Source organism: Diprion similis, chromosome 3 (assembly GCF_021155765.1).
Source record: "Diprion similis isolate iyDipSimi1 chromosome 3, iyDipSimi1.1, whole genome shotgun sequence".
Classification (NCBI taxonomy): Eukaryota; Metazoa; Arthropoda; class Insecta; order Hymenoptera; family Diprionidae; genus Diprion; species Diprion similis.
The window spans coordinates 5,535,501-6,018,964 of NC_060107.1; the positions used below are offsets into that span (position 1 = coordinate 5,535,501).

The 483,464-nt window shown below is 37.4% G+C and overlaps 34 protein-coding genes, 1 long non-coding RNA gene and 1 pseudogene across 75 annotated transcripts; 15 read left to right on the forward strand and 21 right to left on the reverse strand.

Annotated features, from left to right (window-relative positions):
* Positions 1 to 77,234: 77,234 nt before the first annotated feature.
* Positions 77,235 to 80,005, reverse strand: LOC124404259. The gene is made up of 2 exons (XR_006928992.1): positions 79,809 to 80,005; positions 77,235 to 79,499 (listed from the first exon to the last, which is right to left on the reverse strand). It is a non-coding gene; the product is annotated as an uncharacterized LOC124404259 (long non-coding RNA).
* A 32,846-nt stretch (positions 80,006 to 112,851) lies between these two features.
* On the reverse strand, positions 112,852 to 149,304 carry LOC124416734 (UDP-N-acetylglucosamine--peptide N-acetylglucosaminyltransferase 110 kDa subunit). Of its 4 annotated transcripts, none has more exons than XM_046897998.1 (12): positions 148,722 to 149,304; positions 144,984 to 145,134; positions 144,554 to 144,797; positions 144,249 to 144,317; positions 139,658 to 139,854; positions 118,898 to 118,987; positions 118,336 to 118,516; positions 116,403 to 117,005; positions 115,721 to 116,235; positions 115,090 to 115,540; positions 114,594 to 114,970; positions 112,852 to 114,031 (listed from the first exon to the last, which is right to left on the reverse strand). In XM_046897998.1, the coding sequence occupies exons 1-12, from the start codon at positions 148,813 to 148,815 to the stop codon at positions 113,845 to 113,847; spliced, it is 3,159 nt and encodes a 1,052-aa protein (XP_046753954.1). In that variant the 5' UTR covers positions 148,816 to 149,304; the 3' UTR covers positions 112,852 to 113,844. The 4 variants fall into 4 exon arrangements, with proteins under 4 accessions (XP_046753954.1, XP_046753951.1, XP_046753952.1 ...); XM_046897995.1 differs by lacking the exon at positions 148,722 to 149,304 and adding an exon at positions 145,655 to 145,970; XM_046897996.1 differs by lacking the exon at positions 148,722 to 149,304 and adding an exon at positions 145,718 to 145,969.
* Positions 149,305 to 149,802: 498 nt separating this feature from the next.
* On the forward strand, positions 149,803 to 151,462 carry LOC124404019 (nucleoside diphosphate kinase). The gene is made up of 3 exons (XM_046877823.1): positions 149,803 to 150,038; positions 150,818 to 150,919; positions 151,054 to 151,462. Exons 1-3 carry the CDS (start codon positions 149,910 to 149,912, stop codon positions 151,291 to 151,293), a joined length of 471 nt encoding a protein of 156 aa, XP_046733779.1. The 5' UTR covers positions 149,803 to 149,909; the 3' UTR covers positions 151,294 to 151,462.
* A 301-nt stretch (positions 151,463 to 151,763) lies between these two features.
* Positions 151,764 to 154,505, reverse strand: LOC124404018 (low specificity L-threonine aldolase). Its single transcript, XM_046877822.1, has 4 exons — positions 153,691 to 154,505; positions 153,501 to 153,618; positions 153,325 to 153,408; positions 151,764 to 153,068 (listed from the first exon to the last, which is right to left on the reverse strand). The coding sequence occupies exons 1-4, from the start codon at positions 153,748 to 153,750 to the stop codon at positions 152,191 to 152,193; spliced, it is 1,140 nt and encodes a 379-aa protein (XP_046733778.1). The 5' UTR covers positions 153,751 to 154,505; the 3' UTR covers positions 151,764 to 152,190.
* A 3,398-nt stretch (positions 154,506 to 157,903) lies between these two features.
* LOC124404599 (myosin heavy chain, non-muscle) lies at positions 157,904 to 196,281 on the forward strand. 3 transcript variants are annotated; one of them, XM_046878885.1, is made up of 11 exons: positions 157,904 to 158,492; positions 180,524 to 180,680; positions 181,031 to 181,149; positions 186,629 to 186,652; positions 187,091 to 187,123; positions 187,976 to 188,068; positions 188,167 to 188,329; positions 188,415 to 189,751; positions 189,869 to 192,788; positions 192,885 to 193,500; positions 194,946 to 196,281. In XM_046878885.1, the coding sequence occupies exons 1-11, from the start codon at positions 158,136 to 158,138 to the stop codon at positions 195,073 to 195,075; spliced, it is 5,949 nt and encodes a 1,982-aa protein (XP_046734841.1). In that variant the 5' UTR covers positions 157,904 to 158,135; the 3' UTR covers positions 195,076 to 196,281. The 3 variants fall into 3 exon arrangements, with proteins under 3 accessions (XP_046734841.1, XP_046734843.1, XP_046734842.1); XM_046878887.1 differs by lacking the exon at positions 194,946 to 196,281 and adding an exon at positions 193,627 to 194,159; XM_046878886.1 differs by lacking the exon at positions 187,091 to 187,123.
* A 1,068-nt stretch (positions 196,282 to 197,349) lies between these two features.
* On the reverse strand, positions 197,350 to 198,843 carry LOC124404602 (26S proteasome non-ATPase regulatory subunit 10-like). Of its 2 annotated transcripts, XM_046878890.1 has the most exons (4): positions 198,699 to 198,843; positions 198,511 to 198,609; positions 197,844 to 198,132; positions 197,350 to 197,765 (listed from the first exon to the last, which is right to left on the reverse strand). In XM_046878890.1, the coding sequence occupies exons 1-4, from the start codon at positions 198,804 to 198,806 to the stop codon at positions 197,569 to 197,571; spliced, it is 693 nt and encodes a 230-aa protein (XP_046734846.1). In that variant the 5' UTR covers positions 198,807 to 198,843; the 3' UTR covers positions 197,350 to 197,568. The 2 variants fall into 2 exon arrangements, with proteins under 2 accessions (XP_046734846.1, XP_046734847.1); XM_046878891.1 differs by lacking the exon at positions 198,511 to 198,609.
* Positions 198,844 to 200,099: 1,256 nt separating this feature from the next.
* Positions 200,100 to 205,189, reverse strand: LOC124404650 (cyclic GMP-AMP synthase-like). Its single transcript, XM_046878984.1, has 9 exons — positions 205,070 to 205,189; positions 202,617 to 202,787; positions 202,231 to 202,328; positions 201,759 to 201,912; positions 201,497 to 201,634; positions 201,294 to 201,431; positions 200,708 to 200,839; positions 200,384 to 200,570; positions 200,100 to 200,161 (listed from the first exon to the last, which is right to left on the reverse strand). The coding sequence occupies exons 1-9, from the start codon at positions 205,187 to 205,189 to the stop codon at positions 200,100 to 200,102; spliced, it is 1,200 nt and encodes a 399-aa protein (XP_046734940.1).
* An 18,841-nt stretch (positions 205,190 to 224,030) lies between these two features.
* On the forward strand, positions 224,031 to 225,670 carry LOC124404601 (three prime repair exonuclease 2). Its single transcript, XM_046878888.1, has 4 exons — positions 224,031 to 224,315; positions 224,413 to 224,579; positions 224,671 to 224,877; positions 224,975 to 225,670. The coding sequence occupies exons 1-4, from the start codon at positions 224,066 to 224,068 to the stop codon at positions 225,287 to 225,289; spliced, it is 939 nt and encodes a 312-aa protein (XP_046734844.1). The 5' UTR covers positions 224,031 to 224,065; the 3' UTR covers positions 225,290 to 225,670.
* A 325-nt stretch (positions 225,671 to 225,995) lies between these two features.
* Positions 225,996 to 229,243, reverse strand: LOC124404603 (annotated as a pseudogene).
* Positions 229,244 to 230,086: 843 nt separating this feature from the next.
* Positions 230,087 to 261,713, reverse strand: LOC124404748 (uncharacterized protein C1orf112 homolog). The gene is made up of 13 exons (XM_046879090.1): positions 261,525 to 261,713; positions 235,866 to 235,971; positions 235,006 to 235,152; positions 234,475 to 234,692; positions 234,165 to 234,322; positions 233,852 to 234,048; positions 233,482 to 233,627; positions 233,116 to 233,242; positions 232,811 to 232,976; positions 232,338 to 232,539; positions 231,377 to 231,704; positions 231,014 to 231,214; positions 230,087 to 230,845 (listed from the first exon to the last, which is right to left on the reverse strand). The coding sequence occupies exons 2-13, from the start codon at positions 235,959 to 235,961 to the stop codon at positions 230,228 to 230,230; spliced, it is 2,604 nt and encodes an 867-aa protein (XP_046735046.1). The 5' UTR covers positions 235,962 to 235,971; positions 261,525 to 261,713; the 3' UTR covers positions 230,087 to 230,227.
* LOC124404651 lies at positions 240,515 to 249,024 on the forward strand. Its single transcript, XM_046878985.1, has 5 exons — positions 240,515 to 242,348; positions 244,620 to 244,959; positions 247,598 to 247,739; positions 248,210 to 248,376; positions 248,955 to 249,024. The coding sequence occupies exons 1-5, from the start codon at positions 240,515 to 240,517 to the stop codon at positions 249,016 to 249,018; spliced, it is 2,547 nt and encodes an 848-aa protein (XP_046734941.1). The 3' UTR covers positions 249,019 to 249,024.
* LOC124404752 (E3 ubiquitin-protein ligase LRSAM1-like) lies at positions 250,534 to 256,872 on the forward strand. 2 transcript variants are annotated; one of them, XM_046879105.1, is made up of 13 exons: positions 250,534 to 250,774; positions 251,146 to 251,388; positions 252,121 to 252,534; positions 252,624 to 252,653; positions 253,083 to 253,184; positions 253,242 to 253,350; positions 253,437 to 253,598; positions 253,681 to 253,780; positions 253,860 to 254,103; positions 254,217 to 254,342; positions 254,465 to 254,659; positions 254,750 to 254,968; positions 255,054 to 256,872. In XM_046879105.1, exons 1-13 carry the CDS (start codon positions 250,667 to 250,669, stop codon positions 255,177 to 255,179), a joined length of 2,178 nt encoding a protein of 725 aa, XP_046735061.1. In that variant the 5' UTR covers positions 250,534 to 250,666; the 3' UTR covers positions 255,180 to 256,872. The 2 variants fall into 2 exon arrangements, with proteins under 2 accessions (XP_046735061.1, XP_046735062.1); XM_046879106.1 differs by lacking the exon at positions 252,624 to 252,653 and having other exon boundaries at positions 250,535 to 250,774.
* LOC124404768 (DNA polymerase epsilon subunit 3) lies at positions 257,147 to 258,066 on the reverse strand. Its single transcript, XM_046879142.1, has 2 exons — positions 257,858 to 258,066; positions 257,147 to 257,671 (listed from the first exon to the last, which is right to left on the reverse strand). Exon 2 carries the CDS (start codon positions 257,669 to 257,671, stop codon positions 257,294 to 257,296), a length of 378 nt encoding a protein of 125 aa, XP_046735098.1. The 5' UTR covers positions 257,858 to 258,066; the 3' UTR covers positions 257,147 to 257,293.
* On the forward strand, positions 258,200 to 261,367 carry LOC124404760 (gamma-soluble NSF attachment protein-like). 2 transcript variants are annotated; one of them, XM_046879129.1, is made up of 8 exons: positions 258,200 to 258,390; positions 258,512 to 258,579; positions 258,648 to 258,732; positions 258,941 to 258,958; positions 259,414 to 259,621; positions 259,712 to 259,960; positions 260,038 to 260,289; positions 260,415 to 261,367. In XM_046879129.1, the coding sequence occupies exons 1-8, from the start codon at positions 258,341 to 258,343 to the stop codon at positions 260,547 to 260,549; spliced, it is 1,065 nt and encodes a 354-aa protein (XP_046735085.1). In that variant the 5' UTR covers positions 258,200 to 258,340; the 3' UTR covers positions 260,550 to 261,367. The 2 variants fall into 2 exon arrangements, with proteins under 2 accessions (XP_046735085.1, XP_046735087.1); XM_046879131.1 differs by lacking the exons at positions 258,512 to 258,579; positions 258,648 to 258,732; positions 258,941 to 258,958.
* Positions 261,714 to 262,417: 704 nt separating the features above from the next.
* On the forward strand, positions 262,418 to 265,871 carry LOC124404758 (the record flags this gene model as incomplete). The annotated part of the gene is made up of 6 exons (XM_046879126.1): positions 262,418 to 262,502; positions 262,917 to 263,211; positions 263,706 to 264,348; positions 264,552 to 264,827; positions 265,003 to 265,756; positions 265,848 to 265,871. Coding segments are annotated over 5 exons (1,992 nt in total), but the record flags the coding sequence as incomplete, so codon positions are not given.
* A 226-nt stretch (positions 265,872 to 266,097) lies between these two features.
* Positions 266,098 to 272,323, reverse strand: LOC124404747 (protein CLEC16A homolog). Of its 7 annotated transcripts, none has more exons than XM_046879083.1 (15): positions 271,779 to 272,321; positions 271,558 to 271,707; positions 271,160 to 271,288; positions 270,957 to 271,090; positions 270,702 to 270,859; positions 270,241 to 270,503; positions 269,908 to 270,100; positions 269,140 to 269,778; positions 268,938 to 269,061; positions 268,700 to 268,854; positions 268,426 to 268,587; positions 268,142 to 268,280; positions 267,606 to 267,909; positions 267,315 to 267,445; positions 266,100 to 267,165 (listed from the first exon to the last, which is right to left on the reverse strand). In XM_046879083.1, exons 2-15 carry the CDS (start codon positions 271,629 to 271,631, stop codon positions 266,711 to 266,713), a joined length of 3,060 nt encoding a protein of 1,019 aa, XP_046735039.1. In that variant the 5' UTR covers positions 271,632 to 271,707; positions 271,779 to 272,321; the 3' UTR covers positions 266,100 to 266,710. The 7 variants fall into 7 exon arrangements, with proteins under 7 accessions (XP_046735044.1, XP_046735039.1, XP_046735043.1 ...); XM_046879087.1 differs by having other exon boundaries at positions 269,140 to 269,327; positions 269,421 to 269,778; positions 271,558 to 272,321; XM_046879088.1 differs by having other exon boundaries at positions 266,098 to 267,165; positions 267,606 to 267,807; positions 271,558 to 272,322.
* A 28-nt stretch (positions 272,324 to 272,351) lies between these two features.
* Positions 272,352 to 274,143, forward strand: LOC124404762 (tRNA (cytosine(38)-C(5))-methyltransferase). The gene is made up of 2 exons (XM_046879134.1): positions 272,352 to 272,415; positions 273,110 to 274,143. The coding sequence occupies exons 1-2, from the start codon at positions 272,361 to 272,363 to the stop codon at positions 274,081 to 274,083; spliced, it is 1,029 nt and encodes a 342-aa protein (XP_046735090.1). The 5' UTR covers positions 272,352 to 272,360; the 3' UTR covers positions 274,084 to 274,143.
* Positions 274,144 to 274,259: 116 nt separating this feature from the next.
* On the reverse strand, positions 274,260 to 275,824 carry LOC124404767 (transcription factor MafK-like). Its single transcript, XM_046879141.1, has 2 exons — positions 275,651 to 275,824; positions 274,260 to 275,029 (listed from the first exon to the last, which is right to left on the reverse strand). The coding sequence occupies exons 1-2, from the start codon at positions 275,681 to 275,683 to the stop codon at positions 274,664 to 274,666; spliced, it is 399 nt and encodes a 132-aa protein (XP_046735097.1). The 5' UTR covers positions 275,684 to 275,824; the 3' UTR covers positions 274,260 to 274,663.
* A 118-nt stretch (positions 275,825 to 275,942) lies between these two features.
* Positions 275,943 to 277,846, forward strand: LOC124404765 (NADH dehydrogenase [ubiquinone] iron-sulfur protein 3, mitochondrial). The gene is made up of 5 exons (XM_046879137.1): positions 275,943 to 276,153; positions 276,222 to 276,305; positions 276,530 to 276,777; positions 276,956 to 277,201; positions 277,331 to 277,846. The coding sequence occupies exons 1-5, from the start codon at positions 276,087 to 276,089 to the stop codon at positions 277,484 to 277,486; spliced, it is 801 nt and encodes a 266-aa protein (XP_046735093.1). The 5' UTR covers positions 275,943 to 276,086; the 3' UTR covers positions 277,487 to 277,846.
* Positions 277,847 to 278,822: 976 nt separating this feature from the next.
* Positions 278,823 to 292,165, reverse strand: LOC124404755 (longitudinals lacking protein, isoforms H/M/V). Of its 4 annotated transcripts, none has more exons than XM_046879114.1 (6): positions 291,964 to 292,165; positions 290,133 to 290,481; positions 289,168 to 289,521; positions 288,539 to 288,668; positions 280,634 to 281,211; positions 278,823 to 280,100 (listed from the first exon to the last, which is right to left on the reverse strand). In XM_046879114.1, exons 2-6 carry the CDS (start codon positions 290,442 to 290,444, stop codon positions 279,828 to 279,830), a joined length of 1,647 nt encoding a protein of 548 aa, XP_046735070.1. In that variant the 5' UTR covers positions 290,445 to 290,481; positions 291,964 to 292,165; the 3' UTR covers positions 278,823 to 279,827. The 4 variants fall into 4 exon arrangements, with proteins under 4 accessions (XP_046735070.1, XP_046735071.1, XP_046735073.1 ...); XM_046879115.1 differs by lacking the exon at positions 291,964 to 292,165 and adding an exon at positions 291,483 to 291,623; XM_046879117.1 differs by lacking the exons at positions 278,823 to 280,100; positions 280,634 to 281,211 and adding an exon at positions 283,986 to 284,850 and having other exon boundaries at positions 291,964 to 292,164.
* Positions 291,503 to 300,041, forward strand: LOC124404754. Of its 3 annotated transcripts, none has more exons than XM_046879112.1 (6): positions 291,503 to 291,595; positions 292,535 to 292,645; positions 295,652 to 295,731; positions 296,896 to 296,989; positions 297,818 to 297,884; positions 298,554 to 300,041. In XM_046879112.1, the coding sequence occupies exons 1-6, from the start codon at positions 291,548 to 291,550 to the stop codon at positions 299,837 to 299,839; spliced, it is 1,686 nt and encodes a 561-aa protein (XP_046735068.1). In that variant the 5' UTR covers positions 291,503 to 291,547; the 3' UTR covers positions 299,840 to 300,041. The 3 variants fall into 3 exon arrangements, with proteins under 3 accessions (XP_046735068.1, XP_046735066.1, XP_046735069.1); XM_046879110.1 differs by lacking the exon at positions 291,503 to 291,595 and adding an exon at positions 291,767 to 291,880; XM_046879113.1 differs by lacking the exons at positions 291,503 to 291,595; positions 292,535 to 292,645 and adding an exon at positions 294,375 to 294,655.
* Positions 300,042 to 300,089: 48 nt separating this feature from the next.
* Positions 300,090 to 302,664, reverse strand: LOC124404761. Of its 2 annotated transcripts, XM_046879133.1 has the most exons (7): positions 302,465 to 302,663; positions 302,127 to 302,253; positions 301,883 to 302,029; positions 301,642 to 301,766; positions 301,308 to 301,546; positions 300,923 to 301,121; positions 300,090 to 300,842 (listed from the first exon to the last, which is right to left on the reverse strand). In XM_046879133.1, the coding sequence occupies exons 1-7, from the start codon at positions 302,519 to 302,521 to the stop codon at positions 300,810 to 300,812; spliced, it is 927 nt and encodes a 308-aa protein (XP_046735089.1). In that variant the 5' UTR covers positions 302,522 to 302,663; the 3' UTR covers positions 300,090 to 300,809. The 2 variants fall into 2 exon arrangements, with proteins under 2 accessions (XP_046735089.1, XP_046735088.1); XM_046879132.1 differs by having other exon boundaries at positions 300,090 to 301,121; positions 302,465 to 302,664.
* A 493-nt stretch (positions 302,665 to 303,157) lies between these two features.
* On the reverse strand, positions 303,158 to 306,760 carry LOC124404751 (anaphase-promoting complex subunit 2). Its single transcript, XM_046879104.1, has 8 exons — positions 306,578 to 306,760; positions 305,826 to 306,264; positions 305,194 to 305,432; positions 304,919 to 305,099; positions 304,606 to 304,831; positions 304,335 to 304,519; positions 303,704 to 304,249; positions 303,158 to 303,627 (listed from the first exon to the last, which is right to left on the reverse strand). Exons 1-8 carry the CDS (start codon positions 306,653 to 306,655, stop codon positions 303,188 to 303,190), a joined length of 2,334 nt encoding a protein of 777 aa, XP_046735060.1. The 5' UTR covers positions 306,656 to 306,760; the 3' UTR covers positions 303,158 to 303,187.
* LOC124404753 lies at positions 306,731 to 334,409 on the forward strand. 3 transcript variants are annotated; one of them, XM_046879109.1, is made up of 10 exons: positions 306,731 to 306,855; positions 306,897 to 306,920; positions 307,426 to 307,655; positions 307,740 to 307,878; positions 308,137 to 308,372; positions 308,586 to 309,097; positions 309,270 to 309,514; positions 309,623 to 309,858; positions 309,963 to 310,220; positions 334,259 to 334,409. In XM_046879109.1, exons 2-9 carry the CDS (start codon positions 306,905 to 306,907, stop codon positions 310,206 to 310,208), a joined length of 1,860 nt encoding a protein of 619 aa, XP_046735065.1. In that variant the 5' UTR covers positions 306,731 to 306,855; positions 306,897 to 306,904; the 3' UTR covers positions 310,209 to 310,220; positions 334,259 to 334,409. The 3 variants fall into 3 exon arrangements, with proteins under 3 accessions (XP_046735065.1, XP_046735063.1, XP_046735064.1); XM_046879107.1 differs by lacking the exon at positions 306,731 to 306,855 and having other exon boundaries at positions 306,868 to 306,920; XM_046879108.1 differs by lacking the exons at positions 306,731 to 306,855; positions 334,259 to 334,409 and adding an exon at positions 311,105 to 311,237 and having other exon boundaries at positions 306,868 to 306,920.
* LOC124404759 (uncharacterized protein C1683.06c-like) lies at positions 310,231 to 313,899 on the reverse strand. 2 transcript variants are annotated; one of them, XM_046879127.1, is made up of 5 exons: positions 313,760 to 313,899; positions 312,826 to 313,042; positions 311,783 to 311,954; positions 311,151 to 311,407; positions 310,231 to 311,011 (listed from the first exon to the last, which is right to left on the reverse strand). In XM_046879127.1, the coding sequence occupies exons 1-5, from the start codon at positions 313,897 to 313,899 to the stop codon at positions 310,694 to 310,696; spliced, it is 1,104 nt and encodes a 367-aa protein (XP_046735083.1). In that variant the 3' UTR covers positions 310,231 to 310,693. The 2 variants fall into 2 exon arrangements, with proteins under 2 accessions (XP_046735083.1, XP_046735084.1); XM_046879128.1 differs by lacking the exon at positions 313,760 to 313,899 and adding an exon at positions 313,164 to 313,227 and having other exon boundaries at positions 312,826 to 313,061.
* LOC124404764 (uncharacterized protein C1683.06c-like) lies at positions 315,216 to 318,302 on the reverse strand. The gene is made up of 5 exons (XM_046879136.1): positions 318,169 to 318,302; positions 316,971 to 317,187; positions 316,435 to 316,606; positions 315,895 to 316,151; positions 315,216 to 315,623 (listed from the first exon to the last, which is right to left on the reverse strand). The coding sequence occupies exons 1-5, from the start codon at positions 318,225 to 318,227 to the stop codon at positions 315,306 to 315,308; spliced, it is 1,023 nt and encodes a 340-aa protein (XP_046735092.1). The 5' UTR covers positions 318,228 to 318,302; the 3' UTR covers positions 315,216 to 315,305.
* Positions 320,439 to 323,049, reverse strand: LOC124404763 (probable uridine nucleosidase 2). Its single transcript, XM_046879135.1, has 5 exons — positions 322,866 to 323,049; positions 322,297 to 322,516; positions 321,641 to 321,812; positions 321,100 to 321,356; positions 320,439 to 320,861 (listed from the first exon to the last, which is right to left on the reverse strand). Exons 1-5 carry the CDS (start codon positions 322,916 to 322,918, stop codon positions 320,538 to 320,540), a joined length of 1,026 nt encoding a protein of 341 aa, XP_046735091.1. The 5' UTR covers positions 322,919 to 323,049; the 3' UTR covers positions 320,439 to 320,537.
* On the reverse strand, positions 325,628 to 338,319 carry LOC124404756 (sensory neuron membrane protein 2). Of its 2 annotated transcripts, none has more exons than XM_046879118.1 (9): positions 337,745 to 337,950; positions 335,914 to 336,071; positions 335,066 to 335,207; positions 334,278 to 334,547; positions 332,647 to 332,861; positions 332,335 to 332,531; positions 326,589 to 326,707; positions 326,270 to 326,395; positions 325,628 to 326,142 (listed from the first exon to the last, which is right to left on the reverse strand). In XM_046879118.1, the coding sequence occupies exons 1-9, from the start codon at positions 337,856 to 337,858 to the stop codon at positions 325,954 to 325,956; spliced, it is 1,530 nt and encodes a 509-aa protein (XP_046735074.1). In that variant the 5' UTR covers positions 337,859 to 337,950; the 3' UTR covers positions 325,628 to 325,953. The 2 variants fall into 2 exon arrangements, with proteins under 2 accessions (XP_046735074.1, XP_046735075.1); XM_046879119.1 differs by lacking the exon at positions 337,745 to 337,950 and adding an exon at positions 337,988 to 338,319 and having other exon boundaries at positions 325,629 to 326,142.
* On the reverse strand, positions 327,638 to 328,443 carry LOC124404766 (lysozyme C-1-like). Its single transcript, XM_046879140.1, has one exon. The coding sequence runs from the start codon at positions 328,174 to 328,176 to the stop codon at positions 327,694 to 327,696; it is 483 nt and encodes a 160-aa protein (XP_046735096.1). The 5' UTR covers positions 328,177 to 328,443; the 3' UTR covers positions 327,638 to 327,693.
* Positions 338,320 to 340,811: 2,492 nt separating the features above from the next.
* On the forward strand, positions 340,812 to 360,379 carry LOC124404749 (H(+)/Cl(-) exchange transporter 3). 11 transcript variants are annotated; one of them, XM_046879094.1, is made up of 13 exons: positions 340,812 to 340,976; positions 341,587 to 341,635; positions 344,942 to 345,066; positions 347,977 to 348,175; positions 353,868 to 353,894; positions 355,424 to 355,773; positions 356,429 to 356,590; positions 356,680 to 356,967; positions 357,062 to 357,244; positions 357,353 to 357,567; positions 358,087 to 358,647; positions 358,731 to 359,108; positions 359,235 to 360,379. In XM_046879094.1, the coding sequence occupies exons 3-13, from the start codon at positions 344,956 to 344,958 to the stop codon at positions 359,323 to 359,325; spliced, it is 2,565 nt and encodes an 854-aa protein (XP_046735050.1). In that variant the 5' UTR covers positions 340,812 to 340,976; positions 341,587 to 341,635; positions 344,942 to 344,955; the 3' UTR covers positions 359,326 to 360,379. The 11 variants fall into 11 exon arrangements, with proteins under 11 accessions (XP_046735050.1, XP_046735055.1, XP_046735054.1 ...); XM_046879098.1 differs by lacking the exon at positions 344,942 to 345,066 and having other exon boundaries at positions 340,813 to 340,976; XM_046879092.1 differs by lacking the exon at positions 341,587 to 341,635 and having other exon boundaries at positions 340,813 to 340,976.
* A 15,733-nt stretch (positions 360,380 to 376,112) lies between these two features.
* Positions 376,113 to 402,154, forward strand: LOC124404757 (nocturnin). Of its 5 annotated transcripts, none has more exons than XM_046879120.1 (5): positions 376,113 to 376,398; positions 397,919 to 398,139; positions 398,709 to 398,774; positions 398,907 to 399,494; positions 400,359 to 402,154. In XM_046879120.1, exons 1-5 carry the CDS (start codon positions 376,175 to 376,177, stop codon positions 400,655 to 400,657), a joined length of 1,398 nt encoding a protein of 465 aa, XP_046735076.1. In that variant the 5' UTR covers positions 376,113 to 376,174; the 3' UTR covers positions 400,658 to 402,154. The 5 variants fall into 5 exon arrangements, with proteins under 5 accessions (XP_046735076.1, XP_046735079.1, XP_046735078.1 ...); XM_046879123.1 differs by lacking the exon at positions 376,113 to 376,398 and adding an exon at positions 382,915 to 383,051; XM_046879122.1 differs by lacking the exon at positions 376,113 to 376,398 and adding an exon at positions 390,792 to 390,940.
* A 10,442-nt stretch (positions 402,155 to 412,596) lies between these two features.
* Positions 412,597 to 419,570, reverse strand: LOC124404046 (proton-coupled amino acid transporter-like protein CG1139). The gene is made up of 9 exons (XM_046877857.1): positions 419,373 to 419,570; positions 416,912 to 416,983; positions 416,481 to 416,600; positions 416,097 to 416,369; positions 415,881 to 415,965; positions 415,500 to 415,772; positions 415,213 to 415,391; positions 414,948 to 415,117; positions 412,597 to 414,853 (listed from the first exon to the last, which is right to left on the reverse strand). The coding sequence occupies exons 2-9, from the start codon at positions 416,971 to 416,973 to the stop codon at positions 414,567 to 414,569; spliced, it is 1,449 nt and encodes a 482-aa protein (XP_046733813.1). The 5' UTR covers positions 416,974 to 416,983; positions 419,373 to 419,570; the 3' UTR covers positions 412,597 to 414,566.
* A 5,522-nt stretch (positions 419,571 to 425,092) lies between these two features.
* Positions 425,093 to 442,733, reverse strand: LOC124404045 (proton-coupled amino acid transporter-like protein CG1139). 2 transcript variants are annotated; one of them, XM_046877856.1, is made up of 9 exons: positions 442,274 to 442,733; positions 442,167 to 442,240; positions 432,655 to 432,737; positions 431,905 to 432,042; positions 429,481 to 429,753; positions 427,731 to 427,815; positions 426,749 to 427,021; positions 426,214 to 426,565; positions 425,093 to 425,766 (listed from the first exon to the last, which is right to left on the reverse strand). In XM_046877856.1, exons 2-9 carry the CDS (start codon positions 442,203 to 442,205, stop codon positions 425,504 to 425,506), a joined length of 1,506 nt encoding a protein of 501 aa, XP_046733812.1. In that variant the 5' UTR covers positions 442,206 to 442,240; positions 442,274 to 442,733; the 3' UTR covers positions 425,093 to 425,503. The 2 variants fall into 2 exon arrangements, with proteins under 2 accessions (XP_046733812.1, XP_046733811.1); XM_046877855.1 differs by having other exon boundaries at positions 442,167 to 442,733.
* Positions 442,734 to 469,809: 27,076 nt separating this feature from the next.
* Positions 469,810 to 470,301, forward strand: LOC124404310 (MIEF1 upstream open reading frame protein). The gene is made up of 2 exons (XM_046878343.1): positions 469,810 to 470,145; positions 470,229 to 470,301. Exons 1-2 carry the CDS (start codon positions 469,990 to 469,992, stop codon positions 470,265 to 470,267), a joined length of 195 nt encoding a protein of 64 aa, XP_046734299.1. The 5' UTR covers positions 469,810 to 469,989; the 3' UTR covers positions 470,268 to 470,301.
* On the forward strand, positions 470,294 to 470,958 carry LOC124404309 (mitochondrial translation release factor in rescue). The gene has a single exon (XM_046878342.1). The coding sequence runs from the start codon at positions 470,294 to 470,296 to the stop codon at positions 470,840 to 470,842; it is 549 nt and encodes a 182-aa protein (XP_046734298.1). The 3' UTR covers positions 470,843 to 470,958.
* A 1,079-nt stretch (positions 470,959 to 472,037) lies between these two features.
* Positions 472,038 to 482,391, reverse strand: LOC124404589. 2 transcript variants are annotated; one of them, XM_046878855.1, is made up of 7 exons: positions 482,054 to 482,391; positions 481,482 to 481,594; positions 479,283 to 479,522; positions 477,989 to 478,242; positions 477,625 to 477,796; positions 476,974 to 477,215; positions 472,038 to 476,558 (listed from the first exon to the last, which is right to left on the reverse strand). In XM_046878855.1, exons 1-7 carry the CDS (start codon positions 482,136 to 482,138, stop codon positions 472,808 to 472,810), a joined length of 4,857 nt encoding a protein of 1,618 aa, XP_046734811.1. In that variant the 5' UTR covers positions 482,139 to 482,391; the 3' UTR covers positions 472,038 to 472,807. The 2 variants fall into 2 exon arrangements, with proteins under 2 accessions (XP_046734811.1, XP_046734812.1); XM_046878856.1 differs by lacking the exons at positions 481,482 to 481,594; positions 482,054 to 482,391 and adding an exon at positions 480,292 to 481,062.
* Positions 482,392 to 483,464: the final 1,073 nt, after the last annotated feature.

The window sequence follows — 483,464 nt, forward strand, 5'->3', positions numbered from 1 at the left end:
AAGTAAGGCTAACCCCTTTGGATTTTTGGCGAAAATTTCGACGACTTTGAAAAGTGCTGCAATGATTTCTGTAAGGCACTATTCCGACGTAATTTTGCGAGAGAATTCGATTAATCGCAGTCCCAATACGCTGCGAGCAACGCCTGCAGAGATACAGCCAAAAAACTGCAGATTTTCGTCGTAATTTCTCTGCTGTTGGTTTCACGCTCTTTTTTATGTGTTTTTTAAGTTCCTGAGGGTCCAATTAGTCTAGAAAGGGTCATACGAATCGATTCTGAGACGAGAAATTTTCGGCCCAGAAATTGACCAAAAAGTAAGGCTAACCCCTTTGGATTTTTGGCGAAAATTTCGACGACTTTGAAAAGTGCTGCAATGATTTCTGTAAGGCACTATTCCGACGTAATTTTGCGAGAGAATTCGATTAATCGCAGTCCCAATACGCTGCGAGCAACGCCTGCAGAGATACAGCCAAAAAACTGCAGATTTTCGTCGTAATTTCTCTGCTGTTGGTTTCACGCTCTTTTTTATGTGTTTTTTAAGTTCCTGAGGGTCCAATTAGTCTAGAAAGGGTCATACGAATCGATTCTGAGACGAGAAATTTTCGGCCCAGAAATTGACCAAAAAGTAAGGCTAACCCCTTTGGATTTTTGGCGAAAATTTCGACGACTTTGGAAAGTGCTGCAATTAATTCTGTGAGGCACTATTCCGACGTAATTTTGCGAGAGAAATCGATTAATCGCAGTTCTAATACGCTGCGAGCAACGCCTGCAAAGTTACAGCCAAAAAACTGCAGATTTTCGTCGTAATTTCTCTGCTGTTGGTTCCACGCTCTTTTTTATGTGTTTTTTGAGTTCCTGGGGGTCCAATTAGTCTAAAAAGGGACATACGAATTGATTCTGAGACGAGAAATTTTCGGCTCAGAAATTGACCAAAAAGTAAGGCTAACCCCTTTGGATTTTTGGCGAAAATTTCGACGACTTTGAAAAGAGCTGCAATGATTTCTGTGAGGCACTATTCCGACGTAATTTTGCGAGAGAAATCGATTAATCGCAGTCCCAATACGCTGCGAGCAACGCCTGCAAAGTTACAGCCAAAAAACTGCAGATTTTCGTCGTAATTTTTCTGCTGTTGGTTTCACGCTCTTTTTCATGTGTTTTTTAAGTTCCTGAGGGTCCAATTAGTCTAGAAAGGGTCATACGAATCGATTCTGAGACGAGAAATTTCCGGCCCAGAAATTGACCAAAAAGTAAGGCTAACCCCTTTGGATTTTTGGCGAAAATTTCGACGACTTTGAAAAGTGCTGCAATTAATTCCGTGAGGCACTAATCCGACGTAATTTTGCGAGAGAAATCGATTAATCGCAGTCCGAATACGCTGCGAGCAACGCCTGCAAAGTTACAGCCAAAAAACTGCAGATTTTCGTTGTAATTTCTCTGCTGTTGGTTCCACGCTCTTTTTTATGTGTTTTTTGAGTTTTTAAGGGTCCAATAAGTCTAGAAAGGGTCATACGAATCGATTCTGAGACGAGAAATTTTCGGCTCAGAAATTGACCAAAAAGTAAGGCTAACCCCTTTGGATTTTTGGCGAAAATTTCGACGACTCTGAAAAGTGCTGCAATTAATTCTGTGAGGCACTAATCCGACGTAATTTTGCGAGAGAAATCGATTAATCGCAGTCCGAATACGCTGCGAGCAACGCCTGCAAAGTTACAGCCAAAAAACTGCAGATTTCCGTTGTAATTTCTCTGCTGTTGGTTCCACGCTCTTTTTTATGTGTTTTTTGAGTTTCTGAGGGTCCAATTAGTCCAGAAAGGGTCATACGAATCGATTCTGAGACGAGAAATTTTCGGCTCAGAAATTGACCAAAAAGTAAGGCTAACCCCTTTGGATTTTTGGCGAAAATTTCGACGACTCTGAAAAGTGCTGCAATTAATTCTGTGAGGCACTAATCCGACGTAATTTTGCGAGAGAAATCGATTAATCGCAGTCCGAATACGCTGCGTGCAACGCCTGCAAAGTTACAGCCAAAAAACTGCAGATTTTTGTCGTAATTTCTCTGCTGTTGGTTCCACGCTCTATTTTATGTGTTTTTTGAGTTCCTGGGGGTCCAATTAGTCCAGAAAGGGTCATACGAATCGATTCTGAGACGAGAAATTTTCGGCTCAGAAATTGACCAAAAAGTAAGGCTAACCCCTTTGGATTTTTGGCGAAAATTTCGACGACTTTGGAGAGTGCTGCAATTAATTCTGTGAGGCACTATTCCGACGTAATTTTGCGAGAGAAATAGATTAATCGCAGTTCTAATACGCTGCGAGCAACGCCTGCAAAGTTACAGCCAAAAAACTGCAGATTTTCGTCGTAATTTCTCTGCTGTTGGTTCCACGCTCTTTTTTATGTGTTTTTTGAGTTCCTGGGGGTCCAATTAGTCTAAAAAGGGACATACGAATTGATTCTGAGACGAGAAATTTTCGGCTCAGAAATTGACCAAAAAGTAAGGCTAACCCCTTTGGATTTTTGGCGAAAATTTCGACGACTTTGAAAAGTGCTGCAATGATTTCTGTAAGGCACTATTCCGACGTAATTTTGCGAGAGAATTCGATTAATCGCAGTCCCAATACGCTGCGAGCAACGCCTGCAGAGATACAGCCAAAAAACTGCAGATTTTCGTCGTAATTTCTCTGCTGTTGGTTTCACGCTCTTTTTTATGTGTTTTTTAAGTTCCTGAGGGTCCAATTAGTCTAGAAAGGGTCATACGAATCGATTCTGAGACGAGAAATTTTCGGCCCAGAAATTGACCAAAAAGTAAGGCTAACCCCTTTGGATTTTTGGCGAAAATTTCGACGACTTTGAAAAGTGCTGCAACTAATTCCGTGAGGCACTAATCCGACGTAATTTTGCGAGAGAAATCGATTAATCGCAGTCCGAATACGCTGCGAGCAACGCCTGCAAAGTTACAGCCAAAAAAATGCAGATTTTTGTCGTAATTTCTCTGCTGTTGGTTCCACGCTCTTTTTGATGTGTTTTTTGAGTTCCTGGGGGTCCAATTAGTCCAGAAAGGGTCATACGAATCGATTCTGAGACGAGAAATTTTCGGCTCAGAAATTGACCAAAAAGTAAGGCTAACCCCTTCGGATTTTTGGCGAAAATTTCGACGACTTTGAAAAGTGCTGCAATTAATTCTGTAAGGCACTAATCCGACGTAATTTTGCGAGAGAAATCGATTAATCGCAGTCCGAATACGCTGCGCGCAACGCCTGCAAAGTTACAGCCAAAAAACTGCAGATTTCTGTCGTAATTTCTCTGCTGTTGGTTCCACGCTCTATTTTATGTGTTTTTTAAGTTCCTGGGGGTCCAATTAGTCCAGAAAGGGTCATACGAATCGATTCTGAGACGAGAAATTTTTGGCTCAGAAATTGACCGAAAAGTAAGGCTAACCCCTTTGGATTTTTGGCGAAAATTTCGACGACTTTGGAAAGTGCTGCAATTAATTCTGTGAGGCACTATTCCGACGTAATTTTGCGAGAGAAATCGATTAATCGCAGTTCTAATACGCTGCGAGCAACGCCTGCAAAGTTACAGCCAAAAAACTGCAGATTTTCGTCGTAATTTCTCTGCTGTTGGTTCCACGCTCTTTTTTATGTGTTTTTTGAGTTCCTGAGGGTCCAATTAGTCTAGAAAGGGTCATACGAATCGATTCTGAGACGAGAAATTTTCGGCCCAGAAATTGACCAAAAAGTAAGGCTAACCCCTTTGGATTTTTGGCGAAAATTTCGACGACTTTGAAAAGTGCTGCAATGAATTCCGTGAGGCACTAATCCGACGTAATTTTGCGAGAGAAATCGATTAATCGCAGTCCGAATACGCTGCGAGCAACGCCTGCAAAGTTACAGCCAAAAAACTGCAGATTTTCGTTGTAATTTCTCTGCTGTTGGTTCCACGCTCTTTTTTATGTGTTTTTCGAGTTCCTGGGGGTCCAATTAGTCTAAAAAGGGACATACGAATTGATTCTGAGACGAGAAATTTTCGGCTCAGAAATTGACCAAAAAGTAAGGCTAACCCCTTTGGATTTTTGGCGAAAATTTCGACGACTTTGAAAAGAGCTGCAATGATTTCTGTGAGGCACTATTCCGACGTAATTTTGCGAGAGAAATCGATTAATCGCAGTCCCAATACGCTGCGAGCAACGCCTGCAAAGTTACAGCCAAAAAACTGCAGATTTTCGTCGTAATTTTTCTGCTGTTGGTTTCACGCTCTTTTTTATGTGTTTTTTAAGTTCCTGAGGGTCCAATTAGTCTAGAAAGGGTCATACGAATCGATTCTGAGACGAGAAATTTCCGGCCCAGAAATTGACCAAAAAGTAAGGCTAACCCCTTTGGATTTTTGGCGAAAATTTCGACGACTTTGAAAAGTGCTGCAATTAATTCCGTGAGGCACTAATCCGACGTAATTTTGCGAGAGAAATCGATTAATCGCAGTCCGAATACGCTGCGAGCAACGCCTGCAAAGTTACAGCCAAAAAACTGCAGATTTTCGTTGTAATTTCTCTGCTGTTGGTTCCACGCTCTTTTTTATGTGTTTTTTGAGTTTTTAAGGGTCCAATAAGTCTAGAAAGGGTCATACGAATCGATTCTGAGACGAGAAATTTTCGGCCCAGAAATTGACCAAAAAGTAAGGCTAACCCCTTTGGATTTTTGGCGAAAATTTCGACGACTTTGAAAAGTGCTGCAATGATTTCTGTAAGGCACTATTCCGACGTAATTTTGCGAGAGAATTCGATTAATCGCAGTCCCAATACGCTGCGAGCAACGCCTGCAGAGATACAGCCAAAAAACTGCAGATTTTCGTCGTAATTTCTCTGCTGTTGGTTTCACGCTCTTTTTTATGTGTTTTTTAAGTTCCTGAGGGTCCAATTAGTCTAGAAAGGGTCATACGAATCGATTCTGAGACGAGAAATTTTCGGCCCAGAAATTGACCAAAAAGTAAGGCTAACCCCTTTGGATTTTTGGCGAAAATTTCGACGACTTTGAAAAGTGCTGCAACTAATTCCGTGAGGCACTAATCCGACGTAATTTTGCGAGAGAAATCGATTAATCGCAGTCCGAATACGCTGCGAGCAACGCCTGCAAAGTTACAGCCAAAAAAATGCAGATTTTTGTCGTAATTTCTCTGCTGTTGGTTCCACGCTCTTTTTGATGTGTTTTTTGAGTTCCTGGGGGTCCAATTAGTCCAGAAAGGGTCATACGAATCGATTCTGAGACGAGAAATTTTCGGCTCAGAAATTGACCAAAAAGTAAGGCTAACCCCTTCGGATTTTTGGCGAAAATTTCGACGACTTTGAAAAGTGCTGCAATTAATTCTGTAAGGCACTAATCCGACGTAATTTTGCGAGAGAAATCGATTAATCGCAGTCCGAATACGCTGCGCGCAACGCCTGCAAAGTTACAGCCAAAAAACTGCAGATTTTTGTCGTAATTTCTCTGCTGTTGGTTCCACGCTCTATTTTATGTGTTTTTTAAGTTCCTGGGGGTCCAATTAGTCCAGAAAGGGTCATACGAATCGATTCTGAGACGAGAAATTTTTGGCTCAGAAATTGACCGAAAAGTAAGGCTAACCCCTTTGGATTTTTGGCGAAAATTTCGACGACTTTGGAAAGTGCTGCAATTAATTCTGTGAGGCACTATTCCGACGTAATTTTGCGAGAGAAATCGATTAATCGCAGTTCTAATACGCTGCGAGCAACGCCTGCAAAGTTACAGCCAAAAAACTGCAGATTTTCGTCGTAATTTCTCTGCTGTTGGTTCCACGCTCTTTTTTATGTGTTTTTTGAGTTCCTGAGGGTCCAATTAGTCTAGAAAGGGTCATACGAATCGATTCTGAGACGAGAAATTTTCGGCCCAGAAATTGACCAAAAAGTAAGGCTAACCCCTTTGGATTTTTGGCGAAAATTTCGACGACTTTGAAAAGTGCTGCAATGAATTCCGTGAGGCACTAATCCGACGTAATTTTGCGAGAGAAATCGATTAATCGCAGTCCGAATACGCTGCGAGCAACGCCTGCAAAGTTACAGCCAAAAAACTGCAGATTTTCGTTGTAATTTCTCTGCTGTTGGTTCCACGCTCTTTTTTATGTGTTTTTTGAGTTTCTGAGGGTCCAATTAGTCCAGAAAGGGTCATACGAATCGATTCTGAGACGAGAAATTTTCGGCTCAGAAATTGACCAAAAAGTAAGGCTAACCCCTTTGGATTTTTGGCGAAAATTTCGACGACTCTGAAAAGTGCTGCAATTAATTCTGTGAGGCACTAATCCGACGTAATTTTGCGAGAGAAATCGATTAATCGCAGTCCGAATACGCTGCGTGCAACGCCTGCAAAGTTACAGCCAAAAAACTGCAGATTTTTGTCGTAATTTCTCTGCTGTTGGTTCCACGCTCTATTTTATGTGTTTTTTGAGTTCCTGGGGGTCCAATTAGTCCAGAAAGGGTCATACGAATCGATTCTGAGACGAGAAATTTTCGGCTCAGAAATTGACCAAAAAGTAAGGCTAACCCCTTTGGATTTTTGGCGAAAATTTCGACGACTTTGGAGAGTGCTGCAATTAATTCTGTGAGGCACTATTCCGACGTAATTTTGCGAGAGAAATAGATTAATCGCAGTTCTAATACGCTGCGAGCAACGCCTGCAAAGTTACAGCCAAAAAACTGCAGATTTTCGTCGTAATTTCTCTGCTGTTGGTTCCACGCTCTTTTTTATGTGTTTTTTGAGTTCCTGGGGGTCCAATTAGTCTAAAAAGGGACATACGAATTGATTCTGAGACGAGAAATTTTCGGCTCAGAAATTGACCAAAAAGTAAGGCTAACCCCTTTGGATTTTTGGCGAAAATTTCGACGACTTTGAAAAGTGCTGCAATGATTTCTGTAAGGCACTATTCCGACGTAATTTTGCGAGAGAATTCGATTAATCGCAGTCCCAATACGCTGCGAGCAACGCCTGCAGAGATACAGCCAAAAAACTGCAGATTTTCGTCGTAATTTCTCTGCTGTTGGTTTCACGCTCTTTTTTATGTGTTTTTTAAGTTCCTGAGGGTCCAATTAGTCTAGAAAGGGTCATACGAATCGATTCTGAGACGAGAAATTTTCGGCCCAGAAATTGACCAAAAAGTAAGGCTAACCCCTTTGGATTTTTGGCGAAAATTTCGACGACTTTGAAAAGTGCTGCAACTAATTCCGTGAGGCACTAATCCGACGTAATTTTGCGAGAGAAATCGATTAATCGCAGTCCGAATACGCTGCGAGCAACGCCTGCAAAGTTACAGCCAAAAAAATGCAGATTTTTGTCGTAATTTCTCTGCTGTTGGTTCCACGCTCTTTTTGATGTGTTTTTTGAGTTCCTGGGGGTCCAATTAGTCCAGAAAGGGTCATACGAATCGATTCTGAGACGAGAAATTTTCGGCTCAGAAATTGACCAAAAAGTAAGGCTAACCCCTTCGGATTTTTGGCGAAAATTTCGACGACTTTGAAAAGTGCTGCAATTAATTCTGTAAGGCACTAATCCGACGTAATTTTGCGAGAGAAATCGATTAATCGCAGTCCGAATACGCTGCGCGCAACGCCTGCAAAGTTACAGCCAAAAAACTGCAGATTTTTGTCGTAATTTCTCTGCTGTTGGTTCCACGCTCTATTTTATGTGTTTTTTAAGTTCCTGGGGGTCCAATTAGTCCAGAAAGGGTCATACGAATCGATTCTGAGACGAGAAATTTTTGGCTCAGAAATTGACCGAAAAGTAAGGCTAACCCCTTTGGATTTTTGGCGAAAATTTCGACGACTTTGGAAAGTGCTGCAATTAATTCTGTGAGGCACTATTCCGACGTAATTTTGCGAGAGAAATCGATTAATCGCAGTTCTAATACGCTGCGAGCAACGCCTGCAAAGTTACAGCCAAAAAACTGCAGATTTTCGTCGTAATTTCTCTGCTGTTGGTTCCACGCTCTTTTTTATGTGTTTTTTGAGTTTTTAAGGGTCCAATAAGTCTAGAAAGGGTCATACGAATCGATTCTGAGACGAGAAATTTTCGGCCCAGAAATTGACCAAAAAGTAAGGCTAACCCCTTTGGATTTTTGGCGAAAATTTCGACGACTTTGAAAAGTGCTGCAATGATTTCTGTAAGGCACTATTCCGACGTAATTTTGCGAGAGAATTCGATTAATCGCAGTCCCAATACGCTGCGAGCAACGCCTGCAGAGATACAGCCAAAAAACTGCAGATTTTCGTCGTAATTTCTCTGCTGTTGGTTTCACGCTCTTTTTTATGTGTTTTTTAAGTTCCTGAGGGTCCAATTAGTCTAGAAAGGGTCATACGAATCGATTCTGAGACGAGAAATTTTCGGCCCAGAAATTGACCAAAAAGTAAGGCTAACCCCTTTGGATTTTTGGCGAAAATTTCGACGACTTTGAAAAGTGCTGCAACTAATTCCGTGAGGCACTAATCCGACGTAATTTTGCGAGAGAAATCGATTAATCGCAGTCCGAATACGCTGCGAGCAACGCCTGCAAAGTTACAGCCAAAAAAATGCAGATTTTTGTCGTAATTTCTCTGCTGTTGGTTCCACGCTCTTTTTGATGTGTTTTTTGAGTTCCTGGGGGTCCAATTAGTCCAGAAAGGGTCATACGAATCGATTCTGAGACGAGAAATTTTCGGCTCAGAAATTGACCAAAAAGTAAGGCTAACCCCTTCGGATTTTTGGCGAAAATTTCGACGACTTTGAAAAGTGCTGCAATTAATTCTGTAAGGCACTAATCCGACGTAATTTTGCGAGAGAAATCGATTAATCGCAGTCCGAATACGCTGCGCGCAACGCCTGCAAAGTTACAGCCAAAAAACTGCAGATTTTTGTCGTAATTTCTCTGCTGTTGGTTCCACGCTCTATTTTATGTGTTTTTTAAGTTCCTGGGGGTCCAATTAGTCCAGAAAGGGTCATACGAATCGATTCTGAGACGAGAAATTTTTGGCTCAGAAATTGACCGAAAAGTAAGGCTAACCCCTTTGGATTTTTGGCGAAAATTTCGACGACTTTGGAAAGTGCTGCAATTAATTCTGTGAGGCACTATTCCGACGTAATTTTGCGAGAGAAATCGATTAATCGCAGTTCTAATACGCTGCGAGCAACGCCTGCAAAGTTACAGCCAAAAAACTGCAGATTTTCGTCGTAATTTCTCTGCTGTTGGTTCCACGCTCTTTTTTATGTGTTTTTTGAGTTCCTGAGGGTCCAATTAGTCTAGAAAGGGTCATACGAATCGATTCTGAGACGAGAAATTTTCGGCCCAGAAATTGACCAAAAAGTAAGGCTAACCCCTTTGGATTTTTGGCGAAAATTTCGACGACTTTGAAAAGTGCTGCAATGAATTCCGTGAGGCACTAATCCGACGTAATTTTGCGAGAGAAATCGATTAATCGCAGTCCGAATACGCTGCGAGCAACGCCTGCAAAGTTACAGCCAAAAAACTGCAGATTTTCGTTGTAATTTCTCTGCTGTTGGTTCCACGCTCTTTTTTATGTGTTTTTTGAGTTTCTGAGGGTCCAATTAGTCCAGAAAGGGTCATACGAATCGATTCTGAGACGAGAAATTTTCGGCTCAGAAATTGACCAAAAAGTAAGGCTAACCCCTTTGGATTTTTGGCGAAAATTTCGACGACTCTGAAAAGTGCTGCAATTAATTCTGTGAGGCACTAATCCGACGTAATTTTGCGAGAGAAATCGATTAATCGCAGTCCGAATACGCTGCGTGCAACGCCTGCAAAGTTACAGCCAAAAAACTGCAGATTTTTGTCGTAATTTCTCTGCTGTTGGTTCCACGCTCTATTTTATGTGTTTTTTGAGTTCCTGGGGGTCCAATTAGTCCAGAAAGGGTCATACGAATCGATTCTGAGACGAGAAATTTTCGGCTCAGAAATTGACCAAAAAGTAAGGCTAACCCCTTTGGATTTTTGGCGAAAATTTCGACGACTTTGGAGAGTGCTGCAATTAATTCTGTGAGGCACTATTCCGACGTAATTTTGCGAGAGAAATAGATTAATCGCAGTTCTAATACGCTGCGAGCAACGCCTGCAAAGTTACAGCCAAAAAACTGCAGATTTTCGTCGTAATTTCTCTGCTGTTGGTTCCACGCTCTTTTTTATGTGTTTTTTGAGTTCCTGGGGGTCCAATTAGTCTAAAAAGGGACATACGAATTGATTCTGAGACGAGAAATTTTCGGCTCAGAAATTGACCAAAAAGTAAGGCTAACCCCTTTGGATTTTTGGCGAAAATTTCGACGACTTTGAAAAGTGCTGCAATGATTTCTGTAAGGCACTATTCCGACGTAATTTTGCGAGAGAATTCGATTAATCGCAGTCCCAATACGCTGCGAGCAACGCCTGCAGAGATACAGCCAAAAAACTGCAGATTTTCGTCGTAATTTCTCTGCTGTTGGTTTCACGCTCTTTTTTATGTGTTTTTTAAGTTCCTGAGGGTCCAATTAGTCTAGAAAGGGTCATACGAATCGATTCTGAGACGAGAAATTTTCGGCCCAGAAATTGACCAAAAAGTAAGGCTAACCCCTTTGGATTTTTGGCGAAAATTTCGACGACTTTGAAAAGTGCTGCAACTAATTCCGTGAGGCACTAATCCGACGTAATTTTGCGAGAGAAATCGATTAATCGCAGTCCGAATACGCTGCGAGCAACGCCTGCAAAGTTACAGCCAAAAAAATGCAGATTTTTGTCGTAATTTCTCTGCTGTTGGTTCCACGCTCTTTTTGATGTGTTTTTTGAGTTCCTGGGGGTCCAATTAGTCCAGAAAGGGTCATACGAATCGATTCTGAGACGAGAAATTTTCGGCTCAGAAATTGACCAAAAAGTAAGGCTAACCCCTTCGGATTTTTGGCGAAAATTTCGACGACTTTGAAAAGTGCTGCAATTAATTCTGTAAGGCACTAATCCGACGTAATTTTGCGAGAGAAATCGATTAATCGCAGTCCGAATACGCTGCGCGCAACGCCTGCAAAGTTACAGCCAAAAAACTGCAGATTTTTGTCGTAATTTCTCTGCTGTTGGTTCCACGCTCTATTTTATGTGTTTTTTAAGTTCCTGGGGGTCCAATTAGTCCAGAAAGGGTCATACGAATCGATTCTGAGACGAGAAATTTTTGGCTCAGAAATTGACCGAAAAGTAAGGCTAACCCCTTTGGATTTTTGGCGAAAATTTCGACGACTTTGGAAAGTGCTGCAATTAATTCTGTGAGGCACTATTCCGACGTAATTTTGCGAGAGAAATCGATTAATCGCAGTTCTAATACGCTGCGAGCAACGCCTGCAAAGTTACAGCCAAAAAACTGCAGATTTTCGTCGTAATTTCTCTGCTGTTGGTTCCACGCTCTTTTTTATGTGTTTTTTGAGTTCCTGAGGGTCCAATTAGTCTAGAAAGGGTCATACGAATCGATTCTGAGACGAGAAATTTTCGGCCCAGAAATTGACCAAAAAGTAAGGCTAACCCCTTTGGATTTTTGGCGAAAATTTCGACGACTTTGAAAAGTGCTGCAATGAATTCCGTGAGGCACTAATCCGACGTAATTTTGCGAGAGAAATCGATTAATCGCAGTCCGAATACGCTGCGAGCAACGCCTGCAAAGTTACAGCCAAAAAACTGCAGATTTTCGTTGTAATTTCTCTGCTGTTGGTTCCACGCTTTTTTTTATGTGTTTTTTGAGTTTCTGAGGGTCCAATTAGTCCAGAAAGGGTCATACGAATCGATTCTGAGACGAGAAATTTTCGGCTCAGAAATTGACCAAAAAGTAAGGCTAACCCCTTTGGATTTTTGGCGAAATTTTCGACGACTCTGAAAAGTGCTGCAATTAATTCTGTGAGGCACTAATCCGACGTAATTTTGCGAGAGAAATCGATAAATCGCAGTCCGAATACGCTGCGTGCAACGCCTGCAAAGTTACAGCCAAAAAACTGCAGATTTTCGTCGTAATTTCTCTGCTGTTGGTTCCACGCTCCATTTTATGTGTTTTTTGAGTTCCTGGGGGTCCAATTAGTCCAGAAAGGGTCATACGAATCGATTCTGAGACGAGAAATTTTCGGCTCAGAAATTGACCAAAAAGTAAGGCTAACCCCTTTGGATTTTTTGCGAAAATTTCGACGACTTTGGAAAGTGCTGCAATTAATTCTGTGAGGCACTATTCCGACGTAATTTTGCGAGAGAAATAGATTAATCGCAGTTCTAATACGCTGCGAGCAACGCCTGCAAAGTTACAGCCAAAAAACTGCAGATTTTCGTCGTAATTTCTCTGCTGTTGGTTCCACGCTCTTTTTTATGTGTTTTTTGAGTTCCTGGGGGTCCAATTAGTCTAAAAAGGGACATACGAATTGATTCTGAGACGAGAAATTTTCGGCTCAGAAATTGACCAAAAAGTAAGGCTAACCCCTTTGGATTTTTGGCGAAAATTTCGACGACTTTGAAAAGTGCTGCAATGATTTCTGTAAGGCACTATTCCGACGTAATTTTGCGAGAGAATTCGATTAATCGCAGTCCCAATACGCTGCGAGCAACGCCTGCAGAGATACAGCCAAAAAACTGCAGATTTTCGTCGTAATTTCTCTGCTGTTGGTTTCACGCTCTTTTTTATGTGTTTTTTAAGTTCCTGAGGGTCCAATTAGTCTAGAAAGGGTCATACGAATCGATTCTGAGACGAGAAATTTTCGGCCCAGAAATTGACCAAAAAGTAAGGCTAACCCCTTTGGATTTTTGGCGAAAATTTCGACGACTTTGAAAAGTGCTGCAACTAATTCCGTGAGGCACTAATCCGACGTAATTTTGCGAGAGAAATCGATTAATCGCAGTCCGAATACGCTGCGAGCAACGCCTGCAAAGTTACAGCCAAAAAACTGCAGATTTTTGTCGTAATTTCTCTGCTGTTGGTTCCACGCTCTTTTTGATGTGTTTTTTGAGTTCCTGGGGGTCCAATTAGTCCAGAAAGGGTCATACGAATCGATTCTGAGACGAGAAATTTTCGGCTCAGAAATTGACCAAAAAGTAAGGCTAACCCCTTCGGATTTTTGGCGAAAATTTCGACGACTTTGAAAAGTGCTGCAATTAATTCTGTAAGGCACTAATCCGACGTAATTTTGCGAGAGAAATCGATTAATCGCAGTCCGAATACGCTGCGCGCAACGCCTGCAAAGTTACAGCCAAAAAACTGCAGATTTTTGTCGTAATTTCTCTGCTGTTGGTTCCACGCTCTATTTTATGTGTTTTTTAAGTTCCTGGGGGTCCAATTAGTCCAGAAAGGGTCATACGAATCGATTCTGAGACGAGAAATTTTTGGCTCAGAAATTGACCGAAAAGTAAGGCTAACCCCTTTGGATTTTTGGCGAAAATTTCGACGACTTTGGAAAGTGCTGCAATTAATTCTGTGAGGCACTATTCCGACGTAATTTTGCGAGAGAAATCGATTAATCGCAGTTCTAATACGCTGCGAGCAACGCCTGCAAAGTTACAGCCAAAAAACTGCAGATTTTCGTCGTAATTTCTCTGCTGTTGGTTCCACGCTCTTTTTTATGTGTTTTTTGAGTTCCTGAGGGTCCAATTAGTCTAGAAAGGGTCATACGAATCGATTCTGAGACGAGAAATTTTCGGCCCAGAAATTGACCAAAAAGTAAGGCTAACCCCTTTGGATTTTTGGCGAAAATTTCGACGACTTTGAAAAGTGCTGCAATGAATTCCGTGAGGCACTAATCCGACGTAATTTTGCGAGAGAAATCGATTAATCGCAGTCCGAATACGCTGCGAGCAACGCCTGCAAAGTTACAGCCAAAAAACTGCAGATTTTCGTTGTAATTTCTCTGCTGTTGGTTCCACGCTCTTTTTTATGTGTTTTTTGAGTTTCTGAGGGTCCAATTAGTCCAGAAAGGGTCATACGAATCGATTCTGAGACGAGAAATTTTCGGCTCAGAAATTGACCAAAAAGTAAGGCTAACCCCTTTGGATTTTTGGCGAAATTTTCGACGACTCTGAAAAGTGCTGCAATTAATTCTGTGAGGCACTAATCCGACGTAATTTTGCGAGAGAAATCGATTAATCGCAGTCCGAATACGCTGCGTGCAACGCCTGCAAAGTTACAGCCAAAAAACTGCAGATTTTCGTCGTAATTTCTCTGCTGTTGGTTCCACGCTCCATTTTATGTGTTTTTTGAGTTCCTGGGGGTCCAATTAGTCCAGAAAGGGTCATACGAATCGATTTTGAGACGAGAAATTTTCGGCTCAGAAATTGACCAAAAAGTAAGGCTAACCCCTTTGGATTTTTTGCGAAAATTTCGACGACTTTGGAAAGTGCTGCAATTAATTCTGTGAGGCACTATTCCGACGTAATTTTGCGAGAGAAATAGATTAATCGCAGTTCTAATACGCTGCGAGCAACGCCTGCAAAGTTACAGCCAAAAAACTGCAGATTTTCGTCGTAATTTCTCTGCTGTTGGTTCCACGCTCTTTTTTATGTGTTTTTTGAGTTCCTGGGGGTCCAATTAGTCTAAAAAGGGACATACGAATTGATTCTGAGACGAGAAATTTTCGGCTCAGAAATTGACCAAAAAGTAAGGCTAACCCCTTTGGATTTTTGGCGAAAATTTCGACGACTTTGAAAAGTGCTGCAATGATTTCTGTAAGGCACTATTCCGACGTAATTTTGCGAGAGAATTCGATTAATCGCAGTCCCAATACGCTGCGAGCAACGCCTGCAGAGATACAGCCAAAAAACTGCAGATTTTCGTCGTAATTTCTCTGCTGTTGGTTTCACGGTCTTTTTTATGTGTTTTTTAAGTTCCTGAGGGTCCAATTAGTCTAGAAAGGGTCATACGAATCGATTCTGAGACGAGAAATTTTCGGCCCAGAAATTGACCAAAAAGTAAGGCCAACCCCTCTGGATTTTTGGCGAAAATTTCGACGACTTTGAAAAGTGCTGCAACTAATTCCGTGAGGCACTAATCCGACGTAATTTTGCGAGAGAAATCGATTAATCGCAGTCCGAATACGCTGCGAGCAACGCCTGCAAAGTTACAGCCAAAAAACTGCAGATTTTTGTCGTAATTTCTCTGCTGTTGGTTCCACGCTCTTTTTGATGTGTTTTTTGAGTTCCTGGGGGTCCAATTAGTCCAGAAAGGGTCATACGAATCGATTCTGAGACGAGAAATTTTCGGCTCAGAAATTGACCAAAAAGTAAGGCTAACCCCTTCGGATTTTTGGCGAAAATTTCGACGACTTTGAAAAGTGCTGCAATTAATTCTGTAAGGCACTAATCCGACGTAATTTTGCGAGAGAAATCGATTAATCGCAGTCCGAATACGCTGCGCGCAACGCCTGCAAAGTTACAGCCAAAAAACTGCAGATTTTTGTCGTAATTTCTCTGCTGTTGGTTCCACGCTCTATTTTATGTGTTTTTTAAGTTCCTGGGGGTCCAATTAGTCCAGAAAGGGTCATACGAATCGATTCTGAGACGAGAAATTTTTGGCTCAGAAATTGACCAAAAAGTAAGGCTAACCCCTTTGGATTTTTGGCGAAAATTTCGACGACTTTGGAAAGTGCTGCAATTAATTCTGTGAGGCACTATTCCGACGTAATTTTGCGAGAGAAATCGATTAATCGCAGTTCTAATACGCTGCGAGCAACGCCTGCAAAGTTACAGCCAAAAAACTGCAGATTTTCGTCGTAATTTCTCTGCTGTTGGTTCCACGCTCTTTTTTATGTGTTTTTTGAGTTCCTGAGGGTCCAATTAGTCTAGAAAGGGTCATACGAATCGATTCTAAGACGAGAAATTTTCGGCCCAGAAATTGACCAAAAAGTAAGGCTAACCCCTTTGGATTTTTGGCGAAAATTTCGACGACTTTGAAAAGTGCTGCAATGAATTCCGTGAGGCACTAATCCGACGTAATTTTGCGAGAGAAATCGATTAATCGCAGTCCGAATACGCTGCGAGCAACGCCTGCAAAGTTACAGCCAAAAAACTGCAGATTTTCGTTGTAATTTCTCTGCTGTTGGTTCCACGCTCTTTTTTATGTGTTTTTTGAGTTTCTGAGGGTCCAATTAGTCCAGAAAGGGTCATACGAATCGATTCTGAGACGAGAAATTTTCGGCTCAGAAATTGACCAAAAAGTAAGGCTAACCCCTTTGGATTTTTGGCGAAATTTTCGACGACTCTGAAAAGTGCTGCAATTAATTCTGTGAGGCACTAATCCGACGTAATTTTGCGAGAGAAATCGATTAATCGCAGTCCGAATACGCTGCGTGCAACGCCTGCAAAGTTACAGCCAAAAAACTGCAGATTTTCGTCGTAATTCCTCTGCTGTTGGTTCCACGCTCCATTTTATGTGTTTTTTGAGTTCCTGGGGGTCCAATTAGTCCAGAAAGGGTCATACGAATCGATTCTGAGACGAGAAATTTTCGGCTCAGAAATTGACCAAAAAGTAAGGCTAACCCCTTTGGATTTTTTGCGAAAATTTCGACGACTTTGGAAAGTGCTGCAATTAATTCTGTGAGGCACTATTCCGACGTAATTTTGCGAGAGAAATAGATTAATCGCAGTTCTAATACGCTGCGAGCAACGCCTGCAAAGTTACAGCCAAAAAACTGCAGATTTTCGTCGTAATTTCTCTGCTGTTGGTTCCACGCTCTTTTTTATGTGTTTTTTGAGTTCCTGGGGGTCCAATTAGTCTAAAAAGGGACATACGAATTGATTCTGAGACGAGAAATTTTCGGCTCAGAAATTGACCAAAAAGTAAGGCTAACCCCTTTGGATTTTTGGCGAAAATTTCGACGACTTTGAAAAGTGCTGCAATGATTTCTGTAAGGCACTATTCCGACGTAATTTTGCGAGAGAATTCGATTAATCGCAGTCCCAATACGCTGCGAGCAACGCCTGCAGAGATACAGCCAAAAAACTGCAGATTTTCGTCGTAATTTCTCTGCTGTTGGTTTCACGCTCTTTTTTATGTGTTTTTTAAGTTCCTGAGGGTCCAATTAGTCTAGAAAGGGTCATACGAATCGATTCTGAGACGAGAAATTTTCGGCCCAGAAATTGACCAAAAAGTAAGGCTAACCCCTTTGGATTTTTGGCGAAAATTTCGACGACTTTGAAAAGTGCTGCAATGATTTCTGTAAGGCACTATTCCGACGTAATTTTGCGAGAGAATTCGATTAATCGCAGTCCCAATACGCTGCGAGCAACGCCTGCAGAGATACAGCCAAAAAACTGCAGATTTTCGTCGTAATTTCTCTGCTGTTGGTTTCACGCTCTTTTTTATGTGTTTTTTAAGTTCCTGAGGGTCCAATTAGTCTAGAAAGGGTCATACGAATCGATTCTGAGACGAGAAATTTTCGGCCCAGAAATTGACCAAAAAGTAAGGCTAACCCCTTTGGATTTTTGGCGAAAATTTCGACGACTTTGAAAAGTGCTGCAACTAATTCCGTGAGGCACTAATCCGACGTAATTTTGCGAGAGAAATCGATTAATCGCAGTCCGAATACGCTGCGAGCAACGCCTGCAAAGTTACAGCCAAAAAACTGCAGATTTTTGTCGTAATTTCTCTGCTGTTGGTTCCACGCTCTTTTTGATGTGTTTTTTGAGTTCCTGGGGGTCCAATTAGTCCAGAAAGGGTCATACGAATCGATTCTGAGACGAGAAATTTTCGGCTCAGAAATTGACCAAAAAGTAAGGCTAACCCCTTCGGATTTTTGGCGAAAATTTCGACGACTTTGAAAAGTGCTGCAATTAATTCTGTAAGGCACTAATCCGACGTAATTTTGCGAGAGAAATCGATTAATCGCAGTCCGAATACGCTGCGCGCAACGCCTGCAAAGTTACAGCCAAAAAACTGCAGATTTTTGTCGTAATTTCTCTGCTGTTGGTTCCACGCTCTATTTTATGTGTTTTTTGAGTTCCTGGGGGTCCAATTAGTCCAGAAAGGGTCATACGAATCGATTCTGAGACGAGAAATTTTTGGCTCAGAAATTGACCAAAAAGTAAGGCTAACCCCTTTGGATTTTTGGCGAAAATTTCGACGACTTTGGAAAGTGCTGCAATTAATTCTGTGAGGCACTATTCCGACGTAATTTTGCGAGAGAAATCGATTAATCGCAGTTCTAATACGCTGCGAGCAACGCCTGCAAAGTTACAGCCAAAAAACTGCAGATTTTCGTCGTAATTTCTCTGCTGTTGGTTCCACGCTCTTTTTTATGTGTTTTTTGAGTTCCTGGGGGTCCAATTAGTCTAAAAAGGGACATACGAATTGATTCTGAGACGAGAAATTTTCGGCTCAGAAATTGACCAAAAAGTAAGGCTAACCCCTTTGGATTTTTGGCGAAAATTTCGACGACTTTGAAAAGAGCTGCAATGATTTCTGTGAGGCACTATTCCGACGTAATTTTGCGAGAGAAATCGATTAATCGCAGTCCCAATACGCTGCGAGCAACGCCTGCAAAGTTACAGCCAAAAAACTGCAGATTTTCGTCGTAATTTTTCTGCTGTTGGTTTCACGCTCTTTTTTATGTGTTTTTTAAGTTCCTGAGGGTCCAATTAGTCTAGAAAGGGTCATACGAATCGATTCTGAGACGAGAAATTTCCGGCCCAGAAATTGACCAAAAAGTAAGGCTAACCCCTTTGGATTTTTGGCGAAAATTTCGACGACTTTGAAAAGTGCTGCAATTAATTCCGTGAGGCACTAATCCGACGTAATTTTGCGAGAGAAATCGATTAATCGCAGTCCGAATACGCTGCGAGCAACGCCTGCAAAGTTACAGCCAAAAAACTGCAGATTTTCGTTGTAATTTCTCTGCTGTTGGTTCCACGCTCTTTTTTATGTGTTTTTTGAGTTTTTAAGGGTCCAATAAGTCTAGAAAGGGTCATACGAATCGATTCTGAGACGAGAAATTTTCGGCTCAGAAATTGACCAAAAAGTAAGGCTAACCCCTTTGGATTTTTGGCGAAAATTTCGACGACTCTGAAAAGTGCTGCAATTAATTCTGTGAGGCACTAATCCGACGTAATTTTGCGAGAGAAATCGATTAATCGCAGTCCGAATACGCTGCGAGCAACGCCTGCAAAGTTACAGCCAAAAAACTGCAGATTTTCGTTGTAATTTCTCTGCTGTTGGTTCCACGCTCTTTTTTATGTGTTTTTTGAGTTTCTGAGGGTCCAATTAGTCCAGAAAGGGTCATACGAATCAATTCTGAGACGAGAAATTTTCGGCTCAGAAATTGACCAAAAAGTAAGGCTAACCCCTTTGGATTTTTGGCGAAAATTTCGACGACTCTGAAAAGTGCTGCAATTAATTCTGTGAGGCACTAATCCGACGTAATTTTGCGAGAGAAATCGATTAATCGCAGTCCGAATACGCTGCGTGCAACGCCTGCAAAGTTACAGCCAAAAAACTGCAGATTTTTGTCGTAATTTCTCTGCTGTTGGTTCCACGCTCTATTTTATGTGTTTTTTGAGTTCCTGGGGGTCCAATTAGTCCAGAAAGGGTCATACGAATCGATTCTGAGACGAGAAATTTTCGGCTCAGAAATTGACCAAAAAGTAAGGCTAACCCCTTTGGATTTTTGGCGAAAATTTCGACGACTTTGGAGAGTGCTGCAATTAATTCTGTGAGGCACTATTTCGACGTAATTTTGCGAGAGAAATAGATTAATCGCAGTTCTAATACGCTGCGAGCAACGCCTGCAAAGTTACAGCCAAAAAACTGCAGATTTTCGTCGTAATTTCTCTGCTGTTGGTTCCACGCTCTTTTTTATGTGTTTTTTGAGTTCCTGGGGGTCCAATTAGTCTAAAAAGGGACATACGAATTGATTCTGAGACGAGAAATTTTCGGCTCAGAAATTGACCAAAAAGTAAGGCTAACCCCTTTGGATTTTTGGCGAAAATTTCGACGACTTTGAAAAGTGCTGCAATGATTTCTGTAAGGCACTATTCCGACGTAATTTTGCGAGAGAATTCGATTAATCGCAGTCCCAATACGCTGCGAGCAACGCCTGCAGAGATACAGCCAAAAAACTGCAGATTTTCGTCGTAATTTCTCTGCTGTTGGTTTCACGCTCTTTTTTATGTGTTTTTTAAGTTCCTGAGGGTCCAATTAGTCTAGAAAGGGTCATACGAATCGATTCTGAGACGAGAAATTTTCGGCCCAGAAATTGACCAAAAAGTAAGGCTAACCCCTTTGGATTTTTGGCGAAAATTTCGACGACTTTGAAAAGTGCTGCAACTAATTCCGTGAGGCACTAATCCGACGTAATTTTGCGAGAGAAATCGATTAATCGCAGTCCGAATACGCTGCGAGCAACGCCTGCAAAGTTACAGCCAAAAAACTGCAGATTTTTGTCGTAATTTCTCTGCTGTTGGTTCCACGCTCTTTTTTATGTGTTTTTTGAGTTCCTGGGGGTCCAATTAGTCCAGAAAGGGTCATACGAATCAATTCTGAGACGAGAAATTTTCGGCTCAGAAATTGACCAAAAAGTAAGGCTAACCCCTTTGGATTTTTGGCGAAAATTTCGACGACTCTGAAAAGTGCTGCAATTAATTCTGTGAGGCACTAATCCGACGTAATTTTGCGAGAGAAATCGATTAATCGCAGTCCGAATACGCTGCGTGCAACGCCTGCAAAGTTACAGCCAAAAAACTGCAGATTTTTGTCGTAATTTCTCTGCTGTTGGTTCCACGCTCTATTTTATGTGTTTTTTGAGTTCCTGGGGGTCCAATTAGTCCAGAAAGGGTCATACGAATCGATTCTGAGACGAGAAATTTTCGGCTCAGAAATTGACCAAAAAGTAAGGCTAACCCCTTTGGATTTTTGGCGAAAATTTCGACGACTTTGGAGAGTGCTGCAATTAATTCTGTGAGGCACTATTCCGACGTAATTTTGCGAGAGAAATAGATTAATCGCAGTTCTAATACGCTGCGAGCAACGCCTGCAAAGTTACAGCCAAAAAACTGCAGATTTTCGTCGTAATTTCTCTGCTGTTGGTTCCACGCTCTTTTTTATGTGTTTTTTGAGTTCCTGGGGGTCCAATTAGTCTAAAAAGGGACATACGAATTGATTCTGAGACGAGAAATTTTCGGCTCAGAAATTGACCAAAAAGTAAGGCTAACCCCTTTGGATTTTTGGCGAAAATTTCGACGACTTTGAAAAGTGCTGCAATGATTTCTGTAAGGCACTATTCCGACGTAATTTTGCGAGAGAATTCGATTAATCGCAGTCCCAATACGCTGCGAGCAACGCCTGCAGAGATACAGCCAAAAAACTGCAGATTTTCGTCGTAATTTCTCTGCTGTTGGTTTCACGCTCTTTTTTATGTGTTTTTTAAGTTCCTGAGGGTCCAATTAGTCTAGAAAGGGTCATACGAATCGATTCTGAGACGAGAAATTTTCGGCCCAGAAATTGACCAAAAAGTAAGGCTAACCCCTTTGGATTTTTGGCGAAAATTTCGACGACTTTGAAAAGTGCTGCAACTAATTCCGTGAGGCACTAATCCGACGTAATTTTGCGAGAGAAATCGATTAATCGCAGTCCGAATACGCTGCGAGCAACGCCTGCAAAGTTACAGCCAAAAAACTGCAGATTTTTGTCGTAATTTCTCTGCTGTTGGTTCCACGCTCTTTTTTATGTGTTTTTTGAGTTCCTGGGGGTCCAATTAGTCCAGAAAGGGTCATACGAATCGATTCTGAGACGAGAAATTTTCGGCTCAGAAATTGACCAAAAAGTAAGGCTAACCCCTTCGGATTTTTGGCGAAAATTTCGACGACTTTGAAAAGTGCTGCAATTAATTCTGTAAGGCACTAATCCGACGTAATTTTGCGAGAGAAATCGATTAATCGCAGTCCGAATACGCTGCGCGCAACGCCTGCAAAGTTACAGCCAAAAAACTGCAGATTTTTGTCGTAATTTCTCTGCTGTTGGTTCCACGCTCTATTTTATGTGTTTTTTGAGTTCCTGGGGGTCCAATTAGTCCAGAAAGGGTCATACGAATCGATTCTGAGACGAGAAATTTTTGGCTCAGAAATTGACCAAAAAGTAAGGCTAACCCCTTTGGATTTTTGGCGAAAATTTCGACGACTTTGGAAAGTGCTGCAATTAATTCTGTGAGGCACTATTCCGACGTAATTTTGCGAGAGAAATCGATTAATCGCAGTTCTAATACGCTGCGAGCAACGCCTGCAAAGTTACAGCCAAAAAACTGCAGATTTTCGTCGTAATTTCTCTGCTGTTGGTTCCACGCTCTTTTTTATGTGTTTTTTGAGTTCCTGGGGGTCCAATTAGTCTAAAAAGGGACATACGAATTGATTCTGAGACGAGAAATTTTCGGCTCAGAAATTGACCAAAAAGTAAGGCTAACCCCTTTGGATTTTTGGCGAAAATTTCGACGACTTTGAAAAGTGCTGCAATTAATTCCGTGAGGCACTAATCCGACGTAATTTTGCGAGAGAAATCGATTAATCGCAGTCCGAATACGCTGCGAGCAACGCCTGCAAAGTTACAGCCAAAAAACTGCAGATTTTCGTTGTAATTTCTCTGCTGTTGGTTCCACGCTCTTTTTTATGTGTTTTTTGAGTTTTTAAGGGTCCAATAAGTCTAGAAAGGGTCATACGAATCGATTCTGAGACGAGAAATTTTCGGCTCAGAAATTGACCAAAAAGTAAGGCTAACCCCTTTGGATTTTTGGCGAAAATTTCAACGACTCTGAAAAGTGCTGCAATTAATTCTGTGAGGCACTAATCCGACGTAATTTTGCGAGAGAAATCGATTAATCGCAGTCCGAATACGCTGCGAGCAACGCCTACAAAGTTACAGCCAAAAAACTGCAGATTTTTGTCGTAATTTCTCTGCTGTTGGATCCACGCTCTTTTTTATGTGTTTTTTGAGTTCCTGGGGGTCCAATTAGTCCAGATAGGGTCATACGAATCGATTCTGAGACGAGAAATTTTCGGCTCAGAAATTGACCAAAAAGTAAGGCTAACCCCTTTGGATTTTTGGCGAAAATTTCGACGACTTCGGAAAGTGCTGCAATTAATTCTGTGAGGCACTATTCCGACGTAATTTTGCGAGAGAAATCGATTAATCGCGGTTCTAATACGCTGCGAGCAACGCCTGCAAAGTTACAGCCAAAAAACTGCAGATTTTTGTCGTAATTTCTCTGCTGTTGGTTCCACGCTCTTTTTTATGTGTTTTTTGAGTTCCTGGGGGTCCAATTAGTCCAGAAAGGGTCATACGAATCGATTCTGAGACGAGAAATTTTCGGCTCAGAAATTGACCAAAAAGTAAGGCTTACCCCTTTGGATTTTTGGCGAAAATTTCGACGACTTTGGAAAGTGCTGCAATTAATTCTGTGAGGCACTATTCCGACGTAATTTTGCGAGAGAAATCGATTAATCGCAGTTCTAATACGCTGCGAGCAACGCCTGCAAAGTTACAGCCAAAAAACTGCAGATTTTCGTCGTAATTTCTCTGCTGTTGGTTCCACGCTCTTTTTGATGTGTTTTTTGAGTTCCTGGGGGTCCAATTAGTCCAGAAAGGGTCATACGAATCGATTCTGAGACGAGAAATTTTCGGCTCAGAAATTGACCAAAAAGTAAGGCTAACCCCTTTGGATTTTTGGCGAAAATTTCGACGACTTTGGAAAGTGCTGCAATTAATTCTGTGAGGCACTATTCCGACGTAATTTTGCGAGAGAAATCGATTAATCGCAGTTCTAATACGCTGCGAGCAACGCCTGCAAAGTTACAGCCAAAAAACTGCAGATTTTTGTCGTAATTCCTCTGCTGTTGGTTCCACGCTCTATTTTATGTGTTTTTTGAGTTCCTGGGGGTCCAATTAGTCCAGAAAGGGTCATACGAATCGATTCTGAGACGAGAAATTTCCGGCTCAGAAATTGACCAAAAAGTAAGGCTAACCCCTTTGGATTTTTTGCGAAAATTTTGACGACTTTGGAAAGTGCTGCAATTAATTCTGTGAGGCACTATTCCGACGTAATTTTGCGAGAGAAATCGATTAATCGCAGTCCCAATACGCTGCGAGCAACGCCTGCAAAGTTACAGCCAAAAAACTGCAGATTTTCGTCGTAATTTCTCTGCTGTTGGTTTCACGCTCTTTTTTATGTGTTTTTTAAGTTCCTGAGGGTCCAATTAGTCTAGAAAGGGTCATACGAATCGATTCTGAGACGAGAAATTTTCGGCCCAGAAATAGACCAAAAAGTAAGGCCAACCCCTTTGGATTTTTGGCGAAAATTTCGACGACTTTGAAAAGTGCTGCAATTAATTCCGTGAGGCACTAATCCGACGTAATTTTGCGAGAGAAATCGATTAATCGCAGTCCGAATACGCTGCGAGCAACGCCTGCAAAGATACAGCCAAAAAACTGCAGATTTTCGTTTTAATTTCTCTGCTGTTGGTTCCACGCTCTTTTTTATGTGTTTTTTGAGTTTCTGAGGGTCCAATTAGTCCAGAAAGGGTCATACGAATCGATTCTGAGACGAGAAATTTTCGGCTCAGAAATTGACCAAAAAGTAAGGCTAACCCCTTTGGATTTTTGGCGAAAATTTCGACGACTCTGAAAAGTGCTGCAATTAATTCTGTGAGGCACTAATCCGACGTAATTTTGCGAGAGAAATCGATTATTCGCAGTCCGGATACGCTGCGTGCAACGCCTGCAAAGTTACAGCCAAAAAACTGCAGATTTTTGTCGTAATTTCTCTGCTGTTGGTTCCACGCTCTATTTTATGTGTTTTTTGAGTTCCTGGGGGTCCAATTAGTCCAGAAAGGGTCATACGAATCGATTCTGAGACGAGAAATTTTCGGCTCAGAAATTGACCAAAAAGTAAGGCTAACCCCTTTGGATTTTTGGCGAAAATTTCGACGACTTTGGAAAGTGCTGCAATTAATTCTGTGAGGCACTATTCCGACGTAATTTTGCGAGAGAAATCGATTAATCGCAGTCCGAATACGCTGCGTGAAACGCCTGCAAAGTTACAGCCAAAAAACTGCAGATTTTCGTCGTAATTTTTCTGCTGTTGGTTTCACGCTCTTTTTTATCCGTTTTTTAAGTTCCTGAGGGTCCAATTAGTCTAGAAAGGGTCATACGAATCGATTCTCAGACAAGAAATTTTCGGCCCAGAAATTGACCAAAAAGTAAGGCTAACCCCTTTGGATTTTTGGCGAAAATTTCGACGACTTCGAAAAGTGCTGCAATTAATTCCGTGAGGCACTAATCCGACGTAATTTTGCGAGAGAAATCGATTAATCGCAGTCCGAATACGCTGCGAGCAACGCCTGCAAAGTTACAGCCAAAAAACTGCAGATTTTCGTTGTAATTTCTCTGCTGTTGGTTCCACGCTCTTTTTTATGTGTTTTTTGGGTTTCTGAGGGTCCAATTAGTCTAGAAAGGGTCATACGAATCGATTCTGAGACGAGAAATTTTCGGCTCAGAAATTGACCAAAAAGTAAGGCTAACCCCTTTGGATTTTTGGCGAAAATTTCGACGACTCTGAAAAGTGCTGCAATTAAATCTGTGAGGCACTAATCCGACGTAATTTTGCGAGAGAAATCGATTAATCGCAGTCCGAATACGCTGCGAGCAACGCCTGCAAAGTTACAGCCAAAAAACTGCAGATTTTTGTCGTAATTTCTCTGCTGTTGGTTCCACGCTCTTTTTTATGTGTTTTGTGAGTTCCTGGGGGTCCAATTAGTCTTAAAAGGGACATACGAATTGATTCTGAAACGAGAAATTTTCGGCTCAGAAATTGACCAAAAAGTAAGGCTAACCCCTTTGGATTTTTGGCGAAAATTTCGACGACTTTGGAAAGTGCTGCAATTAATTCTGTGAGGCACTATTCCGACGTAATTTTGCGAGAGAAATCGATTAATCGCAGTCCCAATACGCTGCGAGCAACGCCTGCAAAGTTACAGCCAAAAAACTGCAGATTCTCGTCGTAATTTCTCTGCTGTTGGTTTCACGCTCTTTTTTATGTGTTTTTTAAGTTCCTGCGGGTCCTATTAGTCTAGAAATGGTCATACGAATCGATTCTGAGACGAGAAATTTTCGGCCCAGAAATTGACCAAAAAGTAAGGCTAACCCCTTTGGATTTCTGGCGAAAATTTCGACGACTTTGAAAAGTGCTGCAATGAATTCCGTGAGGCACTAATCCGACGTAATTTTGCGAGAGAAATCGATTATTCGCAGTCCTAATACGCTGCGAGCAACGCCTGCAAAGTTACAGCCAAAAAACTGCAGATTTTCGTCGTAATTTCTCTGCTGTTGGTTCCACGCTCTTTTTGATGTGTTTTTCGAGTTCCTGGGGGTCCAATTAGTCCAGAAAGGGTCATACGAATCGATTCTGAGACGAGAAATTTTTGGCTCAGAAATTGACCAAAAAGTAAGGCTAACCCCTTTGGATTTTTGGCGAAAATTTCGACGACTCTGAAAAGTGCTGCAATTAATTCTGTGAGGCACTAATCCGACGTAATTTTGCGAGAGAAATCGATTATTCGCAGTCCGGATACGCTGCGTGCAACGCCTGCAAAGTTACAGCCAAAAAACTGCAGATTTTTGTCGTAATTTCTCTGCTGTTGGTTCCACGCTCTATTTTATGTGTTTTTTGAGTTCCTGGGGGTCCAATTAGTCCAGAAAGGGTCATACGAATCGATTCTGAGACGAGAAATTTTCGGCTCAGAAATTGACCAAAAAGTAAGGCTAACCCCTTTGGATTTTTGGCGAAAATTTCGACGACTTTGGAAAGTGCTGCAATTAATTCTGTGAGGCACTATTCCGACGTAATTTTGCGAGAGAAATCGATTAATCGCAGTCCGAATACGCTGCGTGAAACGCCTGCAAAGTTACAGCCAAAAAACTGCAGATTTTCGTCGTAATTTTTCTGCTGTTGGTTTCACGCTCTTTTTTATCCGTTTTTTAAGTTCCTGAGGGTCCAATTAGTCTAGAAAGGGTCATACGAATCGATTCTCAGACAAGAAATTTTCGGCCCAGAAATTGACCAAAAAGTAAGGCTAACCCCTTTGGATTTTTGGCGAAAATTTCGACGACTTCGAAAAGTGCTGCAATTAATTCCGTGAGGCACTAATCCGACGTAATTTTGCGAGAGAAATCGATTAATCGCAGTCCGAATACGCTGCGAGCAACGCCTGCAAAGTTACAGCCAAAAAACTGCAGATTTTCGTTGTAATTTCTCTGCTGTTGGTTCCACGCTCTTTTTTATGTGTTTTTTGGGTTTCTGAGGGTCCAATTAGTCTAGAAAGGGTCATACGAATCGATTCTGAGACGAGAAATTTTCGGCTCAGAAATTGACCAAAAAGTAAGGCTAACCCCTTTGGATTTTTGGCGAAAATTTCGACGACTCTGAAAAGTGCTGCAATTAAATCTGTGAGGCACTAATCCGACGTAATTTTGCGAGAGAAATCGATTAATCGCAGTCCGAATACGCTGCGAGCAACGCCTGCAAAGTTACAGCCAAAAAACTGCAGATTTTTGTCGTAATTTCTCTGCTGTTGGTTCCACGCTCTTTTTTATGTGTTTTGTGAGTTCCTGGGGGTCCAATTAGTCTTAAAAGGGACATACGAATTGATTCTGAAACGAGAAATTTTCGGCTCAGAAATTGACCAAAAAGTAAGGCTAACCCCTTTGGATTTTTGGCGAAAATTTCGACGACTTTGGAAAGTGCTGCAATTAATTCTGTGAGGCACTATTCCGACGTAATTTTGCGAGAGAAATCGATTAATCGCAGTCCCAATACGCTGCGAGCAACGCCTGCAAAGTTACAGCCAAAAAACTGCAGATTCTCGTCGTAATTTCTCTGCTGTTGGTTTCACGCTCTTTTTTATGTGTTTTTTAAGTTCCTGCGGGTCCTATTAGTCTAGAAATGGTCATACGAATCGATTCTGAGACGAGAAATTTTCGGCCCAGAAATTGACCAAAAAGTAAGGCTAACCCCTTTGGATTTCTGGCGAAAATTTCGACGACTTTGAAAAGTGCTGCAATGAATTCCGTGAGGCACTAATCCGACGTAATTTTGCGAGAGAAATCGATTATTCGCAGTCCTAATACGCTGCGAGCAACGCCCGCAAAGTTACAGCCAAAAAACTGCAGATTTTCGTCGTAATTTCTCTGCTGTTGGTTCCACGCTCTTTTTGATGTGTTTTTCGAGTTCCTGGGGGTCCAATTAGTCCAGAAAGGGTCATACGAATCGATTCTGAGACGAGAAATTTTTGGCTCAGAAATTGACCAAAAAGTAAGGCTAACCCCTTTGGATTTTTGGCGAAAATTTCGACGACTTTGAAAAGTGCTGCATTTAATTCTGTGAGGCACTATTCCGACGTAATTTTGCGAGAGAAATCGATTATTCGCAGTCCTAATACGCTGCGAGCAACGCCTGCAAAGTTACAGCCAAAAAACTGCAGATTTTCGTCGTAATTTCTCTGCTGTTGGTTCCACGCTCTTTTTGATGTGTTTTTTGAGTTCCTGGGGGTCCAATTAGTCTAAAAAGGGACATACAAATTGATTCTGAGACGAGAAATTTTCGGCTCAGAAATTGACCAAAAAGTAAGGCTAACCCCTTTGGATTTTTGGCGAAAATTTCGACGACTTTGAAAAGTGCTGCAATTAATTCTGTGAGGCACTATTCCGACGTAATTTTGCGAGAGAAATCGATTAATCGCAGTCCTAATACGCTGCGAGCAACGCCTGCAAAGTTACAGCCAAAAAACTGCAGATTTTCGTCGTAATTTCTCTGCTGTTGGTTCCACGCTCTTTTTTACGTGTTTTTTGAGTTCCTGGGGGTCCAATTAGTCTAGAAAGGGTCGTACGAATCGATTCCAAGACGAGAACTTCTCGGCTCAGAAATTGACCAAAAAGTAAGGCTAACCCCTTTGGATTTTTGGCGAAAATTCCGACGACTTTGAAAAGTGCTGCAATTAATTCTGTGAGGCACTAATCCGACGTAATTTTGCGAGAGAAATCGATTAATCGCAGTCCTAATACGCTGCGAGCAACGCCTGCAAAGTTACAGCCAAAAAACTGCAGATTTTCGTCGTAATTTCTCTGCTGTTGGTTCCACGCTCTTTTTTATGTGTTTTTTGAGTTCCTGGGGGTCCAATTAGTCCAGAAAGGGTCATACGAATCGATTCTGAGACGAGAAATTTTCGGCTCAGAAATTGACCAAAAAGTAAGGCTAACCCCTTTGGATTTTTGGCGAAAATTTCGACGACTTTGAGTAGTGCTGCAATTAATTCTGTGAGGCACTATTCCGACGTAATTTTGCGAGAGAAATCGATTATTCGCAGTTCTAATACGCTGCGAGCAACGCCTGCAAAGTTACAGCCAAAAAACTGCAGATTTTCGTCGTAATTTCTCTGCTGTTGGTTCCACGCTCTTTTTGATGTGTTTTTTGAGTTCCTGGGGGTCCAATTAGTCTAAAAAGGGACATACGAATTGATTCTGAGACGAGAAATTTTCGGCTCAGAAATTGACCAAAAAGTAAGGCTAACCCCTTTGGATTTTTGGCGAAAATTTCGACGACTTCGAAAAGTGCTGCAATTAATTCCGTGAGGCACTAATCCGACGTAATTTTGCGAGAGAAATCGATTAATCGCAGTCCGAATACGCTGCGAGCAACGCCTGCAAAGTTACAGCCAAAAAACTGCAGATTTTCGTTGTAATTTCTCTGCTGCTGGTTCCACGCTCTTTTTTATGTGTTTTTTGGGTTTCTGAGGGTCCAATTAGTCTAGAAAGGGTCATACGAATCGATTCTGAGACGAGAAATTTTCGGCTCAGAAATTGACCAAAAAGTAAGGCTAACCCCTTTGGATTTTTGGCGAAAATTTCGACGACTCTGAAAAGTGCTGCAATTAAATCTGTGAGGCACTAATCCGACGTAATTTTGCGAGAGAAATCGATTAATCGCAGTCCGAATACGCTGCGAGCAACGCCTGCAAAGTTACAGCCAAAAAACTGCAGATTTTTGTCGTAATTTCTCTGCTGTTGGTTCCACGCTCTTTTTTATGTGTTTTGTGAGTTCCTGGGGGTCCAATTAGTCTTAAAAGGGACATACGAATTGATTCTGAAACGAGAAATTTTCGGCTCAGAAATTGACCAAAAAGTAAGGCTAACCCCTTTGGATTTTTGGCGAAAATTTCGACGACTTTGGAAAGTGCTGCAATTAATTCTGTGAGGCACTATTCCGACGTAATTTTGCGAGAGAAATCGATTAATCGCAGTCCCAATACGCTGCGAGCAACGCCTGCAAAGTTACAGCCAAAAAACTGCAGATTCTCGTCGTAATTTCTCTGCTGTTGGTTTCACGCTCTTTTTTATGTGTTTTTTAAGTTCCTGCGGGTCCTATTAGTCTAGAAATGGTCATACGAATCGATTCTGAGACGAGAAATTTTCGGCCCAGAAATTGACCAAAAAGTAAGGCTAACCCCTTTGGATTTCTGGCGAAAATTTCGACGACTTTGAAAAGTGCTGCAATGAATTCCGTGAGGCACTAATCCGACGTAATTTTGCGAGAGAAATCGATTATTCGCAGTCCTAATACGCTGCGAGCAACGCCTGCAAAGTTACAGCCAAAAAACTGCAGATTTTCGTCGTAATTTCTCTGCTGTTGGTTCCACGCTCTTTTTGATGTGTTTTTCGAGTTCCTGGGGGTCCAATTAGTCCAGAAAGGGTCATACGAATCGATTCTGAGACGAGAAATTTTTGGCTCAGAAATTGACCAAAAAGTAAGGCTAACCCCTTTGGATTTTTGGCGAAAATTTCGACGACTTTGAAAAGTGCTGCAATTAATTCTGTGAGGCACTATTCCGACGTAATTTTGCGAGAGAAATCGATTATTCGCAGTCCTAATACGCTGCGAGCAACGCCTGCAAAGTTACAGCCAAAAAACTGCAGATTTTCGTCGTAATTTCTCTGCTGTTGGTTCCACGCTCTTTTTGATGTGTTTTTTGAGTTCCTGGGGGTCCAATTAGTCTAAAAAGGGACATACAAATTGATTCTGAGACGAGAAATTTTCGGCTCAGAAATTGACCAAAAAGTAAGGCTAACCCCTTTGGATTTTTGGCGAAAATTTCGACGACTTTGAAAAGTGCTGCAATTAATTCTGTGAGGCACTATTCCGACGTAATTTTGCGAGAGAAATCGATTAATCGCAGTCCTAATACGCTGCGAGCAACGCCTGCAAAGTTACAGCCAAAAAACTGCAGATTTTCGTCGTAATTTCTCTGCTGTTGGTTCCACGCTCTTTTTTACGTGTTTTTTGAGTTCCTGGGGGTCCAATTAGTCTAGAAAGGGTCGTACGAATCGATTCCAAGACGAGAACTTCTCGGCTCAGAAATTGACCAAAAAGTAAGGCTAACCCCTTTGGATTTTTGGCGAAAATTTCGACGACTTTGAAAAGTGCTGCAATTAATTCTGTGAGGCACTAATCCGACGTAATTTTGCGAGAGAAATCGATTAATCGCAGTCCTAATACGCTGCGAGCAACGCCTGCAAAGTTACAGCCAAAAAACTGCAGATTTTCGTCGTAATTTCTCTGCTGTTGGTTCCACGCTCTTTTTTATGTGTTTTTTGAGTTCCTGGGGGTCCAATTAGTCCAGAAAGGGTCATACGAATCGATTCTGAGACGAGAAATTTTCGGCTCAGAAATTGACCAAAAAGTAAGGCTAACCCCTTTGGATTTTTGGCGAAAATTTCGACGACTTTGAGTAGTGCTGCAATTAATTCTGTGAGGCACTATTCCGACGTAATTTTGCGAGAGAAATCGATTATTCGCAGTTCTAATACGCTGCGAGCAACGCCTGCAAAGTTACAGCCAAAAAACTGCAGATTTTCGTCGTAATTTCTCTGCTGTTGGTTCCACGCTCTTTTTGATGTGTTTTTTGAGTTCCTGGGGGTCCAATTAGTCTAAAAAGGGACATACGAATTGATTCTGAGACGAGAAATTTTCGGCTCAGAAATTGACCAAAAAGTAAGGCTAACCCCTTTGGATTTTTGGCGAAAATTTCGACGACTTCGAAAAGTGCTGCAATTAATTCTGTGAGGCACTATTCCGACGTAATTTTGCGAGAGAAATCGATTAATCGCAGTCCTAATACGCTGCGAGCAACGCCTGCAAAGTTACAGCCAAAAAACTGCAGATTTTCGTCGTAATTTCTCTGCTGTTGGTTCCACGCTCTTTTTTACGTGTTTTTTGAGTTCCTGGGGGTCCAATTAGTCTAGAAAGGGTCGTACGAATCGATTCCAAGACGAGAACTTTTCGGCTCAGAAATTGATCAAAAAGTAAGGCTAACCCCTTTGGATTTTTGGCGAAAATTTCGACGACTTTGAAAAGTGCTGCAATTAATTCTGTGAGGCACTAATCCGACGTAATTTTGCGAGAGAAATCGATTAATCGCAGTCCTAATACGCTGCGAGCAACGCCTGCAAAGTTACAGCCAAAAAACTGCAGATTTTCGTCGTAATTTCTCTGCTGTTGGTTCCACGCTCTTTTTTATGTGTTTTTTGAGTTCCTGGGGGTCCAATTAGTCCAGAAAGGGTCATACGAATCGATTCTGAGACGAGAAATTTTCGGCTCAGAAATTGACCAAAAAGTAAGGCTAACCCCTTTGGATTTTTGGCGAAAATTTCGACGACTTTGAGTAGTGCTGCAATTAATTCTGTGAGGCACTATTCCGACGTAATTTTGCGAGAGAAATCGATTATTCGCAGTTCTAATACGCTGCGAGCAACGCCTGCAAAGTTACAGCCAAAAAACTGCAGATTTTCGTCGTAATTTCTCTGCTGTTGGTTCCACGCTCTTTTTGATGTGTTTTTTGAGTTCCTGGGGGTCCAATTAGTCTAAAAAGGGACATACGAATTGATTCTGAGACGAGAAATTTTCGGCTCAGAAATTGACCAAAAAGTAAGGCTAACCCCTTTGGATTTTTGGCGAAAATTTCGACGACTTCGAAAAGTGCTGCAATTAATTCTGTGAGGCACTATTCCGACGTAATTTTGCGAGAGAAATCGATTAATCGCAGTCCTAATACGCTGCGAGCAACGCCTGCAAAGTTACAGCCAAAAAACTGCAGATTTTCGTCGTAATTTCTCTGCTGTTGGTTCCACGCTCTTTTTTACGTGTTTTTTGAGTTCCTGGGGGTCCAATTAGTCTAGAAAGGGTCGTACGAATCGATTCCAAGACGAGAACTTTTCGGCTCAGAAATTGATCAAAAAGTAAGGCTAACCCCTTTGGATTTTTGGCGAAAATTTCGACGACTTTGAAAAGTGCTGCAATTAATTCTGTGAGGCACTCATCCGACGTAATTTTGCGAGAGAAATCGATTAATCGCAGTCCTAATACGCTGCGAGCAACGCCTGCAAAGTTACAGCCAAAAAACTGCAGATTTTCGTCGTAATTTCTCTGCTGTTGGTTCCACGCTCTTTTTTATGTGTTTTTTGAGTTCCTGGGGGTCCAATTAGTCTAGAAAGGGTCATACGAATCGATTCTGAGACGAGAAATTTTTGGCTCAGAAATTGACCAAAAAGTAAGGCTAACCCCTTTGGATTTTTGGCGAAAATTTCGACGACTTTGGAAAGTGCTGCAATTAATTCTGTGAGGCACTATTCCGACGTAATTTTGGGAGAGAAATCGATTAATCGCAGTCCCAATACGCTGCGAGCAACGCCTGCAAAGTTACAGCCAAAAAACTGCAGATTTTCGTCGTAATTTCTCTGCTGTTGGTTCCACGCTCTTTTTCATGTGTTTTTTGAGTTCCTGGGGGTCCAATTAGTCTAGAAAGGGTCATACGAATCGATTCCGAGACGAGAAATTTTCGGCCCAGAAATTGACCAAAAAGTAAGGCTAATCCCTTCGGATTTCTGGCCCAATTTGGATGATATTGAAACACGCTGGACACAATTCTTTGACGCACTGTATCGGCGTAATTCCACAAGAGGATTTTATTCTGCACAGCCCACAGCAGCAGATCGAAATTTACGACCGAAAAACACCAAATTTGCACTGGGTTTTTAAGGAGGTGAAAACAAAATTAAAAAAATCACAAGTTCAAAGTAAATAGTTTCAGTTTTAGTTTACTTCATACATCTAGTATTGCTACAAGGATCCAGGGTTTATTTCACACCACTTTACAAAGTTTTGGAAGATTGTAATGCTTACATGTTATACCAGTACCTCATACGAATTATGATGCAATATTTTTATAGATTAGTTGGAGTTTAGGACAAAAAAAAAATGAAATGCATGCATGCATCGAACATCACACAAGCAGTCCACATACTAACACTTAAGTAAAAAATACATTGCAGCAACCAGAATACGACTAATATTGTAAGAGATAGATATTTTTCTAGTTAATTATAATCACAGTTTTAGTTTCAGCCTGAGCACAGGTGCGATGTACCTCATTACGATACAAGACGTACAATATTGTATTGGTACTATTTTACGTAATCTCGAACAAGATAAACAACACCTACATAAATTTCTATGCATTTTCTTCGTATCTTTTCACGTGTTGGTTCCACGGTCCCCTGGTGTGGCGCTACCGCGTCACGTTGACGTCGCCTCAATGTGACGCCCGTGAAAATCCAGCCTGAATCTTGTTACCTACCAAACAGCTACCGACCACCACATCTGTGTGGTTCGATCGGGTAACGCACGATTGTAGTCATATCACCTGCGCCACAGCAGCTTCAAAATTCTCAAATTATCTCTTAGATGGCAGCATGAGGCTATGCGACAACAAGATCTCCGAAGCGAAGTAGCGAGCGTAGCTCCCCGGTTGAAGAATTCTGCGCAACACAAAAAGACTCTGTGAAAGCCAATATAGGCATACACGTATATGATACATAGTAAAAATGCAATTTATGAAAGAATTAAAAAATGTCAATAATTCCATAGTGAATGAGACTGGTAAATATAGTCATCAATGCAAAGTTTTCATGCCATCAAGTTGTACGATCCGTAAATGAAACCAGCTATCTTAGAACATGCCTTGCTATGAAAATAACCACCTATCGCCAGGCTGTCATAGATCCACGCGGTTATTATTATTAAAGATTATTTTCACCATTTCAACGCGTGTTATGTAGCCCATGTAGACCCTGTTATGTAGCCGCAAATGTTCCCACTCTAAAAATTGAACGAGGGTAAAATTAATGATAATAACAACAATAACATGATGTTCTGTAGAAGCTGGTGGCAATGAACGTAACGGACGTTACGCATGATTAAATAGGCAGCTACAGAGTGATGGCAGGCATAGAGTTGTAGAAAGCACTTTTTGTGTTTAAAACAGGCTTTGACAATCACTTGAAAATATGATGGATCATAGCCGCAATGCAGAGATCTCTATGTATATAATTGGTGAACACTCGACGTTGTAAGCATTATTGTTGACTTAACGAAACTCGAGAACAAAAAGTAATATTTCTCAATGATGTACCGACTCGATGATCAATTGATGGTGAGGAATTTTTGCGCGGATTATCATCATAATAATCCGTGTAGACAATCGGTAGTGGCCGCGCAAATGCAGATTTCAGTGACATCAATAACGATAATTAGTTGACGGTACACATAAGGACACGGCTTATAATTTGTCGTATGGTTAGCCGTAGCATTGTAGTAGAATCTATGACATGGTACATCGAACAACGCGTTGTGCATCTAGATAGTCGTTAATCGACGAATATATACAATAAATTGAAGCTTTCCGATGCGTCGTCGTAACGCCGTAGAATCGATAACGCACGTCCGAAATCGCGGTGGCAGGTTGCGTCACGAATTACCCGGGAGTTTTATTTTAAACGTGAAAGATCGCCTTTCGAACCGCGCGCTGAAGCGTTCCAGTTCCAGTTCCTGTTCCTATTGTCGAGAGTAAGAGTAATTGAACGCGTTGACCTTGAAAACTGAAAGTGCACCAGGCGAGCGAGCACTGCACTCGCGTCGTCCCCTGTATCCCGTAGACTTTCAACCCGAGAGCTGTATGTACACATGTAAGCTCAAGGCATGGGGCTTCACGTAGCGTGTCTAGGCGCGATGAGGCATCCGTCGATTTTTATGATCTTTGTAATCGCAGTCATCAGCGATCACGCGGCGTGAGATTACACCTTATACCCAGCATTCCACGCGGTGACCTCGATGTTGTTACTCAATTGTTCGCAGCGCGTGCGTTTTGTTTTTCTACATTATTGGATGAATGATAGAACTAAAAAAGAGAGGCGTTGTACGATGCGATCATTGCACATCGCACATGCGCATGTCGCTGCAGCTGCGCTGTATCATATCGAGTAATAGAATATTCGGTTATTACGGAACATCGATGATTATTCTCGATATAGAATTAGTTGCTATATTGCTAATAATAACTCGCGTTGAAACAGCGCGATGAGTGTCACACGTGTAGAATCGCGTTGAAAAGATACAGCAACGATCGATTCTTATATCCTATACCAAGAAGCAGATTGTATATACATAGGCATAAACTACGTTGGTCTTCGGTGACACGTGGCGAGGCCTAAAACTGTGCGCCGATAATTTCGAGTGTCATAGATAAACCTATACAGCCAAGAGTTTTGATCGCAGGCCAACGGAGCACGAAATCGAATTTTCGTTTTAGTTTCGCGTCACGTGTTCCTCCTCGCCGGTTATACAAACTACGTATATGTATATGCCTCGGAAATTTTCCTTGCCACGCATGCTCGTACGTATATATATTCTCGTGAAACATACGCGAACGGGGGCTCCTCGGGCATATGCAGCACTCTCCGAATGTATGTATGTATGTATGTATGTATGTATGTATGTATGTATGTATGTATGTATGTATGTACATACATATAGCACATCACCACGTTCTCAATCTTCTACAAGAATTAGCCGTTCGTATCTATCGCGCGAAGTTTGAAAAAAGTTATTTCAACCGTTAGTCTGAATTATGGCGGAATGGCTAAATCGCTATTAAAAATAATTAGATGCCGAGCAATGAATACATCTCGTAATATTTTGAACGATGACACACTCTCTGTACAGTCAGTGTCTACACCATTGAAGTTTAATAAAAATAAAAATTCGGACGCATATCTGCATTACTTGCAATTCCTCCTTACTTGCGTAAAATGCAGAATATTAAATTCTTTCACATTAATTAATCTATCGAATAAACTATCAGTGCATAGACACAAATGAGCGTCTGAACGCTGAATGTTAAAAAAGTATACATATCTATACCATGTATGTATGCGACGAAGAATGCAGTTTGTATCTGAGGAACTCAAGGAGCTGGATTCCCTTCCGCGCATTTCTTGGTTGGATGGCAATGATTCTATCTAGTGGTGTACGCAAGCAATGACAAAGAATGGCTCCCGAGGTCCGTATAATAAAACGGCCTTCCCTGTTTACAAATGCAGCTCAAGATCCTATGTAGGGAGCTGCCCCAAATGGACCAGAGGCATTTAAATATCACAAAACTAAGCAGCTGCGGATCGGTGCTCTCTTCCGTTTCCGGGATGGAAAACAAAACGGTAATGCAGTGTGCACAGGCAGTGGACATGTAGTCTCGTTTCATGCGGGAAGACAACCAATACTTTTCTCTATTTTCTCTTTACTCCTTTATTCGTCGTCTAATCTCTACAGCAAATTAATTACCGCTTTAAAATATCTTCCAATTACGCATCGGTACTTGATTGCTAATATCAAGTTGAAGGTGTTATCTGGACGCCTATCTTGATTCCTCGAACGCAATGCAATGCAAGTGCAAGTAAGCACAATCTATGACAATTTTCCTGCTGTTATCTCCGTTTCATCGGCACGAAAGTGCGAGCTTGGATAATAATTCGTCCGCCCAACAATCTTCAGCAGTCTTTCTTACAACCAATGATCGTCTCATACGGTTGCGCAACATCTTCATGTGAATGTGAATGTATTTCACCGACTCCAATTACGGACAACCCTTTGTTACGAGCTATCGCCGGGATCAGGGAATTCATCATAATCATCAACAGGTTATAAGCAGATTAGAGTAGGTGAGAGCGAAGAAGTCTAGCCTAGCCCAGCTCGTCCACCTACTCTACTCTCGTCTGGTCGTCTCTCGGCACTTCGCGTGCATGGCATGGTGGTACCTCATGTAACGTATGTTCAAACGCGTCGCGGTGCGTATCGGGCCGACTCGGCGCTAGCGCTGCGCGCGCGGCATTGTGGGAACTGGTCGGCCATCTTGGTTTTGTGTGATGTCACGGCATGGCCTACTTTGCGCCGCTCCACGTGTGCGGGTCAACGACCTCTCCCCTCGCCTATGCTACGGGTGGCCTGTGCTAGTACAGCTATACACCACGCTGCCGTGCCACCTAGCTCGTGTTTCCAAGCTCCTCTGCCTTGCCTCGCCTTGCATACGATCACGACTGACTCGCAGACCGCGCTGCACTGGGAAAACTCACTCGATCGAAACCCTTAAGGAAGCGTGCACACTGGGACTTGGATGTACGACCTCGGGCTGCCGAGCCACCGTAACGATTGCGCTGCTCCGAAGGGGATCGAGTCGAGCGCCACCTCACCTCACCTTTCCTTTCCTTTCCTTTCCTTTCCTTTCCATTAAGCAGGACAATGCGACGACATAGTCGATTCTCCGAGTTTTTCTTACATCTCTCCCCCCTTTCGCTGCTTTCATTCGGTTTTCAATCTCCCCACTCGTTCCCATTGAGCCAAGGCTCCTATGCACATTCCGTGATGTCTCGTCTAATAAAAGTCTCGTCTTTGAGCTGTGTATTTCGGAAAGATGAATTCGTGTACCTTACATACCTGACTACGGGACGAGGGAGTCGAGCAATAACCATAGGGAATTACGCATATAAAAATATCCCAATGCCTGACGAATTGTATGTGTAATCCGATAGTTGGGGGAATGTCTGACCACTACAGGCCAAAAAATACCCCTCGTTACATCCAAGCCTTTTACAATCGGGTCCAGAAATTTGACAATGATCGGTATGTGGATGGATTAATGTATGTACGCCGGTGTTATTCAACGAATGTTGTCTTTATTTTCAAAAGTAATTTAATTTTACAGTCTCGGTATCATAGTAAAAAGCTTCATGATGGAAATTTTACTTTTCATTAAAAAAAAGAGTTCCGTATTCGTAATCTGCGATAAAAAAAAACAACACTTACTGCGAATTTTGCAGGCTGAACGGAAATAGCAGCGAGTCGAGAGGAAAGTGAAAAATTAGTCCTCTTGTCTTCGTAGTGCATATTTCTTCAAGTTCCAATTTCGGAAGTACATGACGAATCATATTATACCTATTTTAGGCCCATCACCTGAATTTTCCTGAAAAATAGAAAATAAGATAAAAATTAGGTGCTCACTCTCAAATTTTAGCGCATGCGCGTAGGCGAAAACCGGATAAGATGTGTAAAAGTACCAAACAGCACAAAAAAAGAGCAGAATCAAAAAAATTAACTTGCCAACTCGTCGCAACATTGTCGTGATTGCGAGAAGCGAAACAATATTATATATTGCAAAAGTTAGCATCATGCAAGACAGCTATTGGTCCTTTCTAATTAGAAACGTTACAGCTAAAATAAAAGTCACTACGTGCAAAAGATCTTGTTATTATGTTTTTGCGCAGAGAAGTTGTAAGGACAATTTTTATGCAAGTCCCAAACTAACGTCTTCGTTGAGAAAAAAAAACGAAAAAAAAGAAAAATACGTCTCCCTCTCTTGGGTTCTCACAATCGTTACTCTGTGACAAACTGTATATACATAGATGTATATTGTATATACACGAAATTGCGGATATTACTGGTATATGTATATACCTATAACTGGGTATAGAAGTTCGAGGTGGCCCCAGGAAATTGCGCCACTTCTGCTTCAGAGCTGTGAAACCCAACAGATAGAAGATATACGTAGATACGTGAAATAAAATAAGAATGAAAAGTCTGTAAGCAAATACGTACTTTACTACACGCGTGGCGCGCAAAAATTAGTTGCAAAACATCTCACGAAATGTGGCTGGAGTACAATTTACATTATACACATGTACATCAGTACATACATGACATCGTGCGGTTATCGTACAGATACTTGAGTCCCGCATATGACCTAAAGAATACGGCGAAAAAAAAATCTTATCAAGCTTACCAGTTGCGTTAATTTACGTTTGAATTTGCGTTACTTCGTACTCGTTCACTCGTTCGTTTGTTTGCTTGGAATACGATAATATTTCTAGATCCACAAGCCCAGCATCCCGCACCGCGTAGATATTCGGAGAATGGTTTGCGGCTTAACTGTCCAGTTGGTGTTATCAAAGCGATCATTTTAATCAGGACCAGACCTTTTTCGGGAGCGAAAAAAAAAAAAATAGAGAAATAAATAAGAGCCGCATTTTATCAGAGTTTTAATTACAATTGATATGAATTTTGGTTACGGTAAAATATATCGTGCAATAAATTTTTCCGACCGTGTATTGCAGTGAGCGAGGTTTCTTATCGCATAATCAACTTGGTCTATCATCGGTATGTGAAAAATATAAATAACAGACTATACGTTGCTTCCATTAGCTACAGAAGTGAAATAATCACGTTCGTGTACTTGGAGGTGGCCCTGATGAATCGGCTGCTAAGTGTGTATCACATGTTGACTCTGAGGCCTGTACTCACATATATATTCTTTCAACACTCTCCACCCACAATCGAGTGGTGAATGACTATATGTGCTAGCTTGCCATCCAAGCCTTGCAATGCTGCAGCTTGACTTATTCGATTAGTCCATACTTGATACGACGACGACGATAGGCATCAATAACCCTTTTATGTTTTGTAAATATCCTAGCGAGAAACATCCGGTTGCATCACGTAGCGCGGGGGTTGGACGTATGTATAAAATAAATATGCGTGATTTGTTATTACATGTCTTTCGCTTTTGACACCGTTATGTGCGCTTCTATGGCCTAATATGCACGGCATGACACGAACAGGGCTTACAAAGGATGAATGGACCGTATAGAGTCTGAATCAGAAGTTGACAGGAAAAGAGAATATACCGTTTCAAATATCTCCAGCAATGTTATATACGCCAACGGTAGTGAACGTTAATTAAATAAAATCCATGTCTATGTAATGGAAATGAATGTGATCAAATTCGAATGCTTGGTTAGTGACATAAATTGGCTTTCCTCCGTCTGAAGAGTTACGGCAAGAGCTAAACCATATCCGCACGGAAAATCCTGATTCGAAATTTATTTTTAGCGCTAATATTAAACGGTAATATTTAGAGTAAAACTAATTCGTGATCGTCGTACTGATTCTGTTCCTCCTTAAAATCCCGTTTTATATCAAATGAAAACCATTGGAGGATATAGCTATTGAAAATTGCAGTAGTAGGTTCTGGTGCCAAATACTGAAATAGAAATACTGTCCGGGAGCTGAGACCAGCCGAACATTTCCGGTGAATTAAATTCACTGATGTTACGCAGAGGAAGAATGAAATTTTCGTGCTTTTGACGACCACCTAATTTCAAGGACTAAAGATATGGTGACGATAAAAAAAAAGGAGAATTTCTGTAGATAGCGAAAGTCTCGGCAAAGGTAAAAGGAATTCTTTGAATTGGGCTTTATAAAAAAAATTCCACAACGATTTATAATGTTTGCTCTGTATTGTGAGAATACACTTGTGTATACAATGTCTGTGTATCCACGTACGTATCTGTTATACCTCGTCGAGTAAAATTTATACCCATATGGAAGTTGTCCAGGTGTTTCACACTGTCCTTTGCTGGTTTCACGTGATATTTATAGACGTTATGTATGTGTATGTCCAGCTGGTCCGTGATCGAGCAGCTTTTCAGGAAACCTTAGTATATTCGCTTCGATTATAACTAACTAAGTGAATAAGTATGAATAAATAAGAGCATGAAAGGCATCTGAGGAGGGGACTAAATACGAAAAAAGAGGCATCGCGAGTGGTCGAATAAACTTTTTGTACAAAAAACCTGAGTAAAGGTACGTCTCGCTTTTCAAACTTTCAAACATTATCACGGTGGCACAGTTTTCAATGCGCTATACATACTGCGGTACAAAAGGTGTAAAGCATACTTGAGATTTTGAAGAACAAAACATCGAGAAAGAGAAACGCTATGGATGCACTGTGTACCAAAAAGATATATCGCAAATTATACCCGACGGAATTCGTTTGGCATTGATGGAAATCCTCAAAGGAATTCCTTGACAATTGTTACTACATATAAGTATAATAAAGGACTAAGCAGTCATCACTGTAGATGAAATATTATAAACGTCTGCTTATACCACAGTTCGTCGTTACGATTGATTCGAGTACTTGGAGAAGTGGTGAGACGATCGGTCTAGGAACCGTCTCTCTCCCACGGGTTCTGAGAGAGTTTGAGCTAAGTATAAGAAGTTATTTCTAAAAATAACAAGCAGAATCTGAAGCGTTCGTGATTCGTATGCACGCACATGTGCAGCCTCGGTTATAGGTATTACGTAGGTACCTGACTGATCTCAAGACCCTGCAGTCAACGAATGTGTAACCGAATGTAAATATTAATATTGTGATTGTATAGATACGTTGCTTGCTCGACTTTTTCCACTTGACGTATATCATTCGTCTTTTCGACGGTTTTACAACCATTCACTCCGCGCTACTTAACTCCGACGAAATGCAACCCCTATAAGCAAAACATTCAATCGTCTTTCACATCGCCTCGCTAGACATGCAGATCATTCAATTTTTGTAAACAGAGAACGCAGCCATTTCATATTACTTTTACAAATTATGTTAATTTTTCAACGAATTTTATCTTCGGAACAACGGTGACTATAATAAGTCGATTTGGTTTATCGATTATCAGTAAGGAAGTTTTACAGATTAAGAAGAAAATCTTTTGCTTATTCAGAACTTTTCAGACGCTTCAGGAATTTAGACTTGTATTAGAGAAATTTTCACCTTGAGTGAGTGCTGCTCGATTTGCAGAGCGGTGTTGAATTACCTTGGCGCGTGTTAAGGGTAAAAGTAGCTATAATTTAGACATGAAAAAGAGGGTTGCGGTATTGTGCACAACGAGGAGTTCGCGTGGAGGGCTGGAAAAACAAGGGAAAATTGGCCGCCGAGGTTGGATCAATGAGAGAGACGACCTGGTGACCCATATATGACCCAGATTTGACCCAGATCCCGGGTCTCCGTAGCCTCGATAGATCCGCCCTGCACGACCTCGCCCCCAGGGCCCCACGTAACCCGGAAAATACGCTTGACTCCACCCCCAAAAAGTCTACTCTAATTTCGCTTTGATCGATTCAATTTCTTTTATCTTACCTCGGCATCGCGCCGAAGAATACCGGGGCTTACTGTAGGTATAAACTCTTCCGATACACCTAACCCTAACACACCAGTCGAAGAGGGGCGGGGTTGAAATTCCGAATTTTCAAAGTACCGGAAGCGTCAAATTCCGAAAGGAAGAAATGCCGGAAGGGCGTAACTCCGCCAAGTCAAAGTTCCGAGGGTGCAAAAGTGAGAAAATTTAAATTAGACGTCGAAATTCCGAATGATCGAAGATTTTCAGTTCCGTGAATTTCACAACTTTGATCTTTCTTTGTTTTTGATATTTGATATTTTTAGGCTCGAAATTACGCTGGTCATTCCGATTTTCGGTTTTTCTGATTTTTTACTCCCACTTGTCGAGTAAACTACGCTGTATGAGTATATTTTAATTTCCGGAATTAAACTATATCGGAACTTTATTTTCCGGAATTTCGCTTTATCGGAACTTGAATTTTTGAAATTTTGAATTTCAGAACCTTGAGCCGTTGGGATTCCGACTATTCGAAACTTTGCTGTTACATAAAAATTGAATTGCTTTTCTTCAAGTTTCGCCACCAAATAATTCGAAATTGTGCGCTTTTGCAACTTTTCAAATTCGGAACCACAACCCTTCTAATTCTTCTCGGTTAAATCATATAAAGTGTAAGAGGCATTTCCCATTTTTCAAGTTTACGAATTGTATAGATTGAAAATCATATTCCGTATAAAAATTACGTTCATTTTGAAATGTCTACCTTTACTTTTAATCCAATTTTATCTTAATAAACAAACCAGGTTTCACTTTTCAGATTCATATTTATAATTCAATTCAAATGAGATTCAGATGTAAATAAAACTAAGTATGTGTACAAAGATGTGTTACTACGGCACTATTCATCTTTCTAAGATTCTGGGTTAAAAAATTTTTGGCGTTGAAACTATCCAAAAATTAATGATTTCCACAACCCTTTAGAAAATTCAGCATATACGCTAAGTTTTCTGGCGTTAATTCACATATTTATAAATGTTTCGGAATTTCCCGTCTCAAAACTTGTATAACATTAAAACAACTTGACCCTTTTAGAAAAATTTCGAATTCGAAAACACAAGTGTCTAGGATAAACTCTTCGCAGTAATGCAAAGCTTTTGAAATACCTGACATAAAAATCTGTCGATCACCGTACAACCGGACAGTTGATCCCGCCGCTCATAGCATAAAGGAATGCCGATGCATGATGTATACCAGATTCATCTAGTTTTTCCGAAATTGGTTTAGGACGCGTGGCGGCCGCCCTGGGGAGCTAATTACCCAATTACGTCGGCGTCACGGCGCGTCGCGGCGACTCGATCAACGTACGTAAGATCGTAAACCCGACAGAGTGAATTATACACGTAGATAGACACGGTCAGAAGTCTATGGGGATTCCCCTTATTTTCCGTCAACCCGTTTGACTCGAGCGATATAACGAAACAAGTTTCTGCCGATTAGCTGCAGCGGGGCGTTTAAACTTTTATGGTTTTTATGCCGGTCGTACGCCATGTCCTGGACTGTTACAAACCGAATGGGTTGCTGCATTGCCGTGATATTATGCCCGTTGGACAGCTGTCGGAGAGTCTGGAAGAGCGATACGCCGGCTGGAAAACAAAAACGCACATGTGTATTCGTATTCCATGCCCATGAGCATGGCTCTGCGAGGCACTCTAAGAGCGATTTAAATTGAGGTGTAAAATTTTTTTTGCCGCTGTATATTTCATACGTACCTACGTATAACATATAGGTTTATCGCATAAACCACATATGATATATATAATAAAAATGATTCGTGTTCCCTTTTAATGGGCAACTGAGCTGCGCGTCGCTTTTGTCTCCTTGACAAAGATGCTGCGTGGATAGTCCACGCGCATTGCCAGCTATTCGAGAGAACCCTCGACGCCGCTTTGTAGAACCATCAGGTAAAAACGCCTGACGGTGAGAAAATGGTGAATTTTTATTTCCCTTTTTTCTATATGTTTTTTTAACCAAACTTTGGGTCAGAGAGAAAGAGAGGGGGTCGGATATAAAATATAAAATTTCAAGGGCCTCATGCACACTGTATATACGGGGGACCCGCCGGATATATAAAAGATACGAAACACGCACACGATTACGTCACGTTGCACACTATAACGACACTCCGGAACGAGGGAGCCGCATAAGGAGAAAGAGTGCTGCGAGAGTGGGACCCGGGGGTATACAGGGTGTCCGAATCCGTAAACGAACCCCCTCCCCCATGCAGATATATCACGCCATTAAATACAAAGTCGCAACCCTAATTATTTCTCTTCGCTAATTATCTTTCTTTTTCTATATCACTGAGAAAAATGTGGCGTGAAGTTAAGATAGATTTTCATGTTTCAAAGTTTAGCATTAGACGATTGATTCAGCTGATTCATCAGATTGTAAAAAAGCTTTTTTCCTCGATTTTATTTCATTCCAGAAGAAAGCTTACAGAAATTTCAAACACCGTTTGAATTTGGGATTAGCCTGAAGCTGACTTCCGATTTTTACGAGGCAGGGACAGCGAGTAAACCGCATCTCGATGTTTCTTCAATTTTTGTGTCATATGTACACGCTCATATGCATCGGAGAATAATTGTGGACGGAAAAGCGTGATTACCGAGTGAAACGAGCGTTGCATGCGATGGAATTGGAATAAAAACTTTTTACGAAGAACCGTCAGTTATATAGACGAACATCGCGAGAAGCATAAGTGGTATGTATATTATACCCAACAACTCCTCTCCTACGGTTATATATATGTAGTACAGTTCATGGATATTATTGTAGCGTTGTAGGGGGCACGTACATACACACGCATCCAACAAGGTGTTATACAGATACACTTCCTGTGTATACCTACAACCACTTTCTAATATTGCTTCATCGTTATTTTCCGTTCCCTACAACTAACTTTCTTCTGCACGCGGTATATTACAAAGCCAGGTATACACGTATATATACACACGTATTGGTACAACAGTATAATACTTTATGTATAGATAGATAGATACATAGATATATACATAAATGCATACATATACTCTTGTGAGCGAGCATGACAACCGATTTTTAAAAGCACAATGACCTCGTACTTTTATATGACCCCGTAGGTACAGTTTCAATCACCTATGGATGAACGCATGGATGAACATGTTTTTATATGAAGACGGAGATAAGTGCCGAGGACATGGAGTAACTTTTATCCCTTAAAATCTTATCTCTAAAGACCGGATCACTCGCGACCGCGCTTTATATTTGCCAGATATCTATAATCCCAGCTCAACCAAATCCAACTCCCAGTGCATCAAAGAATTTGTTATCCGCTAAGATATACAATAATTGGGTTTATAATGGATTTCATGTAGTACCTAAGAAATACACATTTTTTATACTAAATATCGTTTTAGTCTAAGCCGTAAGGCTGATGGTTCGATGAAGAACGCCGTGTTTTCTATCGACAAAAAGGGACCTATCAGGGTGCATTAAACCCGGAATGGACATAGCTCGTTCGATTCGATCGAACAATGATGGATCTTCGTCATTGTGTGGTGCAGATACGCACGATTTGTGGTTACCTTACCTCGTGCCTGTAATACACGCACCCTGTTAGCCCATTTATCTACACATCGATGTCCAATGCCCAAGGCTCTGTCGCTTTTCCTTACTCGAATTGTTACTTTACGTGGTAGACGGTACATGTACACTATAGGGTGTTTCGGAAAAAAATAATTTGCGATTGTCCTAAATTTGCTCAGGCTAAAAGAAAGTTTTTGTCAAAAGATGAGAGCGTTCTACGTTATGTGGAATTTAAATTTAATTAAAATTCTTTTTTTTTCACTGCTTACATCAATCGTAACATCAATTTATGTCACTAAGAAGGCGACCCACAATTGTAATTATCAAGGCTCCAGTTGATGTTTCAGAGGTCGATCTGACGAGTTTTTCATCGTTAATTCAATCTTATAAAGTATTTTTGTGTCTTTCTTTTGACCTAAAGAAACTTTTTAGGGAATGCCGGGGTTTAAAATCGCAAATAACTTTTTCTGAAACACCCTAATATATACCCACGCCTGCGTAATGTACACGTGCATTATAATTGTAAGCGAGATTGATTCTGAAACGGAAGTGATACTTGGACAAGTCATTTTGGTTGGAAGCATGCTGCAGGCAATGTTAAACGACTTGTCCAATTATTATTTCCGTTTCAGAATCAATCTTACTGATTGTGAGCGTACTCGACGACGAAACTTACATGTTATACCCAATAACTTACACGATTCCTTCAAATACAAGAACATTAAAACGGAACTACGGGTTTTCTTTCTCGAGTAAGTTGAGAACCTTTGATTCAATTTTACTAGGCCGGCAGGTTATATAAATGGTATTTTACCGTATATACATATATAACACTGGTAACAGGTATGCCCACAATACTTGTTGTAAATCAATATTTTGCCTCTCGGTTTCGATAGACTCTACCCATCGTATCATGGACTTCAACTAACAAGCCTTGACAAATTATGTAATATAAAAGATATCTTTCGTTGAAAAATTATCATCCACCAAATGATAAAACACATGTAGTACTAATATAACAATCTTTTGTACTACAGACGATATGTTTTTATCTTCTACCAAGGGAAGCGAAAATTTTTATATAACATTTTTACCATCCGCCCGCCGACCACACCACAGATAAGTTTCGCAGTTGAAAAAAAATCACAAAATAAAACAATGATGAAAAAAAAAAAAAAAAAAAAAATACGTACAAACGAATCGCGAGATCATGCAGAGTGCAAATCGCGCGGGTGGGTCCAAGGACTTCCAAGACTAACCAAACTTTCAGTTTCGATATACGAATGCCCTTGCCCGACGTAATGATAAGCAGACAAAGTGCAGACCGACGTTGAAGGTAACTGGACTAAACGTAGTCTGCGGCATTCGTGTCTCTGAATACGTTGGAAAATATTATAGGCAACCGTCTATATACGTGGATATGTATGTATATTAGGTACTGAATGTTCCACAACGTGCGCCGAGGAACACTGGAATAACTTATTACACGGTTACACGTACAAACGCTTCGGTTTATAATATGGCACATTGACTATAGGTGTCCATACGTAGGTGCTGTTGAATTTATAAAACGTTGGGTAAAACCGAATTCGGGATACAAGAAAACCCGATAATTTGTCATTGTATCAAGCTAATTATTTACGTCGCAAGGAAAATTTTCGCAACCTTTTTTCTTCTATTCGATAATTATGTAGTTGTAAATTGGGAAAAATGGGATTATGTATTTTCTATGTGTAACAGGATTTTGAATCGGTTATATAATTTTGAATACGATATACGTAATTAGTTGTAGAGTATTATGTGTGGTGCTAATTACGTTTGCGTTGCCGCTATGATTTCTGACGTTTTTCGATTTTCCGTTTTCTCCGGACAAGAAAGTGTCGTCTGATACGCGGAACACTGTTTCACATTCACTTATAATCCATAATTGAAGAATTTAATTAAGGATGGTTTGCTGGTAGTCAATGGCTGGAATAAATTTACGATTGGAACTCAATTGTGGCTATATTCGTATCGGTTATGTCTCATTTCAAGCTACTGTATCACTTTTTAGTTCCAGGCATTCATTGCGAGATTATAAACTCAATCATACAACGCCGATTGTAAAATTATATTCAATAGATTGGACAGGCTGATTACGAGATCGAATCTTGTCATTCTTGAGTTATCAATATATCATAAAGCTTTGGAAAAATTATTTAAACCACCTGGAAATTGAAGGAAAATGGCATTCAATATTATACTTATCTGGATATCGTGGAAACTATCATTAAAAGTAAACGGTCGGTAGATTTGTCGAGTGATGTATACCTAGATGTGCGTATGGTATACATATAATTAAGGTCACTGGCAGTCTACTACCAGCAAATATATAAATTACTTTCTAAAATGCGTGTACGTATATTTATCGCAATATAGTCTCTGCATGTGTCTCTGCACTAATCACTGTATTACACATCCTGTGATAAATTACATACCTGGTATGTATAATAACATTAACCCTGCAGCATGTAAGATATCCGCAATATTCTATACAGCTGCACGACGCGATTATACAACGATAAATTACATGGCATTATAAAGCTGAGGAAATGGAATTGAAAGAGGTCGTAGTTATCAAGCCAACGACGACCTTGGGCTAGTTTCATATCGCTCGATTAGACGATACAGGCAGACCGAACTCGTGCGAAAGTCCACTAGTCGCGTTACTTATATCTTTAAATGTATACATACATATATTGATTGAGAGTATATTTAAACAATTGATTAACGGCATTTAAGGTGCGTGGATTGCGTAGCCTCCATATCAGCTCTATGATAACCATACTTATATAGAAGGCTTTTCGCATATTTAATGTCTTCCAATCGACTGCAGCTGTGTAATTTTTATATTGAAATTCATAATAAATGTGTACATGAGCCTGCATCACGGTTGCGCAAGCTATTGGCGTAGATAATTATGAGTCTTTCCCAATTCTTGCAATCATGTCGAATGAGAAAGTGTGTATACAAAGAAAACGACGAATGTATCCACTCTCTATCCCGCATAAGAGCCCTTCAAATGTGCTTACAGAGTGGAATTGATTCTATCGTTAATCACTCGGCGAAAGATTTATAAGATGTCTCGATACTTGGGTAGGATCGATGTATTTTACCTTCAGAATGACGGTTAGAAGAACGTCTGCAAATTGCACAATGAATTGAGAATTACAAGCTGACGTAACGAAGGCGTTTTCTCTGGGAAAGAGCAAATACTGCAGCGAAGTATAATAATAATTTCATCATTTCTATTTCACATTGAAAACTGAATTCTTTCGGTTGAGATTAACGATAAATTTATTACGCGACTGATCTCCTACATTACAAATAAGTCCCAGTAAGAAGATGAGTAACGCATAAAAGGTCCCCAGGGAGATTCAACGAATCGTCGACGCATTGATGGTGTGAAAAAGATAATTTCGGTCGTTGGTATAATATTTAACGTGGTGGAATGTCAACCCTTGGACTGCAGTTTTTCGTGGGGTATCGTCTGCGGGTTGGGGGATGTTTCGAACCCCTGCAGCTTAGCTGGGATAATAGATTTGGGGTCAGGGAAAACTCGCGGAGTACGTCCGTGGTCCGGTTTGACCACTGCTACTACCCGGGGCGAGAGATGAGCTCTCTCTCTCTCTTGGGGTCGCAAGCTACAATGTTCCACCGAGTTGACCGCCTGCAGGGGGGTCGATCGATTCCATCATCCCCTGCTGCATGCCTCTGGACTATGGTGCCTCGCGTGAACGGGACACGTCAATTCGTTGCGGGGTAAGACCTGGGCAATAATTTTATCCGCGCCCTTCGGAGGTGCAGGAGCGCCTTCTTTCTAAACCCGTGAAAAAAGGAGAAGGAAACCTGAAGAGTAAGATACGGAAAATACGGAATGACGTGAGAGCGAGGAACGCACAAGTCCTTACTGTATTGGCTCGACACACAATCTGCAGCTCGCTGAGCTGAGCTGAGCTGAGCTGAGCTGCTTGACTAGCAGCCGTTGGGGTGGTTTGAGGGAGAGATTTTCGACACGTTGCTACAGTCATGCTCTGGCTACACCGGCATAGTTATGCTTTGTACATAATAAGTTACGTTGGGGTTGGTCGTGAACTGACCAGTACTGCAGAGCTTCGCTCTGAATACAGGGTGTGAATATATGATAGAGAATTAATGCGTATGTAACGTTAAAGCTGACCAGTTAAATCGGAATATTTACAACCATCAGCTGAGTCGCATCGGGTTTTTCAATCTCACTCAAGCCAACCATACGGTTCTGTGTAACGACCCATCGCGTGCTACATTATACTTATTGCAAGTTTTCTTATTTTTTCGTCTTTGTATATGTTGTATCGGAACATCTGGAATTCATAAGTTTTTACTAATGAATGTAGAAGAGATATTTGTTTGACGATTTTTAAAACTTTTAACGAAACTATACGTATAATTATAACATTTCTAATTGCTCATTAGCAATTGTTGGATCTGGACTCTTTAGATATATTTAATGCACGTACCGACAGTCAACCGAGGATATAACTATTTACATCAGAGTTGACATACTACCTCGTGCTTACAAGAGATTACGAGAGAAAATTCTTTGACCTATTTATGGAATCACTCTCTGCGGTTTTACGCAAGCTACAAATAAGGCTGCGGCGTGGCCGCGACTTCCGTGCAATGTGTTCACCGGAAGAAATGAATTAGGACTGCGAATGATTTGTCCAGCTGAAGAGGTACATTTGTTTTACAGGGCATGCAGCAGAAGAACAGTTGACATTCTGGAAAGGTACTCGTCATAGAATGAATTATACTGTCTGTGGATTTGACAGGGTAGAGAAGATGTCCACTTACTCACATTTGGCCGAAACGATATCGCATCGATTGTATTGACCTACAAGTTTATCCATCCAGTTATGAAGAACTCGGAAAGTAAAACGAGTGATAACAATCAACGTCCCTATCAATTTTTGATTAGCGAAAATGCTGGGCTTCATTTTGAACATGAGGTACACTAACGTGATTTTCCGTAAAAAATCAATTGCCCGTGGTCACGACTTGTAGAAACTTACAGCCAAAACGCTAAGAAACGTCGCATTCTTACTGCATGCTGTTAATCCTACAATGATACGGACGTCATTTTTTCATTTCTGCGGGTCGAATTAACGGCAAATTGGCTTCTGGCTTCAGCCAGTGTCCTGGTCCATTTCGAAATTGACGTATATATCTTCAAATATCCAAGTCCACGTACCTTAAATGTGAGAAATGGATTTAACAGCCCGATTCTATACACAATTCTGAAGGAAAATACTTCGATACATTTTTATTTGATGCAAAAATAAAAAAATCGCAGAATTCATAGCATTTCCTTGTTTCTGCATCAAATGTAAAGTCCAAAACGTGGCCTTCGACATTTGAAGGTGTATACGGCAACGTCGAAATCGACCAGGGCACCCCCTTAGAATCTCGCATCTACTTTTGTCACTAATAATCATTCCGATAGAATTGAGCTTTTCAACAAGTTATATTTAAAGACTGTAACAAATGTTGTGCGTCACTTTACAGAGTGCAATTTCGTCAGTTCTTCAGCGGGAAATAATATACTTATTCCTAATGTCGGAGGATTGGGTGTATTTAAATGTGACGAAACCCGTCGCCTTCGTTGTACGTAATACGTGTCTTCGTGTGGCGAAGCGAAGCGGTGATTTCGAAACAGTGTCAAATGGCAATGAGCGGTGTGGACTTTCTGCGTTACTACAGTTAAGACGATCCGAGGTACGAGTCTTCTTCCCTCGTCTCTCTAACACATACCGCAAACACCTCACACATATTATCTAGAGGTCTTTTCAATTTATTTCTATCCACCTCTTGACACGGCAACGCGACTCGCGCGGGAACGAAACGCGGCTGCGGCCTCTCGAGCGCGTGCGGAGCGGATTGGTAGCCTCGTTTCCAAGAGTCCGGTTCCTCTCCTCTCCTCTCCTCTCCTCTTCTCTCCTCTCCTCTCCTTTCCTCTCCTCGAGCCGCTAATGAACTGTGCATCAGAGTCATCCATCCAGGCATCCCTCTTATAGCCTCTTCACGTTACTAACTAGGGGTGCAACCTGTAATCCCGCGCCCTCACACCTCGTCGTATGCTGCTTCGTCCGAGTTTCTGCTCCATTTCTTCCTTCCGTCAGGCTTGTCTGACGTACCATCACCATCACCATCCAAGTTAGAAACTGGAGTAACCGCGCGCTTGCACCCTGCCGCTTGATTCCAGAAACTAGTCTCCGATTTATCTTCTGCACCCGTGAATCCAGCGAACAGGGTAAACAGGTCAATCTCCTCTAATCTAGGCTACCTTCCTGTGGACATAAAAACGGGATTTTTAGCGATGAGTATTTACGGACAACTGTTGTAACCTGAATTTAAAAATAGTTAGACTAAGATCCGATGGACAAGTTAGACATATAGGTATGTGTATGAGACATCCTCTCTGAATAACCAACTTTCTATGGCCGACGCCAACCGGCGTCAGTTCGTAAAGAAGTCGCGTAATGTAATGATATGTAAGAACTTGATATTCATGAATAAATATTACTTCTTGTAATACAAACTTCTGTGAATCTTTATTTGGGCCAGGCGGGCGATTAACCTCTTAAAAGATACCACACAACCATGTCTCCAAATTAAATTTTATTTTCAGTTTCAGTTCAGTGGAAATCGGTGTCGTAAGACATTAACGATTTTTATTCCGACATACTTCATGCCGTTGTCTGCTTTCTGTTTAACTTCAATCGAGCGTTTATACCAGGATTAAAATTAAAATCTAATAACGGATATTCTGATAATTAATTTTACGCGTTCGAATATAGAGTTGGCAGGAAATTTGAAACTTCAAAATAACTCCGGTTATTAATTCTCATCCCTCATAATACACCTGATGTGCCTCCGTAGCAACGCGGGATCAATGAGAGCTTTCAGCGTTCGCAGTTTCGTAATGCTGAAATAAACTTATAAACTGTTACAGGTTCGGGCTTGCAAGCCAGCAGTTTTTCCCCTTTGGTTCTCGTATAGCTCGTACACTCTCTCTTTCTCTCTCTCTCTCTTGCTCTTTTCCGCGCCCGCGCAATCGCTAGCTCTTTCAGAGTCCTGCACCCTCTTTATCCATCCACCAATCTCTCTCTCTCTCTCTCCCTCTCTCTCCCTCTCTCGCTGGGATGAGAGAGGGTGAGGAGGGGGCGCGAAAAAGCGCCCGGGGCTGCATAGTATTGATCCATACCCGTGGTTGACACATTTCCCGAAAGCTCGCTGCCTGCTCTACTTTCGAGTGAAACGGCGTAAAAACAAGCCCAGAGACTGGCGTCGCGGCGCCGTTTTCAGGTCGATCGCGCGCTGGACTTGCTTTCGCTCTCTTTGTTCCCTCCTCCTCGACGATATGTCAGCGAAGAATGATAAAAAAGATCGAACAAAAATCAGATATTTACGATATATACATATATATCGCGGGAAAACTCGTAAACATATTTTTCACCACACCTGCACGGAAAGTACAACTTTCGGCCCCTCTCATAAACGGGAAGTTTTACTTTCCGATGCAGGGGATGATGGAAAATAGTATACGTCACGAGGGAGTGAAAAAGGCTATCCCAAACTCCCTTCTTGCCACTCTCACCTTTCACTCGGGTGCCAATCTTTCACGCAGTTTGGAATAGCCTACTTTCCATACCTAGGTGCGTAATATACTATTCCAGCCCACACGATTTCTCAAATTGCATTGCTTTCGTTACATCTGTGTGATCTTTATTTCTGAAGCTACCAAAAAATAAATTTTCATTGTTTAATTCTCTAGCAATTGGTTTTAGTCATCGATATATTTACGATTTGTGCTGTAAATTTATAATTTTTGAAAATAAAAGGGTCTAAATGTGTGAACACACTAGTATACTTACCTTATAACCTGATCAATGCCTGCATACATAAATTGCTATGAATCACTTTGATTTTCAACATTCAAAGCGGTGATAAAATAGATTCTTGCGGTAAGTGAAGTCTGGACGAAACGAGGCTGCTTAATCTATTATACTATGTAGTCGTTCACAATTTTTTCAATGCTATGACAGCACCTAGAAAATATAGGGGAACAAAAAAACACAGGAAAAAAAGAATTGGGATGCAGGAGAAAAGGGAAAAACATGCTGTCAACGCTTCAGACACGTGAAAGTGACCATACGTCCACCTACGTGTGAGAAAAGTCCGTACAAAGATTCGAGATATCGAGTTCTTTGACTGGGAATCTAAAATTCCCTAACTTTCCCAGGTATTCCAGCCTAAAAATAGGATCTTTCCAGTAAACTTTCAAGAAATATGACGCTGAATAATGTCAATTTTTTTACACATCAATACTAATACCTTTAATATTACCTACCTACTACAAACTATCTTACTGTCTAACTATCAATTTGAAAACAACAGTCTGAGATTTTCCGTAAAAAAAAACGAAATCAGGTTTGGTATTAAGTAATATAGTAACATCGAATGTATGAAGTGGCGTGACGAAAAAAAATGTCAAGTGCCTTCTTTTTTTTCTCAATATCGATAGTACATACTTTGTATAAAAACCAGTTTATTTCTTCGACAGACTAAGAATTCCCGTCTTATTTTTTTAAATTCTCTAAATTTTCCTTGCTTTACAGAATTTCCCTGAGTTTCCCCGATTTTCCCTGCGCGTACGAACCCTGAATATGCAAAATTGAGCGATGATTGATGATATTTAGTTTAGCGCTAGATCCGAGTGTAAATAGTAAGGGTGTAAAAAAAATCCTCGAAGATGAGTTCGGGCGTCCCGGTAGCTGGCTGCGTGTAGGCACGCATAATGATCGGACGGTTCGACGCGACGCGACGCCGGAACTTCACCTCGAGCTTGGGAATGCTGCCAAATGGGTCAGAGCTTGCGTAGGGTTGGTTGCAGACCCGGGTCTGCGCGGATGTGAAGTAGGCAGGCACCGCGGGAGTCGGGTTTGATCAATACTGACGCCAGCGTCGCGACGCCGCCCGCGCCCTGCAACCTGCCGGGCGCAAACACCGCGACTCGGCATGGTAACAGAAAACCGAAGGACTGAAGACGCATCTTTCAGGCGGCGGGGAAATACGTCCACGTCTTGAGCAATCTTGCCGGCTCTGAGTCACCTTCCTTTCTTTCAACTATTCGCATTGATCGCGAAATCCTTGCAGTAATTTTTTTGAAGATTAGTATAGTTTCATAGGTTATGTTTGGTACGTGGTATGTACAGAGAATTGGCACGTCGTCAGCTTCGTGCAGAGATTAATGACCCAGATATGTACGAAAACATTATTATCTCTGACACTCGAGACAAAACTGTTTCTTATCGGTAGCTAAGATACAAAATGTTATGATCAATCGTTCGAAATTCGAAAGAACCGCGCTCAGGAATTTTTAACGTTAACCGTTACGCTTTCCGAGCCTATGGACAAAGGGAATTCGGGGAATGCTTAAGACGAAGAGTTGTTCCTGATAGATTCGAGATCAATAGACTTGCGTGAGGCACACCTGCTGAAGTTCTCGTGCTTTCGTCATTTATTTCAAATGTAGAATTCGGACTGGGCGTGGGAAGAGTCACGTGAAAACGTCTTAATGGAAGTACTCTGCACGTTCATATCTAGCTTCGATCCACCTGGTGCGCCTGCAGGTTACTCGGGGTGACGGTGCCTGTTCGTCCCAGTTGCAACTTTGCCAAGTAGTTTGTGCAAGTCTAGAAATAGCGCTAATAGTCTGCAGTTCTCAGAGAGAGAGAGAGAGAGAGAGAGAGAGAGAGAGAGAGAGAGAGAGAGAGAGAGTCTCTCGTAAGAAAGAATTATGATTTGCAGCGCAGCGTTGGTCAGGATTTAGAATCACGGGTTACATTTTCCTGCTTCACGATGGTATATCACGTTTGTGGAAACGAGAAAAGGCGTAATGCTTCGTGATGTGTATTTTTATACGGTAGCTGAATCGTCCGCGGATTTTTATTTTGACCGATCAAATGTTCGTGACTGATTACAGGAGAACGACTCTTTAGCCAGTTCGAATTTTATTCCACAAGGTGAAGATGTCTGAAAGTAGCACGTGTCCGTTCATCAGGATCCGGAATAAATAGGCCAGGTCTATTGATGAAGCCGTAATGAGACAGGTGAAGGAATTAAGAAACCAGTTAATTCGCGTTTGATGGTAGGCAGCTGCGCTAATCAGCGACACGCAGGTCTGATTTCCCAAATTACTTCTAAACTCTCATACATATATGAAAAATGATGATACCCGTAAAGCATATGAATAATGTGTCTATACTGTAAGCGAATGAGCAATTGCGTTTTATACGTTTGAAAGATGTTTCCTCATTTCTCAATAATGAAATAAAACGGCTTTTTTCCTGTTAACAACTCACGAAATACATGTGCGTAACGTGAAACGTTCGATATCGTACAACACGAACAACAAAAGACAGTTATCTTTGTCAACAACGAGTATAATCATAAAGTCAATATTGGACGTAAGCACTCAAAATTCGGTCCTACACACATGCCGATACCCGACGACGTATGGCGTGGACACCCACTCGTATTGTTTATTCTGACGTTTGAAGTGAGATTTCGCAAGTATTCTCACCTACCTACTTTCTGGCTGAACCTGTAAACTTCCGAATCAACGACCACGTCATTCCTGCCGGTAGATGCATCTTCGTCAGGTTGGGGGTAAAAACTTGGAAGGATGAATATTTGGAATGGCCGATATCTCGAAATTTCAAACTGTATGTGGAAATAAAATAACGAAAGATGAGTTCTAATCGGTGACATTTTCGAAAATGAACATCTCGAACAATTCATCTTCCGTTATTTTTTTTTGCATGTTTGAAGCTCTGATAAATAGACCATTCTAAATATTCAACCTTCCAAGTTTTGACCCCCACCCTTACAGTGCGCTGTAATCATGCAGAGGTATTTACTGATTTTTAATCGGCTCGTTACGTCACACGCCGGGTTGGAATGATAATGAAGAACCGGAATATGAGATAGCATCAGAGACGACTCGGAAGCCTGAACCTGCAGTCTCCAATCCCACGAGCGGAAATGAACACATTTCAAAACGGCCAAAACACTCGGTCTGACGGGTTGTTAACATTTGGTTAACCCGATAGTTGGGCGCGCAATTAGTAGCTCGTAAATTTGCTAATGGATATAATCGAATTTGGGCTTAACTTGGCTCGGCTAGAAGTAAATTATACCGATTAGTTATCACGTGGAGTAATACGGCGAGTAGTGATCAGCAGCCCATGGAACCCCATTAGACACTCCAAACTAGTTCGGCAGGCTCTGGCACCCGGCAATCACGTAAGCCCGATGCTTAGGCACTGCAAGTTTGTCTTGGATCGTTGAACCGTTACTTGTATTCCTACCCGACGAGGTCTTTCATCCTGGTTTCCGTGATCCGAAGGAGTTAGAATTTGAATTTTCTCCAATTCATACAAATCCAGCTTATTCCTTCTTATTTTCTTCCTCGCTTGACTCGTTCACTTTACTCCTTCTGTTCCTCGTTCTTTGCCAAGTTCCATCGTGCGCAGCCAAGTGTAATAATATATACTATACTCACCCTCGGTATGGCCGCATCCTTCCACACCATTTCGTACTGAATTCATACGGTTGGCGTTAACAATCGATACAAGTCCGAGTGCAGTTCGAACTCCCCCGGCTCCGGTTCTCCACGTGCCAGTTGTATCGATAACACTTTGGCATTTCATCGTCCGAGACACACCACGATTTTTCTTCTTCTTCTTCTTCGTCTCTTTCTGATATCTTTTTCCCGTCTTATTCTTCTTTCGCTCCCTTGAAATTCCATCCTGTACTCCAGATACCAATCTCACTCCGTGTAGCTCCTCGACGTTACCTCACGCCTCCGATACACCCGAGTGATTCAGCGTTGCTGCTGCTCTGCAAGTTTCTGTCTCTGTTCAACTTGCTTGTTGTTGTCAGTTACAATCGACTCTCGATGTTACCGGGGGAGTTTCTTTCACGGTTGTCTAAGTCCGGAATGATCTGTGATTCGGTTCGTGCACAGCTTGAAACGTCAGGTTTCCCTGTTCAGGAAAAGTTACTCGAGTATCGCACACCGAGTCTTTTGTTCAAAATTCATAACTTTATAATTATGTCGTAAAAAGACTTGTGCTATAACAGCATTTTGTAAATACCATGGAGATTGTGTGATTCAAGTTTCTTACACTTTTACTCCACGCAATCATCCATTTTTTGCACTTGGATTAAGGTTGGTGGAAAAGTTCCAATTTTCTATAAAAATTCTGAAACCCTTGAATTTTCAAGTGCAACCTTCATTCCGATGTATTTATCATTATGTCCCCAACTAAGCACGCATAATTTCTGGCCCGATTGTGTTACTCACCGTTTTAGCTGAGCATATTCTTGTTTCTCTATGAATTCTTCCAGCCTACTCAGTTGACCCAAAACCTTCGAGTTTTAGAACGCGAGGCTCGTTTTAGTTAAGAATTATGCCCCTGGGTCCAAAGCCAATGATTTCTCACGTAGTCTTGCTGGTCACCCATACAAAGATCCACCATTTTTCAAGGATCTTCGCGTTGTCCGTTTTTCCTTTCTTTACGTATGTATTTGATTTGCTACGGCCTAATCGGGTATTCCGAAACCCTTGACATTTAGAACGCTGTTCTCATTCCGATCAAGAATTATATCCGTGGATTGAAAATTGATGGGCTCTAGAAACAAAACAAAAAATACATTGCAAAATCACTTAAAAAATTAGGCTATAAGTACAAGAATCTAAAGATCCAAATATTCTCTCAAGGATCGACGATAGAAATGGAATTTCGGAATTGAACCCAACCAGCTGCTGTGTAGATACTCGTGATTGCCTGCGGGTTCGCTGGTCCAGATGAACCCAGAGAAATCCCCACGTTACACAATCAGTGCACATCCGTTGAACCGGCCTTCGGAACCGTTAACACCAACGTAGTACAATGTACATTGACCAAATATTGACTTTTAGTCGGTATAACAAGTCGAGGAGTTGGTAAGACGGCTGAAGGAAGAGGGGGAAGAAAGAGGAAAGAAAGAAAGAAAGGAATGAACCCTGTTCAGACGTGGGGTCAAGTGTCACGTGGGGCCTGATTGGGTCCTACGTGACTCCGTACGCTGAACATTACAGTGACTTGGCTTGCTTCTCTCCTTATCCTATCGTAGCCGGAAAACAAGACTGTGGTCTGAGCAGCACTCCACTCCAGCTGTAATTTACGCGAGAATGGACATCGTTGATCGGGGGCACGAATGAAGTACAACTGCAGGTGAAGCACGTGTACGAAGCACCCGATGATTAACGCGGCGAAAAAACAAGCTCGACAATTTCCTTGGAGTTAGAAAAGATACGGCGAATAGTATCCGGGGTGGCCAAGTCTCCTGCCGAAGTCCTGAAGGGCTGGCTGTCTTACACCCCACGTTCGTAAGAAGGAAAGAGGCGGTAGGGCGCAGCGCCTGCAGGATGGAACAGCTAGTGCAGCACGTGGCAACGCGCACGTGTCCAAAGGTCGTCGATCCCGAGTTGGATTAAATTTGATTTCCTTCCGAGCGTAACGCGCGGTGCAGGAGAGAATGCACGATGGGTTGCACTCTAGGAAGTGTTCACGAGGGTGCAGAGCGACTTCCTATAGATATACAAGGAACCTTCCTGCCCGGTGTTGGGGACCGAATGAAAAAAAGGCATTTTTTTTCACCCAGAAAATATTGGAAAAGGCAGAAAGTTAGATTCGGTACTGTAGTGCGAGTAATCGATGCTTCAAATACGTGGAACTTGTCGCGTGATCCGCTTAACGGCTTTACATGTACAGTAGCTCTGCATCGCTGGCAGAAAAGGGATCTCGACTCTTGATCATTATCATTCCGGACCGTTGAGGACTGAAAAACAAAGGACTATTCACCCCGAGAGCTTTTCACTTTCAAGCTTCACCTCAAACGGCTCATCTGGAGAGAAAAAAGGAGAAGAAGAAGACGCAGAAGAAGAAGAAGAAGAACTTGAAGGCCGTGCAGGGCCATGTTTTATTGAGGTGAAGTGGCTGTTGCATGAAAAATTCATTCCTGCAAAATCGATTCGCCACCAAGTTAGGTGAACTGAGCGCTTGGTATAGAAAGAAAGAAAGAAAGGAAAAGAAAAAACCAGCATCGAACGGCTATTAACCTCGATGACTTCCTTCTGCGATGAAATCTCTTCAGCTCCTGCATGGACTGGTTTTCCTTTTCTTTATTTCTTTCTTTCTCTTTCTTCCTCCTGGGGATAGGCTCGTCCGTTTTTTCGAGGCTTCGTGTTGACCGTGTTTGTTTCGGACACGTGCTTTGGAGGAGTGTTATTTGATTTGGGTTGGATAACGGTCTTAGGTCACGAGGCACTTCAGCGGCTGTTTGGGAGAGAGAGTTTTGACATATCGCTTCGCGCTGCTTTTATCCCCTTTCTATTTTTCCTCTTTCCTCTTCTTTACCCCTCTCAGGTACCTATAACGAAATAATGGTATTCAGGTAACATTTTGACGGACGATTAAAGATCGGCTGTTGCCGATCCTCGGCCCAGACCCGTGCGGCTTCAACGTGAACCGAAGGAACCCGAAGTAACGGGGGCAATAGAACCCGCCCGTTTCATAACCGGGGTTGCCAGGGTAACTGCATCGACCGATGCTATCCAACTCGGTAACGCAGCATCCCGGCTACTGTAAGGCACTACTCTCCTTCTTCTTCTCCTTCTTCTTCCCCTTCCCCTTCTCAAAATCCAAATCTACTACCCTGGTACCCCACGAATCGTATTCACTTTTATGAAAAAATGATACCCGGTTTATGCGTTTTACTGGATACGACAAGGGATGGTCTTATATTGAAACTCCTTGGAGATTTTGTGGAACCTTAGTAAAGACTGTGCCCTTCTACCAGCACGTTGTTTCTCAAAGTTGCAATTCGGAGATTTCCATCCATGGCACCATTCCATTCTAAATCCGATTCGCATGGGCTCTGACTGCGACGCGTTTATATGTATGTCCAAGACTGGCAAGACTGAAAGGTATTGCTGCTTCTTGCCTCCTTAACACACCTGCCTGATGGTCAAAAGGTTCGAGTTTATATTGGGCTGAGGAGGGCATGCATGGCAGGGTGCTGCGCACATGTCTGCTGAAGTCACGGAGAGTTCTGAAGATGAAACGACGCACGTATAACGTGCATACCCGTATGGGATAAAAGTCTATAAGCGGTAATGTTCACTTACTTACGACGTGAATGTATATCTGGTTAATAAAAATAAAATTATAGGGCAGCTAGTATCGTTTTATGCATACAGACTTCAAAGGCTGCACCCTAAGAGTGCCAGTGAGGTAATGAATTTTCTTTTTGTTCCTTCAGATTGGAGCATAGATTTGAATGAAAAAAAATTTCTTTATGAAAGTTTCCCATCATTTTTTTTTCCGGGTATAATTTGCGAACAATAACGCATAGAAGTTTCTGTAGTCACTACAAGCAAGTGTATTCTACATATAAAAAATCTATATTATAACATACGCTGGGTGGTAACGAACTATCTGCATCAGCCAACGATGACTTGCACAATTTTCCTGGGCTGCTGCAGCAGCGTGTCAGTCAAGCAGGTGAAGGTCTTTTTAAACAAAGTTGCTTCATTGACACGCCACACTTGGCACGATACGGAACTCGTCGTATATAAATCCGTGTCATAGCCGTACATTAGCATTTCACTGTGCCATGCGAGGGCGTCGCAGTGCTCGCTCTCGTCTCTTATCAAAACAAAAATTGAAAATCGTCCCGAGCATTCGTTTTCCACTTGACCCGTTAAAATACGTAAAAATTAAGAACCTATAAATTGGGTTTCAACAGACGACAACGTTATATATAAATATTGGGACTATTGGTGCAGTATAAAATAGAAAGATAGAAAATAGAATTTTCTCCAGAATGCCAAGATCTACAACATATAAAAAAAACCCAGACGGTTTTCACTGAAACCCAATTCCCATAAGATTATTGCGAGATTCTTTGGAGAGCTGCTATGTTGCAAAGACGTCTAAGCCTGGGGGGAAAATTAAATAGACGCGAAAAAACCAAAGGAGGGGAAACGTAGTAAATTGTACGTTTCAAACTTTACTGCGTATATCTATTAATAACGTATTCGAGGCAGCTAACGGCATATAGTCGTGGACCCCGCAAACGTATAGAGAGGAATACACGCGTGTATTCATGGCAGATTTGTGGCTCACGAGGGCCAACTGCCGCTAGATTGAGGCTAGATTACCCAATCGTTGTTCGCACACATGTAGACAGATATGGATATGTGGACACCCACGTTAGAAGGACGGATGCGTATTTACGCATACCCGCATGGCCATACATGAGATACAAGCCAAGGCACACACACCCGGCCCCAGCCTCAAACTGTTTGACTAGTTTAACCTAAAAACGGGTGGATTGCGTGCCGCCTCGCGTGGGACGAGGAAACTAGGGCAAAAAGAGGACAGAACCAACCCGAAACGAGGGCAAAACTTAACGATAGCAGAACTCGGGCCTCTGAGCTCGGCCCAACGACTAATTCCTGCGTCTCCCAAACGAATTCAGACGCCTTCCACTCGGTTTAAGATAGTTAGAAATATTCACTGTGTTTTTATACGTTATTGTGTCGGCCTAAATCGGACAGAAATTACGTTAGAGTACAGTAAGAAACACTCAATTACGCTTCAGTCTCGTAAAAGAGCAATTTTTTCTAATACACCCCGAAAATCTTCAGGATCCATTGTGTGTAGTATGGGGCTCGAGACTGTAACGAGTCTCTTGATTCGGTTTAAAAATCGCTTTGTTCTCCTTTCGAAGAAAGTTCGTAATACGGTATCATAAAGAAGATTTTTGACTCGGGTAATATTGCAAAAACTTTGGTTTACGTACGTCTAGGTGCACAAGCAGGACATGAATGAAAAAGATAAGGTTTTCATTTGTGCAACAAAAATCACGACATCCATGACGATAATGGAAAGAATCAATTACGATTATAGAGTTCCTAAAGTCTTTCTTGCAGAGCCGCTTGTTTATGGCGAGTTGTTCCCGCGATTAAGACGCGTGAAAAAGTAAGTCTATGTGACACTACATAAGCTCCTAGACTAGTGTTGAGCTAATATTTGGTCCTGGCAAAGAGAAAGGGCTGTATATAGCCGGTAATCATTGGCGTAAGAACTGCAGGGACAAGATTTTGTGAGAGCAAAGCGATCTGGTTGCATTTCACTTGGCGTATCCTATACGTGTTCAAAAATTCAATCTAGTTTTAACAATATTCAGAAAAAAATGGCAAATTTAACGTTCAGAAGTTGATTGAACTGATTGTAGGCATAAGTATTTTCATCGCGAAGCTTTATCGAATCAAATATATATAGACGTTTTTTTTTTTTTAAAGAAACATTTCCGATTAAAATAAATCTGTTATCTACACCGATAATTTTGTTCTAATTAAAACAAATTTAAATCAAGCATACTTGCTGTTAATTCGTAGGGTAAAAAAAAAAAAATTAATAAACATGGTGTCGGATAAAAAATCCTTAACAAATTTAAGGATATTTCCAGGATATTTTAATTAAGTTAATTATATAAATTAAAAATAGAATATTTCCAGGGCACAAGAGAAATTCAAGGATTGTTTCCGGGACTTTTGAAGGACAAGCAAAATTCAAGGACATATCCAGGACCACTGAACACCACGATAAAGAAATTTGCTAATTCACAAATTCTTAAGACTTTTCACTAAAGATAACAGGAAACTTTTGTTTACAGTGCATCTTATACGACATACGGTTACAGATACGCCACTGCAGGTACAAATTCCCTGTAAAACCTTTTCAAATATTAGTACAAACTTAGGAAAAGACTACGTACATATATAGCCTGTTTTATAATATTCTTTGAGTTGGGCAGCGTGGAACGTTACACGCTATACCTATCTATGATATAGCTATCGAGTGATATGATTGTTCTGAGTATATAATAACAAATATATACAACTTCTACATAAAAGTAAACGTCTAACGCACCAGACAGTAAAAAAAGAGAAAAATAAAGGAAAACCGGTGTTCATGATATTAGGTGTACAGTTTTTTTACGTACCGACATTTATATCACACGAGCCATGATTGTTCTGATTATTACCTTTCTTTTTTCTCAACTGCTGTGTAAGCATTGTAGTTGATTTTTGCGCAAGATTGTACGATTTTCGATTAATCTTGCACACGTCCGTTACATTATTACCGAACAAATATGATTTACGACTAAGGCTCCCTGCACCGTTCGACCGTAATTAATATAAATAGATTTCTTTGTTTCACACAGTTTTGCTTCCAACGAATTTTGTTTATTACCTAGAGCCGAAGTTCAGACACGGCTTGGCTTGCCCGCTCGCTTTATAACCCAAGAATTCTCATAACACTACACAAGCAACTGTGAAAAAACCGTTGGTATAAGTGAAGAAAGCTGCGCACTGTTCTTTCGAAACTTGTATATACGGTATAGATTATACGGTATACGCGACCAGCCTTAAGCGAGTAAGGATAGAAAGAAAGAATGGTATAAGGAAAGAAAGAAAGAACGAAAAGGGGAATAGAAAAAAAAAAATAAAAATTCTACTCAAATATGTGTTACTCCTATGTATACATATATACATATGCGCGTATAACGTGAGTGCCTGAAGACTCCACTGTACGCAGGCATTATATGTATACATATATAGGAGATCGAAAGTGAAATTTATTTTCTAGCGTAACCGAGTAGCAGTGACTCTTTTTTCGTCTTTTCGTCTTCTCGTCTTCGTCTCTTTTCTTTTCTTTTTTTTTCCTTTTTGTCTCTTCATCTAAACGTCCAAGCACGTATTTCCACGTCATTTGAACAACGCGCCCTGCATAACTACACCCACGTTTATGTAGCACTGTTCACGTGTATGCGTAATTGTGTATAATCTCAATTTGGTTGTAGAGAGACGATGGTTAGGTGCTTGAGGAAAGGTGAAGACACTGCAGGTGTAGTCTAAACCGTGTTCCTTCTTCCATAATTATTACCAAGAATTATTGCAAAAAGATATTTAAGGTTTTATGGGTGAATTTTAATTCCATACCTTAAAGATTATAATCTGTTAACACTTGATGCAGTAAAATTAGAAGCGCACAGTCACACGAAATTTTAATTATTATTAACCGAATGGTGGGAAAAAAAATTCTCTTGACAGTTGAGTAATATTTTTAATTGCGCAGAATATGATATGAGAGTAGAGTTTTTTTTTTTTATTAAAAAATCTGTAGGGATCGTTTATTATTGTAATATTACATGCGGCAGCATCGAGTATTGGGCATCTTTTCCTCGTCTATATTGGCCCATCGGCTCGTCACCTATCAGCATCTTCTATTTTTAGAAACTAGTACCTCGAGGCCGAGCCTCAATTGGGCAACCTCACTTTCATTTCATAGGATTCGAGTCGAGTAGAGTCGACTCGAGAGTTAACTCTCGTACCGTATACTATCCTTTTGATGTCTCCCCGCTAAGCTGCGAGATCCCTTCTCATTTTTCTCTTCTCTCATACGTCCAGGCTGCTTAAGAAATCCAGCCAAGAATAGTGAAGGTTAAAACGGTGTATTAGCGGCTCGTTATAATTGCAGTCCTATCTCAGGTGTAATACGTGTCTACCTATGTAAAGATGTAGCATCAAACTATCGGGTAATTACACCAAAGCTCATGATGCGTGAAAGGAACACCTTGTCAATAAATTCATGCAAATATCAAGATTGAAGAAGCTGGTGACCATGCTGTGGATATAAAATACTGAAAGAATCAAAAATACTCTGAATTTTCGAGATTTTTAGACATCAGAAATTACAACTACTATCCTCCAAAGCGTAAGTATAATATTACGCCGAATGATCACACGATAATCAATATTTAAAATGCAAATTTGATCGGACTCGAATCTAGAGAGAAAAGATAAGGAATGGTTTAATTCAGCCGGATTCAATTTAAAAAAAAGTCACAGATGGAATTGTTCGGGCATTTGGCTGCAGGTCACTGCAGGGTGAGAATGCAGGTTTTACATGGATATACAATCTGCTCCATGTAGCATATCTGCCCCAAAATGCAATTGTAGTGAAAAAAGAAAGATATCAATAAACTTTCAAAGCAAAAGATTAGACATCCTGCGCTTCTTTTTTCTCACCATCACTCACGTTTGAGGTCAATGATATGGCGGCAGCTTACAGGAACAAATGTACGGCATAATAAGGTCGAGGAAACTTCCGGTAAAGATGAAGTAGTGTTGAATTAATTGTGACCTGTATATATGCGACCATCGAGATGAATCTCGTCGGAATGAAATTATTTGTTGATTATTTTGAACTTTCCTCTTCGCTGTAAGCATGCTATAAGCGATACCCGTAACAGTTTGAGAATTTTACGACAATAAAATTTCTCCCATAATTTTGTACCATCCTTATCTCACCCGGATCCCGGCCACTAAACTATGCCCGTCGATCAGTTTTTGCTGCGGAATGTCCCATGACTCAACCCTTGGACTTGCCACATTTCTCCGTATCACGGATTTTCCGGCTCATCTTTGACCAACTTCCTCTATCATCTGACAAGTTCCTGTCGTACCGCAACTGCGGAGCATGTTGATTATTATACAGTAAAAACCACGTTTGTCATCACCGATAAAATCTAGTATTGTTAACATTGTGAAAAATGTCTGAGTGTGAAGAAATATATTGTAGAAAATTACCATATCAGAGGCCTCAAATTTCCTCCGATTTATCGTCAGTGCGCACCTTAATGGTTAGCCTGTGGGGTTCGGCGTGTAATGATGGACATTCGATACACCTCGTAACGAAACGCGTGGATGAATATATCTATCCCTAGATCGCGTATTTCATTGCAATGCAGAGAGTTCGGATGCAGGATCTTTGGATCGAAACACTCGCTTTGGCGGCGTACTTAGCATCGGCTTCTAATTGCATAATTAATTATCGACCTCGGTATAACCGCCCAACTGACTCCCCTCCGGTCTGTGTATAGTAACCAGGCCCAGTTAATTGAACGCATTCATGCAGCTACTCTGCAGCACCGACCACACACAAGCTCGCATTACGGTTCATTCAGTATCAATCGCGCCACGAGGGTGATAGAGAACCGTGCCGATCACCGATCGGTGATCGTACAGATCTTTGCGTTCCATCTGATCTATACGCAACATCAAAGGTGCCGACCTTGAATTACAAATTAAAATCTTTTACACCTCCTCCTGTCACTCCGCTCCAACGGTAGAGAGAATAGAGATAATAATGAGAGGAAGAATGGGGTTCGCGAACGAGGCAGAAGCTTGCGCCATGCGGATGAAGAAAGGCAGTTAAGGACGAACGCGATGCGACAGTGATTTCTTAATGGATTCCTGTAAGATTGGCAAATTCGTATAATTGGTGATACTGCATTTAGTATAAATGTGAGGGTTATCGGTACGTCTGGGTAAATGTTAGAGAATTAGTTACTGCGAGAGTGAAACTGAAAGTCGATTATGTACAAGGAAGTAACATTTTCATATCTATGATGATAATGATGATGATATGTAGCGCAGGTGTCTTGGAATTTCATTGTTTTCTCGTTTCCCCTCATGCATAACGAAACGAACGATTATCCCCGCAACCAATAATGAAATGGTCTCGTAACCGCGATGTTCCTGAATTTTTATCTTCTTTTTTAATTCTCGGCTCTTTCTCTAACCACAAATTTGATCATATTGCGTCTATTTCTACTCTCTGATTCGCAATAAAAATTCTATTCATGAACAATAAAATGTGTCTCAAAATGTTCAATTCCGGTTGCATATATTCATCTCATATGTCACATTGTAATAATGGAATCTAGCCCGTCGGAGCCGGTGCTAGACCCTATTGTAACCCTTTGTCGAAACAATGCATGAATATAATCGTGTTGTAGGGATGATGAGCATGAACTAAGGAGGTTATGAGATGTGTCATGTCTCGGGCGCGTCAAGCAACGTAAGGATGCGACTGCAAAGACCCCCACAATGGACCGACTAGCTCTTACACGCTCCGATGCAGCAGGACATGTGCGCAGATGATGTACGTGGGTCTTCGGTAAGAACTAAGGGCGCATGCATGACGTTGGTACTCCGTAAAACGGCGACAAGGTGGGGGCACCACGTGACCACCCTTCCTTCCAGAACTGTCAACCATCCCTGACGCGAAGCGCGAGCACGTGGCTCCCCACCATCTTGCGTGGAGCGAGGATTAGGCGCGAGGGCAGCGAGGGGCGGCTAGGGTCGATAGCTGCTGGTGTTGGTTGTGTAACAAAGGAACCTGCACCACCAGCTCTCATGTCCGTAATACTCGCAGGCAGGCCTCCTCCAGCGGTTTCTTCTTTTCATCCAGGATAAGGACGAGGTTCTGCTGGTGATGACGGTGCTGATCGTGGTGATGGTACTCCGTGTTACGTGCGTATTTTTCACCGCGTGACAAGGAGGTCGCGAAATTTTAGTCGGGTAATTCAACGTTCTGAATTAAACCTGCCTGCATGATGAACACTAGGTACTTCATGTACCTCTTCGACCTAGGTTTCTAGGTCAATAACTGTACGATCCTCTCTCCTCGACTGCGAAAATCTCTTTTAGTTTAGGAGCCGATTTCACCGAGCTTCACAGGCAGTCAGAAATTCCTGGCTCTTTGAAAAGCCGTCAAACTGATTCCAGTATTCCAGAATATTCACAATTACTGTATCGACTCTGTTAATATCCACTCTGTTTCCAACTAGAACAATCTCACGATACAGGTATATTGCCGTCAAGTATATTTCGCAAAGCATGATCAAAACGTCAGAGCTGGTTTGTGCAATAACTTATATAGTTTTACTTACACATATACGCTGTATTGAGTATAGTTGCATAGGTGTAACATGCGATTAATCATGAGCCTGAATTATCGCTTCACTGGACAAGGACGGTTGTGTCTATGTGTCAAATGTCCCTTCACGTGTATGAATAACCGCAGTCCGTCCGTGTCTGTGTCTATGTACCTAGATTCTATCCGATATAATGCATGATAAATTCTCTCCACAACGCACACGCGCGTACAGGCGTTACACGTACGTGCAGCCTGTATGGGGAGGGTGCAGGGTGTTTTGAGCCAAGCTAACCCTTCCTTCTGCACCCTGCTCACTGCATAATATGTTGTACAGAAACATTCAAGGAAGCGCACCTTGTACGTATCGTAGGTTACGGTATCATTATGTGTTTCAGTGTCGCTGATTATCATCTCATCATTTCCGGCTTGGTTGAGAGGTTCTCAAGATTTCGGTTTTAGTAATTTAATATCGTCGCTCGAGCGGAAGGTCTTAAAATTATACATCTTCCGAGAATAATACATTGTGTTACAAGTGTAGAAAGTGGGTGATTTCTGACGAGTGTGAAGTTTGCAGTTTGAGCCGAAACTGCGTGCTGAAATCGGTCGAGTACTAGTATAAAGGTAGCATGAGCCAATTAGGTGAGCGCTGCAGGACACACGAGTCAAACATCGCTCAGCCTCACGTGTACACACGCTATTTTTTGCAATACTTGTGAAGGGAAGTTTCATTTGAGATGCAATCGAATTTGATACAATGATTTAAAACAAGTAGATCGAGAACAATCAAGAGGTCCAGACGTTATGAACCTAACCTACACGCGAAAACTTCTAGTTAAACTCAGCCCAATGATGTCACTGGCGGTGCGTAAAGCTCGTGGGTTAAAATTAAGTTAGTGGAAAGTGCGCATGCACCAAGAACGCCCTAGTGCGTAAAATAGAGAATTTCATTTGAGCGCATGTGCCAGGTCGTTTTGCCACACTGTCCGGAAATGGGGAGCTTTACGCACGCTCCACAGGCTTCGAAAATCTAACTTTCCAACCACGTGTTGTGAGGAGCATTTTATAATCTCTGGATTCCACGACCCTGAACATCTTCTTACCTAACCGACCTGCTGGACTTCCCTGTAAGTTGGAAAAAAAAGAATAGAACAACAGAAAATTAAGAGGTACGAACGCATATCGTATTACGCTTTAGTATTATACATCATATACACGATAAAGGCGCGTGAGAAAAGTACAGCAGAATTTATAAGATGCAATTACAACCGCGTTAAAAGTAAGTCTCCACGGCAGTGAACTTGACATTGCGGCAGAGAGACAAACATGATTTGCAAATCCATGTTGCAGGTGGGTGTAGCGGACCTCGCTTTCATTCTCGCGGATCAAAGTTCGCGTTGTTTTTTCCGTATCATTCGATACCCGAGTAGTCGTATAACGTTTCTTTTGAGAAAGAGGGAGGTCAGCACTAAAAATCAGTAGATATAAAACAGGAAGAGCAAAAGGCAATGCTAGATGGGACTCAAAGACACTATGGACCTGCAGTGGTAATACATGATAGAGAGAGCTGGGGGTGAGGTAGGGAAATTAGTTTGCGGGTAAAATAAGCCGGTGAAAATTGTAGAGCTGACGTAGAGCAGCGTGGATATAGTGCGTGAACTAGACAAAGACTATAGTCCTCGACGAACTCCTTCTTCTCATCTGCTCCTCCTTTCTGCTTCTCGACACAAAGGCCCCTTTACACTTTGAAGAACCTCGTCGTCCCCGTCATTGCGGTACGCAGGCATGTATGTACGTGTGGAATCGACAAGGACCACCTGCTACCCGAGGCTCGGGCTTTCCGGGCATGGAGCGATCCAGGACTCTGGAATACAGGGGCGTTCGGGTCGAGTTGTGGTAGAGTGAAGGACGAGGAGGGGGGGAAGCTGCGCGAGGCGGCTGCGCGATGAGTGGAAACCGTTTTGCCGCGCGCGCCGTTAGCGCCAGTCGGTGGCAGAGTCTAAATTCCACGGGTTCGTTTTATGCGTGGCATGTCGCTTGCGAAGTAGATGGACAAACAGACGGTATCTACGCGAGAAATCTCGAAACTTCAAGACGACGTAGCTACGAGGGGGGCGTTGCATATCAAGGTATGAGAACCGATTTCTTTCAACGACTGCAACCACTCGGAAAAGACGGCCGCAAGAAATTTCAAAATTTACCCATTTGCGCCATTTTCGGGCACAGCCAATAACACGCAATCTTCAACTCACGTGATATCTCGTAGACTACGATCATCAAATTCAAATTCAAACGCAACGCGTCTACCAATCACTCCTAATTCGTACACCAACACGCATGCGTGTTTTGAAAGAAACTTTACATTGGGCTCAAAACGCATTACGGGACCAAGAGTGGGGGAAACTATACGGGAAAAAGTGAGGGATGAATTTGCGATCGAATTTAACCCGATCGCGGTAAAAAAAAAAAACCATCGTTATTGTCCAGCGATTTTTTCCACCCCTTCTAACAATTCGTGTTTTCAAATAACCGCTACATGGTGTCTACTGATTTCAAGTATTTTCAAACAGCTCAATTCCGTGAATTTTTCGATTTGTTTAGTATTTCTTGGCCGATCATCGAATCACTATTTCAGCACAGTATTCATTATACCCTTGGCGTTTCAGCTTGGATGTGATTGTTCCATAGGCACACGAGTTACATAACTAACAACCCCCCCCCCCCCCCCCCGGCCACGCTCTCTCGCTTTTTGTAGCAGATAAGACTCAAGCAGCAGCTTATCTAAAGCACGTGGCCATTAGGGCTATATCAGTGTAACGCATTGGTGTGTATGTACCTACTATTAACTATAGCAACACCACGCAGGTGATACAATACAAACATCACTGCATGCACTGTGAAAGGTTTAGTTTTAATTATTTTGTGCATAATTACGAAACCGATTGTACTCCGATATAAAGCTTATATATAAATTTCCGTTGCTGCGGGTTAATTTTCCGATACTTCTGATCATTCCTACACAAGGGAAAACAATGAATGGAATAAAATTATAAGTAGTATTTCACGAGTAAGATTACCGTGACATGAGCCTTCATGATTTTATCTCCAACAGCGTATACAATTAAATCGTATAATCGACTCGCTCGAGAGATTCGACATTTATCACACCGTTAATTTCCCCTGCAGCCCCCCTCAACTCTCGAGCCATTATATTGCATCTCTTTGGAGGTTTTATTCCTTTTTATTACTCTTCATTGATCTATGAAGGGTTTTTTTCTCGCTCATATTCATTTTTTATTCCATATTACAAGAAGTAGTGTTTCGGTCGTAGAAGTCCGTTAAGCTCAGTGGGTGGAGGAGGGTTGGCGGGGGAGCAAGCAAGGTAATTAGAAGTTGGCTATGTTCGTCGACGCTTATAGTGCTTGGACCACCGGAAGTAGGGAACCACAATTTGATTGCGTAGTTTCCTGCAGCACGCGTTACCAGCTTTACATACCGAGTTTTATACGTACTCCGTATGGTACATAAAATAGATATTTCATGTAATATATTAGCTGCATTCAAGATACTTCACAGACTTATGATAAAGTTGAGAATTCTAGTATAATTACCTATCTAGGTTACAGTTGAGAGGTGGTGCAAGCCGACTGGTACAGACTACTGCTTGCAGTCACTGTACCCTCTATTCCTAGAATTCACTCTCTCTTCAACTGTACAACTATCCGTGTACACGTCGCGACAGTATAATACGTAATCATTAAATTACCCGTTTCCCCCCCCCCCCCTCCCCCTCCCCCCCCTTCACTACCTCATCAGTTACATTTTCCGTCGTTTCTCTACGGTTTCATATATACATGATCCAGCTGCCTTCATATTTCGTAGAATTGTATGCATTCTTTTTTCTCTCTCCTCAGACGAAGAAAGAATAAATGTACGTCTTTTCCCGCGAGATGAATTCCATCCATCATGTATACACAATATATGTACACACAGACCTGTAATACCGTTATACGTAATAACTCATTTCCTTCATATATATATATATATATATATATATATATATATATATATCATATACATAGTATATTACATAGTATAGAAAGTCGCGGCTGTAGTACGCGATCGTGATGTAGCTGCAGTCATTTGATACATGAAGTTGATTAAATTTACTCTTTATTCAAATTTAGCTTACATATGTACCGTCTGCAGTAACGCGAGGAATCACCTATAGATACACAGATTGATTTTCGTGTTTGAGTATGCGGCTTTGTCCGAGAAAACAAAATTATAGGTATTGCATATTACAATACCCGATCTTCTATAAATTATCTTGTCTATGCATAATTGATGAAAAATAACCATAAGATGTAGGTATGCACTAAAAACTTGGGGAATATATTGTTATGTATTATAATAGAAATTGAGGCCATGCGAGAATGTAAGATTCAGTCTCTAAAAAGTTTTCAATATATTTTCGTCGTTTTGTACATACGTAGGTTTATTACATATGCATGTAGATATACTTCAACGTGTGTAGACGTGCTGAATTTTAGAAAGCAGATGAAAAAAATAACGCAACGCATCTTATATTTCCTTATGGTAATAATAATATGCGGCGGTAAATAACCTGTGGTATAATTTATATAATACATGAATTTGTACACACACTTAGCCTCTTTTTTTGTTTGTCGACTTTACTCATCTCATTTTTTTCCTCAATTCTATCCGGTGAAATCATATCCCCTCTTGGTCTACTTTATCGCATTAATATATATTGCGTTGTTTCACATCTTGTGAATAATTCGTTCTACGGCCCACACGACCGGGCGCACCTGTTTTCTCTACGTTCTTTCATGTATGTACAAGTAGAGGGGTAACCCTTTCGTGCGATGAAAATTCGTGCCTGATTAGATGACCAGAATACGAAAGATGCGGCATCTCGTTTTGGAAATCACACGACTTTACAACACGTAATTTGATTTTCTGCAAAGAATAGTCTAATCTTTGTATATAGGTTTTGTGGTATATGACGGAAATTTGGGGCCAGAAAGCTATCTAACTCCACGACCAACGTGCGGTTTAAAGGTGTAATTTGTCTTGGCGCGTGCAGGAGACGATAAATAAAAGTTAAGATAGATTGGCGGCATATTCTATTGAATATTTCAACGCCCCTCTTTCGTACTCCTGTAATATAAAACAGTAGGACCTTACCACCGAGTGACCCACTTTGTCTATTATGACGTATTTATAATAGTTGTCTTACTCTGTGTCGTGGCAGCAGCACTGCACTAGTCGCAGTAGCAACGTGACAGTAGCAACGGCAGTTCGTCACGGCGGCCGCAATGGGTAGGTATAGGTTATATAAAACAGAGAGAAGCGTTGCTCAACGAGCCTAGGCCTGACCCAATTGGCGCTTAAATAGCCCGCAGTGGCGGCCGTCACACGGTCTTCCGCCAGGCACGATCAATACTCGACGGTGTCTAAACCCGCGGCCTGCATCTTTTATGAGCCGACGAGAGATACACATGCATATACAGTAGGTACGGGTATACGCGTGCAGTCGTATACATGCCCATGGATTTCTTAACATGATTTCCTAAGGAGCGCGTAGATGGTGAAAATTTCTTCCCACCTCTGCGAAGAAATTCCGCGATTGACTGAACACGTTTGAACAGTCCAACGGTTTCGTTACGCTCTTAGACTCGATCTGGAATTACAGGAATGGAATTAAGATTATAACGTGGAAATTAATCGAACGTTGTTGGTTTACATTTTTTTCATTAAGTACAGTGGAAAGAATACGGAGATAAGATAATCAACCAAAGAGATAAGCTAATCAACAGAAGAGTTTCAGTGCTCTGCGGATAAAATTGAAATTCAGCGCGTGTAACGGGCAAGGGCGACAAGGAAATGACATCATGGTTGAGATCAGCGATAACCTTTAACTCTCGTTTCTACATATCTTGACGTATTTTTTCGTCGTACGTTCTTGTAACGAGTATCGTGTGGGGGCAACCCGTCGTTTGCGTTACATGTGCGTACATCTACTGTGATTATAAACGCTCCTCGTGGAGCGATACACTCGGCTCCGTGGCCTCCACTCTGTGTACATACAATATGGTACGTTACGTATAACGTAACAGTCGACACGTGCAGCAGAGGAGATATACTATATGCGTATTTAGATTGCTTATGTACACGCACAAACCGCGGATATAAAATACGTTTCTAAAGCATACGCAGAGCTCGTCCAGCGCGTTGAATTGTTACTCAGGCTTGTATACTGGATAATGTAGAATTCGGCTCCTACGCCGATGTATGTTATTCTGAACTACTGTACGGCGAGCTACACCGTTAACAAAGAGCACTGATGTACCGCGGCTGCTGCTGCGCGGTACACCTAGCTCTACTTACTCACAATGGGACGAGGTTTCGGGTGACCGTGTCGCGTGAGAAACATACCGAAACGCGTTCCGATTATTACACGTAATACAGTGTACCCCGTCTTCTTTCTCGAGGTCCAACACGAACATCGAATATCCTATAATTTTCGAATCGCATCACTCAATGATTCGAAGAAGAGGAGAAAAAAAAATACCGCCAAACCCCGGATGGCGAAAGAAATAACGAAACAACGAGGAGTAGCTGCGGAAGGATCCTTTCGAATCGTTCAAGTATAGATATCTACCTTTCATTATCCCAAGGTGCGTTTCACCGCAGGTCAGCAATTAGCACGCTAGGGATATCCTCGTGTAATGCTGTACCATGTACACGCTCAGTTATTGGTAGCCGTGTAGAGTTCGCCTTGCGTTGATCATTTATGCACAATACACACATTCGCGTGTAGCTTACATACAATGCGTGGAAACACATAGCGATATAGCATAGAAGCAGCCAGCTTTATATGTGCTGAAGAGAACCGGGGATTTTCGTTCTTTCGTTCGTTTGTCTCCTCTCTCTCTCTCTCTCTCTCTCTCTCTCTCTCTTGCACACACTCGAAGAAGAACAAAGAGCCGCGTCGCCGGCAATGCGGCAGCGCAACGCGCATGCGCGAGTCGCTATGTGAGTCAAGGACGACACGTGCGGCTCTGAGCGACCTACTTACAGCCTCGCTTCGTGCAGGATCGGACCGCTCTCGAGCATCACCGAACACGAAAATAGGACGCGCACTTGGTACCAGTGGCTCCTCCCTCGTCGGCACTACTTTTTTCCGCGACGCAACGATTTTGCTTTTTCTTCTTCTTCTTCTTCTTCTTCTTCTTCTTCTTACCGCGTTGTTATCCTTTTTCTGGTTATCTACTTCATCCACGGAAGCTTTGCGCATACCTTACAAGCGACGCGCTCGGCCGTTGGTATAAATTTGAAATTTCTCAAGCGTTACCTTGGCCCATGATTCGGTTTTGAAACAACGCCATGGCTTCATGAATATGGACTGAGAAAAGCGTATTGGACTATATTTTTATCGAGGCTCACACGTACCGTGATAATCATACTCGCATACTACTATGCTGCTTTATACTCATGGGAATAATATATTTTGTCAAACGGTATAAGTTTTCTCGATCGGAGAATGAACCTGGGCAGTTGCAGTGTGAGTGGCTAGCGTGCCTGAGCACCGTACAATATAACAAGCGAGAGGATTGCGTCGCGTCGTGGCATGGCATGCAGGGCTAGGCCTCGCTGTAGCAATCAGCAATCAACGAGCGAACGTGTCATGAGATACGGAGTAGTAGCCGTATAACCGCCTCGGTACACAGCCGAGTATTATAGAGCGCAAGATAGATTACGGAGTGGGATTCGTAGTAGTGGTGGTATATGGTGGCATGGGCGTTAATAGCGATTACGAAATCTCTCTCTCTCTCTCTTTCTCTCGGATAGGGAGTGGCGGAAATTACTACGACAGCGGCCATTTTACCGTCCCACTTTCCACGCGGGAAATCGATGGAAAAATAGGTCATAGGTGGCCGTGCGCGCGCGCGCGCTCTTCGGCTCTGTATAGGTGGCGTGGGAGGGCGAGCAAAATTTGTGCCAGCTCGAGGGGCGGAGGGAGTAGAGTCCGGGTCCGGGGTCAGTGGTGGAGGTGGAGTTGCTACGAGCTGGAATAAAGGAGGGCGGAGAGCGAGCGCAGTAGGGGAAGGAAAAGGCCGTATTGCGGTGGGGCGATGGGGCGGTGGTCTTTCTGCGCGTTCGACAATCCGCGGCACTTGCTTTTCGAAGTTCGAACGGTGAGCACCTATCGCATTTTACCGACCGTTGACCGAGCGCGCCGAGTGCCAGCGCGTCGCGCTCCTCACAGTCAGAGGGGTTTGCCCTTCCCGAAGAAAATCGGAAAAATAAAACCAACAACAGACGAAAATTATTATCCGAGCTATTTTCCCCCTCCGAGTCGCAGCCTGAACGTATAAGTAGAGCGTATTTGACGCGTGGTACGACCAGTTGCCGTTCGACCGCGCTTCGCGCCTGGCGCTCGCAACCCGCGCGCAGGGAGTCATGTGACTCTCTCTCTCTCTCGCTATCTCCGTCTCGCGCGCGCGCGCGTGAGCCAACCAGGAAGTGAAATAGAGTGGTGGTGGACCAATGAGAGTGCGATATTTGTGCGCGAATGCGCAGGGCTAGCATCTGGGTGTCCGGTGGTGGGAGATTGGCAGAGTGCGCCGATGGCTAAGCGGAATACAACATCCTCGTTCGCCGCTGCCCGTTGAGGGGGTCGGTTCTCCGCGACTTGCAGTCCTGCTCGCAGGATCTCTTTATCGTGCCCTCCTCGCAGGAATGCACGTAACCCGAATAAACTTCCGTTGACTTGTACGCGATACCGGTAATTCACACTGAAGAAAGGGAAGAAGTCGGTCAACTGCCAGCAGCGACTAGTTGTTGATAAAATATAATAAGTTAAATTACACAAATAATATAATATTTTCTATACCTTAAATAATCATTCATAAATAATTTTTAATAAGTTACATTATCGGATTTTACCAAAAAACCGTGTTAATATACCGTGGGATAAAAATACGGAAGACTACGTTGCGCGCAAGTGGTTCGGTTGTAACAGTAAATAATTATTTTTATATCTATTTTTCTGTTTTTCGTCCGATCTCACCTCTTCACCTACATCCAAGCTCTTTAATGTGCAGGCGACGTTCGTGATCCACGAAATTACTCGAATATCGAACTACGATCGAACCAACGTCGGTGTGCCGCGCGTGGAGAACACGTACGGAATTATCGGCAATCAACGGTACTTCCGCATTGTTCGCATCTCACAACTTTGCGAACGAGAGACGCCATCTTGAACCCATCAAGTGGGTCACCGCGATACTGACCACATCCTTCTTCTTTTATTTTCGCATCATTATTCTGTTCGGTTTCCGTCTTCTGCGTACACACCGAAACTCGTGAATTGTTGTTTTGTTTTTCTCTGTTTTGTTTCGAAAGACAGGTGATTACGGTAACTGTTCCATTCACAGTAACTGTGGTTCACATCCCCCCACCCGCTGCGCCCTCTCCTCACCGGCAAAACTGGAACCAGTAGCAGTGCAGTTTTAAATCTGTAATATTCGTGTGTTGTTGATGACCTAACGTGAAATTAATTTCGTGAAAACTGATTGTGCGCTGTTACATTTATAGAGTAAAACAACAAAAGATAAGAAAAAAAATTAAATAAAAAACTGCGTCCTGTCACGGAAGAATAAAAGAATATTGGGAATTTACTCTTGTGCATAGTAACTAGTAAGAAGAAAGAAAGAGAGAAAAATAAAAAAATATTTGTAACGTGTCACACACACATGACGTTTGCAAATGTGTATATATATATTTATCCACCTCTACCTATTGCCGTCCGCTGTTCTACTGGGTAAAGATGGCCGCCCGGTTCGCCGTAGCTGGTGGTGTGGGGCAACCAAGTAGAGTGACGCAATCATCACGTGACGAGACCGTGGCTAGTAGTCTCTAGCCAGGCTAGTGTGTGATCTAGCATTTTACCGATCGGACGTCGAAGGGGACGACGACGAACAGTTCTCACCCGCCGCAACTCAAGAACAAAGAAAACCATCGTCCGCTACATTTTTATATTCTGTCGCTGGGTCAGTGGGGGTGAGAAACTGGCTTGGCTCTGCTTTAGCAGTCAGTCTTTTTCTCTCTCCTATCGACACAATGACTTATCATCCGGCAGAGGTACGCCCTTTTTTTTTTAGTTTTTCTGTTCTTTTTATGCGTATGTATGTACATGGGTATATATATATATATATATATATATAATAACTGTATTGGACAGAAAAGATGGAGTTGTGCCCTGTCGATGCTTTGCGCCCAAATATTCGATTTACGTGTATTCACGCGTGATTAAAGGCCAGACTCAGCAGTGTAAACTGTGTTTCCTTTGCTGTCAGAATTGCAGAGGCTCTGGAATCATGGAATCCACTGCAGCGAGTTCTAGCCAAACATCAAATGAAAAAATAATAACATTTCAAGATAGACACTCGACACTTGGTTATTAGCTAAAAAAAAATTCTGCGACGTTTATTTGTTATGTATAAAACTGTGTGGGGGTGACGTTTTTTCTGTATTCTTATACGCAAAATCGAACTAACATTTCCAGTATGGAAACACAAACGGAGATAATTATAACAACGCTGATACCTGCGAAGGCTGGTTTTCGTCTATGCAGCAATGAACCATTCTCTCAAAGCACGCCCCGCCGACATTATTGTACCTACCGCGTACTTTCTAATCCGTCGAGTTGGTACATGCAACGTACCGTGTTGTATACTTTCGTAACAAAACGCAGGGCTGCATGACGATAGCGGAAGGTGATTCCACTGCTCGGTCTCTGCGTCGAGAGTAAAAGTCACGTAGTCACCAGTTGCCCCCCTCAAATCGGCGGGAAAATAAAACCGAGCATGCGTCGATTCAAGAAGCATTTGTTACACAATTGACATAACGCGCACTGTTTAGAAGATGTGATATACCTATGTCAATACGAAACAGCCACACAATGTGAGAGCTAAAAAGTGAAAAAGAGAAAGATGAAACGAACCGTTCAGAAAACGCATGCTGCACGTATATAATACACCTAGAGCGGCAACTCGCTCTCTCGAAACATGAATTATATACTGCACGTAGAGATAGCCCCGCAACACCGGCTTGCCTCGTAACCCTTCTTCCGATGCTTATTATACGAATGCCCTGCATCTCGTATATGCACAGGACTAATTCAAGAACAAAACGAGCAGCACGTGTTTGCGTTGATGTGGGGGGTGATGGCTGTGTAGAAATCAGGCGCTGGTTCTACTTCGTGTGCGAATAACGCTGCGAATGGGGTGGGGGGGAGGGATCTTTCGAGCATCTCTCTCGCACACGACTACGTAGATACCGCTTATGTGTGTGCAAGATGTGCTGCCCGGTACTCGGCGAGAGAGAAGCCAGAATTTTTTCGGCGAACGTATATTATATGCGTGTGCGGAGAACCGCCATTTTCTTCTTCTCCTCGAACCGGCCCGAACCGACTCGACCTGACGGCGACTGCGACGGCCATCTTTGCCACGCGGCACCTACGAAATCGAATATTTCCACGGCACCGATACACCCGTCTACCTAACCTCACCTAACCCTAACCCTAACCTTACCCCACCTACCATTCCACGAAATACACCATACGTCTATGGATACACGTTATGTGCATACACACACGTTCACTCTTCCAATGCCCGCGGAGAATTCGCATCGCAGATTAATTTCGTGTTTCTTTATTTCTTATTTGCCACGGATTGTAGGGGTGCGCATATATTTTTGTTCGTTTTTCGACTCGCGACTTTTGTAATTCGATTATTTATCTGCATCTCAGTATACTTTGGAATTTGTTTCCCTCGCACGTTGTGATCTAGTACAACATAGAATGTGACTTTCTTCCGCGCTACGCGAAAAAAAAAGAAAAATTGATACATTATTTACTACAATTTTAATTGGTTCGAGCTAACGTTATCGTACGACTCGATTTTAATGCTGCTAATTTACGATAATCTAATGGATGCAAATATTATCAACTCCAGAGTGCAAAGTAATATATTTTCAAAATATGAGTATGTTTTGTTTATCATGGATGACTATAAATTTCACATACGTTACTAACTTCATACTCATATTTTTCCATCCTCTCCGGATCAGTCAATTATCGCCAACAGAAAGTTCATAAGATTCAAGGTTATTGAAACGCGATTGTGAAAACGCTGCAGTTTCGCGGTAACTATGGCATAGCCACGTTTCACCTTTTTCCGACATGAATGTTCGTTTCTGTCTAATGGAAGTATCTATAACTACCCGAAATTCATATATGCAAGCATTTACTTACCATTGGATTTCTCCTATTATGTGCGTCGTTTTAGTGCTTCCGTTGTACCAATGTGCGACAATTTTTTGCCCATTGCACTTAGTCGACAGTAGTTTGCTTCTTTGAATCTAGTTGGTCGAATCATGTGCCTGGGGGTCATAGTTATACACGGTCCGGAGCATGGAACCGTCCATGGAACGCTCGGTACCAGAAAAATTGTGAACTCATAAACGTGAAAATTCGAAAAGTATCGATTACCCGTCAAATTCATAATGTAAGATCCATATCGTCGTAATTTCTTCATGGATTTTATAATCCGCTAGCGAAACACAAGCTGCGTGTATGTATATCTATAAGGTAGATATGTGTGCGATAACCAGCATCATCCAAGGCCTCCTCCTGCATATATACACCGAGGATAATGAATTTGACGTCCATCATGACACGTTCTATATATCTACAATATTACATAAGTAATACAATCGAGGCGTGTAAAAGACATTAAAAATTCTACAATCGCCCACGCGTATAATATATAAGCAGCGAGGTCGCAGGCACCGATGTCGTCGACATTCTGTAACACATGTTACATATAGTACATTGTGCCACAATATACTCAGAAAAATGCAACGATGATGATGATGATAATGATAGAAAATAATAATAATAATAATATCAACAACAGGAATTGTTATACGGAAGGGCAGTTTATTTACTGGCTAATTCCGACTGCCGGTTTTCGCCTCGGCGGTTATTTCTAGCAGAACTCCCGCACAAACTGATTCGAGTCGTCCACCTACGTCTCTGTATAATCGAAGCCTTATCAGGCAATGGGGAAGTGGCACCCCGGTCAGTAGCTTGTTATATCCGCAAAGGAGGTCCTTATCTCGGGCTTTTCTCCGTATAATACATACGTATAGGTATACGCGCGTATAGGTGTGTACAGAAATCTACATATATCGTGGAAATGTAAAGCCACACATCGAGACATTTTGCCGGCGCACAAAATCGTTGACCGTGAGAATATTCAACTCGACCGTTCTTGAGGCGAAGCGCGTGCGGCACGTGCAGGAATATATATATATACGCATGTGTTGCTTGTGCTGTTTTTTTTTGTTTTACATACACACATGTCTACATAATGGGCCACATTAGCGACGTATGCATATAATTTATGTATTATCCGTGCGATCTATAAGATTTCGACAGGCATTCGCAGTCCTCTAGTTTGCTACACTAATCAACTGTGCTCAGACGTTGTTTTTAAGTCCGTCGATGATAAAATTACGGTTAGACTGCGCAAGTTTTTAGGTATCAAAATGTGAGATTCAAGTCGAAAAAAAAAGTTTTTAAAATGTTCTCTTCTGCACAATGTATGACTGTGTACACTGTGTTTGATTGAAATAGTAAATGTCTTTTTCACCGTTCAAGATTGCACCGTGAATTTCAATATTATCAACTTTTATTTTATCCTGCTGAGATGTTAACACATCAACTCACGTATTTTTATAGATCTCATTTTATATGCTTTTCAAAGTTCATTCGTGTAACAATCTCGACCAATACTCGCCTCACCTCAAGCTATGCACTTTGGTCGTAATATTGTCAATGGAGTTGTTTTACAAGTTTACCTACAAGGAAAAGATCTATTTCACTATACTGAAATAAAATATCAATAAACTAGCAAGAATTATTGTCGTTTGAGATCCCGAATGTATTTTAGAACGAATACCGATCTCGTTCAACCTTCGAAATCCATAGAGCATCGCGGAATTCCCGGTACACGTAATCTATTTTTAGTTACTGTAATACTATATCTAAGTTGAGAGCAGAAATTTCTATGCATCTAAAATAGGCATTCGCATCGCTGCACATGCTGTTTGTTAATGAATAACTACAGGTACGTTGCATGCGTACTAAAAATAAGCCCTCGCGACATAAACTAGCAACTATACAGTTTAACTAAAATTCTCAATTCACAAGACTTTATAGTTCGGTGTAATACGTACAGGTATACATGTAGGTATGTATATTGATATGTTGCTCTGATTAGCGTTCTGTTTGCAGATCACAGCACTTTTAACTTCATGTATCCTGCAGTTATACGTATCATTTCCGCCGTTTTAGTCCAACGACCTGGAAGAGTGAACTGCAAGGAATGAATACACGTCTAGCAGACACGTAGAAATATATATATGTGTGCGAGAAGTTTACGTGCTGTGAATTCTCATTCTCAGTTCGTAGCCTTCCATCTGCAGAGGTGAAGTCATAGCTAAACGACTTTTGCCGTCATTTTGTTTTCCATAAAACATCGCTCGATAATTAGGCAGTGCCGGAAACAAGCGTGCAGTTAAAATGAAACGGCAAGTGTTTTAACGGCGCGCGGCTATCTTGATTTTGTATTAGCTAAGTTTTCAATTCGGCTTTCTCATATTTCTTCCTTATACAAATTTATAGCCTGGAACTGAACTATGAGACGTCTGATATGCGAAACGCATTTGCAACTGAATTAAAATCATTTCTAATAAATGTTTAAAAATATCATGTACAATTGATACAGGAGTGTCGCATTGCGTCAGCTTCCTGATCAAAGTGCAATAATCTCGCTAATGTATGTACCTATATTTGCAATGGTTCGTGCCAGTATCAACATTATGTATTTAGTTGGCTTATTATACCAACCGCGTCGCGGTAAACGAGCGACTTCCTCATTTCTAGAGAACGAAACACGAAACTGCACTTATATACATATACATATACCTACTCGAAGCTCGCTGCATATAATGTGATGCAAAAAAACTGAGTGGAATCATCGCGGCACATTATACAGCTGTCCACATTGTAGGCACGTCATGTTACATATAACAGTGCAAACTGCAGACGCCCTTTGCGATGATCCTAACCTAACTTAATCTCTAGATCAGCAACCGTAATTAGATATGCCTTTAAAAACGTTGTTCGCAGCGCGTTCGCAGATACGAACTAACAAAGCCTCGTTTTGCGATTAGCAAAACCTAAGCTGCTAATCTCGCCACTTGCATGGCCGGTTCGGAGTGAGAATTAATAAATTAAAAAATGTTCGTTTTTCATGTACCTACGCGTATATTATTCATAAAAATGTGGATGTGTGCCGCGACCTCCTGTATATACGGCACAGTATACCTATATGTCTAAATTATACGTGGTGGCAAAGTAATTTTCGTGGAAAAGGTGACTCAGCACCGTGAAGTTTATGATTCCAATTACTAACCCGCGCTAGCTGAACTTCTGCTGCACATACTAGTGTAGTCGCATAGTGAGCGCAGAAATGGGGGAATGAGGAAACAAAGGACAATATGAGCTTCAAATAAAAAGTTCTGCAGGCTTATTCACATCCCTGGGTCACTAATAGTGGTGACATGTGTAAATTAATTTGTCCGGTTTCGTCGCAAAATCTGGTGTATAATTATAGAATAATTCATAATTATATCTTACGCATATCGTCACAATGAACGACTTGTGCGCGAATTCATATTACGAATAATAATTATCTATTCTGTTTCTGCAACACCTTGGCAATCATTCATGAATTTCAGGCATATGTAGTATATATAATTCGCCTCGCCGCGTGGGTAAAAAGCTCAACGCTGCCCCGGGTGGCAACCGCGCCGACAACGTGGCGGACATTTTGAATTGGTCCTCGAGTTCGCGTCCCCCTTTCTCCCCCGTTTAGTATACCATATGTATGCTTACAACGTAGGTAGATATACATATAACGGCGTTTATATAAGCAATCCGACGGGTCTGCAATGGCAGCAAGAGGAGCAGCAGGAATAGCGACCCCAGATTGCGAATCGTGGAAAAAGAATTAGCCTGTACATACATGTTATACGAAGAAAATAAAGATAGATGAGAGAAGGAAAAAAACGGTGCGATTTAAACAAAATAAGGTGAAAAAATTGGCGACGGTTGGACGGCGAAGGGGGGGGGGGGCACAGCCTGAACTCGGCTGGACTGAATCCCTTTTCAACCGCGTGAACTTGGTTACCATAGCGGCGCGTCGACTCGTTTGCAAAAACTCCACGGAGATGACGTCATGCTGCGTTGCCTCGGCGTTATTCTCCAACGATGGTCGGAAGCAAGATGAGATGCTCCGTTGGAAAAGCAGGATCGTAACGTTTGTACGTCGCGCATCACACATGTACATTGTCTATGCCGTGCGCAGCTAGGAAGAACGGATCGGAATGGAGCGGAACGGAACGGAACGGAACGGAACGGAACGGAACGGAACGGAGCGGAGCGAAACGCGGTTTTAGCGAATTTCGAGTTGTCGGGGGAGGGGGGATGGCAAGTTGGTATAACGCCGACGGTTGGGTGAGTTAGCCTTGAACAGGTGGTGTGGACAAGAAATCATCCGTGTGCGTTTCTCGCGCGGCGTAGGTAGTTCCGAACGCGAAACTTGAATTTGCTGCTTTTATACGGATGATATACGCGTTGTATTTTTATTTGTACGCGCATATGCATTTGGAACCGTGCATAAACGACACTAATATATATATATGTGTAAAAATATACGCGAAACCACGTGCCTTTAGAGGGAAAAAAAGAATCGTGTATTTTCTTGTATACTGCATAGATGCGATGTATTATACACTGTTGAAGTAATTTACAGGCATGTCCGGACACTGATACCGAAATCGCAATCGGTTCAGACTGATTACCGAACCAGTGATCTGCTGTACTTGTCGATTTTACCTACCGTGCATATGTCCATGAATTTATAAAGTCATTTGTAACCCTCGCCATCATAAACGTAACAAATTATTTACATACTGTATATACATATAATGTATATAGCTATATGTAGTTCCTTCTCATGCGTAAAATTCTGACAGCAAATGCAATGATAAGGATTTTTCAAGTAATATAGATATAGGTATATAGAACCTGTAGCATAATAAAGCTGTAACCCTCCTTCGGAACTGATTTATTATTCAAGGATCAAGAAATTAGAGAAACTGATATTCACACAATGATCTAGCGATCTATTATTATACCCGTTATATTTATTGCCCGAAATATTCCCCACTTTTATTTATATCTTGAACCTCCAACGTTGAACGGACTTCCCAATATACATCATACGGAATAACGAGCGTCGAAAATGAACGAATCGGAGACACTGGGTGTTCGGGACAAAATTGCAGATGGATAGTCGAGCAAAAAACTTGCTGGTGATGTCCGTTCTAATCGTTTATATAAAGTAAGCGCGAAGCGCAGCATAGAAGCCAAGTGGGTTGGTGGATTCAGTAGGTATGTACACATGTCCATGAACATGTGTAATATCCGCGTGGTTCTGGATAAACCCGTAACTAACTGGGCGGCAGCGAAGAGGCGCGGCGTAACATCCGCGCGATGACGCAATTGCAGCAGCAGCGGCAGTAGCAGCAGATCGTCGAGGACACGCTGTTATACGCGAAAAGATCATTTTACAGGTGTATGGTTCTCCTGGCCCTGTGCAGTATGATAATGAATAGTACATAGTGTAACAAGAGGGGTAAACTCGGTCTTTTCCCGAGCGTATGTTTGCAATAGGTATGAGCCGTAGGTGAGTCGAAGACGAATATTGAAATCCATGAGGCGAAAAGACCGTCGCCTCCTTGTTGAACACGATTCGTTATATAACAAGAGTATGTTACGCGTTTTTTCACGAGACACGAAATAGAGGTGAGGGTTGCGCAATGTCATATTTGTTCGCGACAGCGCATGCGCGCAGTACAGAAAAGAACACTTTATACTCCTAGGACTTAAAAGTGGTCTTTTCCGTACTCCAGGCATGCGCATTCGCAGACTCACTCTACCGTCATAGAAACGGGTACTTTGTGTACAGACAACACGCATGGAAAAACGCGTAAAACATGCTTGTGTTGTATAAAAGCATATAATTCGAGACACGAATTCCCAGTGCAGGTAGGTATAATCGTCTCGAGGAAAAGTCTCCCGCAGACAATACACATTACACTTATTATACTCATCTTTTCGCAGCCAGTATACCGCATATATGCATGATGGAGTCTCCTTCGGGCTGCGAATATTATTATACCTTTGCTCTTTGGATTGCGATCACGTAATCCGTGGGGTACGTATGCTACCACGCGTCGACGATCATGTCGTTAGATATACACATACCTATGTACATCTCGCGATACCGGCGCCTCATGCATGGTCCCCCACAAGTTCGCCATGCAAACTCGAGTCTTGAAAATTTTCTGCGTTTTATAAATTAAATTAGATATTTGTTCGAAGTGCTTATTCTTCGAAAATTCCTACAGAAAATCGTATATTATAAAGCACGTCCAATTGATATTTTAGTTCGTAAATTATTTATTTGTTGTAATTATTATTCCTCGTTGCGTAAAGGCTAACCTACAAGGCAGCTTATGCTGCACGTTAGTACAAACAATGAAATAGTTGGTAAACGACATAAAGCGGAATGCAATATGATCGAAAATCGGAATTGTCAAAAAATCGAGGGGCGCCTATAGCTGGCGTCCCTATCCGTCAACTCCTAACCCCCAGAGAACTGTGAGCATCGCCCTCTGCACCCGGGTCAGATATTCAAGATGGCGTTAGGGATCCTGAAACGCGGGGGTGCGTAAGCCACGCCCTGGCCGGGTGCCCGCTTGGCTGTTTGGTTATATGGCCATCTCCCGATCGTGGGGGTGAACTCTAGTCCCGTCCCATCACGTCCCATCACCTCCCGTCCCACGCGGAGCACACGAAACCCTCAGTCGACTAATGCCTCCGCACCACGCCAAGGATACCCCAAGGACACGTGTAGAGGAATAGCTAGCGAGAGGGGCGAGGAGAAGAGAGAGGGAAGTGCGAGGAGAGGAGATGAAGGTGGGGGGCATGAGTACGCTGCGCGTACATACCTCCCGAGTCCCGCTTGCCCGCCGGGGACCGGAAGTCGCTGTAATCTGCCGACACACATAGGACGCGGCGAATATGCTGCAGTGTTACGAGAGAAGCTGGGTATAAGGCTTTCCGTGTGCATGAAGCGGTTTCTCTTTGAGAGGAGTAGGTTATAGACTAGGTATAAGGTTGGTAGGCATGTAATGGGCACCTACACATCCAGAGAGAGGACAACGAAGCGGGATTCGAAACGGGGATGGATGTGTTTGGTTTATGATTAGATATAGCCGACGCAACGCCCCCCGCGCGTCATTTCGAAGAAACCAGGCAGCGATACACGCGCGCATAACACGCATAGATACGCGTTTCAATTCTCTCCCCAATGTGTGCGCGGGCAGCACAATTCTGCCATGTGCCTCTGTAGGGCATTAACTCTAAGTAGGGCGCAACTGCAGGGCCGCAAGTAGGACGAAGTGGTGGGGCACCGACGGCCCAGTAGCCTTAATTCTGCAGCCTGACTAGCTTATAATACGACGGTTATACGGTAGCAAAATGGCGTCGTCCACGCCTAAACGCCGCGACTATTTTCAACTTAGGTATACAGGAATTAGTAGTCAGCTATTGTACGTTTGTATATTCGAAACCTGGCTGCTTTTTTATAGCTAGCTGGTGTCGTTTGCATTTTCGAACTGGCCAGAGTTGTAGTTTCTAATAATCGAGTTATTATTTGCGGTGTGGTTTTCAAGACGGCGGTTATTAATTGTTTGAATTACGATTCCACTCGGAAGTTGTCGTCTATAGCTCGATCTTCAGCTGGGCCATGAATCTTTTAATATCAAGAATAATTCTTATCATACGTTGAATGAATTGAGCATGGAACAGAAATTAATTTAAAACTGAATGAACAGTCACATTGATACACCATTCATATTCTGGTATAGAGAGAACAGCTCATTTTGCGTATACATTCGTTTGTATTTATAAGTAAATTAATTACATCGAAAATAAATTCCCATTTATGAGAACATTGAATTTTTTCGTAGCTACTTCTTTAACTTGACTATGTTAAAATCCAAGTTACGTTTTCAGTGCAATACGATATAGAAAACTTCAAATTATTACACCCAATAAAGCCATGCGAAGGATGGAGCGACTAAACAGAACATACAAACTCTAGCGATAATTGAATTCATGATGTGTACGCCAAGACTTCCGGATCACGAACGCGGGACGTGACGTAAGATATGAAATACGTGTCAGCGTAACTCACTGCGAAATAATTAAACGAGCCGTATATCGGCTTACCCATGCCGTAAGTTACTTGTATAAGCGAATCAGCCGTATATTGTGTATAGTGTAATATATAGCATAATTCGAACAGGTTCTATGTGATCCCCGTGATCTTTCAGTCGTTTCATCTCATTCTACGATACCGTGTAACTGTTGTAAAATTTAAATCCTGTAACCTGATATACAGACATACTAACAGAAGATTCGTCTATGTGACTGTATACCGTGTAATACCTAAAAAGATATGTAGGTACAAACCATCGGATTGATTCTGACACGTTCAAAGCCACCAACGGCCAGAATTAATCCAAAGTCTGTACATACGAGACGGAATACTCGGTATAAAATATGGCGTTATATAAATGTACAGTAAGTTCGGCGCAATCGCAAGGTCAACTACTTGACTGAAATTACTGTACTGCACAGTCAGTTTGGACGGATCACCGTAGTGGCGTAGCAATTTAAGGTACACTTGCAAAGAAAAGGAACAAGAAAGAGCTGAGAACCTCGACCGATCGGAAAGAAGAATGGAAAGAAAAAAATGGAATCAACGTCGCGTCGCCGTTCAAACTTCGTTCGCATAGTTAACCTGCAATATACATATATATAAAGGTAGCAAGTATAGGTACCACTATTGAGAAAAAAGAAAAACTCTAGATAATCAATGCGTATATTATAAGAACGCGAGAGAATGTCACGTGATGTATATTAAAAAACAACAGAATAACGTGAAAGACTGCAACGTTTGTATAATAAAACATTTTCAAGAATAATCTGCATTGTTACATACACCGAATAAAAGAATCTACATATAATGCAAATATATAAACTACACATAGAGAAGGATCCGTCTAATAAGTTATATGAATGACAAAATGGGAAATAAGTATAAAAGTTAGGTTAGGGTTTGTCGGTGATGTGTCTCGGTAAAGGCGTCGCCGAGGTTATGCGTGTAAACGGAGGCGAGCTCGCCCAGTGAGAATCGAGGGATAGCACGTAAGCCGAAATAATGGCGGACAGTGAGGGGCTAGAGCTACGGCAGCTACGGCAGCTACGGCAGCTACGGCTATGTTTAACCATGCCGCTGCGGGGGAGGCGAGGAGGGGTTGCCGCGATCCAAGGGGGAGGGGTTCTCGCCGCCTAAGCGTGTGTTCAGCCCCGCGTTCCTACGACACCGGTTTGCCTTGATCCTCCGAATAACCGGTCGTCTTGTTCTTACGTAAGCCGCACGCCTCACCTCTCTATTTTCCTCGCTTCACACATGCGAAGCATCCCGAGAAGTTATCGGTGCACGCCGTGCAGAGGAAGAGAGAGAGAGAGTGAGGGTTGGGGGGGGGAGGAAGATCGCGAGATACACACTCTCTTCTAGGAAGAATTCTTACTCCGCGGCGCATTATGGGAGGCCTGAAAACCAGCGTCGTCAGCTCAGACCCGACGCTATGCGACGCGCCAAGCAAGGGAGAAACCGGCGTCTCCGCATGTATCATCTCAGCTCAAAGAACTATTGTCCCACCTCCTCCCCGATGGATGCGGTGATGTCATCCGCTTTGCAGAATATAACTAGATATATGATATTATGCGAGGGATATTATTACATATATTCGCATATCTCGAGTTTTCCTCGAAGTCTAAGATTATTATTATTATTATTATCATTACTCCGCAGTTCTAGTTGAAGTTTCTAATAAATTTTCCACCGTATAATCTGCTTTCATATATGTATTATGTACTGGGTATTAACGAATCCCCCCCCCCCCCTCCCTGCCTCCCTCCAATTCGATTTCAAATAATTTAAGAACAATTTCCTAATTTTGTGAGATGGTTTTAGTGGGCATTGATCTTACTATCTGACATAAGCATACATTATTATTCTCACAATGAAATATAATAAAGTAAGTATACTGAGAATGTATCCGAAACAGGTGTATTTGAAATGGGCAAATCCACCCTCTTAAAAGCAGAGGTTAGAATTGAGATAAAAAGTTGAGAAATAAAATTAGGGAATTGTTTTGAAATTATTTGATTTGTCCTTATCCTTATGAATTTTATGTCGAAAAATCGTTATCTCGGTGAAGAATAAAAAATCGCCGAGTTTATATCTGATCGACTTTATGTTATGTAAGTATATAATATACTGCAAATTTTCTGTGATAAGCGGTCAGCAACTAATAATACGTAGGTATACAGTATTTTCTTGCAACAATTTCTATCAAGTTATTTTTAGATTAGAGAAGGCGAGTTTCCGTCGCTGACTGCACGATTACGGTTTTTATCGATTCTAAAATCATGTCCGTCAGGTAGGCTATATGTACTACGAACCTCCTGCCCACGACCTCACTGACACCAGCGTAGGTGTACGGCTGTTACACACCGTCCAAATCGATACACGGTTAATCTTCGATCTGCGGATCTAATTGCAAGTCAAAACATGCGGTGTTGTAACACGTGAAAGGGGTCAGGGAGGCTCTCAAGAATCTTTAAGGCATTCCTAAAAAAGCCTTGTAATTTCTTATAGCTACAATTGTATATACATAGATTATTGAATTTCAGTTAGCCCGTAAAGTTTTCTTCCTATAATCTCTGCCTTATTTTATTATCGAAAATAAACTAATAGTTTTCATTTAAAGTTATATTAAGAAAATTCTAAGAGTGTATATAAATATTGTAAGTATATTAATTATCCGGCTTTCACAGTATAGTCGTCAAAGTAATTACAAAGCCGTGCGAAATTTGTTTACCCTTTACATTTCAGCCCTTCTAAAATTTATAGATATGAAGTTTGACGTATGATTGGAGGCGAGGCACCCCCAGAGCGGATAACAAGTTCCGTAGACCGGAACCCGTTAATTGGAGAATTTTGTTCCTCCTGCGTACATCGCGCTTTACTATATACATGTATATATATACGGTCAGCGGTAATCAATAACGCGGCTTTCCCTTGGCCCGAAATCCCCATCTATAATGGATCTCGACGTAAGCACATTTCAGGATATAGATCGTGTCTTGTGTACGTGCCATGTACGCACATGTGTGTATGCCTATGTCGCGAATCAATCAACCCACGGACTTATCCAATATCGTAGATGTGTATTATATACCTATAATGTGTGTCTCCCCTCGAAGATATCTAGTAAATGTATATAAATATTTATTACATACACGCACGGTAAAATTGCAGGGCGATCGATTATTTTACATCATATAATTATGAAAAAGTTGGTTGATCACGTACGTGTATAAATTAAATATTAGAGAAATTTTCAAATTCTTATACTTTGTCGCAAAAACAGCAGCAGGTGTATGCGGTATAAAGTATACGTATATGGGGCATTCCATGCCAACTCAGTAAACGGTTGTCCATGAAACTTTTAACAGGTATGAAAATGAAAAAATTATTTAAAAAAAAATATATTTATCTACGTTTATATACGTGGTCGCAGCGATTGTATGTATATACAATTCCTCGTGCAAAGGGGAGTGTTAAACCGGATCACCAAACGCAGGTACGCATGGCAAGTACACATATTGGCTAATTGGCTTTGCTGTAAATCCGCATGTACTGGATGAACGTACGTACCGTCGTTAATTATACACAGTATAAGTGAATATGTACGTACGTCAATACATATGTCTGTAAACGTCTACCTAGATGGACATGCGGAAATTTATTGCGGACGTGCCTGACAATATCGAGTCTAATTGTAAACGTGTCGATCGTTATATGAATATGGACTATAATCCTATTAATTCGTTGTGCGTTTTTGGGCGGCTTTGCAATTTGTTATACACACGGTTGAAATTGCACAATCAGCTTACTGTAGTGCATCTATAACAGTGTTGATAACGTTTAAAAACTTGAGTCACACAGATTATTTTACTCAGTCAAATTTTATAACAAGATGATGGTGTTCTGCGGTTTTTGGGGTCGCTGATTACGAATCTGAAATCAGATTTCAAAAATTCATGATGGCGGAACTGATATGACGGACGAAAATTACATATTTGATCGAATGCGATCGATAAACTCTATGCAAGGATTTTCGGGGTTGACGATCGGATTCGCTATACTGATTTTTCAAAACTTCTGATTTCAGATTCGTAATCAGCGACCCAAAAAACCCCTGGACAAAGTTTTTTTTTTCCGGATTCGACGGAATTTTAAATTTTCGTCCGCCATACCGGATCAACCATTTTGAATTTTTAAAATCCGTTTTATAATCAGTGACCTGAAAAACTCATATTTTAAGTAAAACACGTATATGTATAAGGGAGTAACTTTTTCGAAAATGAATTACTGCTTCAACTTCCCCAATTTTTTCTATCAATCAGTTTCTAACAATAATAATTTATTCTGAGATTTTAAAAACTCAAACAACAGAGTAAAAAAATTGACCATATTTGCAGTATTTTATCTAACGATATACTTTAATTTAGATTTTTTATTTTTTGTGATCATAGATCACGCCACGAGTATATATCGATGAATCTATCAGCTTCTCAGAGCTTTACAAATCCGAGCATGTAAGACTACGTCTTCAATTTGAAAGGAAGCAGATGTTACAACGTGCGTAAAAACTTACTTTGTGTACAACATCATGTTTAATTATCGGCAAACGGCAAAATGATCGCTACTGTGGCTCGTGAGTATATTAGGTAGGTATATACACAAAATGTACGATGCTGGGTTGCAGTGGCTATAGTATGAGATCTACCTTGCCTTGAAACTACCGACTGTAACTAGTTATGCATGTGAAGACGCATACATACATGTGCCAATAAGAACTCATAAAAAATTGGCCTTTCTATATATTCGCTATGACGTACACATGTATAATAAGTTATTACACACTGTGCGTTTATACGTATCTATATATACATATATATGCATGCTTTTGACATTGCACATCTCGAAGATTAAGCAATCAGCTGTTCATTCCGCTGATCTCGCGTATATCGAGGAATTTTTGTTTTAAAACCAACCCGGAATGTATTGTAAATAATTCCGTTATTATTTACAGTTGAATTGAATAATATTCTTTGTATTTTAATTTCAATCTCACAATGAACCGCATTTTTCATTTCACCTTTAACGTTTTGAGTCTCTGTTGGAAATATTAGTTCTCGTGAAAAGTTAACCAGGCGGAAAAACGACGAAACCGCATTACAAGTGCGTTACCGGATTTATACATATATGTATATTATATATAATGTATAATACGAGTATATTAACATACTAGACAGTTGTTAATTATTTCCACGCGGTAATTACCAACCTCATGTCCGGTTTTACCGAAGCACGCTATATACATACGCGTATATTATACAATGTATAGTATAAGATAAGCGTTTAGGAAACCTTAATTAAATACTAATTTAGTAATTAACAATTTACGGTGCACGATATAAATGCTTCAAGTTACTTCAACCGCGCTTCTACCGTACCTACATGCAACTATATGTAATAATAAATTACACAAACGGAATCCGGAAAAACATCGGCGTCGCGATATAAACGTTACAACGGATTCAAGCAGCAAGTTTGCAATTATCGCAAAAATTTAAGAAGGAAAAAAATCTCTCGGCATGCGTGATAATTGCCATTTCGCATTGTGAGATTGCAGCTCTCGCTTGTGTAAAACTTTGTTTGTTTGTTTTTTTTTTATTTTTTTATTTTCTTTATCAACAACACTTACAAGAATTACACAAGCGTTTTTTCAATTAATTCTGTCAAAAGAATTATTCAGCAAACCGATAAAACCGTACGTTATTGTTATCACAATTTTCTGTACAATATGACCTTAGAACAAAAATTTTCTTCCATTTTATTTATCACTGATACCAATACGTGTATAAACATTTTGAATTTTTACCCAAGCATTAGGTATACATGATATTTGAATGTATGTGTGTATGTGTTATGTACATGAAAATGATTACGTGCATCCATACGCGTCTATAGGCTACCGCTTATACACGTAGATACAGCATATAACTGAACGAAGATGAAATACGTATCCCTGAGTACACAAACACACACACACACACACACACAGTCCCACACATATATTTATACGTTACGCAACAAAACGTTCGACGGTATTCGAAGTCTCTAGCCTTGAGATGGCGAGCCGCTTTGCTCGCTCGAATCGTTCACGCATGCGTTTAGCCTGCGTTTTGTGCGAGCTAGGGAGCAGAGTGGTCCAACCGTACGATATTGACTGCTGCTGTTCCTCCATCCACATGATTGATACCCGGTAATCGCGAGAACGCGGAAAGATACTTGTTACATGCGTTTTTTTCTTTTTCCTTTTTTTAGAAAATTTCTAATCAGCCGTACGATATGCGTGGATGTGATATAATCTACTTAAAAGTTTGATCATACATGACGTAGAAGATTAAGAGAAGTTATCTTGTTACACTTTTCATCGAACTATAGTCAATTGGATTTCTAAACGTTTTGTACTATACCCTATAGAACTGTACGCAATTTTTAATATGTATATATATATATATATACATCGATAATCGCTGTTCAGGCATTTTATTGTTATTATATATATATATACCGTGGTGAAAAATTTCCAGCAGATGGTATATTGATCGAAACAATTTTTCAGTTTAACAGCAAAATGCGGTTCTTTTCCATCCCACACAGAGAATAAGAATAAAAGTATTAAATCTAAGGGTCCGATTCGACCGGTTTAGCCGACTTGGTCCGCTTACGTAAACCGTATACTCCTGCAAGTAGGTATATAAAACCAAGGATATCTGTGCATCCGCATGTATATTTTAGCCAACAGGAATTCTCCGTTCTTCGTGTTTTCGGTGTTTTGTTCTCCTGTCTGGATAATCAAAAAGAAAAGAGTACGTTTAATAAAGAAACTTATAAGTAAGGTAGGTAGGTACAGCCGAGAATTTATCCGCTATAAAATTATCTGAAAGTTATTAAAACGACAGGGAAAAAAAATTTTATCATTTTAAAATCTCGATTGAAATTATTTGCAGACCATTTTTTTTTTTTTTTTTTTTTTTTTAAATTTATTTATTTATTTTTATCGCGATTCTTATTTCTTTGATTGTAAATGAACTTTTAGATCTATAATAAATAACAACGTACCTAATCACTTGAAATATCGAATATGTACATATATATATATATATATATAATATATAATTCTCATGCATATGAATTAAGCGTCCGGTTTTAAACGTTTCGCATCCCAATACATATTACATATCCATACATCCACATGACCGGCCATATAATGCGATATATTTAATTATTACAGATCTCTTGAGCCGCATAAGCTGGTATAAGTTTAGCATAATTCGAAGCCGCGCACAGATGCTCACGAATTATGCACGCCTTACACAATCGCGTTCGCGTCTTGGTCTTACACGCATGCCAACCTCCGTATAGGTTGAAAAATAGTAAGCTGTATATAGGTAAGTATTTATGCGCTGCTGGCGCGCAAACCGCAAACCGAGTGCCAGGTGCTGACGGTGCTTGTCGTGAAAGAAGGCACTTGGCCTTCGTTCGATTACCACACACACACACAAACACACGTGTATACAGCCTTGTGTCTATACATGTGCCACACGTATCTGCATACTATACTTAACCGACGTGAAGACGGTGTTTGCATAGGTGTGCCCCACGACGACGATATCCTGCATGCGCCAAATTTAAGTCCCGTACAGACGATTAAATACGTGAATTCGTGACTCGCGGAATTCACCGCGTATCTATTTATCACGCATGAATCGTGTGTCGTACAAAAATTTATTGTCTGTTTTTTTATTTTTATTTTTTTTTGCTGGAGAGTTTCAATCGTCTCTTACAGCTATTCTGGTATCGTGTTCTTCATGGGTTCTATATACAGTAGGTATAGCGGTTTCCTTCAATTTTTTGCAGAAACTAAGACGTTGCAACGATTTTACTTTTTTAAGACCTGCAGTTGCAACAGGTGTGAAGTTACATTTTTTTTTTTTTTTTTAATTTTCTTTTTTTTTCTTTCGCCGTTCGTGGATGTTTGCGCGGAAACTCCCGTTAGTACATATGTATTATAGACATGATTATTTACTGTATAGAAGAGCTGTAGGTAGATGCAATAAGTATTATTATATACCTACATAGGTATATACGAGTACGTAATGCGTGACGGAGATGTGCAATTCGTACGAGTATTCAGTAGAAATGAGTATTAAAACAGAAAAGAAAAAGTAAAGAAAAAAAGAGGAAGACTGAAAGTAAAGACAAAAGAAAAAGAAAAATAACGAAGACGATAAGTCGTATACCATGTATACTGTATACCTATATCTACAATCTACGTATGTACATCTATATGTATAGAAAAAAATTGAAGCTGCATTCCATCGTAGGGGAACAAGATATGAGCGAACAGGAAAGAAAAATCTGAGAATGATGAAAAAATGAAGAACATGGCAGACGGTAGGGGAGAGGGAAGAGGGGGGCAAGAATAGATATATGCATATTTTAGCTGCGTCGCGAGTGTAATAATCGGCATACTTGACGCCGCGGATTCCTTGACGAATCATAAAATACTGTTCATCGCATATAAATATATTACGCGTCCGCATAAATGTGTTATACAGTGATCATTCTAAATTACTCTATCTTAATCCGAGAAACTGCTCGGAGCATATATATTATACGATAATTAATTTCGGCTCGACGTTATAGGTATAGCTTAGTTAGAAAGCGTTATTTTATATCAATTTCTTTTAATAAATATATTGTTTTATACTTTGAAACTTACTTTGAAAAAATACTTTGAAAAGCGCGTAAACAAAATAGCTCGTCGAAACTTTTTATACCCATGAGAATTCGACGGGTGGACGATTCTACCTTCTCCCCTTGGAAAATAGCAAAAATCTAAAAATAAATATGGCGTATAAAAGATACAACGGAGAATCGTTCTTCATATGTACTGGGAAAAACGTACAATAATAACAGCGATCGTGATGAAGACAGGGTAAAATATAGCCAACTCTATACAGGTATAAGGTATATAATAAATGTGTATCGTGAAATTAACTTTCCTCCGGATGCATGGTTTCAGATTTGGCTCGCTTATAAACCGGATGGAGATTTAGAGTCGTCTTTTGTTTGAAAATAATTATCATCCTCGAGAGCCTCGAGAGCTAGATATTCCCGCTCTGCAGAGTGTATACGTACCTACCTACCTGTAAGAGAGGCGAAGTAATTTCGCGAGCCGAGTCCATCTCTTAGTTGATAAGTTATCGCTTGAGTGTGCTGCAGCTTCGCTCGTATTCTCGGAGTGCAGAGAAAGAGAGAGTGCCAAGCACGGCTACGTACAGAATAAGGAACAATGTTTTGCCGTTAAACGGGGCAGGATTGTGTTTATGTGCGCCGTAGGTAAAACAGGGTACATATGTTACCCACACACCCACATATGTATATATTTATAAGTATATAGAGTGAATTTCAATGCGCACGCGTCACAATCCGAGAACAACTGTTTGCCAGGGTCACCAACCGTCTCTAACCTCAAAAATTGGTGACAGTTGCGCACGACTCACACTTTCGTCTACGCCGCGGTTGGTCAGCCTGGAGAACAATCGCTCTCGGATTGTGTAAGCGCGTGCACTTTGAATTCTCGCAAAGGACGGGCCATGCAGTCGTTAGGAATTCACTCGGCATATATCGCGAGAAGTATAATAGTTACACTCGCTTCTGCAGTAATTACCAACCGCCCCGAGCATCTTCTCGGTTGGCTATAGCCGGTTCTCCGTGGGTCGTTGGGTCGAAGCCTGTTACGTAAAACCTTTGATGTATATTCGTCCCATAAATTGGAAGCTGCCGGGGCTTGTTTGCCCTCGCAGATTCTGCATCAGCCCACGCGCACAACTTATCGCCCATATCCGAGTAATTAGGATCAATATTGTATATTCGCGAACGCGGTAATAAACCCGGCTCCGACTGCAAACTCCGAGAATACTAAAGCGATGTAAAATTTGAATACAAATAGCACGTATAACTCTTGGTCTCGATGGGAAGCTTTGTTATTTTTTGAATTACTTCACTTTTGCTTCTCTTACTTTTCCATACTTTTCATTCCCGAAAATTCCAACGCCGCAGGCTTTCAACTTTGTAACGCGATCATCGTTTATTTAACTCTCAAAACTTGAATGAGTTTCGTTAAATTTCAACCCACGATCGCGGTTGGGATTCCTAATATTATGGGCGTGGCTGAACAACATGGCGCCGAAAAAAAGGTTATAATCAGTTTCAAATCGAATTAGGTATACGTGTAAACGCATAACCATAAAAAAAACCTCGTACTAACTGTTAGAATTTTGATCTCTGCCATATACGGTAAGTCAGTGTATAGAGCAAAAAATGTGAGGATAAAACTAGTTTTATCCTCATTTTTTTGTACACGAATTTATTCAAATTTCCCGCCATTTGTATAGGTATACAGCCGACATATGTTGTACCCCAATATATCGATAAGTATCTTATTTTCGTTGAACAATTCTTTGACTAACCTATAATACGTGACCCTTATCCATGACTTCGTAAACATGCCTTCAAATTAAGGAACATTTATCCTTGAAATTAATCATTCTTGCAACAATTATAACACGAATCGTTCCCAATTCCTCTCAATGATCATCCACATCGTCTGTACCGCTGTATAAAGAGGATAAATTTAAAACGAGTCTAATCGGGATTGGGCTGTAAGGTTAAGTTGGGTCAAGTGAAGTTAGGGTTGCGTTAGGGTTAAGTTACATTAGATTGGGTTAGGTTAGGTTGGTTGCCATGGGAACGAGAACGTGAACCCCTGGTCGTTATGCAGGTTAAAACGACGACGACGACGAGGGTTTGGTATTTTTGCGTCAAGGCTACCCGGACATGCCGACACGCGGATCAGCGTGCCTCGTGTGCGTGGGACTCCGAGGTGCTCCTAGATTAGCTCGAGCTCAAAGAAAACTCTTCTTCCTACGTGCAGAGCTAGGCTATTATACCTACACGAAAGGTAGGTATACCTCCAAGGTATATCCACACTCGTAAAACGATCGCCTGGCAAAACGAGTATCAGAGATTCTGCGGTAACCAGCTTCTCTCCAGAAAAAAGAACCGCAAAAGAGAGAAGTTGAATAAAAAAAAAAAAAAAAAAAAAAAAAAAAAAAAAAAAAAAAATGATGAGACACAGCTGCAGCAAAGCGTGTAATATATTTATTTAACTCTTTTCTACGATAGGGTGGTGGTGTGTTTTATATCTCTTTTTATCCAACTCTTTGCTGATAATAGTTGAAGGCAGCTAGAGGGTACAACGTGCTAATTGTTTTACTCTGGTAACATTCATTTTTTCCCCGAGAAACAGGGAAAATTCTAGAACAGCTATTACTCTATGGTGTTTCTAAAAGTGGGAATATTTTTCTGTATGCAGTCCGAACCGGTACCGGAATATCCAAACGCACCAGTCTTCGAATAGAAAAAAGAAGAATTCCGCTTTCGGGATTCCGACCGCCATTTTGCACATCGCGATGTACGCGGTAGAAATCAGTCTATAGAATAGATTGTTCATGGTTATTTTTGGTTCTATAATATGGCAGAATAGTGGAGATGGAATGCAGGGGGTTCTGGGTGGCCCAAAGTCTCTAGGATTTCGGCCGGCGTCCGTTCGACCTTCGGGCCTTCGATCGACGCCGAATTCTGAATGGCTCGTCGCGGTGGCGTCGTCGTCGTCGTCGTCGTCGTTGCCGCACGTTCATCCGATATCCATACCCTGACTAGCCTCGTAGAGGAAGACAACAGACGCCAGGGTAACGGTTATCCCTCGCGGCGCTGGCGTTTCGATCGCCTCGCCCCAGGGAAAGGAGCCGAGACTGAAGAGAAACTGCCAAAAAAGGGAACGCCCCCTCACTTTTCGAATACAGGAAGCACCGTCTATATGTATAAACGTCCACCTACAGTATATTCCTGCCCACCTTCTCCTCCCTCGTTCTCTTTATCACGGTGTAAAAAAGCCTGAATATGATGCAGCTTATTGCTTACGTATATGTACGTAAATTTATACCTGCACGTATGGACGTAGTCTGTATAATATTAATAATATCTATATAGTTAGGCGAGAAAAAACTTCACTCCGGCCTCTTCTCGTACCATTTCATTGCGTGAGGATCGAAATGACCAGAGATTAGGTATGTATATAATATATTCCTCGTCCCGACTAAAACGGCTACATTTACGCTACACATTTAAGAGACATTCTACTAAACCAGAACCTGTATAGGTGTAATTCCATCCGATTGCGTGATGGATATGCAGCGAGTAAGGAAAAGAACATAGAATTAGCTTGCGATCTTTCGCGGCGATGACGTCACGTAAACTCGTTCTAAAACCGTATTCCCAGTTAATTTTTTTATTCTTTCTACCACGTCGACCGCTTTATTTGCCAAATGCCACGCTAGAGTATAACCGACTTACATTATACACAGGCATGATTTAATCGTTCAATCCTGTCACAACATAGCCATTCAATTCGAAAATTCTACTACAAGCACGTAATCGTATTACGATTGCAAAATATGCATAATTGTTCGCCTCAAAGGTTCGACTATGTATTCGTCAAAATGACTGTATCGTATAGTCATGCTCATGGCTCTGCGTTATACTGTCATGCACGTGGCACCCGCTGACCATACGTGCATATCCGCTGATCAATTCGTAATGTATCAAGCTTCCGGCAAGGTTCAAATCGAATAAGGTTACTCCGGTTTATACCTACGGTATACACGTACCTGTAAGTAAGAAAAATTGAAAAATTATGGTATTATTGATCGATGGTTGAAACTGTTTTGGTAATAGGCCGAGAATATTGTTACACGTACAAATATTACATCAGGCAACATGGGAACGAAGAATACTGATATGCAACGTGCGAGGGGTGGAGTTCACCGTTCACCACGACCCACCTACCTATAGTAATACGGGGGGCTGGGGTGACACCAAAAGCTGGCGGGGTACAACCATAGGAAGACCCTTCGGACAAGGGGAGGAATTGGGGCGAGGCCGAGAGCGTGGCTTCTGGAGGTTGGGGCGGGGTACAGAATTGGGTTAGAAAATGTACCCCCTGTGCCAAAAAATCGTTTATAATAAATAAGAGCCACACACAATTATAGAAACTGCGTCATTGGTAGAAATCTAACAACCAAGACAAAAGTTACCAACGAAGTTAATTTTCAGGCATTATTACCTGAAGTTTGTTAAAAATTGTAGTACTTGCAAGCGGAGAATTTTTTGATTGTACTAAATTATCGATTTCAGATGAATTTTCCAGTTCCGAAAATCAATTCTAAAATGTACTTAATTCGTTGTAATATTATAATCTGCAGGCAAGGATGAAATCGTTTAATGGATGCAGAAAATAACTCCAATCCTTCAATATTATTCCCAGGAATAACACTGAAAGAGGGAAAAAACGAAGTTATTTTATCGGTACAAGAATGATCACGCAGTAAATTTCGTTTTTCTTTCTCTCACAAGTTTTGCAACGTCGAGGACGAGAGTCTATACATCGCGTGATTGGTTAATTGACTGTGAGATCTCTTTAATTGGCATGACGTAAATAACGGCTCTTTGCGTTCCTCTGCAGCTCGTGTTGTTCTACTACAGGGTGTATGACACAACGAATGATGGTTCAAAAATTTGACGTACACATATAAAATGGTAAAAATTTAGTCAAATAGCATGCAGGCAGAACGAGTGTCTTGTCTCGAAAAAATCACCAGTGTAATAGGGATCCGCGATTCTAGGGCGCCAGTTTGGGAAACTAGAACGCGACTACAGGAGCCGAGAGGCGGGTCTGCACAGCGTCGAAGAAGGCGTCTCGATCAATGGCGTCGTCATGGCTACGGGCGCCGCGATGCTCTACTCCTGATTATTTATGTCAAGGATCCCACGGCACCGCAACCACCACCACCACCACCACCACCACCAGAACCAGAACCAGAACCAAAACCAGCGTCGTTTGCAAGAAGCCTGCGACTATTCGATCACTGCGCGCTGCAGGGGTAGTCCAGGGTCTATAAACTATAGGTATACCTTCGAAAATATATATATATATATATAAATAATACATGGGGAAGCGATGGAGTTATAAGAGAGGGTATCATAGTTTCGACCTAGTTACCCCCTGCAGTAGTTCCGCACGAATCGATATCACCTTGAGTCCTTACAGCCCCCAACGCAAGATGCTGTTTAGAGTGCGTAAACTATATCCAGGATTTAATACAGATACGTTCAAGTAGACTTTCATAATAATTTAGCCGAGAAAAAATATAAAATTTGATTATTATTGAATGTGCATAATTTTAATTGGAAATCAAAATTTTGCACAACTTGCAACGTTTGCACTTTTATCGTAACAGAATATTTATAAACCTTGAAAATAATATAAATGGTGATAATTTTCCGTCTAATTCAAATGGCTTACAACGATGGTTATGTAAATTGTATAAAAAAAAAAAAAAAAAAAAAAAAAAAACGCATTGTATCAATAACTCAACGATAAATCTGAATTCCGTGTGAATAAATTTACAGATAAATATTCAAATTGAGTTTCGCGATGATTATTATTAATTGTGATTACTTTTCTGTACAATGTAACGTTTGTGTAACTGCACACGAATCTTGAGGTTAAAAACTGTGTAACAATTATTATCAGTATCAAGTTGTCAGTTAAATAACGTTCTTTCGTTCTAAACAACGATCGGCACGCACAGCATATCGTACGCCGTGTAAATAGCCGAAATTACGAGTCATGCATATATATATATAAGTGCACAACTATGTATAAATATATAGTACATACTGACATATATCAAAGTGTCAAATATTTCACTACCGTGTATATACACAATAAGTATAAGTAACTACATGCGCCTATACTTCATGAACATAAATACAATGCGATATAATAATAATTCTGCATACAAATAAGTACCGAATAATATGGCGGATGGATTCGACCGTTGACGATTTTTTTTTTTCGTTCTGTTTTCTGGGTAAAAAATTTCTGCAATGAAAAAAGTATGCGCGTGAGTTTTTTCAGCGACGCGAAACCGAGTCATGTGTACATGTATGTATGTATATATATATATATATATATATGTGTATATGTACTGTATACTATTAGAGGTCGATCCATAGGATAATATATAATGACTCCTTTATAACCGTTACCGTCAAACTACACCGCCTATGATGATTTCACATGAATTTAGCGCGGGCGATTGCTGCATAAAGCACGGTTCGTATAATTTTTAAAATTCCAACCGAACGGTCATATTATACTTAATTATACTTCGTCAAATTTTTTTTGTTTTCCCATCGCATCGCGTTCGGCTCCTTCATCTCATCCCTTCTCTTCATCTATTCCCCGCGCCTCTCGCGATCGACGTTAATAGGTATATACATGTGTGTGTATATATATATATATATGGTTTAATAGCATGTATAATTTTTCAGCGAAAACCAGCAGGACACGTATACAACAAATTTTTATACATCGGCGAGGAGGTGTGTGGGAATATTTTACCAGGAAATGGACACGCTGCACGCAGTTAAGTATGTATGTATAATACGCTATACATCTCTCCTCTCTTCCCCCTTCCCTTCCCTTCCCTTCTCATCGTCACTTCTCTACATTCTGTCTGTCTGTCTGTGCGTCCGTATGTCGTTTATAACTCTATAACCACCGAACCAACCGTTTTTGATACTTTTTTGTCGATGGACAGCTGCAACGTCTGGCCAGAATTTAGGCTACATTTCGATTCAACCAGATCAGTAGTTACAGAGATATAACGATATGAGTTAGCCAAAAAATTACGGAATCGCACACACACACCTTCGCAATCGCTGATTAATACTCTTACAGATAATAGACAAGAATAACGTCCAGGAGTTTCCAAGGCATCGATGAAGAGCGCTAAAAGAAAAGTCCGTGAATGTCTAACAATTTTAGCAAAAAAAAACACATATATTTGCAAATATTCACGAGTTGATCCGCAACGGATTGATACAGTATAATACACGTACAAACGTCATGTACATACATACACACATTTATCGTCACATGCAGGTACGTATAACTTATAAGATAGACGAAGAGGAGGGCGACTAGATAGGTAGATATACGTATCATGCCCACCCAACGACTCATCTTATTATACATACCTACCTGGCAAAGGTAGAAGGTACATACATAAACCTTATACCTATACGGAGACCTTTCTAATAGGTTGGCGAGCGTGTGGGGCAGGCGAACGCCGTAAGCGTCCCGGGTTAGTCCTTGGATTTTCGTCCGGGGCCCAATGGTTTCCCCGCTTTCCAGGTAAAGCCGCACGGGTCAGCGTTGATTTTCTCCTTTTATTTCGCTCTGCTTTGAAACCTAGGCGTGGAGGGTGGATCCTGGGCCCGGATACGGTCCGCCAGACCCGAAGAAGCGAACCGCCCCTGCGACCTTCGACGAGATTTATGATCCTTCGGGAGCGCTGCGCGGCCGAAACATTTTAAAGAATTGTTCTAGGAACGGGAAAAGAGGGAGAATCGACGCGGCGAACACGGAGTGGGGGAAAGCGAGAAAATTGTTTTTCTTTCGAGGCCATTTTTTCTATATCTACTTTTTTTCCCACACCGTTACCGGCGATACAAAATACACCAAATACGAATTCCTTAGCGCTAATTAGAGTCGTAATATTCTTATCACTATTTATTTTGTTATTATATACAGTAAAATCTGCAGCGATAAATTATTATTGAATGGTTTGCAATATCATTATATACGTATATATGTATGTATGATATATACATACTAGGTAAGATAATTGGACTCCAACCACCAACCATATATATACATATACATATACATATATAATATATTATATATCTCCCGCGGCTTTCCGGCCTGCAGATGTTAATGGAACCAGTTTTAACTTGAAACTAAGGAGAGGTCACCGAGGCCCGTTGACCCCTCAGTACGCTCCTGATGCATAACTCATTTTTCAATCATATTACTAAGTAATTCTCGCTCCCTCCGGTCGTGAACACGAATAGCGATGCGGCGGTTCCTGATGCATGTACGTGTATTCGTCACAGCTACAAAATCTGACAAAATTACAGAAATCGAGCTCTAAGAAATTCGTCATGCTATTATAAACAACGTTGGCGTCTTATGGTAAAGGTGGGTATAACATTATAGGTATATTATACATACTTTTTCAATAAAATGGCGATCGAAATACACGATGACGTGAATGCAAAACTTGTTATCTTCTATTTTGTTAATACGATTCATTTGTGTCTCTATAACATCGCGCTGATTATTGACTATAAATTTTATTCATAACACACAATACACTGCGGGATTCGATTTTTGAGTTTTAATTTGACTTCTCGAATCGTGCAGTCAGACGACAATAGCAAAACTATTTTAATTCCGACAATATTATATGGGATCTAACTACCGTCAATTACTCAATTTTTATATCAACCCCGGAAAGTGATAGAGTGTAAAAATTTCCTCCCAAAGTGATATATGTGTGTAGGTATGTATATATAAATATATACACGTATGGGAAACGGAGTCCGTTATACGTGTGATTAGCCATATGCCTATAGGTGCCATAAAATCCTGCGGTTCCCTCTTTTACCGAACTTTTGAAAGGCCGCAACATATGATACATGTATGTAGTATAAAACCGCCTCTGCATCCCGTTCGAAAGTTACAACTCTGTATAACGTATACAAGGCAACGTCTTAACGACACGTATTCTGTGAAATTATTCGAATTCCAAATGGGCACCAAGAAACGTACGAACTCACATTTAGCCAGACTAATTATTATTGGAAATAGCTTGACGTGAGATTTTGCACGCCTGTGGTAATTGCATTATATAGATTACACTTATATATCTCGCGCAAGTGTAATCTATACTTATTACTTATACTATATTCACACAGCTTTTGGTACATGAATTTTAGGTGAGTGTAATTGCATACCGACATACATGCTCGCAACAATCATTATTACAGAATCGCGCCTCTAATTACACAACTAGCCAATTAGCCAATTACCCTAATCCTTGAAACGATGTGCGATTTACATTGAAACGGTTACACATTATTACTCAGTGAAAACCGTCAAACTCGTCCATTACCTACACCAGCTGTAATGAGTTAAACGAAAATTGGCTTAACGAATGACATGCCTCGCAAAAATTAAGACGCTATAATTAACTCTGAATATTATACGTATTGTAGTACTAAATTTTATTCCAAGAAAATTCTATCGTGTAATAGTAAGTAATAAGCGAAGGAAAAATATATAATTTCCGGAGTATGGTATACAAGCTTTGGTGTACATACGTGTACGATAATACGTGTATATGAATAGAAAAAATATGCTCAGCTTCTCAACGGCACGCAATCTATTTTTACCTGGACACTGGATAACGGACGGATGATGAGAAAAACGAGTAACACTTGGAAGAATCCCCCGTTGCTTGGGATTTTATGATAACTACATTATAGAGATCATTGACAAATTTAAGACCGTATTAGGATGTAAAAAATCAAATCTCCAGATACGTTCTAAGAATCTAGAAATATTTTCGTGTTCCTTCTAATGCTCGACAACGATTAAGGATTGAGAAAAACTTGTGCAGTCTTATCACTGCCAATCTTGAGCAGATTATAAAAATTTCCGTTTCGCCGAGGCGTCTTGCTATACGTGTATACATATGTATAAACGCATACGGAGAACATAAATTGAGAGGCAAGTGTAAATGTTTAACAAAAGCTTGGCGCCTGTACATGCACGCGAAGGCGGGACTTTCCCACGCATTCTCGTCCCTGAAGGTCATCGGGACAGCGCACTCTCCTCGCTCTCTGAATCACGACAATAAAACTTCATGCCAATGATGCTCTGGTTAACACAAGCTTTTTGCCATAAAAGCACAAGTCACCTGAATCGCGGTGACATAAAAGACGAAGATAAGGGAAACCGATTAATCCGGATGGATGTTATGCAAGTTAGTGATGGTCTGCGCAATGGGTTCAAGACCCATAAATTCTTCTATGTTGGTTTGTATACACTACTTGATATTTCGTTTTCTTTAACCAGAATTCAAGTTTCTATTGGCCAGGTTACTTCAAATCTCTCCATTTATGATTCGGGTTCTGATTACAGGATTTCGGTATTAAAGTAAATTAAAAGCATTTATGCTGATGATTAATCAAACCATAATTTAACCGATCGAAACCTGAAATCTGGTTATAAAATCTGTTAATTATATAACTTTAGATTATTCGTTTTTCCACAAAACTGATTAACCGATTATTAGAAAAAACAATTAATTAAAGTCTACGATTAATAAAAGAAGCGGTTAACCGAAGTCTCCAATTAACAGAAAAAACAATTAATCGAAGTTAAAGATTGATCACAGAGGCCCTAACGTATGCTAAAACTTACTCCCATAATAACTTGATATATTCTATGAAACAAATAACCGTAGAACTAGGAGGATATATTCAAATACAAGTAATTGAACGAATTCGTCGATTTTGGTAATTATAGAAGTTTATCACAAGACAATATTTGCTAATAAAAATGTCTACAATGACCAAAATCGTCGAATTTTTCCTTCGTGTATCCTCCACGGTCGCTAACTTAAAATTGGTAAGTATTTTCGTTAGGAAAAGCGGATCGATGCACGCCGGTGCCGGTAATAATGTTTCGTCGACTGCAAGTAACCGAAAATACCGAGCACCCCTTTGTAGGTTCCCGGGAGGCGTAATGGGCAGCGATTTCGAGTATGTGGTAGGTGCGCTACGGATGTGACCCAGGCCACTGCGGCACCCGCAGTCTGCAGGTGTCGCTCAGCATAGCAGCCGCAGGTCATACACGTGGAAAGGCCAAGGCGCGACGCCGTTCGTGCCTGGCTCCCAGCGTCTCGCTTTCCGCCTCTAATCTCCGCGTCGTCGCGGCGCCCGTCGCTGGTCCGGCGCTTCCGTTAAACACTCGTATATGCTGTATATGCTGCAGCAGCGGCAGCAGCAGCAGCATCGCTATATTTCCTAGGAGAGAAGTGAAGAGAGGAGAGGAGAGGAGAGGAGAGGAGGCAGGAGGCTCCGCGGCTTGGATTCTATAGCCGGGGTACGACGCCTCGGGTCCCGTCTAGATTTGGATTAACGGGACGCCCGCCTCTCCGTTGGGTAAACGCGGACGACGTGAGGATGTATGCACATAATATAATCCACGATATGTACTTACGCACCTCGTTCAAAATCCTCGATTCTATGTACGACGTACCGCCGCTACCGCCGTCGCCGCAGAAAAAACCGTTCACCGTTGGTTTGCAGCCGGATATCATGTGCGAAGATTCATGAAATTTCATCTGCAGAGGGATGTGTGTGCGGTTTTTGGCTCGAAGGCGTCAGGTCCCGTGTGACTCGTGCCTGAGATCTGTGATAAAGAGAAGCAAAGTAATACATAAGTTAATACGAACAACTGGAAGTTGATAATTAGGAAAATCGAGTAAAAAGTTCCACTGCTTTTACATAGTAGAATTTTTTCTTCAACGTAAAACCCACCTAAAATGGCAATAGCGACGCCATCTTGTAAGAAGTAACCCTAGAGTTTTTCTATTATTTTTTGTTTTCAGAGTAGGTATATCACTGGTATTGTACGAGTGTGCTTTCATTGAAATTATTTTATCGTAAAAAACACGCTTAGTGCAAATCTAGCGACTTGCAAAATGTCCGTAGAATTTTTATTCACGCACAATTTATTACTTTCAACTATCCCCGATGAGGAGTTGCTAAATTTTGCCGCTAATCACGTATAAGCGCCTCTTGATCGGATTATGTACGTTTTTTTTCTAGCGTATCACCGCATAAAATTATCTAAGCGTGACACGAACAGAATATGTAACACGGAGCACTGTACAGCCCAGAAAATGTCTCTTACTCTGATCTTCTGTTTGCGTCTGACACACCTCAAATGAATAACTTTCTATCCTTCTCCATATATCATACTCATAATATTATGAATGTCGGTGTAAAACAGACGCGACATGTAACGATGCCAGGTTTAGCTATCCAGAACACGGTGCAATAATTCCAAACAATTGAAATTAATTAACCTGCACGTTGGTATTACTACACACATCGAGTATACGGTTGATTTCCAATGCTACATGAGTTCTATGTCTTAAATTCTGAACGGAGTTATTCTTTTTGGAATTTGAGTGAGTACCTACTTGTACAACAGCATTCGCCAACAGCGCATTCCTACAGGGACTTATGACAATCACGTTGATTTTCCCGTCCCGACACAGGAACTGGAAGGAATCCGTCGATAAAATGATTCCGCTTTTTTAACCGACTGAAGATACACTCGACTGCACGGTCGGTGACGATGTTTATCGTCTGAAGATACTATCGGAACTGAAAACATCCACGAGTTTGGAGGGCGTAGGATAAGCCACATACTAATCAACGCGTTATTTGCAAAAATTTTGTTGACAGAATGATCTCACGTAGATAGACGCACAATACGTGCGAATCTCTGTGGAACTTCTCTGCCAATTTGCTATCTGTGCGAACAATGCGCAGATAATACGACGTCTAACTATAGCCCCGTGGCGGCCATTTTGTATAGTACACAAAGGCACTACCAGGTCTCGCACAGAATGTTTTTATTCTTGGAATAAGATTGAAAGAAATGCCAATAGAAATACTTCAGAAAAATAGCACCAATGAAAAACAGCCTATAGATTGGAGGATAATTCTTGATTTCCTTCCTTCTCCGTTTTCATTGTGTTATGAGTATAAAAATCATAAGAAGTCAGTAAAACCATGTTCCGTAAATTAATATTGATATACTATCGTTTTTTAGTCAGATATAATCACGAGTTAACGGAATAAAGTTTGCGAATATTAGATATAAATACGGGTACGTCAGGTCCGTTTCAATCTATCGATGTTTGCGCTTCAAAATGCAAAACTCAGTTTCAAAAATTGAACAACACGGAGGCAATCCTTCGTCAAACAATTTTTTTTTGCACATTTTTTAAATTCATCAATACACCGCTAGTGAAATTGGAATTAAATTTTTTTCAATAATTGCAAAGGGTGCACATGACGTACTCTGAAGTTACAAAGTGACAAAGAAATTGGCAATCACCGAGTCGAAGAGGATATACGGGTTTGAAAGTACCATCCGCATATAAGATGGGTAAAATTATTTTACTGTTAAGAAAAAATAAATTTTACACATTTTATATATATATATTTTTTTTTTTTTCTTTTCTTTATCAACTCACATCAGAGTATAGTATGTATGGTGGTGTCAGTGTTACAATGTTTCCATACCTTTCAAACACACATTCGAACTTCCAATCGATTCTATAAACTATCAATTTAAAGTAATAATAATTAATAATTAATAATAATAATAATAATAATATATTTCAACTATGTACAAGTTTGGTATATCAATAATAACGTCGACCAAATATGATACAATCATAACAGTAAGTTTTGGATCGTTGGTGACGAATAGCGTTGAGACGATACTCATTCACATTGATTGAAAGTTTCGAGGGATAAGTTAACTTTTTTCTCGTCTCTATTACCTATATGTAGTCCTAGAAAGTCAATTTATATTTATATATATGTATGTGTGATATAGTAACTAATCATCAGCAAAACGAAAGTGTCACATAAAGCCCCGAGAGTTTCACGGTTCTAGGATAATAATAGAGGTCTGCTTGCGTACAATTACAATATTACTACATTCACTCTTGACGTGAAATTGTACAAAAATCAAAGTACCATATTGGCACTTAATCGTACCCGCGTCAGTATGGATATTAGAGGAAATCAGTTCCGGCGTAGACACGTTATAATAAATCATCGTTACCGATAACTAGCGCGTCGTCGCTCGCCGCTGGACGTACAACCGAAAACAGTTGAGAAACGATTAGAATACATAAATTAGGAATTACAAGTCTAATAATCTAAACTCGTCACGCTATTATACAACGAAAATTTCTCTGCTTCATCATCTTATCATTAAATTTTTTTCTTTCTTTTTCAACCGACGATCATCAGAACCAATGCGCGCGTTGAATAAAAGGCTAAGCTTTCGTAATAGGAGGTCGAGGCTAGGTTAGACTAGGCTAGGCTAGGTGCGCTCGAAAAGTAACTGTCGCTGTAAACAGATTACAAGAAATACTCTCCAGAGATTGAATACAACGGCTAAGAATCAACGGTCATCGACCGTATCCCAAACAGCCGATCTAGTCGGACATTTGGTTCTGGTTTTCTGACTTCTCGATAGCTGCTACATGGTCCGGCTTCTCTCCTCGCGCGAACCTCTCCCACATTCGATGATACAGCATTTCCATCCCATGTGCGTACATTTTGCAGTTGAACAGTGGACTCTCCGATCGCGCCTTCCAGACTTTGGCGCGAATCCCTTTCAAACTGTGGAGGTGGAAAACAACAAGAATGACTTACAAAAATCGAACCGTGAAATTCGATACTACAACCAGTGGCTTTTCATGCTGATTGTGGGCCAGCCCTCGAACATTCCGTTATTCACATTGCAGGTTCCAAGTTCACAAGAAGAAAATATCAACATCTAAATCGAATTTCGAAGTACAAATTTAGGTTCCTAGTTGACAATTGAAAATCCTTCAGGTACATCCTCTTTCCTCTTATTACAGAAAAATATGACGATTTTTGTTTTTTTGAACCACTATAGTGGATCAACCATTACAAAATTTGAAAGTCTGGGCTTGGATTCGTTATCGGTGACCCAAGAAACCTCCACCTACCGATTTCTATCGACGTTCCTTCGAAGAAATGGAAAGTTAAAAAACGATAGGTTATCATTTTTTTCTTCTCTACCAAGCAACTTGACTCGCAACAGAAAATTCTTCAACACTATCCTAGGATTATAATGTGCATGTCCTCGCAGCCGATAATTTCTAACATCAGCGTCAAACTAACCCCCAGTATAAGCGTAATTTTGTTGTCTACTTACAATTCACGATCAGTTCCAAGTCGCACCGCGATGTCCTGATACTCTTGGCGCGTTCTCGCCACAAGTTCGGGGACTCCGAGAGTGTTCAATTGGCTTGCAGCGACACGAGATGCCAAAGTTTCACCGGGCAGTGTAACGACCGGTGTTCCAGTCCACAGAACATCCATGCTAGTCGTGTGACCGTTGCAGAGAGGTGTGTCGAGACAGACATCGGCCAGTTGTCCACGTCTAACATGTTCCTCCTTAGCAGCGACGTTGCTGAACAGGATTCTACCGGGCGCAAGACCAAGTTGCTGGGCTGTAGCCTGTAGATTCGGTTCACCGACAGCCGGGAATCGGAGTAGCCAAAGAACAGAGTTCGGCACGTGTTTCAGAATCTGTGGATGAAAGAGTGTTTCAGGGGATTTCCTGTCTTCCGTATTCGCGTAGAGCGTAAAATCCAATTTGGAAAACTCAAGAAGAATAAAGAGAAAGAATGTAACACGTGCAAACTTACGTATGCCCACATGTGAAGAGTGAGAGGATCGATTTTGTAGAGTTGATTGAAGTTGCAGTAGACAACCGCGTCCTCCGGAAGTCCGTATTGCTGTCTTGTTGTGATGACGATATTTTGCGGCACCTCTTCACCCGTCGCAGTTTTGTTGTTAACCTGCGTAGTCGCCATTCCATTCTGAACGACTACCCCGTTCACGGACATTTGACATTGACCAGAAGCGATCATTGTTTCGATCGGTGTCGTGGTCGGTAGTTCGGCAACTTTAAGTGAAATTTCTAACGGTTTCTTAGAATCCGGCACGATTACCTCGCGGATTTCTTTAATCAATGTACTCTCCATCATCGGGGAAAGATCGGTGGCGTTTATCACCGCCACGTTGTCGGCAACTTTTCCTTTAGAATTCAGTTTATCCGTTAAAATTAGACGTTCCTTCAAATGGGGGAACATTTGTCTGGAAAATAAATTTTTCGCATTATTTATCAAGATTGGAATTCGCACATATATATGTATCACGAAATTTCTTAGTTTCCTTCGGTAACAAATGAACAAAAATTTAAATCCCAACACAACGTTGCAGGACTTATAGTCAAATTATTGAACAGATGATTACAACGAACAAGAATTTGCTTACCTGTGATCTCCGATAAAATATGTATGCGGCATGTAAGCGAGTTTTTCGCTATACTGATTGGCGAGTTCAAGCGGAGAAGTCACTTCATCGGTGATGAGATAGTCCATGAAGCTGGCACCGGAAGTTCCTGGATAACCGAGCCACATAACTTGAACAGGGGCGGGTCTGAGAGCAAAGATTTCATTCCTGGCACCTTTGGTATAGCCGTTCATATTGACGAGAATGTGAATTCCATCGGCGTTTATACGATCGGCGGCTTTCCCGTTGCACGGAATCTGCGAAAGATCTATGAAATGTTCTGCCTCCCTCGCTATCTTTGCACGAAACGCTGTGCCGTCGTCAACGCTCAAGGCATAACAGAATATCTCAACGTTATTCTTCTCGTGAAGCCCGGGAATCGATTGCATCAAGTGACTGGTCGGATGGTTTCCAAAGTCGGATGACACGTAGCCAATCTTCAGACGCGGTCCAATTTCCCGTGGGTATTTGTAGGGCTGTTTGTGCAATACGTGGATCTGAAATAAAAGTCATGTGGTTATCCGTGTATTCTAAAGTCTTTCGAAAAATCACAGAAACGACAAAAACTATGTACTACAACGAGCAAATCCGAGCATCTCTCGCAAGTTTTCAACCAAAAAGTGAACAACAATTTTGTAGCAAATAGACAAAAATATTCATCTACCTTCTCGATGCACAAGTTGGCGTGTCTGGCGGCGATGGCCTTCCTGAATTCGTGAGAAAGAGGATAGAGCATGGAATGATGAGGATGAACGCTGGGTAGCCTGTTCTTGTCCAGCTGTTCCGCGACAATGGATACGAGCTTCTTCATTCTGGCCTCGTAATCAGTCCAATCGCAAACGATTTGTAGACAATGAGCGAGGTTGCAATAAGCGTCAGGAAAATCTGGCTTCAATTTAAGAGCTGTTCTGTAAGATTGTATAGCCTCGGGAATATTTCCAGAGTCTTTGTGAATGGATGCCAAATTTGAATGGGCATCGGCAAATGCCGGATTGATCTGTATCGCTCTAGTATAACACTGAAGGGCTCCCTGAATGTCTTGCATCTCCTTGAGGGTGTTTCCCATATTTGAATACGCATCAGCAAAAGTTGGCTGAATGCGTATCGCCTCCTTGTAATGCATCAGTGCTTCGTTTAGTTTTCCTTGCTGCTGTAAAACTGAGGCTAAATTGCTGTGAGCCGCAGCGAATTCCGGAAAAACTTCTAACGCCTTCAAGTACAAACGTGTCGCTTCTTCAATGTATCCCTGTTCTCGTTTTATGTTGGCCTGTAAACGAGTAAAAACAAAACAAAAATCATTCACAAGCAGTGTCAAAATATTCAAGAAACCTGACTGCCAATTTTTTTCTTTCTACAGTAATTTGCATGCATTCCGTAAGTGGTTGTTTATTCGTGATTAGAATAAGTGAAATTGTATTAGCATCTTTTGAAATGTTTCAAGTTCATCAAGTTCGCCAAGTTTTTGCAATATTTCGTACTCGGGTCATTTGCGATTTCCAATCTCCAAACAACAACTGACGCAATTCAAATAGGATTGTTATTATCCATCTTCAAGCAAACAATAATTTCACTACAAAACATTATTCATACCATATGAGTCATGACATTGTAACCGTCCCATTTTGCATTGTGGTACATCCTCAACGATTTGATTACAAACTTTCGTTTTAAACCAGTATATTAAAACGGGATTTCAATCTTTTCGAAAAACTAAAAAACCGATCCTCAGCTAGTTACACGTAAAAAAAATATCGCCATTCGGTTATTATGGAATCGTTTTTTATTTTATTTTTTCTTTATTTCGGAATTTCTCATTAGGTACCACCTAAGTGCAAAAAAAAGGAGTTGTGACTAGGAGAAAAAAAAAATTGATTGGTAAGAATTGAATGTAAAAAAAAATATATACATATAGAACAGAAAAAAAAAACGTAACGAAGATTGTGGTATTATTATTATTTTTTTTTCCGAATAAATTAATTCAATTGTAATTGCATTTGCAGAGAATGAATCCTAACTTTGGTCTCACTATAAATAAAAATGAGAATAGAAAAGAAGGGAGATAAAAAAAATAAATAAATGGACGTATTCAATGCTAAGGTGACAACATGATAATCAGATTTCCGAAATAACGTGAACGTGACGATAAACGACGATGTCGGTACACAGTGCAGGGAAGCGAGTAGCTTACTGTCTAAACCGAAGTTCTGCTAATTGGGAAATTACAGAATTGAAATATACAGCAAAGCTGGGTGATGATGGTGGTGGTGGTACTGGATGCTGCGAAATATTCTGTGGCCGATCCGTGTTTAGTAGCGCAGACTCAGAGCATCGAAACCGTTATTGCATCATCACCCCTCTTCGTTTATCATAACTGTATTTTAGAAAGGCTTTGTCATATCCGTCAGCGTTGTTTTTTTTTTTTGTTTTTTGGTTGCTTCTCGTCACGGCGATTAAATTTTTCACGAGAGATTTCTAAACAATTGAGCTGTTAAATTTCTTCAGCAGCGCGTGAAGGCTGTGTTAAAACCTCAGCGAAACATCATATAAAACTATTGTAAATAAATAACTGGCTATTCAATTTCAATATAGTAACTAACCAGATTGTTAAGGGAGTCTGCGTGAGTAGGGCAAAGACGCAATGCCGTGTTGTAACATTCCTCAGCCTCGACGACTTGGCCCTTTTCTTTAAGCGCGTTCGCCAGGTTGCAATAAGCATCTGGGAAGTTTGGCTGAAGTTCAATAGCCCGGCGATAAGTGTCGATCGCAAGGTCGATGAGTCTGTAAAATATTTTCAACGTGACAAAAAAAAAAAAACGAACGTAGAAATTACACCATCGTCGAGAAAAAATTCTAAATCTGATTACTCCAAAGTCCTAAACTATGACAACAATTTACTTATTTTAATTTTCATTTTTAAAGAATCAAATAAATTGTGTATCGGAAACTAATAATCGCATTAAATAGTTAATTTTAAAAACGTTTTTTTTTTTTTTTTTTTTCTTGAAATATCAATAATGTGAAAAACCGTGTATTGTTAAGATATGTATATTATACTCGAATTTTATTGCAAATTATTTATCAAATATAACAAATGATATTTTTTTTCCAGTAATGTACTAGTCATTCCGTTTAAAAATATCTTAATATTAAACTTCTTACCCTTGCTCGTAGTAGACACAGGCCAAATTTCCATGTACCACTGCATTGTTGGGGCTGAGATTTAGGGCTCGTAGATAGGCAGCTACAGCTCTAAAACACAAACATATCGTTCGGAAAATTAGTTTCACTAGCGCATTACTGCCAGAAAATTGTACAGCGAAAAAAGAACAACAAAAATAAAAATAAAAATCATGATGATGATAGTAATAATAATAATAATAATAATGCCAGGGAGTAAAAATTAAAAACTATCCGTTCATCAGACCTATCGTCAACATTTGCCGGTGAGGAAAAAATACTGATAAGCTCTCGAATCACAGTGACGGTGTGAAATCAAAGATTTACGACAGGCGTGGTGTGACATCGAAAATTTGCGTCGCAGATTATCGATTTGGCACAATATTTTATGCCGAATTATTACACTATTCGGTTATGATTTTTGTACGACGAGATCTGTTGTAAAAAAAAAAAAAAAATACTTATAAACAAACGTAACGATAGATTAGTGATTGATTTCTGTATTTTTGTTAAAATTAAATCAATATAATGAGAAAGAAAAATTTTGTGGGAGATTGAAGATGAGGCGCGTATAATCCAAGCGATGAACCTCTTAATCCAGGCCTTGATCCAGGAAATGCATCCCGGAGGTGTTGGCCGAGATATGGTGCTTTCCAGCTGAAGGCGAAACGACGGTGCAACCGTGGTCGATGGTGAAATCACCGTATAAACTATGACACACTGGTAATCCATTCCTTATCCATTGCTACCACGCGATCATCACGCGATCATATGTATAAACTCAAGAATTATTTTCCTCCCTTTTTCAAACGTAACGAAAAATTTCACGTGTATATATATATATATACATATATATATGTATACACATATACAATATAATCATTTGTAAATACAATTTCACGCGATTATTACAATACGTACCAAATATATTTTATGTTTAATACCTTGTTTAGTGATTCATAACATATGTAAAAAACATCATTTTATCTCACAGCAATCGTTAGTTTAAATTTGTTTAATTTTTTATTCTTCAAAGGCTCTCGTCGTCTATTTTTGTTTTTGTTTTATCTTGTCTCACGTTTAACAATCGATGGGTATATAGTATATATTATACGATTATAAATATACAATATTTATCACCATTTCTAATTCACAATTTAATACGTTGAACTTGTTTTGTAATTTTTGTAATATACATATACATTATAAGATTCAGTCTCTTGGGTGTAATAGTTGTAATGTTGGGGTTTGGACAAAAAAAAAGAAAAAGAAAAAAAAACGTCAAAGACGAAATAAATAAAAATAAAAACACGCCACTAACGTGGGTTATATCAATTCCAATTAAGTTTTTATTATAATTCGTTAAAGCTCAAAAACTCGGTACAATCTTTCATCGTAATTGCGAAATTTTCTATCTGCACTTTCTGCGATCAGTCTTCGTCGAGTATTTAATATATGTGCTAAAACATTTAATCGCACTTTTATTTTCTTTTAGACAAGCTCGATACAACGATAAGATGTAAATACAAAGATTCTTTTCCTGATGCAGTTTAAAACCGTGTCGAAATTTCTTGAGTAATTATTGTTATCGATTATTGTTGTTTGTCGTTATTATTGTCATTGACAGAATGATGAAATTGATTTGTATGATTTTGGTTATTTTTCGCAATTTAAACGGGATTTTTTTTTTCTTTTTGTTTTTCTTATTTTTACTTTAAATTTTTCTATAACGAGTCCATGTGTAATATCAGTTGAACAAAATTACACAAGCATTAAATATACATAATTAAACTCTTCATCCTCGTTGGCGGCTGTAATCATTTTTATTACACAGCGTTACTTTTCGTGACAATGTATAACGTGATCATTTGTCCCTTAATTACGATCATTAAGCGCGTAAATTATAGCAGACATTACACAGAACAGCGAATGTTTCATTCATTTCATTTCATTTCGTTTCATTTCATTTTATTTTATTTTATCCGTTTCGTTCTTACGGTCTAACGACAATAATTATCGCGATTTTTATCCGACAATCATGCGAAATTACAACGTGTGACGTAAACACTTACGTTAATTAAATGACAGAAGGCGATGAAAAACTTTAGAAGTATGAAACAATTTCTTGTGCAAAAATAAAAAAAAAATTTCCATCACGCAAAAGAATTAATTCAATTCACAAACAGTAACGAGATAAAGAAAAATGTTGTTTCTAGATCGCGGTGAAAAAAAAATCATTTCAAACAAACAAACAAACAATCAATCAATCAATTACGTACGTATGTAAATAAAATAAACAATTCTATGAATCGCAGAGAGATCAGTACACCGATTCGTTTATATTTTATGCAACATCACATTCAAACACACGAGAGACACTCTCCATCGTTTTCTATACTCACGAGTAAATAAAATTACTACATATCACACGTATCTATACGTTATTCGATACATAAGACGGTAATTAATTTTTTTCCTGCTTTTTTAATACGACAAATATTACGTGACGACAAAACAGTCGCATTTGAATTACATGGTATAATGTAATATATATATATATATATATATATATATATATATATAATAACAAGCAACTAAAAATCGTCGTATTTTCGCGAGGTATAATCTTTTATATTAAAATACGATACTTGGATGCAATATTACGTATATAAATAATAAATTGTCGAAGCTTTCGAGAGTTAATTCATTTTCTTCTTCATTATTTTCTTCTTCTTCTTCTTCTTCTTCTTCTTCTTCTCAATCTTGAACTTACGATTAATAACAAAAAAAGGAGAAAAAGAAAGAAAAAAAAACCACAAAAACGAACGCGACGATTACAATCGAATTATCTGATCTTTTTTATTTTTATCTCTTTTCATCATTTATTTGTTTATTTATGAAAATAAGAGTGAAAGTGAGAAACGACGACGATTCCATCGAATGGAATTATTATTATATACTATATAGAGATAGAAGAGAGATACGGATAAGGAGACAGACGGCGTGTTGCGGAGGCTGCGAACTAAACTACTGGTAGGTTGGCCGACGGTGCGGCAGTGGCGTTGGTGCGTCGCGACGCTCAGCGTCGAAAAGCGACGAGGAACGTTGGAGGGGATGGAGAACGGTTGCTAGGCGATGAGTATTTTTTTCCTCCCTTTTCCTTCATCTCTCTCTCTCTCTCTCTCTCTCTACTTTTCTTCCCTTCCTTTTTCACTTTCGTTCCATTTGCTTCTTCTCCAACGTATAATATATTTATTAAAATTATAAATCAGAAGAGTAGGAAGAAGAAAAAAAAAAAAAAAAAACAACAACAACAACAATATTCCGTTTCATTATATCCTCCTACTTTTCGTCCATTGCAAACGTCCGATGCATTCCTTCTATATTAAACGCCCGAATAACCCCGCTAACATTGTACAATCGATTCATTCGTCCGTATATTTTCCGTGTTATATTTCAACCGTGATAAAAGGAAATTTTGAACATTATATGTGTATATACATACATATATAAATATATATGAATATATTATTCTACTTCGTCAAAGATCGATCATCCGTTAATCGAAATTTCATATAAAACCTGAAACCGTCAATGAAAATTTTTATCTGATTTTTCTTTATATTTTTCAAATCTACAATTAACGCGTTGCGGTTAGTGTTCCATTTTCACGGTAACAAATACGTATAAAAATATAATACATGTAGATTGTAGAAAAAGCTGTTCAAGTTTAAAGATGATTTGTTACACCGTCACCACCACGCGGTGTAGCCGAGAAGAAAAATTTTTCAATTTCGATATAAGGAAAGAAAGCAAAGAAGAAAAAACAGAAGAAAAATACTTTGTTAAAAAGACGAAAAAAAAAAAGAAAACCCCCACTAATAACAATTTCTCAAAGAATATTTATCGCTCTTTTTTCGGTATTAATATCTTAGTTTCGGGGATAAAGAAAAATCCGGTGATATCTCGTAGTTTCTCAAAAACTACGAGTGCGGGGGGGGGGGGGGAGGGGGGCAAAATGGATACCCTTAAATTATTATAAAAAAAATTTGTTTTTCACAATGTTGCTTAAATAGTGTTAAAATGACTTCTATAAACGTTACCGAGCAATATTGTGAATTTTAAAATATTTTGAAAAAATCATTTTTACTTTCTTTGGTTACGATGAAGAAAAAAAAAACCGATTAGGGTATTTGAGTCCTCAAAAACTAAGTATTTCTTTGAGTACCTCCTTTCGTTCGCCCCCCAAAGTAGAGATTATACGCAAAATTGAATAACGGCATTGACGAGCGAATAAGACGACGTTAATCCTTGTTGTTTTGAATTTCAATGAAACAAGCTTTTTCTCCCTCCGTTGTTTTATTTAAATTTTAATACGTACAAAAAAAAAAAAAAAAAAAAAAAAAAAAAAAAAAAAAAAAAAAAAAAAAAAAAAAAAAAAAAAAAAAAAAAACGAAATCCGGCTGAACAACGTAAATGTGTTTCCACGGTGAAACACAGAGTTGTGCGAACGTGAATAACGCGTTTATGTATAAAATATGTATACGCAGAAAGTCACTCGCGGATAGCGGAGAACTTTTTTTGCACATCTTTTTGCGACTCGACAAAAATCAGCAGGATTAGTAAAGTTAGCGTAGCGTACAATTAAAAGGGGATTACGAATGATATTAACGCAGTATTTACAGATGTATATGTATATATATATATATATATATATATACATATTCCACACAGATAAACGTAGAAAAGGGCGGCGAATCTCTTATTGTATACGTATTATAATATAAACGAGTTTCGGAAGAAAAAGTGAAGAAGTAGAAGAAGAAGAAGAAGATGAAAAACATATCGCGATGTAATTCAATGTGAAAAAAAAAAAAATAAAAAAATAAAAAAACATAATACAATTCATTTGTTATTAATTTGTCGATACAATAATTATTTTCGAACCTATCAATTTTCACTCGGATTTCGTTTTTCTCATCTTTTAACGATAGAAATTCTTCTTTACGGAATTTTGTTTTTTTTTCTGTTTTTTTTTTTTTTTTTTTTTCATCACCAAATTCGGAATTTGAAAATTTTTAATTCCACAATGCGGTGTGAAATAATCATTCGTTAAAAATTATTAACTACGTCTCAACAATATCCGGACAATATTCGATGACGAGGGAACAATTTAATTAACAGAAGAGAATATCTCGGAGCCTTGAGAGCTCGATAGTCGAATTGAATAATACTTCGGAAGGGTTCATTCAGCTTCAGCCTCAGCTTCAGCTCCAGCTTCCCTGGGCAAAGTGGCGCATAGCAGCGCTTTTCCTATAATCCTCCAATTTCCGACAGTAGCAACAACATGGCTCGCTGCATCCGTTGGAGGCGGTAAAGGATCGATATCTACTCTGGTAAAAGTTTGTTGCACAGTGAATGAAAATCGCTTTAAAAAAAAATATCATCGTCTTATCGAAATCGAAGCGTGACTAATTCAGAAATAAATTTCCAGTTTAGGACCAAAAATCTAGTTTTCCCCGGAAATTTTCCCAGTTTTAATAAATTACTAAAACCCAAATCGTTCAGCTTACTTATTCTCTATTCGGTTGAAATTCAATTCTAATTGAGGAAAAATATAAGATAAAAAAAAAAAAAGTCACTTTGAGCCTGAAATTTCTTTTCTCGATGAAAAGAAGTTAACTTATAACCTCAAAAAATTATTTCTAATTCCCATAATAGAAAAGTAACATTTTCAATTTTTTCCATCATCAAATCAAAATTCCGTAACATTTCCAGGTTTTTCACATTTTCCAGATAAGTGGCAACCCCGTAATGACGAGTATTTCAATGTACTTTTATATTTGGCTGTTAAAAAAAAAAAAAAAAAAAAAAAACATTTCTTTCTTTTTTCTTCTACGTTGTTTAGTGAATTACTGATAACGTTTAAGCAAACGAGAATCGAAAAACCGGAGTAAATTATATACATAAAGATATAAGTGATAAACTATATGCTGCGTCATCTATATCCGCAAATTACAAACTTTCAAGTGCATCAAGCACTGCTGGCAACTTCGCAGCTAGTGAAATTAAACCATTCATTTTCATACGGCCATCTGTGAAGTATACCTATAGGTATACATATATTATATATTATATATATGTGTGTATACAATGAATCTAGGCACATCCAAGTTATTCTCAGCAGCGTCTATACTAGTATAGATCGACGAAAAACTTTTCAGACTGATAATTTTTTTTCATACATATTATACCTACGCGTCAAAATAGTACGATAATCATGAAATACGACTTTGAAGTATAACAATAATAATAACAACAACGGGTCAAGTTTCTCTCCCTCATATTTTCGAGCTTTTCTTCTACTTTCTTTTTTCGCTTGTTTTTCTTCTCTCCTTTCACCTGTATCCCTTACTTTTCAAAGCGGTAAGAAAAAATTCACCCTCGAGTCGGATAAACTTGCCCCCCCCCCCCCCCCCCCCCCCCCCCCAACGACGTATTACATCTTGTATAGTTATGAAATATAATTTCAAATCTTCGTATCGTTTGTTATATTTTTCTATACATACATGAAGCTTTAGGTAATTATTTTTTACTTATTTATTTATTATTTTTTGTTTTTTTTCTAACGACTACCCGTGAGTGTAAATTTACGCGCGCACATTTCGGCAATTGCGTTGTAAATGAAAGATGAACGGTATCGATCCGATTAATTCGCGTGTAAAGAGAGAAGTTATGTACACGTAACAGATCTGTATGTGTTATATACATATCATCATGTACATGTAGGTAATGTATGTATGTACATCGACGTTTTTTTTAAACAGACGCAGATTTCAATCTACGCGTTTGCAAACAAAAAGAGAGGGAAAAAAAACAAAGAAAAAAAAATGAAAAGAAGGAATTACGTCGGTTAGATTTTCATTCGTCTAATCACGCAGTGTGCGGATCAATAAAGTTTTATATCCGCAGTTCCTCCTCCTTTTTCCGCCTCCCCGATTGGCTGAAAACTTCTTTCTCTCCATTTTCATCATTTCTCTTTCTGTAAATACCGAATACTTTCTCTCTTTATTACTCCGTTATGTGTTCGTCTTCCTTTTTCCAACTTTTTTTGTTTTCTCTTCCGAGGTATATTCTTGCCAGAAATTCAAAAGAAGCACGTGGGCAGGGGGGGGGGGGAGGGGCTCTCAGTCCGAGGTTCCCATAAAATTGCCAAAATCCATGAATGTACGACCGAGCCATGAAGATACGGAAATTTCCGTTGCTTCTACATACATATATATATACTGTCGGTTTTAAGCGGAGATATGACCTTGTAATAATCATTATAATGCTTGTAACTTTTTTGCACACAATTTTTTTTTCCTTCTTCTTCTCAATGTATACGTTACGCGGGATAATCAGGCGAGCGATGACGAAAGCCAGTTGATAAGTATAATAATCAAACTAATAATCAGGTGCTAATTTTTCTCTCTTTCTCTCTTCTTTTCATCAATTTTTTTTCTTGTTTCATATCGCAGGCTTCCGACGTTGTAACGTTTTTCTATCACAGCATCGCGGTTCAACCGAGGGTTGATTGAGGGTAAATTTGGGGGGGGGGGGGGGGGGGGGGGGCAGAAGCCAACGCCACGGGCTTTTTATCGACGAGAAAGGCGACAATAAAAGGAAAAAAAAGCAACAACAAAACATATCTTTCAAGAGTAACAGAAGAGAGACAAAAAGAAGAAACGAGAGGAAAAAAAAAAAAAAACATTTTCGGAGGAAATAATTTCTGAGTTTTCCGTAAAAATTTATTTGTATTGTTTTCCGGTCCTGTCGTACTGCACGAATAAATAAATTAATTATACATTTTGTACGCGATGGAGTAAAAAATAAAAGTGATGATGTGTAGGTAAAAAGCAGGAAAAAAATATCGTTACAACTTCGATGTGTTTTTAGTAATAGGAAACCAATTCTTATCGGAGCAAACAATAAACGATACGATACGAAACGAAACGATACGAAACGAAACGAAACAAACATACAGAGTAAAAATGAAACAAGAATAATTGAGGGTATACAAAAAAAAAAAAGAAGTTTCTAGAGCTTTCGCGGTATGGATATGAAAATGGAAAAGAACAGAAAAATCTGCTGATAATAATTAATTAATTACACTTTACGGCTGATAAAAAAAAAGTATAAATTATAATAAATTAAACCGATTTCGTGCGCCTAATAAGAAAAACAAAATTCCGAATTTTTCAAATAAAACGAAAAGAAAATAGAGAGGAGAAAAAAAAAAAAAAAAATCATGTACCCGATGAGAATAAAAGTTTGGAAATAATTTACGCTGAAATTTGTTCAAATCACTATACAGTAAAATATGATGATCTAATCGAAAAATTTAGTATACATAATATAATAATAAAAATAAAATTTCTTTTTTTTTTCAAACTGCAAGTATTCCTTGGGAATTTAGTCTCTTCCGATGTATATTATATAACCATTGTATCAAGATACACACAATATGTAAAACACCTATAGGATTACAGGAGGTGTACATAAACCGGAAATTATAGTTACGCCGCGCTTTTGTATATAGTGGAAAGTTTCGACTAATTGGACAAGTTTACTGTGACCAAGGCAACGGCTGGTTGCGAAACTAGCTAGAAATTTTCACCTCGACTTATCCCTCGGTGGTTAATTAATTCTATTTTCCCCGCGGAAAATTCACCCACCGAGGTCATTTTGTTAACGAACGAATATAACACCGGTATTATAATAATAATAATAATAATAATAGTAATATATAAATAACCGTATATGATATTACACTCTAGTCCTTTATAATCTCGCCGCAATGATACCAACCTCACAACGAAACATATTATACGATATAATCCTACTTTATTAGTATAATAATTTAACTAGTTATAATAGTATAAAAAAAAAAAAAAAGATATAATATTATGCAGTTTGATATAAGATTAAAAGAATTTTTATTCTGTTTTTTTCCCCCGTGATTTTTTTCTGCTTTCGAATTAAGAATTTACAATTAAAATCGTCATTACACTATGTATAATCAGAATTATCTTGTTAAAATTTTCAACATATTTACGATCAGCTCGCGGGTAAATCAATTTCACAATTTTTATTACCCGTAGCGTTTTTTTTTTCTTTTTCTTTTTTTTTTTTTTTTGTAATTTCTGTTATATGCCCGCGGCGAGAATTTCAAAGATAAATATTATTATACATACCGCGGCAAGGCAAGCGTTCGCATTTTCCATCATCTTGAATATTACTCGTGGCGGCTTTTGCTTACAGAGAGAGGAGAGAGAGAGAGAGAGAGAGAGAGAGAGAGAGACAGCAAAAAGAGAAGATAGAAGCTTTACTGAGATTCTGATTAGGAAATTTTTGGGAAGCTTGAGGTATAATTTTTTGGCAAAAACTTTAGGTATCGTCGCTCAAATTGAGAAAAAAGAAAAAATAATCAGATCCGATCAATTTTTACGTTTTTTTTTTTTTTTTTTCATTTCTGTTATAATTATTTTTTGTTTCGTCGACAAAATAGAAAAATAGAATCTAATTATTTTTCGTTTCTCATCAGTAGTGTCTTTGTACGCCGTGAAACCGGTGTATTGTTAATGAAAACATTTTGATTGTTGATGAATAATTATTTCTCGTCAATTTCTACCGACCGATATATCATTCATATCCAACAATACGTACTTAATTTTCCTTCCAATTTTCTTTTTTCTATTTATGTATAATATATAAACGAACGAATATGATCGTAGCGATTTTCCAAACTTCGAAAAGCCAGCTCTCAATTCCTACCGCCATTTTTATATGTATATAGAGAATAGAAGTTTCCTTAAGCCCCTCGGAGAGAAAAGCCGACGATGAAAAACGTCTCGCGGAAATATTTTTATTATAACGTGAGAGTAATTTATAAGTCTCGAGAAAAATTATAACAAATATCATCTCGCGCATAGCTTATACGATATATTCTTCGACAACGATCCAAATTTCTTATATATTTTGCCAAGGATTGAAAAGGAATAAAAGAAATAAAAAATCCAAGCAGATTCATCTAATTTTTAAAACATTAAAATTTTTTTTTTTTTCTGTTTCGTTAAGGAATATAAGAAAGGAAAATTTTCCTTCTGATAAATATTATACTATAAATGAAATAACAATTATTCTCATCCAGGGAATTTTTATATCCGCAAACGTACGTAAAATTCTAAGGATAAATATCGATAACGCAACGCGTCTGCTTTGAAAAAAAAAAAAAAAAAAAATGGAGAATGAGAAATAAGACTGAGGAAGATGAATCGTGCAATTTGAAATTTTTTCGACATTTCATCGAGCTGAGCATATATACTATATATATATATATATATATGTATGTGGAAGACAAACATCCGTTTTTATATAATATAAGAAATAAACATTTTCATCTCAGGATCGCATTAATCCTTGTACATAGTAATAAAACAAGCTGCGGAAACAGCAGCAGCAGGAGCAGCAAAAATTTAATTTTACGAATCGTAAAGTTGTAACGTCGTAATTCATTTTATCAACCCCCCTCCCTCAAATTAAATTACAAAACCGTCGTTCGTTATTCTTTTTTTCCTCGAGCTTAAGACGCCATTTAAAATCCCCAACCAACGTCTTAACTTTCGTACACGGATAATAAAAATACAATTTTTTTTTTTTTTTTCAAATATTATTTTCACTTTAAATTCTGGAATTATCGTGTTCCATTAATTTCATTGGATTACATTATACGATCGACAGAAGATTGAACAATTGCAAAAAGAAGAAGAAGAAGAAGGAAAAAAACAAAGCGTTGTTGTTGTTGTTGTTTGTTTGTTTGTTTTTTTTTTGTTTTTTTTTTTTCTTGCAAACCGCAGTAAACGAACTGTTTTTAAAATCGTGCATTAGATTATTATACGCAACGAATTGTAGGGCCGATATGAAAATCCCCCGGGATTGAAAATACAAATATCACGGAGGATGGCTGCGGCCGCTTCGCATCCGTGTATAATTTAGCACAGACTTTAAAATTGAAGCCCACATTTGACAGGGCATCAATTGATCAAACTGTGCGTTGACTAGACAGTTGAGAAATCTCCTTTCTTTACTCTCTTTTCACTCCCGAGTGACAATATTGTAAACCAATCCATTGTTTGTTCGTTAGTTTGTTTCTTTTTTTTTTTTTTTTCTTCTTTTCTTTATTTATTATTCGTTTACTTCTTTTTAATTTCACAGACGATTGTAAGAAATTATACGTTAGTTTGATGAATGATTTTTTTTACTCCACAAAGTGTTTCCACACATTATTTACTTTCAATTTGTATACATATATGTAGATGATGAAATATCCGAAAAGAAGTGCGTTGAGAGAGGGAAAAAAAAAAAAAAAAAAAAAAAAACGGAGAGAAAATTTTTCATTTGCGTAAAATCATAAATCATACGTAAGGGGAAGATAAAATTTCCGAGAGAAATGAAGATTTGATAATAAAGCATCGCCTACAGGCCGGAGCCGAAAACTGATGGAACAAATTTTCGCCTCTCTATTAATATTCATAATCGAAGAGTGCTCAGGTTAATAAAACAGAAAAATAAAAGAAAAAAAAACATACCAAACAGGCAAAGAATTCAAAATCCAAAATCAGAAAAATGGAAAATCGGAATAACCAGGATTCGGAAGGTAAAAATATGGAAAATTTCCAAAACAAAGAAAGATCAAAATGGTGAAATTTCACCGAGCGAGAAATTTGCGGGAGTGAAAATCATCGATCATTCAAAATTTCGATAATTCAGATTTAAAAATTCTCTAAAATATTCGCACTTCGGCATTTCCGTTCTTTCAGAATTTGGGGCTTTCGGAACTTTTCAAATTCGTAATTTCAATCCCCAACCTCGTACGAACGATGAAAACTACCTACGTATAAACGGTACTTGCCGATTAATTTCACGAACCTATCTATCTATCTATCTATCTATCTATATGTATACACAACTAACGCGAATGAAAGGAAATATTTACCGATAATATATATCGTGCAGCGAGGCGTAAAGCCGCTCCTTAAAGCCTCCGAAAACCGGAGAGTTAATTATTCCAAAGTAACTGGCTACACGGGGTAGTATATCTATATATTACATACATACATACATACATAAACAAACGTTACGTACAACAGTATAATATATATATATATATACCTACGTGTTTTCGTATAACGTATACCGAATCACTTTCCGCGTCGATATTCTCGCCTAGGGGTAAAAACACTTTGGTAAAAACACGAAAGCATAATTCTTTCGGTAACATGCTGTTGTGCGTGCAACAGCAGAAATCGCAGAATCGTAACTGTATAAATTATTGTATTTAAATCTGCTTCGGTAAACACGGGTAAAGAAATCGAGAAGACTCGAGATAAAAGAGCTCGAGATCAAAGAGAGAAAGAAAGAACAAGAAAAAAAAAAAAAAAAATGGGAACGATATATAGATTGATAGATAGAAAGGAGCAAAGAGTTCGATATTAATCTGTGACCCAGAAAAATTCCGATCGGCAACTGACAGATTTCCCACGCAAATACACTCGTATATACCCGCCAAAAAACAAATGATTAGTCATTCGCTAAGAGCTGTTCAATTCAGGATTTAGAAAATTTTATATCTAGAGCGATGAACTGAGTTGGTGTCGTATATATATATAAAAAAAAAAAAAAAAAACGAACGATTTGAAATCATTAGAAATTAAACGAACCATTCAATGTCTGATAAATATCATCCATCGGATTATGATTTTTTTGACTTGTAAATTTGATACTTGGAAAATTCCTTAAAACCGATTAACATTTCGGTTTGTTTATCCTTTTTTTTTTTTTCCTTTTCCTTTATTCTTTTGTATAAAGAGTATCGATTCTTCGCCAGAAAACCTCTTCAAACGGTCGTCAAGGTGCCCTGAGAACTGACTACGCGTTATAAAAAAAATTATACGCTTTGATTGTTTCAAGATGTGAGAAAAAAAAACAAGATAAAAAAAAAATCGTAATTTAATTAAATAATTACCATACCGGTATCATGTTGAAAAGTGGTTATCGGCATCATAATCTCATTAACCGAAGACCGTCGATTCCCCATTCTTTCGAAATACCGTAAACGTAATTCATTCATTAGCTATCCTATGACTTTAGTACAATACACAAGAGTCTGGATATCGTCGGGTGTTGAATTTCAAGCAACGCGGAAAAGAAAGAAAAAAAAAAAAAAAAAACGTGAAAGAATGAGGCGAAATAAAAGAGAAAAAAAAAAAACTCAATCAATCGAGTACATCCCTTAGAGAATTTCTACTCTGTCGGAAAATTCCCTGCAATCTTCAACTAGAGAGAGAGAGAGAGAGATACGATTTTTTCTTATAGTTGGTATAGTGAAAAAAAAAAAAAAAATTCTACTATAATTATGGTTATCTTTATACGAAAAGTTAGAAATATTGTTGGAATGAGCCCTGAAAAAAGAGGAAACGAAAAAAATTTTGGTACAAGTAAGTGTTAAATGTTTACTGTGATTACAGTTATCAATAAGTATGTATATTTTTTTCATTATCGTTAGTCGACTCGGATGTTTTCAGTTAAACAAGTCGTCAACGTAAATTAAAACGAAGATATTAGTACGAGTTAACGTAATGAAAAAAGAATAGTAACTGAAATCAGATTTTCTGATAACACCTGCTAAACTAATCTTCACTTTATACGTATAAGTATACTTTTCTTAGTTATGATAAAAATTGAATCAAAAGTTAGAAATTTCCTTCAGCGTATCTTCGCTTCGCTCATCACAAGCTTCTCAAAAGAGGAACTTTCATTACCGCATAATTTTGAAGGAAACGTGTACGATAAGGTTATTATATAACATCACAGAGAGAACGAGAACGATAGAGAGAGAAAGGGGGGGAGGGAGAGACATTTACGAGTTCGGTGAGACGATGACAAGCGTAGTAGATGAATAACCAACATGTCGACTGTCCCTTATTATACTTCAAGAGAACGATGATAATAGTGACAACAACAACAACAACAACAACAACAACAATAATAATAATAATAATAATAATAATAATAATAATAATAGTAGTAGTAGTAAGGTCTAGGGAAGAGGGAGATGGCGATGGTGGATATGCATATATCACCCCTTTATATAACCTCGCTTAGTTACAGCTGAGAGGATGTAATTTCCCACGGAAATATTAGCACTTCTGCAAGGATTTACGAGCGTTCTCAAAATTATACGATGATGAAGAAACTCTTCTCAGCGGACTAACATTCTTATTTTTATTCTTATTCTTACTCTCCTCTTAAGAGAGTTTGCCAAATATACCTATTATTTATATGACATGTGTAATAATGGTGTATTTTATAAGGATTCGTTTTAACATATATTTGGCAAGCATTTCACCTAATTCATTGGTCGTAAAGTCATAACATAGCGGAGGTTGTAAAAACTGAATTCATACCAATGCGACGGTAGGTATAATAAAGAGTATAAACACGATAATAATTCGATATTATAAAACCACCAATTTAAATAACTGTATCAGATAGTCTGTGAACTGCACCTCGCTTTACACATATATAATTCATCTTCGATGTCACCCTGTATATCAAAGAAGAACCAAAACTCCGATTCATCTATCCGTATAAATCCAACCTCAATACGGTTTTCTCTGAATAATGGAATTTTAGATTATGCAAAATCCGCAGAGAGAGAGAGAGAGAGAGAGAGAGAGAGAGAGAGAATAGGAGAAGATTTCGCAAGAGGAGCCAAGAAATTATTATCATTTCGGGAGTAGCGATTATGTAGACAAGAGATCTTCCGAGAGATAAGCGAGTCAACACTAATCTTCGTCTCACTTCCAGTAAGATCATTTTCTTGACTTGAAATGAAAATTATTTGTCCAACAAAATGTTGACATAAATTTCTTTCGTTCGGTGAATTACGATTTCGTCTAAGAAGTCGCTTCCACTACATCGAGGCTCGAAAATTTTCCGCCAAATAAATCAAATCTGAAACAAAGCTAGACTTCGGAAGATCAACGGTTCGAGGAAGCTGAGCACTGGATCTGGTTACGATCCGGCTGGTTAGACGTTCCAAGTTTCACATATGCAGAGCGCCATTATCCCAAGAATATCTCATCGTCTGACGGTATAAACCACGACTATACGACCAGAGTGCGTGCGAAAGGTTGACGGGCGTGGTTTTGAACCTGACAAAAGCCGACGGTATCGGTGCCAAAGAATATATTACACTTTCCCCTCTGGAAAATGGAGAAGATAGAGATAAAGATGAAGAGATTTGGATGAGTAAAAAGTTTTCTATTTCTCATGCATATATTTTTCGATGTCGATTTATCGGTTCAGTTTCTTTTTCACAAGTGAGGTAGTAAATTTATTAACTTTGTATTATTATTTTTCTTGTTGTTGTTGTTGTTGTTTGACACGAAAGTTTAAAGCCTTGAGTTTCTGTTACAGAAAACATAAATTCCCGTAAGAAATTTGCCAACTTTTACATCTGGCAAAAGGTTCTTGTCAAACTCGTTCCCTCCAATATTCGCTTGGTAGATTTGACGTGATACGTAATGCTTCGAAAACTGTTCGGTGTTCAGCCGTTTTTCTGCAGGAGACTAATTTTCTTTATACCTAGTATAGCGCGAGCATGTTTTACGCGTTTTCCGTACACAAAGTGACCGTTTCTATGACGGTCGAGTGAGTCTGCGAATACGCATGCGCGGAGTACCGAAAACACAACTTTTACGTCCTAGAAGTCAGAAGTGTCTTTTCTGTACTTCGCGCATGCGCTGTCGCGAATAAATCTGAAATTACGCGCGACCTTAACCTCAATTCCGTTCTCCGCGAAAAAACGCGCAACATACTCTTGTGATACAAACAATCTTTATACCTATCGTTGCAAAAATCCCTGAATAAAACTTAACCAAAATTGATTGTTTAGGAAAAATTTCGAGAGCGTTTTCTGCGATTCTTAAACAAGCAATGCCTAGATATTTTGTTTCAATTTTTATAACTCATTATAGAAGTAAGATATCACTTTCCACCCTGTGTGACCATTATGCGATTCTACTCAAGTTGACCTATTACGGTTTAAGGACACCATATAGATTGGAATCGTGGAAACCGAATGCGCATTTGAACAAGGTTTCAAAATCCTTCAACTGCACTCGTCTCGCATTGGATTGACTAAGCCATGGAGGAAAGGAATGTTGCTGGGTTTCCTGGCCTCCTATTACTCGCGGCCCGGAGATCGGCGTTATTGATTCGAGGAGAGTAGGTATCGCCCTTGCCGCCGCTCGGCTGCTGGGTCATAAGCTTCGAGGAGGGTAGGTATTGGCGAGCTGGCGACCGATGTCGCGACGCCGTCATCTCTCGCATTAGAGAGAAAGCGAGAAGTAGAGAGAGAGAGAGAGAGAGAAAGAGAGAAAGAAGACCGAAGACCATAGAATGAACAGAAGCCCTGAGGCTTTAGGCTACAATTTTCCTCCACCTCACTCGAGCTTTCGATAGAGACCCAAATCCAGTCTTTCAAAGGGTGTTTCGTTTTTCATTGGTTTGTAGACAAAGAAAAAATTCCAGTTGTAGATTATATGACGATGGACTCTATCAACTATTCTCATTTACTACACCATAAGTGAAGAACAAATTGTAGTTCTGGATAGAAGATGAATATTCTGTAACTTTTAGAAAATCTGGTATCCGTTACTTAGTAGTATAATATTTTTCAATATGGTTACTCGATACGAATATATATTGATAGAATTTTTCTCAGTCTATCTATCATACCTCAAAAACTAAATCTATTTCCTTAATAAAAGCAAATTTTACATCTTGGTTAGAATTTCGATAATAATCACAATAATATGTCGATATTGAGTATGAAGTAAACCTTGTTTCCAGACACCAGAGGTTTTTCCGGATCGAGAGATTTTTCGTACCGGTCCAATAACCGGATTTGTAAGTATTCCAAGCGATTGAATAAGAGACAGAGGGTTGCAGAATTGAATCAAAGCGGTTGATCCGATGCGAATAGAAGATAAGAGCATCCTTCGTTCTGTATCTTCACTACCCTGTATCTAAACGAAGTCTGAGATGGATATCATCCAGCGAACTTTTGCGCGATCTTATTACACATAAACCTAACTCGAGACATATACAAGCAAAAATTTAACGCTATACATCAAGATAAAAAGGTAAACGTCGATATATACGGAGATTCTAAACCCAAATGGCTATGTATTAAACATGACGGGTAAGGGTCGGTCCCTGGTAGGCAAAGAGAGCGATATAATCGCGGTTGTTGAATAGGCAAGTATAGAAGGAGGACATTCAATTACGTACAGGGAGAGAGTCCATCCCCAGCCGCAACTCTCAAATCGCTCAATCTCATCCCTGCAGAAACCTCGAGTGCTTTGCCAATAAGCCTTTAGACTCTAGAGACCAAATAGTCGATCGAGAAACCGTCCCCCGGCGGAAACACGGATCAACCCTTAACGTGCAATTCATTTGATGTATACAACTTGTCTGCTGAAGGTCTTACAATAGCTTTGTGGATGGTAAAAGGCGAACGTTGTTATATGGAAGTAGTTTGTTACATGGATACAGATTAACTGGTGGTTCTTCAAGATAACAAAAATAAAAATAAACACACAGAGTGTGTATTTCTAGCGGTAAATAACAGTTTCATTGGAGACTAGAGAGAGAGAGAGAGAGAGAAGCGACTCGAATCTCTATTAAGGATGAATGGCCTTCGTTATCTCAATTAAAAGTTGAGAGAAAAAACGAACATTTTAAATAAAATATCTCGAGGAATATTATTTGTGGCGATGATTGTGTTCACGCGAATCATTAATCAACATTCCTACGACGAGAGATAGAGAGAGAGAGAGAGAAATGAATCTGAACAAATTCGAACGAGAGAGAATTTAAAATGTCAACAATTTCTCGAAAAGGTTCTATACGTAATCAGAACATTGAAAATGTCTAAACTCAGGGATTTTTATCCGATTCTAATATTCTTCGACTCATTTTACTCACAGACTAGATGCCAAAATAAATTTCAAGAAACCTCATTTTCCCTAATTTTCCATTCAGACAATGAGATCCGTTCGCGCCGTAGAGTATAAAGTACTACCTCATCAGACGTTGGATGTGCTTTTTTTCCTCTCAACTCAATCAGACGGCGTTCGTAGGGCCTAAATCGATCGATCGACTCGTCGGATATGATAATAATCGACCTGACAAGTGCGAGACGGATCCAAAAACGATCTAAGGCCGGAAAAGAAAGAGTAAAAAAAAAGAAAAAACCGAATAATTGTCCGGAATTTGTTTTCTCAATAAATTTCATTCGACGTGAGTATCATCATCGTCGTGAATAATATACATCACCGAGCTTTCATTCGTATGAAAATAAGAAAATATATTCTATGAATTTATACATATCACCTGACTGAGCTCTCGACTTTGTCTAACCGTCCCGAGTCACGTGATATATCATAATATTTTTCCTTTTCTTTTCTAGCATGCGTCACGTATATGTATATAGCTTTACGAAAAGTTCGCGAAATACCTCTGTGGATTTAATATATAGTCGTACACACACAGATTCATGTATAAAACGTGAAATTCAAGCTGACGTAAGCATTCTTCAGAGTCAAGTTTCGACCCAGCCTCTCGGCGCTTCGATAAACCTGAAGTTAGTTAGGTTATCGTAATGAATTCAGCAAATTATAACGAGGAAAAGTAATTCATATTTTAAAAACTTAGCTACTTAGAAGACGTTACAAAATGGCAAAATATCCCCCCCCCCCCCTTCCTCCCCCCAAATGTTTCGTTACGTTAACGTTACTAACTTCAGCCTCGTTTCCCCATGAGGCTGAAGTTAGTAACGTAGAGTAAGGAAACGTTGTGTGGAAAAAAAAATGACTATTTTTAAAATTTGTAGTGACTTTGAAGTTGCTGAGTTTTGAAAACATAAATTACAACATGAAAATTATGAAATATGTATATTCAGGTCTTCCGAAACACGAATCGTTACAATATCGTTACTAACTTCGGCCTTATTTTTTTCTATCTATTGTTTAATTTGGTAAAAAATATCTTACAAGTCAGCTAACCATTGACTAAAATAACTCTTGAATCACCGCATTTTACTTTCGTTATTCCTTCTGCCCTGAATACTAGTTTCCATTTTTCATGAGGCAATATCCGACTCTCTATATTAACCGATAATCGCTGTTCCAGGCTGACATTTACAGAAGTTCGCTTTCATCCTCCGTCACGAATGGGTGATACATACATTGTCTTACACGTTTATTCACACCGTCCCCTTTATCGGAATAATAAAATTCTTTCGATTCCCATTTCTGCTAGCGTGTCTTTCCGTCTTATACAGCAAAACTTCTTCGGTTTCATGCCGCCTACAGTCACCTAAATAATTCATCAGGCAATCGTTCGCCTTTTTTTTTTCAGCTATTTCGGTATATCCTGAGAAGTATGTACCAAAAGAAATGAAATTAATACGTTATCTATACTATTTTCTCGAATAGAATATTAAACACGAAAAAATCATTTCAATATTGGTATTATAATTACAATTATAAGCATATAAATATAAGAGAAAGTAATTCATCGATTTAGAAAAAAAAAAGGATTGGACAAATAGTGTAACAAAAGAATTAAAAGTAGCCAGCGAAATGCAACATTTTTTTTTTTTTTTTTGTTTCTTGTTAAATCAAACGAGCGTCGTCGATTTAAAAATAAATCCTCGAATCACCAAATCTGCGATTTATTGTTAATATTTTTACTGCAGTGCCTATACAGGTCGCAAATGCGATTAGAGAGATTAGCTTGATTTAGTGAGTAGTAGCGGCTGAGGTAAAGAAATAAAATCCTGAAACGTGAGGTTTACTTTATACGTTATTATATTCAGAACGCGTACGAAACTAAGGAGAACGACGAACGCGGTGTTATAAAACCTGTAGAATAAAATATCTCGAGGGCATTTTTGTCGAGGATCGCAAGAAAATTTAGTAATATAGGGGATTTCGTGTCTTGAAGTTGTTAAAAAAATAAAATTATTCCCCGCACGATACGACAGTGCTTTTCTTTTTTTTTTTTTTCTTCTTCTTCTTCTTCATCTCTCTTTCTTTCATTTTATAAGGTCTGAAACCGCGCACGTTCCACCCATGTTTCAATTTTTTCTTTTTTTCCTTTTCTTCACCTCTGCTCGCCTTTTTATATTCTCTTTGCGGTACAAAACATTCCCCAACTTTTCTACCTTTTTCTTCATTCTGGATTCCGTTACCGTATTTTATACTCCAGTTTAATAATAAACCGTGATGAAAATTAGGAGAGTATAGAGAGCTATGAATTTCCACTTTAAAAACGAGAAAAGTTGAAATTGAAAATTCCTTCAATATATATATATGTATATAATTTCTCTTACCATCGCAGAAAATTGTTAATCTTTTGTAAAAAAAATCCTCGCGCTTATAATACTTTTAATTTTAAAATATTGCTAGTTTCGTGTTACTCGTCAATAACGCAAAGAAAATAAGTCAAGAGCACGGTAAAAAATTACGTCATAAGTAAAAATATCCGCACATCTAGTGCGATGAAAATTAGCTTGACACAAAGTTAAAAAAAATTGTCGATATTGTATAAAATGAAATATCATCTTACCTGTCGAAAATCCTTGCCTCCTTCAATACGTTGCCAAGATTGATGTAAGCGTCCAAAAAATTAGGATCCAAAGCGACAGCCTTCTCGAAATGATGTATTGCCAGCCATATTTCACCCTGAGCGTTAAAGACGCAGCCAAGATTGCTCCAGGCGACAGCAAAATCAGGTCTGGTTTCGATCGCCTTCAGGTAGCAAGCCTAGAGGTGAAAAAAAGAAAAAGGGGAAAATATATTAGTAAATAATATTCGCGATTTTGTTATTGATGCGCCGCGCCATTTGCCCAACCTCTCTCTTTTTCTCTTTCTCGCTTGCTTTATTTCTTTCTCTTTTCGCCCGCGCACAGCAGCTTCCTGCGTATCGAACTCGCCAAAATTATCGTACCGAGTAATAACTCTTAAGAACAAGTCGAGCGACAAGAGTAAAAAAGTCGAGCTAAATCCTTACACCATACAACCACTGCGCACCGCTTTATCATTATTTACATCATTATATATAACAGGGTCTGCAGTAATCCGGAATCAATTATTGTGTTGTGGCTCTATGATTTTTTAGATCCGCCCGACTCATTTTTAGCTTTAAGTTTTTCACCGCCCGACACTGAATGCTTATTTTACAAGAAGAAACTGGAATTCCAAGATAACGCGACAATTGCTCGCAGAGAAAAGAAAGAATTTCGTTTAATTGAGTTCAACCAAATTTTTCCAACAGATATATTCACACACACAGAATAAAAACGACGATATGATAGAATATGAAATAATACAGTGAGGAAGAATTGATGTTGAAAAATCGACGATTTTTGGCGAGCACAAGACAGTATCGAGAAGCTTTATAAATACTTAACAAGAAATGAAATAAAATAAAAAATAAAAATGAAAATAATGAAAAAATAAAAAAAATAAAAAAAAATATTTGGAAAAAAAAGAAAGAAAATAATTCATAAATCGCAATGATGAAACACAGTATTGCACATGTTTTGTGTACGTTCAACTCTACAATTAAAGGATTTGGTATCGTTGTCACACTCGGTGTTACGTGCTTAGAACTTTTATTACATACGGATCAGAAGTGAGAAGTTATATTTGGTTAATTAATTAAACCTGTCTGTATATGACACGTAAATTCCAAGTTGCGCTACGCGAGTGTGACGATAAAATAAGAACCGTTCATTGTTTATAGTTTCGAGTTGTGAGTCTACACAGGTTTAGACCATACCTAAAACAGAAATATTTATAGTTAGAAAAAGTCTGCGATTCTTTGATGAGGCGATAATTGTGGCGATGCGCGCAACAAGTATGGTGAAAAAAATATAACATTTGTATTTTTTTCACAACAATACAAGCTTCTTTCAGAGAATACGAGACATCTTCTTCCATACAGTAATATATATATAAATATATATATTTCCTTTTTTTCTTCACTAGAAACAATATCTACAGAAAATTAGCGAAGGGTATACGTAAACAAACAACGCGCCTGAAGCGTCATATAAATATGGTGCAAAAGATTCTCCGGAATGCGTCCGGCGGAATAGTTGGCACCAATCTACTAATCATTTAATTTTTCTATCATCGATCTGTGTTGCATTCAATACAATGGAGAAAAAACTGGCGCTGCGAACAGTGAATTTCACATTTAACTTCATTTCATTCTATACATTTTACAATGCGACTGATTTTATATTGGCTTTTTAGAGATTCGATAAAAAGTCTTCACGTAATACAAAATTTTGAATCTATCAATCACCAGACAAAAAAATGGAAATCGTCAGACTGTTAATTAAAAAACAGCCAACGCTTTGACATTGTTCGTTTAGTAGTAACGACAACTTGACTTGACATCAATGACCTGTTACTTGCTAGAGAATTTGATAGAATCATAAGTTTGGAAGAAAAAAGCAAACTTTCAGTCCTTGTATATAAATTAAAATATCCACTTTTCCCGCCAAAAAATAATTATATCATTTGATAAAACACAATGACGCTCCATTTAAAAAGCATGAGGTATGAGTCGCGCACGCAGAGAGGTGTGGGCAGCATTAAAAACATTATAATTCCGTGCCTATGAAATAAATTTTTTAAAAACAGGATTTTCAGTTGGCTCGGTCTCTAAACAGGCAGGACTTCCTGAACTGTGGACGTTTATGCGAAACGGAACGAGACAAGACAAGACAGTCGATACCCAAGTCTTAAAAGTATTCAATACATTAATAAGACAATGATTAATCTTTTATCGCCAAAGTTTTACAGTTGTAATAAAAATAAGCGATTGTAAATAACAACGTTCTTTCAGACCGTTAAGAACAAGTGCGGACATTGGTGACTTTTTGACTTGAGCACCGAGCTTTGTCGATGGAAAGTATTGGGATAGGATAGAGACCGGCCGCGGGAGCTACTTTACCTTCAGAGTACCCTTCGGTAGGTTGATGGTAGGTATGGGTCGAAATCTCTCATAATAAACATAGACTGAGAGTGTGTTACTGAATAACCAGATTCAGATTTTCACCCTTTGACGAAGTAACCAGCACGGATACCGACCATTTGCATAGCGCCGATCTCCCCTCCTAGAGCTGTTCATTCCATCCACAACAACAAGACAGCTGCGTTAATCTTTTTTCACTACTACATTACCTCAACTTTTTTTTTAGTTGCTTATAACTTGAGTTTTGCTTTTTTGTCTTTAATTTTCGTTATTCTTTTATACAGTAATCAGCCAACAAAGAGGAAATTCAATTAATAGTCTACTTTAATAATATTATTTAAACAATTTCTTGAGTAAAAATGAAAAAAAAAAAAAATATATATATATATATATATATAGAAGTAAAATAGATTTGAAACTGGCAACTGTGGCGAAGCAAAATGATTATGATGTTAAATTCCAGGCAATTTCAGGATATCGGTTCGACTGCTGAGTTGATGAGTCAATGTATTTTTTTCAAAATCAAATTATTAGGAAATTTTTTTCATATTCTGGCTCAATAAGTTGACGATAAGAAAAGAAAAATCTATCTTTCTGACTTGTTTGAAAATGTGGCTGATGGAAATGGAAGTTGGAAGAATGAGATGCTAGTGAGTTCTTGGGAATGGCGATAATAGTTGCAGAAAACTTCCCTCATTGCCGATATGCTCTGAATTGAAATTCTATGCTCAAAAGGTACGTCTGACATATTCATAAAATAATTTACTTAGCTTTGTTTAGCCATCGGTCAAGATACAACGTTGAATGTTTATTTTACGCAGTTTGAGGCATATTTTCTATTCAGTTCACAGATTTATCGAAGATCGCAAGCACCGCGCCGCAGCAGATTCGTTGACTAGGACAGCCGTTACTTGCGTCGCATTTTCACCCTTTAACTAGCAAGTTATATTTGTAAGATATACAACTGTTATTATGCGATGAGAGCATCTTTGCATTATATATTATTAAAAAATGAATTGAGCAAGAAATTCAGCAGAGTTTAAAATTATGATGCAATAATGGCCGTCGAAGAATCTAGTCAAGTAACCTCGCGCCAATACAAGCAGTTGAAATCAACCGTTGTATGGATATGAGGAAGCGCTGTACAAAAAAGAAAAAAAATAATTGTAGGAACAAACATTCAGGGAACACTTACATACTACACGCGCGCTGCTGATCCTGTTTCATGCTACACGTCGATTTGACTATTTTCAGATTGTAAATTACGTTACACATTGTAATAAGTTGCGTTCGGCAAGTGTTTGAAACAAAAAATCTTTTAGTGGCATGATGAATGTTGTCAGGATCAACAAAGAGATATTTGAAATCAATTGTTGTAGCACCATTTTGAATGATCGTAATTAATGGCGTTGCATCAATTCGCGCATTGTTGACGTTGTTTCCGCGCCTCCTCCAACAACTTCACAAACCTAAACCCATTAACCATGTCTGACACAAAGTTTACCACCGCTTTTTTCGGGACTTGCAAGTTTGAAACATTTGTAGTATATAATGGAAAGTTTAAAAAAGTTTCCGCCAACGAACAGGCGTCAAACATGGTAAACCCAAAATTCCCAAAAGCAAGAGTACACAACAATATTTCGTCTGCAATCAAAACGTTAAATGCTGAAACAAGAGAATGGAAAATGTAAACATGTTTTTATTTTGATGGCAGATCGCGCGCCGCGCAGCTTTTCTTTAAAATATCATTATTGTGGCAAAGAAAGACAGCTTTCTGCATGAGCTAAATATACACAAACATTCGCTCTACACATTCCTCAGAACTACACTAGCCAGGAGACACGAGACACCTATATGCCTTTGTACGAGTTTGAAATTTCGAAAATTGAAAAGAAACTCGCGTTTATTTCTGTATTCAACATCTTCCAGGTTTACAGGAATCTTACTTCGGAGTAGCGAATAGAAAACGCTCACTTCCGCTAGCCAGAAAACGATATCAAGTAATGTATTTTAAAATTACACGAATGAATTATTAGTATCGATACTTTGATCATCGTAAAACGACTTCAAGTGTAGTTTTACGCACTATTCAACAGTGGTACAAAAGCATATGAAATGTAACGTGTAGGATTAGTGTCTAAACTTACACAGGGTTTGAACGTCAACTTACCTTGGCCTCATCAAGCCTTGCTAATGCTTTCAAAAGATTACCAAGATCACTGCGCACACAGTAGAGATCCTGTAACAAATTATATAACATGTGTTAGAAAAAAGTGACCTTAAATACCGCAACATTTACGTTGTTCAAAAATTTCTTTTCAATGTATTCAAACACAGCAGCAAATATGCAATTGCTTTTTCTTTAGGCGTACATGAACGACTTATTGAATGATAAAAAACTGAGTTAAATCGAGCATAAAAGCTTGAACAAATGACGGAAAAAACATACAAATGAACCAACGATAATCCACTTACAGGATTGTATTGCAGAGCGGTAACGTAGGCCTGGACCGCTTGTTCCATATCACCGGCAGCAACCAATGCAGCTGCAAGATTGATGTAGCCATCGATGAAGTCGGGCTTCAGCCTAACAGCATGACGATAATTTTCCAAAGCCTCTTGTAGCTGGCCACGCTCCTTAAAGACATTCCCCAAGTTGCTGTACGCCTCCGCGAGTAATGGATTTTGCTTTATTGCCAATGAGCTGAAGTGTGCAGACCTTAAAAGAAAAGGTCTCAGGTTAGTAAAAAAAAAAAAAAGTAGTAGAATGAAAATATTTCGACGTTGGCATCGGTGGCAAAACAGATACGCAATTACAAATTCTCTGTCAGTAATGAATGTATAATTGATAAAATTTCTCAAAATATTTATTTGCACAAATTTAACAAGATAGCGTAAAACATACTTGTCGAGCCTTCGACACTGGAAATGAATGGAAGACAGGAGAAGGAGAACACCCGTGTTGTTGGTTTCTTGCCTCCACAACTGCATGCAATGTCTTTCCGCATTTTCGTAATCTCCTGCCTGATATTCTCTATGTGCCAATTCCAACAACCCTGTAACGAGAAAAGAAAAAACATGAATATGAATTAACCAGAATAAGAGTCGACCAAATTTCATTGTAGTTTGAAATACTGTAGTCGCTAACTTTCCATTAAGCTATCTAAAAACCTTGCCAATCTTTCATCGAATAAAGGAAGAAAAAGTTCGGCCGTATTTTTTGGCAAAGAAATTATTTTCGAGTTGTCTAGAAATTATTTTTACTCCTCCGAGCCGAACAATCTTAGAACTGAAATATCTGTGCAGAAACAATTCGTCAGATTAGACTTAGATCGAGTTACAAATATTTTTTTTTTTTTCTCCTTTTTTTTTCTTTGCTACAAGCGATCGGAGTGTGAAAAATTTCCATCGAGGAAAAATCTATTACTTAAAATCTTAGTACATTGAAGTATCGTTTGACGAATAAATTTCGATCCCTGATAAAATCAGAATCTATATCGACTAGAAAAAAAAAAAAAGACAGTATGAAAGCGGCGGAGAAAAGGATGAAAAACAAAAAGGATATGGAATACGAACAATATGAATCTAGGGTGAGGTTAACAATCGTTTGTTCGTCAGCGACGGCAAGAACCTCCTTGCCTTGTGCGTCCTGCGTAACGACCAGCATGTTCTGGCCGTTTTGAAGAGTGTGAATATTTTGTAGAGTACCGCTATCGGCGTTAATCACAAGGCTGTTAACGGCGGTAACACCCTTCGGATCGTTGTTTACGTTGCCACGATTCTGCACCTGGCTGCTCATCATATTTAACCGTACTCAAGGAGGATTCTCCTCTATCTTCTTGAATAGTATTTTATTATCTTTTTTAACGAAAATCCGGCACGCGAAAGAAAAACGACCGTAAAAACGTAAGAAGACGCGCGACGTAAAACAAGTTCGATGCCAATCTCGGAAATAAATTCACACACCGCGTATTAATTCCGAACTCGTCGTTCTTCGTCTGTAAGCCGTTTGACGCTAGCTGGCCTCTGTGCGATGGGGGCCAAAGCCCAAAGTAGGGGAGAACAAGGTGATGGGATGGGAAGAAGGGGAAGACGGGAGAAACAGGGCCGAACCTACACGCCGAGGCGATTGGCATTCGCCGGCAAACGCGGAAGGCAAACGAAAATTAAATCTCTTTGCAATAACGAGTATTCGTAACGATTTGAAGTCATTTTTTTTTCTATTATAAAGACGTTAAAGAAATTTATAGTCATACAGACTTGATGAGATCTTTTAGCAAGGCACAAAAAAAATTTAAAAAAAAAAAAAAAAAAAAAAAAAATTCACCTGCATTTATGCAATTCGGTGTACATCTTACCGAAATCCGCCATCTGCGTTTCGACAATTGAAAATACATTCGAACGATCGTCATTTGTCTCGTTGTTCAAATGTTTACCCGTAATATTGATCATGTTGAAGTTAGTAACGTTATCGCAACGACTCGTGATGAGGAAAAACCCTTCTTTCGCATTTTTTGAACGATTTAAAATTCAGTAAAACGTAATAAAACGAAATAAATTCATATTTTGCAGACCTAGTGCCTTCAAAATCATTGTAAGCATAAGAAAATAGTAATTTTTTCTCAACGTTTCGTTACTAACTAACGTTACTAACTGCAACCTCGAAAAAATTCCTGTTCCCACGTAACGGATGCAGATTTCGGGCAAACCACGATTATGCAATTTCGTGTGAGATGCATTGCAAGTCCGTAATATAAATTTCTAGCAAAAATCGTGCCGGCCTGTGGTGCTGGAAAACATGATACTTTGCTGGCAACGAAAAGCAGAGGAGGGTGGGGGGGTGGTTAACCCAACGAAGGGACCCCTCCCCCCCTTTCCCTCGCTGCCGGGGCCGGTGAGCAGATGGCATAGTCGGTGGAGTACCCAGTGGAATATTCCATCGGTTTTGACAGTGGCGACGGGCTACGAGCAGCGGGAGCAGCCAACCGTTTCGCTCGACCGAACGCCTGGGGAAGGGTGGGGGGGGGGGGGGGGGAGTCGTTTCACTGGCGAGGGGAATGGCGGAAAAAACCAAGAATCGAAAATAAAATGAAGAAAGAAAAGAAACCTCAACTTACGACAGGAACAAAGAGATTTCGGATCAAGGAAACTGCTAATGATAAGCGATAAATGAATGTTAGGTATTTGGAAGGATATTTTACGCTTGAAATGTTATTATGTAACGTTCATACAAGTGTTTGTGTATTTAAGAAACATAAAACTCGGAAATGTATTGATTGTAGAAATTCACGATTAGGTACCATTTGTATTTGTGAATTGCATGTATTACCATCACTTTTATTGATATTGTTGATTTTGAACGAGAATAAAGTTCCGGGGTTGTATGAAGAATCGTACACGATACATCTATCTATAGATGCTTCGACTGAGTACGCATGCTTTTTATACCTTTTCTTTGTCCCTCCGATTATTAGCGAAATTTTAACGCTTGGTAGCAGCGGGTCAACAAACTCAGTATGTGCAAAATTTCTACCATTTCTCCTACGAGCATCATGGCGATAACTATGTCAATATCGTGGGCAGGAGAGAGATAAACATACGCATCAATGACCATATTGCGAGTCCCAGAAAGGCATTTTTGTTTTTCTTATCAATACTTGCGTGCCGCCACACGTGTCCAAACCTGCAATGCCGCAGGCGAATTTTTTTTGCAAAACTAACGTAAGTTTCACAAGCGTGATTAATAGGCATATAGAAAATTTAATCTGAGCATTCGAACAACTCAATTGCGCAACTCAGATACCAATTTCCAAGTTCAATATTACGACCTCGCGTTGTTATCGCGCAGCAGAGCGAAGCTCGGACGATGAAGATGCAACTTATTGCCGCGGAATTACAAATACGAAATAATTTTCAAACTTCGAAAACAAATGCGATCACAAGCTATGACAAATGGAAAGGAAACAGATGGGTACATATTGGATATTCTACGTGTCGGTTACAACTCAAGGCTGACTGCATGATTGGCTCACGAAAATCTTGACCACTCAATTACTCTTCGCGTTGCGGCAACCACGTGGTGGCAATGTAAAAGAGTAAAATAAAGAAAAGAAAAGCGATCGATGAAAGGCCAGGTGCAGAGACTTTTCTTCCATCTACGAAATCTATAAAACTGCGCAGGTTTAAATCGTGCAAATAATTACACACCGAAGTAACAGCCAGATTATAGCAAGGAATAAGAGGAGGCCATTTTGTGTTCGATATACTCATACCTCGTCTACTTATATATATATTTAGTAAGCTGGTGGAAAACTTTTGCCTTTCCCAAAATACCCGAAAAATTATACCGTCAGAGTCACGTGGGCTCGAGCAATAGTCAGGACTTCTGAAATTATTCTCACTTTCATGAAAATTGGCAAATCGAGAGAACACTTCGGAGCCATTTTGACCCAATACTATGACCTGAAAAAATTTCCCTGCCTCGTATAGCAAGACTGTCTTTCGTTTTCTCGGCTTCCATATTTGTTTTCCGTTTTACATACGGAATTTAAACACTTCGAGTTTCCTGACACGACGTTGAAGGGATTTTGGAACATGGAGAGGCAGCGGAATCTGCATCGAAAAAAAGAGTAGTTCGACTCACCGACTGTTGACAACTGCTGAATTTCATTCATTTTAAGTATGACATTTGTTCCGGCAATTTGCTGGTGTCCTTGCTGTTGCTGCTGGGCCTGCATCGGAACTGGCGACGATGAAAATTTTCTTTATCCCGTAAATCGCGGGAAAAAATACAATCCAGGGCCGTCGTTTAGCCTTGATGCTGATGCTTCGCGGGCTGAATCTTCGTCCCCAAGGTCGCGTGCTGATTAAACTTTATCCACAGACGTACTCGACGTACGCAGCAAGTTCGCTAACAGGCCAATTGATAAAAGAAAACAATATCTATCGCGATATATGACTTCATCAGCCAGAACACGAACGCGATCGTTGTACAGCGGCCATTTTGAATTCGCTCGAGACACCGGGTAACAAAATTCGAAAAACTATCACTTTCATGGATTCTAATACGTGTACGAGCCCGTTAATTGCGTATTTTTACTTTAAGCTACTCGAAATTAACAACAACAAGCCTGTTATCGTTCTAAACCCGGTTATAACCACCGCAGTACGCCTGGGTTTGAGACTTTTGTGACGAACTAGCGACATGTAACGTCAGATCCGACAACCATGGAGTCAAGCCAACTTCCGACGGTGAATAGAAGGCCCGTATCCAGCCGCTCAGAGGCCCCTGGCCAAGTAATCCTCGGCCAATTTTTATGTTTTTAAAGGTTTTCAAACCCAATGTATGGGCGTGGTCAAGCAATGCCGTGTAAGAACAGAATGACAGTTCGTTATTTCGGGTTAATTATTTCAGAATATAAGAAGTCGTCGTGCAGGGTATTGGACTTGAATTAAGTCCTACATCAATTTGTGACTCGTAAAACAAAATACGAACTACTGATTAGATTCTTTTAGAATTCACGCCCAATGGAACTTTATTTCATAGCCTTTTCGCTCGACACATACTGAGAACATTCTCACGATTTCAATGCAGGTGAAAAAAACCGTTGCCAAACTCGACTCCTGGAAGAGTATCAAAGAACGATTCACCGGCAGTGTGGGGGGTGTGGGGGTATGCCTCGACTATACGCCCCTGATTGAAAACAAGCGTTCGACACGGTAACAGCCGTCATCCCGTTCTCACTCTCCTGTGGCCCGCCGGCGAAGTTTGATCTCGCCTCTCGTGCCCGTTGCATTGCCAATTTCCGCCGCTAAATAACCGACAATAACAATGGGCGACAACAAAGAGCAAACTTTCATCATGATCAAGCCCGACGGCGTGCAGCGTGGGCTTGTTGGAAAGATAATCCAACGGTTCGAGGAAAAAGGCTTCAAACTCGTCGCCCTCAAGATGACCTGGGTGAGTCTCGGAACTGTGTGATCTCTAGACATCGCGGCCATCATTTTCAGGCAACACGTGGTCACGGTGTCTCTTTATCGACCGAGGATGTTTGCCCCTAATTGCCTCGTTATTTCCTAACCAAATTACGGCATCTGTGTCGCTGATGAGCCAATTTTATGCGGTGACAATGTCCCTTAGACATCTGGCGATAATTGACAGAAAAAAGAACGCATCGCCTGAACCGAATGAGACCATTTTTGTTCGATCTCGATACCACCGTGGCCATCCATTCCAATTTGTCGCTGTTCGTTTAGATCATAGTTCTACCAATAAACCTCTGATCTAATCAAACGGAATCGGATTATCCAGGGCAATCGATACAGCACATAGGTATACATACTGGATGAAATAATCGACCTTCGTTATACAACCAAGGTCAATTAATAGTCGATTCATTTTATTGTTTTTTCAATCCAGATCAAGGATGTAGTACCGAGGAAAATGGAGTGGGGATAAATTATTTTGAATTGTGGGAAAATTTAAGAACTTTCAGTGAAAAACTTCACCTTGATATTTCACGATTTTTTTAGTCACTGTATCCGTTCCTGAAATGTTCACATTTGTTCAGTTTGTCGAAAATTTTTTCAATTTTGAGCTAAAAACTTATCGTGATGAATAAAAAAATAGAATCAACGACACCGGCAGTTACTTGAAATTTTATTTATATTTCTTGGGTTGATCAATCATCATCGTCAATTATTCTCGGATTAACCATCATCGTTGTATGTATTTTCCAGGCTTCAGAGGACCTTCTCAAGCAGCACTACGCTGACTTGTCCGCAAGGCCCTTCTTCCCAGGTCTTGTCAAGTACATGAGTTCCGGTCCAGTCGTACCAATGGTAATTATAGAAACAAACCTCCAGAAACCATTAAGCAGTTACTCAACTCACAAACGATGAAAAACAGAAAAATATTTTATTCTGTGCATTGAAATTTGAGCCACTTGTTGACCATGTATTTTTCTTTTAATCAGGTCTGGGAGGGTCTGAACGCAGTCAAAACTGGTCGCGTTATGCTGGGTGAAACTAACCCAAAGGATTCAGCACCAGGAACAATCCGTGGTGACTTCTGTATCCAGGTAGGACGTAACATAATCCATGGATCCGACTCTGTTGAATCTGCCAACAAGGAGATCAAGCTGTGGTTCGGAGAGAAGGAAAAGAAGGACGTTGTCGACTGGTCTTCTTGGGCTGAGAAATGGATCTACGAATAGATTACCGTTCAATAAAACAGTAACATTCTCACGCCTCTACGATATCATTTATACCCAGTTTCCTACTCCAGTTAACAGTATACTCATTTCCGGAGATATGTGGCTGTGACCATAACTGTACATACAAGAACAACCCGAAAAGTCCAAAAATAAAAACGTTAAACAAAAAGAGAAGAAACTGCCTCACCTGTATCAATTTTCTTGACTGAAAATTTGCACTTGCTTCCTCTTCCTCACCGTTTTTTCAATAGAACGAAAACAGAGACGTATCACTCGTTTTGAAAACAGGTATGAAGATATGATTGGAATTATTTGATTACAAAGATTGTATTCAATTTAATTGAAATTCGTTATTATTCTGACATAGTTGACGTGTACAAAGTTATGTTTCCAGTCCACACGACTATTTTTGAATTGTATTTGGCACTTTAACGAAAAAAAAGTATAAAATCCGGGAGATCTATTAGGAATTTATTAATACGTCGTTATTTTATCATACATAATATTTTCAACACTCGATCGCCTGGTATTTCTATTGTAATTTATATCGAAGATATAATATTTAGCATTTGTCTGGGACTGCTTTTGTGCTACGGCTGAGTACATACACTTTAATAAACGATGAACTGAGCAGGTGTGTGTGTGTATATGTGATAAGCAAAGAAAAAAAATTCAACGCATGCCTCGATAAATGCAACAACAATCACATCAATACATGATTATATTACCACGTTTTTATTATTTACTATAACTTTATTATCATTCAATATCAGCCAGACGTCGGAGAACGCGAGAGGACGTCTTTCACGGTCGAGATAGTTCGTTATTATTATCAATAATGCATCGCTCGAATTACCTGTTACAGGACAAGCTGGAAGGATTAAAAACGACGAGTCGTTAAACTTTGGCGTCGAGCTTCCTAATGACGTAACAAATTTTTCTTCGAGCTCTCTCTACCGCCTCATCATCAATCTCGTAGTAGAAGACGAACCTGACGAGTCTGGAGTTGATCGCCAAGCTTCGCACGATGGTTCGATCGTCCGGCACGTCGTCGAGGACCAATTCCAACCTGTCGACAAAATTCTGGGCGGTAATGTCCTCGGATTTGATATTGACCATGACCATGTTTGTCGCGGTGGTTTTCAGGTCGACTGCAAACATCTTGGAACCCAAACTGTTGATGGTTTCTCCAATGAAGAATGCTCGCCTGTGGTCCTCCTTCAGGAGCGAAACACCTTGTTCCAACGCTACCAGTCCGGCCGCGGCCAAAACGCCGACCTGCCGCATCCCGCCGCCCAGAACTTTCCTGATTCTCCGTGCCTTTTCGATGAAGGATCTGCTTCCACAGAGAAGGGAACCGGCAGGAGCACCAAGTCCCTTGCTCAGGCAAAACGTTACGGAATCGCAGCCGCGAATTATCTCTTTCGCCGGAAGGCCGGAGCCGACCGCTGCGTTCCAGATTCTGGCACCGTCCACGTGCAGCTTGAGGTTGTTCTCCTTCGCGAATATCGACACCTCGTCAATCCACGACTGCGGTAATATCTTGCCGTTGAACGTGTTCTCGATCAGGATGAGGCGCGAGATCGGCTCGTGGAGACGGTCCGATCGCAGCCGGCTTTTCAACGTCTTCAGGTCGAAGGTCCCATCCGCGTTGTTTGGCAACGTACAGAGCATCACTCCGGCCAATTGAGCCGCTCCACCCTGCTCGTGCAGAAATGTGTGAGATTCTTCGCCGCAGTAAGCCTCGCTTCCTCGCTCGTTGCAGTGGTTCATTACTTGAAAAATAAGAAACGTATGTAATGCAATTGGCGCATTCTGCCTTTAGGTTTGTTGCGAATTTGAATTGTGATCTGGAATCGAGGTGGTACAACAAACATGAAGCATGTATGTACCATGTAGAACTCCAGACTTGAACTTATGAAATTTGATATTTCAACGAACTTCGCAGGGTTTATGTCTTCGTTCATTGATCTAGAATTTTCGATCGCTATAGCAATGGGAACTTCTCTGATTAGTCGGTCGTATACTTACTTGCTATGAGATTCCCCATGGTACCGGAAACAACGAATAAGGCGGCCTCCTTGCCGAGGAGAGCAGCAGCTTTATCCTGAAGTTCTGTAAGAAACGAAACAGATATTTTCTTTCATTATCGGTCACGAATAATACAAAACGGCTTTAGCCCCACGAAGGTGAGCAAAAACACTTACCTATCACGGTAGGATCTTCCTCGTACACGTCATCGCCAACTTCAGCGTTGAACATGGCCTGCCGCATGGCGAGTGAAGGCCTCGAAAGGGTATCGCTTCGCAGATCGACGATGGTGGCCTGGATCACAGATCATCGTTGAAGTAAGATTGTACAGATCTAAAGAGTGTGAAAACCAAGGTGATAACTCACATTTTTCTCGTCCGCATACGAGTATATCTGATTTCCAGCGATACCTCCGTAAGACGACATATTTTCTTCGATTTCACGTCGTTAGTGACAACTCGTTTGCTCAGCGCTGCGCGGCTACCGTATTAAAATTTCAATAGCCACTATAGTCGCGGAGAACGCAACCGCGATAAGTAATCAAACCGTTACGAAAATACAACTGATAATCCCTACAACTAAGCGTGTAAACGTCGCATAGACAAATTGCTGCAGCCACAATCGGAGATAGATACGCTAAGCTTCAAAGAATAGCGTTGGACAAACAATATAGACTGGCTGCGGTCGGATGTACATGACATGCACACGTATTCGAAAAAGAACGTAAATCGCAACAGTACTACGTAGTAATATCATCCGAGCTCTACAACCGGGGATGCGCAATTGAATTTGTCGTTGAACATGATCCGGCAATGCGGGGAGGTGTGGCCAACGCTGTGTAGCGAACGAGATAAAGGTCGTCGCTACGCCTGGACCATATGGTATACTGCCTTATTGGTTAAGGTCCGGGACCAACCGTCTATATCTGCACAAGCCTCCGTAAAGTGCTCGTCTCGGCCAGATGCAGGCGATCCGAACAATCATTCGCGGATTTATAATCGAGTTGCGAAATTATCTCCTCGGGGGCTGAATCGTAAACGAGAGGTCAACGCATGACTCGAACTCGTAAATGAGGTTGAAGGAAGAGAAGAAAAAAAATTCTTATATTGCTATAATACCATTGTATGTATTTACGTGTACACACATATATATATTGTTTAGACTATGGGGTATCAATTATTGTACTGATCATCGCTACAGACATTCGCGGTATTTCATTTCCAAGAAAAACGATATTTATCAGTTTATGAAAATGTTGTATATGTTATGAAAAAATCTGTGTGGCTGGAAATGATACTCAAAATTTATGGGAAATAAAGGACCTGTTTTTGCGGTCTGCTAATTCTCGTAGGAGGCAACGAAAATCGCGCCGCTTCTGCACGGGAAAGGAAGTGAAAAAAAATTTGAATAATTGTATGTAGATATACCTACGTATGCATAGTTTTAGCATAAATTACGTCAGATTAGTCGTGGACACTTGAATGAGTTATCTTGGATTTAGGATAAAATGGTACGGGAGAGCGACTTGTTGGCGCGTTAATTTCGACGAGTATTTGAACGACGAGGCTGGTAATCGTGTTAACGGGTGAGTTTTACGTTGTAAAGAATTGAATTTAAATTTGAAAACCGACGAACCGCCATTACACCGATATCACGTGATTCAGTCGCCACCGCGTGATAACCGTCGTCAGCTGCCATAGAGGCCACAAGAAGCCCGCGAATAATTCAAATTGAGAAGTACGCCATAATAGTAAACGGTCATAATGACTGTTCTGAATGACGGACAATATAATCTTATCAATATCATTTATTCGAGCCACCGCTATATTCGCTCATTCTTTTGTGCGGCCCAAATAGGTATATAAATACTCCGTCGAATCTCTGAAATCAAACCACGGTTATTTTCGCAAACAATTCAACGCGTCCATACGTGAGCCGTGATCAATCCTAACAAATATGGAGCTAACGCATTTATATAGCCATCATTATAAGCAGTTTAGAGTTTAGACAGTTCAATTTATTTACCGCTTGCTGCCTGCTCGCCCTCCCGCCGCGTCTTGTAACCCCGACCGCAATTCGTTTCGTTCGGTATGTACGAGGTAAAAATATTGCTTCGTTGGTATAGTGCGATGAGAAATAAAACGAACTTAAATTCAAGATAAAAGGTAAATAATTTTTTTTATTTTTATTTCATTTCCGAAAGAGAAACACAGACAGCAATGGAATAAGAGATTGCTTTACCGTTCTCCTGATGTCATGTCTGGGCACTCATATACCGAGAAGACAGATACACACGCACTTGATACGGTAATGCGGATTCGCCACTTCTCCGACTGCTGGAAATGACCGCGGCGTCGAATTGTAGTAGGAGAATTGCATGCCGGGCACGACAAAGACATAACTTTCTCAGCTCGACTGCTGCAGATTTCACAATATTATACATATACATACATACATATACGTATTGCCGCCGTTGAGCTTAGCTTGCCCAAATATGGTCGCTTATTCGTAATATGTACGACGAAAAGCCATCGTGTATGATTAAGCGCTATAGTTGTGTACAATGTTATGTATCGGCGATATATGCATAATATATGAGAATACGAATGATGAATCCATGGCCTTAAATCGGACGAAAAATGAGCTCCGATTTGGCACATCCTATCCTATTATATGTATAACAGCTGCTTTCGATGTTTCGCCATTGAATAGACTGCCGCGCAAGGAGAAAACAGAAAAAAATCATACAAAATTCGTTACGCAAATGATCCGCGTTTCAAATTGCAGTGCGGTTATATATATATATATATATATATATATATATATATATATATATATATATATATGGTGTACGAACTTTGCGGGAGTCCAAAAAGGGTCTGAAGGATCGTGAAACTTGCGGAATTTGACGCGCGTGTGTATAGCGACTGTGAGTGTGTGTACATAGCTGTTAACGCACACGTTGTTACAATATATGTTGCGTCATAAAATAAAACCGACATATCTTCCATATTTGGAAACGAGACGTGAGTCACGAGTTTTAACCGCCTCTATACATACTAGAAACCAGGTTAAGACGATCGTATATATTAAATACATATATATTTTTTCCTCTGGTTGTAAGAAATTCTAATGTAATTCATCGCAGGTATTCGCACATGTAGTTGGCATAGTCCCACATATCCATTTTCGGAATTTCGCCAATTATAATTATACCTATATTGCGGCTCAAAGTCCAGAATATAAAATTCTATTTCTTTCTTGTCGCTACAATGCATGTCTTTCTTTTCAGAGAATTTTAAGAAAAGTATGTCAAATAGGATTGTAAGGAATTCGCTATCTTGTTTCCAATGAAAATACTCTGTACACAACAATACGAACTCATGTACGTATATACAATTGAACAATTCAAGATGTGATACTATACGTAACTCCCCGATGTTTCGTTTCGAATACCTACGAATACAGGTTTAGTTTGACACAGGCAAAAGTCCGTTGAACCATTTGAATTTCGAGTTTGCGTCAACGGATCGAACGTTCGAAACAATTGGCAGAGCGCGTTTGGCGTGGTAATTCCTAATTAGAATAAGCGTAGCATATAAGATTCACGCTATGAAATATCCGGCGTATGCGATAAAACATCATAATCGCGTTATTATTTAATTCAACGAATTCCTCAGGCACAAATTCGTTTAAATCGACTTCAGCGCGCTCTGAACCTAGATTCATGAAGTTTGAACTTCGGGAGTGGCAAGCGTGGCGAGTTTGACTGCTGCAACAGACGTTAACGAATACATATTCCGATGACCTGGCGTTAGGAGGGCCGAGAACATCCGCCGAAAATTCTCGCGGTATTCATCAGTTGAAATACTCTTAAATGAAAAGAAAAACAAGATAAGTAAGACTGCAGAGAGTCCTACACGCATTCGACGAAGTGTTTTGAGTACTTAAAAAATTCCGCGTAAATCGACGCTTCCCTGCCCACCTGTAAAGCTGAAACTATCGTTAGCAGTGTCTTAATAGTCGGTTTTTGGTGCGATGCGGTGCGGGGCGGGAGGAAAGAGAAGATCTTGAACCGTTCAATTAGCCAAACGATTAAGCGTCGCATTCGTGCGTGTATTGTGTACGCAATACGTGACGCACGAATCGACGCATGAATAACCGCACCCGGCGATTAATCGAAACGCGTGTTCTGCGGTGCAAGGGCCGATGATTTGTCCCATGAATATTATGCAACAAGAGGGTAAACTCGATCGATTAACCAACATCTGGGTAAACTAAGATCGATTTGCGAACGCGTGAACGCATAGGCGGATAAATCCGGGCCTCATTGTCCGCGGTAACGCCTTTTGACGCCGTTAGTTTTGCACATCTTTCACGAGGTAGATAATCGAGAGTCCGCTATCGAGAGTCGCCCGACGACACACGGACGAAAGCACGCACACAAACCTAAAGGAGCGGCGACAGTCGCGCGGTGGCTCGGCCGACGGGCAGAGCGACAGGCAGTGAGAAGCAAGGCGAGAGTCGGAGGACGGAGAGTGAGACTGAGACTTGGTGAGACCGAGACTGCTGGCGCAGAAGTAGAGTGGCAACGGTGGAGTCCGGTGGGTTTGAAGAGCGCGAAGTAAAAGAGCGAGAGTGTCTTGGTCCCGCGACAGCAAGCGGAGCTCGATATCGCAACGCGGTGTATTTGAGGTAGTGACCGACCGGTTGTCCAAAGCGTCGCGTAACCGGCGGGTAAAAATCGTTCGTACTTTAACGGGGAAAACGGTGCTCGTGCGGCTACTGGCGCATTGTCGCGCTAAACAAAAATGGCGGACGGCGACTCGAGGGTGGACCGGTCTGATCCCGAGCTGAAATACCTCTCCGTTGATAGGAACAGCTTCAACGATCCGGCCACGCAGGCGGAATGGACGCAGAAGAAACTTGTCTGGGTGCCGCACGAATCTCAGGGATTCGTTGCCGCCGGTATAAAGGGCGAACGCGGCGACGAAGTCGAGGTCGAGGTCGCCGAGACCGGGAAACGCATGCTCGTCGCCAAGGATGACATACAGAAGATGAATCCACCGAAATTTGACAAGGTCGAGGACATGGCGGAGTTGACCTGTCTCAACGAGGCGTCCGTGCTCCATAACCTCAAAGATCGCTACTACTCGGGACTGATTTACGTGAGTACTCGCTAGCTTCCTTCTTTCTTTCAGTTCCAGTTTCTCCTCGTCTACAGTACGCGGTCGGTTCAATATATCCTCCCGTTCCTCGCCTTCTCTCAGTTCTTTGATCCTCCAATTCTTGCCTCTCCCCACCTTCTTAGTCAGTCTTCTTTTCTCTCCTCGCTTCGCCTCGCCGTAACTCCTGTGTTTACGCGAATGTTTACTGTCGGCTCCACCTTCTCTCTCGTCTTGCTATTCCTCAAAGTACATACCTACGATGAGAGGGCAAGTCGGAGTCGAAATAAGAAAAGAGTACATACAAAGGGTGATACACAGTGTGTTCCTAAAACTGGTTTTTGTCGTTTGATAAGGTGACTAGTAACAGGCAAAGAGAGAGGGAGAAAGGGAGGGAAAAAAGAAACAGGTGATTGCGGCTTTCCCACGAATTCCAAGTCCCCCTATCCATCTGTGAAAAACCTCTTGCTTGAAGTTGAAGCATCGTACAGCGATGCGTCACGAGTTTCGGACAGAATATTTACAGTTGCTTTTTGTCATCCGTAGAGAAACAGAATGAGATATGTATAATTGTGTATAGGTAAAGTGGAAAAGGGATGTTCGAATTCTCCCGCCAGCTGGTAATTTTCCGTTACCATAATTCATTTGTCAATTTGCGGGACTATTCTACTACCTGTGGGAATCGGCAGGGGACACACTTTATCGTCTGCTGTCACCGGCGATACGTAATCAGTCGAGGCTCGGTGCCAGCCACCTTGCAACGAACTAATCGTCGTGAGTCATTGACGGCCTTTGCTTATACATACCTTTGCCGGTGAAATTACTGCGCCAGGTAAAACGTACTTCTTATCGCGATCGAACCCGAGTCCTCGATAGGGTGACGAGAAAAAAAAACTTGTTTATCCGAGCAAGAGTGATATGAGCTCTTTCAAGCAACGCCTCTGTCTCTCTCCTTCTCTCTCTCTCTCTCTATCGTTCTCTCCGATTTCGAGAGAGGAGAGAGACTCGTCTCGATGACGACCGTCTTTGTTCGGGGGCTCCGCCCATCCGTACTGCACCGATATTTCGTTCGTTACCCTCGTGCTTTATTTCTTCATCTTCTTCTTCCTTCTTCCTGACAAGAAAAGAAATCCAAGAAAGAGATGCACGTCGGCGAATTTATATCCACTGTACGAAAGAACTTAGCGTCTCGATCTTATCTGAATATCTGATTTCTCTTTCGCTGTTTTTCTTTCTTACATTTTGTCAGTATTGTTTCGTGTGAAAAATATATATAGTTCTGAAGTTAGTAACGTTATCGTAACGATTTATGCTGAGGAAAAACCGTTATTTTTTATGACGCTGAAGTTAGTAACGAACTAACGTAACTAAACGTTGAGGGGAAAAAAATCACTTACTTGCGTTATTATAATTTCCTGCATTTCAGGGATTTCTGAAATTACGAAATAACAGGTCTTCCGAAATACGGATCATTGCAATAACTTTACTAACTTGAGTCTCATTTGTTTCCCGATTTTCGAATTGTCTTAAATTCAGTAAACCGTATAATAACAACAATAATAATAATAATAAAAAACACTCGTATTTCGAAATCTTAGTTCCTTAAAAGTAATTGTAAAATTAAGAAAATTCTTGTAATTTTTTTCACCAATCTTTCGTTACGATAACGATAATAACTTCAACCGAGTCGAAAGATAACAGATTTTAAAGTCCATCAATTCAGCGTGAGGTTCTCGCTAATCGCTAAATCGTCATCCGAATTCTATTACGTGACTCAATCTTAGATCAACCTAGAGATTTCTCGTCCGGGAAATCGTTTAAAACCCATTTTCAGTCGTCATTCTCAAATATTTAGTTCCAATATCCCGAGACAGACGGACAGTCCGTCAGTCAGTCGATGACTTCAACCCAACTTCCCAGAACTCGCAGTCATTAGTCGTCCGATTTTGCTTCGCAATTGCGTCACAATTATTTCCGGGACTTGATTTTTCATCAAGGTTTTACCAAAATTCAAATATCCGCTGAATTCTTGGGATAAAGTCGGATGTTGTTGTTGTTTTTTTTTTTTTTTTTCATTATTATTACTATTTTTTCATCAACTATTCAACGTTCATTCTTTCGTTTTATTTATTCATTTATTATACATCGTTGCAGCAACGACGACTAAATACGCGCGCGATTTGAACGCGACTGTCAGCCTGACAGATGCTCTCGTCTCAGCTTCTGCTGGATGCTGCAAAGCATCTTGTAATACTGCACGTATCTCATCTCTCGAAACGACGTCGCGCCTCATTAATGTTTACACACACGCACGCACGCACGCACGCAAACACACGAGACTTTTCTTCGGTAATATATGTAGTTGATTCTGTTTGCACTTCGGTTATTATTAATAACGATGTATTGGTTTGTAACAAGTATAGCGTTGGATTTATAATACGTGACATCGAGGAGACATCTGGCTACAAATGAATCACGATGGAAAATAGAGGAGGGAAAATAAATAAATAAATAATAATAACTGTTATCTGAAAAAAGGCTCAGCTATAAGACTGTAGAAGCCTCGGTAGAAGCTGATCTAGAATGAGAGAATTTATTTGATAGGTGAAACGATTTTTCATCGACTTTAGAAAATCGTGAATTTTTTTAAATGAAGAATCCGGTTAATGATAATAATTTTATCGCATTATCAATATTATTCCTTGATGATAAATTATTCTATTATCTTTTGTACAATTATTTTCGTCGCTTGTATCATAAAATGATTTTTTTTCAATTAGCTTTTCAGATATTAGTCGTTCAAAATAATTGAGAAATGTGGATAAAAGACTTGGACAATTATTCGAAACTATTGATTCGTTTATCGAACAAATCCGCATACAAAATCAATTCGTCAAATAATGTTAGTTCGTTGAACGAACGGATAACGTGTCATTGTCAACATCCATTAGATAGAAGATAAAATAAAATCAACCACTATCTTTGTCCCGGAACAAGTTAGAAGATGAAAAACGATATGCGACCTACGATTGTACACACATATACATATATAGATACGTATATTTATTCCGCCTAAACATATGACGATTACGTATCGAATTTTAATACCGCGTGGTTAAAAAAGAGAGAAAAGGATACGAGATAAGATAAGGAATTCCTCATGTGTAAACAGCATCAGCATCAGCAGCTGTTTCCTGAAAATTCGCTTCTTTTCTCCTGTTCTATTTTTTTTTTTTTTTTTTTTTTGCTTCTTCTTTTTGTCTTTTCTTTTTTCTTCTTCGTTTCATTGATATTCTGTTATATATATATATATATCAACCAACCACCCACCCACAATGAAAACGCTACCGACTTGTACTTACTTTATCGCTATAAATAGATATAGGAACACAATTCACGTATGTATGTATGTATGTATGATACTATATGTACATCCGTGTACTATGGCTGTTCCATATGTTGTTGTTATTATTATTTTTATCATAATCATCGTTGTTAATAGTGTTGTTATTATTATTATTATGATTTTACTCGTCGTGCAAACTTGTATTTTACATGTATAATACAAGTACCATTAACAATTCAAACAAGTTCGTAATTCCGTTTATTACAAGTAAACGAAAAGTAGAAGAAGAGACAAATAAAACAATAGAATTTGCCATAAAGAAATGAAAAATTCTATTCCGAATGTGGATAAAATTGTTCGGTTTTTTTTTTTTAAATTTCACTTTTCAGGCTTCAGTGAATTTATTTAATTTCTTTGACGAATTTGAATACTTTTTTTTTTTTTTTTTTTATATGAGATATAAATTGTGTTTGTTACCATATGCAGAAATTTTGTGTTATAATACATTAATTTTGTACAAATCGTGCGATTTTGTCTCACGATTAACTGCTGCTGCTGCTGCTGCTGCTGTTCTGAATGGCTTATTTAAATTAAAAATAGCCAAGTAATGACGAGAAGAGCGAAAAAATGATGTGAACAGGAAAAAAAACCTCAAATATTTGCTCACACTATCTCCTCCAGATGAGTCCTCTGTCCCTAACGGCTGCTGCTTCTTCTGCTTCTCCTCCTCCTCCTCCTCCTCCTCCTTCTCCTCCTCACATGCTCGTGTTGACTGAATCACTCATCCATGACTCACGAATATCACCAAGAAGAACGCCCTGGTCGATACAGATTGCTTTAGCAGACCGCGTCTTGGTTATTCTCCTTTTTATTAGACCATTTTATTCATAGTCAATTCGTAACTCTTCAATCAGGCTGGCCACACACCTGGAAAATATGGAAAACCTGGAATTGTCCTGGGACTTTTAATTTGGTCGTAGAAAAAACTGAGATTATCAGTTTTCTATCATGGAATGTAAAAATGATTTTTTTTTTTTTTTTTTTCTTCTAGCTAACCAGTTTAATTTTTTTCTTGGAGAAAACAAATTGGATTAAAATGACTTTTTTTTTTACTAGAAAACGAATGTAGAGGGTTAATAAGCTGAACGATTTAAGTTTTAGTAACTTACTAGAACTGGGAAAATGTCAGGAAAAACTAGGTTTCAGATCTGAAAACTTGGGAATCTTGTGGATTTTTTTTTTTTTTTTTTTTTTTTTTTTCAAAAATTTGTCGCCATCCTGTTAATTTCATTTGCCAAATTCTGACGTATTTTTGTCGGTCTAAATGTTAGATTGAATTAGAAATTCAAGATGGCGGATCCAATACGACGGAGGAAAATTTCAAAATTGATCGAATCCGAAGAAAAAATTCTCCGCGTGAGTTTTTGGGGTCGCTGATTACGAATCTGAAATCAGATTTTGAAAATTGAGTTTTTTTTTTTTTTTTTTTTCTCTCCGTATTTGATAAAATTGGAAATTTTTGTCCACCATATTGGATTGACATCTTGAACTTTTCGAAATCTAAATTTTAGATTCACAATCAACAACACCAAAAACCATCTTATTAATAAAGTTGACTCGGGACAATAACGCGTGACTCATAATCAAAGGGTTAAGGTTCGACGTATCACGTTGGTAGTATCCTTAAAGTAAGGTCGGGCCGTCGAGACGAGACTCGTCGGCTATACTCGACGTCTGGTGCTTAGTTAGAAGGCTTGGGGTGGTTGCCAGGGGTTAACGCACCCTTGAATCATTCGTTCAGGCGTGGTTTCTCCCAGTCGTTGCGCTAGGTTAAGGATGAATGGAATCGACCACGGTCTGAATCAGAGGTTAGAGAAAAAGCGATGAAAATATCTAAAAATTTTCACAAATCTTTTAACGTGAGGAATAAAATTTCGTAGAAGAATATTCGAACGATACAAACTAAGATAAGATAATTTATCGAAATTTTTTAGAGAAAAAGCTTCCATGATTTTGGCTGGCGCAAAAAATCGACAATTTTTTTTTGTGTCTCGTGTGACAAAATGTTAGTTTTTGATGTTTTAAGATCCCACTCCAAAGGACAGTTGAAAAGAAATTTTTTAAGAGGTCGCTTCACATTTTTTAAAACGTCAGAAATCGTCAAAAATCGATTTTTTTTTATATTTTTTTTTTCATTACGGTATAATTTTATAGACAAAAAAAAAATAAGTTTCCGAAAGTTTCAGTTCAAAATTTGACTTTTGAAACGTCGCTCGTAATTTTTTTTCAATTTTTTGGTGCATTTCCGTAGATCTTTTCGAGCGACCTTTTAATATTCATATTAAAATTTCATTAATTTAGTAAGAAAGAATCGATAACAATACACCACGACATGAATTAAAAATCAAACAAAATACTGAATATATAATTTTTTGACGATTTTTGACATTTTTAAAAATTTGGAGCGACCACTTAAAATTTTTTGTTTTTGTTGTCCTTTGGAGTGGGACCTTTTAAAACATCAAAAACCAACATTTTGTCGCACGAGACTAAAAAAAAAAAAAGAAAAAAAAATGTCTCTTTTTTTTTGAAGCGAAAAAAAATTCTCAAGAATAAGAAATAATAATCTTTGAATTTCGTCAAATTCACGCAAGGGAGGATGAGAGGGGAAATAAAAATGAAAAAAAAAGAGAAGTAATAATAGGTGATGTACTACGACGTCTCGGATCTAATTTTGTTCATTACACTCTCTATTTATAATACATATATACACACTTTCTGTGTTGATGATGCGATGCTTTCGTTCCTTCGCACGTATAATATACCACGTGGTCTCTAACGGGAAGAAAATAGAACGTTTTATTTTTATAAATAGAAGTATGTACGGAGTATATTTACGAAGCGGTAAAGTTCGAAAATATCGAAATTCCCCCTCGCTCGATGCTGTTTTCTGTGTTGCTACTGCTGCTGTTGATGCTGTTGCCGCCGCCGCTGCACCAAATCAACTCGAACTCGTTTCTTTTGTCCCAAGATTATAAATAACGACATAAACAACCGGTTGCAATTATTTATATTGAGATATACGTATATGAGGGGTGAAATAACTTTCCCCTGAGTAAAACATTTCAGTTTCTCTCTCTCTCTCTCTCTATCTCTATTTTTCTTTCTTTCTGTTTTGTTCTTTCAATAAATCTCAAAATAACCACGAATTATTGTTGATATTATTGTTGTTATTTTTATTATTACGCATAATTAGATGGAATTTTATTGGATTATCTTTACTAATATTGTAGAATTCAAGGAAAGAAATCAGATTTTGATCATTACAATAATTGCAAATGCTTGATGATGATGATGATAAAATTTTTACGGATTTATAATTACAACGTTCGAATTGCATGCACTGCGACATATTATTCAAACTGTTGACATGATTGCAGGTTCGCTGTGATATGTTATTATTACCATTATTATTGATAATAATAATAACAATAATAAGAAAAATATTTAGAACAAGCCTTTGCTCATTCAGTATTATTATGTTTAAATGGACGCAGGCATATTACGTCAATTTAAACGTCGTGCTGAATGATCGTGCGCAGAGGATTTTAAACTGACCTATGATCACGTTTTCGACTTAATAATAAGCAACGAACGAACGGTGGGTAAAAAAAAAAAAGAAAAAAGGAAGAAAAAAAAATTGGGGACAACCTTACGTCAACCCTTCTCCTCTCTCCTTCTCATGTCATTGCCATTGATCGCTTTACTCTCTGCCGTACGTGCGGGGAATATTGCACACATTCGGTACGTACATGTGAGAAGGGGGGGGGGGGGGGGGGGGAGGGGAGATACGATTTAATTCGTTACCTTAAATGGCCCGAATTGATCTCTCGCCGTCAGTGAACAGCTTCTTTGAGATTTAATCAAGATCTGTGACTGCGATTCGCACCTCCTAATATGCCGTAAAAATTCAACGCTTACCATTATCTAGTGACCTATACTTGCAGTTGTTTATCTTGTGTGATTTAGTTATTTAGTTTTAACGACGACGGCGATAATGATGATAATGATGGTGGTGGTTGTGGTAGGTAATGGTAATGGTAATGATAATAATGATGATAATGAAGGTATGCGACGAGATTTAATTTGGGGAAATCGATTGGCGATAAATGATCGATAATTTTTATCGATATTATTGCGCGATGGTAGTCGGATTGATTGAATATTCATATTGTTGTTAGGTTTTGAGGTGGGGTTGAAATTCCGAATTTTAAAAGTTTCGAAAAATTTCATGTTTCGGTGGATTAAGATTCTGAAAATAAAAATATGGAATATCGTATTATTATTGTTATTATTGTCATTATTATTAATATCATTATCATCATCATCATCATCATCAACCAACTTTTCTCTACGATTCAATCGACTCGTCCCAATTGAATTACGTATATTTTATGGGGAAAAGTAACCCGCGATCAGCTCAATATTCAAAGTGCGTTGCACTCCGGTGACGTCTGACGTTTGTGATTCAACGGTTATTCCACTAATATTTAAGAATGGACTGTATAATCATCGATGACTGTAGAGTCCGCTTAATATGAGTCGACAAGACTTTCACGGATGAGGGGAGCACAAGAGAATAATTATTACTTTCTTTTCAACATTATACGTGTTACGTATGAAATTGATCGATGAAAAAAGAAACAATTTTCAACATTTGAAAACTCAGTTTATCAATTAGAATAATCATAATGAATGACTTAATCAAGTTGTCATTAAGAAAGAAAAAGAAAAGGAAAAAAAAAAAAACTTTACTTTCCTCTCCGGTACATTATACTAGACATTTTTCATTCGTATTATTATCTCTTTGGACAAATCAAATTTTTCTGATTAATTAATTAACACAAAATTATTATTGATAAGTTTTTTTCGTTCTTTCCCTACCTAACTTCGTTTACTTTTGGTTTTGCCAATTTTTTGTTACGTTTTCGTGGATTTTTATACTTTTTCACATCATCATCATCATCATCATCATCATCATCATCATCATCATCACCATCATCATCATCACCATCATCATCATCATCACCATTGCCATCACCTCTTATTGTCACATCCTCGGATCTATCCCCGCGTATACAATACACACACATATTATACAGGCTCGTGTGTAGGTATGTATATCGTCGACGCGTTTTTACCTGACGACGACGACGACGACGACGACGATATGGACAATATGAGTGGTGAGGACCCCGTGTGCGTTACGTGAATACCTACGTATAGATGTATGGATGGATTCCTATCCGACGGACGACGATGATGTCATTACCGGCATCGAACACGCTGTAAAAACATTTCACGTCTATATCATCATCATATTCTTCTATGTATTTCTTTCTTCTTCTCTTTTCCCCCTCATGCTTTCGTTTACTTTTTTCTTCGTTTGTTTTTTTTTTTTTTTTTTTTTTTTCCTTTCATCTGTTTTCCTACCAATTCCGTTTTTCGTCGATACCTTCGAAGAAGAAACGATATACTGTATATGTATATATACAATATATATATATATACATATATAATGTATAGAATTATATAATACAGCTAGATATTATATCGAAACTCGAATGCATACGTACGTACTGCACATTACATATATATATGTATGTATGTATGTATGTATGTACAGGTAGTTGCATTCTGGCTGTAAATTCTGTTGGTGTGTCTGACCGTCTGCATGCCTCTCTTTCTGTCTTTTATAGTACGTTGTACGTGTGTATATGTATATATATATATATATATATATCATACTTTGTATGCAAAAAGAAGAAAGAGGAAAAAAAGGAAGACATTGTTCGTTGTATCCAATTCTTGTCGGTTCGATATCTCTCTATGAGGTTTTTGCGTATATATATATATATATAACACACACACATATATGTATATATATATATATATATATATATATATATATATATATACATATATACGTATAATGCTTGTGTATATGTTTACGTATGTATAAAAGTATGTGGCAACATACATTATACTTACGTCCTTGCCATCCTTTTCATTATTACATATATATATATATATATATATATATGTATATATGTATATGTAGGATATTGTATACGTTGTACGTACCTTATCCTCATTATCGTCTGATATTTGTTTCTTTTGGTTTGGTTTGGTTTCTTTTATCTTTTCATTCATGCGCCATTCAAACAACGGACAAATTCTTTTCTATTTGGTATTTATTTTGATTTATTAAAAAAAAAAAAAAAAAAAAAAAAAAAAATTGTTTTTTTTTCTGTTCCTTTTTTACTCCTTACTTCTCGTACACAGTAACTTTCATTCTGTTTGTACGTGTGTATAATATACACGTAAATATGAATATAAAACGTATCAATATTGTGTCGCTAACGACCGGATGTCTGTGCAGACGAAATGATTTTGAAATTGAAAATACATATGTGCGAACAACGGAATCGTACAATCCTTTTTGTTGCAAATGTCACGATATTGTTGCAAGTTTAATCGATACAGTTTTACTGGTTGGAAGTAAATAGTTGGAAGCTTTTTTTTCTAATTTTATTTTATTTTTATTTTTTTTTGTCTTTTTTCTCTCTCTCAATCTTTTTCTCTTTCTTTAATCTAAATCGGTGTAACTTTCAATGTTGTTGTTGCTGTGATTATTGTAGTTTTTGCGACAATTAATGGGTTTTCTTTTTCTCATTTGCCCTCGTTCGAATTTTATACGTTTTTATTTTATATATTATATGGATATCCTTCATGATTTTACATCTTTATCAACAACACATGCATCACACATTAATAATAAATTTTCGTCTTCCCAGTGATTAATCATTCACCTTTAGTTAATTGCGAGTCCATTTTATCAGAGAGATAAGTGACAATGAATTAATTATCGGTGAAATCGTCAATGGCGCATGATGTGTAACCGAAACTTAGTAGGTATATATAATACACCTATGTAAGTACGTACGTATGCATGCAAGTTTCATACCTGCACGTTATATTATAGGTATATATATGTGATGATTCAACAATGTATACATATATATATATATATATTTTTTTTTATCTCAAATATACATTTATGCACACGTGTTGAGAATATACATAGATACATACGTGTCACGTGTAACATGTATATTGTTATTACAATGACGATAACGATTATTCATTGTTGTCTTGAATTGTTCATATTTTTGCAACAATCATTCCCGTGGCTTGCTCGAAATGTTGATGATAACGAACGTACGTGTATATGTGAAGAATGAAAACGAATGATGGGTGGGTTTTTGTTTTCGTTTTTACGTTTTTTTTTTTTTTTTTGTGTTTTGTGTTTAATAATAATCGATTAGTCAGCACAGCCTTTCACGAACGTCGCATTGTAATAATTTTAGTAAACGTACGCGAGAATCAAAAAAAGAAAGAAAGAAAAAAAAAACTACAACAATAATAATAATTATAAGAAACAAGACAAAACCAATCCAATTGACAGGGAATGCCCCATACATCATTATACTTGTATACTACACGCACTGTACATACCAAATAGTTGAAAAACAAAGGAATTGAAGTTGGTTTACGATGCCTCCTAGACCCCAGGTTGTGGGTGCGGTACGTTTTATACGAGTACATACCTATACACACATATTTATAAATATATTTATAAAAATTCTAATAGGAAAATCGTGTGTATTAAAGGTGGTAGGTACGCGCTACGCCTGTTAACCTACCGACGTTTATTAACAAGTACAAAAGCCTACATCGTGTGTGTGTGCGTGTGTGTGTGTGCGTATATATCTATATATATATGTATTGTTATGTATATATTATAGATAAAGGTACATATTATATATATATATATATATATATATATATAGTGCAGTGTATTTACCCACCTGCGTCGGACCTGCATGTGAGTATGTGTATATCACGTGCGTGTATGCATGTGTGTACACGTAAACGTAGAGTATAAAATATATAGCTATATTCTATTCCTATCTACCTACCTACCTGCGCATCGCTGCTTATATTATACATGGGATACCTTAACGAATATAAAACGGTTGGCCAACGCTCAACGAACCGCAAGTAAACGCATGCTGGCCGGTAAAAATCCTAAAACCATAAACGACTATATACCTAGTGTAGTAGGGAAGGGGAACGATGTGATTCGAGGTGTTTACACCTTTGAGAGTGTATAAGTGATGTAATGTATGTATGTGTGTATTTATGGATCGGGAATTATATACGAGGCAGGGTTTCGCAAACATCCCCTGGAACCTTTTTTTCTTTCTTTCTTTCTTTCTTTCTTCGTTCTCCGTTTCTCCTTTTTAATTTACAACCGCAAGGGAAAGCCTGAGAAATTATTAACGGTTACGTATATGTATATGTATATGTATATGTACAAGCAGTACCTGTGGGGAAGGTTTTTTTTTTTTTTTTTTTGTCGCTTTTTGATTTGATTTTTATTTTCTTCTCATTCGATGAAACTTTATAAGTTTTATTTGATCATTTTCCTTTCCCTTCTTTCTTTCGTTTGTTTCTTTTGTCAATTTTACACTTGGTCAGGGGAAAAGAGAGAGGGAGAGAGAGAGAGAGAGAGAAAAATTAATCAACAAAGATGGAAATGAAATTCGACAGGATGAAGAGAAAAGTTGATAACAAACCTTGAAAAAGTGAAAGTTTGAGAACATTTGTGTTTTTTTTTTTTCCCTTACTCCGAAGAATATTATAACGCGAATGATAATTATTTGAATTGCAATATTCAATTTTTTAATTTTCCTTTTCTCAAATTTCAATCCGTTATAATAATTAGCGACATGACGGAATTAAACTACAGTACAATAGACTTGATTCTATATAATATATATACAATACACGTATGTATATATGTATAAAAAATAGTTGAACCTTAAGACCTGCGATGATCTAGTTAAAAGTAATCGGGAAGAAAAGAAAAGAAAAGTTGAGGAAAAAAAAAGAAAGAAAGAAAGAAAGAAAGAAAGAAAGAAAGAAAGAAAGAAAGAAAAAGTCAAAAAGAAATTTATAAAAATTAGGTGTTTACGCTATAACGTGATCATATCGTTATACTTCTATGAAATAAGAATAATTGTCGCGAACAGTCGGTGTCAACGTGCAGCTGATCAGTTCAAGTTATTATCGTCGCGACTTGCGGGGTTCGTAAGTTCACAAGTTCAAAGTCCGTTGCTAATAACCATTATTACAGACAATACCTACGTACATACACTGTGCATAAATATGTTGACACGCACGCACACACGCACGGGAAAAGTTAATCCCTATTAGCTCGTTACTTTTAACGACGAAACTTGATCTTATATACCTACTTTACCCATAAAGAGGGTGCAAACTAGAAACAGAAGCTGTTAAACTTATCGTATACGTTATACCTATAACAATATGCGCAGGCATGACTTTACGTTCATAAAATGTAATTTCGAGTCTAGAAATGAATCTTTTTTATTTTGTTCAAAAAAAAAGAAAAAAAAAGAAAAGAAAAAAAAATTAATTTAATTTTTGTCAATTTTTTCAATCTTCTTTTTCTCCCTCTATTCTTTTTTCTTCCTTATATTTTTCGTCATATTTACTTTTACACGTCACGAGTGCAAAAGTTATTGAAAATTGTTTGTTGTAGATCAGTTTATCGTGTATCATTTACATATTTTTTCCTTGAGATAATGAGGGAAAAAAAAAAAAAAAAAAAAAATCAAAAATTGAAGATAAAAAATTAAGGAATAAACGAATGAATAAAATTTTTACCGAGTGAGTAGAAGATGAAACGAATGAAAAATAATAATTGACATCAAAATTTTTGCTTTTCTCACTTATTTATTTATTTATTTATTTATTTATTTATTTTTTTTATCATTATTTTTATTATTTCGTACAAACGCAAATTTACATAATAAATTTATGTGTATGTATATATATATATATATGTATGAAAATATAAATCGCGCGAGGTGTGTACAGTGGAAATTAATAATTACGCTCTGAAGTTTCATCATCATCATTATTTACTTGACAAGCCATTTAAAAATGTTAGGCTAGAAATCAGTACATTATGATATTAATGATGATGATTATAACAATAATAATAATAATAATAATAATAACAACAACAACAACAACAAGGTAGAGTTAAGCACGTATGTGGCATAAGTATAGCAGATTACTTGCACCTTTTCGTGGTGTTTAAGCTCCGCGGGCAAAGACGCCTCCTTATAAGGGAAAGCGTCCTTAACCCGATTCGGCGTCGCGTCGCGTCGCGTCGCGTTGCGTCGACCGATCGAAGGAAGAGAAAAGGATATTATATGTATGTATAAACGGTCCATGAAAGAAGTTTAACGAGTTGTTTACTTATCGAGTCGCCGCTGCGGCGAATCCGCGAAGATTACGAAGACGAAGAAGGACAAGAAGTAAAAGAAAAAGAAAGAGAAGAAGAAGAAGAAGAAGAAGAAGAAAATAATCCCGCTGCTGCCCCGCATGCATGGAACGTGGAGTTTTAAAGTCGAGAGAATGAGAGAATTACGCTGTTGCTGTTGCTGCTGCTGCTGCTGCTGCTGCTGCTGCTGCGGGCCCCCATCGGCAGCTGCCTTATATGGTCGCCCTATTTACTTACCTCCTCTGATTGCCGGAGTCTCTCACTCTCGTTCATCACTATCGCTCGCGTTACGAGATGTGAACCTTTCTGCGATGCTTATACGTATACAGATTATCGACGAACGGCTGTTGGATTTTTTTTTCTTTTTTTCTTTTTTTTTTTTTCTTTTTTTTGGTCGAAATATTATCTATGAATATTTGATTTGAATAATGAATAGCAATACATATTTTTGTTGGAAATTGAACGATATACGAAAAAGGTCTCCTGCGATTTTTTTTTCGTAAATCTACTGGTTCAAAAGTTGATGAAAAAAAAAAAAATATAAATTTTGTACAATACTTTGCGTTAAAAATTCGCTTCTTGATAAGTAATCGGATATTTTTGGAAAAAATTACGTATGTTTCAGTAACGATGGTAGCAATGAACTTTAAGAAATGTTATATATGTATTTATTTTTTTTTCATTATCCAACCGTTATTTCATTCGTGAAAATGGAAAAAAAATATCGTGAAATTTGACACAAGTAATTCTTTTAACCTTTGATAACTTTTGAACCAGTTGATTTACGAAAAAATCCCAAGAGACCTTTTTTTTTTTCTGTAGATCGTTCAATTTCCTGCAAAAATATGTATTACTCTTTACGATACGCTAATTCGTTGTTGATGAATAAAAATCCAAAATAATGATAATAATAATAATAAAAAAAAAAAAATTTCCTCCATTATGTAAACGGGAAATGGAAAATCGAATTATTAATATTAAGAGGTCAAACTTTTACAGAAGAATTTTTTTTCTCGTCATCGTGAACGATATTTTCACGGTGACTGTCGGAAAAAAAATATTACTTTTTTTTTTTTGCCCCACCCATATATATATTTATTTATATAAAATGCATGTACGTATGAAGTGTATAAAGTTACGGATGCATATATGTATACGTTTAACCGTGGTTATAACGTAAGCTAAAGAGGAATGTTGGACAGGTCGTCGACATTCGGGGCTTGGGGACCGGTTTCAGGGTCTTCGAAGCGACAGATCTCAAAATCCGACGACGAAGGAATACCAATTCAGGCGAAATTAGCTGAGATCGTTCGGCCCAGTGTCCGGTCTGGCTGCATAAATTCGCGTCGCGACGTTAAAAACAGAAACGAAAACATTAATCAGGTGTGAAAAAATAAAAACCAAACCCAACTAATGCAATCGAAAATAATGTTAATATCGATATAAAAATTATAATTATATAGACATGCGCTGATTCAATATCTATTCCTGTTTCTCTCTCTTTCACGTTTTCTATTTTTATACCGCTCTTTTTAAAACCTCGTTGAAATTGTTTTTTCTTTTTCTTTTTTTTCTTTTTCGCCACCGATTTTTTACCATTAAAACTTTTATTCTCTTTTACGAATCAATCGGTTCTTTGTTTTCTTTTTCTTTGTTTCTCTTTCTTTAGCTTATAGAATTATAAATTATACTATCGTAATAAAATGCTCGTGATTTTTCATTTCTCTGCGTCAAATAAAAATTTTGCCAATTATTATAACGAGATTCGTACGCGTGTGAGAAAGATTGTTTTGCAGTTGTATTAGATTGCGATTACAAATCTGCAATCTGCAATTGTTTTTCGATTTTTTCGTGCTTAAGTATTTCAATAAATTAATTATGTACACACGGACAAATTGTCGTTCAGTGATTTATTCTTTCTTTCTTTTTTTTTCTTCTTCTTTTTCTTCTTTCCATTCTTTTCTTTCTTCATCACGAGTCTGAAATATTTTCAAAGAGATATTGAATCCTTGTAGCTCAAATGCGCGAATCATGAACGAAAAATGAATTTTTTAAAGCCGTTTATTGAGAAAAAAATAACCCAAAAAAGTAATCAGAACAAAAAAAAATCTCTACCCTTGTCAAGTGTTATATATATATACACCAAACAATTGCCGTTTTTTTTTTTTTTTTTTTTTCACACTCCTTTCCTTCCTTCGAAGGACCAGAGTAAGAAGAAGGAAAAATAAAAAAACAAACAGACGACAACAAGAGACGGCGAATTTTTGATCTTGGAGAGAAGAACGAAAGAACGAAGAAAAGAAGAAATGTAATATAATAAAAGAAAGGAAAAAAATTGCAAAGTTTTGTGCGGGAAATTTGCCAGCCCCCCCCCCCCCCCCCCCCCCCCCCCCCCGCGCGCGCGACACCTACGTGCCGGGCAGGATCGTCATTGCGAGCGACACGCGGGCCGAGGAAGAAAATTGTAGTATGTAATGTAAACGTGCCCCAGAGTGAATTGTTCATGGCTACACGGTTAGCGGTATTTCTCTCTCTCTCTCTCTCTCTCTCTCTCTCTCTCTCTCTCTCTCTCTCTCTCTCTCCATTCGTCTCTGTTGCGTATGTGTGGATATACATATATATATATATATATATATATACACATGACGGTCAGCACGGATGACGAATAGAATCGATCGTTTGATTACAACTGCACACAGAGATATGCATATACTATACACACATGTATGTATAAATATTTTATGTATATGAATAGGCACACACACACACACACGCACACAAAGTTGATACTTTAATATTATTATTATCATCATCATCATCATCTTCTCTATTATTATTATTATTATTATTATTATTATTATTATTATTATTATTATTATCCTTGTACACATATGTATGGATGTATGTATGTATGTATAATCATGAGTGTTTGGTTATCTAAACACTGACGAATCTGCCTGCCTGCCTGCCTGCCTGCTTGCCTGCTTGCCTGTCTGTATCAGGGGAAAGTATTTAATGCGATGATTCACGTTGGGAGAAAAAAAGAGAAGAGAACAGAGAAGAGAGAAGAAGAAGAAGAAGAATTCCGGTGATACATAGCCCTGCAGTAATATTCAAGGTGAAATAGGGGGGGGGGGGGGGGGGGGGGGGGGCGATCGTCTCTATCTTACTCGTGACGCTTAAGTAGCGAAGAATGATCTTAAATACCTACCTGCCTACCTACTATTAATGCATTTTTTTTTTTCTAGCTAGAAATACTTGCGCACGTGCTCACGATTTCCATGAAAACAATCATCTCCTGAACCGTTTTTAACTAGTTTATCTAATTTTTTTTATATCGTGTAGGTATACCTTTTCTATTCCGTCTATTTATCAGAGTCTGATTTTTTAAGTCAATCTACAACGTGTCTTTGTAATGATTTTTTTTTTTTTTTCTTATCAGACGAATGAAAATTTTCTAACAAGAATTGGAGAGGATGTGAAGAGAATCATTTTGTTGTATTACTCTTTTCTTTTCGTTTCTTTGAACGACCGGCATATTTTAATCGTAATTAGTTGCGAGCTTTCCGCAGGATTCCGTGAAACACGGTGATTAGTTAGCGATTTCACGTCGAATGATTTTAGTCGAAAGAAATTGGATTTCAAAGAAATCGTTGAATGGTTGACCTGTTTCAACGTTTGTCTTTTTTTCGCGCGGTAAATCTGAAATCCATGAATTTCTTAAGTAAATTTTGTCGATAAATTATTTCACAATAAGCCGCGCTGACAAGACGGTGGTTTGTTAATTTTATTTTTTTATTTTTATATTTTGATTTATTTCCTCGGAAAGAAAATAAATATTTTTGTTCATTTCAAATTATCCAACGCACACGAAGAAAGAAAATTGCGGTAAACAAAATTCTCGTTCAATGACAATTCTGTATTAATTAATCAATCAATTAATCTGTGATAAGTTTAGTAATTATTTCGAGTACCTTTATTACGTGTGTGTGTGTGCATTTATATATATATATATATAAAAATTGATCGTGTATGTTGGTGATGATTGTCGAATTTATCGTAAATAGCTGTGACGAATATTTGGGTTTTTCCACAAACTTACGCGATACATTTTTTTTTTTTTTTTTTTTTTTTACACGACAATTAGTTACGTGTTCGTTTTACACACCTTATTATGAATGCGCTATTTATTCGACACCGTGTTTATATTATATCAGCGACTAGATAACTCGTGTTTCGAGGAAACGATGATTACACAGAGGTTGTATACCTACGCGATAATAGATATACATGTCTAGATAGATAGAAAGAATCAGCCTCGTTATTACAATAGTCCGATAAAACGGGCGAGGATTTTCGTTCACGGACTCGCTAAGAACAGCAGACTCTTCACGAATCTATAAGATGTGCTCGGATAATGTGAGGAAAAAAGACAAAAAAAAAAAGAAGAAGAAGAAAGAAAAAAAGAAAATAGCTCGTTGGTCAAAATAAATTTAACTTTCCTTTTAATTTTTTACAAAAGTAATTTTACAAAAAGTAAGAAAAAAAACAAAAACAAAACAACAAACAAATCATAATAATAATCGCGAAGTTGGAATGATTTTGAAAAAAAGCATTCTTTGTTTTTTTCGTTTCCATGGAAAAAAAAAGGTTATTTGTCAAATTTAATTACGTCACGTGGGAATTCAGTACCGCCAGTTCCTTTTTTCTCACCCCGAGGCGAAGGGGAACGAGACAAACAAGTGTAGTAAAATTCAATTTATGCAGTTTAAGCATCGAGTTTAACGCAATTGGTGAAAATTTTTTTTTTTCAATTTTTTTTTGTATATTTATTGTATAAATTGTAATTTATTGTTAATAATAATGATGATAATAATAATAATAACAATAATGCAGTGACTAGCATGTAAATTTATAATATTCCAAATGCACTCGCCAAGCGTATATTAATTATACGTATAATTTATATACTGTAATGGGATTTAGAGATTATAAATATATTATGTGACTGGCGGAATGTTGAATCAATTACGTCACTGCTTCTGCTTCTGCTTCTGCTTCTGCTTTTCATGGTTGTGCAGCAGCACTGAGGTATGCAATTGCAGTCAAGACGTCGTGACGTATATGGATCTACTTATGTAGTTTATAAATACGTACAATGTATGCATAAATAATTTTATGCCTATGCAGCATACCAGTTTTACTATATTAACCGTAACTCGACGATACGTTGCCGATAATGAATTTCTCTGATTACAATATAGTGTAATGTGTGCGTATATATATATAGGGAAATCTATGCATTTGTTATAAATACGAATTCTATAAATTTTTAGTTTTTAACTCTCTGAGTCACACGTTATTGGACTGAAACAACTTTTGCAACAAGATTGTATTTCATGGTTTTTCAGGCTCGTTGATTACGAAACTGGAATCGGATTCAAAAAATTCAAGATGGTGAATCCAATATGGTCGACAAAAATTTTAAACTTGATCCAGTATGGTCAAAAAACTCAGGTTCAGGGGATTTCGGGGTCGCTGATTAGATTCGCTATACTTGATTTCTAAAATCTGATTTCAGATTCGTAAACAACGACACCTAAAACCTCTTGACAGAGTTTATTCTCCGGATTCGATCGCATTTTGATACTTTCGTTCGCCATATTGGATCCGCCGTTTTGATTTTTTTTTAATCCGAATTCAAATTCGTCATTCGTCAAAATTGATACAAAATGGGTGGTAAGAATATTCATCCCTATGACTCAATGTATTTATTATTATTATTATTATCATCATCATCATCATCATCAAGATTACTTGTTTTTTTTATCAATACGTAAGAAATGTCAGTCTTGTGCCTATTTTTTTTATTTTTTTCCGTTGAGTGACATTTTAAACGTTACTTGCTTTTTTCGCTATATCAGCTTGTATGTATCTATAACGTACTTTTATATACGAATGAATATTTAGAAGCGAAATATATTAGCGCTCTTTGTTAGATATATATATACCTAAGGTATTAGAACTTTGCAATTCTTATCTTCTAGGCGTGGCAAGCAACAGGTGAATACCTCGATCGTTGTGTATTCAATTGATCGGGCGAGCGTTAATTCATGTTAACTAAACTTTTGTCTCAGCTATAGATATATACGTCGTCGTCGTTGTAGATGTACATAATATATGTAACTTGCATAAATACTTTACGTAGGTATGACATGATGTTTCGATTGCGTAAGAGAATTAATCTAAGGTGTGTTTAGAAAAAGAAAAAGAGAAAGAAAAAGGAAAAATATTTTGTCATCGTTTATCTTTTGAGATATTTATATTCTTAAATATCTTTCCGCAAGCTCGTATGTATTATATATATATTATAAAGTTTGAAAATAATTTAAATTCTCATAGGTACGATGAAAAAATAATTACTCGATCAATTTTCTGGAAACAAGGAACAAGTTCAGGCGATTTTGCAATAAATTTCACTTGTAAATTTATCGCCGCAACTGAATCACGTGCTTTTAAGAAGTAGGTATATATATATATATATATATATATAGACGATATACTTGTATGCGCGGGATAAATAAAATTGATTTCATATTTTACGCGGGTTATTTCGTTGCGGCGGAATTCCGAAACTCGTGCGAATTATATTTCCCTTTGGATAACAAACATGCTGCAGATTTTTAATTTCTGCAACGGGTTGCTGGTGGTCCTTGTGTGCGTGTGTTTTACGTACGTATCTACGTACCTACGTACGTACGTATAAATATAGATTAATTCCGTCAGGCGATGAGGGAGAGAATGAGAGAGAATGAGAACGAGAGAGAAACACAGAGAGAGAGAGAGACGAGATGTTCTTCTTGCAGGCAAATATCTGCAATGCATGCCTGCAGCCTGCAGAAAGGCTAATTTTGGTCTAATGCATGTTGATCGGCGAAACGCTTCGTGATTATCATCTTAACGGTCTTATTTTCAAACGGCCGTTTTATTGATTTATCGGTTATTCTTATCGCTATTTTATTGCCTGGTATATATATATATGTATAATCCCAATTAACGACCCGACACATTATTAACGTACATCAAGAACTATTAAAGAATTTTTCTCCGTATTGTTATACGTACAGAATAATAATAAACAATTGACCGACTCGCGATTCTTGCATTCTCTACGTTTATATTTATACATGAATGTTTTGAAACATCACATTTGCTTTTTCATGCTATTCGATGTAGATAAAACGTTCACCGTGTTTCTGCACGAAAAGAAAGAGAAAAAAGAGAGAGAGAGGAAAGAAGAGTTTTGACGAAAATTGATGAATTGGGTGGGAAAAAAGGACTTGATTTTTTTTTTCTGTTTCTTTTCCCGTTACATAATTTAAGATTCTGATTGTAATTTTTATGCTTGTTTATATATTGAAACTAGTAACGAAAATATGCAAATATGCATCTGTGCGTGTGTTTTGCACCGCCGTAATTATATCCGTTGCAAAACCGCTGAAACGTCGATTCGCGTTAGCAGTTTTAATCAAATAACAATAACCAGCACTGAGGTGGAAGAGAAAAAACGAGAAAGAAAGTTTTTTTCTTTTCTTTCTCATTCTCTTTTTCTTAAGAATTCTGCGAAATAATTTTCCTTCGTATCACTACGTGGTGAAAATGAAAAATGTTATTTTTTTTTTTGGTTCGACGAGTTTGTGAAAAATTTTTTTTTTATTTCAAATAGAACGTAAATTAACAGATCAAACTGTTCTTTTTTTATATGAAAAAAAGGGGCAATTATTATATCGTTTAGGGTTAACCGGACACCCGGTATATTGATTATACATTTGTTGATTAGGTACATAATGATATCATTTCAGGCCCATTAGTTATATCAATTAACGCATTTCTTATTGCCTCAGCTAATTATATACATTCGATGTTAGTTACGTATAGGTACATACATACATCGCAATTATTCGCTTTAAAAAATTTTATTCAATATAATCGTTGAAACGAATTACAGTCTTCTTTCTTATTTATTTGTGCATTTCTTTATTCATTTTTTGCGTCTTTTTCTTAAAATAAAAAAAAAATTGTTTTATTATTTTTATTAAAAAATTTGGGCTTAATAAATTTTGAAAATTCAATTACTCATTGTTATAATAACGATATTTAACGACAATTAAATATTAATACAGTGTTAACGATTACAATTATGATAACGACGGTGATGATTTATTTTTTTGATCTTCGATTTTTCAGACCTACTCCGGCCTCTTCTGCGTCGTCGTGAATCCCTACAAGAGATTGCCGATATATACAGAAAAAATAATGGAGAGGTATAAGGGTATAAAACGTCACGAAGTACCGCCACACGTTTTTGCCATAACCGACACGGCCTATCGTTCAATGCTGCAAGGTAAGCGTTTTTTTTTTGTTCGTTTTTTCTTCTTCTTTAAGATAAATATTAACAATAAGATGACACACTTTTATAATTTTATTTTATACTCTGCTTTTACGAAGAAAACGACAATTGCAACCGGAGGGGGCGGGGGGGGGGGGGGTAAATAAATTAATCTGCAGGGAATATTGACTGCTTAATCAGATTCGGAACTGATCGATAAAACTTGCAGATTCACGATCTCCGTTTAATTCAATTAATCCATTTTTACGATTAGAGAAATTTTACACTTTATTTAAATATGTGTAATTAATATTATATCGTTTGTTTTACCTTCTTTTCATTTTTGTTCCTGTTTGCTTTCGCAGATCGGGAGGATCAGGCGATTTTATGCACGGGTGAATCCGGTGCCGGTAAAACAGAGAACACGAAAAAGGTGATTCAGTATTTGGCGTACGTGGCTGCATCGAAGCCGAAATCAAATGCGGTAAGTTTCATCGATCGATTAAAATATACAACGTAAGATGTGAATCGATTTTGTATATCATAATTATAAATAGTTTATTTCTATAAAAATATGATAGATTCTTCGTAGTATCGGAGTTTGTTCTTTCAGTTTTTAATGAATAACGACGAACCTGCGATGATATCGTAACGTTTTACTAGTGCGAATTACTTTCTGATTCACCTTTATTATAACTGTATCATTATACAGTCAGCGTAATTCAATACACTTTGCAAAGGCTGCTGCCGCTGCCGCTGCCGCTACGAGAATATGACTAAACCGATCCTATCGCACATCCGAGAATAATAATAATAATAAAACTTAAAAACTCGCGGTTTGCCAATTCAAAGTACATGTGAAAATTCATTTAGATTTTTATAGATAGAAAATTCATTAGAAATTCGTTTAGAAAATGATACTGATTATCAGGGTGGCCAAAACGTCAGGGAAAAGTCAGGGAATTATGATGGAAATTTGGAAAAAATGTATGTTTTTTTTTTTTGCTTTTTTTCACATATATAAATCGTTTTCGAAATTTACCTATGATTCGTAAATTCGACTAAAGATTTTGTTTGATTTTCTAATTATTCGTGTGAAAATAAGCGATACTTTGTGTTTCTTTAGATACAAAATTTATGTATTCAAGATGCGCAAATTTTTGAACTTTTGGTCATGAAAAAACTGTCCAAAGTTATCTAAGTTTGGTGGGAAAATGCGAGGTAATTCTCAAGTTTTTTTTTTCGTCCTTTTTTTCTTTCTTTTCTGCCAAAATCGGGGAATTTTATTTGAACAAAATTGTCACCACCATGATTATGATATATATATATATATGTATATAGAAGAAAACTTGAAAAAAAAATTACATCATAAACTTTTTTTTCTTTACATATATATATATATATATATATATATATATATATTTAATTGAATAAAAATCGCTGCAATTTAAATGCGAATGAAATTGCGGAACGCGTCTCGAGTATCATTGAATAACGTAAATTGTAATAATGAAAGAAATGATAAAGGAGAAGTAGAAAAATATGCGAGATATAGTTGGCGCGTTAGTTGTTACACATGTAACGTCATGTTACATGAATTTAACCGCTTGAACCGCAATCCGGAAAAGGTCTCTCCACCATTGCAGGGCGGTATAATAATGAAACGTTCATAAATCTTATTAACAAACCTTACATGGTATGATCGTGAGATCATTTCACACTTAACACTCGAGACTCGACGTGTAAACGATCCTCTACAATAGCAGCTGCTCGTTGCGTAGCGATGATGAATATTTTTTATTTCTTTTTATTTTTGAAATACCTCGAAAGAGGCTTAAACATTGTTCTTTTTTTCTTTTTTTTTTCAATTCATTTTTATTAATTCTGTTTTCTTTTCGTTTCGTTTCGTTTTTTTTTTCTTTTTTTTTTTTTTTTTTGCGACGCGCTTACGCGAATTCACAATTTTATTTATAACAACGTTCGGATTTGATCGATCATTGATTGTTTGAAATTTTTTTTTTTACACGTGAATTATTTTCGACGATACGTTTTGTTCCACGCAGGCAAAAATGAAAAAAAAGGGGCGAGGGGGGAGAAGAAAGAAAGAAAAAAAAGGACATTACGACAATTCGATACTGAACAATAACGTAAATTAAATGTTTCCGGCTGACGGCGAAAAAAAAGAAAACGATCGGTATTTAAGAATGTTGTAATTATATATTGAATGATCCAACCTGTTTCAAACAAATATGTATACATGCTTTATCTTACACAGAATAACGTATTCTCGGAACCGATAAGATATTAGACATTGTGTCGATGTATATATATGACTACATATGCATCGACGTTATGAACAAAGTTTAGAATTATACCTTCGAGTTGAAAACTACGCAATACTTAACTATATATATATATATACTATATATATATATATATATATATTTTTTTTTTTATATTATATATATATATATATATTCCATTCCTTTCCTTATTTTCCGTGGAAAAATTATGTTTATAGAATCAATTGCACAATATTCTGGCATTTCTGTATACATATACACGTTTACGTATACTTTTTTATAATATGATGATAAATAAATAAATAAATATTTTTTTTTATCTATACCGCTATCGCGTGCATAATAACTTCTCCTTCGTTGCATATACGTACGTACACACACGTATGTATATTTGCAGAATATTTGCACAGGTGTTACATCATCAACCTGAAAGTTATATTTTATTTTATTCGTTCACATTGCTAAACGAAATTGAAGTTTTTACATGTATCTTTAATACGAAATTTAAGCATTTTTGTTATTAGTTTATTTTGTAACGTGTATAGTTTCGATGAAAGAAATTTTTTTAGTCTCCGTCATTACTTTGTGATTCAGTAACACTTTTACACCATCGCACTTGCAAATTTATATGTTATTCATGTATGTCGTATGCAGAGGTAATAATAAACTAAAGATTTGATGAAGCTACTCGACTTGAAAAGAAAATTTGCAATCGCCTATTGAATTAGTCTCTTCTAAATGGTTGGTGTTTCGTATAATATTATATATCTATATATAATATAGTTTAGATCGGAATTTCATGAATATTTATATCGCATTCTGTCTAGATGTTTTACAAATTAACAATTTTAGGGTGTGAGAAGTATCGTATCCTCCTGTTAAAGAATTCTCAGTAACGTGTGATGTACGAAATTTGCAAATTCAATGGCTTTGTCTAATTTTGAAATGATAGAATTCACGATATGTGGGTATATATACAGCCATGATATGCGATAATTAAAGACAAGCCTATTTTTATTGAATTATATACTCTAACGTTTGTTTACCGTTTCAATTTCATAGTACATGGTTTAAAGATCGCAAGCGAGATTCGGTTGAGTCGGGTTAGGATCATTAACTCTTTAATTTGCATAGATCTTGCACAGAAATGTACAATTCAATTTTTTTTTTTTTTTTTTTTTCACGCATCCTCGTGCAAAGAATTCAATAATGCTAACCGATTAGAAAATTGTACGAAACGAATGAAAATAAATCAATTTTTAGTGTACGTGCAATAATATTATGTTTGCAAAAAAATGTTTCGAGGACAATTGTGTAAAAAAAAAAAAAATTTTTTTCTTTCTGTTTTTACGCAAGAAAGAAAAATTTGCGTCGAAAACAGTAACTAGAATTATAATGCGGATCAGTTTTCCAGCGATTGTTGTACAAAACCCTCGGTATAATTTTTAAATTGTAATGATCGTAAAAGTGAATAGCCAAGATTTGACCTTTGACTTGACGTTCGGCGGAATTCGATTGTTCTTAAATGTATAGTATAACATACCTTTGAGATCATATGTATCTACACACTCGTTCTAATTTTTTTTTTTTTTTTTTTTTCGTTTTTAATAAAATAACTATTATCTTTTCAAGAAGATTGTATTTTTTTAAATTTATTTATTTATTTCTTTATTTTTCTATCTTAATATAACAATCATGAGTGACGTTTGCGGAATTCTTACGTATATTTATTATATACGGTATAGTCGCGTTACAATTTCACAATTTGCAGTTTTATGCTCATCAATTGGACGTTCTTGCGGACTGTTAATGTGTGTACTTATGTATATACACACATATACCATATATGTATACGTGTAATGGTATTTTTATAATATTGCAACCTCGACATACATCGAATGTATTGAGATCGCCTCGGGAATTGATTAAGGACAGTATATTATACATATACAGGTATACCACCTATACCTGTATATATGGTGCGTAAACCGCTTCAGGAGTATTCTCTTTCCTTCTTCCTTCTTTTTTTCACTCCGGCGATTATCAGCGTCTCTTCTTCTTTTTTTTCTTTAGTCTTTCTCTAAGAACCTGCCGTAAATTCGTTGATTTCAGCATCGGTTGTTGCAGCAGGGCAGGTTTTACGTACAGTTTTCTCCTCCCCCTCCCCCCTCCCCCCCCAACCGATTTTTTTCTCTCTTTCTCTTCACGTTCATTTCACACATCGCACTTTGAAAAGGTCTCAGACGTTGAGTCACTCGCTTCGACTTGTATATTAATATTATTATTATTATTATTATATACATAATATACTGAAATTCTGATTCTCTGCAGTCCTTGATAGTTGACGATAATGAAAAAGAAAATGGCGAGGAAGCAAAAAATATATATTATACACGAAACGGCATTATAGACAAAATTGTACACATATAATAATAGTAGTTGTGGTAGTAACAATAATACTAATAATAATTATATATATTATATATATATATATATATATTAGATTATACAAGTGCAGACAGGAATATTGCGGTGCATAAATTATAATCGTTAACTGGATAAATTATAAACAGTCTTTAACGACGATTAACTTACGACAGAAAACTGACCACAGAATGGGACTTTGACGTGGTCTGTCCAGCGTGTGACCGTTGAGGAATTTTTTTTTTTTTTTGCACTTTTCTTCTTTCTTCCTTTCATTCGTATACTCCTTATCTGCAATCGACAGGAAGTCGTGACACTGGTTTAGAAAATTTATCGTCTGTATATTAACAATTAGCATCTATCGTCGAGATGATATTAATATATAAACATATAATTATGTAATAATCAATTATCAGAATATCATTAATATAATCATGTTTACGATGATGCGTAATTATTATCTATACATGTATTTTATACACATGTTTGTTGTAAAGCGTTGAAGCAAATTGAGAAATCATATCGATCTATATTTATGTATGTAATTGAATTTGATCCATGATTTTTCTTTCTTTCTTTCTTTCTTTTGCTCTTGTTTTGTTTCATTTGTTTAACAACCTATACGGAATTTTGTAAAATAATTCTAAAAGTATTTACCGATTATTACTATTGTTTTTCTTATGATTTATTCCAATTATTATTATTATTATTATAATGATTATTCAACTGCGCGGTACTTGGTTCACATCGCGTGTCGTGCATTATGAAATTAGATTAAAAGCAACATCGTCAATCATTATTATACGAGATAGTTATCGTTAATTGCATTATGAATGCAGTTTACGCAATCAATCGCGCACACCTTCACGTGATCCCAATTTCTTTTCTTCTGCCCTTCGGTCCCCCTCTCCCACCATTTTTTTTACACGTTTAATAAACGTAAAAAAAAAACGTTAATAAATTATACACACGATTGATTTGTTGTACTTGTAAATTATTTTTTTTTGTACGAAGAAATATGAAATGTGAAAAGTTTTTTTTTTTTTTCCATCCAAACTTTCCAAGTTTAAATAATTACATGCATATAGTATGTAATATGTGTAATTTTTATGCTACTGATAATATGTTTTAGTCATGTATGTACATATAGTATATTGTGTGTGCAAAGAAACGATTGAATCTAATGTTTAAAATTTCTTTTATTCTCGGTGCTGACATTTCGGGATCCACCTACAGACTCCAAGTCCGGCGTTGATCATTGTAAGTTGAAATATTAAATTTGAACAGCCAAATCAGGTTTTACGTTTTATGATATGTATATAATGTTTACCCGATTGCTTACATCTGACGCTTTATTAATAAGGAGAAGAAACAAAATATTTTTTTACTAACTATTTAGGTTTTCAGAAATTATTATGTTATGTATATATGTACATAATTAACAAATATATGTGGCTGTGTTTTGTTTCAGTTTCCCCCGTTTTGTCCTAAGTATTAATATTAATAATACCATTGTTCCGTGTTTCTTTGTTTCACTTCAACATTCATTATTATTATTATTATTACAACTTGGTGAAAAAATTCATTTGTGAAATTAACAAAAATAATCACATCTAATTATGGGTTGTTGTTTCTTTTTTTTTCTTTTTTTTTTGTTTCCGTTTCATTCAAACGCTTTCCTGCTCCTCATAAATGAAGTCACCTACAGGGACGCTTACGGAAAAATTTTCGGTAATTAACACTGATCACATTACATACGAATACACGTGTAATTTGTTATGTATAATTGTTGTATCTGTAACGATGGTGGTGCGGCTTGCTTGATATTTTTAATGTGGCTATTTATATCCTGGACGATTCGTTTTTTTTTCTACCTTCTGGCTGCCTTCGTCAAACAGAATAGTTAAATAAAAAAAAAAGGTGAAATTAATGCTTGCTGTAATTTTAACTCGCTGTGTCTTCTGGTATATTTCATGTGGGGACTATAATAATCGTTGCGTGAGGATATATATTACCTCTGTTGCAACGTGGGCAGCTTTTTTTTATTCTTTTTTATTGCATTCCTTAAATTGTATATGTATATCTGCAGTGTTTGCAAAATTCACAAACATTCTGCATCGGTCGCTGTGCCGTATCATGTTATACATTTGAAATACTTTTTTCTATCTGTATTTAAAATTCTTTGTCATTGCCAATACCGATACGAAAAATACGAGACCGGTGTAAAATGTAGAAAAAACGTAGTATTGAAAAAAAAAAAAAATTTCCTCAATCATATTCTCGCATGTTTGTAAAACTTCAATATATACACCAAATAAGTAGATTTTCATTTATTGAGTAACAAGATAATTGCCAGCATAATGATTCTGTTAGTGAGTCGGCATTTTTTACTATTGGTAATGAAAACTTGATACGGTATAAGTGTCTATAAAGTCATGCAAGGTAGTCGCATGTGGAATTTTGAATTAATTTTCTTTGAAAAAGGAGAAAATTTTGGTAACATTTTGCACTTTGTAGTCTCGCATTATTTTCTGAACATTGTCATTCACACATTTTTAACTTTTGACTGAATCTGTTCCGCAGGGTGAACTGGAACAACAATTACTGCAAGCCAATCCCATCTTGGAGGCCTTTGGAAATGCAAAAACTGTCAAGAATGACAATTCCTCACGTTTTGTAAGGATAAACTCGCTACTTAAGATTAAAAAAATCGATTACTTTAGTTCACTCAATATTGCAGTGCAACTAATCTTATTCATTTTTTACGCTTCCAGGGAAAATTCATCAGAATCAACTTTGATGCGTCTGGTTACATCGCCGGAGCCAACATCGAAACTTACCTCCTTGAAAAATCCAGGGCTATCCGTCAGGCCAAGGATGAGAGAACCTTCCACATATTTTATCAACTTCTAGCTGGGGCCTCGCCTGAACAGAAAAGTAATTGTGCAATAATCTTCTTACCGAGCTGTTTAATATTGTGATAGAATTATAAAGCTCAAATTTTTCTCATTTTTATTTTCAGAGGAATTTATTCTGGAAGATCCCAAGAACTATCCGTTCTTGTCCAGCGGATCGCTGCCAGTGCCTGGGGTTGACGACTCTGCGGAGTTCCAGTCAACGGTAAAATCAATGAATATAATGGGCATGACGAGCGAAGATTTTTCATCGATATTCAGAATTGTGTCGGCGGTGATGTTGTTCGGGTCGATGCAGTTTAGACAGGAGAGAAATTCCGACCAAGCAACACTTCCTGACAATACCGTCGCCCAGAAAATTTCTCACTTGTTGGGTCTGAGCGTGACAGAAATGACGAAGGCATTCCTCAAACCGAGAATCAAAGTTGGCAGAGACTTCGTGACCAAAGCGCAGACAAAAGAACAGGTCGAATTCGCGGTCGAGGCCATTTCCAAGGCCTGCTACGAGAGAATGTTCAGATGGCTTGTCAACAGGATAAACAGATCCTTGGACAGGACGAAGCGACAGGGAGCAAGTTTCATCGGCATACTGGATATGGCTGGTTTCGAAATATTTGAACTAAACTCTTTCGAACAGTTGTGCATCAACTACACCAACGAGAAACTGCAGCAGCTCTTCAACCACACCATGTTCATCCTCGAACAGGAAGAATATCAGCGAGAAGGTATCGAGTGGAAGTTCATCGATTTTGGCCTCGATCTCCAGCCCACGATCGACCTTATCGACAAACCTATGGGCATAATGGCTCTGCTCGACGAAGAATGCTGGTTCCCGAAAGCCACAGACAAAACGTTCGTCGAAAAACTGGTCGGCGCTCACAGCGTTCATCCGAAATTCATGAAGACCGACTTCCGCGGTGTTGCAGATTTCGCGATAATTCATTACGCTGGTAAGGTCGATTATTCGGCCGCCAAATGGCTCATGAAGAACATGGATCCTCTGAATGAGAACGTCGTCAGTCTCCTGCAGCAGTCTCAGGATCAGTTCGTATGCCACATTTGGAAGGATGCCGAAATCGTTGGAATGGCGCAGCAAGCCCTCACCGACACCCAATTCGGGGCGAGAACTAGGAAAGGAATGTTTAGGACCGTTTCTCAGTTGTACAAAGAACAGCTGGCCAAGCTCATGGTCACTCTGCGTAACACAAATCCGAACTTCGTCAGATGCATTATACCGAATCACGAGAAACGGGCTGGAAAAATTGACGCTACTCTCGTACTTGATCAGCTGAGATGCAACGGTGTTCTTGAAGGAATTCGTATTTGCCGTCAAGGCTTCCCCAACAGAATACCGTTCCAGGAGTTCAGGCAACGCTACGAACTTCTCACTCCCAATGTCATTCCTAAAGGATTTATGGACGGCAAAAAGGCTTGTGAAAAAATGGTGAGTGTTGAGATTTTCGGGTTCGGTTTCGCTGTAGATTTTTACCGAAAATGATGTTTACAAGCTGTATACTCATGTGGAATATTTAATAAAACTTATTCATGTCGCGTTTTTCAGATTCAAGCCCTGGAATTGGATCCGAATCTTTACCGCGTTGGCCAGTCGAAGATATTTTTCCGTGCTGGAGTGCTGGCGCAGCTTGAGGAGGAAAGAGATTACAAGATCACTGATCTGATTGTAAATTTCCAGGCATTCTGTCGCGGTTTCTTAGCCCGCAGGAATTATCAAAAACGTTTACAACAATTAAACGCTATACGTATTATACAGAGGAACTGCGCGGCGTACTTGAAACTTCGCAATTGGCAATGGTGGAGATTGTATACGAAGGTCAAGCCTCTCCTCGAGGTAACCAAACAAGAGGAGAAGCTTACGCAAAAGGAAGACGAGCTGAAACAAGTCCGGGACAAGCTCGAGATGCAGCTTCATTCGGCTCAAGAGTACGAGCGAAAGTATCAGATGGCTATTGAGGAAAAAACAGTTCTAGCTGAACAGTTGCAGGCCGAAGTCGAGCTCTGCGCGGAAGCTGAGGAAATGAGGGCGAGACTGGCAGCGAGAAAACAGGAGCTGGAAGAAATATTACACGACCTGGAGGCACGGATAGAAGAGGAAGAGGAACGAAGCACGGCGCTTACACAGGAAAAGAAGAAGTTGCAGTTGAACATAAGCGACCTTGAAGAACAATTGGAGGAGGAAGAGGCTGCTAGACAAAAGTTACAGCTTGAGAAGGTTCAGTGTGATGCTAAAATCAAGAAGCTCGAAGAAGATCTTGCTCTGTCGGACGATACCAATCAAAAGTTGCTCAAAGAGAAGAAGATTCTTGAGGAGAGATCCAACGATTTGTCGCAAACTCTTGCCGAAGAAGAGGAGAAGGCTAAGCATCTTTCGAAATTGAAAGCAAAACACGAGGCGACAATCGCTGATCTTGAGGAAAGGTTGCTCAAGGATCATCAGCAGAGACAAGAGGTGGACAGGTCTAAACGTAAGGTAGAAACTGAAGTTTCAGACTTAAAAGAACAGCTCACTGAGCGCAAGACGCAGTTTGAGGAGCTTCAATTACAGCTGGGTAAACGAGAGGAAGAGTTGACTCAGGCTATGATGAGAATTGATGAGGAAGGTGCTGCCAAAGCACAGGCTCAGAAAGCTCTCAGAGAACTGGAATCGCAACTAGCAGAATTACAGGAAGACTTGGAGGCTGAAAAAATAGCTAGAAGCAAGGCAGAGAAATTGAAGCGAGACCTTAACGAGGAATTGGAGGCCTTGAAAAACGAGCTACTCGACTCATTGGACGTTACAGCGGCACAACAAGAACTTAGAGGTAAAAGGGAACAGGAACTGGCAACGTTGAAGAAAAATCTTGAAGAAGAGACATCCATGCATGAAGGTACTTTGGCCGATATGCGCCATAAACATTCTCACGAATTGACGGTAATTAACGAGCAGATGGACGCGCTGAAGAAGGCTAAAGTCGCTTTAGAAAAGGCAAAGTCTACCCTGGAAGCTGAGAATGCCGATCTAACCACGGAACTAAGATCTGTTGGTGCGAGTAGACAGGAATCTGACCGAAGGCGCAAACAAGCTGAACAACAGTTGGCAGAATTAAATGCTAAAGTTGCGGAAGTTGAGAGGGCCAAACAGGAACTGGCTGAAAGAGCTGCAAAATTGCAGCAGGAAGCAGAGAGTGTTTCTCAACAGCTAGAAGCTGCCGAATTGAAGGCGTCTGCTGCGTTGAAAGCGGCCACCACTTGCGAGTCGCAATTCACCGAGATTCAGCAGCAACTAGAAGAAGAGACGAGGCAAAAGCTTGCCCTGAGTTCCAAGCTGAGAGCACTCGAAGGCGAAAAGGAGAGTCTTCAAGAGCAGCTGGATGAAGAGGAGGAAGCCAAGCGAGCTTTGGACAAGCAGGTGCAAAGTCTGACCATTTTGTTAGCCGAGGCAAAGAAACGCGGCGATGAGGAGGCCGAGGCTGCGGTGGCTCTGGAAGAGGCAAGGAAACGTTGCTTGAAAGACATCGAAGCCCTTCAAAGGCAAGTTGAGGAACTACAAGCGGCAAACGACAAATTGGACAAGTCTAAGAAGAAGATTCAAGCTGAATTGGAAGACAGTAATATCGAGCTGGAAGTACAGCGGGCTAAGGTGATAGAGCTGGAAAAGAAACAGAAGAACTTTGACAAGGTACTTGCGGAAGAAAAGGCTATATCTGAACAGTACGCCGAACAACGTGACGCCGCCGAACGGGAAGCGCGAGAAAAGGAAACCAGGGTACTTTCGTTGACCCGTCAATTGGACGAGTTGAATGATAAGGTTGAAGAACTTGAGCGGGGCAGACGGGGACTTCAGGCCGAGCTGGACGAACTGGTGAATAACCAGGGTACCGCCGACAAGAACGTACATGAGCTCGAGAAAGCTAAACGGGCACTTGAGTCCCAGTTAGCTGAGCAAAGATCTCAAGTTGAGGAGATGGAGGATGAGCTTCAGTTTACCGAAGACGCAAAATTACGACTAGAGGTAAATATGCAGGCACTCAGGGCGCAATTCGAACGTGACCTCCAAGCCAAAGAGGAACAGGCTGAAGAAAAACGCAGAGGTTTAGTCAAGCAGTTGCGAGATCTCGAAGCCGAACTTGAGGATGAGAGGAAACAGCGTGCGGCAGCCATTGTACAGCGTAAAAAGATGGAAGCCGATTATAAGGACATCGAACAACAGCTGGAAATGCATAACAAGGTCAAGGAAGATGCTCTTAAACAGCTCAAGAAGCTTCAGGCACAGATCAAAGACTGTACAAGAGAAACTGAGGAAGCCAGAGCTGCGCGAGATGATTTGGCTGCCAATGCCAAGGAAACCGAAAGAAAAGTCAAGAGTTTAGAAGCTGAACTTCTGCAACTTACCGAAGATTTGGCAAGCAGCGAAAGAAATCGGCGTACCGCTGAGAGCGAGAGGGATGAATTTCAAGAAGAAATCAACAATAATGCTAATAAGGGTATAATGTGTTTTCTGTTTTACAATTTTGCAATTTGTTTAGTTTCTAATAGTATTTTAAGAATGTTCTTAATAAAGCAATTTTTAATTATTTAAGGAACCTTGCTACTGGACGAAAAACGTAGATTGGAAGCTAGAATTGCGACCTTAGAAGAAGAGCTGGAGGAGGAGCAGTCTAACAGTGAGATCCTGATGGACCGAGCCAGGAAAGGCCAGATCAATATTGAACAGCTTACGACAGATTTGGCTACAGAACGATCGACGACCCAAAAACTTGAAACTCACAGAATGTTACTGGAGAGGCAGAATAAAGAATTGAAGGCGAAATTGGCCGAGCTGGAAACTGCACAACGTACAAAAACCAAAGCAACGATTCAAGCTTTGGAATCTAAGATAAATAATCTTGATGAACAGCTTGAAGCTGAAGGCAAAGAACGGTTTGCACAGCAGAAAATCAACAGAAAGTTAGACAAGAAGTATAAGGAGGTGCTTATACAGCTCGAGGATGAGCGAAGAAACGCTGATCAATATAAGGAACAGGTTGAAAAGGTCAATGTAAGAATGAAGGCTTTGAAGAGACAGCTAGACGAAGCTGAGGAAGAAGTAACCAGAGAAAAGACTCAGAAACGAAAGGCACAACGGGACTTGGAGGACATGATGGAGTCTCACGAATCGCTGACTCGTGAGGTTGCCAACTTGAGGAATAAATGGAGGTAGTTATACTCCCTTTTCTACTCTCTTAAATTTTACCATTTGTGTATTAGAGGGTGGCTTGGTGATTACTATTCAATTTACTTGTTGATATCCATTTTACAATGTATATCGTCGATTGATTTTAGTTCCTACTGATCTTGGAATACAGGCAAAAGAGCAGTCGCTGCTTCGATAATACAATTGAAACCCAAGGTGCATTTCGTCGAATTGTAAATTAAGTTATCAATTTGTGATATATGTATATCTCCCCATATACTTAGGAATCAATGACGTAGGTGATTAATCAGGTGATCATCGTGAAAAAGAATAATTACTTATCGTTGAATGAGCTCACATCCCAATCCTGATAAAGAATATTTAGAGTAAGTTATCACGTTATCTCTTGAACAAGGTTAAACGGTTTTTCCAATTATTCAACCTGTAGGGACATATTACGATTCGTAATGTTAGAAATAAAAAATTTGATCCTGACTGAATTTTTATAAGCTTAACGAATCACGACTGAATTAATAACTGATTTTATATATGAATTTGCATAACTGATTAGCTGTAAGTTGGGAGACAATTTTTATCTATTGACAAGTTGATGATTGAACATTCGAATATTAATAATGCCCAGTTTATATTTGATTTATTTCAATGCTCGTCATTCATTTTCATTATTACATCGTAACTCTATAGGTCCGAAATGATTTGCTTCTCAACTGCAGGTAATATGTAGGAAAAAAATAATTCCACTGTCTTTTCTTTGAAAAGTAGGCTGATGGTTTTATGACTACCATCTATACCCTCTCATTCTGTTGCTGATATTTTCCTATTTTATGTGTCAAATCCTACCAGTATATAATAATGTACGAAATTGTAACAAATCAAATATATCGAACGTTATTGCATATTTTATTTCTCTCTCTTTTTCTTCTTTCTCTTATTCCTCAATATAAGAGAATGCTTATTATCAGCGAAATTTGTTTAAATGATATTTGTTTCAGCGTTTGAAAATATTGAAAGTATAGATGAATACGTAATACTTGAAAAAGCTCTACATTATATGATATCAGACATTTGTGATTTTCTATTCAATTTCTGTGTCGATTACAAGATTTATGATAAATTTACTTGCTTACATACTCTTTCCCTCTCTACCTTTGGGGTAAAAAAAGGAATGAGAAATGCAACAGGCGGAAGTCGCGTGACGCTGCAGATACAAAAAGCAGGCTATTTTTAGAATGAGGTTGATATACCATGTAGACATTACCAAGCGTAGATATCTTGGATATAGAAGCAGCGATGATATTAGATCCAGTACTTTGTCTCAAAATTGTTGAACAATGATTGTTTTTATTATTTTTTTTTTTATGTCCCAAGTATGGTGGGAAATTTTTAAATTTCTTACCCATAAAGAGTAAGACGTTTGACTAATTTGAATTTACATTTTTTTTTTAAGGCGAACACCAGGAATGAGTCTCAGCTCTACTACTCGTCTTACGAAACGAGGTTCCTCGCAGACCTGTGGCTCCGGTGACGATTCAACAACCCAGGATGAAAGTATGGATGGCGAAGAAGCTGCGAATTAAAGTGGCCAGTGATCTTCCTGTTTAACAATACAATACAATATACTGTTATTATGTCGTAACGCATAATACATACAGACCATCTGGAGATATGAAAATAATGGTCTTAAAAAGATATATGATGATACTAGAGTTAAGCGAACCATTTGATGATTCGTCGATTAGCCATTTTTCAACGATAGAAAAGATATACAATTAATAAAATGGTTTGCCATCTCCGAGCTAATGTTGAATTAATTTTTGTAATTTTTTTTTTCCACCGCGAATACAGTCATAGGTATGCGAAAGAGAGTAAAGAGGGTAGATACATAGGTAGAAATAGAGTTCAACAAAAGGCTTCAATCTGAGTTGCCATTGGAAAAAAATGCGAAAAAGTAATGAGAATAAACAAGTTCTTTGTTTTTCATGAAAGAAAATAGAGAATTGAAATAAAAAAATCTACAATATGTACATAACTTTACACCTTACTAATGAGATCACGAATTGAATAACGATAATAATTATAAACGAAGGAGTACGAATTTTGATGAATTGAAAACTGAACCATTTGATCCCCGACTCTTTAATAGTAGCAATTGCATATAGACTTCAAAATTTGTAAAACTTGAATTAAGTTTGATTTAAAAAATTTAATGAAGTAGGTAAAAAATACTGCATAATTAGAGGAAGAAACATGAATAACACATTTAGTGTAAATCGTTGATTACCGTAAATTATTTCGCATATATTATTATGATTATTAAATATTTTAATAATTGACCAATAATATACACGCGACGCATCATTCACGGGCTAGTAGTTTCATTTTAAAAGGTTTTAGGTCTTACGATTCTTTCAGTATTTTTCTTCTTCGTTAACAATTTTTTTTTTCCTGTTTTTTCGAAGACCATTTAGTATACATACCTACATACGCATTTATATATACATATATTATTATTATGATTATTATTATTTTTGGCATGATTATATAATATATTTCATAAAACCATAGAATAAGTCCTTTATATATTATTCCGAAAAAAAGCAAATAAAATACTTAAAAATTGTTATCATTATTTATATATTTTTAAAAACTGAATACAGTACTTAATCGACATTTAATTTTCCCATTTCTGGGATCATGTCATTTCCTAACCTTTTGAAATAAAGTTTCACCAGGTCAGGCATACAAACACATAACGTCATTCAAAAGCAATTGTGGCCAAATGAGAAAAGAATGAAAACGAAACAGGATTCGCAAGAAGTAAAGTAATTTGAGTGACAAAAAATTCAGATTAACTTGTACTATTGGACAAATAATAAGGATTATTACCCTTGAAAAGTGAAAGAATAACTTTTTATACAACAATTATATCGTAGTTTGTGTATTTTGAATAAGAATTAAACGTGCATTTTTATACAGTAAGCATTTTACAAGCTGACGTTTAGAATGTTTTACACTTAGAAAGGGGTGAAACATTTCATTACCTCTTAACGGATAATATATTTTTTAACGAAAAAGGCGAGACAGCGAGAAATATTAGTATTAATCAATGTGTAAAGACATTTAAGTAGTCATGGAAAGGATAAAAAATCGAAAAAATATAAATTGATAGAATAAACGAAACAAAATAAAACAGGAAGTATCCAAAATGGCATTCTCCAGGTTAAGAATTTAGATGGAGTAATTTTAGAACGTTGTAATGTTTGTTGGTTTTGAGGAGAACACAGAGTTATTGGATATAGAGGTGGAGTTAAGTTTTTATTAGTTTAACCAATGATGGATAATTGATGTCGTCACCCCACTCAACTAATGAATGATAATGGCAAGGAGATTTACTGAAACTCTAAATCCACTATCTCCCAAGTCTGAATAGTAGGATCTTTAAGAGTATAACGTGAAAGAGTACTGAATGAGTAAAAGACCAAGAAGAACATTTTGTGACTCCGTTTTCCTAATAATGTATAATATAAGATACAGCACTCTTTTCCTTTACTCTTCAATAAGCAAAAGAATTTTGTAAATATGTTTACGCAGGATATTTTATTCAGGGAAGCTAATTATATTAATTTTGTTCGAAAATATTGGGATCAGATGTATTTCTTTTTTTGTTTTTTCCTGTCTTCATTATTATGCGATATGTCATTGGTAAGGTGATTGAAAGTGGAATTGTTGAACAGAAAGGAAACTACGAAAAAAACCTTTCAATAACTTTTTATATTATATATACTAATTAAAATGAAAATCATGCAACTTTTACTTCAGCTGAATGTTAGGTTTAGAAAATAAAATGCTGATTAAAATTTGTAATGAAAAAAGAAAACGATGCTCTTATTTGTCACGAGTTACATACATATATGGACCAAGGTATGCATAGGTTGTAGCAAACTTATATCATGTAAAGCTTAATTACTATAAGTACAATCTTATGCGAATCTTGACACATCAATACTTTAAATTCAATTTTATCCATAAGTTATAGCACATCGCCGATCTTTACTTCATCTCCTCATTTTTCATACCGGTAAGGTTTTATCGTGAAGTTCTTTCAGCTGTCTGGCGAATACTACATTACACAAATCCAGGGGTGTTTTACGGTCGTTATTTGTCAGTTCAATAGAGGCACCGTTTGAAACCAATAATTTGGCTTCTTCTTGTCGGTCTTCTTCGCATGCCAAATGTAATGCGCTGTTGCCATATGCATCTCTCTGATCTGGATTTCAAAACAAAAAGTTACAGATCGATGTCGATTCCATAGTAAAAAGTAATATTCTTATGAAAATCAATTGACCAATTTTCAGCTGCTTTCCGTACTCTAGGAGAAGTTTCACGATCGCCAAATTTCCTTTCGTCGCGCTTCGGTGAAGAGGCGTTGATCCCCGCTTGTCGGCAATATTTATATCTGCGTTTTGTTCAAGCAGCGCGGCGCATATTGTTTTCCAATTTTTCGAAGCTGCATATTGAAGCGCCGAATGACCATCGTTCGTCTGAGCGTTTACATTAGCCCCTTGGTTTAACAGTAGGTTCACCACTTTATCACGACCTCCCGAAGCCGCCAGGATCAGGGGTGTCATTTCCATCTGTCAAAACAATAAGAGAAATTAGAAAAAATTATATTTTTCCTTCAATCATTCTCCAACAAACTACGATAATTCATAAGCATTTCGACCCTGCGTATGGATCTGCATTTCCACGTTGGTCACTTGACCAAATGTCGTGTACCCTTTAGGGTTATTCTACTGTAGCGACGGGCAAAATCAAGCCTTATCATTGGCTGCGGATGACTGAATCTTTTCACCGTACTGTATTCGTCGATTGTAACCAATGATATGATCCAATTTTCCAGTCGCTACAATTATTATCAGGCTTTAAGCAATGGCGGCGACGTATACAAAATTGCGGCGCATAACACGTATTGGCGACATACAAAGCGAATTTTTTTTTTCACGAATACTCACATCATCTTTTGGATCCGTTGGGAAACCTAGCGACAGAAGATAAGAGACCAGATCGTCGTGTCCCCCTAAAGCAGCCCAATGAATGAGCATCCTGCCATTCTATACGCCGAGTATCGGATGAGAGTGATTATGGTATTAAACATGTATCTTCGGTTTGGGTGAAAGAAACTGGTGGATGCAGTGCTTACCGCGTCCGTGTCTGTTTTGAGTTTTGGATTTTCATTGATTAGTATTTTTACGGCTTCTGTTTTGCCTCGATAAGCCAAATCGTAGACAGATGATACCGGCGGCGCCATTTTTTACTGGAATTTTATGACTGTCACGAATTCAAACCTATGATTCAAACTCGCAGAGCTGCGAGTGGCGACGACTTAACACACGTTGACAACACAGAACACTCTTCCACTTGTCTTTCTTCCCACGAGAGTCGGTTGTAATGCCTCTGGCGGTAAGGTCGGGCGTGATTCGATTTTTGATGATTGCATATAATTATAATTAGCAGTTGGGTATTTCTTTCCATTTTAAACAGATGCTACAACGATTAGATATTCCTGGCATCTCACGTAGATTATCAATATTCTTTGGAAAAAATCCTAGAGTTTAATTACACAATCAAAAATTAATCCTTGTATCTCAATTTTGCACACAAAATCGACTGTATTGTATTTTTGACTTCCAAACTCATACCTTTGAATTTTTTCGGCAAAGTTGTGGTTTTATTTTCACTCGATATTTTGACGATTTTGAATTCTGATAGAAGTAATTCTCTGATACACTATCTCGACGTAATTTTGCGCGAGAAATCAATTGCTTGCAATCTAAAGTCGCTGCAAACAGTAGCAGATCATGAGTAACAATAAAGAAACTGAGAACTTCCTGCATATTTCCTCAGGAGTTGGCCTACCCCAGTTCTGGATGTCTTTTTTGCGTTCTTGAGAGCCTAATTAGTAGAAAAAGTGTTCTGCAAATCGATTCTGAGATAAAATTTTTTGGCTGCAAAAATCGCCAAAAAGGATTGTTTGTTTTGGAATTTTTCGGAACAATCTTTTTTGAATTTGTGAGTTAAGAAATTGTGAGACCTAAGGATTGAAAAAAAAATATATTGTTGCAACTTTTTTTTTATCTTGTAAAAGACACTTAAGTGAATACCCAAAAAATATTTTTAATTCAAATATTAAATTGTTTCGTTACAGCAAGCCATTTTCGGTTGGGGTCTTCAACGATCCCAAAGTACCAGCAATTATATAGCAGACAATGGTGCCAGCTAAAGATTAAGTTCATACAAAAACATGGCCAAAAATTGATTGTAAGCCTAAGATTAGCTATTTGAATTATAGGACATCGCCATTGTAAATATTTGTATAATGTCTTTGCTGTGACGTACATTGATTAATTTTAGGAAAAGTAGAATGAAATATTTTTATAAAACAGTTACATGCATAAAAAGTACAAGAATCAATCAAGTTATTGATAATAATGTTTTTGTTGTTTACTGCACATTTGTCTTCATTCGATTCGACTGTTTTCGAGCAGTTTGAACTATCCCACAGATGGCAAGAATGCCATTAATTCAAGAAGATGGAGATGGTTTAGCGCGATACTCTTCCAATTGATGGAAGCGATTTCAAGCGCTTCACTTCATCATCGTTCACTGTAAAATGAAATATATCACATTAAGCGTAAGAGGCATCTGATTTAAGTAGCATGTAAACATCAATATATTATTATTCCTATATTTATATCGTATTTCTTTTCGGGTCGAACTGCTTTCCAATTTGCTCTGTGTAATAATTATTATGTGTTAACTACATTTTGCACATGAACAATGTCTGCATAATGTGCTTCATTCCATATTTACATTTAAAGAACTTACATACATATTCTGCAATGATATACTTGTTAGTTTCAATTTGTTCTTCGATCTGTTTTATAATGTCAATCAATTTGTAATTGATATGTGATAATTTTGTTTCGGCAATATTGCACAGTAGATTATTTTTTGGATACCAAAAATTGCGTATTTCTCGCTTCTCGCAGGCTTCTTGAAATCTTTTCAACATCTGAAATATTTATCAAGCAAGAGTGTATTGTGCTCACGTGAGTTATTAGTATCAGGTAAGTATTGGGAATCTCGAAATTATAACGATTTTGAATGTAAGAGTTATTGACAGTGAATAAGGTACATGGATTTACGTACATGGTAAAATAAAAATGTGGGTGGCAGTCTTTGTAACTGTTGGTTATAACTTTGTTCCTCTAATTCCCAAAGGAACAGAGTTGTAATATGGTAACTGGCAATGCTCTTGAATTCTTGTGTATCCCGAAATTTCTAAACAGAAAATTACCTTTTTTATGACATTTGATTTATTTGTAAGTCAGTCGCAAAAGACCATATTATATACCTTTCGAAGCATTGTATGAACAATAATAAAATCCATAAACGTAATAATGATAATAATACTGATAAAAGTCATCAATAATTTCAGACAACTCAGAAAACGATTCCACACATTTCATTTTGCAGAGACCTTTAAAAGGATCGAAACTTAGAACGACAGAAGGTCTCATTGCATGTATAACACTTTTTTAATTTATTAAGGAATGTTGAGAACTAAAACAGACGTGCACAATTCACAAGACAGAGTGCAATATCAGGTTTCTGATTCTGAGAATCTAAAGCGATAATGAGGTATGTACACGCTTATACGAGAAAACTTTTATAGTGTTTGATCATGAGCTCCCTGAGAATTAATTAGGAATTTTTTGTATTGTGTGTGGAGTACCTTCATTTGCCTTATGATTGGTTTCAATTGGCCGTTCCTCTTCAAAATTTTTCGTTCTCTTTCATAGTAACTTGGTCTCCACAGTATATTATCATTGGGGCACTCCAACGGTTTCGCTATGGCCAACCATCTCTGTTTCTATGAATTATAAAAAGCTATTGCACGTTGCATGTTCGGTAAAAAAAATAACAGATTCAAGGTACCGTATAAGTATGATCCCTAAACGGCGAAGGAAGTGCAGTTTGAAATTGAAGTACCGGAACGAGATCCACATCTATGCTGTACTGGTGAGATACATCTATCTTCAAAGTTAGCGCTGGCCCACTTTTCTTGTGACGCAGCTAAGAGTAATTACAAGCATGATAATTATCGACTTTCACGATATTTCAGTTTTAGATTGAAGGTATTATTTTTCAAGGTATATTAGTTGAAGGTATTGATACTGTAAGAAATCAGTTTATTCACCACGTATTTTTTTGTAACTGATATTGATGTGTAATCATCTTCATCAATGGGCTGAAATTCTTGAAAAGTCCTGACCACAAGTGATTCAAACCACTGACGGAACTTGTTTTGATCAAGACACATATTTGATTCGTCAAGCCATTTGAGCATGCGCCTGAAAACCCATAGATCATACATCAACTGATGAAGCTGAAGTGAGTTGGATGCGCAGTGTGTTATACGAACAAGGCTCAGAGGATTTAAATGATACGTTCAATACACAACTATCAAAAAAAAATGTTCTTCATAAAGATGCTACTTTCAGCGTGTTCTTAATATGGTTAATTTTACTACCTATTGCGAGAAAACAATTTTGAAATAAAATCCATTTATTTTCTTACAGTAGTAGAAATTAATTCAGGGACTTCAAACTCACATTATTATTTATATTTTTTAAATAAGTGTCTAAAGAACATTTCCACCAACTACTTACTTATACTCTGGCCATCTATCATGTTTTTGTAAATTTGGTAAAATATCAGACTTTGTTCCAATTTTTATGTATCCTGGCTTCTCGGAAGCAATTAAAATCTATCAAGAAATAATTAAACAAACATAATTAAATAAAAATTCAATCAAATATTTTTGATTAGAGTAGACTTTTGAAGTACATTGTTATCAAAACTCATAATGAAATATTGTTGTATACGGGGCTAATTCTTAGCAGTGAGAAATGCCCAATATAAAGGTTTCGAATATATCTGTTGCATAGGGAAAAAATAATTGTTTCATCGAACAACTTTTAGGCACTGGATACCAGATTCGAGCAACAACATGCTTCACAGTTCAATCTATAATGTGGCAAGAAGGGTAACTTACCGTCAAGTCTTCGTATGAAATCGGTAGTTTTAAAATGATATTCAAATCATATTCATCTGGTACGCCTACTTTGAGACCTTGATAGTAACTTCCTACATAGTCAGTCTGTCTATAACAGGCGTTGAATAAGGGATCAATTTCCATCGCTTTTCTTATGAATGCGTTCAAAACCTAGAATTATATAGGTGACACAAATTAATTTATTATTGGGATATTAAATCTGAATGCACGCAGCACATAATATGATAAAATATGTTCCTTGCAGAGTCACAATACCAGAAAAAGTCTTCGCAATAAATTTATGAAAAATGTTATTAACGAAAACAATCTGCAACACCAGAGGCCAAGCAGAATGAACACATGGTGAAAACAGTATTTATCGTGGGATTTTCCATCATGTTACGAACCAATTCAATTACTGGATGTATCAATGTCAAGTATGATCAAAAGATGTTATCGTTAATTCTTTCTTTCCTTTCCAGCACAGTTTCTTTCTTCGTCAACTGGATGTAAAGCAAGACGCATTGCAGATTTTTTTCACCATTTTTATGTGATCAAATTAGATTGATAAATTATGAAGATTGCTATGAAGAAAATTACAAAAATCGCAATGAAATATGATTTAAAAAAATTCGTAAATCACTGTAAAAATGATCACCATAATCATTATTTACAATGTATTTAATCGTTACTGTATTGTGTCCACTTACTGATGATACTGTAATTTAGTAATTATATTTTATCATAAATATGATACAATATCATTTTCTATCATTACTAATTTAGTAATTATATTTTATCATAAATATGATACAATATCATTTTCTATCATTACTAATTTAGTAATTATATTTTATCATAAATATGATACAATATCATTTTCTATCATGTAATGAGAGTTATTAATCTTTGGCACAAAGTCACTTTCATATAGTGATGGAAAATTACTGTTAACTTCAATGGTCTGTGCTCTAATTATCATACACTGCTTCAAAACCAGACATTGTCTGTTATGTTACTAAGTTATAGTATTTTATCTCAGTACGATAAGATACTGTAACTTAGTAACATATATATTAGGGTGATTTTTTTTGAACGACTATGTTTCTTTTTCAGTCCCCATCGAAAATTTTGTTCTATATGTCGAACAAATAATTTCCTAAAAGTTATAGCTCTTAATATTAATATTAAGTACTCGCCCAGGGCGTGAAAAGATTTCCCATATAAAATACACGTGAATCGAAGCGTTTTTTTTTCAAATCTCTACAACTCAGTGGAATTTCATGATATCACATTGGTCTTGGTCGCAATTTACGCAGAATTGAACGATCTTCAAAAGTGTCTGAAACGTCATGAGTCCAACTTGCACTGGTGAGATGGTACAGGTCACTAAAGTTGATTTTTACCCAAAATTCTCCATTTTTCGCTGTTATCTCCGAAATGATCAACTTTACCAAAAAAATGTGAAGAAAAATTTTGTTGGAGGTTCAATTTTCTACAAAAAAGGTCCAGTAGACCTGATTGCTCAGATTGATATTTCTTGAGATATCGAACTTTAACTTCTTGTCGTATAAAATTTTTATGGTTTATCGAATCAAACGTTTTAAATTATTAATATTGCATTGGAATTTGATTTTTTTCGATTCGATTCGATCCATTCGATCTATTCCATCGGAATATCAGTAATTCAAAACGTTTGATTTAATAAACCATAATGTTTATTGGTTATATTAGATTAAAACGTTTAATTCAATAGAACATACAAATTTTATACGTCAAGTAAGTTGAATTTCGATATCTCAAGAAATATCAATCTGAGCATTTTGGTCTAAAGAACGTTTCTGGTAGGAAATCAAATTTCCAACAAAGTTATTTTTGACATTCTTTTGGTACAGTTAATCATTTTGGAGATAACAGCGAAAAAAGGAGAATCTTAGGTAAAAATGAACTTTAGTGCCCTGTACCACCTCGCAAATGTAAGTTGCACTTACGCTGTTCTAAACACTTTTGAAGATCGTTCAATTCTGCGTAATTTGCGACCAAGACCAATGTGATATCATGAAATTCCGCTGAGTTGTAGAGATTTGAAAAAAAAACGCTTCGATTCACGTGTATTTTATAGGGGAAATCTTTTCACGCCATGAGCGTAATATGGGAATTATTTGTTCGACATGTAGAACAAAATTTTCGATGGGGACTGAAAAAAATAGTCTTTCAAAAAAAATCACCCTAATATATGTATAATTATAATTAAAATATATAATATGTTGACACAGCAATCATACATACGCGAACAAAAAATTAACCATTTAATGGTAACCGAATATCATTAGGGCATTAGTCTCAGCGGTGCAAGGGAGTATATGGAGTTCGAACACAACTATAATGTTTCGATAATAAGAGTTATCAAAAATGATCAGTTTTTGAGTTTTAGTTGTTTTGATGAAACATACCTTTTGTAGGTGCTTGTTGTACTGCCGTGCTTGTTTTTTTTCCAGTGAGACAAATTGCTTATTTGATTGATTAAAAACGCAACTCGATTTGAACCTTTTATCGTAATTTATTTTCTCCATGGCTGTAAAAATTTGAAATAAGATTACATGATGCAGTTGCATCAATGTAGATTGTCTATATCAATTGTGCATCAATGAATAAGTTGAGTACTGTAGTTTAGATATTATTGTGAAATGTTTTTAAATTTATATGGCGTTATAGCTCAACTCTAACAATAAGATTACGAGTTTGAACAAACACAGTTTCTAAGTATAAAGTGTTTATTGGTACAGTGTAGTCACCCAAAATCGACAACCAGGGTACATCTAGCATCAATGACTTATCAAATTCCCTACATTTCTCGGTTTTCCAGACGCAAAGAAACATTTTCCAAGATTTGTTTCAATTTAACTTTACTAAAAAAACTCACTTTTTCGTGCAAGTTAGTAGAAAAATTAGACATCAGATGTTTCCATCGCAGGTTGAAATAGTCCAATTTTGCTTTCAGTTCAATTTTGCTTAAACTCAATTACCGAATATATGAATAAACACTCTAACTTCAAGAAACTAACCGATGATGAGGATAATTTTGCTGCTTCATTAAAGCAATTCCATAATTCCATGTATTTAGAATAATAGAGTTTTGACAATAAGTTTACATTACAGTCTCATTTGACGAATGGTACAAACATTTTGTTTAAAAACTTGATTACGTACCGTCGTATAAGTGTTATGCTCGTGTGATCTCGGAGTTTGCCTTCCTAGTGAATTTGGAATTCCTTCCGACAAGGTTCTTAAACACTGAAGTCTATCCGGAACCTCCCTACCGTGGACTTCCCCGATTTCCGTGTGTAATAGCTTGCTATACCTGAGGCTTGGGGGGGGGGGGGGGGGGGGGGGGCTGCTGTATCCATAGACTTATAAGTTTAAGTTGTTTCTACCGGGATGCACGGACTTAAGGCCACTGAATTCTACGTTCCATTAGAGGCGCGGTTGACGAGGTAAATTTAAAGATTTAAGTGACTCAGTCAACAAGGCGGTGCTTCGCTCAACAGTTGCTGAAAGAGCCATGAAAAAGCACACTGCAAAGCGTATAAAAGGAGGGATACCTTCGGGCGTGTCTTAGGTTTGGAAGAAGTCAGCCGATTTTGGCTGATGGTGGCGCTTTAAACATAAGTTACCCACGGAGTCAGTGAAGTTTTGCCTAAGTGTACTCAGTCAACGTCTACGCACTCGCAGCAGCAGCGCTACGCTGTCGGCGGACAAAGTCGCTCACGGAAATGCATGAAAATGGGTACCGACGCAACGGCAAAATGCCACGCGGCGAAACTCACGTGGTTCGGTCAATTACATTCTTATTTGAAGAATTTGAATACTAGGATTGTTAATTAGATGTGTGAAAAAATGGAAAGTATGAAGAAGCGAGATGCATTATTCGAAATTGTCAAAATTTTGGGCAAAATACGAAAGGAGTTTTTCTTTATACTTACTTTTTTCGTGATTTTCTGAATAATAAATTTTTCATTTCATATTCGATTTGTAAGACCCTTTCGAGAGTAATTGGCCCCTCAGGAACGCAGAATATATATTAATATAAGCAAAGGACCAGCGGCAGAGAAATAACGAAGGTAACCTGTCGTTTTTCGGCTGTAAAGTGTCATTCACACCGACTTAGTGCAGTGGTAGTGTAGTGCACAAGTTTGAAAATACGAATACCATGCCAGCGTTCACAATCAGCGGCTTACCACTACGCTAATCGGATGTGAATGCTCGCGAGGTATTCGTATTTCAAACTTCCGCACTGCACTACCAGTGCACTAAGTCAATTGTGAACGATATTTAACTCTTGATCCGCTGCTTGCGGCGTATTCGAACTGCGACCAATCGATTTCTTTTGCTAAATTACATTGATATAGAGTACGATCAGATCGATTCCAGCATTTTTCAAATATCGCCAATATTGGAGTGAAAATATTCGAATGGGTTGACCTTCCTTTTTTTCTCTAGTAATCATATATCAGTCTCAGAATCGATGCAAACGACCCTTTCTAGACTAATTAGGACCCGAGTGTTGCAAAAAAAGGTATTTGAAGCATCGTGGGACCAACACCTGAGGAGATACGAAGAAAATACGGAGAAATTCATGTGGGTGTTATTCATTTTATTCAGGGTTATGTAAACTAGTGACAATAATATATAATACGTTTCGTATCCTGCAGAGGTGCATTGTGCTTGTATGTGGACCGGAGTTTAAATTATACCTAACTACAACAATGGCTGCCTGAGATAACATTTTTCTTATTCTACTTCATTGTAACATAAGGTGTGTTGCAATCCTGTTCGGTGTTATAATAATCAGAATTATTATGTAATGTACAGTCATAGTCTTGGAATTCTTCAAGTCTTCACTTTGACGCTATGTATAAGTAACATGTTTACTTACTACATACTGACACCTGAACACTTGTACTAGAATTAAGGCATATTGAATAAAGAGTTTAAACTTGTTATCTATAGAGTTGTGATTTGGCTTTCCCACCCTTTTAAGGACCCTATGGAAAGTTTGAGTGTTTAAGTCGTGACTTTTGATCCGTTGTTCAACGGGTTAGCATTGCGTTATGCGGCAATTTTAAATGCAGAAATTTTTCCGTCCAGAATCAATTTGTACGACTTTGATGAAACTAAATGGACCCAGCAAAACGCAGAGGAGACATCTGAAACACTGACCAAAAATCCAGAGGGATTACCTTGCTTTTTTTTGAGCAAGTAATTTTCATCGCAGATTCGTTTTGTTTGACTCTTTCTCGAATAATTGGATCGCCAAGGACTCAGATAACGCACCAAAAAGGGAGTGGAACCAGCAGCAGAGAAATGACGACAAAGATCTGCAGTTTTTTAGCTGTAAATTTGCAGGCCTTGCTTGCAGCGTATTGGGACGGCGCTCAGACGTTTTCTCTCGCAAAATTACGTCGAATTAGTACCTCACAGAATTACTTGCAGAACTTTTCGAAGTCATCGTAATTCTCGCCAAAAATCCAAAGACCCGGGTTAGCCTTACTTTTCGGATAAATTTCTGAGCCGAAGATTTTTCGTGTCAAAATCGATTCGGACAGCCGTTTCTAGACTAATTATATCCCCAGAAACCCAAAAAACACGTAAAAAACAGCTTGGGACCAACAGCAGAGAAATGAGGACGAAAATGAGCAGTTTTTTGGCTGTAACTTTGCAAGCGTTGCTCGCAGCATATTGGGACTGCGCTTAATCGATTCCTCTCGCAAAATTACGTCGGAATAGTGCCTGACAGAATTAATTGCAGCACTTTTCAAAGTCGTTGAAATTTTCGCCAAAAATCCAAAGGGGTTAGCCTTAGTTTTTTTCTCATTTCCGGAGCCGAAAATTTTTTGATTCGGAATCGATTTGTATGACCCTTTCCGGAGTAAACCGACCCCCAGGAACTCAAAAAACACATGTAAAAAAGCGTAGGACCAGCAGCAGAGAAATGAGGACGAAAATGAGCAGTTTTTTGGCTGTAACTTTGCAAGCGTTGCTCGCAGCGTATTGGGACTGCGCTTAATCGATTCCTCTCGCAAAATTACGTCGGAATAGTGCCTGACAGAAATAATTGCAGCACTTTTCAAAGCTGTTGCAATTTTCGCCAAAAATCCAAAGGGGTTAGCCTTAGTTTTTTTCTCATTTCCGGAGCCGAAAATTTTCCGATTCGGAATCGATTTGTATGACCCTCTCCGGAGTAAATCGACCCCCAGGAACTCAGAAAACACATGAAAAAGAGCGAAGGACCAACAGCAGAGAAATGAGGACGAAAATGAGCAGTTATTTGGCTGTAACTTTGCAAGCGCTGCTCGCAGCGTATTGGGACTGCGCTTAATCGATTCCTCTCGCAAAATTACGTCGGAATAGTGCCTGACAGAATGAATTGCAGCACTTTTCAAAGTCGTTGAAATTTTCGCCAAAAATCCAAAGGGGTTAGCCTTAGTTTTTTTCTCATTTCCGAAGCCGAAAATTTTTCGATTCGGAATCGATTTGTATGACCCTCTCCGGAGTAAATCGACCCCCAGGAACTCGAAAAACACATGAAAAAGACCGTAGGACCAACAGCAGAGAAATGAGGACGAAAATGAGCAGTTTTTTGGCTGTAACTTTGCAGGCGTTGCTCGCAGCGTATTGGGACTGCGCTTAATCGATTCCTCTCGCAAAATTACGTCGGAATAGTGCCTGACAGAATTAATTGCAGCACTTTTCAAAGTCGTTGAAATTTTGGCCAAAAATCCAAAGGGGTTAGCCTTAGTTTTTTTCTCATTTCCGAAGCCGAAAATTTTTCGATTCGGAATCGATTTGTATGACCCTTTCCGGAGTAAACCGACCCCCAGGAACTCAAAAAACACATGTAAAAAAGCGTAGGACCAACAGCAGAGAAATGAGGACGAAAATGAGCAGTTTTTTGGCTGTAACTTTGCAAGCACTGCTCGCAGCGTATTGGGACTGCGCTTAATCGATTCCTCTCGCAAAATTACGTCGGAATAGTGCCTGACAGAATTAATTGCAGCACTTTTCAAAGTCGTTGAAATTTTCGCCAAAAATCCAAAGGGGTTAGCCTTAGTTTTTTTCTCATTTCCGGAGCCGAAAATTTTTCGATTCGGAATCGATTTGTATGACCCTTTCCGGAGTGAACCGACCCCCAGGAACTCAAAAAACGCATGTAAAAAAGCGTAGGACCAACAGCAGAGAAATGAGGACGAAAATGAGCAGTTTTTTGGCTGTAACTTTGCAAGCGTTGCTCGCAGCGTATTGGGACTGCGCTTAATCGATTCCTCTCGCAAAGGTACGTCGGAATAGTGCCTGACAGAATTAATTGCAGCACTTTTCAAAGTCGTTAAAATTTTCGCCAAAAATCCAAAGGCGTTAGCCTTAGTTTTTTTCTCATTTCCGAAGCCGAAAATTTTTCGATTCGGAATCGATTTGTATGACCCTCTCCGGAGTAAATCGACCCCCAGGAACTCGAAAAACACATGAAAAAGAGCGTAGGACCAACAGCAGAGAAATGAGGACGAAAATGAGCAGTTTTTTGGCTGTAACTTTGCAGGCGTTGCTCGCAGCGTATTGGGACTGCGCTTAATCGATTCCTCTCGCAAAATTACGTCGGAATAGTGCCTGACAGAATTAATTGCAGCACTTTTCAAAGTCGTTGAAATTTTCGCCAAAAATCCAAAGGGGTTAGCCTTAGTTTTTTTCTTATTTCCGGAGCCGAAAATTTTTCGATTCGGAATCGATTTGTATGACCCTTTCCGGAGTAAACCGACCCCCAGGAACTCAGAAAACACATGAAAAAGAGCGTAGGACCAACAGCAGAGAAATGAGGACGAAAATGAGCAGTTTTTTGGCTGTAACTTTGCAAGCGCTGCTCGCAGCGTATTGGGACTGCGCTTAATCGATTCCTCTCGCAAAATTACGTCGGAATAGTGCCTGACAGAATTAATTGCAGCACTTTCCAAAGTCGTTGAAATTTTCGCCAAAAATCCAAAGGCGTTAGCCTTAGTTTTTTTCTCATTTCGAAAGCCGAAAATTTTTTGATTCGGAATCGATTTGTATGACCCTTTCCGGAGTAAACCGACCCCCAGGAACTCAAAAAACACATGTAAAAAAGCGTAGGACCAACAGCAGAGAAATGAGGACGAAAATGAGCAGTTTTTTGGCTGTAACTTTGCAAGCGTTGCTCGCAGCGTATTGGGACTGCGCTTAATCGATTCCTCTCGCAAAATTACGTCGGAATAGTGCCTGACAGAATTAATTGCAGCACTTTTCAAAGTCGTTGAAATTTTCGCCAAAAATCCAAAGGGGTTAGCCTTAGTTTTTTTCTCATTTCCGGAGCCGAAAATTTTTCGATTCGGAATCGATTTGTATGCCCCTCTCCGGAGTAAATCGACCCCCAGGAACTCGAAAAACACATGAAAAAGAGCGTAGGACCAACAGCAGAGAAATGAGGACGAAAATGAGCAGTTTTTTGGCTGTAACTTTGCAGGCGTTGCTCGCAGCGTATTGGGACTGCGCTTAATCGATTCCTCTCGCAAAATTACGTCGGAATAGTGCCTGACAGAATTAATTGCAGCACTTTTCAAAGTCGTTGAAATTTTCGCCAAAAATCCAAAGGGGTTAGCCTTAGTTTTTTTCTTATTTCCGGAGCCGAAAATTTTTCGATTCGGAATCGATTTGTATGACCCTTTCCGGAGTAAACCGACCCCCAGGAACTCAGAAAACACATGAAAAAGAGCGTAGGACCAACAGCAGAGAAATGAGGACGAAAATGAGCAGTTTTTTGGCTGTAACTTTGCAAGCGCTGCTCGCAGCGTATTGGGACTGCGCTTAATCGATTCCTCTCGCAAAATTACGTCGGAATAGTGCCTGACAGAATTAATTGCAGCACTATTCAAAGTCGTTGAAATTTTCGCCAAAAATCCAAAGGCGTTAGCCTTAGTTTTTTTCTCATTTCGAAAGCCGAAAATTTTTTGATTCGGAATCGATTTGTATGACCCTTTCCGGAGTAAACCGACCCCCAGGAACTCAAAAAACACATGTAAAAAAGCGTAGGACCAACAGCAGAGAAATGAGGACGAAAATGAGCAGTTTTTTGGCTGTAACTTTGCAAGCGTTGCTCGCAGCGTATTGGGACTGCGCTTAATCGATTCCTCTCGCAAAATTACGTCGGAATAGTGCCTGACAGAATTAATTGCAGCACTTTTCAAAGTCGTTGAAATTTTCGCCAAAAATCCAAAGGGGTTAGCCTTAGTTTTTTTCTCATTTCCGGAGCCGAAAATTTTTCGATTCGGAATCGATTTGTATGACCCTTTCCGGAGTAAACCGACCCCCAGGAACTCAAAAAACACATGTAAAAAAGCGTAGGACCAACAGCAGAGAAATGAGGACGAAAATGAGCAGTTTCTTGGCTGTAACTTTGCAAGCGTTGCTCGCAGCATATTGGGACTGCGCTTAATCGATTCCTCTCGCAAAATTACGTCGGAATAGTGCCTGACAGAAATAATTGCAGCACTTTTCAAAGTCGTTGCAATTTCCGCCAAAAATCCAAAGGGGTTAGCCTTAGTTTTTTTCTAATTTCTGGAGCCGAAAATTTTCCGATTCGGAATCGATTTGTATGACCCTCCCCGGAGTAAATCGACCCCCAGGAACTCAGAAAACACATGAAAAAGAGCGTAGGACCAACAGCAGAGAAATGAGGACGAAAATGAGCAGTTTTTTGGCTGTAACTTTGCAAGCGCTGCTCGCAGCGTATTGGGACTGCGCTTAATCGATTCCTCTCGCAAAATTACGTCGGAATAGTGCCTGACAGAATTAATTGCAGCACTTTCCAAAGTCGTTGAAATTTTCGCCAAAAATCCAAAGGCGTTAGCCTTAGTTTTTTTCTCATTTCGAAAGCCGAAAATTTTTTGATTCGGAATCGATTTGTATGACCCTTTCCGGAGTAAACCGACCCCCAGGAACTCAAAAAACACATGTAAAAAAGCGTAGGACCAACAGCAGAGAAATGAGGACGAAAATGAGCAGTTTTTTGGCTGTAACTTTGCAGGCGTTGCTCGCAGCGTATTGGGACTGCGCTTAATCGATTCCTCTCGCAAAATTACGTCGGAATAGTGCCTGACAGAATTAATTGCAGCACTTTTCAAAGTCGTTGAAATTTTCGCCAAAAATCCAAAGGCGTTAGCCTTAGTTTTTTTCTCATTTCGAAAGCCGAAAATTTTTTGATTCGGAATCGATTTGTATGACCCTTTCCGGAGTAAACCGACCCCCAGGAACTCAAAAAACACATGTAAAAAAGCGTAGGACCAACAGCAGAGAAATGAGGACGAAAATGAGCAGTTTTTTGGCTGTAACTTTGCAGGCGTTGCTCGCAGCGTATTGGGACTGCGCTTAATCGATTCCTCTCGCAAAATTACGTCGGAATAGTGCCTGACAGAAATAATTGCAGCACTTTTCAAAGTCGTTGCAATTTCCGCCAAAAATCCAAAGGGGTTAGCCTTAGTTTTTTTCTAATTTCTGGAGCCGAAAATTTTCCGATTCGGAATCGATTTGTATGACCCTCCCCGGAGTAAATCGACCCCCAGGAACTCAGAAAACACATGAAAAAGAGCGTAGGACCAACAGCAGAGAAATGAGGACGAAAATGAGCAGTTTTTTGGCTGTAACTTTGCAAGCGCTGCTCGCAGCGTATTGGGACTGCGCTTAATCGATTCCTCTCGCAAAATTACGTCGGAATAGTGCCTGACAGAATGAATTGCAGCACTTTTCAAAGTCGTTGAAATTTTCGCCAAAAATCCAAAGGGGTTAGCCTTAGTTTTTTTCTCATTTCCGAAGCCGAAAATTTTTCGATTCGGAATCGATTTGTATGACCCTCTCCGGAGTAAATCGACCCCCAGGAACTCGAAAAACACATGAAAAAGACCGTAGGACCAACAGCAGAGAAATGAGGACGAAAATGAGCAGTTTTTTGGCTGTAACTTTGCAGGCGTTGCTCGCAGCGTATTGGGACTGCGCTTAATCGATTCCTCTCGCAAAATTACGTCGGAATAGTGCCTGACAGAATTAATTGCAGCACTTTTCAAAGTCGTTGAAATTTTGGCCAAAAATCCAAAGGGGTTAGCCTTAGTTTTTTTCTCATTTCCGAAGCCGAAAATTTTTCGATTCGGAATCGATTTGTATGACCCTTTCCGGAGTAAACCGACCCCCAGGAACTCAAAAAACACATGTAAAAAAGCGTAGGACCAACAGCAGAGAAATGAGGACGAAAATGAGCAGTTTTTTGGCTGTAACTTTGCAAGCACTGCTCGCAGCGTATTGGGACTGCGCTTAATCGATTCCTCTCGCAAAATTACGTCGGAATAGTGCCTGACAGAATTAATTGCAGCACTTTTCAAAGTCGTTGAAATTTTCGCCAAAAATCCAAAGGGGTTAGCCTTAGTTTTTTTCTCATTTCCGGAGCCGAAAATTTTTCGATTCGGAATCGATTTGTATGACCCTTTCCGGAGTGAACCGACCCCCAGGAACTCAAAAAACGCATGTAAAAAAGCGTAGGACCAACAGCAGAGAAATGAGGACGAAAATGAGCAGTTTTTTGGCTGTAACTTTGCAAGCGTTGCTCGCAGCGTATTGGGACTGCGCTTAATCGATTCCTCTCGCAAAGGTACGTCGGAATAGTGCCTGACAGAATTAATTGCAGCACTTTTCAAAGTCGTTAAAATTTTCGCCAAAAATCCAAAGGCGTTAGCCTTAGTTTTTTTCTCATTTCCGAAGCCGAAAATTTTTCGATTCGGAATCGATTTGTATGACCCTCTCCGGAGTAAATCGACCCCCAGGAACTCGAAAAACACATGAAAAAGAGCGTAGGACCAACAGCAGAGAAATGAGGACGAAAATGAGCAGTTTTTTGGCTGTAACTTTGCAAGCGTTGCTCGCAGCGTATTGGGACTGCGCTTAATCGATTCCTCTCGCAAAATTACGTCGGAATAGTGCCTGACAGAATTAATTGCAGCACTTTTCAAAGTCGTTGAAATTTTCGCCAAAAATCCAAAGGGGTTAGCCTTAGTTTTTTTCTCATTTCCGGAGCCGAAAATTTTTCGATTCGGAATCGATTTGTATGACCCTTTCCGGAGTAAACCGACCCCCAGGAACTCAAAAAACACATGTAAAAAAGCGTAGGACCAACAGCAGAGAAATGAGGACGAAAATGAGCAGTTTCTTGGCTGTAACTTTGCAAGCGTTGCTCGCAGCATATTGGGACTGCGCTTAATCGATTCCTCTCGCAAAATTACGTCGGAATAGTGCCTGACAGAAATAATTGCAGCACTTTTCAAAGTCGTTGCAATTTCCGCCAAAAATCCAAAGGGGTTAGCCTTAGTTTTTTTCTAATTTCTGGAGCCGAAAATTTTCCGATTCGGAATCGATTTGTATGACCCTCCCCGGAGTAAATCGACCCCCAGGAACTCAGAAAACACATGAAAAAGAGCGTAGGACCAACAGCAGAGAAATGAGGACGAAAATGAGCAGTTTTTTGGCTGTAACTTTGCAAGCGCTGCTCGCAGCGTATTGGGACTGCGCTTAATCGATTCCTCTCGCAAAATTACGTCGGAATAGTGCCTGACAGAATTAATTGCAGCACTTTCCAAAGTCGTTGAAATTTTCGCCAAAAATCCAAAGGCGTTAGCCTTAGTTTTTTTCTCATTTCGAAAGCCGAAAATTTTTTGATTCGGAATCGATTTGTATGACCCTTTCCGGAGTAAACCGACCCCCAGGAACTCAAAAAACACATGTAAAAAAGCGTAGGACCAACAGCAGAGAAATGAGGACGAAAATGAGCAGTTTTTTGGCTGTAACTTTGCAGGCGTTGCTCGCAGCGTATTGGGACTGCGCTTAATCGATTCCTCTCGCAAAATTACGTCGGAATAGTGCCTGACAGAATTAATTGCAGCACTTTTCAAAGTCGTTGAAATTTTCGCCAAAAATCCAAAGGGGTTAGCCTTAGTTTTTTTCTCATTTCCGGAGCCGAAAATTTTTCGATTCGGAATCGATTTGTATGACCCTTTCCGGAGTAAACCGACCCCCAGGAACTCAAAAAACACATGTAAAAAAGCGTAGGACCAACAGCAGAGAAATGAGGACGAAAATGAGCAGTTTCTTGGCTGTAACTTTGCAAGCGTTGCTCGCAGCATATTGGGACTGCGCTTAATCGATTCCTCTCGCAAAATTACGTCGGAATAGTGCCTGACAGAAATAATTGCAGCACTTTTCAAAGTCGTTGCAATTTTCGCCAAAAATCCAAAGGGGTTAGCCTTAGTTTTTTTCTAATTTCTGGAGCCGAAAATTTTCCGATTCGGAATCGATTTGTATGACCCTCCCCGGAGTAAATCGACCCCCAGGAACTCAGAAAACACATGAAAAAGAGCGTAGGACCAACAGCAGAGAAATGAGGACGAAAATGAGCAGTTTTTTGGCTGTAACTTTGCAAGCGCTGCTCGCAGCGTATTGGGACTGCGCTTAATCGATTCCTCTCGCAAAATTACGTCGGAATAGTGCCTGACAGAATTAATTGCAGCACTTTCCAAAGTCGTTGAAATTTTCGCCAAAAATCCAAAGGCGTTAGCCTTAGTTTTTTTCTCATTTCGAAAGCCGAAAATTTTTTGATTCGGAATCGATTTGTATGACCCTTTTCGGAGTAAACCGACCCCCAGGAACTCAAAAAACACATGTAAAAAAGCGTAGGACCAACAGCAGAGAAATGAGGACGAAAATGAGCAGTTTTTTGGCTGTAACTTTGCAAGCGTTGCTCGCAGCGTATTGGGACTGCGCTTAATCGATTCCTCTCGCAAAATTACGTCGGAATAGTGCCTGACAGAATTAATTGCAGCACTTTCCAAAGTCGTTGAAATTTTCGCCAAAAATCCAAAGGCGTTAGCCTTAGTTTTTTTCTCATTTCGAAAGCCGAAAATTTTTTGATTCGGAATCGATTTGTATGACCCTTTCCGGAGTAAACCGACCCCCAGGAACTCAAAAAACACATGTAAAAAAGCGTAGGACCAACAGCAGAGAAATGAGGACGAAAATGAGCAGTTTTTTGGCTGTAACTTTGCAGGCGTTGCTCGCAGCGTATTGGGACTGCGCTTAATCGATTCCTCTCGCAAAATTACGTCGGAATAGTGCCTGACAGAAATAATTGCAGCACTTTTCAAAGTCGTTGCAATTTCCGCCAAAAATCCAAAGGGGTTAGCCTTAGTTTTTTTCTAATTTCTGGAGCCGAAAATTTTCCGATTCGGAATCGATTTGTATGACCCTCCCCGGAGTAAATCGACCCCCAGGAACTCAGAAAACACATGAAAAAGAGCGTAGGACCAACAGCAGAGAAATGAGGACGAAAATGAGCAGTTTTTTGGCTGTAACTTTGCAAGCGCTGCTCGCAGCGTATTGGGACTGCGCTTAATCGATTCCTCTCGCAAAATTACGTCGGAATAGTGCCTGACAGAATTAATTGCAGCACTTTCCAAAGTCGTTGAAATTTTCGCCAAAAATCCAAAGGCGTTAGCCTTAGTTTTTTTCTCATTTCGAAAGCCGAAAATTTTTTGATTCGGAATCGATTTGTATGACCCTTTCCGGAGTAAACCGACCCCCAGGAACTCAAAAAACACATGTAAAAAAGCGTAGGACCAACAGCAGAGAAATGAGGACGAAAATGAGCAGTTTTTTGGCTGTAACTTTGCAGGCGTTGCTCGCAGCGTATTGGGACTGCGCTTAATCGATTCCTCTCGCAAAATTACGTCGGAATAGTGCCTGACAGAATTAATTGCAGCACTTTTCAAAGTCGTTGAAATTTTCGCCAAAAATCCAAAGGGGTTAGCCTTAGTTTTTTTCTCATTTCCGGAGCCGAAAATTTTTCGATTCGGAATCGATTTGTATGACCCTTTCCGGAGTAAACCGACCCCCAGGAACTCAAAAAACACATGTAAAAAAGCGTAGGACCAACAGCAGAGAAATGAGGACGAAAATGAGCAGTTTCTTGGCTGTAACTTTGCAAGCGTTGCTCGCAGCATATTGGGACTGCGCTTAATCGATTCCTCTCGCAAAATTACGTCGGAATAGTGCCTGACAGAAATAATTGCAGCACTTTTCAAAGTCGTTGCAATTTTCGCCAAAAATCCAAAGGGGTTAGCCTTAGTTTTTTTCTAATTTCTGGAGCCGAAAATTTTCCGATTCGGAATCGATTTGTATGACCCTCCCCGGAGTAAATCGACCCCCAGGAACTCAGAAAACACATGAAAAAGAGCGTAGGACCAACAGCAGAGAAATGAGGACGAAAATGAGCAGTTTTTTGGCTGTAACTTTGCAAGCGCTGCTCGCAGCGTATTGGGACTGCGCTTAATCGATTCCTCTCGCAAAATTACGTCGGAATAGTGCCTGACAGAATTAATTGCAGCACTTTCCAAAGTCGTTGAAATTTTCGCCAAAAATCCAAAGGCGTTAGCCTTAGTTTTTTTCTCATTTCGAAAGCCGAAAATTTTTTGATTCGGAATCGATTTGTATGACCCTTTTCGGAGTAAACCGACCCCCAGGAACTCAAAAAACACATGTAAAAAAGCGTAGGACCAACAGCAGAGAAATGAGGACGAAAATGAGCAGTTTTTTGGCTGTAACTTTGCAAGCGTTGCTCGCAGCGTATTGGGACTGCGCTTAATCGATTCCTCTCGCAAAATTACGTCGGAATAGTGCCTGACAGAATTAATTGCAGCACTTTCCAAAGTCGTTGAAATTTTCGCCAAAAATCCAAAGGCGTTAGCCTTAGTTTTTTTCTCATTTCGAAAGCCGAAAATTTTTTGATTCGGAATCGATTTGTATGACCCTTTCCGGAGTAAACCGACCCCCAGGAACTCAAAAAACACATGTAAAAAAGCGTAGGACCAACAGCAGAGAAATGAGGACGAAAATGAGCAGTTTTTTGGCTGTAACTTTGCAGGCGTTGCTCGCAGCGTATTGGGACTGCGCTTAATCGATTCCTCTCGCAAAATTACGTCGGAATAGTGCCTGACAGAATTAATTGCAGCACTTTTCAAAGTCGTTGAAATTTTCGCCAAAAATCCAAAGGCGTTAGCCTTAGTTTTTTTCTCATTTCCGAAGCCGAAAATTTTTCGATTCGGAATCGATTTGTATGACCCTCTCCGGAGTAAATCGACCCCCAGGAACTCGAAAAACACATGAAAAAGAGCGTAGGACCAACAGTAGAGAAATGAGGACGAAAATGAGCAGTTTTTTGGCTGTAACTTTGCAGGCGTTGCTCGCAGCGTATTGGGACTGCGCTTAATCGATTCCTCTCGCAAAATTACGTCGGAATAGTGCCTGACAGAATTAATTGCAGCACTTTTCAAAGTCGTTGAAATTTTCGCCAAAAATCCAAAGGGGTTAGCCTTAGTTTTTTTCTTATCTCCGGAGCCGAAAATTTTTCGATTCGGAATCGATTTGTATGACCCTTTCCGGAGTAAACCGACCCCCAGGAACTCAGAAAACACATGAAAAAGAGCGTAGGACCAACAGCAGAGAAATGAGGACGAAAATGAGCAGTTTTTTGGCTGTAACTTTGCAAGCGCTGCTCGCAGCGTATTGGGACTGCGCTCAATCGATTCCTCTCGCAAAATTACGTCGGAATAGTGCCTGACAGAATGAATTGCAGCACTTTTCAAAGTCGTTGAAATTTTCGCCAAAAATCCAAAGGGGTTAGCCTTAGTTTTTTTCTCATTTCCGAAGCCGAAAATTTTTCGATTCGGAATCGATTTGTATGCCCCTCTCCGGAGTAAATCGACCCCCAGGAACTCGAAAAACACAGGAAAAAGAGCGTAGGACCAACAGCAGAGAAATGAGGACGAAAATGAGCAGTTTTTTGGCTGTAACTTTGCAGGCGTTGCTCGCAGCGTATTGGGACTGCGCTTAATCGATTCCTCTCGCAAAATTACGTCGGAATAGTGCCTGACAGAATTAATTGCAGCACTTTTCAAAGTCGTTGAAATTTTCGCCAAAAATCCAAAGGGGTTAGCCTTAGTTTTTTTCTTATTTCCGGAGCCGAAAATTTTTCGATTCGGAATCGATTTGTATGACCCTTTCCGGAGTAAACCGACCCCCAGGAACTCAGAAAACACATGAAAAAGAGCGTAGGACCAACAGCAGAGAAATGAGGACGAAAATGAGCAGTTTTTTGGCTGTAACTTTGCAAGCGCTGCTCGCAGCGTATTGGGACTGCGCTTAATCGATTCCTCTCGCAAAATTACGTCGGAATAGTGCCTGACAGAATGAATTGCAGCACTTTTCAAAGTCGTTGAAATTTTCGCCAAAAATCCAAAGGGGTTAGCCTTAGTTTTTTTCTCATTTCCGAAGCCGAAAATTTTTCGATTCGGAATCGATTTGTATGCCCCTCTCCGGAGTAAATCGACCCCCAGGAACTCGAAAAACACATGAAAAAGAGCGTAGGACCAACAGCAGAGAAATGAGGACGAAAATGAGCAGTTTTTTGGCTGTAACTTTGCAGGCGTTGCTCGCAGCGTATTGGGACTGCGCTTAATCGATTCCTCTCGCAAAATTACGTCGGAATAGTGCCTGACAGAATTAATTGCAGCACTTTTCAAAGTCGTTGAAATTTTCGCCAAAAATCCAAAGGGGTTAGCCTTAGTTTTTTTCTCATTTCCGGAGCCGAAAATTTTTCGATATGGAATCGATTTGTATGACCCTTTCCGGAGTAAACCGACCCCCAGGAACTCAAAAAACACATGTAAAAAAGCGTAGGACCAACAGCAGAGAAATGAGGACGAAAATGAGCAGTTTCTTGGCTGTAACTTTGCAAGCGTTGCTCGCAGCATATTGGGACTGCGCTTAATCGATTCCTCTCGCAAAATTACGTCGGAATAGTGCCTGACAGAAATAATTGCAGCACTTTTCAAAGTCGTTGCAATTTCCGCCAAAAATCCAAAGGGGTTAGCCTTAGTTTTTTTCTAATTTCTGGAGCCGAAAATTTTCCGATTCGGAATCGATTTGTATGACCCTCCCCGGAGTAAATCGACCCCCAGGAACTCAGAAAACACATGAAAAAGAGCGTAGGACCAACAGCAGAGAAATGAGGACGAAAATGAGCAGTTTTTTGGCTGTAACTTTGCAAGCGCTGCTCGCAGCGTATTGGGACTGCGCTTAATCGATTCCTCTCGCAAAATTACGTCGGAATAGTGCCTGACAGAATTAATTGCAGCACTTTTCAAAGTCGTTGAAATTTTCGCCAAAAATCCAAAGGGGTTAGCCTTAGTTTTTTTCTCATTTCCGAAGCCGAAAATTTTTCGATTCGGAATCGATTTGTATGACCCTCTCCGGAGTAAATCGACCCCCAGGAACTCGAAAAACACATGAAAAAGAGCGTAGGACCAACAGCAGAGAAATGAGGACGAAAATGAGCAGTTTTTTGGCTGTAACTTTGCAGGCGTTGCTCGCAGCGTATTGGGACTGCGCCTAATCGATTCCTCTCGCAAAATGACGTCGGAATAGTGCCTGACAGAATTAATTGCAGCACTTTTCAAAGTCGTTGAAATTTTCGCCAAAAATCCAAAGGGGTTAGCCTTAGTTTTTTTCTCATTTCCGGAGCCGAAAATTTTTCGATTCGGAATCGATTTGTATGACCCTTTCCGGAGTAAACCGACCCCCAGGAACTCAAAAAACACATGTAAAAAAGCGTAGGACCAACAGCAGAGAAATGAGGACGAAAATGAGCAGTTTTTTGGCTGTAACTTTGCAAGCGTTGCTCGCAGCGTATTGGGACTGCGCTTAATCGATTCCTCTCGCAAAATTACGTCGGATTAGTGCCTGACAGAAATAATTGCAGCACTTTTCAAAGTCGTTGCAATTTTCGCCAAAAATCCAAAGGGGTTAGCCTTAGTTTTTTTCTCATTTCCGAAGCTGAAAATTTTTCGATTCGGAATTGATTTGTATGACCCTTTCCGGAGTAAATCGACCCCCAGGAACTCGAAAAACACATGAAAAAGAGCGTAGGACCAACAGCAGAGAAATGAGGACGAAAATGAGCAGTTTTTTGGCTGTAACTTTGCAGGCGTTGCTCGCAGCGTATTGGGACTGCGCTTAATCGATTTCTCTCGCAAAATTACGTCGGAATAGTGCCTGACAGAATTAATTGCAGCACTTTTCAAAGTCGTTGAAATTTTCGCCAAAAAGCCAAAGGGGTTAGCCTTAGTTTTTTTCTCATTTCGAAAGCCGAAAATTTTTCGATTCGGAATCGATTTGTATGACCCTCTCCGGAGTAAATCGACCCCCAGGAACTCGAAAAACACATGAAAAAGAGCGTAGGACCAACAGCAGAGAAACGAGGACGAAAATGAGCAGTTTTTTGGCTGTAACTTTGCAGGCGTTGCACGCAGCGTATTGGGACTGCGCTCAACCGATTTTCCTTGCAGAATTACGCCGATATAGTTCACCACAGAATTGCTTGCCGCATTTTTTAAAATCGTCGAAAGATTGATAAAAAATTTCAAGGTTTTGGGTAGGCCTGAAGTCGATGAGCTAATAATCTTCGTCTTAGAGTAGATCCTACTGATCCTTACTAGACTCATCGGATCCTCAGGAGTGCGAAAAGAGAGCTAGAACAGCGACCGATTAACAGTTGAGGAAATAAAAAAAAAAAAATATGAAAACAATAAGTCTTTATTCATTCAATACAGGTTATCATAAATCGCATCCTGCAGACGCGCGTTGCACCTTTCCGCAGGTCGAAACTTAAGTTATATTCAAAAACTATCATAACAACTGTCTAATATAGTAATTTTCATATACTGTCCAGGCCAATGAATACTGTACACCTATTTCCACACGTAACAATCAGATTTTTTACTTAGTGGTTATTTAATCGAATTTTCGCAGTCCTCTTTGACCATCACTTTAATTTTATCTTTCAGCTTGGTAAATTACTGCACCCTGACACCCGTTCACTTGTACTACATTCAAGGCGTATTCAATAAACTCAAGTTTTGGGCTCAGAATATGTGAATTGTCTTCACCACCTTCTCGTGAACTCGTCGCAAACTTCATGTATTTCTGTATCTATTTCGGCCGTAACTTCCGATCAGTTGTTCATGGGGTAAACTTTGCTTCCTTTGCCATTTTCCAAGACCAAACGGACCTTTAGAAATGAAAAATAGACATGTAGAACGGCGAGGGACCAACAGCTATAAGGAATACTAAGAAATTTCCATGTTTTCCGACTGTCACTCTTGATACGTCGCTCTCCGCGTATTGGGTAGAGCATTGCTATAAGCTTAATGAGTAGCTGTTCCATGCAACGCATTGAAACGAGTTAAGTATTGATATGTTTGTTTATTATTGTTTATTGTTTAGATGAAAGGCCCTGACCACACCGCAATATTTTCAGTATGGACTATGCGGTAATAAACGTAGGAAAAGGCATCTTAATCCTCCGTGTGTACACGATATTTTTCGAGATGCGGTGTGTACATTGGCTCTTTTAGTGAATTTAACATACAGTCAGGTTTCCAAGAAATCTTTAAAAAATCCGAATTACTTTTCGAAGTGATTGCTATATGGCCCAGAAGTTGCCACAGTCAAAAGTCTAACACCATTCTGAATAATAATTAAATTTGAAAGCGGGAAATTTGAGTTTGAAATTTCAACTATGCCTTTGAAGACTCAGTGCAGACGCGGAGGGTTCATTATGCACGATCGCACGATTCTGGAATAATGAGAATGAATGAGATTATTTTTTTACTTCGAAAAACTGCTACCGTTTCATGCGATTTCCTTCTCGCTTCTACATTTTTCCGCTTGTTCACATTTTCAATTAACAATTTTATATTTCACATCTCTTAGCATAAACACGCAACTGAGAACCACTGATTCAACCACGTAGTTGACGTAGATATCAGACTAGTGGCATCTTGCCGTTACGTTGCTAACCCTGTTTCATTAGGGTCTTTTTACCGCCGACGATGTAGCGGTGCCGCGTCGATTTGACGCCCGTGAAAATCCAGCCTGACTGTTAAAAACTCGTTCAGTCGAGCGTGTAGATATCGTTTGCATCGACAAAGCCAAATGTTAGCGAGCGTAAATCTTAACCTCAAATTAATCCGTGAATTTTGCGCTGATGTTCACACCATTCGTGCAAATGTTACACATACGTTGCATGACGCCATGCATAACTGCATGTGAGATGTCATCGAAGAAACAGGATGGACAAAACAAAATTATTTTAACAAATGATTAATATATGTTTAATTTATTTATTTAATACTTATTATTGCACGGGTTCAGAATTGACACAGTAGTGGATTAATATTTTTTTAAACTTGTTAAACTCAGCACGTCGTATAATATTCATAATTTGCTGTATCAACATGAGTGAAACACAATCAAAAACTGACTTGGAATCTATTGTTAAGATTCAGACTTTTGTATTTTTTGATTTGGAGACAACAGGTCTCATTCACGGCTCTAGTATGCCCAAAATAACCGAAATATCATTAGTTGCAACGTCGAGAGATTCCTTATTCAGCAGGGACCACAGGTTGCCCAGAGTTTTGCACAAGCTCCTGATTCCAGTGCAACCGATGCGACTCATTCCATTGATAGTTTCTGAAAAAACAGGTGATTACACAGCACACACGTTTGTTATCATCTAACGTGACTCCCTTAAATTGTAATGAAAAATTACAGAAATACTAAATGATTCTCTTAACTCTAGGTCTCTACAACGATTTATTGGAACATGAGAAGCCGTTTGATCATCATACATTCGACTTATTGAACTCTTTTATCAGCAGACTGCATCCTCCGATGTGTTTTGTGGCTCACAATGGAAAGAGATTTGATTACCCGATTATTTTGTCTGAGTTGAATCGCATCGGAAGGGTAATTCACCATGATTAATTTTCATATTGATGAACGTTTTATGCACATCAACACCTCAGTATTCAATGACCTGTTGTTTTCATTTTCACAGACTTTACCCGAGAATATTTTATGCATTGATTCGTTAGATGCATTTAGACATTTCTTTAGGCATGGTCATTCTGACGAAAGTAAAAAACCTGTTGCTCTGTCAGTTATATCCAAGGATGAGAGCACGACATTCTTTGATGACGGAATCGACGCAAAACTTTCTGCAGCCCTTGATACATATACAGTCACTTCAACATCATTAGGAAACGTAAGAGATCTTAAAATAATCAAACTAATCATTTGATCAGATATTTAGGAAATATCTGATGTAAATAGCATTTTAACAAGTTTTTCTTTTCGTACAGTCAATGCAAAAATTAAATGAGACAACACCAACTCATCAGAAGAGCAGTCCAATGAATATCAAACCCCGTAAGCTATTCAAGAGAGAATATGGATCACCAGCTAAAAAACGATTAGAATTTACCTATGGTGCACCTGCTAATTTCAAATTGGAAACACTGTACAGGCACTTCATGGGTGCTGATCCACTCAATTCTCACTCCGCAGAGGATGATTGTTTATCGCTGCTTAGTTGCGTACTGAAAATCGGTGTTTCGTTCGTTTCTTGGGCAGACCGCAATGCTGGTCCATTAATTCGATGTGCAATAAAAAAGTAGTAAACTCCATCTTGTAGATGGAGTTTTATTGTGAGATCTCAGTACCAAAGAGATTTGTGAATGTTGCTATGAAAATAAATATAGCATGCTAGTTAGAGTTGTTGATGAATCACAGTTGTCCAGAGCAAGAATTAATCATATGCAGATACAATGCATAGCGATTTTGCTCTAATAAGTTAAGTTGGGTTAAAAGAAAAATTTACGGTTCTTGCGAAAATGAATATATTCTTCATAATCAATGTTCTGTGATATGCAGTCTCCCATCGATTACGCTAATTTTTCTTACATTTTACCTATTTAAAATTGATATATTTTTTAATCGAAACCATGTCATGTTTGGGTTTGCAAGAAAAAAAATCGCCAATCTATTTTGGCGTATATTACTTTACGCACATACAAAAACATCACATCTGATGAAACCAATATATATATATATATATAATGGAAAAAATATTTTACATATTCTAACTATAATGACAAATGATTAAAAGTACCTATTAAGTTACGATAGCTAAAACTTGTATTAAATATAAAATATTTATCAAATATGTGATTGGATAAAGGCTGAGCCCAATTTTAAAAAATTTGTCTTTTTATGGATAGAATTTTCTAAGTAGACTTAGTTTGTATAACTGTAAAAATTCATTTTAAAATAATATTATCACATGAATTCCTAATTTACAATTTTTTTCCGATAATGTAGAACATCTAAAACGTCTGCTGACATTTTTGCAACATCCGTACTTTTGTGTACAGCGACGAACATCTTTTTTTTAAGTTTACTGAACACTTGACCCTTCAGTCAAGCAAAGTCACCTATGCATAGACATCAAGAAAAATCCGCGGCATTATTTCATACTCCATGTTCATTGAACTGCTGGATTCGTGGTTGGAATTCTCCAGAAGGTATCCCATATAAATGTCAAAAACCCTCTATTTTGAGGAGCTGGCGCTGGTGCGGGATTTAATCTTATTTCTGCCATTGCACCAGAAAGCATTAATGTTTTCAACTTTATCACTTCGTCTCTGTTCACTGTAAAATCAGATACATCTCAAATTAGAAAGCGGAAGGTATTATTTATAGGCTGATATAAAAATATTCTTAGTATGATTTGTAATAATTCCCTTTCTAGTCGAAATTTCTGTATGTTAGTGATCAAAATTTTGTATCTGCTCTTTCGATACTAAGAAGTTTTTCGACAATTTCAAACTTACGTATGTATTCTGCAATAATGAACTCATTGATCTTAATTTTTTTGTCGATATCTTTGATGATATTATTCAATCTGTCTTTTATGTTTGACATTTCTTTCTGGCTAATGTTAACCAGCAGATTGTTTTTCGGATTCCAAAAATCGAGTATTTCACCTTTTTCAATTGCTTCTTGAAATTTTTTCAGCATCTGGAACATATATTAAGCTAAAGTAAATTTTTAATACATTTAAAATGGGCAGTCATAAGTAGGAATCACAAAATTACAACTGCAGGCATCACTAATTGTTGATACTGCAATAAACAAATTGATGTACTTACATAGTAAAACGTACATGTGCATGTTAATCTTTGAAAATCGAAGCTATAATTTCGTTGCTCCAATTCCCGAAGGAATAAAGTTTTTATGTAATAACTTGCAATGCTCTTAAAGTTCTGGGTATCCCTCAGTTTCTAAATATAGAAGGACAAATTTGAGGATTTGAAATTTAGGTGTATTGAAAAATCATGTCTCTTAAGATAAAAAAGGAAAAATAATAAAAAATAAAAATAAAGTAATTTTTATAGCAATATTCAATAATCAGTACCTTCATTTGTCTGATGACTTGTTTGATACTGCCTTTAAGCAATTCCTGTTCTCTTTCATAGAAACTTGGCCTCCACAGTATATGATTATTGTGACACTGTTGTAACGGTTTCGATACGGCAAACCAATTCTTCTTCTGTAAATGCAAGGCCTTATTGCATAGCCGGTTTGAGAAATGTTTAATTTTGTATTACCGAAGTGTGACTCCTGAACGGTGGAGGAGGTTCGATCATGAATTCAAGGACTGGAACGAGGTCCACATCTACGTTGTGTCCATTAGGTACGTCTATTTTCAGCGTCAGTGCTGGGCCACTTTTTTTTTGACGCAGCTAAAATAATTGACGTGTAATTATTTTCCATTTTTCTGATTTTGTAAAAGCAGTCATTTTACTTACTATATATTGTTTTTTATCCACTGATAAAATGTGCTCATTGTTACGACTGGATGAAAATGATTGAAACGCCCTACTCACAACCGATTCGAACCACTGACGGAATTTGTTTTGATCAAGACACATATTTGATTTGTCAAACCATTTGTCCATGACTCTGAAGAGAAAAAATAGTATATCAATAAAATTTGCGTGTAATGAAAACTGAATAAGTAAGCCAAAGTATATTATACAAGCAGTGATGGTTCTGTCGATGGTTTTCTTGGAAAATATCATGTACCTATTACTCAAAACCTAATAGAATATAGCTCGCAAAAGTTAGCTCAAACAGTGTTTGATTTCCTGAAAGCAAGGTAAGAAAGAAATTCCGAAAAACGCAAGTTAATAAAGTACAAGCACCAGAACTATGGTGTAAAAAATTTGTTTTACATTGCATAGGTCAAAAAATAAGAATCATAAGCATATCTGAGTTTCGACAACCATGATAACCCAGTATGAGCAAGATTATAAAACCCTATCGCAATATTGGCTGGGCTTTCAAGTAACCTGACTCACAACTTTCTATATCCTGCCTTAGGTAAACGGCTGCAAAATATCGTTTGAAAGAACTTTCATTCCAAATTTGATCAATCTTCAAACGTGTATCATAATTATTACTAGCATGTGTTTCTTCATAATAGCTATTCACAAATTGCATCACTGTACCTAGCTAATAGGATGAAACCCCAACTTCAACCTTAAACAAAGCGTTTTATTATTCAGTTCGCTTATAATCAGATCAGGAGGAATTTGACTGAATAACGATTTTGGATATATTGTGAGTCTAAATGCATTTCACGATTATGGCTTCAGGCGCATATTTTTTGGCATTAGACTTTAATATTAACTCAGAATGTGGATAAAACTTACTTATACTCGTTCCATCTAACGTGTTTTCTTAGGTTTGTTAGAACGTCTGACTTTGCTTGAATTTTCACATATCCTGGTTTTTCGGCAGCTATTAAAATCTATCAAGCAAAAGAAGAAAACTTGATTGAAACAAAATTTTCCTAAAATATTTACAGATTTATTTTTCCATCGTATCCAAAAATTATTTCTCAATGAATAATTTTAAAACACATTCGTACATGAGCGCGCGTCTATAAAAAGAGTGATCTTTTAATATACATCAACAAAAGCGTAATAAGAAACTTGATATCTGGGTTTCTTACATTCAAAGTCTTGTAGTCGATTGGTAGATTTATAACAATATTTAGATCGTACTCTTCCGGCTTGCCTACTTTAAGTCCTTCGTAGTAACTGCCCACATATGCAATCCTCCGATAACAGGCATTAAATAGTGGATCCTTTTCTTTCATAGTTTCAATGAACTTCTTCAAGACCTATATATCACAGTTAAAAATACTGATTTTCATTTTCATTCGTTTATTTATTCATTTTTACCAACTATTATTTTGTATGTTCAACAAAGATAATTTGCGGAAATTTTTGTAAAGAGCACAATATAATAATACATACGTTTTCTAAATGTATACTGTATTTTTTCATTTCGTCATCTTTCAAAGTGATAAATTCTCTATTTATTTCATTGAAAATACGGTCTGATTTGAACCTTGGATCAGCAAGTACAGACGTCATATTTGTAATCAGTTGAAATATACTACGTAACTCCTTCTGCTATCCTTTCAACACTTTCCTAAAATAAAATATTAACCATATATTCCTTAAAACATATTTACACAGAAGTCGCTTCTATCCAAGTTTGATAATATTATTTCAAATATGTCTGTAAATATGAAGAAAACAAAGTAATTTACCTATTAGCGGCGCCTAATTAAACTCAAATATAAAACAAGTTTTTTATAAAACTTGAAGTCAAATATTTGAACTATCACCAACTATTGATCAGATATCGATAATCATAAATTGTTTCATAAAGTTATTTGAAAGTTGTTAAAAATGGTAAAGCTTGATATTTGCAAACGCGCGGCTCAAGGATCAATAGAACATCGAAAATTTGTAGACAAGTTAATGAAAATTAATGAAAAATAACGTAAGAGATATGTACCTTTTGGTTGTTGGAGAAAATGTCTGTAAAAATCTGAGTGCGTATTGTTATACTTGAATTCTCCCGGCGTTATGTGACATATATCGAACACTCGTTAAACAATCCGTAGACCGAAGTGAACTTCCTTTAATTGACTTAATACGCGCCACTCGTCGACGTTGAACTGATATTAAATTTTTCGCTCGATTATCTTAAATACGAAGTTCTATGCCGATATAGGATTCCCCGCATTGTTAAAAATCAAAATAGGAACAAATCAATCTATCTGACGCCACGTAGACGGTTCTGGACCGAATGAACGTTCGACAGCATTGAAAGCCCAACGTCGAAGGGGATTCACGGAGTAACACGTAGCCGGCAGCTGGTTAGCCAATTGCAATGTGCCGTGAGGCGGTATAAAGGCGAGTTCACGCGACCAATTCAATTCGCAACTATACAAACAGGAAAGGCGCATTGTCAATTGTAATTTTTTTTCATACGTGAGTAATCAATTTTTTATTTTATTTTATTTTTTTACTTAAAAATATTTATTTTATCACTTCTTTTTTATCCCAAACTTTCAAGTTGTCATTTTCTCCGTGTTTTCTTCTTATAAATAAATATAGATTACAATATTGTAAAGCTTAGCAACTACGTCGAGAAATGTGTGTTATTATACCGGATGAATTTATAGTTTCAAATCATCCTTCATGCAAAGCAGAAATTATTTTATTAGCTATGACGTCGAGCCTATTTGAAAAAAATTCAGTCAGATCTTGCTTTCGTGATAATATGTGATCAATATCGTCAGATAATCTATCGATACGATATCGAATATCGTCTGGAGTCCCCGGCGTCGTTCCACGGGCAGCTTCAAGTTTCCGGCGTTTCTCTTCCCTGTGGGATTCATCACGATCCGTACAAACGTGATTCCCGGGCGTACTTCTTCTGTGGACTTGGAATAATTGTCTCAAGAACGATTCCGGCGATGTAAATCCCCTCAGACTGTCCAACGGAGTCTGAGATAGATAAAGCGAAACGCTATCGCGTACTTTTGGGACGCCAGCGACTGCATCCACGATTCCTAACGCTAGTTCCTTGTGCGATGCGCTCGTTACGTGTGCGAGACTTTCCAATGCTTCCTCTTTACTCCACGGATTTGAATCGTCCAACAGTGAACAGTAAAGATTCGACAATGCCTCTACCGTCTTAGAGCCGCTTTTTTCAAAATTCTCTGTTGATTCCTTCAGGTAATTCGACACACGAACTCGCAGGCATGGAGCTATTTGAGGGACCAGAGACGTCAATGTTGATAGTATCTATGGAAGAAAAATTAAAGGAAGATAAAACATTACTTAATTTTACAATTTTCATCTATTATTAACAAGTTTTTTTCATTCGTTTGAAATAGATTTTAGTACGTTATTTTTCTTAAAAAAAAAGTTTTCCAAACAGCAAAGTTAATTGAAAATATTCTTCTCACTTACAGTGCAATGATCTTTGTCGCGATCTTGGAGAGTTAGCGTCGCCTCAAAGAGAACAGCGATTAGCTGAGTGATAATATGCAAATGTATACCGTCAAACTCGTCCATAGATTTCCCCAGGCAGTTCCATATTTCAATTAGAGTTTTGACAATGTCCTCGTTTTGGTATTGACCGAAAGTTCCGACAATAGACAACTGGTTTATCTGTTTTTACAAAAAATAATTCAATCCAGAACGAAAAGAATTCATGCGAAATACGAATTTTTTTACAGTAGTTTACTACATTAGCAAATTTATAAAGGGATCGGTTTTTTTAAACTCAATATTACAGAGCGACTGAGAGCATACATTAAACTAAAAACTCACAAGACGAGACCAATTTTCAACGGAGGGTTGCTTGTGGAGGGTTTCCCAGGTCGTGGCAATACTTTCAACTTCCAGCAAAGTCAACTCGTACAAAAACATTTTATCGCTTTGTGAGATACAGCGCCTTAAAGGTGTCCAAAAACGGGCCTTATTTGTCTCGAATTTGTCGATCAGACGATTTTTCGTCTCACACGGCGATTGGATGTAAAGCCGAAATATCAGATTCTCTAACATCACAGCCTCAAGAGAGGTGTTTCGGTTTTTTAAATGTTCATATACAGACAACAAGTACTTAATGTGGTTGTAGCATAAATCTGAAGACGCGTACCTGAATGATATAAAATGAAGGAAACATGTTGAAAGCGGAAATGCCGTAATTTCCAAGCTGTAGTTGGAATTTAAAGACCTGACACCTTTTTGGATTCCGATGCAATTTTTATTATACATGAAAAAAAACCCATCCGTTCATTTTATACAGTGACCTCGTCAATTTACAAAAACTCCTAAAACTGAAGTATTTTTAACAACGAATTTTTATATCTTAGCACTCGTTGGGTGACCCCATTTAAAAAACCTGAAATCTAAAATTAATTTCAAGCTCAAAGTAAATTATTTACGTCTATTCGAGAAAACGGCTTCATCGTAATTATTGTACATTTTTCTTAGACCTGAATGTTTAAAAAATCAACGATACTTTTTCTCGTCGAAAATCGCTACTTTTTCAACACTGTTGGATATTGAAAATGATTTTGAAAGAAATTTTGTCTATGAAAATCTAGAATTTGACGAAAGCGGCTACTGTATTCAAATATGGATGAGTTTGAAGGACTAAAAAAGTTACTCGCGGTAAAATTCGAAGTATAACGTCGAATAATGAAGATACAAACAAATCCGTAACAAACAACGAGATCCAAAAAGATCTTTGACTCAAGAGAAGCAAACACCCTGTAGACATACTGACTTTCCAATGAAACACCAAACGTCAGCGGCCATTAGAGAACACCATAGATTTCCACCCAAAAGATTCTTCAAAAGGATAATTTCGAGGGATGGAAAATCCTCGTCTCTCGTCGATGCTACCAGTCCGCAGATCGCGATCAAAGTAGCATCGTAAAGCGGCAGATTTCCCAAATAAAGTTCCCCCGCGAAAAGTTCTTCTTGTACTGAAAAGTAAATAAGAAATGAAGCATGAATTTAGAGTTTTAAGTCATTGAATTCGACTCAAATCCAATAGAAAAATGGTGAAAAGGTAATAATATCGACGCATCTAATATTTAATTTAATTCTCATCTTTTTTCTTGTCTTTTTTTTGACACCGTCAAACATGCTGGATGTATTTGTGCCAAAAGTTTAACAACGCCAAAGATGACCAGTTTTGGCAATATAAAATATAACGTCGCTACATCCTTTGGGGCATAAATGTGATATACTTACGAAGGTTGACATTGGCAAAGGCTACTTCCAAAATATCGAATGGTGACTTCCGCCATAGGCGTTCTGATTCGTTGGATGTTGCAATCAGTTTATTGACTATGTTTACGGTTAAAAAATAATATCCAATATCATCCGCCGTGCCGTTCGATTTGTACGTGAAAAGAGCCTGCAAAGATTGATTACAGATACACGGATACGTATATATCTATATATGAAATACCTTACAACGTAGATAACATAAAAATTTCGTTAAAAATAGACACGATACGTCGATAAGTTTTACAAAATATAGATTGATCACAAACCTGTTTAAGTTCCGAGTCGGTGATAACGGCGTCTAATAATTGATCTATACTTGATGTAAAATTGGCCTCAATAGAGTCGACAATTTCAAGTTGAATGTTCAGCATTTTTAGACAGGACCGCGAATACCTGTTCGATAAGAGAGTGAAGAGAAAGAGAAAGGCAGCCTTAAAACACAAATAATGGAAATGTGTAACTGTTTATATGTGTAGCAAAAACGTTAATTCTTCTGAAAATATAACGAAAAAAGAACGACTTCCCGAATTCAAATATAATATAAGATATTTGAACGGTTTGCTTGTTTCAATGTTTATTCATATAATTTTTATATGTTTAGTAATTTAAGTAATAAGAATTATAATATCAACCTATGAAGTTGGACAAGCAGTCGAAGCACAGCTGAGGCAGCAACGTTTCCCAAATATCCAGAATATGAACCACACAGTTTGTGCAAGATTTTCAACAAGAGTTTATGCAACTTTATCGATCGCGCGACGTTTGCTTGGTCAGCTTCCTACGCAGGCATAAAGATTTGTGGTAATAAAAGTTTTCTCTAATTCGTTCGCAACTCTAGAAATGCAAAAACGGTGTTTCTACCAATATTCGTGAATTTTATATAATTTTTTAGTAGCCGTACAGATCGGTCGGCAAAAAATTTTTGTGACATACAAAATATAAATATATATGAAACCTTTCTACACCTTCTTAATTTTATACATAGTTTTTCAATTTACCTACTTCTACTATCGTTCGAACAGACGAAGAAACTGCATCTGCGAGTGAAGCCAAGTGCGGAGTGACACAAGGCGGTGAAAATGTCTTCAAGTCCTTGCAATAAATGACGGCGATTTTAGTAAAGCCTTTCCAACATTCTGCCATACTTTTCGTGTCCAATCCGTCGATCAGCAAGCAGATTTCTCCCGTTACGCTAACAGCTGCCCAAAATAATGATAAGAAATGTAAAATAAAGTACCAATGATACTGGAACCTCATTGAGCCTCATTGCAAAAAATGCAATTGTTGAAGAAAGCTACACGATAACAATGCTCACCTTTAGCCAGAGCGGATAATTCAGATTTTACATCGTTATTAAATACTATTACTCGTTCCAGAATATGACAGAATAATTTTTGCACCTCGTTCGTTTTTCGAAACAACGTTGTTAGCCTTTCGTTAACCTTTTCGAATAAAACGCCGTAAGCTTCTTCGCTGTTGGAAAATCGTCTCGTTAAACATATGAATTAGCAATAAAATATCTCTGTTCGAATCGTTTCCGACGAATAATTGATAAATTTCCGGTTCTAGATAAGAGAAAAACACTTGAATATAATATATATATATATAAATTGATGAACACTGACCTTGTTTTGCAATGTTCGAAGGACCGTTTTATTACTTCGACAACATTTTCCAAAACCGCTCGTACTTGTAAAGCAGGTAATTTTCCAAGCTTGCACAGTTGGACGAGACACTGAGTCCAACATTCCATCAAATCCTCACAGAATTCCAATCTCCCTCTGACATCATTTAGGACATCGAATGTCGCTGACGTTACCAGTCCTTCTACCCGGTCTACGGTCTGTAAATCGATCGTTAAATTTCTTTCCCTTGACAATAAATCACATTCAAGTATACATGTAGAACATAAAAATGCATTCCTGCAGTAGGAATTTCGCTAATTTTTATCGCACACAGTTATAGATAAATAATTATCAATAAAATATTTACATTGTATGTATAGTAAGAAAAATATTTAGTCACTAAGAAACGCTGTGTTATTAACTACTCTTCTGTATAGTTCAATTTCTCAACAAATACGTCAAAATAATTACATTGAAATTATCCCAAAAAACATCCACTTCAACTGATCGCTGGTATATCATATACATTACCTCGAAGAATAAACGTCGTGCGACAGGAGTTGCGTCGTCTAAAATTGTCTCGCCGAGTAAATTTGGCGAACAAATTGCCACACATGGACCCAACAACGTCCTGATGGCCGCCAGCTGTACTCGGCAATCAGTTTCTCTAAGAAAATCGTGGATCGTGCTTTAAGGATCAACATATCGTCAGACGCGTAGCTTTAACTGGAGCCGATACATCGATACAAACCATGATACATATTTAGCTTTGATATTAAAACACGCTAGCTATTTTTAAACTTTTTTTCCCTATGTTTTCTTAGAAGTGTAAGGACTCTCGTTGCGGTGCAGTGATTTAGAATCATCTTACAATCAGTAACTGTAAGATGATTCACGCGCTTTGTTATACCCTGAGATTTTTCCTGAGTGTAAAAAAAATTCACTTTTTCCTTTCTCAGAACTAATTGTAGATGGTAAACTTGTACGGTATAAAATTGACGAGTTTTAAAATTGAGTGAAACGACTGACTAATCCAGTGCGATTTTTGAAATTAGTAACGAATGTACCGGAAAATTAACGAACGGTAAAGTTCACTGTCATTTCTACGAACGACAAAGATTTATACATTTTCCTGGTTTCTTCAACCACAGTCTAACAATCTCTAGTATGATAAAATACAACACGAAATGGATGATGGTGATGACATTTGCCTAGTTTTCTGAGTTATCCTCATGACTGTGTACTAATTTGAGATAAGATATCTCGTACAGTCCCAGAATTGAATTGAAATATATATCAGACGTGTAATCAGAAGCGAGTACATACATCGGCACATGCTGGTATCTAACACAATTCCGAAATGTATTCGTGAGGAACATATCAAAGGATATTTTAAGCCTTGGTAGAAGTTCTTGGAAATTACTTGCATCGACGGAAAAGTAGCCGTCGGACGTCTGTGATAATGAGCCTGATCGTTGGCTGCCCATGGTCCTTTGTCTGAAAAAATATGCAAGCAATACATGTGGTATGGGTATGAGTATGGGTATACAGTAAAGACTGATATTATACCACACAAAAGAACATAGCAGATTACTTGTAATTATGTATTAACCAGGAAAACCACGTTTCCTTATTTGCAGTAAAAAAAAAAAAAAAAGAAAAAACAAAGAAACCATCTGCCAATTAATTACGGAGTGAGTTATTACACTGTGTAAATATCTCAATGATACGCGTATATTAGGGTGTCGCAAAAAAACCGACTAATTTTTTTTTTTTTTGAGTCTCGTGTGACAAAATGTTAGTTTTTGATGTTTTAAGAGTCCACTCCAAAGGATAGCTCATAAAAAAGTTTTTAAGAGGTCACTCCACATTTTTTAAAACGTCAGAAATCGTCAAAAATCGAATTTTTTTTTTCAATTTTTTTTTTCTCGTCACGGTATAATTTTATAGACCAAAAGAAAATAAGTTTCCGAAAGTTTCAGTTCAAAATTTGAATTTTCAAAGGTCGTTTATAATTTTTCTTCAATTTTTTGATACATTTCTTTAGATCTTTTCGAGCGACCTTTTAATATTCGTATTAAAATTGCATACATTTTTTTTCTTTAATTTAGTAAGAAAGAATTGATAACAATACACCACGACCTCAATTAAAAATCAAACAAAATACTGAAATTACAATTTTTTTAATTTAATATTTTGACGATTTTTGACATTTCAAAAAATTTGGAGTGACCTCTTAAATTTTTTTTTTTTTAAGCTGTCCTTTAGAGTGGGCTCTTAAAACATCAAAAAGTAACATTTTTTCACACGAGACTAGAAAAAAAAAAAAAAAAAAAAAAATAGTCGGTTTTTTTGCGCCACCCTAGCGTATACGTATATCGCATATTAACGGAAAACAATTATCTCTTGGACCAGAGAGTCTTGTTTTATCTATCGTAAGCGGATTGGTGATAGATCATTATTGCTTTTTAATGTTCCTGTGCTCATAGCGGCTGATGATAAATATCGACTTTGCCATCATGAACCTTAGTCGAATTTATTATGAAGGTGTAAGTGAAATTGGACTAAAAAATCTCTCTACAAAAGCGAGTTTTTCTAATAAGATATGAAATCGTTATCTCAAGCGGAAAAAAAAAGAAATATGTAATTACGAAGAGCTCTTTAAGCAGAGTTTGTACTGTAGTTGAATAGCATTCCCCATTTCTCTCTCGACCTTTACTCTTATACTCTAATTTTGCCAAAGTCGTTCACCTTTCCTCCCGTAGTTGTTACTTTTAGCACTGCAACACGAATGAACGAACACGCGAAATCAGGTTCCTCAGATTAACATGGACCCTGAGATCTAAAAAAATTTTCTTCATATATTATTTTACAGCGTTAGATCCAACGTTTTGTCACTGCAAGACCTTGAATTCTCGCTTATCGTTAGCGTACGACTGTATTTGTTTGAACTGAAAGATCAAAAATCGCCACACAACTTTTCCTATCAAGACTTCCTGCGATACTGCGATCAATTTAGTATTCTTTATAATATTATTGATTACAAAAAATATAAGATTGTTGTATTTTCGAATTGCCTATAATATATTATTCTCTTCTTTGGATTCTCAGTTTTCATGGATACTATCTAATATATTCTGTAATTTCTTTAGTAAGAGAAGAAATATAATGAGAGATATAATATCAGGTCAACTTAACTAATAGCTTATTGACTACTTAAATACAGAATCCATGAAAACTGAAGCTCACTGTTCTGAATGGATTCATTGAAAGAGTCCTAATGTGTGTTTTATCACTGGAATGAACGTGTTGGTATATAATCCCTACACATTATATATACAGTGCAACAGTGTAATATCGGCAGCATTTGCCTTGTCGAGTAAAACTGATAGAGATAGGTAAAAGGATCTACGAGCCGAATCAGCCGATTAATTCTTACAGTAAATGATAACAAAAGCAAAGAATGTACATACGATGAGACCAACGCGTCTGTAAAGTGAAATCGATGAATTTAATCTTGGGCATAAATTCCCGTAGATGAAAGATCGGGATCGAAGATACATGAGTTGTTTCACGGGTTAGCCTCTGTTTAATTAGAAGTGCCAGTTCACACTATACATACAGATGCGCTATACTTCGATGACTGTGAAAGCCGATAGAGATAGATATATGTACGTATAATGCGAATACGTGTGCAGATCGAGGAACGTCTCAGTTTCTGACAGTCAAGAAGTGTTCCGTAGATCATATATCCCACACGAGTCGTGGGTGTTTCAATTAAGTATATTATTTTTTAATAATTTCTCAAGCTATATAACGTCATATTTTATACATTTTTTAATCTTCGTTGAATTTCGAACCGTCGCTGTTTTCGATTGTATAAAAAAAAGATGTGTGAAAAAATTAGAGATTTTTTTTTTTTTTTTTTTTTTCAATTTAAAGCCTATCTACGACCATCCAACGTTGAGATTCCAAAAAAAAAAAAAGAACCATTCAACGACCACCCTAAATTAAGCGACCACGACGTTGAGCAGGTAAAAAAATTTCTTCCCTGCAGTTAATGATCGGTAAAGATTTGCAGAGAGATGTTGGTAAGATGAAGCCCCTTGCGCGAGTGAATCTAGATAAGCATTACCAATTAAAGTGAGTTTGTAATTGGCAGACTTGATTCCCATCGAGGAATCGAGGTGAAGGTATAAGTTTCCAGGCTTCCGCGCTCCGGGTTGTATTATATAAGGTAAAATTGTTCCTCCTCAAAGTTTTGGCGGAAGAGAGAAGGATGGAAGGGCAGAAAGGAGGGAGGGAGGGAGGGAGTGGCAAGGAGGGTACCTACGGAATAGCTGGAGCGATTTGAATGATCGGTGAGCGATGCCATGGTAACTATGGACAACAAGCTGTCAGATGATAGGTAAAGTTTTGATCAATAACAGGTGACTACTAGAGTTGAGTTGAGTCGAGTCGAGTCGACTCGAGTTCGGGTATTGTTGTTGCCGTAGTATAGTACTGGCACTCGTGTTCCTCCTTCGCCTAAATCATAGTATTGGCAAGCGATGTACAATATACTACATGCCGAGCACCACAATCCCTATGTGTTGTACTATAACAGGGCACAATACATCGGGCATATTAGTAGTGATGGTAACAGTAGTCCTTCTCGTCCTCCTCCTTCTCCTCCTCACCCTCCATCGCCACCTCCACCTTCTCCACGGCGATGGTGAGGTTTGAACCTAAGGAGGGCGGCAGAAAAGCGGGGTGGTTTACAGAAGGGTTGCTGGTCGCATTCAGTCAGTCGGCGTGTGCCAGCGGCCCAGGACGACTCCAGGTCGCCACCCGACCGGCCCGCCAAACAAACCGCGTGTTCCACCACCACCTGGAGGAGGTACGTGGACCGTGCGATTCGATGATTCATGAAACGCGAGGATAGCGAGGAGTCGGGAAATTGAGCGTTATATAATTACAGCCACGCGCTGCTCTGCAGAGGTAAAGTGGCCAAAGAGTTCCAGTCTTATTCTTCGTCTCGTATAACATGATTTCACCCCATGAAAAGCCACGATATTGCAGTTTGGTGGTGCCGTTTTTATCTTCACTATGATATTCACGTCACAAAATTAAATTGCAGCGTTGTTTTTTTTTATTTTATTAATTAAATGTCTTTATAATCATCATCATCATTATTATCATTATCGCGGTCACTTTAATGCAATATTTACACTGATTTTTTGGTAAACGTAGGGTGATTATCCACCTTGGTGTGTAAAATGTAGAAGAAAGGCGGGTAAAATGAGCCCCATGTACAATGAAATGGGATTGAAAAAAAACGTCGATAACGTTTGAAATGTATTTTTAGTTAAAAAAAAGTTGTCGAAATTGGTTTAACGTTATTCCACCCTTAAGGATCTCATTTTGCCCGCCTTTCCCCTATATAAGCACCGTAAAGGCCCTGATCAGTGAAAAAGCACAACATGATTCTTCCTAGCTGGTACCGCACGCGAAGTTCGAATAAAAAATCACAGACTGAACTACGACTGTTCTGTTTGGCAGGTAACGTCGGTCGGCGAATTTTTATAGCATAAAAATACAGGTATAGGTATAGGGTACAATACTATCCAGCGATTCGGGTATACAAATGAGGTAATAAATCACTAAAACCGTGTTAATTTTCGTCTGTGACAATATCGAGAGTTAAAGTCGTAACAACCACGCGCTAACCTATCCAAGTACAGTGCTTAACGCGTCACACAAGCTGCGCCCTTATATGAGTTCAATGAACTTGGTACGATATTCAGTAATGCATACACAAAAGATCCGGGGTAGGGTATAAAATCCAAGACCATAATAATTGGAAGTGAAGTGTCCCAACGAGAGTTCAAATAAGAGGCTCTAATCAAACAGCATTAAAACGTAGACATGCACAGAGTATTTTGTACGTAAGGATCGGGAGGGATTTAGTAAAATTTATAAAACGAGGGTGATTTTGCTTTCCCCATTTGGGCAGCAGTTTTTAGTTCATTGATAATGGCCATGTTATACCGATCCTAGAATGTCGAGTCTACGACGTCCTCCTGGTCCAGTGCGTCAGTTGTCGCTGCAGCAGCCTCCGCGACGTCAACAAGTACGACGTCAGCGATCGGCTGAGGACGACAACAAGCCACTGCAGGTGTTCGCGAATCCGATACGAAATCGGCTTCAGTGTCAAGATGGAAAGGTGGACCCGGGTCGTCCGAAGGTGCGGGTTGCGTGGGACGATGACAACCAGGAGTCGGTGGAGAACGGGGTGGCGGTTATCGCGAGGCAGATACCAGGGAAGCCGAGACCACCAACGGCGAGGACGAAGGTCACCACTCGTCCAGCGATAAGCGAAAAAGCCACGATTCTATACTCGAGACAAGAATTGGCCGAGAGGTTACGCCTCGCGTGGAAACAGCGAGAAGAGAACAGAGCCAACATCGATATATTCCTTGCCCAAAACGCCGTCGAATCAAACTGCGACTCAAGGCCATCGTCCTGCGCGACTTCCGCACCATCCTCGGGAATAAGAAGACGAGAACCGATCGCCGATCCGCGGACCAACAGGATAAGCTCTCGAGTGACGCCGAGCAGTGAAACAAGGATGTCATGCACATCCGTAACGATGACACCTGAGAAAGCGTCGCACCAAGAAGAAAACATCGTTGCAAGTTTAAAACCATCACCTAGTGTTCTGCAAGAATCGGAGAACGGATCAGTCATCACCGTGGCAAAAGTCCCGACGGATGCTCTTATGGAAAAGCTTGAAATATCCAAGGAAAGAGCATCTGATCAGGGTTCGATTCCTGTTCAGTCAACTTCCAATTCAGACACCATCGATGCAGTTGCGGTTTTTGTCGACGTCGAGGAGGGCAGGACCAGTCTTCCAGATGATGGCAAAATTTCAGCGAACCGAGAACTGCCGCAGAAGGATGGCGATGAGCATCAGGACGTGGTGGAGGGGGAGCTGAGAGACGATGGAGACGTGACGGTAGATGATGTGCCCTCTTCTTTTTGCGTTCCGAAGAAGACGGACCAAGACGCCGGTGGCGTCAAGGAGTCATTAACGTCATCGTCGACGATAAGCGCGAAGACTAAGCGAGCAAATTTTTCAAACAATACGCTTCACTTGCAAAGAATTTCGACGAACGGATCAGCAACAACAACAGCATCAATTACTCCTGGACAAAGTACAACAGAGCGGCGAGAAAGAAGTCAAGTCCCGACTCAGATCACTAGGGAGCATAATTACGGTGTTAGTGGTGTAATGTCAACGGTAGAAACGGGCCGAATGCGGCGAACAAATTCGGCACCACCGGTCCAGCATCGTCGACAATCATCTGGTGCCCAGAGCGCAGGACCAGGTGGTAGAACCCATGTCAGCATAGTAATCGACGCGCCGTCAATCGGGCCATCGTCTTCGTCATCGCAGGAAACGAAGGCAGAATTGGGGGCAGCGGCCGAAGCGCTGTTGAAAGGATCACCCTCAATTTCCAATCGGGCGATAAAATCAGCTCCGATAATAAAAAGGCGAGCGAAAAGCGGCAAGCGACGATCGGGCGGAAGTGGTGGAGGCAGGATAAGCGACGGGGGTGAAGAAGAGGCCCAGAATTCGGACGGTAAGTCCCGACGTTCTGGGGGACGAGGACGACCCTCGCTCCAGACGAAGGTCCCCGACGTTGTCACGATGGTGTCTCTCGTCAGTTCGGCCGACAGCGACAGCGACATCGACCAGAACTCACCGAGGGATGACAAGCTCATTCATGAGCTCAGAAGCAAGCTGCCAACCACACCCATCATTAAGACATCATCTACTGCAGGATGTCCGGCAATGGCTTCAACACTTCAAAGGAAACCCATCAAGTCAGGTGAAAAAAAATTGTAGAGTAAAAGTTTCGGGTATAAATTTCGAATCGTTAACCATTTGGAATTTTGACAATTGATCTATAACTGTCAATCTGCCCTTTGAAACTTCGAAACGTTGATCCGCGCCGAAAATCAACATTAGATAATTGAAATGTTGCTGAACTTTGGGTACCAAAATTGATCCTCGCGATCTATTGCTCCTTGCGATTTGGGGAGGTGTCGATTTAATAAGAAACACGCAAAGACGTTATTACATTGTTCACTTTCCATAATGGCACAGGGGTGTGGCAAAGTGCCGGCGGTAATAATTGGCCGGAGTTAATTAGACCCTAGATGACGACACGCAACCATCGCATTCCACCTTCTTCTTCGTTGACACACGACTTCGCGTAGTAATTATCATTCCTCTTGCGCCGCGTCCACATATATAATCCACGTGCACAAAAAATATTTGCAAATTTATACTTGTCACACTTATCTCACTAATCTTATCAGTTACAGTTCGTCATACACGCGCACAACTTAATCAGATCGTGTGATTTACTCAAAAGACTCGGGATGTATTCGAAAGAAATCTTCGACAGTATAACAAGCGGTGTACACGGAAAAGTTGTGGATCGAAAGAGCCGCGATAAATGTATTATATATATATATATATTATATATATATATATATATAATAGGTACAGTTATTAACAGATTCCATCAACCTGTCGTCCCTGACCCAATTTTTAACAAACGTTTTACAGAACCGTCAAACGCTAATAAACCGGTCACGAGATAAAAGTTTTCCGTACGTTATAACCGTCTATTGTATCCCTATAACAACTGCAGTTTGATGGGCACGACGTGACGGGCAGAGAGCTTTTCCTTTTCATAAGAGGAAGAAAGGAGAAGAAAATTATCGCGAATAATTTCATGAGTGACTATAGCGATGACTGAATCAAGGGGGGGAGGGGGCAAGAATTAACGATGGAACAAATTTCGCGCTACAGACTCGCAATCAGTACACTATCTGCGATTTAACTACATGTGTACACACGTACCTGTATGATATGTAACAGCTTCAAGTTAATATTAAAATCGATGCGCATAACAATTTTCACCGTGCGTCAATCAGGCACATCCATCAATGCCGCGGTGCAGTTCGTACAAGTGAAAGTTAGTTAGTTAAATAGTTTCGTTTCCAACCGAATCACGTATAAGGTTTGAAGCGGACCGAATAAGGCACCATACATAGATAAGGATATATGGAGGGGATGTAGAAAAGGATTCAATTCTTTTGTTGAAATCCTCGAAAGGATTGAAATCTTTTGTCGATATTGAAACTTTATCGCAACGTCGATTGCGGTTTAAAACCAGGAGAAAATGTAATCGTATCACGTTACGTAGCTCGAGATCTTACAGGATGTACTTAAAAATAAATTGCAGATCAACGCATCACGCGATACACATCAAGATTAAAGTTTTCAAGCCTTTGAGTCATAGTGCTAAGTATATTCTTACCACCTATTTTATATCCATTTTTTTTATATTCAGAGAACGTTTCAGAATATTTCTTTGCGGTTTTATTGCTATTATTGTTAGAAACAAGTTGATTGAAAAAAATCGTGAAAATTGATGGAATAATTCATTTAATTGGAGCAGGTTTGTCAAGCTGTTGCATCTTCTTCAAACAATAACTGCAACTAAGTTGCTCATCGATTTTTTAGTACATAAAAATGCTTGCTAGATTCTCTTTTTACCGGCAACGCAGTGCATACAGTAAGAAAATAGTAATAAGTATGAATTCATGGGTATTTCAGCTGTGATCGATCGGACGCGATAATTATATTTGAAAATAGATGACGCGTTTACACGGATACACGAATATTATCTTATATTGTTGAACGAATTGTCCGTTAATTTGATTTTATAGCAGAGGGTTCCCTGCTGCGAAATGATGTACAAGGAGTCCTCCTTTCAGCATTTGTAGTTGACGGGGATGCTCGACGTGCATGTTGCGTCGGATTTTGCCTGTCGATAAATCCGTGATACCATCGCAATTCAATTATGATATAACAATGAACGAATATCGATAAAACGCGAAACACTAGCAGTTTCATCGAAAGAATCTGAAGTACGATCGTCAAATTTTATAAGAGCAAATCCAAAAATTTATAAATAGCGGAATATTCCCGAAACGATTTCCAAGTTTGAAAATAAGAACAATCAAACCCAAGATCCAAAGCCCTGAATTGAAAGGTGTTTAATTGATATTTTCCCCGGATGCAGTGTCCTTTCAACAGGAATCGTTCGACTTTGAAAGGGACGAAAACCCGAAGGACGAACGGAAGTGGGGAGTGGTCGGAGTATTCGGACAGCAAAAATTTCCGGTCGTATGCCGAAGCGGAGGAAGTGCTCTTCCAACACCGGAAGAAGCGACGAGTTGGAAATCCGACGACACTCCGGCGCTCTCGACGACCGCGAGAAACGAATTCAATGATCCTGAGGACGCTTTCATCGCCCCGGTAACCGATCGGGAAAAAAGATGTCTGGCTGTTCCGATCGGAGATCCGATTCGCGACAAGAAACGGAGGCTTCTGCGGACGAAAAGCACGCCGCAGCATCCCTGGTGAGTTTTTATTTATATATCTAGAGAATATTGTTAAATTTACTAAATATGGCGACGAAAGAGGGGTGGGTTTCGAGTTGAAAATCCGAATTTGAGAAGTGTTTGAAAATTTTTAAAAGCGCGGAACTTGGGAGTAAAGAAAACAAACTTCGACGAAACAACAAAGTTTCTAATGATCGGATATCCGACGTCTCAAGTTTGATTTCTTGACTTTAAGTTTCGTCACCACAAAATTCGGAATTTGGCGCTTTCGCAGGATTTCAATTTCAGAATTTCAACCCCACGCGACCAAACATAGCGAAAGAAATGTTGTGTTCTTTCAAATAAATGTGTCTTCCCTTGATAACAAAAATTATTAATCTGTCCTCTACTTTGGTGGCGTGAAAAAATAATGTTTCTTTGTTTTGAAAAAATACTTATTTCGCAATATCGGATCGACATACATATTTGTTAACTTGAACAAATCCTTTCTCTGTGCCCAGTTCTAACACCGTAATTTTACTTTCCTTTTATCAAACCTTTTCCTGGGCTAAACTTCGGTCAATTTATACATATATATATATCTTAGAAAATATTTGCGAATCGGAGTACATTGAATACTCGACGATTAAGAAGAGCAGCAAAAAAACAAGAACAAGAAAAAATAGGGGATGGTGCTGGGTCGAAACTGGCTCCTGGAAATCGTATGCAAATAATTCGGCGCCGAGGATCGAGGTGGTACAAGCGTATAATAAATCTGCGAAATAGAATAAGAATAAGGGATAAGGATAATTCTGTGGCCTCGTTTATATTCATTCTATCGTTGTTTTAAAATCGCGAAGGTATCACGAAGTCCGCGATTCCCGGCCTTCTTATTATACATACTCAGATCTGCATGATAGGTTCGATTCGTTCTGATTTACGAGGACTGCGAGCCAAAAATGGAACGCTTCACCGACTCGTGTTACTCCTGCAGGTGGGTGTAAGTATACATGTAGTATATATATATATATATATATATATATATATATACCTCTACCATCCGCCAAGCAGAAGATAATATCTTTGGATTAAGTATAGCTGATATCTTTGTATAAGCTAACCGCTATGTTACACATCCTGCAGGAAAAGTAAGGATCTTTAATTCGGCTTGGAATCACAAATCTGCACGCCAGGTTTATGAGCGAAAATAATAATAGTAACATCGAAATATTAATATATTATTATCCGCATATTTGAAATCAACTTTCGGACAGATTTTCATTAAATTTTCTTTCTAAAAACCTGTGTAATAGTATATAAAGTTTAGTTTTTCAATGTGGAAATAACTATAATTTTTTCATCCCGCAACCTTTGAAAAAGAATCTATTTTCACGTGGACAAAAACTTCGATTACAGTTTTTTGTCTTTTTTTTTTTACACTCTTTTCTGACGCTTTCACCTTCTTTTTTTTCTTCCTTATTTTTCGCCCAATTTTTTGACGGACGTTTAACAAGTTACTTATGAATTGTTTGCTCTTTTCAATCCGATTATGACCCAAGTTTAGTCAATCATTAATCACTCTACATAGGTACATCGTTAATCTCTAAAAGATATGTATATGCAAGCACATATATATATATATATATATATATATATACATATGTGCGTGTTTATTTATGTATACGTATATGTGCCCATGTAGGCATAACTGCTTTATCATTTTTCGCAATTATTACTCATCGGCAACAGAAATAGATTACAAGCATATTACTGTGCGATCGAACATCCTTTACAAACTTATAAACGAAAGTTAGTTACAACTTACATCCTCCAAAGAGATACGGGAACAAATGTGAGCCAGTTGATAGCTTGTATTACATATACATATAATTACATAATGAATGACAGAGCTAGTGACCTGGCGTAAAACCTCTCACAAAACTTTATAACTCTGAGCAACTATATGTTTCTCCTTTCACTTCGCGTATTGCCATTCTCACAATTTAACAACAACAACAACCGTATTGATAACGATGATGATTATAAATTTTTAAAATCATTGGGTTAATCAATATCTTGATCTATATCTTTCAATGACACGTGATTTCTGTTAAACTGTAATTGATTCAACATTCAAGATAACACATTTTCGCAATGATAGTTTAATAAAATATAAAAAAAAAAAAAAAAAATCTACACTTTACAATCTGCAGCGGCGAAAGAGTGGATAAGAAATCGCTTTTATTTACTGTCAATCATATGTATTATATGTGTACCTATATAATGTACTTGGGGTGAAATGATCGACGTTAAGCGCTACGCAACACAAATAATAGATCTGTGTGTGTGTGTGTCTAACATGTATTGCAGATGTCTGAGACTGGAAAGATGGGACAGGTGTATACCTACAGGGATATTGTAAAAGAACGACAATGGTTATTCAGTTTCGTAAGTGGAACTGGGACAATCGATTAAATACATTCCGTAGCTCCGGTTGATCCCGATGTATTTAGTCTACTGTATACATAACTTATACATGTATACATAGAATTATGAGGAGCATGATAAGAGGAGAAAATAATTATTGTCTGCAGATTCGTCCCGGGAATGGGATAGTTATTTTTGACGATCATTGGTATTGGCAGCGATTTTCATCATTCTTATTTTTCGTTTTTAGTGCTCCTGACGAGAGACTTTTGAACTCTCCGGTTACACCTTCCACGGAGAATTCGACTTTGAGAACGATTAGAGATCACGAGGTTGCAATTGATAAGACGACCGCTTTTTCAGCCGCGAGTAACGAACTTCCGGTGTCTAAGGTGAGTTTCGATGGAAATTTATTTTCCTGAAAATGGTGTGTCTGTTTGATAAGACTGATATCGATGAAGAAAAAGAAAAACGAATATGAGTTCAAAAGTCGGCCGTTTCCGTTTTCAAATCATCATTGGATAATAATTTATCGAACAACTAAGACCCAAAATCTAAAAATCCTTGTTGTCAAAAATCACTTCGCTATTTTCTTTGTTCTTGAAAAATTAAACTGCCGTTAAAATCGTGGATATTTCTTCTTGCCAATCGTTTATGAGGTAAATTTAAGCGATACCTAATAAAGAGTGTTGAAGTATGCATAAAACATGCCGCTAATAAAATTCTGGCAGCTTTGTTTAAACATATAACAACACACACCGGTTATAAATATCTACATATTGCTTATCTGGTGGGTAATTCTTGAAATGTAATTGATTAACGGTATTCGTGTAATTTTTTTTCATCTCAATTACGATATCAGACCGAAACAAGGAGCGAAATACTGGGAACAGAAACAAATCCAGAGACTAAAGCGACGTCTTCTTTCTCTGAGCCGCAATTTCAAACGAGGAAAGAACGCGAATGCTGGCATTTGTATAGAAGGATGTGCGATAAAGGAGTTTACGTATCGTTCGACACTGTTCTCAGGTTGGTAGCAATCACACAATTACATGATTATCATGACCAAAAGCGCAAATTGCATTTCTAATCCGTTTGGAAAAAAAAAATTTCCTGCTCACTTCACTATGTTAACAGGATACAGTATAAAACTATAGATAAGATAAGTCTCGGCGGTTTGACGAGTGAGACATACTCGCAACTGTAATTTATTTGCCATTCAATATGCCGGTTGTCTCTGATGTATGTACATAGCCGTCAAATTGACAGGCTGGTCAAAATATTATCGAAAGTACAAAAATTATATCAAGCTGAGAAACGATCACCAAGTTACCGATGTGTAAATTGCTATCGAAATAGCTTCCCCTTCGTTTCGTTGGGCAGATTTTCAATATAACTTTCGATTATACACGTATTTTTCTACATGCATGTGGAGACTAAAACTGTTTTAGTCGAATTCAATTCGTCAAATTTCAGTTTCACCTTGTGAACTGAACGTTATATTTCATCAGTTTATTCTTTCTTTGGTTCGACAATTTTTCCAACAGACTGTACACTCGATACCGGCTACGCAGCTTGAGCCTGAACCCTTACTTTGTATGTTTCAGAGGCATGCTAACACCAACGGAATACCGGTTGCGGCAAAAGGAAGCATCGCCATCTGACTGCTGACGTGGCCAGAGTTAATTTGGCACGCGAAATTGGCAATGGGAAAAACAAAAGCGGTGTAAAAATTGCCGGAAAAAATCCATTGACAAAAATAATAAAAATAACACACGTACCAAAGTAGATACCGATACGTAAGATTTGCAATTTGTGTACGCCGCGACGCTCGTTATTACGCGCAGCGAGAGAATTTAAAAAAAAAAAAAAAAAAAAGACACACACACACACACAATATAACTGCAGTATTAAATCGTAAAGAATGATATTTTTTTTTCTTTCATAAATCAAAGAATAGAAACTTGATTTTTCAACGGTCAGGATAGAGGAAAGTAAGTATCTTTGTGCGCATGATGATGCAGTGGACTAATAATTTCACGATTTTTGTGTCGTACATACAACGTGTTTTAACAATGCGTATAATTATGAAAATTCACGTAGTAGAACCGTGCGATTTCACTTCTTAGATCATTTTTTTTTTTTTTTTTTTTTGTGGTATAATAAATCAAACGCTTCGTCATATATACATAAATTATATATTAACTTGAAATGTCGAAGCCTAAGAATTTTCGAGTGTGGTAAAACTCGTTGGGCGCGCTGAAAGTGGATAATTTGAAAATGAAAAGAGATTGAGGTAAAGAAAAAAAGCAATCCAATTGATAATTAGCGGTAACGAGCTTTTGTTAAAAACTGCCTATTTTTAGACCGTGCGTACGTAGGTATGTACATATATACATATATATACAACACTGTAGAAGTGTAGAGACTGTTGTTACTAATATATTATATTATTATATAATATAGATTATATATATGGTAGCTGTATAACAATTTGCCAAGAATTTTTTCATTCATTTAAAAGAAAGAAAGAAAAACTGAGAATTACATTCTATGATACCCGAACCTAGTATTATACTATATATTATACGTGTCTTCATTATTATTCTTATTATTATTATTATTTGTATAAAGGTTTTTACCACTCGACTCATTTTGTAATCGAACTATCGCCTTGCTCAATAAAACAGTTGACTCGTTGTTACCATACGATTTTTAATCCCTATCACGCATTACATCGGTATACTAATAGTTACAAATTTACCGGGATGTTATCTCGAAAATAAATATCAACCGAAAGACATTGGGTTCGTTACTTATTTGATTATATGTGGATTATATGAAATATCGAGCTCGATGTTGTCAGCATTCATACCAGTATTGCCCAATTATTTCGCGTGAATTTCTAATTAACGAATCATCACTTATGAAGATTTCAGGATGAAATGTGAGAGTTAGAAAAAGTTTCAATGCCAAACGATCTATTAGTACCCAAGTCTGAAAACTTATAAGGGAAAACTGTAATACCGGTAGTCGATAAGACTATGAAATCCTACATTATCAACAATCAAAGATGGGAAATTCAGAAGTTACCGACAGAGAACGGTTATTGTTTGGATATTTTCTACTCTAAATTTTAATGCAGTTTACGTTAGGTTTATGTATGTTGATAAACGCAGCGAATGGAAGGGCGGAGAAAGAAGAGGGGGGGTAATTGTAAGTGGTGGTTTAGTTTTAAGAAAAATGTAAATGTCACAATCCGAGAGATATTTTAAATTCATTGCAATGGCACGATGACACGTGCTGAAGTGTATTCGTCATGTTTTTTTGCTGCTTTCACATCGAATCAATCATGTCAAATTTGGGAAAATATGGAAATAAAGTTCAAGTCGACTACAAAGCTCGCCTCGAACACAAATTGTATCTGGTAAGTGTCGATTTTTCCTTTCATTAGCATTTCTACATTCATGCAATAGTATTTATACATTTCGAAATTGAAAACAACGATCAGCTAGCTATTATTTTCGAACAAAAGGCATCACGATTTTCGATATTGCGCGCTAATTTTTACCATTCCATAATAAAAGTATGTGAATAAATGTAACACAGAACATGTAGAAATTAATGACACATATCTCATCAACCGTCGACAACAAACCTATGACTCATGATGTAATTGATTTGTTTATTTAGATGTTGAAAAGAGTGAATGCAAGGAAAAAGGAGAGATTATGCAACTTACATTTAAAAAAAAAAATTACCGACTTGTGTAAGGTTTGTTTAATGTTCTTTTTTCAGGCCCGAGAAAATCCAGAGCCCGTATTTGATATATCGGAATGCGCGCTGAAGAGTGTTCCGTCTGGTATATATTCCCTGTGTAAAGTATTTAGAAAGAAAGTTCTATGGATGCAATGCAACAAGTTAAGTTCGCTCTCAGGAGGTGGTGCCTTAAGCGATCTATCGCTTCTCACAGTATTGGATCTACACGACAATTGCTTCACTTTTTTACCGGGTGATATAGCTTACCTTACATCGCTCAAGGTAATCTAAAACAATTCGCAAAATGCGCTTGCGACCTGCTTCACTGATTCATTGAAATGCAGATTCAGTTACATTGCGAACATTTTTTTTCTCAACTCGGATTATTTGATCGCTGCGCCTGAAATTGATTCGAGCAAGCTTGATCAAAAATTCCAGTTGCCAAAATAAAACCAAGTAAAATTAAGTTAGTTAAGAATTGCACTGATTGCTATTAGAATTTGTTTAGATCAAGCTTAGTCGCTCGAAGATTTCAGGTACATAAAAAAATTCAGCGATATGAATAGATGTTCAAGCTTTCTAAGAATCGTTTATTGCTAAAACTTTGATGATATTTTTTCCCAACACAGCGAATCCTAAAGAAAACGTGATTCTGCTCTGAGTAAAAAAATTTTTAAAAAATTAGAATTATAGTTTCTTCGTGAATAAAAAATATAAATTTAGATATAGGCTTCTTTTTACAATAATTATAAAGTCCATTTATTGAAGAAAAAACTACAACTCATTATGAATTTTATGAAAACAATGACAGAAATAACTTTCCCAAAAGCCTATATCTTTATGAGTGTCATAAACGATTTTTCATCATCTGAATAAATATCGTATGTATTCAATTTATCAAAATTAATTCCTAGTAGTCCTTTCAATGAGACATCAATAATATCACTATCAAATGTGGATACTCCATAACTATACCGGATGAATGTAAATTGATGATTATATTTTTGCTTGCAGGAACTGTACCTACAAAATAACGCGATCAGGAAGCTACCGATTGAAATACTCAATCTAACAAATTTATCAGTTCTTAATGTTGCCCAGAATAATTTGAAACAATTACCGGAATCAATGGGAGAGCTACGCCAGCTCACTGTGCTCGACATAAGCCATAACAAACACCTTGATAAGCTACCTAAATCATTAGGTTACTCGCAGTTGTTATCAGAGATAAAAATTGAAGGACTGAGACTTTCTTACCCACCACAGGACGTAATCTCTGGTGGCGTTGTTGTGATAGTTGCTTTTTTGGCTAGAGAATCCGGGGTTGAATACGCCCCAGAAAATAGTATCCAAACAACGGACACCACTCGAAATTCAAGCTCTGAAAATAGACAAATGAGTTATCAGAATATAGACAATGATATTCAGGTTCAACTTATTGATATTTTTCATCAATAGATCTATGTTGTAACCACTACATCACCATAGTTAATCATTTTATAATTTTCCATTTTTAGGCGACGTTAATGAAGTTAGAAAAAAACAAGGCATGTTTTTATGTTATTCGTAAGCTTCGTTTATTTTTCATTATCACGTTATCATCATAGCTTAACACACATTGTAGTTTCCAAATTATTGTTCAATGTTCATACATAGTCAGTTAATATTCACTCATAAGTAACTATGCCAATTTTTATATTTTTTTTATATTTAGAAACCCAAGCTGAATCTTTGAAAATAGTCGTGGAACAGATCTAAGAACGTTATCACTTGTGAAAATTTTAATTTACCAATTTCAACGATCAATTCATACGCTATTCATTCTGCGTTCGTTTCTTCATTACACACTTTTTGCTTCTGTTTGGATATAGTAATGCGATTAGCATTTCGTTTTCTGTGCAATCTCAATTTGGTTTCCAAAATTAGCTTGATTCAAAATATGGATTTACTCAACTAACGATATGTATTTAATTCAGGAACACCGACAAAACGCGCTTTTAGAAGTGGAGAAAAATATTCGCGAGCAACAAAAATATGAGCACAAATTGCAGTCCTCAATCAAAGCTCACAGAGAAAAGGTGAGAAAAACTTGTTGAAATTCAATTTTCATTTCATTTAATACTACGAATTCAAAGCTTCTGGAGGATTTGGCGTTGCAACAAACACAATTGGAACAAGAAATCGAAAAGGTTCAACAGGAAAGAGACCATGATCGGGCACGCTTGCTATCTTATATCTGTAATGGTAAAGTACTGGTTATTTACAACTGCGTATGAGAAACATAAAAAAACTAGAGAGAAGAAAACACTCATCGTCCAATGATATTTCAGCTGAAAAAGAAGCTGACAATGTGATCAAGGAATTTCTGCATCATAGCGAAGAAGAGAGACAAAGCCAGGCAGAGCTTTTGGATAAAGAAAAACTTGAAGAAGTTCAATTACTGGCAGCAAGTCATTCGGCACAATTCAATCTGCGTACAAAAGACACCCTCAGTAAGTTAAAAAAATTTTGTTACAACAGTACTGATACATTTTAACGTGAAATAAAATTCCTACATGTATATCGTTTTTACAGGCGCCATGGAAGAGTTGCTAGGACAGGAACTGCTAACTGAACAAAAACTTGAAGAGTATACCAAATTCCGTGATTATACCGCCCAATCTTTACTGAGCTTGTAAGCATTGAAAGAAAAAACCGAACATTTTTAGACTGTCTAATTTCATAGGACTATTAATTTCTAAATTTTATTGTAGAGAAGTAAGGAACAATGATCACCTAACGCGGATAGTACAAGATCAGGAAAGAACAAGGCAAGATTTAGTAATAAGTCTGAGAAAAGATGAAGCACTACAAAAGGCTGCTGTCACTGCGTTACTTGAACGTAGTGATACACGTTCCTGGAGTATAGTGCAACAAGTGAATCTGGTTCAAGCACAGCTTGCGAATCTCACCGCCATAGAGTTGGAGAAACGAAAATTGGAAACAAACCAGCAGATTGTAAGAAATTCAATTACTGCAATGATCTGTAAAAATTTATCTAGATTATTGCAACTACTGTGACATATAAAGGCAAATATCCAATTGATCATATTCGAAACTTTCGCTTTCAGAATGATATCGCTGACAAAAGGGTGACCCTAAGCATCATTCTCATGGACTTATTACAGCAGCAAGAAAAACGAAGAGAACAGCTAATAGAAACCATTAATCAAATAGCGCAACAACAACATACAGATGTGAGTAATATCTTTCATATCTTCTTCCAGATTTGAAGCGCTTCAAGTTTCAAGGATAGATTTGTACGGTCATTGTGGGATCGAGAAAAAGTAATTGAACATTTACGTTTTTACTATTAAAGAGTTCAAGAAGAGGTAGCCAATTCTGGCTAATGCAATATCAATCACTCATGGAAACCAGACCTCAAGGCTTACTGGAGACACTCGAGCCAATGTTAGTCAGACACTTAGCTATTGCGGGAGTGATGCATTGTCTGCCATTTTTGAGTACACTACAGTCACTTTTGCCACATATTACGCATGAGGTTCTAATAGAGGTAAAGACATAAAATTATCAAAGAAAATAGAAAATTATGAATCGAAATCAACTTCAAAAACTGAATCATTTGGTAATTATTCTTACACAGGTTGGAATCAAGAGCGCAAATGATCGAGCAGCAATCATATTAGCTACAGAGAATTATTTAGCTGAGAAAAAAATGAATGCGAGCGAGCATTTGCACGAGATTCCATCTGCTGTACCATCTGCGCCAGAAGACGAAGTTGGCACAAGTTCTAATGTGGTTAAAAACGAAGATTCACAGGGCATAAACACCACGGAATGTGTTATCTGCCTCGACATGGCTGTAAGTTTGATTATATTCAGTTTGAAAACCGGAAATTTAACATGTTCAGTTTTAATTTGACAATCTGTTTTACTGCATGTTTCAGTGTCAAGTAATTTTCTTGCCCTGCGGACATATGTGCTGTTGCACGGAATGTGCGAATAAAGTAGCAACGGAGTGTCCAATGTGTCGCAGTGTTGTTGAGCGTAGAATACGAGTTTTAACAACATGATCATTGCGGTATGTTCTAAAAAACTCGCACAGCATTTGAAGAATGTTTCAGATGGTTTAGTGTACTGCAAAGTTTGAAAGAAAAAAACAACCATGCCCCTGTTTTGTATAATGAAGACATAAGTATCGGTTAGTAAAAATATTCTATCTTTATTTTAGAATATTTAGTTTATGACTGTCCATTGTGTTATGGTTGATGCAAGTAGATCCTTGAACAAAATTTGTATACTTGCGTCACCGTACAGATTAGACTAATGTATGGAGCTCAAGAAAACACAATGTTTTCAAGAAAATCATTGCATTTTTGTCCAACATTTAACAATAGTATGAACTTCTGAAAAGCCAATGATAGGAATGCTTGAATAACATCTCGTTATTCTTACAGCTTCCTTTGTATACTGAAATAGCGACAGAATTGAATGTGCAAGACAAACAATTTTTATTATAAAAACCGTTGATAATTTTGATGGTGTTGTATATTTCTTTCTCAAGTTAAGTATCGAAAGATTGGACTAGTTTCACACAAAATCTATGATCCAAGTTCACGATCACTTATCGAAAATGCAAATCATAAATGTCTATGTATAATATTTATATACATTTGATATAGAATTTTTAATGTCTATTTGCTTGTAAAAAATTTTTATCAAAATTACATTTGTCGAAGAATGATATTAATGAATTTCAATGTCCTTAAAAGTTTTTAAATTACTGTTAAAATATTAATAGTAAAGCCAAGTATGTATACAATTACTAATGCAGGATATGAAAACGATCCGAAATCATTCTAAACTACGCGTAATAGTAAATTTTTGCTAAATAACATTAGGTGGTACTACTCTTTAAGAATGCCTAACTATTGGAAGGTGATGCTATATATATATATATATATACATCGCAGTTAACTTGGACGAAAAATTCTTTGATTACTAAAAATGATTAGAATTCGTTCATATTTAATGAACAGTGCTGATCAACGAAGGGCAGTTTGTGTAGTCAATAATTGTATGCTAGTCTTTCTTTGCCTGTTTTGTAAACATAAAGTGCCATATATACACACATACAATTAATTTTTACGTACAAGATATTATTGCGATGTGTTTACCTATGTACAGTAAGTAAACGGAACTGAGATATAAGCTAGGCATAAGATATAACTTTATAATAGAGTGAAGGGGAAAACACAAAGTAAACGAGTAATACAGAATGAAATATGAATTCGATAGGCATGTCTATAACTGATCACACTTGTTACTATTGTTAAAAAGAATATTAAACACTGTTCGTAGTGAAATGAAGAATTCCATTATTTTAACATATAATGTTTAAATTGTAGTAATTTTCTATATCGCACATTCTACGCTTGATTTAAAAATTCACAAAAAAAAAGAATAAGATTGCTAATCTTTCGTATTGTCATATGGAGCTTTAGAACGATTAGAGTATATGATGTTTTTTCCCTATAGCCTATACCTAAAATTACCGTAAGCTCGCAGGATTATTTAATTATCAATCTGATGATATTGAATAAAAAACAGTGACGTATAATATATATATATATATGTATATATATTACTATGTACTCATTAAGATACACACTTCTACGAACGATTTCTGCATAAATATGATGTAATCTATTTACTCTCACACCAATATTGTCTTATATACAATTAATAAAATTTTCTGAGACTGTTTGCATATTGTTTGTCATACAATTCAATAGCACAAACTATTATATTTGCGATACAGTTTAGAAAAGTAGATGTAGGGTGACTCGCTGAAGATTTCGTTAGAATATCATGCAGCACGTCCATCACGTGACACACTTTTACAAAACGTACTGCACAAATGATTTTGCAAAAGCGCAGGTGCTACATCATCGATTCAATATAATGTCAATTTGGAAAAAAAATCAAATAAATAAAAAAGAAAACCTGACCTACTCTAAGGGGAAAAAAAACGATCAAGATCTGAGTGAAAAAAAATAGATTCTTATATTATTCAATAGAAATAGTGATTTACACACAGTGATTTATACATATACTTAAGATAAAAATAGATGTATTAAATAGTGTGTGAATGTAAAAGATGCAAAAAAAAAAAAAAAACTAGAAACTAGTCGGCGTCTTCGCAAACGATTTCTTCCACTTCTTCGTCATCTTTTTTCTGTTGTTTTCTTTTCGTGGTAGCGTCCTTTTTTTCCTTCTGTGACTTTTTGAAATTTTCCAATGCTTCTTGGAGTGGTTCGAGGAACTGGTCAAACTCAATTTCTTCAATAGCTTGAATAACATCAGTACCACTGATAGTTTTTCTTTTTCCTTTTTTAGCTATTGTGTTGGCAGTCGATGTAATGTACAGTATAAAAATCGAAGCAGCTTTTGCTACCGCTGCACGTGCTTCTTTGCCAATATTGACTCCGTCCGGCAGAGATTCCTTAATTATTCTTGTTACGACTGCGTTGGGGAGATTTAAGTCTTCTAATCTCTCAGCCATCTATCGAGGTGAAGGGTTATTCGTTAATTCGTGAAGAAAGAATTCGCAAATTCTATTATCGTGAGATATTAAAACACATTTTACAACGGCGGAAAAGTTGTCGAAAAATCTGAGAGAAATTTCGAGGTTATAAAACTATGATGCCGAGGATTTAGACAACGCGGTGAACAAAAATTATGCACTTACCTTTAGCGTTTATGATTGAACAATTTTCAACGAAAGGAAAATAAAAAGTAGAATATCAATAAGTGATCGACGTTTCAATTGGGTCTCAATTTTCTTCGATATTTCAATCAGATTTTATAAGTAATTGTTTTATTACCGAGGGACGCGAGTGTGAATTTTAAAATTGAATATAAACATGTTCGTGTATTCGCTCTATAACTTTATAACCGGTAGAGTGGAGTTGTTTTTTTTTTTTTTTTTCAAGCTTGCAATCCTGAGACGCCATCTACAGAATTTTTCAGGAACCATAATTTTGTCCAATTTTCGTGACTCAAGAAATTTTCAAATTAGTTTAGGAACACACCCAGGGTTTCTGCTTCGCAGTACGGAATACGTCGTCTGCATTTCACGCAGTGAATTGATTTGACAGAAGCAAATTTGACAGTAATACTTTTGTGGAAAAACAAAGTGAATTTATAAACGTGAGCCAATATTTTGAGAAAAATGTCGAAAATGGAGGAAGGAATGGCCCACATTCGGCAGGCTGAAAAAAGGTGAGATGTTTTTCTTAGCACATCAATCCAAATCAGTAGAAATTTGATAATTTTCAACCCCTAACCAGTAAAAACGTACCGTTAATTTAGATCATAATAATTTATTCTTCTGTTTCCTTAGTTTAAAAACGTCTCTCCTAAAGTGGAGACCTGATTTTGAAATTGCTGCTGATGAATACTCTCATGCGGGTAAGTAGTGATATACTTGTGCGCTTCATTACTGTCAGTATTTTTAATACTCTCGTTCTATTCAACAGCCACCTGTTTTCGAAATGCAAAAGCTTTTCAACAGTGCAAGGAATGCCTGATGAAGGCTTCAGACTGTCACAAACAGAACAGATCGTATCCTTTTACACAATCATCAGTGTTATTCAAATATTCACGGTTTACTGTTTAATCAACGAATAATTTTTTACACAGTTTTCTCGTGTTGAAATAAAAAATTCTTGAATAAGTATAAATCATGCAGATGTTATGTCACAGTTTTCATCTCTTTCGATGAAATAATTTTTTCTTTGGTATATAGTTAAATCCTTAATTGGTTTCATAGATGGTTTCACGCTGCAAAGTAAGTATGGTTAATTGATTCGAAGATATAAGCGGACTTTAAAACTTGGAAAATGGTGCTTGGTTCGTAGAAACTGGGCACACGGTAGTTTTTCAAGTGGATGAAAAAAACCAAAACTAGAAATTTTCCCAAATACAGAATGATAAAAGCCATCGTATGAAAATCAGCAATTTTTCTCATTTCAAACAATTAGGTCAAATCTTATAATAATTTACTGAACATATTCGTGTTAATTTGATTGAGAACTAGATTAAATATCTTCGTATTCTCGGCCATGAATAATTTTATTCCCAAATTGTACCATATTGGTATAAAATAAATATTAATTTTCATAAATATGAAAGGCTGTACTTCTAAAAATCGAATGCATAAACATCTTCAAAATAGAAAAAGAAGTTCAGCATACAACTAGTGCTTTCATAACCCGAATAAAATGACTTAAAAACCCTGTGTAGGAGTATGGAACAGGCACTTCTGGTGTGCAAGGAATTAGGAAATTTAACCGAAGTACCAAAATTGGCACATTCCGCATGTTCGTTGTATCAACAACACGGCTCACCTGAATCAGGTGCTTCGGTACTGGATAAAGCAGCTAAATTATTGGAAGCTACTGAACCCGAACAGGCTCTAGAGCTGTACAAGCGCGCGGCTGATGTTGTCATGGTATGAAAAAAAGTTTCATAATGATAACTAGCCTGATAGTATTTTCCATCATTAAAGATTAAAAAATAATAATGCTGTAAAATGTTACAGAGTGAAGACAGTCCAAGACAAGCGGCTGAATACATGAGCAAAGTAGCTAGAATTCTAGTAAAACTAAAAATGTACGATCAAGCTGCAGACGCGGTCCGTAGGGAGATTGGAATGCATCAACAGATAGATCACACTCCGTCAGTAGGACGACTAGCGGTAGCACTAGTATTGGTTCAACTCGCCAGAGGCGATCAAGTCGCAGCCGAAAAGGCATTCAAAGAATGGGGAAACTATTGCGACGTGCCTGAGGCAAGTGGGCTATAGGAATTGTTAATTAAAGCGTGTAAAGGACGTACAATAATGAAACATGGGCTTGTTTTGCACAGGTACAAACTCTGGAAATGCTACTACAGGCCTACGACAATGAGGATGCAGATTCTGCTAGATCAGCGTTAAATAGTCCTTTCATCAAACATATGGATGTAGAATACGCCAAATTAGCACGAGGGCTTCCTCTGCCACAAGTAGAATACGCGGTTCCACCGGCTGGTGTGCGACCGAATGCAGCAGCTTCTTACATATCACCAAATGCTACCAAACTTACTAGCCAAGCGACGGTTGAGGCAGAAGTTAATCAGGTAATAGTCGCTGGACTTGAGTTACATTTTGCCAGTAGCTATTAAGAACAAATTTCAATGTTTTCATCTGAAGTAAGATTAATTACTATAAATTGCTAGTGACCACATATTCTTTTTTGCAACAGGAAGACAATGCTGCAGAAGCTGCTAGCGGACAAATTGGTCAAGGCGATCCAAAAGCAAATCCAGTTACACAACCAAAAGATAGTTCAACGAAGGAAGAAGAGCCGGAAGATGAATATGAAGGTGGACTTTGCTGATTTGTTAAATTTTGACTGACGCTGTTGTTTAGGTATCAGAATCCGTAGTAACATAAAGTAACTGTCGATAGGTGGTTATTGTTTGTTAATTATTAGCTACTCAATATCTTCCGCTTTACTCTGCATTTATATTTACGACTATCCAAATAGTGTATAAACTGTTGCAATCGCGTTTGCATCTATCACCTATCATTCAAATAGCATCAATGGTGCAATACTCATATACAGTGATAAATTTGTACAACGATATGTTGATTATTGTAGGTGCCTGGCAAAAATACAAATATTTCTGTCGCACATGTGATTTAAATAATATGCACATAAAAATTATGCAAATTATATTTCACAGCAAGTTTTTTCTCCACTATCCTTGAAATTTTCAAGCAAATGTTTCTCAATCAGCTGTAATAAATTTTTTTTATATTTATTTTGTTTAAATAGTTGTGATATATTGATAATGATGAATTGCAAACTTTCATCCATGATCAGCGAGATATTTAAATATTCGTATCACATGAGAATGAAAACATAGTTGAAGATTTTTACTATGCAAGATATTAAAAAATCTTGATATTTATCTATATTTATGCCAATCAAAGGATTTGATTAGGAACAGTTTTGCCTTAGTGACGAATTATTATAACCTTATGAAGATGAGAAGATTAATGAAACATAGTAATAATAGAGTGAAACTAGTATGTATCGCTTTAATTTATTTAAGTATACTGTATGATAAGTAATGTTTGATTTTTAATCGTAAAACAATCGATGTATGTCACATAACAATCTCTAATCAGGACAAAGTAAATAAAATCAAGCTATCGAGAATGGTGTAAATATATTTACCCAACTTTGCGTTAAATTCAAATTTTAATACTCTGTCAATAGGTTACGTTTCAGTCGTCACACGCGGTGTGACACAGTTGCACACACGTTATGCGGATGTAAACATGCTGAGATTTGAAAATTACTCACCCGTTGTTGCTGTGAAAAGTTTGATGACATTAGCTAGTCAAATTACACGTTCTTCAAGTTTTACTGCCGTATCACTTTATCACCGTTCTGTTCATTTATCCACAATTGCACAATCAGATGTCAGAAAATTGTTTAGAATTCATCACAAACCGCGGGAACCCGTAAGTACCAAACCTCGTCTTTGACCTCACTACTACTCACTACGTAGTCCTTGTCTGTCTGTCGCACTGCCGTGCTCTCGAGCTGAACTATCATCTCCGTGTACGGAAAGTGTCGGTAAAGTAGAGCGTTATGAAGTGTATATATCGTCAGACAACGTCTCTACTCAGTGCCTCTACCCATCCTCTACCTACCATAGATCGAACTGAACTGAAATCGAATGCGTTCCGAAATTACCTGGCAGCGCTGAAAGCTCGGCAGAGCCTCGGTGCTGCTTACATGAAGCATGAAGCTAGCTGCAGCCAAAATTTCGGTAAATAATAGTTCTTATTCTTACCGACGGCAACGCTGACGTAGATTGTTCTCGGATTTATAATTTAAAGTGATGTAAGATCCGACCCCCCGACTATAATTCTATCCATTTCTATTTTATAACCCAACCAACGACGCCTAACTTCAGTACGAGAACCTTGCCTACGAGAAATAGTGTTGAGTAACGCGACGTAGCGGCGAAAATCAGAGTTACTATTTTCTCGATCTTTGGCATCACGTGTGGCGCCGAGTTCGGCCTCCTTCACTTTATCCTCCATAGATGCCACCTTCATTTGAATAAGCTCGATGGTTAACAGTGGTGAATCGGAATCATGTGGGAATCCCTGTCCTGTCTCGTTTTTCGTGCAGGCGTGGTGCATCCGTCCATGATGCATACGACGGTTACGTTGATCTGACTGGGTCGAATGGAACATTATTTAGCTCCAGTGTTACAACAATTCCAGAAGCTTGGAATCACGAGTGCTATAGCTGTGAGTGAAGAAACAGGTATTTAATCAACATTTTTATTTATATTTAAGCGGCTCGGCGTTCAACAGTAGGCATTAGCTTTGTTTAGTCCCTGCACATTCATAACCACATACCGCGAGGATCACACGTTTTCAAATCAAACTGAGACTGGTTTTTCTTCAAGATCCAATGTACCAAAGTGACAATGAGTTTTATTTTTCAGTGGAAAAAGTCGTCCGCCGAAATTTTAACAATATTTCCTAACCTTGTTTTTAAACGTTGTACGATAATGATCAAGAACGTGGCTATTTTGTTCACATATTGCAGTCTAAAGTAACGAAATTTGGCAGAATAATTGTTATATTGATGTTTGAATAAAATCAACGTTCACCATATTCGTCAAGAAGACTCAGAATTATTAATAATGCTATCATTACTTTTTAAAGTGTGTACTAATTTCCTTTGCACCTCAGGAAAGTTTGGAAATCGATACGAATAGTCAATCCAGAATGGAACTCAGCTGTCCGTTCACTTGGGACATGGAGGATATTGTTAAAAATCGAATTAAATTGATGGACGAAAAAGAAAATCGGTTGGAAGCTGTTACTGATGTACAAGAAGATTTTCCAGAATTTTTAGTAATATATCATCTTTTACTAGCGTACGAAAATACATTAAGTGATGAGCTGTCGGCTGCCGCCCAGTGCATCGTGGATGCTGAAAAGTGTTTGACTGATATCAAAGAAAAGTTAGTAACCAAATTTCCGTTTATATGTACAATCTAATACCACTAACATAAGTTTATATGTTGTGGCTCATTGCACTTCAAAGTGCATCGACGTGAATCGCTTCAGATATTCGAAATGTTTGACTCGTCTATGGATTTTTTAAAACAGTTTACCATAACTGGTTATAAAACTAGTCATCTACCAATATAAATAATATGAGGATAAACTTAGTAACGTTAACGTAATGAAACATTAGGTGAAAAAATCATAAATGCGCAATTTTAAAATAACTTTCAGGGAGTTGGCTTTTCAAAATAAGAGTACCTATGTTTTGTTTATCATGATTTGCTAAATTTCATACATTACCAAAGGTACGAAGTAACGATTTTTCCCAAACATGCATCACTACAGTAACGTTCCTAACTTCATGCTCATTAAATAATGCATTATTGCATCAATGACACTATAGTGTGTATGCTTAATTTCATCCTGAAATTTTCTCTTACAATACCAGGAAAACACTTGTAAATGTGGAAAACGTTTTGCAACATATTTTAATTGGAACGAAATACAATGTACTCAAGAAGCTGGGACAGTTGACAGAGGCGAGTGACCTTTTGAAAGGGGTTTGTCATATGGATGGCATGAATAACACGGAATTGGCTATGTTGAATGGATGCACATGTTTAGCCTGGTCACTGTATCATGCAACCGACAATTTAAAAGCGATAACATATGCGCAAAAAGCTATTGAATACGAGAGTGACAATGGCAAATGGTATTTTTTGTTGGGAAAAAATTACAGAAGATTGAGAAGGAGGGATAATTCTTTAGCTGACCGGCCAAGTCAACAAGAAGTAGAAGCTTTCAAGACAGCTTACAGATATTCAAAAAGAGTTTTGTTTGGTGTATCTTTGGCTCAAATGTATCGAGAGTCTGGAAACTATAGTGAAGCTGATAAGATTTATGAGCAAGTATATGCTCTTAAACCGAATTGTTGCAAAGTGCAACTGCAATTGGCCCTTGGATTTATACGAACAAAGAAATGTCAATTGGCAAAAAATTGTTTGGATTTTGTAACTGGAAAGATGCCTCATTCCCTGATATATGCACACTACATGGGTATATATGAGGAAAAGTGCAACCGAAATTTTGAAGTAATGAGTTATAAATTATGTCCAGTGAATGGCAATCTGTCCCCATTTGTTTTATTAATATTTCTGATGGGTGTTTCCCCGCATTGATTTAAATCATAGTATCATTACAAATTATTAAAAATATAACATATAAAATATTACTCTTCATAGATACGTGAAAACCAGAAGACTCAACATTTAATAATTCTTGGTTGAATTTTCAGGCTGCTCTGCCATATTACTCAGCAGCAATACAGGGGGCAAATTTTGCGGCAGAATGCCATTACATGAAATGTAAGAAAATCGTTGAAGGTGTTTGGGATCCACTACCGTACATGTTGGAATTGTTGAATAAGTACGCGAAAGACTCCGATCAAACAAAACACCAGATAAACATTATAATTGGATCGTATTATCTCTTTGAGATGCAGGATGTTGTGAATGCATGTCAATATATTGCCAATGCTATAAAAATTAAACCAAATGCTAAGATACTAAGGGTATGTAATTAATGTACATACATACATTATTAGTGAATTTCAAATATGGACATATTATATAAATCATGTGAAAATGTGCACATTTAATATTAGTTATGTATTTCCTAGAAATTGAAACAAAATCACATGAATATTTGAAATATTTGGGTCAGAATTTTGATTTTTCGCATTTCAGGAGCATTTTGATCTATTCCGTGGATACAGAGTGAATATATACCAGGCATTGGCAAAAGAAATTACTTTCATAAAACAAACCAAGTCGATAATTTTCAGCGACGAGGAAATGGTAATATTGGAAGATACGTTGCGCCTCTGTAATAGGAACTGTAAAAATTTACCTTCAATCTGTACATCTGAAGTATGCACATCTAGTAAACCATCGTCAAAGAGCTTCCACGATTATCATCGAGGTTCTGTGAATACAAAAGGGAATAGCAGTAGTGAAAGAGGTTGTACACTGAATCGAGGCTCTGCACCCAATCATATTCCGAGAAGTATTTTTAGTACCAAAAATCTCGCCCAAGGATCTCATCGAGGTTCTGTGACTGTGGAAGGGATTACCCGAAGTGGAAGAGGTCGTGCATCAAATCGAGGCTCTGCATCAAATCATATTCCGAGAAGTACTGATAATATCCATGCCCAAGGATCCTGGAGAACAAGCCGTGAGTTGCAGAGTAACCGAGGCAGCCGTACAGAATCGCATTCGGTGAGTGCATCCAGAAATACAGGAGGGTCCAGAGTCACAAATCGTGGACAAGATATGCAAAAAATGAGATCTACAAGTCACAACATCTCATTGTCAGACGATGACGGTGAAGCGATGGCATCATGTTCCCTTGTGAGAACCGTTAAAAAACTAGATATTTGAAAGTGAGTTTATCTCACGGTAATCACTTGGAACATTTTGATTGAAATCATTATGTAAACCAATATTATTAACGATCATTTTATCACTGATCTTTGCAGTTGAACGTAATTGTTAATCCTACTAATTCCTGTTAGTATGACAGAATTTTAGTTTTATTACTCCTTGTGTGAAAATATTTCGTGTGTATAAAATATCGTGCTCAGCAAAGATCTGAATCTGAAAAAGTTTCATATTGTTGAATATTATATTTTGTTTGTAATATCTATTGTTACAGAAGTGTGTTCATTTTTTAAGATGAATATGCAGCTGTATCGTTAATGGTCATATATTATCCTATGAAGTTTTTTATTGATTAAGAGAAAAAAAAATAAAAAATTTATCTCAACAGTCAACAAATATGTTATACTGAATTCATCTTTTTAATACAAGTTTAGAATGAATGCTAAATCGAAGCTTCAGGTAATAAACAATTAGTAAATTTTATATACACATTTTAATTACATACGTAGTCAGTAACTTATTATTAGACAACAATGTGCCACCATTCTTTTTTACAAAGCTAAAAAGCAATGATCGAGTTTCGTTATCATACAAAATGATACACTATCACATACCCGTAAACATTCACAATAAATTGCCATATTTCAATTCACATATCGCCACCATGATTCTATTGAATTACAAGTCAGTGTAGTTTAATGCGTTATATTGATCGATGTAGAATATTTTACAATGTAGGGGATTCAAGTAAAGTACTTTTCAGCAAATGCAACGGTTTTTTTTCCCCCCAACAAAATTATTGAAGAAGACTTTTCTAACAATTCATATTTTGAGCATTGATATGTAGGGGCGTGTCGGTAACATGAGCTTGACTAATAACAAACGAACGTCTTGAATCTGTGTAATGTTACATTGATTACAGCCGAGATTCCTATGAAGCCCGAACCTTGAAATAATCCATTATGATTTCTCTTGAATTTGATAAATTCCCATGTTTTTACATGGTAGATCGAGATCAAACAGTTTCCACCTGACCCTTTCTACGTGTTTTTGGCTCTTCTTGATTTTGAGGTGACGTGAACGAGGTTTCTTCAGATTTTTTTAATACCGGAGATGTGTCAGATAGAGGAGTTGTACTAGTAATTGCAACATCTATTCTCTCCTGAATTGCTATGGGGAGGCAAGTGACATTTTTCCCTAAAGACGCTTTTCTACTGCGCATATCTTCAAGCGGAATCTCCTCGCTTCTTGGTCTTGGCAGTTTCGGCGAATGTTCGCGAGACTTGAGACCATTCTCGCGCATCTTGCCATTTGGGCTACTATCAGAAAGTTTACCATTCGCTGCAGATTGCCCAGCAACTGAACGTGATGAACTATCACGTCGCATTTGAGCTGCAAATCCTGGGACTTTATTTACTGTAAACATGGGCCTTGGATGGTCTTTTTGTTTTTGTCCTCTTCCTGTTGTACCTGCGGTAGATTGAACAAAGTCTTAATACACGTGCTACATACTCTCTTTTGTCAATCGGAAAACTACAAAATAAAATATCAGACGTAAGAGAAACAAAGAAGAGAATTAAAAATCCTATTACGAACTTTCTTAACAGACGGCAACTCACGTTCTTGTCGTACATTGAGCAATGTATAATTCGGAGGTGTGGGACAGTGCGGAATGCCAGTTGGAATATCTAGCAGTCTTGCTATCTGACTCATTTTCTTTTGTCTCGCCTTGATTCTTCCTTTTGTCAATCTGAAGTAATAGATCCACATTCAGTGATAAACAAGACATATAGCATTGGTTCGAAGGTACTAAATCAATCCTAGTGCAATGCTAATTTGTATACATATAAATTAGCCAATATTCCACATGATTTTTTTTTCCAAGTCGATTATTAAAATTTCATAATCACCTCTGTTTAGCTGCCATACATCTTATGTGATCATCGAGAATACATTTTGCCGAAAGTAAGGGTACCCTATTGGTAGCACTGCTGCTTAAAGGTCGGTGAATTGTCAAATGGAGGCATCTGGAATCATCTTTATCTCCTGTAACTTCTATGTCTTGTAGTAGGCCGACTAATTTCGCTACTCCCCATCCTAACTTCCTCGTGTCTGGTTCGACAAGAATTATTTGAATTAAGTCCATAACTAAGAACCGTCGAATTTTTTGCCCATCTTTCCCAACAATGGTGCAGGAAATGAGATCCGTATTGTCTGTAAAATTATTTAGAAAAGGGAGGAATTAACAAAGATGCCGAATACAAAGGGTGTAGTTTACATTCTGTGTCACATATTTCGATGTCACTTTCTAAATTGTACGTACATTTTTGTTATAGTTCATCAAATTTAATATTTACGGGATTTTATAAGAAAATTTTGTACCCAAAAGAAATCAACATCGTACGCGACAATTTTGAGTTGTAAAGAAAAAGAAAATGACTTGTACTTAGATCAAGGACGTTGTTAACCTGGACGCAGGTTGCCAAATTTGTTAAGGGTAGATGCGTCTCTGGTTGTCCATTAAGTGTTAATGACAATTCCCTGATCAAAAAGAATATCCTTATTGCTCTTCTTGCTCTTTCCACCTAAAGCGATCAAATTTATAAATTAATTGCATGAATCATTAAATTGCTATTTTGTTCAATAGTTAAGAAATAACGAACTCATAGGTACACAAGTGTCAATTATGCGATTAAGTGTGCCCAAAATTGATTTTAAATAGAAGTGTACCTCGCCACATGGTAGTCGTTTGCTGAATTCAATGCCGGTCATCGGAGTTCCAGTGGGTGGAAGCAATATGTTGCTATCCATCATCAACCACTCAACATTCAAAGGCCTTTTTTGTAACTCGCTATACTCATCTTCAAACATATCTAAAAATATGTCTTCGCTCTACAAGAACCAAGCATCTAATACAGTTAAGTGTTTAATTGTGCGATATAGATATTAGGACTTATTTTAATTATTAACAAATGCTCCGAAACTCAATGAAGAAATTTCATACCTTATAAAAATTCCTAAGCAATGAAGTACTTTGTTCTTTAGCAGATTCAATGGCTGCTAAATGATAATCTTGCAGCAAACTCTGACCATCTGACATGACCAATTGTAGAAGTAGCTTGATAGTTAAATCCAGTGTGACTAATCGTACCTTAGTGTCTGAAAAAAATTTCACTTTCTACTAATACCCTGCAACAACACTCTAGTGCCATATCCTAATAGAGATACAAATTTAAACTAACTTGTTTGACAACTCAACGTGATTATCTGAATCAGTCTATCTACAAGAATTTCATTGTACCAATTTTTCGTAAATGTTTTCTGTGACGGGGATAATACCCAGTCCAACATTTCAGGCTTGATACCCTGAAATCGAAATTTTGTTTTGAGATTAATTTTTCTACTAGAATCATTTCTGAAAGGATTTATAATGCCTAGTCATACCTGATTATTAGCTAAAGCATACAGTAAACATAATGAAAACAACGCTGCATAGTCGTTTTCCGTACAGCTTAATGCATTTAATATAGATTCCAAAAATGGTTTATTGGCCAAGGGTTCCTGTACATCACTCGACGATTGCTGAGGTGTTAATGGACTTTCGAGAGCCAGCCGCTGTTCCTTCTCTTCATCTGTCACATTAAGGTTCTTTATTTTATTCAGTGTATCGTTTGAAGTGTCAATATTTAGAACTTCAGGTCGTGGCAAAGTTTTTGACATATTACTGGAAGTACTTGGTTCAACTGAAGGTGGATTCTCAGTCAGTTCACATTCTGTGGTTTTCTCAATTGTATCTGCAGCAGTAAACTGAATCTCCGACACGATCCCGTCGCTCTGTGTTTCGTTCAAACTTTCGAGCGACTTTTTCAGGCTTTCCTGCGGCTGTACAAATGCTATTTTCTCAACCGCGGACACATTTGTATAATCCTCCAGTAATTGACTTGCACCATTTTCGATTATATTTAAATTAGACTTCAATATTATAGCAGCCAAAGTGTGAACAAGTGGTCCGTGCGATATAATCAAAAATACTTGTGAAAGTAGAAACAGGGATACAACGGCACTGACATGTTTCTTCTTCTCCTGAAAATTAATGAAAAGAAGTTAACAGAATTCATCATGATCATTGGGTCTTATAAGTTTTCATCTTATAAGTTGTTATTAATTAGTTACTTTCGATTTTATTATTATCTATACTCAGTGACAACTTACCTTAGTTTGAAAAAATTGTGACTTATGCCTGGTTAACGAATAAACGTACAAAGGCACCAATAATTTGTGAAGCAAGTGTTCGGTAAGAACTTGATTTAAATCTGGTATATCCAGGCAAAGAATGTCGTTCAAGTAATGCAGATGATCGAGATGTTCAGCTACTAAATCCGAGAGCCTATTCTGACTCTGGTGACTAAAATGTATATTAACTATCAAAAATATAGTAGATTTTGTAGACTTAATAACTAATCAAATTTGTTATTAATGGGAAAAAATATTTCATGGGATATTTCGTTAGTAATGCATGTTTAACTATAAATATGAAGAGCTTACTCGGCATCGTTTCTAACACAAGTGTCTAGTTCAATGATGTGATTTCCAATAAACCAAACAAGATTACTAAAATATGGAGCTGCCGTCCTGTCTCTGATGAATGTCAGCATTGAAGCATCTTCAACACGATACACATTTAGCGTCAAAGTGCGCACTGCAATGCGCACCATGCCCTCAGTGTGATTGAAGAATTTGATAGCTTCGGTGTATAGTGGGAAGTCGTTCGTATGCTGAAATTTAGATGTCAAGTTATATGAAAGAATCCATAAACGAAATCTGGATAGTGAGAAAGTGTAGTGCATTTTAAAAATTGTTGACGAGTATTGCATTAATCCATAAGGTAATTAAGAAAAAATAGATTGTAGCATCCGCAACTAAGTAATATTGTTATCTCTATTGTTGTTGAAAAATCATGAAATGACATAAAATTAAGGAAATAAAATATGCAGTGTTCTGTGTACCTCGTTTACCTCGTTATAGAAGAAGTGAATAGTATGGACGTTCAGTTTAAGGCTCAAAGTTTTGAGAAAGCTTATGTAGTAAGCCATGACTTCTTCGTCACTGAAGTCAAATTTGTGAACAATTATACTATTTACATGGTTGTTGCTCAATAAGTAATCTGAAATGATAATCGAACAAATTGATAGTAAACAGACTTCTAACGAGTATACAAGTTTTATACATCCTCGAATATATGGTTAAAAAAAGTAACTTACACAAAGATGTTTCGTTGCGAATATTCTCAAACAAGATATTGAGCGTTTGGAGGAGTTGAACACATACGTAGCTACCGCATTTCTGTTTCATTATCCGAAGAAAGAATGAAAGCATATTTTTCTCCAGGAAAAAACTGAAATCACATTAAATGAACAAAATGGAATACCTTTCCAACGCAAGAAATACAGTTTTCGTAACATACTCGAACACACTGCTGTCATTTTGATCGCCCCAGATCAAAATTTCAGCTATCGAACGCAAGGTCTCAACTAGTAGGCCTCTGTTATTCTCGGAGACAGTATGATTCTTAGATAAGACGTTGTAAAGGTATCTGAAAAGTGATAAATCAACACTAATATCATTTCTCTTGACATAAATAAACCAACCATTTTAAAAATAATTTTAATGTGAAACCATTATATAACTACAACTGACAAGCTGGTATTCTATGTATACTTTTAAGAAATTTCAGTTTGCGTAGGCGACATAGAGATTTTGGTAACGATCTGACGATTTGCTGTCTGGTACAATAAAAAAATTATGACGCTTCGTCAATTGTCAGTTAAATGCAAAAGGATCCGGTTCATACAGCGGACTTACTTTAGATGTTCCAGAGAATGTGGATTTTTGGGTTTCCAAAGGCCCCCGCCAAACCAGCTACGACTTCGAAACATTGCCTCTCGTTGAAGAATCCAATTTCAGGGTGTGTCTTCTCATTTACACAAATCACATCACAGTGTTTAAGAATGCCTGATTATCGGGTGGCACATTTTCCTGATTTTATTTCCCGTATAACGATACAATTTGTAATTTTCTACTACTTGTGACGAATTCTCGAAGGTTATAATCACATCATATAACTAAGGTTAGAAATTGGCTATTTAACACTACGAATTCGTCGTCGCGCCTCACCGGCCTACATTTCGATAAATTTTAATTCTCATTACTAAAGACTGTAATTATTTATTCGTAGAACGCGTTACACGTGGAATGATTTAGGTAAATAAAAATGTTCAAGCACCGAGTTACTAAGTATTTGTCGTCTGCGATCATGGGACTGACGTATGAACGTATGACATCTTAGTGAAGGTTGTTTTCTTATTTTTCCTTAAATGGGTAACAGTATCTTATATAGAAGAGGGCAGCCGCAATTATCGACGTATATAATCGGATACCGTATCTTTGCCTTATCGAAAAGTCGACCTTAATGTAAATAGAATTCTTAAAAAATATACTATCAAACTTTATTCACCGACCGAATTCGTCCACACGCAGCGAAGTAAAGTGTAAACTGCCCATCTGCCATTGTTGTTTTGACAACCACGAACTACCGCACGTTTCGCTGCTGTTAATAAAATCTATCGCACGAACGAATGGTGTCTTTTTGACCCTGTGGAAAGGATATGAAGGTCTTAGAATTATACAGCGGAATCGGGGGGATGCATTTCGCTCTGCGAGGTAATTTTTTCAACTAGATATCTATCTATTATGCATACGAACGCATGTGATCTGTTGCGCGTAGCCAAACTACTCCACTCATATTTACGATCATTTCCAAATACATTGACCTTTTTGTGTCAATGCGTTTACGTTTGCTATCTCTATCGAATCTCGATGTCGATTGCCAAGATTTTTCGAAGTCCGCTTATTTAATCTAATTTTCCGACGCGCAAATGGTTTCAACTCAACCAAAAGCTTCTTTTTAGATATTGCAGAAACTAGCGTCACTTTGTTCAAATCGAATCAATTTGTAACAGTATTGAAATTTGAGGTTACAAAATGCACGTGTAACGTGTTTACGAAACAAATGACTCAATGAATTCATGAATGCGATGAAAACAAGTATGATGTATTTCCAATATAGCAATTGATACCTGATTCAGTTTTTCGAAGTCCGTAAATAAACCTAAAATAATCTTCATAAATTTATATTCTACAGTATCACTAAAAATTTGAATTTTTCATCGCATTTCATTGGTGGAGTGTTTATATAACTGATCCAATTTCACTATTTATCTTCAAATTCTGCAATTCCACTGGCAACGAAGGATCCATTTTAAAAAAACAAAAGAAACACATCTCTGTTCACAAATTGTTACAACGGAAATTTCAGTTTCAAAATGACTATAACAACATTAGTTTTCCTTTTCAGAAAGTGGTATCCAGTACAAAGTCCTTACTTCGATTGATATAAATACAGCAGCGAACGAAGTCTACCGCGACAACTTTCCCGATACTGTAAATTTGGGCCGCAATATACAATCGTTTGACATAGAACAGATAAGAAAGCTATCTGTAGATACCATTCTTATGAGCCCCCCTTGTCAACCATTCACCAGAGTTGGTCTAAAAAAGGATATATTGGACAACAGAACGGATTCTTTTTTACATGTTTTAGAGTTAATTCCGCAAATCGCAACGCTGAATTATGTTTTAGTCGAGAATGTAAAAGGTTTTGAAACCTCGCAAGCCAGGGATAAATTAGTAGAATGTATCGTTAACTCTGGATTCAATTACAAAGAATTTTTATTGAGTCCGTGTCAATTTGGAATACCCAACACGCGGCACAGATACTATATGATAGCGAAGAGGAAAGAATTCCGTTTTTTCTTCACTGATCCATCTTTGACAAAATTTTATCCCGAGGAAATATTAGAAGATAATAAAGGTGCTAAGAGAATTGTAAATATTTTAGAAGATAACATTGACGAGAACAATTATCTTATTTCTACAAAAATATTAGCAAAACATGCTGGAGTTCTTGACATTCGTACAGCAGCATCGACTAAATCTTGTTGTTTCACAAAAGCTTACGGTCGCTATGCGGAAGGTACCGGATCTGTTTTTTGCCCAATGTCTGAGGAGCTAGTCTCAGAGAAGTTCTTAGAATCTAAAATGTACGGAGACGATGTCAAAAAGAAAGCAGAAGTACTGAGTAGTTTGAAATTGCGTTACTTTACACCCCGTGAGGTTGCTAGATTAATGTGCTTTCCGGAAGATTTTCACTTTCCAAAGACTACAACGACAAAACAGAAGTACAGACTACTGGGAAACTCAATAAACGTCTTTGTAGTTTGCCAATTAATAAAATTATTGAAATATGGTGACGCTGACGCGTTGTCTTGAGATACCATTAGAATAATATTTCCGTGATCTTATGTAAATAAAAACATGCATTTTATCAAATTATGTTCTTTTGATTACATTATTTACTTTTAGATTGCCTCGAAATTTTTTTCGTTTTAGTGATACCTTGTCAATATGGGTGGGTAATTATTGAGCAAAAAGACAGAATAACTTTCACGTAATATGGCACGGAATGCAACTAGTTTAATAGTTTTATTTACAAGGAAAAGTTCTTTCAATGAATACTTTAACTAAGCGCCTTTACTGACCTTCATTTATAACTTCAGAAATGGCAAATAATTTGAATAACTTTTCGACGGGAAGCCTGGTAAATAAATCGTTTTTTAAATTCGTGAGTGATCATGATGATTCTGTGTTGAGTTTTAAAATCAATACTAGCTTTAAACTAAACTAAAATTGAGTAAAAGGCTTGTAATTATATTTGCTAGATTATATTTATTCAGTATAACTTGGTTGATTCAAGTGTTTGCTATTTATTTCTTTATTTCTTTTTTTTTACTCGGAAAACTATAGCAAAGAAAATTTTCAGTTTGGGTGGAAATATGAAATTGGGAATATTCTACATTGTTTCCAACTCTGCAGGAATGTGGATCTTTCTACCTAAGGCAAACTTCTTTAGAGCTTCGTATTTGCTGTGCCATGATTCTATTTCCTCTCTCATAGAGTTATTGTCATCCTGCATGTCCTCCATATCTCTATACTCTTGGGTTTTTTCAGTTTCAAGCTCGTCCTTCTGTTCGATACGTTTTATACGACAGCTTGCTGCATAGCCACGATTCTTCAGTGTTCTCCTGCGCTGCTTCATTCGAACTATCTCATCCCTTGTCAACCCGCGAAGTTTCAGTTGGCGATTCAAGTCACGAACTGTAATCGTCACCAGCTCATCATCGCTTATGTCTAAGCATGGTCCTGGTGACAGGGGATCCTGAATCACATAAATTTATTGTTACAAAAATATATTTAAATGCGATATTGAATACTGGACAAAGAATACATGACATTTTTCTAACACTCTGATTTTCTTAATACTTAGTGAAATCACTAGCAAAATTTCCTAGAGAACGACAATATCCAAATATTTTTACGGGTTTTAAAGAAAATTTGAGTATGCAAGATGCAATCAACAAAGTAATTGAAAACAATAAGTAAGTAAATATCTCTACAGAAGCCAAACAAGTGGTACATGATATAAGTATAACAGACAAGGCAGAGCAATGACAAGATAGGAATATTAACATAACTGATACCGCTGTGCAAACAACTAGTCTATGTATCATTGGAGCGAGGCAAAACTAAGACTCTGTATTTCTTAGGTTATGAACAAAGAAACGTGATAACATCATAGAATAATTACAGAAATTAAGAGAACTGTAATCACGAACTGTAAACGTCATTCGAATGGAATATAAAAATATTCCAATATTCGACGAGTAACACGCCTATCGCAATTACAGCACAAGGTGTGTACACTACAGTTCTATCAATGCGTGTGTAGGCGTTTGGAATTTACCAGAGAATTTTCATATCTTGAAATAAGACAACATACCATATCGATCATTCTTTTGCCTTCGGAAGGCATGATCAGCTTCGTTTCAGGAGTTAGAGAGTACAGTGAACGAGCTACTTTTTCCTAGCTGTCCGTTTTTCACAATATTATGCTTTGTCATCGTGAAAGACGACTCCCCAGCTTCGAAATTGTCGATTCGTTACACCCAAACAGCCAGTCATCGTGTGGCTTGAAGTTGGCCCGTGGTCGAAGTAAGTATCGCGATCGATTTTGAAATCTGTGATAACAGGGATCATAATTTACGAGCGCCGTGAAGATAGCCGCGCAGCTGATTTAGCAGACGGTTGCCCGTGCTGGCTGGCTGAAAAAAGGGACGTAGCAAATGTGCGGATTTGTTGTAATTGAAGAAAATTAATGGAGTGACCAGAATTCTGAATTGAGAACTGAAATAAACTGATAATCGCGTCACTTCAAAATGGCCACAATAATAATGAGAAATCTTCGGGCCATCACTAGCTTGGCGTCAGTGGCAGCTCCGAAACGTAAAAATTTTAACCTTATAATGAAGAATATCACGTACTGTTTTAAGTTACATAAACTTGAATTGCAGGTTGTATTTCGACCTTTCCTGCGCTAAGGAATCAAGCTCAGCCGCCAACTGCACCACCGGTTGAAAAAACAGAAGAAACACGTCGTAAGGTTTCATACATCAAGTCAAATTCTCACTATTTTTTATAACACTTATCCTAATGGGCTGTCGAATAATTGTGTCGTTAGCGAAGAGAGACTGCATAGTTAGTGCAATCAAGTTTGATGCAAATTTTGTGAATGCTAACAGGGCCCAAATGCATAGACATTTTCTGAGGAATGGATTTTTCGTGCATCGCAAATTTATATAAACAATAATTATTTTTCTAGCTACCATCCGCAAATTTGACCACATTGCTCGCAGTCAGTTACAAGACTTTGGTCGCTACGTTGCTGACTGCGTTCCTAAGTATGTGCAAAAGGTTCAGCTGACAGCAGGAGATGAACTGGAAGTCTTGATATCACCAGAAGGAGTTGTTCCAGTTTTAAGTTTCCTCAAGGATCATCAAAATGCTCAATTTCTGAACATCGTAGACATTACCGCAATTGATGTGCCAAGCAGAGAGAACAGATTCGAGGTACCATTTAACAATTGTTTATAAAAGTACAATGTGGCCATAAACCGGATAATTTTTATTTGAGCATTCGGAAGTGTTTAAAACATCTTTAATTATGTTGCTCTCAGTTTAATTGAAACTGTGTTTCCTGTATCACACTTTTATTAATGTATGTTCCACAATAATTACTTATCTACAGCTCATATACAATCTTCTCTCGCTGCGCTACAACGCCAGAATTCGAGTCAAGACGTACACGGATGAACTGTCGCCAGTTGACTCAGCCTGCGAAGTGTTCAAGGGTGCCAATTGGTATGAACGTGAGATATGGGATATGTTTGGTGTATTCTTTGCCAATCATCCTGATCTACGCAGAATTCTCACCGACTATGGTTTCGAGGGACATCCTCTTAGAAAGGATTTCCCATTGAGCGGATACGTCGAGGTATACACACAATTTTTTTATAGTAAAAACTCCATCGTTTCCTAATAGAGCTTTAAAGAAGCAATGGAAAACTTTACCGTTCTTTAACTGTATGCTTTCATAATTATTTATAACATGTCAATTATTCAGGTACGTTATGACGATGAAAAGAAGAGAGTGGTTGCAGAGCCACTTGAGATGACTCAAGAATTTCGAAGATTTGAATTGGCTGCACCATGGGAACAGTTTCCTAATTTCCGAGGTGCACCCCCCAGTTCTGAGGAGATACCAGTCGACAAGAAGTAAGCATATATTATTGCTCTGCTATAGTTAAAATAAACATGGATTGATTGTCACCAGATTGTATTAGTTGCTGTAGTTGTTTATTTACAAATCAAGTTCTCTAGTATTCTTCTGAAATCTGATTTGACCAAATAATGGCATACACTGGCATCGATGTATAACAACTGTACAATTTTATATTCAGAACTTTTTTTACAGAAGTTCATATTATCTTGAATCTGTTTCTGTAAAAATACGTGTATAATATATGTAATTGGTTTATAGTTCACTTGAGTCTAGAAATACTGAAACAATTATGTTGTGTTATTACATGCAAATGATTTAATTAAACCCATATCGTAAATAATTGAACAGCTAGAGAGAGAGAGAGAGAGCGAGAGAGAGAAAGCAAACCGTATGTGAAAGTATAATCGTTGGCAAATAAATGGTACATAATTGCTATAAATTTATTGTTAATTATTTATTTCATTCTCAATTCGTGTGTTTTCTCTACCCCAAATTTCTACACATAAATTAATTAAAATGTTAATGACTATCGAAGAGGCAAATTATGTTGAAGATGAAGCGTTTTCATTTTTGGTGATCTAAAACCAATAAACAACAATAGTCTAGGTTTGTTTGGGTTATTTAAAACCCACGCGGATTCTAGTGCCAACAAGACGCACTTAATTAATATACATTTATAAATAATACATTTCGTTTATGGCTTTCAGAAAAAAAAAAAAAATCCGAAATACTAATATTGTTACAATTATATACAATAAATTGTACTTTGTTGCTTGTTTATAATATTGGAACTTGTCATGACCTACAGTTTTTAGATTCAAAATATTCGATGGATTTTATTAGACAAGTGGTTGGTCGTCTAGAATTAGTTTTATGTAACAAATAAACTGTGTATTTGAACTGACGATGAGCTTATCTAACATGTAATATATACTTTGCCAAAAATATATTTTTTTTATATTATAATGCAGTATTTTGAGTATGGGACTTACATCGTATTTATCCCAGGTTAAACCTACATGAAAACTTGCTTACATAAATGTATTAATATATTTGAAATATTTTTACCTATATAAATTTTTTAACTTTTCGTAAATTAATTCGTACAGGTTTTTAAAAAACACACTAAAAGTATTTATAAAAATTTCCAACCAAAATTAAAAATACAAATTTACAAGTAATTTCTTACTTTTTGCAATTGATACGCTAAGATGAATTAAATCAACATGATAAAATGGAAGAAAAATGTAATAATTAATGCAACTGATACACTGATTGAGTATAAAATTATTTAATACATAAGATTTTTCATGTTAAAAAAATTAGCTATACCAAGTCTTAAGAATTATACACCCAAGATGTATTCAACAAAATAAAACTCCTCATATCCGTGACTTGAACAGGTCTAGGAGTCTTTTTTCAATTAAATACTAAACTTTGTGGCTTTGGATATGAGTAGCTTATTCTTGCACTACATTTATTATTAATACAGTAACATATTAATGGTTATTACCAGCTGGATATCTACAAGTTCATTGATATTTACAAATGGTTCGTGTTCACACTACAAATAATGAATTTGTAATGCCTCGTAACTGAAGCTGCTATTTGTCACCACCGTCAAACCAATTTTTTTCCATAAATATAGTCATAACCTAGTCCTAAAAGTCCTAAAAATATTAGGATGTTCTCAAAAACCCACAAGATCATACGTGAAATTTAAAGATATTCTATCGCATGCTGAGGAGATACAGCTATCATTATTATTCACATAGCCACCTAGATTTTTAAGATTATCGATACCGTGAATGATGTTCGTTGTCTTTCTAGTACCTTTAGAACATAAGCGTGTCATTTGAGAGGTATTAGAAAACGTAATTAGAACTTTTAATTCGCAAGTAACACAAGGGGTAAATTTGATTTTGAGTAATGGGACGTCGATTTGATTAAAATCTTGATTTCCATTGAGCATTGTTGGTTTGCTGACAAACTTCCGTGACATACTCATTTCTTTACTACTTGTAAAAAATTGGGAAACCAGCCGAAAACCTAATACATCACTATCATTACCTACAACGGTAATGAAAGTAAAACTTTACTGCGATGCAAATGAAAATTGCTTGGTACGTATCCAAGTAGTAGTATCCTTGCCTCGTCGTTAATTTCCTTGATACAGTTACTAATACTTAAACGAATTATACAGTAACATTCGGTAACTTCTCACATATGATTAAATTGTACACGCTCACCTTTGTACCCGCTGAATTCCAACTGAAATTTAATCATTGTAAAACAAACTGTGATTATCAAAAAATACAGATTAAGATGAACAACAAAATTATATAGAACTAGTTTTTGGCAGAGGTCTTAATGTAGAGACTTCTCTTTGTCGTTCGTGGAATTCTTGGAAGCAGGGTACAATGCAGAGATTAGTTTGGCATTCGGGACAATGATATTTAGTCTTCCTCCTCAGTATCCTACCATGCGCGTCTATCGTGTTCCAACAATGATTGCAACCCAAAGCTGGTCCAGGTCGCTGTACCGGACAATGACCAAGTCGTTGATCACTTGATCCTTCTCGAGACAGTCGCGATTCACCTCTGACTCCAGTCTGTTGGAGAAAGCTATGTTTTTACATTTTTTCTTTAATTTATCAACAGTTATCATCCGGGTATGTCATACCGTTCAATAATTTATTGAACTTTTGGTCAAATGATTTTAAAGACCACTCCTTTCGGTCATACGAAATCTAGATGACATGCCACCTTCAAACGTACCCCTGACATTGTTGTCGATCGTGGTAAGTAATGTATCAAGCTAAATTCAATATTAAAATAGTTTCAGGTATTCAACGCAGCTTGAGTATTCTGAATTTTTACCTCATTTTCAGACTGCGGCGTAATTGCTCAAAAAATGAATCAACATATTAAAACCGAAATAAAACATCTTAGAGGAGAAATATCACGTGCAATAAAGATTGATATGAGAACTCTAACGGTGTAAAAATCGTTTCACCGTTCAGAATTCTACACGTGATGCGTTAAATTATTTTAAATCCTATTCTGCTCAGGGTGCGATCACCTCCAAACAACAAACTCAAGCTACGTACATCCCCTTTCCAAGACTTTATTAATCAATACCAACCTGCGGGGAAGAAGAACTTCGCCTCAACTCAGCGGTCCTTACTCTTAATCCACCGATACTGCTTCCAGGCTCTCTGATGTCTCTTCCTTCTCCGTGACTACTGTCTTCTGTCTTTATGAATGGTGCGTGTTCTATTATGATACTAGGACTTGTCGATCTTCCAGGATATTCAGGGTTCGAATGTTGTCTATGTATCAAATGACCGCCAGACACACTCTGTTGTTGACTCGGTAACAGTGGATGGGAATGCTGTTTGACTAAGTAGGAAGGTTGCGGGACGGTTAGAAGGTTTGTCGGGGTGTTGGTCGTCAATAAATTCTGTTGGTTAACTACTGTAATGTGAGGCGAAGGTGTTCTCTGAGTGTCCTCCCACGCTTGAGAAGATTGCGGAAGGTTTAGAATCGGAGTAGATGGATGAGAAGACGTAGGAGTGTAGGAGCTCGATGGAGAGGCAACAATATGAGGAGAGCCTGGTTCGCTATCTGGCGACGGATGGCCTGGTTCTGATTCTTTTTTTACACGGGGTTGACGCATTAGTAGTCGACCACGTTTTGTTCCTGTCTGTTTGCATTGGACAGCTGAAATTTGCAGTAGAAATAAAGTATGAGTCGTCTACCTATTCACCATTTAGCTATCTGTAATCGGGTGATGAAAAAATAATATGATATGGATGCGCATTATTCATTTCACGTTGACAGTGTGATTATGGATGGAAAGGGATGGGGGTATGCAGAGCAGAACCATCTTTCAGTAAAGCTCCATGTCTATAGGTTTGTATGGCAAGTTATGAATCGTAGAGTTATTCTGTGATGTTATATCAAGCGTTATGTATGATTTATGGATGATTATTAAAGTGCATATAATTTATGTACAATGCGTTGAAGAATAAAATAGAGGACAGTTACATTGAATCGAATCATACCATTTAGTATTTTAAACAATGGATAATTTGAATTTAGCATGATGGTATCAATTTTAAGATGAAAAGTGTCTTATAAGGCCAAGTGTTTGTCATTAGAATTCTTATGTAAAAAAAATGATTTCTTATGTTAAGTCCGAAGCAGGCTATTAGATACTATCGATTATGTTTCAACTTGTTTTTTCCATATTCAAACTAGCAACAAACCAAATCTTTGCCATAAGAAAACGATATTTCATTTCTGTATATATAAGAAAATATGGTATATACTGCGAAGTATAGAACAAAGGTATAGCGAAGGTAGATCAAACCGATGGATTCATAGAAGTAAATAATTATGTTTATTTTTATTGCTCTAAATATGAAAAGCAAAATCCTGCCATAAATTTTTCTCACATTTGCACAAAAATTCTAACAACTAAGTTACCAGATCTATTCCTATGCTACTCTGAATAACAAAGTTTTTTTTTTTTTTGTTTTTTTTTTTAATATGAATAATTAGTGAACATGGATAATCATTATTGAACAATTAAAATTTATACTACATGTAGCTAATATAATATACGTACAAAGACGCCCTAAAGTGTATTATTGAAACTTGTTACGACTTTCAAAACTATTTACACAATTCAATAAATAGCGTCTAGAGAATATACACATTTTCTCGCATGGTTGGCTTTATTTTCTTTTTTTTTTTCTTTCTCAAACACTATTTGTCAAGGACAGATATTCAGCGATAATTTGGAAGCTATATTGTTAATTGATCATATCTTCTTAATGTTAGATAGATTTATTGTACTGTAAAATGAGGCGTATTAATAATTTAACTGCATGATCAAATGGAATGTTTATTCGTTTATCTTATGATGTTAATTAGGAAAGTCAATACATGAATTGTAGAGCACAGTTGCAACTTGGTACTTTTGTTTCCATATTGCTCCATCTGAAGACATTAGCTAATTCCAGTAATTGAGTTGTCAGAGTCAGTACATAGTTTATGCCCACAAAATATGATGAAATTTCTAAATCAGAGTGCTCGTAATAAAAAATACAATGTGTTTGATAATCAAGAATGACCAAACTTACGGACACAACGAATTCGATTTCACACCCAGTAAGAATCTTCTAATTCAGGCAAATCAATTTTTCGCAGTCTTTCCCCAGGTAAACTCAACAAGAGAGACCATGTTCCTTTTCAGATATTCATCAAATGTTTACTAACGATGCTCATGTGAAGTAAAAATGGGGAAGAGTTACAATGAAAAAGTAAAGCTGTTCGCCTGCGTATGGTTTATAATGTGTTAATTATAAAAATGAATGCTGCTGACCGTGTCATTTGTTTGATAAAAATATAGCGACCAAAATACCTCTGATTGTGCGCATACATAATAGATACTATTTCTGTAAGCTTTGCCAAAATCTAACGATACAACTAAGCACATAAGTACAATAGTAATTTTACAATAACTCTGAATTGTATAAAAGGAAGAAAAATTAGAGAAAAAAATGTGTATACATATAAATATATATTCTATATATATATATATTTATATATATTTTATATATATATATATATATAAAATATATATAAAATTCTATATATATATGTCAACAATGATAGGAAGGTAATAACCATTATTGTAATCGGTGACATTAGCCATTGCTTGATTAATAAGAAATCAGACGTCTGTAAGATGTTTACAAAAAGGTATACACGCTTGCTTAGTTAGGTACCAACAACACTTATATAAATACGCAATTCAAGACGATGAGACATCGTTCACAACAGCAGCAGATTCCCACAGGATACATAAAATGTAATATGTAATATGCTTTTAATTTTTATACTGGGTGAAATATGAAGCGAAACAGAAATACTTTTTAGTAGCCGATAGCTGATAACAAAAAGGTATTATTTCAACTCTCTGCTGGTGATCATGTCGTCAAATACGTATCTCCTCATGCAATCTTTATTCTATAGGATTATTTATCGGTTGTTGAACATCTGACACTTGGATCGAGAAGGTGTTGTCTGCAAGGACTTCAGGTATAATCAGATGCGTTAGTAGCACTTGTGCTCACCAACTAATAAATGATCCTGTATATGTATAATTATTATATTCTAACTGATATAAAGCAAAGCACCTGAAAAAGTGTACATTTTTAGTAAGAAAAGAATTTTTTTTTTCATTAAGAGCCGTTCAATTATCTGGATCGTACTTTAATTTGGATTATTTTCATCGCGTCAATGGTATGACAAAAAAGATAAAAATCTATATTTCTTTTTTTCTTCCGCACTAGAATTAATTGAAATCTGAGGAAAAAAATTGATAAAATTTGGATTGCACAAAGAAAAAGTATATATTTTATAACTTTATTATGGAAAAGAAATTAAAAATTATTTTAAGGGTAAAAAATATAGATGTATTATAATGACAGAATTAAAAAAAAAAAAAAAAAAAATCAAACGGTTCGGAAATAGACGTAAAAAACGTACTATCCAAAGACTAAAATGAAAATACAAAGTTGTGCGAATTTTAAAACGATTGGAGAAAGTTATTTCTTTGTCATTGTGTTAATAATAAGTAATAACAATTTTCGTATAGTTTGAACCCTCGTTGTGGGGAGAAAAAAAAAAAAAAAAAAAAAAAAAAAAAATACCCCCACAATTTCGTACAGAGACATTATCACAAGCAGGTATACTTGTTTTTCTTTTTAACTAAATGAAAAGTATGGTTTGTCAAAGTTTAATAACGATACTGGTTTCTGTCCGAATGCAGTTCAGTTCACATGGAATTGTAATTGACACCGTGTAAATTGATAGGCATTGCTGTACTCTGAAGGGCAAAATCGCTATGCCTGTTGTCTAAATAACCACTGAGCATGGTGTGCGGCGTATGCGCCATGTGCATTGTATGCGTGGTATGAGCATTCAGAGTACTATGCGGCGTAGACGGTGGGCCCATAGGCGAAGGACTTTGCGAATTGATGGGCTGACTCAGCTGAGTCGGAGGCGGCGGCGAAGCGTTAGCTTCTTGTTTAACTCTGGATTTCACACTGGGACGATTGTTGGGGTATCCTCGCTTCTTATACTCGAGCCAAAGAGTTCGATTGTTAACACCAAACATACGTGCCGCCTTGCAAAAACCTATACCTCCGTACCGTACGGCGTCGAGAGCTCTAATAAAATTTTCATCAGCTTGTGGATTTGTAGATCTTTTTCGCTTGTTTGCGGTTTGTGGGCTAGCGCAGGGACTTTGGCAGTTTGTTGTACACGGCGCCGGTGGCGTTGTTCCGCCTGAGGAGTGTTGAACCGTTGAATGAGAAGAGTTTGAATAGTTGGTCAGGGCGCAGCTAGATGCGGTCGTGTTTGTAGTTGAGTACTGACCACTGACCGGTGGCGGCGTTGTTATTTCAGGTGTCGTAAAAGCTGATGGTGCTTGGATCGACAGATTCGTTTGACATGAGGACAGAGCGAAACGTGGATACGTGTGCTCCATTATTGTCCATTGCAATCCTGCGGGACAGACCAATTTTTTTTTTTGGTCAGGATAATAATCGTTGCGAATTTAATAAAAATTATGAATAACTTTCATTTTTTTTTTTTCAATCATTTTCAAAGGCTGGACATGCTTTTCGTTGAAATATGTGATTGTCTGACTATGATAAGAATTGAAATGGTTATCCAGTGACTGAATTAAATACAAGTAGATGAGATACAAGGAATAAGCATTATAATTCACTTTATTTATTAAAATCAGTTTAAAAATATGCTAGAAAAAAAAGGAAGATGGAATCAGTATTCAAACCTGTTTCAGCAATTTTTTATCTCATATACTCCAACGTTTATACCACGTCCGCCGTTCAATAATTCATAAAACAAAAATGACCGCAATTAAAGTAATTGTAAGTAGAAAAATTATGGCATGGCACAGATACATTTTCAAGCACAAAATGTTGGCAAAAACAATTTTAATGTTTTTGTTTCTTTCAAATTAAGGCCAAGACAGAGCACACATACGCACATAGTGACAAGGGAGGCTGTACACATACCAATCGTAAATGTGATAAAAAGAGAAAAAAAAATTCTGTGTGCTATGTATCTGCGTGCCATGATGATTTTGTGAATGAAAATTATTTTTATTTATAAGTGTGTGTATATATATATATGGATATATACATATATACATGTGTGCGTATATATATACACACATATACTTTTAAATATAATTTCAAGTTTGGATCTATCATCGATCTATTATCATGTCAAACGTCTGTTGATCCAATGTGCAACATACTTGAACGCATCTGTGCCAGCATATATATAATATATATCTAATATCTATATAGCATAATAAAATGGTAACATGCAATCAAGATATACCTACCACGAGAGAAATATTGCTTGAGTAATAATAAATTTGAATACAACTGGAAAAGATTTGTAGGAACCTTTCGTTATTATCCAGCTCTGCTATAGAAGATATATACATTTATAAATAAATCATTGAGAGTTGCAGGCATTAAAACGCGACGCTAATGTTAAATTTAAATTAAATATATTAAATCACAATTTCTCATCGGTTTGTAAACTGGATTTTATGATTTCAAAAGTAACCTAAATATCATCGATCCCAGTATGTCGCGAACAATTATCCACTCATTGTTAATCCACACTCCCTAATGAATTTTCCAAGATTTTCTGAATTTTATGATAATATGAAAAATGTAAATGAATAGTAACGTAATGTCAATGAGTCTTTGAAGAGCATAACAACTGTACGTACTAATGAAGTGCAATGAATTCAATATAATGTATCGAATGAAAATAATAAACGATTTTAAGGAAAGGAAATGAAAAATTATGACAATCACAGCATTTCGCTATTATGAAATCATTCGCCATGGGCACGAGGAAAAGGGGTACCGTTTGTGGCTGGAGGAGGTAAGTTTAATAGGATACTACAGAGGACCTTCCATGAGTCAACGAGACTGAATAAAAAATATTTATGCTACCATTAGCCATAAATTTAAGATTTTGTTCAGAGGATGAACAAAGTTATGAAACACTAAGAATTCTTTCGATGTAACGCACTTATGTATTTAGCAGGTGCCGACTTACGAGTCTTATAGTAATTATCCAAAATATGTGGCTAGTTGCTGGTTACATGTTCCCTTATTAAATGTGATACAATAAGGTGATTCAGGAAAAAATAACTTGGTTTTTCCACCGCGGCACCGCCTAAAAAGTTTGTTCAGCTTGAGAGAAAGATTCTGTGAAAAGATGAGCGTTCTTTAATATGTTCATTTTCTTTCACATTTTTTTGAATTTGTGAAGTAACACGTTGTAGGATTTCAATTACTATTTATTTCGCAATGTTTATTATATTACATTCAACCCAAAGATCACAATCCGTAACACAACGATATATCAACCAGGAATCTCATTCTCCTAAATTAAAAGTTCATATTAAATTGTAACTATTTATTGAGATTGAATTGATATTACAAGTGTTGGTTTTCTTAGTTACGTAAATTGATATTATATAATTGATGTAAGCAATAAAAACAAAAATGTTATTTACAATACATCATAAATTCAAGGAAAATGTATCAAAGTGATAAATCAACTAAGCGTGTTCTTCTACATAATATAGGATACTCATCTTTTGCCAAAGCCTTTTATTTAACCAAAATAAACTTTTTAGGGGGTGTCATGGTGGAAAATCTTAAATCATTTTTTTTTTTTAAACACCCTAATAATACCTACTTGAATAAGGAGAACATACATGGTTCTTCTACCAAATTTACGATGGGAGTGGAACTTAGATGGACTGGTAATGATTTAGAAGGCGAAAATAAAAAAACCAACTATTTTCACATCCCCAATTTAGATGCTTATTACATGAGATGATGCAAAGGTAAACATTGTTTTTACAATGCCAATGTAAAACTTTTTCCTACTACTACTAATAACAACAACAACAACAACAACGACGACAACAATAATAGTAATAGTAGTAGTAATAGGCATGTAAAAATTAACAAATATTGATGCAGAAGTAAGAACCGTACATTAATAAAAATGAACTGCGAGGAATCCATGAAATCAGACCCTCAAGCTAACGCAGAGAAAACTTGTAATGTTGAGTGTGATGCACTAAGTCACCTGGAGTGGCTGAGGGACTCACTTCAGGGAACCCCTATGGTGTATTTACTACTGATTTGTTTTTTCACTTTTTGTTTATATGATTTTACCAGAGAAAATTTTTTGTGTTCATCTGTTCTTTGAAAATGTAGAACCATTTTCGACTAACGCTGATATTTTTGCACAGAACTATTATAACTATTATATCAGTTTAAATTGAAAAGGCTATTCACGCTTAGTTCAGTTAGGCTGTAACCCTCGTGATATTATAATTTGTTATCAATTTTTCATGAACAGTACCGGTCAAAATGGCTTCTTGAATGAATATCTTCAGATTTTCGTCGCCTTATCTTCACCAAATTTGAATTAAACGAATAACTACCTTCCCACGGGCACAAATGTTAGAATAGATATATTTGAGTGTTTAGAAATTCTATCGCAAGGGGCCTGAAGGGAAAATTGCAACTTATGAGAATTTCGGGTAGTCATCAGTAATAAGAATAAAGAAAATGAAAGAAATTTTTTTTTTTTCGTCACGAAGAATCAATGAGAATTATGTTCGTGAAATTTGATCAGTACCACATAATTTGAAGAACTTAAAACAAAATCGAATGTCGCAAGGGTCAAGGCATAACTTAAGTGGGCAAAAATATCTTACATATATGCATAATTTTTTGTTAGATGGATTTCTAGTAGCTTGGGACTTCGTATGAGTTATCATTGTATGAAAATAAAACTATCGAATGCGGTGATGTTATTTTTTGAATATTGAAAAGACTGTTTATTATTCAGACAACGATTAATAGAAGAAGAAAAAAAAAATTTCAATGTATCTTACCTTGATGGGCTGGCGGCTGGGATACAGCTGAACTCTGTGCAGCATTAGCCCCGGATTGTTGACTTATATCTTGGATCGATGCTTCACTCTGCGCTGGTGTATTAGCAGTACTGCTTTCCATATTGCTCATCTGCAGTAAATATCCGACATTGAATTTCGTGTCTCACAGAGACGATGCGACAATTGGAATAAAATAATAATCATCTATCGTAATCAGTAAACGCGAATATATCAACTGTTGACAATAAAATGGTTTTATATAGATACAGAAACACCCATGAGAATTATTTGAATATTTGTCACGTAAAATGTTTCTGCACTTTACTATCTGCACACACTACAGTTTTCTATTTAACTACAGGCCTTCCATTAATTCTTTGCTTGAAACAAAAAGTGAACAAAGACTTCTGGATCAATTGTCGAAAGTGTTGAACAATTTCCATTCTTGAATTGACCATTTTATTCTCGGACTAATGTTGGATTGACTCGGCGTGTTTCATTCAATACTGAATAGTAAAAAAACCTTTGTGTTTAATCTGAAGGGACTTTAGTGGAAAGCCTGTATTTTAAATATCATAGTAAGAGTCAGTGTAGTTCTGACGACTATAAGGCAATATTTTTTAACTTACAATTGATATTTGGTCTTCGTCGATACTTCCTTGTGATTCCGTGCTAGTGTTTAAGGGTCGTCGTAAGTGGTCAGCAGTTTCTTGAGACATCATTGACGGCTCAGGTTTGATAACATTGGTGGCTACCAATGTTATTTCATTAATTTCCTCCGACTTTTCACCTGAACCAGAAGTTGAACCAGTAGATGTTTTTCTTAGACGTTTTCGTCGCAACGATGGCGACAATGGAGATGGACTGGGAGAACAAGATTCACCTCGATCACCACCACCGGGCTCACTGCTTCCACTTGGCCACTTGGTTACAGAGGCTGTGTGCATTTCAGCAAGACCCTTAATCTTAAGACTTTCAGCAGTCTGTAAGAATCAATGAAAGGCTTTCTGTCAATTTACTGGCTGGCTGGGACGAAAAAATTCTCACAGCAATTGTAAAATCTGGTCGTAATATTATACATTCGATCCTACTTTGTTTTTTATGACAAGTATAGTTTGATAATGACCAAAATTAATTAAGTCAATTGTTTAAACTTAATCTTCACCACAGTTATGCTTTTCGAAATCTACGTAATCCTTATTTTGGATTTTTTTACTTTGGGTGAAAAAACTTGCAAAAATCTTTCTACATTGCAATATTACCCAATAGCCTTTTACCTGCAAAGTATTTATATCAACTAAAGTCGTAGGTATTGCAAAAATTAGAACAAAGTAGAAACAGTTAAAAAAAATTCAAACAAAATCAAAACAAGAAGTTAGGCGTAAGATTTTATTACTTCTTTGGAGTAAAAAGATAATATAAGGCCTTTGGAACGAGTAACATAATCTCGTTAATCTCCCTGAAAAATTACATAGCAAAAATTACACAGTATATATAACTCGTCGGAAAACAAAAAGTAGAAAAAATGAAATAAAATGAAGTGCAGCATTGTATGATAAATGTGACCTGCTACCAGCCCTGTACTAATATTTACCTTAATGATGGAGGGCAGTTGATCTTGGGACACGTTGACTTCTCCGTAGTACATAAAATCGACCATTATTTTTAGATCAGAAAACTTGACGTCTTTTAATATCACGATCGGATGCTGACACGGATTGACGGTGAACAATGATTGGAAGTATGTACTGCAGGCCGACAGTACAACTTTGTGCGCTTGAAGATGCCTGCCTTCAGCTGCCAAAGTTACGTCGACCAATGTCTCGTTGTTCAATAGGTTTGAGAAAACTGATATGAAATTTGGCTGATGATTGTTCCATCGGAGGCAAAACTGCTGCATCGACATCCTTAATACGGTTTCCGTTGTGACGCTTGAAATTTAACTGAAAGTTAAGAAATAGAAAAGAAAAAAAATTGACAACAAAATAATCTACATGTCTCACATACACTGTTACGTGCAGAAAAAAAACAAAAAAGAAAAATGCAATGAAGAACAATTAGTTGAAACAGGGCTGGTAGCAGGTGACTTATTAGAAAAAATTTACAAGATTAAATCACTATGTCTCTATTATCTATTATTTTTGATATTTGTTATCACTTTATTCGTAAGTCGTTGCATGAAACAATGTTGTAAGGACATGATGCATGGAATATCAGTAAAATTGCATGTTTCAGTATTAATTTGACCAAGTTGGTTTTCTACTATTTCTTGTAATATGACGAGGGAAAATTGGATGGATTTTATTCACAGTCCCGCCATTCGACGATACAGAACATATTATTACTGGCACAGCAATTTTTCGCAGACTTTTCTCTGCCAGTTATTAACATCACTCATAACGCGTAGCGCGCAAAGTATGAAATGAGGATGAGAAAGCTCACAAGGATATTTTTTGTAAATTTGCAAAAATCTTTTTTCAAACAAAATGACAACAAAACTCTTGGATACACGACGCAGTGTAATTAATCTCAGCGAGAAATTGAACGGTGTATAAAGTGAGCAAAGCCTGAGATCGTGCTTTGCAGTGATAAAAAAAATGCGAAAAAACAGATAAGTCAAACCAGTCTATGAGAAATTTGAAGATACGATTCAAATCGGAAATAGTAGAAGTGATTAAAGTAACGAAAAGTGATTTGCTACCAGCCCTGCTCGTTGACAATATAAATTATCATTATTATTATTATTATTATTATTATTGTTATTATGTTCTATTCCAGTTATTAAAGGGTCGAGATAATGAGTCAATGCCCAATGTAACGCTGTATATACTAATGTAAAAACGTTTAAGAGTGAAACAGGCTTGTATTCGGAGTATTTCGTGAAAATGAAACGAGTAGATAAATAGTTCGATTGTATGGGTTGATGATTGTTATTTGAACCAACCTATTTAAGCGTGTGCAGCAGGCCGATTTGGTAGATAACTCGCGGTTAACGGGTATAAGGACAAGATGAGACGGAAACTGTGTAACAATCAAAGTGCAGAAAGACGGGCGACGGAAAGAATTAAATAGGTATCACTGAATTTATTGAATCCGACGAGGACGCAAGCAAGCGAAGGTGCAGACTTGGGAGAGAAAATGGTTGGAATGATGATCGAGTTCCTGTTATCGATCACTTGAACGCCATAGGATTGTTTATGACCAGCAGTCTGTTTACATGCTATATTGATGAGCAGTTTTACGCGATCGCTAAAGTCGGCCCGAAAAGCAACGGGGGTTAAGAGGGGAGTTCGGCCGAGGCTGACAAAATGGTTCTTCGATAAACGGAGCCTTTTTCCCACGGTATTCGCCTGTCTTCGAACGAACTGTCCTCTAAGTTCTGTACGAATCGCGGACGAGATTTTATTTATTTTATTGCAAGTTACCTTGATCTGGTAAATTTTCCACAATAGACTGTCCGATGACGCTGGTGTAACTCACGAATGACGTCATAAGCCAACCTATTACGTAGTTGTAATATCGCCTAATTATTTCAACTTTTTTTAACACCGAAATTGATATTTTTTATAAGTATCAACGGATGACACGTCAATTCGTTCAACGCTAAGATTACCTGCATTAATAAAGTCTAACTTGATCAATATATTTACCATAGATGTTGCCCTGCCATCTATCGTCAATGTTACCAACTTCACTTCCATGGCGCACGCACTCAATTTCAATTTCGCGATTGATTATATCAACGAGCCTATCCAATTTTCAAACACATTACTACAGATAATTATTATTGAAATCGATCATTTCTTCTGCTGTAAAGAAATTTCTTGAGGTTACGTAATTTTTTTTTTTCAAGATTGTCTCTGTAGTTCGTTGATTTGTGAACTGTAATTCTGCTTGTAACGATCGTCATTTGACCCTGTTGTTTCAGAACGATGAATAATGAAAAGGAAAAAAACTAGTTGGAGTTTATTATGACGTACAATGCATTATTTTCAGTTTATTTGCGTACGGAGTAAAGGAGAAAGGAAGAGGATCGTGGAGCTCATTGATTTTTTCAACGGGTCTGACGATGAGTGGATCGCCATTTTCGAACCGGAACTGGTGGAGGTTTGAAATTGTTCACCACACACGTGATCCGCACCGTTGACTGAAGAATGATTATGAAAAGACAAAATCGATGCATCTTATCTAAACAACATTTTTCACAGTGGCATGTACTGGAAAAAATTTGCCGTTAGAATGGTTGAAAACATTGTCTATCGTGAAATGGAAGCCTGCAATGCACAGCGAAGCAAATTAACAGCGGTTGTTAGTCATGACCGTGCCTTACAATAATTTTCCGCATTACTGGTTTGAAATTCCAGTGTAGCCGCCTGGCGAAAATCAACAAACCATCGATTCGTTGTCGAAAGGGAATTTGATTTTACTCGCTTTCACAATTATTTTTATTTATTTTTCTATTAGCAGCGAAGTGTGCATTATTCACAGCCCCGTTGAGAAACTAATAATAGAAATTCAAATATATGAGCAAATGCATACCGCACGTTCGAAAGTATAACTGCTGATTAATTGACATAAATAATTTCTTATCTCTATTTGTTTCCACTTGGAATAAGTATTGTATGTATAGTTCATTCATTGTTAAGATTCGATTAAAATGTACCTGATTTGGTGACATTAATTTTATAAAATTATGATTATAACAAGCAATTTTGAAAATGATGAATTAATTATATTTTAAGATTCAATAATAATTTACGGGAATACGTTTGGTGGCTATATCAATATTACCCATCCTACATACAATTACTGTTGAAAAAAAGTGAAATTTAGTTACTCCGGCAGTCGTAGAAAACAAGAGCTTTACTTCGTGCATGGCGGCAGATATAAATAATCTTATTTGTTTCAACTGAATCGTACAATTTCGCTTCAGGACTTGAAGTTGCATCTATAATCTAATTGCAGGTCGGTATAACAAATGACGCTTTGTAAGTTGTGTTGAATCAAATCCAATTTTACGGCTCAGCAGGCGTTATCATTATGATTGCCGAAATTTGCAGTTAGTCGAGTAAAGTGAGCGTAGTATTGCAATAGTCAAACGGTTGTTACGCGGCCGCGTGAATCCGCCGAAACATCAAGTTGAGGAAACGGCGTCCTACAGATGAATGCATAGTTGCAGGTGCAGAACGTGGCGAAGCGAATTACAACCGAGACTCGATAAACTAAAAATCCGTAGATCTATGAACAGACCATTCGGAATGTACATTAGAAATTATATAATTTTTCAATACCATTATTTTTGTTTGTAATCATTAGAGGTCAGAGAGGGGGGTCATCGGTGGTCTAATTTAGAATTTCTTACCACATTTTCCAGAGTATCTTCGGTCGCCATTTTGAATTTTTGGAAGAATATTGTTTTATTCAAATAACTAGCCCATTTACAACATTTCAATACAAAATAGTTACAACGAAATTCATAGGAAATTTAATTCTCTAGAACTTTGCTCGTGACAAATTTCTGTCTATAATTAGAAAATAAAGATATTTTCCGATTTAAGTCATAAATTCAAGATGGCGGCCGAAACTGTTGCAAAATATGGTCGAATCAATCCTACGCGTGAACTACGAATGACCTCCCCCCTCTCCCTTATTGCCCCTCTCCCTCCTTCCCAAAGATTAGAAAAAGGAAATCTATATCGGTATCTAAAAATTGTAATTTCAGGTGTTTCTTCGTAACTAAATTCCGACCAGACTAGAATAACTTTCTTTCGAGTGAGAAGCTCGCGGTTCATCGGCAGACGTGCGTCGCGGTGCCATGCCGCGGGGGATTTAATCTTGCAGTCATTATACCCATTCAGACACGTTATACCCGCGAGATTGGAGAAACGGGAGGTGGATCTCATCGCGTCTAGCTTTGACGTAAACTAAGTGGAGCGTGTAACAACCGTAAAGAAGATAAACAAAAGACCGCGTCTCCTCGGGTCGCAGCTCATTTTCATACGCGCCCGCCTCGGCGAAACAGCGGGATCCTGCTCCGAAGACGAAAAAAACTTACGTGTACCTATAATATTCGTATATCTGCAGTTTTGCTAAGGCAAAATGCGATTCCAAGTCGCGGTACGAAAATTATTAAACTTATTATAGATGTTTTTTGATATTTTATTTTTGGTTTCTTAAATTATCTCTTTTATTGTCAATTCAACAGTTTATTATCACTATATACATATGTATATAATATTCATATCATGCACAATCTCCAAGTTTTAAAAAACCTAGAGAGTGTGGAAAAATTATATCAATTTGTACAATTATCTGTGCGTGTGAGACGAAACCCGTCGAGTGTATAAAAATTGACTAAGATTAGTGCTGGATATTATATCGAGGGGCTGGGATTATGGGCAGTCGTTGTAACGTGAATGCACAAAGAAAATCGTTAGTCATAAGGAAAATTATCGCCAGTCTATGTCGTAGAATCAAAATATAAAGCGAAGTATTACGACCTGATCCTCATGCGTAGGTTGCAAATATAGTTATAGTCACTATACATACAGCTGGATAAAAATATCAAACTTTGACAGTCCGCTCAGAACGATCGTGAGAATACGTAGAAAACATTATCTAACACGTAAATTATTGTATTGTAATAAAATTGCTGTTAATTTGAACGGAACTTATTGCTCAAAGTCACTGTACTTATACCGAGATTCATTTGATTTACTGTTAACATTACTATTTATTATGTGATCACTTGCGTAAATATTATCAGATAACTCAGAATCTTGCACAGAGTACATTTAAGCTTCATCCACAGTGTAAATTATTTGAGAATATTCTGTGCAATATATAAACGATTCGAGATATGATCTTCAAGTATTTCGATTATCTATTTACAATCAGTTATTTTGTATAAAAATGTTTCTCTCTCTGAAATGAAATTCACTCTGGAGTTGAAACAGTATTATTCTTTGACTCATCGACCCGTTTTGAATTATTTTGTTTCTTCGTGGCGTTGTAAATTGTTAAAAGTATTTCACAAGAGACGTAGAGTGCTTATCGTTCAGCTGATTAATTATTGTAAACCCTAAAGAAGTCGATCACTCGTTACTGTTCCAGAGTTTGCAGTGGGTTTCGTTATTGGTGATTAATTTAATTAGTCACGGATTCACAGCTGACCAAAAGAAGCAGGATTTCACGTAAGTGATACGTACCTGTATAGGATACACTTGTAACCTTAGTTATAAATACAGAACATCACAGTAATAAGATTATGAGTACCAATAATAAATGTTATCTGAAAGCAATACAAATATGTGATGTTAGATTCAAACAGTATACATACAAAATTATGATCCGCACGCACGACTTTTCGTGCGATTTTATTTTATAACTTTAACGTAATCCCTTGGAAGCTAAGAATATAAATCTTGTTGAATAAAATATTAACAGGATATTTCTTAGGTATATCGCACATAATATATGCACTAACACTCACACGGACGTATTCCTCGTATCTTCTTATCTTAATAATATGTGCATATGGCTAATATACACCTATGATCCATTGTTAGCACGATTCTGGTGAAATTCAGGGCAAAAAATAGACACGAAGAAGTATAGTAGCAGTGTAATGTCACGATTAAAATCTACTTTGACATGGTGTTTGTATGGTACATGAGTCCGTGTATAATTGTGTATAGATATATGTGGCCCCCTAGTGCCAGTTACCCGTTATGTTAATTCCTGTATACGGTGAGAGAATAATGTGACACGACTTAGTGCTGCGCCTCTGCTTCTTCTCATTGTTTATTCTTTTCGTTTTTACAAACACGTAAAATATCGTTCACGCTTGATTATTTATACTTATTTGCAAAGTCACGGTACGTTTGTTCATTTTCCTATCATCGTTCGATCCGAAGAGATCTCTTCAGGCCAACGATCAAATTGAGATCTTGCTAATAATTAACTAATTTTACTAAAAAATTTCGAATTCTTTTCCTGTAACAACCATATCATTGATTGCAGGTGATGAGTAACTAAATTGAATAACAACAAAAAAAAAAAAAAAAACCTCAAACTTCATCTTATATAATTGCAGATTAATCGTTTTACTATGCTGAAAAAAGTATAAAGTTTCGCGTGCAGAAACCAAATGAAAAAAAAAACAAAATTTCGCTCATACCGCTGCATTAGTTACTGTTTACACCTGTACTTATACCGTGAGAAAATCGTGACAGGACTTAATTTCTTGTGCGACAAAACGATCGCGTTATACGTTAGAGTACTTTCACGATATTTAAACGTTGCAGTGCTGCACAAGGTAAATTCTTATAATGTATAAGGTTTTATACGATTTGCAGAAAAACACTGCCTCGTCCGAACTCGCTGATGGATAAAATGATGAAGAAATATTCTTACCCGAAAAGCGAAGTGACTGCGGGCGTTGGATACGGAGTAAGTTGTATTTTTCAATCTGCGTTACATTTCTTGGCGAAATATCGTGCGAAAAACATTCCATCGGCTGATAGTGCATGTATGTAAGTTAGGGTGGTTTTTGATAAGGTTGTTTTTGAATTTTTATGCCCCCGTGGCTTGTGTCCTTTTAAATTCAGGCAAAAATAATTTTTTCATTTTACTTCCACAAGATACATCGATTACAAAGTTGACTATCTTAGAGTTGCTATAGAGAGCTAAAATTTTCAGGGATTATTTTTGATAAATTTGCAAGAGTTTAATTCCCTGTGAGCCCAAAAATTGAAAAAAAAAACCGATTAAGGATTACCCTAATGTACATACTTTGATATTATAGACTAGTTTGTAATCATTGAAAGTCTCGATTCGAATGTTATTGCATATAATGTAACAAGAGGTCCGTTATTTCTGACTATGTTTGCTTTTATTTTTTAAATTCGCCGAGAAAGTGTGAAGGTACGGACGTGCCTAGAATGCTGCAACTAATCGAGGAAGTATCACAATCGTTCTTTACCTAGTCTCAAGCTAATTATTCGGATCATTCTTCAAATTGGACTAGATTCCGAATAAAGTAATCGTCATACTACGTCAGCTGGAGAAATCTCTTTCCAATTTACATCCATGATGCATGATTAATAACATATATATGCGCTACGGTGTAACCGGTTGATACCGCGTACAAATTATTACAATTAAATCCTGCACCTGCGCATGTGTATACGACATATAGCAAAGCTCATCTACTAAGTAACATAATTACTAAGTACACGATGGACCGTGCAATTGTGAATTTCAAGCTTTCATTTACAGCATCATCTACATCCGCTCTACTATCAGGGAGAGAAGGAAATGATGTATCCTTGTGCCGTCGAGTGCGGTGAGTCTCGTCGAGGTTCAAAACGTTCAAATGCAAATATCCTTACATATTACTCGAGGTGTTAATCACTCCTGAAATCTGGTGTACACATTTCTGCGATTCTTATGAAATCGCTTGAAATCTTATGAAATTTACTGAAATTTCTTAGAATCCTCCGAAATCCTTAGAAATCGTTTGTAATCACTTGCAATATTTTGGAATTCTTAGAAATCCTTCTGGATCGTCTCTTGAAATCTTGTGAAATCCTTTGAAATCCTTGGAAACTTTTGACATCTTCTGAAACGTCTGAAAACATTTGTAATCTTTTGAAATCATTTGAACTCATCTAAAATCTCTTGTAATATTTTGAAATCATCTGACATCATTCGAAAGCCTCTGAAATTTTTTGTAATCTTTCAAAATCTTTTGAGATCCCTGAAATCTTTAAAACCTTTGTAATCTTGAAATCGTGTCTAAGTTAAATTCATAAGTGATTAACCCTTGGATACTACTGCATATTTTTAGAAGAGTACTTGATAGACTGACATTTGTGAATATCAGACAGAAAGAATTTTATCACAATAAGTCCATTCGTGGATTGAAGAAGTGTTACATAAGTTTTAGAAAAGTTAAAAAAAGAAAAACATTCGAACCCTTTACTCATAGTGAAAAGTTTTCTATCGGAAACAGGTGAATGGGAGGCAATGGACTCTGGAGAGAGCATAAACGAGGCCAGCAGTAACGTTGACATGGTGACGACGCACCCGGACGTATCCGCAATCGATATCACGACCCCAAAATCCCGAGCTTATAAGGACATATCGTATTTGCGTCCTAAGAAGTACAATTCGGCTTCATCGTCAGCCGCGTCTTCAGCAACGGATTCCGCCTCTTCGAGGCCGGATATATACAACGATTTTGGTATCCACGACTCGAAGGGCGCAGGTATACAAATACTTCCGCAGAAAGTAAACAGCGGATATAACGGAGGCGATGCTGAGGATACGAAGATCCCGAATGACGGCTCGCTCTACGAGAGATATCGCGACAGCCTGTTGAGCAGGTTCAACAGCGGATTGCCGGATATCGGTAACGAGGGGTCCAAGGAGAACGAGCAGTACTACAACCCCATGGCGGAAAGCATGGGGTATAACCCACCCTCCTTCGATGACGCCGATGACGAGGATGTCCGAGCGGGTCGAACTTATCGGCCGAAAGACCACAACGATTTCCATCCGAAACGAGAAATGATCGAGGAGAAGTACGTGAAGCATGACGTCAGGGAAGAACGTCTGGAGGATGTCAGGACGAACAGCTTCGGGGTTCCCGGCGGAGGCGAAGACTACTCGACGGACTCAAATCCTGGACTCTGGAAGCCAACGAAGTACGTTGATGATTATGCCGCGCCGCAAACCCACAAAGGGAACCTGGAACAGGAAAGAAAACGGCATCCGTATCGCGGCGGGTATCTACGATCGAATTATTTGAATTACGGGACCAATCGCAAACCGATTTACGGCCACAAACAGACGCAGAAAAAGAATCCGACCGTCGGCCGAAGGCCTTCGAGTTACGGAAGATACAGGAAGTACCCGTTGGCCTCTTCGACAGGCCGATCTCTTGGATCAGGCCCGCAAAAAACGTATCACGATTCTTATCAGAGGCGGCCGAATTCCTACCATCCCTACAGTTCTATACCCGTTTATTCTGCTCGTGGGCGTTTCGGGTCTGGAGGTATTCAAGTTGTCCAACCACCTCAGAGACTGCCTACGTATTTGAAACAGCAGAAGAGATACCCCGATCATAAAGTTAAAGGATTTTCCAATTCGCCGTACACCGTGGGACACAGGATCACGTACAAAAGACATATACCGCAGGAAAATGGCTTCACAAAGATCATAAAGCGGTATAAATCCGTCGTTAATCATATGCCAAAGAAGTACGTCGTTTCTGGCGAACCGTATCAAGGACGTTGAGTCCAGAATTCTTGATTTCGATTCCTTTAATTTGAACACAGACTGCAGTAACTTGCTGCTTTCATTGAAGTTAAAGAATACTTAATACTATTGATTCTAGGGTGCGATTCGGTCCTGGAGGCCGGAGAGCGAAAGGGCTCGGAAGATCGGCGAGTCACTTGTATTAATTAACGTTGTTGTTAGAGATGGCGTTTAGCCATATTTTTACGTATGGTCAATTAGTATATTAAGCGTATATTACGGTGTGTAATTACAGTGTGCGTGAATTATACAGCATCTAATAATATTCTAGAAAAAAAATAAAATTAGACGATTTTTGCTCTCTCTATAACACCTCTTCAATATTATGGAATAGTAAACTATGATATGAATTTTTTCACTGGTGAAATTATGCGACACAAGTCGTATCGCATAATTTCAATAACTTTTCAATTGTCTATTAAAATTAAAGAATATAAATACACATAGTATATACAGTTCAGGAACGGGAACTCATTGCCACACATGCAGAAGACACTTTCTTAATAATATGTGCAACGAAACTAACTACAGTTGAGGATTTCACTATTGAAATATATATGGAAATCTCCACGCTGAATCAATGACACAATCCGTTGACTTCGTTTTATATTCATTTCAATTTTTCAAATAGAAATGGTACTTAAAAGAAATAATTTCACTTTGTCGAAGAATATGAATTATCTGTGTGCTACAGATTATAAGAATTGAAATTGTTCCTCTTGACTGATAGATGTAAAGAGATTAATTTCGTAGGGAAATTTCTATGATCGCGACTTAAAACCACAAATCATACCGCACCTCACAAGTAAAGGAAAATACAACTGTGCTCCGATACCTGTTACTACTTTTCAGTTGATATTCGTTTGATGTGATAACATAGAGATGTCCAGTAATCGTTGAATACAACGTGTCCTTCCTATGATTCTATAGACTAATATCCTCCTTCCTTTCATAGCTCTGTTGACTCTTCTTCAAACTTGGCCTTAAAGGTAAAGTTGGATTATATAGACTCTGCTGTCGCCGGGAAGATTGAGAATCCGTTTCATTTTTCAAACCAGTTACCGTCGATGTTGGACTGTAATCAGGATCTGGAATATCCCCCAGAGTCGGCTTTCTCCACGTATCCAATGGTGGAATATTCGAAATTGGAGATTGCAATTCGCTTCTAGTGTCTTGATGATTTATATAATAACTATGGAGCGTTGAAATTGTTGAGATGTTTTTTTTCTTCGAGTTGGTGTTGAGCAAAAGCGACGTTGGCCTAAATAAACGAGAGCATAATTCGATCGTTTTACAAAAGAAAGCATATCAACCATAGTTGCCTAGGCTGTTCACTTGAATTCCCATTAATCGTTTTGCATATTTTTTTTCATTATTCATATTCAAATTAATAGATTAAATGTTGTATATTTTAAGAATCATAAGAGTTGAGAAAAATCGGAATTACCTAGGCACTTCAATTGCTGCAAAACCATCGATTGGATTTTGGTCAAGAAATCCAGCTCGTTCCAAAAACAGTGGCTTACGATCATCTTTGTGTTTCACAAAGTTGTGCAGTGCAACTGTAGCAAATATACTGCCGACAAAATTGATTACCCATAAAGCGCCACCTTTCAAGCTTAAAATCATCATGGCAAAAGGAACAACAGGCAACAGCGATGTTCCATAGATTTCGGAAGCATTGGTCTATAAAAAATTTTGAAATAGTACATTGAGTGTGAATACTGAGCCTTAAAACGATGTTAAATGTCGTTTGAAAAAGCATGCACAACACTACTTACAATAAGATCGGTGAAATCAAATCCAAAGTAAACAGCTAATACGAGATCCATCGTACAATTTCCAAGTGTAAGTATAATCCAACATGGAAGGAAGTAATGCAGAATTTTTTTTCTGTACACAAATCCTACGCAAAATTATAAACTCATATTCTAAGCTAAAGAGTGACAATGATTCAGTTAGTAAAGTACACAAATGTACATATGTTGCAATTTCGTAAAAAATTAATGACTCAGTGCATACCGCTCATTATCAGTGTACTAAAGATGATCCAGAGTCCAGAAACTCCAACGTAAACTGCCATCCAAATAAACAGCCATTCTGGTGTAACGAGGTTTAAAAAGTAATCGTCTGAAAGTACCGTAGTGTTGTAGACCTGACATTCTGCCCCTGTAAAGAGAAAACTTGGTGTTATTATACTTTTTATACTTTATTATACTATTTCATGGAAGTGCCAATGATTTTTAATCAGCAAGTGTAGAATTACCTTGAAAGTATAGTCCTACTACGAGCGGTACAAAAGTGGTGAATGTTTCGTCGGGATCCACTGTGATTACACAAAGATGTACCAGAACACCCAATAGAGTTAGTGCACAAAGTATCAATCCTTGTACCTAAGTCATAAGTTTTTACACATGCAAAGAGTTTAATATAACAATTGTTTCAAAATTGATGAAATATATCAGTACAATAATGCGAAGCACTTTTACGAATGTATTTTTTTCATGTCACTTGATAGTTCGTGACGTTTAATTTTTTTCATAAGTTCGATAGCGCTAATTGTTTTAGCATAGATTATCAAATGCAGTATAATTAGTCTCTTACCAATCCCAATGTGCCTAAACAAAGGCACAAAGGTCGAACAAGTGATGAGACTGCCATTTGGCAAGCGATTCTCTATCTGCTGAATTTGCCCCGTGTTAATTGTAATACGTTTTACGCCTTTTGATATCCAGGAATACTGCAAATATCTAATCAATGCTCAATAAATGATCTCACATCAAGACACCCACTCACTCACACTGACTGACGCTGATATCATGATATCTGGATTTTTCTGATAAAACTCAGTTATTGTGTTTCAATACGATATTTATCTCTTAGAGGTTTCATACTTTACCTACTGAATTGTATACTATGATTTGTACACCTCGTTATGTGTTTAGTTGCGGCTTGATGAATCAGAAAGTTTACAGTAAACAATCAGTATTAGTGTAATACGACAGCTCATTTAAACTTTGATAATAGTTTAATCCTTACTTTCAGCAATAAATTGGTAAAAAAAAATATAATTGTAAAATAGTTATGTATAAGTATTTTAATAATTATTCAATAAGCTCCAATTTTAAGCTTTTTGAAAATAAGTACGAAAGAACTTTGCCATAAAATTACAATTTGCTATTTGTAAGATGTATTTGCTATACAAAAATTAATACGAATAATTTTTACACTTTGATGATAATAAAAAATTGTCATAGTCGAATCAATATGATTTCTTTGGCTTAAAAAAGGCCTATTATTATTTTTCGATCATCGTAGAAACAATCATTACGATTTAGGCAATCTATATAATCCACCAGAAAATAATAGCTGATGTTCTCTAACTTTTTTATCCAAGAAATGTCTTAATTCTGGTAAACCACATTCCACAGCGCCTGGCCCTTGCGAGGCAAACATTTTTAACATTTGATGTATTCGCTCCAAGGGCATAGAATCCAAATTCGTCAGCATTCCAACGATGTATGACCAAAATACTTGTAATTCCTCCTCCCTCTGATCACTAGCCGAAGCCATTGCACTTTCTACTTCCTCTTCTTCAACAATTTCAGTCGTCGACCGATTTTTAGTTGCGCTTTCTTCTTGCAGTAAAAACTTATCGCTTGAGATCTCTTTCAAAACACCCTGAGATACCCAGAACGTTATTTTACGACGGAGTACAGTTGCTGGGACATGCATTGCTTCACTCAGTTCGTCGATTGTCCATTCATCTGGTGAAAGAAATATTAACATCGTTAACAAGTAACAAAATCTTCACCATTTTTGCAAACGTGTTTTAGTACTCACTTTTATTTTGAAAGTGTATGATGATTGTAGCATGGATAGGTGTGACATTCATGTTCAATTTCCTGTCTTTCAATTGTATTTCCAGGTTTACATTTCCTAAATGAGGCTTCCAGCACAGCGTTCTGTTCCCTTTAAGAGCTTCAAATGCTTTCATGTACTTGGCTAGCTGATCCTGAACAGCTTTTGGCAATTCTAATTTCCACTCTTCCTTGAAAGGTGGCCAAAATTGAGCTGATAGAATAAGCGCAGAAGTAGGGAAAAGGTGCGCTTCAACACAGTAACTGGAATCTGACTGTATATTCCCGTCTATTCTTTTTGAGTCGTAAACATCTTTCAGCATTACTTCACAATAGTGTAATTGATTTTCTCCAAAACGTCTTTTGAGCAATTCCAAATGACGAATTTCTCTTTCGGTATGATAATTTAGCTGCGAAAGTAGTCTATCCGCTAATAAAGTTCGATATTCATTAACGAACAGGTCTTGACTTCCGTAAACATTAACCAGCATGGATATAATATCCGATACTCGGCGTTGAGATGATTTGGCTGAAAATTAGGATCACACAAATATCAGGTTACATAAATATTAAACTTATGCAGTTTCTCAAAGTAAAATGCAAATCTAACTTACAAGGATCTGCATCGACTGGATCTGGCGTCCACTTTTCCCAGTCTTCATCTTCCTCATCCACCGAACTTTCTTCCAACTGTAACGATTCACCCTTCACCAATTCATCAGCTAAGTCGCTAGGGGAATCGTCCAACAAACCGCTAACCACGCATCTTACCGTGTCTTCTCTGCTCCTCAGGTATTGCCTAGATGTGAGTATAAGATGTATTGTAATCTAGTTGAGATGTAGGTATTTAATCCCACCTGAGAGGGTGAGAGAATACAAACTTACTTTACTGGTTGCGTAACGGTTTCTAAAAGAACCCCAGTCGGATCTAACTGTCTCAATGCTTTGATGGCTGCTATGTACGCTGTTAAAATATCAGGGGTATTCACACCTGGATGTAAAAGCCTTGTTTTCAAAGCATCTTGTAAACTTTCAACCAAAGTCTTGCGTAAATCTGTTCGTTCCAAACCAACTCGTAAGTCTTCTATTGCCGGCTGTGACTCTGGGTATTCTAAAATTTCGAAATATATTGAACTGAGTAGAAAATATTAGGGTATTTTTGCAGTTACATGATTAATCGCAATCATTGTTTCGTTACCTATAATGATGTTGAACAGCTGGTCAATCCTCGTTCGCGTATATGTTTCATAAAGGAAGTGCGACAATTTGTATTTGAATTTATTGATTGTCTCACGCGTTTTGCTGCTCAAAGAAGGGGATTTGGAAGAACCTCCAGAATATATTCTTGTCAACCAGCTCATAACAACTGTTTCTAGCCACTGCGGTAAAAAAAATATTGTTATTCTACGCAATAGTATTGTTTGGATGAACGATTCGATGGTTGACAAAAATTTCATTCTCTTGTAGACTTACGTTTTCCAAAAATGTCAATTGTGATACATCAAAACTGCTCTCACACGCCCTATTTACATGACTCTCAATGCGGATATGTATCAGCGAAGTCAGGACATTTCCAACTAATCGCTCGAGCAGTTCAAGCTCGATTAATTTCCGATTTGTTTCATGAAATATGTAAACTATTGCCTGGCACTGGCAGTCGTCTATTTCCCGATTGCAACCTTTGCAGAGGCCGAGACTACCAATCGAATCATCTGCATAAAAAACAATCCTGTCATTAGATACATCCAACACAATGAGAAACAAGATAAGCTTACTCTTTTCAGTACAAAAACTGGGTCAGAATAGATCAGAAACTGATCAATAGCGCTAAAGCAAAACGTTTTGAAGTATTTGAATATTGATGAAAACAATCGATTAAATTATTGTAAGTATGCAAAGTGCAGGCTGATTTTGTAACTCATCAATATTGAGTGGCGTGTAATACGGAACTTAACATTGTCTAATGATCGAAGTTTGGTAGTATTGGATTTAATAAAGCCAGTTGAATTCGAAATTTTCATGCTTTTTATACCAAGTGACCGCTTAATAGAGCAGAAAGAGTGAAAAGAGTAATTGCTTCTTTTTCCTTAATTTAAGTAACTCACCTTGTGGTGAGGTGTCACTATTACAAAACACATTGAATGCTATTCTATAGAAGTGTTCTATGATTATTTCATGATCCAAGGCAAGTTGACTCAATAACGTAGCTTTAACAATAAGTTTAAACTGTCCTAAAATACTATTTTCTCCATAGAACGATTCACCAGACTCCTTTCGTTGCACAAGTTGTTCCAGTCGTTTTAACATTGGTAGGAACTCTATTAAGCTGGAATACAAGCCATCAACAGCATTTTTGAAGCATTCAAATCCATGTTGTTCATTTGTTGTGTTACTAAAATTGCTCCAGAATTCTGGGGCTAGGTGTTGACGAATATAGTACTCTATACTCTGTATAACTATTTCTTCAATCCTTTCCAACAGTTTCAAATCATTCATTTGCTTGAGTATATCGTTAAACTGTTCGTCCGAACATTCGCTGAGTACCTGTATAATATTGAAATAATAGGAACGATTACTCTCCGATATTACGACAAATAATAAGTACTTTGATAAAATTTAAAACTATCTTAATTCCACCAAATAAAATATTTGCAGTCCTCGCAATTAGCCGAAGACAGCGACATTACATGACAACAGTGTTCATTTTTGAGTTTGAAAATGGATAACGCAGATCGTAAACATAACCTTAACATAGTTGAAAATAGTGCCTAGAGATTGACGAATCTTTTATTAGACTAGATAACTAGTGACAATACACTTCTTTAATGATAAACGGAGGGATGAGTGATTGAAATACCTTCTGTTTGAGGATCGGAAATGCATATTCGATTCTTAAGAATACGTCCTGCTTAGACGCGGCATTTGATGCCGCCATATCTACGGCTCAATGCTCGTGCAGTTTACAGGTTGCAGGCTTACTAATCGTGAATGTTTATTGTTAGTGATCTATGTCAACTCGACGGGCATTGCAAACAGCTGTAGCCTACTTCACTCCTGTGTGACAAACTTTTCATCTCAACAACTTCAGTTTGCTTATAGTTGGAATCATCAAATCTCTCCAGAGAGATATTCCAAATTCCAACGTTCATTTGTTATGTGTTTTTGTTTTTACACACATTCCAACATGGAGTGTCTCGTCGGTAAGTTGTTTCGAATCTATATGTATTATATACTGTTAAAATAAACTTTGATAAAATTGCCTGATTCTTCTGGATTCTAACGCGAAACAGTCGTTATGACACAAGGTTAAAATATGCACTTATAAATGCGAGAAGATTCAACGTCAAGCAATAATACGCGATGTAATAATCATGCATACGGTTATTTCGTATTGTAGATATTGTAAATCTGCGAAACGAGGAGTTCCGTACTTACCGTTTAAAAAAAAAAATAGATGCTATTGTTCAAGCATGACTATTGGAGGTTTTCTAATTCAGATTGAACACAGCTTGAACTGATTGTGAGCAATAATAAATAATGTCATTTTACCACTCAACCGTGTAGATATCAGGTCAATTATGGGTTAATATATAGCATCATACTCGTAATATGAAATATATTTGCATGTCTACATAAAATTGACGAATGTTGAATAAAAAAAGTATACTTTTTAAGTAACATACTCATGTTAAATTAAACGTTTAGGTAACAACTCGGAAATGATGCTTCAAACCGCCGACGAAAGTAACTACAAGTGCGATGAAAACAGGCAGTTGCATTGCCAGGAACTGATTGAATTAAACGATCAAATTGCTCAAGATAATGCTGCAAGTCACATGAACGACTATGCAATTTTACCGGCAGTTAATTTGTGTCCGATATGGGGCATCAGCAATTTGGAAGTAGTTGAGACTGGGCAAAGTGGATTTGTAGAGGTAAGAGCCGTGTTATTTGAAAAAACTTTGAAGTTATGCCAGAATTCTTAAGAATTCTTCTCTATTATCAATTTATATTCACAGGTCGGCAATGTGGCAAATAGTTCTGTTCCAACATCTACCGGTAGGCCGAGAAGAAAGCCGAGACCGTATTCTCCCTCAGATCTGACTGCAGGCAGTAAGAAACAGAAGCAAAAGCCCAAAGTAATTCGAGTACAGCGAAGTAAGTGAAAAATATTAAATGGAACAAGGTCGCTCAAAGTTTTATTACGTGTGTCTAAGAAAAAATTTATACCATGTCATTTGATCCTCACCCTCACAAATCTGTGGAAACTAATCTAACATTTAACTTTCACATTTTGAAACAGACATTTTTTTCGAAATCCCTGATAAAAAAGCTGATGCAGTTCGCTTTCCTTTATAACGAATCAACTTGTAATAGTATTGAATTAATGTGTTCATGACATTCTCATATTCGTAGTTAATTCTTCCAACGATGTTTACATCGACAAGAGAACTGGCCTGCCATTTTCTTGCGACAAATGTGAGTCGCCGCATATTGTCGATCCAACACGATGCAGTCCGGGAAATCGGAAGCGACCACCAATGCCAAGAAAGTACATCGATCCGATTAGTGGCAGGATTATGATGCTGTGTAATGCTTGTGGAATTGCAGCCAAGACAAATCGAAAAGATCGAACAACAAAGGTGATTCATGTACGTAATCAAATATACCAATTGCCTTTGCAACAGGCTTAATTCTGAAGTTTTGTCTTTCCAAGCAATCGTTTGATACTGAAGTACATCCAAGTTTTTTTTTAAAAGTTGGAGATTTTACGGAGGAATAAAGGTTTAGCAGAATGATTTGGTAGAGAAAAAATTTCACTACAATAAACGTGCAACTTGTAAAGTTTTCCTATTTTTGTGTAGGATGCTGAAAAGTTGCTGCAACTTAAAACTCATTATCTTACCGAGTCAATGAACTTTGCGAAAAAGCTTTCACTTGAATGCAACGAACCAGATTTGGCGATGTTGTACTGTCCATCATTCAGTGCAAAGGGTTGTGGTTGCATAGAGAAATATTTGTTTTCCGAAGCAAATTTAGCGACTCATGAAACACAGCTGAAAGCACTGGATCTGTTAAGCTACCATCGCAGGGCAGAAGAGTTGAACAGAAACGGCAAATTCTCCAACGCGAGTGAAGACGACTACTGCAATGTTCACTCGGAGAACGAACTCCACATTGACGAGTGTGAAGATAATTTGATTGAAGGATTTCGCAAGCCACATTACAAATGCAAAAGCAGAGACTTTGAGAAGTTTGTTCTCAATTCGAGGATCAAATTGAGGACGGATTATGCGCTGTGTGAGAAGGCTACGCAGAAGATTTTGATATATTCCAATAATTTCTTGCACAAGGAATCAAAGACCGCACCTCAGAGGTACCACATTATTGAATATGAATTAGATTATTAAACTGTTTTGAGTATTTTCAACACATTTCAAGGACAATTATAAAATTCTTTTGTTCGATATTTAATCGACATGTGTAAATTATGCTATTTTAAACTAGTTACCGATTCAATTAATCTCAATTAATCTGTTCATTTCCAGAGGACCCAGAGTGGATAAAATAATCAAAAGAACTGCTCGTCTGAAGCCAATATCTGAAATGCATAAGGAGCATTGCTGCAGCAACGGGTGTACAAGGATAGCATTAAGCCATGTCAATCTTCTAGAAGACTGGCGGAAACGGGCATCGGTTTGTCAAAAGGATGCCAGAAGAGTAATTGCCGAAATGTTGACTCCAACGGGGGGGACAAAGGCTAATTGTTACCGTTTCATTAAAATGGTTACTGGTAAGCAATCGACTTGTAGTGAAACTATTTCATACGCGGTATGACAAAATTATATTTTTAAATAGTTAGTAAATTAAGTAAAATAAACGTAAAATACATACTTGCCAGGAAGCTGTGTAGCTACGATTTTCTTGGTAAATGATCACATGAAAAAAACTAAAGGAGATCGAGAGCCTCCTGAGCATGGATTGAAGAGGTATTGGCGGCGGAACTCGAAATTACACAAATCGATGCCGAAATCTGGCGAAAGCGCTTCTCCCAGTGCAAAACTACTGTCGGAATCAACTCTGATTCCATCGGATGAAGAACTGTTATCGATGGGAACAGAGGCAGCTTCTAATTTAGTAAGAATAGTTGGTTGTTTGTTGATATTTAACAGCAAAAACGTAGACAAGTATCGATTACGACAACTTTCAACACATTCACTCGTTTTTTTTGTTTGCTTCAGCTGCAAGCAAAGAAACAGCAACTGGAATATTTGCAAAACAAGTTGCAAAAAGCTGAATCAAGGCTGAAGGCAGCTGCTGAGACAACAACGACTGTAACACAAGACATCGTGCCTCAAATTTTGGTCAATGAACTCAGGGACGGAGTACAGAACAACATTTTTATTCTTGGTCAAGATGGGGTAATTCGTCCTTGGAAGACAGATCCACAGTATGTGCACATCACTGCGACACAGGATAATACATGATTCAAGTGACAAGTTAGTGCGACAATTTATGTTTATTAATTTTTCTCAGATACATAATGCGACGTTAATCACTTCTAAGGGTAAGGATATCGCAGATGTAACCATGATCCGTAACAAATCGATACACTGACACTTGCGGCTTAATTATCCAGTCAATTTTTTTATCCCTTATCATTTTTATACTACCTATGATATACGGGTTCTGTGTTAAAGAGTGATCGACATCTGACTCGATTTTTCTTTTGAACTCTTTTTTCCTCCTGTTACCTCTTGCTGAGATTGCAAAGAACAATTCGTCTTCTCATGGCAAAAATGGGTAAAACTGGTGGTTAGTTTTTTAGTAATTCGCCAGAATGTGACGGTAGTTGGATCCTGATAAATGATTGGCATTTATACGTTATGAAAGGGGATTAGCCAATATTTTTACGAGGGTTTAACTAGCCGAGTCACCAAGCTGATCAAATAGGGTTGACGGCGAAATTCTGTTAGCTCAAAAGTGTCAGTAACATGGTTTTAAATTCGTCGGCATCTACGTCCTGGATCAGATTTGTGTTTGGTACTTTTTGCGTTAGGTTTGAGTAGTCGATTGCAACCATCCCCGCGGTTAGCGATCCTTCATAAATGGCGTTCGAGTACAAGGTTTTTGATTTTGTTACGATAGTGCCGGAAGTTAGGGCGACAGCAGCAGCCACACCATCAGCACACTCCCAGTATTCGTTGTCAGGATTCAGCGTAACAGATTCAGCAGAATTAATTAGCCAAACCTTTAAGTTGTCGGTCTCATTCCACGAAGTTCTGAAAGCCTGGAATCAAACAAATTATCTTTATTTTCATAGGGTTAAATATTTGCTTCTTTCATCTACGGTGATCCCAAAATGTTCCCGCTTATTTTTTAGATACTACTTATCACATTGATCATAGTTGCAAAGGTGTGGACTTCACCATCGTTGTCTTGGCTCGCTCCGATGCTTCGTACGGTAGTAGAATGGCAGGCTTTGACGTCGACGCGTTAAGTACGATATAATTGGCCGCAGGATCGACTGCGAAGTTGTATTCGATTCCAGGTCGCACGTTTCCTACTCCTTCGCTGCTACCACCCAGGATTATGAGTTGCTGAAGTTCGTCGATAAATGGTGAGTACATCCTGATTGCCATAGCGACATTTGTCAGTGGTCCCAAAGCCAGGAGCGTTATTTCACCTTGTCAATTACAAGTAGACTTAATTTAGGTTTGTTCTAAATTTTGCATTGCACCTTGAGAATGAATGGGCCTCATTGTCTGGATCAGAAGATATGAAAACAGGAAAAACCATCTGAAAAATCTACAGCGGTGTTACTTGTGCCAATAATAGTAGGTAATAGAAATGAGACTGATTGTAAGCGAATTTGAGTAACATCAACTAAGATTTCAACAATTTGAGATAAAGTTTATATATTTGGAATATTGGAAATGATTAAACTCTGGTGTTTTTCATAGGTTTTTGTTTTTTTTCTCTCTTTTCAAAACTTTTGATTAGGATCCTTAATGTGTATCCTTGATGTATTCAACGCTGTATTATAAAATAACGCGTTTACCTGGGTTTGCTTTTACAAGCTCGATCATTGCGTTCACTGCATGTTTGTCTTGAACCAAGTTTGGCGACGGAGGATCAGGATATTCAAAATCCCCAAAGCCATCTTTGCCGAAGTAATCCGTTTTTTCATCATTCAACAACAACGGTTGCTGCGAACCTTTGTAGACAGGGACCTGTTTGAAGAAAACCGTGAAAGATACTTTATATTCACACTGGAGGAAGATCGCCGGATGTATGACAAAATCTTAATGTCAATCAATGCAATTTGATGGTGCATAATATTGGATGGAACATGAAGTTCCTGATGGGGAAACGCCTATTATTGATATTTCTGCATGATTCATTTGTCTTGGAAGTGTTCCAAAGATTTTTAGAAGCAGGTTTCTCTGGCATAAAATAATCCTTATCTATCCAATTATTTAGATATTATTGAAAAACTTTTATGTTCCAAATATCTCCAAAAGTCCTCCATTGAAAATATATCTAATTAATTACTGCGGTAAAAATTGATCTGATTTGCATTTATTTGGTTCAATGAAACAGTTCACTTCCAACTAACAATAAATTTCATTTGATTATGGAATGAATGTTTACCTGTAACTATGAAATGAAATATTGTTCGGTTCACCGATTGAGAAAATTCTAGTTTATCTAACGAAATGAATTTATTTATCCAGGCAGTGAATCAAATATTCAATCGATTTTACCTTGCAATACATGTTAAACTCACAGAATATATGATAAGATTCCTAAAAATGACGAAAACAAATACTAGAATTATAAACAAGAGCTTATACATCGACTTATAATTTTTAGGATATAAAGAAAATTTTCTTCATCACACTGGTATCAGCAGATATTCAACTTTTTGGATTTGCGCTGATATATATATCTTGATTAACAAATATAAATATCGAATTGGCTATTTATAAAAAAAAAAACCGTTCCAACGTATTTGTAAGACGTAACTTTCCTAACAAAGGTACAAGATTTTAATCATTTTTCAAGATTAAGTAATTAGACCTCATATTAACTTAAACTTACGTCAAGTCTGTCGACGACCTTCAGGGTCTTTAGTACGTTTAGAACTACGTTGTCGACGTAGGTGTTTCCATTAACGCATGTGATTCCCACCACGTTTGCATCACCGTAAAGTTTTTCCGATTGCAAAGCCATGAGAATGGCGATCGCATCGTCGGCACCGGCATCCGTGTCGATTAAAAGTTTTCCAACTTTCGTTATGTTTCCAGCGTCTGCAACACTAAACACAACGAAATAGACTGTAAATTAAAAAAAAAGTTTAGAAAATGTATGTACGAAACTGCAAATTATCGGAAAATCGAAGGAATCAAACTAATTTTTAGATGGAAATTTGCACGAACTCTGGAGTCTCTCGCAATCAGTATCTAATCTTGACCCGATACTCCGCATCCTAGGATTATTTTCATAGGAAATGATACTTATTATACATCAATTGATCAACGAATTTATCACGTCTTTGAACAACCCAGGACAATTCAAGTGCTGCGCAGAGAATTTATTTTTTTCGTGTTTACCTTTGACATTAGAACCGCGATGTCATCGTCACGTGTTCAACACCCGAAATAACTATTATAAGTATGTCGTGAGTAGGAGAATATCGGTGTTATCGAACGATCAAATCGTCCAATATTGGCATTTATGCCTGACCGATATGCCCAAGTATTAAGTGTTGCCAATACTATGCAATTGTTGAGGTCAATGATCGCAGTTTTTATACGTATATACCTGAAAGAAAATTGAAACTAGGTGATTGCGAGACGTGCAAATGTTGTACTCTCGGCAGAATGGATCCCACCAACGATTGCTGGCTATCTGATTCATGGCCAATTGCGTTCGGGTATGAGAATGATAATAATAATAATAATACGTGCGATCACCGAGGCACTAGAGTGCAAATAATGACATGGAAATTCACAGTAATTCTTCTTTCACTTACCTTGGGTATTCTAGAAGACAAGTGATCAGGGCGACTCCAATCCCTACTCCCAGGGCTGTAGCCATTACAATTCTTATGTTCTCTGACAATGAGTGCAAAGTATCATCAGAGCTGTTATCGCTGGTTCGAAATCTACGCATTACACCTCCAACTGACCCTATCACGGCGGTCTGAGCGTTGTACATCTGGCAGCATGGCTTATCACGCTTGATAGATGCCCTGACTGGACTAACATCCTGGGGAATTTAATCTGCGGTGGCGGAACAATGGCGCTGGGTGTACAATGCACGAGTACATGAGGATACGACGAATTTATCTCTACTGTGCCGTATATAAGCGATATCGCTGTACCTCCATTGGACGCCGGTTAGTTTTCCTAGCAAATGTTTCGAAACGAAGAATAAAGGTTTTTTGAATTACTCGCTACCAGGTACTTTTTGGAAATTGTTTCATTTTCTTTGTTTATTCATTCTTACTAATGGAATTGTGGACTTGATTATAGTGAACTTACGATTGTGCAGCTCTATCGCACATTATATGAATTTGTGATGAACGGAAGTGACGTTAAACCGTATCAGTTCACCTCGCGAGACGGGCGATGTGCAGTCTTCGGCCATTGCTTTGTTTTTTGAAGTTTTGCTGTTGCAAAGAGACTTGAAGTTACAGTCCAGTCAAAATAGGGCTGAATTAAAAATATTCGGGACATTGCTGCATTTGTGTGTTCAGGGATTTTCGATCCTTAGGAACTCAAATCTGAAGTAATTTTTGAGCTGAATATCCGACGTTTTGAGAAAACAGCAAAATCTGACGTTTTCCGCGTTTTTCCCAAAAACTGATATCGATAGATGAAAAATGACTTGACCATCGTGTAGATCGGAAAATTCTACATCGAATCATATCCTCGCATGTCGAAAATGGAGTCGGATTAACAAATGAAGAAAATAGAAATTCTACTTATCGACGGTATCTGGGGAATTTTTGTGAAATAATTTCTTCTCAATAGCGCGAGGTCAAGTCATTTTTCATTAATCGTTATCAGTTTTTGGGGAAAACGCAAAAAAACATCATATTCTGAAAATGACTTAAGATTCGAAATCCTGAGGATGTATTACCTCTGCATACAAAAATCCAGCCATATCCTGAATATTTTTAATTTAGACCTATTTTGACTGGACTATTAACGATCGATGCTTTGACAGCGAAAAAAGCATACATTATCTACAGTATACTGAAGTAAGAATAGCTGCGTTCGATCTATTCTTGGCACAGCAAATCATTGCTTGATACTCCGGAAAAATTTGTGTTTCGAAATCGAAAAACAACTTGCGGAGTGAAGTAACGGTTTTCCGGCGTCTGTCTTTGTAATAACCTGCGGTTCTTTTTCTCACAGGGTACTTTTTGATAGTTGGATGAAAAGAAGTAGTTGGGACCGAAATTATCGAACCATACAGAGCTTCGTCAAGTTCTCCTGACTTGTCTGTAATTTATTTGTCATTTAAAATTTGAGTAAAGATGATATTGAAATTACAACAAGGAAGTAAATAAATCAATTGAAATATTTGCGAATTATATTCTTGTAAGCGATTACGTTCACATTCTGTACCAAGTTAGTGTTGGGGATATTTCCGGTGATATTCGTATAGTCGACGATAATCATTCCGGCCGTTTTCGTTCCGTCATAAATAGCTTCCGAAAAGTAAGTATTCGACTCCGTCACAATGGAACCGGCAGTCAGGGCCACGGATGCAGCAACGGAATCACACCAGTACGTAACCGCGTCGTCTGATTTCACGGTCAAAGCTGTCGCTGACTGGATTAGCCAGGTTTTTGAATTGTTCAAGTTGAACAATTCATTCCTTAACGCCTGGCGAAAGAAATGAAAAAATTAGTTTTTCGATTTTTTTCTTCTTTACGGAAGAAACGGTCTTTCCGTTTTACCACCTTTATATTTCTCTCCGCGCGTACACAATTTTTCATTTAGACCGTTCACCCGAAGAGTGAATATATCATTTTTTTTCAGACCGTGTATTCTTGCGCTTTTTACAGCAAATTTTCGAACACAATATGATAGAGGAACTTTGGTGAACCTGATTCTTTAGCGCTTGTTTTTTTATCTGTGCTGCTATATGACTTACCATTGGTACACCAGCTCGTAGAGTTGATTCCAAAGATACTACGGTCGTCGGCTTCGACGTTGACGAGTTAAAAACGATGAAGTTTGCCGCCGGATCAGCAGCAAAGTTGAATTCAATTCCGGGCTGCGAATTTCCTCGACCTTCGATACTTCCACCCATGACGATCAGCTCCTCTAGATTGTCCAGGAATTCCGGGTAAATTCTAACAGCCAAGGCGATGTTCGTCAGTGGTCCCAAAGCTAGGATCGTCAGCTTGCCTGTCGAGATGGAAACCGCAATTCTTGGTAACTAGTTATTACCGGCCAGGACTTGGAATCAAGGTTCTGCACTAATATGAAGTCGACAAATTGCTGACAGAGCTTCCACCAAACAAAATGGACTTATTTTTACTGATCAGCATCTCGAATGGCGTTGCAGAGTCGAAGTGTAAAGACGCGGCAGAATGTTGCGGGCGACTTACAATTAGCTTTCACTCGCACTGTTATTCGGTAATCTGAAATCGAGCAGGAAGGCTTGTGGTTCCTCGTTCTTCGAACTCACCTGGATACTGCTTCACGAGGTCAATCATCGCGTTCACAGCGTGCGTCTCATTGATCAAGTCAGTCGAGGGAGGATCAGGGTAATAAAAATCTCCGAATCCATCCTGGCCGAAATAATAATCTTTCTTGTCGGGCAACAGCAATGGATGGGATGCACCCTTGTACACTGGAATCTGTAAGAAAATCATTGATGAATGTAAATTACGGTGACCTTTGACAAAAAAAAAGTACTTTCGTGGGATGAAGTGTTGAGCATTATTCTTAAACTTTACTTGCAAGTCGAGTTCTTCCAAATTCGAAACCTTAAATCTTTCGCGTCTTTCTCACTTTAGAACGAAATCTAGTTCGAAGTGCTTCTCGGACCTGAATTTTCTCCTCGTTATTTCTCTTCGCGATACTAACATAAATATACTTGTTGCAGGGAAAGCACTTGCACTAATCGAATCGAGTGTAACTCTGATTCAACGTTGCTGCATAGGGGATGATTTTGGGTAACTCTGAAGAAATATCAGACCTGGACTGGCCGCTTGAACTTACGTCGAGCCTGTCGAGGACCTTCAGTATCTTGAGAACGTTCAGACCGACGGTGTCGACGTCAGCGTTACCGTTTACGCATGTGATGCCGAGTATTTTCGTGCTCCCGTTGAGTCTTTCGTTCTCTACAGCCATGACAACGGCGACTGCATCGTCACCACCTGCATCGGTGTCTATCACCACCTTTTTTTCTGCAGTAATTGCACCGGCGTTCGGGCAGCTGGAATAACATTGGAAAGACGACGGTAATAAACAACGTTGGGATGGTTCCAGATTTTTTAATAATCAACTTTAGAGTGAATTATTGCCAATTCTGGATTAATCCCGTCGCATATTGTGCTTAGTAATCGATTAGAAAGAATTTACGAGTATCTCACGAGATGGGTTTACGTTAATATGAAAGATGTTGGAAAACTGGTCACTTTTCCACTTCCTCAGACTGTAGTGAAATGTTTCTACAGATTTCTTAAATTCATTCTCTAGCTACTCTTCAAAACTTTATTTACAGTAATCTGTGTATGCGGTGTAGAAATAATTTTCCCACCTTTTTAAACACTTGGTATTATTATTGTCATTATTCACATCGAAACAAAGTTATATAGAAGTAATGCTATGCTGCTATTATGTGTAATATCAACTGTAACTCGCGGAAGTCAACCGTATTTTTCGGCCAGCCGCCCAGAATTTTGTTCCAACACGAGTTAAGAATTATATATCCGAACTGCTGGCAGCGGCAGTGACATTCAACGAATAATGGATCCAGACTGTTACAGTGTGAAAAAAATACAGATTTTATTGCATCCGACCGAAGCAATTCAATTTTTATGCTAAAAATTGTTGGACGTGCGAAGATTAAATAAATGAATATATGGTCTACATTTTCCACTGTTCTTTTTTTTTTTTTTTTTTTTTTTTCTTATTTTTTGTTTTTATAAAGAATATTTCAATATGAACAATTCAAATTGTTCGTAAGTTTGTTTGTACAGTCATCAGGAAACTTCGACAAAATGAATAAATTCATGTTACGAAAACTATGTGAGGATAAAATCTGAAAAAATACTTTGCATTTAGTTCGAGTAAAAAAATGAAACGGAAAGTCAGGAAAGAAATCGAAAATGTTTAGTGAAGAGTTTGGTCGTGCTTGGTATTTGATTTCGTACGGGTATAATATTTGAGTAAATTATTATCATTTCGATCTCACCTGATTAACAGAAATCGCGAAAACAGTACGATGCTGCATACGGATATTTTGTTCGCCATGATATTTTTGGAATTTCACTCTGCAGTATTCTGCTAATTATATGAATGTACAATTCAACATCCGTCACATAAGCAGTTGGAGAACTTACTGAGCTTCTTGAGTGGCATAGAGAATTTAGGAAACATTCGTAATTACAATATTTACACAGCTTGTATTTTCAATTTTAGCACAGAACTGAGTTACAAATAATTCTGTTATATATATCAGAAACGAAGGTTAATCTGAAAACATCATACACTTGCCTAAATGGCCATGTCTCGCTTATCGGGCAAATAATGCGTGTATTGAATAACGAATTTGAAACCAGCTAAGAAATTTCACCTGCAAATTCATCGTATTTTAGATCGATCGTTCTGGTGATCCGTATCAATATTGTATGATTTTAACACAGGCAATGATTATTCAACGATGAAAATCACGTGTTCAGTGGTTTTGCATTGATGTTGAAAATTACAAATGGCGTAATGTAAAATTTTTAAATAAATATTTAATAGTTAAACACAAACGTTGCTAAGAATATAAAAAAACTAAGCAAGTAAAAGAGATATTATTAAACTAAACATATTGAAAGTCACGTGTTTTTGCTATGAATCTGTAATTTGCAACACTCATGCAAAAAAAAAAAAGAATTAAAAAGAATGAAAGAAAAACGGAATGAGTATCTGGATTTCATGAAACAACCAGCGTTCGAGATTTGGAAAGGCAGTTTTTTTCCGTGTTAATAAAACTTCGAATTTTATTTAACGAGACAGTATAAATGCTTTGACATATGGTGTTGAGTACACAATAAAGTGAAAAAAATTTAATGTCGTTAATACGCGTATCGAGTTGTCTGGCATATTCTGCTCTCTAAACATTATGGTTAAAAATGTTGAAACAGCGGATACATTCGGCTATAAATTAAACGTGAGTTATTTTTGTTAAATCTTTGACAAGAGCACAGGCGGTATAGTATCGTGTTTGTTCTCTACATAACTTTTGAAATGTTGGCAGTACATGAAACAGCCAATCGGTTGAATTTCCAGAAGAACAATAAAACTCCTCTACGTAGCAACTATAAACGAGGTATAAGAATTATTTATTATTCTAACGGAAAACGTGGCACTCACGATTTTCAGTAATCAATTAACTTACCTGAAAATACAAACGGCAAATGTCAGTAGTATACAGATTTTCAATTCACAATCCGTCATAATAACGAAGAAACTTTATTAAAGTTTTCATCAATTTATCGATAGTTCAACTAATCAACTAATTTCGGTCGGTGAATTCACCAATGCATTATGGTGAGTTTGAGTCATGAAATACACACGCGTTTTTACTCATTTTGCAATAGTTCTGAAGGCGAGTTAATGTATTCAGCGGATAATGGCAAGTAGTCAAATGATAATTATTCGCTAACCTGTTTGCTTATTGTTAGAAAATACTCGAATAATTGGACATCGTTGTGCGTCACCTGCATGCATCGTTCCAATTTGCCAAAGTGTTATGCAACTGTTGATAGTGCAGCTCCGTCGAGTTGTTAGTTGCTTACGACGATTATAGATATAAGAAAAAAGCTAGAGTACGGAAAACAATGTTGTAAATATATTAAACATCTGCAGATTTTCATGAACTGCGTAAGCACTGCGATTTTTGCGACAGCGTCATTCACTGTTTACTAAAAAGTCAAGTAGGTAATTCAATTGTTAATTTAGTGACAATTTATAGCGCGGTTCACGTGTAGAATAAGAGCTGAATTCTCGATAATTCGTATAACTCAAAAATTACCGAGAATCCTAACTTTTTTTTATTTATTAAACTACTTTTTTAGTAACAACTACCGAGTTTTTTAGTTCCACATGGTCTCTGAAATATTTCCAAGTGTAAAAAAAAATACAAATTTCATTTATTTATTCATTGGAAAAATGTAACATTTAAACAGGTAGTCGAAATTCGTACTTTTCCACGAAAAAAAGCATTTTCTGCTAACAATCTACCGTGAAAATCCGAATGCCAATTTTTACACAAACTTAATATTTACCAAAAAATTGTACAAAATTTTTTCAAAATTTTTCTTGTTTTTTTTTTTGTCCTCTATATTGGACCGACCATTTTGAATTTTAGAAATTCGAGTTCAGATGCGTAATCAGTGACCCCAAAAACTATGAAACATAAAGTTTTATCAAAATCAAATAAGTTTTTGAATTTACGTTCGCCATATTTAATCCGCCATTTTGCATTATCGAATTTCGAGTTCAGATTCGTTATCAGCGACCCCAAAATCCCACGAATGAAAACTTTAAAGTAAATCGCAGGTAAGGAAAGAGTTATAACAGGTATCTTGAAAGTAGTTGCAGGTAAACGGTTGCGTTTACGTTTTGAATCACGTTCGTGTTGGCAGCGTTCTTGGTGATGTTTGTATAGTCGACCACGATCATCCCGGCCGTTTTCGTGCCCTCGTAAATAGCGTCCGAATAGTATCCTTCCGACTTAGTCACGATGGTACCGGAAGTCAGGACGACAGCAGCAGCAACTGCATCAGGCCAGTACGAGTAGATTGCATTCGGTTTTCTAGTGGCAATGGTTGCGGTTGCGGAATCGATTAACCAAATTTTTGTGTTATTTGAATTGGTTAAAGACTTCCTGAAACTCTGCAGAAGAAAAAGATGTGAAGATCGGAATGTGAAGCGCCCAGCATGACATCAGCACCATTAAAGGCAACATTCATATTTGCTCACTTTTCAATAATCTGTATCTCATTCTCCTGGTTTCTCCTCATTGTACTTTAGCCACGTATCCTTTCTCCACTCCTGAGATTTCGCTTCGAAGCACAATATAGACCTACGTTTTTGAGCTATGAAGCTCATCCTTGCATGATCGCTGACTTACCGTTGGTACCCCGGCTCTTCGAGTGGTTTCCCGAGGTATCAGGATCGTCGGCCTCGACGTTGACGAGTTAAAAACGACGAAGTTTGCCGCCGGATCAGCAGCAAAGTTGAATTCAATTCCAGGCTGCGAATTTCCTCGACCTTCGGTACTTCCACCCATGACGATCAGCTCCTCTAGATTGTCCAGGAATTCCGGGTAAATTCTAACAGCCAAGGCGATGTTCGTCAGTGGTCCCAAAGCTAGGATCGTCAGCTCGCCTGTCGAGGTGGAAACCGCAATTCTTGGTAACTAGTTATTACGGGCCAGGACTTGGAATCAAGGTTCTGCACTAATATGAAGTCGACAAATTACTGACAGAGCTTCCACCAAGCAAAATGGACTCATTTTTACTGATCAGCATCTCGAATGGCGTTGCAGAGTCGAAGTGTAAAGACGTGGCAGGGATGTTGCGGGCGACTTACAATTAGCTTTCACTCGCACTGTTATTCGGTAATCTGAAATCGAGCAGGAAGGCTTGTGGTTCCTCGTTCTTCGAACTCACCTGGATACTGCTTCACGAGGTCAATCATCGCGTTCACAGCGTGCGTCTCATTGATCAAGTCAGTCGAGGGAGGATCAGGGTAATAAAAGTCTCCGAATCCATCCTGGCCGAAATAATAATCTTTCTTGTCGGGCAACAGCAATGGATGGGATGCACCCTTGTACACTGGAATCTTCAAAAATTATACACAAAGTTGAAAAAATGTTGAGTATATACGGCAGTCGAAATAAAAGACTATTAATTTGCGGATGCAGAAGTACGTCTTTTTTCGTCAAAATAAGTTTACAAATATCCTCGAAATTGCAATGTCGATGCAGATCTTATAAAAAATAATGCTGTTTTGCAGGTTCTTTACAAACGTTTGTAAAAACTATTGCATCTTATCAGAGATAACTAAATCATTTTTTTTTTTTTAATTTTTATACCACCCAGCAATTCTACATTCTTACTAATTAGTATTAAAACGTGCTAAATTTCGTAAGAAATCTGAATCATGCTACTTTTCTTAAGAGGTATCGAATATATCGTAACCATGGTTATTTAAAAGTTTCTAAAATGACTAATCTGTGTCAGTAACAATCAGCTTGGATCCAAAACTTGACAGACGGCTTACAGTCACCATCGAAAATGTGTTTTGACTCGGTCCTTCGACTTACGTCAAGCCTGTTTACGGTTTTAAGAATCTTCAGAACATTCAGGGCGACGTTGTCAACGTAAGCATTTCCATTGACGCAAGTAATGCCAACCACTTTTGGTCCCTCCTTAAGATTTTCGGATTCTGTAGCCATGATAATGGCGACCGCATCGTCACCCCCCGCGTCCGTGTCGATCAACAGCTTCCTTACTGGAGTTATCACAGCTGACGAGATGATGCAACTGGAATAACGTTAGAAATCAAGCAGTCTCATGAAGGCGAATTATGAAAAGTTACGAGTTTTTTAATCATTAAGAGAAGGTGAAAACACAGTTCATCGTCGATTTTCTCTGTTGCACAATAATCGCGTCTCTTAAAAATATTCAACAAATTTCTCTATCACGCGTATGAATTTAATTTACAACAAATAAAATTCGACATTAAACAGTGTTTGTTTTGGTATTATCCGAACAATTTATCCTCCTAACGAGACAGGATATAATCCACTAATACCTAATAAATTATGATTACGATAGGATTTGCTTGAATAATACGTCAATCATAAATGGTAAACTAAATTGTTGTTCTCACCTCAAACTAGATAAGACAAGCATCAGTAGTATGTTGATATTAAAATCACCCATCACGTGGGTAGAGAAGTAAATACGATTTCGGAAAGAATTTACTAAGATTTATTTAAATAGCTCAGCCCTTCGCGTACGTAGATATATATTCGTTTTTAGTCTGCTGACAAAACGCAAAGCGTGAATCAACCAACGCCTAGAGAACAGATTTCAATACTGAACATGTGTTTTTACGGGTGTAACGGTTTTACTATTTCATTGATAAACGAAGTTTAATGTTTTTATTTTTTTGTTTCATTAATATTTTCCCATTTCTTCGGAATTTTCCGTATCAAACCACGCACGTAATCTCCCGTTACGCTCTGATTACACTGCCCCTGATAACGTTAATAACGATAAAGTCCGTCATATCTTGGTGAAAACGTTTTCCTTTCTCTTCCAAATACGCATCCATATTAGCTATGAATCAAAAACTTCAAGACTTATTTATCAACGTAAAAAAGACAAAAACAAACTTTATAAGTAACAAATTAAGGTTTTGTTTATTATTCGATGTATAGAATCGATATTCATTTATGTCGATTGAAACTGAAACCTCTACCCTTTTATTTTCCAAAATTATAAATTAACAGCAAAAATGATTTCTCGATGACTAAATCCAATTGCTGGAGGGTTAGAGACACTACAAATTTATTTTTTGGTAATTTTAGAACTACGGGTTAAACATACACAACCAGCAAAGGTCAATAACTGGTAAAATTATCTTAGGAAGTCAATGCAACGGCAGCAACTATACCGCATCACAATAATTCCTGGCCTTGCCATTGGCGTCACACGTAAGTGTTTCAGTTCACGCATGTAATGCCAACTACTTCTGTGCCCTCGTTGAGTTTTTCGGATTCCGCTACCATGATGATTGCGACTGAATCGTCACTTCCTGTGTCCGTGCCGATTAGCAGCTTTTTCACTTTACAATTAGTGATTACGGCCGGATTCGCGCAACTGGAATAACGTGGAAAAGCAGGAAAAGTTACGTCGCAAGTCAAACTAAATGTTCATTGCGTTGGAATTAAGTTACATAACAACAAATACCGACATTTTCGAATGACAATTTTTTATTTTTGTTACTGTCGTTCATGGTATTCGGTATTTGGTACCTTGGTAAACAAACAAGAACGTTTTTTGAGCATGTGACATTGGGGTGTCGCAAAAAAATTTTTTTTGCGAGCTGTCCTTTGGAGTGGGCTCTTAAAACATCAAAAACTAACGTTTTTTCACACGAGACTCAAAAAAAATAGTCTGTTTTTGCGCCACCCTATCTATCTGTCCAACCGTTCGTTAGAGGAACTTGTTTATATCCGAAATGGATGTAGATAACACAGATCTAACATTTGTGGTCATCAAGCAAGGTCATCATCTAATTGAGACTTTACTTGTGCAACAAGAGACTCATTTTCGATTCAACCAGAAGTCGGATCAGATAAAAAATGGAAGTAACACTTACGAAAAATAAGTTGATGAATAGTGATTAGTTGATATGTCATTTTTGGTCGTACCTCGCAATGGAAACGGAACACTCACTAGAATTCCTTTCACTAATGGAACAAAGAAATTATGCACTTCATTGCAGAACGCAGGTGATCGATGGAAGAAAATTTATTTGTACTTCTTCTCAGGTAGCAGATGGTAGATGATCAGTGACCACGAGGTCCAAAAGTGTCACATCGACACTTGATGTATTGAAAAATATTCTAATACATCAACGCAAAGTTGACTTTACGGATTTGTGAATCGAAATAAATTTACAATAATTAATAATATTATCTCAGAATAGAAATGGGAAACACTTCTATACTAATGATGGTACATATGCTGATTTTAAATCTTATAAATACTTATTGGATACGAACTTCATCACCAACCACTACTCGATCAACGCAGTGAACCACAAGGTAAACGACTCGTCTATAGATATCCAGGCTTATTATTATTATTATTTTATGAATATTCTTAGCTTATAATTCTATCCGACAAAAGGACAAAAGCAGATCCAAGACGCTAAGTGGTGTTGAGAATAAATTTTTTTTTTTCTTCCGTCCATTATAATACTCGCCATTTCGTCCATTGCTTTATCAATTTATGCAGACTAAGCTACAATACATTCCAGATCCTATAATAGATTTGTTTCTTCACCATTTACACTAGACAACGCGACGTTGGGTGATATTTAATGATCAATTACTTCACTCGTTTACGTTCATTCGAGAAAAACAGTTACGTATCAGATCATGGTTATTGATTATTATTAATAATTTGACCACCTTGACGCACATTTTCTGTGACATTCGCTACGCGTTCACGGATGAAAAAAAGTGACCAACTACATAGTATCGTTACAAAATTTCAGACAACAACTACATTCAGCATTTGCAAAATTACACTCTGAGATGGTATAAAACCAGTACTTAGTACGCCATTCGAAGAGGGTTATATTAATGGGTTCAAACGAACTCTTCTATCCGTCTCTAGTATCTTCTCAAATATTTTAACGATTATAAAATGGGGAGTAACTATGTCATGACTAAGAAGTCGCACTTGGCCTGAATTAATAATTATATTTGACTTGTTTGGATCGTTGTTTAAGCTTGATTAAGTAGGTCGTCGTGACATTGAACTGTTTCTAACAAACTTTATCAATCAGTGATAAAATCGGAGTTCATTAAACCATGCAGGCATTTCAACTAAAGAATTTTTTATTGGCGATAATAAAGTATAAGTATTTTTTCTTAATATTATATGAATCTTTTTTCGAAAATCGTTTCGAATTTTTATCACACGTTTCTCTTACAGTGACGACTATATAACATGTTTCTACTATAACGTAGTATATTACAATGTATTTAATCCAAACTGGAACATTTTTTTCAGTAGAATAGCGCAGCAGTACATAATTATAGTATTATTATTACTATTATTATTATTATTATCACTATACGGAAATGGATTTTAATACCGAATTATTATACTGGTGGTAAAAAAAGTTTTCTTCTTTAAGCGTATTTACACAACAGATGAAAAATACGAGCGTAGATTATTTATCCACCGACTTTTTTGGCAGATGTTGATCTAGACCGGCAGCATGATATCAGCGACCAGACAAATCCTATGACGAACAAAACCGTCCCACCGCCTATGGCACCCCATATGATATAATTAATAAGATCCAGTAGATCGAACAGACTCGTGTTCAGTTCATCGATAAATTCATCGGTTAGTTCGATGCCCTGCAAGAAAAGTATGAATAGTTTTTGCAAATAAAAGATTACTGTCTGTATACAAATCGAACATGAGATTCTGATTTGAATGAGATGAGTCGTAAAACCGCGATCGAAACGAAAGTGAGAGATTTACCTCGTCGATCCACACAACAGGCATCAGTGTGGTGGACAGATTGGTGGTCAAAGAGATGCGCGAGATTGGTCTGAGGAAGATGTTGAATTGAACTCTTTTACTTCCATGCAGAAGAGTTCCGGTTATCTGCGAAAGTAGTGCACAAAATTAAAGCATCCATTTATTATAAACTACTCATATCTTTATTTTTGCACGTGATTCGAGTCCAGAGATCTGTTCCTAACAATCAAAAGATGCTATAAATGTGACTTCAACATAGCGATATGACATATATAGATATTTTTTAGTCACAGGATTTATGGGTTTGCTATCGCCATACCGGTTCCAATTCCACGAACATTTCGTGCAGAGATTTGTTCGGGCTGAGTCCATCGACGCCATTTTGATACGATTCGTCCGCGAGGTAGAAATGCGGATGTGAAAGAACGATCGGTGCACCTGTAAATTATGTCAGATTAATTAACAATCAATCGATTTGGCGAGTCTAATTCTATCATTTATATTACACGCGTTATAACGTTTTGTGCTGTAGCCACATGGAATAACTGGGTGACAGATACAATTAAGTATATATTTACGGTATAATTGATGCGTCTTTCAAGGATGAATATTTGATATATGATAAAAAAATTATCATCATTCGAAATGATTATTGAATTTTCGAATCAGCTACTTTTTCATTATATCATATATATATATCGTATTTAATCGCAGCATTATCAACGTAATGCGACGATCTGGTATTGTGCTGTTATACTGTATATATCACACCTAAATTACCTTCAAATTCCGTAACCAGAGTTTTCCATCATCTTCCGTGTGCTGATGCACGAAGCGGTTTAACAGGTATTTTATTATACGCATCGCGCATATATATGGCACTTAAGTTTTACTACCGTTAATAAAAACGGTAAGCTTATTTACTCTTTTCACCCGTGGTTCCCGTATTATAGAGAGCGATATATTAATTGTTTAAACGCGTATTAAATGTGTTAGATAATTATTTACATTTATCCTTCAAATTAAACGATCGAGCGATATTACGCTATTCATATGTTCGCAGTTACTTTATACATCTTCTAATAATAAATTAAATTTTCGTAAAACGAGTAGTCGACTTACTTATAACGAGACTTCTTTGTCTCGATCTCTCTGTCTTATACCGCATCATAAATTGGAAAATTCAAGGACGAAGAGAAACAACGAATATTTATACACATACCTAGACCCAGAAAGAAATTTGAAAAATTGATGTCAAAAATCGGCGACCGCGCGACCACCGTCGATATACGTAATAAATAACTGCAGTCGACACTAAATTTTACTTCCATTCGTTAAAGAAACGTTTTTTTTTTTTTTTTTTTTTTATCATACGACATGCTCCTCGGCGGTTCGTCATCGTCGATCCTTTTATCCTCTCAAATTTAAAGGTCGTTTTCATCGATCTCGAACCCGTCGAAACACCCGGAAATAAATCTATCTGCCCTCGGGCCCCGACACCGTCCATAAACGGCCCAGGCGTTGAAACCATCGCCCGATAGTCGTTTGTGCTCCTCGAATATGACCCGCATGCACTGCATGTCGTTCGCGATGTCCTCGTCCCTGAGAGAGGCGCAGGCCAAGCCGCAGGCTCCGCCAATCCTGTTCCGTCCGCACCAGTACCGATCGCTCAGCTGGAACAGACCGTGATCCCAGGACCAGTCCCCGTTTCCTCGACCGATCGCGGAAGTGTCGAACCTCGATTCGTGGTACGCGATGCAGACCCAGGTCGCAACGTGCTCGGGAATCACCCCCGGCATGTCCTTCAACTCTCTAGCTAGTTCGCAACGGTTATAAACTTTCCCTGAACAGCCAATCGCAAGGCTCACCGCGAACAGAGATAGTAGTGCGAAACCGTTTCTCGTCATGGTTGAATCGTTGCCCGTTTATTTATCGAGATTGCCGCGTTTTATGAATATCAGCAAAAACTGGTAGACGGTGTTGCAATGATTTATACGCTTTTGGCTTATCTTGTTCGTTTTTTTTGGCAAGTTTCCTCTCTCGATGTTACGTGCTCCGCGACTGATCGAACGACGCGCCACCTAGCGGCGATTAACGGTTCTCAAACGCGGTTTTCGGACCTGCTACAGCCTGTCGTGTCGAAGATGAGGAGACGCTTTGCGCCGTGTCTCAGGCTCTTCGGTTTTATATCCGCTACGCAGGTGAATGAAAAACCAGAGGAGGCGTAGGGGGATAATCATGGGATAAAGACTTGTAGAGAGAGGAAACGCGTCTTGGTTAGATTCTAGGATTAACGCGGTCTCGGGGAAGGGAGGCGGGTGATGGTTGGATGACCCGTGCCTCTATAATTCTACGTTATACACTTTATTGTAGATGCGCACGTGTTCCGACCGCGAACACGTTGTCCGTCGGCCATTATCGCTATTTTTGGCATCGTTTTTTGGCGAATTCTTCTTTCGAGTCGTTTGACATTTCTCGTTTTTGTTAATGAATGAGTGGAAAATTTTTGCTCGCTGATACAATCACGGATCCTCTCTTTTCAACGAATACCAAAATTCAATGAACACATCGTCACGTATATCAGACTATAAAATTTCTGGACCTGTGTATAGATCGGCATTAACTCGCATATGACAAGTTTGGAATGTTCCGAGGTTTTTTGTTTTTTTCAACTGACGGTCAACGGGGGAACTAGTTATGATCACACCGAGACCAAAAACTTGATTTTTCACTATATTTACTCGTTTTGGGGTCCACATAATGCGTCCTCGGATGAACGCTTTTTGATCGATTTTTCGAGACTGAATAAACGGATTTTAATGATTTTGGTCTCGATCGACGCGGTTTTTAATAACGTAGAACTAGTTTAATTTCGGGTAAAACAGTCCACCTTTCTGGGTTATTCGCAAAAATGAACATTCTTTTATCGAGGAATAACGCGAAAACGGATGGAACAATGCGGATAAAATTTAGTCCGTTCATTTTGCTTTACTAAACTTATAACTGATTAGATTTTGAATAAAATCAGCCAGGATATTTCTGATCGTTTGTAAAAAGCGGGATGTTCTAGGAATAGTCCTTCTAGGTACAATTTTCTTGCTTGTTTTTTTATTTAACTTGTGGGTAGTCAATTTTAACTTAATGACTGCTTAATTATCGAATGGTGGACTGAAAACGGAGCATTTCTTGTCAACTGTTCCTGTGATTTTGGCTGGCTAGTTCGATTGAAGCTTCGTCTAGTCATTAATATTCATGTACGAATTTATATACATATTTATCTCTATTTACACGTTATATAGGTTTTTTTTCAACGAATTTCATTGCTTCTTCGAGAGGTATTTTTTCTTTTTTCGATTTTTAGTGTTTGCTCTTTTTTTCTGCTTTTGTACTTTGGTTCAAGTTGAGTTGAGTTGGCTTTTCTTGGTAAACAATTTTTGCCTTGTTTAACAAAATATCGAATCGTGATTGCAATATGAATCCACAAGTCGTGAATTCTCGTCAGAATCGCAGGTTAAACAACTCGTTAAATTGCAGTCAAAACGAACGATATTAAGGCAGAAAAAATTCTTTTGCGTTATGATAATAAGACAAATAGACACAATGAAGTCAAAAAATCACAAAAAAATACCAAAAAATTGCAATAAACTCTAGTTTACTGTATCATTTAATCGTTAACATTACATCCCAGCTCTACATTTCCTGAAAAAGTCATTAAACTTCCGTAAAAAAATTTAAAGAAACGAAAGTATCTGGCAAAGTAATCCCGCCTAGTGAAATCCACGTGACTCTCCCGAATGCATAAATCTTTTTGTTAAACTTTTGACATTTCGTGTGAAATCAGGGAAATTTCTCTCGAATATATATTTTTGCAAAAAACCTGAATATACGTAGATACCAGCGCGCTAATTCATTATTTATTAAATTTATTCATTTCCTCAAGCACTTCGTATATTATTTATACTCGTTGTTTCATCACGCGACTACACGTGAAGAGAAAACACACAATCGCGACGATTCGACAGACGGCGCGTCTCGCTTAAGCATTGAGGGCTTCAGGCCATCGGGTCAAGTGCAACAAGTCCGAGACGGTCATGGAAATAATTCTTCCGCAGGTGGGAGTCTACGAGAGACAAGTTTGCCTGACCGTCGCGACGAATATGTGAAAATTTACTTTTAGATAAGATGTGACCGTGTGGATTCACACATACAGACATTCGAATCAAGTTTATCAGCAGATATCGAAAGTATCACACTTCCTTGTACTCTTCAAGGCAATCCTCATATTTAATGACAAAAGTCGATCTTCACCGATTTTTATACGATGATAAGCAACCTTTTAAAGGCATTTTATTAAAAGCACGCAGCTTGCTCGAACTAAGAAGAAATAAATCGCTGTATTCACTTGTCAATAGATTTTTGAATTAATGAGAATTAACTGAATTAACAATAATTTAACTGAAATATTGAAAATTAACTGAGAAATAACCGAATTATGGAAAACCAAGTCAATATGATTTGAATTAGTTTAGATTCATGCCAGAATTATCTGTTTACAGAGAAAAAAAAATTGAGTTAAATTAAAAAAAAAAAAAACATCGAATTAACAGGTAATACAAAAGAATGAATTGAAATTTTTTCAAATTCACTTCAATAACGGTGAATTAATTATCGAGAAAAAATTGAGATTCATGAATTGAAACGAATCAAGTTGAATTGAATAAATCTACCTGCGTTCAAAAAATTAAGTTGTATTACATAAATTTATTTAAATTAATTCAACCCGAAAAATTATTGTATCACTCAAATCTCGAGTTGTTTTCCCCAAAAAAGTTCAAAGTCTTCTGTGGCTTTATTCGTGCAAATCACCTCAAACGATTAGCTTGATTACTATTTCCGGGGCTGAACAAGTATTTTTACCATTTTTGTGGAGCTTTCAGCAACGCATCGCGATCAGTTGTCTTCCGATTGGCCAATTGATCAGAAGACGCGTAGAGTTACATAAAATTTTTTTTTGCAAGCGTCTACTGAATTCTAAAAAAATATGGTTTTTCGTCGCACATATTGTTATTATTCCGCATTTAGAAATCTATAATGTCAGAAATTCGTGAAAAATTGTCGGTAAGTACACGCAAGTGCAAAGAGAATAGATTGTAAGTCCAACGGGTGAATAAATATTATTACAACACCGAGTCGTACAACCAGAACATACTTATCGAAATATGCTTATACATATATGCATATGTAATGGATGAGAAATTTTGGTAAGAAAATTATTTTCTCTTCTCCGGTTCAAAATTAGATGAGTGAATTGGAAACGTTCGCGATAGCAATCTGCAGTTATCAGACACACGCACATCAAACGTAATCATCATCAATCATCAACGTTTTCATCACACCTGTGATTGGAGTAATAAAATCTGAGACACTAATTCTAACCGCGGTTTTGACACACATCGAGGAGAACGAGAAAAAATTCTATCCAAGTATCGAGTAAGAGAATAAGAAGAAAAAATCAGGCAAAGTAAAAAAGTTGCCGTTAATATCGAATTCTGTACACAGTGTCAAAAAAAATATATGTACACATACGTATGTAATACATAATAAAATAAAAAAGTTAAAATGTGACATTATCCGTATCGCAATCACCCTGTGGTATTATAAAGCTTCGGAAGCGATATGAGATCGCTTTGATAACTCCCTAATTGGTATTATCTCCGTGAATATACCTTGTACTGTTTACTAACGCGTACACCGACATCAGGCACCCGTGTAAACCTGAGATAACAGGTTTTCGGACATTATTGGACGTCCGTTAATGGACGTGGCATAGCTACTCGATCTGCGCATAGTTTACAAGCATGCGGATTACCATAAGGAACGTGAACGTGTCTAGAAATAACCAGCAATAATCCTCTCTCTCTCTCTCGAGTCGCCCACTCGTCTGTCATTCCCATGTAAATACCCCATGGGTGGGGGGGGGGGGGGGGGGGGGGAGGAGATGAGGGGACGCAAGATGGTAATATTTGGCATACGATAAAACGCCTGGAACACAGATCACGGCTCACCTTGGCAGTCCCAAAGCTCCATAGCGCCGTCCAATAGACAGCCATCGGTGCCTCTTATTCCTTCGGTACGATTCAGGCAGAAGCATTGGTTTTCCGAATAGGTTAACGGCGATGAGAGCATGTCTTTGCTAACCACGTACTTGTAACTATCAATTCCGGAGTAACTGGATACTTCCGAAAAGTCAAGCCTCACTGACCTGTCGATCGTGATAGAAGTTCATTTGAACGGATCTAGGGCGTCGGTATACCTTAATCCTTAACATTGGATTGGAATGACCTTATCATTTTTTATATCCAATTCGAGTTCTATACCTGCATATGTCGGTGCTGAAAATGTTTACGCTTGGTCCCTGGGTTCTGAACGGTGGATAGATACTCGCATCGCAACCGACTATGTCGTTACAACTACCGTCTTCCGTCCACGTATCCAACACGCTTGAGTTTTCCCAGGAAATTATGTCTCCCAGTTGAGAAATGTCGTTGAGACCGCTGTTGATCGAGTAGTAACCGTCGTTTGAATCATTTTTCTGCAAAAGAGAGGGGATTTGGAAATTAACGGTAATAATTAATAATTTATTACGCAACAAAGGGCCAAACTCGATCTATTCGGATCGCGCGTTTTTTTGCCCGCAACACGAAATTGAGGTTAGGACCGCGTAATGTTAGATTTGTTCACGACAGCGCATGCGCGGAGTTGAGAAAAGACTACTTTCGACTCGTAGGACTTAAAAGTGGTCTTTTTTTATCCGCATTTGGTGACTGACTCTACCGTCATATAGAAACCAGTACTTAGTGTATAGAAAACACGCATGGAAAAACACATAAAATATGTTTGTGTTGTACAAGAAACGTTTTAGCCATGCCGATTTCTCGATTCCCGAAGGAGTGTTTCCAAGTAGCAATAAACCAATGCATGTATGTGCGAATACCTACGTGTCTGAATATTTACCATTCGCGTGAGAAAAGGTGAATGGATCAGGTATGTAATAATATTGTAATATGCAAAAAAAAAAAAAATAATCCGATGCCAAAGTTGTTCTCATACGCTGTAATGAATGTCGTTTGTAATAGAACGAGAGGAATATTCATTAGGCTGGTGACAACTACACAGCTGCGGTTACCGTATGTATTTAGCATACTCGGTGATACACTACCGGATATATGACTGAAACCGTTTAGAAACTGCTAATATATTATACGTTTTGCGGGGTGTCAAAAATCCCGGATAATTCCCAGAGACATACACTTATAGAGACTGGCTCGGGTTTATTCGTATTCGTGGATCATATTATATGTCAGGTATATTCTTATCCCAAAGTTGATATTCGTCATCGCGAAAAGACATACTATGTATAATAAATTATTGTATATACATATATTAGGGTGGTCCTTATTTAGGGTGATAACGAATTTTTTATGCCCCCCCCCCCCTTCCAATTCAACTTCAAATAATTCAAAAACAAATTTCTAATTTTTTTCAGATTTTTTTCTTAACTCTAAAATAGTTTACTTTGAGATCGAAGTTTGTTATGGAAATAACATAGGAAAAACTTGTTTTCTCAGTATATATTTTATTGTAAGTTACAGATTTTGAGTTTTCTGAATTATTGAAATTTTGGAGGCATAAGCAGAGACGTAGACTGAGAAGAATGCTAATCGCATTGAAATATCGCTCAGACTTTTCTTGGAATTTTTCTTATGTATCCGCAGGATGCTATATGCTTGAAATATTTTCATATAAATCATATTTAAAAGATAGCTTGATAAAATAGTCATTAGACCGAGTGTTTAATTACGGTAAAACGTTTAGCACCGATTAAACGTTGAAATTAAATATCAGACTAACGTTGAGATTTACCTATGAGTTGGCATTTGTTGAATGATTATTCTAATTGACCGCACAAAACGGAATCCTGGGTTTCAGGTGATCGAATTATACTCACGTGGCTGAAGAGGGAAAACTTGAACCGGCCGTCCGACAAACGAGGCATCGTTTTCGGGGCGTAATTCTCAATTTGATTGCATATAATGGTGTTGATAATGCCGGTAGAGTTGCAGTATACGTAGACACCGTCGAAGAGGAAGTCCCTCGGTGTCGTGGTCAGGAATACCGAGGTTGGATTTTGGAAGATCGTTGGAATAGCAGTGTTCAATAGAGCCAGTTGGGAGATAAGACTCGATGCTGAGTTATACTCAGCCACCGTTGCAATCGACTGCGAAAAATTTTAATCTTGGAAAAATACTTGCATAAAAAGAATACAGAAACAGTAAATTGCGCAACTAGTGCGTATATTATTTTTCCCAACTGAGTGTGTAAAATCCGATTTTGCGTACCCAAATGAATGCGAAAAGTATTACATTCACGCACTAGTACCGTAATTGAATCAAACAAGATATTTCGATTTGATTCATGGACCAGTACGGGAATGTAATATTTTTCGCACTCATTCGGATACGCAAAATTGAATTTTCCGCACTAGGTAAGAAAAAACAATCTTGGCTATGATCTCGAGGAGAATTCAGATGCAAGAGAGTACATGAATATTACGATTATGGATTATGAAAACGATGCTGTTGTTTGGGTATACGAAATCCCGCATTATTGAAACTCGTCGATGCATTTCACGAACTTGTATTGAATCAGCGAAAACAAATCGAACTTCTACTACGGAAATGACGGGACTTTCGACACGTGACAGCATATTTATCTTAATTTTGTACGGACGCTCACCATGAGGGGTAAATTTACGACAGTTATGTCATCGTATTCCGTTAACGGGTCCGACGCTTCTTCGTCGAATTCGAAAAGCTGGTGCTGATAATAGGAAAGCAGATCATCAGCCGCAGTAATGTTTATCTTCGTTCTGTACTGCCTGCAAAGATATCAACGGATTTCAGATAGTAATCGAAACTGTGCAGGGTCTTCTTTTATCTCCTTGAGTTATCGGTCAATATTGCGATTGCGTATGCATCAAGCGTCCACTTGATTAGGTTTACCGATCCTTATCCTCACTTCGATTAATTGTCACACACTTGGCAAATGTATATCGAGTAATCGAGTATAAAAGTCGGGTATAATTTGTGTCGATAAAATAATTATACGAATTGAAATAGTATATTATGTAACAAGGGCGTAAAAGAGGGTTTTACGACCGGGTGTCGTACGAGGTCGTCAGCACAAGGTCGTGAGACCCTCTTTTACGCCCGTGTTGCATACGTTATTTTTTGCAACAGTGTGCGGAAAATTCGATTTTACACCTCGATATTCCGGGCGTAAAATGCTCCGTTTTTAAACACTGTGCGTAAAATTCGATTACAGTGAAAAGAAATAAAATTAAAATGCGGGCGTAAAAATTGTCAGTAATTACTTTATACCCACATTTTAGGGTTCTCAAATTTTCGTTTCTTTGTATTATTTGAATGTTTAAACGTAAAAAACGATGTTTTTATTTTACACCTACAAGGTGTGAAATCGAATTCTACGCACAGTGTTTAAAAACGGAGCAATTTACGCCCGGAATATCGAGGTGCAAAATCGAATTTTACGCACACTGTTGCGAAAAGGAAAATTTTTCTTACTTGTAAACGTAAGGGCCGATTTCCTCGACAATTGGCTGAATCCCGTTCTGTACATCGTCCGGATTACTCACGTTGAAAAAGTACACTTTATAGAAAACTGGTACCGGCACGTTTTGCCATCTTTCAAACGCCTCCGAACCTTCCACCAGCCTCACAGACTGTAAGATTGAATTTTTTTGAGTGTCTGATGTATACTTCAATAACCAGATTTAGACTACTTTGAACATATCGATACAATCACGCTTTTTGGAGTAAAATCCGGCTACGGTAGCTTTTTTTTTTTTTTTTTTTTTTTATATTCAACTTTGTTTTCCAACAGTTGGTAAACTTTTACCTAGTCTATCTCTAGAGATAGACGCATCGCTATAATAATTGTCTACCTCATGGGGTAACCGGAATAGAAAAATCATCAAGGATTTCGTCTAGGCGTTGTTTACTCCTTCACTTATATTTTTAAGTACACAAATGCCTTATACTTGTGATTTTCAGTGATTGTGTTTACACAGTAACGCACTCAAGTTTCGCGTTCGGAAATAAGGCGAAAGAGTCAATTTTTAACACCGATCATTCATATTTTCGCACATCGTTATTATATACTCTATACGTTACATAAGAACGATCGCTTCGCCGAAGAAGGGCTTGCTTAAAATATTACTTTAACGACTGATGCAAATGCACACAATAAAACGCCTTTTAACCAGAAGAAAAGAATTCACATTTAAAACCGCGGCAAAATACCCATCAATAAGTGACAGTTGATTTTTTTTTAACCGTTCTCTCCTTAATTTGTCAAAAATTTGTCAAATCGGTAATTCGATACTCGGGCTAATCTTAACCGTTGAATTAATTGGTGGACGCGGATAACTATAATAATGATTATTTTATAAGCTACCCAAATGTGACATTATTTTTGATAGTTTCTTTTTCTCTTCTCTTTTGATGACACGAATTTTCTGTATCCTTCTGTATGATTCCGAAAACACGAAAATGGTACTATAGAAAGTTTTATTTTCAGTATAGATTTACCGTAATTAAACCTAAGTTACCCATCACAGCTGACTCGATTTTTTTTTGTTGCTTTTTTGCTTTTTTTTGTAGAAAATGCTTGTCATCACAAACCTTAACGATATTTTAATCCCGAAATTCTTCATTTCTTCAAACTCTTATTTAACCCTGCGCCGTCCATGTGTTTATTGACACGATATCGTTCTCGGCTATTTTTAACCCGGTTAGGAGTGTCCAAAAAATGTAAAAAAATTCAGGGAATTAGTTTAACATTTCTACTTAATGATCCAATAGTTTGCATTACAGCATTTGCAGTTGTTTAACGAATAGAAATTTTTAAACAGTAGAAAACTCACGAGATACCGAGAAACTAAAAAGTCAGAAGCAACGATATCGTTACAAGCGACCGGCGAAATATCGGTATTAAAAATTTAAATAGAAACTTGCGCTTAATTAATTTTTGCTAAATTTTATTCAATCATGTAAAAATCACGTTACTATCCGGATGTTGTAAGTGTATTTTGACCAATAGTTTTACCCAAGTTTCCGAGGAAAAGATTCATGAAATCTGTAAGCTTTTGCAAAATCGAGAAACATTTTAAGCCTCCTATCGTCAAGTTTAATAAAGCAGATATTTTATTTGAAAATAAAACATCAAATTTGAATATGGAAACGTAAAAAATGCATTGGTCACATTGCTCGCACCGATCACTGATCCAAATTCGTACTTGAGCTGGATTTGGTCTATTATAGATTCACAAACTCTTCTTCCAACTGTTTGAAAATAGTATTTCAGTATTGACCACCGATAATTCACGTGTGTTACCTCTTCCACTCGTTCATTGATGATATCGGGTATAAAAAGATATCCAGTGAGACCACCAGCGACGGCTATCACAGCACCGATTACCGCGATGACAATTGCCACACAAGAAACCATGTTCGGAAACTAAGTTTGGAAGTAAAAAAAAGAAAAAAACGCGAGCTACAACTGTATTTGTTCTTCTTTACACGTCCTCTATATGATTTCCTCGGGCTTTGAGCAACACTTGCAACTTGGTTATCAAACCTCAGACAACATCTGCCTCCGGCACTTCACGTCGTACTTACTCTTTGGCATTGGTACGAGGATCGGTATATCTAGGTCGGGTTATCAAAATTTCGATCCACCAGTGCCAGATAGTTAAACGTGTTTTCTGATAATGAAAGTAAAAAGTAATAATAATAAATGAATAAGCACATCGATTACAGGAAATATGAGAATCGAGCACTTGATCTTTACATTAATCATGCTGCCACGATCGTGACGCAGGCTGCAATTTAATCCTGATACAATCGATCAGTGACGTATGATATTTTTGAAAATATAACCCACGCATCTTCAGTTCTGAATTGGCTGAAGTCTTATTTTACTCCGATAATAGAACCAAGAAACTGAACAAACTTTGGACTCCAAATTTTTCTGCAGTTGTAGTTTGGTCTTTGTAAAATGCGTCGTAACTTGACGATTCTGAAGATCGGCATAAAATTATCAGAGGGAAGAACAAACTGATTTTCTGTCGATCTTGTATAAATTTGTTTTGACTTCTGTATTCGCGTACGCACATATCCTACCTATCAGTCAAAGGTCGACGATATGAGGTTGAGAAGGACGTTTTATCGTATGATACGAGAAACATTTTATGAGACTGTAGAAACAACTTGGGGAAACGATCAAATGTTATATGCATAGTTCGGTTTGAAAATTGTATAATTTTACGCTCATTCACAACGAAATTATTACTAAACATGCCGCTTAAATTTTTTTTAATATGACATTACACAATGCTCAACTTAAGTTTGATAATCAATCGTTGCTGTAGGGTGAAAAAAATTCATCAGACTTTAGATCATCACTCATAAAGAATTATTCTATCCTATAATATGGACGCGCAATTTACGGTGTCCATTCTGTGTTTAGACGATTTTTTCGGTACTCATCATTCAGCAAACTTAAGTTCGTGTTTGTTTTTTTTTTTTTTTTTTTACTACAACTCTTGTATATTCAAATATAATATAGTCGTTATCCGGAAAGTCCAGTCTTTTCATTATACCAGTCTTGCGGCCTTCGAGTCGGGTTATTTATTTATTTTCTTTTTTTTTTTCATTCATCTTATCTACTAATATACGTACATAATTATGCACATCTGGTAGCAGCGTCCTACAGATGTTAATTATCATATGCGAACAATAGTCGGTGAAATATTGTACCTTTCATTTGGAACAATTCACGTTGAAGTGAATCATGAGAAGTGATTGAACACTGGTGATATGAATTTGTACGAATAAATCGAGAAAAATAATTAATCAGCATCCGCGCTTGAGTGCAAATACGAAAGATAATGATAAATCATAATTTTATGAAAACTGTTCTTTTAAAATGTTTTTAAAATGTTCTTTCATGGTGAATTTAATTTTTTTATAACATGGATCATCGTAAAATGTATACGTACGTAAAAATCATCGAATTGATTCAAACTCTATAATAACGGGAAGTGAAATTTTTCCCTCATTACAATCAAAATTGTACGTAATAATCAAAAGTCTTGTATAAACGGTAAAGTTCAAAAATATTAATTTAGCTGAGAAAAGAGTCACAGTAAAGTATAAAATTGGTTCTAATTATGAGCAGTTCTATTCAAAATCCTGTTCAGAAATTCATAAATTTTACAAAGTTATGACGTACTAGCCTAAAAACTTGAAGTAATTAAGTGGCCAGTCGTAATTTCGAGGTGAGTTCTTTAATCCATTTTAAGATTATTGTAATCAGCTATGATTAATGGTGAAAATTCTGACTAGAAAGCACGGGAAACTGGTACCAGTTTTGATTTATTATCCCTGAGTAATTACTGAAGTTTTGCAAATCATCACCTCGGCTTTAATCCAGCTTCAAAAAATGGCTATTTTCGAATGATTAGATATTGCAGAAATTTTATTACATGTCATATATTTATCAGTACCAATTCAATTTAACCATCGCTAAAGAGATGGTGTTTTCTGAAAGTAATATCTTGGGTAAAAATGTTTTACAATACACCGATGCATCTTTAAGATATCTTCAAAATGTCCGTCAGAGTCGATGAATTATTTTGCTCTTTAGTAATCCACTTATTTTCTCAAAGTAATTGTGATTCGATTCCGTAGTTGGAATTTGAATTTGGATCAAGAACAGAATCTACTGTACTGCCTTTTGAGTCAGTCTCGTACCACGATTGCTCTGGTTACTCGATGTTACTACATCGGTAAGGGCAGGTCAGAAAACTGCAGTACCCTCACCGTCTCTTGGTTTTAACTAGTTTCACAAGTAGCTCAAAGATGGCGCGCACAGCAAGAAATACCTTGTAAATTCTTCCACCAGGTGCACTAGGCAGTAGTTGAGTTACAGAAAGATTCCCAAGCCCATAGAATCTTAAATCTCGTCAGGGTGAAGAAGCGTGAGTCCATGGCGTTTCGTGATTTCGAAATATTCATGTAGACTAACTGTAGAGGATTATTAGGATTGTTGTCAGTTCCAATCCCTCTCTCCGTCCAGCGATTTAGTAATAATGTTTTCAACTGGCTACTCTGAGTACATTTTCCCTAGGATTCCGCTTTTACCATATCTGAAAACTAGGGAAATCGAACCCAGTGCAACGGGTTAAAAACGTTGACGGTCGATCAGCGCATCAAATGGGATTCTTTTAGGATCTCTGAAAACTGGGAAAATCGGACCGAGCGCAGTCACTGAAAAATACTACAAGTCCGTGACAATTCGCCTGCAGTCGTCACGAAAATCTAGGGACCCTAGGACGTGTTGAGGTGGGCGTTTGTGGGCTGCCCCATCTATAGAGTGCGTGGCCAATGCTCGATCCATCAGAAAAGGGGAGTTGAAGCGACTAGCATCTCAGCTACGTATCTATCGCTTGCTTTCACTCTAAACGTCGTTGATTCTAGTCAATAAAATACCAGCGCATCAGTAATGAACGAGTGAAAAAAGTGTTCTCTTATCATCAGGCGTGTGCATAATCGATCATAAAAACGTAATTATACATAAATAACGTGTATTCTTGCATATTTCGTACGTTGTCTGCCTATATGAACTGTACACAATACATAACTGTCATAACTGCATGCGCGTAGTGTTATTATTAATTTAGTACCCGACTTGAGTTGCGCGTGGCGCTGGACGGGCAGGAGGGATGAGGATGGGTGACTGACGGAAAATTATTTGAATAAAAAGAAAACAAAGTAAAGCAAAAGAATAAGAATAAGAAGAAGAAGAAAAAAAAAGAAATACAACCGATCGACGCGAAGGAAAGTCTAAAATTTAGAAAATTAGAAGCAACGGTGACTCTGCCGATAAATAAAAATAATTGAACCTCGACAAAGTCGATCACATGATCAGAGTGGTTATGCATTCGCAGTTACCGCAGTTACCTGTAGTGCCGCCTCTTCCGTGAACAATTATTATTCTTATTATTTAATTGTATGCACATATTTTCATAGTGTGTGATACATACGTTCTTTTTTCTATCCTGAGGATACAATTATATATCAGTGAATCCTTTCGCGTAAAATAAAACTTATCTATCCACCATTTCAGCCTTAAGTTTACCTTACTTACAACGTTAGTTATTTTTGTTGGTGAAGGTTAAATTATAACCACGGAATTTCTACCTATGGATATTTAACAATTATGGTGAGTTTCTTGCTCTTTGTACGTACGGTGAAATTTTTCGGTATGGCATACAGTGATAATTTGCTCTCATCTCTCTCTCTCTCCCCCCTTTTTCACTTATTCACTACGTATACCTGCGTGTTGCCTGATTAGCACAGGGCTGTGTGCATCATTACATTCACGCACAATCATCATGAGCTCGTTTCTTTTCTTTTTTTTTTAATCTTTTCTACACTGAAAAATCCTCAATTCTTCGTACTTGCTTGCGGTTCTCGAATTTCAACCCCTTCGTGGTCGACTTTTTGCTCGGATGCATGATTCTGTTGATTGCATCATTTGCTTTACAGGTGATAAACGTCATTTTGAACAATAATGTTATTCAGTTTCATCGCAATTTTTAGACCCGATTTGATAGGAAATTTATACGCGACTCGCACAGCTGTCAATGCTTATATATTCTTGTTATTCAATTTTTCATCTGCGAATTGAGTTCCTCGTTATGATCCGCTAATCGGGTCGATGAACGCCCAATTTGACGATAAAAGTTTACACCAATTACAAAAGCTAATTGTAAGTGATCAGAGCAGCAAATACGTAGTTCTAGGTTTTTTTTTTTTTTCTTTATTACTTTGAAGTTAGTAATGTTTAATCGTAAGAAAACATCGGGGGAAAAAATCACTATTTTCTGAATTTTATAGTGATTTTTAAGAAACTAAAATATCGTAATAATATTAGTGTGTTTTGTTTTATTACGGTTCTACTGAATTTTAACCGTTTCGAAAAACTTTAAAACAACGGTTTTTCCTCAGCATGAATCGTGACGATAACGTTATTAACTTCAATATGATAAAGTAACTTGTCTGTAAACACGTCATGCACGCTGATTGTCGTGCAACCAGATCGACGATCGAGTGTCTGGCGATTGTTGCGATTCTTGACTCGTACGAATCACAATCAAGCATGTATGTACCGTCGAACTGCACGTCACACGTTCGATTGTAATCCAGAGTTAGCGTGTAAGTATACGTTTTCACTATCCTCCGTGCGATAGCGAGAAAATATCAGTGTCAGGTGTTCCAACGTTTCGTTGAACACACGCCGTGTTTTCTTGCACGAGATTTTCTCCTTAGAACTGATAAAAACTCAAAAGACTGTTAACCAATTACGTCGAGTAATTGTAAGATTAAAAAATCACGGCGTTGAATATTCTGCTAAAGGAAACCATTAAGTTCGGTACAAATTGTATTCTATATACATATATACGTATATGTATATACGCATGTATATACACATGCTCCCGGCGAGCGAGACAAGTTTTTTACATCGTTAGATCAAACAAGTTTATCGGTAGGTCAATAATAAAGTAAACGCGTCAAAGTTCCTTGCACCTCGATCACGGTGCTTCAAGAAATCGATACGACCATTAGGTTTTTCAAAAGTCTTGTTTATTGCTTCCTGTACACGTTTCAAATTATTATTTTTTTTAAGTCTGGCCTGCGTTTGAAAACAGCTGTAGGCAAAGTTTTTGACTCATTTACTTCAGTAATATTATTGCAGAGTTGTTCAACTCGAAAAAATTAACAGTGTCAGCAGTCTCGAAATACGTACGTCAGCTATAATATTCAATTTAAAGCATTCCTAAACTTTTGTTTTCGATCATTTCACTCTCTCTCTCTCTCTCTCTATTTTTGTTCTCATTTTGTGCTATCTATATCTCATAGTCGTAGACTAATTTTTATTTTATTTTGTAATGTTCTGTGACTACATTATCTACATTGTCATAGACATAAATCTATCTATCTATCTGTCTATCTCTCTGACTCCCTTAACCAGTTAACTGGCAATGACGCATATGTGCGCACCAAATTTCCGTGACAAAACTGGTAATGACGCGTATATGGCACATTGAATAATTCCTCTAAATTTTGATGGATTTTGATGAAACTTGGTATTCTTGGATTTTTGGAGTCGCTGAATTCAAATCTGAAGTCGAAATTTGGAAATTCAAAACGGTGGATCCAACATGGCGGACTGCAATGTAAAAAATTATTTGAATTGAATGAAACCTGATGAAGTTGAAAACTCGAAATTCAAAATAGCGGAACCAATATGGCGGACTGAAATGTAAAAAAATCATTTGATTTCAATTAACCCTGATGTTCTCGGGTCTTCGGGGTCGTTGAAACCGAATGTGAAGATAAAAATTGGAAATTTGAAATAGCGCATGCAATATGGCGGACCAAAATGCAAAAAAAATACCTCATTTCAATGAAACGGTGAACCAAAAAATACATCAATAGGCAACAAAAACACTCCTGCTATCAGCTGGTGACTGCAAGTCATGACCCCAGAGTGTGCCACGATTAAATTTTTTGAACTTTGAGTTTTCCCATCGCACATTCCGCCAACTAAAATCATTTTCAAGTGCTCACATTAACTACGAGAAATTTGATTCTTTTTGTCGTGCATTGTACATTAGCGATGCGTAGCATCGGAAATTCGATTCTAGATTTGAAACCAGAATCGTCAAAAATGGTTATATCGATTCTTGTAGCGTACTCGATCGTACCGATTTTGGCACAGAAAATGGCTCACCCGCTTACCAGTTAACTAGTTAATAGATTAGATATGAAAATAGGTATTACAAATCAACCGTCTGCACCGAGAATAACGTACACCGTCGATGATTTACGTATAAAACTGAGATTATACATTAATAAACGAAAAGTACTGCGATAACTGATCGAATTTTGTTTTTTTGAAATTTTGATTTCACATTCAAATTTTGAGTTTTATGAATATCGATAAGAAAACAGCGAGAAAGATAATTCTGAATGAGGCTGAAGTGTTGGAAACATTGGGGGAAAAAAAATCACTATTTTGCCATCTTTTAGTGACATTGAAGTAGCCAAGTTTTGAAAACATAAATTACTTTTGCCTTTTTTGTAATTTACTGGATTTCAGAAGTTCCTAAAATTACGAAATAATCGGAATTCCGAAACACGAATCATTACAACAATAAACTTACTAACTTCAGCAACGTCACTAACAAAACAATTTAATTAGGTACACACAATTCAAAAAATGATTCTCACAAATATAATCATTTTATTTTTAACACGAGCCAGGTGATATTCTAAAAAATCTTCTTACTACGTACATACGTTCATTTATTCCTACCTGCCCGAACATATTATTATCTCGAGACTTTTATTGCAGACGTACGATAAGCATGTATATGTAACTGTTGATAGGGAAGATCGTCGTGAAATGTGTCTTTTTGTTGTAATCCTGCAAGACATGTTGCCTGTGTATATGTAATAACAGTTGTACGCGAAACGATGGAGAAATTCCCGCTGAAGGGTACGGTAACCTCGTCAACGGCAACCTCGTCCTTTGGCCCTGCACAGTTGAGCACAACGCCCACCATGTATCACTCTGTCGATGCCAAGGTAGGCATCTGTTACTCATTATTCCATTCTCTTCTTTCTTTCTTTCTTTTCTTCTTTCTTACTTTTATCATCCTCGATACTCATTTCACATTTTTTTACAAGTATAATGACTAAATATTATCTTATCAGTCTTATCACATCTTATTATGAATATCTATATACATATATATATATATATCTATAATATTGTGTATATGTTTATTGTTATACTTTTTCATTGTTTGTCGTGCAACAGGCCTTTCATTCATAAACAAGTAACGGAAAGTCATTTGTAGAAATCAGTTGTTGTTTTCTTCACTGCAAAGGTGAAACTTAATCCCAAATTAGGGACCAAATTATTCTGCAGAACATTTGATCATCAGAAAATTTCAATCACTAGAATAGATTAATCGAGTTTTAATTACGAAATTATTATTTTTTTTTTCTTTGTTGGTAAGTCAGTTGAAAATTATTCGAATCTAATAATGTATAGTCTGTATTTTTTAATTGAGGTTGGTTGATTTTATTCGTTAGAAAAAGTAACGAGTGGAAGGCTTGTATAATTATTATCTGTATAAAGTTGTATTTATTTTAATATTTTTATCTGTTTCCTCCAACAACTAACATGAAATTTAATACTAACATCCCATTTCTATAATTTTTATTTATTTTATGCATTTTCGCTGTACATGTATCGCCGTAAATATTGCAAAAGATGAAAATATGAGGTATAATAATATATAGATATGTCTGTACAGATTGATACGTCGTGACGTATAATTCAATTTGCAGATTTAAAAGAATCAGAGATTCGTTTGTTGTTCATTACATTACATTACATTACATTCTTATTCTGTAAATAACGAAAATTATATTTCACGTGATTCATAATTCTAATCGCTATCGGTGCACAGAGTTTTAAGTGCTTAAACGCTTTGACTACGTGCTAAAATATCAGACGTGATAGGTACGTATGTAGGTTATACATATATATTTATTTATTTGCGATTTAGAATGACAATGAATTTCATCTTGCTTATAATTAGAAAATTCAACGAAAAATATTTTGTTAAACGTTATTTTGGCTTGGTTTTTCCTTACTTGAATTTTTTCCCGTAATTTTCGTAATGTTGCTATAGGTATATACATATATATATATATATATATATATATATATATATATGTATATATTAATAATATAATGCCTAGTTCGGATAATTAAAAGTTTGGATAACCGAATTGCAATTTTTATTTTAAACTATAATAATATTTACAGCAGCACATATTTTAATCTAAAAACAGTCTGTAATAAACATCTAAATACATATTGAACCTCGTTCAAACACTGAACGATTATTTTATTGCTTTGGTTTTGGATAGTTGTCTATTGTTAATTAACAAACGGCTGTTTTTTATTTTTTAACGAGCAACAATTTATGTTTCGCACGAAAAATGTATTTTTCGAACCGACGTTCGGATAATTGAGGGTTCGGATAACCCAGGTTCTACTCTACACGGAAATGTGAGTAATAATAATTTTCGTTGCTAAAATAATCCGGTCTGGTTTATCTGGTTTAACTACTGGGTTGACTGCTTTTTGATACAGCCATATAATTCAGGAGCATTGCGAGATTTTACAACGTTGGTGTTATGATTTTAATCTCAAGTTTCATTCAAGGGGGGACTTCGTTGAAATTTCGATGACATCGAGTTTTTTGTTTTTCAAATGAATAAAAAAGATGCGACGAAAAATTCCTTCTAACAAAATTTTAAATTACGATATTACGTGTCTCGAAAAGAAAATTTCAATCTCCTGCGGCGAAAGTCTATGCGCAAAGAACTTTTGAAAGCGATAAGCTGGAAATTTTTTTTCCAAAAATTCCATGCGCATACATTTTCATCGCAGGATATAGAATTTTTTTGTTTTTCAGGACACGTACTACTGCAATCTAAATTTTATTCGGAAGGATTTTTTGATCACATCTTTTTTAGTCGTTTCATAAAATCAAAAACTCGATATTATCAAAATTTCATTGAATTATACGTATAACTCGAGAATTTCGACCGATTTCAGAGTAATTAAACTGTTTTACGTAATATTTTGTTAAATCTCGCTGTAATCCGTCATTGCACGTCTAAATTCATTATTGAATTCCAACGCGGAAACTTTTATTTATGACTTACAAGAAAAAAAAAAAAAAGAAAAAGTCAAACATATATTTATAATTATTCTTTCAATAATTGTATAAATTGTACATTTATCGTCTGATATACACGATATCGTATAATAATGTGCATCATTGTGGATTTGAGAGGATTAGATTAAAAAAATATAAGCCTGAATGAAAATCCAATATGACTACGGACTTCTTTAATCGAAGGGAATTGATTGGATCGACATGCTACGTAGGTGACATGGAGGCCCAACCATTTTTACTAATATTACACCTGTACATTGTTACTTATCTCATTATAATAACCTTTGACACCTGTGTATTCACCCAGTTTCAGCTTTGCACAATAACGAATAGGTATATATATATATATATTTATATTTATACATATAGTATGTGTGTATATAACGTATACGAATTAAGGTAAGAGTTGGAAAATAAATCGTTTTTAGCATTATACACGTAGATACAGCTGTTTATCGCTTTTAAATATGCACATAGATATACATATGTACACCGTTAACAATATTTATTTATCTATTTTGCTTGACGTGACATAGTAACTATATTGCATGAAAAAAAAGAGTGTGTGTGAAAAAACATGTTGACGACAATCGAGGCCTTAATCTATTCAACAATTCGATAGTATACAATTAATCGACAATATCCGTCTTCAATGTTTTCACACTGCAAACTGATTGTGAGTCAGCATTGACAATGCCTTAATCGTGCGGATCTTTTAAATTGAAATTTACAGAACGGAAATGAAGTAGAGGGCGGAAGTTTAAGCGACTCCCGTTTACGACCTACGGGCCTTACCAATAGGGGAGCGATAATTAGTAGCGACGAAGACATGCAGCAGGACGTTAATCACCATCATCATGGGACGTCCCAACTCTCTGGGAACAACGCCTATCTCGACCGTAATGTCAGGCTGGACGATGGAACGTCTCACTGTGAGTTTGCCATTTACATTGATTTTCATTTACTAGGGATATTTAGTTTTCATCATTTTTTCACAGTTATTATTGTAGTCATTGGAAATGATTATCATCTAGACTAGATTGTGGGCAATAGTTTTCAGCACATTATTGTCATCCCAAAAAGCGTCTATATACGTAGTATATAAACCGGAATGATGGTGAAAATTGCAAACGTAATTTACAATTGAGATAGGGATAAAATACAAGTTACATCTTGTAGTTTGTAAATTGAGATGAAGTGAGATACAAATCATGTTTTTAAAAATATTTAAATTTATTGGGGAAAAAAACCTGAATCGAATAAACGAGACATACATGTATATTAATTATATTTGAAAATTAGAATTACTCGAAATAAAGATATCGAATATTTGCGAAAATTCTAATTAAATATAAATTCACAAATCATTTATTACAAATGAAATTTGCATTTTATTTCGCGCTAGTTACAAAACACATATTTAATTTGTATATACCGAAGTGTACATACACGTGTAATTTGCATTTCAAATGTAATTAATTATAAATTGTAATTAAGCGATGACCAGAAGTGCGATTATGATGTTATTTGGACTCATTGTTACTATCATTAATATTTTTACGAACAAACCACAAAGATTGCGTAATTAATAAAAAATGCTGAATGTTCGTAAGACAGTCCTTTATTTTCGTGTAAAACAAGGTATGTGATAAAAAGCGGTGCACCTGCAGTCGCGTAGATATAGTGTCTTATAATCGGTTGTCGGGTCGACAAAGCAGATTTCTGTATGTAATAATCAATGGATTAGCCTGAATGAGTAATTCCCACCTAACAACGAGTAGAATTGTGGTGACATTTTCGAAATGCATCAGGTAATTTTTTAATTGTTTGAGATGTCGATCACAGATGTAACAATTTATCAGCCTCAAATTTGATTCGTGCAAAAAACTTAGTTTGGTTCACTTCTACCATTAGATACTTGCATATTACATGACAGTTGGCAGGAGAAATCTAGGGAAATTTGAAAGCCGAAGAAATTATTGTTCCTCAACGATTGGCAGCACTGATTCGAAGGTGCTGTAGGGCGTATGTATGCGTAACATACTCGGATCGGTATACGACATACATTCGTTGACACGCGTCACGTATTTACGTATATCTTGAGAGCAAGTCGCGTTCAGTCGACGCACAGCGTTCGCGGTTTACGGTTCGCCGCTGCTGTTCGAACGATCTATGCGTATTATACTTACGCATTGCAAACCCACACGTGTTTCGCTCAGCACGTTTGTAATAATTATTCTTATAGCGGCGGAGAAATTCGTATTATAATACCTTATAACTTTTGACCTTGCCGGTGTAAGTTTTTTTCCTTCTTACCGACCGAAACACTCTTGCTGTTACTTTCTGATCGATCGACTCTTTGATTCCGCTCAAAAGTTACTTTCAATCTGTACAGCTGAATGAAAGATTTTCCACGGTTCAACGAACGATTGAAAAGAGATGTAAAATTGAGAGAGAAAGAAAGGAAATAGGAGACGGACATTCGATATCTTCTTATCCCAGACTTTAAATAAACTTCGTCGAGTAAATATTATTCCACGAAAATATTGTCGTTGGATCAGATCTAACAATCATTATAGATCATATATCGAGAGACAGGCAATTCGCTATTCATAATATATTATCGCAAGGTTCGTGAATTGCGGAGAGTCTGGCGGTGGAACCTGCAATGCGAGAGTCGGTAAAACCGGTTGGACATTTGGAAATTTTGCCACACGCATATCAAAGCTGTTCCTCGTTCCGGTTTAAAATAGGAATTGGGACCCTGTGAGGTAGACCACGTTACACGTGAAACCCAGCCTGCGGCCTTCAAATCCTACGAGATTGAAGTTAGTAACGTTATCGAAACGAAACATTGGTCAAAAAATTATTTTTGGAGTTTTCAAAATATGAGTTTTTTTTTTTTTTTCACGGTTAATCGGATTTCAAGCAATTCCAAAATCGATACGATAACTTTACTAACTTCAGCATGGTCAAATCTTACGGTTCTTGTCATATCGTTGGCCAGTCTCCTTCGAGTAACTAGCGCTGAACTAAGACACGGCCATAAACTTGAAAGTAAAACCAATCGGGATCCGCCGTTTGACGGTTATGGAATATTATCCCGGTTCGATTGTATCAGTTTCTCCGCTGCTATCTTCAGCCTATAACCTACTCGATACATTAACTGCTCCAAATTCCCAGAGTGCAACGCGCGATGTGTGCGAAGTGTGTGAAGTGAGCCACCAGACAGTTTAAACAGTGTTGCGCGGCATGAAGCGACGATCCGAAAGGTGTTTGCTCATCTTGTCATATCGACAAGTGCTGCAGCCGGCAACGTGCGAGTGAAACGAGTTCGTTAAATGTTTCACCTTTTTTTTTTAATCATTAAGCGTTAAAATCGTACATACATTCGTATTTATTTAGTATCGCCAAAACTTTCCAGACTATCCAGAGACTCTTATGTTTCTCCTTTTCTTATGATATTGATGTTGTTGTTTTTTTTTTCGACGTTCTCCTTTCTTATATTACTTTCTTACCCAATGGCCGCAGCGGGCGAATGTTTTCACCGTTAGTACTGCTGAACGTTCGTTATCCGGTGGATACGATTGGAATTATATCTATTATTGTGATCACTGTTTCCGGAATCGATGAGTTCTAATAAAATCGTAATGAATTATTATTCGTTAATGTGATCATTTACGATTATTCGTCCATATTTATCTGAGCTATAAAAATGATTCCAAAAAAAAAACCGAAACTATCCTTTGTAATAGATTTTGCACACATCCAGGTACAAAAATTTGCATACGAGATGGAAAAGTTTATTCTTGAAATCGCGAATAACAATTTGAAAAAACAAAAAAAAATTTATCCATACACATATTAAATTTTTTTTAACAAAATACGTTGTATGTGTAAGAAACAGAGAGACCGACTATTTAAAAAAACGTTGTACTTTCAAAACAGGTCAATCGCTTTCCAGTTGAACTAGTGCCTTTAAATGTGAGGAACAGCGTTAGGTGTTTGAGAGAAATTATTTCCGTTCTTCTTACGGAATGCGACGCCACGTATACCTATAATAGAGCATCATGCAGATTTGATATTAAACAATCTTATTCAACGTGCTACTTATGGTATCGCGTACGTCTTGTACACGAGAATATGCTCGGATACTTGTGCCTAACACGAACATAATTTATACAACACATTCGTGTGATAAACGAATTTTCAAACCTCAATTGCATAGCCTCATTCTGCAAAGTTGAAAAATAAGTAGCAACGACCAGCTGTATACATAACGAAACCGCCAATGGAGTTTCAGTCCTGATCTATATCTCCACGGATAAATCGTCTAGACCTGATATCGTATATACGTTTTATACTTGTAGACATTCGACAGTTTGAATTCATTGGCGAAATACAAATTGATTCGTGAACCAAATTTCTCCTTTCACCGGCTTAAATTATCAACAATAACTTCTCTTTGTCTGTCTGTATTGCACAGATTTCGCTCTTATGCCCTGGAATAAACGCTGGTCAGTGTAACAAGCACGGACCGTATAATAATACGTAAAGTAAAAGTGTCGAGTGACCGATTTCCGTTGTTCAACCGAGACCGTTGATGACAATGTGACATTTACGCAGTAATGAGTCCCGTCTGTAATAAGTAATTAAACCGTGGATTAAACCAGATCGCCTAGCTGTGAACATTATATCGAACATCGAAGCTACTCCATAAATATAATGAAGAAGAAAACTTGATATCTATACAAGAACGCCGAAATCAGAGTGCTTGGTAACAGGAAACGTAGGGGTTGAAGTGTCGTTAGTGTGGCTCGGAGTCGTGTGTGAAGATTGGAAAGTGAACTTGTAGGATTTCTTGGGGTTGGTATAGATCGGTGTTGTTCGAAGAGGTGGAGGAGGAGGAGGGGGAGGAGAAGAAGACACCAGTCGACAGTCGGCAGGGAGGAAAAGGGAAGAGAGACACTCTTCCGACCCATGGGAACCGGTGCTTTGGAACAATTCACCGATGTCGCGCGATTATGCATACGCCTACTCAAAAAGTGATTTACCATTTATTTCATAATCCGTATCTGCACGGGGTCGTTGACGTTGACCAATTCCGAGTCGATTCCAGTATTTGGACAATACAAGGTTCAGCTGAGCGGTGAATGGATCGAATACAACTAACTTCTCGTCGGTTACGATATGAGACGCGTTCATTCACACGAGGCTGAAGATAGCAGTTAGAATTAGCAGATAGATTAGGTTCTAATGTTTGTTCAAATAAAGTAGTGAAGTCTGAACATCAATATTTTTTTAAATACCTTGAACCGCCAATAGTCTCATAGAATATATTGCAAAGATAAAAGTAAACTGCATTTTCCAATTTTCAAAAAGTTTAAGAGCTGGCTGCCAGCTTCAGCTTCAATTTATTCACTAGCCGAGTATTGTCGGTAGTTTATTAATAAAATCACTTATTCTTCGGTTTTTATATCGTCGATTTAGACTACCAAGTACCACAATTTGTCCATTGACGATAATCACGAATTTATTCAGTGATGAATTTTTTTTAATTGATGCTTAGATTCCTAATTTAGAGGAGTAACTAGCAAATCGTCGATCTACAGAATGGGGATAAGATTAGATATTCAAGATTTCGAATTGGTCAACTACACGATTAGATTGTCGTATATATATAATTATTTGACAACAGTTATGACATGTTTTAACGCGAGCGGAATAAATAATGCAATAAGACAAGAAAATGGGATAGGTACATTATGTAACAAGGAGGCAAATTCGGTATTTTTGGGCCGCGCTTAAGTTTGCAATATGAGTCGTAGGTCAGCCGAAGACGAATATTGTAAATACGTGAGACGTAAAGACCGTCGCCTCCTTGTTGCACACGATTTTTTACATGACAAGAATATGTTACGCGTTTTTTCGCTAAGCACGAAATTGAGGTTAGGGTCGCACAATATCAAACCTTTTCGCTACAGCGCGTGCGCGTTGTACAAAAAAGACCGTTTTCAACTCCTATGACTTAAAAGTGGTCTTTTCGGTACTCCGCGCATGCGCATTCGCAGACTCACTCTTATCGTCAGAGAAACGGGTACTTTGTCTACGGAAAACATGCATTGAAAAACGCGTGCAACGTGCTGGCATTGAGATGTTCGTTGAGTATTTTCACATTATCTCTTCGTCAAATCTAATATTTATACACGCAATCTGCGGTGATTGCGAAATGCAGTTGCGGTTTAGGCTGAACACATGCTGCGTGCAATCAGTCATTTAATAAACTTCTTACAGTATTAATCCCTCTACTTTGTAATTATTCTTTAAAATATTTTTGCAGATGTATGCTCGTGTAATAACAAGTATACAGTTTATACAGCTCGACTCAATGGAAGTAAAAGTAATAAAGTAACGAATTTATTTTCGTTCGTATAAATCATTATTATTATTATCGAACGATCCTTAGGTATCAGCTTTGATTTTATGCAGCTTACAATGAGCAATTTGAACCGTGAAGCTGATATTCAAAAATTAGGGCACAATCATATAAATTAACTTTTTCTATGCAACTAATGAGTGAAAAGAATATCTTAAGAATTCAGAGCCTTATTCTCTATGTTTAAGGTGGGATTACTTTTTCTGGGATGCAGGGTAAGTCGATTTCGAAAGGAAATGACGCTTATCAGTACGCTTACTCTGCATGGAAATAGATGTTACTCTTAGTAAGAAACAAAAAAAAGAAATAAAATCTCTGTGTACATATTTGTTTTATTAAGTGGCGTTTATTATTTTTATTATTAGAAACCTTTGACTTTACTCTTCAAATTATAGGCGTACCAGTAGTTTTTATCGTAATACCAATTACACGATCACGATTGACGAGCTTATTTATTTTTCAGTTTCATTTTCTCTTGCTATTCATTATTCAAAGAATTCTAATGAATTCGGCTGTCGCTATACAGTATGATTGACTCATAGTGCGTTATGAATTTAAACTCAAGTCTAGCGAACCAGTAAAAAATAAATTTCATAAATGGTAGAAAAATTAAGTTTACTGTAATATTATGAGTGTCTCAATTTTCCTCCTGCATTTCACTCTCTGATTTCTTAATCGTTCGCTCAAAAAATTAATCTTATTCATAAAGACTAAGTAGAAATCAATCTCCAGGTCTTTAGTATCCCCATTAATTGTCAAAGTTGATTGATTTCGTTCGTACGGTGTTAAAAAAATAAAAAACAAAACAAATAAATTGAAAATAGAATATAAAATAGAAGTTATAATAATAATAATTATTATCACGCGTCTGCACTCATTCATAACTATCGGAAAATTTGTTGCCACAAGTTTCGCAAGAAAATCCTGGTATTGCTATAGTTATACCATGGTTGTAGCAATCGTTGTATGAATATTTTACAGAAGATAAAAATGACGTCGTGTGCATAGGCTGAAATAAGTCGTGACACGTATACATCGAAACGCGGGGTTTTGTTATACGATCGAACGTGATTTACACCTGCATAAAAAAGTGTCAATTGTCTTACATTATCATCTGCATATTTCAGTTATCGAATGCTAATAGTTTGTGTCAAATTCCGAATTTTTTGCCGGCAAAACATGAAGTAAAGAAATCAACCTTTTACGAAACATCAAAGTTTCGAATGAAGCGAAAACCGACGCTCAAAGTTTTAAATCGCAAACACCAAAATTCCGAATGATCGAAGATTTTCAGTTCTATGAATTTTTGGCTCGGTAAAATTTCACCACTTTGATCTTTCTTTGTTTTGGATTTTCGATATTTTTACCTTCGGAATCCTGGTAATTCTGACTTCAGGTTTTTCAAATTTTTTACACCCATTCGTTGAGTAAACCACGCTGTGTGAGTATAATTCAATTTTTGGAATCTTACTCCATCGAAACTTTCTTTTTCGGAATTTTGCTCTATCGAAAGTTTACTTTTGGAAATTTGCTCTATCGTATGTTGAACTTTCGGAATCTTGGATTTTGGAACTTTGAGCCATCGTGTTTCCGACTATTCGAAATTGTGTTGTTTCGCAAAAGTTTGATTTCTTCACTTCAAGATTCACCATAAAATAATGCGGAATTAGAAATATGAACTAATCACACATGTATTTATAAATTATGCATATACATATTTTTTTTTTATCCTTGACACGTATAGTTTCAGCAGACTCGGATGACATTCCCGGTATCGGTCAGTACGATGACTTTCACACTATCGACTGGCAGCGCGATATCGCCAGGGATCGTATGCGGCATCGCTATATTGTTAAAAAGAAGCATGATTCCATGTGGGACTTGATCAAGGGAGCCCATGACGCCTGGTCAGGATGGCTCTGCGTTTTATTCGTTGGATTATTCACGGGGGTTGCCGCTGGTGTGATAGACATCGGTGCCTCCTGGATGACCGATCTCAAATTCGGCATATGCCCTCAAGCCTTTTGGCTTAACAAAGAACAGTGCTGCTGGAGTTACAACGAAACTACCTTCGATGGTGGAAATTGTTCACAGGTCAGTAGTATGATACGCAAATACAGGAGTAGATGCTATATGCTCACTGAAGCATTCATGAATTTTACCTCTGGATCTCGTGTATGACTTAAACATACGTTGAAATAACGAGAAATTAATCGTGATAACTGAAAACACTGGAGATCATTTCGAATCACTTGAAAAATCAGATGATAAGCTTTTGAAGTCATGGAAATCGTTGTTAGTCTTATGGTAAACCCTCAACGGTTTCAATTCATTGACATTCTATTGACGTCTATATTATCATGTACTTTCGTTGATTTCCGGTCTACCAAGTGATTTCAATCAATTTCCAATGAATTCTTGTTATTTTTTGTGATTCTTTCCGATTCAGAAATCTGATGAAAATCTTTTCTACTGAAAATCATGGTTTGTAAGTGAACTGTTTTACCACCAGAGTAACGCGATGATTGTGCTATACGAAAAATGTTTATTTGCCATGTGTGTTAATTCTGTAAGACTTTGATTCGCAAGTCGGAATTTTATATAAGAATATTTCTTTTAAAAACATCTTTTAGTTGCTGTCTAAACTTAGAATGACCCTACAAAGCTCAGATTTTTTCCCAAGTCTTTATTTTATGTCACTCAGAAAAACAGTAAAACCCTTTTAAAGAAGATGATTATTTTTTTACAGTGGTGGACGTGGCCCGAAGTATTCAGTCAATCGAAGACTGGAGCTGGCTCATACGTAATCTCTTATATGTTTTACATCGCCTGGGCTCTTTTATTCGCTTCGTTGTCAGCCTCCTTAGTTAGAATGTTCGCGCCTTACGCCTGTGGCTCTGGTATACCTGAGGTATAGTATAGTATACATATAGTAATCGTTACAATTGGAATTGAAGGTAATTTGAATAAATCGTTCTGATAACGTGATTAATTTTCCAGATTAAAACCATACTGAGTGGATTCATAATCCGTGGGTACTTGGGAAAGTGGACATTGATAATAAAATCCGTCGGTCTTATATTGTCCGTATCGGCAGGCCTGAGTTTGGGCAAGGAGGGTCCCATGGTCCACATAGCATGTTGCATCGGAAACATATTTTCTTACTTGTTTCCGAAATATGGAAGAAACGAAGCGAAAAAGCGTGAAATTTTATCTGCTGCCGCTGCTGCAGGTGTATCGGTGGCCTTTGGCGCACCAATTGGTGGTGTTTTGTTTAGTTTAGAGGAGGTAAGCTGTGGTAAAAAACAACCGTCTTGAAAACTTGAATTTTTACACGATAAAAATTACAGTGCAATAATTGTTTTCACCTCTTTATTTACAGGTCAGCTACTATTTCCCGCTGAAGACACTATGGCGATCCTTCTTTTGTGCCCTCATAGCAGCTTTCGTATTGAGATCTATAAATCCATTCGGCAATGAACACTCGGTACTTTTTTTCGTAGAGTACAACAAACCGTGGATATTCTTCGAGCTGGTTCCCTTCGTGATGCTGGGTATAATGGGAGTAAGTACTTAGAAACTGACAATTGTAATGATTGTTTTGCCTGTCAGTGAAACGAAGTATGAATCCCAATTATTTGCGTTACTAAACAAAATTGACGAATCGTTTCAGGGCATTATTGCGACGTTATTCATCAAAGCGAATCTGTACTGGTGCCGTTATCGTAAAACGTCTAAACTTGGTCAATATCCCGTGACTGAGGTTTTGGTTGTGACTGTTGCTACGGCCATTATTGCTTATCCAAATCCTTACACACGAATGAACACTAGTCAGCTGATCTACTTACTATTCAGCCAGTGTGGAGTATCTAATGCTGATATGCTATGGTGCGTATGACGATAGTTTATTGACATTTTATATGCAACGAAAATAAGCGTCGAGCCATGAATATTAGAATAACGATATGCCTATGACATATCTGACTGGAAGAATTATTGTTATGTCTTTGCACTTCACATTTGTGGTTTTTGGATTTGATTGATGCAATTTTGTTTAATTTCAATATCATTTTTTACACAGTCATGTCATCAATATTTTCGTATCCATTACATCTTTGAGGCATTTTTTTTTTCCATTAATTGACAACCTAGATGAACATCTTATTTTCGAATACAATTATAACTGAAGTATTCCACTAGATTCTGTATCCAATATCTTAGTATCGATTCTCTAACGTATATGGAAAACGAAACTCTTCGAATTCGAAGCACTTTAATTGAATTATATCTTTACATCCAAGTGTTGGTGAATGTAAATATCTATGCGTTTCAAGCCCTGTTGAAAAACCTGCAATCGTACTTGCAGCAAAACATGACCTAAACGTGTCTGAATTTTCTTTTTTGCAGTGACTACGACAGAAATTTCACCGACGTTAATTCTGCGATTGAAATAGCCGCTGCTGGTCCGAGAGTTTATCAAGCAGTTTGGTTGTTAGTCTTAGCACTGATTCTGAAACTGATAATGACCATATTTACATTCGGTATGAAAGTACCTTGCGGATTATTCATCCCGTCTCTTTGCCTGGGTGCGATAATGGGCCGCATAGTAGGCATCGGTATGGAACAACTCGCTTATAAGTACCCTCACATTTGGGTGTTCAGTGAGGAATGTTCGACTGGCGTCGATTGTATAACACCTGGTCTTTACGCTATGGTCGGGGCAGCTGCAGTCCTGGGCGGTGTTACAAGAATGACAGTGTCCCTGGTTGTTATCATGTTCGAATTAACAGGTGGGGTTAGGTACATTGTTCCGTTAATGGCAGCTGCTATGGCAAGTAAATGGGTCGGCGACGCGTTGGGGAAACAAGGCATCTACGATGCGCACATTGGATTGAATGGATATCCATTCTTAGACAGTAAAGACGAATTTCAGCATACGAGTTTGGCTGCGGACGTCATGCAGCCAAAGTAAGTTGAGAATTTCTAGGTAAAATTAGACACGTCGTTTTATGATTTTTTCTTTCTATCTAATTTCTTGTCATTTTTCTTAGGCGCAACGAAGCTCTAAACGTCCTGACTCAAGATTCTATGACAGTCGATGACGTCGACACTTTACTTAAAGAAACTGAACACAATGGTTTTCCAGTCATCGTTTCAAGAGAATCACAATACTTGGTTGGCTTTGTGCTACGCAGAGATTTGAATCTCGCCATAGCCAATGCGAGACGGTTAATGGAGGGAATAACTGGACAGTCTCTTGTCATTTTCACAAGCGGTAGTAATGTTCAGACGCATGGTCCACCGCCGTTAAAGTTGAAGAAGATATTAGACATGGCACCGATCACTATCACCGATCAAACTCCGATGGAAACCGTCGTCGACATGTTTCGTAAACTGGGACTCAGGCAAACGCTCGTCACGCATAACGGGTGAGATCTTACTACACGAATAATTGTAATGATTATTATTTAAGTAATTATAAAAACTCGTTCTAATTTTTAAACCTATTTACAAAGTATCTTCTGTTTAACCAGATTACATATTTATTTTTTCAGGCGGCTTCTAGGAGTAATAACAAAAAAGGATGTCTTAAGGCATGTCAAACAGCTTGACAACGAAGATCCTAGCTCTGTTCTATTCAATTGAATTGTATTTAATTAAATCGCGAAATTCTTAAACCTTTTCCTGGTCATATTGTTGTTATTTTTATTAATTACAATTATTGGAGTGTTTTTATGCGTGTTATAACTGACTTCCAGAGCCGTTGCTCCCCGTTAATGAATTTTATAATCATATGAATTTCTTAAAGTAAATTGGTCACGTGATAATAGTAATAAATAGCTATTTTTTTGTTTCGCCATTTTTTTTCTGTATTAATTTCAACTTCACCATACGTAGTGGAAAGCTAAAATTCCAACTGTTGTCTAAATGTGTTTCGTTAAATTTTTCGAATGAATGAATGATATTCGGTTATATATGTAATCATTGTGGACTAGTAATAATAGTTCATTCTTACGATACGATTGTTTGCGCTTAACTGAAATTCTCACCCGTTAAAACTACGTAGTCTTGTCGATTTTTATCTGGCATGCATCTATGTATGTATGTACGTATGTATAACAGCCCGCAATTGTATTTTACAGTCAGAGTATAACTTGAAATAGCTCAAATTTTAAATCAGTTCACCAGTTAATGCAATATGCTAATTTGCAGGTATTACCTGAGTTTGCAAATGTATATACCTATACACACACCGATATACACAATAGACTGTATCTATTTGCATAATAATAATAATAATAATAAACGAGGGACCTTTATACGATTCCTCGTAACCCTAATTATATGAGAATTTTTTTCTCTTCGTTTTGGTTTACTCGATTAGGTACATCTGATTGAAACTAAAAGAAAAGTCCTTCGATAAAGATTTACGACCGACGTATCGCAATTTCACCGTTACCTCTGTATGTAAATTATATTTTTCGGTTTCCTACTTATATTATTACAATACTTATTATCAATACTACCGTTACTGTTGGCCGATCTGTATGTATTCATATGTCGTAAGCGTTTTGCTTAGAACGTCACTAGGTCGACCATTCTGCATTGGTTATTGAGTATAATTAATCAAGATATATACCAAATCTTTGAAAGTATTTAAACCGATATAACGGCGATGGTGAATCTGTCCAAATCTGAGGGAGAAAAAATTAATCAATGTTTCAGTCGATTAATATTCATAGATATAAATATATGTATATACCTATTTATAATTTTAGCCATCTGTGTATAGCAATTACATACGGTCATATCTAATAATGTTTACAGTATTGTAAAACAATTTTTTTCACATCAACTTGTTCATTTCACGGATGACTCACATTCTTAAAATATCAATTTCCCATCCATAAATTATAGATGTCACAAATTTTTTTCTATCTAAATTCTTCATTCGTGTCGACTGCACAGCTGAAGCTTGTTATTAAAAATTTAATCGTTTTGATCAGAAAAATAATGAAAGATAATTGAAACAAGCAAAAATGAGAACACAAAAAAAAAAAACGGAAATTTGTAATAGAATTCAATAATACCCGAATACGTTTGCGGAAATTCATTGTCGCGCAAAGTTTTTCATTTATCTAAGAAACTGATGAAAACAAAGAAATACAACAGTGACAACTGCGATTCTTCTCAAAAATGGCACAACGAGGCATGCATTTGCTTTGCACATTATGTACGTATAATGATGATGAAATAAGATCTGCATATTACGAGTAATGATAATATCGACGATATTATTTAATGTGTGTGATAAAAACGTGTTTCTATGTGAATTCTCGCCAGTGTATTAAAAACTGCGTGTGTGTATCTACAGGGTAAACAATTTTAACTGAAACGTGCAACTTCTCTATTGTTCAAATTCTACGGTTTCGGATTGCAAAATTGTAATTAACGTCTTTTCGTAACTCCCTTGCGCTCCGAGTTTCGTACAAATGTACAAATTAATTCGATACAAAATAGTTGAAAAGTAAAAAAAAAAAAAAACAAAAAAAAAATCAGACAAAAAATATTACAATAATTCTACTCAATAATTGTACGATGTGATACTTGTTCAATGTGGAAACAAAATTTACTACATGTCTAACGTGTTTAAGGAGAAAAATAAGATCGTAGTAAAAGTAAAAGTTTGAAATATGAGGCGTCGAATATCAGCCGCTACAAATTTGTGCCATTAAACTGAATGAATTTTCGTTTTTATTCAATTTTCATGTTTTGTATCTATCCGACCTTCCTTGATATTTCTCAAATAATCACGGAATCATCGAGAGACAGGTGAGATAAACATTGTAAGTGAAACGAATAAACTAATGAAAGAATTTTTAAAAATCCGATGCATTCTGCCTTGCGTTGAATCAAGTTTATTTTTCAATGGTGATGAATATAATTCATGGATAAATTCTGATAAACTTACGATATATTGAAATAAAAGTACGATAAGCTTTTACACTCTACGAATTTAAAATGAAAAACAAAAGTTCGACTGACGATGAAAAGATCCGATCTAGACGAAGAAAAAAAGTGGAAAAGAAGAACCAACAGACATAATTGAAGACTATAAGAATAACGGCAAGAAAAGGAGAATAAACAAAGCGATTCCGCTCACACGGAGTGGAAAGCGGTCGAAACAAAAATTGGAACGGCAGACCTTAAACCTGAAAACTAAAGATATAGAATCCAAGAGGAAAAAAAAAACAGATTTTAAATATATCGATACCCTTTATATACACAGATATTGGCAGAATTTGCTATCGTTTAAGGTTCTGTGATATATAGTGGTAAAATGAAAAATAGAAAAATGATCTAGTGCTAAAGTGACAAGTGAAGAAAAGAAAAAAAAACAGCACAAACAATGCGAATGATGAATAACTGCATCGATGTGTATGACCAGCAAAAAAAAAAAAAAATAAAAAACAACATTAATGAATTTCTTCCAAAGTGAACGGTGAAAGAGAAAAAGAATCGCTGAGCCGATGCAGCATTTATAATTTTTTTTTTTTACGGTGTATCAAATGGAAATCTGATTGCAAATCATTCACAGTCTTATACTGTTTGGTTCTGTTATTTTGTGATCCTTGAACATTTCGACTTCAAATATATCTATATACATAATACTAACGAATGAAAAAGATTCAGATCTAAATGGTTCATAAATTTATATTACCTATAATTATAACCACGTCTTGAGAAACAGTAACGTGATTTTGACACCAAGAGAGAAAAAAAGTGTTTTTCAAATTTTCAAATCACCGAGAACTGATGAATTTTATTTTTTTGTTTCATGAGAACAAAATTGTGATATTTTTTAAAAGAAAAAGTTCAATCAGATTCGATGACAATTTGTCGGATTTTAATATATTTCGTAAATATTTTCCGTATATACTACATTATCATGGGTTTAGAAATACTGATCTGCCGCTGCATGTATGAAAATAATTGAACTTTTTGGTAAGTATATACTTATATTGTATGTTGTAAACATACACTTTTTCTACTCGGCGTCGACGATGTTTATACTATTAAGTATAGGATACGGCAATGAACTGAATAAATTCGTATAAAAATTATGAAAATAGGATTGATGATACGATTGAATAACTTATCGTTCAGTTTCGGAAAGAGATTAGAAAAAAAATGACTGTACAACGATCAAACTAATTTCAAGGAATTTAAAAATTGTAAAATTAATTAATCAACAACAAGCGGATATTATGAGGTTTTTTGAATGTACCGGAATGTTTTAAAAAGTTGACAACTAAGGAAATAACTTCGTCAATCAATCTTAGATTATACATATATATATACAAACCCAATCACTTCACCCAATTAACTTAAAACTGTATAGATAATGTGTTTATAAATAAATATACTCTTGCCCATAATGTTAGTCAAATGAAAAAGAAACAGAAATGAAAGATTATAATTGCCTACCGCAGCAAATGATCTTGGGACGAAAATTCGTGTATTCAGTTCTTCGTTTATACATATACAAAAATTGTATTCCAAACGAGTAGTTCTTTCATTTTTTTTCCAACTGCCTACATGAATAATTTAATTTTGATTAATTACTGTGTAGAATCTTCCAGTTTTTTTTCCTCGAGATAAAGTAGTTATGGAAAATTATATAATCTATTTAACACGTGGCATTTGGTATTCGTTATTCGTACGGTAAACAGGCAACAACCTTTGGTCCGGATTTTTTTTTTTCTAGCCTAATCATCGATCAATCTTTTTTTTTCTAATTCTCTCTTGTTTATTGACCCGTGTCTTGTAATCAAAGAGCTAAACCATTAAGTTCAATTTTATAATTTGGCCAACACTTGACTTGCGTAATAATCACAATTATTCTTGGTCAGAAGGCATAATATTGTTTATAGTTTGTTTGCAATCAATCGTACATAAAATACTGCATGTAATTCACGAATGTATTAATTTATTTCGTTAACGTGGTTTTAAATCTTTCAAGTCATGGAAACCAGTTCCGAGTCTCTACAAATATTTGTCTCTCCGTAACGGGGTTACCTAGATTTTTATTCTCGGCCATATAATTTTTTTGTACACTATGTATCCGTTTTACGCGTAAATCGACATTCCGAATTGAGAAAACTGCGATGACTGAACACTCCGCATCGCGTGTCAGGTTGTTAAAGTTGAAGAAGTAGGTAACCAGCGATCTACGAATTGTTAATATCGGTCTAGCTGATGGGTACCTACGTGCATATTGAATATAAGAAAAGAAGCTTCAGGATATTTGTAAATGCGAGCGGGCTTTTTAAAATTTATTCGACTGTTTCCGTGTTCTCACTGTTGATTAAAAAAAAAAAAAAAAAAAAAAAATGCATCTAACATTTCCTGCTCAATGGTTTTATGGAAAAAATCTTCACCGGCCAAACGACGGTATAGCGATAATGAGAAATAGCTACGGTGTAAATAACAAATAAGGATCAAGAACCGAGTAATCCGTGCAAAAAGGTGTAAATCAAATTCAAAAATCATCATCCTGATACTGTCGTAGGTATTTAGATGGATGCGGAATTTTAACGAAGTTTGAAAATATTAGACTGTCAACAAAGTATACGTAATTATGTCTACAGATATTAGATACGTGTTATTACAGACATGCGCGAGGGTATATTCAATTGTTATACTTATAATGTATAACTTGTATGTATCGCTGCAGAGATAATTATTAACCGATCTGGCAATTCTGCGCCAATTGGCGACCCTTGAACCGAGACAGTCACGATTGGTGACACCCGCAGGAATCGTGCTCGTTGATAAACGATAAAAATAACACACGCCGAGGAGAGGAGTCAAAGGTTTCTGTTTCCGTCTTCGTCCGACGCGTCTGGACCCCCCAACAGTCTGTGTGACGTCTCGATCTACATATTACGAGATAAAGCGGATTTTCTCGTTCAGATAGCAGTTTTTTTGCGCTGGTCACAGAAAAATTCCTATTCAATTGCTAGTAAAAGAGGATTTTTTTGACCTGGGGTTCAAAGACGACCTTTTTTATAACAAAATATTCATTTATTTTATGTATTTCTGACAGGTCAATTCAAATATTAGCGAAGAGTTAACCCTTTGAGTTACACATTGTTGTGCTGAGTCAACTTTTATAACAAGATAGTATTCTTTGCTTCCTGGGATCACTGTTGACGAATCTGAAATCAGATTTGGAAAATTCAAGATGGTGGAGCCGATGTGGTGACTATATGATATGGTAAACCAAACTTCAAATTCGATTGAATACGGTCAAAAACTCTATGCAGGGGTTTTCGGGGTCGTTGATTGGACTCGTCATACTGGATTTTTAAAATCTGATTTCATATTCGTAATCAGCGACCCCGAAAACCCCTGGATAGAGTTCTTTCGCCGGATCCAATCGAATTTAAATTTTTCACCCGCCATCTTGAATTTTTTAAATCAAAAAAGTTCTCTAAATATACTAAAAATGGATATAAAAAAATGTAACTCACAGGCTTAATATGGTTACCATTGATCGTATGCACGAGATTATTCAACCTCATATTGTACGCCAAACAAAATTAGATCAAATATATAGTTTATAATCATTAATTGACCTTTGACTAAAAAAAAGTAACTACATCTGGACGAAAGAAGAAAAGAGGTAGAGAGCTTATTTGTACCATTATACGCTACCGTGGGATCATATATTTTTGACAAATGATTATAAGCATTTAATTTTGCAATTGTTTGAAAATTTGCTAGAACCTTTTACTTTTTTAAACATCAGTTCTTTACTTATTGATATTTGATAGATCCTTTTCATTCGATCAAGACGGTTTATCTGAATAATGACTAATAATTTTGAAGAGTAATAATGAAACAAATAAAACTGACCAGAGGATTTGATTCAAGTTCTAAACACCATAACCTAAAATTTATACAAACAGATGGTGTTCATAATACAATATTCGAGCAAAATTCAGATCAGTGATTTAGTATCATAAATATACGACATTAGAGATAACGTTAAAAAAAACTATTCCAATCGTCAAGAAGTCGCATAATAATTTATTGTTAGTTAGAAATGATGAAGAAAATCGCAAGTATTTAGCATATGTGTTTAAGATTGAATAATTCATGTAACATATATTCCTATATCGATTACGGTGTTTCGAATTTTGAAGTTGTATCGTTTCTTTTTTTTTCGTTTTCTACTTTACCATGCAAGCATTGAATGGTAATTTCGTTATACTCGTGGTGCAATCGCTATATTTATACACAGCGTGTATAATTTGTGTTACATATAATGCAAAATGGCGATCAATGCCATAGCAATTTGTTCCATATCTAAGAATTGATAACGTGAGAAGCGAGTCGATGCCCAGCGAAGAGTCCGGGCAGATCAGACTTTCAGTATAAGTAAAGTGACACGTGAACTACGACATGGTCTGTGTCTCCACAAGTAGCTGGTGAATAAACGTTATCATACGCAGAGCCCTTGTAGTTTGAGTCTCATATTGAATCGCGACATTCGAATCGAATCTGCAAAAAAGTATCTTTTCGCCCTAGAAATTTTCTTTCGAGAGAACACAAGTTGCATAATGTTGACACCTGACTCTGTTTAGCTATTTGTTTAAACTCGTGGAGTGTTCGATATCTACTTGCGTCGGTTGCTTTGCGGAGCAGCAAAATCCATTTATAACCTCGAAGGAAGGTTGAAGAATCGAGAGCAAGGTTTTGTGAGCAGCCTATATATTTATATACATATATATGTATACACGTGAGGGACTTTGACATGGTGAGCGCATCTGAAATATTCTTTGATATTCTCATCCTCTTGCTGACGTAGACGGAGGTTGAAAAGTCACGTCGTCGATTAGTTTAAAATTATAAAAAAAATTTGTTTAAACAGTGTCCTTACAGCTCGATTTTTTTTTCGCTAAATAATGAAAAGAGTTTCACGCGATTCTTTACGACTTGACTTTGACACGTTCCGAAAGATTTTCGATACACGCGTTCAACGGTTTCAAAGCTTAGTCGTGAGTCGTAATTACAATGTGGTTTATTAAATAATGCCGTATCACTTTTTTTTTTTTTTTTTTTACGGTGTGTGTATGTTATAATTTTTAACCGCAGGGTTACCAGGGGAAATATAGTTTGAACGAAAAGTGAAGTGAAGGTTTTTTGTTTCAAGGTTGATAATCTCTGTAAAATTAGTCTGCGGTTTTAGTGGGGAAATCCCTAACAGCGTCGATGTTCTTTCTATACACTCACTTCGCGTGTTCAGTCTTAATGCCAACTTGTTAGTGCTCATAATTTCTTTTCCTCTTTTTTTTTTTAATTTACTTCTTTGAGACAAAGTACATACATACATCATGCAAGTCTTCTGCAAACATAATTACGAGCACGTATATAGTTGGTATAACCATTTTTTATGAAAGCATCTTACAAGATTAATGCTCTATAGTTAATTTCGTCGTTTTGCTCGTTTCACGGTATAAATAATATCTTGAAACCGTTGAACCAATATTCTTAGTAATTGTTTTGGTTTATATTTAACTTATGTATGTACATACATCTATCATAATCAGCTATTATACAATTCGTATTTTGCCATTGCCATTACCGCTGCCGATGTCCGTGTTCATCGATCGCCTTTGCACGTGATCAGACTCAAGATTAAAAGTACTATGTACGTTCAAATAAAGATTAAAATTCGGCCGAAAGATAATCTTACGTAATACGTAAGGATAATATGTATACGTACCTACAAGTCAACACCAAGTAAAAAGCGATCCTGTCGCATTAAAGTGATCGGAAAAGGATAAATCTATGCCCTTCGAAAATGTGGACAACGCGTATTGTGATCGTCCATAACTTTTAATCGAGTCGACTTGGCGAAAAATCATATCAAACGTTTTTTGTAGATCGTTCAATTTCCTACAAGAATATGTGTTGATTTCTACAACGCGCTAATTCGTTAGACCGCAATAAAATGCCCCCCCCCCCGAAAAATAAAAATTTATCCAGTTATTTAAATGGGAAATCAAAAATCACGATGAGGATAGGATATAAATACACATATACACAGTATATTAGGGTGAACGTTCAAAAAAAAAAGTTAATATTCCAACTTGAAAAATTATTTTTATCCGTTTTCCTTACAAAATAAAATGTAATTTTTTTCCGGGCCGCGATTTTTTTTAACATTATAACGATTCAAAAAAAAAAAAGAAAAAAACGAGAGAAAAAATCAAACGGTAAGCTAATAAATCTGGGATCAAAAATGCTTTTGAAAAATTGAAAATATTTGAGTAAAAAGTATTTTTGATTCCAAATTTATTTGTTTACAGTTTGATTTCTTTTTTTCAATAGTTATAACATTCAAAAGAATCGGGGTCGAGGAAAAATGAAATCTTATTTTATAAGGAATACGAATAAATTTTTTATTTTTTTTTTTCCATCGTATTTGAAAAAAAAATATTCAAAAAATCTGCCGGCACCCCTTAATAGTGAGATAGAGAATTGAAACTTTCAGGATATTTTTTCTTCAGCGTGAAAAGATTTTTCAAGTTGGAGCATCAACTTTTTTTTTTTAACGGCCATCCTAACATACACATATATATACCTATATTATATACGTATGTATAATGCGCAGTCATGCCGTAGTGAGTCGAGAGAGTCGATGGTGAAGAAAAGGGGACCCTTCGCCTCTCCAGACGTCATGTCAGACGCATTGCACAATGGGATATATCGCATTATGTGTATTATAAATATAAATATGTAACGTCTAGAGGCTGCATAATAATTATTAATGATATGCGGAGTGTCAGTGCTGCGATATTGTTGTGCATACTATGGTGAGGTGCTCGTATGGGCACAAAAAAAAAATATATATATATATGTACAATGCACATACACACATTACACGTGCATGTATATGCGACCTACATCATCGTGCATTGTGAAAAATGAAAAATAAATAAATAAATAAACACCATACTGGGTCACGGATGGCTTGAGCTAGATGTTTTACACATCACACAACTGCCATGTGTATTGTGGGAAGATTATGGGAACGAAACTTACAATTAGCGAGGTCTTTGGGCTTAATTGTGAATTGAAAATTGACCGGAAGATCAGATACTTTTATATTATACACAAGATTCGACTATGCAATCTTGTAATAACGATAAACCGGTCGTACAGTTATATATAGTTAGAAAAGTGAATATAGATCAAAGGTTTACAGTAACGGCTTGTTGTTAGAGGGCGCAGCCAAAGTCGAGGGAACCGAATTGGGTTAAAACAACATCCCCCACTCGATATTTTTGTTGATTATATCGCTGGTAATTTTTTTTTTTTTTTTTTTCTCTTGTTTCACAAGGGGGAATAAAAAATGATCGAGATAAGTTAGTCCGCACGATTTTTTCCATCTTTAAACATCCATTATAACCAATTAGCGAATTTTGAAGTTATTCCTTGTCTCGAAGTTCGTTGCTTCTTTGATGCTGGCATTGCAACTTTACGATGCAAAATTCGTGAACTTGTTCAACTGGTTCAACTTAGTTTCATTTTTTTCATTTGTCAGAAGATTTAACAGAAAATTTCATTCACAGTACATACGTAGAAATTGAAAGTGAAAACGTTTACAATTTTTGCTGTTGTGTAAAATTTGATTCGCCGCAGCAGTTTTATTTTATATTTTTTTTTTATACATATGTATTATTGTTATTTTTTTTTTTATTCTTTTGTCGGAAAAATTACATCGATAGGGATAAGTTGAGTAAATAAATCTGATTGTAACGTGCGAGTTGCTGATGAGTAATTTCTAACACAGATGACGCATAATGTGGTGAAAAAATGTAGACTTGGGATTAAACTGCAAAGGAGATTAAATTCATTTCATAATTAACACAATTATGTCAGTCTAGATAACATTGTACATGTGTAATGTGTGTATAATAGAGCGATATTATATGTAAAGTTTAGGAAGATACTTATCGAGCTTGATTTTTGATACTCGTGGTTTTTTTCCTGCTGGCGTAAATCTTGTTCAGTTTCTCAGCTGTTTAATTCCACTGCTTGAGAGTCTAACACGAGCGAAAATCAGAGGATCTTTTTATGATGTATATATATATATATATCGTATATATATATATTTATACGACCACGTGTAATTTTTATTTCATTAAATTTTTGTTTCTCGCTCTACTCAACTTCATTTATTTTCAGACTTCACAGTTTCATTTGTCGTACGTTTTATACTCTTAACTTGCATTTTATTCTTTTATTCTGCAGTGAAATCCATCGATCAATATTTTTTTTTCCCTTTTCATTTCAATGCTGTTGTCGTCGAATAATCGACGAAATTTATTTGATTTCTTTTTCTAAATCTGTTTACAATACCCGCGCGAATTTCAACAAACATGTCTGCATTGGCCAGTTTCTTCATCACCGGGATTCGTCTACAGTCTTGAAAATATTTTTCAACCTTACTTAAAGTTAGAAATTACTTCAGTATACTCTGCTTGAAAGAAATTTCCTTTTATCGCCTCTCAAGGAGGTCGTACAGTCAAAAAGCCAGATTTTCTTGGTAACTTATTACAAATAATTGCATCTCGAGTGTTTATCAAATTACTAATTTAATAAAATTTATTTCAATTATGAACAATCGAGCTTCGATATAGATTTTTTGTTTCATATCATTGAGAAAGGGTGAAATTTTTTATTCGATTTCGCTACACGATCGCTTAATTTGTTTGGAAAACCGGTATTTGTTCATCAAAATCAATCCACATATAGCCGTGCATTATTGAAAAATTAAATATTCAACGATTATACTAATGTGATGACAAAAAACAAAAAAAAAAAAAAAACTATTTACCGTGGAATTGTAGAGAATAATAATGTGAGCAAAATGACTCATCGTAGAGTGAAATCGAACAGATTTACTAATTTTTTCCCCATTTTCAAGTGGTTTTAAATAAATAATTAATATCAAAGCTCTCGTTTATGAATTTAGCCATTTCTTTTTTTATTGAACTATTAAGGGAAAGACCATAGTTTACGAATGTAACAAATTGACTTTTAACTGTAAAACAATCCTCAAATTATCTCATATTCACGAGTATTGCATGGTGGGTATAACCACCCACTCAGAGCCATCTAGCCTCGAATTACCATCGATTTCAATTAACATGGGACTTTGAGCCGGGTGCATAATTAATCGCCGTATGAATTGCGAAACGTTTGCTCATCACGTTAAACCTACTCGAAGTTTCGCAAAACTTCGCGACGTAGGTATACAATGAAAAAAAAAAAAAAAAAAAACACAAAAAACAAACGGTTTTGAATAATATCGAATAAAAAAATTTAACAGGATATCCGTCAATATATCGTATCATCTATATCCGTTAACGCGACCACGTTTTTATTTATTATATAATTTTTACGCACTTTCGAATCACAAGAAAATCACGCAAACCATTTACGCGGAATTTGAACCGCAGAAGTTTTTTGCAGACTCATCCTTTGATGAATGCAGAATTTACTAGAATTACTCATCGACTCTCCATCGGTCGTAACTTTGGACCGAAAATTAAGTCTCAATATTAATTACTCGCAAAAGTTTCGCGCGGTCTTTATATAAATCGTCTGAATTTGCAAATGACGTGCTCCACGATCCAACCGCACTAATAAATAAGATGAATTCGAATTTTGGTTTCACACGTCGATGGATCCAGAGTGATTAGAAATTAATTGCAAGGTGTTTGCGATTATTTTTATTGTAAGCTAATCCCACATGCATGGACGGAGAGTTTTGAACATTTACAGTTAATTTTTTATCTTAAAAAGACGTTAGTTATAATCTCAAAGGTGCGGTGAATCACGCGTGATTTTCTCGTTACGCTGGGTACAATATTCCGTGAACGTGAATTACGTCAAGTTGACACATCATGCTAATTTCGACCCGCTCTTGCCGGAAGATATATTGGAAAAAAAAACTAATGCACATAATCAAATGATATTTGAGGAATATTTTCTGACTGTAAAAATTAACGGGTCTCCATTTGATCGATTCATTCGGTGTATATGTATATATATATATATATATATATATATATATAATGTGAGAAAATGAAAACCTACGCGATTTTCTTTTTTTTTTCTTTCTTTCATCTTAAAATTAATTTCAATCATATTTTATTCACCGTGTAGAAAATCGAGAGGAATAATAAAATCGTTTAATGTCCGTCCATTTTTTTTATTTATTTTTTTTATTTACACACTCAACTTTAATTATAGTTATTTATCTTATTCCTGAAATAAATTGTCACGCATCGCGCGTATCGAGTCAACGTAAGTATATATATGAAATATTTTTGATCGATGTACTCCTGAGGCAATAAAGACGTGTCAAAAATTACAATATATTTTTTTTTTTTTTTCTCTTTTTCTCAAATATTTCACCATGAAAATGTACAGAAGTATATAAACGATAAACAAAATTAACGTGTTTGCGCAGGTGCGTTTGCGCACAAACGAGCTGCTTGTGGGTAAATAATTTCCATTATAACTCGACAGTCGTTCTGCCTGGAGGCTGTGAACATCATGGATATATAATTTGAAGAATGAATTCAATGAATAGCTTCCAGCGATGGTATAAATAAGATATCTAATAATAGGTTGAACAAAGTAGTTGCGACTGATTCCTGTTCGTGTCTCCTTCATCTATTATTATTATTATTATTATTATTATTATTTTTTGTTGACGTTTTGTTCCTTGCGAAAACCCGTATGTGCCATCATTTGCATTGATTGAAATTTTGTTATGAAAAATTCGGCTAAATCCGGGTTACGATTTTTATTTCTTTTTATTCATCTGTACGTATGTCTCAGTTCATTACTTTTTTTTTATATTTGTTTTCTGTTTTAGTCCTTTCATTTTCGTCCTAGAACCGTACAAGGGAAACAGTTTATTAACGAAGTACTGATATGCGATATCAGATGAATTATCGATTGTTAAAAATAATATAATGTTAAGAAATGATAAAACGTTTCCCAGTAATTACGAATATTTATTGGATTTAATATTTCATGTTTTTTTTTTTTGGCGAATCTCTTGACATATGTAATAAAATTAAAATAAAGATATTTTACTAAACTTCACACACACACACACACACACACACACACACACACACACACACACACACACACACACACACACACACACACACACACACACACACACACACACACAGGAAGGGAAAATAAATTGTTGTCTAAGGTCAGATTTGTTATTTTTCCACTTTTTTTCTCCGGTGTATAATGAAAACTTCTTACGTGGCGATAATTTCATGTAATTTTATCGACTTCGTGCACGTATCAATCGTATTATAAATAATGGCATAAGCAAATTGCCTTGTTCGTTTTTCCATTTTTTTTATTTTAATTTTTTTTTTTTTTTTGGCGTTCTCATTTACTTCTTCTATTTTCTTTTTCGCAAGTTGATAATATTTTCCTCTAGTTTCGTAATATAATTGAATAATATTATACATCAAGATGCTTACATCGGTTAATTAAGTCGCGAGTTGAAACAAACGATCATTTTATTATTCAAATAAAATTATACACAACTCAGGTGTAGACTGTAGATAACGTACGTGATGCGGATAAAAATTTATTATTTTATCTAACTACGCCAATAAATGAGATTAAAATTGAGCTAACCGCTGATAATTAAATGATGATCAGTCAAAAACTGTTCGAAATGGATACCCAAGTTTCTGCATTTTCGAAACGAAACAAAAAAAATTATTATGGTTATGCCATGGTTATAACCGGCGGTAGTTGAAAGCATGAAGACAGTTGGTCGGTAAAATTTGGCGACGTGAGAAGACACACGGGACCGTTTACCTCAATGACACTTTAACATTTCGACAAATGCCAAATCGCATGAGTTTCATTTGCAGTATAATAATGTACGAATGAACCATACGTGCCTTTCGTCAGGCTGAATTCTGCAATATGGTACTAGATACCTGTGTCACGTCTTGGTTCATCCTCTCAAGTGCGGACCAAAGTCAAGGGCACTCAGAACATCCGTATTTATAAGCGAAGTGAAAAGGTAATTTTCATCGTCAGATCTCGAAGACTTGATAATTCCTCTGTTCTTGGATTCTTGTCTGTCTATTTTTTTTTTCCTTTTGATTTTTTTCACGTACGCAGCTCAACATGACACTTCCTTAATTTTCCGTAATCATAATATTCCGCTTCTCGTTAATTCAACTCGTGATTGGATAAAAATTTTCTGCAAAAATCGATCATAGTAGTGATCAATGATAGCGACTCGAAGAATAACTCACCTTTTTACATGATGAATGTGACGCCCTATACAATTATATACTAACATGAGATATGAGGTTAAAAATAGCAGAGGTCATGGCCTGGAATGCCCTATATTCTTGCCAGCATCCGCGATCAGACATGCGTGTATAGTACAGGTTTATTGTGTCCATAACGCGCATGTACCAAGTAATAATAACTGACCTTGTTTAATCGAGTATAATAAAAAGCAACAAAAGTTATACATGCATGCATGTCCTGAGCTGTATTATATGCACGCATTATACCACACACAATGGTAAAAAAAAAACAAAAAAAAAAACGTAGTCCTAATCACTTTTGAAGGCAACTGTACGTCGGACGGAAGTGTCGGAAGGGCGTCGCGACGCCTCAGGATATTCCGCACGGTAATACCAAATACAATACATGGACACTCGAGTCTCAGTCTCGGCGTTTATGAAAAATTGCATTTCTTATGGTTAATAGAAAAGTTCTATCAGTATCGGCATTCTTATAAAGAAAATTTATTATAACCATTCGTTTCATGATCATATAGTGGACAATGCTAAATAGATTTTCTCGTTATTGCATTGCATAATCAAGTTTTTGGTATAAATAATATGGTGTACAATTTGAACTTATATATGTTTATAAATATTATGTATATACTATACTTTGTTTACCTGTGAATTGCGAAAACGTTTATGTAAAATAATTCAGATTTAGATATTACTTGCTTGGTTTGTTTGTGCGTTGCATTGTTTTGTCGCGTTGATATTTGTATCAATGGTTCGGGTTATATGATTAGTCATCGATTAGTCGAGCGGTGATTGAACAAATCTTAGCAATCATCTTGACAATTTGATCTTTCTGTAATTTTTTATTTTCAATTTAGTACGTCTTGAGCTAAAAAATTTAATATCTGTATATTTAAAGCAGCCATTAGCATTTGTGGAAGAAAATGTTGAAGAAGATTAGAAGAATTTTCAAGTATAATTCAAAGGTGAAGTGCGTAGTGTTTTTTTCGACCATAATTACACGTCCGATACTGCAGTTAACGCTGATTTGATTCGTCTGTTGTTACGACATCGTAAATACGATCCGAATGTGCGCAGAAACCGAGTCGCAATTACTGCACTCGTGCTCAATCCCGCAGACGAGACTCGCGTCTTATTATACATGTGGAAAAACAAACGCGTTGAATAAAAAATTACCATATAATTATCTCCGGTAATGCCTAGCAAGGTAGTGGATAATAATGGGAAGATCGTTTTGATAAATCGTCAATCAATCGCCGTTTCGTTACACGTTGTAAATTATAACTTGAATAATGTAAATGAGAAAGAAAAAAAAAACGACGATGATGATGGATTAAATAGCAACGAATAAAAAAGAAAAAAAAAAGAATGACGCTTAAACCTTTGAAAGTGTATAAAATCGACGAAAGGTGGCGATTATTTAACGCCTCAGAGTCGGTGTAAATTGGACTCTACGCTAATTAGATTATCCAAATTTCGGTTATACGACGCGAAGAGGGTATAAACGATGTCAGTTAAACGTTGGAGCTGCAACCGGATCCCCGCGAGCGAAATAACGATCCTCGACCTTTTTCTTCTTGATATTCTTCTACTTCTGTCGATTATCGTCATTGTTGTCGTCGCGATAATTAGACGTGTTTTTCGGCGTACGAAAATCCGGCGTAGCGGTGTGGGGACAACCGATCAGCCGGCTCGACTCGCTGCTCTCGAGCAAAACGAGACACACACCAGGTCGTCGCCGATCAGCGAGAGGCGAGTGAGCGGATAAAGTTGAAGAGAGTGACCGCCGGCATAATACCGGATGGCCTGGAGCAATTGCTGACGTGCCTTTATCTTCACGGCGCTATTTCCGTCCGGAGAACCTGCCGAGATAGTCAGTCGATCCTGAATCTCCGAGCGACCAGCAGCACCAGCATCACCAGCAGCAACAGCATCATCGCCACGAGATCGAGATACGAATTGATATAGCGGAACTGAGCTTTGGCTAAGATCGTTTCCGGTGAAACGACTAAGAATAAAAGGGATCTACTATTTCCCGAAACATTGCCTCGAGCTAAATCGACACCTGCAGCTGTTAAATGGAGGCCGAATTGACCATGGCCACGGAAGAAACACGCCAAGTGGCACCGAACTTGGCCAAGATTCGGGAGTCCTTAGCTCTCGCTGAGACTTTGGCCAGAGCTTCGCTCATGACATCGCCGGCTGCCAAGAGGCGGCTGGCTGCGAGGAGCATCGAGATGGGAGAGTATGGATCATCGGGAGAATACGTGCCGCCTAAGGCGCTGCTCCTCTACTTAGTCAGGTAAACACTTTTCTTTTCCTCGCTGTTACAACGACTCGTCAGGAAGTGGAATTGAAACGGTTTAAAAGATCCTCAAACACCTCGAGTTGCCGATTTTTTGCGACTAAACAACATTGAACACGTGACTTAGAGTTTCTTGGGCGATAAAAGAGTAGGATGAAGACGAATCGTCGAATTGGAAGGATGACATCGAAAAGGCACGTTTTTCGTATCATGTAAATATCAACGTCTTGACTGAAACCTCTCGGTTTATACCTTATAGTACAGTGGCGTAACCGGTTATTTAATCAGTTCGAAACGTTTAGTGGCTAGTTTTGTCGATTTGTAACTGGTACAAATCGTGCAGGAAGTTGTCCTGTAATCGCATCCTGAATAAGGTATGCTTTGCAAATTTATTGTCGAACTTTATTAGCTGGATCAGACCTTGATAACTCAGCCTTCTCCATCATCCGCGCCATCATCGTCATCGTCATAAGTGTACTTTGCTTGAATATATTACCGAGTCATAATTCGACGGTGAAGTTAAAACTCACACTTTTCAGTGAGTAATCGAGGACGTGTGTTTATAACAAGTACACGTACGTATCGTGTTTGTTTGCACGCTAAGGATGAGAGCAACAAACGGTATATTTCGTCGACCTTACTTAATTCCAAATAGTTGCAAAGCTCATTAACATCATCGACATCGGAGTGTATATCAACCAGTTGTATGCATAGACTTAAATTTCTGGGACAACCGCTCGGGTCGTTGCTGTTTGACCCAACTTTTTGTGTTTATCCATCGAAATGTTTTTGTTCCGATGTTTGGCAGCGGCAAATTATTTACGAAACATTTTTTTACGGTTCAAACACGAGTTGGGCAGAAAAACTAACAGCCCTTTTCATACATGATTATGAATACCCAGAGGCGATATGTCTTCTCTCGGTAGAAGAAAATTAATCATTTGTCACGTGATAATGATCTGTCGTTTTTTCTTTTCCACTGTCATTATTATACACGGTTTTACATGTGTGGAAAAAATAATTACCGTTTTCCCTTTTTATTTTATTTTAGTTTTTTTCGTTTTTCTCTCAATTCAACAGCTATACTAACATTTTCTTACTTCGAAATTCGTTGTGAATGTAACTTTGGTTCGCCAAAAAAATACCGTTTCATTAGCATACAGAGGTTATAAGTGATTATCAACTTATATATATATATATATGTGTATGTAGATACATATATACGTATTTGTTACGTCTGATGCTTGTTTTTAAATTTCACCTTCCGCACGTTTGCGAATATGAGATAAATTAGTGTTAAAAATTACCACGATATTCCTGAATCTATTTTGAACATTTGATTTTTTTATTTTTTATTATTATTTTTGTTTCTCTAATAACGACGCATTTTGTGAGTTGTTTAAATATTTTGACGGTGTTGTGTTTTATTTTTGTGTGAATTATAAAAAAAAAAAAAAAAAAATCACACTTCTCGCTAGAAAGCAAATAAGAATTATTGTATAAAGTGTTAATTCGGTTATCGTTACGTCGGAGTGTCGTAACCGAAAAGGATATATACCGGATTATTAAGCGAGTGCGCTGCGCTGTATCGGGAAATTTATCGATAAACAAATATCGATGAATCGATCAATTTTTCCTGAAAATACAGAGAATTAATTACGAAATGGTTGCATGACGTGATTAGGAAGAATTCGAATCAACTCCCGGAAAAAATTCTCTGATGAACGCGGAGTGGTTTTTGTTATCGTTTTGTTTTTACTTTTCCAATAGTCGTTACCGTTACAGGTATTCCACGACTATTTATTTACCAGCAAACGAGACTCCGGGAAAAAACTCGTTGGATAATTCTTACTAATCAAGCAGCTCCTGTTTCACAACTCGATTATTAATTAGCCTCTCGGCATTTTGTTAAACGTGACTTGAAACACGTAGGCTGACAATGAGACACTTTTCACTGACGAGTCTTCGTTATAGTTCGTTTCATTTTTTCTCCACTCCGTTCTTCGTTTAGATTCTCCTAATCGTTCCAAATTCCGTCGTATGATGTACATATGTATATACGTATATACAGTTGTAATGTAATGGAGTTTGATAAATCTGTATATTTTATTTATTCTTGATGTTGGAAAATATTATTTTAGAATATCAACAACAGCACGGGGTCAATGTAATTATTATTCAACTGCAGGGTAACTTGTTTACAAATCCGTTGCCAATCCAACGCGTCATAAGAATAACTTATAATTTTCAAATATTGTAATTTCCGTTACACGCCACCATTTTTCCCTTGCCAAATAATTATCAATAATTATACTTATATTTTTGCATTACGTATAAATCTACAGAAAGCATTTAAATATCGTCGACAACGGAGAGAAGAGAAAAATTATATGCAAAAAATTTATACAGTTTCTTAAAATTGCTAAAAGCATAATAGCCCGCATTTTATCGTTTTCAACCTCTGACATCGAAACGGGAATGAACTCACGTTTTAGAATATCGACAAAATTTTGCGATTTTAAAGAAATTTATTAAACTTATACGATTTATTGCCTAACAGTCTCGTATATTATGCATGTAATTTCTGCAGATGACAGTTTAAAGTTCGAACATTATTCAAATGGTATTAACAGTGATTTAAAATTTTTTTAGGATTGTTATTATTTCTGTGCCAACAAAATTTTATTATACTCATAGTTTCCCTACTTCTCCCCCCCCCCCCCCCCCACTCTCTTCACGAAAGTGAATAAAACGTAAAGAAAATCCTTTAATAACAAAGTAAATCTTGTACGTTTTTTGAATTTTTGATTTTCTGATATCAGAATTGATCGAGAAAAAAAAAGCAAAAAACTGACAAATCAATACGTCAAGAGATAAAGTAAAGTTTTTTGCATCGATATCTCGGATTGTAGAATAACGTTAGAAGGCTTCCAAAGGTTTATTAATTGCCGCTAAAAGATGTTCAATAAATCATACACGTCTCGTTCTAAAAATGAGAAGAAAAAAAGGAGGATAAAAAACCGAGTCAGGTGGTTATATGATAAAAAGTGCCTACGTCTTTCGAGGTAATAATTGCTGAATATGTTTTTAACCTGTGATAATTTGCCGTACCGTTTTTTCACTACGTAATGTGTGATAAAATATGACTGGTTCACGAATTGTTGGTTGGTGAAAAATTAATCCGAGATTCGGTACAAATCGCGATTATTATTAATAAAGACGATATTGCAAATCCTGTTTGATTTTATAGAACAGTTACACAATTAATTGGCGTATGAATCGTATAATTTTAAATAAGAAAACAATTTCAATATTTACGTATAAGAATTAAATATTTTTACACAGTTGAGTTATACCTCATTAATTTTCAACAGCGTATGCAAAGTCATTTTCAAGTATTTTGATTTTCGGCTATTTTTCTACCGGGAAAGAAAGAAAAAAAAAAAAAAAAAAAAAAAAGAATTACAGAATCAATCAAGTACAGAGAAAAAATTGTGCGTTTGTTTTGCAAACCGAGAAAAGATATTTATATTCAACTTTGCCTTTTACGGCGAAACGTGTGTTTTCTTATATTTTACCAAATATTTCAGTGCTCGTTATGTACGGCGAATTTTTAAAGAAAAATTTATTCAAATCAACTGACAAACACTTGACTTGAAGTATTTCTCTTTACTTTGAGCAATACCGTCGTCGATTTGATCGCTGATTCGTAGATTACGAAAACCCACAGTAGTTTTTTTATTTGGTTCTATTTTACTGATTCATCAGGCCAATAGCCTCGCTATGCATAGCAAGTGGAAGTTCATGTGCATTCTGCTTCCGGTATACAAGCAACGGACTTTTTAAATGGACATGGAAATGTCTTATAAAGTTATACTATATATAAATACTGGGATAGGTTTGGTCAATTCTAGAAAAAAAAAAAAAAAACAAATTGATCAGTATTTAAAAACCGGTTCTGGTCGTCATTTATAATTTATTATATTCATCTATCCGTTTACCAGGCGTGTTCAAAAACTGGTTGGCGTCCGTTTTTTTTTTTTTTTTTTTGTTTCATTTTCCAAATCAGTTCTCGTGATTATTCGCGATTTTCTAAATTGTTATTCATTTTTTGACGATCACGTTCGTAGGGAATGAATAAATTTCCATTCATCATCAAAACAACTCGGTTATATTGAGCAGGTCACAATTCCATGTTGATCGTTTGCCTTGTTGCCAACTAGGCACTCATTAGCATTTTCATTTCTTCCAAAAAGAAGATAATTCTATGCTTTAAAAGCTATGTTAATTAAAATTGAAAATTTCTCAACATGGGTATTATAATTTTTTTCCAAAAATAACGGTGCAACATGGAACAGCTATGTACATAACAGCTGTATATAAACAAACCTGCATATTTTTATGTTGAAAAATTTTTGTATTCCTCACATGCGTATATTTAACATTTTGGTCTTCTTTGGTGAAAATATTGACCTAATTGTCCGGCACCTTTACTACATATTGGCAAAAGCCAAATACAATCGAAAAATATTTGCTTTTCAATATACCGCAGCAGGACCAGAGTCGGCATAATATGTCAAACTGATGAAAAATTATAAGGTTTATACACTCATTATACGCATTTATTTATTACTTGAATATTTCGCGATCGTCATAATTTGTCTCAAAAAAATTTCACCCAGAATGTTAATTTTTCTAATAGTTTGTCCAATTTATCGAACTTGATCGCTAATTACTCAATTGCAGCACGTGCTGCGGTGTAAAAGAACCTTAATTGTTTTTTTACTTTGTCTGGTAATGTTATTTTATTAAAATTAAAAGCTGTATTTTCCCGTTGCAAATAAGGTTGACATTCGTATCTCTTGGCCAAAACATCAAACAAGAAAAAAAAAAAAAAAAAAAAAAAAAAAAAAAAAAAAAAAAAAAAAAAAAAAAACGGAAACAAGTAGTCGTTTGTAATATTGTACAACTAGTCATCGCAGCTAACCATAATTTTGCGCTGTACGAATTCTTCAACAGGTATACAATTGTACACACTACAGGTTTACATATAATAATAACGATTATAAATTCTGGTACAGCTTCGCGAGGTGTTCTTCTGCCAACAATGATACGTTTAACACAAAGCAATGCGGACTGCTGCGGTATTTTTTAAATCATGAGTAAATATTATTCCCTGTCACTCGTTTGTAACGGTGATGAAAATATCACCAGAGTTTTTTTTGTCATTCGATTGTTAACCTTTCCTTTTTTCCTTACTTCCCCTCTTCACACCTCCACGTCCAATAATCATTATACATGAAACGTCTGCACGATAATATCGTTCAATTTTTCATGGGATAGAAATCTTGGAGACAAGAGTTTTGAAATTTAATTTAAAAAAAAAATAGGGGAAAAGTTATAAAACTGCAGCGTTAAAAGTCCCTAGGACAGAGACAGAGCTAGTTGAAAACTCGGCAGCTCGAAAGAGATAAAAGATTATCGACAACACTCTCAGCAAATTTCGGAACGCACGCACCCAATATCGATCTTCAGGGTCAAAAAATTTTACTCTAGATTTCGTAATATAACGCAGGTAACAAAGCCAGCGTGTGGTTCGTGACGTCATAGAGCACGTACCAAAATGCGGCGAGAAATTGCGTCACCGGCCAATACGCCAATCGTATCGGTCATGCACGTGTGATTATACACGATTCTCCTGGTGTATTGTAGTTCAGTTGTGTACGTATTACGTGTATAACCTTATACCTATAATGGAGGTATATAATGGGATGTTACTTATACAGAGAGACGTTATGAAGGAGGCAATGAATTACGACCCAGTTTCGTTGGCTCGCTATAATATACCTTACCTACCTACTTTGCGCAACACGGTGCACGTTTAAACTCTTGTCAGTCTGTTTTTTTTTTATTTTTTTTTTTTATTTTCATTTCGTTCTTTCTTTATTCTTGTGTTTTGAATTTACAATTTTTTTACTTCTTCAAATTCGAAATGTGGACGTGCCCTACACGGCAATATGGCGTCGCGTCGGTCTGTCAGCTGATCGTTTTAGGTTATCAATTACGCATTTATAGAGACACGGAAAAACTCGTGCAAACTTTTGAAGTGAAAGTGAAATTTATGATCACAAATTTATTTTATTTCTTTAGGGTAGTTTTATATTCTTTGCCACCAGATGGCTATTAATTATTCTGTACGGTTTATCGGCAGCGGCTGTGGCAAATGTTTTTAATGTTTTACCTGTACACGTAGCTGAAAAATTTTTCACCTAACTTATGCTGAGGTTAAAAACTTGAAACGCTTTCAGGAAAATCAGTTGATATTCATGATCGGTGAAAATTTTACACTTGAACGGTGCCACTTGATAGCCAGTCCGGTTCTCGACGAGGGCAGGTAGAAATTTTGAAATTTGAGAAAAACAGACAGCGAGTTCGAAGACTGAAAAATTTCTGAAAAAAGAAGAGAATAAAAACATTTTTTTTTTTTTTCACTTTTTCGTCTGATTTTCGAATATATTTCTCCAAGTATCAAGTATAAAAAAAAAAAGAAACTCGTTCGACATGTCATCGGCAACGAAAAGCTTGGTCAAGTGCAAATCAGCAATATCTTTCGCGCACAGGAAGTTTTCCAATCTTCTGCTTCAGCCAAGGTAAGAATCACTTTCCTAACCTGAAAATCGCACGCCTTAAATTGATTCTCTGCATGCAAACATGTAATTGGAAAAATTCGTCTAAATATGAAGTGTCATTTATAGATATGACAATCATGCATAATTATCACGAAGTCAATATAATTGTCTAAAGGAAATAGCCATTTGCGGTAAGGAATTCATATCATGTTGAAGTTATGGTAACGGATTCGTAACGATTCATGGTGAGGAAAAACTGTTATTTTGGTAAAAACTGTTTGAAATACAGTAAACCGCGATAAAATGAAATATACTAATAATTTGTCATTCTAGTTATTTTAAAATCATTGTAAAATTAAGAAAATAGTGACTTTTTCTCTACAACTGTTTTGTTACGATGACGTCACTCCCTTGAACCTCGTGATTTCGTTCCGACGCGACGTCGAATCCTACCATATTAGCGAAGTGTAAGTAATAATTAATTAACCCTTCTTCGCAAGTTATGAACGTACCTAAATTGTATGTTTACAAAGTTATTTTTATCGCTGGATATTTACACGCAATTTTCAAAATATACAAAGAAACAAATCAATATGTTCGCGATATGCAGTCACTCCATCTAAGTGAGGTTAAGAAACCGCAGAAAAAAGTAAGGAGAGAGAGAGAGAAAGAGAGAGAGAGGGAAGGAACCTGAATTATGAAAGAAAATCCCATACGAGCAATTCTACTTTGTCTTAAATTACCGCGGCATTAACCGTTTCGAATTAAAAGGATGAAATTTCATAATCTGCTGTATTAAATTCATTACCAGCACTTCGATTTAGTCAGCGATTTCGTTACGCCGCGGCATAACTTTCTCGCATATCGCGACATTTGAAAGAAATGTGTGATCGCTGCTGATAAATGTTATCCATAGACTGTCAGTTAAATTTACATTTGAAAAATATTTAGAGATGCACGAGTCTGGCTAAAGCCGCATTCTTGGCATAATTGGAATTCTTCTGTTACGTATTTGTGTATGTATACCTACCGTATATATTCGTGCGTGTGTAAAATATCAAAGCACAACATACTCGAACAGTAATTGTTTCATCGGCTGTACAATTCAATATCCGCTTGTATGCATATTACGTCTACAACATCGGCACGCTAATTCAAGGATACATTCATCTATAATATACATTCGAAATATTACAACAGAGGTCAGCAACCAGATTACAACCTTCCTACCAGATTACACGCGTCGAGATCACATACCTATAGTTTATTAACTAATAATCTCCAACTCCGTATATTGCACTATTTTTATTCCCTTTTTTTTTTACAATATTTAACGTAAAAACTAATGTATTATTCTTCAATTTTTTAACCCCGTCTTTAGCCTTGATCTTTTTTATTTACTCATTTGTTTTTCGTTCGATTTAGGTTTGTTTTTTATCGTACAAATTATTGCAATATTTGCGATTACAAAAATCAAATAAATATGTTGAAAAAATGGAAAGCGAATGTTTCTTACTGAGCAAAAATACTTGTTAGTATTTGAATATACCTGTATAATATATATATATATACACTCGGGTCATCTTACGTAAGGATATTCCGACACGTGGATCTATGCAGTTGTAGTATAGGTGTAGCGAAATTAACGCGAAGATAGATAGATAGATATAATGCACATTATGTTAGACCGATGATACGTGAAATATCGCGCGGTGAGAAAAGAGAGGGGAAAAAGGGAAGAAGAGGTAAAAAAACACCACTAGCTGGAAGATTATACTTTCACTGTCTGCATCGTGTTTTATTTATACATATAAATAGATATGTATATCTATATACATATACGTGTGCGTATGACGAAGTCGACATCGCGGGATTCTCCTGTGATTTCTAAGAAACTGATATTACACTGAGCTGTGTGGTAATGAAACGAAATTAGTAGAAAATAATTATAACAACTACAATAGTGATGATTATTAATCATCAGGGATTATGATGACAATTTTTTTTTTTCTCTCATTATTCGACAGAATGAATTTTCAAATCGTACAAGTAATTAAATTCAGCATTAAAATGCGTTTAAATATTGCGTATTATATTCCTATTTATACGTTGAAAGGCGTATAAAGTAATCTTTGTAACGTAAAAGTGCAAATCGGATTGAAAAATACGATTCCATCTCTGTAGAACGGTGAAAGATTCAGATGATAAGGCACGAAACGTAATTTCATCTAATATATAGGTATATCATATACTTAGTCAAATTCGAGTCAACTGATTCAAATCTAATCATTCGAAAAAAAAATCTAAATGTGCGTAAAAATTATTTTACGAAGGCTTTAAAATATTTTTCAAATTTACGAAATCCAAATTACATATTTGTGTGATGCTATCTGTAATCAACATCAAATTACGTAAAATTTAATTGGACAATTTGCTGATTATCCCGTGCAAATTAATTTGGAAATATCACGATATCAAAGCGGTGTTTTACACATTGAAATACAAAAACTATTTACTGTTAAATAATAATCGAAATAGTCTGGTTCTCGGGTATAATTTGTATAGGTCTAATGCGGAATGTGCGCACCTTATGCGCGTGCGTCAAGTCGTTCGAATTTTATTGGCCGAGAGTTCGCGCCTGATTGAGCAGCCGACGCAATACCAATCGCAACTGTCAGAAAATGTCCCTAGAAGGGACACCGTTAGCTGTGGGCTCCTAGGGACATTTTCTGACACTCGCGATTGGTATTACGTCGGCTGCTCAATCAGGCGCGAACTCTCAGCCAATAAATTTCGAACGAAATTAAACCCTCGATTTGCACCCCTGGTTTCACCTTTGAATGTACGAAACGGTCTTACATCTCAAGATTAGAATAACTGCATAGAGTAACCGTGAACAGCGATTTATGCAAAATAGCGGAATGAACGAGAAAGTTTTACTCTTGATTTCGTTATCAGAATAATTTTCTATGTTTTCATCTTGTCATTTTTTGTAATAACTTTACTTCGTCAGACTACAAGAATCCCTACAATTGCTAAAGTCTGCAGGAAATTTTGTCGGGGTTTTTATATTTCGTTTCAATCAAATCGTTTCCACATTATGAATCGTCACGTAGTTTTCCTACATATTGCATATGCATTATTGTTCTTATGTAGTAATAATCCTTGAGTAAGTAAAGCGCTTTTATATGTGATAATAGTTACCCCATCCGATGTAAAAAAATCCACATCTAGCAACTAAGGGAAGACCCACGACGTCAAGGAAACAATAAAAAGTGACCAGGATACGCGTAAATTCTAATAATCCTTTTTTTCCAAAAATTTTTAGTAAAATTTATACAAAATTTTTTTCCACTTGTATAATAACCCTAGAACACTAGTGAAAAAAAAAAAAAAAAAAAACTAGAAAAAAAGCAGCACGCGTAAACGAAACATACGATTATGCTACACCTAAAATGCGTATAACGTAAAATTTTAAGGGGTAAACAGCATGTCATAAGATATTATTTGCAAGGCTGCTTGTTTTTTTACGGAATTATACTGACAATGCAAAGTTACAGGATTTCCTTCGCTTGTGTTTGTAAATATTATTTGTACGAGCTGAGGTATTGAAAACGGGCGGAAGATCTTCGTAAAGATTCGATAGAATGTATCGACGACGTAACTAAAAAACCGTTTGCGCAAATAGGTATACATATACACACCCACATACGTATACGTGTGATTGTATATGTATACTGATCCCTTTGAGGAGATATACTTGCGTCGACATTATTTATTATACCACGTGTCGCTTCGTCCGACAATGAAAAATCCTTACAAAAGGGCCTCGTCAAATCGACGACGTCCCAGTTCGTTCGTTTCTTTTCCGAATAATGTCTTCCTCTTATCGTTTCTCAATCATTTCACGTTACACGTGTGGGGACCTGTAACCTCGCGTGTGTACATCTTTTAAAAGCTTTTGACGCGCAAGGTGGCGATTCTTTCATCCCATAATGTTACGACTACTTTATATTATATCCTATTATATACGCTTATTTCTCGTATCTTGGATTTGTTTATTCGCAAGAGAGCAGAGAGTTGGAAAATACTCGAAACACATTTATACCCTTGTGTTATTTGGATTTCTTCCAACTCATGATTATTTGGATAATTTTTAGTGGAAAATCTTGGACACTGTTGTCCCATTTTTCGAACAGACTTATAGAACAGTTTTTTCTTTTTCGTCGAGATTGGGGATTTTATGTGTACACTGCATACCACTCGCAGGTCTAATTATATCGTTATTAGGACGTTGGGAAATTATTGATCGTTCATTTTCTTGGTCAAAACAGCTCGTTAATGTCAACTGTTGTTCATTCACATCGTGGCGAGTCTTTAACACGATCACTACACGTCGTTTCACGTTTTAAAACACGCGAAACTATAATTCGAAGTCGATGTCACCTAATTGTTGATAAAATTATCTCCGGGATTTTTTAACTTCAAAATTATTTGTTCGAAACTTGACGCAGAGTTTCAAATAAACTTGCCAATTATCAGGTCTGTATATACGATTTTCTGGAAAGTTTTTAACAAATCTCAGACGACTTTTGTCACGAGAAAAAGACAAAATTTCCTTTTACAAAAATCATCCGTTATTATCGAAGAAAGTATAACGATTCACAATATTCGTGATAGGCAGGAAATATTTATTCTTCGTATTTTCTCTTCACTTAAATGTGGGAAATAACCTCGATGTTTTCCAACTGATTTCTTATCGTGAAAAATAACGTGCAAAATTTACTTTACATTCATTGTAACACAATATTCGTGTCCGTTTTTTACAATGATTCATGTAACAAGGAACTGATTGTAAATTGAATCTAAAAGGAAAATCTTCCAATCGCGATAAAAGAATGGAAAACCAGTTAAAACCTTCCGTTCATGCATGGAATTGTTACTCATATCAGGCGTACCCAAAGAAATTTAAAATTTCTGTATATTACGTAGAGATTTTAACTTCTTTCTGCATCACGTGTACTTTTCACTGACGCGTTGGCTTTAAAATAAAAATATTGAATGAAAATGGCTTTATTTGCATATAAGGAAGCAATTTTCGGACAACATTTGAGATGTTTGCTTTTTAAAAATTTCCCTTTTTCAGCGGCAATCGATTTGTCAAAAAATATCACCCCTTAATCTAATACTTGACAATAAATTATTCAGTAAGGAATATATCTCGAGAAAATGGTAAAAAAAAGAAAAGAAAAAGAAAACTTACCAAATCAAAATTTCACACCATAGTGTAAAAAAAAGTGAATCGTTTAATTTTACGTTCTAAATATATTCGCCGAGAGATTTTACCCGCAATTTCAATGACGTGTTTCCTATGTTCCTTAGAAAAAAGTGTGCATTATACCGTTTCAACGCAGCAAGTGCACACGTTGTATGCACACATTGCGCCGTGTGTGACGGTAACATTCACCTTGGGCCTTGACAATACAATTTTACGTCGTAGTAAACGTTCACCGAACTCACACAAGCACATCGATTCCTCTATCAATCCATGTGTGATAATACGTAGATATAACGTGGATGTATTAGTCGTATGAAAGACAATCGATGATGGGATGACTTGTAGGAATTCCGTTGACCTTAACCAATAGAACGTTGCACCAATGATGCAGTGCAATTCTATTATGAAGATTACAAGAAATGAAGTATAGAATTTTATTTATCGCAATACGATTCTGTGCAGAAAATTAATTTCCTATATTTCGAACATTTCTTTATTGAGGAATCAATTTTTTTACCTCCATCGTTGTGTATCTTGTATTTTATTTTAAACTGGTTGATGAAATTCGTTCGATTTTAGCTCCACCTTTCTTTCGTACTTTACTTCTTCTTATGAAACGCATTACGACGAGTGTCCACCGGCAAGATCCTGATTCAGAATCAGTATCAAACGTATTACATCATACAGAAGCTCTGCAGGTTATTAAATGATTCATGATCTCGCATATTTGTTTTAAAAAAAAAAAAGGAAAAAGAAAAAAATCAAGGAAGTCTGGAAGTTATTCCTGATTATCATAAGTTTGTTTCTGTCAATTTGCCAATGGTTAAAATTCAGTCTGCTAACTGAATAAAAACAAAACTTCTTTCTTACACCGTATTTTTCCATCCTTGAAGTAATATAATATCCTGCGCATGGTTATAATACGAGAGCTGTATGTCGACCGTTTTAAAATTATGCATTTTTCGTTTCCGCGAAGAAGAAGAAAAAGAAGAAAAAGAAAAAACATAAATTTCTACATGCACACCTCGAAAAGTTATTTTCTTTCTTTCTTTGTTTATTTTTTATTTTATTTCATTTTTTTTCGCACACTCGCAATGTGTAATGAAAAAAAAATCATCAGGAATTCATCATTGCAGTCGCGGTTTTAACTTTCTCTGAGTAAATTGCCGCTGTTTTGAAATATTAATCAGGAAGAAATCCACTTTTACGCGATGTTCCGTGCAAACGATTCGTCGGGGTTTTTTTTTTTTTTTTTTTGGTCATTTGCAAACGAATTCGCGAATGAAAATTCCGGCGATAGACGTATAAATTTCAATGGACAATTTATACTTTTTGAATTATATATAACTGCATACGTGTAGAATGTAAAATGGGTATAAAAAAAAATTGGAAAATTGAAACAAAATTATTATTATTGAATTAAAATCGACGAAAAGTTCGATCACAATATTTAATAGCAAAAAAAAATTTGACGAATAAATCTAATAATTTTGGTAAAATCATGGAGATAATTTAGAACGGTAAGCGAAATTCAAAACTGTGCGTGGATTGAAAATCTTCATGGAAAACCTGAATTTGGATCAACGACAGGTGCGTGGGTAATATAAAAAATATAAATAATTGGAACGGATAATACAACTTTAAGCAGGCTGCCGAGACTTCACGTCAGAGAAAGCTAACTTGTGTACTTTAAAATGGTGGGGAATACGGTAAGAGCGAGAGAGCGGGAGAAAGAGTAGTAAATAAAAAGAGAGAGAGAGAGAGAGAGAGAGGAGTGAGAATGAGTGAATCATTGGAGGGGGCAGGCGAGCGAAGATGTCAAAGCACGAGATCGGTATAAGAGTCGGGCCCCCAGAGTGTGAAGAGTCAGTCTATAAACTAAAGTAAACGGAGTCTGAAGAAATCGTTCCAAAGGTGACTTTTTTTTTGTTTTGCCGCAATTTGAACCGAATGAAAGTGGCGATTTTTTTATTTATTTATTTTGTTTTTCATATGTACAGTGAATTTTAAAAGTATCAATAAATAAAAATTAATATTAGAATAATCGGTGAGATAATAGTAATAATAGAAATAATAATAATAATAATGTATTAAAATATCCTCAGTGTATTACAGTGAGTGATAATTACGTGTAAATATAATTATAACATATAACCGCAATTGGTGTGAAAAATGTTGAACACTTGAGAAAATAGAATTTCTTTGATGATCTTGAAAGTAAAGTAATTTTTGGATAAAAAAATTGAGAGGTGTGAACGAGTGTAAAATTGATAAGAAATTTTTCTTAATCTGTGCACTGATATAATTAATAATACATTAAATAAGAATCGACAACGTTTGACGAGTATTCTGAATAAAATTATAATCAAGAATAAGAGTAAATAAAATATTACATTAACGCAAGGCGGAGAATTAAAATCTGGTTAATTTCCCTGAGTGATTGCGGAATTGACGTGATAATAAAAAGAGATAATTATAAATAATACATTCAGAAGCACAGCGCAGTGATGACTTCGCAAATGATGTTTCTAACGCTGCGAAATGACGAGACACTTGCTATTATGACCGCGCCGTCAACCGCAAAAGAAGATAGTCTTAAGCCGTATCATTTGCAACATTTCATTATTCAACGGTAAGAGAGAAAGAGAGAGAAAATTATACCTTGAGTTGTGTATTGCAATTTCAGTTAATTGTGCCTTTAGAATGTTGCTTTGTTTATTTATGTATCGTGTGTCGTGCGAAAACTATCAGCGATTCGGTTTCGCGATACAAAATACTCAGGCGTATCTTCCCGACTATATCGCGTTATGCGAATATTAGCCGAATTTATACTGCGGAAGTCTGCTTTGCAATTTATTTTGAATGATTTTTTCACTTGATGAGAGTGCATTGAACCGATATTAACACGTTTATACCATATATTTTGTCCTAATAATCAACGAGTCAATTATTGCGGCAAAGATCCAAGCCCGCAATATCACCGGAAGATAAAACCGGCTGTATCTGGACTCGAGTCAAATCCGTGTAATTTAAAAGTTACACGGTGCCTCTGATTCACCAATTTAAACTTCTAATAGACGTGATAAGCCGTAAAGTCTGACCACGACGATCATATCCTGCAATTGACGAAATAACTCTGATTACTCACCGGCATGCCTCACTAGATCGAAACTTTGAATTCTCGGATTGAGAATTTCGGAGAGACATACGCATCGTCGAATTTTCCGCCTGATTAAAGACAACGTTGTGATAGGAAGTCGACGTATTACAATTCGCGGTTATATTCGTTTGCTCTTTTTCGCGGGGTTACCGCTAATCGCCCATTCGACGTATTCGCATATCTCGAAGTGACGAAATGACGATATTAACCTAATGCAATATATATATATATATTTCCGGAGATAGATAAAAAGAGGTGGGAAAAAAGTAACGAAACTGTGTATCGCTGCAAAGTCCACGTCGGTTTCGAAACTTATGATGGTGTATATATGTATAATATCACATATCGAATGGTACTCGACTTGCCGGGTTTCATCAATCGATCAATACACGTATGTTTGGTGTGGTTTTTCTTTTTTTTTTTTTCCTTTTAATTTAATTGCTATTGACAATGTTGATACCACGGAGGATGTTGTATGCGTTAATAATAACGGCATTGTCGGTAGACAATCTAGTTTACTGCCTCTGAAGATAATAGAAAGTATCGATTGATTGATAAGTCTCACGTATCTATGATAAACTTATACTCATCACTACGCGTCTCTAAGGAATCGGTGACAGCATGCTGCAACTCGTAGGATATTTTGAAATCAACCTTGAGCTAATTGGTAAAAATTAACGCAGTGGGTATCTGGTATAAAATGCATATTTATTGACGAAGACTTGATTAGTCGTTCTTTGAAGTGTCATAATTGTAGAATCACACGGTAGAAATAAGGCCGACTTATTATTAACTTCATGAGCCACGTTTCTGGTAATTTTTAATTAATTTCGTTAACGAGTTAGTGATACAATCATTATATTTTATCACAAAGATATTGCGACAAAAAATTTGTAGAGAATATTGTTGATCGAAACCTTGAGCGGAAAAATTGAAGAAATATTTAGAGATGAATTCTGTGTTTCTGTTCTTGTGAATTTTCTTTGGTAATCTGTTTGTTTTCTATACAGTTTCTATTAACGTCAATCTTACTTTACATGTATGAAATGTGTTTTTACCGAATTCTCCAAGTTTATATAAAATAGTATATCCACGTACGGTATTTGATTTCTTAATTCCCGGCTAGATGCAAATCGGCAGGCTATTATTTTTACCGCTGATTGAGTATTGAATATTCGAAAGGGTCAACAAAATGATGCAATTAGTTCAAGGAGAAATTTATTTCAAAGAAATAGAGAGTCCTGCAGTTTGTAACCTAAAAATTTTTAACAAGAATCGATTTCAGAATGATTAAACTCCGGTGCGTACCATCCGATTCTAATATTTTTGCTTATTTCGCTCGCTATCGACACTGCAAAAAATAGCGGTGTTAAAATTGACCAAAATCGTCCGATGTCAAGTCAGCCATAGAAAAATTTCATGTCATGTCAAGTCATGTCAAATTATAGTTCAAGTAATTCCACATCGTATTTTTCTCACTGCACAAAAAAATTCTCGCTCACAACAGTCTGAAAAAGACTCAACAAAGTTCGTATTTCGATGCATTCCGTTTGAAACGAGCGAACGTGCATATAATAATATAATTGCTGAGTGATATCTGGTGCGTAAAAATTCTACGAGATAAGGCCTCTGAACGGCGGTAATATCCTGCAAATCCTAACTGCTTTGTCCCTTGTCACGTTTCGCGCGGTCGGCATGCCGCTATGACGTCACGCGCGACACCCTGTATCCGCGGTTGCGTTTGCGCCTGCGCAGAGCGAGTTCCCTCAGAGCTAGAAACGCGTATGACGGAGACTTCGGAAGTATCCGAAGCTGTTAGCCGACGGCGAACGGCTTGCTACCTGTCGGATATTCGTGTTCGACGGGTTTTCGCGTGCGTGAGATTGATTTCATGGACGTTTATTTAACGCATCGCTCATAACCGTGACTTGTGCAGTTTTATTTTTCGTGGATTAATCACCTTGCGGAACCTGAATTTCACCGCCGAGTTTAATCGGCTCGTTATTGAGTGCAGATAGACGCCCACCCACGTATTTTACATGCGATATCTCAGGGCAGTCCTCGTCCGCTTCAGGTAACAACACGGTGTGCGTGTCGTTCAACTGTTTTATCAGATAATTTTTATCTACTTATCTCAGCCAACTTCACGGTTATCGCGTTATCGCAGGTCGCGGGTATGTTTGTTATAATTATAATACGTGCGTAAGTGACGTCGAGATATTGAAATCGTGAAAACGTCATGTCGCAACAGGTGAACTTGCCTTGTTTTTTACCCCAAACTACTACGAAGATACTCCCCTTGATACCCACGTGACTGAACAATTTGTAAGTTTGAATCCGTGAACTTGAGCGCGAAATCAGTGAGATTTAAACGTGTTCGACGTTATGGTCGTTTTTTATACGTAACTGACATTAACTGTTTGGTCCATCGACTCCTGAAACTCGTATCTGTAACTGGTCGTGGTGGATTACTATTTTTGTTGGTAAAACGATCACATGACATCGCCTGCAAAGGTTTCTCGTCGAGAAACGGGTTTTTATGAACACTTCTCTGACAGAGCTATTTTTGAATAATTTATATTATGTATAAGAAAAAAAAGATATCTCTCAACGATTATCTATTGGAAACTTACCACGAATAGTCATTTTAACTGATAAATTAACGTTCTGTACTCAATGCTATGAGAATTTAAAGACGAGACGACTCTTATAAGAAGTTTTAGCTTTTCGTCGTAACAAAATTATTCACCGAGTTTAGATAGTCGTCATAGCTTCTATTACTGCGTACTAATCAAACCCGGATTACCTATTCACAGATAGAAGTTTTAGAAGGTTGAATTAGAAAGCCTCTCAGGAAACAGGTGGTTCACGTCTCGCTAAAGGATTATGATAAGGATTATACCGGTTTACTTTGACTTATAATATTGTCTCTCTATAAGCATTCAGCCGAGACTATTTGTACCTACTTATCGAGATATTTTACGATTTTTACCAAATTCATGTACGGCTGCATCGATCCAGCTTAATGATTATCAGCGTCACAGTTTTCTTAGTTAATTTTACCTGATTCCCGAGTTTTATTTTTCGAAAATTTTATCACTAAACTCAAAGCTGTTACAACAGAAAATTTCCTTATTTCGTAGAGAATGCTGAACGAAACGAACTGCGATGCCACGACCTTAATCTCAATTGCTAAACAGCCACTTCAGTAAACAGTCAATGAGTGCTATTGTGTATTTGAAACCTGTACAAGGTATACTGTTTGTCCAGGCGCTCAGACAGCTTTGTAATGAAAGTAAATTCTGTCATTCAATGGGAAAAATTTTCCTAAAGTAAAGATTCCACATCAGTCTCCCAGTTTTCAAATTATTCTTCATTAATGTATTTATAAACACCTTATTTTACATCCCTCCAAATAATTTATCCGCACCTTTGCGTTTAAACAATAAACACACGTGATATAAAAAGTGGGTAGTCTTTTGCAGTTATTTTTCATTGCTAATTTTGAACATTTGACTATTAAAGTTGAATACATTATAAGAAGAAATTTTTATTGACAGTTATTGCAATTTTTAATTTAAATCAATCGTCCAGAAAACCTGTAAAATTACTTGAGGCACGTGTAAAGCTTCGGAATTCATCCTTCGTTCAATTTGAATTCCTAAGAATATATGTATATCTAGCTCTTTGGCTCAAACAGATCCTAGAATAATGACAGTAGGTAATTTTTCACAGAAAAATATGGTGCTCACTCAGGGATAAATCCTGAATATAAAAAAACGTGATGAAAATTTTGATGCAGAGATTTCTTTTCGTACCAGTCAAGAACTCAGTTACGATCAACTAGTAATTCGAGAGTTGAGAAAAACCAAGTCATGAACCGAGAACAATAATTTCATCCTTTTTCCGTAGATAAACAAACACTAACGACGCGAATGATTTGCAAATAAACTGAAACGAATCTTCGGATTAATCCCAAAGCTTTATTCGTACATCCTATAGCTTTTCGAGTCAGCTTTAATAAGTCTCGAGGGCGAAAACTTGAACTGCATTATAAGCGTTGTTTTGTTTATCGCAAGGTGTTTTCCTCCGAGTAACCCAGATCCGATTTCTATCGGTGCCAGGAAATCTCACGTGCTATATGCACACCCATTATACGTGGCTATTCCTATTCTCGTCATCGTAAACACGCATCAGGTGTATAATAAGGTATAGAGATTAGAATTTCCACATCTATATTCAACGCCGTGTCGTCTGAAGCGTTGGATTGGAAAACAGCAGCTGTATACATATACCTACAACAAGTGGACTTAAAATAGGCACTGCCAATCGGCTGCAGCGCATGCGTCTCGCTAGGGCCGCATTGCTTAACGAGTTTTCCTTCCGTGTGACATTGAACTACAACGACCTTGTCGTGATGCCAGAGCCACGCCGAGTCTAGGTCATCCTGTGTCAGCCACGGCCACGGCCTTAAGCCCGTCTCGCACGGCTCAATGCAAGCTCGTCTGATCCGAAGCTCGTTTTTCACTTTAGTCGGTTATCGCATCGGCGGTGGATAAAAAATGTATACTTTATACAATGCGAGCATGTCTTACGCGTTTTTCCCCGATTTTTTTCCGTACACAAATTAACAGTTGCTATGATGGTCGAGTGAATCTGAGAATGCGCATGCGCGGAGTATTGAAAAGACCACTTTTTAGTCCTAGGAGTTGAAAGTGGACTTTTCTGTACTCCGCGCATGCGCTGTCGTGAATAAATCTGAAATTACGCGACCCTAACCTCAATTTCGTGATTCATGAAAAAACGCGCAACGTACGCAAATCTTGTTATGTAAAGAATCGTGTGCAACAAGGAGGCGACGGTCTTTTCGCCACACGTATTTGTAATATTCGTCTTCGAGTTCACCTACGACTCATATTGCAAACTTACGCTCGGCACGAAACACCGAGTTTGTCTCCTTGTTGCACAATACATACATATACGATTATCGCTCATTTTATTACGAGGTTGTCGCACGTCAATATGTTGTCAAACATACACGTATTAAAATTGAAAAGATTTTACCAAACATGCAAGAAAGAGCAAAGAAATATACTGAAATTATTACCTAGATAACAAATATTTTTATTTCAAACCACTTCGAAACCGTTAAAAATCTAACAGATTTATTTTCGTGAAAAGACATATGTTTTCCACAATCAAACTAATTCTAAAGCAACTTTTTGAGCAAAGTTTGATATTTTCTTTCAAACACGAATTCAAATATTTGATCTGAAACGTCTGTTTGACGAATCGTAACCATTCGAGAAACTTGAAGTGAGTATAATAAACTGGTAAAACAAGTCGAACATTTTTTAAATCAACTATTACAAAATTATCGATTGCAACATTCAAGACGAACACATCGGCTCATGTTCATTATTCATACGTAACTGGTGCATAAATAATCAGACATATTGTGAAGCAAGCGACAATTCTGACGTTGATTTCACAGCGACGATGAACGAAGAACCTCGACTTGATAGATCGTATGAATTTGTCGATATTATTGAAATGGAAAGGAACGGCGGGATTGTTGAACAGAACAGGTTATGTTTCAACCCAATAAATCATCCTCAGAAGTTAGTGTTTCGCCTGTTTTTCCTCTCAATTATTTTTCAACCGGTACCGATCACTTCCTACAAGCCGGAAGCGATAACACCTATGGTGACTAGGTCGCAACGTCGTTGAATCGAGTTGATCGCGATGCGACAAGGAAGTGAGTAGCCGATACCCGATGATGATTGCGTGCAAAGAAAGCAAAGTCGGTAAAATATGCGACAGGTAGGCATAATGCGAGATCGGTAAGGCGCAACGGCGTTCTGCAGGAAATCGACACGTGAGGACAGGTCAGGAATTTAAATGCCGTTCCGTAGTAAACGTGTACTACCAGCTACAGTATACATAAAACCTTTCGAAGGCTGCACAGACGAGGAACTCCGCGTTGAAACGTCGTCGAGATTACGCAATACGTAAGACAAAACCGGATTACCTACTACGGGAAACTATCTACTGTACATATTGCTTATGTTTAATCGGAAACTGGCTTAAAGTATACTTTCGAATTTCGGCTTGTTGATATGTAACCGATAATAATTGATGACTTTTATATATATATATATATATATATATACATATATATAGTGTTTAGAAAGTTTGGTATACATAACATAATGCATGCAGTAGGTACGTATTAAGTCAGATATTGTGTCGTTACACAAGGAAGTTAAACGCGTTTCGATGTAATTCAAGATACTTCGCGATGATTGCCGTTGCTCGAAAACCACTAAGAGTAAAAAAATAAACAGAAATAGATATAGGTACATTTGGTAATTTTATTTTACGACATTTTTTGCGATTGAGAATGAGGTTTCTAATTTCTAATATGTTTTATCCATTGACTGCTTACAGGATGGGGAGTTTCACGTCGTCGCCCAAAATTCTAAACGAGGATGCCCAGGACTCGGACGTTAATCTACCGGCTAGAATGTCTCGGTCGGAAATGCTCGATCGGTGTCGTTGCGAAGGCGTTCAGCCGCTTCTGAGACGTCATTTTAAAGGCTTGATCAAAGATGTCGACGTCAATACTGCCGACGATTTTAAAATGCTACAAATCAACGCTGTTCCAAAAAGTTAGTATAACTATGTAGTTCATGTATTTTTGATTTTCTAAACATGTGTATTAGGGTTTCTCAGAAAAAGATAATTTGCGATTTTCCACCTCAGCACCTACTGAAAGGTTTATTTAGGTGAAAAGAAAGGTTTTGACCGTGATCTTTGGGTTAAATATAAACGTCAGGAAAGAAATAATAATTGAAGTGCTACGAAGTGTTTATTTGAAATTTGAAAAAAATGGGAAAAATGTAATGAGCGTGATCGTAACGTAGAACGCTCATCTTTTTTCAGAATCTTTTTTTTTTTACCTAAAAAAACTTTTTGGGTGGCACCCACGCTGTAAAATCGTAGATTATTTTTTTCTGCAACACGCTAATGTATATCCATCATATTTCAAACTTATTCCAAATCCTTTCAATTATCAATAACACGTTAGGAAATTGATTGATCATCGACTTTTTCACATTCTTCTTTCCGTATTCAGATTTTTCGGTATATTTTTACTTACGCTATCGTGTTTCTTCCTAGCAACGATTTTCTATTTCGTTCACATCGATCGACGTTTAATTAATTAACGTTCTTTCAGCTTGCGTGCAGCCGTTAAAGAGCCCAAACAAGATACGAGTATTCCAGTGGAACGTACTGTCGCAATGTAAGTCGATCCGTTAGTAAAAATCGCGACTTTCTAGCTGCATCAGCGTGTCGTCCACTTCTTGGCTTCACACGTAACGTACCACGTGTAATTCCTAATAAAATTAAAATGTGATCTTTCGATGTTTAACAGCGCTGGGAACAACGAACGACAGTTTCGTCTGTTGTCCGGAGGACGCGCTCGAATGGGGAAACAGGCGGTATCAGATCGTCCAGGAGATCCTGGAGTACGCACCGGACGTGATCTGCCTCCAGGAGGTGGACCACTTCAACTTCCTAAAGACCTGCCTGGAGACCCAAGGATACACGGGCACCTTCTTCCCGAAGCCGGATTCACCCTGCCTCTACCTCGACGGCAACAACGGGCCGGATGGATGCGCGCTTTTCTACAGACGCGACAAGTTCGACTTCGTCAAGTCCGACACCAGGGTGCTGGAGGTCTGGCGTGTCCAGAGCAACCAGGTCGCCGTAGTCGCCGTTCTCAGGGTTCGAGAAACTGGCAGGGAGTTTTTGGTCGCCGGTACTCATCTCAAGGCCAGGAAAGGCGCCCTCTTATCGACCCTCAGGAACGAACAGGGCAAGGACCTCCTTAATTTCGTCAGTTCCAGCGCGGAAGGAAGGCCCGTTCTTCTCTGTGGCGACTTCAACGCTGAACCGACGGAACCGATATACAGAACAGTCTTGGGATATCCGGAACTTAACTTAGCAAGCGCTTATGCAGGTGCGATCAATCATCATCGGACAACGTTTACTTTCCTTACTACTCTACCTTTACGTACCAAGCTCTCGGATGCTCTTCATAAAGAGATGCTAATTTCAACGTTTGCATGAATATTACCGCGAAAGTTGACGCGGAAAGTTTCTAACCGAACTTTTCCAAACCAATCTCAAATACATACACCCTAACGATTTGATCATGCTGCAATATTCATCGGGTTATTGATAAATGACTTTCGTTAAATCTGTCCTAATGGTTTTTAAACTCGTATTTAGTTTATCGCTGAAATTACACGAGTTTTCTAAACGATCCCTACAACTCGTTTCCGACTTTGGACTCGAAACTCTAGACGTATCAAATATATGCTTGGAAGTGTAAAGAAAGTAGACATGTTTTGATCTGTTAATATTCATCAGAATTAGCATCAATTGGATTCAAATTTTGCAAATTCAACTTTGAAAACCTAATCGCTTTACCCTTGCCTACAAGGTTATGAGATTTCTACCGATTATTTCTAATATCTCAAATACGAGTGAAGATTAAAACAAAAAATTGAACACCAACGTCCGGTAGAGACTTGTTCATTATATGTATACACGTAAATTTCTCCTTTATCAATGCACCGTCACTTGCAAGCATTATACATTATACGGTGAAAGTTCCAAGTAGTCGCAACTGGAAACGAAAGACTTCTGGGTATAAACAGGCGTATGATCAATCACTACAGTTCCTCCTCTCATTCCGGACTTCCTGTTCGCGTTCCACTTGGACTCGAGTTTAATTTTCTTTTTTCTGTTGTTGTTGTATTTGCCATTCCTTGTACCATTTTTTTTCTGCCAATTTATCAACGTATTGATCGGCTTGCAGATTTTTCAACCGACAAGGACATCCCTTCGATGGACAGAGAGCCACCCTACACGACGTGGAAGGTCCGTGACGAGGGCGAAGTCTGTCACACCATCGATTACGTGTTTTACAACAAAAACGCCTTCGCGGTGAATGCTGTTCTCCAGTTTCCAACCGCTGAAGATATCGGCGAGGGTCGCGTGCCGTCCTACCAATATCCCAGCGACCATTTCTCGCTTTGCTGTGACTTCCGGTTTCAGGATCAAGAGATAACCGACCAGACGCATATAGAGGAGCTCAAAGGCATTAGTAGCTTATAAAAAATACTGTAGTGTTATTCGCACACCGATCGTCTAGCTATTATTAGCGGTTTATAGGTACCGCAGTTATTTGCGGCGTGTATGTGTATAGTAATGATGTTCATGTTTGTAATTACGAAATTCCATGAATTGTTTAATTAATTGATCAAGAGGTAATCGTTGCGATTACGACTTTCAATCAATACGGACGATTAAATCTCCGTTTTTTACTCTCGTATCGTAATTCCGATTTACATTAGACGTTAAGGAAATCTGCGATTAGAACGTGAATCGCGATACGTCGAGAGGTGACATAGCCTAGGTGTATTTTTAATTAGAAAACGTGCCTTTTTTATTACCGCTACTATATGTTCAACCAATGAATATAAGCAAATGCTGGATCTTAGACGTTGATCTCTTACTCGTGTAGTAGTGACTGGAGAAATTTAAACATGAAGAGAATTGGTTGTTTCGTGCCTGCTACAGTGACAGAGAAGAGTGCGAGGCTACCGCACTGACTTGGTTCATGACGCAAACGCAATGTTAAAATTTTCCGGTTTCCTTCCTAAGTGAAAAAGAATAAAACACACAAAAACACAGACACATGTCTCTGTCAATCGTTTGGTAGTTTCTCTTCCTTTAAATTACTTGTGTATATATTTATACTATAGAATTTAGTTAGTAACGTGATAGTTCCATGCAAACCGTGTATAAAATTGAATTTATATATACGACGAAAGTAGGAGAGATAAAAAAATTTCTGATTATTGTATTATTATAATATTCATCAATATTGACACTGGTTCGTGATCAAGAATATCCTGAAGTTGTATTGGATAGTTTACTAAAACATGTCCCCACCACTTTGGTTCTTTTTTTTCTTTTGTACATTTTTATTGAAATCACACAAAAAATTAAATTTTACTATGAGCCCCCTAGCTCATTGAGATACGTTTAACTTTATCATTTTACAAATAGCACGAATACAGAATGAATTGAAGAGGATTAAAAAATGATGAAGCGATATGAATACAGCTGAAAATGCTACGATAATGAATAGCAATCGACAAATTATTGCTAAGTACGTAATTTATATGAATATTTCATTTCATTTCACTAATTACAATCATTTAGATTGAGGTTCTATATGTAGTACAAAAATACAGTCGCAGCCTCACGTATCACGCTTGTGTGAAACTATATTACATCATATATATTATGTTATTTTAATGAATTTTTTCTTCGTTCGCTTTATTCTACTATTGTTATTCGATAATGTTGCAATAAGTTAAGTACCATTTGTAGAACAACGATGAATGAATTGATGTCGACGTATCATCGTGATGGGTGTTAACGATGATATTGAATAACTGATTCCAGTAATTGTTACGGCTTGTACAATGGTCCGAAAGAATTGTGATTTAGACGTTAATTGAAAAGATGATAATGATATATCATGTATTGGTACATCTTGTATATGTATATTAAATGATATTTTTATTAAAATGATAATCTGTTGGTCAATGAATGTATTTACATTTTCCTGATCCTCTCCATGCTCATCGTTATCGTGAAGCGGGCAAATATTGGCGCGATATAGTCCGGAACTCGGAAATCCTGAGGATAAATGACGTCGATATAGCGCAGCAACGGATTCATGCCAGAGTAGGACCAGTAGCGGAATGATGACGAAGGAATTCTTTCGGTTTTTGAGTGTAACTCTTGTTCCGTTACTCGCGGGGTATTCAGACTGCGCGCATTCGATTCCTCTCGCGAAACGACGTTAATAGGGTGCGTCAAAGAATGCATTACAACATGTTCCAAGATGATCTAAGATTTCTGAAGAAATCCTAAGGGGTTAGCCGCGTCTTTTTTTGGAGTCAGGACTCTTTCGTCTCGAAACCGATTCGTATGACCCTTTCTAGAAGAATTCGACCGCCAGGAACTCAAAAAACACATGAAAAATAGCGTGGGACCAGCAGCAGAGAAATTACGACAAAAATCAGCAGTTTTTTGGCTGTAACTTTGCAGGCGATGCTCGCAGCGTTTTGGGACTGCGCTTGATCGATTTCTCTCGCAAAATTGCGTCGAAATAGTGCCTCACAGAATTAATTGCAGCACTTTTCAAAGTCGTCGAAATTTTCACCAAAAATGCAAAGGGGTTAGCCTTGGATTTTTTTTGGCCGAAAAATCTTTTGTCTGGAAATCGATTCGTATGACGTTTTCTAGACTAATTCGACGCCCAGGAACTCAGAAAACACATCAAAAATAGCGTAGGACCAGCAGCAGAGAAATGACGACGAAAATCATGAGTTTTTCGGCTGTAACTTTACAGGTGTTGCTCGCAGCGTATTGGGACTGCGTTGAATCGATTTCTCTCGCAAAATTACGTCGGAATAGTGCCCTACAGAATTAATTGCAGCACTTTTCAAAGTCGTCGAAATTTTCACCAAAAAGGCAAAGGGGTTAGCCTTGGATTTTTTTTGGCCGAAAAATCTTTTGTCTGGGAATCGAATCGTATGACGTTTTCTAGACTAATTCGACGCCCAGGAACTCAGAAAACACATCAAAAATAGCGTAGGACCAGCAGCAGAGAAATGACGACGAAAATCATGAGTTTTTCGGCTGTAACTTTACAGGTGTTGCTCGCAGCGTATTGGGACTGCGTTTAATCGATTTCTCTCGCAAAATTACGTCGGAATAGTGCCCTACAGAATTAATTGCAGCACTTTTCAAAGTCGTCGAAATTTTCACCAAAAATGCAAAGGGGTTAGCCTTGGATTTTTTTTGGCCGGAAAATTTTTTGTCTGGGAATCGATTCGTATGACGTTTTCTAGACTAATTTGACGCCCAGGAACTCAGTAATTACATCAAAAATAGCGTAGGACCAGCAGCAGAGAAATGACGACGAAAATCATAAGTTTTTCGGCTGTAACTTTACAGGTGTTGCTCGCAGCGTATTGGGACTGCGTTTAATCGATTTCTCTCGCAAAATTACGTCGGAATAGTGCCCTACAGAATTAATTGCAGCACTTTTCAAAGTCGTCGAAATTTTCACCAAAAATGCAAAGGGGTTAGCCTTGGATTTTTTTTGGCCGAAAAATCTTTTGTCTGGGAATCGATTCGTATGACGTTTTCTAGACTAATTCGACGCCCAGGAACTCAGAAAACACATCAAAAATAGCGTAGGACCAGCAGCAGAGAAATGACGACGAAAATCATGAGTTTTTCGGCTGTAACTTTACAGGTGTTGCTCGCAGCGTATTGGGACTGCGTTTAATCGATTTCTCTCGCAAAATTACGTCGGAATAGTGCCCTACAGAATTAATCGCAGCACTTTTCAAAGTCGTCGAAATTTTCACCAAAAATGCAAAGGGGTTAGCCTTGGATTTTTTTTGGCCGAAAAATCTTTTGTCTGGGAATCGATTCGTATGACGTTTTCTAGACTAAATCGACGCCCAGGAACTCAGAAATTACATCAAAAATAGCGTAGGACCAGCAGCAGAGAAATGACGACGAAAATCATGAGTTTTTCGGCTGTAACTTTACAGGTGTTGCTCGCAGCGTATTGGGACTGCGTTTAATCGATTTCTCTCGCAAAATTACGTCGGAATAGTGCCCTACAGAATTAATCGCAGCACTTTTCAAAGTCGTCGAAATTTTCACCAAAAATGCAAAGGGGTTAGCCTTGGATTTTTTTTAGCCGGAAAATTTTTTGTCTGGGAATCGATTCGTATGACGTTTTCTAGACTAATTCGACGCCCAGGAACTCAGAAAACACATCAAAAATAGCGTAGGACCAGCAGCAGAGAAATGACGACGAAAATCATGAGTTTTTCGGCTGTAACTTTACAGGTGTTGCTCGCAGCGTATTGGGACTGCGTTTAATCGATTTCTCTCGCAAAATTACGTCGGAATAGTGCCCTACAGAATTAATTGCAGCACTTTTCAAAGTCGTCGAAATTTTCACCAAAAATGCAAAGGGGTTAGCCTTGGATTTTTTTTGGCCGAAAAATCTTTTGTCTGGGAATCGATTCGTATGACGTTTTCTAGACTAATTCGACGCCCAGGAACTCAGAAAACACATCAAAAATAGCGTAGGACCAGCAGCAGAGAAATGACGACGAAAATCATGAGTTTTTCGGCTGTAACTTTACAGGTGTTGCTCGCAGCGTATTGGGACTGCGTTTAATCGATTTCTCTCGCAAAATTACGTCGGAATAGTGCCCTACAGAATTAATTGCAGCACTTTTCAAAGTCGTCGAAATTTTCACCAAAAATGCAAAGGGGTTAGCCTTGGATTTTTTTTGGCCGAAAAATCTTTTGTCTGGGAATCGATTCGTATGACGTTTTCCAGACTAATTCGACGCCCAGGAACTCAGAAAACACATCAAAAATAGCGTAGGACCAGCAGCAGAGAAATGACGACGAAAATCATGAGTTTTTCGGCTGTAACTTTACAGGTGTTGCTCGCAGCGTATTGGGACTGCGTTTAATCGATTTCTCTCGCAAAATTACGTCGGAATAGTGCCCTACAGAATTAATCGCAGCACTTTTCAAAGTCGTCGAAATTTTCACCAAAAATGCAAAGGGGTTAGCCTTGGATTTTTTTTGGCCGGAAAATTTTTTGTCTGGGAATCGATTCGTATGACGTTTTCTAGACTAATTCGACGCCCAGGAACTCAGAAAACACATCAAAAATAGCGTAGGACCAGCAGCAGAGAAATGACGACGAAAATCATGAGTTTTTCGGCTGTAACTTTACAGGTGTTGCTCGCAGCGTATTGGGACTGCGTTTAATCGATTTCTCTCGCAAAATTACGTCGGAATAGTGCCCTACAGAATTAATCGCAGCACTTTTCAAAGTCGTCGAAATTTTCACCAAAAATGCAAAGGGGTTAGCCTTGGATTTTTTTTGGCCGAAAAATCTTTTGTCTGGGAATCGATTCGTATGACGTTTTCTAGACTAAATCGACGCCCAGGAACTCAGAAATTACATCAAAAATAGCGTAGGACCAGCAGCAGAGAAATGACGACGAAAATCATGAGTTTTTCGGCTGTAACTTTACAGGTGTTGCTCGCAGCGTATTGGGACTGCGTTTAATCGATTTCTCTCGCAAAATTACGTCGGAATAGTGCCCTACAGAATTAATCGCAGCACTTTTCAAAGTCGTCGAAATTTTCACCAAAAATGCAAAGGGGTTAGCCTTGGATTTTTTTTGGCCGAAAAATCTTTTGTCTGGGAATCGATTCGTATGACGTTTTCTAGACTAAATCGACGCCCAGGAACTCAGAAATTACATCAAAAATAGCGTAGGACCAGCAGCAGAGAAATGACGACGAAAATCATGAGTTTTTCGGCTGTAACTTTACAGGTGTTGCTCGCAGCGTATTGGGACTGCGTTTAATCGATTTCTCTCGCAAAATTACGTCGGAATAGTGCCCTACAGAATTAATCGCAGCACTTTTCAAAGTCGTCGAAATTTTCACCAAAAATGCAAAGGGGTTAGCCTTGGATTTTTTTTGGCCGAAAAATCTTTTGTCTGGGAATCGATTCGTATGACGTTTTCTAGACTAATTCGACGCCCAGGAACTCAGAAAACACATCAAAAATAGCGTAGGACCAGCAGCAGAGAAATGACGACGAAAATCATGAGTTTTTCGGCTGTAACTTTACAGGTGTTGCTCGCAGCGTATTGGGACTGCGTTTAATCGATTTCTCTCGCAAAATTACGTCGGAATAGTGCCCTACAGAATTAATCGCAGCACTTTTCAAAGTCGTCGAAATTTTCACCAAAAATGCAAAGGGGTTAGCCTTGGATTTTTTTTGGCCGAAAAATCTTTTGTCTGGGAATCGATTCGTATGACGTTTTCTAGACTAAATCGACGCCCAGGAACTCAGAAATTACATCAAAAATAGCGTAGGACCAGCAGCAGAGAAATGACGACGAAAATCATGAGTTTTTCGGCTGTAACTTTACAGGTGTTGCTCGCAGCGTATTGGGACTGCGTTTAATCGATTTCTCTCGCAAAATTACGTCGGAATAGTGCCCTACAGAATTAATCGCAGCACTTTTCAAAGTCGTCGAAATTTTCACCAAAAATGCAAAGGGGTTAGCCTTGGATTTTTTTTGGCCGAAAAATCTTTTGTCTGGGAATCGATTCGTATGACGTTTTCTAGACTAAATCGACGCCCAGGAACTCAGAAATTACATCAAAAATAGCGTAGGACCAGCAGCAGAGAAATGACGACGAAAATCATGAGTTTTTCGGCTGTAACTTTACAGGTGTTGCTCGCAGCGTATTGGGACTGCGTTTAATCGATTTCTCTCGCAAAATTACGTCGGAATAGTGCCCTACAGAATTAATTGCAGCACTTTTCAAAGTCGTCGAAATTTTCACCAAAAATGCAAAGGGGTTAGCCTTGGATTTTTTTTGGCCGAAAAATCTTTTGTCTGGGAATCGATTCGTATGACGTTTTCTAGACTAATTCGACGCCCAGGAACTCAGAAAACACATCAAAAATAGCGTAGGACCAGCAGCAGAGAAATGACGACGAAAATCATGAGTTTTTCGGCTGTAACTTTACAGGTGTTGCTCGCAGCGTATTGGGACTGCGTTTAATCGATTTCTCTCGCAAAATTACGTCGGAATAGTGCCCTACAGAATTAATCGCAGCACTTTTCAAAGTCGTCGAAATTTTCACCAAAAATGCAAAGGGGTTAGCCTTGGATTTTTTTTGGCCGAAAAATCTTTTGTCTGGGAATCGATTCGTATGACGTTTTCTAGACTAAATCGACGCCCAGGAACTCAGAAATTACATCAAAAATAGCGTAGGACCAGCAGCAGAGAAATGACGACGAAAATCATGAGTTTTTCGGCTGTAACTTTACAGGTGTTGCTCGCAGCGTATTGGGACTGCGTTTAATCGATTTCTCTCGCAAAATTACGTCGGAATAGTGCCCTACAGAATTAATCGCAGCACTTTTCAAAGTCGTCGAAATTTTCACCAAAAATGCAAAGGGGTTAGCCTTGGATTTTTTTTGGCCGAAAAATCTTTTGTCTGGGAATCGATTCGTATGATGTTTTCCAGACTAATTCGACGCCCAGGAACTCAGAAAACACATCAAAAATAGCGTAGGACCAGCAGCAGAGAAATGACGACGAAAATCATGAGTTTTTCGGCTGTAACTTTACAGGTGTTGCTCGCAGCGTATTGGGACTGCGTTTAATCGATTTCTCTCGCAAAATTACGTCGGAATAGTGCCCTACAGAATTAATCGCAGCACTTTTCAAAGTCGTCGAAATTTTCACCAAAAATGCAAAGGGGTTAGCCTTGGATTTTTTTTGGCCGAAAAATCTTTTGTCTGGGAATCGATTCGTATGACGTTTTCTAGACTAAATCGACGCCCAGGAACTCAGAAATTACATCAAAAATAGCGTAGGACCAGCAGCAGAGAAATGACGACGAAAATCATGAGTTTTTCGGCTGTAACTTTACAGGTGTTGCTCGCAGCGTATTGGGACTGCGTTTAATCGATTTCTCTCGCAAAATTACGTCGGAATAGTGCCCTACAGAATTAATCGCAGCACTTTTCAAAGTCGTCGAAATTTTCACCAAAAATGCAAAGGGGTTAGCCTTGGATTTTTTTTGGCCGAAAAATCTTTTGTCTGGGAATCGATTCGTATGACGTTTTCTAGACTAAATCGACGCCCAGGAACTCAGAAATTACATCAAAAATAGCGTAGGACCAGCAGCAGAGAAATGACGACGAAAATCATGAGTTTTTCGGCTGTAACTTTACAGGTGTTGCTCGCAGCGTATTGGGACTGCGTTTAATCGATTTCTCTCGCAAAATTACGTCGGAATAGTGCCCTACAGAATTAATCGCAGCACTTTTCAAAGTCGTCGAAATTTTCACCAAAAATGCAAAGGGGTTAGCCTTGGATTTTTTTTGGCCGAAAAATCTTTTGTCTGGGAATCGATTCGTATGACGTTTTCTAGACTAAATCGACGCCCAGGAACTCAGAAATTACATCAAAAATAGCGTAGGACCAGCAGCAGAGAAATGACGACGAAAATCATGAGTTTTTCGGCTGTAACTTTACAGGTGTTGCTCGCAGCGTATTGGGACTGCGTTTAATCGATTTCTCTCGCAAAATTACGTCGGAATAGTGCCCTACAGAATTAATCGCAGCACTTTTCAAAGTCGTCGAAATTTTCACCAAAAATGCAAAGGGGTTAGCCTTGGATTTTTTTTGGCCGAAAAATCTTTTGTCTGGGAATCGATTCGTATGACGTTTTCTAGACTAAATCGACGCCCAGGAACTCAGAAATTACATCAAAAATAGCGTAGGACCAGCAGCAGAGAAATGACGACGAAAATCATGAGTTTTTCGGCTGTAACTTTACAGGTGTTGCTCGCAGCGTATTGGGACTGCGTTTAATCGATTTCTCTCGCAAAATTACGTCGGAATAGTGCCCTACAGAATTAATCGCAGCACTTTTCAAAGTCGTCGAAATTTTCACCAAAAATGCAAAGGGGTTAGCCTTGGATTTTTTTTGGCCGGAAAATTTTTTGTCTGGGAATCGATTCGTATGACGTTTTCTAGACTAATTCGACGCCCAGGAACTCAGAAAACACATCAAAAATAGCGTAGGACCAGCAGCAGAGAAATGACGACGAAAATCATGAGTTTTTCGGCTGTAACTTTACAGGTGTTGCTCGCAGCGTATTGGGACTGCGTTTAATCGATTTCTCTCGCAAAATTACGTCGGAATAGTGCCCTACAGAATTAATCGCAGCACTTTTCAAAGTCGTCGAAATTTTCACCAAAAATGCAAAGGGGTTAGCCTTGGATTTTTTTTGGCCGAAAAATCTTTCGTCTGGGAATCGATTCGTATGACGTTTTCTAGACTAATTCGACGCCCAGGAACTCAGAAATTACATCAAAAATAGCGTAGGACCAGCAGCAGAGAAATGACGACGAAAATCATGAGTTTTTCGGCTGTAACTTTACAGGTGTTGCTCGCAGCGTATTGGGACTGCGTTTAATCGATTTCTCTCGCAAAATTACGTCGGAATAGTGCCCTACAGAATTAATCGCAGCACTTTTCAAAGTCGTCGAAATTTTCACCAAAAATGCAAAGGGGTTAGCCTTGGATTTTTTTTGGCCGAAAAATCTTTTGTCTGGGAATCGATTCGTATGACGTTTTCTAGACTAATTCGACGCCCAGGAACTCAGAAAACACATCAAAAATAGCGTAGGACCAGCAGCAGAGAAATGACGACGAAAATCATGAGTTTTTCGGCTGTAACTTTACAGGTGTTGCTCGCAGCGTATTGGGACTGCGTTTAATCGATTTCTCTCGCAAAATTGCGTCGAGATAGTGCCTCACAGAATTAATTGCAGCACTTTTCAAAGTCGTCGAAATTTTCACCAAAAATGCAAAGGGGTTAGCCTTGGATTTTTTTTGGCCGAAAAATCTTTTGTCTGGGAATCGATTCGTATGACGTTTTCTAGACTAATTCGACGCCCAGGAACTCAGAAATTACATCAAAAATAGCGTAGGACCAGCAGCAGAGAAATGACGACGAAAATCATGAGTTTTTCGGCTGTAACTTTACAGGTGTTGCTCGCAGCGTATTGGGACTGCGTTTAATCGATTTCTCTCGCAAAATTACGTCGGAATAGTGCCCTACAGAATTAATTGCAGCACTTTTCAAAGTCGTCGAAATTTTCACCAAAAATGCAAAGGGGTTAGCCTTGGATTTTTTTTGGCCGAAAAATCTTTTGTCTGGGAATCGATTCGTATGACGTTTTCTAGACTAATTCGACGCCCAGGAACTCAGAAATTACATCAAAAATAGCGTAGGACCAGCAGCAGAGAAATGACGACGAAAATCATGAGTTTTTCGGCTGTAACTTTACAGGTGTTGCTCGCAGCGTATTGGGACTGCGTTTAATCGATTTCTCTCGCAAAATTACGTCGGAATAGTGCCCTACAGAATCAATCGCAGCACTTTTCAAAGTCGTCGAAATTTTCACCAAAAATGCAAAGGGGTTAGCCTTGGATTTTTTTTGGCCGAAAAATCTTTTGTCTGGGAATCGATTCGTATGACGTTTTCTAGACTAAATCGACGCCCAGGAACTCAGAAATTACATCAAAAATAGCGTAGGACCAGCAGCAGAGAAATGACGACGAAAATCATGAGTTTTTCGGCTGTAACTTTACAGGTGTTGCTCGCAGCGTATTGGGACTGCGTTTAATCGATTTCACTCGCAAAATTACGTCGGAATAGTGCCCTACAGAATTAATTGCAGCACTTTTCAAAGTCGTCGAAATTTTCACCAAAAATGCAAAGGGGTTAGCCTTGGATTTTTTTTGGCCGAAAAATCTTTTGTCTGGGAATCGATTCGTATGACCCTTTCTAGACTAATTTGACCCCCAGGAACTCAAAAAACACATGAAAAATAGCGTGGGACCAGCAGCAGAGAAATTACGACGAAAATCTGCAGTTCTTCGGCTGTGTTTTGTTTATGTGTTACTCGCGATGTGGTGCGACTGCGCCTCATCGATTTTTTTTGCAAAATCACGACGAAATGCAACAAGGAATTACTTCTGCAAGTTATCAATGTAGTGGAAATTTTTACGAACAATCCATAGGTGTTATGTTCGCTCAGTACAGTTTTGTTTACTGCCTTCACCCGCTATAACCGACAGGACGTATCCACATGAGCCAATCACTGGCTTGTGCGCGTCTCAAGAGAGGACCAACCCCCTGGCCTTACTCAGTTTTTGATTCCTAATACATTGTCTCAGAATTGATTTGTATGGTCCCTTTTAGACTTACTCGACCCTGAGAAGTGTGAAAAAGATCCCTTGAACAGTAATCGACCAACAGTCAAAAGAATCCAAAAAATGTACGGTGAAAATTCATCTTTTGTTTATTGTAATTCAAGGTACATAAAATAGAAACAATGCTTTACAATACATCATACATCGCATCCTACAGATGCACGCTGCACCTGTATGCCGGCCGACACCCAAGCTTTTTTTTAAAACTATGACAATAACTTTTCTATGAATTATTATTCGTTCTCCACGTAAGACCACTGCACACCACATACACTGTAGACCAATCTCCAGTTATGAGTATCAGATTCTTCATGTTTTGTTGAATCAAATTCTTCCAATCCTCTTAGTCTTTCACTTCAATGTGTTTTTTAACTCGTGATGCTACCACACACTGACACCCGAACACTTGTACTGTAATTAAGGCATAATCAATAAACCGACTCCTCGTAATATGATACTGTGATTTTTGTTTCCCACCTTTTCGTGAACTCGTCGCAAATTCTCTTGTATTTAGGCTGTAACTGTAGATCCGTTGCTCGCAACGTTATCGGACTGCGCTTAATTGATTCCTCTTGCAAAATCACATCGGTATAGAATCATTCAAAATCTTCTAAATTTTCACCAAAAATCCAAAGGGCTTACCCTTACCTCTCCTACGATTCTCAAGTTAAAGTCTTTTCATCTTGGTATCGATTCGAATCATCTTTTTCAGTCTAATTGTGTCTCAAGAAATAAAAAGCTGCATAGTCGATATCACAAGACGAACGGCTGAGACTGACAATGAGTTATTCAAATAATCAGCCCTTAAATTATTGGAATCGAATCAGCTTTGTATTAGCTACAGACCCAAGTAATTTTAATACATACCTTTCATGGACGTAACAGCGTTTCATCAACAATTGTACATATTTTATGCATATTTTCTTCTGTGAATAGATCTTAAAACTGCATAATCATGATCATTCAACGACTAAGATAGGTTCATTTCTAATTCATATCTCACCAACATCACTTGAGCCAGTGTAACCAAAACGTAACAATAATTTCATATAAAAAAACATTTTTGATAAACATATAACAAGGTTCCGTTTTATTGCCATTTCTTTTTTATAATAACTTGTGCTTGACTAATACTGAAAAACCTTCTTTCCTTCTTGTTTGTCGAATGACTAAGTTCTAAAATTCGCAACGATGTCATCATATTTACAATATCACGCTGCTTCTTGTTGCCATTGATCATTCCATAGTTCCAATAGTCTCGATGCAAATTCTTCACCATCTAATCCGTAGCGCAGGCCAGTGTAGTAATAACAATAGCAGTAACAATATTCCTTAAAGCCAATTTTCAAAGCCTTCTCCGTCCACTCATCATTCGCCACTTGGCAATATTCCATACGGAATGAAAACATGTTTCCAACGACACATGATCATCTCGTACCAACGATACATTCTCAATATAAATTTTCTACCTAATTAAAGCTCTTTTTGTCTAGTCGTATAATGATAATAACAATCTCTATTCAGTCCTAAAACTAGTCAACTTTTTTTATATACCCTATTAGAAAAAACTTTCGTTTTTGTGTCTACCCTCTACCCTATGTTCAACTCTCAAGAATAAGCGCTATTATTACGTTTAGTTTGTGAGAAAAGTGGTTATATGATTAAAAATAAAATGTCACCTAATTATCAATTTGAATTCTTGTATAAACAATAGCGAAAATAACCCGGAAAAATAAGAATTATTGTGGCAGTCTACATCCAGTCACGAAATTTTTCAGACTGTGACCTGCAGTGCAGATCCTAGTTTTTTAAATACTTTTTCTACATGATAGATTCTTCCGTGATCACTTTTAACCGTCAATATTTAGAACTACATGCTTCTACGATTGCACTTAGATCGCATCTTTGGATACAGCAATCAGAGAAGCTGTCTTTTCATCAAATTTTCGGTCCCCGATTCGCCAATTTTCGATCCATCCAAATTCATTGGCAATAGTCAGACTATTTAAGTCCTTTGATTAAAAAAAAAAGTTATTTCTGATCTGTTTATGTCCCTATATTATACATATAAGCAATCAGCAACTTTCAATTTTAGCTTTGCTCCCACTGTTCCACCTTATATAGAATGTTATAATTACTCAATATATTATATATACCTATACTTTCATATGTCGAGTCTTGTAGGCTCATAAACAATTTTTGCAAACATTTAACACAATCTCAAAATTACCGAAGTTATATTGGCACGGCGTGACAAAAATATACATTATTCATGCAATTATGCATATATATGATATAATATCAGCCATAAAGGAAAGTCGTGCGATATACGCGGAATAGTCAAGTCGTACTTCATCTCTAGATCCACTTCGAAGTGAAGTTCGATTACGCACATTCACATTCTTCAAATTTCATTCCAGCACAGCAATATATGCCACTTTCCTCTATGTTACATATTGCGTCATAAACTATAAAACATAAATTCCTTTGGTCATTGTGTTTTGTAGTATATACTTTGGTCTGAATTACAGCGTTAATATGAACAATTCAAAAGTCTTTTCTCAAAATTTATCCTCAGTAGAACGTTGAACGCACTCCAAGTTGCGCAAATTTTTAACATTTTATTATCGACCCTTTTAACCGGCAGAGAACTTCCAATCCATACCAATCCTTATCTAATGTATACATATCACATCTAATGATTCATATTATAATGTAAAGCGTATTCTAAAAAGCGACGCTGATATGGATATCTGACCATGATGAAATTTTAATCGCGAAAATTTCGCTATTTTGACAAATGAAGAATCTCCGAAGCGCTTTTTATGCGCATAAATCCGCGTTACTATTCATGGCCGTCCTATACAAACAGTGGCTAATGAAACGTGAAACATATATATTCATAGCGTGGCATTTTTGTCGACATCGTTCCACTGAGCGCCAGAAATTTTCTCTCCTACAGCCCCAAAAGCGGGCACTTATCGAGAGTCGACCACAGCTACACGTAGTCACGATTATCAACTCGACTGATGTTGATTTTACTATAATAGCACATACATATTGCAGTCCTTATTGCTCTAAGTGTGACGAATTTGCTGTTATTGTACTGTTCACTGGGGTTGCGAAGGAATTCACGATGTCCACAAGGCTCACATAGGTTCCAACCACGAGGCCCACAATTCCAAATAATATTAGGAAGATGTTCTTGATCAAGTATGACATCCCGGGTCCCATGTCAGGCCACATAACGCATATCTCAATTATGGCAGGAAAGGCGAGTCCCAGTGCCGAAAGACACAGTGCTCCAAATAGCGAGATGAAGAGACCCAGACGTGGCACAGCGATCGCCAGTATAACTGAAAAGGTGAAGGAAGTTGAACGATTTCGTGTCCAAGTGAGATCCATGTAAAAACGTTTAACTGACAATGAGTCTCTAAAGCATTGACTTACAGGTAGCAATGGTGACGACTGTCCTCAGGACGTACTCCCAGAAAAGTTTATTCTTAGGAATCTTGCGGTCCAGGTAGGTGTTCCAGATGATCTCGACGGGTACGTAGCCTTGGAGGGCGTAAGTTATGAATATCGCGATGGCGAACATTATTTTTATGACCTGTGCCATCCTGTGGGCGGAAACAGAGAAGGAGGAATAAATATTGGGCGAAAAATTCGGCGATTTAAGTGCGAATAGTACGAGGCATTTAAAACATCGACGTACACGTCCCCTTTAGGTAGATTCAAAGTAATGCTCCCTTCGGCTGCCGCCCCGTATTTGATGTAACCGAAAACTCCAACCAAGATGTATAATATCACGATGACGGTCATCCCGATGTTCAGTACGCCAAAATAACCACCGAAGTTCTGCGGAGTCTTCATATTGTTTTCCAACGCTATGATCTGTTGGTAATAGAAGAAATGGTACAAGGTTTCGTCAGATGTAATTGAGCTATTTTAAACTGAAGAATTGGTTTTCAGTTAAGGTCAAGATATTGTAAAATAACTCACCACTCCAACAGCTTCCAAGGCAAATAACGTGGTGCCAAAGTACAGGGAAAAGCTTCTCAACGAGCCGTACAATTCCCTTTCGCTAACGGACGGAAGATCGTCGAAAACGTAATACAAGATCATCGACAAGCCAACGAAAGTGATGACATTCGCCAGGGACGAGAACGGCGCAAGTAGTTTTAAGTTTCTAATGTAGTTTATCAATGTCAATGGCACGAGCAGAATCAGCATGTGCAATTTCGCATCTATTGGAGGCCAGTACTGGTCGGCTACCTGGCAATGGATCATCGACAAATGATTAGCTTTCAAATACTGCGTTCAATGGAGGCTTGAAGACAAGTTGAAAAGTCAAATTTCTATCTCAAGGCTTCCGAAAATTACCTGTTTTATATTCTCCGCCACAAAGACGATGTAGACACAGCAAATTCCCAATTGATATGCTATTAGAAACCCATCAACGAGACCTCTGAAAAACGTTGTTACTTAACTTTATATATCTATTAAAAATCTGAACAGTGTTCGAAAAGAATTTCAGAATATGATCATTTAAAATGGTCGGATATGCACATTTTGCACATTTTGTTTACAGATACTCACGGCGCAGAGGGTGCGAATATTTTACACCATCCTGGTCCCTGTTCCAAAGCGTACTTCATGCTCATCGGATAACTCAAAATCGGGACCCTCATTCTCTTGCACAATTTGTACTGCGCTTTGACGAGAACGTGTAAACAGTAGGTGCATAAAATGCCGATGAGAATCGTGGCTATGATGCCGGTGACCAGTCCACTGTTGTAAAACGCATTCGGCATTGCCAGAATCCCAGTCCCCAGACTGCCCTTCAGAAGATGGATCAACGTCTCTGAGTTCCTGAAACCAGATCAAGTTCAAGACTTTCCTGTAGGTCTGTTAACCACGTGGTATAACCCATTCGACATCGTCTCTCTCAAAGTGCTTTCAAATCAATGACGATATACTCACGAAGTGGGATTAGCCCTGTTCCGATGTTTGTGTGGATCATACGATTCATCCGAATCCGATACTGGCGATCCTCCGCCTCCACTTTTCAGGAAATTCCCATCTGATGACTGTTTTTCCCCACTGCAATGATTACAAATCATAATTACTTTATCCACGTGCTTCGATCGAACGGATTTTAGTCTGATGGTTCCCTGATGGTATTAAGTAAATGGGACCAGAACCCACTCGTTGTCAGATCAGAGCAGTCAGTGTATCCCATAATAAATCACTGCTAGGGTATAATCCAAGCATATCCTAACGGTCAACATGGTCGACAGATTTGCCTTCGATGACGCGTTTGCCACTTTGACAGAGTGGTAGGTAAGCTCAAACGATAGTCTGTCTATTTTGAAATTCGGTTAGCTTTAAGAGCCTCTGAAATCAGAACTCACTTGAAGGAGCTCTGCCCAGCCATCAACTGCATGTTGATAGTTTCCCCATTCTTTTCTTCCATGGTGACGTTTCTGGAACAAAAACGAGGTCGTCGACCAATGATTGATGTGCGTAAATCGTACGAAAATTAGAGTGAAATATTTGTCGCGTCGGAAATAAGGAATATTTGCTAATCCGCTGTCTTACTTCCGAAAATTTTCGTCATGAAAGAAGGGACGTGAGGAAGACTGTCAAAGTTTTTTCGGATTAGAGTAAACCTTCTTCTGGAATAATATGCGTCTACACTCACGTCTCGCTTGACTCCTTCCTGGATGGTATTAATCATGTCACGAATTGCATCGATTGCGAGTAACCCAGAAACGCGAGTAATGACGTTGAGTCCATTCATGGTTCGCTCGGTGCGTTCCATGTGTTTGCAAAAACAAATCTTCATCCTGATCAAGTATCAATTGCCAATCAGAAGAATTAGGATTCGCTGGTTATTGGAGCGGATTTCAATTACCTAATCAAAATCCGCAGTGCATATATTAAAGCCTTGGCGCATCTGTATATTAACTGATTGCCTTAATCGGTACATTGGGGTCAAATGCAGTCAACTGTACCTATCTGTACGCCACAAACAACATTTTCCTTGCGTATGTTTCGACGTATCGTCCCTTTCGATCTTCGATGCTACCCTAAGATACTTGCAGTGCGTCAAATCACCCGGGTAAGATTTTCACACACAGCTTTCTGCTATTCTGTCAGGATTCACTGAGTTGATCAAAGATGGAGTAAATCCTTGCCACCGTATTTAACTCCTCTTATTTTCGACCACTATTAGAATAAATTTAATGCCTGAGTGGGATTCGACTTTCGGTTATCACACCCCGTCAAAGTTTGTGACATTGAGTTTTGCTCCGTTCCACTTGGGAAACAAAATTAAACCTCGGGTTGTGCTAGGTAATTACTCAATAAATACTCAACCCAGATAACTCGAAGACAAGTAACAACTCTCGCGAGCCAATATTGCCCGAGCGTGGGTGTGAGTTACATAAAAGGATAACATGTGTTCGAATAACGCTTAAAAAAGCTCTGTCATTTGAAACGATGTATTAATCTAGTGATTTTTTTTTTAAATTCAAGCCCAAACGCAGCTTTGATAACGTGCAAATAACGCAAATCGGATAATAAAGTCACAAGGCAAATAAAAAAAAATAATTAACATTTCAAAAATAATTACAGTTCAATTAGTTTTGAATTACCCAAAGAATTTTGGAGAGATGTGAAACAGATTTGAACCAGATGAACATTCGCGTTCTGTCCGCTTCAGAAAATCTTAACGTTATTATTATTATGAACAAGTTCTGCAGGGGAAGAGAATAAAAAATAGCGACCATCTCAATTCCTCTTGTAGGTCAGTGCACGAGAAGATAAATCAGGAATTTTGGCGTTGGTTCGTATATTTAGATCCAGTGTCTGAAATCGTTACGACCGGAGTACCAATTGTTGGCTGAAACTCGTAAAAACGAAATATTATCAAATATTTCGTACCAACGGATATTCAAGTCTCAGAAAATCATTCCCAAAGTTAAAAACCAAGCATAATAGTCTCGGTTCTGACGCACGCAATCTTAACTCGAAATTTGAATTGACTGAATGAAACGTGTACAAATTTTTTGAATTTAAAAGAAGAAAAAAAAATTTCTTCCACGCAAATTTATTCGCACTTTCAAAGCTTTAATTATACGTTCCCGCTGGTCGAAGAGCAGTAACTCATGATGCAGTTCCTTCGCAGAGTGCAAAATCAGTGCCGATCTAAATATAACTTGGCGGCAGTTACGATTGTATCGTTGGGCTCTAGCTGCATGCCCTCCGCATCTCCAGCTGTGACCAGGAAGTTCAAATTACACTTTCGATTACCGCATTAACCGAGAGCAGGGCAAAGTTGCTGGCCAATACTTGGTGAAAAGCCGGAAATTGCATTTAGCATTTCCGGAAATTCGTGCACGATAATTTATCGGAATTTCAAATGTGTTTGAAAAATATTTGTCCAACCAAATTCATTATCGTTGAAAATTAATCGTTGCTTTTGTTTTTTATCATACATTACATATGATTTTTAAATTCTTTTCGATCGCTTCGCTGTCATTTCAGGTTTTTAACATGTCGTTCACAATGTAAAAACGAAGCAAGCTCAATTCCAACGATACAAAAAAAAAAAACAATTTACTCGCGTAATTCAAATTCTATAAACGATATTAACATGCTTCTGACGATAAATAAAAATTATCACAACTCGGCGATTTGCTTTTGTTTTTGTTTTTATTTTTCTCTCTCTTTTCTTTCATCTTGACGTATAATTAACTTGATCGAATTAAGCCCCACTTTTTCAACCGTCGTTTCTTGGTTTGATCGAATTTCAATTTCAAGATCAGGAAATTGTGTCGCTTGCAGTGTGATGCGAAATTAAGGACTTACCTGGTCACCGTTTATCAGTGATGTACCTATCGAAATATCCTCGGCGTCCCTGAATCGCGTTGAACCCAAACACCTCGGTGAAAAACCAAGGTGCCGTCAATAAGTTTTCGCGGATGCCAAGTTGCGAAAATAATGCTACCGCGATGAGCGATTTCTCTCGACTGTCTGCAGTCGCAGGGCGCAACGCAGGCTCGACATTTTATTATCTCATCTCTGAGCACTGCAGCCTCGACCAACTGTTCTATTATATTTATAATCACGTGGTCCAGTGACGTTTTCAAGTAGATTTTTCCGAGGATTTCTCCTGGTCGTCGCTGTCCATTCCGTTCAGAAACCTTCGCACCAACAAGACACGAAGAATGGTCTGAATTTAACCCTGCATGGAACGGTAACGGGGGTTGAAAAAACATCCCGCATCAATCTAAATTTCCCGCCACAAGAAGAAAATAAATAAAATAAAGTTACCTTTCTAACGTTAAGAAGCTGATTGATTCCCGGCTCTTCGTAATTCTTATATTAATTCTATGTTCTTCCGAATTCACAAACCGGTTTCAACAAACATTTTATTATTTAAAGTCAAATCCCTGATGAAAATAAAACGCGAGAGAAATTTTTTAACAGACTGGTAACAATTGGCTTCCTATTTTAGATCTTGTAAAGCGATCCGACAACTTTCGACGATGTTTCGAAAAATGAAAAATGAGCTAAATAGAAGTAATTGACGAGGAATGTCATGAGTAGGTTATATATGTGCATAGACCATATATATAGACAGTGGCAAGCTATAGTTCGATTGCACCATAGCTTATAACTGACAATGAGACTGACATAACTGCGTCAGTAGGAGTTACTGCAATTGCAGAATGCAGGAGTAGTCTTTTATTGTAACCGAGCATGCTGCCAATTCGTTGTGCAAATTATTGAGCAAGCGTTAGTGCAGCTAGAGATTTTCATTCGTTAATGGCATACGTAAGCTGACAACGATGATTACTACGCCAAGATATTTTCATTAAGTATATTATCGTGTGTGTACGTACGTATGTAGATGGGAGCGAATAAATTGAAGGTTGCATGTCTATTGAACTCGGGAGAAAATAATGCGGAAAAACAACTCAAACACAAATATCCCAGGGTGAAATATTTCGTACTTGTTATGTGCGTTCTGATTTTCGGAATATTTATGGTCGAGTTATTTTCTCCTGGGATATTTCTGTTCGAGTTATTTTGCATCACCGAATTTCAACTGCAACCGATCCGTCCGGCAAATATTTTCCACAAAGGACGATATACGGAGTATAAATTATGCCACCGAAAGAGAGGAGGAAAAAAAAAAATCTCTGATATTTTAACGAATTACCGTAACTCGGTTATGTATCTTTTAGATATCGCGTAGCATCTAGACAGACCTAACTAAAATTGAATCAACGGTTAAATCCGTGGCCGGTGCAGGAGCATCGATCGGCCCCAATGACGTCATCTGCAAAAGTGCATGACCCGAAACCACGGAGTTCATACTCTGCGGAATTGCACGCGATTCAGAATCGCGAGTATTTTGCACTTTCTTCGGTCCATTTGAAGAAAAGAAATGTTTTAACGGATCGCGGTAATGCACTCGATGATCTGTTTTTATTAATAACAAAAAAAAAAACACACACACACACCGTGCCTAGTTTGCAGTAGTAGTAAAATGAACGAAACGAAAACAGTGTTTTAATTTTGTGTTTATTTAATAAATGTAATTTTCGTTTTATTGTTTTCTCATAATTAATATTATTTTTATTATTACTTAATTTTTTATTCTTCTCGCTTGTAGTAAAATCAATAAATATATAGCGTTGTTTTAAAATAAAAAGAATCGTTTGAAGAATAATTTTAATTATTTCAATTTATGTAATGTGTGTGTTTTTTTTTTTATTAAACAAGGAAAATTGGTCGTGAAAAAATGTGAACAAATTTAAAAACATAGCTGTAATCACGGACTATATCATAAATGATTAAAGTAATTTGTTCGATAAAGATTGTATTTTAAAAAAAAGTTTAAATTATTTTTTGTTTTCTATATTATTTCGTCTCTTATTTTTTCAACATATATTGTCGGGAGTTATCGTTACAAACTATTTACATTAATTTACTTAATACAATTCAATCAAGCAATCATACATCATTTCATACCTTTCTCGCTTATCACTGCATGCACGCGTTCTGGTAATTTATTATTAATTTCTTATTATTTTTTTTTTTTTTTCTTTCTTGCAACTATTTACAGACTGCCATTTACTCTAATTTACATACGATAAAAATAATAATAATTTAAAGTCTTATCGGATGTTGTATTCCCCGATTGAATATACAGGGAAAGCTATCTCACCCAACCTTAATTAATTAATTATGTATACATACTGTATGGATATAATATCTCTATCTGTATCATGTATATGTATAGCAATATCTAGGCATATATTCTAATTCATTCATCCTGTGTTTATACATCGTAGATTCTGTCTAAATAGTCATAAGAATTCAATTTCTCCAGTTAAGAATTTTTTCTATACAATATTATATATGTATATGTATATATATGTATTCATAGATACCGATGAAATAAATTTCTTTACAAAAAATATATTTCAATAATAATAATGAAAAAAAAAATAACAATAACAAACACATCGGTCAACCGACGTGCGTTTGTATAGCATCTATTATAATATGAGCATTACCTAAACTACTTGCACCGGGAATTATTTGCGTTAAGACAATCGATACGAAGAAACAGTTTATTATTTTCTTTTTTTTTCTTTTCTAGACAAGTCTTTGCGGCTTGGTAAGGGACTAGCTTCATTTTTGGAGCTTCAAACGTCGCGTCATTATTAAGAGAATTTTTTACGTCTTTCAATTTTTTTCTCAAATTGTATAATTTTCTGTACGTACAATTTCTGCATAACATATTCGTCAAAATTCATTTTTTATTTTTACATATATTTAACACGTACGAAAGAGAAAACAAAATTTGTTTTTTGTTTATCTTTTTGCAAAATTTCCAATCGCGGAATTCCGTGCCGGTAAAAATTCAAATCGAAACTGTGTATAAGCATAAGTGTATATATATATATATACATGTATTTTGTCGTTAGAAGAAATGTGTATGTGTGTATATATATTTATTACTAAAATGACTATAACACACCATCACATAATAATTCGGCCTGCGAATTAACACAGATAATATTTTCGTGCTTGCTTTATTTATTTATTTATTTATTTATTTATTTATTTATTTATTTACGTTTATTCATTGAGCTAAAAATTCGTTCCTTATTAATTTTTCTTCTCCCTCTATCGTTTAAGGAAAGCTCTCGTTAATTTTATCGAACAAACCCGCGTTGCTAGAAATAAAATCTGTGCAAGTGTGTAACAATTCAAGCATAAGGGGGTTAACGGGGTTAAAGTGAAAACAAAAGAAATTTAAAAAAAAATTAGAACGATGAGCGAAGAAAACCAGACTAAAACGTAAATTTGAATATAAAAAAAAAAAAGCTTCACTCACCCCAAGAAACTTGAGATATGTATGTATACGTCTTATATATATGTATATATAATATGAATGTCAAATTATCGAAATGTCACCCCCGCATAATGTGAAATCAATCAACTGCACAGGTATTATTACGAGATTTTCGTTGCACCGCGTGTCGCACTGGCCCCAGAATAGCGGCTAACTCCTTTTTACCCCGATCCATATGCCCGCGTCAACGATTCTATTGACACCTGACGGTGAGCTTGCGAAACCGTGTGCATTTCTCGCCGAAATACCGCCGATAGCGTAGACGCGAATTTTTCACACAACTATCACAGTTATTATACATATATTCCAGGTGAAAAATCGAACCGTTAGATTTTCCCGTCGATTTAATACTAAATTACTTCACTTTTCTTCGGAATATATTCGTGCTGTAATTTTGAAGAGAAAGATAGAAAAAAAAAAAAAAAAAAATTAAAATCAAAAACAAACAAACAAACAAAACACGTTACTGAGATTAATGTTTCAAAGCTTATGTATAGATTTTCATGAGATATGATTATTATGCTATTTCAATATTATCATGTGTATGTTTTCTTTCCTTTTCTTATTATCCATCTCAATTTATACTTTACTCTCGCCACACTTGTTAGGATACGAGAAAGAGTGAAAAAAAAAAAAATTTCTAAATAGGAACTAATCGTCTAACACCCTCCGTTTTATGTTAACGACGTCACATCTGTATGCATATATACATATATACATATATATACATGCACACACACATGCGCACGTACAGAACAATGAATAATTGTTTTTCAAACCGTTTAAATTTGATTTAACTGGATTGTTTTTTTTTTTTTTTTTTTTTTTTAGGATTCATGCCCCTGTTAATATTATATCGAAAATAAATATCTTTTACCTCGATGTATTGAAAACGATAGTTATATATATATATATATATATATATATATGTGTGTTTATGGGTGTGTACATGTTATACATGCACTAAAGTGCGTTCGAGCGTGCAATATCGAATTTATCTACTAAATCGGACACGTTAACGGAAATAATCACAACCTTTACCATATGTTACATATGTTATCACTTCAGCTGTAGGACGAAAAATTTTGCGTATATATATACGGAGAGTAGAGATAAAAAAAAAGAAATTGTTGAATCCAAAAGAATATTTATTCAAATAGAACTTGGCAGATGTTTGATTATTTTGTATGATTATTTAATCCCAGCAAAGAAAAGTTTGTTTGTAATAAAATTTTTAAAAGAAAAATTGTTTTAGTCAATCGTTGAATCATCCGTTACGTATTACTCAAATAAATATTATCTTTCGTTCAATTATTTTTTTCTTCAGTGCATCTTCAATGTAATACAACAATAATAATAATAATAATAATAATAATAATAATAATAATAGCAATGGTAATAATAATAATAATAATAATAATGATAATATTTCTCACGAAATTTGTACCGCCAAATTCGATATAGAATGGATATGATTTGGAAAACTTTATACTCTCCGATCATGATTGTATAGACTATCTCAGGTTGTATATGAACACCATTTATACGCAACGTAAATTTCAATGGTATAAATTCATCACTGGTCACAACTTTCAATAGGAACTTGCGTGATTGATTATTGATATTAATACTTTTCTATGTACGTATTATACCATCACTTTCTTTATACTCGTATACTAATTGGCGTTATGTGTCAATGATTACAAGTTCATGATGTTGTTTCATTTGTTGTTGTTCTTATTATTATATATGTTATAGATTTGAACATTTCTATGCTTGTGTATATATATTATATTATAGTTTTTTTTTTTTTGTTTTTTTTTTAGCGTAATTTTGCGTCGCTCGAACTCAACGAACGAACACATTTCATAAATTTAAAACGAGACAAAAATTTGACGTTTATTTTCCGTGAATTAGGTTTTTTTTTCTTTCTTTCTTTTTTTTTTTATTCAGTATCGATAATCTTTTTTATTTTTTTCACCTACGGATTTCGATTAGCGAATTAAATCGCCCGTTAATGCAATAGATTTATTGAATTCTATAAATTTTTTCAGGCCAAAAACTAAACTCAATTTCAAAATCATTCACATTCCCGCACGTTTTATGAAAATTTTTTAAAATTCCCAATGCTATGCAAAATTTCAAATCATATTATCTATTTACAGGATTTAACACGATTTTTTTCGATTTCACATAACCGCGTTTCTGGGGAATTAATATGTACACCGTTAAACGAGACGAAAGGTGAAGAAAGATTCGCGACGAAGCGTCCAGCGCATTTTTTGATTTCAATAATTTCTGTACAAGATTTCAAACGAATGTTGTTCAACCTGTGTATATTTGTGTGTAATGAAATATAAAACATTTCTATCGACTCGTTGAGTCAAGATAAATAATAAAATTCATCAGGCTCGATTATCTCATTCTCTCATTCACTCTCAATGAAAAAGTGCTAACTTGAGGATAGACGAGCTTTCAAAAATCGCCGATAAAACGTCGACGACGCTCGATAAAAGCTCGTTCTCGCAAATTCCGAAAATAGAATTTTGCCACCCTTCATCATCCCTCAAGGCGACACATCCATTGACTTGAAATAGTTTATAATCTGCAAAAGGCTCGTGTAAGTCCCGGCGATCAGGCCCAGAAAACCAAAAGCGATGACTGCCGAATTTTTCGCGATCATTATGATCTTCTCCGTGCGATTCGTTACGGTCCAGAATGTGCAGGTGTAGATTATTGCCGGAAATGCGAGGCCAAGTCCCGATAACGAGAGGGCGCCGATCAGCGATATGAAATACTCCAGTTTCGGAATTGCAACTGCGAAGAGAACTGCGGATTTGGGAATAAAATATTTACTAGAATCGATTAAAAACCATTCATCGATTACATTACATTTTTTGACAAAAAAAAGAAACAATTCGTTCTGACATTTAATTTCATCTGTTACATTGACTAGTATAAATTTAATTTAAAGATCAAAGAAGTTCGATGACTCGATTTTGGTAAATTTTTTTTACTTTCCTCGGTTTAGAGTTAAGATTTTTTGAAGATAAAAAAGGGGTCGGCAGAAAATTCGAAAATTAAAACAAGCCGGTGTGTATGCTTTTTTTTCTCTCTCTTTTTTCTTTTTTTTTTTCCCCATTAAAACCGCGATGAAATTGTGCGTATAGCGTAAAAAAAATGGTAAAATTTAGACACAGTATTTTGAAAAACATAAGAAATATCTTGCAAGTGTTTATCAGAAAGAAAAAATGAAATTCAGAATGTTATACTCACAGGTGACAACAACGAGGCACGTTCTCATAACGTATTCCCAGAATAGCCTGTGGGAATTCTTTTCAAGAACAGGACCTAGGTAATCACTCCAGGTGATATCGACGGCTACGTAACACTGAAGAGCGTGCGTCACGTATATGGCAAGGGCCAAAAGGACCTGGGCTACCTTGGCGGGTGTTTCGTCCGGAAGATTGAGGGTGATGCTGCCCTTAATGACGTCCGCGTACCGGATGTAACCGAAGAATCCCATCCCCAGATAGAGAAATATCACCGTGATCATTCCTATGTTTAAAACACCGCAGGGACTCCCGAAGGATTTTGGCGTCTTCATTTCGTTCTCCAGAGGAAGAATCTATTTTTTTAAGATAGGGGAGGGGGAGAGAAAGAGAAAAAAATTAAACTTCATCATATTTTGACGACTGATATTCTCCAATTGATGTTGTTCATTTAGTTCATTGTTTTTCATGGTGAGAGAGAAGAATGTCGGAAAATTTATGCACGAAACATTGAATAAGGATTGATGAGTAATTCTTACCACACCGATGGCTTCGAGGGCGAATAAAACCGTGCCGAAAAAGAGGGGGAAGTTTTTGACGTCTCCAACCGGTGCTCGACCCTCGAAATCCAGAGGCTCCCTGAACAGGTAGTAGAGGATTATACCAAAGCTGGCGAAGGTGATGCCGTTTGCAAAGGTCGAGAAGGGCGCCAAGTACTTCAGATTTCTAACCCAGTTGATCAGGATCAGCGGCAGCAGCATTATCAACATGTACCACCTAGTGTCGATTTCCATAACGTGACCCTCCAAAGCCTGTCAAAATTGCACGTCAAAATTTAATAAACTAATACGCGAAATATCAGGTAAAAAAAACAATTTTTTTTTGTCAAATTCTGGTGAGTAAACGATTGGGACAACATGGCGTCGCATTAGGTAATCAGCTGATCGTTTCGAGTGAATTATACGAATACAAAGACACAGAAAAACTCGCGGAAGCTATCGAGCTTTTATTTTTCTACATTGAATCAATATCGAGTGAAATATTCGACGTAAAACGATTTTTTATAATCAAACACGACGAGGTTGAAAATTTTCGCCACCAGGTGGCGTGGATTCTTCAACTTCAGATGAGAAATCGTGTAGCTCTGAACTGGAAAGGGTTCATATTTGGATTGGTTGGAGTTTAATTAACAGCCACATGTAAATAGTTTTGTCTTATTGATTGAACTAATATTCAAGTAATTTATCGTTGGTGTTAATCGTTTTTGTTTTTCAATTTTTTTTTTTTTTTTTTTTTTTACTGTCTTCCTTGACAAATTTCTTGAGCGTTCTTAACCAATAAATCATTCGAAAAAGCGACTAACCAAAAACGAGTAACGGTGTGAAAATTTCGATTTATGTAAATTAATAATTTTAGACTAATTTTATCCATGTAAAGAAACTTTGCTGTTCATATTTAAATTAAAATGTCAAGAGGAATCTGTGTAATATACTTAAATAAAAAACAAACGTTTATACTTACAGATTTGATATTGTCCGCGATGAAAACCACGTAGACGCAGCAGCATCCCAGCTGATATATCAACAAAAATACGTTGATTACGTGCCTATCGTAAAAACAAGAATACATATCATCAGTGTAACGTTTTTGTTTGTTTTTTTTTTCAATTCGTGGTTTCAAATTATCCTTATCATCATCTAAATGTTTATCACGCGTAATGAAATTATCTGTGTGATTTTAAAATAATGTTTAGCAATGTGGATTTGTTTTATAACCTCAAGATGAATATCTCTGTAGTATAATTCAGCCGAATCGTAAAACTATAAAATCTTCTAGATGGTTAAAGGGAAAAAAATGCAAAACTTACAAAAAAATTCTTCGAAAACTTAACTCTATCGAATCGTTGAAACGAGTGGAAACGTTATCACATATATTAAAGAAGAGATACATTTTAAACGATGTTCGCAAAGCTTCGCTAAGCCGTTATATAGACTTAAAGTACTTTATAGATGCAAAATGAGTGCGCAGTTGATATAGAACTTGTCATTCGAGAGAATTTAAGCATAATGCAAATAACGTAGAATAAATGTTATGACAAGTGTCGTTTGCTGCAATGATCTCCGAGAGAAAAAGGGAAGATAATATTTTGGTCCTCGATATCTTATACAGATATTGAACGACACTTTTTTGCGCATAATATTCGTACCCACACAATGAGACACGTGTGCGCCTATGGGTAATAAAAATTTGCGTGTCCCAAGCGGAGTTTATTACGTATACAGAATACGTCGCCGCTTATTTTAAACTCTCCGCGAATTAAAATAGTAGCTCGCATCTCGCCTATTTTGCACATATCTGCCACCAGAGGCTTCGTCCACTACTTTCTACCTCCACGTAAGTTAGTGTATAAAAAATTGACCGCAACGGAGGTTCAGATTTTTGGAATATTCAATATTCTGGTAGAAGTCGAGATACGATTTTCAATTCTAACTTTTTCTCTTGCGACTCTTTCTACAAGAAAAGTTAAACTTTGTCCATGTTAAAAAGCCTGCAATTAATTGACTGCTTTGGCAAAAAATAAAACCTTTTTTTTTTTGGAAAATACAAGTGGCAATAATGAGCGAGCATCACTTCAATTTTCGATTAGAGCCCATTATGCATGGGCATTGAAAAGTCCACTTTTTGTGGCAGTTTTTGTTCGGTAAAGTGACGCTTTATACGGCAGCGAACAAAGTTGCGGAATAAAGTCTTTATTCCGCAGTTTTGATGCGCAGTTCGAAGTGCGCATCCCAAACTGCCGAATGAAGTAGCTTCGTCGAACAGATCGCGACATAACCTCACTCTTCGTTTTGCTTTTCAATGCCCATACGGTAAAAAATATTGTATTTCACATGCCCGTAAACCGTTTTTTGGCTCGGATAATTTCAGTACTCGCTTCCGGCTCGCCTTCAGCTCGTCCTGAAATCTTTATCCTTGCCAAAAAAACAGGCGGTTTAAGGGCATAACACATAAATAGCTATTTCAGGTGAAATCTGAAATTTATTGAACGCCTATCTCATAGCGCAGAGAATTATTACAGGGTATCCAGTTAATTTTATGAACCTAGGATGAAAATTATTATATTCCATCTACGACATGAAATTCCCTGAGATTCCCACGTTTTTTCCAGGGAATATAAAAATCCCTGGGAATTCCCTGATTCCATAATTTCCACGAATACTGGACACCCTGTATTATTAGTTTATATCAGTACTGGAGTCGGAGTGCTTACACAGAAATCCTGGAGAAGCCCCTGAAGCAAGAGGGTCCCTCGCGAAAGGCGTTTTCGGCAGTTGCTGGATACGATAGAGAAGGTACTTTCTTGCGTCTACAAAGTTCATACTCCGATTTTACCAGGAGATGGATGCAGTAGGTGCAGAGAAGACCGATGGCCAGAGTACCCACCAGTCCGACAGCGTAACCTGCATTCTTGAAGGCCATCGGCATCGCCAGGATGCCTGTACCAAGACTGCCCTTCAGGAGATGAAGAAGCGTCTCGCTGTTACTGCAATCAATTTAATATATAATGATAATTTGATTCCTATTTTTTCAGCTCGCATGGTGATTTAAACGATGTCATGGACATTTATTATTAGACGTCTGCTTAACGATTCGTTTTATTATAACCAACCCTTGGAGCCATACGTTGTTGTTCTCAGTAAAATTTTATGGCGAGATAGTATTTCGTGGTTTCTGGGGTCACTGATACGAAACTGAAATCTGGTTTAAAAAATTCAAGATGGGGGATCCAACATGGCGGACGAAAATTTCAAATTTCTTTGAATACAGGCAAAAAAAAATCTGTGCACGAGTTTTCGGGGTCGCTGATTGGATTCGCTGTGCTGAATTTTCAAAATCTGATTTCAGATTTGTAATCAGCGACTCCAAAAACCACGGGACAGAGTTTTTCCTCCGATTGTGACGGAATTTCAAATTTTCGTCCTCCGTATTGGATCCGCCATCTTGAATTTTTAAATTCCGATTTCGGATTTGTAATCAGCGATCCCAAACTAAAAACATTTCCGTTCTCGGATATGAATCGTTCCTTCAATTTTAACGATTTTTTTCCAATCAATTTATTTCTAACAATAATAATTTACTTTAAATCGCAATAATTACTCTCAAGTAACGAAAATCTATAAGTATACAATCAGAAATAGCAAAACGGGTGAATTGACTCCACCGTCTGAATAAAAAATTGTACAAAAAGAGAAAAAAATTCTTGAAAAATCAAAAGATAGAAAATGTGTTAGAAACGAAGCTGCAGAGAAAATTGATAAATAACATGAACTATGCAAGGCATCGTGGATTCAAGAAAAGATTTTGTGTCTATTTTCCTCGCTTACTAGACCCCAAAAATAGTCTGAAAAACATTTTACCATCGTTATAGGACCGCTGTTACATCATCGATCCTCGGTCAATTAAAAAATGCGTTGGTGCTTCACGCCGAGTTTTTTCCCCACAGGCAAATGTAATAAGAATAAAACGTTTGGAATGTTTTCGTCGGATTCTTATCTCGCCATAACATTTCAAATAAAAACAAGTCTCAATTATACAACGAATTAGATCCTGACTTTGGCATTCCATTCTCGACAAAGCCAAGATATTAACGCGATGACATCATGGCTCGCGATCCCATTCGTCAAGCCGGTATTCTTTATTTCACCAAAACCAGGTAATCACGTGTAAAGAACAGCGAGTGAGTCTCTCTTTTTACCGGTCACCATTTCACCTTGCATCAACGATTTTGCAAATATTTTTAACCTTTTCTCAATCATAAATTAGAATAAAAATACAAGACTATATATACCTAGACTCGTAACTCTTTGCAATTCTGAAATTACCCAGTCTTCTTGATTTATTACAAATCATAAAGTTATCCGATAGAAACAAGAGAACAAAAGGGAAAAAAAAAAATTTCTACAAACGATCTAGGAGGAAAGAAAAGAAAAAAAAAAGTATAACAAAAAGACGAAGAATGTTACGAAAGGAATAAAACAGAACAACAAAAAAGAAAAAAGAACTACGACAACCGGCAAATATTCGTTTGTACACGCTCAAAGTTGAGGAGAAAAATTTTCTCGCTCGGTGTTTTTGGCACGCTATACCGTAATGTCCGTAAATAATTACAGGCAACCACCGCAGACTCTGAGAGTATAAATTTTTCATCGGGAGTATAATATACATATATAGTTATACATAATAGTGTATCCGAGCAAGTGTTCAACAAAATAAACGAGAAAAAAAAAAGAAGAAAAGCCTGCTTTGAGAAACGGCAATTGAGACAAGTATTTGCATAGCTGTTCCAGCAGTACAACGATATGTACGCCACAAGGATAATCGAATCGACTAGATATTTTTCAGTTATCACGAAATTTATCGAACCGCAGCATCATTGAACGAGAAAAGAACAAAAAAAAAAAAAAAAACAAAAACAGAAGAAATTATTCAATAACTCAAAAACAAAATTTACTTTTAGATTCTCAAATAGATTCTCGAAGAAATATCGTAAGAATTAATTGACTTTAATTGGTTTGTAGACGATAATTGATAAATCAATTTTACCATTTTTATTTTCCAATTATCATATATTTTCCTCTCTTCTCCCATGTTTTAAACTGTAAATTAAATCATTTCGATTTAAAACGAAACTTACGTAGTTGGGTGCTCAACTTCTCTGTGACGATAGGGATCATATTCGTCGGTTTCCGATCCTACCGATGCTTGTTGCTTCTTCTTCTTGTCTTGGAGTTCGACGACGTATATGCCGTTGCTGATTTCGTTCCGGCCATTACTGTTTTGCAAATTCAAAATATATATATATATATATACATCAACAATCAACATATATATTTACTAATTTGTTAAATTAGTTTATAAGAAAAATTTTCAGCTTTTTTTTTAATTGATTAATATAAGGTAAATATCTTATAATTATATTGATTTTTAGTTAACAGAATTTTTAAATTAAATATACGTTTAAAATTTTTTTCGTATTTATTTTATACCGATATAATTTGGGGTTTAAGAATAATAATTTTTTTAATATAATATTCATTTGAAAATTTGATTGTATTTTTTATTTACTTTATTAATTGTTACGAAATTTATTTAAATAAAATATAAGCAAAAAATGAACGCATAAATTTCACTCGAAACTTGACACAAGTGTCTGTGAGCTCGAAATTTTTAATAAGAAAAATTTTCGTACAAATTTTACGCTATTTTTGAAAATGGTAAAAAATTTGTACATTGCATTGTGTCATCGTAAAAAATTAATTTCGTTATAGATTTTCGAAACTTTTTTCGGTAGTACGTTCAAACGTCATGTATAAACGAATATCGCACATCACGTAATACTGTTATAACGTCTTTACTAAACATATATATTATACAGTCGACTTACCCCGTCGGGGCTTCTTGTTCTTTGGAATGCGTAATATTCATCTTCATATCCGGCGGCGATTCTTTCCGAGTGTATACAGCATTCTGAGGGAATAAAGCAAATAAATATATAAATTCATATGGATAAATGCATAGTTTAAACTAAACGTATGAAATAACCTAAAGCCGAGTGGGTTTAATTTACAAAGTTAAAGTTGAATATGAAACAAGCTGTATAATATATTTTACACACAGAGAATAGAGAAATGTTTATCTCATGTGTAATTTATGTTCTCTGTAACAGTCGCATTCAATGCACACAATGAAGAAATTAAAAATTACAAAAACTTTTTTCTCGATATTCAAACAAGTCTTGAAAAATACTAAACATATATATATATATATGTTTTCACTTCTTGATTATCATAACAGATTGCAATTGGAATGCGACACTAAAATTTCGCGTTACTATCTCCAGGCAATTAATTACTAAATTAGTATCAGATTACTGATTCTGTGCGGATAGGCATAATCGTTAAATGATTTGATCGATACACATTGTTAGATTTATCACCCAGATGACGTCTAGCCTTCAAATCAATGATGTGACGTACAAACAATCATAGGCTTACACGTTATCGTTCATACTTCCGCGGCTAGACAAAAAACCGATGAAATTTTACGCGAGTGGTGAAAAAATTATTCGTTAATTGAACAAGCGAAACTTATCTTATCGTTGGTAAATAAAAAAAATAAAAATTAAAAAAAAAAAACATTTCGCTGCGTCTGGCTTTCAATATAATATTCATCACCGGAATGGCTTAAACTCGACGTGAAAACGATCGGCGATAGTTGATTTGACGTTCGTAAAACACATCGATTTCGCGTTGCAGCTCGAAGCCTGTAACCGATTAAAACCGGCCGGATAATTAGCAATCAATACAAATTGCGCGAGATGACCGGGTTCGATGCAGTTACGATCGTATCCAGTATCGAGAATCCAGTTTGTATCCAGTTTAAAGTAAAAGGAAAGGAAAAGAATATAACATGACAAAAAACATTATCCAACCAAGGCTCGTTTACGCGAGGCACGTGTGTGTTATATTTATTGTAATTATTAACCAGTCGTTAAGAAGGTGCGGTAGTTTAAAAATCGGCCAGATGGTACATCGTGCAGAGTTTACGTTACACGCACAACAAATTTTTCTCACATTTCTTTTGCAACAAGATAAAATATTTCGAGTGACATTAATAATTAATTCCTCTTCTTAATATTTTATTCATTTCAACTTAAACTCACACCTTTTAAATTCATTCTTAATTTTTCTTTCACGCATTGGCGTCAAAATTTCATTCAATTTAACCGAAATTCGTGAATTTAAACGTTTAGAAATTTACTACATCTCGTATCATTTTTTCGGGAATTAATTCCTTCATCGATTCTCCCAGCTTCTGATGTTTCATTGACAACGATTTTCAAGGACCAAATAGAAATTCCAAATTTCATATCTGGACTCCGTTTAAAAAGTGATTACCTTCTAACATTTTTACCATACAATATTAGATCTAAATTAAAGCGATAGAATCAGCGTCTGTAAATCGATCAAATAATTTCTACAACAGGATTGAAATCTGACTCGTGAATTATCACCATTGAAAAAAAAAAGAAAAAATTTTCGTTCAATTAGTTCAAATTGCAGAGAATTGCAGCAACGGATGCACTGCGGTGTGAGGATTACCTGCGATACAAAATGAAACGATTGCCCGTTGGATAAATGGGCCAACCGGTACCTCTGTGTTCACCTGCTTGCTTGTGTGTGTAGAACAGTTTTTTACGCGAATGAAACGCAACCGAGTTGAAAAAGGAGGGAGAAATAAAAATGGTACTAAAAAAAGTGAAACAAAAAAAAAAAAGGTATCGTGAAAAAAAAATCGCACACACGCGGAGCGAGAACAGAGAGAGAGAGAGAGAGAGAAAGAAGAGAAAAGAAGGACACAAAACGCGTCAAGTCGTGAGACAGAGTGGAAATTTCCTACCCTCCAGGGCTCACTCTCGCTCGCCTTGATACACGTAAGTATATATATGTATGCATGCATGTATGTGCAATGATCGAACAGGCGTAATGCGTTTCAACTTTTGCACCTGGTTTCACTCAGTGATCCATTAGGTTTATACCCGGGGACAGATTTAACGCGACATCATCAAAGAATAACGAAAAATAATAGAGAATTTATTGTATAATTATATTGAAACGAATAATTGGATTCAATATTAATTAATCGATGGACAGATTAGTTTGAGATTAATTATATCATTGTATACGGTACTAATTGATGATTATCAAGTCGAAGTGCGACTCTGATATATCATATTTTGTGTTGAATGGATGATTTGCTCGCGTTTTAATTGATATCGTATTAATGATGTGTAATATGATATAGAGGCGATAATGTGCGGCATTAATCATCGCGAGATCAATCTTCTTGAACGTCATGCATTCTTGGTTTTGTTTTTACCTCCTTTTCTCTCGGTCACGGATCGCTTCTGTATCTCTGATTACCGGTAAACACACATTGACATACTAGAGTTTGTGTCGGATTGATCGCACGTGCTTCAGTTCCCGAGGAATATCCTGTATATGTGGGACATTCCGTACGACAACTCGGGTAATAAGCCTAACCCTGACCATCTCAGGGAAACAACTGACCCTGATAATCTTTTTTCCATCTTTCTATCTTCTCATCGTCCGCTTTCACATTTTTGCAGATTCCTTTTTTACCGCCAAAGAAACGTTGGACGTTTAATTATAACGAGGATTTTTAACTTCTTCGAAATATCGAATCAATTTCATCGTCTTTTACTCGTTCGATTGGCTTCAGGGTAATTCAAATTATACTCACGGTAGCCTCACGGTATAATTAATAAGTTTCAGGATTTCGTTTTTGTTTTTTCATTCAAACAATTTTTCCAAAGAAAACAACGATGAAATTACTAATTACTTCAAAGATCAATAAATATTTTGTAACACGATCAAACAACCAATTTTTCATTTTACAAATTTTTCTTTTTCAAAATAATATTTACCAACGATTTGTCGATACTAATCGATAAATCGCTAAATTGACTTGATCTAAATCGGTTAAATGAGTGATTGTAGGAAGAAAATAGTATAAAAGTTCCAAAAATTACCATCGAGTTGAAATTTTCTTCAAAATTTTATAACTCAATGAATCAAAGAATATATATATATATCCCAAGTTTTTTTTTATGCGAGCCGTAAGAAAAAAATAATTGGAAAGAAGCCAAAACCGGTATAATTGTTCGTCAGTGATTTCACGTCTGACAATTGTTAAGGTATGAACGTTATTGCATAATGTAAAAACTGACGGTTTTTTCATCCACGTTATCGTAAAATAATAAATATTTTGGTGAAGCTACTTCTTACAGTTTCTCTCTCTTTTTTTCCTCCTTTGTCTTTTAGAGACCGAGACGCGATCTCTTTAGGTTAAATTATACACGAGTTATTACCATTATCTTTATTCACCGTCTGTAATAGTATTTGCCCACCGTTAACAAGATACGCACATAAATACTCGGGTAGAAACGATTGCGGTGTTAAGTAAAAAAAAAAAAAATAACAAGTACAGTGGAAAAGTTCTGTTCGTGTTTCCTTATTTTTTTTTTCTTTTCAAGTTTTAGTTTTATTTTCCTCGTTTGAATCTCCGACGTTGTTTAAACGAGTAACATGAACTGACTAACCGGAATCGTACGAAATTCCAACGTAATTACGCAAGACTGGTGTTAATGTAAATACAAAGTTTAAGGTAAATTTTAATTAAGTTTTGTGAATGTGCTAATGAAATTTTTTTCCTTCACCTCCCCTCGGGTAAATATTTTCTCAGCTTTCTAAGAAATAAAATAAAATTTCTATATAATTATACTATAATTAACTGACTGATTGAATAAGTTATATCGTTCTATGAAAAAGACCCGGTAAATTGTACGAAATAAAAACTTCTCACTAGTCAAGTGAATCTATAAAAAAAAAACTGTACACGCTTCGTTATGCCTGATTTAAACGTTACTAAAGTTGTTATTCGTTTATTGCCTGCTTGATTATACATTTCCTCCTTTTATGCGTGCTTAAATTGTCACAAACGCTGAGATAAAAAAGAAATTATACATATAAACAGTTTACGGGTATCTCAGCTCATTAATCACCTGCTCAGAGTGACTATAATCATGTTGCATAACAATCGCGTGAAAATTAACACAACATTGATATACAGTCAAGTTATTTCTTTAAGTCATTTTATTCAACAAAAAAAATTTTCATTTCTGATGTTAAATTCCAACCGAGCTACCCTCGCCAAAATAAAATTCTAACCGACATTTTGTAACCCATTCGCAACTCAAGTTATATCTACTTAGAATAAGTCAACTGACGACATTACGCGATAACCGAGTCGCTGTTTATTTTTTCAATTGCGAAATGAGAAGGTGAATGAATTATTCAGTTAAAGTATGTATATATATATACGTTAACGAATCTGTCCCGCGCACAATCTTTATTTATCCAATTTTTCTTCCTTGAACTTCTTTTTACTATAACTAACGATCGAGTGGATAAAAATGTCAGTTTAGCAATCGTCGCGCAAAGCGGAAATTTCGATGTACAATCAATGTTCGCATACATCGCATCACACATTTTTACACGATGCATTAAATCATTGTTTACTAAACTGTTATTACGCCGCTTACGAGACGGACTATAATTCGCTCTAATTCGTGCTAACTCAACGTTTTTTCTCACGTAATAATCAGTGCAGATTCGTTTAGCATGAATTCTTACAAAGCGTTAAGTGTAATAAAAATTACCGTCACATGCACGCGTAATCCGCGCGTCAATTAGAAATCACGACGCGAATAGATATTACCGTAGAATTATTGCAAAATATTTCACCTACACAACCTAGATACGAATACATTACACATATATACGGGAAATTCCTTGCGAAACCAACTGACAATTGACCCTCACAATTTTCGATTTTCTTCAAAATATTTTCCGCAATTGGACCTCAATTAGTCATGAACATTTCAAGTATTTTTGAAAAGAACCCATTTTCCAAACCGGTTTTATTATCAAGTTGATAAAAAAGTAGACAAAAATCTTTCCACGATGAAACTGGTTTAGAAATGTTCCAAGTAAAAAATAGGAGTTTTGAAAATTTTCAGGCCATTGAAAAAAAGAAAAAAAAAAAATTTAAGTGCAAAAAAAAAAATGAAAAAAAATCGACCCACCATGAAATGTTTGGAATAGAAAATAAAATTTCTGATAATTTTTTGAGAACTTTACGGAAAGTTCTTCGGATTCGAAATCACATGAAATATTCATGAATAATTGAGCAGTCTAATAAAAAATGTGAAAAAAATGAGGCTTTTGAGATTCGGAAGGATTGGAGAAAATATTTTAAAACAAAATGATAAATTGCGGGAATCAGACGTTAGTCGGGTTCACATGGAATTCCCCATATGCAAATGATCGCCATGGCCTAGAAATCTTCTATTCATCAAGCGCGCATAACTAATCAAGGTTGCGAAAATATTTCGCTAATGTTTAGTAGCCTGTCAGGCGAGACAGTCGCGGAATGTATTACAACGATTTTTAAGGATTCGGTCTAAACGTTGCGTCAATATTGAACGCACAAGGCTTTCGGTCTGAGATCGTCCACAGCATTGTAACACGTGACAGCCACGTGCGTTTAAAACTGACCTGTCGACAGCAGGCGCACGATACACGTTCAAAGGAATCCATCATTAGCCGTAACAGGCATTCCAAACCGATTTAGCATCCACCTGCAATTATCTTACCCGTCTCACGTTGTTCGAAAGTGCGTCATGTCGTCAAGAAAATCTACACCGCGTTTATACGTTCGTCGACAACATTAATTTTCCAATGTCAGTATAATTGATACTCGACTCGATAATTATTTCAATTAAATTTTCCAACTTCCGTAAATAATAGACACGTAACAACGTATACCGGGCTCAACAAAAGATTCTTTTTTTTTTTTTTTTTTCTTCTTCTTCTTTCCAAAAATATCAAATCCATTTCCTGTTTAAACAACATGATTTATTTTTCATGACAACGATTTTTCACCACGGAATTTATGCAAATATTTTTGATATAGAAAAAAACGTAACAAAATAGCTATTTATATGGCATGCCCGTAAACCGTCTGTTTTTTTTTTTGACAAGGATAAAGATTTCAGGACGAACTGAAGGCGAGCCGGAAGCGAGTACTGAAATTATCTGAGCCAAAAAACGGTTTACGGGCATGTGACATACAATATTTTTTACCGTATGGGCATTGAAAAGCAAAACGAAGAGTGAGGTTATGTCGCGATCTGTTCGACGAAGCTACTTCATTCGGCAGTTTGGGATGCGCACTTCGAACTGCGCATCAAAACTGCGGAATAAAGACTTTATTCCGCAACTTTGTTCGCTGCCGTACAAAGCGTTACTTTACGGAACGAAAACTGCCGCAAAAAGTGGACTTTTCAATGCCCATGCCGTAAAAAATAATTTGTATCAATTTCATCGGGACTATTTCACCAAGTTGACAAATATTGTACGTATATAGTTATGTTAGGTTAGGTTAGGTTAGGTATATAGTATCTGCGGATAAATATTGCCGAAAGCAAGGTTAGGTTAGATATAGTATCTGCGGATAAATATTGCACGATTTCTTTCAATTTACATGGACTTGGGTTTAACTTGACTGTAACGTCAAGCATCAGTTCGTCATTCGGCGAGAGCCAGAGCGAAACTTATCGTTAACTTCCGTCGCATAAGAACCGCAATTAACTGTACAATCGCGCCTGCCTTGCTGTAATAACGTCGTTAAACGCTCCGGTTGGTTGATCCCGAACAAAGTATAGAGCTAAATAAACTTATAGATTTATAATTCTACGCGATATTCGTATCGGCTAGTTGCATAGTACAGACTGACTTTCAATCGAGTGCCGCAAAAGAGTAAAGAAGAAAATTAAGTGACAGTAAGAACCTAATTTCATGATCTGCATTCGGGAATTAGAGAAACCAGGTATAATCAGAAACCGCGATAAACTCTCGGAGATTTATCTCGGCGATCCAAGTGCGAAACAATCAGTGCTAAAGAAGAAGAAAAAACAAATAATCTATAGCTACATCCGCGAAAAATTTTCGTCAACGTGTACCGTGAAAATTTCTAATTACGATGATGATCAAGATGACGATCACACTCTACTCTTTAACTGTATGTCATATCTAAGGAACGAAAAGATAACTAATCCCAGTTTACCAAGAAAGTAATTAACGCCGAGGAATTCTTAGACTTGAAAAAGTGACAAAGTGTTGTAAGTTGGTTGTAACGAATTCGTCGTCAGACAGACTAATGTCTTCAGAATAATAAAACAAAAACAAAATGCAGAGATATATACTTGTTTTTCAAACAATTCTATCGACGAATAATTCCAACATATTTACGTTAATTTCACTGTTTTTTCTTTCTTTGTTTTTTTTCATTACAAATAATGCAATAGTATATAAACCGTTTTCTTTTTTAAGGTAATATTTTATTGCAAAGAATTATTGCCGATCCTGGGAAAGATTTTCAAGTTCAAGGTAAAAAATAATGTCTAATAAATAATAATAATAATAATAACAATAATAACAACAACAATCATTACGATAACGAAACGTCTGCGAACGAAAAGAGTGAAGAAGACGTAATAGCCGACGATCCTGAGGCGCGAAATCGTCGGGCGTCGGTGAGTAGAAAGCGCGAGTATTTGGTCAGCCGGCTGAGTGGCTGCATCTTGTTTTGACGCGACGTCCGTTCATAATCGGCGTTACTACTTCGGGCTTTGCGCCTCCGTCTGGCTGCATACGATGTCTCATTTCGGACGACGCATACGGGCGTCTATCACTACTTGGAGGTTCTTCGCCGTACGTACGACGGATTCGCATTATTTTTATTATCCTTGACGGTCACGATTTTTCAATAATTAAATGATTTAATTATGTTGAATAAATAGTTAACGATATTCGTTTGTGACGTAGGACTGAGATTTGATCAGGTGAATTTCGATGGATGAATAATTTAAATCTTGGAAATTAATAGCATCAAGGCTAAAGGATAATATTCGGAATACGGCTAATTTGAATATTATCGAAATTTAGTTGTAGATAAATTTTGGGAATATCGTTAATTATTGCCAGGAAATAGACGTTTTCATTAATTTTCTGCTTTTTTTTTTTTATAATTAAGTATAAGTTGGTCGAGTGTTAATGGATTCGTGGAGAATTGACGGGTTCGTTAAACTTTTACGACGACAGGTATTTTTTTCTTAAAGGGTAACGCTATTGGAAGAAAATCAAGAATAACAGAGATTTTTTTAATTCCTCTTCCATATTAAACCTCAATTGTGTTAAATGAGTTTAAAATAATTGTTTCTAATCACAGTTTCAACAACTATATTTGTCATTTCTTTTTCTCTTACGGCTTGACACTATTTTCGTCTAGAATGCATACCGAATACGTATTTTCAGCTATAAATGGTAAATCGAGGGAGAAAAAAAGAAAAAACGCGTGAAACAGCTGAACTTGAATTAAAAACGCAATGTACGTATAAACAATATATATATACGTAAGGGAATTACACGAAGTGACAAATCGATGCAGAAGTTTTCAAACGATTTACCTGGAATATTCGATGAACACGGAAAACACACAGGCATGACTAAATCGTGTTGTAAACGGCTATAATACCATATATGTATATATCTAATATGTTACTCGTTGGAAGTTTAATAATACGTGATGTTGACACAGGTTCTGTTATATTATAAACTCCGGAATTGATTTCAAGCTTATCGTCTACTTTAGCCAATTGCGATCAGCACAATATTAAATTTTGAACCATCGCGTATTCGAGAATCTAGATAAGATAGAATGAAAACTTGAAGCACAGAAGAGAAAAATCGTCGAAGCGATCAAATTCGTTAAACAAATTAGCCTGAATGTTAATATCGAGACGATTTTAATCCTGAATTTACAACTTGCATTTTCATCGATTGCATAGATTTTCACGAAAATAAAAAAAAAATTAGCAATTGACAACTTTCACAAAAATGCATAAAAATTTTCGATTACCAGTTATTAGGACAATGAGGTGGTAACTTTTTGGATCGCAATTTCCATGCTAAATTTTGTTTTCTATGCTCATCTAATAGCTGTGGAATTTTTTCAGATTTTATCGATAAAAATTGTGACACAAGGAGCTTTTCAAAAAACACCACTTTTCGACGTTATTTTAAATAATGACTGAACACACGTAGAACGTAACTGATTGGAACAGAGCTTCATGACGAGTTCAAGTTTCAATAAAAAATCGAAAAAACTTACGAGTTTCACTAACGCGTTCCCTTAATTAAACAAGAATTAGAAATAAAAGAAGCTAGAAAAGTGATTATCGAATCCACTCACCGTGCTCGAAGTAAATCCGAGATTGTCGTGAGACGTCATTTTGGAAATCCGTGTCTTCCTTCGTCTTTCACTCTTTCTTCCGATATCCTAATCGTCACCTTTCGTATTTCCGTGGCAATATAATAATTTAAAACAATATCCTGGTGATCATTGGATCCGTGGATCGGTAACACGTGCGGACGATCGTTAATCGGCGAATTCGCGTGATCAGTGTGGCAAAGTCGGATCCGGATCGATCGTGCGATCCCGATTCTTCGGAGCCTCGGGAACTCCTTCGATTTCGAGACTTGGACGAGATCGGTCTCGTAACGAGGTGCGGCAGGTGCGGTGGTCGCGGGCTGACTGGACTCCACTCTCGTGCCAAGTATTATATTTATATAGCGCCTGCACAGAGCCGCGTCTCCTCGACGGTTAGTGCCTGCCGTCATTTAATTCGTAGATCGTAGATCGTGGATCTGCGCGCTCCTCTGTCAACCTCGACGACACATTTCCATTATTACAAGTCCCCGGTTCCTGGCCACCGGAAGCGAATGGATCGCACTAGTTTAGGAGAATCTCACAGGATTCCTGGAACAAAGATTTTGAACCTTTCGTTTATTTTTTCCTTCGTAATTGGTCGTCGAGTTAGAAGAATCAAGATGGAATTGTTCGGTTTTAATTTGAAATTTGAAATTGTTTTTTTATTATGATCGTAAGATACGAAGACGAGCTATTTGGATACAGTTAAATTATAAATAATTTACTGGAATGAGGAATTAAGGGTTGGATATCGATGTTTGATCGGTTAGAATCATTTTTAAAAATAAAATAGATTTGTTTGATTTTCATTTATAGAATGACTTGAGGTAGTTCACACGCTTGAATCAGTACTTTTTTAATCAATTCCATACGCAATAATCGCATATTGGATATTAATGACATTTATCTAATCGTGAGCTAAGAGAATTTGATTCAAATCTCCCGAAAAGAAATGTTAAAGTTATAAGCAATAGCTTAGAAATGAGTTTTTCATTTCAAAGTATTTTAAAATGAAGAAAAATTCATCAGATGAATTGATACAGTAAAATGGTAGAAAGTAAATAAAATGAGCCAAGGCATAGTGGAATCGATCGAATCTGATCGATTTTCCATAATTATAAAAGATTTTGAAATAAAAAGTTCATATCTAAGCTATTGCTGATAACTTCAAGATTTTTCAAAGGGAGTTCTGCGACCTCACGAGAAGATACCTACACGTTATTACTATCCAATGTGCAAAATGAGAAATGATAGAAAAAAAGTGTTTCATTTTCCTGCGATCATAGTAAGCTCAATTTGCAAATTGCTCATCTCGTTCCAATTATCTAATGCTAAATCTGGAAGTACAAGTAAAATAGGAATAAAAATTTGCTCAAAATTTCGAGCATATTCATCTGCAACAGCTTAAAAATTTTATTTATTGGAAACTACATAATTTCGCATGCAGATTGCGTCGAAATAAATTTCAGCATTGTCAGGGAAATGAGAATCTGATACATCCTCGATTCATTTCCTTTCTGCAACATCCTGAGTTGCACGTTTGTCCGATGATTCGACTAATTGACTCGGTGATCGAAGGCGAGAGGAAAAAAGAAAGAAAAACCGTGTGTAATGAAAAGAAAGGTTGAAGGGGAATTTCCAGCATTTATTCTACGCACTTGGACGCCATTCAGATTTCTACTCTGGTGTAAATCATTTTCCGTTTTCATTTCCGCGTGGAATATCCTGATATTATGTCAGGATTAAAGCTCAGGTTATATGGCGATAAAATATCGGATCGAGGAATTATTAACCTGTAAAGAAAAAATGTGCGGATGTGTTTACGCATTTTAACAGCGTTGTGGAAATCCTTGTATGTGGGATTTACAGGCAGATAAAAGATGTGCCGAAACAGAAGAAATGACAAGTCAATGTTGCAAAAAGTGTGCAACTGAAGATAGATTAAATTTCAAATATAATCCGGAGAAAATCTGCAAACACTAAATGATAACTGTGATTACCAATTATTATTAACAAAATAACAAAATAGCTTGTTCTATTCAGGAAAAAAATTTATATTTCAGATACTTCAAATTCTCTCCAGACAGACTTTTTCTCAAGCTCGTCAATTGTTTGAAAAATCATGATCGTATAACAAACATTAGAAAATTTGTTTGTATATTGTATACGTATATTAGGGTGGCGCAAAAAAACCGACTTTTTTTTTTTTTTTTTTTTCAGTCTCGTGTGACAAAATGCTAGTTTTTGATGTTTTGAGAGCCCACTCCAAAGGACAGATCAAAAAATAAATTTTAAGAGGTCGCTCCAAATTTTTTTAAATGTCAAAAATCGTCAAAAAATTAAATTAAAAAAATTATATTTTCAGTATTTTGTTTGATTTTTAATTCATGTCGTGGTGCATTGTTATCGATTCTTTCTTACTGAATTAAAGAAAAAAAATTTATGAAATCTTAATATGAATATTAAAAGGTCGCTCGAAAAGATCTAAAGAAATGCACCAAAAAATTGAAAAAAAATTATGAGCGACCTTTCAAAATTCAAATTCTGAACTGAAACTTTCGGAAACTAATTTTTTTTTGTCTATAAAATTATACCGTAACGAGAAATTTTTTTTTTTTTTTTTAAATCGATTTTTGACGATTTCTGACGTTTTAAAAAATGTGGAGCGACCTCTTAAAATTTTTTTTTTGAACCGTCCTTTGGAATGGACTCTTAAAACATCAAAAACTAACATTTTGTCACACGAGACTCAAAAAAAAAATAGTCGGTTTTTTTGCGCCACCCTAATGCATATGTATTGTATATCTGAAAAAAGAGATAAACTGTATTGATTTTTCGGTCGAAAAAATAGTTCTATAATGTGATTTCTCAGTTATTTTTAACAATATGATATTTCCAGTTGAAATTTACTGTTTTAACAATGTTACCTACGTTATCATAGGATTGTTTTCAACTTAAACAAACAAAGATGAAAATGGTGAAATTTGACGACGCCAGAAATTCGCGGAACCAAAAATCTTCGATCGCTCGGAACTTCGATGTTTCAGACTTTTAAATTCTCCCATTTTTCGGACTATTAAAAACTTTGATGTTTCGTCAAAGTTTGATTTCTTCACTTCAAGTTTCGCCAGTAAACGATTCGGAATTCGGCGTTTTCGGCTTCGAACTCTACGAATTCAGAATTTCAGTTCCACCACCTTGTGAAAGTGCGCAGTTTTCCTTCCGTGAAAAGAAGATAATTATAGCGATTGAAATAGACTAGCGGAAGCATTTTACAGCGATGCTCGGAATACGCAGATTTCCCATTTCACAATAGGTAAACGTTCATTGTCAACCTTCCTCAAACCTCGAACCCATGCGCAATCGTTATATGGTCTCACTTATAATTCTGCAACGGTATTGCGAGTAAAGAAGTTAACGAACCCGGATTAGAAAAAAAAAACAACGATTCTTATCAAAGTTGAAATGTCAATTTTTTCGTCTCGCATTCAAGAAAATATATTTTTGAGAAAGTGAGAAATTTCGATTACAGCACAATCAAACCTGTACTGAGCGAAAAAACAGTTCAAAATTGTAGAAAAAAAAAAAAAAATCCGACAATACTATTGAAACTTTTATTCTCTGGTGAAAAATATTGAAGAAAAATTTCGCCTAAATCGATCTGAAAATTTTCCCAGGAAGTGAAGAATTTTTATTTTAACATAACTGACCAAAAAACTAGCGATACACGAGTGCAAAATTAGTGGGAAAATCTTCCATCAAATCGCGAACACTCTGTAAAGATTTAAAAATCTTTAAGCAAAGTAAAATTTGAATAATTTTCTACCAACAATAAATGACTTGTAAAAATTCGTCGCTTATCAAATTTGCTGTTTTTTTTTCTTGTCAGAGAATTGCAGTCGAGCTTGAGGAGTAAAGAAGTAAAATTTCCGCATATTTATTACGCACGAGTGACGTAATGAAATGCAAAAGCCCCGCCATTGGCGTTTCCTCTACGGTACCTCCAGGATGATAATTGCAAGGGTCTGAAATATAAGTTGTTTAAACTACTTGAGCCACTTGAGAATAAACGAAGCGTTGTTTGATGAGATTTCTTCACGGACTTATATACCTCGTTATATAAAGCAGAGCCAGCACGTATAAAATACGATGACAATGACGATCTCGATGTCTTTCAGGCTCTCGATCAGGCATAGTTTTCATTTCAACTTTCATAATATTGAAATTCGCAATGATTAATAGATTGGCGAGTCATAGGTGAGCGTGGATCAATCTTATGCACTATATGAATGTCTCTTACAGACGGTCGCAGGCTTGCCAATTACCTGAAAGGACCGAGTCCTGCACCTGGACACGGATAAACTATTCATAGACTTGAAATAAAGTATAATACGAATTAACCCTTTGAGTCAAAGTGAAATGTTTAAAGTTATTTAGATCTTGGATTTAGAAATCATAAAATTCTGGCCTTAGATTTGTTATCAGCAGCCACAAAAATCACTGAGTAAAAAAATTCAGGCCGAAATATTGAGGCGAAAAATGTGTGACTGACGTCTTATTATTCTCACTGCCTGTTTAATTGTTATAATTAATGTACGATTAATTATTACCCCAAATGTCTAAACGAGTGCTTGAATAATTTCGCGATTAATAACGGCATGTTTTTTTTTCTCCAGTTTCGTTATTTATATTATTTCACTAATTCTTGCCTTTTTCGTATAATAACTGTAATTTATTACTCGATTTTAATAAATATTTACGTCCGATATTCAGAGACACCGTTAATTTAACTGCAACGATCCAATGTTCGAATGGAAAAAATTGAATTTGAGAAAAATTTTCGCAAAATTTCTATAATCGTTGTTGTTATTTTTTCTCATCTTTGTATTTTCTCTATTTATTCAGTTTTCAACAACATAATTATCCCGTTTTTATATAATTATACTTTTTCCTCTTTTCTTGGTAAAAACAAAATTCCTCCCTTTCAGGAAAAATCCGAATTACTTGTTACAATTACGAGATTTAGCATGAAACGAAGTTAATTTCAGGACTCTGTTACCTTATTCAAAGGTGACGTGATCAAGGACTTGAATTTCAACACAACTCGATACAGGTCGGATTAACCAAACGATCCTGAGAGATCCATGCGTCAGTCCATGACGTCAAACGCCGAATGAACCCGCCTCGACGTCATCGGGAGTATCTCGTTTTCCTTTCATTCCAACCGGCCTCTCGGTAAAAAAGTGCCGGCTAAACGATAAAACCAAAATGGGCTTAAAATTTCTCACCGAAATATAAACATGTTTACTATATTTAAAACGACAAAATTCCCAATTCCAGTTAAAACGAGAAGCGGAAGACCGATTTCCGGGAGTAGATTCCGAGGAGCCGGCATTCCTAGATCACCAATCAGCAAATATCGAAATTCTTGGCTCGGATCGATGGCCAAATCTTGTCCCACGCTGGCGCCATGCAGGAGTGCCAAATGCTAAAATTGCGAGAAGCACGTGGCTGCTTCCGGTTTCGTTGCAAAATAAAAATCACGTCCATTTTTTCCTCTGATCGGAAATCTTTCTCTTTAAACGCGTTCTAAAATCGATCGATGAACGCTACAGGAATCAACCATATGTCGCACCTAAGTCTTCGGCGTTTCTTTCTATGGCTTTACTTGGGCAATAATGTTTGTCTATATGTGACGATGCAGTGCTGGTGCATCACTTTGAACGGTGTAATTATAACGCGGTGAACGTTACGTGGACCAGATAAAACTTCCATTATTGCTCAAGGAAAACTTGTTTTGCGAAACGTGCGAATTCCCAAGCGAATTTTACGACTCCTTATATACTTTGCTCGCCTCGTTCTTGTGCGAAACGCAACTACAAACATTCAAAGTGATCGACGACCTGCATAATTAGACTCCAAGTTGAATAATAATATTTATATTTGAATTTTTCTTTGTTGTCTGCGATTTATTCAATTGTTAATCAATGAACACTAAGTAAAGTGTTCTGGGATTAATCGGTTAATCGTTTTTCGTTTGGTATTCCATTTTATTTGAACTGAAGAAGATGGAATTGGAAATGCATTAACTAATGATCCTTTAAAGTTTATGTACTATTATGATTATTTCTTTTTTAGTTGTTATTCTTTCAATTTTTTTTTATGTAATGTATGTTAATACTAGTCCCCGATTGTTGCATACATTGTAATTCATTTATACTATTTGGTTTTCAATAAATAAATTAAATAAATAACTAGAATAAATTTCTGTTAAACGAAATCAACATCATTTGTCATTTTTCAAAAACCCAGGCTGCGAAGTTGCGCAGGACATTATTCGACTAAAAAAAAGTAAAGAAAGGAACTTAACCAGCTGACCTCGAGTACGCCGTGACGCCTGATGAAATTTGAATAAAAAGTCAGTAAAACGCGAGAGTAAAGGCCTGCATAAATTTCCTCTGCAGAACAGATAAGCTTGTAGTTATTTGAAAAGCTTCTCTCGATTCTCTAAGGCAACGAAAGGCATCAAGACTGATATCTAAAATGTTGGTGAAATTGAAAGCTAATTAAACCCTGCTACTTATTGTTATCGACTTATAGACCTTTTTTTTTTTTTTTTTGTGTGTGTTTTTTCCCCTATTTTTCTTCTACTCCTCTTTACTTTAGAGATATGATAATGAAAACGTCGTGAAGAGATCGATATCTATCGTCGATGGAATAAAACCCGAAAGATCGAACCTCCAGACAATGGATGTTGTTGATCTGTTGAGGAATGTTGGTATAAAAACAGATTTTTCACAACTTAAACAATAGCTAATCTATAAAGTGACAGACCTCTTTAGCCTGTATTCACGCAGGCTGTAACGAGTATCTTCACCTTGTGCTATATAAACTGGTTCGTATCTTGTCGAAGCCCTGACGTCACAAATGATTAAGGAAATTCACGGCAACTCTTTCTTCCTAACTATTCCTTTATCTCTTTCTCTTGAAAGAGGACCTCGATCGTGTCTCTATACGCGAATAATAATCGTTATTCAAGTATATATATATATGTATGTATATACATGTAAATGTGACATAATAATGTCTAACTAAATAAATAAAGTGGACGACAATTGGAAGGATTCATGGTCTTGCGATCTGTTGTCTGCAATTGGTGCAAATTGAGGCTCACTTCGAGAGTTAAGGTGCTGGACGGCCATTGAAGAAGGAGAAAAAGAATACCTTCCAGTCGTGCGTTACTTATTTTCTTGGCAAAAATCACCAGCTGAGCAATTCTCCTTCTCCGGATCACGAAGTGATCTTTGAATTTAAACTTCTTTCGAACTTTCGAGCCGTTGAACCCTGAACAAGATGCGCTCCTTTTTTTTTTTTTTTTAGAAATTACACAGATCAACGATTATTTTGAGTTTGTATTTAAGTATTTTTTATCAATTTCGTTTTGATTAATTTATTACCTATAAAGTTTGCTTTGTTTATTTTCTTTTAACACCGGTCGACACGATATTTGAATCTGGATTCTAGACGTGAAGTTTGTTTTTGTAGAAATTTTTGTAGAAGAAAAATGACCTATTTTTTTAAACTTTTATTGTCAGTAACACTTAAACAAACTTCAGTTCGTTCCTTTCAATTCACTCTTATTATACTTGGAGTAAGATTTCCTGGGTCAAAATCAAAGAACCAAAAACACGACACAATCGTCTTCTGTATAACTGCGTGAAGAAATATTTCAAACCGACAAGATACCGAATGGTTTATTCATTCATATGAGCTTGTCACAAAACGTAATAAAAACTGTAACTGAAAATAGTTAGTAATTTTTACTTAATTAAAAACAAGATGCGGATCGATTATTCTAAGTGAATTCAGAATTGAATATGGGTTACGGTTATCGCCTAGGCATATAGATACAGATAATAGCCGTCGACGTGATCTTGAGAGTAATTTTATCGCAAAAAAACAGTCCCCGCTCGATGATTAGAGTAAAATTCCTTTCCACCTGTGTGAAAAGCTATACAATATTGTAAAATACATGGGATTATTCATCGAAAATTTTAGTCATTACGCAAACGCACCTCGTCACCGTTTTAAAATTCGCGACGCGAATACGATCGCTAAATTTGATAATTCCATTGCACCGCGTGGGCCGAAGGATGTGTGGAGAAGCACGTGACTAAAGTGCATTCCGCTCTCTGAAAGCTCGTTCTTAAACTGCACTTGAGCTGCAGGTCGGCCGACCTCTGAAAGGAGAAAAGAGGGGGTTCGATGTTGTGAATCGTGACATTGAAGCTCGTGAGTTTCTTTCTTGTATTCGCCTGGATCAGTTCCGGTCCGTTCGAAGGTTGAACTGGAAATTTTTGGCGCGCATATCGTGTCACGTTTTTTTTTCTTTGCATTGTTATATTAATTATGCAAGGACGATATCGTTGTGTAAAAGTCTTGTTACACGACAAAAGTTGATAAAAAGTAAGACGGAGAAGGTGAAAAAAAAAAAAACGAAAAAACTTGATACGATATTAGAACAAGTTACGAGATAAGAGCGAAGCTATGAGTTGGTTGAGAGAGATATTGACATTTAAAATTGTAATCATTCGTTAAACATGTCCGTTAATAAAGTAGAGTAGATGCTACAGCTCACCTAGGCTATGTAATTTCAGAGAATCGATTATGGATTACCTCATATTTGCTAAATATGTATAAGATATTTGCTTCTCGAGCTGTTGGTGGAAATTTCTACTCGACTTGTTTACCTCTGGCTAGACAGTTGTCACATTGATACATACATAGTTCTGGAAATTTACTCTACTCTTCTTAAGGTCATGCTTAGCTCCTACCTTTACCGACCGAGCAAGCTCACCCTTATTCTTCCTATGTCGAATAAACGAACGAAAAAAAAGGGTTGAAATTTGAACCCGTTCCAATCGCTTGTTCCTTTAATATAGAAGGAAAAAGGGTGAGTTTGCTCGGTCGGTAAGGGTAGAACTACCGCATCGCCTTAAGAAAAAAATTTAAATAAATATAAAAATACGTCAAACGGATTAAAAATCTGCAATTGCATAGCTGAGGACGACTTGAACGATAAACTTGAATCACTCGTAACAGTTGCTGGCGAGAAATGTTGCACAATCGTTTAGCGGACAAGTGGAGAGTGTCAGACGCGTATTTGGTACAAAAATACCGGGTGCAATGCAACTTGGATGATATAATAACGCAGAGAAGCTGGGACGGCGAGATGCGGATACAAAAGGGCTTTGTAAGCTGTTAGAATTGCGACGTGAACGAAAAACGAATGAGATTTAGATTAGGTACCTTAAGGAATGGGACTGGGTCAAACGGGTTAGGAAACTGCTTCAGCTCATTTTGCTCCTTGCTATTTGCTTCGTGTCCTCAATTTATAAATTGTTTATCAGCTAGACTGGACCCTGAGGATGTACAAAGGTGATAATAATTTAGCAATCAACTGTACGAATAATACGTTAATAATTTGATGCTTGATTCGTGATTGCGATGAGTAGCGATAATTGACACACAAAACCAGAAACTGATCCGAAGTTATTCGGATTTTACACTTTTTATTTATTTTATAACGATCGTAAGATTTAGAGAATTTTTCAGGAGTTCAAATATGTAAGTGAGAATATTCTTGAGAAATCAAAACATCGATGCAGATCGTAAATAATTATAAACATTACTTTTCACCGTTTTAATTAAACCAATTCAAACCGTGAAGTTGAAGTATGAATGGATTAATTCGACCGCAATTTACGATGTTGATTTTGTTGACGATAATTAACGAACTAAAACTTCCCATCATTTTTGCAAATGCGTTTACAGAAAGTCGACTTTCTTATGGAGAAAATTGCTTAAAGCTACTTCCTTTCATCTCTGAAAACACAAATTCGTAAAGTTGAAAAATATCGACTACCAAGTGACGAGTGAGAATTGTAATTTTCCACAACGAGCAATCAAATATGTCTGTATAATACAGATTAAAAACGGTGCTCGTAAAGGGCAAAAATTTTGATTACCTGTAGCATGTCGACACGATAAAACGAGTGAAAAAAAATATAATAACGAAGTTGAATGGCTTGCATGCGAGATATGATGGTTATGAAATCGGGTTAGTGATAATCTAACGATTATACGTACGCACAGTATAACGCAAAGTCATGAATCCACGAAGCGATTTTTTACTACTACGACAAGATGTAAAAATAGATGCAAACTAATCTGTTATTTAATTAACGTGTCAACTAATAACGCGGTCATTCAGACCGTATGATTGAGCAAGTTTCATTTGCGGCTTACGTATTACGATTCGTTTGTACTCGACACTGTACGTAAAATTGAACATGAGACATTTCGCAAGACAATAATCGTGCCGAGTTTCGAACGACCTATACACTCAAATTCGTAATTTGAAAAGTTCCGAAAGCGTCAAATTCCGAATTGCTTGGCGGCGAAACTTTAAATAAAGAAATCCAACTTTAACGAAACATCAAAGTTCCGAAAAGGCAACTATTAAACGGCAGTATCAGAATACTGAGTGTGAAAAATGCTTGTGACTGCCTTGAGACAACCCAAAACCCATTCTGCATATTATGCACATTCAGAATTAGAGAAATGATGATCAGGATTAAGTGATTACGAATCGTAGATACGATAGTAAATCATCTCGGAGTATCTGACTTATTTCTCGAGTCATCGAGTCCCAGAACTAATCCTGCATCATCAGGCAATCCAACGAACTCCTAAATCTCGGGCTCCAGCGGACGTGACATTGGCATTGAACGCTTTTGACAAGTGGTTGTGCAATTTGGCCATCCTCATTCCACCCGTATCAATTTATTGACGGAAGTTTAAAATAAAATACCCCAAGTGTCGTGTGGCACCCACTTGGCTGTATGTTCATAATACAAGTATGATTGATAGGAATATTCTCATTCCATTGTCAAGTTGTCGCTGATACCGAGTGTCAATGAAAAGCGAATATATGAAACACTTGGTCTCAACCAAAATTTACCAATTCATTAAATTCACCCCGTATAGAACTTGGTGGTGATGATCAATCGAAACTTCGGTAATACTTGTCAAAATAAATTCCATCATATTAGTAATTAGAGATAAAAGCGTCAACTTCTTGATCGATATCCCAAAAGAAAATAAAAAAAAGAACACACTTCCCCACCAGATGGGTTCAGCGTTTGTTATAGCACAACATAAAGTCGTTGCACACGCAAGACATTACGCAGAATATAAATCACCATAATCTCCATAAGTGGAGGAGCTCAAACTCCTCGAACTCGTCACATATGACGTATTTATGTACACACATGCACGTAGGTATCTCACGGCATGGTATAGGTGGTACAAAGACGAGACACTTGACCGAGGATTGTAATGAAACATTCAACCATTACGTTCCTGAAGTAGGTAGTCAGTCAGTCGTCCCTTGCGGCACGATAAAGCTTGCCAATTGGATAAGTGTACATATCTTGGTACGTGTATAAAGTGTACGCACGAATGACACTCGATTTGGCCTTTCCTTCTCTCGTCCATTGTCCCATACTGGCTTCCTGGCCAATGCTCTTTAGCAGCCATGACAGTTTCGATTGGTACGTGACAACCCTTCGATGATGTAAGCTGAGTAAGTTCCTTCCGGAGGTCTGCAGGCCGTTGAAGAGCTCCGGTAACCTTGATTCTCGGGTTTGGTTACCCACGTAAATTACTGCGTGGGCTTTCGACTCTTCCGGTTTGGAACCAGGTGACCGTTAGATCCAGAGAATGCGTAATGTCATCGACTGTGTTTTGCGTAATCAGTGCGAGGCGTCGCTTTGACGTGGTTCCACCAATTGCTTAACGGCACTGCAATCTTCAAGGACGTTTTGGACTGATTGTGAAGTGTGGGACGATGATTAGCGACTTCTTGCCGTTTGAATAGTCTCAAATTTCAGCCCCGCTCGATCCTTGATAGATGTTTTGATGTTCAGCTTCTTCTTTGGATTGGAACATCGAGCTAGTAACTTTAAACCAAAATTACCCAGCCCGTCAAGAATTCCTCGCCAATTAATGCTTATTAAAATTATTCTTCGCAAAGATAATCCAATTCCAACAGGTTTCAGGTATACCAAACATCCTGATGAGTGAAACTGTGATTTTAATTTCATTCAACGATGACCTCATCGTACTTCCAAACACCATTGGTGCCGTGGTTTAAGTGTACACGCCCCTTTTTTTGAGGTTAAAGTCTTTAACTGAGATGTCTACCAACTGTCTAAAAAAATCCCTATATCGTTAGGGAATTATTTTTCTGGCAAACGCTACCCTGATCGGTAATGCCATCATGTACATTTGTGGTGTGAGTGATTTAAAGTCCCGCTCATTTTTTTCCACGCAGATTCAACGTCACAACAATTAATTGATCACCACCGATCTAGGGTGTTTTGGCGCCGTTGACACGCATCTTACTTAAGTCCAATCCAACGCGAGAGAGAAACTTTTTTGGAGAAAGAAGCTGCACTTCTAGGTACACCATGTATACTTAGACCACGATTGGTGCTGTTCGCATTTACCTCGACTTCAAGGTTTACCGATTTAATCGTATCGTCAAATTATTCATTTCCGGAAGATTAGAATCTTTGCAAAACTGGTTTCGCACTTTGTATAATTCATGTGACTTATCCGCGGATAAATTTGGTTAACGGTAAGTTCTTCATATTAATATAAAAAAATTTATCCCGTGATCGAAACGAAAGGAGAATCTAGTCGCTGTACTAATACAACTAAAATTCACCAGAGACCGGTATAATAATACGTTCAACGATCCCAGGAGAAAAGGATTTGGCAACTGTTACTAACCTGCGGCAAATCGGCCCTCACATCACTACACATGCAGACTTCATCCGGCACCTGTTTCGTACTACTTATCGAGAAGCTTATCGTATTCTAAGTTCTCTTAAGATCAGTATCGAATAAAATGTTTCCCAATAAGCAATTAATATTTTTTTTTCCCTTGCCTATCGACTTGAAATTTATCCTGGTATATTAGACATTCACTTTATGCGGATATTACGATTGCATAAATAATCAATTCCGTTCATTTCTTGCAGTTTGTTCTCTCTCCAGTTCCAGTTTGTCTAGCGTCAATGACACATGAAATTCCCTGCAAATTCCCGATTTTCCAGATTTCCCTGAGTTCGCCATTAAAGTGGTAAAAGAATTCCCTCACGAGTCTCCTAGGTTAATTCGACACAGTAATGATATTGATAAATAATTTCTACACGATCCGTTTATCAACCTGCAACGATGGTACTCGAGTATAAAGATTTATCTGTATACGTACCGAGCAAATGATGCAACAGTCGTAAACTACACGTATCGGAAACGAGGAACGGAGTGAATTACGTAAAACGTTTGTAAAAAATGTCAATTATCATTGTCGTGCACGCCTGTGTACGTTTTAGAGATCAATATCGCGCTTCTGTGCGAAGAATTTCTGACAGTCGTGACGAGTTTCAAAAGCAATTATTGCACCATCGTTATCCAGACACGTTACAAACATCTGATTGCGCAACCCTTTATCGAATATCAGTTGCATTGGTTCAAGATGACTTTTCGATACATCGTCGAATTGGCAATAATCGCGGTTTTGAGGGACAATTTTTTAAAAAGTAAAAATTCACTTTCGATGCGCCACGTGTGTTTATTCGACGGTTATGCTAACCACGAAAATCAACACATACTTTATCATATGTACAATACATGTGTCAGTAACGACGAGCCGTTAATTAGTTTCATTATTTCACGGTTATACATATATATATATAACACGTGAGACTCTCAACTGTGACTCAAACCACCCACACGTGCAGAATTGATTACAAAGGTGCGAAAGAGAACAGCAATAACAAATCAGTAGTCATTCTTTTTCCACCGATGCATTATGTGCATAATTTTGCAATGAAATCTCGTTTATCTCGACGCCGTAATTGAGTCTCTTTTTTATCATAATTAACATCGTCAGATGACGTTTAATTGATAATTGTTCTGCTCGACAGATAGGAATTTGATAAATATGTTTGGTTAGTAAGAACTACGCGACAGTTTGAATTGAAAGCCTAAATTTTGACAACTAGGTATAATGCATTGAAATTTGAACAGCTTGCCTAATAGGGTACAAAAATAGAACCGTAAACGAGGGAAAATATTACGTTATTCGCTAATTGTTATTTCACTTTCTACTTCACATTGATGAGAGCCAAAATTTGCTGCGTTAGCTGCCGAACATTTTTCAATGTTCATGAAAATTGTACAACAATTAAATTCTCCACATCAATAAGTCATATGTTTAATTATAAATCGAAAAAATACGCATAATTCTCAAAGTTACAAAGCTCCAGAAAATAATTAACTTTAAAGTTAACAGTTAAAAATTTACCTTCAGGCTTATCGCGCGTCTGGCAAATAAATTGCAGACTTTCACGGTTTCACATTCAGCTAATTGTAAGACAGGCACAAGTAGAATATATTTGTGTTCGAAGTAATTAACGATAACGGCATAAATTTTTCAAAAGCCAACGTACACGTTCCAAAATCAACTGTATAAGTAGGCCTCTAAAAATTCCCGTTATATTGTCGACGACGAATAATAAAAAAAAAAATATATATTCTACAAAATGTATATCCAACGTTGATTTTTTACTGAAATTACAATAAGACGTTTTTGATAAGAGGTTGAGGCAAATCACTGCGCTTGTTATAAAAAACAATTAAACACTCCGACACAGAAAAAAAACGAATGAAGGGTTCGACGATCCTTGTAAGGATCGTTTTTCCAATTTATCGATTAATCAGCATTTACAGTTAATCGTTTTTCCAATTCATCGATTAATCGTTTTTTCGATAAATCGAAGTTGCCTGCAATAATAATTCTGCAGATCAATCGGTATATGTATCGAAACCATCGATTAATCGATAAATCGGACAAACGATCATTCGAAAAATGAATCAACCGATTAATCGATTAATCGAAAATAAGATAAATCGCAGGTGCCGATCAATCGATTAATCGTAGAGCACAAGTACTTAGAAACTGGTGCGGAAACACGTGGCCACCGGCCTCGAACGATGACGCAATGATCGCTGTGCCTCAGCGATTCACGACTACTAACAAGAGCATTCGACACAATCGCTTATGAGTTAGGATCGTGCGATCTATGCAGACATAGAGAACATATACGAACCCATATTGCAGGCGTGTGAGCGCCGAGATCTCTGTTACCGAGATTCGACCTCCATACTAAAGAAGTCGTAACAACCGCAGTCTCGCCTTATAATGTGTAAGTTCCTTGGTAAGGAGCGGCGAACACCCGTTAGGGGCCTTGAGTCACGACTCACGATACACCTTCTCTTGGGTGTAGCTGATGCATACGTCATCATCGCGTATCCTGGATATAGCTAGGAATTTTATATACCTATTCAACTTTCTTGAAGCAAAAAACTCGGCAAAGGCGATGACTTACGAAAGCCATGCGTCATCCGTCGACTATACAAAGAATATGCTTACGCTTGAATATCGAGGGCCCTGCATGGATATGACAATAAGCCCAAACTGCATATCCTACGAATTTTTCACAGGTCCGAGATTCGAAATTTGCAAACACAGCCCTGTCGAAATAGGATTGATCCGGAAAATATTGTTAGTAGCGATTTTCCTTCGGTAATCGTTTGGGGGGGGGGGGGGGGGGGGCAACGGTACTTTACATTTCGGTTTTCGGGATTCGCATCCCATTGCTTCAGCAGCCATCTTGAATTTACTGTATAACTCGTTTATTTTCAATTTCAAACGAAGAATGGTAATCGCGAAAGTTATTTAGAATTAAATTTTCTACAATTTTTCCGTAGGATCGATATATTTTTATTAAGGCCCGAAAAAAGGCAGTGAAATTATATTATTGCATTATGACGTTTATTTTCGATTTTAAATAAAAAATGATTATTACGCTGGTGGTTCGAAATAAAAAAAAAACATTTGTAAAAAAAAAATTCACCCCCTCTTTTCGGGCCTTAATCGAAAAATATCGATCCTAGGGAAAAATTGATGAAAAGCCAAATTGTAGGAAATTTAATTCTAAACAACTTTGGTAATTACAATTTTTAGTGTGAAATTGAAAATAAACAAGTTATTCAGTAAATTCAAGATGGCGGCTGAAGCAATGGGGTGCGAAATCCGAAAACAGAAATGTAGACTCCCCAATGGTTTCCGAAGGGAAATCACTACTTAAAATTTTTTCTGGGTCAGCCCCTTTTTTGGTCTACTTCGACTTCGCTAACACAGGACGTTGAGTTAAAAATTTAAAAAAACATGAATAACTCTTTATAATACGTAGCCGGAATTAAGCTTGGGACAATTCAGTTTTTGTGACTGCGAAATCAAAAATGGCGATTCAATACAGTGGAAAAAAATCTAAAAATATTACAATTTTGGTGGAAATTGGTAGACGAAAATTTTTTAGGTATCTAATAAGGAATTCAATTCAATTTTTGGAGAAAATTTGGGAAAGGAATGAGAAGCCCTGATAGTATGTATTACTGAGTGACAATTCAGCGAGGAATATAACTGCTGAAATGTCAATTTTTAGAATAACAATTCATTCGGAGTTTAACACAACAAGAGAACTTAATCTTACTTTTAACAATTCTGTGCCCAATAGTTGCAAAAATGTTGCGACCATTACAGACATAAATAAAATTTGTCCTCGCTCGAAACAGCGCTTGAAATACTGTAGCATAGATATTCAAATATCCACATTGAATACTGTTCGTATTTAATTATTTATTCACATTTCTTCGCATTCCTTGTTCAAAGGCACGAGCATTATTATACGTTATGTCGATAGAAATATGTCATGTATAGAGAGATACATACGCGTGTATCGCCGAAAGATTATTACAGAAACAACGGATATTGTGACAAGGGGAGAGATAGATGTAAAACAACAATAGACACGCGTTATGGACTCTTAATTTATGGTCGCCAGGAATATCATGTTCATATACTCCATACACTGGACTGGACATTAATGCAATATCACGTGACGCCTACAACGCGAGAGGCTGCATTCACTGCCGAGTAATAACAGACAGTGCATATAAATAAAAACAAACGGCTTCATTTGCATCTACGCGACACATTTGTGGAAATATTTCCCCCCCCCCCCCCCCCCCCCAGCTGGTGAGAGAGACTGGATTTTTCCATTATCTAGCCATAATATTTATATATATACATTTGTATAATTCCAGGCCGGAAATTTTTCTCGTCAATAATTATTTTATGCAGATTTCGGAAGATATAATCTGTAAAAAAAACTTTTTTTTTTTTTCACTTAGCCACGATTTTAATATACGTATGGAATTGAATTTCTACGAAACTAGATGTTTTCGAGACGTTTGAAAAAAAACAACTGAAAATCTGAAGATTTCAGAAAAAAACAAAAAAAAAAAAAAAAACTTACAAGGTCGATCACACGATAAATTTTTCAAAGACTTTTGTGAACGATAAATTATCAGTTTCTTTTTTTTTTTTTTTCTTGTTTCGTTTTCAATTCACCAGTACTCGATCTGAATTATAATGAAAATATTGATGAAAATTTCTGACAAGTTAAAAAAAAAAAATCTCTCTGGAAAATTTCACCCTACGTACACATCGCGCATGACGACGTCTTTCTTCGTCTGATTCAAAACTCTCGTACAGCCCAGTATGTACATTTGCCACGCCATTTGTATTCGCATAAGTGTAGGTACTACAAGGCATCAAGTTATCATACGTGTGTTGTTGTGAAAACACGACGACAACGGTGTGTATACAAAATCACGGAGGCTCAACGCTGACTCGAAATTGAACAAATCGAGCCTTTCGTTCACGATACAATGAATAAACAGCATTATTATCATCCACATCTCTCACCTGACGGGATGAATTTCATCTAAATCTAAATAATAATAATAACCGTGAATACAATCGAGAAAAAAAAAAGTAAGTCAGTATCGTGCGAATAATATTTGTAACAACTAAGAGAAAACTTTGAAAATTTATCAAGTCACTTACCTCTGTATCGATTCAATATAATTCCAGAAGGTCGTAGGTGGAAATATGCGGTATCGGCGATCGTAAAATCACTGTGTTTAGCGTATACGTATAAAGTAGGTTATATCGGCACTCGGCGAGAATCGCGAAATCGCGATATTATTGCACACCCACGGGTTTCGCGTCGAACGAAGGAATGACAGATCATCTGTGTGCAACTTGTACGGTCGAAGCTGAACGGACGTATGGCCTTCCGTCGCACGGTGCCATATTGAATTTCCGTATTTACATTTCACGATTAGACAGACGATCCACCGTTTGCAAATCTTCTCCAATGATGTTACTGCCCTAGAGCCAAACTTTGCTCGCGTTACACCGTCGATGGTACGACGTGTCGTCGCTGTATTATCATCCTGTAAGACGATCAACGCCGTGTTGTCTCACGTCTAGACGGCTGGCTGGAAGCTGGCGAATCACCTTTATAGACCAGCGTGATCGAGTAGCAGATTTTTTCTTGAACATACAAAAAAGAGGAAAAATAAATAAAAAACAACAAGAGGCCTTAGACTGGCCGTGAGAGAGTCTCACGTTCATAGAGAAAAAAAAGAATAGTATCCAATTCGAATTTTAAAGCCCTTGGTTACCGTATTACATGATAATATGATGTTTTTTTTTTTTGTTTTTTTTTCTAATCACTATAATGGATTCACCGTTAGAGATTTTGGAAACCTGATCTTGAATTTCTTATTGGATATCCAAAAAATCTTCGTCTACCAATTTCTACAAAAATCGTAATATTTTTAGATTTTTTTCCAGTGTATTAAATCGCCATTTTGGATTTCGTGGTCTGAATTCAGATTTGTGATCAGCCATTCAACAAACCGACGAGTATGAATTTTCATCTAAATCCAGATGTTTTTTTTTTTTTTGAGCTTGTTGAACACGCCAAATTTGAATTTTGCAAATCTGATCTTAGGTCCCTGATTAGTGACCGAAAACACGAATTTTCATTCAAATCCATTCATCCGATCTCAAGATATTAACATTTTTATTTAATTTCTTGGAATTTTGTTATTTAAATAATTGAAAAAGTACTGAACTGATCGAAGCCAAAATCTAATCAGTTATAAGGTTGGAAACAGAAAAATGGGAATTGAAAAAACATTCGGAAGGTTGGATTGGTCGGAAATCCGCTCTTTTATTAATTTTAGTACGAGGTAATCGTCCATTGAATATTTACAGAGATACTAAGATTTAAAAGCTGCAAGTATCGCTTGAAACATTATCCAAGGATAAAAAATAAAAAAATTGTCAACACAAGCTTACATAACGATGCTTGGTTTCAAATCGCTTCAAAATTGCTCAAAATCTATTAGATTCGATGGTTTCCATATTTTTTTCTATAAATTCACTGAAAGTACTTTCTTTTTTTTTTATCAAAGTCACATCGGTGAGTATTTAATTTAACAACATTGCACAGTTATAATTTATCGCAGTGATCAAGAGATCCGAACACTGAATTTATTACAGAAAAAAAGAAAGAAAAATATAAATATATTTCAGTAACCTCGTAGAAAATAGTTTTCTGAATAAAATGAGCCATCGTGGTGTATAAAAATAGAACGAATCTATCAGATTCTGAATTTATTTTAAATGATTCAAAATAAAGCATCGATATTTATTGGCAAGTTTTGTCTTTATAATTCCAGCATATATTTTCTGTTTTTGCACTTTCGCAGAATCTTAGTATTTAACAAGTATAATGATTCCATAAATACTTAATGTCTGATCGTATTGTCCGATAAAATTATTAAAAATAGAATTTTTCATTCAAACAAAAAAAAAAAATGTAAGAACTAAGTTTACACATTCGTCGAAAGCATCGATGCTTTCGCAAATTTTTTTCTCACCACCGCCACGTGTAGAAATCTTTGGCTTTAGGTTAAAAAATTGGAATGTTAGGTTCGCGGCGTCGGCGCCATACCGAAATAGAAATCGAAGGTGGGCGTAGCGTGTCAAGAGTTTTTATAATGAAATACAAATGCTTGATGTGTGTCGTGTAGATACAGTAAGCAACAAATAATTTACCCAAATATTTCACCTTCAATATCATCCTTTAAGCCATTTTTCTAATTTTTTTCCCCTACTTTTACAGTCAAATCCAATCCTCAAACAATGACTAGAAAATTTTTTTATTTTATCCAAACTGAAATTATGTTATAAACAATTTTATCAAAGAATTATCTGTCGCTCAATTTCCAAGGTTTTATAATTGAAAGTAATTTCACTCCGGAATACGAATTGCGAAATGCAGATTGAAGTAAGAGGTATAATTTATATTGCGAAAGATTCGTCAGCGATCACTCGCTGCTATTTCGAGGGGTGCGAGCCTTGGCAATTACTTAAGCACTGTCGTTTTTCGTTTCTCTACTTTTATTTTTTTTCGTTATCTTCATCCTCTTTCGACCTTGGCTCTGGTACCATAATCACCAAAAGCCACGCGATCCGGACAATTAACATCTGTGAGCTTCGAAGTGCCGACTTGAAATAGAACGAGCCTATATAATAGACACGTAAAAAAGTTTACGAAACGTTTTCCGCCAGCGAAAACGAAAATCTTTTTACCAACCACTCAATAAAATTACTCAATACTTTGGGAACTGTTGCCAGGATAAAAAAAAATCTACGATCCTTACAATCGTTTTATACAATATATACAATATGTCTATCTGTAGTGCCGTGAAAAAAAAAAAAACAAAAACAAAGAAAATTATTTTTCTCAACAAACAATTTTTCACCTCAATCAAATTATAATGCCGTTTAGTCGAGCGTGATACGGTAAAAACTAATAAAATAAAAAAGAATAAAGAAAAACGTTTATTCCCGTATTTCACTCATCGTCAGTCAAATGGAAATGAGTTTTCACAACAAACCTCTTCTCTGCATGTTTAAAGAGGAATCACAAATTATCCTCGTCACTGACATGTTTATACCGGTTATCAACACGTCGTATATTTTGATATAATTCAGGTAATGAGAAAACGAGACGACTACTAAAGTCGCTAAAAATTTGTTCCGGGGATTACAAATTAGCTTTGTTTAAAGTCGAGGACATGTACGACAGTTTTAGTTTCATTGATCTGACGATGTGCTGATTGAACGTCAGGAAATTTTTCTTTAGACCAGGTCCCGATGCTTCACGTTTAATTTCCTTCAAAATTTTAGGGAAATTTATCCAAGTTAACCTGCACCGCGTTCATTAGATGCATAAATTATTTGATTCTGACGAAGGAATTATCCGTTACGGGATCCTACGATCATTGTTAAGGTTTCTACTCAATCGAGGAGCAAAAAAAGCGTTTTTTAATCAGTTTCTTGACCTTTCAAAACCACTTTTTTTACCGTTTTTTGAAAAAAAAAAATCGTTTAAATCAAAATTTCAAAAAACGTATGATTCATTCCAAGCCCATTAACACGCTGAATATAAAACCGTTCGATTTTTTGATTTCAGGTTAACCATTTCCGAGAAATCATCGATACCGCAGATTTACCTTTTTTCAAACTGATTTTCAACTACGATTTCCGTGTACGAAAAGTGATTAAAATCAATAAGAAATTTTTTTTATGTAAATCGAGGGTGTATTTATTAAGCCTAACAAAGCTTATATCAATGTTAACAGTTAAAAGTTATTGAAAAAAATGTTGAATCAACCTTTTTTTGGTCGTCAGTTGGGTAAACCCATCAAGCGAAGAATATCCAGCTTTTATCTGATTTCGCGAAAAACTATTACACACGCAATAGCGTGAGAATATTTATGGAAAGATAAGAGTCAGGCAAATCATTCTCGTCACACATGCGGTATTTCACTCGAGCTCTTCCGGATCTTTCGCCGATCTATTGAGGGAACGTAAACAAGAATAATTAACTAAACGCAGATTTCGTAGAGCAGATATGATTGTCAACCGTCATAACCGCAGAAATGCATCATGAGTAATTAATTTCCTGTTACTGGAGTTTTATTGCAAAAAAAAACTGACAATCATATTTCTTTCGATGTGTCTAAAACTGGAAATAATTATCTACAGATGACATAAACGACTGTCGGCGAATTATTTAACGACGTAAGATTTGTTTAGCCGTTTTAACCGTTTACAGAATACGAAATTTTCTTCGGATGAATAGATATTTAAAATGCAAATCGTATTCCTTTCGTAAATTTTGTTTATAACGCCTCGCAAAGACGTTATTGTTGTATTATATGATTCGAATTTAAAATTCAAACAAGCTCTGTAACGATATAATTCCATTGATTGACGAATTTTTTGTACCATACGAAAGAGTAATTTTTTCCTCCATACTTAATTTTCTTTTACGTCTTTTTTTCCCGAACCGTCTTTATTTCAATTGTTCTAATTCTATCGAAATTCGACATAAATTTCTGGCATTCTTTTGAAGTTTGATGAAAATTGACGACGAAAAATTCATCTTGTATTCTAATACATAGTTGCTGAATAGAAAAGAATAAAATTTAATCCTTGGTACTTCAATTTACTGAAAAAAGTAATCTCGACTACAAGATTTTTGATTCTAAGAGACGGTTAAAAAACTAATTGCACTTGATCCCCGTTACATGCGGCAAGTAAACAATCTCAAGTGGGGAAAAATACTGAAGATTATTATAGATCGATGATCTGTTAATTTTGTACGCAATCCCACATTTTACCGTCGGATGATCGGTTTGAAAAATTTACAGGACAATTCGATATTTTTCTTTTAGTTGCGGTAAAATTTTTTGCGCGTCAATATATGTTCCATTTTTGATTGCTAATTTTTTTTTCGTTTTCTTTTGTACTTAGCAGATACAACTACGGTAACACTATGACTATAAATCTCGTTTAAATCGTATAAATCATCGTTTAATGACGCTTACGCAATTGCATATAGGTATGTATGACGTAGTGACGATCATAACGAAAATGAAAAAACAAAAAATAACGATAAGGAAATCTAGAATGTGGCTGACACCTGTAATTTTTTTTTTTTTTTTCACTCTTCTTTAACGTTACATCATGTACCCTCCGTCAAGTGTAACCGTGAAGTGTTTAACCGGCTGTAATAAAGTGCAGCAGACGATATCACTGCAGAAATCTGTTCTACAGATCTCGATAAATATATCTCGATCATTTGATTGACATGTTTTGCAACCGATGCTTAATATCCCGGCTGTGAAATAGAGTCTCAAGTAACGGATCATAAACAAAAGAAATTGATAACTGATCTGGGCAATTTACAAGGTTCTGATCCACTTTGGTTATGAGGTTTAGAGTTTGTATAATGCAATAAATTGCACAGTTATTGCAATGATGATTGTGCGCAGGAAATGGCGATGGAGAAATTATTTCAACTAAAGTAGAAGATAGAAAAAAAATGTTTCCTTCTTTCATTCCTCTTACTTTTACAACTGATCAGAAAAAAAGTTATGCCTAGTTTCACGGAAGACTTCCGGTTCACGTCACGACGTTTAACATCGCAAGTCGTTCAGGCTGGTGAGTATTTTCTTTTACGTTAAAAAATTATTATTCTTGACGGCCACGCGTGCTTCGTTTGTCAATTCAAACTTCGAAGTCATTGAGAAAACGAGAAACGAGTATATATAAATTAAAAATTCAAGGTACTTACTGCGTTTCGCGGAAGGTCCAGACCACAATTGCGAAAGCTTGTATCTAACAATAAGACGTGTGTGGTATAGACAACGATTAATATTGGGATCGGATTCGATACCCAGAAATAGATTATCAAATGAGAATCACGTCCGTTGATCCTCGTGGCGATATTTCCTGATTCCTCCGCATTTATATCGCCAATTCCAAGTAAATCACTGACGTCCTTCTCTAACCGCGTTGAAGAGGATGCTCAAGAAGACTCTGTAAGACGAGATGGAAATGAATCGCCGGAATTATTCTATCGTCTGCAGTTTTGTCGTGTATTTAATTGCCGCATTACAGTCACGTCATTTATTACATCACTTTATTCCCCATCTATGTATATCGGGTAATTCCGGTCTCTTTTTGCCGCAATGTGTCGTCGGATACGTTACACGCAATAATTGCTATATTTTACCCGTATACGTGGTATAAAAATACTGCAATATATGTTTGTTTATTTACCATTTCAGGATGTGAGGCCGTTTCCTTTTCCTCAATCAAGAATGGAAGCAAAAGTTACGAAACCAAGAGTCAAAAGCTGCACTTGAAGTTATTAATAATGTTGATTATTTAATAAGAAATAAATAAAAAATTGACGTAATCCATTTTTCACCTGATAAATAACCGATTAATAAAAAATTCTTTTATTTTAAAACCAAAAGCTCATCGTTCGCCCAATTTTGATGGATAGTGAGTAGCTAATTCCATTCATCAATTACTTCTTCGTGAAACTCCTGAATTCATTTGTGACATCAGTAAACAGTTTTTCCAATAAATCATACGTCATCTATAATACCTATCTGAAATCTAGATATCAAATTCTGAACCAATGAAATTATCCCATGTGATCAACGCATCCCTCAAATTCTCAGCGCCGATTAACGAGGGTTGCCAGTGATCGACATGCGAAGTCACGTGACTATTGGTGCAAAAAATTCAAAGTAAATTAGCACGTGATTTTCACTATTGTACGCAAATTATTACATCCTTGACCTGAAACTCGCAGACCGAAGCCTCGTCGCACCTGTACGACCATGGCCCTATCGGAAAGTAGGCTTATATGGATCTGGATGGCCGTGTCGAACTCGAATAGGCTCTAAAAATAAATGGCATAACATGCCTTTTCACGCCCACGGAACGGAACTAGCTTTCGATATTAACAATGGATTTAATTGTGCGTAATGTGCGATGAATTTGACTATTCAGAGCTGTGGACCGCACGGGAAAATTTTTGTATTAGGGTGGCGCAAAAAAACCGACTATTTTTTTTTTTTTTTTTTTTTTGAGTCTCGTGCGACAAAACGTTAGTTTTTGATGTTTTAAGAGCCCACTCCAAAGGACAGCTCAAAACAAAAATTTTAAGAGGTCACTCCAAATTTAAAAAAATGTCAATATATGGAATTGAATTTCAGTTCAATTTCAGTGACATTGCCCAAAATCACGCGCGTCCTTCTACATCGGTAATGATTTTTATTTCTTTAATTCCTTTGCTTTTCCTCGACGTGCCAGACTTTTTCCTGGCAAGTATATATAACTATATAATCAATGGCAGATTCTTCCCTGAGATATCTTATCCTTAACCAATTTATACACACTACCATTGATATCTCTTATAGAATTCCGCGACGCATCCTACAGATTGCTGTCAAGGAAAATATTCCTCGTTTATTCGTACCCATGATGCGATGTTTATTTTTTATTCGTATTCCACACTGTCAGTACTCCAGACACCACAACGTAGCGTCATTCTTCTTGTTGTGCAGGAGCATCGACGTCATTTGCAAAGTGGGAATGTTGCCGTGTTATACAAATGCAGACACAACACGCACTCCTTGGTTATCCTTGGCACAAAACAGGTTATTGTGCGGGATTCTTTCTCTACCGGAATCGATTAATCTTGTATTCTTTCCGGGACTCTGCGGTGAGACGTCATCAACGTCGTTGGATTAACCCTTTAGTCATGGTGGTAAGTATTCTTACCACCTGTTTTATATCCATTTTTTGTATATCTAGAAAATTTTCTTTACAAATCTGAAATCAGATTTTAGCAATTGAGTACGACGATTCGTTGGATTTTGAACCTTCAAATCACAAAATGAATTACGAATTCTGTTCAAGTGTTATATCAGCTTTTGTTGATACAACAATTCATTCCGTTTCGAACTAAGCCCTGAACTTCGTCAGAGAATTCAGGGCAACTCTGCAGCTGTGTATAAATTACAATCACTTCAGAGGAATGCCGAATTATTTCGTAGGATTGCACGGTAGCGAAGGTTTCCTGACGGTGCAATAGCCTATAATTATGGCGGAACGCATTCAAGGACTACTCCTCGATTTCTCGGTAACAAGCATTTATTATACTTAAGGCGTTTCCGGAAGCTAATAAAATGTTCATCTGTAGCAGTTGGATGGTTATGTGATGTGTGTATACGATATAAGAATGCACAAGTTTGATTTATCGTAGTTGCACTACGTCTCATATGACGTTCGGTGTAAACAGTGCAACGTGACGCGTTCAAGTAGAACAGGTGTGTCTAAGTCTACAAAAAATCTGCACTGTGAATGACGATGTTATGTTATCTCAGGCACGCGAATAGTTTATTTTTAATCCTTAAAACGCGCGAGAAAACAAAAATCTGCAGTGCTTTGATTAATTTAGCAGTCACCTGCACCGGAAAAAGTCTTTCTCCTATCAGCGACTTGCAAAGTTTTGGGAATGTGAGAAATAAAGTTACGCAATCTGTGTTCAGATAATAAACTTCAAATGTCGTTAAGTACGAATTACACGTCAAGCGTATTATTTTTGGTAGAATGTTTGATGTCGCAAAATACTGTGAAGGAAATATTTCATAAAAGTCCTTTTTTTTTTGTAGGATTTCAAAAATATTTTTAAAACATTGACACGATCTCGCTGGGATTTTAAAATTCAACATTGGACTTGCTGCGGCTGATAATTTGAGTATATTAATAACTGCTGCTTATAAAAGCTGCTAAAAAAACTAGTTTTTGCGACGATGTTGAATTGACCTTTAAGAATTACATAAATATATGAGAGTTTAATTTAGAAACCAGTTATTCCCAGGTCAGCACAAAACGAGCAATGAAGAGAGAAGAATTGATGAAGATGATAAAAATAAACCCCACTGGGAGTTGTTGAAATTAAAATTGACAAGGTAAGGAACAGCGCAAATACCAGATTAATCTGGTATAACGATAACACGTAGGCTTCAGCGCGGTTCACACTTGTTGAAAATGAAATGAAGGGAAATGATTCTTCCTCATTAGTCAGCTGCGACGGTGTTCGAGGCGGCTTGCTGCAGCCTTGGTAAGATTTCACTTTACTTAAGTGCACCGCTTAACTGCACACAACCAGGCTACGGAATCATGTTACTATTGTTTCCTCCTCCCTCCTATCTCCTAAAGAACAAGAGCAAATTCCTGCGTGAATGTATAGTATTTCGTCAGTACATGCATGCGGCTCTCAAAATTTGCTTATCCTTGCATTGTAGAGAACAGAAAAGTATGATATGAATCTTTCCACACCTTGATCATAGAGTACGGTTAAAAAGTTGTTTAATTTTAACGCATTGATAAGCACTGATAAGTATGTACATTCAAAAAGTATTTCATAAAAGCAAGAACTTGCTTCTAAACATCTTCATTCGATTACGAATTTGGTTCTATACGTTCATTCTTTACGTCTACGGAATCCTGCATTACCGATATGACCGTTGATAAAGACGGAAACTGTCGATAACTGTGATTAATTGTCGTATGGTATGACAAGGAACATACCAATTGCTTGTCGGCAACGTAGGAACCATTTTTTTCAAATCGTAGATTCAACAGCTTCGTAAAATGTTCCTAACCTCACTTTACCTAAGCTAACCTCACACGATGAAGTTTTAAAAAGAATATCCCATGTACTCGTGGTTAAATTACTGCAAACGATAATTTGAAACCACTTGTGGTTAGCAATAAGCTAAAAGTAAACTTCTGAACGAAATCGTCAGAATGAGAGTAAAAGTTCTGCGATTGTATAAAGACTTGCTCAGGTACGGACAAAACTTGCAATACACCGATCAAGAATTGTTCAAAAGAAAAATAAAGGGAAATTTTCGAAGAAGCAAAGATTTGTCGGATCAAAAAGATATCGAATTTCAACTACAGGTAACTGTTGGGCATGGTTTTTGCATTTTTAAATTCACATAACTTATGTACGTTCGATATTACAGCCCTTTTTTTCATTTCAGAAAGGATTGCAGTTGCTGAAAGACAAGAGAGTGATTTAAACGTTATTGAATTCTTTTGCACAACCATGTTTCTGAAAACTATGAGATATTTGCAAGTCTTGCAGAGTTTACCCAATAGTCATTTAAAATTATCACTTTTAGGAAGAAACTTTTGCAAAAATCAAACTCCAGAAAGATGTAGAACAGAAATAGGATTGCTTCAAGTTTCCAGAAACAAGTCACAGTTATGCTTGATAACTCGCTCAATGTCTATAAAAAAGCATTTAGATTACACCAACGTTCCAAAGATAGACGAAGCTGACATCGAAATACAATTTGTGAGAGGTAGCGGCCCGGGGGGTCAGGCAACCAATAAAACAAACAACGCGGTGCTAATGAAGCACAAACCGACTGGGCTAGTCGTAAAGTGTCACCAGTCTAGAAGTGTTTGGGAGAACAAGAAAACCGCTTTCGAATTGTTGACCATGAAGTTGGATACCTTGATGAATGGGAAAAACTCGATAGAGGAACAAATAAAAGCCATACAAGCCAAGAAATCCACAGCGCAAGCCAGGAAGAAAAGGAAGCTCGATGAATTAAAAGCAGCTTTCAAAGAACGCGAAGGTCTCGATTAGTAACAGCAACTTGTTAAGCAAATTTAACGTTCATATGTTGAATAAAAACAATGGGTAGAAAAATTAGTCATAATAATATGTTTAGCAAAGTGCAAATTCAACATCAATATTGTAGCTCACTTCCTAGCTTGCTCCACATCACGAATCGTGACTTTTTGTGAATTTCATAGCAATTCGAGATACTATACATGTACGGAATGAAATAATAAACGTTATGGAAAAAGAAATAATGTGTCGTATGTAATTCACTTACGAGTTTCCAACTAACTTAGACTGGTGATTATGCATTTTGAACTAATGCTGTTGTGAGCAGTGTAGAACCTGAAATAAAAAAAAAAAAAAAACTGAGTATCGAAAAGAGTAAAAACAAATTTCATATGCTTTACTTACCATGTGTACATGTATATCGCTATTGTCTATGTAGATATTGAGGTATTTAAAACACAACCAAAACGATATGAAATACAAGAATAATTAAAAAAAACTTGCACTCATTTTTAGTTAGAAAGTAGTGACGAAGTAGCATAACAGTTACAAAAAATAATACATTATTGACAAGAGTAATTTCAATAATTCACTATAAAATTAGCATAATCATACTAAAGCTGAAACTTTGATTAGTTTTCAGGGCAGCAATAAGAGATAAATTTGAAATTTCTCCAAATTTCTAGCTTTTATTGCAGAGTTGATTATTCGGCTTTAAAAGATTATTTCGTAATTTTTGACATAAGAGGAAATACCATCAACTTTTTAAATTTTACAGTTAGAACGCAGACGTTAAGTGATATTATTTATTTGCAAATATTCTGAGAATTTTGAAGGAACAAAAAAACCACATTCACTTTTGCAGTGAGTTTAGTGGAAAGCTTATGCTATGATGGCGCAATGCTTATTCGATTACGAATAAAAATTAATAAGTTTCATTTCAATTTCTTTATTCGTATGGCACGGAAGTAGCAATTTTATGAACGCATTGTTAGATATGCGTTTCCTGGCCTATAACTGGATGAAATTTGACTGATACTAAGCCAAAGAAAATTCTATTTTAAAAAAAATCACAAGATTATACCTTCTTTACGTCTAGTACTAAGTTTAAAGACTAATGGAAGCCCGTTGTGAGTGAGATTTACGTAAGAGTAAAAAAGAAAAAGAATATATGTAAGAGATAGAAGGACGTTATAATTACAAGACAGTCTTCTGTATGGAAAATTCGTAAGTTTTAATAATCGTAACCCTTTTGGAATTCACGTAAGAATTACAACATTTTTTCAAATTTGAAATGAACAAGATTTTTTTTTTGCAGGGGATACTTTCTCATCAGAGTTTAAAATAGATAATATTACAATGTTATTGGTATGCAGAATAACGGAAAATGGTTATACTATTATAAAGCTATGCATGGAGTCTTGTGTGCTCTGAAGAAATATTTCGCTAGTTATATCCATAAATGATTATGACTATATTTCAGTATGTATGTATGCACGTGTGTATCAGGTTGAATTATTATACCTTTGTAACGTTAAATCAGAACTTAAAAACGAAGACTCAGTATTTCAGTAAAAATGGCAGACTTTTTTTAAATTATTCAAAAATACGCTTGTTTAGAGGGTACGTAGTAAACTATAAAAAGTATCTTACTACAAAACCAATGATTTTCTTAGAGTACACCAAGACGACATCTAAAGAATGTACAACACAGTGGCTCTTGGCAGCTAAGCCACCAAAAAACGACGGTAATCATTATAATAATATTTCAATAATACGTTAATATTAATCATAATAATAATTATACATAATTATAATATTACTAAATATCTACTTCATTAACTGTGTTAAATACTACACTACATACACAAGTACCTTCTTTTATACACGCAATGCACCGCTCGCATTAAATATTCAAACTTCGATAGCGTTCTCAAAATTAATATATTTAATACAAGGTGCAAAATTTATCAAAGTTTTTCAACTGTCCTTTATCCACCGACAAAACTTTCCTCTAGTATTTCTATACCATTTTGGTGGCTGAATATTAGATCTAGGTGAAGCAGAACTTCTTAACCTTCGGTTGCTCGCAACTGTTACCGATAAAACACCATTGTCCATATCAACCTGATCATCGATTTTTGTCATCCTAACAACGGGTTGGAATTCTATACTTGATCGCCGATTCTCCAACTCAACCGAAGACACAACAGGGCTAACTCTTTGCGATACCGAAAATGTGAATTCAATGTCCGAATCTCGTGCTTCAGACGATAACGTCTGTCTCCGTTGACGTTTTCTGGAATTCTGCTGTTTTCTAGACGTTATATTCAGATTAGTGTCTTTTTTACATGAATTCTCATCCTCGAAATCAGAATGGTGGATCTCCGAAGAGCTCGTTTCCTCTCGTTGCCTTTTTGTAGATACAGAATTTGAGTTTGACTGTTTTTGGAGCACAGCAATTGACGTAGTTCCTTTAAAGTCGAGAATTTCCGAACTTTCTTCTCTGTGTTTCATCTCAGAACTCAGCGTGTCGCTGGACATATCTTTACTCAGCCTTTGCCTTTTTAACAAAGTATTGTTGATTGGCGGCGTTCTCGATCCTATCACCAAATTAGTATCTTTTCGACAAGAACTGCTGAGCCGGTTTTCCTCCTCAATGTCGGAATTACATGTTACTGGATGCACATCTTCGTTTTGATGTCGTTTGGAAACATTGTTACAGCTGGATTGTTTTCTCGACGCTCCAACAGGATGACAATCTTTCCTGTACACCTCATCGTGAACTTCGTTCTCAACGCTAGCCTCTTGAAATTCAGATGTAGATGTACTTCTACGTCGAACTTTGCGCGACATGGAGTTTGAGTTAGATTGTCTCTTGGAGATGTTAGTTTGTCCTGTAGTACACTTGTGGGAATTTTCATGACTTTCACAATCTTTATCAGATAACTCTCTGTTTGATTTTGAAACACTCGTATCATTTTTATCCGAATTTCGTTCACTTTTCATTAAATTATCAAAGTTCCCGAAATTTTTTGGCAAACATTTCCCCACATCCTCTCTACTCCTATGCCTCTTAGACGAGTTCTCATCTTTCAAGTAACTGTAAGATATGCTCGAAGTGCAAGTATCTGTACTTTTTCTACCACCCTGTATTCGATCTATCAAATCGTTGGCAGTTTCATTCTCAGACACAACTTCAGGATGGATTCGACAATCACCATTAGATGCTGCTATTCTTGGATCTGAATCGCGATGTAATCTATTCGAGTCAGCATCCTCGTTCAATGTTTCTGACAACCTGTTATCCGTCTTATGATCAGGTACATTTTCCGACTCACAATCCACATCAATCGATTGTTTAGCTTGTAATTTCTTCCTCATTTTAATACCAGGCCAACCAGTTCTATTTTTTCTACGTTTTCTCCTTTTCATAGGTGATTCAATGTTTGTTGTTTCCCCACATTCTGAACTGGCACAAGACGAATTGTCCAAGCAGTTAACGTCTTGGCAATTGTCAAGTAACTCTAATAGATTTGGTGGGGGACCTTTTGGTATTTGAGGGTGCACCATATTCAATTCAATTGAAGTGCTCAATTCAGTATCGAAGGAGTCTTCCAGACCGATGAAATTCTTTCCACAAAGCATGTCATCTATGTTTCTTGCAATTTCTTTAAGGTCCTCATCAATTTCAGACTTCACATCAGATTTCGCCTCTGATTTAGGGGTGTTTGTTCGCGATCTGTTCGAATGTATTTCTTCCTCAATAATACTCAAACTCGGTGGTTGAAATTGCTCTCTTTTCCTAATAATGGTTGACATAATGGCCAAAGTCGACGCATGACATCTTGGACTTTTCCTAGGTAATCTACTCACACTGCCGCCGCCTCGGCCACGACCCCTCCTCCGATTATTCTCAGACTTGTTGCAACCTCTCAACAGTGTTTCATGAAAATTTTCAATCTCATAAGGTAATAAAAACGGTTTCTGGCTATCACCTTCACTGAAACAATGCCAGAATTCAGCCCCTTCGTCTTGACGTTGGTAAGTTTGATACCACGGCTCGGATTTTGGTACAGCTTCAAACGAAAATTGAAGCTTCTCGACTTCCGGTGAAGGCTTGGATGAAAAAGTAGGTTCGGTAACTTCCACTGTTTTCGTATTCGCTGTATCTAATTTATTATTCTCCTCGCAATCTGGCAATGTGTCAGATTCTTTCACACCTGTTATTGGTGCTTGATACCTCAACCTGCTGCCGGGTGTTTGAAATTTGTAGTAATCTTCATTGTCTTTTATCAAGGCTTCTGCCTGCGTACGTCGTCTTTTTCTTGCTCGTCCGAGAGACACCGAGTCTTGAGAATCTTCTTCAATTGTATCCTCACAAACTGAAGAACTAGAGTTCACTGTAGAATTTAAAGCAAAGGAATTTGACGTCAAGTCCCGTTCGCTTTCTGTATCGTTCGGCAAAGTGCTACTTTGCTGTTCGCTTTCACTGCAGTCACTAGATTCATCGCGTTTTGGTTCACCAAACATAAAAGACTCAGCTTCATCACTAAGCAAGGAAAGTTCTGACTTTCTGACACGTTTGAAACGAACAACAACAGGTTTTTCACTCGAAGGAGCGTCATCTTTCTTCAAATCTTCAGCAGCCTCCTTCACCGGTATTACCCCTTGCGAATTTGGAATTGTACTGGATCTCAATTTATTTCCTAGAACTTCTACTTTGTAATACGCCCGATTATCTTCAATCAATCGTTCCTCAACAGAGAGTCGATTACGGCCTCTGGACATTCGACCTCCTCTTCTACTAGGCTTGACAACCCTCGTATTTTCATCCTTAATATCTTTCTCCACCAAACTCGGAGCTTTGGAATCCTTAACATCATTTTGTACTTCATTCGGATTATCATTCGAGCTGCCGTTGAGTCTGTTAAGGTCATTAGGACACTTTTCAGACGTTATCGAATTCTTGTAGGATTTTGAACACCGGTGAATACTGTCCGTTGTCTCTTTAGAATAAATATTTTTATTAGCTTTCAATTGTTTATCTTCGATCTTGGCATCTTGTCCATTAACACGAACCTCTGGCTTGGTCGAATCAACAACCCCACCTTCTTCAGGAATCCTGCTATCCTCTGTGTTTGTGCATCTTTTCCTCCTATCGGGTACCTCACAATCCGTCAAACAGTTCAACTCATAAACCTGATTCAGTTCGCACTTTATTTCCTTAAAATTTAAATTGTGTTCGTTGTCTGTTTGTCCACCGTTTATATTCTGGCTGTCCTGTTTTACCTTACTGTCAACATCATTACCATTATCAATAGAACCTGTTTTGTTATACTCCTGACTTTTATTTACCTTAAAAGCATCTTCGTCGACACATTTATCATCCGGATCATCTTCCTCGATCCAAATGGTACCTTTCGCACGTTTTTTTATAGTGAAACCCTCAAACTTATCATAAAACTTGTCACTCTTATCCACCTCATGCCAGGGGCTACCTTTCGACCGTAACAAATGACCACTTTCATGCTTAGCTCGAGTCCTCAGATTGTGGGATGGATTTAATTTTAAATCAAGACTTCTTCGCGCACCATTGCATTGCACCATATCGATATTGCTCGTGTTGTAATTATCCAATTCAGGTTTCGATGTCTTGTCTACCTTTTCTTCCGGTAACACGACACTCCGAAGGCTGCGGCTGACGTTTGGAAACAAGCTGCAATCCTTGCTGTAGTGGAAATTAACAAAATATAAACTTTCTTTCATCCTCCATAGCAGTATAGATGAGGGCTATCATGAGCAACTTAAAGATTGCAAAAATATACCGTTGTTGTCATTGAGAATTGAGTTCTTTTTATTGCAGCGGTATTCTTCGGAAATCTGTAATGGCTGTTCCAATACTTGATTGTGAAGACAGTGCTCCAATACTGTGATTGAGATTCAAAATTGAACAAGATAATAATGCGAGTGTTAGGTTTTTCATACAAAATACCACAAAGTCGACCTTGGAGCTTCTATATTTGCAAATAAAAATAACTTTAAAAAACTTGTATGCATCTTAGCGTAATTAACGCTTTAAACGTCATGGTTAAGTGTCAACAACACTGATTTGTCAATATTTAGTATTCAGAAAAAACACTCACCCAATGTCTTTCGACCTGTTGAATTTGAGAAAGGCTTCGACACTGGCTCCTGCATTAATCAAGGTATCCAAAGACAAGAAATTGTCATCATTTCGAACAAAGTTTAGGTGCTGATCACTGCGCACATGCTTCTTTAAATCTCTATAGTCGATTCGACATATTTCACAGTAGCCAGCAACCAATTGTTCCGTTCTCCGAGTCCGTGTTGCCCCACCACGAGGCCTACGAGTCATGTCCTTATCCTGCGTCATGAAAAATTGAAAATATAAGATACCCATATAATAGACAAAACGATCTTAATAAACAATCAACAGGTGTGGTTAGCGTAACACTAAAGTATGTTAGATTATCCCTTCTTTATAGAAATGGGTGTAAACAGCGTTTGATTTCATACACTGAATACTTTTTAGGTATCATAAATCTGATTAGAAAGAATGGAAATCAACAGACTAAACGATCTGGCCCTTGTAGCTCCGTTCTGGTGAGTGAAAAACTGCTTTATACAGGGTCATGATGGAATAACACTCCATAATTTGTATTGCAGGCATGAAATACTTAGTTACACCTTTTCCCTAGACGTTCTTTTTGCAAACGACACAATTCTATTTTTCTTTAACAATGAAGTCAATTTCTAATTAATCTTGCACTCACTTTATCTTGCTGGTTGAGAATTGAGACCTTTTTGTTCTCCTTAATATCTTTGCTGCTTACTGTAATCTCTTTCTTTTCACGCTGTTTAGTGTCAAACGGACAAGTGCCAGGTTCACCTTCAAAATTCAGCTGTGGCCAAGCGGATAATTCCAAAAATATAGGTCTAGTGTCTCTGCAATAAAGATGGAATATTAATTAGGAGGATATTTAAAAAATCTAAAATTTTATATTTTAGTTAAGTGAGATTCATTTAAAATCAATTACAAATTGGTATTTCAACAGTTATTCGTTGTTGCAATAAAGACAAATTCTAGTCGAGAAATAATGCCAATCATTGTCCTTACTTTGTGAAAAAAATTATTACCTTTGGAAGGATTCAAACTTTATATAAGGCGCCTTCAATTGCTTGACTTTTGTATCCTTGCTTACACTGGGTTGTTGAATCTGTTTCAAGTTGTGTGTGCCTTTAAGAGATGCATAGATCTTGTCCAACCAGATCTGCAATTTACTTGTCGGCCAGATTGGGATTCCCCAGTTCTGAGCGTTCTTCAACGGGTCCACGGAATACTGTTGTGGTTGCGTCAAGGCACGCTCCAACATTGCATCCGCTCGAGATTTCTGTTGAAGATGAATTAAACACCTCTGCTATTATAAAGGTAGACTTAACATCATCTCATTCACCCAATGACATTTCGCTTGAGTAATGGATCCATATGTTACGAAATAACCATTAGATTCTGAATGGTACAATTGTTTCCATGACTGAGACGAAATATCTAATTGCTATGCGTCTTGTAAAGTTCAACTTGTCACATACGAATAGTACTCCTCACGCTGAAGTAATACAGAGTGACCAATACAACAGTAAGTAAATACGTAATAAAATATCATATGTAACCAGACATCTATAAATACAGAAAACTATGCATTGGCAACACGCTGCAAATGGTATTAATACAATTCATCGATTAAAATGTTTCAAGCGGCATAATTCCAGCGGCGCAATTTTCTAACCCGTTAAGTGACATGAATACAATTCAGAGTCATGAAGACTGTTATGATTTAATAATTGAAACCACAAGTAATCAGAGTGATGCACAAGGTACATTATTTGGTAAAATTTTTAAAGTCGTGTCGATGCTCAGAGACAAATGTATGAATAATTTGTAGAACAAATATTATAAAATTGTTGAAAAATTTGAAACTTGATACAATTCATTACATACAAATTTATGCCTCATAAAAGGAGACATTTAGCGTCAGCCAATTTTGATTGAGAATAAACATCATGTTTAGTTCAGACATAACGAAATTTTTATACATATTATTTCAGATAATTTCGTATTACCAAAGTTATTTTATATTTTCATTTTCAGCACTTTAATTAACTAACAGTTAATTTTTAAATACTTTACGACATAGGAAATATTGCTTGAATAAATTTCTGTATCAAATGATTTGGGACAATTGAGTAGTAGTAGTGAAGATCTTAAAAATTAACTTGCCGATACACTTTCCAGGATAAAAAAAAGCCAACTTAATTACTTCTAATGATACTGCAAAAGATTTGCAGAATAATCTGGTTTTATTTTTAATGTCAATGCATGTCATCTGCGGCAAATGTTGCCTAACGATGCGATCTTACTGCATAAACTTACAGGTCTTGAGGTGATGCCTCGTAAATTAGTTGAATTAGCAAGTGGGGATTCAGCAGCTGGCGACGGAGTTGGGGGAGTTGGTATCGGTGTTGGGACTTCTACGCTCCGCAGCGAGGGGAGACCCCCGCTCCCTCCGCTGGCCCAGCCCCATTTAACTTTATCTCCGCTTGTCTGTCCCGATTTGTCTGCTCGATCGCTAACTACAAGTGTAACGCTCTTCCCAAAAAACAGTTCAATTCTCTGTAACAAGACAAAATAAAATGATTAGAAAGAATAATAAAAAGTTTGGCACACGTTTTAAAGTACAATTGATAAAAAAGAATTATACATATATATGGGGCACCATGTAATCTACTCTACCAACACATATACACTCGTTGATAATATATTTGACTTCAAGAGATATTTGTTTTTTCGCTTCAAGTAGTGGTGATAATTATTGGCAAGATACGGTGCTGACAAAGCATCAACAGAAAGTGAAATAGGAAAACTGCCAAAACATAAATGTCAGCAGGATTACTGACATGTTATACGTAAATAATATGACCATACATATTAAGTGAACTGCAAAATGCAAGTCTGTTAACAATAAGCACCTGCTATAAAGGAATAACATAATGAGTTGTGTTTGATCATGTTGTAGAGCTAGCAGTGTTGAAAAATTGTCTGTGGATTTAAGATAATTCTTTTAGTAAAGTGGAAATATATTGTTTTAGATATTCATAATTTACGGGGCCGGGAGGAGATGGCACGAGAATTGGAAAAAGACCGAAAATGAAAAAGAGCAGAGACGAGAAATAAAGTAAAGTAAACACATTCCTGGTTGGACAACAATGAGAGCTCTCCCATTGTTGTAAGGAATTTAAAATTTCTTCCGGCGATAAATACAAGGAATATTTGACACGCGTATGAGGTGATTGAATATTGAATAAAAAATGCGAAGCCCTGACAAGGCTTGAAAGTGTCTAAAATTAGAATAAGGGAGTTATAAACTCCGTAACACACTTACAAGAGGCAGAGTCACTGGCCCTAGCGGCCTGCTGCTGTCAAGCAATCCCCCGAAACACTAACATTTTCACAAACACTCGTGAGTAAGATTATATCGCGTTCGAATGAATTGCGGTTCGCAAATCAAGGGCAAATCGCATCAGCAGTGTTGCGTCGTTTCAAATACGACGCTAAACACGGTGGTAATTTTGTTTGAACGATAAAAATCGAGGGAATAAAGCGGAGACTCGGGATCGCGGATCCAAACCTGTCAGGCACAAAATGGCCAATCGTCGTTAACAGCTTGCCGCTAGTGCCTAGAGGCGGCGCTTTGCGCCCCATATTCGCATATTAAACTCTGTAAATGTTTCCGAAAAAAATATCAAATGAATTTCAGGGTTCGTATAGCTATCGTAGCATTATTTTCCTTGCACATTTTAATATCAAACTTTTGAAAAAGATCGCACCACTTTAAAACTTTCGAAAACAGCCTCAAGATGGCGCTCGGCGTTCTATATTTTTCACCTATAGACACACCGTTTTTCGGTTGGTGGTGTGTTTTGTTTTTTTTATCCTCCTCTTCTCTCACTCTGTTTTGTTTCACGTTTCAAACGTCTGTAAACATTCGAAATTCAATTTACGAATCGTTCGATCTTTCCTGTGACTCGTAGCGTCCTTCTAACTCTTTAAAAAAGACCCCCCGGCTTTTAGAGACGCGGAATTTAGGGCGGAGCCCCGCGCAGCTTGGTAACAACTCGACCAGCCAACAGCTTATGCAGCGAGAAACGAGCGAACCGGCCGCGATACAGTGCGTCCGTCAAAACTGTAGAGAATAACAAGCGCGGAAGAGAATTTTGAACGAAGGTATACAAACTCGAACTCTAGTTCGTGGAGAATCGCCGGGGGTCGGATTTACATTTTTCTCCGACACAAATAGTCTCGTAATATTAAAATCCTGTAAGCAGACGTTGGCTGCACATATAATCAAGTCAAACGACCGGAAGTTATGCCGAAGGAACTATGGCTCGTCGGTTGAAGAAATGGCGGGAAGAACTGACAATGAGAGGTTGTCTGGCCGAAATGTGTTGAAATAATAAGTCAGACGGAGAGCTTGTCGCGAACTTTCATGAAAAGTGAATGCAATAAATGAGCAAAAGAGACGAAATGGTTGATTTCAGAAAATGCTTTGCTGAACAATAAACTCGTACTCACCCCACCAAGATCCTTTATTTTAGCTTCTAGCTTATGTGACAGGACATGATTTTTTATATCCAAATAGAAGGTATTTTTCTCCAAGGGTTTGGGTCCTTTCTGAATACGAACATCTATAAAAAGAACGATATATTCACAATTGAGCTGAAATCTGGGAGTTCCCGTTTCAGTTGCATATAAACGCCAACTGTTTTCATTTATATAACCTATAATTTGATATTTTACCGAATGAGCATCAACGGTGAATGCAAAGACTATGTAAACCGTCGTAAGCAGACCGTGATATAAATAAATACGTATTGTTTCAAGAATTCGATAGTTGTTGAATGAACTTATTATGTAAATACCGTGTATGTACATTGTTTTATCACATACAGCAAGACAGATTCTGCATCGATTGGAATTCTACGGTTTTAGCGTGAAACAATAACAAATAATACAAGACAAAAAAAGAGAGAGAGAGAGCGAACGCTTGTTTACACGGAATTGAATATTACATCGAGCGCATACTTCATTCATGTATTAATATAATTTACGCAACGTGATTATTATGCTTTGTTTATTCAACGTACGGGAACGTCTATCCGTCTCCCTCGACCTGTTTTCTTGTGGCTGCTGCTGCTGCTGCTGCTGCTGGGCCTTGGACGGCGATACCATTCCTATGCGATCCCCCGCGCGACCCGCGACACGAATATTTCCTTCTCGCTAAACGTTTTTACCGTTAAAACACTTCCCATTCTCACTGTGATCTCACATATCACTAACCGAATTTACGGGGGGGCTGGGCATCACTTCATTGATAAACCAACGTTGATGTGACTTTTACTGGATGATTATTCAATGCATATTTTTCTCGGTACCGTAGATGAAAGTTTTCCTTCGCAACAGCTTGCTGTGTACTTTCAGTCTCAAAAACATTCGCCTTCTGAGAAACGGTGCTGATAACCTGAAAACAAGATATTACCCTAGTTAGGGATTTCGGCATTGCCAACGACGAGTTGACTAGTATATTTTGTAGCTTTAAGTTTTTCTATTCCTACTATTTTTACTACGGTTCAGCCAATCAGAATCATTTCTATAACCAATCAGCGGGCTCAATGCCTAGTGAATATGTACGAATTGAAAAATATATTCTGTTGGCGCCAAGAGTTTCAAACCCGTATCTACTGAAAAAAAAAAAAAAAAATTATGTTACTCGATCTTGAAAGAGTCGAATAAACTTTGAGCATATTGAGTATACGATAAAACTTGTACAATCAGAGCTGCCGTGTGGGCAAAAAATGTTAAAACATTTCTTAAAAATTTTAAAGTATGTAATTGAAAAAAAAAAATACTGTTGAAGATGGTAGTAAACCGTTTATGGACCACAAATTTTTCTAAATGAATAGTGGGAAAGAAGTACGACCAAAATATTGATTCACCTGAATTAAGTAACTCTATTGTGAACAGAGTACTCCACATTATATAAATACTTTGCACGAATGCACGTGTACGTCGTCTTATCCAGCCAACATTGAAATCGGATACGATTTATGATGTGAGATTTTCGTTATCTTAATTTGACCAATAACTGGGTGAGGTCAACGTAAACTGACGGTGAAGTATTATTACGTACTTCCACCATGTTCAACTACCACATGGTCAATGCATTCTATTATCAACTTCCTGATTCAATTTGTTAATGTTTTATGATTTCAAAGCGTCTCGGAACGAAAAGTTCTTAGGCTGGCCCATTAAAAAATATTTTATTCCCGACATCAACCATGAAGTTAACTTTTTTGACCTGAAAAGTGGGACGAAAGTGGCATATTTTTCCCGCTCAACTTTTTACCCTCATTTGCCGGAAAAAATTCCACTTTATTCCCGCTGAATGCGGGAAAAATGATAGAATACTTACACGGTAGAATATGATAATGATGACGATGACGATAATGATAATGATGATGAAAAAAGAATATTCCTAAGTGGGAGGGGGGCTGTCCC

Coding starts and splice junctions, on each gene's coding strand:
- LOC124416734 (XM_046897995.1), bottom strand. CDS start 145,880: ATGATGAGCAGCCAGGTGCAGAATCGTGGCAACGTAAACAACGATCCG. Junction 116,236..116,402: donor CCAACTTGTGCATCGAGAAG/GTAGATGAATAT, acceptor CTTTTATTTCAG/ATCCACGTATTGCACAAACA. Junction 115,541..115,720: donor TATTTTATCGGAGATCACAG/GTAAGCAAATTC, acceptor TTTATTTTCCAG/ACAAATGTTCCCCCATTTGA.
- LOC124404019 (XM_046877823.1), top strand. CDS start 149,910: ATGGGCGACAACAAAGAGCAAACTTTCATCATGATCAAGCCCGACGGC. Junction 150,039..150,817: donor TCGCCCTCAAGATGACCTGG/GTGAGTCTCGGA, acceptor TGTATTTTCCAG/GCTTCAGAGGACCTTCTCAA. Junction 150,920..151,053: donor CCGGTCCAGTCGTACCAATG/GTAATTATAGAA, acceptor TCTTTTAATCAG/GTCTGGGAGGGTCTGAACGC.
- LOC124404018 (XM_046877822.1), bottom strand. CDS start 153,750: ATGTCGTCTTACGGAGGTATCGCTGGAAATCAGATATACTCGTATGCG. Junction 153,619..153,690: donor CGTATGCGGACGAGAAAAAT/GTGAGTTATCAC, acceptor TCTGTGATCCAG/GCCACCATCGTCGATCTGCG. Junction 153,409..153,500: donor GGAAGATCCTACCGTGATAG/GTAAGTGTTTTT, acceptor CGTTTCTTACAG/AACTTCAGGATAAAGCTGCT.
- LOC124404599 (XM_046878885.1), top strand. CDS start 158,136: ATGGCGGACGGCGACTCGAGGGTGGACCGGTCTGATCCCGAGCTGAAA. Junction 187,124..187,975: donor CGCTTACGGAAAAATTTTCG/GTAATTAACACT, acceptor TCTGTTCCGCAG/GGTGAACTGGAACAACAATT. Junction 189,752..189,868: donor AAAAGGCTTGTGAAAAAATG/GTGAGTGTTGAG, acceptor CGCGTTTTTCAG/ATTCAAGCCCTGGAATTGGA.
- LOC124404602 (XM_046878890.1), bottom strand. CDS start 198,806: ATGGCGCCGCCGGTATCATCTGTCTACGATTTGGCTTATCGAGGCAAA. Junction 198,133..198,510: donor CAACGGATCCAAAAGATGAT/GTGAGTATTCGT, acceptor TTGTTTTGACAG/ATGGAAATGACACCCCTGAT. Junction 197,766..197,843: donor CGGAAAGCAGCTGAAAATTG/GTCAATTGATTT, acceptor TTTGAAATCCAG/ATCAGAGAGATGCATATGGC.
- LOC124404650 (XM_046878984.1), bottom strand. CDS start 205,189: ATGGAGAAAATAAATTACGATAAAAGGTTCAAATCGAGTTGCGTTTTT. Junction 200,840..201,293: donor CAATCATAAGGCAAATGAAG/GTACTCCACACA, acceptor TTTTCTGTTTAG/AAATTTCGGGATACACAAGA. Junction 200,162..200,383: donor TATCATTGCAGAATATGTAT/GTAAGTTCTTTA, acceptor TTCATTTTACAG/TGAACGATGATGAAGTGAAG.
- LOC124404601 (XM_046878888.1), top strand. CDS start 224,066: ATGAGTGAAACACAATCAAAAACTGACTTGGAATCTATTGTTAAGATT. Junction 224,316..224,412: donor GATAGTTTCTGAAAAAACAG/GTGATTACACAG, acceptor TCTTAACTCTAG/GTCTCTACAACGATTTATTG. Junction 224,878..224,974: donor CTTCAACATCATTAGGAAAC/GTAAGAGATCTT, acceptor CTTTTCGTACAG/TCAATGCAAAAATTAAATGA.
- LOC124404748 (XM_046879090.1), bottom strand. CDS start 235,961: ATGGGCAGCCAACGATCAGGCTCATTATCACAGACGTCCGACGGCTAC. Junction 232,977..233,115: donor CCGACTCGGAACTTAAACAG/GTTTGTGATCAA, acceptor CAATCTTTGCAG/GCTCTTTTCACGTACAAATC. Junction 231,215..231,376: donor TTGAAAATTGGTCTCGTCTT/GTGAGTTTTTAG, acceptor TTGTAAAAACAG/ATAAACCAGTTGTCTATTGT.
- LOC124404651 (XM_046878985.1), top strand. CDS start 240,515: ATGTCGAGTCTACGACGTCCTCCTGGTCCAGTGCGTCAGTTGTCGCTG. Junction 242,349..244,619: donor AAGGAAACCCATCAAGTCAG/GTGAAAAAAAAT, acceptor CCCCGGATGCAG/TGTCCTTTCAACAGGAATCG. Junction 244,960..247,597: donor AGCACGCCGCAGCATCCCTG/GTGAGTTTTTAT, acceptor TTTCGTTTTTAG/TGCTCCTGACGAGAGACTTT.
- LOC124404752 (XM_046879105.1), top strand. CDS start 250,667: ATGTTTTTTTGCTGCTTTCACATCGAATCAATCATGTCAAATTTGGGA. Junction 253,599..253,680: donor GCGTACAAAAGACACCCTCA/GTAAGTTAAAAA, acceptor TCGTTTTTACAG/GCGCCATGGAAGAGTTGCTA. Junction 254,104..254,216: donor TGGAAACAAACCAGCAGATT/GTAAGAAATTCA, acceptor TTTCGCTTTCAG/AATGATATCGCTGACAAAAG.
- LOC124404768 (XM_046879142.1), bottom strand. CDS start 257,671: ATGGCTGAGAGATTAGAAGACTTAAATCTCCCCAACGCAGTCGTAACA.
- LOC124404760 (XM_046879129.1), top strand. CDS start 258,341: ATGTCGAAAATGGAGGAAGGAATGGCCCACATTCGGCAGGCTGAAAAA. Junction 259,622..259,711: donor GCGCGGCTGATGTTGTCATG/GTATGAAAAAAA, acceptor AAAATGTTACAG/AGTGAAGACAGTCCAAGACA. Junction 260,290..260,414: donor TTGAGGCAGAAGTTAATCAG/GTAATAGTCGCT, acceptor TTTTTGCAACAG/GAAGACAATGCTGCAGAAGC.
- LOC124404747 (XM_046879083.1), bottom strand. CDS start 271,631: ATGTTTCGAAGTCGTAGCTGGTTTGGCGGGGGCCTTTGGAAACCCAAA. Junction 269,779..269,907: donor CACAATTTTTTCAAACTAAG/GTAAGTTGTCAC, acceptor ATTAATTTTCAG/GAGAAGAAGAAACATGTCAG. Junction 268,855..268,937: donor CACGTTGAGTTGTCAAACAA/GTTAGTTTAAAT, acceptor AATTTTTTTCAG/ACACTAAGGTACGATTAGTC.
- LOC124404762 (XM_046879134.1), top strand. CDS start 272,361: ATGAAGGTCTTAGAATTATACAGCGGAATCGGGGGGATGCATTTCGCT. Junction 272,416..273,109: donor GATGCATTTCGCTCTGCGAG/GTAATTTTTTCA, acceptor TTTCCTTTTCAG/AAAGTGGTATCCAGTACAAA.
- LOC124404767 (XM_046879141.1), bottom strand. CDS start 275,683: ATGCCTTCCGAAGGCAAAAGAATGATCGATATG. Junction 275,030..275,650: donor GCAAAAGAATGATCGATATG/GTATGTTGTCTT, acceptor TATGTGATTCAG/GATCCCCTGTCACCAGGACC.
- LOC124404765 (XM_046879137.1), top strand. CDS start 276,087: ATGGCCACAATAATAATGAGAAATCTTCGGGCCATCACTAGCTTGGCG. Junction 276,154..276,221: donor GTCAGTGGCAGCTCCGAAAC/GTAAAAATTTTA, acceptor CTTGAATTGCAG/GTTGTATTTCGACCTTTCCT. Junction 277,202..277,330: donor CATTGAGCGGATACGTCGAG/GTATACACACAA, acceptor TCAATTATTCAG/GTACGTTATGACGATGAAAA.
- LOC124404755 (XM_046879114.1), bottom strand. CDS start 290,444: ATGTCGATGCAGCAGTTTTGCCTCCGATGGAACAATCATCAGCCAAAT. Junction 289,522..290,132: donor AACTGCCCTCCATCATTAAG/GTAAATATTAGT, acceptor TGATTCTTACAG/ACTGCTGAAAGTCTTAAGAT. Junction 280,101..280,633: donor GAAGTTCTTCTTCCCCGCAG/GTTGGTATTGAT, acceptor TTTCTCCAACAG/ACTGGAGTCAGAGGTGAATC.
- LOC124404754 (XM_046879110.1), top strand. CDS start 291,767: ATGAGCAGTTTTACGCGATCGCTAAAGTCGGCCCGAAAAGCAACGGGG. Junction 291,881..292,534: donor AACGGAGCCTTTTTCCCACG/GTATTCGCCTGT, acceptor CATTATTTTCAG/TTTATTTGCGTACGGAGTAA. Junction 297,885..298,553: donor TCCTTGTGCCGTCGAGTGCG/GTGAGTCTCGTC, acceptor TATCGGAAACAG/GTGAATGGGAGGCAATGGAC.
- LOC124404761 (XM_046879132.1), bottom strand. CDS start 302,521: ATGGCAGTCTCATCACTTGTTCGACCTTTGTGCCTTTGTTTAGGCACA. Junction 302,254..302,464: donor GTTTAGGCACATTGGGATTG/GTAAGAGACTAA, acceptor CTTATGACTTAG/GTACAAGGATTGATACTTTG. Junction 301,547..301,641: donor TTGATTTCACCGATCTTATT/GTAAGTAGTGTT, acceptor AATTTTTTATAG/ACCAATGCTTCCGAAATCTA.
- LOC124404751 (XM_046879104.1), bottom strand. CDS start 306,655: ATGGCGGCATCAAATGCCGCGTCTAAGCAGGACGTATTCTTAAGAATC. Junction 305,433..305,825: donor TAGTGACACCTCACCACAAG/GTGAGTTACTTA, acceptor TTTTTTATGCAG/ATGATTCGATTGGTAGTCTC. Junction 304,520..304,605: donor ACCGTTACGCAACCAGTAAA/GTAAGTTTGTAT, acceptor ACTCACATCTAG/GCAATACCTGAGGAGCAGAG.
- LOC124404753 (XM_046879107.1), top strand. CDS start 306,875: ATGTGTTTTTGTTTTTACACACATTCCAACATGGAGTGTCTCGTCG. Junction 308,373..308,585: donor GAACAACAAAGGTGATTCAT/GTACGTAATCAA, acceptor ATTTTTGTGTAG/GATGCTGAAAAGTTGCTGCA. Junction 309,515..309,622: donor TTTCATTAAAATGGTTACTG/GTAAGCAATCGA, acceptor CATACTTGCCAG/GAAGCTGTGTAGCTACGATT.
- LOC124404759 (XM_046879127.1), bottom strand. CDS start 313,899: ATGCGTAGATTTCGAACCAGCGATAACAGCTCTGATGATACTTTGCAC. Junction 311,408..311,782: donor GCTTGTAAAAGCAAACCCAG/GTAAACGCGTTA, acceptor GTAATTGACAAG/GTGAAATAACGCTCCTGGCT. Junction 311,012..311,150: donor AGCGAGCCAAGACAACGATG/GTGAAGTCCACA, acceptor GTTTGATTCCAG/GCTTTCAGAACTTCGTGGAA.
- LOC124404764 (XM_046879136.1), bottom strand. CDS start 318,227: ATGGCGAACAAAATATCCGTATGCAGCATCGTACTGTTTTCGCGATTT. Junction 317,188..318,168: donor TCGCGATTTCTGTTAATCAG/GTGAGATCGAAA, acceptor ATGTTATTCCAG/CTGCCCGAACGCCGGTGCAA. Junction 315,624..315,894: donor TACGAGCTGGTGTACCAATG/GTAAGTCATATA, acceptor TTCTTTCGCCAG/GCGTTAAGGAATGAATTGTT.
- LOC124404763 (XM_046879135.1), bottom strand. CDS start 322,918: ATGGGTGATTTTAATATCAACATACTACTGATGCTTGTCTTATCTAGT. Junction 322,517..322,865: donor CTTGTCTTATCTAGTTTGAG/GTGAGAACAACA, acceptor ACGTTATTCCAG/TTGCATCATCTCGTCAGCTG. Junction 321,357..321,640: donor CCTCGTGAAGCAGTATCCAG/GTGAGTTCGAAG, acceptor CCACCTCGACAG/GCGAGCTGACGATCCTAGCT.
- LOC124404766 (XM_046879140.1), bottom strand. CDS start 328,176: ATGACGAGAAACGGTTTCGCACTACTATCTCTGTTCGCGGTGAGCCTT.
- LOC124404756 (XM_046879118.1), bottom strand. CDS start 337,858: ATGGTTTCTTGTGTGGCAATTGTCATCGCGGTAATCGGTGCTGTGATA. Junction 332,532..332,646: donor TTCAGCACCGACATATGCAG/GTATAGAACTCG, acceptor CACGATCGACAG/GTCAGTGAGGCTTGACTTTT. Junction 326,143..326,269: donor CTGTTGTGTGGATCGACGAG/GTAAATCTCTCA, acceptor CTTTTCTTGCAG/GGCATCGAACTAACCGATGA.
- LOC124404749 (XM_046879094.1), top strand. CDS start 344,956: ATGGAGAAATTCCCGCTGAAGGGTACGGTAACCTCGTCAACGGCAACC. Junction 356,591..356,679: donor GTGGCTCTGGTATACCTGAG/GTATAGTATAGT, acceptor TTAATTTTCCAG/ATTAAAACCATACTGAGTGG. Junction 359,109..359,234: donor ACGCTCGTCACGCATAACGG/GTGAGATCTTAC, acceptor TTATTTTTTCAG/GCGGCTTCTAGGAGTAATAA.
- LOC124404757 (XM_046879120.1), top strand. CDS start 376,175: ATGGAGGCCGAATTGACCATGGCCACGGAAGAAACACGCCAAGTGGCA. Junction 376,399..397,918: donor CTGCTCCTCTACTTAGTCAG/GTAAACACTTTT, acceptor GACTGCTTACAG/GATGGGGAGTTTCACGTCGT. Junction 399,495..400,358: donor CTTAGCAAGCGCTTATGCAG/GTGCGATCAATC, acceptor ATCGGCTTGCAG/ATTTTTCAACCGACAAGGAC.
- LOC124404046 (XM_046877857.1), bottom strand. CDS start 416,973: ATGGAAGAAAAGAATGGGGAAACTATCAACATGCAGTTGATGGCTGGG. Junction 416,601..416,911: donor GCTGGGCAGAGCTCCTTCAA/GTGAGTTCTGAT, acceptor TAATCATTGCAG/TGGGGAAAAACAGTCATCAG. Junction 415,118..415,212: donor AATCTACCTAAAGGGGACGT/GTACGTCGATGT, acceptor TTCCGCCCACAG/GATGGCACAGGTCATAAAAA.
- LOC124404045 (XM_046877856.1), bottom strand. CDS start 442,205: ATGACGTCTCACGACAATCTCGGATTTACTTCGAGCACG. Junction 432,043..432,654: donor GAACAAGAAGCCCCGACGGG/GTAAGTCGACTG, acceptor TTTGCAAAACAG/TAATGGCCGGAACGAAATCA. Junction 427,022..427,730: donor TCGCGGACAATATCAAATCT/GTAAGTATAAAC, acceptor CAATTTTGACAG/GCTTTGGAGGGTCACGTTAT.
- LOC124404310 (XM_046878343.1), top strand. CDS start 469,990: ATGAGAGTAAAAGTTCTGCGATTGTATAAAGACTTGCTCAGGTACGGA. Junction 470,146..470,228: donor ATATCGAATTTCAACTACAG/GTAACTGTTGGG, acceptor TTTTCATTTCAG/AAAGGATTGCAGTTGCTGAA.
- LOC124404309 (XM_046878342.1), top strand. CDS start 470,294: ATGTTTCTGAAAACTATGAGATATTTGCAAGTCTTGCAGAGTTTACCC.
- LOC124404589 (XM_046878855.1), bottom strand. CDS start 482,138: ATGGTATCGCCGTCCAAGGCCCAGCAGCAGCAGCAGCAGCAGCAGCCA. Junction 479,523..481,481: donor AAATAAAGGATCTTGGTGGG/GTGAGTACGAGT, acceptor GTCTTGTTACAG/AGAATTGAACTGTTTTTTGG. Junction 478,243..479,282: donor GAGGCATCACCTCAAGACCT/GTAAGTTTATGC, acceptor CATCTTCAACAG/AAATCTCGAGCGGATGCAAT.